The sequence below is a fragment of the Pinus tabuliformis genome, chromosome 2_2 (genome assembly GCF_031772625.1).
Source record: "Pinus tabuliformis cultivar Carrire ecotype Pingquan chromosome 2_2, CPIR1, whole genome shotgun sequence".
Lineage (NCBI taxonomy): Eukaryota > Viridiplantae > Streptophyta > Pinopsida > Pinales > Pinaceae > Pinus > Pinus tabuliformis.
In genome coordinates, this window is record NC_142300.1 from 207262419 (window position 1) to 207839134 (window position 576716).

The 576716-nt window shown below is 39.2% G+C and overlaps 1 protein-coding gene across 7 annotated transcripts; it reads right to left on the reverse strand.

The window, feature by feature from the left end:
* Positions 1–144244: 144244 nt before the first annotated feature.
* On the reverse strand, positions 144245–395988 carry LOC149192069 (las1-like family protein). Of its 7 annotated transcripts, XM_089404468.1 has the most exons (10): positions 395144–395986; positions 349031–349063; positions 348762–348909; positions 348579–348670; positions 328004–328075; positions 266194–266300; positions 265935–265990; positions 219699–219852; positions 145750–146070; positions 144245–145654 (listed from the first exon to the last, which is right to left on the reverse strand). In XM_089404468.1, the coding sequence occupies exons 3-10, from the start codon at positions 348906–348908 to the stop codon at positions 144381–144383; spliced, it is 2223 nt and encodes a 740-aa protein (XP_089260594.1). In that variant the 5' UTR covers position 348909; positions 349031–349063; positions 395144–395986; the 3' UTR covers positions 144245–144380. The 7 variants fall into 7 exon arrangements, with proteins under 7 accessions (XP_089260594.1, XP_089260596.1, XP_089260593.1 ...); XM_089404470.1 differs by lacking the exon at positions 349031–349063 and having other exon boundaries at positions 348762–348994; positions 395168–395986; XM_089404467.1 differs by having other exon boundaries at positions 348762–349063; positions 395168–395986.
* Positions 395989–576716: the final 180728 nt, after the last annotated feature.

The window sequence follows — 576716 nt, forward strand, 5'->3', positions numbered from 1 at the left end:
AACCAAGTATGTCGGCCAGAACGCGATAGCGAAGTGGCAACGACACATTTGGAGCAGTATGGAAAGGAAAACCTTTTAGGGGAAACTGACATTCCCCGATCAACCCAAGGCTCTCTTAACTGCTAATAGGACTTGACTCATCCATGTCGGAAGTGGCCATCTGAATCGAAGCACCAGGAGGGGTAGACGGGAGATCCACGTCTAAAAATTCCCAAACGTTGGGAGGAGTCCAATCAAAAGGGTCCTCACCCAGAGCTCAAGAATCAAGAGGTTGAACACTTGGGATAATAGGAAGAGTACCAGTAACAGATGATACCTTAGAAGAGACGGGAGAAAGGGGCTCTCTGTCACTTAGCAGGGACGACGGATTCGGTGAGTCCGCCAGGATGGCCTAGCTCAAAAGTAGGGAGAAAAGATATAATCAATAGGGTTGCAAAAAATATTCCAAGATGTGATCACAAGGTGGCCAAGATTAATATGTAAAATGTATCACTGACAAATAAGTTTTATGACACTAGAACGAAACATTTCCTTTTCATGTTTAAAGAGTCGAGAAAAAGGACTAAAGATGACTCTAGTCGCCTTCGAAGTTTAATGAGCCTAAAAGAACAAGTGCTCAGATGATCCTTTTACTTTTAAAGAGTTGAAAAGGAATGAAAGTGACTGCTTTGGAATTCTAGGCAAGAGGTTTACCAAACAAATTGTAAAACTACATATACACCTTGGTAATAAAATGAAAGGGAAATGACCAAGGACTTCCCGCACAGCAGTCAATCTTCCTGAATGTTGTGTTTGGTGTGTTATGACTCGTAAGGTGGTAGACTCAGCTTCCTATGGATAATAGGATGATAACCTAGTGGGGTCTCCCAATATACGCGATGGTATGGGGAGCACAAATCTGTACTAGCATCTATCGTATCACAAAACGAGGAATCACCCAACCTTAATGAGAACAATAGGAACTAGGTTTAACGATGTTGGAACACGTCTCTAGCCTAGACCTCTAGATATGTGAGTGTTAGGTTCCAATGCGTTTTTAAGTTCATTCAATAAATTTTAACAGTTAATCTTGAATTTAGTCTCGATTTTAAGGCCCTATCGAATGTATCTTTAACACTCCTAGAATGCAACTAGATGAGCAAAAATACCATTTTCATTGGATGAATAACTAGCTAAGGAAGAGTGAGAGGTTCAATGCATAACAGTTGAATGGAAAACAAGCAAACCAATCAAAGAAAAAGGAACACTTCTACCATCTACTCAAACTTGCAAGCAATCCAAGAAAGAATGAGAAACACACTTTTTTCTTTTCAATGTCTTAATCTCAAGAATCTACTAATGCAAAAATTGTCTTTCAAACCTTAATACAAGATGAATGCACTTTTTTTATTTTCTTGAATAAATGATAAGCAACTACATGCACAAATGAATCAAAGACTCAAAACTAAAGAAATAATCCTTTTTCACAAAATTGGAAAACTATCTCATTGACTGGGAAGCAAAGCGATTTATGCCAAGCGAAAGAAGGAGACTGAACAAACAAGACAAGGAAGTTCAGTGACCAAACACATACACCAATCAAGAGAATGACAAACAACAAAAAAGAAGAAGCCTCAAACTACGAGAGAGATTTTACCAAGCAGAGTCTAAAGATCTCAATGAAGGAGTGACCCAAGCAAACCAAGCAGTGGAGAAACCCTAGGGTATTTAGGTCACACGGTTCAAGAGAGAGGATTTGAAAAGACTTGAAAACCGAAATCAAAAATCTTAACAACTAACACTTTTGACACAACAAAGAGAAGTAAAACAAGCTCTGAGGACAAAACACACTGGCTGATCAACCAAACAAACCTCAAATTTTAAAACTCGCAGGAAACGTTGCAAGTAAAACACTAGAAAAATGCGCTGAAAACAAATCATCACACCTCCCTAACCAAGCACTCTGTGACATCATCGCAAAAGTACATCAGTTAGCTTTGCCGAGCCGATTTCAGGCCTCGGTGTGACTGTTAGACAATTTATCTGTGTCGTACAGCAAAAGGTGCAACCTAGAAGTCAACACGGACGTGACTACTTCACGACTGTTAGGAACTAAACAGCGATGACCCAAAATCAAAAGCAAAAAATGAAAGTTTGACTGGAGCAGGGCCAGATCTATCACTCAGAAGGTTGGGAAGGCTATAGAAGTAGTCTAACAACTTCCAGAATGAAGTATGCTACCCAAACAGTAAGGAATACAATAAATCAACAAATCCAATCAACACAAAAGACAAAAGACAAGTCCCCAGTATGGTCGACAACTTGTGGCGACAGGTAAGTTCCCTCTGTAGAAAAAGGCAACCCCTCTAGCCCTAGAGTGGGTCTAGTCACTGCGCAGACAATACCAAAGCAAATTTCCTTAGAAAGTTGCTGTTATGAAGACCTACCTTCAATCCGACATTCGATGAAGTCCTCGTCGTGTTGCTTCAGCTCTTTGTTCTTCTGGTCGTTCATACCTGAAAACAAGATGTAGAGAAACACCACAAATGCAAATAAAAAAACAACCAAACAATCTACTTGAAGAGTCAAATAACCTCAAGCTATAGACATATAATTTAACGCACAATATAGGAAACAAGCTATTGATTTGTATTAATATAAATCAAAGTAAAACTTACAACCGAGCCTTGACGTCGTAAGCCTCCTTGAAGGGTCCTATCGATATGTCTCGTAAGAATTTACTTGTGAACTGTCTCCCAAGGGAACATATGACTCTCTCTTCTGTCCAAAAGGGTTGATACTAGAAAGCTCTCAAGCCAACTCTACTCAAGCATCTCTCAAATCAAAATACAAATGAGGCTACTTCCACACTTCAATAACACTCTCTACCTCTACTCCTCTCTTGGAAACTTGAAACTATCAAATTACATCTAGCTATCATCTAGTTACATCCAAGCTAGTTGATGATATTCATGGAGGAGATATTTATAGGAGGGAGAGGTTGGTAACAAATTAATGTGTAACAGGGAGTATGATAGATACAACAATGCATCCATTGATAATACTACTATGGTCCCTAACCCCATTTCCCTACTCATTGGCCAAATGAGAGGTACTTCCCATGAGTCCTAAACTGCATGGCTAGGATGCCTCGATAGGAGAACCCCTCATCTTGTCCATAAGTCACCACAGGAGAAGGCTGAACCATTCACCCTATACATAGCACACCACTAGGGGAGGGTGAGTCGCCCTATGGTCGCTTGTTGCTCCAAGAAGCACCCCAAGCCCCCCAGAGCTCCCAGAGCTCAATGCATGCATCATGTAGGTCCCTCATAAGAGGGTCTCTAAGCAAATCCAAGTCATTCTGGAAAGTCACAAATTTGACCTTTCCTCGGGGCTTTTGACAGAATGTTTGCGACCTGCACATCAGTCTCAATGTGATGGATCCTTCTTGCTCATTGATGTACCATATCCCAGATAAAGTGGTACCTGATTTCTATATGCTGGAGAAATCATAGAATATGGGATTCCTCAATAATCGAATCCCCCTTTGGTTGACACAGAAGATCACAGTGGTATCCATCATGTGTACAAACATCTCATTGAAGATCTTCCACAACCAGGTAGCTTCACACGAGGTCATACTCGTAGCTATGTATTTGGTCTCAGTGGTGCTTATAGAAACTGACTTTTGCTTCTAGCTCATCCAGGATATCGAAGCAGAACCCAAATTGAACCAGCACTCAAAAGTGCTCTTATGATCCTCCACATTGCCTGCCCAGTCAACATCAGAATAATCATGCAGCTTCACATTTTGGTGGTGTATCTCGATCCATGAGAGATTGTGCCCTGAAGATATCTCAAAATATTATGGGCACTAATCCAGTGAGGCTCTACTAAATATGAGCCCAACATGCTAACTGCAAAGCATATATCTAGACGAAATTTCATTGAGAACATCAATGCGAATGAGTTTATGAAACTCAGAGGCATTTTGAAAATTTGGTCCAGCATTACTACCACATAACTTCTGAAAGTTAAGCTCCATCAAGGTAGTCACGAGCTTGCAGTTCACCATTCCAAATCCGGAATCCAACTCCCTCTTACTTTTGCAAATGAGAGGGTTTGCACCTGTTATAAATAGGTCATCCTCGGAAGGTGCTAGTATGAGAGGTCTATCATCCTCAATCTTCAAGCAATGGTTTGGATCGGCATCACTCCTAATGAGTCTCAGCTTCATCAGATAGCTATCAATCCTCTCATATTAAGCCCAGGGTGTTTTGCTTCAAGCCATAGAGGGCTTTCTTCCACCTACATACATGAGATTCTTGATCATGAATCTCAAACCCCTTGGGTTTTTCCAAACCTGTGGACCTACTACATGAGGGGAATGGTCCCCTTTGTAAGATTTTCCTTCAGTACATCTTGAGCATGTACCTTCATGCTCTTCTTGAATTTAGACATCCTTGTCACCATCTGACTCACATCGAGTAGGGCCCCATAATAAGTAGACCTCCGATGCTATAGATGAGATGTATCGACTGACATGGTTCCCAATGGACTTCCTACAACTTGATACAAATTTCCAACCCTGAACTCAATGATCAAAGCATATTCGAAAATTCTATTTTCAAACACATACCTTTCCATCGATGAATGCCACCTAAAACCTTTGATTTCCATTATCGAAATGGGCACTAGGTTCTTCTTGTGATCAGGTACATAAAACAGATTCTTGTAAATGAATTGAGTTACCTCAATCAATTGAGGGGTAAAATTCCCTACACCCTTTCTGGGATAGGTGGAATTGACTCCAAGTATAATCCCACAATTGTCTCCATCTCCACAAAATTAGAGAGAGCACCCTTCTATCCGATGAAGTGCCTTGAAGCAATACAATCAATAAGGTAGATTCTCAAAGAGTCTGGAGGAGAGGGCCAATATAAGATAATGCTGCTTTATCTTGTTAGAAATAACAGTTGATTCTTCATACCTGGAGTTCCTTTCTTTCTTTGAAGAGTCAGTCGTTTCCTTGATGACCTGCATTACCTATCATTCCTTTGATCATTGAAGATGTCCCAAGAATGATTGTTATCATCATCAATTGATGTGTGCCTACCATTCGGACACTCCTTCGCATAATGGTCGAACTTATTACAAACCAGGAATCTGCCTTTCCTTCCACCCTTAGATCCAGACTTCCCATTGAAGCGATTTGTAGGCCATCAGAAGCTTTCCCTGCACCATTCTAATAATGTTCTCTGCTTTGACATCACCCTTGGTGAATTAGAAGAGGGATGAGGAATCCATTGATCCTATTGTCCTTTCCCAACTGTCTTCAATGATTTCTCTTTCACTCTTTCTTGGGCTTTGTCTTCACCTCAGCTCAGATACCATGTTAAGTTTAGGTATGTTCTATGCTTAGAGCAATTTATTTCAATTTTCTTAGTTAGCTCCATATATTTTCTATATTAGCAATCACATCAGCATAATAGTAAATTTCATATAGAACATAAACATAAATCATAGAAGACAAGCCAAGACAAGAGGACACAAGATGTGGCGCCAGCCAGGGACAAACCCCAATGTGGGGAAACCCTTGATCAATTATTCTTATATGTTCTTCAATAGTTCAGCAGAGAGAGAGAGAAAGAGAGAGAGATAGTAAATTTACAACAAAATTCAACACTTTGACTTATCTAAATAAGAGCATAGATCATCTCTAGGAAGATGATACATGAGGTAGCTGAACTCAGTTGAAGACATGCTACTTCAACTCATTCTCCAAGGTGACTCCATCACCTTGCAGCACTTATCATTATGCTACTTCTCATCATCATGACGCACCTCACTGTGTTGCACCATGTTGCACCCATCATCACTATGTTGCATCTCATCATGATTCACTAGTCATGATTGTACCCATCACTGTGCTCAATGTATACTGCAAAGTATCATCATGTTGCACCATTGTCATTAAGATGTTCTTGATCACATGCTCCCATAATCGGGCTGCACTCGATCATTATGAAACACTATACTGTTGTCTCGAACGCCATGTTGCATCCAACTGTTGCATCTAGATATGTAGCTCCATCCATAGGCTGTATCTTAACATGTTGCATCAACTGATGTAGTATCCAACCATAATGTTGCATCAATATTGTCCACCATGTGACCTCGTTGTCCCATGTATCTTTGCTACACCATGTGACCTTGTTGTCCCATGTATCTTGTTGCATTATGTAACCTTGTTGTCCAAGGTATCTTGTTGCACTATGTAACCTTGCAACACCAAGCACCAGCAACACTGATCTAAATCTGGTCACAACATTTGACCCAACACACCACACAAACATTGTTGTTTTTGACTCCATTACTTCTATCATTTATGGGATTGGTTAGGGCACACAACAGTCCCTAACCGTCCTCAAATATGGCCCAAAATTACCCTTATGAAATTCGGCCTACCCTAGTGTGAACCCTTTTCCTCCATGCTAAAGATTAGGGTATAATATTACCCCAAAAAAATTCCATGATGTCCCTTGTTGTGGTGGTATGGCATGTAGCCTACCACACATACTTACTGTAGCTTATGGCCCACACGTAAAACCCAAACAACCCTCCTCTACCTCGGCCCTCTAGGAAGATACCTCAGTCCTCCTAACAGCAACTCGTAATTTACATATGACCCTGAAACAGCCTCCCAAAACCCATGCTATTTTGTCTTCCCTACTGCAGCTAGGGCAATATAGACCTACGTATTTTTGGCAGTGTGAATAGGTCTTCTTCACTGTGCTATGTCTCTCCTTTAGGCAGCATAGAGGGAAGGTTGGGCAACATATAGAATTAGGTGTCTCCTCCCTTGGACTACGGTTAGATCATCCACTTTGGGAATGCGGCTAGGGCATCCTTTTTAGCCTCCTTTCTTCCTACGTCTAGGGCTTCATCCTCGTAGATTTCTCTTCCACTAAAACCCAAAACAAGTGGAGAGAAAATAAAGAGTGAACTGTGTGTAGAAATGACTATCAAGTCACCTCCTTTTATACTAAAACATTGAGCACATGTGGGGGTTATTTGGTTATTCGCTGACCTTGACAAATTGTCCCATAACACAAATAAATTCATATTTCCATGAATACTTATCGGAATTGAATGATCTTTAGATCAATCCTACACCTCTCGATGAGAGGGATCCAAGAACAATATCATCTTCCATAAATAAGATGACCCACATGGAGTTTGGCCCTAGTTTCCAATTTTAACATAGTTTGAACAAGATGGTAGTTTCATTATAGGAGAAGAATAGTTGAAGTATTACATATTCAAGAAAGGAAGCACTGACAAGCAATCTCTATGTGAAAGTGGATCAAGACAATCTAACTATTATTGAGATATCTCAGTAGGATAAGGAATATTCATATTTCAAATCAAGTACATCTAGGAAATGTTGAAGAAATTCAAGATGGAAGATTTCAAGCCTATCCTTACCCCCATGGCAAGAGGTTACAAGAAGATTTGTCAAAGGATGTGGACCAAAGGTTGTATAGATCCATGATTGGTAGTATCTTATATGTGACAACCTCCCAGCCTAATGTGATGTAGGCAGTTGAACAAGTCACAAGATTCCAAGTAGCACCAAAAGAATCTCATATTATTGTCATCAAAAGAACTCTTCAGTATCTTAAGGGAACAACAGAATATGGTCTATGGTATCCTAAAGAAAATGATCTGGTCATCCAAGCTTATATAGATGCATATTGGGCAGGAAGTGTTGATGATCATAAGAGTACTAGTGGAGCAGCATTCTATCTAGGTGGTTTTCTTGTTTCATGGTTAAGTAAAAAGTAGTCTTCAATCTCGTTATTCACAGCAGAAGCAGAATATGTCGCAACAACAGTGTGTTGTACTCAAGTTATTTGCATGAAGCAAACTTTGCAAGATCTTCAAGTTTGATGAGCCTATTCTCATATTTTACGATAACACCAACGCCATTAGTATCTCCAAGAATCCTATGATGCATTCCAAAATGAAGCACATTCCAATTAAATATCATTTTGTTAGAGAGAAGGTCATAGAAAAGAATATCAAGCATGAATATGTTGACATAAAGGAACACATTGTTGAAATCTTTACCAAGCCATTACCTCGTGAAGAATTTGAGTATCCTTTCCAAAACCTTGGGATTCTCCCAAGTTCTCATTAGAATATTTATCTTATCTAACTAAGTAGAAAGGGGGAGTCGAGGTGTGTACAGGTCCGCAGGATGACAATTTGTAAGGGGGAGTTACCCTTTTCCATTGATGAAAAATGGGGAGAGAATGCAACAAGAAGAGGTGTCATGATCTCAGGGGAGTACTTGTGTTGCCATCAATGCCAAAGGGGGAGATTGTTGATTAGTGGTTGTCATTGATGTCAACCCAAGCAGCACCAGGGGCTACCCTTGCATGGGCATTTTGACCTAACAAATTACTCCATTCTGAGTCAAGGATCTTCCATATGGATTCTACTCATCGATATGTTTCCTTTGATATATGGCACGCCAATTAATTCTTCACGGTTTGAGAGATATTCATGTTTGAAGTTAGTAATCCCAGTTAGTGGGGTAAAACCCTATGGGGTTGTGGCATGGCACTCATAATTGGTTGTGTTCATTGAATAGTCAATAATTAATAATAATAATTTCTCCTAAAATCCCTTGAATGTTCACTTGTTGAGGACCATCTCAACTCAAGACATTCCTATAAATAATGACCCTCATATCCTCCTCTAGTAGGGATTTTGTGGCTTCAAACAGGTCATTGTGGCCTTTTCTCTATAACTTGTGTTCTACGAAGCTTCAGAAGCTAAAATTAAAATCCATTTGAGACAAAATCTTGATGAACCTCATTACCTAATTTCAGGTCTTGGTTCACTATAGTTTCGGAGATATGATGCGAGGAATATAGGGTTTTTGAAGGTTTCCAAATTCCATGTCAAACAGGTGACGTTTGGAAAATTGTCATAACTTTCTCTCTGAGCATTGGATTCAAATTTCATAAATAGTAACAGAAATAAGACGGACTGTAATTTGTTGAGTAGCATTTTTAGTGCCGAAGGTCGTGACAGTGACACGTGCCACTTCGTACAAGTTCGCTCTACTGAACCAGTCTATAATCTAGTCATTGTGGGAGATTGGGCATAACTCTTCCTTGAAGAATCCAATCTTTATCAGACCTATGGGGTTGGAAATAGGACTCAGAGAGCTACCACAAGATGAACTTTCAGACCCTGGAGATCCGAAACTACATAGATACAACAGATTCAATATCTAGCTCCTAGAAGGCAAGAAAAAGCATGCATTCAAGGATCACTGCAGTAAGGAGCATGCAACAAAAGTCAAGGGTAATTCTCCTACAAAGAGGCATGTATGATTAGTGTTTACATTTTAAATATGAGTATCATCTATGACATATGTTTTTTCAAGACAACGTAAGTACATATAGGGTCTCGGTTATATATCTATGTCTCTATATGTCATAGTTAGTTTTGATACTACATTTCAGATGTCCTATTCTTGATAATACACATTTGATGCAACATATTCTTGATGCTACACCAAGTCTACTAAATATATATGATATTGTAAGTTCATGTTACTTGTCTTGCCATAGTTGATAGAATGGTCTCTTTTGTTGTACTTAGAACTTGGTCCATCACAAGTCTAGGGTCTGTCATCGGTTGTTATTATATATATCTTTAGGTCAGTTTTGGATATAGTCTTGCATAGAGTCCATGCCTATATCAAGAGTGGGAGACTTTGTCTACTGCTGCAAAAAGTCAACAACAAAAGTGACAAGCACACTTCGAGTATGCGTTGTAATTTTAATTTGTATTTATTCATTATTATGCACTTACATGTGTTTTGCGGGGAGAGGTGATTTGAAGGGTGTTTTGTTTTGTTTTGGGATTGTTTTCGCTGGGAAAATTTTGCATGCAAGTAGAAGAAGATTCAAGTACAACTTCTAGAAAGAATTCAAGAGCAAAAGTATCAAATCAAAGGAAGCATTGCAGTGGGACATCCTTTGAAGACATGAAAACCATCCATATATTGTGAAGAAGTGTCAAGGCCAAGAGTCATCATTGTAAAGTTGTAAAAGAGTCATTTGTAAAAGTGTCATCATTGTAAAAGATTCATTTGTAAAAGTGTCATCATTTAAAGATTCATTATTGTAAAAGAGTCAATCTACCTAGAGTCGAAAAGGAATTATTGGGAGGTATAGGAGTGTTTGTTGGGATGATGTCATGGTTGGATTGTAGGTCATAGAGTGATTGGGTATTTGGTCAGGTACACGAAAACCATTATGCATCTTATTGTATCGTGGATTGTTGTCCCTGGTTTGGGAATCCACAGTCTTGTCTTATTTCAGTCACTATAGGGTGGGTCGGAGGTGCTAGGTAGGTGTATGAAGTCGCCTACAGGTTGGGCCTGTGAACACTGCAGGGTGGTAGGGTGGTGCTAGGGTGAGTTGTGTCTCACTAGGGTGTTGGGGCATCCATTCAGTTTATTAATGAAGAAACCAGGGTGTTGGGGCATCCTTCCAGTGGGAGCTAGAGAAGAATGATTTTCTAGAATTCTAGGAATTTGTTTCTTTCATTTCAATTGGGGCTGAAGATTAAAGAATTTATTAGAAAAGCATTCGGTGGTTTTTGACCCAGAGGGGGTTTTCCACCTAAAATTCTTGTGCCTACTGTGTTCTTTTATTTACTGTTATTACTTCATAAACATTAATAATAATCAAAGATTAATTAATGCTCTAAAAATATTTAAAAGTGTTAATTCCTAAGGAATACTTATTCACCCCCCCCCCGTAGTATTTCCAACATAAATAACATGTTGCGCTTTGTATGTTCATATTGTGTTATCATTTCCTCCATAAACATTAACCAGGTGACAAGTGGTTTATGAGAACAAATCAATCTATACCATACAAACTGATAAGGTTCTAAATATAAAGATGCAATACGTACCTTTTTTTAGGGTTGTACATCATGTAGATCAAAATATTGCTCCATCAGTAGTATCCAAGTTACCGGATCCTTGCCACCGAACTTCCTCATATCCATCTTTGGAATGTGGTTGTTCTTAAATCTCAAATTAGAGTCTATAGAATCATAATTGATATTCCTTTTGCCTTCATCGTTATTTTCATGGATTGCCTTGTCATCGCTAGGACACCTTTCTTCTAACAACTTTTCCAAACCTTCCTTCAACCCCTCTATCTTGACATTCATCATTAATTCCACGTCTTCTTTTAAACCATCATTCAAAACTCCCATGTCCCTTTTATACCATCTATATTAACATACATCATGGCTTCCAATTCATTTTTTGTTACTTTTTACAAGGGCGAATTTTGTTGCACTTGGTCTCATAAATTTGATATATCATGTTGCATTTTTTCCTCTTCTTCAGGTGTCATAGTAGAGATTTTGGGTTTCTTACTACGTGTTTCCATTTTCTTTCTTTAGGTCATCAATTAATGATAATTATGCTTCACTATGCCCTTTGAATTACTTCAAACTATTTTTTTAACCAAAACTTATGCAATTTTTAAAACTACACACCTTTTCTTTCCACTTTGTAGGAGTTCAATATTGAATCTATTGTATCTTTGTAATTTATGATCCCCAAGGTCTGAAATTTAATCCTGTGGTATCCCTCTAATTCCTTTTCCAACCCCACAAGTCTGATCAAGATTTTATTCTTCAATAAATATTTATTCCCAATCTCCCACGATGGCCAAATTATAGACTAGTTCATTAGATCGAACTTGTACGGAGTGACACGTGTCACTGTTTCGATCTTCAGCCCTAAAAATAATACCCCAAAAACTAAATTTCGTCCTATTTCTGTCACTTTTTACGAAATTTAAATCTGATGCTCAAAGAGAAAGTTATGACGAATTTCCCAAGGTCACCTATTTGAGATGGAATTCAGGAACTTGCAAAAACCGTAAATTCCTTGGATCATATCTCCTAAAATATAGTGATACAATAGTTTAACTTCGTAGAAGTGTTTCATTAAGATTTCTTCTCTAAGGTGGTTTGAATTTCGGCTTCTGAAGCTTCGTGGAAAAAAGTTATAATGAAAATTTCATGATGACCTGTTTGAAGCAGCGAAACCCAATAATACAAAGCTCTGATACCAAATGTTATGCAACCAACTCACAAAATAGAAGACGAGATAGATCAACGACTTCAAAATTAGCCTCTTCGAGGGGGAAACCTCCTTTACATTACACAAATTAACAATTCTTGGATGATTCAAATGAAAAAGCCTCATTTCTATATATAGGAGTCTGAGGGATCACAATATAATCAAAGTCGACATAACAATAATAATGTAGGGGCACAACAATAACAATAGTGGGCTTCTATGGGGCACAATGATAACAATATGAGTACTACATGGGCACAACAATAATAATAAGGGGGTTACACTGACAATAACAATGAGGGAATACACTAGTATTATAGGGACCTAACATTTAAGATGATCACCTTTGGGTGGACCTGTGCCTAATCCTTTGGGGATAAATGGAGTTAGGTAGAATTATGACTATGGACCTCTGAATTTTCTAGATCAAGGAGGCCTCACAGACAACTTTTCTTGGCACTAAGGCAGCAGCAAAAGCATCTTCAAAGACTTTATACTTCATTTTGCAAGATAGATGGCTTATCAAGATGAATTTCAGTAGTGAAACATCCCTAGGAACATTCATTCATTATACATGGCCCATACATGAAGCATTCAACATCCCATAGTATAGCGAAATAAGCCCTAATGTGGCGAAATTCCAACAACAATGTATGTAACAAATTTTGAAAAAAGGAATAGCACTAAAATGTACTTACATGTATAAGAATGTATCCAGTCATCCAAAAACTTGCCATCAAGAAGCTTCAAGACATATGAAAATTATCCAAACATCAAAATTCATTCCATGCTCCAAAAATTCGTCCTCCAAGAAGGATAGCGAAAATATCTAAAGAGATACAAGTTGCAAATCCAAGTAATGATCCTAAAATGAATCCTCATCATTTCTATTTATACACTTCTAATGAGTTTGACTTAGCTACTTGGGCCTACATTAGCCCCTAGAATAAAATATTGTGCAAAACAACTAAATTTTGGTGACAAGACCACCAAACTAGATCATAAACAAAATAATAAGCCTCTCAAGAGGTCGAATGATTAATAATACATGTCATTGGACCTTTTAAGAAGCCTAATGAAGTCCATAAATGCCACAATGATGAATAGGACTCCTAAAAGTAGTGGAAAATGGGGTGGCCCCTTGTTCTCCAAAGAATAAATATGTGGTTCTCCCAATGGGTGTGAGGGCACACAAGTAACCTCATGGGTCTCCAAGTAGATCGAAGATGCATGTAGACCATCTGTAAGGGCTCAGATGATGGTGGAAGTGATTCCACATCAGCATACAAGTCTTGGTTCATCTTCCAAGTGCATGGTACAATTGTCAGGCCAGCTGGGCATGGTGATTCAAGTGCATCTTCCTCGTCTAATAGGTGAATCTCGAGAAATTTCTAAACATCTCTTGGGATCCATAGAGTGTTTTCTACTACTGTGGAATCCCATGGCTCTCTATTCACACCCTACATGTTCCAATGTAACACTTTGGAGGGTTAGGACCTTGTATAGGGATACCAAACCCAAAATGGAGACCATCTGTAATCCTGCATAAGATTTCATGTGTCCCCTAGCCTTCCAGTAGAAGTCATCAAATTAAATTGAGTTAAATAACTTACAAATCATGGAAAATAGGTTGGCACTTCATAATTTCATTCCCTTCCATAGTGGGCTTTAGCATGTGCTAAGGTCTCCAAGCCCCAAATGGGGTTAGCCAAGTATCCTAATATGTGGTCTCTACCTTCAAAGCGGATAGTATATCCAAGATACACCCTTTAAAGGGTGGTGATATGTGATAAAGAGATGAATGGAGTAGGAAATGAAAGGGGGAGCCCTAGACCACATGTTGCGGTACAAGGGTAGCTAATAGAAAGTGAAGCCCACACTTGGGTATATAATATATAGAAGGCCACAAATGTGGTGCATGAGGTGCCCCGACCTTGATTTTTCCACCCTTATTTATATTCCTTTTTCCTTCTATGCTTTTTCTTTAATTAACTGCTTGGGTTCAGGGGATAAGAGCATGATGTGTATGGTATAGTAGTGGATACCCCCTTTAAGGTATGGCGGTTCATTTCCCACTAGGGGTTGGGACAATCATGGGTTCCTGAATGATAAAGGAGGCTCATCTAAGGCCTATAGGAACCAGGGTGATGTTCATGATGATGAGGTAGAGCTCATATATTGGCTTTTTCCCACGTGCTAAATGTGTTTTTCCTAACCATCTTTTGTATTTTGTGGTACATTTTCCTGTTGAATGTGGCCAATTATGCTTATACTTTTCTTTTCAGTTGCATCAACCTCTGAGACATCATTCCAAGCCTGACCCAAGATGTGGGAAAGGGGAGGTGGAAGGTTAACCCTAGGTAGACCCACTGGAGGAATGTGGACCCAGGTGGGAGAAATTATGAATGGGTTTATATTGAGGGGAAGGGGACTGATATACATGGATGATGGAGCAGGACCACGCAACCATAATCAGGGTTTTCCATGTAGTACCATCCCTAAATTCTTAAGGCTAGTAAAAGAGATCCCATGGGACTAGGGTCCAAGGTTCACACCCAAAAGATGTCTAGGGGACAAGAGCATAGACCTAGCCCACTTTTTCCACCAAATCCCCCCGCTAATCCATGCCCAAAAGTATCCATGATAAGAAAACTACAATACTCAATTACCAAAGGACAATGCATATCTTTAGGTTCGAGAGGCCCCACCTTCAAACATACAATCATCATAGATATGTGAGGGACCACATGGATGGCTCAGGTGGCAGAGAAATGGCACAACAAGATAGTTGGTGGCTGCAAGGGGCTGGTGGCTACTAGTTGAGGGCCATCTTGGAGTTAATTTTCTTCTAGGGACATCACCCACAAAATGGTGGGTAACAAGTTCGTAGCTTGTGGCTTCTCTCAAAAGGAAGGAGTGGACTATGACGAGATATTTGCACCGGTTTCTTGATATACCATTATCTGATCTATTATTTCTCTAGTTGTCACTCAAGGATGGAGCCTACATCAAATGGAAGTTAATATTTCTTTATTTCATGGCTCTCTTAACGAGGAAGTCTACTTGGAACAACCTCAGGGGTTCAAAATACAAGATCGAATAACACATGTATGCAGGTTGAAGAAATCCCTCTATGGCTCGAAGCAATCTCATAGGGCTTGGTATGAGAGGATTGATAGCTATCTTATTAAGTTGGAATTCATGAGGAGCTATGTCGATCCCAACCTATACTTCAAGGTTGAACAAGGAATGCCTCTCATTTTGGTCTTTTATGTTGATGATCTCTTTCTGATAGGTGTCAACCCTCTTATTTATCAATGAAAGAGGGAGTTGACTTTTGAGTTCGAGATGAAGGACCTAGGATTGATGTACGATTTCCTAGGCCTAGAGGTCTAGAAAAATTCAAGTGAGATTTTCCTTTCTCAAGGAAAATACATTGTGAAGCTGCTAGAAAGATGTGGGATGGTTGATTGCAAGTTTGTTTCTACTCCAATGGAAGTCAACTTCAAGAAGCTATGTGGAAGTGTTGTTGGGCCCGAACTGGAAAACCCTTCCACATATCGACAAATTATGAAGGCCTTGATGTTCTTGGTGAGCTATTGTCCAGACATATGCTTCACTATGAATACGTTGAGTCAATTTATGGTTGAGCCTCATCACATAGATTGGATTGTTGCTAAGAATCTCTTGAGATATCTCTCTGGCACAATAAACTATGGGCTAAGATAAACTGCAACGAATTTTAGGCTACATGGATATACTGAAGCTTATTGGGTTGGAAATGTGGTGAATCGAAAGAGAATGTTGGGATATTGCTTCTCATTGGGGTCTGCTTCAATTTCGTGGATGAGCAGGAAGCATAAATCGATTTCTTTAAGCATCGTTGAGGCTGAATACATTACATCTAGTATGGCATGTTGTGAAGCTATTTGATTGAGGAAATTCTTTAGTGAGAAATTTGAGCACGTGTTGGATACCATCATGATCTATTATGACAACCAAAGTGGGATTCACATTTCAAACAATCTCATGTTCCACGACCACTCTAAGCACATTAATATCAAATACCACTTTATCTGAGATATGATACAATGGGGGGAAATAAGGCTCCAACACATCAAGAATGATGAGCAGGTTGTTTCCATCCTCATGAATCCCTTGGGGAAGGTCAAATTCTTAGCCTTTTGAGACTTGAAGTTGTGGAAGGACCCTCCCATGAGGGTCCCTCTTAAGTTGGACATTGAGCTTTGGTAGCTCCTAGGAGCTTGGGGTAATTCTTGGAGCTATGAGAGACCATAGGGTGAGTGGTTCATCTTCCCCTATAGGCTTGTAGTGCACAGGGTGAGTGGTTCACCTTCCCCTATGATACCCCATGATGGTTTATGTGTGCAGAGTGAGTAGTTCACCTTCCCCTACAATTGCTAACACATGTCTGTAAGATGAGTGGTTCACCTTCCCCTATGATTGATGGTATATGCATAGGATGAGTGGTTCACCTTCTCTTATGGTATATGAGAAGTATGAGTGGTTCACCCTCTCCTATGTTATATGAGCAAGATGAGTGGTTCACCTTCTCCTATGGATTCCCTAGCATACATCATACCATGTAGTCTGGGACTCATGGGAAGTACCTTTGATCTGGCCAATGAGGTGGGAAAAGTGGATACGAACCATAACACTACAGATGGACACATCGTGTACTATCGTACTCCCTATGTCTAGATGCATGGTCATCAACAACTTGATCTAGGATCAAGTCTGATTTGGGTTCTAACCCTGGACTGACTTTTGTCATTGGAGAGTGGTAAGGTATTGTGACTCACTCTCTATCAATTCTTCTTCATTATATCAGTGTTCAAAAGAGAAGAGCAGAGATGAGATGCAAAGATGGTACATGATGGCATGATGATGGATGGATTGGCAAGTGGAATTATCCCTAGTTGAGAGGAATGTTAGTTTTCTTAGGGATATATTGTTCTTTGTTTTGATAATTGCATTTCTTCATTAACACATCAAATTCACCCCATAACATCATAACGTTATTCATATTTGCATTATTCGACAACATATGAAAATATGTAGAAAGAATAATATCATCATCATCAATGCAGAAGAATATAAAGGAACAATAGAAGAAAAGCATTCACACATAGAGACACCAGGATTGGTCGAAGACCAAGGAAAAACCCACTATGGGGAAAACCCTTTAAAAATATTCTTCTTATTAGATCATCATTGGATGATTCAATAAATGAGAGTACAATAATCCATATCTTCAACCATAAACCTATCCAACAATGATCAACTAAATAATATCAATAGAATGAACTCATCAATGATTATACTCAAAAACCCTGATTCAGAAGCCTGTAACGAACTGTCACTATATGCGGTCAATTATTGAACACTGCGGTCAATGAGTGAAATATTCGGAAAATTGAAAAACCAATATTTAGGTCCCGATCACATGGAGGAGTCATGCGTGTGATTAGAAAGGTCTAGTTTCTCCCTTGAGACTGTAAGCCAACGACTTTGGTCAAATTCAACCTTTGGAGAGCCTATGATTGTGATTTTGAAACCTAGATGTCAGTCACATAGACGACATGTTGTGTGTCTGATTAAAAGACTTCAGTCGCATGGATGAGTCGATCAGCAAGTGACTACAATCATTATCTCTCTATGTCATGCGCGCAACTGAGACCCAAAAGCCTAAAATAGATATGTGAGCTTTGGAACCTGCAATTTCATCTTTGAGCGAACCCATTCCTCCATGGATGTGCCTCAGACTTATATGAGCCAAAAACCAAGAAATATAATAGAATAATGTTTCATGATGATGTCCAAATGAGGTTGAGATCACTTCTATTTATAGCCTTCCAAGGGTGTCTGATTTTCTTTAGGGACGACCTTATCAAATATGCACATGTGAGATTTTCTTCATAAGTACACTTTCCCTTATATTATTTAGTGATCTTTAGGTCGATTTTGGTCCTCTAAAAAAGAGGAATTAAATATTGTCATTATCTCCATCAAATGATCTCTCCAAAGTCAAATTTGACCACAGTTGCATATTAAACACTCCCTCTCAACTACGGAGAATTCCACTTGCATCATGTCGTGTCAAATCATATTCAATCTCAAGTATCTCATCATCTCCTATCATCATTGTTCATCTTGATTCATCTCTTGCGTATTCCCACTTATCTCTTGATTGTCCCTACTCATATGCTGAACATTCTTGAACCTAAAAGAAGAAGAATTTGATATTGGAGGGAAGCTCAATCTACCACCCTTATCCATCGAGGAGCCACTACTACCACCAAGAATCTCTGCCAGCAGGGAGCCCAATGCTACCACTCGGAAAACATTCGCGGGGACCTAAATCTATGACCCACATCATCGTCAGAGAGCATATCATCAAGGAGCACATCTCAACCTGGAACAACATCAGGGAGCACATCTCAACCCAAAATCTCATGGGGGAGCTAAACATCTATGACACCATATCGATCAACAGGTGATATAGGGCAGCTACTACTCAAACCATCTTATTTCCTACCAATATTCCCAATAATGATCATCAATTTTCATGTGTTAGCACACTTACATCATAATAAGCTTGGGTTGTACAACCCCAAGTACACTCTCAACCCGTTGGCCAGATGGGGAGCGGTAATCCCAACAAGACTAGCTTGTGGGTATGATGCCAACTGCGATATACTCTACAAATACCAAGATAGGGGAGAAACATCTCCAACCCTATGGATAGAAGATAAGGTAGCAACATCTACGACCCTATTGTCAAGAGATACCTCAACCCCAGGAGCTCTTTATCTCAATTCCTCACCCTAGGAGATCAGACAGGGTGAAAGAGTTGGCTCAGTGTTCTCGATCAGTGATGCTCTCTATAGATTAGCAACATATCATCATGCTCATATCTAGTAATCATCATGTCTCAATAGAAATTGTCTCCTATTCATATAGGACATCAAATCAAATATCATATTAGAACAAAACATGCATACTATAAAAAGGATACCATAGTCATCCTCCCTCTCAAGGAGGTTCCAACCATAAGCCTAAGCATGTCTCCTATAGTAGCATTATCTCAATGAAGGTGTCTCAGTCTCAACTATACGTGAGTTTTTTTTCCAATCGGTTCCCATTCTCTGTCACCACATTGTATCCATGTCATAACTTGAACCTGCTCAAACGTCTCTCCAAAGAACTTCTTCAACCTACCTCATAGATAGCCATGCTAGCAACATCGTACTCAACCTCGATCATGATTAAAGCTACGAGCCTTTCATTCAAAACATCATTGCAGATCTCATATTAACGCAACACCCAAATGTGCTCATCAATAATGATCCAAAAATCATCAGTACATGCAGTCACATATCATAGGAAGAATGTCAAAGATAGGTCATCCCATGCAAATATCTCGAAGGGTGCTTGGCGGCAACTCAATGTGTATGAAGAGTCTCAATCATTCACTCAGGTCTTATGCACATCATATATATATACAGACAAGTGTTTAAATGGAACATTAATGCTTCAGTCAACTATTGGGTTCCAAGTCAAGTTCAACAATATCTCTTCACAACTTCTTGAAATTCAATCGGAGTGTCCAAGGATTTTCATTTCCAGTTTCCAAAAAATCTTCAATAGTTTTGCAATGTATATTTTATTTTCCCAATTTTAGAAATCAATGCATCATGTCATGATTCATTATTTCGAGCTTCAAAAGCCAACTCCCTTTTACTTTGATCATCATAGGCTCATTACCTGCCAAGAGTAGACCATCAATATATAAAATCAAAATAAAAGACATACCTTGGACCCCTTTTGAAGTAGAGGTTTGAATCAACACATCTTCATGGCTTCACTAGGTAACTGTCAATGCCGACATACCCAGTTCAAGGAGCTTACTTCATACAATCCTTTATGTATAACACTTTACCAAACCAATATGTTTAGCCTTACACAGATAAAACTTGTGCAATCAAATAAACTAAGTCAGCTTATCAAAGTTTAGATATTGGACCAAAATTAATATTAAACACATCAATATCTGTGTAATAGATTCTTTATACCATGTGACAGGTAGAGCTCACATCAAATTGTGACTTCATATATAAACAAATTTTCATTTACCAAACAATATAAAACCAAACTTCATCAAGTTATTCTCATGATCAAGAATAATTCAAGCAGGTTCCATCCATTTATTGTGAGATTACTTCACATTGAATCACACATGTTTATACTTCAATGAGGCCAATACAAAACCATTATCGAATACCAATATTAGTCACTAAAAGATACTACACCCATTTATCATTGTTATCAATGCAAATCATTAGTCGTCAAATCCAATCATTAGTCATCATGTCAAATTCAAATTTGCTATCACAGAGAGATTTATATAACATATCTCAACATCAACTCAAAGTTCTAAATTTTTATCAATATTCATGTCAAATGCTACTTATATATATCGATCAGCCAAAATCATAATGTCATATTGATATGCATAACATGGTCACCTGCAAACAAAAGTTTAGTCAACATATTCATATTATATTAAGTCAAACATTCAAACTTCCCTTCTCACAGAACTTTTTGTTGTCTGCTCCATGTTTGTATGACTGGCATCCTTTAGGTAAACATCTGATTTTATGCACAAAGCTTCATTCTTGTGTCCTATAGGCATAGTCACACCCATAGGCCTTTCTCTGAGCAGTTGAGAGGCTACAATGGCACCCTTAATCTTTCTTCTGTGCGACTAAGGCTTAAAGTAAGGAAAACTCTCTCTTTTCACGTCAAAACTTTGCTGCAGACCAAGAATATCATATATTTGTCTATTTATGCCCATAAATCATATTTTAGTAGTAAAGACTCTTTTATACATATAGTGAAAATGATAGTGGGAGTAAGAATATTATGGAGATAATCTCCCTCTAAATGGGAATCCACTTCAGTCATCTCCATTCATACCATCAACCTATCTATATTGTTATCATGCATCAGCAGATATATTAGATCATAAAGTCAGACTATGTCATATATTTATCATGATCATATCATGTTAGCATCAGCTAATTCACTATTACATCATGACATCAATATTTCATCAAGGGTTAGTGTCAAATAGCTAGTAAGAGTATATTTCAAGAATCATGATCACAACATTACTTCCTTGCCACATCACTCAATCCATCAAGTTAGGGCATTCAATTTTACCATATGCCATACCAATAGTATAAAGTTACCATCTACTAGAATAAAGTTGCTAACCTTCTTTATGGAATAAATATATCCAAAATGATAAGTGTTAGCAAAAAATCAAATATATCAAAGATCAATATTAAGTAGCTTCATAGAATCAAGACATTCATCATATTTAAGAAGTAAGATATTTTTTCAATACCAAGTGCACCATTTCATCATAAGAATCATGAATCCAAATCATTTCCATATGCATGAGACATTTGTGAAGGAGAAATTATCATCATACCTTAGGGATTACCTTGTCATTCAATATTACAGTTGAAACATAACATTGAAACAATATACCATGCATACCTTTCAGTATTCAAATACTTGTGCACCTTCTTATTTTACATAGGAAGCTTTTAGCACTTTGTAACTTTTTCATCAGGTGCCATTTTTTCCGATGTTATTTCCTCTCTTCCTACACTAGCCATGATCCTCAAGAGGTATCCACTTATCGAAACTCATCAGGAAAGTTAGAAGCATCCAAATACTCAAATATACATGTAGGAAGCATAAAAACAATAATTAGATCCATAAGTCAAAAGCAAAGATATAAAGAAGCATCATAAGTCGGAAAGTATTTATCTTCAATGAGAGGTGATTATCTCCCTCTTGAACCAACCTTAAAGAGCCATCACTATCCATATTCCACTTGATGCCTTCAATATATATTTATCAACTTCAACAGCAACCAAGCCTAATATAAACTATCCCATCTAGGGATTCATAAAATTTGTCACAAGTGTTTGAACATCTTCACATTGACCATGCTAGGGTTTCTATATTTCATATCTCATATCCTTTTTATAAACTAGGGTTTCTCTCAAACCCTAACCTCATCATATCCATCAAAACCTAATACACAGATTGCTTAGGGTTTCCTTCTAACCCTAGAATTATTTTAGGTCTCGCCCATCCTATCTTACTTCCATCAATAGTGTCATCATAGGGGGTGATCTCCATGACCTTTCTTCAGCATGGCTTTGAAACCATGTTAATTTTGATAGGGCTATATTTTTCTTTATTTTTATAATTGCATTTCTTCATTAACACATTAAATTCACCCCATAACATCATAACATTATTTAGATTTACAATATTCAGTAACATATGAAACTATGTAGAAAGAAAAATATCATCATCCATGCAACAAAACATAAAGGAACAATAGAATAAAATCATTCACACATAGAGACACCAAGATTAGTCAGAGACCAAGGCAAAACCCACTATGGGGAAACCCGTTTCAAGTTCTTATTCTTATTATATCTTCATTGAATGATTCAATAAATTAGAGTACAATAATCCATATCTTCAATCATAAACCTATCTAGCAATGATCAACTAAACAATATCCATAAAATGAATTCATCAATTCTTATACTCAAAAACCTTGATTCAGAAGCCTGTAATGAACTATCATTGTCTGTAGTCAACGATCAAACACTATGGTCAATTAGAGAAACCTTTGGACAACTGAAAACTAATATTTGGGTCTTGGTCACATGGAGGAGGAGTTATGTGTGCGACTAGAAAAGTCCAGTGGCTCCCTTGATCCTGTAAGCCAACAATTGTGGTCAAATTCAGCCTTTGGAGAGCCTCTGACTATGATTCTGAAACCCTAGATGTTAGTCGCATGCAGGACATGTTGTGCATGCGACAGAAAGGCTTCAGTCGCATGGATGAGTTGATTAGTGAGCGACTGCAGTCGGGATCTCTCTGTGTCATGCATGAGACTGAGACCCAAAACCCTAAAACAAATATGCGAGCTTCAAACCCTACAATATTTTCTTCGAGCGAACCACTTCCTTAGTAGATGTGCCTCAAACCTGTGCAATCCAAAAACCAAGAAAGATAATAGAAGAATTTCTCATGATGATTCCCAAATGAGTTTGAGGTCACTTATATTTATGGCCTTCCAAGGGTGTCCAATTTTCTTTAGGGTTGACCTTATCAAATATGCACATGTGAGGTTTTCTTCATAAGTACACTTTCCATTATGCGATTCGAGTGATCTTTAGGTAGATTTATGTCCTCTCGAAAAGAGGAATCCAATGCAATCATTATCTCCATCAAATGAGTTGTCCAAAGTGGAATTTGATTGCAGTTTCATATTTTAACAAGTGTTAAAATTGGAAACTAGGGCCAAATTCCACTTTGGACAACTCATTTGATGGAGATGATGATTACATTGAATTCCTCTTTTCGCGAGGACCAGAATCTACCTAAAGATCATCAAATTTGGATAAGGGAAAATAGTTTTTTGAGGTCAGGCCCACACGTGAAAATTTTTAAGGTCAACCACATCATCATGTAGGCTTATGAAGCCCAATCGACATGTCACTTCACCCTCAACGACTTGTATAAATAAAAGTAGCCTCCAACCTCATTTGGCACCTCACTCTCTCACACATTCTTCTCTCTCATCATTTGATTGGTTCGTACATCTTATTGGGCATCTCTTTTCCTCACACATGTCGTAGCAGAAGGACAAATTGCAGGATGAATTACAGGGCCAAAATTTCAAAGACTATTGTAATCTTGACCGGCATTGACCACAGGTGGTTTGACCTCCTTTGAATGTGTTTTTTGTGCTTGAATTTCATTTTTGGCGGGACGCATATATTAGCACAAGAAGCGAGGCATTTTGTTGACTTTGACCATAGACATATCACAGGGTTGACAAAAAAGTTGACCACAGAGTTTGAGCAGGTTTGATAGATGTTTTCAGGACTATTTTGGGCTGACTTTGACAACCTTATCAGACTGAGTTTGATAGGGTATGACCGAGGTGCTTTGAGGACATTTTTTTGTTGCTTTGACTAGTGTTAACTTTCTAGTTAGGGTTTTTGACCGTTGTAGAATTTTTTAGATTTGATGGGGATGCTTTAATCATCATTTGGCAAGTCAATTTTGAATTTTTTGTACTCTCTCTCTATGTTGAACATTTGATATAATAATAAGAAGAATTGATCAAAAGGTTTGGGGTTTTTCCTAGGCATCTTCCAAATCTAGTGTCCTCTTGTCTTTTGCTTTTATTGTTCATGTTCTATCTACGGTTACTGCCAATGTGATTTATGGCTATCATGATTATTATTGGAAATCTAAATTGGAAATTATCGTTGGGATTCTAAAGGACAATTGAAGTAATTTTGTTAAGCATAGAACATACCATTGTTAAGTAAAATTCACAATGCTCCAAGAAGAAACACTCCAAGGTCCTACAACAATAATCGTGGCTACAACAACAACAGGTCATATGATCGAAGAGATGGAAGAAGGAATTATAGAAGAACAACAAAATCTCTTGATGATAGTGAAGAAGGTTATCATCCACAAAAGAGGTCATGAAATTTCAGGCATGAAAGTAGTGTTGCTAATCAATCTGAATATATCCTTATTTATGCACTTTCTAGTTCCTCTCCTCTAGATGCTTGGGATAGTTGGTTGGTTGATAGTGGGGTATCTCACCATTTTTATGGATATAATGAAGTTCTCCCTAATTTGGTAGAGAGGGAGCCAAGTTTTAAGATTATTCTTGGAGATAACTCCACTCATCTCGTCAAAGGATTTGGGTCTGTCAAATTTCACTTGGACTTTGGGAAATTTGTTTTTCTTCATGATGTGATGTATGTGCTGAGATTGAAGAAGAATTTGGTCTCTATATCTACTTTGGAAGACAAAGGAATGAGGGTTACTTTCATCAAAAGAAAAGTACTTACTTGGCCTATTGGATCCTCTATGAGAGATTCTTTCACATTGGGATCTATATTTGAAGGACTCTATAGAGTCACTGAAAGACCTCTTCTAGTGATGGTCCATGATACAAATCATCAAAGTGAGTTGTGGCACCAAAGGTTGTCCCATCTTCACTATGAAGCACTTCTGAAATTGAAGAAGTTGGTTTCTAGGATTCCCGATATTCAATCCCATCATGATGGAGTGTGTCCTGTATGTGCTAGTGGAAAGAAGACAAGGGGACCATTCCCCTCTAGTAATAACAAGTCTAATGGCATCCTCTGTCTCATTCATTTTGACATATGTGGTATGATGCCTATAAATTTAGTTGGTGGCCATCTCTTCTACGTTACCTTCATTGATGATTTCTCATGGAAGACATGGATATATTACTTAAAGCATAAGGATGAGGCCTTCGAAATATTCAAAGACTTCAAGGCTTTGGTTGAGAATCAAAGAGGGAAGAAAAATAAGATCTTTAGGTCTGACAACAGTGGGAATACATTTCAAACAATTTCATAGATTTCTTCAAGAAGGAAGTGTTAATTTTAGGTATGTTCTATGCTAGAGCAATTTATTTAAATTTTCACAGTTAGCAATCACATCAGTATTAAGATAAACTGCAGATAGAACATAAATATAAATCACAAAAGACAAGCCAAGACAAGAGGACACAAGATGTGGCGCTAGCCAAGGACAAACCCCACAATGTGGGGAAACCCTTGATCAATTCTTCTTTTATGTTCTTCAAAGTTCAACAGAGAAAGAGAGAGAGAGAGATAGTACATTTACAACAGAAGTCAACACTTTGACTTATCTAGATCTAGCATAGATCATTTCGTATAACGATGAGATCAGTTGAAGACATTCTGCTTCAACTGATTCTCCAAGGTGACTCCTTCACCTATCATCGTGCTGCATCTGGTTCTCTTGTTGTACCACTGCATACTGCACCATGCTGCTCTAATCATGATTATCATCACGTTTCCCATGTCCATGATCTTATCCATCATCAAGCTGACCTTCATGTCCATGATCTCATTCAACTTCATGATGCCCATACATCATGCTACCCATGATTTACATCATGTTGCCCATACAACATGTTGTACTCCAAGTCACTGCTGCATGTCACCGAGATCCATATACCAGATCTCTAATCCTCTTTTCCATCGCTGCTGAGATCCTCCTCATTTCAGCACCATTGAAGCCATCATTACGGAGATCTTCACTGTTGCTTCATATCAACGTGATCCACTCACTGTGATCTCTATGCTTTCATTGATGCACTAAGACAGTCATTACATTATGTCAATGAGCTCTTCATTGAAGTCATCATTATGTGGACTGTTGCAATATACCTTTGTCATCACTGTATATTTGTTGAGACAGTGATTCTCATTACTACTTTATTATGTAACCCTTGTCACTGTTATGCTGCTGAGACTACATCATTCCTTTATCATTTGTACCAAACAATATGATAAATCCTGTAGAGCAGATCTGCTCCAATACTCACACGAAAGAATGTGAGATACCTCCTTCAGATCATAGGTATGTTGAGACTCTTCTTTACTGCGATGACGTTATTCATTGCTCCTGGCATCGAGGTTGTGACTGCACCGAAACCCTAGGTGCAGTCAAACCCTACTGCGGCTCCTCTCTATGTGACTGCGGCTTCTTATCTCCATTGCAACATATTCCATATCTGTGTATGACCTGTGTATATGTTATGTAGAGTTGCTGCGTATGACAGCGTATATGCATATATAGAACTGTTGTGTATGATAGCGTATATGTTACACGTACATCGTGTATATAGTTCTGCGTATTATATGTCACCATGACTGTGATTTAAATGTTTTGTATATGCATGACATCGTACAGAGGCATGCCAGCGTATAGAAGTTGTGTTATAGTCTTCATTATATGTATGACAGCATATGTGCCATTGCTTCGTATATGCAAGAGTCTCCATTGATGTTCGTGTATATGCATGAGTCTCCATTGTTGTGAGTGTATATGCTTGAGTCTCCATTGTTGTGCATATATAGTGTCTTCATGAATGTGTAGCATCTAGGGCATTAGCTAAGGCATCATCTGCAACTATTATACACTTAGCCCAATGTATCTTCATTAGTGTCTCTCCTTCACCAAAAACACAAGACATGGAGAGGAGGAGATCATGTGAAGAATGTGTGTTGCAAATGACATCAAATCCTCTTCAATTTATACCAAAAACGTATAGGCTGAATAGACATGACGTTTGGGCTTTTTGAGCCTACATAAGTTGTTGGTCGGCTTGATAATAATTCCATAATCAAAATCAATTCATATCTCCATAAATACTTATCGGAATCGGATGATCTTTAGATCAATCCTACACCTCTCGATGAGAGGGATCCGCAGCTGCCATAAATAAGCTGACCCACATGGAGTTTGGACCTAGTTGCCAATTTTAACACTCCCTCTCAACTAGGGAGAACTCCATCTGTTGATCCATATGTCCAACTGTACTATCTCTGCCATCAGTGCCCTACACTGCCTTGCTCATCTCTACTGGCTCCGGTCTACTCTGCTCAACTCTGTTGGCTCTGCTCTGCTCTGTTGGCTCTGTTGGCTCTACTGGCTTTGCTCAACTTAGCTCTCCTGAACCATGAAGAAGAAGAATTGATCGAGAATGTCTCATAATATTCTCCACTAACCCGAAGTCAGTCTCAAAGTGCGTACCATAGGTCCTAGACCAGTCTCAGTCGACCCAAAGTCAGCGTCATTGTGGGTACCACTCCTACTACTGGTCCCAGACCAGTATCATTAGTCTCAAAGAGTGTACCACTAGTCCCAGACCAGTCTCAACCAACCCGAAGTCAGCGTCATAGCATGTACCACTCTCATTGGTCCCAGACCAGTGTTCCACTGACCCTAAGTCAGTCTCAAAGTATGTACCATTGGTCCCAGACCAGTCTCAACCGATCCGAAGTTAGCGTCATAGTAGGTACAACTCCTAACACTGGTCCCAGACCAGTATCGTTGATCCCAGATCAATGAAGGTCATCCTAGCATAGGGAGTATGGTAGATATAGCGATGCATCCATCGGTACTACTATGGTCCTTATCCTCATTTCCCTGTTCATTGATCAGATGAGAGGTACTTCCATGAGTCCCAAACTACATGGGTAGGATGCCTTGATAGGAGAACTTAATCAATCCTGTCCTCACAGGAGAACTAATCATCCTGCTACACAATCACCATGGAGAACACATCATCCAGGCCTCACAGGAGAGCTAATCATCCTGCTACATAATCGTCATGGAGAACACATCATCTAGACCTCACAAGAGAACTAATCATCCTGCTACACAGGAGAGCAAATCATCATGTCCCACAAGAGAGCGAATCATCTTGTCCCACAAGAAAGCGAGTCATCTTATTTCATAGGAGAGAGAATCATCCTGTCCACAGGAGATCGAATCATCCTTTCCCACAAGAGAGCGAATCATCTTGTTCCAGTGCGCAGCACCACGGGAGGGTGAGTCACCCTGTGGTTGTATGTTGCTCCAGTAAGAACCGCAAGCCCCTAGAGCTCCCAAAGCTCAATGTATGCAACATGCAGGACCCTTGTAAAGGGTCTCTCTATGACTCCAAGTCATTCAGGAAAATCACAAATTTGATCTTTCCCCAAGGCTCTGACAAAGTGTACCAACCTGTACATCATCTTAATACGATGGAGCCTCCTTGCTCATCGACTTGCCATATCCCAAATAAGGCCGTATCTGATGTCTATCTGCTGGAGCAATCATCGAATACGAGATTCCTCAATAATAGAATCCCACCTCTGGTTGTCACAGAGAATCACAGTGGTATTCATCATGTGTACTCACTAAAGAGTTTCCACAACCAGGCAACTTCATACGAGGTCATACTCATAGTTATGTATCTGGTCGCAGTGGTACTTATAACAACTGACTTCTGCTTCCTGCTCATCCATGATATCGAAGCAGAATCTAAAGAGAACCGGCACTAAAAAGTGCTCTAGTGATCCTCCACACTGCCTACCCAGTCTATCTCAATCCATGAGAGATTATGTCCTGAAGACATCTCAGAAGATTCTTTGCACCAATCTAGTGAGGCTCAACCAAATATGAGCTCCCCGTGCTAACTGCAAAACATATGTCCAGATGGAAGTTCACCAAGAACTTTCCTAAATCTGGTCCGACATCACTACCGGATAACTTCTGAAAGTTAAGATCCTCGAGGTAGTCATAGGCTTGCATTTTATCTTTCCACATTTGGAATCCAACTCCCTCTATCTTCTATGAATGAGAGGGTCTACACCTGTTAGACATAGGTGCCAGTATGAGAGGTCTGTCATTAACAACCTTCGGATGGTTTGGATCGATTTCACTCCTAGTGAATCTTAGCTTCATCAAACAGCTGTTGATCCTCTCATACTATGCCCGGGTTGTTTTGCTTCAAGCCATAGAGGGCTTTCTACCACTTGCATACATGAGATTCTCGATCATGAATCTCAAACTCCTCAGGTTGTTCCAAACCTATGGACCTATGGCATGAGGGGAATGGTCCCCTTATAAGATTTTCCTTTAGTACATCTTAGACATATACCTTCATGCTCTTTTTGAATTCAGGCATCCCTATCACCATCTCACTCACAGACCTCTGGTGCTCTGTGTCAGTGGACATGGTCCCCTAGTGGACTTCCTGCCTTGATACAACCCTGAACTCAAAAACATCTTTGAAAAATCTATTTTCAAACACGTACCTTTCCATCGATGAGTGCCATCCTTAAACCTTTGACTTCCATTTCCGAGGTGGACACCAGGTTCTTTTTGTGATCAAGTACATAAAAGAGATTTTGGGGTTCCTTGCTTTCTTTGAAGAGTCAGTTGTGTCCTTGATGACCTATATCTCTACCATTCAGACACTCCTTCGCATAAGGGCCGAACTTATAACCAAGACATCTACCTTTCCTTCTACCCTTAGATTCGAACTTCCCAATGAAGTGATCTTTAGGTAGGCCATCAGAAATTCCATTGTGCCATTCTGATAATATTCTCTACTTCCACTTCACCCTTAGTGAAGGAGAAGATGGATAATTATCCCATTGATCCTTTTGTCCTATCTTGTTATGAAACCAACTCAAGAAAAGATAGAAAAGATAGATCAATGCCTTAGAATTCAGCCTCTTCGAGGGGGCAACCTCCTTTACATTACATAAATGAACAATTCTTGGATGATTCAAATGACAAAACCTCCTTTCTATATATAGGAGTCTAAGGAGTCACAATATAATCCAGCCGACCTAACAATAATAATATAAAGCCACAAAAATAACAATAGAGGGATTCTATGGGGCACAGTAATAACAATATGGGGGAAATAGGGGCACAACAATATTAATAAGGGGTATAACTACAATAGTAATGGGCTAATCACTAGTATTATAGGGACCCAACATGCCCCTCTCCTTAAAAAAAGTGTTGTCCTCAACGCTTGAGTAGTTCTGGATACTTTTGCATAAAATTCTCATCCTCCCATGTGGAATCTTCAGCGGATAAGTTCTTCCACTTGATAAGATACTCTGAAATTGATTGATTTCGTAGCTGTCGAGTTCTTGTTTCTGTGACTGCTTCCGGTTCCAATATAATTTTTCCTTCCTCGTCAAGTTCTGGCAATATTGTTTGAACTGGGAGCTTGTCACCTATAACCTTCTTTAAACATGAAACATGGAAAACTTGGTGCAATCGAGAAGCTGCAGGAAGCTCCAATTTGTATGCCATAGTACCAATCTTTTGCAACACCTTGTACGAACCATAATACTTTGGTGATAATTTATTATCCTTCTTAGCTTGCTTGAGGGACATTTGCTTATATGGTTGTAGCCGTAGGAATACCCAATCACCTACATCAAAACTTCTTTCACTGCGATGTTGATCTACCTGTTGTTTCATTCTATTCTGTGCCAACACGAGGTTATCCTTTAAGAGTTGGAGGACTTGTTGTTGATGTTCGATGTGATGTTCCACTGCCTGAACCTTAGAATTTTCTCTTAAATATGATGTGATGGATGGTGGTTGATACCCATAAAGTGCCATAAATGGGGTCATTTTTGTTGCTGTTTGGAAGGAAGTGTTATACCACCATTCAGCCAGAGGCAACCATTTGACCCATTGTGTCCATTTATCAGATACAAAGCAACGAAGATATCCTTCCAAACATTTGTTTACTATCTCAGTTTGCCCATAAGATTGAGGATGATAAGATGAGCTATGAGCTAACTGAGTACCAAGATAAGAAAATAATTTTGTCCAAAAATTTCCCGTGAAAATGGGATCTCTGTCACTTACAATAATCTTTGGGTTTCCATGTAGCTTTTGAATTGTTTTCATAAATGCAGTAGAAACTGTATTGGCTTTAAATGGATGTGATAATGCACAAAAGTGTGCATACTTGGTAAGACTGTCAACTACCACCATGATGACACTCTTTCCCTCAGACTTGGGTAAACCTGTGATAAAATCCATTGAAACCTCCTCCCAATGTTGGCTTGGAATGGATAAAGGTTGTAATAGGCCTGGTGTCTTAATTGTTTCAACTTTATTTTGTTAGCAAGCCAAACATTCCGCCACAAACTTTTGAATATCTGATTTAAGGCCATCCCAAAAAAATTCCTTCTTATCCATGTGGTAAGTTTTTAAAAATCCTGAGTGCCCTCCTAAGGGAGAAGTGTGCAATTCCATAAGAATCTTTTGTTTTAGCTGGGAATTCTTACAGAGGTATAAGCGATCTTTGTACCATAACGAATCATTTTGCCAACTAAATGTTCAGACGTACTAGAATCTTGTTGTAACTTTCGAATAAGTGCCCACACTTCTTCATCATTCTTCCATTCCTCCCTTGCTTCGTTTATCCAATCTGGTTGAATAATAGAAATGGCGCACAACAATGCTTCCACATCCTCATCCTTTCTTGAGAGTGCATCTGCCACCTCATTTTGCTTCCCTTTTTTGTAGATGATTTCAAAGTCATAACCCAACATCTTTGTGACCCACTTTTGTTGCTCTTTAGAGGATAATCTTTGTTCTAAAAAGTATTTAAGGCTATCATGATCCATTTTTACCTTGAAGTGTCTTCCCATTAGGTAGGGTTGCCATTTCTTAAGTGCATGGAGTATTGCCAACATTTTCTTCTCATAAATAGCTTTGCTTAAAAACTTTCCCTTGATTGGACGACTTTCAAAAGCAATGGGTCTTTCATCTTGCATTAGAATAGCACCAATTCCATTTCCTAAAGCATCACATTCCACAATAAAGGTTTTTGTGAAGTCCGGTGTAGCTAAGACCGGTGCTTGGCGCATTGCCTCTTTAAGATGTTCAAAGGCCTTTGTTGCTTCCGGAGTCCATGAAAATGCATCTTTCTTCAATAATGTTGTTAGAGGTGCTGCTATTCTCCCATAATTCTTAACAAACTTGCAATAATACCCTGTCAACCCGAGAAATCCTAGCAAATGCTTTATGGATGTGGGGATTTTCCATTCCTTAATGGCTTTAATTTTGCTAGGGTCTACCTTAACTCCTTCATGAGATACAATATGACCCAGATATTCCACCTCCTGGACTCCAAAGAAACATTTGGATCTTTTTGCATATAATTGTTTCTCCTCCAATAGTTGTAGCACCCTGTCAACATTTTCAACATGATCCTTCCAAGAATTGTTGTAGATTAGTATATCATCAAAACATACTAACACAAATTTTCTAAGGAAAGGTTTGAAAATTGAATTCATCAAACCTTGAAATGTTGAAGGTGCATTCGTAAGGCCAAAAGGCATGACCAAAAATTCATAATGACCTGCATGAGTTCTAAATGTTGTTTTCGGAATGTCTTCAGTCTTCATTCTAATTTGATGATATCCTGAACAAAGATCCAACTTGGTGAAGTAAATTGATCCATGCAATTCATCCAGTAATTCATCAATGACAGGAATGGGGAACTTATCTTTAATAGTGAGCTTGTTGAGCTCCCTATAATCGGACACATGCGCCATGATCCATCCTTCTTGTGCACCAATACTACTGGAGCAGAGAAAGAACTTTGACTCGGTTGAATTATACCAGCCTCTAGCATTTCTGCAACCATACGTTCAATTTCACTCTTTTGGACATAGGGATATCTGTACGGCCTGATGTTTGGAGGAACACTTCCTGGAATCAGATGAATAGCATGATCATGATCACGCATAGGTGGGAGACCTTTGGGAGTCTCAAATACCTTGGAATTATTGTCCAAGACTTTTTGGAGATTTGGAGAAATAGATGATTCCGATGTGGAGACATCTAGCGAACATAATTGTGCAATTACACCTCTTTGCTCCTTTTTTAGAAGCTTTGTCATACCATTAGAGCTTATTATCCTTCCTGGTTTCCCTGCAATACCCCTTAATTCAACTTCCTTTCCTTCCGTAGAAAATTTGATGAAAAGTTCTTGAAAATTAAAAGCTATTGTACCCAAGGGTTGTAGCCATTGGACTCCTAGTACAACATCAGCACCTCCCATTGGAATGGAAAGCATTGGGCTAGTCAATACATATTCTCCCATGGATAGCTTGATATTATGGCACTTTCCAGAGCAATTTATTGTTCCTCCATTTGCAATCATCACTTGACACTCTGGTGCTGGATATAGGAAGCAATTCAATTCTTTTGCTACCTTACAATGAATAAAATTGTGGGTGCTTCCTGAATCAATCAACACTATTACCTTTTTCTTCTTGATTTGACCTTCTATCTTGATGGTTTGAGGAGTGGTAATTCCCACAAATGCATTACAAGATATGGTCGGATTTATTTGTTCTTCATCTAGGCTTTGTTCCTGGAGTATATCCTCTTCTTTTGAACTTTCTTGCTCCTTTTCTTCTTCCTCTTCACAATCTATGTAGAATAATTTCTTCTCAGCACACTTATGACATTTAGTGTATTTGCTATCACAACTGTAACAAAGCCCTTTTGCTCTTTTTTCTTCCAATTGTTGTGGTGTCAACCTTATAGGTTGTGGAAGACTAGGGGCAACAACACTTCCATCTTTATAGTTGTGAGTGGTATGCTTCCTGGTTGCCATAATTTTGCTTTCCATTTTTCTTGCTAACCTGAATGCCTTCTCTAATGAATCAGGTTCCCAAAGGCGAACATCATGTTGGATATTATCCTTTAAAGACCCTATGAACACATCAATCCTATGCTCCTCTGGAATATCTTTTACCCTTATGTTCAATTTTTGGAATTCCTCAATGTGCTCCATTATTGAACCCTTTTGTTTGAGACTTATCAATTGGCTAAAAAAAGTGTTGCTTTTTGTATCCTCATAATGTGCTATCAATTCTTCCATAAAAATTGCCCAAGTGATAAATTGTTTACGAGACCAAAGCCATTGATACCATACAAACTGATTTGGTTCCAAATATAAAGTTTCCATACGTACCTTTTGTGTGTTTTGCACATTATTGAGATCGAAGAATTGCTCCATCTGTAATATCCATGTGGCGGGATCCTTGCCATCAAACTTCCTCATATCAATTTTTGGAATATGGTGGGTCTTCGATCCAACATTAGAGTCTATGGAATCATGATTAACATTTCTTTTGTTCACATCATGAGTTTCCTTTACAACCTTTTCACCATTAGTAAGCATTTCTTGTAGAAAATATGTCAAATCTGTCTTCAAATCTGCCATGTTTGTCTTCAAATCTGTCTTCAAATCGGCCATGTCTCTCTTCAAATCTGTCTTCGAATCATCCATCTTAGCTTCCATGCCCTTTATCTTAGATTCCACGCCATTTATCTTAGATTCCACGCCATTTATCTTAGCTTTTGTTAGCGTTTGTGAGCGTGACATTTGTTGCACTTGTTCTTGTAATTTTGATATATCATGTAGCATTTCTTCCTCTTCTTCATGAGTCATGCTAGAGCTTTCAAGTTCCTTACTAGGTGTTTGCATTTTCTTTCCTCGGGGCATTAGTTACCGATAATAATGCTTTACTATGCCCTTTGAATTCCTTCAAACCAAGCTTACACAAAAATTTAAAAAAAAACTACACACCTTTTTTCACTTTGTAGAAGCCTGATATTGAATCTGATGTGTCTCTGTAAATTCAGATCCTCCAGTTCTGAAATTGTGACTTGTAGTATCCTTCTGCGTCCTCTTTCCAATGCCACAATTCTGACCCAAATTGGATTCTCCAAGGAAGAGTTATGCGAAATCTCCCACAGTGACTTGATTATAGACTAGTTTAGTAGAGCGAACTTGTACGACGTGCCACGAGTCACTGTTTCGACCTTTGGATCTAAAAAATGCATACAAAAAACTAAAGTTCGTCCTCTTTCTGTACCTTCTTACGAAATTTCAATCCGATCACCAGAGAGAAAGTTATGACGATTTTCCCCAGGTCACCTGTTTGGAATGTAATTCAAGAGTCTGCAAAAAGACCAACTTCCTCAGATCATATCTCCGCAAATATAGCGCGAAAAGTTCTGAAATTCAGACCCGAGGTTCAGCGCAATTTCTTCTCAAATGGGTCTTTTTTGCAACTTCTGAAACGTCACAGAAAAAAATGTTATAGCGAAAATGCCACGATGACCTGTTTGGAGCAGCGAAACCCTAGAATCCAAAGCTCTGATGCCAAATGTTATGAAACCAGCTCAAGAAAAGATAGATCAACGCCTTAGAATTCAGCCTCTTCGAGGGGGAAACCTCCTTTACATTACATAAATGAAAAATTCTTGGATGATTCAAATGACAAAACCTCCTTTCTATATATAGGAGTCTAAGGAGTCACAATATAATCCAGCCGACCTAACAATAATAATATAAAGCCACAAAAATAACAATAGAGGGATTCTATGGGGCACAGTAATAATAATATGGGGGAAATAGGGGCACAACAATATTAATAAGGGGTATAACTACAATATTAATGGGGTAATCACTAGTATTATAGGGACCCAACATATCCCAACTGTCTTTGGTGATTGCTCTTTCACTCTCGCTTGGGCATTGTCTTCACCTCGGCTCTGATTCCATGTTAATTTTAGGTATGTTCTATGCTAGATCAATTTATTTAAATTTTCACAGTTAGCAATCACATCAGCATTAAGATAAACTGCAGATAGAACATAAATATAAATCGCAAAAGACAAGAGGACACAAGATGTGGTGCTAGCCAGGGACAAACCCCACAATGTGGGGAAACCCTTGATCAATTCTTCTTTTATGTTCTTCAAAGTTTAGCAGAGAAAGAGAGAGAGAGATAGTAAATTTACAACAGAAGTCAACACTTTGACTTATCTAGATCTAACATAGATCATTTCGTATAACGATGAGATCAGTTGAAGACATTCTGCTTCAACTAATTCTCCAAGGTGACTCCTTCACCTATCATCGTGCTGCATCTGGTTCTCTTGTTGTACCACTGCATACTGCACCATGCTGCTCTAATCATGATTATCATCACGCTGCCCATGTCCATGATCTTATCCATCATCATGTTGCCCTTCATGTCCATGATCTCATTCAACTTCATGCTGCCCTTACATCATGTTGTACTCCAAGTCGTTGTTGCATGTCACCAAGATCCATATACCAAATCTCTAATCCTCTTTTCCATCGCTGCTAAGATTCTCCTAATTTCAGCACGCCATTATTACAGAGATCTTCATTGTTGCTTCATATCAATGTGATCCACTCACTGTGATCTCTATGTTTTCATTGATGCACTAAGACAGTCATTACATTATGTCAATGAGCTCTTCATTGAAGTCATCATTATGTGGACTGTTGCAATATACCTTTGTCATCACTGTATATTTGTTGAGACAGTGATTCTCATTACTGCTTTATTATGTAACCCTTGTCACTGTTATGCTGCTGAGACTACATCATTCCTTTATCATTTGTACCAAACAATATGATAAATCCTGTAGAGCGGATCTACTCCAATACTCACACGAAAGAATGTGAGATACCTCCTTCAGATCATAGGTATGTTGAGACTCTTCTTTACTGCGATGACGTTATTCATTGCTCTTGGCATCGAGGTTGTGACTGCACTGAAACCCTAGGTGCAGTCAAACCCTACTGCGGCTCCTCTCTATGTGACTGCGGCTTCTTATCTCCATTGCAACGTATTCCATATCTATGTATGACCTGCGTATATGTTATGTAGAGTTGTTGTGTATGACAGCATATATGCGTATATAGAATTGTTGCGTATGACAGTGTATATGTTACGCGTACATCGTGTATAGAGTTCTGCATATTATATGTCACCATGACTACGATTTAAATGTTGTGTATATGCATGACAGTGTATAGAGGCATGCCAGCGTATAGAGGTTGTGCTATAGTCTTCATTATATGTATGACAATGTATGTGCCATTGCTTCGTATATGCAAGAGTCTCCATTGTTGTGCGTGTATATGCATGAGTCTCCATTATTGTGCGTATATAGTGTCTTCATGAACGTGTAGCATCTAGGGCATTAGCTAGGGCATCATCTGCAGCTATTATACACTTAGCCCAACGTATCTTCATTAGTGTCTCTCCTTCACCAAAAACCCAAGACGTGGAGAGGAGGAGATCACATGAAGAATGTGTGTTGCAAATGACATCAAATCCTCTTCAATTTATACCAAAAACATGTAGGTTGAATAGACATGACGTTTGGGCTTCTTGAGCCTACATAAGTTGCTGGTCGGCTTGATAATAATTCCATAATCAAAATAAATTCATATCTCCATAAATACTTATCAGAATCCAATGATATTTAGATCAATCCTACACCTCTTGACGAGAGTGATCCAATAAAAATATCAGCTTCCATAAATAAGCTAACCCACATGGACTTTGGCCCTAGTTTCCAATTTTAACAAGGAATCAAGAAGGAGACTAATGTGCCCTATAATCCCGAACAAAATGGAGTGGCTAAGAGAAATAACAGGTTTATTGTGGAAGCTTCCCGAGCCATGATTCATGATCAAAAGTTGTCGAAGTTTGGGGAGAAGAAAAAATAACATCAATATATGTTCAAACTAGGGTGCCTCATCAAGCATTGGACAACAAGACTCCCGAGGAGGTATTCAAAATTGTTAAGCCAAACATTGGTCACCTCCGTATATTTGGCTGCCCCATATATTTCCATGTGCCAAAAGACAAAAGAAACAAGTTGGAAGCCACTGGAAGAAAAGGTACGTTTGTTGGATATTGTGAATATTATAAAGCATTTAGAATATATATACATGGTCAAAGGAAGGTTGAAATTAGCAGAGATGTAACGTTAGATGAAGATGCCACCCTCGGAAAAGCAAGGGACCTTCCTCCGCCTCCTCCTCCTGAGAAGAATAGTGATGATATGGATATTCTAGAAGGTCTTTATGTGTTTGAATTGTAGAAAATATGCTGGTAGGTTAAACTACTTCTACTATCAATTTGCGGAAGCTTAAAGATCGAGCTAAACAATATAACTAGAAGAAGAAGAATCAATGGCACAATACACATGAAAATACTTTTGGGGAAAGCCTCAGCTAAAAACCCCACACTATTGTATTATCATACATGGTGGAAATACATAGGAATTATACAAAGCCTTAGCTCTCACAGCTAGCCAGCTCTTAGTACAATCCTCACAAATGCTCACAGGAAATCTTGGCTTCTCTCCAACCTTCCTCTCTACCCTCCAAGCTCTTATTTTCTTGCGTTGTTCCTTGTGGATGATTTTTCTATTGCCAAGTGGAAAACCAAATCCTTCAAGACTGCGCAATCCTCAAGGATGAATCCTTGAATGCATGCATGAGTTTTCTCCATGAGAAAATGCATGTAACTAATAGTACACTATCCTTGAACATTAATATCAACCGGGTCTTTCTCAGAATAGACATGCATGAGTTTCTGATGAGGGAATCTTCAGTTAACTAGAGTAGCACTAGTTGAGTGCATTAATGCAGCAACTGACTGTTAACTCACTATTAGTTCCTCAAACAGTTTGGAACTAATTTAACTGGACTTAACTCAGTAAACTGAGTTAACTAATTACAACTCAAATATAACTCAATCTTATCTCCTTAATTTAAGGGATAACTCTTGCATGACTTCAGAAAGACTTCTAACTTGAATTTCTCCAACTAATTAATTTAAAATAAATTAATTGATTAATTCCAAGTAGTTGTTAAGACTAAATTCGATTTTAATTCACAATTTAATTCAAGGACAAATTAAATTGGAATATTCTTGTTGCCATATTTCAACACTCCCTCTCAACAAGAAAGGGATTATCTGCCTCCCTGATCCTATCTCTATGGAACTCGAATTTACACTTTGACAATGCCTTTGTCAAAATGTCAACATCTTGCTCCTCTGTCGAAATATACCGCAACAATATGATCCTCCTTGCCTGTGAAAAGCCACGGGCAACAAATCTTGCCTTATGCTTCTCCACACTACCATTAGTAGCTTGATTTACCTTAAAAATCCAACAGGAACTCACAACTAACTTGTTCTCCGGTCTTGGAACCATGTCCCAAACACTGTTACAAACTATGGAGTCATACTCTTCCACCATAGCATCAACCCAAATCAGCTGCTACACTGCTTCCTCAAAGGAATATGGCTCGATCTCAACACATTCCCTAGCAAGGGCCATGTATCCAATGTACCTCTCAGGTGACCTCCTCTATCTGCGCTGAGAATATGGTGCTCCCACATTCTCTCTCACATCCTCCAACAATCTGTCAGCTTCTCTTGTTTGCTTCCGTCCATCTCTGAAAGACTCTACTTGAGTGGATGTCTCCACTCCTGGAACCTCTGCATGTGGTTGCTCTGCATCAGTCTGAGGCTCCTCCTCCTTAGGAACCAACAGTTCCTCCATAGCCTGTAGTTAGAGCTCCCTCTCAAGGGAAACTTGCATAGCCTTCTGCTTATCAAACTTGAGATCTATGTGAACCACTGTCCTCCGACTAGTAGGCAAGTACACCTGATAGTTGTGAGGTGTATCAGTGTACCCCACAAATATCCCCAACTCTGTTGTCGACTCAAGCTTCTTCCATGCATCCTTTGTCACATGGAAATATACCGATGAGCCAAAGATCCTGAAGTGACCCACATCTGGTCTCTTACCAGAGAAAGCTTCCTCTAGTGTCTTCATCCCAAGTATGTGATGCAGGCTTCTATTCTGCAAATAGACCGTTGTGTTGCATGCCTCAGCCCACAAGTGAAGTGGTAGGCCTTGGTCATGCAACATTGCTCGTGTTGCCCCTACAATAGTTTTGTTCTTCCTCTCGGCCACCCCATTCTGCTGTGGGTTATGAGGTTTGTCAACTCTCATTTAATTCCTTCTGCTGCACAGAAGTCCTTAAACTCTTGAGAGACATATTCTCCACCGTTGTCACTTCTCAAGGCCTTGATCTTCTTCCCTGACTCTTTCTCGACCAAAGCTTTGAACTCACAAAACTTTGTGAAAGTTTGGTCCTTCTTCTGCATGAAATAAATCCAACATTTACGAGAATAGTCATCAATGAAAATCACATAATACCTTTGCTTCGTTGTGGATGTCGTCGAGAATGGTCCACACAAATCAGTATGAACTCGCTCTAAGATAGCCTCTGCTCGATTGTCTCAATCATGAAAGGAAGACTTGGTGTACTTTCCCAAGGTACAACCTTTGCATGTGTCAACTTGTTCAAGTTCACCTTTGGGAAGTCCTGTAGATATTTGATGCATTATCTTCAAAGCCCCATGATGCAAATGGCCCAACCACCTATGCCACAACTCACCAATGTCTTGACTTTGCACCAATTCTACTTTCGTACTCAATGTTGCACAATCATCTACCTCTAGTTTATAAAGATTCCTCACCCGAATCCCTATCCTCTTGGTCTGACCCGTGTCTATTAGTCTTAGGAATGCCTTTCCTTTACTGAAGACAACATCATAGCCTTTGTCCTCCAACATCACGGCCGATACCAAGTTCTTCTTCAGTCCAGGCACATACATCACATTTTCAAGGTGAGAGGAGCTCCATGCTCCCTCTGAAAAGCAACCGTGCCCACTCCTGAAACACTATACCTTACATCATCACCCATCTCTATGGGCATCTTGAGGTCTTTCTCCTCCAAGGCACTAAATAAATTTTTATCACCAGTCATGTGGAATGAGGCTCCACTGTCAATATACCAGACACAACCCATCATCGATGACACCATGCATATGATGAGGGTTAAGTCCATTTCGAACTGAGAGGCTAATGCCTCACCTTCCGATCCTTCCAAGGATCCTTTCTTGGACTTCTTCGATGGGCAATTAGTAGCATAATGTCCCATCTTGTGACAATTAAAGCATCTTACTTTAGACACGTCACCCTTCTTCCCTCCATGAGAAGAATTTGATTTGAAATGGGAAGCCTTCCCCTTCCCTTTCCTTGCCTTACTTGCTAAGGCCATATTTTCTTCATCATCATTCTTGGATGAAGAACCATCTCGTGTGCTCCTCCTAATCTCCTCCTGCATAAGATCCGACCACAGTCGTTCCCAATCTGGCAGTTTCTCCCTTCCATTCACAAAGTCCTGGTAGCTATTCCAACTCTTTGGAAAGCCAAGGAAAGTGAGGCTCACCATATCATCATCGGCAGTAGTTATTCCCACACTACCAAGCTCATCTCTGCAGGTGGTGAGATTTTTCAAATATGTGGAAATAGTATCACCCTTCTCCATCTTGATTCTTCAAAGCTTATCCTTGAGTGCCAATTTCCTCTGGTCGCTATTGTTCTGGTAGAGGTCCTTCAATGTCTTCCACATTGAAAATGGAGTATCCTTCCCATGGAAACTAGAGACAATATGGTCTCGAACTCCCTCAAGGATGATTGTTAAATTTGAACAACTAGGTCCAAACTCCATGTTCTGATGCTCAGATTAAGAGGCTAATATTTTTGTTGGATTCCTCTTTCTGAGAGGTGTAAAATCCATATAAAAATAGTCTTAATCCGATGAGAAGAACTTATATTTTGAATTTATTATTCTTAATAAATTATATGTGCAAGGTCAGCCAGTTTTGTAATGTAGGCTCACATGCCCAACAGATGTGTCACACACCCTCATTGATGGATATATATACAGGAAAAGTTGGAGAGAATCTGATGACAACACAACTCACATCTTCCTCTCTCATCCTAAAAAGTACGAGCTACCTGGAGGACGAATTTCAGCCACACGTGGGAAGGACGAAGAGGATTTTTCTGCTGCTAAGGTTTCGCAGAAGTTTGACCAGCGTTGACTTTGGTCAACGCTTGGTCCAAACAAGCTGAAAACTTGTGGGAGGTTCGATTTTTGAAGGCCGTACTACCTGGCACAAAAATCGAGGTCAAAGGGTTGACCGTTTTGCTACTACGTTGACTTTTAGCTTGCTACCCCTGCGTTGACTTTTCAGGACAGCGTTGACTTTTGTAGAACTGACTTGGGTTGACTCATCTACTGGTTGGAGGGTTGTTGTGACACATGCTGGGCTGGCTGACCAAAGGAGACTTTGCTGGTTGAAGCATCCTGTTGACCGCCGAAACGAACACATACATTTTTCTTGTTTCTGATTTGTCTTCTGTAAGATCTGCTTATATGTTCTATCTGCATTTTGCTTATCTACTTGTATGATTGCTGTGAGAAAAGTGAAATTGCTCTTAGCATAGAACATCTACAAAACTTTACATGGTATCAGAGCTGAGGTGAAGACAAACTCTATCTATAGCAATCATCATCGAAGGAAATGGATTCCTCTAAGCTTGAATTCAGGGAGAATGACAAGCTGACTGGAAGTGATGACTTCCATGCCTGGAAGATGTTATTAGATCTCAAATTAGAAGATCATGATCTCCTAGATCATGTGACAGGGAAGATTGAAGAACCTCCATCAAATGCCTTTGCTGCTGTTAAACACAAGTATAAGAAGGGAGAAATCAGAGCAAAGCTGCTGATCAGGGAATCCATAAATAAGAGTCTGGTTGCCTACATATCTGAACTAGGCACATCCAAGGAGATGTATGACAAACTGATACTTATGTTCCGAGTAAACAATGTGAACCAAGTACTATTCCTCAAGAACAAGTTGAAGAATATGAAGAAGGGCCGAGACGAGTCTATTCAAACTTTCTTTATGAAGTTGACCGAAACCAGGAACAATCTGCTAGCTATTGGGGAGACAATAGCTGATCGTGAGATGGTTCTCACCGCACTTGGAGGACTTCCATATGAATGGCAAGTATTCACAACTACCATTCTCAACAATAATACCATCCCTAACTTTGATGAGCTTCTGTCTAGATGTATGCAAGAAGAAACAAGGATGAAGGAATTTGATAATGAAAGAAATGCTGCCTATGTTGCTCATTCCCGAAAGAAGAACTCTGGTGGTTCCAAGGACAAAGGAAGGACTAAGACTCAAAAGAAGAAGGGTAAATGTTTCACCTGCCATAGTACTGGACACTATGCTAGAGAATGCCCCTTCCAGAAGAATTCTCCCGATAGTGACGACAACAACAACAACCGAAGGAATGGGAATCGAAGAAATGACAAATCCAAAGGAAAGAGGAAGGCTCACTTTGAAGGAAACAATCCACCTTCTAAAAGGACCAGAAATACCAGGTATGAGGAGTCTAATGTTGTTAATAAAAGAAATGAGTATATTCTAATATCTGCTCTCTCAGCTGCATCTCCGCCCGACACTATGGATGTCTGGCTAATCGATAGTGGTGCCTCAAGACACATCACCGGATTCAAGGAAGCACTTTCTGACATGGTTGAAAGGGATACTAATCTAGAAATTATCCTTGGGGATAATGCCACTTATCCTGTGAAAGGGACCGGGACTGTGACCCTCCACTTGTCTCAAGGACAAGTCCTCCATCTACAAGATGTACTCTATGTACCCAAATTGAAGAAAAACCTTGTGTCTGTATCTGCCATGGAAGACAAAGGTTTCAATGTAACTTTCTCTGATGGAAAGGTACTCATGTGGAAGAAGAGCTTCAAGGAAGCTATCTCAATTGGTTTTAGAGTTGGTACACTCTACCAGGTTGGAGGGAGTCCGTTGGGAGCTATGACTTGTGATACTATCCGTCAAACCGAACTATGGCACCGAAGATTTGGACACCTTCATTACAAGGCTCTTCCCGAAGCAAGGAAGGTGGTGACAGGGATGCCTGATTTTGGAAATAATCATAAAGGTGTATGTAAGGGCTGTGCTGAAGGAAAACATACAAGGGGACCTTTCCCCTCAAGTGTCACAAAGACATCTGAGATATTGCAACTAGTCCATTCTGATCTTTCCGGTATGTTGCCTGTAACATCCCTAGGGGTATGTTCTTACTATATGACATTTACTGATGACTTCTCTCGCAAAACCTGGATATACTTCTTGAAGAAGAAGGATGAGGCTTTCATGTGGTTCCGTACCTTCAAAGCCTTGGTGGAAAATATGGCCGGAAAGAAGATCAAGATTTTGAGGACTGACAATGGCACTGAATATGAGTCAAATGAGTTCAAAGACTTTTGCAGAGAAGCTGGCATTAAGAGGGAAACTACCACTGCATATACTCCTGAGCAGAATGGTGTTGCTGAACGCAAGAATAGGACTATTGTGGAAGCTGCCCGTGCCATGCTATGTGACCAGGGTCTTCCAAAATATCTGTGGGGAGAAGCTGCAAATACTGCTGTGTACATTCAAAACCGATGCCCTCATTCCGCTTTAGACTCCAAAACTCCCGAAGAGGTTTTCACTGGTAAGAAACCTGATGTCTCACATTTTAGAATTTTTGGATGTCCTGTCTATTTTCATGTGCCGAAAGAAAAGAGAAGTAAGTTGGATGCTACTGGGAAGAAAGGAATGTTTGTGGGCTACAGTGAGACTTCTAAGGCATATAGAGTCTATGTACCTGGTCAAAGGGAAGTAGAGATAAGCCATGATGTCACTTTTGACGAAGATGCTTCCCTGAAGAAAGTAGTAGATCTTCCTAGATCTGAAGAAAACCATGAAGAAAGACCTGGAAATCTGGAAGAACCCCAGGATGAGACTATGCCTAATGTTGAAGGGCCAATGGACCCTATTGATCCTTCCCCTTCTCTAGGAAAGAGGCCATCATGGCTCAGGGACACCCTCGAAGATGCTGAGGGTCATGCTGCCCCAAGGGGAACATTCCGAGAAAGCAAGAAGCCGTGTAGATACCAAGGGTATCTAGCTGCCATGAGTACTATTATACAATCTGAACCTGGATCTTTTGAGGAAGCCATCAAGCATCAAGTCTGGAAGGATGCTATGCATGAAGAATATGAGGCTATTATGAAGAATGATGTCTGGGATGTGGTCCCGAGACCGAAGGACAAATCTGTTGTCACCGCTAAATGGCTCTACAAGATTAAACATGGATCTGATGGGAGTGCTGAAAAGTTTAAGGCAAGATTTGTTGCCCGTGGCTTCTCTCAAAAGGAAGGAATTGACTATGACGATATATTTGCACCTGTGGCTCGATATACCACCATCCGATCCATCATAGCCCTTGCTGCTACGCAAGGATGGAGTCTTCATCAGATGGATGTCAAGACCACTTTTCTGCATGGTGCAATAAAGGAAGAGGTGTATGTAGAACAACCTCTGGGATTTGAAGTTCAAGATCGAGACACTTATGTCTGCAGGTTGAAGAAAGCCCTCTATGGCTTAAAGCAAGCACCCAGAGCTTGGTATGAGAGGATGGATAGTTACTTGATGAAGCTGGGCTTCACTCGAAGCAATGCTGATCCAAACCTTTACTTTAAGGTTGAGGAAGGAAAGCCTCTCATTCTAGTGCTGTATGTGGACGACCTCTTCCTGACAGGTGATGACCCTCTCATTCATCAATGTAAGAGGGAGCTTGCTGCTGAGTTCGAGATGAAAGACCTAGGACTGATGCACTATTTCCTAGGCCTGGAGGTCTGGCAGAGACCTGGAGAGATTTTCCTTTCTCAAGGAAAGTATATTGTGAAGCTTCTGGAAAGATTTGGGATGGTGGACTGTAAGTCCGTGTCGACACCAATGGAACTCAACTTTAAGAAGTTGAGTGGCAGCGCTGCAGGGCCTATCTTGGCCAATCCTACTGAGTATCGTCAACTCATAGGAGCTTTGATGTTCTTAGTGAACACCCGTCCGGACATATGTTTTGCAGTGAATACTTTGAGTCAACAGATGGTTGAGCCTCATCATTTTCACTGGGTTGGTGCCAAGAATCTTTTGAGATATCTTCGGGGCACGATAAACCATGGGCTGAGATACACTGCCGGGAGTGTGATACTCCGGGGATATATTGATGCCGATTGGGCTGGCAGTGTGGTGGATCGTAAGAGCACATCTGGATGCTGTTTCAATCTTGGTTCTGCTTCGATCTCATGGATGAGCAGGAAGCAGAAGTCGGTGGCTTTGAGCACCGCGGAGGCCGAATACATTGCTGCTAGTATGGCCTGTTGTGAAGCAGTTTGGTTGAGGAAGCTCTTTAGTGAGCTGTTCCAACATGTGCTAGATACCACTGTAATACTCTGTGATAATCAGAGTGGGATTCGTATGACTGAGAATCCTGTGTTCCACGACCGATCCAAGCATATTGATATCAGGTACCACTTTATCCGGGATATGGTACAGCGAGGCGCCGTAAGGCTCGATCATATAGGAACTGATGAGCAGGTCGCGGATATTCTCACTAAGCCCCTGGGGAAGGTCAAGTTCCTAACCTTCCGTGAGAGTCTTGGTGTCGTGGAAAGACCCTATGATGTGGGTCCTGTTGGACGATGAGCTCTGGGAGCTCTGGGGGGCTTTGGGGATAGCTTCTCGGAGCTATAAGCACTCATAATGCTTCTGCCCCACCCTTGTGATTATTGAGCTGGTTCGCCACTCATTTAATCTGTGCCCCGTATGCATCCTACCCATTGAGTTCAGGGCTCATGGGAAGTACCTCTCATTTGGCCAATGAGGTGTGGAAATGCTAGAGACTATTAGCAAAGACTGATGGACGCATCAAAGATTGCCGTACTCTCTATCTAGGATGGCATGGTCCAACCACTTGATCTGGGATCAAGATTTGTGAGGTCTGGGACCTCTGGACTGATTATGTCAGTCAGGGAATGATGTCTTTGTGACTGACCCACTTCTGTTCTGAAATAAAGAAGCCAGCAAAGCAAGTTTCGGCGGGATGACTCACGATGTTAATTGCACTAATAGATGGAGTTCTCCCTAGTTGAGAGGGAGTGTTAAATTTGGACAACTAGGTCCAAACTCCATGTTCTGATGCTCAGATTAAGAGGCTAATATTTTTGTTGGATTCCTCTTTCTGAGAGGTGTAAAATCCATATAAAAATAGTCTTAATCCGATGAGCAGAACTTATATTTTGAATTTATTATTCTTAATAAATTATATGTGCAAGGTCAGCCAGTTTTGTAATGTAGGCTCACATGCCCAACAGATGTGTCACACACCCTCATTGATGGATATATATACAGGAAAAGTTGGAGAGAATCTGATGACAACACAACTCACATCTTCCTCTCTCATCCTAAAAAGTACGAGCTACCTGGAGGACGAATTTCAGCCACACGTGGGAAGGACGAAGAGGATTTTTCTGCTGCTAGGGTTTCTGCTGCTAAGGTTTCGCATAAGTTTGACCAGCGTTGACTTTGGTCAACGCTTGGTCCAAACAAGCTGAAAACTTGTGGGAGGTTCGATTTTTGAAGGCCGTACTACCTGGCACAAAAATCGAGGTCAAAGGGTTGACCGTTTTGCTACTACGTTGACTTTTAGCTTGCTACCCCTGCGTTGACTTTTCAGGACAGCGTTGACTTTTGTAGAACTGACTTGGGTTGACTCATCTACTGGTTGGAGGGTTGTTGTGACACATGCTGGGCTGGCTGACCAAAGGAGACTTTGCTGGTTGAAGCATCCTGTTGACCGCCGAAACGAACACATACATTTTTCTTGTTTCTGATTTGTCTTCTGTAAGATCTGCTTATATGTTCTATCTGCATTTTGCTTATCTACTTGTATGATTGCTGTGAGAAAAGTGAAATTGCTCTTAGCATAGAACATCTACAAAACTTTACAATGATCCATCTCACCTTCGCCACACACTTCTTCCACTCAGCCAAGTCTTGTGCATTAGTTGAAGCTGGCTTTGAGATTTCTTGATCAATGAATTCCTTCAAGCCATTGTCTTCTAATATAGCCTCCATTCTATCTTTCCATGCTATGTAATTTGAGCTACCTTCCAAGGCATACTCGAGTCTCAAGCCATAGAATGCCATTGGCCAACCTTGAAGTATGATATGAATTCAATTTGCACCTGCAACCCCGAACTTCAAACTTTGAATTCTCTTCTTAGTATACTATTCACAGCTCTGATACCATGTAGAAAATCTGCTGGTAGGTTAACCCGATAATGCAATATAAATCAAAGCAGAATACTATAACCTACTTCTACTGTCAATTTGCGGAAGCTTAAAGATCGAGTTGAACAATATAACTAGAAGAAGAAGAATCAATGGCACAATACACATGAAAATACTTTTGGGGAAAGCCTCAGCTAAAAACCCCACATTATTGTAATATCATACATGGTGGAAATACATAGGAATTATACAAAGCCTTAGCTCGCATAGCTAGCCAGCTCTCAGTACAATCCTCACAGGAAATATTGGCTTCTCTCCAACCTTCCTCTCTGCCCTCCAAGCTCCTCTTTCCTTGTGCTGCTCCTTGTGGATGATTTGCCTATTACCAAGTGGAAAACCAAATCCTTCAAAACTGCACAATCTTCAAGGATGAATCCTTGACTACATGCATGAGTTTTCTCCATGAGAAAACACATGCAACTAATAGTACATTGTTCTTGAACATTAATCTCAACTGGGTCTTTCTCAGAATAGGAGTAGCACTAGTTGAGTGCATTAATGCATCAACTAATTGTTAACTCACTATTAGTTCCTCAAATAGTTTGGTACTAATTTAACTGGACTTAACTCAGTAAACTGAGTTAACTAATTACAACTCAAATATAACTCAATCTTATCTCCTTAATTTAAGGGATAACTCTTGCATGACTTCAGAAAGACTTCTAACTTGAATTTCTCCAACTAATTAATTTAAAATTAATTAATTAATAATTTCCAAGTAGTTGTTAAGACTAAATTTTATTTTAATTCACAATTTAATTCAAGGACAAATTAAATTGGAATATTATTGTTGCCATATTTCAACATGAATTTGAGAAGGACATTGTTGATGATCTGTTGTGGGGAAAAATGCCTATGCAGGACGATCCTATCCACCTAAGGTGTGACAGTGCCTTAGCAACAAACAAAAACAGCTATTCTAGTATTCTTCCTTTATGAATTAAGAATGAAGAGAGATGGATGGACTAACCGGTGTCTTCCGTTTGTCCCTCGATCCGGTTTCTCTTCTCTTTGAGAGTTCCCAGCTACTTGCCTTCTCGCTTGCCCAGCTTCAACAGGTTCCTGCAAGATCACAAGAAGGGAACACTACACAAAGACATAGATTCATATTCATAACTAGTTCAGGATTAGAAATAAACTAAATACACTAATGCAATCATACATCAAAGACACATGAGCATATAGGAGAAACCAAGATAGCTTTATTGATGAATAACAAGGTTCAGGAGGAGATACAACCAAGAGAGTTCCAATCCAGCATCTCCTTCCCAGCCAATGAAATTCCTATCTTCACCTCCCTTCAAAGCATTAAGCACCCAATGATTCCAATCTCAAACCAACAGCAATTCTTTGCAATAACAAAATTCCAGCCTCCAGATCTCATGGAGAAGAGATCCATATATAGATGTTTGGAGTGAGGATGAGTCAGCTTGTGATCTGACTAGTGTCCTCTCTCTCTGTCAGTTCTTACTTCCACTTGGAGACTAAGAGCCTCTTACTCATCACTTAGTCGAACTCAGCAAGGCAAGTGTCATGGAGGAAGATTCTGGAAGCTTCCACAGTCTTGACACCTCTCACAAGAGACCCTGACATTTGTCACTTCCCGCTCAGCGCACCCTGGTAGTGCTTCTACCTGCGTTGCAATGCAACTAGCTAGTGTAGCCTCTGCATTTCAACACAGGCAGCTAGTGGAGCTTCTGAATTGATCCTGAATTGACTTGTTTTTTAGCAGTTTCTGGTGGAGAACTTCTGTGAATTGTTGTGGTTTGTTAGCCTTGTTCCTCTAGGGGTAGGAACAACATGTTTAGGGACTTTGGATCCCTTGGATTATGTACATTTCATGCTTATAGCTGTAAGGCACAAAAATGTCTATAACAGTTGCCCCCTAAAGTATGAGGCCGTTTATCGGGTGAAATGCTTTATTAGGAGGATCCGAAGTTCTTTCATTGCTGGGAGGAGACCTGTAATACAATACAATACAATACATTATTTTCATACTTTTTCCATGATCTAGCTGAGGCGGGCATTCCCATGCTCAACTTTATAAATTCATTTTCATGTACATATAACAGACAATCGTTTGATGATAGACTGATGATTCTGAAAGAGCCATCATCCTTTTGGTAGGATGATTATCTGTGCTGCAAAGTTGTACATTTCCATGTCTTTATTTTCTGAATATATATCGCAGCTCGGATGGATGAAACTAGATCCGAGGTCTTCAATCTCGTCCGATCTTCACTCTAAGTACAAGTCGATCCATGTGAGAATTGCTCTGAAATCAAACATGGAAAGACATCGCTTGATTACCAGTCAATGATGTAAACTGTTAACAAGCGCGAGAGGAATCACCGATAATGATGATGACCCTCAAGGTACTGCAGTACAATTCACGTGGTGTGAATAGAGGACTTGGCGTCGAACACCATGCAAAATCTTTCGGTCGAAGGTCATTGATGTATACCTGTCGCCGGAAGTGAGAAACTTGCCATTGAGGCATGCAAGCTTCAAAGTACTGAAGGGGGTGTTCCTAGATCAACTTCTTGGATAATGAGCTGATGTCGACAAGAAGCGATCCGTCAAAGGAGGGCCTTAATGAATCCCACGTCAATGACACGGAACGGAGCTAATGATTTTGATGGAGGTGAAAACGATCTGATGACATATGATTCAGGGTGGCGGTCATGAAAGAGTATAATGTATGGTAGTGGATGGGACACAGGTGACTTCTCTGAACGACTTCTCTTGAACATATGGCGACACTGATGCGATGGATTGGTAGCATTACCCCAAGTATGGATGGTATGGTGAGACCATGGTGATATGACCGGTGAATGAAACAACCCAACCCGATTGTGGTACGGAGGAAAAGTGTCATGTTCAAGAGCGACTTGCTACCATCAAAGTTTTCTTGAGTTTCTCCCAATTTTTCCCCAGTCATTGCTGACCAATACCTCTTTATTTTTGTCAAGCTTGAGGAGGATAACATATGCTTGTTCTATAACTTGCCCTTCGGGCAAGCCCATCGCTATGTTTTAACGAGCCTAGTGATAGGGAAACTCGTTCTCGTCTAAAGACAAGTTTGTTGCTATTTAATGCATTTAATGAGTCTAACGACAAGGATAACTCGGTCCTTTTCATTTTTAGAGAGTCTGAAAAGGTACATAAAGTCAACTCCGGAAGTCCTTTTTCGTTATCTAATCCCTTAAGTCCGAAAAAGTATAAAACAATACAGAAGGGATGAATTTTCGATAGTTTTAACGAGCCGAATAAAACAAGCACTCGATCTTTTTGTGCAATAATCCCTCAGGTCCAAAAAGATTAAAATCTAGAGGAGGGATAGCTCTTCCGGTCACTTTAACGAGCTGGAAGGCCAAAACTCGGCAATCTTTTCATATTTTACGAGTCAGATGAAAAGATCTTAAAGAAGACTCGTCTTTTGAGGAACGAGTGATAAAATGAGTTAGCAGCTGATTCCAGGTAAGGTTTGGAATTTCCAAATCACGGCAGTGTCACAAGGATGGCTAGTGAAATCACTCTTCGCAGCTGTTCCTCAAAATGGGTAAACAATCATATGGAGGTGAATGATCGGCCAATGGAAAAGTGGAGGTGGTGGGCAAACACGACCAAGGCTTTAATGGCTGATGATATTACATTCACGGTGGTTATTTACCGGAATAGTTCATTTTTTAACGAGCTGAAACGCGGGTGGAAACATTTCCTCGGTCTTATGTTTATTTTTTAACGAGCATGAACTATGCGCTAAAACTGCTCGGATCTTGCGTTTATTTTTTAACGAGCATGAACTGTGTGCTAAAACTGCTCGAATAATCCAGTCATATGATAAGAATGTCTCATTGAAGATGCTATTTTTTATGGAGCTTAGATCTTACAAAGCTTTGCTCCGGATCCTTTCGTTATGCAAGTTTGGAAACGACTAATCCTACGAGTTTAAAGGGTTAGACCTACAGGTTTAAAGGGAGGACCTAAAAATTTAAAAAAAAAAAATAGTTGCCCCTTGCTTGCACTCCAAAAGGTTTGCATGCCCCCAGGTATAAAATATGATTTCAAGGTTACCCCTCAATTTGCAGACAAAACATTCGTTCTATCGGGAGAGGCCTACCTCTTTCAGGCTACCCAAAGATGGTTATGTTATTCTTTCAACAAAACACTTCTTCGGCGGTGTCTACCGAGATAGATAAAGGTGAGGCGCCAAACACGTAGCTTTGACAAGAGAATCATATTCTAGAATAACCCCTCTTCCAACCACGGACGGGGTACAGACTAGTCATATTCTCCCGCGGAAACCTACCCTATACCCAAAGTTTTCCTGCCGAAGCAGACCAGGACGCATGCCCCCTGGGTTCCAGTCATATCCTTCCGAATCACTCGCGCTCATCGGGAGGACGGACCGTGGGTTGAGACATTTCTTGCGTGAAGAGACCATTTAGGGATGGTATATGACTATTTGCGATGCGTGATCCGGGAAATGAAAGTTGGTCCACGAGCTTGACCACTCTTCCTTCATGCCGAAAACACATTACTCTAAAGAGTGAGGAGACAATGGCTCCCATGCAATATATATAGTCTCGTCCAAGGAGTAGGTTGTAATCCAAGGGTCCTTGAACGACCATCACGTTCATTTGAATGGTCTTCCCTTTCAATGCTATTGGCACATTGGGAAGGATCCCTAAAGGTCGACTGGTTCCTTTATCGAAGCCTATCAGATTTCTCATTTTAGGCAAAAGTGCTGGCGAACCAAGCGCTTTCCAAGCAATAGAGGAAAGGATACTCACAGATGCCCCCTCATCAATGATGGTGCCAGCCATTACCATTCTGTATATTTGAACGATAATTCTGAATGGTATGCTTGCTGGCAACCGGGGTCTGCCTAGTTGGTTCCAGTCGAAAGATACAACTAGGTTGCTTGGTGGTGGGACCGAATAGACGGCCGGGTATGACTCTGACGAAGTTCCTTCCTGCGATAAAGGAATGGGCAAATTGCCCCCTTGTTCGTCGGAGTCTGTGTTGATGAAGAGAATTTGGACGGTGTCATCTTTATTCTCCTCTGTGATGGTATCATTCGAAGATAGAGCCTCTGAAGGCAAAACCGGGTCAACTGCCACCTCAACCTTTTGACTTTCGTCAGGTATGGATTCAGACGGTTCATCCTCAATGATAGGTGCTTCGACTGACCACCTGAGCGGGCCAGCCGGGTTCTCATCTGGTGAAGGACTTGGCAGGAGTTTTTGATATCCATGAGGAAGTTGCACTGGTAAAACCGGGCAATCTTCCAAAACTCTTTTAGCCTCGTCTAAGAAGGGACAACGGTGGATGGCATGGTCACCTTCACACAGTTTGCAGGGAAATCTAGCTCTCCCTCTCTGTCTTGTGGCTTCACTTTCACTAGTTGACGGTGTGCTGTCAACATGACTATCAGAGGTCGACACCACCGAATTGTGCAAGCGGGGAGACCAGTCCCTTAGTATCCGAGGGATGCAAGTACAATCTCTGTGAAAGTGGTCTCCCTTGCATATGACACATGGCGATTTAGGCCTGGTCAGTGCAATGTGTGGATTTTCATTAAACGCCATTCACTTGCCCCCAGTCGCTTTTGCCTCCTTCTTCTTCTTTTCCTTCTTCTTCTTCTCCTTCTTCTCCTTAGGAGCTTGGCTTTTGGCTTGGCCAGCTCCATCATGCGAAGAGGAAGGAGGAGAGGAAGAATTATAGGAAGTGGAAGGCTGGTGGGCAGCTCTGGACTGGTCTAACTGTTGATTCGATTGTTCAGGAGTAGTGGTGTTTTGAACAACATTAGTTGAGAAGAGCCAGACAGGCAAGCCTATTGTCAGTCCTGGAAGCGACAATGTGGCCATATGGGGTGCTCCAACATCTCCCCAAGAGGAGAAGGGACTAGGATTTCCACCAAGGGGAATTCCTTGGTTGGAGGGCCCCATTTTCTCAACTGAAAGATCAACGCGGGAATAAGGGTGATTTATTATTCCGTTAAAATAAATTTTAATGACGCTTTAGACACAACTTGCTTTTTCAATTTTAAAGAGTCGAGAAAAAGCTAAAGATGACTCTAGTCTCCTTCGATGTTTTAACGAGCCCGAAGTGACAAATGTTCGGATGGACTTTTTCCGTTATAGAGTCTGAAAAAGGCCAAAAGGAACTGCTCTGGAGATCTAGGTAGAGGGTGTGCCAAACCAATCACAAAATTGTAGAATACGTTTTACGGTACGGCAGTCAATCTTCCCGAATGTTGTGTTCGGTGCATTGCGATCAGTAGGGCGGTCGACACGGCTTCCTAAGGATAAAGGTTTTAAGCCTATAGGGGTCTCCCAATATATACTCGACGGTACGTGGGAGCACAATCCGTACTGGCGCTATCGTCCCTCAGGAGGAATCACCCACCATCAGCGAGATCGACAGTCACCAGGCTTTACGATGCCGGAACACGTCTCTAGCCTAGACCTCTATGTTGTGCGTTATGTTACAAAGCGTTATTAAGTTCATTCAGTTTATTTTATGTTGATCTTTCTTAGAAGTTTGCCTTTTGAGGTTCACCACGAGATGTATAGACAACTTCCTAAATGCAATCTAAAAGATGATAAGCAAATTTTATCTCTTTTTCAATCAATGAAAATCCTAGCTACAAAGGGAAAAGAAAGACACCATCTTTTCTCAGAGAGCAATCAGCACACTCTAAATGCACTTTCCCTAAATCAATCATGCAAACTATCAAGATGCAAATGCACAATGCAAGTGTTTGTTTTCCGCTTTCTTAATATTGATGCCTAAAAAGAAAGCTTTTTGCACAACTTTGAATTTGCTTTTAAATGACAAATACAAACAAGTTTACTTTTTCGAAATCAGAAAGGGTAGAAGAGATTACAACACTTAACGATTTTCGAAATGAATACTTGTTTTGACACTCAAAAGAGACAAACTCAAACCAAAAGCAAAAATGAATGTATAACCAATTGTAAATAGCCAATGAACTCTCTCCTAAGATCACAATCAACAGATCTGAATCAAGGGCTACAGGATGACTATTTCACTCTTGCAAAGGGAAACTGTAAATGATGCCACAAACACATAAAAACACTCACAGTCTTTTGTACAAAAGGAGGCGGAATTTAAGCAGAGAAAAGGGGCTATCAGACAGGTACCTATGCTGGTTACAGGCTGCAAAAATCAGAGATCAAAACAAGGCAAAACAGAGCAGAGAACCCCAGCTGCACAAGGCCTAACTGGATCAGCGCACCTGTATAACAGGGAAACTGAATTTCAACGCAGGTAGCCTTCACGGGAACTGCATTGAAATGCAAAGTCTCCTCACAGAGCCTGCGCTAAAGGAGAAACGAGAGTTCTCACTGGGTTCTGGGTCACGGTTTGCTATTTAATCTACAGTTTCAGGCCAAATCAAAGCAACAAGCAAGGTACAATCAAAGGGATGATTTGAAGGAGGGCTAAGATCTATCACAAAGGATCATCAAATCATTTGTGAGTCCATTGTTCAGATCATAGACAAATCCAGTGATTGGATCAAAGCAGCATCTGTCTACTTTGCATCTGAGAATAGCAGATGCAGTTCGATTGTTGTTGTTGAGTCTATGAAACAAACAATGATAGAAACACAAATAAAATGACTAAACAGATCTCCCCAGCGGAGTCGCCAATTTGTTGTGGGGAAAAATGCCTATGCAGGATGATCCTATCCACCTAAGGTGTGACAGTGCCTTAGCAACAAACAGAAACAGCTATTCTAGTATTCTTCCTTTATGAATTAAGAATGAAGAGAGATGGATGGACTAACCGGTGTCTTCCGTTTGTCCCTCGATCCGGTTTCTCTTCTCTTTGAGAGTTCCCAGCTACTTGCCTTCTAGCTCGCCCAGCTTCAACAGGTTCCTGCAAGATCACAAGAAGGGAACACTACACAAAGACATAGATTCATATTCATAACTAGTTCAGGATTAGAAATAAACTAAATACACTAATGCAATCATACATCAAAGACACATCAGCATATAGGAGAAACCAAGATAGCTTTATTGATGAATAACAAGGTTCAGGAGGAGATACAACCAAGAGAGTTCCAATCCAGCATCTCCTTCCCAGCAAATGAAATTCCTATCTTCACCTCCCTTCAAAGCATTAAGCACCCAATGATTCCAATCTCAAACCAACAGCAATTCTTTGCAATAACAAAATTCCAGCCTCCAGATCTCATGGAGAAGAGATCCATATATAGATGTTTGGAGTGAGGATGAGTCAGCTTGTGATCTGACTAGTGTCCTCTCTCTCTATCAGTTCTTACTTCCACTTGGAGACTAAGAGCCTCTTACTCATCACTTAGTCGAACTCAGCAAGGAAAGTGTCATGGAGGAAGATTCTGGAAGCTTCCACAGTCTTGACACCTCTCACAAGAGACCCTGACATTTGTCACTTCCCGCTCAGCGCACCCTGGTAGTGCTTCTACCTGCGTTGCAATGCAACTAGCCAGTGTAGCCTCTGCATTTCAAAGCAGGCAGCTAGTGGAGCTTCTGAATTGATCCTGAATTGACTTGTTTTTGAGCAGTTTCTGGTGGAGAACTTCTGTGAATTGCTGTGGTTTGTTAGCCTTGTTCCTCTAGGGGTAGGAACAACATGTTTAGGGACTTTGGATCCCTTGGATTATGGACATTTCATGCTTATAGCTGTAAGGCACAAAAATGTCTATAACATGATCCCATGGAGCCTATGGACCCCTTGGATCCTCCTCTAAGTGATTCTCGTACCAGGAAGAGGCCACTATGGCTTTGTGACATGCTTCAATATAATGAGAGACATGTTATTTCCCATGGAACATTTAGAGAGAGAAAGAATCCATGCAGGTACCAAGGATATGTTGTCTCTATGAGAAATATGATTCAAGTTGAGTCTACCACCTTTGAAGAATTCATTAAAGAAAAAGTCTAGAAGGATGTTATGGTCGATGAATAGGTATCTACTATCAAAAACGGCGTATGGGATGTTGTGCCCAGACCGAAGGGGAAATCCACAGTGACTTCAAAATGGCTCTACAAATTCAAGCATGGGGCTAATGGAAGCATCGAAAAATACAAGGCAAGGTTCATAGCCTCTGGGTTCTCCAAGAAAGAGAGAGAGGATTATGAAGGTATATTTGCTGCAGTTTCTCACTACACCACCATTCGATCCATTATTACACTTGAAGCTAGTCAAGGATGGACTCTTCACCAGAGGGATGTGAAGACTTCTTTCTTGCATTGTTTTCTTCAAGAATAAGTATATGTTGAACAACCTATAGGATTTGAATTTCACGATAAGAAAACCCATGTGTACTAACTGAAGAAAGCTATCTATGGATTGAAGAAAGCCCCCCATGCTTCGTATGCCCGCATTGACAATTGCTTAATGAAGTTGCAATTCAAAAGGAGCATTGTTGATCCAAACTTGTACTTCAAAGTGATCCATCGTATGCCTCTCATTTTGGTATTATATATTGATGAATTATTCTTGACAATTCCAGACCCTCTTATTCTTTAATGTAAGAGGGAGTTGGCTTCAAAATTCAAGATGAAAGATCTTGGTTTGATGCACTATTTCCTGGGACTTGAGGTTTGGTAAAGACCAAGTGATATTTTTCTTTCACAAGGAACATATGTCGTGAAACTGTTAGAGAGATTTTTTATGCTTGAATGCAATTCCTTGCCTTCACTTATGGAGATGAATTTCAAGAAGTTATGTGGAGAGGTTGTTAGACCGAACCTAGCAAACCCTTCTGAGTATAAACAATTGGTTGGTGCTTTGATGTTCCTCATGAACACTCTCTTGAACATATGCTTTGTAGTCAAAACTTTGAGCCAATTTATGATTGGTCCTCATCATGTACATTGGGTCACTACCAAGCATGTATTGAAATATCTACATGGGAGTATTAACTGTGAACTGAGATATGCCACTAGATATGTTAGACTACATGGTTATATAGATGAAGATTGGGTTTGTAGTGTTGTTGATAGGAAGAGTACTTTTAGATGTTGTTTTAGTCTAGGACCTACCATGATATCGCATATGAGTAGGAAACAAAAGTATGTAGTCCTTAACATAGCTGAGGTCGAGTATATTGTATCCGACCTGACAACTTGTGAAGAAGTTTGGTTGAGGAAGCTATTTGGAGAGCTATTTGAGTAGGTCCTGGACACGACAGTAATCTATTGAGGCAACAAGAGTGGGATTCGTCGGTCAGAGAATCCTGTGTTCCATGACAAGTCCAAGCATATTGAGATAAAATATCATTACATTCGAGACATGGTGTAGCGAGGGGTTGTGAGACTCCTTCACACTTTGTCTAATGAGCAGATAGTCGATATCCTCACCAAGGCTTTACCGAAAGGGAAATTCTTGATCTTTAGAGAGAAACTTGGACTAGTTGAGATGACCCTTTTGGATAAGGGTCCTAGCTAACCAAGAACACTGAGAGGTGATCTTCCCTCCTCGTTGAGCTCCCAGGGTGATGAATGGAGTTGATGGGCTCTAGGGGATGATAGACCTATGACCAATAGGGTGTAGAGACCTGAGATCTTCCCTAGCCAGAGTATGCCCCAGTTAGAATCATGCCCACTCTATGGGATAACTTCCCCATATGACCAATGGAATGAGGGACTTCGGATAGAGTATGATCCTTGCCCCTTACAGTAGGTGGATCTCACCCAAGTTGGTGGATGAACATGTTCTACCATCTGACTCTTTAAGGTTAAGATGGGTGATTAGAGACAATACAGTAGAGTGTGATCCTTACCTCCAATAAGTTGATCTCACCTATTGTCAACGACTTTAGGATAGAATGTGATCCCTATGCTTTGGGGTGGGTTTGATCTCGCCCATTGTCTTTAGTTCTAGGTGGTAGCTATGGTTCCCCGATGATGATGATTCATCGTGGTAGCAAAGTCTCCCTATTGGTGATGGAGTCAGGGTGGTAGCTCGAGCTCCCCTACAACAATTCTTCCTCTTTAGATTCAAGAGTGTTAAGAATGAGATGAGCAGAAACAAACAGATTTAAGCAAATATGGAATATGATATAATGACAAGATTACATGATGCAAATGGAATTTCTCCCTAGATGAGAGGGAGTGTTAATTTGGCAACTTAGTAACAATTTCCAATCTTTGCATTAAATTATGGGAAGGAAGTAAATCTTTCATCAGGATTTCCAACTTATGGAAATCATGAGACAAAGGACTGATGACATGATAAAGAAGATCAAGGGATTGAAGATCCATTCAATCAAGGAAGATGTTGAAAGTTACCTAAAGAAGAAATGAGGTATGTATGATTGTATTTGTATCTACATTTGATAGTGTAATGTCATGATATATGGTTGAAGATAAAATGGATCAAGCAAAATCAAAAGGGAAAGGATCTCCTCCTCTGAAAGGAGGCAGAAAGACATAAGTCTAACTAGATGAAATCAACATAATATGTCCTCATATGAAGATGAGGTAGTTGACTACAATTGAAGAACCCTAAGATGTCCTGGGAATGAAAGATGTGAGGACAAAAGAGATTGTGAAGTATGCAACCTTGATGAAGGAAATCAACATCCAGAAGATCAGGAATACTTGACCTGGAAATATCCCATAATGATGTGAAGACTCTGATGGAAGTCTGAAAAGATGAAGACCTTGACAACAGATATTGTTGGGAGATGTGTTGACATGTATGCAGGATGTTGATACCCAGAAAGAAGATGTGATTGGAAAAATCCATCACCAAAAGGTAGTATGTAATTGTTTTTTGGTGTTTGACCTTTTGGAAAAGTCTGGGTATGTGTGCAGGATCAAGGAAAGGAGAGTTGTGAAGGATGTCACAACTATGTACCTTGTGATCTAGAGCAATCATTGTTGAAGGAAAGTGAAGACATATGAGCTTATGAGGGAAGCCCTAGATGTAAAGCCAAGGAGGATACTCTCTGGGAAAGAGGGAATGACATGACGGAGGAAAGTGATGGATGGTTGAACCCTACATGTGAAGAAATTGATTACATTGAAGTCTTGGATCATCAGTCAACTAGAAGACCCTATAAAGCAATTATGATGGTCTCTGGGTAAGAGGGAGCTCTAGGAGGTTCCTATGAGTAAAGGAAATCGAGCAAGTTTCTAAGTGAAGAGAAACTTGGAACTCGTCTCTGATTAAGAGGAAGATTTAGACACAACATTCTTGTCTTCAGTTTGGAAGAAAGCATGGAGTATTGTGTAATCATCTAGCATCCGACACTCTTTAAGGATGTGGTAGGGCATCGAAGACAAGAGTGGGCAAGAGGACCGATATTCTTGAGGGCTGGGAACCCAAGACGAGAATAGTCCTAGTAGGGCATACTTGAAGAACACCTGGGTGAGTATGACCCTAAGAGAGACAATGACGAGTGCATCTGTAAGTCATTGGTCTCGCCAACATTATGCTCTAATCTATTTTTGAGAGATAGAGCGGTTAGTCAAGGCCTTGCTATATGGAAACAATGTTGGTTGAAATGATGCTATAACAGATGGATAACTAATCCAACTCTTTTCTTATGAGAACTCTTGTATTGAGAATGTCCATGTACCATGTATGTATGAATACCTCCCTAGTTAAGAGGGAGTGTTGAAAATAGTGTAACTAGGTTCGATCTTCATTATGTCAAGTTTCTACATTAATGTATTTTTGTATTAAAAGAATTATGTTTTCTCTAATTAAGAGCTCAAGACAAATCATGTAAAAATGAAGACAGTCATGTATTATTTATGTAAATTAAATGAATGTAAGTCCTTCCAAATCATCAAATGAACACCACCGAAATGTACCCACGGAACTCATGCCCACCGAAATCAAAGGATATGGTATTCGCTTGTAATGTTGGCCTAATGAAAGGGATCACGTCGGCTTGAAGTAGGGTATACAAGACTATAAATAGGCAACATTGATCTCACCTTGAAACACAAGTGACACACTATCCTTCTCGCAGCAAGGATGAAGAAAGACAAGATGAAGGAGGAGAGCCACAGTAGAGGAAGTTTGTTCCCTCACTCGAGATCATCTTCGAATATGTTCACACATGCGAAGGTCTGGTCTTGTGCTAGGGCATCATTGCAAAGGTGTATTGTTTGGGTTTACATGATAGATCTAGCCTCAATCTATGAGGTAGATCCAATCTCTTGAATATGGAAGTATTGGAAGGGCTAGAAGAGCCTCTATCACCCTCACATGTGCCTCCATAATCTGAATATGACTATAATAGCTTTTCTTGGATAGTACATATTTTGGCATATAATGAAGTGAATCAAGCTCAACTCAAGGAGTTTCTTCATGGGTGTTTAATTTGCATGGAAAGCAAAGGTGGAAGGAGCCTAAAGGAAGTTTATCTCAACATCTTTTGTTGATTTTCATCACTTTGGTACAGCGCTACAGTGCGAAGTTACAGAAGGAGATTCAGTGTTTGGATACATTTCGGAAGGTTTGTCATTTTGATGTTGAAGGCATTTCTGAGTCAATGTTTGGGTCATGTAACTTCTCAATAAAGATTCTATAAGAAAGAGTTCAAAGGGTTTTTCCTCTCAGATTTTGGAGAGGTTTTTTCTTAGCATGGTGCCAATATCTTGTGTACTTGTGCATGATTTATTTTCTTGTTTTGATAGCTGGTTGATGATAACACTACATGTTAATAATATCAATCAAATATGAAGAAAATAATATATCAAGCAGTTATCATAGTAAATATAAATAGAACAATTGCATTGCCCTTAATTTCTCAACAGACTGCAACTTTGACCAGCATTGACTTTGACTTTCTAGGTTGAATTTTGGTTGACCAATAATTAAGGCCGAGTTTGACTATTTTTGACTGATCTCTTAAAGGATTATTTTGATCGTTGACTATTGACTGGTTAGGGCACACATTATTGTTGTTGACTTGGATAGATTTGCACCAGAGTTGACTTTTGTTGACTCTCTCTCTCTCTTGTCTCTATTTTGGATAAAATTCTTATCATATTGACTTGATTAGATATTGGATAGTAATTTTGGATATTGGCTAGTCAAAGTTTGACTTTGAATCTTGGATGATGTACTTTCTCTATTGAACATTTGAAGACAATCTAATAAAAGAATATTTGTAAAGGGTTTTCCCCCTTGTGGGGTTTTTCCTTGGTCATTGACCAAATATTGTGTCTCTTGTCTCTTGGTTGTCTTTCATTTTGCATTTATATAATTTTTTTATCTACTATTACTATATTGTCATTGGTCAATTGAAGAGGTGAAATGTAATTTGGATGTTATTGGAAATTGTTGAAGTAATAGTTGTAGCATAAAATAATTCTTGATGAAAAATTAACAGGTAGGGGAGTTATCCAAGAGCATCCCGACATTTGGATTTTTTCTTTATTCGTATTCTAATGCCGAAAATGGTCCTCCTCTCACATATTTCCCTTTCTTACGCATGGTGATAATTGAATCCTTTCTCATAGCACATACATACACAAGTAGTCGAGGCGAAGCTTTGCAGATGAGATTATATGATTAAGAACATTTTTAAGGTTTAAGTAAATAAACTTATTGAGATCAATTTGAAACTGAAAACAACTTTCAAATTATAGCATACTTTCTTTTAACGTATTTGGAATAGATGTTGTTGTTTCTCTACTTTAAAGTTCACCATAATTGAAGTTCAACATTCTAATAGAAATGTTTGAGAATAGTTCTTTATTAGTTCTTGTTGGAAAAATTTATAGTAGGGGACAATACTATCATAATTCCATTTCACGATGTGGGAGGGATGGTACATGTAAGACAACTGTGAGAGCATGCAATGGCACCTGAAATTAATAACTTTTAAATTAGGGAGTGGAATTCTACCTAGTATGAATATTCAACTGGGGGCGCATCATGGGGTGATGGGATGCAATGCATATTGATGGTGTACTTTACATAATGACGAGCTGGGATAACTAAGCATCATAATATCAAGATATTATTGAAATTTTGTATAGCGCCTACATTGCAATGAATCTTGCATATATCTCTATCTATACCGTAGTTACCAAATTTGTCTTGTTCACCATGCATGTGTTAACAACTCTAAGAAGGAGAGTGCAAAGCAGTGGATAAAATTTCTTGTGTCATTGTCGTCATTGTAATTCCAAATTCTACAAATTATTGTAAAATGATTCTAGTGTGACTATGAAGCCATGTAACAACACTTAGGTAAGCCTATGATTCTTGTTAAAGGATTTCATTCTAGGGAATTTTTTAACCTCCCCAAATTATTTGTGTTTGTAAACATGAATAATTGATAGAGTTTTTCTCCCAAACATACCCCAAATCTAGGGTGGAACTCATTGATATCGTTTTAGGTGAGTCCTAGTGTTATCAAGTGGATGTATTTTTATCACACTAGATCATGTGTCTTGACTCGCATAATTTGGTTGAGTCTAAGAGGTTGTGTCTATAAATCCCCTTCTAAGGGTTGATTATTGTAATATCTTGATGTAAAGGTGTGTCTAGAAATATTTTTGGTGAATGGTTCCTCATAATTAGAACATCATTACCAAAATACTTTTTAGACTCACTTAGAGGGTGGAAAAATATTTGTAATCCCCTCTTGAGTCTATAATTTTATTTTCTGGCAAAAAAAAAGAAAAAGCCATAAATTGTCAAAAATAAAATGAAGGAAAAAATTAATTACTCTCCAAGTGGGAAAAAATTCAAAACATTATTGAGACTATTTTCAAAGGGAAAAATTCAAGTAAAAAAAAAAGCCTCATTTCCAAGGCAAGATGGACCAGTCAAAAAATTCATTGGATCAAGAAGGACTATTTTTCAGGAAAATTGAATTTTTTTGACCAAGCAATTGATTATTTTGCACAAGTAACGATAATTCTATTTTGGAAGATCCTCCAGTGATCCTTAAGTCAAAATTTGATCCCTCCAACCCAGTAAACAAGAAAAATCGAATTCTTTTGGAGATCAGTTCCAGCGAATCAAGGGTTTGAATTTTTTAGACAAGGATCAAGCCATGGATCGAGCTATTAATTGTTATTTTCCAGTTAGAAGGGTTTATCCCTCTCATTTTCTATACAAGAGAGCTTTTAAGCCCCTCATTACAACTTAACTTCATCTGATGATGTACTAAGTTAAGCTCTGCTGGAATGCTTGGGGGTTCAATTCAAAGTGTATCTCTTTCAATGATTTATGGTATGTGCTGACTAATTTTAATTCTCTAATTGTGTAATATTGAATGTTTTTATTTTAATAGCCAGTGGTTGGATCATCTATTAGCACAATTATCTTGCTTTAGTTGTTGGGTTCTAGAGAATCATTTGTACTCACTCAATTTAGTAGTTATCTTTAGATCTTGAGGGTTTGAAGTGTATATCTAGGCCCCTTTAGGTGATTCAGTCCTTGGGAAACCCCCAAGTACATAGACTTTGAGGAGATCTTCATCTTGTTTGGCTTCTCAGCTTGATTTGACAATTTGTGGTGCAGGGTTTTGGCCAGTATATTAAAATAAATTTATTCCATCACTTAATTTTAAAATGTACTTGGGCTATAAAAGATATATTTTCTAATTACATTGATATCTACAAGGAATTATATGTGACCATGGTAATGTTAAAACAATAGTTGCACTAGTAAATCATTGGTATGGAGAAGAAGAAGAAACAACTAGATGAAATTGTTGGTTGGTAGGAACAATATAAGCTTATCCCTACCAATGTGCATCCACTAAGATAGGACAAAGAAAGTTTGATCTTGTTAATTTTAGATAGAAATGGTATGTTTTATGCTTGCAAAAATTACTTCAATGTCCTTTTATTAGCCCAATGATAACTTCCACTTAATTTCCAATAGCAATCACAGAAAGCATTAATTCACATTGATAGTAATTGTAGATAGAACACAAGCAATAAATTGCAGAAGGAAAACTAATACAAGAGAACACAAGAATTTGGCTCAAGCCAAGGAAAAACCACAAGATGGGGAAGCCCTTAATCAATTCTTCTTATTATAAATATCAAATGTTACAACAGAGAGAGAGAGTAAAATAATACAAAGTCAAAGTCAAAATTTACTTGCCAATTTGATCATCTAATACCACTCTCCAAATGCCAAACAAACAACCCAATCAAATATGCAATTGTTGCACTTTGTCAATAGTAGTCAAACTTCCCTAACCAGTGGTTAATAGTGGTCAACGCAGCAGCAAAGCAGTCCCTCTTGAGCTCAGTCAAAATCATAGTAGCTTGGCCTTCTTTGGAGGTCAAATAGCAACAAAAAAAATCATCTTTGGAGTGGTCAAACCCAGTTAAACAAATGATCATCTCTGCGATCAATGCATGTCAACCTGCCCAAAAATCCTCGTAAATTGCACTAATAAATGCAGTCTGGTCAAACATAATTAATCCTCCAAAAATCACATTCAAAGGAGCCTCGGTCAATGATGGTCAAATCTAACTGAAACAAAAAGTCAATGTCCAATCAAACTGTCCTCTAAAAGCTCACACTTGTGAGATGAAATAGGTTGCTTATGATTTTTACAACACAATCATATGAGGAGAGAGAATAATGAAGTGTTGTGAATGTGCCAAATGAGGTTGAAGGTCTCTTCTATTTATATGTGATGGAGGAGGGTCAATTTGTCCAACTTCACCCCAAGTAGACCTTGACAAATTGCACGTGTGGGATTGACTTCAAAAACGCATTTCTCCTTGTCCAAATTTAGTGATATGTAGATCAATTTTGGTCCTCTCAAAAAGAGGAATTCAATCCAATAATCAAATTCTTCAAATGAGATGTCCAAAGTGTAATTTGGCCCGAGTTTCACATTTTAACATATCTCTTATGGTATCTCACATGTTGAGTTTAACCTCAAGGATGTACTTAAATATTTGGATGCTCGAGCAGAAGACAATGACAATTGTTTGAAAGAAGCCTGATAATTAGAGCTTTAATATCATTTGTAGATATTTTAAATGATTTGTGAATATTTCCTACTAACCCTTGTATTTTTTTTGCACTTTGTAAATAATTTTTTAGTTTCTTCTAGATTGTGGCATTGGCTCTATTTATATAACTTGTAGGTGCCACAACTCAAGGATCATAAGGAAATTTCAAGGGTTGAGGGATTGAGCCCTCACCAAGCCTAGAAAGCTAAGGTTTGGGCACATATTCAACCTTGGAGGAGTCTTCTAGCCAAAAGAAGGAATGTGTTTAGCTTCTAGGAGTAGATCTAGGCTTTAGATGCCATGATCTATAAGACCCATCTCTCACAATCACAATGCCTTACCTCTTGAAGGAGTCACTAGTAATAGGAAGGCTTATTCTCTACATGAATTGTGATTTTCACAAGTATTTTTAATTTTAAGGTGTGGTAAGTAATCTTTAGAGGCTAGAATCATTTTTTTGTGGCTTGGATCAAACTTGTTTGCTTGTTTAGGGAGGGTGGCAGTCATTTTGGAGCTCATTAGGCTAGGCTGCAAGCCTAATAGACATTTTTTAGCCTAGTTGCAGATCTAGAAGGCCTAGGAACCCTAGTTGCATCCCTTGGAGACTTAAGAATTTCACTGCAATTATTTTTTTTCATTAATATCTCGTGTTTACAGGCTTAACATCAATTTTGCAAGGGTTTTGAGGTGGTTTCTCAATGAATATTTTTCATTATCCACAAGGGTTTGGAATGTTTGGCTAATTATTGGTTTTGCAAGGATACCACTTACTTTGAAGTAGTTTTGTGAACTTAATATAGCCTTTCTTCCTAGCCATAAGGCCTAGGGTCACTATTTCACCTAGTCGCTATCTCTAAGGGATCTAAGAGGCCTAGCTTCTTGCATTTCAAGGCCTAATCCATAGTCTATGGCTTGTAAATTTTGTTTGCATGAACTTTGGAAGAATTTCATCACTTGTTTCGATCTCAAACTCAATTTTGGAGGGCTTACACTTACCATATCAGCCTCCCAAGCCTAGTCGCAGGCCTAAGGGGCCTCATTCTCCCTAGTCGTGAGGGTTTGAGGGCCTTATCTCTTGTTTTAAATATATTTTGTGTTTGCAAGTGTTTAAGGGCCTAATCATCGCGAAATCATTCCTCTTGGGTGCCTCAAACTTGTCTCAACTTGGCATACTTGGCATTGAATCAAGGTCATAATGCCTAAATGGTTTTCTCATCCCCTATCATCTTTCTTTCTTGACTATCATAAATGTTCCATATCTGAATATCAAAATAGCAATCGCACAATAATCTCATAATCATCTTAAGGGAATCCTAATCTAATCAATATAAGTCTAAGACACTTAAAGGACATCACATATTATCCTCCTAAGGCTAAATCATTGTTGTAGTCCTTAATCTCTCTTATTAGTTGATTGTCTTGAGGTCTGATATAAATCTTCAGAGGTCTAATATAAATTTTTCAGCAGTATAATCTATAATATATAATCCTAGAACTAATTCTTTTTTGAGCCTAATAAGATAAAGGGATATTCAATAATAACTAAGGGCTTAATCATTGTTGTTACAAGTGATTTTTGGGACTGTTTGCATAGTAACAATGGGCTGATCTGATTAGCATAAGTGCTTGTTGAATTCTGGTGCATCTTTTAATGGTCATTGAATGATAAGAATATTGGTCAAAGAATTGCATTACTCTCATTTTGACCTTGAGGATAAGCTACTACTTTGCATTTTAACTCTCATCCTTGCATCATTACATGAATCTCATTACATGTTAGTTAATTGCATTTGTTAGTTTCATTCTTGATATTTCATATAATTGTTGGCAATCCCATTGCTCTATTGGTACTCAATTCTATTGTGCTTAAAGAAACATTGCAAGTCTATATTGCTTCAAATTGTCTCATAAATAAGCATAAGAGAACATTAATAACCTCTAATAAACACTTTGGATTATTGAGTAATTGATGTTGCTAATCTTGTTTCATTGGGATAATCTCTAAAGATCTCTAAAGCGCTTCATTTATTTCTATTGCCATATCTTGGTCGCGAGTGGTCTAATATTGTCACATTAAATTATTTTACATTATTTGAATCTCATTGAAGCAGTTTATCATCATTTGCATCTTCATTCTAAGTTAGAAGTGTATATTTAAAAGTTAACTCTAAGCATAAGCTTGGTTGTAAGAGAGATAGGACCACCTTCTTCACCCAATTTGAGAATTCTATACCCTCATTCATAGTTAACATAGCTGACCTTGCAATTCTCTTGTGGGAAATCCCTTGTACGAAAAGAGGCATCTGAGTAGTTAGATCTCTAGGGGAGGTATCATTAATGAGGCCTTAGCGTCCTTCCCGTGGACTTCTCTTTACAACTTGCGTTCAAGACTAGCTTCAAAATAATTTAGAGGAAGGATTCACCTAGGTTAGGAATTTAACTAAAATTAACCAAGATATTTCTTCTCACATTAGATTAGGTCCTGCACTTCATTTAGGAGATTTGCATCTTGCGGCAACTATTCATTTGGTAAATTGATGTGTTAATCTATATTGTGCAAGTACTTTCTAATTTCAAGGAATTGGTCTACCGCTTATATCTTAAATAATCTAATCTAGTTGTGCTTAATAATCCTATTTGTCATGCAATTTTAATTCAAGTTGCTAGGACATTCAATTGTATCTCCTGAACTTGTTGGCTTTCAACGTGTTTCTCATCATTCCATCTATAGGGACTACCCCCCTTAGCTTGCACTTAGTAGATAGATTAAACGGAGAGGGAGGGGACCAGAGTGATAGCCCCTTCCCTTAGTGTTTTCGCTTTGGGTGAAAAATTGGAGCGACAACACGGCCGAATCGGGTTAAATAATTCAAAAATTCTCCTGTTCGATTTGGTTCGATTATTAATATGTGAAATTTAATTCGATTCGATATTCATCACACTTTGTTTTCTCATACGATTGGAGAGGCCCCCTTAAAAACCTATAAGGGATTTTTCGGTCCATCCATTTAAAGGAATTTTTTGCTACGTCCATTACAGATACGCAGGACCAACTACAGTGGAATTCATTGATTTATTTGAAATGGAAACAGAGCAGAATCTATTTATTTATTTGAAATGGTAATAAAATTGAAGAGGGTGATTTAACTGATAAGAGCAGAAATAAGAACAACTAGATTCCACAACACAATATGTATATAAGGTAGTGACAATCATTCAGAACACATTGCAATCCCTAGCCCTAACCACACTATAATTATCATTGTGCAAAAGTAAACTAGTTCATTCTATTGATGTGGACTCCATCTCTTTATATATGTGTGTGTTGTGTGTGTGTATTTATTTATTTATGTATTTTATTTTTTCCAACCTCCTTTCCTAAAATATTATTGGGTTTTTAGACTTTATTTTTTCTAATTTTATTGAGTTTTCATGTAGATGCTCAATTTCATCACTACTATAACAATATCTTTAGTACACTTAAAATAATTAATTATTTGTTAAAAATCAAAATATTTTATAAAAAACAGTTTCCCTCCTCATCAATGGTATGGGTTGTGGAGTAATATGTACATTTCATTTGAGGCTGGGGTTATTCATTTACCATAAAATATAACTTTGTATGTCTCTTTTTTTGTTTAGGTGAATTTATACAACATTAAATATATCAATAGAAATCTAATTAACACTAGCAAATGCCTTAACCTGCAAATAAAGAGAGAAAATTGTTTATCCATGGTAAATGAACTAAGAAAAAATTTATCTAATATTTTGAAAAAAATAACATATTTTAGTATTTATGAGTATACTCCCAATTTTTTTCATGTTAAATTTTAGGTTTTTTTTTTTTGTATCAAATGAAACCCAAATTCAAATTCGAACTTAGTAACTATGGTCCATACCACGAAGTGTGAGGACTCTCATGTATTTATCGTTAGTGGTGGAAAACCCAAATGATTTGAAAATTGTTGAATGATAGCACATTACATGTTAATGGCACATGCCGACATAATGGAAAATCAAGGATCAAGACATCAAAGGGGTTATAGAGGAACCCTACTTTGGGTAATCTGATAGCGACAAACACCAACACCCATGCACGTGGATGTCCAGTGTTAATGTGATGAATTCCAAGTGGTAATGGTTCACCTAACTCTAAGAATTTTGCAAATTGTACATGTGGACAATTGTCAGGTGATCGAAATTAGAGCATCAAGAAATTACCTATTCAAAATAGTTGAGGATCACCAACAATAGGAAAATTCCCAACCATACACATGGAGGGTTAGTTGGAAATTGGAGAATAGGTCTCATCGAAGGATAATTTATGTGCATGGGTTGAACACTCAAATAAAAGTTTATGCCAGCCATACACATGCATCAATGGTGGGGAATCCAAGAAAGAGGGAAGACAGAATCTAAGCTTGATCCCTAACACATCATTCTTGTCTTCACTTGGGAAGACGGAATGGAGGATTGGGTAAACATATGGCATCTAATGCTCTTTGAGGATGTGTTAGGGCATCCAAGATAAGAGTAGTCGTAGAGGAACGATATTCTTTGAGGATTGGGAATCCAAGGTAAGAATAGTCCTGGTGGAACACACCCTGAGAACCTAGGTCGAGTATGTTCTGAGGGAGACAATTATGAGGGTGTTTATACATCATTGGTCTCGCAAGAATTGAGCTCAGATATCGTGAAGAGATAAAGTTGTTAGTCAAGGCCTTGCTATGTGACAATGTTGGTTGATATGATGATAAACAGATGGGTTACCAATCCGACTCTTCTTATGAGAAATTCTTCAGATTGAGAATGACCAAGTACCATCATGAATATCTCTCTATTTAAGAGGGAGTGTGGAAAAGTGTAACCAGGTTCAGTCTTCATAATGACATGTGTAATTTTGATTTTATGTAATTGATGAAAAGAAGAAAAACATAAATTATTATTGTAATTCTTGTATCATGGGTTTCATGAGCAAGGAATTTTATTTTTAGTAATGGCTCCCATTGTGAGCCTTTAGGTTTTGTCATCTAGTCATAAAAGTCAAATTGAGTCAATGTCATGTATGAAGGACCCTTCTTGGGCATATTACATTTTTGTACGAGTCAATAAATAAGTATGAAAGCCCTCCAAGACAAGCACAAGACATCTCCTTCAAGTCAGCTTCAAGAATAATAATAATAATCTTCACAAAGAGACATGTTGGTTCACCCTCATCAAGTCAACTTATTATAGGCTCCAACCACTATAAATAGGGCAGCTTGGCATCATTTCAGGCAGAGATTTTCAATCAAGGTCTACAATTGAAAGAAGTGTGAAAAAGGTCATCAACAAATCCTTATAACTAGTGAGGAAGAAGAAAGGATAAGCAAGGTCATTTGGTAATGGTTTGGGGTTGTTTCTTGGGAAAACAACTTCACATGTGTGGCAGAAACTAGGGTTTTTGAAGTGGGTACATATGATGTAATAAAGGACATGAAAATGATCTCCAAATATGTCTTATTGTTGGCCGAGTTTATCTAGAGAAGCTTCCAAGTATAGTGAATGAAGGAATCACCTCCAAACTTGTCATTACTCCTCACACGTGTGGTATTATAGCAATACAAGGTGCATATCTGTGGAAAAGAGGTTGAAGTTTCAGGGTAGCCGAGAAGTGCAGAAGAAGGAGAAGTTTGACTTGCATTGACTTGTGCAAGGAAGAGAAGAAGCAAAGAGAAAGAACTTGTGTCTTGGTCTTGGAGTGGAAAATAGGTCAAGGGTATTAGTCTTGGTATTCCTCAATTGAAATCTCTATAAGAAGAAGAATTTGCTCAGGATTTTCTCTCAAGAATGAGAGGTTTTGGCCCTGACTGATAGCCTATATTCTGTGTCTCTTGCCTCTTTATGGTTTAAGCTTGGTATTTTTTTATGAAGAATAACATTATAATAACATAAGTAAAATAAGATCCTAATCAAGAAGTAAAAATCATTCACAAGCAATTATCTAACTAAGAGAAATCACCTAATCTTGATGCCCTAGATTTCTCAACAAGCAAGAGTGTTGGAAACCATCCACATGGATAATTATGGGAGAATCGACAAAAGGAGGTGTCAAAGAACTCTATGCACTTGGGAAGAGGTCTGATAAAGGAACTATTTTGGCCCTACAAGTGGACGAATAGTGGTGAATTGAAAGATCAAGACCCAGGATACTTGAGCTAATACTAAGGAAAAGGTCCATGGAATTGCCTCTAGGAAGACATATGGATGACTGGTGGAGTAGTGAATATGAAGGTAGAATGAATTTCAACCTATGGTGCTTATTCTTAAAACTACTTAGAGATTGGAAAAATAACAAAATATGGGACAAACTCATAGAGTGAACTCAATACCACATTACAAATGACACATTAGGATCTTGTTGGTTAATTTAAAAATCAAATCCAAAAATCAAAGTGGTATCCTAGAAAACATAAAATCACATAGTTTTCAATCAAAGAAGTCAATGTCCACAATCAACTTCAACTCACTAATCCTACAACCACAATGGAAGGGACATAAAAATACTGCAAATCATCCACAAACAATCATCCAGATCAAAAATGATAATCCAAACTGATAGACCAAGCTCGCACAAGCACAAAATGATGGGTGGAGCATCCACCCGAAATGCCAAACAAACTACATTCGCAAAGATAGTTATTTTCCAAACTTTCATCTTATAATATGAATAATTGCAAATCTTCATAAGATTATAAAAAATCCTATCGATAATGTTCAATCCTCATTAATGCAATTTGAATTCATGCTCAGAATGCTTTGATCAATTGGAATATTTGAATTTTTATAACCAACAAAACAAATATTAACACCATGATCACAAAACCTCCCTTAAATCTGATTAGATTTCCAAAATCTTAAATATTGAATGTCAATTGGACATTTCATCCACTGAGTTAAAGAATTAATGGCTAATAGATTTGCCTCTTCAATAATTTCTCAACACTTTTGAGTTCAAATAAGTTTTCAAATGCAATGATGGGGAAGTGAGTTTGTGCGAGTGATAACATAGAACCTTGAGAAATGTGTTAGGGAGGGTCACCAACTGGGTCTTTATTAGTGGCATTTGAAAATTTCAAAAGCACAACAAGAAATCCATAACAACACAAAAATAGCATCAAGGTGTCACTCATTGGTGAAGCAATATCACTTTTAGGTGTTGATGTGTATCAATGGCTAAACTTAAATTTCATCCATGCCTAAATTTTATTTTCCCATAATAACTTTCATGTCAATGCCTGAAATATTTCCCACATCAATGCATGCACTTCATTTCTTTTTTACGCCCGGAATAACTCTCACATTTGCATTCTAATCTAGAAATTTTGTATCGGTGCTCTAATATAACATTTGTATCAATGCATACCTTGGATTTATATCAAACATTAAAACTAACTTTGGCATAATGATAAAAGTGATTCAAAGTCACCAATAACAAACCAACTAGCTCAAAACAAGACTAAGTGACTTCGAAAATTTTGGCTCTCTCAAAGTCTAAAAATGCTTGTTAAACCATATGATATGCATGAAAGCATCAAAACTAAAATGCACTGCAAAAGCAAACAAAAGGTGGTACCCAAATTTTCAAATGTTAGGGTGTGTTGTGTATTCAATATGAAAAATGTCATTTAAATTGTTAAAGTTGTGTGTCTCAAGGGACACCATTACAATCATTAGAAGTCGAGGAGGAAATAATTTTCCAAAATAATGAAGAGGAGATCTCACCCAAATCTGAAAGGACGGTTTGGTTCAAGTAAGAAACCAATGCAAGGAGGGCATTAAAAGTGTTATCCCAACATAAATTGGTTAGAGGGATCTTTTCAAGAAGAAGATCAATCAAAATCCAAGTAGTGAAAAGAGCAAGAGAAAAAAGAAGTGTATCAAGACTCACAACAACAAGAGAAAGTTGGGACTAGGTGTATGAATGGAACATATATATGTTTTAATGAAGAAAACACTTATTGTTTTAATGAAGAAAACACTTACTATTTTAATGAAGAAAACACTTACTATTTTAATGAAGAAAACACTTACTGATCAATCCATGGAAAAGTGAGTCATATAATATTCACAACAATATTTGATGGAGAAATATTGGTTATGGATTCCAAGATACATGTTGAAATTCCATAATCTCATGAGAAACCAACTCAACTTTGAATTCACTTTATAGAATATTTGGAGGGTATACTAATAAGTTTTTCTTGTTAGAATTTCTAGACCATGGTAAACAATATCTGCACTATAATAATTACTAAAAAATCTATATGGCTGAAAATTGAAACCACACAAACCTACAACTCGAGTAGTGCTAGAATTTGTAAACACACAATCCATAAAATATATAACAAAAAACCAATAGATGGAGAGTCAAAACCTTTTATTGCTTTCTCATTAATTTTGAATTTGAAAAAAAAAAAATTAACACACTACTCACAATTGAACTAAATGAATTAGACCTATAACCATGCCTTCTCCCTCATAGACTAGAAGGCATAATTAATCTTGACACATGCACAACAATGCGTCAAATAGAGTTCTTAATTCCTAATTCTAGTGCATCTTCCTTGCATGGATGAGCTAAGTGCACCTCTACTAGAGATATTTGCACCATTGACTAGATTGCATATGTCTTACCTAAATGTTAAATTGTCTAACACAAGCAAACTACTAATGATAACATGCAAACAAATCATGATAGATTGGTGAAAATAGAACAATAGTTTCTCGTACGTAATCTAATATGTCATACCATTGGATCTAGAAGAGAGGAAGTGGACCCTCAATGTTCATAGGGATTCTAGCTTTTATACTATGCTTGATTCTTAATATTTAGAATATTTATCTATGAGTACACATAGAGGATTTTTATAGAGATAAATATTGTTGATGCCTACTCAGTTTCCTATTCTCATGGCTAGTTGAGATCGTGTCTCCAACCATGCCTATATTTATCGTTTTGCTATTTTTTAGGATCTTGTTGAACATTTATCTCTTAGTTTGCTAAGGTGGTTCTCTTCATGTAAAACTATATAGTCTTGTACTTTGTTTAATCAAAAATCAATTAATGATATTTCAATGTATGACCCTACTCATGAATGGATTGGTTCCATGTTAGTTGTATCAGAGCATAATGGCTCTACTTATCGATGGGTATATTTTCACCTTCCAATCCATATTGGGTTTCAATACCGTTTTGATATCCTTCTAATACAATATATATTTGTGTTAAGATTTTGTTAAAGTCTCGTGAAATGGGAATTTTGATTATTCCATGTGGTTGCAAGAAGCATTAAGAACATTTCTTGATAATATAAACATGCATGTTGTCTATCATGCATGGTTTTGCACATTTTATTAAGGAATGTGGTTACATAGATAGTAAAATAATACATAGCCCCTTATCTTAATTCTAACATAATTTCCATTGTTGTGACAAGTTTTTAGACACAAATACGTTAAACTTATTTGTTCTTTTATTTAGTTTGATTGGGGCATGCAAAGTATTATTGAACCAAACTATTGCAAAGAAGGAAACTTATTCTAGCTATCCAATTCATGAATAGCTAGAAGGCATGATCCATTAGCAATACAACCCTCACCAAATACCAGTTGCACTCTCCATTTACAATGCATCCCACACATCAATGACCAAATTTTTATTTTTGTATGCAGCCCTCATCCCCATGACAATATTGTGCTTGGGAGATTGGGTTGACATTTGAGGACACTGTCAACAATTGACCAAAATTATTTTTTGGTCTCTATGTTACAGAGAAATGTTGCACAAAATGGGAGTGTTTATATATAGATAGATAGATAGATAATCCAAAATACCAAATTAGTTGCAAAATATGTGAAAACATGCATATTTGTGCATAAGTCAAGATAGAAATGATATTCATAGTACACTAATGATTAATTATTCAAGCATTAATCATCTAGATTCTAGAAATTATAAACAAACATCAAATTTTTAAGCATATCACATAAAGTAGAAAGTAGAAAGAAACAATTTTTTAAACATATAATATCGTTGAAGCATTGAAATAGCTTATTTAGAAACTATCAACATGACCAGATATTAATATTTACAAAATAAGTCATCTACATATTGAAGTAGGAATGCTGAAAAGTCCAAATTCAAAACACTAAATTCTAATCTATCTTCTATATACTATGACAAATAAAGTAGTGAATCTATCTATTATTCTCTCCTTGCACCACCATGACCACTGGGTTGCTTCCTCTATGCTCCTATTTCTTCACTCCTCCAAGATCTCATTTTCTCTCCCCTCCAACCTCTCACAAATCTACCCTCAAAATTTGGTCATCTCCTTTGATTTCTTATCATCTCTTATCGAAGCTCAAGCAAATGAGATGAAATAATGAGGAAAAGAGAGGGTGAAGAGACCTTTGAACCTCATCCTCGCTCTCCCCTCATCCCTAGACCCACCCTAGGTCCCACCCAAACTCAAAGTTAAGGATAGATCAAAATAAAAATAAAAATAAATTCATGTCCATGAAACCATGCAAGAAGCATTATGGAACAACAAAAACACCATGTGCAAAACCACAGTCCCATGTGTGAGACCATGTATGGAACCATCACTATTTCACAATTGCATGAAGCATGTCAAATTCAAGGAACCATAATTTTGAACTTCCATACTCTGAGTTGTTGGGTGCTTCAGTAGTGATCCCATATGGAATGTGGTTTTGGTCTCCAAATCAAAGGGTCAGTGGGGTGGGGCTTTCCTACAACATTGATTTCGATCTCTTTAATGGCCGAATGGTGACCTACTCTTGTCACAATATTCATTTTGTGGGCCCTTTTCCATGTTTTCGTATGTCTTCTAGTGGAGTTAGTACACAGTTTGTGTTTGATGGAGGAGACTAGGGATCTATTTCCTTTATTACTTTTTTCATAATATACAAAATTCTCATTTTGCATATGGATTTGTTTTAGATCATTGGCACATTTGCCTTTTGCCAATTTATTGCATTTTAGAGATCACAGGCATTTTTTCCTTCTTTCTTTACTATCTCAATTTTATGCCTTGATTGAGGTGTTGCAAAGGTTTTTTTTGTAACTTTTAGAAAATTTTATAAGAAAATATTTGTTTAAGGATTATTTTCGATGTGGAATCAACAACAACAATGGCAAAGCCATTGACACTTCTCAAAATGGGTGCAAAACTCGCCAATATAACTACTTCATTAGTCAATAAGGTTTAACAATATTTCCATTATCAAGCCCTCTTCTCAATGCACAAAATGTGAGGTTCCAATTTATCATGGATACCACAATCAAAAAGTTCTTGACCATTGGATTATTGACATAGAAACTTGGTTCAATTATAATTTAATCCATATAGATGAGAAGGTTCCATTCACCAAGTTGAAGCTTTCAGAGATTGTATGTTCGAGAGAAAAGGGTATTCCATATAGGACAAACATCTTCAATAACCACTCACACAGTGATATCACAAATCATAACCCTAGAATTTTTATGTGGTTGAAACCCTCTAAGAGGGAAAGAATCCATGACCCCAACCAACGTGACCACTTGAGGCAATTTCATTAATGCAAAAGAAAACAATTTACAAAAGAGAGTTCTCACAATTGATCATCAGTCATGACCCTCCATTCTCTTTAAACAGAGATCATGGACCAATAAGGTGTCAAGCATGGATCAATAGTCATCATTCTTGGGGAGAATATGATTCATCAAATCACTCTATATGTAGAACATAATATGATTGTCGGGTTACAATGCAACTAATGCATGCTAAAGAAACACACTAAAAAACATACTTTACCTAATAAAGACATTAGACAAATTTGAACTGAACTAACTCCTAAGTTTCTAAATATCCTAACAAATCTATTGGTTGTACAATATGTAACAAATCAAAACCCAATCACCACTTGAATTGGGCTTGTGGAATCCCTTAGTCTCACCTTCTATCCTTTCAGATACAAAAAGGATATGAATGTCAATTGGATTCACCATCCATCAATTACACCGATTGTGAATTTTTCTTAACATCACTAATCCAATTGAAAAACTTGTCATCAAGTTCAAAAGAAAGCTATATGAACATCTGTATCAAGATTTGAAGTACATGGAAATCACTACACATGATGCCACATTCAATCAAGAATGCTTGATGGAGAGAGAAATCTTCAAATCAACACAAAATTCAACATCATTCACCATTCTCCAATGTTTCTATCTTTTCACCTTCAAATCCTACTCCTTTGTCTACTATAGTGTTTGATGATTTATTTTTCCAATATTCCTCTTCTTCTTTTGTTATGTTTCAATTATATTTTAAGAAACAAGGAAAAGATAAGTCTAAATGTTTCAAAAGGAAGAAGAAATTTTGATTATATTGTCTCTTGATGTAAAATAAAATTATTCTTCCGTTAAAGACTCTAATGAAGACATTACTTATGAAGGATTGATAGGACTAAATAAAATCACGTTACTACAACGCTCTAGTCCCCAAAAGGCTTAAGATAGTCTATTTATCACACATGCACATCCCCCCCGTAATTTCTCTACTTATTCTATATTTGAGAATGACTCACAAGAGAATTTCATTCCCAAATCCATCATCGATAATCTCTAGTTATCAATGAACTATTATCCTCATCCTTATGCACTTGGATGGAAGCATTATGGTTCTTGATCTTGAATCATGTAGACATGCACTATCTTATTTTCTTTTGATCATAATTTTGTAGGAAAATTTACTTGTGAGGTTACAATATGGATTATTTTAATATTTTATTTAATTGGCCTTATTGTTGGATAAATTTTTCATTGATGTCAATAAGATGGAAACCTAGTTGCATTGATTAAGCATGCCCTAGATGAAACCCTAGGTGTTGATAAGGAAACCCTAACCCTAAGTGTATCGATGAAACACTTGCATTGGTGCCTTGAGCATACCCTAGGCACATGACAAACCCTAGTTGTGTTGAAGAACCCTGGATGAAGAACATATGTGAAGGAGCCCTTATCTTGGAAGCCCTAGGTTGGAAGAAGCCCTAGCATGAAATATGCCCTAGAACATATGATGAAATGTTATGTATGCCTAGTATGATGATAAAATATTTTGAATATTCATGAAACCCTAGATATGCCCTAAATGAAGAATGTAAATAAAGCCTAATCCCTAGATGTTTATGCATGAGATGCTCTTCCATTGTTCAAGTCACATAATGAAACTCTAGTTGCATAGAAATCCTCAAACAAGGTTTCCATGGAAGAAATTCTTATGAAAAGAAAAAGTAATATCATTAATTATAGAGACAATTTCTTGGGAAGATAATTACCAGCTTATAGAGGGTTCGAAGACCTTTCTAATGAGTACTCATATGCCCTCCAACTCCTTGTCGATGAGAAGAATTTGATTTCTGAAGTAAAAAATACATCATTTGGCAAGCCTACTTGAGCCTACACAAATCAACCTACATAAACACCCCAACGGTTGTGTCCCTTCACAATAGAGGAAAATGATTATATATATAAACTCGAATTCTCCCATTCAAGCAAGCAATTTGAAAAAGTTGGAGGAAAAGCAGAGTTCACAAGAAGGAGATATAGCATCAATTTTTTCTGAGGTTTTTGGTGTTTTTGGTTTCTTTGGCTATTGTTCACAGTTTTTGGCATGTGCTTATCTTTGTCTTGCAGACCTATTTTCTTGGCTCCTTCCTACACTAAAAAACTCAAGAGCGTATCCATCTTCAGGTCAGATTTATTACAGAAATCACACAAAGGACTTGACTAGACTGTGGCACCATAATCTTGACCTCCTGCAACCCTGCAACTTCAAACGTGTAGAAAGGACCAAAATTTATGTGCAATATTTTCGGATTTGTGCTACTGTGGAGGAATTTTAGGACTGTGGAATTTTGATGTGAAACCATCCTAACTCTAACCCTTACAAAATTAATTCGATTGTGAAAAAAAAAAAAAAAAAAAAAAAAACCTTCTTCAACTCAATCGAAAAAAAAACCCTTCTTCAACTCAGCTCTGAGACAACTTTTCGAACCTATTGGTTTTGTGGAGGACTAATTTCAGAGGTTTCTTCATATATTTTGTTACTCTTTTCTCATATCTACATTACCTCCTCTATGACAGAATTATCTTCGGGCCCATGAACAAGCCTCAAACCTCATTTCTATAGAGACCTCAAATTGAATAGTGAACACCCTAATATACATATTTTGGCTTGGATTAATCCTTAACTCTGGAGCATCCTTGTTCAACTCGGAACTTGGACAGGATTGAAGAGTTTTGAATCTGAGGGCTTGTAAGCAGCACGAACATGTTGGAAATAGATTGAGGAAGGTTCGGTTCTATGGAATAAAACCTCGGACGTGTGTCTTGGTAACCTTAGAACACTCGGACCTGTGACTTGAAGGCCTGTGGACAACCTTGGCGCTGACCTATTCAACATCTTTTAGAGAAGACACTAAGTTATTCCTATGAGATTTGGAAGCACTCCATTTGCAGTCTTTTGAACAGTGAAGAAGTATCTTGAAGCTTGTGCCTTGAAGCATCCTTGAAGAGTTTAGAAGATCATCCTGGAAAAGGTTGTTGAGTAGTGCCATAACTTTGTTGAAGGACCATGAAGAGAACCTGGTAATGTAGCACTACCAAAGAAAATTTGAAGTAGATGAAAAGTCTTGGAGATATGTTCTAAGGATACTTTTGAAGTAGCCTATGTAGCATAGGTCCTTAAAGCATATTGGAGGGCTCTTCTAGTAGTATATTGAAGATAATTTGAAGACATTTTTGTTGACTTAATGAAGTATTTTGAAGAGAACCTATTGTGTAGACCATTAAGGACATCTTTGGAGTAGCATTGTTGAATCCTTGATGAAGGAGCCTTTGAGAATTGTTGGAGTTGACTTTGATGGACTAAGTCCCTAGAGCACTTTTGTGGAATCTGTTGAAGCATATATTGGAGATGCCATTTAGGAATTGTTGAAGAAAATATTAGAAGTCTTGAAATAGCACTACAATCATCTTGAAGAACTGAAGCAACTTTAGAGGGTTGCAGCCCTAGAGGATTAGAGTTCTCACACAAGGTTGGACCCTCATGGAAGACCAAGTTGGAGCCTGAGCCAACTGAGAGGATCAGAGTCCTCAAGAAGACCAAGTGGACCTTGGTGAAGTATAGGTTAGAGCCTGGCTGATTCGAATATTACAGTCTTCATCAAGGTTTGGAGCCCTAAATAAATCATAGGTGTGATTGTACTGATTAGAACTTGAATTATTGTAAAAGAGGATTGGAGTCCTCGTTATTCTGATTAATAAAATTATTTATTTTTTGTTAATTTTGTGTTATGTTTTTAAGTGATCTAAATTGACATAAAATAAAAATTGTAAAAGAAATATTGATTCACCCCCCTCTCAGTATTTCCAACACTTATTAGTGCCATGGGAAAACTCAATATGTTGCATTAAAAAATCGCCTACCTACTACATAAAGATAACACAAAGTATCGTATCCACCGCACACTTAAACTACCACATCAAATTGATCCTACAATTGAGAAGCATTCTTAAACCTTTAGTTCACAATATTATCCACAACATCATTATAATTTTGATTCACGGTCACAAGTTCATTCAACAATTTTAGAGGACTCTTGTACACCTCTTCCTTCAACCTTTATGTTTCTTTCTCATCAGTCTAAATTTCCTTGAGACGTCACCTCAAGAATAAAATATAAAAGCTTCTTAGCATCTCACCTATTACAAAGTTCTCTCCTCACTTGTAAGTAGAAATTTGGCAGCCTCTTTTCATTGATTCACAACCCAATTCAACATCATTCATCACCTTAGGTTGCCATTCATGTTCAAAATTATTTTGCATGACCTTTTGAATCAGTTGAGCACCCATGATGTAAACACATTATGAACCAACATTGGGCATAAAGATTCTACTCAATCATCTTGTATTTAGTATTTCGTACTCGTTACATCTAAAGTTTTTAATACAAAAACTTGCCAAACTTTTCAAGGATCTGCTACTTCTTCCTTGTCATAATGTAACATTAACATTCACATCATACTAGTCTAGCATCAACTATGACATCATTTCCCCTCTCCTGAAAACATTGTAGTCCAATGCTTATGTTATTAAGAGGAATGATAGATATTCTAGTTTTTGGCATATGATTAATTATTAATATTTAGAATATTTACATCGCATATGCACATAGGGGATTATTATTGTCAATGCCTTCTTGGTTTCCTATTATTATATCTAATTCGAATTTTGTCTCCAACAAGACTTATCTTTATCTTTAGTTGATAATTATTAGGATCTTGTTGAGCATTTATCTCCTAATATGTTGAAGTAGTTCTCTTTATATAAAGTTATATAAGGTGTGCTTTGTTTAATGAAATATATTAGATATCATGCTTCACTTTTCATTATCAAACTCAATTAATGAGTGGATTGATTCCATGTCCTCTAGGAAGTTCAAATTGTTGTAATTGAAGCACCCAAATATGTTAATAAATGCATGTGCACCTAGGATATAGAAGGCTATCCAAGGTACAATCTAGTATTCACTCTTATCAAGGTAAGTGTTCTCCACCAATCCAAGTCTCTCCCTGAACATCTCAAACTTCCCTTTTGCTATACTCTAGAGCAACTACACCCATATGAACCCCATCACTAAGAAAATGGTACATTGTGTCAATCTACTTGGAACAGTCATGGAACATTGGATTATCAAATAATTTGATATAACTATGATTGTCACAATAGACCACAAGAAGCTCCAACATCTTACACGCTAATTCTATAATCAACTTGCAAAATCAAATGAATTCACAACTAGCAATGTTGGCTACTATGTACTCTACTTATGTTGTACTCAATGCCATTAAACCTTGCTTCTCGCTAAACCAAGAAATCACTCCCAAACAAAAATTGAAACAACATCCTAGAGTACTCTTCATGTCACCTTCTCCTATGTAGTTGGAACTAATAAATCTTTGTATTGATAACTCACCATCTCCTACATATCTCATAACATAATGTCTTGTACCCTCCAAATATCAAAACACATGTTTATAGCTATCTAGTGAGTCTTCCATGACTCAATCATAAACTAGCTCAAGTTGTTCGTTGCAAATCATATATCAGGTATTTTGTTAACTAAATATATCAAGGATCCAATCAATTGTTTATACACTGAAAGGTCTCCTAAATTTGAATCCAAATCAACATGCAACTTTAAATTCAACATCATGGGAGTGAACATGAACTTGTAATACATCATCTAGAGCTTGTTCATGATATATTAGGGGAAATTCGAGGTATAAAATGTCCCTCTGAAGGAAAATAATAAAGCAAGAGTTTAAATAATAACATAAGAGTTAAAATAATAAAATGAGAGTTATAATTTTTGGAGGGAAAGAAAGAAAACTAATTTTTTCCTTGTATTTTCAACTTATCTCCTATAGGTTTACTAAAATCAAGTGTAGGCACCCATTGGATGTGGCCACATCTAGTGAGTACCAACACTTGATATTTTACTAAACATATAAGGAGATAAATTAAAAATACAAGGAAAACAAAAAATTAGTTTTATCTCTTTTCCTCCAACATTATATACCCTTATTGTTGACATCATCATCTTCTCTATTGATTATCGTAAAGTTGATGTTAATAGAACATTGTTTGTTTTGAAGCACATTTTACCTCCAAATTTCTCTAATATCAGTTGTGTATTTCCTTTCCCAAGGAAAACCTCACATGTACTTCGCCACACCTCTTGCCCTAAGAAATAGTGCATTGATGCAATACCCTTCATGTCAAATTCTCGTGCCAACTTACTCTTTCACCTCACAATGAGCTTCTCTAATTCCCTATAAGTATTAAGTTATCTACATATAGGGCCAAAATAAGAAACTAAAATCTAACAAATAAATAATAAAAATTGGATTCTATGGAAATTTTAGTGCAACCAAACCTAATAGGTAAGTTACAACAAAATCTATTACCCTAGTACAAAGCCTCACTAAGGGACCTCCCCACTATGAAACATATGGGAGTGTCACCACTATCACCTCAGTAACCACTCCCTGCATTTTTAGTAGTGGAAATAATCCAACACAAGGGAGGCTTCCTTGGTAGGTATTAATGATCAATTAACCCAAGTTACTTAAGCTAAGTGCACCCTAAGGATCCTAAAATGAAAATCCACCAAAAATAGGTATAATAATTTAGGGTTTGAGGTCCATGGAGTAAATTTACGATCTAGGTTTAAGTTAGACATCACTCAATCTATCGGCTATGGTTGACTTGAGAGGCTCAAATATGGTTCTCGGACACACCAAAACAAGAAATGCTCTAGGGTGGAGTAAGCAATTTTATAGCATTACAATAGTTTATAACTAGCAAATCTAGCACACAACAGTATGAATAACCATGCAAAATAAACGCTAAATAAAGGAGTAAAGTACGAACTAAGTTACAGTGAATTTTGATAGTTAATAAGGCATATGAAAGAAAATAAAACCTTAATTTCATCCCTAGAAAATCGCTGAAAAATGCATGTCAAAAACAAATTCTCTTATCCAATACACTTTTTCAATAATATCTAGCCCTAGGATCAATAAATCATTAAATGCATTCACTATTAGATTTTGTTGTAAATTAACTCTAATCTACCACAAAACAAAAATAAAAACGATATTTATTGAGTTAGGTGAATGCCGCAAGATTGGACTAGTGGCTTTTCTAACTAGGGCATATGGAGTCTAAGAATCAAACAAATATAGGGTTTCCTCGAAGTGATAACAAGATCCCAGAATATAGGGAAAATAAACTAACTTACCCTAGGGTTTTAAATAAAGGTTCTAAACACTTAATCCATGATACAAGGTGGATAGGTCATCAAGCCAACCCTCAAACATAGGCTCTATAATGAAATAGCATGAAAAATTACCTCAATTAGCCCACAAGTGTGGGCAAAATTCCCTCCAAAGCTGACCTCATCCTCATAAGTCATGTCTCTTCATTTAAAAGTGTGATGGATGACTCAAGGGGTTTATCTCACCCTATCATTCACATCTCCTCATCTAAAGTGGTGTCTTATCACCAAAAAGAACCCTCTCAAGCCTAATGCCATCATCCAAAATCCCATGTCATCATCAAATGTAGCATATGGGAAACATCATCAAGCTAGGGCATTGTCATCAAGGAAGAAGTTGCAATCTTCCCCCCCAATGGATTGCAAATCGTCATCATCATCAATCACCATCAAGAGAAGAACAATGTCCATCAAGAAGGTACAATGCTAGCTCGGGGACATCCTATCATCTCAAGGGTACACTTTCTCTTCAAATAATGGCCAAGCCGATAAATTCAACATCCAAGATACTAAGGATGGTGGAGGGTATCATCATCTATGCCAAGTCATCATCAAGGTAAAAGTTCCTCAAAGGTGCCCCAACAACCTCCAACAAGTTCTCTACATCGACATGGGGTGTTGTTGTGCATCATGTATGAAGTGTTGGAGAAGCATGAAATCATTCTTCAAGGGATCCTAGATGCACCTAGAAGAACCATCTAACACATACTCAAGGAATCAAGTCAGATCAACTTCATGGGTAAAATAAGAGCATTAAGGTGGACCATATTTCATGTCAAAGCCATCAAAGTACCTCAAACAAGTATCACATTCAAATGTCATGCTAGCTTATGATTGTATACAAGTTGCTAGATTTAGGTATGGGAGGGTGTGCAAGCATGCATCCTCCTAGGGATTAGTGCCCTTAATTAGACTGCATGTACCTTCCCTAACTAAACTTGCACTTAACTGAAAATTAGAAAATTGCTAGAATAAAATTGAAGTAACACATGTGAACTATCTAAAGCATGCAAATTGTTGAGGCTAACATGCAAGAAATGAGGATATCTTGATGAATAATAGTACTCATATAATCTAATGCACCATATTGTTTAATCTAAAAGAGAGGATTCACACCCTCACTATTTGCATCTGATGCATGTATAGTTTCCACAATCACCCTTAGGACTACAACACAAGTGTCTAGGCTATAAAAACCTATCAAAGTTATAGTCTAACAGTTTTGGGGATTGTCCTTCTTGGACCTAAAAACATGGAGACCTAGATTCGATCCCAATAAAGAAACAACATTTATTTAAGATGTTTTGGTGAAAATAGAGGAACTCCCTATGGAGTTGTCCATTAACGATGTGTTGAATTCCTTGGGCATAATATAAGAAAATTCATAGATATGGAGACATGTTATGATTTAAAAGTGGATAAGAAAGTGATTAAAATTTTGGTAAAAATCTATTTGAGGGTAGGCATGGTAAAGGAGATTAAAACTGTATGGGGGAAAAGGAATTTCATTCAATTATTGGATCACTAGAGGTTTCCTTTCAAATGTTGTAGCCATGATTATGTTGGGCATATATGGAAAGAGTGCCCTTCTTCAAGGCATAAATGGAATTAGAAGGAAAAGGAGAACAGTCAATGACGATTCGAAAATTATTGGAGGATGAAATCTGTTAGAAAATCAGAAAGGCAAAAAGATGTTCTTATTCTTGATAATTACTTGTGATGTTCTTGATTTTTCATTACGTTTCTTTATATATTATTTATTTTACTTCATCAAGCAATTACAAAAGAAATAGCACAGAAAACAATGGACACCAGATGTAGGCTCACAACCAAGGCAAAACCTTTCTAGGGGAAAACCCAGTGAGTAATTCTTCCTTCAATAGTTTTCTAGAGATATTCCAAGACTCTTGACCTTGACGCAAACTTTCCTCCACACCAAGTTAGCCTTCTTCCTTACTTGTAGATGATCCTTCTTGACCTAGCAGTGGCAGCACTTTCTTCCACCCAGCAACTTCGACCTTGCCTTAGAGACTTCAATCTTCACTCAAAACCTTTGATCTTGGCCCAATGCAGCTTCTTGAGGTGGCAGCATCATACAGCGACTGGCTATGGCATCAACATGACAACTCGCTATGGCATCATATCAAAATTGGCTACAGCATCAATAAGAGAACTTTGATATTCCAAACTAGGGCACGAGAGGGAGAGAGAGATAGTTGCACCAAAGGTTCGATTTTCTCTTTCTCCTTCTCCTAGACCAAGCTCGCACTTCCTTCTCCTCCTCCTTCTATTTCGCACTTCTTATGGCTTCAAGAGAGATCAAACTTGCTTGTGAGATAGATTGCTTCAAATGGAATTCGAATGGCTTCATTTATAGCCCTTTGGTGAGGTCGAACAACCTCCTTTGAGGCCAACTTGATCATCTTAAGGTAGACTTGGTGTGGAGACAACAAAATTCATATTTGACTCAATACTTAACCCTTTTACATGAATCAAAAGCCCAAGAAGGGTGTCTTTAAAGGTACAATGACTTTATTGACTCAGAATAAATGCTAGAAGTCCTCAATGGGGACTTTGACCTAAAACATGATGACCCAAGCATGAACCCCATGCTTTAATAAGTCATAATAATAAATATTATTATTATTTTATTTATTCTTTTGACAAGTACATTATAAGATGACTCGAATATATTTAATGAAGACCAAACCTAGTTACATTTTCCAACACTTCCTCTTAACTAGGGAGGTATTCATCATATACAAGTACAAGGACGATCTCAACTATATGAACCATGAAGAATTTTTAGCACCACAATTCCATGGACTAGATTCCTTACCAAAGAAATCCATCCATTGGTCTCTCAACAATTTAGGCACTGCAATGCCACGGACTAGATTCATGACCAGGGCAATCTATTCAGGTGGGACTAAGATGGACTCAAGATTTCATCCTATCTAGGTACCATCAGGATTACTTACTAACTGTCAACCCAGGGACCTAGGTGCATATCCATGGTCAGAGCTCTATGACCCACGCCATCCTCCCTACTTTAGGACCTAAACATCAATACAAAGTTTCGGTCGGGTGTCCTCCCAGGAAATGCTTCACTCACAAAAACACTCCTTGATCCAACAGATCAAGGACAACAAATCTCTCCCGATCAACCTGATCATTAACTAGCATGCTATCAAAACCTTCGAGAGATTCACCTAGGGTTAGTTGAAAACCCTATATTTTCAATCAAACTTCAATCCCAACTAAAACTTAGATTTCAACAATCTTACACAAATCTCAAATCATCATATTGTCATCATACATCAAACATTTTTACTTTTACTCGGGTTTAACTCCAAAACCATAGAATTTCACAAATATTATCATCCTAGAAAGACAAACTTTGACTAGGGCTTAGTTCCAAACCCTGGGATTCATGGCCACCGAAAAATTGGTCAACTCATACATCTAGGACTTCATCATCATGCATAGGCATTTCATATCATGTGTTAGTCAAACCCAACTTCACAAAGTTCAATAAGAGCTAGACAAACAACAAAATTAATTAGACAAGGGTTTGATCAGACAAACACACATGTTCCAAGGAAACCAATCTTAAGACATTACAAGGGTCTTTCTTACACATTCCACCAAACCCTAATGAGTTAGGGTTTCAATGTAGAAACATAGCAAACCCAACATTACCAATATTTCAGGATTTAAGACTTTATCATTCAACCCTAAGTTAGGTTTTCCTGATCATACCAAAATCATAAACATGACATCATCAATAAAAACTTCAAATAGCGTTTTCCCTAAGCAGTTTAGCGTTTCATACATTCACATTGGCATACCCTTAGGTTAGGGTTTTCCAGAGAACCTGTATAGGGTTCTATAAAATCAGTTAAGAATAGGAGTTGGGTAGATTTACCTGTAGAAATTTCTCTATAAATCAGCTAGCTCTGATACCATGTAGAAATTTTGCAGATTATCTACAAATCTCGCTCTGAGACCATATAGAAAATATAACTGTAGATTAACTCGATAATGCAATATGCCAAAGCAAAATACTATAACCTACTTCTACTATCAATTTGCGAAATCTTAAAGATTGAGCTGAACCAGAGCTGAACACATGTAACCAGAAGAAGAAGAATCAATGCACATGAAACAGAAAATACTCAAGGGAAAGCCTCAGTTAAAAACCCCATTATATGTATTATCATACAAGGTGGAAATACATCAAAATTATACAAAGCCTTAGCTCTCACAGCTAGCCATCTCTGAGTACAATCCTCTTGGATGCTCACAAGAAATCAAAGCTTCTCACAAGCCTTCTCCTCTGCCCTCCAAGCTCCTATTTCCTTGTGCAATTCCTCTGGGATGATCTCCTTCACCCAGTGGAACATTACTCTCACACACTGCTCTAACACACTGTCAGAACTGTGCAATCCTCAAGGAACCTTATTCCTTCTGCATGCATGAGTTTCCTTTATAAGAGAAAACATGCAATTGATAGTACATTGTCCTTGTCTTTAATCTCAACTGGGTCTTTCTCATAATAGATGTGCATGAGTTATTGTTGAGGGAATCTTCAGTTATCTGGAGTACACTAGTTGAGTGCATGCATGCATCAACTAACTGATAACTCACAATTAGTTCCTCAAACAGTTTGGAACTAATTTAACTGGACTTAACTCAGTAAACTGAGTTAACTAATTACAACTCAAATATAACCCAATCTTTTCTCCTTAATTAAGGGATAATCTCCTTAATTTAAGGAATAACTCTTGCATGACTTCAAAAAGACTTCAAACTTGAATTTCTCCAACTAATTAATCCATAATGAATTAATTAATTATTTCCAAGCAGCTGGTGAGACTAAATTCGATTTTAATTCACAATTTTAATTCAAGTACAAATTAAAATTGGAATTTTTGGATTCTATGTTTTATCATTTCTTGTTGCAATTTTCAACACTCCCTCTCAACAAGAAAGGAATTCAACTCGATCTCAATCGTGAACCTTTGGAATGTTATGCATGCAACACTTCTCTCTAGTGTTGTTGCTCCAGCAACTCTAGAAACAAGAAAAACATCCAACATGAATTAATATGATGCATCTATCATCAAAGTCTCTGACTGTTATTGTCTCTGTCAACTGAAAACGTTCCGCTTTTGCTGACTCAACGTTTCTGCACTGTTGTCAATCCTTCTTTGTGCTCTTCAGTATCTGACTGCTCTAGCCTCTGTCACTTTGATCTCTGACTGCATCAATCCCACTGATTCCTCACGTTACAATGTACTTTGGGCTCCCGTAGTAAGGTACGATCCATGAGATAAAACCTCTCAATGGACCCTACCCAATTTCAGCCTTCATGGGACTATCACTTCACATCGCCCCACCTCACACCTAGAGGTATGGCTGCATGTGATCCCTCTGCCCACTTGGATCGAATTCCCCCCTAATGGAGGTATCTGCATGAGTGGATCTCTTCACTCGGTCTCCTCTCTGCTTCTCCAATTGTGGCTCCTCCACAATTGTCTGAGACTTCTTCTGGGGTTGCATGTTGAGAGGTAATTTACTCTCCCTCTCAACCACCAAGTCTCTAACATTTGCCTTGCTCCTCAAGGCTTTGCATGCATCTTGAACCTCAAGAGCATACAGGTTCTTAACTCGTGAACCGATCTGTTTCACCTGTCTCGTGGTGATGTGTCTAAGGAAAACCTTTCCCTTACTAAAGACAACATCGTAGCCTTTGTCCTCCAACATCGCGACCGATACCAAGTTCTTCTTCAGTCCAGGCACATACTTCACATCTGTCAAGGTGATAGGAGCTCCATGCTCCCTCTGAAAAGCAACCGTGCCCACTCCTGAAACACTATACCTTTCATCGTCACCCATCTCTATGCGCATCTTGAGGTCTTTCTCCTCCAAGGCACTAAATAAACTTTTATCGCCGGTCATGTGGAATGAGGCTCCACTATCAAGATACCAAACACAATCCATCATATATGACACCATAAATGTGATGAGGGTAAAGTCCATTTCGAACTGAGAGGCTAATGCCTCACCTTCCGATCCTTTCGAGGATCCCTTCTTGGACTTTTTCGATGGGCAATTAGTCACATAATGTCCGATCTCCATTGAAGTATGATATGAATTCGATTTGCACCTGCAACCCAAACTTCAAACTTCGAATTCTCTTCGTATATTGTTCACAGTTCCGATAAACTAGGCTTTGATACCATGTAGAAATTTCTCTATAGATCAGCTAGCTCTGATACCATGTAGAGATTCTACAGAGTCTCTACAAATCTCACTCTAAGACCATATAGAAAATATGATTGTAGATTAACTCGATAATGCAATATACCAAAGCAAAATACTATAACCTACTTCTACTATCAACTTAGGGAAGCTTAAAGATCGAGCTGAATCAGAGCTGAACACATATAACTAGAAGAAGAAGAATCAATGCACATAAAACACAGAAAATACTCAGGGGAAAGCCTCAGCTAAAAACCGCACTCTCTGTATTATCATACAAGGTGGAAATACATCAGAATTATACAAAGCCTTAGCTCTCACAGCTAGCCAGCTCTCAGTACAATCCTCTTGGATTCTCACAGGCTCCTCTGCCCTCTCCAAGCTCCTATTTCCTTGCACATTTCCTCTGGGATGATCTCCTTCACCCAGTGGAACACTGACACACTGCTCTAACACACTATCGGAACTGTGCAATCCTCAAGGAACCTTATTCCTTCTGCATGCATGAGTTTCCTTTATAAGAGAAAACATGCAACTGATAGTACATTGTACTTGTCTTTAATCTCAACTAGGTCTTTCTTAGAATAGACATGCATGAGTTAATGATGAGGGAATCTTCAGTTATCTAGAGTACACTAGTTGTGTGCATGCATGCATCAACTGACTGATAACTCACAATTAGTTCCTCAAACAGTTTGGAACTAATTTAACTGGACTTAACTCAGTAAATTTAGTTAACTAATTACAACTCAAATATAACTCAATCTTATCTCCTGAATCAAGGGATAATCTCCTTAATTTAAGGGATAACTCTTGCATGATTTCAGAAACACTTCTAACTTGAATTTCTCCAACTAATTAATCCATAATGAATTGATTAATTATTTCCAAGTAGCTGGTGAGACTAAATTCGATTTTAATTCACAATTTTAATTCAATGACAAATTAAAATTGGAATTTCTGGATTCTATTTTTTATCATTTCTTGTTGCTATTTTCAACATTATCAAGTAATGAAACTCCCAAGATAAGAATCAATATGATTCAATGTGGCTCGTCACAACAATGTTAGTAATAAATTGTCATATGAATAAACATTTATTATAAAGAAATCAATGTTTTAAAGCATACCTTTATTGTTTGACAAACCTTGTCTTGGGAGGTCCTCTTCCATACTCCTTGAGAATATAGCAAATGTTTTCCTAATCAAAACAATAGAGGGAGAATGGTGATTGGTATTTAATATAATCAAAACTTAAATGAGTATATGAAACCAAAGACTGAAAGGAAATGAGATACTTATCTTTGGGAGTTGTTGGGGGCTCCCTCCAAAGCATGAGTGATACCTATAAACTTATAAAACAAAAGAAAATGTATTTTCCAAAAACATGTTAAAACCTATAAATTCTAAATATCAAAAAATACAAAATAGAATATCTAAGACTAAAAGTAAAGGACATAATAGTGTAAGTCCCTTATATCAGATTCTTTAGGTTTGAATTTCTTTGAGTCTCCTTCTTCAGCAATGTTAGCATAATCTCTATCTCTCTTCTTATTCCTTGGATTGTCAAGATTGTCACTCTGTAGTGACCCTTCTTATGACATTGATAACATTCTATCTTGGACATGTCTACTTTCTTCTTTGGTCCTTTCGATTTCTTTCCTTTGAGTTGAGAAGTGTAGGAATTAGATACTCCTTCAGGATTGGAAACTAGAGAAATCATCAATTCTTCTTGACTGCAGGCAGTCAATAGTTCTTCAAAAGTGGGAGTTTCCTTCCAACTATTAAGTCCTGCAGCAAATGCACCCCAAGTAGGTGGCAATCCTAATAGGGAAGTGATCACGAGTTCTTTGTCTGGAACAATTTCATCAATGGTTAAAAGATCATCTCCGATTCTTGTTATCTTCATGAAGAAGGAGGCCATTGTATCTTCTTTAGTCATTTTTGTGGTCCTTAGTTCATTCTTCAATCTTGTCACTTAACGAATATTCCTAATAGTGAATAACTTTGGCAAGGCTTCATACATTTCCTTAGCATGATTGATGTTGGTTATAAATGGGACAAGGTTGTCCTTTATTCCTTCTACCATTACAGTCATGGCCATTAATTCTAATTCTTTGAACTTTACTTTGTCAACATCACTAGAGTCATTTGTAGACTTCTTTACTTTTCCTTTGAAGAAGTCAAGTGCTTTCTTCTTTTCACGGATGAGGTCAATCCTCTTCTCCCAAGATCTATAATTTGAGTTTCCTTCAAGTTTTTTCTCTCCCCTGATTGTGTTAGATGTCCTCCTTGAATATAGTAGACTTCTTCCCTGAGATAATCATTTTGAATGGTTCCTTGTGCTTGAGACTGCCTTTTTCTTCTATCTTCACCAAAGCTCTGATACCATGTTAGAAAATGAGAAAGGCAGAAATATTTTCTTATTCTTGATAATAACTTGTGATGTTCTTGATTTGTCATTACGTTTCTTTATGTCTTCTTTCTTTTAGTTCATCAAACAATTACCAAAGCAATAGCACATAAAACAATGGACACCAAATGTAGGCTCACAGCCAGGGAAAAACCCCTCTCTAAGGGAAAACTCAGTCAGTAATTCTCCCTTCAATAATTTTCCAGAAATATTCCAAGACTCTTGACCTTGAAACAAACTTTCCTCCACACCAAGTCAACCTTCCTCCCTACTTGCAGATGATCCTTCTTGACCTAGCAGTGGCAGCAATAGTGGCAACACTTTCTTCAATCCAGCAACTTCGAACTTGCCTTAGAGACTTCAATCTTTACTGAAAGACTTCGATCTTCACTCAGAACCTTCAATCTCGACCCAATGCAGCTTCTTGAGGTGGTAGCATCATACGACAACTGGCTACAACATCAACATGGCAATTGGCTACGTCATCAACAAGAGAACTTCAATATTCCAAACTAGGGCACGAGAGAGGGAGATAGTTGCACCAAACGTTCAATTTTCCCTTTCTCCTCCCAGACCAAACTCGCACTTCCTTCTCCTCCTTCTTCTATTTCGCACTTCTTCCGACTTCAAGAGAGATCTAACTTGCTTCTAAGAGAGAGAGAGTGGTTCAAATGGAATTCGAATGGCTTCATTTATAGCCCTTTGGTGAGATTGAATAGCCTCCTTTAAGGTTGACTTGATCATCTCAAGTTCGACTTGGTGTGGAGACAACATAATTCATATTTGACTTAATACTTAACCTTTTTACATGAATCAAAAGACCAAGAAGGGTCTCTTTAAAAGTATAATAACTCTATTGACTCAGAATAAATCCTAGAAGTCCTCAATGGGGATTTTGACCTAAAACATAATGACCCAAGCATGAAACCCACCCATGCTTTAATAATTCATAATAATTATTATTATTATTCATTTATTTATTCTTTTGACAAGTACATTACAAGCTTACTCAAATATATTTAATGAAGACCGAACCTAGTTATATTTTCCAACAAAATCAAAGATAGAAGTGCAAAGATCTTGTATGCATAAAAATAAGTTAACAAAGATGAAGAGGCTTCCTACAAAGGAAAAGAATCAAAGGCAAGGAAAGAACCAATAATCTTCAATGTAAAAGTATCATGTAACTCACTAATGAAAGGAAAGAAACAAAATAAAAGAAAACTACTACCATCTATGTAGAATCCAATTCAAATATAAAAGGGCCAATGGAAGTCTAGAAAGTTCCTCTATTAGCAAAGGTAGTGGGGAGAATCAGAAAGGGAAATCCAATATTTTGGGTGGGATAAATAAAACCCCTAACAATGTCTCCTGATTAGAAAAAGAGTGTTGAATCTCAAACGATGTTATATTTGATAAAAGTGTTAATCAAGGTCCAAAATAAATTAGCTTAGAGGAGGAAATGAAGAACCAGGATCATTATAGGCTCGGATGTAGGAGAGAGAACATATAGAAAGAAGTCTTTGGGATAGAGATAGGTCAAACACTACATCTAGAACCTAAAGATGGAGTTAGGAGGAAATCATATGTAAAGAGTGAATAAAAAAGGAAAATCAAAGATTATGAAGGAAAATAAATGACTATTAAGGGGACCTTAGAGTAGAGATTGCTTCTATTAAAGAAGAGGTTAATATAGCTAAAAGAAAAAAGCATATATAGCCACAAATGAAAGAAAATGAAAAATACAAAAGATGGATGGGACTAATAACAAGCACGTGGGAAAAAAAACCTAGCTTTAGCTCTACACCCCTCATTAACCATCACCCAATTCCTAAGCATATCATGCTCTTTCTAAATCAAAGGAACTCATGAATGTCCCAATCCTAAAGAGAAATAAACCACTACATATTTAAGGGGTATTGAAGAATTATTAAGCAAGTTGGTCTCCCAAGCTATGCACGAAGAAAAAGAAATATCATCAAAGTAAAAGGAACGCCAAATGGGTGGTAAAAGTAAGCTAAGGAAAGAGGTATCTCAAGCCTCCACGATTTCTCCCTCTTATCATAATTACACTCAAGATGTTGGAGCTCTTTCAACTGGCACCAAGGTAGTGGCATTTTCCATTAAGTATTTCCCATTCCATGTACACATTTACCACATGCACCTATGGCTTGATGGGCCTACCTAGGAACTATCCTTCCCCTTAAAGTTGGAAGCACCTAATAGATATAATTATACAATCATCCCTAACATGATGTGGTAACTTGATTACAAATCATCAACTACAAAGGCATTTGAAGGAAAATCGTGTGTGAGTACTTTTGCCCCTAAGCATTGAATACGATCTATTGTGATACTTTAACGATTTTTTTACTATAATATACCAAGCCAATTTTCTTTACAAATTTCAAATTCTCCCTTCGACAACTTTTAACAAACAATTGTTATGCAATATTGTGATGTTTCTATTTAGCAATTTTGCTAAGTAATTACAATTTTGCACAAATTTCAATTTTGCTAAGATGGACTTAGGAAAAGTGGGTTAGGAGAACCCCACTTTGCAATTTTGGCAAAGGGAGGCTCCAATATAGGAAAAGTGAAGCAAATCAAAATTATAGTGGATGGTAGGGGCCACCACAAGAGGAATACGCACCCCTTGGAGCAACACGCACTTGTGGAGAGAGAGAGAGAGAGAGACAAGAGGGGGTCGATGTACAAGACCCACACCGAGAGAGAAGGAGCTCAATGATAAATAGGAGGATGCATCATTTTAGGGATTTTGATCATTTGACAATTGAACTCTCTTGTACACTTGAGTTGTTGAGCCAAGTCTACACCGTGCTATTTAGCACACGATATTTACAAGGGGAGATCTCACCTCCATCTTCGGTGGACTTCGAGTGCCACCGTAGGGGAGCTATTGTTACATTTTGGAGTTGTTGTGGGAGATTCTACAGGGGAATTCGAGCCATTCTTGGAGCAGTCTGGGCGCAAACGATCACATGCACTTTTGGGGAGAAATAGTTGCAGTGCAGACCCAATTTCGAGATTTGAGGCACACTTCCTTTTTATTTTGTTATTTTGCAATGGTTTGGAGAGCTGAATTGGTGGCCATTTATCAGGCTGAGTTTCTCTATTTATAGGCATGCGCAAAGGTGGACTAGCTTGGCCTACATAGTTCCTTGAGGAGAAAATTTGTTGTGGGAGGTTTGACTGGGAGCTTGAGGCTAAGATTTGCGAGGAGTCATAAGGGGAATTTTGGAGGGATTTCTCAACATTTTGGAGGCCTTTTTGGTAGTAGATTCATAGGGTGCAAATAGTCAGTTGGAGGAATTCACATTATTTGGGGCTTTTCTAGGAGGTTGGAACGAGTCCCAACCCTTTCTAGGTATTTGTAGGTTTTATGAGGACATGATACAATCAATTTTATAGAATTTTCTAAGCATCCTAGAGGGGTCAAACACCAGTTCCTTTCCAGCCAACAGCAGTAGAATTCCTAGGCCAACGCAGGGGTTGAATGAGAAGCACTTCCTAGCATTCGGGCACCACCGTTTTCTCACCTGGGACTTGTCTAGCTTGCTTTAGCAAGCCCAGGTGCACATACTCCATACATATATTGTACTCTCCTTGATTTGATGATAAAATGGCTCAGCTTGGCACAAATTTTGGAAATTTGTGGTTCTTTTGTTGCATGTTTGGATTTTGCTTGATTATCACTGTTAATTTCCTAGTAGGAATATTACAAACATTTTCATTAAACACCTAGTAACACACCTTCAACAAACATTTTAAGGAACGAAGATTTCATCAAACATTTCATAAGCAAATAAGATAATTGACAATAGGTGTCTGACACAAAAATAAGCTTTATTTGAGACTGATCTTCAAAGTTTACAAATAGAGCTTTAATGTGGAACCTAGGACTCGCTATAGTTGAGTTCTGGTCTAATTAAACCCTCAAAAAAAATTTGATTGCAATCTTGCAACCCTCCACTACTCTCAAGGAAACATGATCAAATGAAAGAGCCCCTCAATGTACAATTCTACCTCAAAATGTGTTGAGAAATCTAGGGCAAACAGAGTCAAAAGATTTCTCTACTTGATAATTGCTAGTGATATACTTTTTACTTCTTAGCTTATATTTTTCTCTTCGTTATGGCATTATTGTATTATTTTCATCAAGACAATTACCAAAATGCATAATAGAAGACAAGTGACATAGTATGTAGGCTAGTCATCCAGGGCCAAAACCTCTCACCTCTTGAGAGGAAAACTTGATCAAAATTCTTCTTATAGATCTTCAATTGATGAATACCAAGACCATGACAAAGACCCTTAACTCTAGTATCCTCCCAAGAACCTTGTCACTAACGCTGATGTTATGTCTCTTCCCTTTCTCAACTTTCTTATTAATCTTGAACTGTTATCCTCAACTTCCTCTAGAGAAACTCGGTTTGTATTATTACCACTGCTTCTTCTCATCTTCCTCTAGAAAATCTCGGTCTCTAGGTTTTCACTGGCTTCCTCTATAGAACCACAGTTTCTTTATCTTGATCTCTATCTCGGTTTCTTAGAGAATCTCAGTCTCTAGATCAGAAATCCTAGTCCCCTTAAGAGAGACCTATATAGCCCAAGATAAACCCCAGAAAAATACTTCATTCGTTGATCCCAGAGGAATCTTTTCTTCGCTATACCCAGAAGAGACCTTCCTTTGTTATAACCAGAAGAATCCTTTATTCGCTATCCCAGAAGAATCGTTTCTTAGCTATCCCCAGAAGAAATCTTCATTCACTATACCTTCTTCACACTTCTACTACTGGACTCCACTTTGCACTTCTTCTTGATCGAATGCTTGTCAAGTTGCTTGCCTCAAAGTGAGGCCGAGTGTGCTTACTTATACACCTCATCTCATGTCCTCATTCCTTTTATCAGAAAGTGATCCATCAGGTTTCCATCTGGCTTTGCTTCATGTCATGCTACTTTCTTCATGCCATATTTTCCGGAAGGATCTTGCATCCTTTTATATGGCCCTCCTAGAAGTCATCCACAGATCTTCCCTTTGGCAGTCCTACATAAGCCCATCCAGATATTAGTTCAAAAATAAGAAATGAACACTTAAACCAAAAATTACCATTTTGATGGTCTTTCATCATGGCATCTTCCTGTAGATATCAGCATATCGCATACATGTTGACACATCTCCCAAAGATATCCATTGTCAAGGGTCTATCTTGTTAAACACACATGGGAAACATAGAATAGGAAAGATAAATTAGTGAGTACATTTTTTATTAACAATAGATATATATTTATAGTACAAATATGTGACTCTTGGGTTTCAGATCCCAAGGTCTCTTGGACTCCTTTTGTCCATTCGACTTCCACACTAACCCACTTAGGATTAGGTGTCCAACATTCCCCCCCTTAATCCGAAGGGTTATGTATGAGTCCAAGAAGAGAGTTGTAATACAAAATATGCAAATATGCATGGCAGCACTAGGCTGAATGTGCTCTATGAAATGTTGGTAAAAAAGGGCGGTGGTTTAAGGATGACCACCAACACTGGAACGCTTAGTGTAGTTCCCGGAACTCTTCCAAAACTGGCAAGAAACTGAAGTTTTCTGCTAGAGGAAGTGATCCTATTGTTTTAAAGAGGGAAACCTTCAACCATAAAAGGGAGGTCTCACCTGTGATGGTTTAAGGATGACCAACAACTCTGGAATGCTTAATGCAATTCCTGGAACTCTTCCAAAACTGGCAAGAAGCTGGAGTCTTCTGCTAGAGGAAGTGTTCTTAATCTATGATGGTTTAAGAATGACCAACAACTCTGCGATTCCTGGAACTCTTCCAAAACTGGCAAGAAGCTGGAGTCTTCTACTAGAGGAAGTGTCCCAGATTTCCAACTGAAGGCATGTTCACGGGCATCTTTGTCTCTGGCTACAACTCTGAAACTGGTGTGGCAGGTTGTGGCTCAGGCTCGCTTGATGTGACTTTGAAGCTTGTAGATGACCATCATTTCCCCCCCTGTCAGATACAAGGTGAGAAGATGGAGAAAACTCAACTGCAAGACTGTTCAATATTCTGGAACAAGTTCTGACATGTGTTTGGAATATCTTCTTGGCTGTTGATGCCCACTGCCAAGAAGCGATCCATCCAAGATGAATCTTTGTTCTTGCAGGACGTTTGTTTCTGAAGCATCTGTGTGAAGAATGACTGGTTTTATGACAGTGCTTACATGGATGAAGATCAAAACAGTGATCTTTCAGATGGCCAACTCGGTCATAGTGTTGGCATTTCACGATCTGTTGTTGTTGTTGTTGTTGTTGCTGTGGAAGAGGGACAGAGTCTGGAACAGCTGAAGCTGAACTGTCATGAGGAGCAGGTGGACTGTCATGAATGAATCCAGCACTCTGAAACTGAATGGGCTTGGCATAGTCTGGAATATGAAAGGACAAGTCCTTGTCATATCCAAGACCAGTTTTGTGCTTGTTGTGGACAAGCTGTTCCCAAGGTCTGATGATGGGCTTGGAAAGTGCAGACTGAGTTTCTGCATCTGCATATACAGCTGCTGCTTTATTTGAATGAACTGTAACATTATTAACATGCTGCTGATGGGTGGTTGTCTCAATGTTCTGAACAAAAACAGGTTCAGAATGGTGTCTATTTTGATGTAGCTCTTCTTGCTGTAGCTGTGATTCAAGCTGCAAAAAATTGATCTTTTCCTGTGCATTTTGTAAACATGTCTGAATTTCTGAGAGAGATCCTTTGCTGATTTGGAATGTTTCATGATTAGAGGAATATATCAGAGTTTTTAAGAACTCTAATATTTCAGTAATTCGAGGCATATTCTTCATTATCAAAATTACACCCCTTTAAAACACTGATTACAACTATGACCCAATGAGTAAAAATGACGCCCACTCACAGTACAAAGACACAGAAAAATGTGCAGCAAATGAATCAAGGAACAGAAACTATAATGAGTTTTAAATACAGTTCCACAACTGGGGCAGCAGCAACTGCAACATTTGCAACTGAGAAGAGAAGCCAGCTGCCTCAAGCTGGATCTTCAGAGAGTCTTCTTGCCCAATTAAGAGATATACAAAAGAGGCTCCTTGAGTTTATTAGAAAGAGGGTATCACTTCTAGAAAAAGCACTGAATGCTGAATACCATAAGGAGTCAATAATTGCAGAGCAGAAGGAATTTGAGTCTATCAATGAAGAACCTGAGCAAGAGGCTAGAGATGTACATCAACCACTGGCAGAAATTGGTAGCACTGCTTTTTCTGCTCTATCAGCTCTAGGTTGATATTTATGCGTTTCTGCTGAAAGTTGACCCAAAGTTTTGATTCCAGATCCAGAAGAGGTGTCAACACATGCTTTTGATAATGATTTATCTGAATGCCCAGTGTATATTCGTCTGTCGCCAATATTGATGAATGGAAATGGAGGCTTAGCTGTCTAACACGACTAGACAAATCCCAGCGTGTTGAATATTCCAAATATAAAAAAACATCACTTGTAATGTAGAAACCAAACCGATATAGGGCACATATAATTCTCTGCTGGAATAATCTATGCTGTTTTATAAGTCCAGCATTCAAATACAGCGCACAATACACCACATGAATTCTTAAATAATGCCAAATTGCTGCAACTTTAAAGAATATAAACAGTCCCCATGACTGATCAAATAAAGATACAAGCAATGTTTTCTAAATGGCCAACAATGAATATTTACTGCATCAAAATTAGCTTAAGTAGGTTTGTATCAAACCTTGTCTCTGCCCATCAACCAATGCACCTTTGAGTGCTTTCGACCCTCTAAATTCTCAATGTACCAAGGGATGCACAGCAATCGGTTTTTACTTTTCGCCGACTGTCTGCCTTGCTACATATAGCGGTGTGTATAGTGATATTATCTGCAGTCCCTGCTTCTGGACAGTCGAGAAAACTTGCGGCTTTGGTGGAAGGGCAACAATGAAGAAATCCCCAAGCGTGATATTACAATTGCAGATGAAAGCAAGAAGACAGTGGTAGTGAGTCTCTGGAATGATCTTGCAAAGAAAGAAGGACAAGTGTTTCTTGACAATGTTGACGATGGACCTATAATAGCAGTAAGGGCAGCCAAAGTCAGTGATTACTCAGGAGTATCTTTATCTACTACAGGTAGAAGCACTCTAATGATAAACCCAGATCTCCCCGTTGCTCAAAAGCTTCGTTCCTGGTATGACACAGACGGAAAGGGCTCATCGATGGCGCCTGTTGCCTTCACACTTCTTAGCGGGACTCCAAGGGCTGGTTCCAGATCCTTGTATTCTTAGCGTGCATTTCTTTCCCAAATCATTGAGCCTTCTGTAGGTGAAGGAAAGCCAGCCTACTTCAATGTCAGAGTATATATCAGCTTTATTAAGCCTGATCAACCAATGTGGTACCGTGCTTGCAAGACTTGCAATCAACCAATTTGAAACTGCTTGGATCTCAAGCCCGTAGGGAGCAGCGACACTAGATTCACGTAAACATCTCTGATGCACGCTAGTCAACAAACTGGTCAGGCAAAATGATACCTTGTCCAACAAAAATAAAGAGGAGTTTCGTTCCCCTTGTTCACAACAGAACTCGTGAAAAAATCCAGGGATTTTCGTGCTCTATTTCATTCTCAGGAAAATCGATCTATCTTCTTGATGGTCTCCATACAAATTGTAGAACAATTCAACACTGAAATTAGAACCTGGAATGACAGGAGCGAAATGACAATCCTTGCTGGTATGAAACCCTAAATCTGAAGACAAGAATCGGCCTCAAACTGAAGGATCGAATTCCAGGAATCGCAGAGAATAGAAAGGCATTCCAAGGCAGCGCAAATAAATCCGGATTTTAATCAACGCAAGCTTCAATGCACTCATAAGACTCAACGCACAAAGAATTCAACCAAGGGATAAACCATCGTACGAATTCGATTGTCCCAAGTCGGCTTCACCAGTGTACATTCAACGTTCATTGCAAATAGAACTGTATGCATTACTAAACGTAGAGGAAATGAACCAACGACTTGCTCAACATTGCATTCAAACTGTATTCAATGCAGAGATAATGTTTGAATGGAGAATGAACCCTTTTGAGTTACATGATAGAAGAATGAATAGAGTATAGTAGTCTCGGCGGTTTTCGGAGTTGCAGAGTTGCGTGAGCGAGAACGGTGGAACAAAATCCGCTGAGGGGAGTGCGACAGCAATAAATGAGGACAATGGTAGCATATGGCAGAGGTGAGCAGCGACTGTGGAGGGTCAGGTCGGAATGTAACGAATAGCTCTGAGCAGGTAAGGGGCGTTACAAACGCTCAATGCACCAGGATTATAAATTGTCAGGACAACGCTTTTCAAAACGTTTATAAACAGTCACAACAGCCAAAGAGATTTAAATTGTCAGGACAGCGCTTCTTTTACAGAACGTTTATAAACAGTAAAGAGCGCAGGCATAATTTAAAGGACAGAGGGCGCAATTAACGCAGAAGAGAGAGAGCGCAGGTATGATTTCAAGGGTCAGACAGAGAGGCTAAAAATAGCCAGAGTCAGCAGATTTCTGGCAAACAATGAATTAATGGAGCTTTATAGGTAATGGGCAGAACTGGAAGGTCTGCACAAATGACATATACATAGAGACCACAAAACAAGTGGCTCAAATATGAGCAGGGCCAGAATTCGCCCGCTCTGATACCATGTTAAACACACATGGGAAACATAGAATAGGAAAGATAAATCAGTGAGTACATTTTTTATTAACAATAGATATACATTTATAGTACAAATATGTGACTCTTGGGTTTCAGATCCCAAGGTCTCTTGGACTCCTTTTGTCCATTCGACTTCCACACTAACCCACTTAGGATTAGGTGTCCAACATATCTTTTTCCGACTTTCATCAGGGTCTTTATGTCTTTCAGGGAGATATCCTAGTCAAATATTCTTGGTCTTGGATGTTGAATGCCTTCTACCATTGTTGCATATCTCATGATCTCTTCCCCCTTTTTCCTCACACTCTTCATTCCCAGGAGATTCCAATCAGAGTTCCTTAATTGTAGTTAGCTCCCTTATGCTTCATTTGAGAACATATTAATTTCATCTAGCGTGACCTATGCCTTTCTGCAACTCTCAGAGGAGGATATCCCCATTTTCTTTGATCATGTTTCCCAAGATGGAAATAGTGATTAATATTATCTGCAACCATATGACATGACTTTCATAATATCCTATGTAAACATACATACCTCATCTTTCTTTTGGGTCATTCAGATTTCCTGTAGCAGCTTCATTTGAACGAAAGAGCTTTATCTTTTTTGACTTGCTTCATTGTTATGTCGTCCTACCATCATCCCTTGAATCCCACGAGTTGGAATCCTTGATGAAAGATTTGCTTTTTTTCTAGATCGGTGAATCCTCTAATAAGGATTCCATCAAAGAAACTTGTGGATCTTTCATATCCTCACCCAACAAATATTTCCTTATTTATTATTGTATGATGATCCCAGTTGATGATGACCTCTACTTCTTTCTATAAGTATCACATGAGATTTCAATGAGGTTTCCAAGAGCTCTTATTCTTTGTAATCAATAGAATTTATTCTAGACACTCTTTCTACTTTCCATGTCAAGAGATCTCACTTCTAATACTTCTATCGCGATGTTATTTTCTTAATTTGATGCATCCTATCTTATTTACATTGTTTCCTATCTATCAATTACAAGTGAAAAGTACCTTCTAGTGAAGAAAATCATCTCATTGATAGTAAATATATTTCACTTCTTCCTTCTTAATCTTCTTTGTCTCAGGTTCTTTCACTTCCTCATTAATGTGGGCTTCTTCCCTATCCCTCTTATCCTTATTGCGTTTAGGGCAATCTCTTCTATAGTGTCCAAGTTCCTGACAACCATAGCATATTACCTTAGTCATGTTCTTCTTTTTCTTTTGAGGATCAAACTTCCCAAATTTCCCTTTTCCTCTTGTCATCGCAACATATGCTTGATTCTGCTCGTTTGGTCTGACATCAACTTTTGCCTTCAATCTGGTTTCTTCGTTCTTACAGAGTGACCATAGATATTGAAATGTAGTAGTCTCTTTCTTCCCATATAAACTTGAAGTGAAGTTTCCCCATTCTTCCAGTACTGCATTCAGTACCATTATGGCCATCTCTCTATCAGACATGACTTCTCCCATCTCTTGTAGTTGATCTCGAATTTCTGATATCCTCATGAAGTATGAGGCTATTCCATCTTCCTTGGACATTTTTAGTTTGTAGAGTTCTTGCCTTAATAAGATTACTTCTCCGGCAGTACTTACATAAAACAACTCTACCAATTTGTCATATATAGATTTTGCAGTCTCCAACTTTGATACATATGGGATTAGAGAGTCTTTTATAGATTCTATGAGAATCCTTTAGGCTCTCACTTGTCCCTTCATGAATCTAGCATGTGCTTGAGTATCTTCCTTTGGAAGTTAGGTTATCGACCCTTTGATGTGATCCATGACCTTGTTCTCAATAAGATTTAGGTCTACACTTTTCTTCCATGCAAGGTAATTTGCAGCCCCAGCCAATTTATTGCTTTCCTTGCAAAAAGACATTTTGATATTATCAGATATAGTCATAGACTTATTTGAGTGATTGTTGCTTGCTTCCTCCTTAATCATGATGTTGATAGAGGATTTTCTTCTTGAGGGATTGATGAGAGAGAGCTTGATTCATGATCCTTCTTGAATGTTTTAGTCTTCTTTCTTGAAGATGGTTTCGTGCTAAGGTTTTGAAGATCTTGACCTTGGTAGCCCTTGAATCTGCTACGATCCTTCTTCGAGGCTTGATGTCTTCTTAATTGAATGCCCCTTCTTGACTTCAGCACCTAAGCTTCGATACCATGTTGAGAAATATAGGGCAAAAGGAGTTAAAAGATTTCTCTGCTTGATAATTGCTTGTGATATACTCTTTACTTCTTAGCTTATATTCTTCTCTTCGTTTTGTTAATATTGTGTTCTTTTCATCAAGACAATTACCAATATGCACAATAGAAGACAAGTGACGCAGTATGTAGGCTAGTCAGCCAAGGCCAAAACCTCTCACCTCTTGAGAGGAAAACCCAATCAAAATTCTTCTTATAGATCTTCAATTGACGAATACTAAGACCATGACAAAGACCCTTGACTCTAGTATCCTCCCAAGAACCTTGTCACTAACCTTGATGTTCTGTCTCTTCCCTTTCTCGACTTTCTTCTCGATCTTGAACTTCTCTCCTTAGCTTCCTCTAGAGAAAATTTGTCTATATTCTTCACACTGCTTCTTCTTGGCTTCCTCTAGAAAATCTCAGTCTCTAGGTTTTCACTGGCTTCCTCTATAGAATCTCGGTTTCTTTATCTTGATCTCTATCTCGGTCGCTTAGAGAATCTCCGTCTCTAGATCAAAAATCCTAGTCTCCTTAAGAGAGACCTATATATCCCAAGATAAACCCCAAAAGAATCCTTCCTTCCTTGATCCCAGAAGAATCCTTCCTTCCTTGATCCCAAAAGAATCCTTTCTTCGCTATCCCCAAAAGAGACCTTCCTTCGTTATAACCCGAAGAATCCTTTCTTTGCTTTCCCAGAAGAATCCTTTCTTCGCTATCCCCAGAAGAAATCTTCCTATGCTATAACTTCTTCACACTTCTATTGTTGGACTCTACTTCGCACTTCTTCTTGATCGAATGCTTGTCGAGTTGCTTGCCTCTAAGTGAGGCCAAGTGTGGCTACTTATACACCCCATCTCATGTCCCTTAAGCCAACATGATCACAAGAAGGAAAGCCGACTTCTTCTAGCAAGTTCTTTCAGCGTTGTAGGCTGACTTGAAGAGGATAAGTGACAAGGTCTTGGAGGATACTTTACATAGACAAGTTTGACCTTTTAAAATGTGTAAAATGACTTCATTACATGGCAATGACTATCATTTTATTACTAGATGACAAATAATTCCCAAAGACTCTCAATGGGAGTCTTGACTCAAAAATAAAAATCTCTTTCTCATGAAACCCATGAAGCAAGCAATACAATAATTTTATTTTTCTTCTTTACTTCTCATTACATAAAATCATAATTACATGTCATTATGAAGACTAAACCTAGTTACACTTTTCAACAAAATGTTCACGTAAGAGATCAAGTCACGCTTCAAACAAATTCAGCCCAAAGATGCCAATGAATATGGCCTACTAATGAAGTGATTTTTGTCCTCCAATAAATGGTTGTTGAAGCTTCACTTTTATTACTTAGTCAATGGTCTAAGAATACAATATTAATTTCAGTCTTTGAATCTATGATTTATTTGGCCCTCTAAGGATGGACGCGACCTCTTCAAAAAATAATAACTTAATTTGCAATGAGGAGATGGATACGGCCTCCTGTAGTGGTGTATTCGTCCTCCTTTTTGGCATTGGTTTCTAAGTAAACTCAACTCACTTCAATTTTAGAATTCAACCCTCAGAAAATTATGTAGGTCTTTTGCTCTTCAATTTGGTCTTTAAGAAGTGCCTCCTTACAAAGAGAGAGAGATTTGATTCTCCAAACACAATAAACCTTTTGCAATGAACCACTATCTCTTGGAGAATTCGACCCTCTCCAAATCAGGGAACTTAACCAGTGTATAGAGAGAATAATTTTTCCTTAGAAATGCCCTCGACCCTCTACCAATAATGATAATTCTCATCTTCTGCAACAAGGAGATAATCTGACCCTCTTCTGATCTTGGAGAAACTATGAAATTCGGGCCCACACTCTTGATGATACAATTTGCAAAGGAATAGGCTCATCTTTTTTTTTAATCAACTTCAAATTTAGAAGAAACTCAACCCTCCTTATAAGACAAACTCAACCCCTCGAGAAAATATGAATTATGTCCTCCTACAGCAGACAAAATACATTGAAGAATGTATGCAAGTAACTTAATTAGATCTTCAAAAATAATATGAGATATTCCACCTACGGTGGTAATAGTGTCCACCGAAATTGGATGGCAACTAGTTAGGGTGGCAATGATATCCACTGAAGCTAGTATGAGGATCTTACTTGAAACCCTCAATGTAGGAACTCGCTTGAGCTCAAACCAAAACATAATGAGAAATCACCAAGAATAGAATGATCTTTAATAGCTTCCTCTTCCCCAATTTATAAGACTTCATTGAATCTTCTCCATCCTTTTAGAATTCTTCTTTTTCTTTTATTATTTTATTTTATTTTCTTTAAGTGACTTGTTACCCCCTTTTAATTAATTCAAGGAGGAAATTAGAATCTTGGGAATAAAGTTTCTACGAAAAACACAGCGATGCATGACCCAAACGAGCATGTTGTTCTTTTAGGAGAAGTGGCTCATTATACTCGAGCTTCAAATCCAGCGCAATTTTATCATGTCGGATAGCTTCAATTATTCTTCACCCATCCTCATCCTAAATCACTTTTTCTGAATTTTGCATTAACCCATCAATCATCGAGGCTTGGATTCTAGGCATGTGGTTATCACAATTCTTAGGCATGTCTTGTGAAACATTTTGATCATCTAATTTTTTTTATTGCAATTCATCAAGGGACTTTTCCTTTCTCTTAAAATCTAAGCAGTGGATCCTTTCCATTTGAGATGCTCCATAATTGCTTTTGGTATCGAATTTTCTGAAGTTCTAGACAATACTCCTTGGTTCAAGCCATTTTTCAGATATGCAACAATGTTTTGCATCATTTTAGACATGCAGGAATGTTTTGCATCAAGTGAGAAAAATTAATAATCATTGGTCCAGCCAACAATACCAATGGAAAGGCCAATGCCATGGAGCAACATGTTTATTATAAGTGACTGCGATGCATGACCCAAACGAGCATGTTGTTCTTTTAGGAGAAGTGGCTCATTATACTCGAGCTTCAAATCCAGCTCAATTTTATCATGTCGGATAGCTTCAATTATTCTTCTCCCATCCTCATCCTGAATCACTTTTTCTAAATTTTGTATTAACCCATCAACCATCGAGGCTTGGATGCTAGGCACGTGGTTATCACAATTCTTAGGCATGTCTTGTGAAACATTTTGATCATCTAATTTTTTTTATTGCAATTCATCAAGGGACTTTTCCTTTCTCTTAAAATCTAAGCAGTGGATCCTTTCCATTTGAGATGCTCCATAATTGCTTTTGGTATCGAATTTTCTAAGGTTCTAGAAAATACTCCTTGGTTCAAGCCATTTTTCAGACATGCGACAATGTTTTGCATCATTTTAGACATGCAGGAATGTTTTGCATCAAGTGAGAAAAATTAATAATCATTGGTCCAGCCAACAATACCAATGGAAAGGCCAATGCCATGGAGCAACATGTTTATTATAAGTGACACATTCATGTAAAGGTATTTGAGATACATCTGCTTCTAAAGCACTCAATCCCAAGAAAATGTGGACAGCAAAGGTGCAGAATCCTCAAGGAATACAAACAAGACAGTCCAATATAACACTGCCAATGACTCTGATACCCTGATCAATTCTCTCAACCCTTTGAGCCCTCTTAGTATAATCATGTACATGTGTTTTTTCTAAAATTGATGAATGGGGAAACGCATTCATCTCCCTCTGTTAAGACCTCTTGCAATTAATGCAATTTTTTGTTTAATTCCAGACCATAAAAGTTGTGCAATCAAAACATTCAACACAATTCTTTATCATTATAATTATTGCTCCATAAGCATGTGATTCCATGAGCGCTATAGAAGCTTGACTAGTTCCTCCATAAAGAGACACACTACAAACAAGTGGCATTGCAGTTTTCTTTGAAGAGCACTTCATTACAATGGCCAAAAGGTCAGCCATTGTTTATGAACCATCAATATGGACCCCTTTACCACTCCTTAACATAAGACAAAGCAAACTATTATTGTTCCTTTCTTTGTCCAGCCAATTTAAAAATGCGATCCTAATGTGACCATTCCTCCATATTGGATAGCACAGGTGCTTTTAGTAGGCAGTTCAAAGCATTAGCACTAGTCATGTGACCAATTGCTCCAACTATTTGTATAGGTTCATATATCCACCCTTTGGTAATAGTTGAACTCATACTTGAATGATCACTGATGCCACTTAGATTTGCTTGTGTTGTAGTAGTTGGGTACTTGAAACTATACAATTTCTAGGAATGTGCAAGCTTCTCAAGACCACTAAAATTATCAAATTTTAGTATTATGACAGGTAAAGCTAACAAGACGTTTTGAAATTCATATGTTGATTGAGCTACAACACCAAACTCAACCTTTCCTTTAAAGAATCTTGGGGCAACAATTAAGCTTGGAACAATAAGCACTACAAGGTCACAGAAATTGTTGAACAAAGCCAGGTGCCCGCTCTAGATTACGAGCTCTCTTGCATTTTTCATCAAGGTTGAGAAACAACCCATGTTGGAGTGTAACTCATGCTTCTCATCCCTATAGGAAGCAATGGACTTTGCATTATCACAAATTCTAACCAATGAATACCAAGAGTCTTCCTACATCTTCAAGTTCTATAGATTCAAATGTGTTATCTTCTTCCAAAAGATATGGATTTTCATGAAAGTTCCAACCATTGAATGCAACATGAAAATAAACCAATTTTGGTGCAATGAACTGTTGAAGAATCTAGGGCATTTGGGTTATAGTGAGATTCTTCTAACGATGATAACAATTTGTGGAGTGCTTTTTACTTTTCATATTAGCACAATCTTCTCTTATTATTATTAGTGTGTGTTCTTCTTACTTCATCAAACAATTACCAAAACAAAAGAGACAAGAACACAAGATGTTGGCTCTCTGCTAGGGAAAAACCTCTCTCTCCTAGAGAGGAAAACCCTTCTGCAAATTTCTCTTATTAAAGCTTCAATTGACAAATGCCAAACCCTATACCCTTGACCAGTAGATCCTTCAAGCACAAGATACAAACTGTCTTCCTTCTTGTCCTTCAATCAATGCCTTCTTCTACTTTGCACCTTGATCTCTTCCTTCGCACTTCTTCCAGTAATTGAGGACTCTTTTTCCGATAACTGCAGAAACCCTAGGTCTCCTTAGAGACCTCTTCTTTGGAGACCTTATTTTCCTTCTCTACCTCGCTTGGCAATCTTCCCTTTCCTTGACACTTAGGCTAGAGAATGAGACCTTCCTTGAGAGATATTTCCAATTTGAGAGGTTGATCCTCTTACCTCACTGTTGGTCTGAATTCTTTGCACGTGTGGCTGATCTAGGGCTTGAAATGACCCCTTTTACTTGCTTCCTTCCTTCGCTTTAGGTGTCCTCTTCTTCGCTAGAGATGGAGGCTTTATTAGATGTCTTTTCTTAGCCCAATCAAACTTGATTATGTTGTTGCACTTGTGGATCTGATGTGACTACAAAACTGCCCTCCTTTCTTTGCACGTGTGACAGAATTAGGCCCTAAAACAGCCCTCCCAAACTCAGTTTCTCTTGCTTCTTCGTTACTCTAGAATCACCTTTATGCCTCTTTTTCGCACCTCTTTTGCGTCCTCTCTTCTTCGTTGATTTCAGAGATGAGTGGTGATACATTTGTGAGGTCGAACTGCCCTATATATAGGGATTTGTCCCTCCTTTTAAGTCGACTTGATGAAGTGGTGAGGGCGACGTGACATTTGATCATGAAAATTCATTTCTTGAGCCAACTTGAAGAGGAGACTTGTCCTTGTGATTTGGAGGATTAATTTTGACACCTATCTTTGACATAATTACATAGATTACATAGTGTAACATGCCCAAATGGGTCTTGAACAATAACATTGACTCATTGACTTTCCTAGAAGCACTCAAATATGTGCTTGACCTACCAAATGAGCAAGAAACTCACTTTTTACAATTTACGAAAATAATATTTCTTTTTCTTTTACAAGTACAAAGATCAAAATTACATTTATGAAGACTGGACCTAGTTACACTTTCTTCAACATAAACCACAATACAATTGCAAGTGCAAAACTATGGAGAATTTTGCTTGTAGTCAATGATATGATGACAACAACATTTCCAACAAAGCTTGCCACATCTTCACAAATTCGTCAATCGGAGCTATCAAGTTTTCCTTCCAGCTTCAGAGTAAAATATGCCTTATTTGCAAAATAGTTAGAAAGGAGGAAATCTATTAACCATACACATCACTCAACACCAAGCAAATTTTGCATGTAATGATATAATGTGATCAAGGGAGTTGCTACAATTATGATGTCAATAAATTTCCATACTACAGATTGTAAACCAACTACATCTCCCTTAGATAAAGTTCTAGAAGAGTCTCTTTGCACATAAGACAAAGATGCATGCATACTAATAAAAGAACCGCGCATTGAGTCCATAAATTCTTCAATCAAAAGCCCTAAATTTGCTTATGACCATCCTCTGCACCAATAATTGGTGCCAATGGTTGTTCAAAAAGCTCAAAACCTTTGTGCCCTTGCCTTTCCTTAACAAAGAGTATGAGGCATCCAAGATCAAATGGAGGTGGCCATTTTAGATGTTGAGAATAAGGTAAAAGTTGAGTCTTACTCTTGGTATATTATTAAAAGTAGATTTCCATTGTAAATTAATCTAAATATAAGTATATTATTAATTACAACTTTCCATTGTAAATCAATCTGTTCACAATCTGTTTTGTTTGGTAGTTAAATATAGAAACATACTTCTGACAAAAAAAAGAAACATCTGCAATGATAACTATCAGGTTTAAGTTATTGTTCCGACCATATCACTGCATACAAATGATTGATAAAAACAAACTTACAACCCAGATAAGCACATAGAAATCAAGTTTGAGATTTGTTGACAAATGTTGCTTGTATATTGTTCAACAGAATGGTTTATATCTTTTCATTAGGAAAAAAGAATGCCTTGAAGTTAATCTAAGAACGAACACACTCAATAATACAACAAAATTATTCGCAAGAATAACCAAAACCATGGTTGTTAATATAAACTTATTGCAAGAGATTCCCGGTGAACAACATCAATGTAAAGCCCCTGACGACATAGGAAGCTTATAACTGAATCTGCTAGCCTAAACTGGTTCCCATAGGCTAAAGCGGAGAAATATTTAATAAATGGGATATTGCCTAAGGAAAACATTATAAAATATAAAAAGGAGAAAGGGTGATATTCCTAGGCAAGTGAAAAGTCACTTTAGCTTCATAAAGTAAAAATATCATAAAGTGACTTTATAAAAGTTGATTTAATAAAAGGAAAGTGAAAAGGTGACACTAAGCTCATAAAAGAAGGAAAATGAGGAGACTCTCCTTATTCGTGCATTTGGAGTTTTGGAGAGAAGAGCTCTTGGAGAGTTTTCTTGAGGAGAAGCTTAGGGTTTTAAATCCCTAGTCGACATATCAGACTTCAGTGTTGAAACTAGACACCCTAGTCGGATTTAAGAATGAAATCACACAGATTTCACCGTTGAGCTTCAATGGAGAACAAGATTTCTAAGAAATATTGAGGTACCCATGTACTATCAGTTGATTTTATGAACTTATTGTTGGAAAATCAAAGGAGATGTAGAGTAATGAGATTTTCCATAGCTTGATAATTACTTGTGAACATCGTTGGCTTCTTATTAATTATTTGTGTTTTCTTTCATCAAGCAATTATCAAAATGTAAATATAAAGATAACAAGATACAATAGACACAAGATCTAGGCTCCATGTCAGGGCAAAACCCCACAACTTGGGGAAAACCCAAACAATCCATTTCTTATAGAATCAGATCCAAAATGAGACTTCCAAAACCCAAAGACCTAGACCTTTTCCAATCACCAAGTTAGCCTCTTCCAAAATTATCTTCAATCAAGTTCAAGTAAAAGATAGTCAATCTACTACAAGCCAAGATTTCAGTCCTACAATCATAGGTCTGAATTTCGTTCTTCAATCTTTGGCCCTACAACTATAATTTTGCGACTTGTCTTCCATCTTTGACACTACAATTATTTCAAAAACCCTAACCTTTTCATTACATATGAGAAAATCAATTCAAGTCTCTTTCTTTTCCTCAAGTTTTGCTTCCCTTCTAGTCCTTCACTCTGTTTATTTTCTTGTGATATCCTAGATCGAACTTCCTTGACTTCTCTCACAAATGACAATGAAATTTGTCTTATATATAGTCATCCAGAAGAGTGGAACATGCCCTAATAGAGTCGTCTTATGGCAAAGACGACTTGGTTATCATAGGACACAATGACACAAAATTAAATACTTTTGTATGGTAGAATATACTAAAATGGGTCTTATACATAATGACATAGACCTTGACTTGCGACAGAAACCTAGAAGCACTCAATGGGTGCTTTGACCTATTGACAAATATCTTTGAGCATGAAACCCATGCTTAATACATAGTTTTCTTTTCTTCTTTTGACAAATACATAACAATGCCATGACTACAAAGACAATTATGAAGATAGAACCTAGTTACTTTTCCAACACCCCCTCTTAACTAGGGTCGTATTCATAATGACTCAATTAGTCTATCTCAAGTGGAAATATTCTCATATTATGGGATCCAAATTGATAAGCGTCAAGTCATCATCATAGTCAACATTGCTTCATTACCAAGACCTTGACAAGTACACTCTATCTCTCACAAGATTAGAGCACAATGCTGGGAGGTATTTCATGGGACACCATGCCATCTCACCAAGGTACATACTCCACCTGGGATACCCAGAATATATCTATCACTGGACCATTTCCCTCAAGGAAATGTCTGTCCATCTGACCATTCTTATCCAAGTCCATGTGACTTAGGATCTCCATCCTAATTCATCACACCTAATGACTCAAGAATGTTTGTCCAAGATGCTCAATCAATCCATCATTCTCCTTGTCCATGTCCTTGTACTTGACTTAGGATATCAATCCTAATCCGTCATGGTACCTGACACAAGGAGAACCAAGTTAAATCAAACCATCATTCTCCCTAACTATGATGCATGTACTAGACTTACAGCTATTAGTCCTGGCCTACTACATGACGCGGGTTGAACCAATGTCCAACAATATTCCCTCTTAACCTCAGAGGAGAAATCCTTGCTCACTCCCTCTCAACTAGGGAGAATAAATCAACAAGCCTCAGCTTGTGTTAGAAGTACTCATACTTCTCTTGCATCAACTACATGTAATTGTAACTTTCCTGTTACCAGTCCTCTTGTTACTTAAGATTGCTCATCTTGCAACTTCAACAACTCCCACTCTGCCTCTTAACAAATCATTATCTTGTACTTGGGGTCTTCACCTGCATTATCTTCAAATGTGATCTCCACTACCTCCTGCTTTGCACTACTTCCTGCATTGCCTCCTTCCTTGAAGATAGTTCATCACATAGCTTTTTCAACACACTGATTATCACAAGGTTAGCCAATCCACAACTTGGCTGACCTTTCCAATCAATCTTCATCACTCAACACAGCTTGATGGTCACAAATAATTATGCCCTCTAGCTGCTATCCTATTCCTCCAAGATTTCCAGCTCATAGGGTCTTCAACTATCTGCCCTAATATTTCTGTTATGCTGCTTCAAATCACAGAACTAGGGCTTGCAATTCTATCCTCACATAATCCAACAAATTGACTGATGTAGGGTACTTTAGATAGCCCACACAACAGGGACATGACTGCCCTTTGCTACTATACTTAGGGCTTCAAGATCTGTTGTCTAAAACATTATGAACAGACCTTCACATTTCACTTTATGACAACTCCTTCATATCAGTTCTAAAAACACATCACTGTCCATACTAGGTGACAATCTTTAGTTCTTTCTTAGGGTCACAGCTCTCTCCAATCATCTCAGAAATCATGACTGAATGTCACATCTCTTGTACAGGTTTTGAAGGCAGAAAATAGCTGACAATCTATATACTGAAGTAGCCCTAAACTAGGGCATATAAGGACACCTACTGGCACCCTCCTTGCTCCTGCAACTTCTTCTATTCCTCTTGTCCTCGGCCTCTTTGCCTTTTTCTTATGGCTAGGCTTTCCCCATAGTCCTTCTACATGCTTCATTCCTTCGTTGTCTTCAGAAGCTCTTTCCTCACAACTGTATACACTTTTGGCTAACCCAAAAGCACTGCAAAAGGAGTTTGGATCTGCTTCCACAGTGATAGAGATATTTCATCCTGCAACACAAAGATTTGGCCTTCACAATGTGCCACGGCTTTGCCCAGATTTCTCCCTCACGGCCTGGTGCAATTTCTTCTGTGGATTTTGGCCCAGGTTAGGGCTTGCTAATAGATCACGTCAGCCCCACTAGCGCTGGCCAAAATCACCTCAGAAAGCTTTGCTCTCTTCTCTTGTAGGTTCCTCCCTGTCCTTGGTCGTTGTGCAAACTCTGAGCTCTACTTAGGAGTTCTACTTAGGCTTACCTCAGACCTCCTAAACAGCTCCCTGACATGTGCTCTCCTTCTCTAAGATTGTGGCCTAGATTAGGTTGCTTCCTAGGCCTCTCGTCCCTTTCGAAAAGAGAAACAACCTTACTGCAAATCACAGTACTCCTCAAACCCTTCTCCTTCAAAATCTGCAGCCTGCTTCATTAAGGAAACTAAAACAGTCCCAGGAAAATGCAAAGGCACCTCTTCCTTGACTTTGTCTAAACTGCTTCAGATCTACACTATTTCAGAGAGAAACCTTGTAATGTTTCCACACATGGATGAATGACTTTTCTTGTAGCCTTACTAGGCCTATTCGTCTTCCATAAGGCTTATAAATTTTCTTTGATCAAAATGATCCCTTTTCCTCACTTAGTCGCTTCATTGTAAGAATAAATCCTCCATGAGCATGGCTAGATTTCAAAAATCTGGCTTACTCCTTGAGGACTTGCTCCGTTATGACTAAAGTTTTTGTAGAAAAGTTGCATTTGACATTGTCACTGCAGATGTGTTGATGCTTCATACAATCATTGTAATAAGTCTTTGTGCCACAGTGTAACGAATAACATATATAAATAATATAAATATAATGTAAATGAAAATAATCATAAATAATAATTAGTTAAGTAGTAATTAGGTTGAAGAGGCATGTCTGAATGAAACATGACTCTTTATGAAGAGACACTTGCTTGGTATATAAGCAAGCCTCTCGTTCTCTTTTGTAAATCATATTCATTCTTATTCTTATTCATTTTATTTAATATAATATTTATATCCTAAATGGATATCTTGACATTCCAAGTCTTTCTGGAGTATTAATTCTTAGAAGGAACTTTGTTCGCTTCATTTGGTATTAGAGCAATTCGGTCCTCTAGGTTGTTTGACCTGTGCACAAAGCTCGTTCTCCGATCCAAGTCTTTGACTATTGAAATTCGTCAACCTTGTTGCTGTAATAATTGAAGCATTTTGCTCAATATTTCGGAGTTTCTCATTTTCTCCGTTTTTCTAGGCCTTTGGCCATATAAAAAAATTTAACCAAAAAAGAAAAAAAATAAAATAAGTAAAAAAAAAATTTAAAAAAAAAAGAAAAAAAAAAAGTAAAAGAAAAAACAAAACGGATACAAAATCTCATACCACGTATATTTAAAACTTTTATGTGAGAAGCCCGTGGTTTAAAAAAACAACCCATGGTAATTACCCATGGTATTTTAAAAAGTTAAAGGAAAAAAAAGAAAAACAAAAAACAAAAGGAATACGTTTTACTTTTTACGTGGAGAACATTTTAACGGAGGTTTTTAAAACAACCCATGGTAATAGCCCATGGTATTTTAAAAGTTAAAGAAAAAACAAGGATACAAAATCTCTTACATGAAAGGTAAATATTACTTTTTACAGGAGGTTTTAGAAACAACCCATGGTAATTGCCCATGGTATTTTAAAAGTGAAAGATATTTTGATAAACATTGGAGAAAAAAGGTGTGATCTAAATAATTTTAATCGTTCAAATCTAAAGATTGTGACCGTACAAAGAGTCGCGTCTCATCCAAATTATTTGAGAAAAAAAATATTATTATAATTATAAAAAGGATACTATATATAAATTTTATATAATTATAATTTTATAATATATATAAATTAAAATTATATAATATATATAATTTATTTTTATATATAAAAAAATTTATTACTATATAAAAAAAATTATTAAAAGACTGAAAAGAAGAAGAAGAAGAAGAGAATATTTGAAATATATATATATATATATAAGAGAGAAGTGGAAATATATTTTATAAATTAAAAGATAATACAAAAAAAAAGAGAGAAAAAATGAGAGAGAGAATATATCACATAAAAATTTAGAAAAAAAAGGAAGATAAAAGAAGTGAAGAAAAAGAAAAAATATGGAATCCATGAGTAAGGATCAAAGACAATCAATCACAAGAGATATAGAACAATTAATTACAATATTTGAGCGACTTGAGAAGAGAAAGGGAATGGATTCCTTCTTCGATTCTCTACATCCATCATCACTCCCACAGAATGATGTTATCCAGTGTAGCGAGAAAGTGCAGCTAAAAGATCACGAGAATGACAAAATAGCCAAAATTCAACAAAGCAAGGAAGTGTTAGAAGGTGAACATAAAAATCTTGTGGATATACATTACAAAGAAATAATGGAAAATGACAAAGAAATTTCTCATCTCAAGGACCACGTCGAAAAATTACTGGCACAAGTGAAGAAACTAAAGTCTCAAAGAAAGAACTCAAGCAGCATTTATCAAAACAAGAAGAGGAAAATTTACGTTTAAAGAACCTTAATAAAAATTTATTAGAACAAATCAGAAATCTAAAAGATGAAAAACTTAAAATTCAAAACACTGAAAATAAGGTTGATGAATCAAAAACCAAAGAACTTTTACGTCTGAGAAACCATAATCAAAGTTTGCTCAATCAAACTAAGAAACTTAAGGAGGATAAGAAAGCATTAAAAGATAAGTTGGAACAAGTCACTCAAGTAGAAGTATCAGAATCTCCAGCCGCAACCGTTCAAGTTGAAAATAAGGGAACGAACACTGATCCTATGAATATGACAACTCAAGAAGACAAGTCAGTTGAAGAAACGACACACGTAGATGTTGCAGTTCAGACAATGGACATCCCAAGTGAATGTTCCATAACCAATTCAACAACATCTTTTCCAAAAGAAAATCTAAAAACTTTATATCGACATCTGAATCATGAGAATAGAAAAATCAACCAAGCTTTGTATTAGGACCATTCAAACCGTAGACAACAAATTAATGTTTCAAAGAATAATGACGTAACATCAATCCAGTGTTATGCTAACAAATCGTTACAAAATTCCAGTGATCAGAGTACTATACAGAAAATTAATCTAGGATGGTCTAATCCCTTTTCAGTGCAACAATTTTGTTTGTCACTAAGAAGATCATATTAACTTGTATCGACGAGGATGACTAGTCCGAGAAAGAAAGACATTCGAAGCCAAAACAAAGAAGCTTTGAGGACAAAGTTTTTTGCGGAAGAAGGCAATGTAATGAATAACATATATAAATAATATAAATATAATGTAAATGATAATAATCATAAATAATAATTAGTTAAGTAGTAATTAGGTTGAAGAGGCATGTCTGAATGAGACATGACTCTTCATGAAGAGACACTTGCTTGGTATATAAGAAAGCCTCTCGTTCTCATTTGTAAATCATATTCATTCTTATTCTTATTCATTTTATTTAATATAATATTTATATCCTAAATGGATATCTTGACATTCCAAGTCTTTCTAGAGTATTAATTCTTAGAAGGAACTTTGTTCGCTTCACACAGTGGATGTAATGTAGATACTAAATCACTTGTTTGTAGACCTTGTCCTAATATGAGTCTAGAATGGTCTAGACTGTTTTTGGATAGCATATATATCTCAGCCTTATAATGATCAGAGAATGACCTTTAGACTTCAAGATATAATGCTTAGTTTCATTCTCTAGGCCTCGACCTAGATTCACCTCCTAGACTTCAGTCCCTTTGTGATATATATATATATATATATATATATATATATATATATATATATATCCAGGATCTTCGTAGACCTCTTGGATTCCTCATACTTTTGGACCCTTCAGACTTTAGATCTTTTTGTGAAAAACATAGATCTCAGACCTCATATTCCTTTCAAACCCCTGTAATCACTAAAAAACCTTGGCTCTTTAAAAAAATTGGGTGACAGATTTTCTTTCTTGGACGTAACAGATCTACAAGTTTCTTGGATCGCAGACCTATGATTTTAAAGAGCAAAGGAAGAGTTGCTTGATTGATGCCACGAACTTAGCAATAGAGATTTTATATTAGCTCACAGTCAGACTTGTAGTAGAATCTTTTTCTTCTCTTTTTACAATGCCAATAACTTTGTGATCTTCTAGCCTCCTTTTGTCAACCTTAGCTCTGATATCATGTTGGAAAATCAAAGGAATGTAGAGTATTGAGATTTTCCTTAGCTTGATAATTACTTGTGAACATTGTTCGCTTATTAATTATTTTTGTGTTTTCTTTCATCAAGCAATTATCAAAATGTAAATATGAAGATCACAAGATAAAATAGAAACAACATATAGGCTCCATGCCAGGGCAAAACTCCACAACTTTGGGAAAACCCGAACAATCCACTTCTTATAGAATCGAATCCAAAATGATACTTCCAAGACCCAAAGACCTAGACCTTCTCCAATCACCAAGCCAGCCTCTTCCAAAATTGTCTTCAATCAAGTTCAAGTCAAAGATAGTCAATTTGCTACAAGCCAAAATTTCGGTCGTGCAATCATAGGTCTGAATTTCTTTCTTCAATCTTTGGCCCCACAATTACAAGTTTGCAACTCGTCTTCCATCTTTGACCCTGCAATTATTTCAGAAACCCTAACCTTTCATTATGTATGAGCAAATCAACTCAAGTCTGTAATATTCCTAATTAGCCATGGCTAATTGGAATATTCGATTTTACTCAATTTTGCCTTCTATAGCTATTTATAAATAAAAAGGTGAAGAGAGGGGGACATGCTCGCTTCATGAATAAAGACACTCCCTAGTAGCACAACATTGTAACTTAAAAGGTGAGCCAAGGGGGGCCAAAGAACCACGTAGAGGAGGGGCCCATGTAGACACTCGGAGTGACTGCGTAGATGGTGAAAAACACGTGGCAAGAGGAAAGCTACGTTGGAAGAGGTGAGCCTTGGGATTAAGAGAGGCCAATGCTATGAAGGATAGAGGAGCCTCCTCATTTTGGCAATCGATTATGTGCATTTGAGCTAGTCACTTCGACTTAGAGCACGCTGGTTGTTTAGCTAGTCTGCAACACTATTTAGTGCATTGAGTGTCTCCATTCAGAGATCTCCCCCTTAGCCCTAGGGGACTTCGAGTGTCTGTTCGGGCAAGGTATTTCCATTAGTATTTTTGCAGTAGTTTCATCAGCATTTTGGCAAGAGGATTGAGCATCTTGGATGACTGCGCAGTCTTGAGAGGGATGATGTAGTTCTTTCTGGCAGGAGTTCTAGATTGAGGTTTTGTAGGGGGATTTGTGCTAGGAGGTTGAGCAGGGGATCAGCCCTTGCATATTGGAGGATTTTGGCTGAGTTTCAGGCAAAGTTGTGGTGGGTTTATTTTAGTGGCAGTGTAGAGCCTTGAGGGATTGCGTGGGTCCTCGAGGGGGCGATTTCCGGGGGTCAGCCATTTCAAAAAAGCTTTTTGGGTTTTTCTGGGTTTCTTGAGTAGAATCTGATTCCAGAGTTTTAGCATTTTTGAGGAGGGCAACAGCCCCAAATCCTCATTTGATTTCTAGCAGCAGCAGTAGCACAACAGTGCTCCAGCAGCTTGGACGTAGTTCAGAGAGAGGCCATTCCTTTGCTATTCTAAGTGTATTTCTTCACTTGCCTTGTGCAAGTCGAGGTGCCATCTTTCTGATCACCTCCTGTACTCATTCTATTACTCAGTATAATAAAATGCTTAGCATTTCTCTCTGCATTTCTTGAGTATCTGCTTTCTCATGGTTATATTGTTATATGTTGCACCATTGTTGTTTTCATCACTTTGAGCTTCCCGGTTATTATATCATTTATACGTATTTGGTTGGAGTTTACTGGGATTTGGGGAATATCTCGGAAACGGGATATTACAGTGGTATCATAGCATAGATCTGGCTCAGCCTGTGGAGCTAGCAATCTATGACACTGGGGGAAAAGCCCTACATCTGTTATAGAGGTAGGAGATCAGAGACACTGGGCATAGGTTGGAGAACACCTACGGAGAGAGAGACTATGTTCCAGTAATGGACGCAGAACAGGAGGAAACTGTGGTAGATGCAGGACAGGAGGAGCCTGTGGTGAACGCAGAGCAGGAGGATCCGATGGCGGATGATGATGGGAAGAGATTTGCAGACATGCTCCTCAAATTAGTGCAGGATCTATCGAGGAAGATCGAGGTGATGGGGCAGAGATTCACGGCAGTGGAGGCTAGACAGCGTGAGAGCCCACGGGTTTTCCAGGTTGGAGAGGGATCGAGTGCATCTCACCATTTGCCAAAGCAGGGTGCCACTCAGCGTGATACTACTCAGCAGGTGGCCTCACATGCCCCTATATGCTCTACCATGCCCACTTTCCTAGGAGCAGACACGGGGGCCGGAGCACAGCAGGAGGTAGAGCCCAGTCACATGGGCGATTATTTTGCAGAGTACCAGGCCTATGGGCAGGAGTTCAGGGACACTCTCTCATTCAGAGACTTTGTTCAGCTCCAGCGAGATAGTAGACCCCGCGACCATCACAGAGGACACCGGCATTATCACGATGGAGGCACCCACCGCACAGCTAGTAGATTCCACTTGCCTACATTTGATGGTTTATTAAACAGTTCAGCAAGGTCTTGGGTCGAGAAGCTGGACATCTATTTCCAGCGTAACCAGATGCTAGACGCAGAGGCCATCAAGGTGGCGACATTACATTTGGATGGTGAGGCCCAGGATTGGTGGTTCCATGGGATGGTTACACTCGGACATTCCACAGTGACGACATATGCCGAGTTTACTAGGAGATTGATGGAGAGGTTTGACCGGAGGGATCTGGAACAGCGCTTCGTTGAGCTGACAAGGCTCAAGCAGATAGGGAGCCCGGAGACTTACATTGCAGACTTCTTGAGGATTTCAGCGATGGTGCCAAATCTATCCACGACACAGAGGATCTACATGTATGTTGAGGGGTTAGCAAAGCCACTTTGGGGTCTAGTCAGGTCCACTAGACCAGCCACACTCCAGGATGCTATTAGCAGGACTCGGGACTTACAGGATGCCTTACCCAGGACCCAGACACTTTACCCCCAAAGACAGGCTTTCAAGCCTAAGGGGAAGGATGTGAGGATTTCACCTCCAAAGGGGAATCCAGGACGAGCACAGATTGATGATGATGCTAGGAGGGAGTTGAAGAAGAAGCGGTTGTGCTTCACCTGTCAGGAGCCGTGGGCACCAAGACATAGATGTGCTGTTGGCAAAGCACATTTTATTGAGGTCTTCTCCGAGAGTAGCGAGGAAGAGGATGAGGAGGATGATGTGGAGGCGGGAGGTAGTCATGCCGTGCAGAATCGTTTGCCACCTCCACCACCACCAGTGGGTGGTGCAGCTTTTGCACCTACCGGAGGGGCCCTTGCAGCATTGCGAGGAGTTCCCAAGTATTTGACATTGCGCGTACGAGGGACAGTACGTGACCAGCAGGTATTAGTTTTGGTTGACAGTGGGGCAACCCACAACTTCATCAATGCACAGATGGTTGAGCGGAGAGGTATACAGACAGAGAGCTTCGATGGCTTTTCAGTCTTGGTCTCAGGAGATCAAACCATGGTGTGTGCTCGTTATGTTCCAGAGTTATCAGTGACGATGGGCACCAACACGCTGACTGACCACTTTTTCATGGTCAATATTCCGGACACCAACATGATATTGGGTGTTCAGTGGCTTATCACTCTAAGGAAGGTCACGACAGATTGGAAGACCCTAGAGATGGAGTGGGATGATGAGAAGACAGGGAAGCATGAGAAGATACAGAGACAGCACACATATCTGCCTCAGACTGTTTCGGCTCATTGGAGAGAGGCAGTCTTCCGGAAGGGAGACGTAGAGTGGGCAGTAGAGTTGCGTGCATCAGAGGCAGGGACTACAGGGCAGACAGTGCACCTAGAGATACAGACCATCCTTGACCGGTATGCCATAGTAATTGGGGAGATTCCGCCAGGACAGCCACCGGACCGGGGGTTTGAGCACACCATTGAGCTTGAGTAGGGCATACAGGCAGTGATTACTTCCCCCTATAGACATCCCAAGGCCTATCGGGATGAGATTGAGTGGGCCATTCAGGAGTTGCTGGCTCTTGGGCACATTCGGCCAAGCACAAGTCCTTTTGCTTCTTCTGTGGTGTTGGTGAAGAAGAAGGATGGCACATTGAGGATGTGCATTGACTACAGGGCCCTGAACAAGAAGACACTGAAGAACAGGTACCCCATACCCAGAATCGATGAGTTGATGGATGAGTTGAGAGGAGCACAGTTCTTCTCAAAGATTGATTTGAGATCTGGGTACCATCAGATTCGCGTGAGGGAACAGGACATTCCCAAAAGCGCCTTCAAGTGTCACTATGGGCACTTTGAGTTTTTGGTGATGCCCTTCGGGCTAACCAATGCCCCAGCTACATTCCAGTCTTGCATGAATCACATCTTTCGCAGTCACTTGAGGAAGTTTGTGTTGGTATTCTTTGATGATATACTCATTTACAGTAGGACTTGGGAGGAGCATCTCCAGCACATTGAGACAGTGTTGAGCATCTTGGAGGAGCAGCAGTTCTATGCCAAGCTCTCCAAGTGTGAGTTTGGATTAACGGAGATGTTGTACTTGGGACACATCATAGGGGTGGACGTAGTGAGAGTCCACGAGGAAAAGATTAGGGCCATTTGAGATTGGCCAAAGTTGAGGAATGTGACGGAACTTCGGGGGTTCATTGGTATTTGTACTTACTACCGGAAGTTCGTCAAGAGTTTCTCATAGCTGGCTATACCCCTGATAGATTTGATGAGGAAGGGGACATTCAGTTGGTCGGATACAGCACAGCGAGCTTTTGACAGGCTCAAGGAGGTGATGAGCAGCTGCCCAGTACTTGTATTGCCAGATTCTTCGCAAGCATTTGTGTTGGAGTGTGATGTGCTGGGAGAGGGGATCGGCGCAGTATTCATGCAGGGAGGTCACCCTATAGCCTTTGAGAGCCAGAAGCTCCTTCCGCACGAGAGGTTGTATTCTATATATGACAAGGAGATGTTGGCCATCATGCATGCATTGGCCAAGTTCCGGCAGTATTTAGTGGCTAACATGTTCAGGGCGAGGACTGATCACAACAGCCTCAGGTTCTTTTTGGAGCAGAAGCAGCTATAGGAGAGGCAGCAGAAGTGGATCAGTAAGATCCAAGCATATGACTTTGACATTGAGTATGTCAAGGGTAAGAACAATGTGGTAGCGGATGCCCTTTCATGTAGACCTGCCACGTTGTCTCTTATGAGCTTGGACGCAGACTGGAGGGCTCGACTCTTAGTAAAGTACTCCAAGGACAGATTTGCATGTGAGGTTCTGGATGGGCAGGTGGCAGATGACAGGTACAGGGTGGTCGATGAGATCATCTACTATAGGGACCGGATCTTCTTGACTGAGGGATCTCAACTCAAGAAGAAGATACTCCAGACATCACATGATTCACCATTGGCCGCCATCAGGGGTTTACCAAAACCTACAGGGCCATTAGAGAGAAGTTCTCATGGAAGGGCCTCAAGGAGGACATACTCCAGCATATCTGGGAGTGCGAAGTTTGCCAGAGAAACAAGGGGGAGATGAGCCATCCCGCAGGATTATTGCAGCCTCTTCCCATTCCAGAGGGGAAATGGGAGAGCATTTTGATGGACTTCATCACAGGGTTGCCCATGTTATAGGGCAAGGATTGTATCTTTGTCATCGTTGATCGACTGACAAAGTACGCACATTTTTTTGCCATATCCGCACACTACACAGCAGCACAAGTGGCCGAGCTGTTCTTCAGAGAGGTCTTCAGGCTACATGGTCTTCCTAAGACCATCATCAGTGACAAGGACAGCCGCTTCATGGGCGGGTTTTGGCAAGAGCTTTTCCAGTTGGTGGGGATGGAGTTGACACCAAGTACCAGTTATCACCCACAGACGGATGGGCAGACAGAGATAGTTAACAAGTGTCTGGAGGGCTACTTGCGTAACTATGTCAGTGGGCAGCAGCGAGCATGGCTGAAGTGGCTGCATCTGGGGGAGTACTGCTAGAACACTACTCATCACATGTCCATCGGTATGTCTCCATTTTATGCTTTGTATGGGTATCATCCTTTATCTTTTGCTGACGTGATGTTTGGTGCTAGCAAGGCTTTAAGAGCCAAGATTTGGATTCCAAGAGAGTCAAGATATTCTCCGAGGTCTCAAGGATAATATGGCTACAGCGCAGAACCAACAGAAGTTGTATGTTGACAAGGGTCAGGTGGAGAGACAGTTTGAGGTAGGGTACCTGGGCTACCTACGATTACAGCCATATCAACAGTCGTCACTGAAGCAGAAGGGGGCTGAGAAGCTCAAGCCCCGCTTTTATGGGCCATACAGGGTGATACGCAGGATTGGACAGGTTGCATATGAGTTGGAGTTGCCCCAAGGCAGCAAGATTCATAACATTTTTCATGTATCATGCCTGAAGAAGGCATTGGGGCAGTATGTGACAGTGACAGATGAGCTACCACCCACGGATGATGAGAGGCATTTGGTGTTGCAACCAGAGGCTATTATTGATACCAGGGAGAGGCAGCTGTGGAGCAAGACAATCCAGAAATTCTTGGTGAGGTGGAAGAATTTACCGGATGAAGATGCCACTTGGGAGAGTGAGAAGATCTTGCAGCATCCATCACTTCAGTTGCTTGAGGACAAGCAACATTTTTTCGGGGGAGACTGTAATATTCCTAATTAGCCATGGCTAATTGGAATATTCGATTTTGCTCAATTTTTCCTTCTATAGCTATTTATAAATAAAAAGGTGAGGAGAGGGGGACATGCTCACTTCATGAAGAAAGACACTCCCTAGTAGCACAATGTTGTAACTTAAAAGGTGAGCCAAGGGGGGCCAAAGAACCACATAGAGGAGGGGCCCACGTAGACACTCAGAGTGACTGCGCAGATGGTGAGAAACACGTGGCAAGAGGAAAGCTACGTTGGAGGAGGTGAGCCTTGGGATTGAGAGAGGCCAACGCTATAAAGGAGAGCGGAGCCTCCTCATTTTGGCATTCGATTATGTGCATTTGAGCTAGTCACTTCGACTTAGAGCACGCTGGCTATTTAGCTAGTCTGCAGCACTGTTTAATGCATTGAGTGTCTCCGTTCAGAGATCTCACCCTTAGCCCCGAGGGACTTTGAGTGTCTGCTCAGGCAAGGTATTTCCATCAGTATTTTTGCAGTAGTTTCATCAGCATTTTGGCAAGAGGATTGAGCATCTTGGTTGACTGCGCAGTCTTGAGAGGGATGACGCAGTTCTTTCTGGCAGGAGTTCTGGATTGAGGTTTTGCAGGGGGATTTGTGCTGGGAGGTTGAGCAGGCAATCAGCCCTTGCATATTGGAGGATTTTGGCTGAGTTTCAGGGAGAGTTGTGGTGGGTTTAGTTCAGTGGCAGCACAGAGCCTTAAGGAATTGCGTGGGTCCTCAAGGGGGTGATTTTCGGGGGTCGGCCATTTCAGAAAAGCTTTCTGGGTTTCTTGAGTAAAATCCAATTCCAGAGTTTCAGCATTTTCTGAGGAGGGGAACAGCCCCAAATCCTCATTTGATTTCCAGCAGCAGCAGCAACACCGCAGTTCTCCAGCAACTTGGACGCAGTTCAAAGAGAGGCCATTCCTTTGCTATTCTGAGCGTATTTCTTCACTTGCCTTGTGCAAGTCAAGGTGCCATCTTTCTGATCACCTCCTGTACTTATTCTATTATTCGGTATAATAAAATGGCTTAGCATTTCTTGAGTATCTGCTTATATCTCATGGTTATATTGTTATATGTTGCACCATTGTTATTTTCATCACTTTGAGCTTCCTGGTTATTATATCATTTATACGTATTTGGTTGGAGTTTATTGGGGTTTGGGGAATATCTCGAAAACGGGATATTACAAGGTCTCTTTCTTTTCCTCAAGTTTCGCTTCCCTTCTATTCCTTTGCTCTGTTTATTTTCTTGTGATATCCGAAATCAAACTTCCTTGGCTTCTCTCAAAAATGGGAATGAAATATGTCCTATAAATAGTCGTCCAGAAGAGTAGAACATGCCCCAACAAAGCCGACTTGGTGATTGGAGGAAACAATGACACAAAATTAAATTCTTTTCTATGGTACAATATACTCAAATGGATCTTATACATAACGACATAGACCTTGACTTATGACAAAAACCTAGAAGCACTCAATGGGTGCTTTGACCTATTGACAAATATCTTTGAGCATGAAACCTGTGCTTAATAAATATTTTTATTTTCTTCTTTTGACAAATACATAAGAATGACATGAGTACAAAGACAATATGAAAACCGAAGCTAGTTACTTTTCCATCACTACATCTTAACTAGGGAGGTATTCATAATGACTCAGCAGGGCTAACTCAAGTGGAAATATTCTCATAAGATGGGATCCAGATTGATAAGCATCAAGTCATCATAGTCAGCATTGCTTCATTACGAAGGCCTTGACAGCCTACAAGTACACTCTATCTCTCACAAGATTAGAGCACAATGTTGGAAGGTATTTCACGGGAAACCACACCACCTCACCAAGGTACGTACTACACCTAGGATACCCAGAGTATCTCTATCACTGGACCATTTCCCTCAAGGAAATGTCTGTCCATCGGACTATTCTTATCCGAGTCCATGTGACTTAGGATCTCCATCCTAATCCATCAAACCAAATGAGTCAAGAATGTCTGTCCAGGATGCTTATCAATCCATTATTCTGCTTATCCATGTCCATGTACTTGACTTAGGATATCAGTCCTCATCTGTCACAGTACCTGACATAAGGAGAACCAAGCTAAATCAAATCATCATTCTTCGTATCTGTGATGCATGTACTAGCCTTATGGTTGTTAGTCCTGACCTAGTACATGACACAGGGAGAACCAATGTCCAAACATACTTCCTCTTAATCTGAGATGAGAAATCCTTGCTCACTCCCTCTCAACTATGAAGAATTCATCAACAAGCCTCAACTTGTGCCAGAAGTACTCTGCCCTCTAGCTGCTATCCTGTTCCTCCAAATTTTCCATCTCATAGGGTCTTCAACTAGCTGCCCTCATATTTTCGCTATGCTGCTTCAGATCACAGAACTAGGGCTTGTATTTCTGTCCTCAGACAATCCAACAAACTCACTGATCTAGGGTACTTTAGATAACCCACACAACAGTGACAGGACTGCCCTCTGTTACTATCCTTAGGGCTTCCAGATCTGTCTGAAACACTATGAACAGACCTTCACATTTCACTTTACGACAGCTCCTTCATATCAGTCCTAAAACCACATCAATGTCCATACTAGGTGACAATATTCAGTTCTTTCTTATGGTCACACCTCTCTCCAATTATCTCAGATATCAGGACTGAATGTCACATCTCTTGTACAGATTTTTAAGGCAGAACATTGGTGACTGTCTATATACTGAAGTGGCCCTAAAGTAGGGCATATAAGGACACCTACTAGCAGCCTCCTTGCTCCTACAACTTTTTCTATTCCTCTTGTCCTCGGCTTTTGTGCCTTTTTCTTGTAGCTAGGCTTTTCCCAGTCCTACATGCTTCATCTCTTCACTGGCTTCAGAAGCTCTTTCCTCACCACTGTATACACTTCTTGCCAGCCCAAAAGTACTTCTACAGGAGTTTGGAGCAGCTTCCACAGTGATAGAGATATTTCGACCTGTAATACAGAGATTTAACCTTCACAATGTGCCACGGATCTGCCCATATTTCTCCCTCAGGGCATGGTGCAATTTCTTCTGTGCATTTCGGCCTAGGTTAGGGCTTGCTAATAGACCACGTCAGCCCTATGTTGGGAATCATGATTTCCGTTAGACCAAAACCCGCAGGTGTTAGTCAACGGTCACATCACCAAAGATAAGGATCCACGAGAGGCGGTTAGTCCATGTCACGAAACACACAGTGAGCATTGGTTTATCCAATGTCTAACAATCTCCCCCCCAATGCGAAGCGGGTGTGTATCGAACTCGTGGCCTACGCTCTGATACCACTTGTTGGGAATCACGATTGTTGTTAGACCAAAACCCACAGGTGTTAGTCAACGATCGCACCGCCAAAGATAAGGATCCACGAGAGGCGGTTAGTCCATGTCACAAAACACACAGGGAGTTGGTTTATCCAATGTCCAACACCCTACCAACGCTGGCCTGAATCACCTCAGAAAGCTTCGCTCTCTTCTTTTGCAGGCTCCTCCGTGTCTTTGGTCGTTGTGCAAACTCAGATCTGATTAGGGTTGCCTCAGACCTCCTAAACAGTTCGCTCACCTGTGTTCTTACCTCTTTTCAGACCTCCTAATCCTGCGCTGTCCTTCTCTCAGATTGTGGCCTAGATTAGGTTGCTTCCTAGGCCTCTTGTCCCTTTCCAAAAGAGAAACAACCTTACTGCAATATCACAGTACTCCTCAAACCCAATACACCTTCAAAATTTGCGGCCTGCTTCATTAAGGAAACTAAAAGAGTCCCAAGAAAATGCAAAGATACCTCTTCCTTGGCTTTGTCCAAGCTGCTTCAGATCTGTGCTATTTCAGAGAGAAACCTTGTAATGTTTCCACACTTGGATGTATGACTTTTCTTGTAGCCTTACTAGGCCTATTCATCTTCCATAAGGCTTATAATTTTTCTTTGATCAAACAATACATTTTCCTCGCTTAGCCACTTCATTGTAAGAATAAATCCTCCATAAGCATGGCTAGATTTCAAAAATCCAGCTTACTCCTTGAGAACTTTCTCCTTTATGACTAAGTTTTTGTAAAAAAGTTGCATTTGACATTGTCAATGCAGATGTGTTGATGCTTCATATGATCATTGTAATAAGTCTTTGTTCCATAGTAGATGTAATGTAAATACTGAATCACTTGTTTGCAGACCTTGACCTATTATGAGTCTGGAATGGTCTGAACTGTTTTTGGATAGCATATATATCTCAGCCTCATAATGATCAGAGAATGACCTTTAGAGTCCAAGATATAAAGCTTAGTTTCATTCTCTAGGTCTTGGCCTAGATTCACCTTCTAGACTTCAGTCACTTTCTAATACATATATATATATAGGTTTTCTCTCTTCTACGTAACAGATCTACAAGTTTCTTGGATAGCAGACCTATGATTTTAAAGAGCAAAGGAAGAGTTGCTTGATTGATGCCATGAACTTAGGAATAGAGATCTTATATTAGCTCACAGTCAGACTTGTATTGGAATCCATTTCTTCTCTTTTCATGATGCCAACTTTGTGATTTTCTAGCCTCCTTTTGTCAACCTTAGCTCTGATGCCATGTTGGAAATCAAACTAGATGTTGAGTACTGAAATTTTTCTTAGCTTTATAATTACTTGTAAACATTGTTCGCTTCTTATTAATTGTTTTTCTGTTCTCTTTCATAAAGTAATTATCAAAATGTAAATATGAAGATCACAAGATACAATAGACACATATAGGCTCCATGACAGGGCAAAACCCACAAACTTGGGGAAAACCCGAACATTCCACTTCTTATAGAACCAGATCCAAAATGAGACTTCCAAGACCCAAAGACCTAGACCTTCTCCAATCACCAAGTCAGCCTCTTCCAAAATTATCTTCAATCAAGTTCAAGTAAAAGATAGTCAATCTGCGACAAGCCAAGATTTCGGTCCTGCAATCATAGGTCTGAATTCTGTTCTTCAATCTTTGGCCCTGCAACTCGTCTTCCATCTATGACCCTGCAATTATTTCAGAAACCCTAACCTTTTCATTATGTATGAGCAAATCAATTCAGGTATCTTTCTTTTCCTCAAGTTTCGCTTCCCTTCTAGTCCTTCCATTTGTTTATTTTCTTGTGATATCCCAGATCGAACTTCCTTGACTTCTCTCACAAATGAGGACGAAATCTGTCCTATATATAGTCATCCAGAAGGGTGGAACATGCCCCAACAGAGCCGACTTGGTGACTGGAGGACACAATGACACAAAATTAAATTCTTTTGTATGGTACAATATACTAAAATGGGTCTTATACATAATGACATAGACCTTGACTCATGACAAAAACCTAGAAGCACTCAACAGGTGCTTTGACCTATTGACAAATATTTTTGAGCATGAAACCTATGCTTAATAAATATTTTTCTTTTCTTCTTTTGACAAATACATAAGGATGACATGAGTACAAAGACAAATATGAAGACTGAACCTAGTTCCTTTTCCAACACTTATTGGGTATTTGTCATGTCCCTTCCTAAATTAATTTGGAACAAGACTAATTATTGCATTTTGGAGCCCAATTTGGAGATAATGGGGCCCATTAGATTTTTATTAGGAGATTAGACTCAGGATAAGTTATTTTGTTGTGGTTAAATTACACATGGGGGCCACCCACACTAGGGAAATATGCACTCCCTAGTTTGGTTTGCATGGAGGTGGTTAAGTGAGGGCCGACGATGGAGGTAAAATTGGAGGGAAAAGTGTTCCACAAAATCTATATAAGGAAGGCAGCTCTCCTCATTTCATTCATTTTTGGCATATCGAATTTCTCTTTGGTTGCTCGAGCTCAGTGATGTGGGGGAGCGCCCCCCCCCCCTTCGAACCCGCTCCCGAAGCGCGCTCCGGGCGGGAGCGGCTCGGGAGCGGGTCGGGAGCGCGCTCCCCAAATCGCTCCCGGACGGGAGCGATTTTCGGGAGCGCGCTCCCGTAAAAAAATTTGCGCTCCCTGGTCTGTGAGGGAGCGCTTCAGGGAGCGATCGCTCCCGCGCTCCCGGAGCGCTTTTTAATGCCCGGGAGCGATCGGGGAGCGATCGCTCCCTGATCGCTCCCGGGCATTAAAAAACGCTCCGGGAGCGAATTTTAAAAATTCGGGAGCGATTCGGCGGAAAAAAATTCCGCGGACCCGAAAAAAACAAAAAATTTAACTTATTTTTTTGGATTTATAAGCCCAATGGGCCAAAACAAAATCATTTCAATGAGATTGAGCTTGAGTTTGAGAGCAAAGGAGCAAGGAGCAAGAGCTGAGGAGCAAGGAGCCAGAGCTGAGGAGCGAGGAGCAAGTGCCAAGGAGCGAGGAGCAAGCTTGCAGAGGTAAGTAACTTAATCATTTAGTTAGTTTAGCTGGTTAGGTGGTTAGTTTGGTTAGTTTAATTTACCTGTTTGAGTTTAAAGATCATTAATTTAAATTAAATTAATAAATTAAATGAATTAATCCCAATAAACTAAATTAATTTGCAGATTCAAGACTCAAACCCTACAAACATCAAACACGATGGACCTGGGGATTTTTATTGGCATTTTCCTCTTCCTGGTCCCTTTTCTGGTTATTATGGTGGTGGAGAGTAGGAAACGGAGGGGGCCTGAAACTGAAGAGGTGGATGAAGAAGCTGGAGGAAGTCAAATAGGTGAAAACCCCAGTGAGGAGGATGTGGAGGAGGGTGAACATGAGGGTCAAAAAACTAAACAAGACCAAACTCCATTGTGGAAATATGTTCAGAGGCCTGAAGCAGGGAGAGGGGGTGGAACCACTAAATTTCATTGCCCCCATTGCAATTCTGATTTCACAGGCTCATACACCCGTTTGAGAAGACACCTTTGCGGGAAAAGGGCATGGGATGGAGAGAAACAAATAGGAATCAGAACTTGCGACAAGGTGTCAACAGAAGATAGAGCCAAATACATAAAGGAAGAGGAGGACGCCCAATACAAAGCAAAAAGATCAAGGGGTTTCTTTGAAAGCTCACAAAGAACTCCTTCAGCATCCTCCCAAGGCAGTGGATATGGACATGGAGGCTCAGGGTCATCATCTTTACGCCGTAGAACCATATCAGATTTCCTTGATGAGGGGTGTAGGAATGATGTGGATTCAAAAATTTACAGGTTCCTCTATGCAAATGGGATACCATTCAATGTTCTACGCTCACCTTATTGGCACGAAATGGTTTCTGCCATAAATGATGCCCCTAAAGGATACAAGAGCCTTGGGTATGACAAGGCAAGAACAGTTGGCCTTGATCATGAAAAAGCAAAAATATCACATTCTTTGAATAAAATGACAAGTTCTTGGACTGACAATGGGGTGTCCATTGTATCTGATGGATGGACAAATGTAAAAGGCAAGCCATTGATAAGTGTTCTCACTGTGTCCCGAAGTGGTCCCATTTTTCTAGCTGCACATGATTACTCAGACAAGTTCAAGACCGCTATCAACATTGCAGAAGCATTGCTTGAAACAATTGAGCGTATTGGCCCATACAATGTCATCCAAGTCATCACTGATAATGCTCCTAATTGTAAGGCAGCGGGAGCAATTATTGAGGATAGATACCCGAACATATTTTGGTTTGGATGTTTGGTTCACACATTGAACCTTCTGTTGCATGATATTGTCAAAAACAAAAATGAACAATACCAATGGATTGGTGATTTGTACAAGAAAGGAAAAAAAATGATAAAATTTATTACAAATCATAGCAATACCCATGGCCTTTTCCGCAGTCACTCGAGATTGGAGTTGCTGAAGATTGCGAGGACTAGATTTGGTAGCTATTACCTCACCTTCAGGCGCCTTTTGAAGGTAAGAGAGGGTTTAGCTAGCATGGTATCAAGTCCAAATTGGCAGGTGTTAAAGGAAAGGGCTACAAATGTAGCTGACATTGCAGGTTTTGAAACGGTGGAGGAGGCCGCTCTTGATGGGCAGTTTTGGACAACTGTGAGACAGGTATTGGATTTCACCAAGCCAATTTATAACATGATTCGGTTTGCAGATACAGACAAACCAGTGATTGGTGAGGTGTATGAGCAAATGGATACCATGTTGGGGGAAATAAAAGACATTGTTAATAACAGAGATCCCGACTTGTACAATCTGATTCACGATTGTGTGTGTCAACGGTGGAAAAGGCTTAACCTTCCACTACATTGCTTGGCGTATATCCTTACGCCAAAATACTACTCAGATTCTTGGTTGGGCAAACCTGCAGCAGGGGGTGGTGTTAGGACCAAACCCCATTTAGATCGAGAGGTAACTAAAGGATATCTGGATGCATTAGAAAAGTTGGTGCCTGACAGGGAGGAATGTGCAGCTGTGCGCCTTGAAATAGGCAGATACTTCACTGGCAGTGGTTTGTATGGTAACTTCCATGCAATGGACGACAAAGATAAATTTGATTCTCTCACATGGTGGGAAACATATGGCGGCGACGGACTTTTGCGAAAATTGGCATTGAAAGTTCTTGCACAGGTTGTAAATTCTTCTTCTGCAGAGAGGTGTTGGAGCACCTACAGTTATATACATAATGTGAAAAGAAACAGGCTCAACGAAAACCGAGCAGAAAGCTTGGTTTATGTGCACTACAATTTGAGGTTGTTGAGCCATTACTGTGATCGGGCTAATGAAGATCCCACATATAAAATTTGGGACAATCACCCTGAGGACGACAATTTGGAAGATGGCATTGTACATATGGAAGAACTAGAAGATGAGCTTGTACGGGATGAAGCTGAAGCAGCTGCAGCAGCCATGCCACCTCCACCTCCACCATCCAGTTCTCGGGGCCCGAGTCTTGTTCCATTGCTGTCGCCACCTCCATCGACACCCTCGCGTGGAGGCTCTAGTTCTGGTCGTCGGTCTGGGCGGGAGACTCCTAGAAGACCGCCAAGACCTACTTATACTCCTGGAGACTCTCGTGGCAAGGGCCACTTGTAGATTTACAGTTTACTTGTCTTTTTTAGTTTCTATTAGACTTGTGACTTGTCACTTTAGTTTTCATAACTGTTCAGTGTTGAGTTTTGAGTCCTTGACTCTTGACTCTTGACTCTTTCATATCATTATGACATTATGATATTTTTTGTAAACATTATATCACTGGTGACTGTGACAATGAAAATTTGAAGTTTGAAGTTGGGCCTTGGCAATTATAACTCATTGGTAATGATTGTGAATTATGAATATGATGCTTTGTGAAAGACTAAAGTTGTTTCATTTCATCTCATTATTCATGTTTCATTTTATAAATTTTTAACATTTCATATCATGTTAACAGTTAGAAGTTAGGACTTAGAAATATCTTCGATATTACTTCTTGTAATGGTTAAACTTGGCTTACAAGTACAACTTGTTACTTTGGTGATCAATGATGATAAATGTTATTGAATTGAATGTTATTTTAATTTATTATTTTACTAAGGTTGATGACGATTATAATTTCTAGATGATTGATGTGATATGGTTCAATGATCAATTTATGTTTTTTTATGTTTTTTATGTCTATTTCATCATTCTACATGTTTTTGTTGACATATATGTATCAAAAATTAAAAAATATAAAAAATATATATATTTTTAAAAAATCGCTCCCCGATTCGCTCCCAAACCGGGAGCTTCTGAAAATGGTCGCTCCCGCTCCCGCTTCCGCTCCCGCTCCCGCTCCCAAGTAACACTGCTCGAGCTACTTAGCCGAGTCACTTGTTGTTTAGCAAGAGTTCTTCAAGTGAAGAGCTCACCCTTTCTTTGGGGAACTTCGAGTGCCACCCTAGGAAGGTTTTTCTTCGTTTCTTTAGGAGGAGGACCTCATTGTGATTTCCAGCGATTGCATTCATCTCTAGGTGGTGTGTATTACTAGAAGATGCAGTGGAGAGGACACTGATTTTTCTTGTGGTGTCTTACTGTGGAGTTTGGGTGAGATATTTTCCAGAGAGGAGGCATCAGAGGATTGTTGGCATTTGGGAGAGTTTTGGAGCTAGAGGAGTGTGCTACATTGCAGGGTGACTTTCGCACTACCTGGGCCAGTGCAAAGGCAAAATTGGGTGCTCACATGGAGGGTAGAGTATGAGTCTTTGAGGCTGAACTTCACCGTGGAGGTTAAGGGAAATATTTGGAGAGGTGATTGCTACATTTTCGGAGCTTGGAGGAGGATTTCGTTGGTGTTCCTTGCAGACCATATTCCTTGAGCAGTTTGGAGGATGTAGGGCCTGTTGGAGGCCGAATTTGGAAGGTCAAAATTTGGCCAAACCATTTATGGATTATTCTAGGTTTTTGACAAGGATCTCAAATATAAAGTTTCAGAATTTTTTGAGCACCGAAGGTGGGGTTTTCAGTCGTATATTTGCAGAAAATAGTCCAGCATCGCTGGGGATTGCACAGTGCCTTTGGGGGTCGATTTTGGGAGGTCAAAATTGGGCCAAACCATTTCTGGGTTTTTCTGGGTTTTGATCAAGGAGGTTGGGGCTGAATTTGTAGCATTTTCCAAGCAGCAAAAGTAGAGTTTCTTGCAGTTCCTTTCCAGCCAGCAGTGTAGTTTTTTTGGGCAACGCAGAGCATTAGAGGAGCAGGCATTTTCCAGTACTTAATATCATTGTCTCATCACCTGGATTTTGTCATGCTTGCCATTGAGGCAAGCCTAGGTGCATTCATCCATACTATTGTACTTGCTCCACTGATTAATAAAATGGTTGATTTGGTTCTACTTCTGGAGTTTTCATGAGCATGTGTTGTTTATTAAAATTTTCATTGTTGAGAATCGTTTTTGCTTTATATATCACTATTTGTTTAAATTAGGAACATTACAGTGGTATCATAACCTTGATCTTGGCCCAGTTGTGGGTAGCCAACAAGAGCATGGGAGATTTCGGTATGAGTGTCAAGTGACGGGTGAAACTGGAGACAAACCCATGGCTCAAGGGAAATCTAGTATGCAGAAATTCTGGGGTGGAATTAGTTGGGATGATGAGGGATTAGCCCAGTTGAGGAGGGTGACAGACCAGACCCATCCTCACCCTTACAATACAGACACTAGAGGTGAGAAGGTCATGGGGGTGCAGCCATCTACATCATGTGGGGAAAGTCGACAAAATCAAGGCACCAGAGCTCTTGAAAAGGAGGCAAAAAAGGGACAGTTAGAGGGTGGGAACAGGGGGCGCTTTTGTTGGTGGAGACCTAGCTTTAGATATCCAGAGCTTGAGGAGGAGGTTGAGCATGATACTAAGAGCCCATAGGATGGTGAGAAGCACATTGATATACCCGAGGTGGTGCAGGAGTCACCATTCTTAGAGACCTCTTTGATAGCCCCATTTGACACCATGGTGGAGAGGATAGAGCCATCCATTGAGGAGGTGCCACTCATGGATGAGATTTCGATAGTTGCTAAGGTGTCCAGAGTTGTGACCGAGTCTACAGGTGATAGATACCCATGACAGTTTCATCAGTTCCAGGATGGCTTTCTAGCATTGAGAGAGAAGGCCACGACAGTACGAGAGGCAATTCTACAGCAAAACGATGAGCTGGAGGGCATGAGAGTCGACTGTGCTGAGTCAGCAGCTAAATTCACTCGCAATGGGGAACGCTTAGATTCTCCAATGGTACAACTAGAGTGCACATTAGAGCATCAAAGCAACCCTCTTCAGACATACATAAATGGGGCTTGTAGCATCAGTAGTTTACCTTTGCACCTTGGAGAGGGAGAGGCAGAGCCACCTCGACATATTTTATGTGTTAACCAAGCTCATGAGATGAGGCGACATGAATGGCGCAGAGTGCAACATTCGCAGGATGGAGGGTTTGTCCTATGCATGGGAGTTCCTACATTCAATCCCTCTCTTGGGGTTGGATGGCGAGAGGTTCTGAGTTGGTACCCGGTGGAGTGGGCTATTGAGATAGTAGTGGACTTGGGAAAAGCTCAACAGGAGATTCCAGGCACTGGGGATACTAGAAGCCCAAACTGGCATTGGGATCCGGGAGGGACTACCTATCATTTTCCAGGTATGCCGATTGACTACGACTTGGATGGCACAGTTGACCTAGAAGTTGAGCGTGCACATTCGCTATGGGAATCTTCGTCAGCACCAGTGGTCAACCAGTTTATGGGCAGACTCCTTTGGTTGTCTTGGTATGACGTATATACACGAGATCACGGAGTGATCGGCATACTCTGGGATGAGTTTGTCGAAGGAGGTGGCATTGGTAGGCCACGAGACAGTGCCTTGTGTGGAGCTGGGGACTCTTCACTTTTGTGTGGGGCATGGAGGACGCAGAGGAGCAAAGCAGTGGTGGTATTACTACTGACACATAAGGAGATTCACTTCTCGGATCCCTCAAGGAGGATTTGGAAGGGAGGTCCCCTAATCGAAGAGCATGGTGATGCGATGGTGGAGGTGATGATACAGGTCGGGTGCGGGCCGACGCATATGGACATAGCTTTAGGCCATCACATCCAGGGATGGGTAGGAGCATCTAGCATGGAGCAGTGGTTTGCAGATGGACATGGAGACACATGGGGGTGTGTTGTAGTATGTTGGACTGCATTGTGGAGTGGGAGTGCCTCACATCGCATTGAGTACATGTAGGGAGTGATAGGTGTCATGACACATTTGGGACACAGGACGATACAGGACGGTATAGTTGTAGTCGGGAGTATCCAGTGGTGTGTCGGGATAGGTTGCGACATACAGTGGCATGTCGTGGAGTGCGGCAATACTGGGTGGTATTAAGTGGAAGATGATGCGCCGCAGCAGGCACTTCGAGTGTTGCCTCCCACGAGACTTATGGATAGAGGCATTACGTGTACCATTGGATGCAGGCCACCTAGGATCAATGAGGACACTATTGAGCATTTGGGGAAACTATGTTTAGTGGAGACAGGGCTTTGAGGGGTTTATCAACAGATTCGAGACAGAGAGGGGATCATCCATAGGATTACTCTTGAGCATTCTGGCAGACTCTTAATCATACTCTTTGGGACATACCCACCCATCATCCTTCAGTGTTGCTGACAATCACAAAGGGTTTGGCTATTGCCCTTTGACACTCTCCATTCAATTAGCAGGGCATGGGAGACTCACCCTAGGCAGTTGGATGAGACATCGTGTGTCATGGTCCAAGAGGAGACTCTCCAGTTAAGACACTTGGTAGGTGCACAAGTTGATGGTTACAAGCTTAGGGACGGCATGGTGATTGTCGAGGTAGCATATGTTCCACCCCTAGGCTCACACTTGGGGAGGTGACCGAGAGGGAGTTACATGGTGTTTTTTCAGCTGGACAACTCGAGGCGTTAAGTGAGCATGAGGTACAAAGGACAGTAGTCCTTGTTAGCAGGATGATGCCTAGGCTTCCGGCAGTACTTGGGCACATCATCAAGAGCTAGGATAGCAGATCTTGCTCTGTGATTTGGTAGCACAGAGCAGTTGGATATTCACGGCACGAGTTCTTAATGCTCGGTGCCTACCTATTGGATACCTACATGAGGCAGAGACGGGGCATAGAGGGGTCCCAACAGCTAGCAGCATATCGCACAGACAGGCAGAGAGGATTTGGGGCTCTGGACCTTCAGTATGGTTATGGGATCCAGGGATCCAGTGGATTTGTGGGATACTCCACTCCTCAGTGAGCATGGTCAGGATAACAAGCGGAGTGATTCATTCACAGGCAGACACATGAGGGATCACTGAAGCCCTCACCATAAGACGAGGCATATTGTTGCTCAGGATTGGGGTTAGCCATGGGGCGATAGGCATTGGCACTATTGAGGCACTTTGGCAGGTTAGGCCTAACCTCGATCATCGCATAGATTGTGGCCAAGAGTTATGCGAGAGGAGGTTATGGTACGAGCGTGCTAGAAAATTAGTGATGACCAAGGTGTCACAGGGTCAACAGGATGGGTTTCTTGCTATGCTGGGCAGGGGGGCCTAGCATCACAATACTTAACAATTCAGCTACCCATAGGGGTGAGTTGGTCTCTATAGGAGAGGGTCATCCAAGTTTTCCACTGGGTTTCTATGATTCACTAATGGCGTGGGAGACTTCATTAGCATGGCAGGATGGCTAGCAAGAGGATTTCAGGAGGAGCTCATGCATGAGAGGCTTCATTCACATGGGGATTGAGTTTTATCTTCAGGGGCCCACAATCAGAGTGTCTGGGGTGGACTATTCGTTAGGGCAGCTTCATAAGGATTTGGACGGAGTTTTACATCATCGGGATGCTCTACTAACACCTCTATCTAACAGGATAGTAAGTGGAGCAAGGGGTGCTCCACGTTGATCAGGTTGGCTTGGGATCCTAGTATCGAGGGACTCCTTCACTATACTATAGTGCAGCAATCAAGGACGATCCAATGGCATATTTGGGACCTTGGTGAAGTTTGCAGCGACAGTGGGGATCCACTGTGAGAGAGGGCGCTTGTTCAGGCACTGCTTAAGGACAAGCAATTTTTGGTGCATTGGAGGATCTTGCCGAATGAGGATGCTACTAGGGAAGGCGAGCACATACTTGAGCATCCAACACTGAAGTTGCTTAGGGACAAGCAACATTTGGGAGGGGAGGATTGTCATGTCCCTTCCTAAATTAATTTGGAACAAGACTAATTATTGCATTTTGGAGCCAATTTTGGAGATAATGGGGCCCATTCGATTTTTATTAGGAGATAAGACTTAGGATAAGTTATTTTGTTGTGGTTAAATTACACATGGGGGCCACCCACACTAGGGAAATACGCACTCCCTAGTTCAGTTTCCATGGACGTGATTAAGTGAGGGCCCACAATGGAGGTAAAATTGGAGGGAAAAGTGCTCCACAAAATCTATATAAGGAAGGTAGCTCTCCTCATTTCATTCATCTTTGGCATATCGAATTTCTCTTTGGTTACTCGAGTTGATTAGCTGATTCACTTGTTGTTTAGCAAGAGTTCTTCAAGCGAAGACCTCACCCTCTCTTCGGGGGACTTCGAGTTCCACCCTAGGAAGTTTTTTCTTCATTTCTTCATGAGGAGGATCTCATTGTGATTTCCAACGATTGCATTCATCTCTAGGTGGTGTGTATTACTAGAGGATGCAGTGAAGAGGAGGCTAATTTTGCTTGTGATGTCTTGCAGTGGAGTTTGGGTGAGAGATTTTCCGAAGAGGAGGCATTTGGGAGAGTTTTGGCGCCGGAGGAGTGTGCTACCTTGCAGGGTGACTTTCGCACTACCTGGGCCAGCACAAAGGCAACACTAGGTGCTCAAGTGGAGGGTAGAGTATCGGTCTTTGAGGCTAAACTTCACCATGGAGGTTAAGCGATATATTTGGAGAGGTGATTGCTACATTTTCGGAGCTTGGAAGAGGATTCCGTTGGTTTCCTTGCAGGTCGTATTCCTTGAGCAGTTTGGAGGGCGTAGGGCCCATTGGAGGCTGAATTTGGAAGGTCAAAATTCGGTCAAACCATTTCTAGGTTGTGTTGGGTTTTTGACAAGGATCCAGATATAAAGTTTCAGAATTTTCTAAGCACCGGAGGTGGGGTTTTCAACCGTATCTTTGCAGCAGACAATGCAGAATTGCTAGGGATTGCACAGTGTCTTTGGGAGCTGATTTTGGGAGTTCAAAATCGGGCCAAACCATTTCTGGGTTTTTGTGGGTTTTGGTCAAGGAGCTTGGGGCTGAATTTGTAGCATTTTCCGAGAAGTGGAAGTCGAGTTTCTTGCAGTTCTTTTCTAGCCAGCAGTGTAGTTTTTGGGCAGCGCAGGGCATTAGAAGAACAGACATTTTCCAGTACTTGATATCATTGTCTCACACCTGGATTTTGTCCAGGTGCATTCATCCATACTATTGTACTTTCTCCATTGATTAATAAAATGGCTCAGCTGGTTCTACTTCTAGAGTTTTTATGAGCATGTGTTGTTTGTTAAAAAAAATTGTGTTGAGAATCGTTTTTGCTTTATATATCACTGTTTGTTTAAGTTAGGAACATTACAGCATTTTCTATCTTACCCTTTCAGGTTGAAGAAGACCCATCAGATGCCTCAAGTTTCCCAGCCAGTTGGAGTTCGATTTGCTGAAGAAATGAGTGACAAAGAGGCCGGGACATATTTTTTCAGCGGACTGGTTTCAAAGACACAGTTCCTTAATTGTTCACTGGCAGATTCGACAAGGGAAGAAAACCCAACCCCCTGCAAGTGAATCTGGTCGAGTTCTGCTTGATTTCTGGATCGAATCCCCTTGTTAAGAAGAGGCTTATCATTATACTGTTCCCTAGATGAGTTCTGGAGTTAACTGAAGTCGAGCTACTCTGCATTGAAGCCATAATCTCTGCCAAAATCAGTGCTGAACGTGTATGTTGATGAAATGAATTTCTGAGCAGAAAATATAAGGTGAGTGTATTATTATTAGAGGACGTAATTTGCAGCTTGAAGCCACTGCCATTTCAATCTATTTGTGGGAGTCATTTCCAAGCCTGCACACAGCCTATTCTCTTACATGTGCATGTTGTATTGCACCTGGAGCTGCATTGACAATAGGATTGTGGCAGTACCATTTTCAGTGGCTCATATCAGCTGATTAATTGCAGGTCAGGTTGTTTATCTACATGTTTCCTGGGCCGTGTATTTCCTTAACAAGTGCTGGAGCATTACCCTAAGGAACTGATATTTGTGCTCATTTTAAACGACTGTCTCCACTTCCAGGTTCTATCTCTCAAGTCTGCTCATGGTATATTCTGTTTTATTTTAATTAAGAAATGTCCTCATAGCTGCCTTTGACTATTATCAGTTGCATTGAGCTCCAGAAGCTTCTTATTGAAAACATAAATTTATTTGGAGACTGTTAATGCATGGGAAAAATATTAAAGCAATGCACAATGAAACAAATTCACGAAAATATCACCTACAGCAGAAGCATTCAAACTGTTTGAAGAAAGTGGCCTCTTAAATTTTAATTGCAAACTCAGAAATTTATTGAGAAAATCAAGATTCTTCCTAAGTGGGAAGCTTACAATCAATGCATGCATACAATCAATTCATAGTAAGTGTACAAAACTTCAGAGATGAAAATTGTTTATGTTTACTGCTGGAAGCTCTCAAAAATGTGCACTGCAGCTTGAATGGCCTTAAATTCCTCAGAATCACAAGGTTTCATAACTCCATCAATGAGTAACTGTGCTTGAATTGTAGCACAAGGGTAGGATTTTACCAACTCACAGCCTTGTGGGAATCCATTGCCATTCATACATTCCTTTTGTGGTTCCTTTCTTAGCTTCTTTACATTTTTCTGTTCAGATGCAGCAGAATAACTTTCAGCACCATTGATAGAAATAACTTCTTTTACCTCAAATACACTCTTACCATCACCTTGGGAAACCTTAGAAGGGCGTGAACCTTGTTCAGAACGTTCATTAAGAATTATTTCTCCATTTTTATCCATCCTAGCATCATCACTTATAGTTGGAAATGAGCAATCAGTACCTTGGTAAGCCTGCTTGCATCGCTTGCATTGCCTTTCTTCCTCAGTTACAAGAACCTTGCCACTTCCTAACTTATCCTGAGATCTTCCAAGAACAGGCAAAACTCCTCCTATATGTGATGTGGACATGGATGGCAGCATACCAATTGCACAAGGTTTCCAATCCTTGGTAATAATCCAATCTCCTTCGATGGTGGAGAGGTCCTCATCCAACCGTCCATTCTCAGAAACTGCATTATCAATCCTTTTAGTGTGCATGCTCTTGAGAGAATCAAGTTGCTGCTTTGCTTGCTCAAGAGAAGCACTCTGACATGCAATTGTTTTTTGGGAGACTCTATTATCATGATCATATCTTAAAGAACTATCTTTATTGACATTCAATAATTTATCATCTTCTTCAGATGGTAAAATGTTGCAGATGTTAGTTGCACCAGTTGTCCTGTTATCAATCAAACCTTGCCCTATATTATTGAGTGCAGAATGTTGGTCCAAAGAGCCTTCTGCACAGATATTTCTTTCCTGATCAATTTTTCTCAGTTTAACTAGATATTCTACTGTCCGCATAATAGAGTTGTTTCCAAGTAATTTAGCTATGATCAGCACCAGCTCTGAAAGAGCAGAGCTGTAAGCTAGACTCTGCAGACAGTCCAAAAGAAGCTCCTGTAAGAGTGTCTTAGTAACAGGACCATACCAGAAAGAAGTATTTTCCTCAACTGATTTGCATGCTCCTGTTCCTGCTGCTTTTCTGAACATTTCCAGATCCCTGAGAAGCCATGTCACCCAAAAAATAAGGTCACAAGTGTGTGGATGTTTAATTCCTACTAAAGCTCCCGGTTCAGACGGTAACTTTAGATTCTTCAAGGATTCTAGCTTTCCTGTTAAGAAAGAAAAGATCATGTCAGGCTGCTTCCATTTCCCAAGGGTCAACCAATAAAATCCATAAAATGAACTATCAACAAGTTAAAAATACCTTGCTCAAATTCGCTGGCTTCTATAGCAATAATTCTTTCCACAATAGTTTTAATTATTAGAGGTACCATGTCTGGTTTCTTAAGGCATACCGCATCAACGACCGATTTCCAGTCCTCCCTGCTAAATTGGGAGAATTCCAAGTCACTTACAACAACAATGTCCTCTGGAAAAGTATTTGAGACCACTGCCTCAAACTTGTCTTTCAGATTACCTTCCTTCAATAGGCACACATCCAGCAGCACAGACACAACTTCCGAGGTGTATGCAGTACAGAACTGCGCAAGTCTCCTTAAATTTGATTTTATATGTTTCTTCAAACCTGCAGAAGGAAAATATTATTGCTATTTTCAAAAGGGACATGCTATTAATGTCAACCGTTTTTTAAAATTTTGCTCTGAAAAGCACTATAGCTATAAAAACAGAGTATTTCCCATCTTTACAAAGATACACAAAAGCATGGTTGTGAAAATGAAGTTGGCCCAAGAATACAACATGCATCTAAAGTTTAAGGAATGCAGATGGCATGTGTCCTATACATCTTTCCCACATTGGTATTATATCAGTTCTATTGTGGACAGATACCATAGCAACATATTAAAAATATTATACAGGTGGACAGAAAAAATATTAGAACTTTAAAAACAAACATTCTAGGAACATAGAATTATGACACATCTTAGTAAAAGTAGCAATTCGTAAACAATAGGTCTGATGATTGATCAAGAACATAGGTTTATGATAAAACTCATTAAAAGTAGCAATACTTAAATAACCAAACCAAAAGATCTTGTCTACGTCAATATCAAAGCCCGAAAGAAAAGTAGATATAGGGTACGAGAACTTACCAAACATAGGAGTCAAATCTGCCATTGCAATTATCCTGCATTACAAAAAATATACGACCTAATATTCACACATGCAGTTTACAGATAATATCTACCATGATCAGGACTCTCACCATCAAACCAGTGAGTGAATGTTCTTGATAAGCATGTGCCACACGGGCACAAGTTTGGATAAGGGGTGTCTAAACATATATTGCCATATGCTTAGAACAAAGCAGGAGTGGGAGCGCTGATCAGGAGTTAATAGCAGTGCTTCCCAATAAAACCCTAGGAGAGGAGTCCCACTATGTTTTGTATATGTATGTACGGTCCAGAGAGCACTGTTAACCCTCATATTGTACGAGGATTATCAAGCATGATCTTCATGAAACCTATGGATGGTCATCATGGATGATGCTTCTAAGTTTGCTTGAGATGGTGCATGGATGCTACACATTGTTTCATAGGTTTGTCTGGTGTGTTTCATAGGTTTGTCTGATGGATTACCTGGCACATATTTTCTTTCTACTCATGATTTTACTTTATGCTAGGATGGATGATGGTTACATGCTCCTAAGTGCCATGATATGGTGTTGATCGTTATCTTTATGCCTTGAATTAGCTTGCTTGATGATGGTGCTGATACTTTTCTCCATGGTATTATATTTTGCTTATTTGTATGGAGGCTTGTTCATGGCATTGATAGTAAATGAGGAGATGTAGCTCTTTTGGAGGAAACCCTTAGTATGTGAAATGTCTATTCTGTTCCTATGATGTTGCTTAATCAATTCGACAATTACTTTCGTAGAGAGCTCAACCCCTTGGCATGTAAAAACATCTAGGTAGCCTAAGATTCCTTGCTAAGAGTTTCACTCTAGGGAGTTTTGTACCCTCCGCCAATTATTCATGTGTCTGAACCCAAATAATTGGTAGAGTTTTTCTCCCACACACACGCCAAAGCTAGAGTGGGGCTCGATGGTAAGGTCTTACGTGAGTCCTAGTGTTATCAAGTCTATGTATTTTTATCATACTAGATCATATATCTTGTGTCGCAAAAATTGGTTATATCTAGAGGTCATGTGTCTATTGTAAAATTCCCCTTCTAATGGGACGTCTATGTATATCTTGATGTAAAAGGTGTTGTCTAGCAATTAAGATAGATCTGCTAAATAGACCTTGAATTTTATTGTCAATGTTCTAAACAAATTTGTAAATAATTTTTACTAATCCTTGCAATTATGTTTCTTTGTAATTATAGCTAGTTAGGGTTTTGTTTCTTTTATTTTGATTTTCCTTGTAAATCTAGGAGGACGGCTAGGTTCTTTGTCACTATGCAAGTGCTACTCTTCAAGATCAAAGGACAAGATTGAAGTTTTGAAGGCTTAAGCCCTCACCTAACCTGGCAGCTAGGGTTTGGGCACCATTTCACATTTGAGGAAGCAGTCTAAGAAGTTGGAGAGGGCCAAGAGATCTAGCCTCTTAAGGCCTAGATCCACCTTATCCAAGCCTCATTTGCTCAACACTTTATCAAACTTGGAGGCCACAAGCCCTACAAGGGCTAGTTCCTATTGCAAGTAAGTGTTTTCAAGGGTTTATCATTCAAAGTGTTTGCAAACAAATTTTTTGTGACTACTCTTATCATTTTCTCACTAGATTTGACCCTTGTTTGCACGCTCATCTCAAGCCTTTTGAAGGTCAAAAGTCTTATTGCAAGCCTATCTAGGGCAACTGCAAGGATTTTGAGGGAAGTTAGGTCCGGCCACGAGTTTAAAAGGCTAAAATAGCCTAGTCGCAGGCATAAGAACTTGCACAAACTCATTGCAATTGATCATAAAGACTAATCTTCTCGTTGCAAATCTAATGAAATTTTGTGCAAGGGTTTGATATTGATCTTTTTCATTGAGAAATAGCCATTGCAAAAATATTGATCCATTGAAAGATTATCAAGCTAACTATGGTTGTTTTGCAAGCCTATTTGTCATTTGGGAAGGGGTTTTAATCTTTATTTGGGTTTCGGGTTATCGTTGATCCATCAAGATTGCTCTCTAGCCCTAGTCACAAGGCCAGAAGCCTCTTTCTCCTTGGCCACAAGCCGTATCAAGGGTTGATCCTGTTATCTCAGTTTTGCTTCATAGGTTTAGATTCAGCGATGTAATTTTTTATTATTCAAAAAGAAAAAAAATTGAAGGCGCTGACAGTGGGATTATTGGCGCCAATAGTAAAATGTAAAATAAATTGCGTTGACAAATGGAGTAGCATCACCCTCTTGTAGATTTGTAAAATAAAATGCGCTGACAACTAAAGTATCAACGACAATTATTAAATGTGTAGAATAAACTCTGATAGCTAGAATATCAGTGCTCTTCTGAATTTTTAAATTTTTAAATGTCAATATCAAAAGCGTTGACACGGCACACGTCACCAGAGGAGTGGGTAACCGATCACGAGCGCTAGCTAATCAAATGATAACATGTCTTTTCAGAATTTCACACTAAGATATTTTCACTGCTGGAAGGCAATCATTGTCGTAAATGAGTTAGGTAATTCATCATTTTTCTGTATGACGGATTGATTGTCAGTGTTTATTTCAAGAATTTCTAAATGGTGTAATTATGTTACGATGAGTTAAAGGTTATGCAGTTAATCCTTTCCCCGAAGCAAATCAGTTGTTATCCCGAACCTGAGATCGAATCCCACACGCATCTCTGTTGCATGTGTTTTTTACGATGGAATTTATGGGAAAGAGCGGAAAATTACAGAGGGGAACCCAAAGGACCTGATCTTCTCGAGGCATATCCAGATGTTCAACAACGTTTTCAAGAGGCTGGATGCGAGGAATATTTCTTCCGATGTACAGGTTACCATGATGGGGTTGCCAGGGCTTTCGCTGAAGGATTTGTTGGCCAGGGGGTTACTGTTGGAGGGGGCTTTCATTTCCCCTTCACAGAGGAAGTGATTGTCAAGGCTACAGACCTCCCTGTGAACAGAGAATGTGTTGAAGAAAGTGTAACTAGGTTCGGTATTTACAAAATGTAATTTTGATCTTTGTACTTGTCACGAAAAAGAAATATTATTTTTGTAAATTATAAGAATGAGTTTCTTGCTCATTCCATAGGTCTAGGAAAGTCAAAGAGTCAAAGACATGTAAGGAGCTCTTCATGAGCCTATGTAAAATATATACAAGTCTAGAACAACCCTCCAAGACAAGCACAATCCTCCAAAGACAAGCACGAAGAAGACTGCCTGCAAAACGATGAAGAGATCAGTTAAGTCGGCCTCAAAATGTATATTGAAGAACAGTCATGTCGGCTCAATTAAGGTGACATATATATTCATGAATACAAGTCGACTTACATACAGGACAGACCACTATATATACCCAATAGGGTCTATGCAAAAGTGAGAAGAGATAACTCGGATTTTCTCTGTAATTCTTCGTGGGTATAGTTACAGGATCTCAGACTACTCAATGATAAAGACCTCGCAATCTCAGAAGGTATCTAATTCTTTGGATGGACAATCTCAATGACTTCATCGTAACTAAGTCTCGGTAAGCACAGCGAAGGATAGTATCTTGGCATATGATCTTGGTGAATACTTTGTCTCGGTGAAGGAAGAGAATACATTGTCTCGGCATTCCTGTGATCACGGTTTCAACGCAATTACAATCTCGACATTATTTCTGAGTCAACGCATAACCTTGATCACTGATATAGTCTCTCTCTCGGCATAATTACAGTCTTGGATTAATTATGGATCACAGCGTATTCGTTATGATGTGACTCAACTGTGATACTCTATCTCAGCGTAATAAACAGTCACAGCATACCTATAACAACGAAGATCTCAATACATGAAGGAAACATAGTCAGAGACTCGGCATATATATAACAAGGTTACACTCTGTATCAACAAGCGTTCTAGATGATGGTGATCATGATCTCAGTCATGATCCTCAGGTCATAATCTTAACAAAGATCTCGATAAAGAAGAAGTAATGGCCTTGGTGTTGCAGCAATAATGACAATCTCAGTGATGCAGTAAAGATGGCTTCAGTGTTGCAACAGTAATGATGATCTCACAGCAAGAAGAGGATTGGTGTCTTGGTCTTGGAGTGGCCTGGCAAGTCAAGGGTTGTGGTCTTGGTATTCGTCAATTGGAATCACTCTAAGAAGAATTTTGTGTGGGTTTTCCTCTCCAAGAGGGAGAGGTTTTGGCCCTAGTAGCATGCCAACATCTCGTGTTCTTGTCTCTTTATTTTTGGTAGCTATTTGATGAACTAAGAAGACACACTCTAATAATAACAAGTGAAGACTATGCTAAGAAGAAAAGTTAAAAACACCTCACAAATAGTTATCAAGCTAAGAAGAATCTCACTAACTATAACTGCCCTAGATTCTTCAACAGAATGGTAGTTTAAAAGCCATATTTTGGTTGGGATTGATGTACCATTTTTCTTTAAGGATGAATATAAAGAGAGGCCCTGGTGTTCAGAGATACAATGAGCTTGGCTAAAAAACGAGTGGCACTTGCTCCTGAGGATTGCACAGTCATATTTCACATGTGAGGGACACTTCAACATGGTTAATTTATACCATTTCCGCTTCCTCACTCACATTGTAGGTCAGGTCAAGATGAATGCCCCTTATTTTTTGTTAATGAGTCTTAAACAAATGTCTGCAAGGGTCAGAGCAAAACCAGATGTTTCCTCTCATTTCATTTATCATAAGGGCTTGATTAAATTGTTGATTGAAAATCATTTAAGGAAAATCAATAGAACATGGGAGCACTTTCTCTTTTGGGGGGGTTTTGTAGAGACTATTAAACCAAAGAGAGGCAGAAAGAAAGGAACTAAGAAAATTGTTAAACAACCCCAAAACCAAGAACAGGGGACTTCGTCCATTCAAACCAGAATCCAGAAAAGAGCAGAACCTATTCCCCCTTTAGTTCCTGAATTGGCAAGGGTTTATACAAGAAGAAGTGCAAGACTTAGAGAAAGGAAAAACTTTCCCTCTCCCCATGTATCTTCTCTTGCAAAGACTGAGGTCACTAAGTCAACAAAGGAAACCGAGGTTGAAACTACTGAACTTGAAGCAGAGGAGACAAAAACTGATAGAGAGCCTACCTTAGCTGAGATTTATAGAAGTCAACCACATACAAGGCCACTGAACAAACTCAAGCTGAATATCAAACTTAAAGAAAACCCTGAGCTGGCAAAGCAGGTCATTGACATAGATGATAACCCTCAAAGGGATTTGATCATAAACAAAAAAAAACCTACCAGTTCTAAGAAGCCTAAGAAGCGAAGTAAGAAACCTCCTAGAGTTGATTAGATTCTTCTTAGCATGATAACTATTTGTGAGTTGTTTTCAATTTTTCCTTCTTATATCAATCTTCACTTATTATCATTAGTGTGTGTCTTCTTTAGTTCATCAAATAGCTACCAAAACAAAGAGACAAGAACCCAAGATGTTGGCATCTTGCTAGGGCCAAAACCTCTTCCTCTTGGAGACGAAAACCCGCACAAAATTCTTCTTATAGAGATTCCAATTGACGAATACCAAGACCATGACCCTTGACCTGCTAGGCCACTCCAAGATCAAGACATCAATCCTTTTCTTAGTCACTGTTGAGATCATCATCATCATTGTTGTACCATGACTACTTCAGCTAGATCATTGTTGCACCATGACTACTCCTACGTTGAGATCTTTCTTACTACTGTATCAATGCTACACCTTCATTGAGACCTTGATGCACCAATGCTTTACCTTCACTGAGAACCTTATCTTATCAATGAGGTCTTCATTTAGAGATATATATATATATATAGTTGTTTTTAAATCTTCATCTTCGTTATTATCGTGATTGTTGTCATAATCATAACGATGACTGTGTCTAGGATATATATACTACACCAAAATCCTTCCTCTATCATGAATGTCGAGGTCATTATCTCATCATCTCATGTACTGTAACCTTCACCGAGATTGTAGCCTTGTTCTTCCTGTACCAAGGTCTACTGTAATTATGTCGAGGCCATATCACAGTGACCCTTTTGCTAGAACGAAACTGCAGTGAAGTAAGCGAGGAGATTACTGAGCTTATCACCGAAATTTTGTTCCTTCCTGTACTCATCCAAGATTGCAAACTTGTCCGAAATCTAAACTTTTGTGGGAATATATAGTTGTTGCGTCTCCCTAAATAAGTCGACATGTCATCTTGAATCGTTGTGTCATCTAAGCCGACGTGTCATTTAATATATTTGTGAGGCCGACATGACTGCCTTCTTTCAGCGTTTTGCTTGTAGACTTCTTTGAGCTTGTCTCGGAGGATTGTGCTTGTCTTGGAGGGCCTTTTAGACTAGTATATATACTTACACATATGCTCAAGAAGAGCTCTTTACATGTCTTTGACTCTTTAACTTTCCTAGACCTATGGAATGAGCAAGAAACTCATTCTTATAATTTACAAAAATAATATTTCTTTTTCTTGACAAGTACAAAGATCAAAATTACATTTGTAAATACCGAACCTAGTTACACTTTCTTCAACACTCCCTCTTAACTAGGGAGGTATTTATAATGGTACTTGGTCATTCTCAATCTGAAGAATTTCTCATAAGAAGAATCGGATTGGTAACCCATATGTTATAGCATCATAGTAACCAACATTGTTTATAGCAAGGCCTTGACTAACAGCTCTATCTCTCATAAGATCAGAGCACAATGTTGGCGAGACCAATGATTTATAGACACCTTTATCATTGTCTCTCAAGGTACATACCCACCTAAGTGTTCACTGAGTATGACCTTCTAGGACTATTCTTATCTTGGGTTCCCAGCTCTTAAAGAATATCGGTCCTCTTGCCTACTCTTATCTTGGATGCCCTACACATCCTCAAAGAGCATCGAATGCCAAATGATTAACCAATCCTCCATTCTTTCTTCTCACGTGAAGACAATGTTAATTTTAGGTATGTTCTATGCTGATAGCAAATTTACTTCAATTTTCCATATTAGCTCAATATCAATTCCAGATTAGAAATCACATTTAGCATGATAGTAAAATGCAAATAGAACATAAACATAGATCGCAAAAGACAAGCCAAGACAAGAGGACACAAGATGTGGCGCCAGCCAGGGACAAACCCCAATGTGGGGAAACCCTTGATCAATTCTTCTTATATGTTTTTCAATAGTTCAACAGAGAGAGAGATAGTATGTATACATCAAAAGTCAACATTTTGATTTGTCATAATAAGAGCAGAGATTTTCTCTAAGAAGATGACACATGAGGTAGCTAATTCGAACACAAGTGATTCCATCACCTTGTTGTACCTATCACTGTGTTGCACCATGCTGCACCATCATACCATGTCCATCATCACTGCGTTGCACCATGTTGCACCATCACTGAGTTGTACCTCATTATGTTGTACCCAGCGTGTTACTCTTCATCATCATGCTACACTATGCATCACTGTGCTACACCATGTTGCACCATCACTGAGTTGTACCTCATCATGTTGTACCCAGCATGCTTCTCTTCATCATCATGCTGCATTATGCATCACTGTGTTGCACCACTGTCACTGTGCACTATGCTGCACCTGTTCACTGTTGTACCCATCACTGTGCACTATGCTGCACCAATCACTGTTGTACCCATCACTGTGCACTATGTTGCACCAATGACTGTTGCACCCATCATTGTGCACTATGTTGCACCCATCATACACATGTTGCATCCTTCATGTTGCACTTCAATACATTCATGTTGTTGTACCCTATTACTATGTTGATAGCAGATTTAGGGTCTTCATAGATCAGCATCATAGGGTCTCTTAGACCTGCGTTTAGGACAGCTTAGGGTCTCTTCTAGACCAACGATATAGATGCCTTTCTCTTTTGCGTTAAAGCCTTCTTCACCATGACTGTGTTAGAGTCTAGGGCATCCTTATATGACAGCGTATGGCAGCGTCTTAGGGTTTGCATTTAGGGCATGAACTCTCTTCTAAGACAGTGTTGAGACTTCCTCCATTAACTGTGTTTATTAGGGCAGTGTTAGAAGCTAGGTCATCTTCTTTTAGGGCTGCGTAGATCCTTCTTTCCCATGGCAGCATTCAGATCTAGGGCATCTCTTCATTAGGGCAGCGTTGTCTCTTAGGATCTCTCCTCCCACCAAAACCCAAAGACAAGTGGAGAGGAAGAGATCACAAGAAGAGTGTGTGAGCAAATGACTAGCAAGCCACCTCTTTTTATACTAAAACGTTGAGCACATGTGGGGGCAATTTGGTTGCTGGCCGACCTTGATGAATTGTTCCATAACACAAATAAATTCGTATCTCCATGAATACATTTTGGAATTGGATGATCTTTAGATCAATCCTACACCTCTCGACGAGAGGAATCCAAGAAAAATATCAACTACCATGAATAAGTAGACCCACATGGAGTTTGGCCCTAGTTTCCAATTTTAACACTCCCTCTCAACTAGGGAGAACTCCATCTGCTAATCCATCTGCCAGACTGTACTATCTCCGCCATCAATGCCCTGCACTGCTCTGCTGAACTATGAAGAAGAAGTGATCGAGAATGTATCGTACCATCCTCTACTGACCCAAAGTTAGTCCCATATAAAAGAGAGTGTCTCATACCACTCTTATTGACCCGAAGTCAGTTCCAATGAAGAGAGTGTGTCATACCACTCTTACTGACCCGAAGTCAGTTCAAATGAAGAGAGGGTGTCATACCACTCTTAACGATCTGAAATCAGTTCCAAAAGAGAGTGAGTTATATCACTCTTACTGACCCGAAGTCAGTTCCAATTGATCCCATATCAATATCATCCTAGCATAGGGAGTACGGTAGTAACACGATGTGTCCATCGGTACTACTATGGTCCCTATCCTCATTTCCCTAATCATTGTCCAGATGAGAGGTACTTCCCATGAGTCCCAAACTGCATGGGTAGGATGTCTCAATAGGAAAAGGATGAACCACTCATCCTGCCTACATGTCACCAGGGATATCCCAGGGGAAGGCTGAACCACTCACCCTGTACACAACAAATCACTAGGGGAAGATTGAACCACTCACCCTATGGTTGCTCATCGCTCCAAGATGTACCCCCAAGCCCCCGAAGCTCCCAAAGCTCAATGTCCATATCATACAGGACCCTTCGGAGAGAGTCTCTCCATGACTCCTAGTCGTTCTCGAAAAGTCACAAATTTGACCTTTCCCAGGGGCTTCGACAGAATGTCGGCGACCTACACATCAGTCCCAATGCAATGGAGCCTTCTTGCTCCCTGATGTACCATATCCCAAATAAAGTGGTACCTGATGTCTATATGCTTGGAGCGATCATAGAACACGGGATTCCTCAACAATTGAATCTGCCTCTGGTTGTCACAGAAGATCACGATAGTATCCATCATGTGTCCAAATAGCTCACTGAAGAGCTTCCTCAACCAGGCAGCTTCACACAAGGTCATACTCGTAACAATGTATTCGGCCTCAGCAGTGCTCAAGACAACCGACTTTTGCTTCCTGCTCATCCACGATATCAAAGCAGAACCCAAAGAGAACCAGCACCCAGAAGTTTTCTTGCAATCCTCCACACTGCCTGCCTAATCAGTGTCAGAATAATCATGCAGCTTCACATTTCCAGCAGTGTATCTCAATCCATGAGAGATGGTGCCCGGAAGATATCTCAAATGATTCTTGGCACCAATCCAGTGAGGCTGAACCATATATGAGCTCAACATGCTAACTGCAAAACATATATCCGAACAGGAGTTCACCAAGAACATCAATGCTAGTATGAGTTTATGAAACTCAGAGGCATTTCACAAATCAGGTCCAGCATCACTACCGCATAACTTCTGAAAGTTAAACTCCATCGAGGTAGTCACGAGCTTGCAGTTCGCCATTCCAAATCCGGAATCCATCTCCCTCTTACTTTTGCAAATGAGAGGGTCTGCACTTGTCAGAAAGAGGTCTTCCTCATAAGGTGCCAGTATGAGAGGTCTATCATCCACAACCTCAAATCAAAGGTTTGGATCGGCTTCACTCCTTCATCAGATAGTTGAAAATCCTCTCATATCAAGCCCGGGGTGTTAGCTTCAAGCCATAGAGGGCTTTCTTCCACCTGCATACATGAGATTCTCGATCTTGAATCTCAAACCCCTCAGGTTATTCCAAATCTGTGGACTTGCTACATGAGGGGAATAGTCCCCTTGTAAGATTTTCCTTCGGTACATCTCGGACATGTACCTCCATGCTCTTCTTGAATTCAAACATCCCTTTCACCATCTAACTCACATCGGGTAGGGCCTTATAATGAATATGGGCAAACCTCCGGTGCCATTGAAGAGATGTGTAACATGACATGGTCCCCAATGGACTTCCTGCAACTTGACATAAATTGCCAACCCTACACTCATGAGTAAAAGCATCTTTGAAAATTCCATTTTCAAAAACGTACCTTTCCATCGATGAATACCACCTTGAAACCTTTGACTTCCATTGCCGAAATGGACACCAGGTTCTTGTTAAGATCACATAAAGAACTTCTTGTAAATGAATCGTGTTACCCTCATCCAATTGAGGGGTAACATTCCCTACACCCTTTCCGGGATAGGTGGCATTGACTCCAAGTGTAATCCCCACGATTGTTTCCATCTCTACCAAATTAGAGAGAGCTTCCTTCTATCCGATGAAGTGCCTTGAAGGACTACAATCAATAAGCCAGATTTCCAAAGAGTCTGTTGGAGAAGTAGCGAAGAGGGCCAATACCAAATAATTCTCCTGTAGCTTATCAGAAACAACATTTGATTCTTCATACCTAAAGTTCCTTGCTTTCTTTGAAGAGTCGGCCATTTCCTTGATGACCTACATTCCTTTTTCCTTTGTCGTGGAACCTATCATTCCTTCAATCATTGAAGATGCCCCTGGAATGATTGTTAGCATCATCAAGTGATGTGTCGCTTCTATTTGGACACTCCCTAGCATAATGGCCAAACTTATTGCAAGCAAGGCATCTGCCTTTCCTTCCACCCTTAGATCCAGACTTCCCAGTGAAGTGATCTTTAGGTTGGCCATCAAATGCTTCCGCTGCGCCACTCGGATAATATTCTCTTCTAGGACTTCACCCTTGGTGAATTTGAAGAGGGATGAGGAACCCATTGAAATTTGAGCCTTTTGTCCTTTCCAACTGTCTTCGATGATTGCTCTTTCACTCTTGCTTGGGCTTTGTCTTCGCCTCAGCTCTGATACCATGTTAATTTTAGGTATGTTCTATGCTAATAGAAAATTTACTTCATTTTTCCATATTAGCTCAATATCTATTCCAGATTAGCAATCATATTTAGCATGATAGTAAAATGCAGATAGAACATAAATATAAATCACAGAAGACAAGCCAAGACAAGAGGACACAAGATGTGGCGCTAACCAGGGACAAGCCCCAATGTGGGGAAACCCTTAATCAATTCTTCTTATATGTTCTTCAATAGTTTAGGAGAGAGAGAGATAGTATGCATACATCAAAAGTCAACATTTTGACTTGTCATAATAAGAGCAGAGATCTTCTCTAAGAAGATGACACATGAGGTAGCTGATCCGAACACAGGTGATTCCATCACCTTGTTGTACCTATCACTGTGTTGCACCATGCTGCACCATCATACCATGTCCATCATCACTGTGTTGCACCATGCTGCACCATCACTAAGTTGTACCTCATCATGTTGTACCCAACATGCTGCTCTTCATCATCATGCTGCACTATGCATCATTGTGTTGCACCACTGTCATTGTGCACTATGTTGCACCTATTCACTGTTGTACCCATCATTATGCACTATGTTGCACCAATGACTGTTGTACCCATCACTGTGCACTATGTTGCACCCATCATACACAAGTTGCATCCTTCATGCTACACTTCAATACATTCATGCTATTGTACCCTATTACTATGTTGTCCCATCATACAATATTGTTGCACCCTATCACTATGTTGTCAATGCTACAGGACCCATCTTAAGGGCTAGATAGACAACAGCTAGGGCAGCTCTGTAGATGTGGATTAGGGCCACCTTAGGACAGCGTATATGGAGCTCTCTTGACAGCATTTAGAACCTATCTTTTGTGGTCTCCTTTATACAGTCATTAGCACTCTTATTCTCTATGGCTAGGGCATGATATGACCCTCCTAAATCAACGTCTGCATTTTTAACCACTCCTTGTTGTGTTTCCATGACTGTATTTAGGGCAACGTTAGAGTTGTGTCCCCTTCATGACTAGGGCTTCTCCTTGCTGCGAATAGAGGTCTCTTTTAGGACAGCGTTGGGGCATATAAGGACAGCGTCTTAGTTTCTATGTTATGCCTTTCCTTACTATGATTCCAAGGCTACATTAAAGTCTTTAGAACAGCATTGAAGGTTCTCCATCATGATTGTGATTAAATCTTCTCACAAGCCTGCGGCTAGGGCACATTGACAGCAAATTTAGGGTCTTCATAGATCAGCATCATAGGGTCTCTTAGACCTGCGTTTAGGACAACTTAGGGCCTCTTCTAGACCAATGATATAGAAGCCTTTCTCTTCTGCGTTAAAGCCTTCTTCACCATGACTGTGTTAGAGTCTAGGGCATCCTTATATGACAACATATGCTAGCATCTTAGGGTCTACATTTAGGGCATGAACTCTCTTCTAAGATAGCATTGAGACTTCCTCCATTAACTGCATTTATTAGGGCAGTGTTAGAAGCTAGGTCATCTTCTTTTAGGGCTGCGTAGATCCTTCTTTCCCATGGAAGCATTCAGATCTAGGGCATCTCTTCATTAGGGCGGCATTGTCTCTTAGGATCTCTCCTCCCACCAAAACCCAAAGACAAGTGGAGAGGAACAAATCACAAGAAGAGTATGTGAGTAAATGACTAGCAAGCCACCTCTTTTTCTACTAAAACGTTGAGCACATGTGGGGGCAATTTGGTTGTTGGGCAACCTTGACGAATTGTCCCATAACACAAATAAATTCATATCTCCATGAATACATGTCAGAATCGGATGATATTTAGATCAATCCTACACCTCTCCACGAGAGGAATCCAATAAAAATATCAATTTCCATGAATAAGTAGACCCACATGGAGTTTGGCCCTAGTTGCCAATTTTAACAGACAAGAATGTTGTGTCTATCATGTGTCTATATTTCCATTCATGGCCTTCACCTAGACTTACAGTGGTTAGTCATGGTCTAGTACATGACACATGAAATAGAAAAAACACAACTGTCACTCCCTTTTAATCAAGGGTGATCTAATCCAAGCTCCCTCTTGATCAGGGACCTGTCAAAGCTCCCTTTTAGCTAGGGACACTTCTATACATCAGCAACTTCTTCTTCATAGGTCCTTCAGCTGCTTGATCAACTTTTCTCCTTGATGTCATGAAAATTAGTTGAGCTTCTTTCTTGTAGGGCAATAGCCATCGATCAATTTCCTTCTTAGTTCGTCATGTCATTCCTTTTTTCATGGAAAGTGGCCTTCTTCATATTTGGAACCTTCATCATATCACTACTTCTTTCTGATCATGCTTCTTCCATTCATCACATGAATGCTAGTTGTACTTGTAAGTAGCCTTGCATGAACGTATCCAGATATTATTCAAGAAATTAAAATATATCGTTAAATCAAATCGTACCTTACTAGGTGGCTCTTCATCATGACATCTTTCTGTAGGTATCAGCATCCTGCATTCATGTTGACACATCACCCACAGATGTCCATTGTCAAGGGTCTACATTTTTTCCATCATAGTCTTCATATCCTTCTGGGATATTTTCTGGTCAAGTCTTCTTGATCTTTTGGATGTTGATTGCCTTCATCACAGTTGCATATCTCACGATCTCTTCCTTCCTTAGGTGCCTTTTAATCAGTTTTTCTTAGTTGTGATCAGCCACCTCAGACTTCATATGAGGACATATTATGTTGATTTCATCTAGTGTGTCTTATGTCTTCTTGCATCCTTTCAGAGGAGGAGAACCTTTTTCTCTTGATCATGCTTCTCAAGATAGAAGTAATGATCAATGTTACCTACAACCATATGACATGTCATTATAATATTAAACACAAGCATACACACCTTATTTTTACCTTCAGGTCATCAAGGCTTCTTCCAGCAGCTTCCTTGATTGAAAAGATCTTCAATCCCTTGATCTGCTTCATGTCATCATATCATCATCACATGGATTTCATAAGTTAAAGTTCTTGTTGAAACACTTGCTTCCTCTCTAGATTAGTGAACCCTACGATGAGGATTCCATCAGAGAATCTTCTAGTGAAGATTCTATCAGAGAATCTTGAGCATCTCAAAGATCCCTATCCAGCAAATGTTTCCCTTTTGATGCATGATGAGTCTTCTTCAAATGTTTGAGTTCTATAAAATTGTTGCCTACAGCTTGCCTTCTTTCATAGAAACCTTAGGTTCTTGACAGAGTATCTTACTTATCCTTGTGAATCTAGTCGCCCTCGTGATGATGTCACGAGATCTTGTTTCTAATACTTACTAATGTTACACCACATCCTATAACATATTGCAGTCATATTCTATGCAGGATCTAGAAGCCTAGAAAGAGACTTATAGAGATAGGGCTAACTTAAAGAATTCTACTCCCTCTTATCATGGAATCCATTCAACTCCTTCCATCCTAACCAATAGCATGAATTTTCTTTTTCTCCTCTATTTGATAATGTCCTTTAAGGACCATCTTTTCTTCTACCAGCTTCTTTTAAGTTTTCAATCTTATCTATGTGAGAGGACTTTTAAAGTTTCTTCTCATGAATTCAAAGGAGACCTATTTCAATGACTTCACCTATCTATAAAGACTGAGACTATCTTCCTTATGCAAGGACCAGCGTATCGATTTGTAAAACGAAGTCATTTAAATCAAAGATAGATCATAACCATGAAAGATTCTTACTTGGCACATGAAGAGGATGTTAATTTTAGCTATGTTCTATGCTTAGAGCAATTTATTTCAGTTTTCATAGTTAGCTCAATAACTTTTCCAGATTAGTAATCACATCAGCATTAAAGTAAACTGCAGATAGAACATAAACATAAATCGCAGAAGAATAACCAAGACAAGAGGACACAAGATGTGGCGCTAGCCAGGGACAAACCCCAATGTGAGGAAACCCTTGATCATATCTTCTTATATGTTCTTCAACAATTCAGCAGAGAGAGAGAGAGATAGTACATTTACAACAAAAGTCAACACTTTCACTTATCTAGATAAGAGCATAAATCATCTCTAAGAAGATGATACATGAGATCAGTTGAAAACATGTTGCTTCAACTGATTCTCCAAGGTGACTCCTTCACCTATCATCGTGTTGCATCTCGTCATCATGCTGCACCTCACCGTGTTGCACCCATCATCACAATGTTGGACCTCATGACTATTGCACCTAATGTTGCACTGTTGTCCCATGTGCCATGGTTGAACCATGTTGTCCATGCTTGTTGTCCCATTGTTTGCTTGTTGTACCTTGCATGCTTGTTGTACCTTACTTGCTTGTTGTCCCTTGCATGCTTGTTGTACCTTGCTTGCTTGTTGTCCCTTGCATGCTTGTTGTACCATATGTTGCACCATGTCCCATTGTTGTACCATTGTACCATTGTTGTCCCATTGTTGTCACATTGCTATAACATTGTACCATTGTTGTCCCATTGTGCACTATATGCCATTGACCATTGTTGCATATGAACAACAGTGTTTAGACATGGTTGCTAGATTTCCATTGCTGCAACCATAGTGTTAAGGACAGCGTTAGTTCCTATCATTAGGCCAGCGTATATATCTTACTGCAGTGGATATTATGACAGTAGATTAAGGTCTCCTCATGACAGAGTATCTGTGGTATAGAAGACAGTAGCTAGGGCTCATTTGAGGCTTCCTTTAACAGCGTATGGAAGCCTCCTTGCTGCGTTGAGGAGCCCTCTTTAAGGATAGAGAAAGAGTCTCTATCTATGGTGACAAGACCTGTGGCTAAGGCATGAAGACCTGCGGCTAGGGCTTGATAGAACATGCGGCTAGGGCAGAATAGGACTACGTATTAGGGCAGCGAGTATAGGCCTTAGATCTCCCTGCTTGGACTGCAGCTAGGCATCCTTTAGACAACGTATGAGGGCAGGTTAGGGCAGCGAATGGGAACCTCCTTACTGCTGTTAGGGTATCCCTTTTGCTGCGTCTAAGGGTTGTCTCAAACCCTTCCAGAACAGTGTATAGATTAGGGCATGATAGGGTTGAATTAGATCAGCGTTTAGGGCTAGATTAGACCAACATTTATGGCAGCCTTTGGGTCTACGTTAGGGCACAGTTTAGTCTGTGTCTAGGGTTGCCTTCCATCTGCGTCTAGGGCTGCCTTCCATCTGCGTCTAGAGCTGCCTCTTTTCCTCTTCCACTCCTAGATTTCTCTTCCACTAAAACCCAAGACAAGTGGAGAGAGAAATCAAGATAGAAGTGTGTGTGAGAAATGACTCTCAAGTCATCTCCTTTTATACTAAAACGTTGAGCACGTGGGGTTTATTTGGTTGCTGGCCGACCTTGACGAATTGTCTTGTAACACAAATAAATTCATAACTCTGAATACTTATCGGAATCGGATAATCTTTAGATCAATCCTACACCTCTCAATGAGAGGGATCCAAGAAAAATATCAGTTGCCATAAATAAGATGACCCACATGGAGTTTGGCCCTAGTTGCCAATTTTAACACTCCCTCTCAACTAGGGAGAACTCCATCCGCTTATCCATCTGTCCGACTGTACTATCTTTGCCATCAGTGCCCTGCACTGCTCTGCTCTGCTGAACCATGAAGAAGAAGAATTGATTGAGAATGTTTCATACCATTCTCTACTGACCCAAAGTCAGTTTTATTGATCCCAGATAAATATCACAAGAGAGTGTCTCAAACCACTCATATTGATCCCAGATCAGTTTCATTGATCCTAGATCAATGGAGATCATCCTAGCATAGGGAGTACGGTAGATACAACAATGCGTCCATCGATAGTACTACTATGGTCCCTAACCCCATTTCCTTGCTCATTGATTAGATGAGAGGTACTTCCCATGAGTCCCAGACTGCATGGGTAGGATGCCTCGACAGGAGAACCAATCATCCTATCCCTAAGTCACCTCGGGGCATCACAGGGGAATGCTGAGCCATTCACCCTGTACACAGCGCACCATTACGGGAGGGTGAGTCGCCCTATGGTCGCGTGTTGCTCTAGTAGTACCCCAAGCCCCCCGAAGCTCCCAAATCTCAATGCATGCAACATGCAAGACCCTCATAATAGAGTCTCTCAACGACTCCAAGTCGTTCGGGAAAGTCACAAATTTGACCTTTCCCCGGGGCTTTGACAAAATGTCTGCTACCTGTACATCAATCTCAATGCGATGGAGCCTCCTCGCTCATCGACGTACCATATCCCAAATAAGTAAGTATCTGATGTCTATCTGCTGGAGCAATCATAGAATACAGGATTCCTCAACAATCGAATCCCCCTTTGGTTGACACAGAAGATCACGGTGGTATCCATCATGTGTACAAACAACTCACTGAAGAGCTTCCACAACCAAGCAGCTTCATACGAGATCATACTCGTAGCTATGTATTCAGTCTCGGCAGTGCTTATAGCAACCGACATCTGCATCCTGCTCATCCATGGTATCAAAGCAGAATCCAAAGAGAGCCAGCACTCAGAAGTGCTCTTGCAATCCTCCACACTACCCGCCTAGTCAACATTCGAATAATCATGCAGCTTCACATTTCCGGCAGTGAATCTCAATTCATGAGAGATTGTGCCCCAAATATATCTCAGAAGATTCTTGGCACCAATCTAGTGAGGTTGAACCATATATGAGCTCATCATGCTAACTACAAAACATATGTCCGGACGTAAGTTTACCAAGAACATCAATGCGAATGAGTTTATGACACTCAGAGGCATTTCCCAAATCTGGTCTGGTATCACTACCATATAACTTCTTGAAAGTTAAGATCCTCGAGGTAGTCACAGGCTTGCAGTTTACCGTTCCACATCCGGAATCCAACTCCCTCTTGGTTCTGCAAAAGAGAGGGTCTGCACTTGTCAAAAATAGGTCGTCCTCATAAGGCGCCAGTATGAGAGGTCTATCATCCACAACCTTCAAGCAAAGGTTTGGATCGGCTTCACTACTAGTGAATCTCAGCTTCATCAGACAGCTATCAATCCTCTCATACTATGCCCAGGGTGTTTTGCTTCAAAGCCATAAAGGGCTTTCTTCCACCTATATACATGAGATTCCCAATCATGAATCTCAAACTCCTCGAGTTGTTCCAAACCTGTGGAATTGCTACATAAGGGGAATGGTCCCCTTGTAAGATTTTCATTTGGTACATCTCAGACATGTACCTTCATGCTCTTCTTGAATTCAAGCATCCCTGTCACCATCTGACTCACATCGGGTAGGGCCCCATAAGCAGACCTTCGATGTTATAGATGAGATATGTCAATTGACATGATCCCTAATCGACCATCCTGCAACTTGATACAAATTTCCAACCCTGAACCCATCAGAAAAAGCATCTTTGAAAATTCTATTTTCAAACACGTACCTTTCCATCGATGAATGCCACCCTGAACAGTACCTTTCCATCGATGAATGCCACCCTGAAACCTTTGACTTCCATTGTTGAAATGGACACCAGGTTCTTCTTGCAATCAGGTACATAAAAGAGATTCTGTAAATGAATTCGAGAGAGCACCCTTCTATCCAATGAAGTGCCTTGAAGCACTATAATCAATAAGCCAGATTCCTAAGAATCTGAGGGAGAGGGCCAATACAAGATAAAGCTTCTTTATCTTATCAGAAACAACATTTGATCCTTCATACCCGGGGTTCCTTGCTTTCCTTGAAGGTCGTTTTTTTGATGACCTGCATTACCTGTCATTCCTCCGATCATTGAAGATGTTTGTGGAATGATTGTTATCTTCATTAAGAGATGTGTCCCTGCCATTCGGACACTCCTTCACATAATGGCCGAACTTCTTGTAAGCAAGGCATCTGCCTTTCCTTTCACCATGACATTCGGACTTCCCAGTGAAGTGATCTATAGGTAGGCCATCAAAAGCTTCTACTGTGCCATTCTGATAATGTTCTCTGCTTCGACTTTACCCTTGGTGAATTTGAAGAGAGATGAGGAATCCATTGATCCTTTTGTCCTTTCCCAACTATCTTCAATGATTGCTCTTCCACTCTTGCTTGGGCTTTGTCTTCCCCTCAGCGCTGATACCATGTTAATTTTAGGTATGTTCTATGCTTAGAGCAATTTATTTCAATTTTCACAATTAACTCAATATCTTTTCCAGATTAGTAATCACATCAGCATTAAAGTAAACTGCAGATAGAACATAAACATAAATCGCAGAAGACAAGCCAAAACAAGAGGACACAAGATGTGGCGCTAGCCAGAGACAAATCCCAATGTGGGGGAACCCTTGATCAATTCTTCTTATATGTTCTTCAATAGTTCAGCAAATAGAGAGAGAGATAGTACATTTACAACAGAAGTCAACACTTTGACTTATCTAGATAAGAGCATAGATCATCTCTAAGAAGATGATACATGAGATCAATTGAAGACATGTTGCTTCAACTGATTCTCCAAGGTGACTCCTTCACCTATCATAGTGTTGCATCTCATCATCATGTTGCACCTCACCGTGTTACACCCATCATCACAATGCTGGACCTCATGACTGTTGCACCTAACGCTGCACTGTTGCCCCATGTGCCATGGTTGAACCATGTTGTCCATGCTTGTTGTCCCATTGTTTGCTTGTTGTACCTTGCATGCTTGCTATACCTTACTTTCTTGTTGTCCCTTGCATGCTTGTTGTACCTTGTATGCTTGTTGTAGCTTGCTTACTTGTTATCCCTTGCATGCTTGTTGTACCTTGCATGCTTGTTGTACCTTGCTTGCTTGCTGTCCCTTACATGCTTGCTGTCCATTGCATGCTTGTTGGCCCTTACGTGCTTGTTGTACCATATGCTACACCATGTCCCATTGTTGTACCATTGTACCATTGATGTCCCATTGTTGTCACATTGTTGTACCATTGTACCATTGTTGTTCCATTGTGCACTATATGCCATTGACCGTTGCTGCATATGAACAACAGTCTTTAGACATCGCTGCTAGATTTCCATTGCTACAACAATAGCGTTAAGAACAGCATTAGTTCCTATCATTAGGCCAACGTATATATCTTACTGCAGTGGATATTATGACAGCGGATTAAGGTCTCCTCATGACAGCGTATCTGTGGTATAGAAGACAGCAGCTAGGGCTCATTTGAGGCTTCCTTTAACAGCGTATGGAAGCCTCCTTGCTACATTGAGGAGCCCTCTTTAAGGATAGAGAAAGAGTCTCTATCTATGGTGACAAGACCTACGGCTAAGGCATGAAGACCTGCAGCTAGGGTTTGATAGAACATGTGGCTAGGGCAGAATAGGACTGCGTATTAAGGCAGCGAGTATAGGCCTTAGATCCCCCTGCTTGGACAACGGCTAGGCATCCTTTAGACAGAGTATGAGGGCAGGTTAGGGCAGCGAATGGGAACCTCCTTACTGTTGTTAGGGTATCCCTATTGCTGCGTCTAAGGGTTGTCTCAAACCCTTCCAGAACAGCATATAGATTAGGGCATGATAGGGTTGCGTTAGGGCTGAATTAGATCAGCGTTTAGGGCTGGATTAGACCAGCATTTATGGTAGCCTTTAGGTCTACGTTAGGGCACCCTTTAGTCTGCATCTAGGGTTGCCTTCCATCCGCGTCTAGGGCTGCCTCTTTTCCTCTTCCACTCCTAGATTTCTCTTCCACTAAAACCCAAGACAAGTGGAGAGAGAAATCAAGATATAAGTGTGTGTGAGAAATGACTATCAAGTCATCTCCTTTTAGACTAAAACGTTGAGCACATGTGGGGTTTATTTGGTTGTTGGCTGACCTTGACGAATTGTCTTATAACACAAATAAATTCATAACTCTATGAATACTTATCGGAATCGGATGATCTTTGGATCAATCCTACACCTCTCAATGAGAGGGATCCAAGAAAATTATCAGATGCCATAAATAAGATGACTCACATGGAGTTTGGCCCTAGTTGCCAATTTCAACAGAGGACATGCTTACCTTGATGCTTCTTTGGATGAGATTCTTGCTAGAGCGTTATTGAAAACCTCTTACCAAGACTCCTTGCACTGTCCAGCACCAAACATGACAAAAACTACTCCAAAGTATATGTTATTATGGTGTTCGACATTGCTCCAGAGCATATGTTATTATGGTGTTCGAAACTGCTTCATCATCTTAACTTCTAAGGCACTTTGATTCCTTATCAAGTCTTTATGATTATTGATATATGGTACTATATTGCTGACACATAAATAGACTGTGGAGTATTAGTAGCAGTGTGTAGATACTGATCATCTCTTTATGGCACTGAGACTTAGCACTGCTTGCCCAGAATAGAGGAGCTAACACTTCTTTAGCCCAAGTAGATTTATCCTAGTTTTTCTTAGCAACATTATCTCCAAACTGTGACTTTACCAAGGTAGTATGCAACACTTAGCATACTATGATGTCACTAGGACTACATGCTGCAAAACCAAGATATATTATAAGTATGAGAAACTGAACTGTGTGAGATATTTGTATTGAAGATATTTTGTGATCTTGACACCACAAAGTGAGATTATAATGCCACCGATTTGAATTCTTCTTGTGGAGATCGGAGACTATTATTGTTCTTGCAGTAGTGGCATCCCTAAATCATGTAGTAGTACAAAGTGAGATTATAATGCCATAGATTTGAATTCTTCTTGAGGAGATCGGAGACGATTATTGTTCTTGCAGTAGTGGCATCCCTAAATCATGTAGTAGTATAGAACATCACTGTGAGCCCGAGACATAAAGCATCCCCGAGTATTGAGATCATGTAGCATTATTGTGTAGTATCACTTGTTATTACATCGAGCCATTCATCACTGGAAACACCGAGACTATGAAGTACACCTGAGAATTGCAGACCCGAGATTGCAAAGGATGATCGATCTGTGGTTTTGTAATATCATGGTTGCTTCAGCATTGTGATATGACATAGATTGAGTTTTGTAGTATGAACCCGCAACTGTGATTGCCATCAAGACTATGATATCTGACATTTTTCCTTGATATGAAGATGAGATGCAGCACTGTACATCTTTTCAAACTCATCTTTTGATTCGATTAGATGCAAACTTGATCCTTGAATGTCTCTTTTCTGCCCTTCCTTAGACTTTAGCACCTTAGTTCTGATACCATGTTGAAGAATCTAGGGCAGATAGAGTTGATTAGATTCTTCTTAGCATGATAACTATTTGTGAGGTGTTTTCAATTTTTCCGTCTTATATCAATATTCACTTATTATTATTAGTGTGTGCCTTCTTTAGTTCATCAAATAGCTACCAAAACAAAGAGACAAGAACACAAGATGTTGGCATCTTGCCAGGGCCAAAACCTCTCCCTCTTGGAGAGGAAAACCCGCACAAAATTCTTCTTATAGAGATTCCAATTGACGAATACCAAGACCGTGACCCTTGACCTACTAGGCCACTCCAAGACCAAGACACCAATCCTTTTCTTAGTCACTGCTGAGATCATCATCATCATTGTTGTACCATGACTACTTCTTCAGCTAGATCGCTGCTGCACCATGACTGCTCCTATGTTGAGATCTTTCTTACTATTGTATCAATGCTACACCTCCATTGAGACCTTGATGCACCAATGCTTTACCTTCACCAAGAACCTTATCTTATCAATGAGGTCCTCTCATATATATATATATATATATATATACAGCTATTGTTAAATCTTCATCTTCGTTATTATCATGATTGTTGTCATAATCATAATGATCACTATGTCTAGGATATATATATTGCACCGAGATCCTTCCTCTATCATGAATGCCAAGGTCATGATCTCATCATCTCCTATATATATATATACAGCTATTGTTAAATCTTCATCTTCGTTATTATCATGATTGTTGTCATAATCATAATGATCACTATGTCTAGGATATATATATATTGCACCGAGATCCTTCCTCTATCATGAATGCCAAGGTCATGATCTCATCATCTCCTGTACTGTAACCTTCACCAAGATTGTAGCCCTGTTCTTCCTGTACCAGGGTCTACTGTAATTATGCCGAGGCTATATCACAGTGACCCTTTTGCTAGACCGAAACTGCAGTGAAGCGAGGAGATTACCGAGCTTATCACCAAAATTTTGTTGCTTCATGTACTCATCCGAGATTGCAGACCTGTCCGAAATCTAAACTTTTGTGGTGACCCCAGCTGGGTATATATAGTTGTTGCGTCTCCCTAAATAAGCCGACATGTCATCTTGAACTGTTGTGTCATCTGAGCCGACGTGTCATTAAATATATTTTTGAGGCCGACATGACTGCCTTCTTTCAGCATTTTTCTTGCAGACTTCTTTGAGCTTGTCTTGGAGGATTGTGCTTGTCTTGGACGGCCTTTTAGACTAGTATATCGATTTACACATATGCTCAAGAAGAGCTCTTTACATGTCTTTGACTCTTTGACTTTCCTAGACCTATGGAATGAGCAAGAAACTCATTCTTATAATTTACAAAAATAATATTACTTTTTCTTGACAAGTACAAAGATCAAAATTACATTTGTAAATACCGAACCTAGTTACACTTTCTTCAACAATTGACATAGATGATATCCCTCAAAGGGATTTGATCATAAACAAGGAAAAACCTACCAGTTCTAAGAGGCCTAAGAAGCAAAGTAAGAAACCTGCTACAGAAATCAAGGAAGCTAAAAAAGGGAAACAAGGTAATGTTGATACCTTGTTAGAAGCAACTAGCAGGATCAGCTAGTCATCCTAAGAACATAATTTTGTTTTCCAACAGTTTTCAAGGGCATTTTGATTAGGTGCTGACAGTTGACCTGTCAGTGTGTTTTCATGCTTCAGTTTGGATAAGCACTGACAACGAGAGTGTCAGCACGATTTGGTTTCGATTTTTTATGAAGCACTGACAGCTAGCCCGTCAGCAATCCCAATCTATCTCCCGATTTTAAAGAGAAGCAAGTAAATCTATTTGCGCTGAAGGAAAGTTATTTTTGGAGGCAATGAAGAACAATTTGGAGCAAAGGTAGCCTTTTATGAAGGATCCAAACAACAGATTACCTTTTTGAAGGATCAAGGCCATATTTCAAGGATGATACAAAACTAAGCATGGTGATGAGGTAGAGATTCAGAAAATCTGGGAAAGATATCAGTCATCAATTGTGATCCTAAGTTTCAGCCATAACTACAGCAACAGTTTAATCTTTAGATACAAAATTTTATTTCTTTTTGTTTTATGAGAGAATGATGTAATGTATTTGGTTTGGATTAGATATTTTCTCTTTTATTTTTAGACTATGTAATTAAGTTTTTGCAAAAAACTTGGTTATAGTTTGTAAGTGATCTATAAGACTGATTTTACAAGAAGAAAGGGTTGGAATTTTTTGCAGAAACCTTGCATATTGTGTATACCTTTGATATAAATAAAATTGTTGTGAACAGTGTTACTTGTGCAAATTTTACAGAGATTCATGTGTTATAAGTTTCCAATCAGTGTTTCTAGTGTATTCTTTTTCTTCTAAGCCATAAATCTGATTCATACTCTTCTGTGAGCTCAGATTTACATTTCCCAAATTGCTTATATGTTTTCATCTTAAATGTCATTTACAGAAATCATATGAATGCTTTGTTTTTTATATTTATTCTCTATTGTCTCCTATCATAACTTGATGATGGTTTGTCTAAGAAATTTAAAGCTATCCTGCCTCTGTTAAACTTGTTCATATAGCTTGTAGCTAGCAGTTTTATGTCAAGAGACTCCATTGCCCAATGGTCCCTATCTATCTTCCTGCCAAACAAAGTTCCTGTATTACCAACTAAATCTGGCCAATGAACTAAATTGTCCGCTGCTTAGTAACAATGAGTATTAGAGTTCTAAGGAGAGATCCCTCTCCAGATTGAAGGGCTAGCTTTCAATTTAAAGGGGTTAGAGGTTACCTTATTTTTTTGCCTCTACCTTCGGAGTTTCTTCTAAGTGATAACAATTTGGTGTCGTTGTCGAGGAACAAGAGATACTTTCTCCCCAAACGATTTGATTGTTTAAAACAGATCTCTGAGAGAAAACAGGGTTTTGAATGACAGTTTTTGGCTATGTTACCCACCATTTTGTGGGTGATATCCCTAAGAGAAAAAATTCCCGAGATGGTCCTCAGACGATAGTAGGCAGCCCCTTGCAGCCACCAACTAGTTTGTTGTGCCACCTCTCCGCCACCTAAGCTAGCCATGTGGTCCCTCACCCATTTGTCATAATCGTAGGTTGGCCTCCCAAACCTAAAGGTATGCCTTGTCATTTGGTAATTGAGTATTGTAGTTTGCTTATCATGGATACTTTTGGGCATGGATTAATAAGGAGATTCGGCGGAAAGAGTGGGCTAGGTTTGTGCTTTGGTCCCCTACACCTCTTTTGAATGTCAAACCTTTGGGCTTTGGGGATGGTACTACATGGGAAACCCTGATTTTGGTTGTGTGGTCCTACTCCCTCACCCACATATATCACTCCCCCTCCATTCATTATAATCCCATTTCATCATTCTTCCCACCTATGGATAAGTCTATGGTGGAATTCATCTTGATAAGCCATTTCATCTCACGAAACGAAGTATAAATCTTTAAGGTGACTCTCTTTTGCGCTAATGGTAAGCGAAGTAGTCCTTGAAGCCTCCTTGACTTAGAAATGAAGTCCATTCTCATTATTCTTCTTGACTCCAATCTCTCGAAAGGATTAGGCATTGGTCTACCATAAGGTGATCACTTTGAGACCCATTTTTTTTCACCTTTCCTTCTTTATTCTAGGTCTAGCCACATTGGAGATCCTAGGGCATCATTTTCTTGACAAGCTACATATAGAAAAATTTTGATCTCTTGGGCATTTTTGCACTAGTGTGTCTCCTAGGTCTCCTCCAAATTTAAAGGAATTCTGACGGTGGGATTGTGAGATATCCCAAGCCCTAGCCTTGAGATCGATTTTTGCTCTAGGTTTCCCTAGGCTAGTACCTCATAGGGATCATTTTAGCACCTTTAAGTGAAGATCCTTTCTTTGATCCCCTTCTCTTCCTTGTTTAGGTCAAGATCATCATTGGTTGCTAAACTCCCTCCTCTTGACCTAACTTGGGTCCACTTGGTCCTGTGTGGTCCCATACCTTATCAAAGTCAACTCTCTAAAAACCACTTGGGAAACCAAGTTCCACAAGGATTTTACGGTTTAGGAAGCTCCTTTGCAAGTCACATTCCCTAAGCCAACCCCTCAAATCCTTATTCCCCTATCCTGGAGAACCTTGCACCTTGTTTAAGAAGCAAGCAAGTCCCACTCTTGAGTCTCTCCTACCAAAGGGTCATCGAGATCACTTCACATCTGTCTTAGTTGATCTATCCTTCATAAGTGATTCTCTATATATCGGGTCTCCTCCCATCAGTGAAAGTCCGTACAAATAGGAAGCTTTAGTTGTGGTGATAGTAGCCTTTAGCTTCATTGTTGCTCTTGACCTATCAAGTGCCCCTTTTGGATCCCTGCTAGTTTGGGCGGGTTACATTTTGGCACCATTGTCGAGGAAACGAAACATGTGTTTTGTTCCCCATACGACATATTGACGTAACATTATTGGCGACTCCATTGGAAGAACGAAGCCCTAGTTCTTCATTGAACATTAAGGTTGATGCTTGTAGGGGGAAGCAAGCATTTTTCTAGGCGTCTTTGAATTCACCCTGGCAACTCCTACATATTTTTCATGATATACATGAAAAAGCTACATTTCTTTCTTTGATAAATTTCCCACTTTGGACAATGCTAGCATCCTTGGGCACCCTAATCATGTCACAGGAAGGATGGTACATGGGGTGCCCGTGTTTGATGGTGATCCACTCTCCGCAATTGACCACGTAGAAAGATTTAATGCACATGCTTCAAGAGAGGAGGTTGTTCACTAAGATGTCCTTATGTTGTTGTTCATGGGATCTCTCGGTGGTCATAACTCATGGTTGCATGATCATGAACCTAAGAGCATCTCATCTATTGAGGAGTTTGTTGATGGCTTTCTCAGACATTTTCAAGTATGCCCCACATTGAGCATCCAAGAGGAAGCCTTCATCGAGCATCATCAAGACATTAACAATCTAAGTGATCAACAAGAAGAAGGTGAGTGCTCCTTGGGTCCACATGAGGAAAAGGATGATTTTGAGGACACATGTGTTGGGAAGAATGGGTCTATGGAAAGTGAAGTTGAGACTAACCTTACCTTTCTCAAGGATAGTACTCCCAATGATTCTCCTTTTGATAAACTTGAGGAAGGTGATCCCATTAGCCCCTTAGAAGATGACATTGGAGGTTATTTCCATATTGAAAGAGAGCAATGGGAAATTGTTGGTCCTCAATTTGACTATGCTCTCGTTTATGACACCAACAAGGAGGATGAGATTGAGAGTGGTCCTCCCTTTCTCCCGGGCATTATTTATGAGGGCATATCCCTCAATACCCTTAGGAAGGAGATTTATCATTTTCCCTTGCATGAAAAGGAGAAATTGGAGATGATTGATTCTCTTTTTTGGGAATGCCCTATCTTTGATACCAACTGTTGAAAAATGTAACTAAGTTTGGTCTTCATAATGATGTGTAATTTTGATTTTATGTAATTGATGAAAAAAAGAAAAATAAAATTATTATACTTGTCTCATGGGTTTCATGAACAAGGAATTTTATTTTTAGTTTGACACCCATTGTGAGTCCTTAGGATTGGTGATAAATTCAAATTGAGTCAATGTCATGTATGAAGGACCCTTCTTGGGCATATTATATTTGTATATGAGTCAATGAATATGTCAAGTAGCCCTCCAAGTCCAAGCACAAACATTAAACTCAAGTTAGGTTCAAAGTGGAATTAATTGTCTCCTCCAAAAGTCATGTTGGCTCACCTACATGTCAAGTCGGCTAATTACCTTGGGCAATAACTATAAATAGGAGTGCTCGGCATCATTTTAGAGGCAGAATTTTGGAAATCACAGTCTAAAGTGCAAGGGTCATCAAGGGAGCCGAGTTACTAGTGAGGAAGGAAGAAAGAGCAACGAGGAAGTTTGTGTTGATTTGGGACTGTTTTGTGGGCCATCTTACTTCCACACACACGAAATTGCAGACCTGTATATTGCAACAATGAAGGTCGAGGAAAGGTGAAATTCTATGGAAGCAATAAAGACAGAGAAAAGGAGAAGTCTATTGCAGCAGTGAAGCTCGAATTCTGTTGCAGTAGTGGTGCAGTCCTTTTAGGAAACTGAAGTGGATGAAGATTGAAAGTCTAAAGCAAGCCAAGGTTGAAGAAGAAGTCGAGAAGGAGGAAGGAGCAGAAGGCGGACTATCATTGACAAAGGAGCTTTGTGCCTTGGTCTTGGAGAGTCAAATAGGTCAAGGATCCTGGTCTTGGTATTCGTCAACTGCAATCTCTATAAGAAGAAGAATTTGTTCAGGTTTTCCCCTCAAAGAGTGAGAGGTTTTGGCCCTGGCGGATAGCCTATATTTTGTCTCTTGTCTCTTTATGGTTTATGCATTGGTAGCTGTTTGATGAAGAAGAACACTAATAACCTAAGTAAAAAAAGATCCTAATCTAAAGAAGTAAAAAGCACTCACAAGAAGTTACTAATAGAAGAGAAATCACATAATTACTATGCCCTAGATTTCTCAACATGGTAACAGAGCTAAGGTGACTAAGTCAAGGAAGGGCATCTTATACAAGGACACTCAAGGATCAAATCTCAAGGAAGGAATCAAAGCGAAGATCATCTTGAACCATCATAACCCTAGATCAAAGAAGTCTACAAAGAAGAATTGGGATCATCATCAAGAAGGAAAAAGGCCAAAGCCCAACATCTACTCAAGGAAGGAATCAAAGCGAAGACCATCTTGAACCATCATAACCCTAGATCAAAGAAGTCTACAAAGAAGAATTGGGATCATCATCAAGAAGGAAAAAGGCCAAAGCCCAACATCTACTCAAGTTGAAAGGATCTACAACTCAAGTTGAAATGTTTTGAAGTCTAGTCATCCAAAGGAAGCTAAAGGTGTTTTCATCAAGACTCTAAGGCAATCTCTCTCAAGCAAGATCCCTACCATTGAAGAAATCATCATCATTAAAAGATCCAATGGATCTCACTCTCTGTGGGATCAAGGATCATTATTGAAGAAAACTATCTTCATCAAAAGGAAGTTTTCTATCCTCTATATCATCATCAACATCAAGGAAGCAACAAGAAGGAGCATTCTATCAAGTAACCATATCTATGAAAAATGTCTTTTTGCAAGGAAAGCAACAAATTGGTTGGGACTTAAAACTATCTTGCATGGAAGAAAAGGACAAATTTGAATCTCATTGAAAATGAGGTTATGGAACATGTCAAAGGTTCTATCACTAAACAAAGAGAGGAAGATGCTCAAGCTCTTGCCAAGTATATGAAAGGGAAAGTTAGGGCTCAAAGGATTCTCATAGAATCCATCAAGGATCCCCTCATCCCACATGCATCTAAACTCAACTTCAAAAGAAATCCATGACAAACTGGTAGAGTTATATTATGTAAGCACTTCTAGAGAAGTCATCTCATTAAGGCAAGAACTCTACAAGCTAAAGATGTCAAGGGAAAATGGAATAGCCTCATACTTTATGAGGATATCTGAGATCCAGGATCAACTACAAGATTTGGGAGAAGTCATGTCTGATAGTGAAATGACTACAGTTGTATTAAATGCACTACCGGAGGAGTGGGGTAACTTTACTTCAAGTATTTATGGGAATAAAGAAGCTACTCCATTCTAGGATCTATGGTCACTATGCAAGATTGAAGAATCTAGACTAAAGGACAAATCTGATGTGGGAGCAAGTGAACAAAATCAAGCTTATGCTGCAATGACAAGAAGAAAGGAAATTTTGGAAAGTCTCGTTCTTGGAAAAAGAAAAGGGACATGTCTAAGATTCAATGTTATGGGTGTCAGGAATATGGGCACTATAAAATAGATTGTCCTAAGGTCAAGAAGGACAACAAAAGAGGAAGAGAAGAAGCCCATATCGCCAAAGAAGTAGAGGAAGCTGAAAAGAAGTCTAAGAAAGAGGAAGTAAGAGATCTCTATTACTGAGATAGTCTTCCTCACCTAAGTTCTTCTCAAATTCCTAAGTCTTCTATTGTAAGATATGGCTATCATGATTCACTAAATGGGATGCATCAAGGCATCATAGAAGCATTGAAAGCAAGAGCTTGGGACATCATCATAGAGAAGCATGAAAGAGGGTTTAGAAGTCAAAGATATAGCTCTTGGGAATCTCATTGGGAACATAAGTGGCAAGGTCATCTAGTGCAAGGTTCAACAAACATCTGTCAAAAGTTAACATCTGTTGATGGGGATACTTTAGATCCTCAAGATTCTTGGATGGAATCTTCATTAAAAGGTTCACCGATCATGAGGAAAAGCAAGTGTTTCATCAATAACTCCAATCTTGTGGAATTCATGGGATGATGGTATGATGATATAAAAGTGAAGCAAATCAAGGGATTGAAGCTCTTTCAATCAAGGAAGTTGTTGCAGGAAGTTTGGATAACCCAAAGGAAAAATGAGGTATGTATACATTTGTGGAAGTCATGTCATATGGTTGCAGGTATCATGAACCAATGCTCTATCTTAAGAGCATGATCAAAAGAAAGGATCTCCTCCCTCGAAGGAATGCAAGAATGCATGGGTCATACATTCACTAGATGAAATCAACATAATATGTCCTCATATGAATGAGGTGGTTGACTACAATTGCGAAACATTGATGGGAAGCTCCCGGGAATGAAATGTGTGAAGAAGGAAGGAAGAGATCATGGAATATGCAACCATGGTAAAGGCAATCAACATCCGAAAGACCAAGAAGATTTGACTAGGATATCTCCATGGAAGATATGAAGACTCTAATGGAGTCTGAAAAAGAAAGAGACCCTTGACAATATATATCTTTGGGAGATGTGTCGATATGTATGCAAGATGTTGATGCAAACTAAAAGATGTCATGATGAAATACCATCACAAAGGTAATGTTGATTTTAATGTTCATTCCTTTATTTTTGAGCAAATATCTGGATGGGTTTATGCAGGGCTACCGAGGAAGATCTATGGATATCTTCCACCACTGATGCACATGAAGTAGGATGAAAGATCCTTAAGGAACTATGGCATGAAGGAATGCCGGATATGGATTGATGGATCACTTTCCGATGATGAGATGACTGACTCATGGATGAAAGTGATGGGTGGCTTGTGCCCTACGAAGAAGTCCCAAAATATGAAGACTCCTTAATGACGAAAAGAAGTTCATGACATCATGAGGAGGAGTTCTTCAAGCAGTTGGTTGTCCCATCATCTCCACCTGAGGAGCTGTTGTAGGTCCCTAATTAAGAGGGAGCCTGGAAACAAGTTTCTTACTTGGAAGAAACTTAGAAGTTCCTAAGCCAAGAGGGAGCTTAAGTGCATTCCTTCCATAGGAATGAGTACATTCCTTTATTGGAATAGATATGTCCTCACTAATTAAGAGGGAGAGATAAACACATCATTCTTGTCTTCACTTGGGAAGACAGAATGGAGGATTACGTAAACATATGATATTTAATGCTCTTTGACGATGTATTAAGGCATCCAAGATAACAGTAGTCATTGAGGACCGATATTCTTTGAGGACTGGGAATCCAAAATAAGAATAGTCCTGGTGGAACACACCCTGAGAACCCGAGTGGGGTATGTTCCAAGAGAGACAATGATGAGGGTGTCTACACATCATTGGTCTCGCCAGCATTGTGCTCAAACCTCATGGAGAGATAAGAGTTGTTAGTCAAGGCCTTGCTATGTGACAATGCTAGTTGATATGATGTTATACAGATGGGTTACAATCTGACTCTTCTTATGAGAAATTCTTCAGATTGAGAATGACTAAGTACCATTATGAATACCTCCCTAGTTAAGAGGGACTGTTGAAAAATGTAACTAGGTTCTGTCTTCAAAATGACGTGTAATTGTGATTTTATGTAATTGGTGAAAAGAAGAAAAATAGAATTATTATGCTTGTCTCATGGGTTTCATGAGTAAGGAATTTTATTTTTAGTTTGACTCCCATTGTGAGTCCTTAGGATTGGTCTTAAAGTCAAATTGAGTCAATGTCATGTATGAAGGACCCTTCTTGGGCATATTATATTTGTATATGAGTCAATGAATATGTCAAGTAGCCCTCCAAGACCAAGCACAAGCATTAACCTCAAGTCAGCTTCAAAGTGGAATTAATTGTCTCCTCCAACAGTCACATCGGCTCACCTACATGTCAGGTCAGCTAATTACCTTGGGAAACAACTATAAATAGGAGTGCTCAACATCATTTCAAAGGAAGATTTTCGCAGATCATAGTCTGAAGTGCAAGGGTTGTCAAGGGAGCCGAGTTACAAGCGAGGAAGGAAGAAAGAGTAGCGAGGAAGTTTGTGTTGATTTAGGACTGTTTTGTGGGCCATCTTACCTCCGCACACACGAAATTTCAGCAATGAAGGCCGAGGAAAGGTGAAAGTCTATGGAAGCAGTAAGGTCGAGAAGAGGAGAAGTCTATCGTAGCAGTGAAGGCCGAAGTCTATTGCAGTAGTGGTGCAATCCTCCTAGGGAGTCGAAGTGGATGAAGTTTGAAAGTCTAAAGCAAGCCAAGGTTGAAGAAGAAGTCGAGAAGGACGGAGCAAAAGGTGGACTATCGTTGACAAAGGAGATTTGTGTCTTGGTCTTGGATAGGCAAATAGGTCAAGGGTCTTGGTCTTGGTATTCGTCAATTGGAATCTCTATAAGAAGAATAATTTGTTCGGGTTTTCCTCTCAAAGAGTGAGAGGTTTTGGCCCTCGCTGATAGCCTATATTTTGTGCCTATTGTCACTTTATGGTTTATGCATTGGTAGTTGTTTGATGAAGAGGAACACTAATAACCTAAGTAAAAGAAGATCCTAATCTAAAGAAGTAAAAAGCACTCACAAGCAATTACTAATAGAAGAGAAATCACATAATTGCTATGCCCTAGATTTCTCAACACCAATAATAATAGGATTGATAAGGCCCTTGCTCATACATACCTCCCTTATGATTCCGGGAGTATATTCAAATCACTTGATCCTCTAGAGTTGGATTTTCAGGAAAAGGGTCCCGTTGAAATTTCACCTTCCCCTTTGCCCTTTTCTATTGTTCATCATCTTGAGTCTTCATCAAGTGATTCCCTCAGCCCTTGTCATATGATTTCAAGTGACCATGAGCCCTTTCTCCCTTCCAAGTATAGTGTCGAGGAAGAGCCCCTCATTGATTATACTTTACCTCCTTGGACACACCCTTAGGGTTTTGATCACTCCATGAACTCCCCTCTCCAATGTAACCATCACCTTGAGCAACCTATTTATTGCACCCCTTCCTTCCCTTGGCCTTTGTTCCCCTCTCATCAAGACCTTATGGCATCTACAAAGCATGATATTATAAATAATGATTGTAATAGGGAATTGTTGGGAGTGATGTTTCATTCCACCATTGCGCACTTAGAGGGAAAGTCCTACACTTCTAGATTGGTTTATTCTCCTTCTCCTAGGGCTTTCTTTTACCTCGAATGGAGATCATATTTTCCCACCTCCCACCCGCTTCATCCTCCATACAAATGTATCCGCATTCGCTTCAGGATTTGCTACATGAGTAGTCATATTGGAAAGCATATGTATATTGATATGATGATATGTTGGTTGCATTGGCTTTATGATTAAACTTAGCATTAGCATTATTATATGCATGTTAGGGTATGATGCATTGCATGCTGATTTTTGCATTAGAACTAATGACATATGATATTTCTCATGGTAGACTAGCTGCATTTAGATTCAAAATTTGCATTTGAAAAAATTATTTTTATGGATCGATTTTATGGGTCTAATCCAAGCATGTGCGATCATGAGACGTCACGAAAGTATGTTGCCCTGTGTTTTTCATCTATTATATGTGCAGGTAATAGGTCTACAGTAACCAAGAGATTGTTGGAGTTCTCGTGACCTCCCGTTCGAGTAGCATCATCCATGTTTTCGAGAGATCACGTCCCAATTGGATCCAGAGGTTACCCACCATTTTGTGGGTGATATCCCTAGGAGAAAAAATTCCTCAGATGGTCCTCAGCCGGTAGCCAACAGCCCCTTGCAGCCACCAACTAGCTCGTTGTGCCACCTCTCTGCAACCTGACCCAGCGATGTGGTCCCACGGCCATCTATCATGATCGTAGGTGGACCTCCCGAACCTAAAGGTACGCCTTGTCATTTGGTAATTGAGTACTGTAGTTTGCTTATCATGGATACTTCTGGGCATGGTTTAATGGGGGGATTCGGTGGAAAGAGTGGACTAGGTCTGTGCTCTGGTCCCCTGGATCTCTTTTGGATGTTAACCTTGGATCTCTTTTATTAACCTTTGGGCTTTAGGGATGGTACTACATGGGAAACCGTGATTTTGGTTGCGTGGTCCCACTCCCTCACCCACATGTATCACCCCCCTCCATTCATTATAACCCCATTTTATCATTCTTCCCACCTGGGTCCACATTCCTTCACTGGGTCCACATATGATTAGACTCCCCTTCCCCTTACCAACACCTTGGGTCAAGCATGGAATGATGCCCCGAAAGTTGATGCAGCTAAAAAGAAAAGTAATAGCATATTTGGCCACATTCAACAGGAAATTGTACCACAAAATGCAAAAGATGGCTAGGACAAACACATTTAGCACGTGGGAAAAAACCAATACATAAGCTCTACCCCATTATCATGGCCATCACCCTAGTTCCTATCCACCTTAGATGAGCCTCCTTTATCATTCAGGAACCCATGATTGTCCCAACTCCTGGTAGGCAATGAACAACCCTACCTTTAAGGGGGTATCCACTGCTATACCTTACACATCATGCTCTTATCCCTTGAGCCCCAAGCAGTTAAATAAAGAAAAATCATAAAAGACAAATGGCATATAAAGAAGGGTGGAAAATCAAGGTCTGGGCACCTCATGCACCATGATTGCTCCCTCCTATACATTATATACCCAAGTGTGGGCTTCCCTTTTATTAGCTACCCTTGTACCCCAGCATGTGGCGCAGGGATGCCCCTTTCACTCCTTATTCCATTCATTTCTTTATCACATGCCACCGCCCTTTAAAGGGTGTACATTGGACATACTATCCCCTTTAAAAGTAGAAACCACCTAATAGAATACTTGGTTAACCCCATTTGGAGGTTGGAGACATTAGCACATGCCAAAGCCCACTATAGAAGGGCATGCCATTATGAAGTGCTCACCTGTTGTCCATGGTTTGTAAGCTCTTTAACTATATTTCCTTTAATGACTTGTTGTATTGAAAGGCTAGGGGACGCATTGGATCTTATGCAAGATTGCAAATGATCTCCATTTTGGGTTTGGTCTCCCTATACGGGGTCCCAACCCTTCAAAGGGCTACATTGGCACATGTAGGGCGTGTGTTGAGAGCCATTGGCCTCCACAGCAGTAGACAACACTCTATGGATCCCCAGATATGTTTAGAGATAGCTCGAGATTCACCTATTGGACGAGGAAGATGCAACTGGTTCACCATGCCCATCCGGCCCCACAGTTGCAACAAGCACTTGGTAGATGACCCAAGACTTGTATGCTGATGTGACATCACTTACACCATCATTTGAGCCCTTGCAGATGGTCTACAGTTATCTTCGACCTACTTGGAGACCCATGAGGTTACTTGTGTGCTCTCACACCCATTGAGAGCACCATAGGTTTATTATTTGGAGAACAAGGGGCCAACCCCTTGTCCACTACTTTTGGGAGTCTTATTCATCATTATGGCACTTATGGACTTCATCAGGCTTCTTAGAAGGCCCAACGACATGTATTGTTGATCATTCGACCTCTTGAGAGGCTTTTTCTTTTGTTTATGAGCTAGTTTGGTGGGTTTGCCACCAAAAGTTAGTTATTTTGCACATTATTTTTATTTTAGGGGATAATGTAGGCCCAAGTAGCTAAATCGAACTCATTAGAAGTGTATAAATAGAAGTGATGAGGATTCATTTTAGGATCATCACTTGGTTTGGACTTGTATCTCTTTAGAGATTTTCGCTATTCCTTCCTGGTGGAAGAAATTTGGAGCATGGAATGAATTTTGACGTTTGGATTATCTACTCTTGTCTTGGAGCTTCTTGATTGGCAATTTGTTGATGGTTCGATATATTCTCATACATGTAAGTACAAATTTAATGTTATTCTTTTTTTTACTTTGTCACATGCATTGATAATGGGAATTTCTCTATACTAGGGCTAATTGTTGCATGCATTATTGCAAAATTGAGGAATTATTGTTTCTAAAGAGCATCTCTCTATGTACGGGCCATGTATGTTGAATAATTTTCCTAGGGATAATTCTATGGTTGAATTCATCTTGATAAGCCATCTCATTTTGCAAAACAAAGTATAAAGCTTTAAGGTCACTCTCTTTTGCCCTAATGCTAAGCGAAGTAGTCCTTGAAGCCTCCTTGACCTAGAAATGAAGTCCATTCTCATTATTCTTCTTGACTCCAATCTCCCCAAAGGATTAGGCACTAGTCTACCATAAGGTGATACCTTTGAGAACCATTTTTTTTCACCTTTCCTTCTTTATTCTAGGTCTAGCCACATTGGGGATCCTAGGGCATCATTTTCCTGACAAACTACCCATAGAAAAACTTCGATCTCTTGGGCATTTATGCGTTGGTGTGTCTCCTAGGTCTCCTCCAAATTTAAAGGAATTCCAACGGTGGGATTATGAGATATCCCAAGCCCTAGACTTGAGGCCGATTTTTGCTCTAGTTTTCCCTGCGCTGGTACCTCATATGGATCATTTTAGGACCTTTAAGTGAAGATCCTTTCTTTGATCCCCTTCTCTTCCTGTTTAGGTCAAGATCATCATTGGTTGCTAAACTCCCTCCTCTTGACCTAACCTGCATCCACTTGGTCCCCTGTGGTCCCATATCTTATCAAAGTCAACTCTTCAAAAACCACTTGGGAAACCAAGTTCCACAAGGATTTTAGGGTTTAGAAGCTCCTTTGCAGGTCGTATTCCCTAAGCCAACCCATCAAATCCCGATTCTCCTATCCTGGAGAACCTTGCACCTTGCTTAAGAAGCAAACAAGTCCCACTCTTGAGTCTTTCCTAGAGGGTCATCGAGATCACTTCACATCTATCTTAGTTGATCTATCCTTCATAAGTGATTCTTTATATATCGGGTCTCCTCCCATCAGTGAAAGTTCGTAAAGAGTAGGAAGCTTTAGCTATGGTGATAGTGGAATTTAGCTTCATTGTTTCTCTTTACCTAGCAAGTTCCCCTCTAGGATCCTTGCTAGTTTGAGTAGTAACAGGCTACAAGATTTTCCTCTAGCGACTCCATTATTGAAGTTTAAGGCGATCCCACTAGGGAAGTTCTAGCTCATAGGGGACTCTAGACATGGAGGAACCCAAATGCCAATCCACCAGAGATCTTATCAAGCCCAAAAAAATTGTTCATAAAGAAGAAGATCTCCAAAAGAACCAGGTACCATTCACTTAGGAAGGTCATCTTCCTTACCTAAAAGAGTTGAGTCTATAGATGATATACAGGTTTATACTAAGTTTGAGCAAATTTTGTTTAGGTCCAAGTCAGAAACTAATCTCTCAGATACTGTATTTGATGAGACAAAATTTAAGACCTTTATTCCTAGTTTTTCCCATCAAGGATTAAATTTATTACCACAAGACCAAGAGATTTGGTTTCAGTTTGAAAAATTGGAAAATTTAGTTCATGAGCTTCAGATAGTTGCATCTAAGTCTCCTACTTTTCCATTTTCCATTCCACCATTTTTCACCTCAACTAGACCTCTGGTCTGTGTTGAACCTCATATCCCTGCTTCTTCAATTGTCCCAACAACAGCTTCACTTCTGCTGTCATGTGCATTCCAAATTCCTAGTATTGTTGGTTCTTCAACCTCATCTCACATAACCATCACTTTTAGATACGCCCCTTTCAATCTCCAAGCTCCACTATATGATCTTCCTCTGAATTACAGTCAACGTTTACTTAAGTTTGATGGGATAGGACCCCTTACAGCTCAAGAATTTTCTGCTAGGTTTAACAGGGTTTATAATTCTATTCCAACTAAGATTAAGCCACCTCTGAGACTCGCTCTAAGAGAAAGGAACCCGTTTACACTGGAAGCCATGCAAAATAATGCCATATGAGTGGAAACCAATTTGTTGGCCAAAAAAGCAAAATTGAGGGTTGAAAGGAAAGTAGCATTTAAAGATGAGCCTTCTTCTTCATCAGATACCAAATTTGATGTTATGTTGAAGACAATGGAGAAATTAGTGTATAAGATAACTCCTCCTAGGGCTGAACCTTAGCCTCAAGTCCGAAATCCAAATTTTAGGAGACCTCAAGGCCCTCAAAACCGTCAAGGAAAGTAAAAAGGCCCTGAAGACTAGCAGGCTATAAGACCTTTTCTTGAAAATTTTGTTGATGAAGATTCCCTGAAGAAGCAGATCAACAGATCAACTGCTTTTATGATGAAGAATCTTAGGTGTTTGTGACTAAAGAAGAACATGATAAATTTGTTGAGTCTTCAAAAGAAAAAGACAGTACTCAAATGACGTTTGATTCAAAAATATATCAACAAGGTTACAATAATGTGGTGGTTGATTTTGAGAGATAGTATAATCTCAGAGGCCGAAATGTTCCAAAATCCACCATCAAAACCTGCAACAGGAGAACAACAACTTGAGCCAAAAGAGACATTCTTACAAGAGTTGATGAACCAAAAAGGATGCTCCAAAAAGGGTTGATGAAGGTAAGAAGGATGTGAAAGAAGTAGAGAAAGCACAAGCATCATTCAACTTGGAAAGTGAAATAGGTAAATTAAAAATTCTTATTCCTTTTTCTAAACTATTGAAGAATGAGCAGTATAGGAAACGAATCTTTACAATGGTAAAGGGTTCAGACACTGATCAAATAAATATTAATTCACAAGATTCTCTCAATATAAATGATGATGCTCCTGAGTTTGTATTTGGTCCCCATGTAACCAGTGTGAATGATGATGTCCCTCCTTTTTATGTTAGTCTAAATATCCATGACATGATCCTTCATAATGCCATGTTGGACTCTAGAGCATCACACAACTTGATGCCTAAGTCAGTCATGGACAATTTGGGACTTGAGATTTCTAGGCCTTACAAGGATTTGTTTTCCTTTGATTCAAGAAAGGTCAAGTGCTTGGGTTTAATTAAAGATCTTGTGGTGAATTTAACTCAAGTTCCTGCAAAAAGTATCGTTATGGATGTGGTAGTAGCGGATATCCCACCCAGGTTTGGCATGCTGCTTTCAAGGTCTTGGGCAGCCAGGTTGGGACGCACCTTACAGATGGATATGTTTTATGCATCAATTCCAGTATTTGGAGAACTAGGAGGCTTTCTACGGAAGTCCATATGAAGTATGTGGTGAGTAGTAAGACTGAGTCGGAAAATCATCCCCTTAACGCAATTGACACCGAGCTTGGTTCTCATATTTTCTATAATGATTTTTGCGTTGAAGAAGAGAAACAACAGCAAAATAAAAATGAAGTTCAAGAGGAGAAAGTACAGCTAGTTGAAGACCACGGGATATGGAACATGCACTTTGATGGTTCCACTTTCAAAGACGATTCAAGGGTAAGCATCTAGATTATTCCTCCAGACCTTACTAGTCAACTACACTCTTTTAAGTTGTACTTTGAATGCACCAATAACATTGCAGAGTATGAGGCTCTGATCATTGGGTTAAATCTGCTAAGGGAGCAGAAAGAAAGGAGGTTTTTTATCTTCAGAGATTTAGAGTTAATTCTGAAGCAAGTCTTGGGCGTATATCAAACCAAACATCTAAGGATTAGGGCTTATTGAAATGAGGTATGGGATACGTTTGACAATTTCTTTCTAGAACATAAAATCTCTACTGTTTCTAAAGAACAAAATCCAATAGCAGACTCCTTAGCTACTGCTGCTAGTGCTTTTAAAATTCCCATTCATCCAAATAGAAAATATGAAATTAATGTAAAGCACAAACCCTCTATCCCAAACAACATCAAACATTGGCAAATTTTTGAAGATGATCAACAAATCCATAGATTCTTAGAGATGGTTGATGAATTTACAAATACCCCAGTTGATCAGAATGGGGATGAAGAATCAGACTTCGATGCAGAATCAGATGTTTTGATGAATGTTATAGCTGGACAAGAAATTATTCAGCTAAGCAACAATTTTATTCCAAGGGGTTTGGTTCCTTTAGAAAGATTGTTTGATAACAATGATGTAGTTGTAAAACCTAGGATTCGGCAAAGTGATAAGGAGTTGGAAGATTATAATTTAGGAACAGAGGTTGATCCTAAGTTTGTTAAGGTGTCTAATTCTTTAAAGGCAGAACAGAAGCAACAGTATGCAGAATTGTTGAAGGAATTTTCAGATGTGTTTGCCTGGAGGTATGAAGATTTAAAGGTTTATGAGAAGAACATTATTCAACACACTATTCCACTCAAGGAGAACGAGAAACCTTTCAAACAGAAACTTAGAAGGATCAATCCGAAGTTGTTGCCAGTAATAAAAAAGGAGGTAAAAAGATTACTTGCTGCTAAGATCATTTTGCCATTAAGATTTTCTAATTGGATTGCCAATCTGCTTTCGGTTAGGAAAAAGAGTGGAGAAATCAGACTTTGTATGGATTTCAGAAATTTGAATAAGGTTTCTCTGAAAGAGAACTATTTGTTACCCAAGATGGAATATACATTGTAGAAAGTAGTTGTAATGTCCCTTCCTAAACTATTTTTTAACATGATTAATTTCTATATTTTGGGGTCAATTTTGGAGGTGATGGGGCCAATTTGATTTTATTAGGAGGTTAGAAGCTATTTTGATTTGGTTAAGTTATACGTGGGGGCCACCCAAGCTAGGAGAATACGCATTCCCTAGTTCGATTTGCATGGAGGGGAAATCGATGGTTAAGTGAGGGACCCACAATGGAGGGAAAATGGAGGGAAAAGTTCTCCAAAAAATCTATATAAGGCAACTCTCCTCATTTCATCATCTTTGGCATATCGAATTTCTCTTTGGTTGCTCAAGCTGCTTAGCCAAGTCACTTCTTGTGTAGCAAGAGTTCTTCAAGTGAAGAACTCACCCTTTCTTTGGGGGACTTCGAGTGCCACCCTGTTATGCAACTAGCTCACAAAATAGAAGAAAAGATAGATCAACGCCTTCAAAATCAGCCTCTTCGAGGGGGAAACCTCCTTTACATTACACAAATGAACAATTCTTGGATGATACAAATGACAAAACCTCCTTTCTATATATAGGAGTCTAAGGGGTCACAACATAATCAAAGCCGACATAACAATAATAATATAAGAGCACAACAATAACAATAGTGGGCTTCTATGGGGCACAATAATAACAATATGGGGACAATAGGGGCACAACAATAAGGGCTACAATGACAATAGTGATGGGAGAATCACTAGTATTAAAGGGACCTAACATGCCACTCTCCTTCAAAAAAGTGTTGTCCTCAACGCTTGAGTAGTTTTGGATGCTTCTATATAAAATTCTCACCCTCCCATGTGGAATCTTCAGCAAGTAAGTTCTTCCACTTGATGAGATACTCCGAAACTGATCGATTTTGTAGCTGTCAAGTTCTTGTTTCTGTGACTACTTCAGGTTCCAATATGATTTTTCCTTCCTCGTCAAGTTCTGGCAATATTGTTCAAACTGAGAGTTTGTCACCTATAAACTTCATTAAGTATGCAACATGGAAAACTGGATGCACTCGGGAAGCTGCAGGAAGCTCCAATTTGTATGTCATAGTACCAATCTTTTGCAACACCTTGTATGGACTATAATACTTTGGTGATAATTTATTATCCTTCTTATTTTGCTTGAGGGACATTTGTTTATATGGTTGTAGCCGTAGGAATAACTAGTCACCTACATCAAAACTTCTTTCGCTGCGATGTTGATCTCCCTGTTGTTTCATTCTATCCTGCGCCAAAGTGAGGTTATCCTTTAAGAGTTGGAGAACTTGTTGTTGATGCTCGATGTGATATTCTACTGCTTGAACCTTGGAATTTTCTCTTAAATATGATGTGATGGACGGTGGATGATATCCATAAAGTGCCATAAATGGGGTCATTTTTGCTGCAATATGGAAGGAAGTGGTATACCACCATTCAACCAAAGGCAACCATTTGACCCATTGTGTCTGTTTATCAGATACAAAGCAACGAAGATATCCTTCCAAACATTTGTTTACTATTTCAGTTTGCCCATCAAATTGAGGAAGATAAGATAAGCTATGAGCTAACTGAGTACCAACGCAAGAAAATAATTCTGTCCAAAAATGTCGCTTACAATAATCTTTGGGTTTCCATGTAGCTTTTGAATTGTTTCTATAAATGCAGTAGAAACTGTATTGCCTTTAAATGGATGCCATAGTGCACAAAAGTGTGCATACTTGGTAAGTCTATCAACTACCACCATGATGACACTCTTTCCTTCGAACTTGGGTAAGCCTCTGATAAAATCCATTGAAACCTCCTCCCAACATTAGCTTGGAATGGATAAAGGTTGTAATAGACCTGGGGTCTTAATTGTTTCAACTTTATTTTGTTGGCAAACTAAACATTCCGCCACAAACTTTTGAATATCCAATTTAAGGCCATCCAAAAAAAAAATCCTTCTTAACCTTGTGGTAAGTTTTTAAAAACCCTGAGTGCCCTCCTAAGAGAGAGGTGTGCAATTCCATAAGAATCTTTTATTTGAGTTGGGAATTATTACATAGGTATAAGCGATCTTTGTACCATAATGAATCATTTTTCCAACTAAATGTATCAGATGTACTAGGATCTTGTTGTATCTTTTGAATGAGTGCCCACAGTTCTTCATCATTCTTCCATTCATCCCTTGCTTCATTTATCTAATTTGGTTGGATAATAGAAATCACGCAAAGCAATGCTTCCACATCCTCATTCTTTCTTGAGAGTGCATATGCCGCAACATTTTGCTTCCCTTTTTTGTAGATGATTTCAGAGTCATAACCCAACATCTTTGTGACCCATTTTTGTTGCTCTTCTGAGATAATCTTTGTTCTAAAAAGTATTTAAGACTATCATGATCCATTTTTACCTTGAAGTGTCTTCCCATTACGTAGGGTCGCCATTTCTTAAGTGCATGTAGTATTGCCAGCATTTCTTTCTCATAAATAGCTTTGTGTAATTACTTTCCTTTGATTGGACGACTTTCGAAAGCAATGGGTCTTTCTTCTTGCACTAAAACAGCACCAATTCCATTTCCTGAGGCATCACATTCCACAATAAAGGTTTTTGTAAAGGCTGGCATAGCTAATACCAGTGCTTGGCACATTGCCTCTTTAAGATGTTCAAAGGCCTTCATTGCTTCTGGAGTCCACGAAAATGCATCTTTCTTCAATAATGTTGTTAGAGGTGCTGTTATTTGCCCATAATTCTTAACAAACTTGGATAATACCCTGTCAACCCGAGAAATCCTCGCAGATGCTTTATGGACGTGGGGATTTTCCATTCCATAATGGCTTTAATTTTGCTAGGGTCTACCTTCACACCTTCATGAGATACAACATGATCCAGATATTCCACCTCTTGTACTCCAAAGAAACATTTGGAGCTTTTTGCATATAATTGTTTCTCCTCCAATAGTTTGAGCACCCTATCAACATGTTGAACATGATCCTTCCAAGACTTGCTATAGATTAGTATATCATCAAAAAATACTAACACAAATTTTCTAAGGAAGGGTTTGAAAATGGAATTCATCAAACCTTGAAATGTAGAAGGTGCATTGGTAAGGCCAAAAGGCATGACCAAAAATTCATAATGACCCTCATGAGTTCTAAATGTTGTTTTTGGAATGTCTTCAATCTTCATTCTGATTTGATAATATTCTGAACGAAGATCCAACTTGGTGAAGTAAATTGATCCATGCAATTCATCCAATAATTCGTCAATGACAGGAATGGGAAATTTATCTTTAATAATGAGCTTGTTGAGCTCCCTATAATCTGGACACATCCGCCATGACCCATCCTTCTTGTGCACCAACACTACTAGAGCAGAGAAAGAACTTTAGGTTAAATTATACCAACCTCTAGGATTTCTACAACCATATGTTCAATTTCACTCTTTTGGGCATAGGGATATTTGTAAGGCCTGATGTTTGGAGGAACACTTCCTGGAATCAAATGAATAGCATGATCATGATCACGAATAAGTAGGAGGCCTTTGGGAGTCTCAAATACCTTGGAATGATTGTCCAAGACTTTTTGGAGATTTGGAGAAACGGATAATTTCGATGTGGGAACCTCTAGCAAACATAATTGTGCAATTATGCCTCATTGTTCTTTCTTTAGAAGCTTTGTCATTCCGTTAGAGTTGATTATCTTTCCTAGTTTCCCTGTGATACCCTTTAATTCAACTTTCTTACCTTTCGAAAAAAATTTCATAAAAAGTTCTTGAAAATTAAAAGCTATTGTACCCAAGGATTATAGCCATTGGACTCCTAGTACAACATTAGCACCATCCATTGGAATGGAAAGCATTGGGCTATTCAATACATATTCTCCCATGGATAGCTTGATATTATGGCACTTTCCAGATAAATGTATGGTTCCTCCACTTGCAACCATCACTTGACACTCTAGTGTTGGGTATATAGGAAGCAATTCAATTCCTTAGCTATCTTACAATAAATAAAATTATAGGTACTTCCCGAATCAATCAACACAATTACCTTTTTCTTCTTGATATGTCCTATCTTGATAGTTTGAGGAGTGGTAATTCCTGCCAATGTATTACAAGATATCGTCGGATTCAATTCTTCTTTCTCTAGGGTTTGTTCTTCATGTATATCCTCTTATTTTGATGTTTCCTGTTCCTTTTCTTCCTCCTCTTCACAATCTATGTAAAATAATTTCTTCTCAGCATACTTATGACCTTTAGTTTATTTGTTAACACAACCGTAACAAAGCCCTTTTGCTCTTTTTTCTTCCAATTGCTGTGGTGTCAACATTGTAGGTTGTGGAAGGTTAGGGGCAACAACACTTCCATCTTTATAGTTGTGAGTACTAGGCTTCCTTGTGGCCATAGTTTTGCTTTCCATTTTTCTTGCCAACCTGAATGTCTTCTCCAATGAATCAGGTTCCCAAAGTCAAACCTCATGTTGGATGTTATCCTTTAAAGTCCCTATGAACACATCAATCCTATGCTCCTCTGGAATATCTTTTACCCTTATATTCAATTTTTGGAAGTCCTCAATGTGCTCTATCATTGAACCCTTTTGTTTGAGATTTATCAATTAGCTAAAAAAAATGTTGCTTTTTGTATCCTCATAATGTGCTATCATTTCTTCCGTAAAAATTGCCCAAGTGACAATCTGTTTATGAGAGCAAAGCCATCGATACCATACAAACTGATTTGGTTCCAAATATAAAGTTGCAACGCGTACCTTTTATGAGTTCTGCACATTATGGAGATCGAAATATTGCCCATCTGTAGTATCCATGTTACAGGATCTTTGCCATCAACTTCCTCATATCGATCTTTGGAACATGGTGGGTCTTCAATCCACCACTAGAGTCTATGAAATCATGATTAACATTTCTTTTGTTCTCCTCATGAATTTCCTTTACTACCCTTTCGCCATTAGTAAGCATTTCTTGTAGCAAATGTTTCAAATCTTCCATGTTGCCTTTAAGTTTTTCTTCTATACCATCCATCTTAGCTTCCATGCCTGTCTTCAAATCTTCCATGTTGCCTTTAAGTTTTTCTTCTATACCATCCATCTTATAGCTTCCACGTCTTTCTTTAAATCACCCATCTTAGCTTCCACGCTTTTCTTTAGACTATCCATCTTAGCTTCTGTTACTTTTTGTGAGAGTGAATGGGGGAATCACTAGTATTATAGGGACCTAACACACCCTAGGAAGGTTTTTTCTTCATTTCTTCAAGAGGAGGATCTCATTGTGATTTCCAGCGATTGCATTCATCTCTAGGTGGTGCGTATTACTAGAAGACGCAGTGAAGAGGAGGTCGATTTTTCTTGTGGTGTCTTGCAGTGGAGTTTGGGTGAGAGATTTTCCAGAGAGGAGGCATCAAACGATTGTTGGCATTTGGGAGAGTTTTGGAGCTGGAGGAGTGTGCTACCTTGCAGAGTGACTTTCGCACTACTTGGGCCAGTTCAGAGGCAACATTGGGTGCTCATGTGGAGGGTAGAGTATCAGTGTTTAAGGTTGAACTTCACCGTGGAGGTTAAGGGAAATATTTGGAGAAGTGATTTCTACATTTTCGGAGCTTGGAGGATTCTATTGGTGTTCCTTGCAGGCCATGTTCCTTGAGCAGTTTGGAAGGTGTAGGGCCTGTTGGAGACCGAATTTGGAAGGTCAAAATTCGGCCAAACCATTTCTGGGTTTTTGACAAGGATCCCAGATATAAAGTTTCAGAATTTTCTAAGCACCAGAGGTGGAGTTTTTAGCCATATATTTGCAGAAAACAATGCAAAATGGTTGGGGATTGTACAGTGCCTTTGGGGGTCAATTTTGGGAGGTCAAAATCGGGCCAAACCATTTTTGGGTTTTTGTGGGTTTTGGCCAAGGAGTTTGTGGATGAAATTTCATCACTTTTTGAGCACTGGAGGCGGGGTATATTGCAATCCCTTTCCAGCTACTAGTGTAGTTTTCTAGGCAGCACAGAGCCTTAAAGGAGCTTACATTTTCCAGTACTTGATATCATTGTCTCATCACCTGGATTCTATCATGCTTGCCATTGAGGCAAGCCCAGGTGCATTCATCCATACTATTGTACTGCTCCATTGATTAATAAAATGGCTCAGGTGGTTCTACTTCTGGGGTTTTTATGAGCATGTGTTGTTTGTTTAAAATTTATGTGTCGTAAATCGTTTTTGCTTTGCATATCACTATTTATTTAAGTTTGGAACATTACAGTAGTTGGGGCTGAGAGGATTTCCATGCTTGACGGTTTTTTCAGATATAACCAGATATTGGTGAATCCAAGAGATCAAGACAAGACAACATTTACTACGCCTTGGGGCACCTTCATGTACTCCAAAATGCCTTTTGGGTTGATGAATGTCGAAGCAACATTTCAAAGGGCGATGGACATAGCATTCGCAGATGAGAAAGATAAATTTGTAGTGGTTTATCTGGATGACATAACAGTTTTTTCGCCATCAGATTCAGATCACCTGAAGCATCTCAAACATTTTTTTCTAAAGTGCAGAAAATTCGGCATATCTCTCAATCCAAAGAAGTCACACTTTGCTATGTAGGAGGGTAGATTATTGGGTCACATAGTTTCCAAAGAGGGAATCAAAATTGATCCAGATAGAGTCGCAACAATCAAAAAGTTAGAACTTCCCAGAAGTAAAAAGGAAATACAATCTTTCCTAGGTAAAGTTAATTTTCTGAGGAGGTTTGTTCTGAATTTTGCAAAAATTGTAAAGGCAATTACCAACATGTTGAAAAAGGGCAACGAGATTAAGTGGACAGCTTCAACTCAAGAAGCATTTGATGGAATTAAACATGCATTAACACAAACTCTTGTTTTAAAAACCCGGATTTCTCAAAGGAATTTCTGTTTTTTTCATTTGCATCCATCTCTGGAGTATTATTGCAGAGAAACAGTGATAACCAAGAGCGACCTATTTCTTCTTCAGCAGATCAATAAGGGATGTAGAGTTGAAGTACAATATCATGGAAGGCAGGCATTGCACTGTTAAGACATTTAAGGAATTTAGAGTATATATTCTGCATTCTCATGTTAAAGCCTTTGTCCCTAACAGCGTAGTTAAAGATATCTTAAGTCAACCTGGTAGTGATGGAAGAAGAGCTAAGTGGATTGCTAAGATGTTAGTTTTTGTAGCATCGGATGTGTTCTAGCCACGAAATTTGGTAGAGGGGCTAGAATACATGAGCTTTCCAAAACCTAGAAATCGTTTCAAGAAATTCCACCTAGAAATGTCTCAATTAGATTATTAGCCGATTTTTAAATATTTCCTAAGTCTAAACTTAGGTAATATGGTTAGTTAATTAGTATTAATTGAGATAAGGTGAAAATCATCTAGAAACTCACACGGATCGATAGGGAATTAATTTGGGCCCTTGATTAAGTTCTAAGCTTGGTCATTGGTGCTTCAACAGAAGATTATAAGAAGAAGTCGATCGGTAGATGGAGAACATACCAGAGCAAATACTTAGTTGCCTAGGTAGTTCGATTTTCTCAATGGCAGAGACTTAGCAGAGAAGATAGAGCCAGAGGGTGAGTAGCAGGTGGCAGAGGAGTTCAGTTGCATTTCAGGAGGAAGTGTTCAAGTTCTGGGAGAAGTAGTAAGAGGAAGGCCGAAATTCCCAAAGGAACTGTGAAAGCACTGCGCAAGCGTTGAAGCAGAAGGATCTGCGTGAGGCTAGGAAGGCAATTTCGGGGGGCAGAAGATAGTTGTGGGGTCAGAGAAAATTTTCACAATAATTTTGCCAGTATTTTTTTCCTCGGATTAGATTTGCTAGCAGAGCTCTAAAATATTGTACCCAGAATTGTTGCTGAAGAATAATAATAAAACCCTCACTATTGCACCGATTTCCCAAGTTGGGTTTTTCTGGGGACAATTGTCCAAAAATAACTGTGTTAAAATTCTCTCAATTTTCAGTGTTTTATTTTCCACAGTATTATTATGGCGAAAATTGCAGTTGTGATTTTATTCATTGATTATCACAGCAAATAAATTGCATAATTAAATTTACAGTTAGAAGAGTAATTTCCAATTGTTGCAATAGATGAAATTTTCACATGGTATCAGAGTTGGTTTAGCAAATTGGTAGCTCAGATCAAGAAGCAGGAATTTCGTTGTTCAGAGGAAGCAGCAGTAGAAAATTCGTAGAGGCTACGTAGTTTATGTTGGAGGAAATGTAACTAGGTTCAGTCTTCATATATGTAATTTTGATATTTGTACTTATTCAAGAAAAGAGAAATTATTTTGATATTATTTGTCAATGAGTTTCTTGCTCATTGAAAATAGGTCAAGCACATTTTGAAGTGCTTCTAGAGAGTCAAAGTCAAAATGTAATTATGATAAGACCCTTTGAGGGCATGCTACATCATGTATGACATCATACAAGGTCATGGGAACACCTCCAAGACAAGTCAAGTCCTCTACTAGCATTAACGAAGTCTCCAAGCAACAAATAATGAATAAAAATGAATTAAAGGGAAATCTGTCAAGTCGGCCTAAATGACAGTCATGTCGGCTTGAATAGGAGGGACAGACCTCTATTTATAGAGGTTGTCCACTCCTCAAAAGGACAATGAATTCACTCTGAAATTTGTGAAGGAGTAAGGTAAGAAGAAGACAAGGGAAGAAGCCTCCAAATCAGTGCGAAGAAGAAGGAAGAGACACCGAAGGTTTAAGGACTATTGTAGGGCTAAAGGACAGTCACACGTGCGAAGAAGGAAAGGGTCTACCTACTGCTGTAACAACCCTCTACCACAGATATACAAACTGCATTGTTTGGGTATAGATCATAGGCTTAAAGAACCTCCTACTCAAGCGAGAAAGAAAGGGAAGAAAGCGAAGTGAATAGGGCTAATCTGAAGCATATAACATCCACACGTGTGAGAAAATAAGGACAACATGCGGTCATCACAACAACATTGTCACAGTCATATATATCTCTTTTTTGAAGGCTCAAACTAGGCCTACAAAGCCTCTCTCTCAAGCGTGGAAGAAGGAATACAAGAAAGGAAAGTCTAACATAGTTTTGGAGGAGAAAACACTCTCATGTGTGAAGGATTAGGGCTTCACTGCTGCTGCCCTAAGTCTGCAACAATTGCTGGAAGAAGTGCTGGAGGGAAGAAGACAAAAGTGTTGCAAGAAGAATCTATCTCGAAAAGACTTGACTTGTGTTTGGAAGATCTCATTGTCAGGGGTCTAGGGTTTGGTAATGATCAATAAGAAGCTTCAATAAGAGAAGACTTACCAAAGGTTTTCCTCTCAAGAGTGGAGAGGGTTTGTCCCTGGCAGAGAGCCAAATTTTGTGTTCTTGTTCTTTTGTTTTGGTAGCAGTTTGATGGAGCACACACATAGGCACTAATAAGAAGAAGAAGTATAAGCTAGTAAGAAAAGTAAATAGACTTCACAAATTGTTATCAAGTCACAGAGAATCATCACAACACTACTTTGACCTAGATTCTCCAACATGGTTTCAGAGCGTAGGTGACACATCAAGGAAAGGGAAACTCAAGAACACTCAACAAAGTTGAAGCATCAAGATTAAAAGTTTCAACCTATTCAAGGACAAAAAGGGTCTACAACACATCATTCATCAAGGAGGGCTACAAAGCTAGAAGAAGAGCCTTATATAAAGGCACCTACAAAGAAGAGAAGATCTACATCAAGATCTAGGGAAGAAAAGCCGTCAAGCTTTCAAGGAGGAAGCAAATCCATCACATCTCAAAATCTATCAAGTAAGTACATGTACCCTTCTTAATAAACATCAATGTCTTTTTGCAAGGAAAGCAATAAGTTGGTAGGCACCAATAACTTTCTTGCATGGAAGTAGAGGACTAGTCTACTTCTGAAGGAGAATGAACTCCTAGAATATGTCAAAGGGGACATCACTATCCTTGCTAAGGAATAGACTCAAGCCTTAGCCAAGTACAATAGGGATGAGACAAGAGCTCAAAGGATTCTGATAAAATCAATCAAAGACTCTCTCATTCCCTATGTCCAAGTTTGAGACATCAAAAGAAATTTATGATAAACTAGTAGAGCTATTCGCGGTATCCACAATTGGAGAAGTAATATCTCTAAGGAATGAATTATACAAGATGAAAATAACAAAGGAAGGAATAGCTCCCTACTTCATGAAAATCTCTAAGATGAGAGATCAACTTCAAGAGCTTAGGGAAGTCATGTCTGACAGAGAAATGACAACTGTTGTACTCAATGCTCTACCTAAGGAGTGGTAAAACTTCACATCTAGCATATATGCCAAGAAGGAACCAACCACTCTCAGTGAAATGTGGTCTCTATGCAGAACAGAGGAAACCAGACTTAAGGCAAAAGAAGATGTGGGATCAAAGGAGCAAGCATTTGCTACCATGGCCAAAAGAAAGGGTAAATTTGGCAAGTTTGGCCCACGAAGAACAAACAACAAAGACATGTCCAAGATCCAATGTTTTGGATGCCAAGAATATGGACACTACAAAAGGGATTGTCCAAAGCTTAAGAAGGACAACAACAACAAAAGGAAGAGGAAAGAAGCTCGCATAACTCAAGGCATGAAAGAAGGAAAGAAGCAAAAGAAGGAAGATCCTCCCAATCTCTACTATGACTAGGTAAAACTCTCTACTTCTAGACTTCTTTCAAAATTTGAGTAAAATAGGAGCATGTAGGAATAAATTAAATTGCATGGCTAGAATCACCCTCTAGAATCTAGCAGCATGATGTACATAGAGTTCTAAATGCTCATGTATATGTAGCATTTATGAGAAGAGCAAAAACACACAAGTAGAAATATCTTCTAGAATATAGGAGCATGGAAAATATAGCTCAAGATATTCATGTAGAAGGAGCATACCTAGTATAGGACCTCATACATGATGAAAGAAAACTTGATCATGATAAGAATCTTAGAAGACCTAAATCATCAAAGGAAGGAAACATTTGCAAGGCGAGGATCTTTAAGATCCTATGATGGAATCTTCAAAAGAAGGTTCATGAACCAAGGCAGATGTCTCATTGGGAATCCCATTCATGGGATTCAAGAAAAGGGATGATATGCAGGTAGGCTAAAATGAAGCAAGAAGGGCCACACCAAAGGATGATGAAGGAGGATCAAGATGAGGTATGTATGCATCAAAGTTTAAGTCATGTTTTCAGTTGTATATTATTAGGTCATTGGTATAGTTCTATAACATGATCAAGCATGAAAGAATCTCTTTCACCACGAACATGCTCGAAAGCATGTACCACAATGCACTGAAGGCCAACAAAAGAACATGCTCGCATAAGGAGCATATGATTGCTAACTAAGAAGCAAGAAGAAATGATGACAAGTCCAAAAAGCAAGCAATGAAGGAATGCTTCGACAAGAAGCATTAGATGGTTGACCTATCTATCTAAGAAGAAGCAAATGAAGAAAGAGATCAAGCATGTGAAGAACACCATGATCACCAAGAATCACTATCTGACAAAATGCCTTGAAAGATATCTCCCGAAAGAAGGCAAGACAACTCTGATAAAGGAAGAAAGGACCCTTGACACCTATGAAGGCCTTGGAAATATAAAAGGTGCAAATAATTGATTCTACTCTATGAAGATGTCGTGATGAAGAAGCCATCCAACAAAAGGAAAAGCAATGTTGAAGCAATATCAGGATGAAGTCATGATGGGCTACTAGGTCAAAGCATATAACCTAGCAAGTACGATGGAGCATCCATGAGGAGAGCATTCTGAAGCATGGACAAGATGACAAAGGAGTAGCCAAGATGACAAGAAGAACCTGATAGTCACTTTCCACAAAGCAATGACATGACAAACCAAGAAGGAAAGTGATCGATGGATGGTTCCCTACCGAGAAGAAGTGCTATCGAAGACTTCATGACATCAAGAAAAGAAGGAGATCAAGCAGCTGAAGAACCCACGAAGAAGAAGCTGTTGATGAAGGAAAGAGTCCCCAGTTAAGAGGGAGCTCTGACAAGTCCCTGATCAAGAGGGAGTTTTAGATCACCTCTGATTACCAAGGAGTGACAATTGTGTTTTCCATTTCATGGGTCATGCAATAGACTAGGACTAACAGCCATAATTCTAGATGAAGGCCATGAATGGAAATGTAGACACAAGATAGACACAACATTCTTGTCTTCTCTTGGGAAGAAAGAATGGGAAGATTAGGTAATCATCTGGCATCCAATACTCTTTGAGGATGTGTAGGGCATCCAAGACAAGAGTAGGCACAAGGACCGATATTCTTTAAGGGTTGGGAACCCAAGATAAGAATAGTCCTAGAAGGTCATACTCAAGAAGACCTGGGTGGGTATCTACCTTGAGATACAATGATGAAGGTGTCTATAAATCATTGGTCTCGGCGGCATTGTAGCTCATGGTCTCGTAAAGAGATGGAGCTGTTAGTCAAGGCCTTGCACTATGACAATGCTGATGAATATGATGCTATAAAAGATGGATTGCTAATCCGGTTTCTCTTATGTGAATTCTTCAAGATTGAAAATTGCCAAACACCTTGTAATGTTGTATGAATACCTCCCTAGTTAAGAGGGAGTGTTGGAGGAAATGTAACTAGGTTCGGTCTTCATATATGTAATTTTGATATTTGTACTTATTCAAGAAAAGAGAAATTATTTTGATATTATTTGTCAATGAGTTTCTTGCTCATTGAAAATAGATCAAGCACATTTTGAAGTGCTTCTAGAGAGTCAAAGTCAAAATGTAATTATGATAAGACCCTTTGAGGGCATGCTACATCATGTATGACATCATATAAGGTCATGGGAACACCTCTGAGACAAGTCAAGTTGTTAATTTTAAGTATGTTCTATGCTCAGAGCAATTTACTTCAATTATTCACATTAACTCAATATCAATTCCAGATTAGAAATCACATTTAACATGATAGTAAAATGCAAATAGAACATAAATATAAATCGCAGAAGACAAGCCAAGACAAGAGGACACAAGATGTGGCACTAGCCAGGGACAAACCCCAATGTGGGGAAACCCTTGATCAATTCTTCTTATATGTTCTTCAATAGTTCAGCAGAGAGAGATAGTACATACACATCAAAAGTCAGTATCAGACTTATCAAAATAAGAGCAGAGATCTTCTCTAAGAAGATAGCATATGAGGTCGCTGAGTTGAAGGCATATTGCTTCCACTGATCCAAGGTGACACCATCACAATGTTGCACCTCACTATGCCAAACCCAGTCATCACGCTGGACCTCATTACCATGTTGCACACATCATACTGTTGCACCTTATCATCATGCTGCACCTCCTTGTGCTGCATCATCAAGTTGTACCTTACTGTGCCCATCATGTTGCATCTCATTGTAGCATTCATTAAGCTATACCTTACTTTGCCCATCATGCTGCATCTTATTGCACCATTCATTATCACAATGTTGCACTTTGATACACTTGTGTTGCACACATCATGCTACCCTACTCTTCATCAATATGTCCATCATCATGCAGCAACATTCAACATCATGTTGCACCTTATCATGCACTACATTAATTCACTGTTAGGGTCTCTATTTGTTGCATTGAATGGAATTCTAACAGCAGATAGGGCAGCCTTAATCATGGACTGGTTGGAGCATCAAGACAGTCCTATCTAACAGCTCTCCTAAACAAAAACACAGTTGTCATTTATGTTTGTTGCTGACCTGGTTAGGGCACTTACGCAGCCCTAAACATACTCCACAGTTAACCAACCAACCAAAGAGAATACCCATCATTCCATGCACAAGTTGCTCCACAAACCACCTAGGTTTGTCCTTCTTCAATGCGGTTGCCTACTACACTTGCCTGGCCCTGTCTAGGGCATCATTCTGCCTACAAGAACACTTCAGAAACCCTCAACAAGGCTCCCTTTCCTTCGCTACTGCTACAGGAATATGTGACCTTGTTTTGGAGGGCCTAATACTCATCTCAGCCTCCAAAACAAGCCTCCCTTCCTACCTATAATTACCCAAGGAAACTCGACCTATTTACCTGTGAGGTTTCTTTTATTTCTACCCAGAATTTCCCACCATGACCTCGGCCTCCTGCCCGTAGTAACTTGGCTCCCAAACAATCTAGAAGGAGGCATAAAGTATGCCTTCCTTCACCTTTGTTGGGCTCCTCTCTTCTGTGGCCAAAACCTGTGGCTAGGGCACATTGTGATAGCTGACTGAGGGCCTCATAGATCAGCATTGTAGGTCTCTTCTAGATCTGTGTTTAGGGCAGCTCAGGGTCTCTTCTAGACCAGCGTTATAGAGGCCTTCTCCACTGCGTTAAGACCTTTCTTCACCATGACAGCATTAAGGGTTAGGGTATCTCCTTCAGCGTAGAGCTTCTTTACATTAGGGCAGTGTAGATTCTTGGTGATGTCTCCTTCCACCAAAAACCCAGACGAGTCGAGAGGAGAGATCAAAAGAGTGTGTGTCTAAATGACTTTCAAGGCACCTTTATTTATACGAAAACGTTCAGCATAAGGGGGGGCAATTTGGTTGCTGGCCGACCTTGACGAACTGTCCCATAACACAAATAAATTCATATCTCCATGAATACTTATCGGAATCGGATGATCTTTAGATCAATCCTACACCTCTCAATGAGAGGAATCCAAGAAAAATATTAGCTACCATAAATAAGATGACCCACATGGAGTTTGGCCCTAGTTGTCAATTTTAACACCCTCTCAACTAGGGAGAACTCCATCCACTGATCCATCTGCCAGACTGTGCTATCTCTGCCGCCAGTGCCCTCCACTGCTCTGCTGAACCACGAAGAAGAAGAATTGATTGAGAATGTCTCATACCATTCTCTACTGACCTGAAGTCAGTCCCATACAAAGAGAGTGTCTCATACCACTCTCACTGATCCAAAATCAGTTCCAAATAAAGAGAGTGTATCATACCACTCTTACTGATCTGAAATCAGTTCCAAATAAAGAGAGTCTATCATACCACTCTTACTGATCTAAAATCAGTTCCAAATAAAGAGAGTGTATCATACCACTCTTACTGATCTGAAATCAGTTCCAAAAGAGAGTGAGTTATATCACTCTTACTGACCCGAAGTCAGTTCCAAAAGAGAGTGTCTCAAACCACTCACACTGACCCAAAGTTAGATTCATTGATCCCAGATCAATATCATCCTAGCATAGGGAGTACGGTAGTAACACGATGCGTCCATCAATACTACTTTGGTCCCTATCCTCATTTCCCTACTCATTGGCCAGATGAGAGGTACTTCCCATGAGTCCCAGACTACATGGGTAGGATGTCCCAATAGGAGAAGGATGAACCACTCATCCTGCATACATGTCGCAACGAGTATCCCAGGGGAAGGCTGAACCACTCACTCTATAAACAACAAATCACTAGGGGAAGGCTGAACCACTCACCCTATGACTGTGTCTCAGCAGGAGAAGGATGAACCACTCATCCTGTCTACAAAACAAACCACTAGGGGAAGGCTTGAACCACTCACCCTATGGTTTCCGATCGCTCCAAGATGTACCCCCAAGCCCCTAGATCTCCCAGAGCTCAATGTCCATATCATACAGAACCCTTAGGAGAGAGTCTCTCCACGACTCCTAGTCGTTCTCGTAAAGTAACAAATTTGAACTTTCCCAGGGGCTTCGACAGAATGTTGGCAACCTGCACATCAGTCCCAATGCAATGGAGCCTTCTTGCTCATCGATGTACCATATCCCAGATAAAGTGGTACATGATGTCTATATGCTTGGAGCGACCATAGAACACAAGATCCCTCAACAATCGAATCCCCCTCTGGTTGTCACAGGAGATCACGGTGGTATCCATCATGTGTCCAAACAACTCACTGAAGAGCTTCCTCGACCAAGCAGCTTTAGACGAGGTCATATTCGTAGCTATGTATTCGGTCTCAGCGATGCTCAAAGCAGCTGACTTCTGCTTCTTGTTCATCCAGGATATCAAAGCAAAACCAAAAGAGAACCAACACCCAGAAGTTCTCTTGCGATCCTCCACACTACCTGCCCAGTCAGCATTTGCATACTCATGTGTTGATTTGGGGTAGCATCAGATGTGCTCTAGCCACGAAATTTGGTGGATAGGTTGGGGAACATGAGATCTCCAATACCCAGAAAGGGATTGGGGAGATTCTAAACAAATCAGGAGATATTAAAATAATTAATATTTTTAATGGAGTCCCTAAGTCTAAACTTAGAGAAAATAAAATATTAATGTGTATTAATATGAATTTGTGTTAGAATGGTCCAAAAGACATGGATCAAGCCAAATCTAATCTTAGCCACCGATTAGGGACTTAATCTCGACCGTTGAGATGTCAACAGAAAAAGTATAAGAGGAGGCTTGAGGGGCACTTGGAGACCACACTGAGGGAGACCAGTGAGTTCAATTTCTGGGCGGGGTTTGCTGAGAAATTGAACCAGTAGTCTGGAGAGCAGTCAGGAGGCAACAAGTACGGAACAGAAAGATGGGAGATCAGCGCAGAAGAGGCAGGCGCAGAACCAGAGGAAGCCATGCAGAGGTAGCAGAGACTGCGCAGAGCCAGAAGGGCCTACGTCATCCACGCAAAGGCTGCAAGAGTGACACAGAAGCCCAAAGAGGCTGCGCAGAGCCTCAGTAGGTTGACACAGGGGGTTTTAGGCTACCGCAGAGGGTTTCAGGCTGACGCAGAGGGTTTCAGGCTGTAGTAGAGGTCAGTAGGTCCTACGCTGGGTTTAGGAAAGTGCTAGGAATTTGTTTATCTATGGGTAAGCTAGTTTGGCACCCTGTTGTACAAGAAAATTGCTGAATAATAAAATCCTCCCTTGCTACACCAGTTTTCCCACATTGGGTTTTTCCGGGGACATTAGTCCAAAATAACTGTATCAATGTGTGCATATTTTTGTTTCTGTATTACAATGTGATATCTGCAGCAGTATTTATTTTAATGTTTGTTGAAGTAATTTCATGAATAACTTATGATGAAATAAGTAAGAAAAGTAAATCAGTTGCTGCAGTGATAGAATTTTCACATGGTATTAGAGCAAGTAATCAGAGACAGAAAAAGAAAATCAATTATGGGTCGAAACCACAATGCAGATGCATCCACCTCAGGGGACTCACACAGATTTTCAGAAGATTGCACAAGAGAGAGAGATTTCAATTTCTCTATGTTGGCTTCCAGGTTGGAAGAAGAAGTGGCATGCATGACTAGTGCTGCATCATCAGAAGTATGGTATATAGACAGTGGAGCCTCGTGGCATATGACGAGAATCAGGGAGTTTTTCTCAGAATATCGAGAAGAGAAGATGAACTTTCAGATCACCATGGGGAACAAGGCAAAGTGTACTCAAGAAGGAAAGGGTACCATAGTTTTTCAGACAGAATCGAGAGAGCGGTTCCCTGCCAGAAATGCGCTGCATGTGCCAGGATTGGGAATGAACTTACTTTTTGTGTCACAACTACAAGGCAAGGGCTATGACGTCTACTTCATCAAGGAAAAGGCATACGTCAAACACCCAAGCTGGAAAAAGAAAGTGAAAATCGGGATCAAAAGTAATCAGTTGTACAGATTACAACTAGAATCTCCAATGGCACTAATAGACAGTCATGGGGACAAAGACTTGAACGAACTATGGCACAGAAGGATGGGTCACTTGCACCATGGAGCTCTGAGAATTCTCAGGAGCATTGTAACAGGAGTTTCTGTTCTAAGTACGGAATGAGATGATGTATGCAGAGGATGCACTCTAGGAAAGTATGCCAAGGCAGCATTTCCTATGAGCAACCACAAGGCCAAGTGTGTACTAGGATTAATACACTCAGATATCTGCGGACCTATGTCCATTAAAGCTCTCAGCGGTGCCGAGTATTTCCTTACCTTCATTGATGACCACTCGAGGAAAACTTGGATCTATTTTTGAAAACCAAGGATGAGGTCTTCTGTCAATTCAAGGAGTTCAAGGCTCTAGTGGAGAATCTAACAGGTAAGAAAATCAAAGTCTTGTGCTCAGATGATGGTGGAGAATATGTCAATAAGGACTTCACTGATTATTGCGCTAAGGAGGGCGTCAGAAGAGAGTGGACAGCTCCCTATAATCCGGAGCAGAATGGGGTGGTAGAAAGGAAAAACAAGACTATTGTAGAAGTAGCTAGGGCCATGCTGTATGATCAGGATATGCCAAAATTCTTGTGGGCAGAAGCATGCAACACAGCTGTCTACGTTCAGTTTAGGACTCCTCATCAGGCATTGGGCAAGATTACTCCAGAGAAAGTCTTCACTGGGAAGACACCTAAAGTCAATTATTTCAGGATATTTAAGAGTTTGGCATATTGTCGCATACCCGAAGAAAAGAGGAAGAAGCTGGATCAGACTGCAGAAAAGGGGTATCTGGCAGGATATAGCAAGAACGCTAAGGCATACAGGATCTATCTTCCAGGGAGCAGAAGGTAGTAGTACAAAGAGATGTAAAGTTCATGGAGGACGGAGCTTTCAGAAGATCTCGCGAAATGCCTTCCAAGGAGTAGCCGAAAGTGGATCTGTTGGTCATGCCTCTTCAACCAACGGAGGTGAAGAATCCTTCTTTAGATCAGGAAGATTCTCAGGATGAGGAAGAGGAGCAAATAGAAGCACCTATTGGCAGAGGAAGAACCAGTAGAGAACTTCGTCAGATTCTGCGTGATGCAGAGAACTTCATCGGAGAGCCAAGGAACAGTAAAAGGGAGCGAAAACAGCCAGACAGGTATCAAGCGTTAGTAGTTCAGGATGGAGAGCCTGCCAGCTTCAAAGAGGCAGCGCAGCAGCAGGTCTGGCTAGATGCGATGGTGGAGTATAACTCCATAATGGTAAACGATGTCTGGGAGATGGTGTCAAGGCCTCAAGCCAGATCTGTGGTAGGTTCAAGATGGATCTACAAGATCAAATATGCTGCGGACAGTAGTATTGAAAAATACAAGGCCAGGTTTGTGGGTAAGGTGTATGCTCAAAAGGAAGGGATTGACTATGAGGAAACCTTCGCCCTGGTAGCCAGGTATACATCTATTAGGACCGTGATATCTCTTGCAGCCCAGATGGGATGGGAGATCCATCAGATGGATGTCAAGACGACATTTCTGGACGGGGTAATAAAAGAAGTATACATTGAACAACCAAAGGGCTTTGAAACTCATGAGAAGAAGTCTCATGTATGCAAACTGAAGAAAGCCTTGTATGGGCTGAAACAGGCACTAAGAGCACCGTATGGTCGAATAGATGGCTACTTGCAGAAGATGGGGTTTGTCAAGAGTGACGTGGATCCGAATCTCTACTATCTGGTCATAGAGAGCGAGCCACTGATCTTAGTATTATATGTGGATGATCTCTTCCTGACAAGATCATCCAGACTCATTGAAGACTGCAAGAAGAATCTAGCCACAGAGTTCGATATGAAGGATCTAGGATGAATGCACTATTTTCTAGGGTTGGAATTTTGGCAGCAGAAAGGAGAAATCTTCCTTGGGCAAGGAAGTTATGCTACAGAAATTCTGAAAAGGTTCAGGATGGGAGACTGTAGACCTATGGCTACGCCAATGATCACCAACTTGAAGAAGATTGATGCAACAGAAGACAAGGATGTCGATCCCACCCTATACCGACAACTCATAGGGTCCCTGACATATCTAGTCAATACTAGGCCAGATATTTGCTACGTTGTCAACACCCTCAGTCAGTTCATGGTGGAACCAAAGAGGGCTCACTGGGTAGCAGCCAAGCACATTCTCAAGTATTTACAGGGAACAGTTGATTATGGGCTCTTGTACAACAAGGGGAAGGATATCAGGTTGAGTGGATCGGAAAAGTACCTTTGGGTACTGTTTCAACATTGGATCAGGAATAACCTCCTGGTGCAGTAGGAAACAGAAGTCTGTGGCTCTGAGCTCGTCTGAGGCAGAATATATGGTAGCAAGCACAGCTTCGTGTGAGGCCATATGACTTAGAAAACTGTTGGTAAACCTATTCAGAAGAAATATGGAGGCGACCAAGATCATGTGTGATAATCAGAGTTGCATCAAACTCTCTGAGAACCCAGTATTTCATGATAGGTCAAAGCATATTGATATCCGGTGTCACTTTGTTAGAGATTGTGTCCAACATTGAGCTGTACAGTTGAGCTACACTCCTATAGGGGAACAAGTGGTAGATATCCTCACCAAGGCCCTTGGAAAGTCAAAATTTGACTACTTCATGGAAAAGATGGGGATGGTAAAGAACCCCTTTCAGAAGTAGTGTGTTACGAGCACGAATGAAGAGGGAGCAGAGGAAGGTGCAGTGCGGATGCAGTGTTGGGAGAAAGGACCAACAGTAGCAGATGCAGAGGAAGGTGCAGTGCGGATGCAGTGCTGGGAGAAAGGACCAGCAGCAACACGAATGCAGAGGGAGCTGCAATACAGGATGCAGCAGTGCGGAGGATGTTGGGACAGGAAGGCCTAGCATCAGCACAGGTACTGATGTCAGATGATCAGAGTAATACTCAATGAGGAGTATTGCTAGAGCATAGTCCTCGCTAAGAGGGAGTGTTGATTTGGGGTAGCATCGGATGTGCTCTAGCCACAAAATTTGGTGGAGAGGTTGGGGCACATGAGATCTCTAATACCCAGAAAGGAATTGGGCAGATTCTAAACAGATCAGGAGATATTAAAATAATTAATATTTTTAATGGAGTCCCTAAGTCTAAACTTAGGGAAAATAAAATATTAATGTGTATTAATATGAATCTGTGTTAGAATGGTCCAAAAGACATGGATCAAACCAGATCTAATCTTAGTCGTTGATTAGGGACTTAATCTCAGCGGTTGAGATGTCAACAGAAAAGGTATAAGAGGAGGCTTGAAGGGCACTTGGAAAACACACTGAGGGAGACTAGTCAGTTCAATTTCTGGAGCGGGGTTTGCTGAGAAATTGAACCAGTGGTCTAGAGAGCAGTCAGGAGGTAGCAAGTATGGAAAAAAGAGACGAGAGATCAGCGCAGAAGAGGCAGACGCAGAACCAGAGGAAGCCACGCAGAGGTAGTAGAGACTACGCAGAGCTAGAAGAGTCTGCGTCATCCACGCAGAGGCTGCAAGAGTGACGCAGAAGCCCAGCGAGGCTACGCAGAGCCTCATTAGGCTAACGCAGGGGGTTTCAGGCTAACGCAAAGGGTTTCAGGCTATAGCAGAGGTCAGTACGGCCTACGTTGGGTTTAGGAAAGTGCTGGAAGTTTGTCTATCTGTGGGTAAGCCAGTTTGGCACCCTGTTGTACAAGAAAATCGCTAAATAATAAAATCCTCCCTTGCTGCACCGGTTTTCCCACATTGGGTTTTTCCGGGGACATTAGTCCAAAATAACTGTGTCAATGTGTGCATATTTTTGTTTCTGTATTACGATGTGATATCTGCAGTAGTATTTATTTTAATGTTTGTTGAAGTAATTTCATGAATAACTCATGATGAAATAAGTAGGAAAAGTAAATCAGTTGCTGCAGTGATAGAATTTTCACATCATGTAGCTTCACATTTCCGGTAGTGTATTTCACTCCATGAGAGATTATGCCCCGAAGATATCTCAAAAGATTCTTGGCACCAATCTAGTGAGGCTCATCCATATATGAGTTCAACATGCTAACTGCAAAACATATATCCGGACGGGAATTCACCGAGAACATCAATGCTAGAATGAGTTTATGAAACTCAAAGGCATTTCCCAAATCAAGTCCAGCATCACTACCACATAACTTTTGAAAGTTAAGCTCCATCGAGGTTGTCACGGGCTTGTAGTTTACCATTCCAAATCTGGAATCCAACTCCCTCTTACTTTTGCAAATTAGAGGGTCTGCCCCTGTCAAGAAGAGGTCGTCCTCATAAGGTGCCAGTATGAGAGGTCTATCATCCACAACCTTCAAGCAATGGTTGGGATCGGCTTCACTCCTAGTGAATCTCAACTCCATCAAACAGCTATCAATCCTCTCATATCAAGCCCAGGGTGTTAGCTCTAAATCATAGAGAGCCTTCTTCAACCTGCATACATGAGATTCCTGATCATGAATCTCAAACCCCTCGGGTTGTTCCAAACCTGTGGACTTGCTACATGAGGGGAATGGTCCCCTTGTAAGATTTTTCTTTAGGTACATTTCGGACACGTACCTTCACGCTCTTCTTGAATTCAGGCATCCCTGTCACCATCTGATTCACATCGGGTAGGGCCCCATAATAAGCAAACCTTTGGTGCTATAGAACAGATGTGTCAACTGACATGGTCCCCAATGGACTTCCTGCAACTTGATACAAATTGCCAACCCTGAACTCAAAAGCATCTAAGAAAATTCCATTTTCAAACACGTACCTTTCCATCGATGAATGACACCTTGAAACCTTTGACTTCCATTGCTAAAATGGACAGCAGGTTCTTCTTGAGATTAGGTACATAAATAACTTCTTGTAAATGAATCGTGTTGTCCTCATTCAATTGAGGGGTAACATTCCCTACACCCTTTCCAGGATAGGTGGCATTGACTCCAAGTATAATCCCCGCGATTGTTTCCATCTCTACCAAATTAGAGAGAGCTTCCTTCAATCCAATGAAGTGCCTTGAAGCACTACAATCAATAAGCCAGATTCCCAAAGAGTCTGAAGGAGAAGTAGTGGAGAGGGCCAATATAAGATAATTCTCGTTTAGCTTATCAGAAACAACATTTGATTTTTCATACCTGGAGTTCCTTGCTTTCTTTGAACAGTCGGCCATTTCCTTGATGACTTGCTTTACCTATCATTCCTTCGATCATTGAAGATGTCCCTAGAATGATTGTTATCATCATCAAGTGATGTGTCCCTACCATCCAGACACTCCTTTGCATAATGGCTGAACTTATTGCAAGCAAGGCATTAGGGTAGGCCATCAGATGCTTCCGCTGCGCCACTCGGATAATATTCTCTGCTCCAATTTCACCCTTGGTGAATTTGAGAAGGGATGAAGAACCCATTGAACCATTTTGTCTTTTCCAACTATCTTTGGTGATTGCTCTTTCACTCTTGCTTGGGCTTTGTCTTCACCTCAGCTCTGATACCATGTTAATTTTAAGTATGTTCTATGCTCAAAGCAATTTACTTCAATTTTTCACATTAACTCAATATCAATCCCAGATTAGGAATCACATTTAACATGATAGTAAAATGCAGATTGAAAATAAACATAAATCACGAAAGACAAGCCAAGACAAGAGGACACAAGATGTGGCGCTAGCCAGGGACAAACCCCAATGTGGGGAAACCCTTGATCAATTATTCTTATATGTTCTTCAATAGTTCCGTAGAGAGAGAGATAGTACATATACATCAGAAGTCAGTATCTGGCTTATAAAAATAAGAGCAGAGATCTTCTCTAAGAAGATAGCATATAAGGTAGTTGATCTGAGCTGAGTTGAAGGCATACTGCTTCCACTGATCCAAGGTGACTCCATCACAACGCTGCACCTCACTGTGCTACACCCAATCATCATGCTGGACCTCATTAGCATGCTGCACACATCATACTGTTGCACCTTATCATCATGTTGCACCTCCCTGTGCTGCATCATCAAGTTGTACCTTATTGTGCCCATCATGTTGCATCTCATTGTAGAATTCATTAAGTTGTACCTTACTGTGTCCATCATGTTGCATCTTATTGCAGCATTCATTATCACATTGATGCACTTTGATACACTTGTGCTGCACACATCATGCTACCCTACTCTTCATCAATATGCCCATCATCATGCAGCAACATTCAACATCATGTTGCACCTTATCATGCACTACATTAGTTCACTGTTAGCGTCTCTATTTGCTGCATTGAATGGCATTCTAACAGCAGATAGGGCAACCTTCATCATGGACTGATTGGAGCATCAAGACAGTCCTATCTAACAGCCCTCCTAAACAAAAACACAGTTGTCATTTATGTTTGCTGCTAACCTGGTTAGGGCACTTATGCAGCCCTAAACATACTCCACAGTTAACCAACCAACCATCATTCCATGCACAAGTTGCTCCATGAACCACCTAGGTTTGTCCTTCTTCAATGCAGCTGCCTACTACACTTGCCTGGCTCTGTCTAGGGCATCATTTTGCCTACAATAACACTTCAGAAACCCTCAACAAGGCTCCCTTTCCTTCGTTGCTGCTACAGGAATATGCGGCCTTCTTTTGGAGGGCCTAATACTCATATCAGCCTCCAAAACAAGCCTCCCTTCCTACCTGTAATTACACAAGGAAACTCGAACTTGTTTACCTGTGAGGTTTCTTTTATTTTTGCCCAGAATTTCCCACCATGACCTCGGCCTCCTGCCTGTAGTAACTCGGCTCCCAAGCAGTCTAGAAGGAGGCATAAACCATGCCTTCCTTCACCTTTGCTGGGCTCCTCTCTTCTGCAGCCAAACCCTGCAGCTAGGGCACATTGTGATAGCTGACTTAGGGCCTCATAGATCAGCATTGTAGGTCTCTTCTAGACTTGCATTTCGGGCAGCTCAGGGTCTCTTCTAGACCAGCGTAATAGAGGCCTTCTCCACTACATTATGACCTTTCTTCACCATTACAGCATTAAGGGTTAGGGTATCTCCTATAGCGTAGAGCTTCTTTACATTAGGGCAGCATAGATTCTTGGTGATGTCTCCTCCCACCAAAAACCCAAACGAGTGGAGAGGAGAGATCACAAGAGTGTGTGTCTAAATGACTTTCAAGGCACCTTTATTTATACTAGAACGTTGAGCATAAGTGGGGGCAATTTGGTTGTTGGTTGACCTTGACGAATTGTCCCATAACATATATAAATTCATCTCTCCATGAATACTTATCAGAATCGGATGATCTTTAGATCAATCCTACACCTCTCAATGAGAGGAATCCAAGAAAAATATCAGCTGCCATAAATAAGATGACCCACATGGAGTTTGGCCCTAGTTGCCAATTTTAACACAAGTCCTCTACTAGCATTAACGAAGTCTCCCAGCAGCAAATAATGAATAAAAATGAATTAAAGTGCAATTTGTCAAGTCAGCCTAAATGACAGGCAGGTCGTCTTTTTATAGAAGTTGTCCACACCTCAGAAGGACAACGAATTCACTCTGAAATCTGCAAAGGAGTAAGGTAAGAAGAAGTCAAGGGAAGAAGCCTCCAAATCAGTGTGAAGAAGAAGGAAGAGACACTGAAGGTTTAATGATTGTTGTAGGGCTAAAGGATAGTCACACGTGCGAAGAAGGAAAGGGTCTACCCGCTGCTGTAAACAACCCTCTACCATAGATATACAAACTACATTGTTTGGGTATAGATCATAGGCTTAAAGAACCTCCTACTCAAGCGAGAAAGAAAGGGAAGAAAGCGAAGTGAATAGGGCTAATCTGAAGCATATAACAGCCACACGTGTGAGAAAAGGACAACCTGCGGTCATCACAGCAACACTGTCACAGTCATATATATCTCTTTGTTGAAGGCTCAAACTAGGCCTACAAAGCCTCTCTCTCAAGCGTGGAAGAAGGGAATACAAGCAAGGAAAGTCTAACATAGTTTTGGAGGAGAAAACACTCTCACGTGTGAAGGATTAGGGCTTCACTGCTGCTGCCCTAAGTCTGCAATAGTTGCTGGAAGAAGTGCTGGAGGGAAGAAGACAAAAGTGTTGCAAGAAGAATCTATCTTGAAAAGACTTGACTTGTGCTTGGAGGATCTCATTGTCAGGGGTCTAGGGTTTGGCATTGATCAATAAGAAGCTTCAATAAGAGAAGACTTACCAAGGGTTTTCCTCTCAAGAGTGGAGAGGGTTTGTCTATGGCTGAGAGCCAAATTTTGTGTTCTTGTTATTTTGTTTTGGTAGCAGTTTGAGGAGGCACACACATATGCACTGATAAGAAGAAGAAGTATAAGCTAATAAAAAAGTAAAAAGACTTCACAAATTGTTATCAACTCACAAAGAATCATCACAACACTACTTTGCCCTAGATTATCCAACAGTTTACTTAGCCAAGCAGTACGAATTGCTTGGGAAATTCTATTTTTCAGTTGCAGGTGGCAGAAAAAGATCGATTTCCTGAGATTAGTGATTACAACAGGCAGAGAGAGCAGCAACAGAGTTATTTTCAAGAGCAGATTTACTAATCTATGGCACAGAGGTTTTTGCAGCAATAGCAAAATCAATGTCGGGGAGAAGAGGAATAACACACAGTATGGCCATGGATCGATTTGATATTTAGGGAGTGTCAAAATTGTCTTCCAGATTGGAGGATGAATTTGCTTGCTTATCAAGCTCAGCTTCACAGGGTGTTTGGTATATAGACAGTGGAGAGTCATCTCATATGACAAGGATTGGAGAATATTTCTCTAGCTACAATTGGAGAATATTTCACTAGCTACAAGGAGCAGATGAACTTCCAAATTACGATGGGAAACAGAACAAAGTGTACTCCATTAGGGAAAGGTACCATCGATTTTCAGAGGGAGTAAGGAGCAAGCACCAGCGCTACAGATGTACTACATGTGCCAGGGTTGTGTATGAACCTGATTTTAGTTCCCAGTTACAGGATAAAGGATATGATATCTACTTCGTAGGGAAGAAAGTGTTTGTCAAACACACTAGCTCGAAGAAGATAAGACAGATTGGAGTCCGAAGCAACAGATTGTACAAGTTGCAGCTCGACTCTCCAATGGCACTAATAGGCAGTGACCACAGCGGTGGGAAGGAACTGAATGAGTTATGGCATAGGAGAATGGGACATCTACACCATGAAGCACTCAAGATGCTCAAGGAGACAGTAGCAGGGGTTCCAGAACTTGGCACGGAACACGATGATGTGTAGACGATGTGTACTTGGGAAATATGCTAAGGCAGCATTCCCAAGAAGTGACAGCAGAGCAGATGGCGTGTTAGGACTTATACACTCAGATATTTGTGGCCTGATGTCCACTAGAGCTCTCAGTGGTGCCGAATACTTCGTCACCTTTATTGATGACCATTCCAGGAAAACCTGGATCTACTTCTTGAAGACCAAAGATGAGGTCTTCGATCGTTTCAGAGAGTTTAAGGCTCTCGTGGAGAATGCGACAGGGAAGAAGATCAAGGTGCTTTGCTCAGATAATGGTGGAGAATATATTGATAAAGACTTCACAGATTTTTGCGCGAAGGAAGGCATCAGAAGAGAATGGACAACTCCATATAATCCACAGCAAAATGGGGTAGCGGAGTGGAAAAACAGAACCATAGTTGGGGCTGCAAAAGTGATGTTGTATGACCAAAATTTGCCCAGGTTTTTATTGGTAGAAGCATGTAACATGACAGTGTATATTCAGAACAAGACCCCTCATAGAGCATTGGGGATGAAAATGCCAAAAGCTAGTCACATTAGAATCTTTGGTAGCGATGCTTATTGCAACATGCCAGATCAAAAGCGTACCAAATTGGATCAGACTGCAAAGAGGGGTTTCTCATTGGGTATAGTGAAACCTTGAAGGCATACAAGATATACATTCCTAGCAGTAGGAAGATTGTGGTGAGACGAGACGTGAATTTTATGGAGGACCAAGCTTTTACAAGATCTCGTGAGATTCTTGTAGGTGATTAGAATCAGTCAGTAGAAGCTCCTTTGGTCCAGCAACAGAGGCAGCCAATGGGACCGGTAGTAGGAAAATCACAGGGATGGAGTACAGTGACTAGTATCAGTATTTCCTCAAGTGCAGGAGATCCGAGGATTCACAGCAGATGGAGCAACAGAGGCAAGATGAGGAGGAGTTGGTTGAGCCTCCCACCACTAGTGGTCGAACCAGCAGAGAGGTTCGTCAGACATTGAGAGATGCAGAGGAGTTTATTGGAACTCCTAGGACGAACAAAAGACAGTGCAGACAACCTAACAAGTACCAAGAATTGATGACCCAGGTTGCAGAACCTTCCAGCTTCCAGGAGGTCGCACAGCATCAGGTATGGGTAGATGCCATGGTAGAAGAATATAGTTCTATCATGACAAATAATGTTTGGGAGGTGGTACCAAGGCCTCAAGATAGCTGATCCAAGTCACTGGACGTCGCTTGCTGGAGTTACTGCTTATTAGGGTTGCTTGGACAGTGTATATATATACCAGGTTCCATATTATTTTAATGTCTTGTATTTAGTCAATTAAATGTTAAATCTACTAGCGCTGAAATTAATGTGTAATTTCTGAGTTTACAATTTCAACGAAGAATAAAGATTTTATTTGTTGCTACTATGGTTATTCTTGAGGTTTATGCTTGCTGAGTTAGAGTGAAAATTACGCCTCTATTTTGAAGAATTTCTATGGGCACACATTTTTATCACCACATGTTATTTCAAACCTAGAACAAACAAATGACACCTACAACAGTATGCTCACAATATGTTTGACAAAATTTCTCACTAGAAAAATTCATTGAAACTCAGAAAATTCAGTGGTTATTTTGGGGTATTTCCGTTTGGGAATTTTACAAACACCAATCACTTGAGTCTATGTTCGAACCCTCAGGCCATACAAAAACCTATCCATCCATATTTGTAACTGTGTATCCCCTATCCTCCAATGTTGAGATAGAGAGCAAGTTCTTATTAAATCCCAGTACAAACAAAACATCTCTCACGTGAAGTGAATCTCTGAACTCAAGTTGAAACAATGTTGATTCAACTCCTTCACTGCATACCTGGTTTTATCCCCAGGTTCCACCCGCAATGTTGAATCTCTCTCCGTCAAATTAGTGACAACATCTCGTAAACCAGTCATGTGCCTAGAAGCACCACTGTCCACTAGCAAAACATCACTGCCATCTATAATAGTGCCTATAAGAGACTATTAGCTAGTCTGCAGCACTGTTTAGTGCGTTGAGTGTCTCCGTTCGGAGATCTCACCCTTAGCCCCAGGGGACTTCGAGTGCCTGCACGGGCAAGGTATTTTCGTTGGCATTTCAGCAGCAGTATCTTCAACATTTCAGCAGTGGTTTTATCAATGTTCTGGAGGACTGCGCAGCACTGGGAGAGGGACACAGTTCTTTTTGGGAGCAGTCTGGATTGAGGGTTTGTGGAGGATTTGAGACGAGGGATTGAGCAAGAGATCAGCTCTTGCATATTAGAGGAGTTTGGCAGAGTTCTGGGCTGAGTTTCGGAGGGTTCTATTCAGTGGCAGCACAGAGCAGTGAGGAACTACGCAGAACCCCAAGGGGGTGATTTTCGGGGATCGGCCATTCCAGGAAAGCTTTCTGGGTTTTTCTAGGTTTCTTGAGTAGAGTCTGATTCCAGAGTTTCAGCTTTTTCTGAGGAGGGGAGCAGTCTCAAATCCTCGTTTGATTTCTAGCAGCAATAGCGCAGCAGTTTTCTCAGCAGCTTGGACGCAGATCAGAGAGGGGCCATTCCTTTACTATTCTAAGTGTATTTTTTCACTTGCCTTGTGCAAGTAGAGGTGCCATCTTCCTGATCACCTCCTGTACTCATTTTATTACTCAGTATAATAAAATGGCTTAGCATTCTCTCTGCATTTCTTGTGTATCTGTTTATGGTTTATTTGATATATATAGTATCATTGTTACTTGTATCTCTGTGAGCATTCTCGGCTATTATACCACTTGTGTGTTTCTATTATACTCTTAGACAGAGTCTGGAAAGGGCCAGGTAGCCTCCGGATCTCGTCCTCTTTTTAGAGGCGACATATCTGGTAAATGCCCTCCCAGTCCATCTCTGGTTGGAGTTTTCTTGTGTTTGGGGTATATTCCTGATATGGGATATTACAGTGGTATCAGAGCATAGATCTGGCTCAGCCTGCAGAGCTAGCAATCTATGACACCAGGGGAAAACCCTACATTTGTTACAGAGGTAGTTGGTACAGAGACACTAGACGCAGGTTGGAGAATACCTACGAGGAGGGAGACCATGTTCCTGTGGTGGACGCAGAACAGGTGGAGCCTGTGGTAGACGCAGAACAGAGAACCAGTAGTGGACGCAGAACAGATGGCCAACGAGGACGGGAAGGGATTTGCAGATATGCTCCTTGTTGACCACTACGTCTCAGCGTCCCATAGCAGTACACCCCTTTTTTTTTCGCAAAAGGGATAGTGCTTAATCGACATGTTCGTGCCATTCGACAGTCATCATCGACCTGATCATGTTATGTTGTAAACCCAATCTGCATGTGTGAATTGTAAATAATCTTAGCAGAGTTGAGTCATGCATGTAAATTGCCTAGGTGGACCTAATTTTCTAGTGATAATCTGCGTTCCGGAAAGGTTTTTTGTCTCACCGATCCATGATCGGCAGAGTTTTCCCTCAGCCTAACCCCAAAGCCGGAATGAATTTTGTCATTAGAATCTTAGGGAATCCTAGTGTGTTGATCTGCTAGATTATATTTGGTCGCAGAACTGGGTAGTCCATGAGGGTCTATGTCAAATGGGTTTTCCCCCCTTGAGATGTAAAATTGTAAAAGTCATGATGTAAAATGTCTTGAGGGTTAGAAAATGTTTTAATCCCCTCATAAGTCCTAAGTCCTAGGTCCTAGGTAATTTTTCCAAAGGCTAAGTTCTAGGATCCATTTAAAAATTAAAAAAAAAAAAAAAAAAAAAAAAAAAAAAAAAACAACAACAATAAAAAATAAAAGATATAAATAATAAAATTAAAAATAAATAAAAATTTTAAAAATAATAATAAAATAATTATAAGTCAAATTTTTGAGTAAATAAATGCAGAATTTTAAATTTTTAATATATTAAAATGCATTTAATCCAGCAGACCAAGCAATTTGTAATAAAATAACCTAACCAAATAGTTAGGATTATTCCCAAATCACTTTTACATAAACTCGATCTAGAACACTAGGATTCGCCTAACATCGCAGTGACAAAATCTATTCTGGCTTTGGGGTAAGACTGAAGGAAAACTCTGTCAACCATCCGAAAATGGATCGGTGAGACAAAAAACCTCCCAAAATGTAGATCATCACCAGAAAAGTAGGTTTACCTAGGCCATTACATACATGACACGGATCTGCTGAGATTATTTACATCATATACATGCAGAATGGGTTTACATTATAACGTCTTGGAAATCAGGTTGATGATGATATTTGAACGGCACGTACACATCAAACAGGCGGTATCCCTAAAACGAAAAAAGGGGTGTACTGCTATGGGTCGTTGACACGTAGTGGTCAACAGTCATCTTAGTCAAATCCGTATTGTGGTTAACCCTTCAACCTGGCCGATGGTCAAACAAATTCACATGTGATCTCCAAAACAACTTGGCCAACTTCAATCAAACTCAGCCTCCTCACATGTGCAGTTGTTCAAGAGAGATAAGTTGATGATCATCAGTGACAAAATCAATTGCTCTTGCTTGGTGGAAAAAATGAGATGTCACATCATCTATTTATACTCATCCAATGGGGCAAAATAATCCAAGGGACACACCCTTTCATTAGCTAAGACGACTTGGAGACCCTTTTAGCCACACAGGAATACCTCCCAATGCTACAAAAAATCAACAATTTTAACATAATTAGCTCAAGCATATTATATTAACAAAATTTCAATCAAGCATGAGTATAGTAAAGTATCCATTGTACTGAATTATGATCAAAAGGAAATTTCTTCTATAAACTGTGTTTAACATACAAAGTATACATGAAAATTCAATGGACATTTAGTTTTGTTCCATTTTCTTGTATATTGATACGAGTATAGAACTCTGAATTACCACACACAAGGACAATACTCTAGATGAGAGTCATATTTTCAAAGAACTTTATTATATTATTCATAGAAATAAAAGGCTCCTAGGCACAATCTAGTCCTTATTAGTTACGTTTTGGATTAGATATAACCTTCCTCTTACCAAAAAAACATAATGGAAGTATATACTCACATTACTTTTGATTATTGATCAAAATTTCACATAGAACAATTGCCTAGTCAGACTAGGGAAAAAACTTTTTGTAAAGCGAAACAAGATAAATTGGACTCACTGTATATTTCGGATTCAAAAGCAGCTGCTCGCATTGACCTCTTTCTTTTTATATGCAGTGCTAGCATATAAAGCCTACACTCGATTTCAGGTCGAATATTAGGGAAAACGTTTTTCTGAGGCTCCCAATAATGGGACTTCAACCAATCAAGAGCCTGAAAAACAGGAAAAAGATAAATCCCATTACAATTTTTACACTGAAAATAGATCATGTGTTTATGTATACTCTTTAGTACTAATTCTTTGAAATACAAGATTTCAAGAGCAGCAAGCATATTATTCCCGATAGTGGTATCTGACTCGCAAGTAATAAAAATATGTATCTGAAAAATCGTAGTCACATTATTTACTGCACATAAATGAAGTAAACTTCCACTTGAAATGCCAAAACACTATATAAAAATTCAATTCTGCAAATTTCTATAATCAAGTGACATATGACAAAATCAAAATAATACTAAAAGCAATTTATTACTATCCTTAACATGAACTACAACCATGTTGACATTAAATGAGTATGAGAACTATGAATTGGAACAATCTCATTTAAGCACAGAGACTACAAAGAATTATGAAATCTAAAGAACTAACAACTAAGTATCCTTTCACGTCACTAGCTAAACCTTTCCAAGAAGACAAGACCAAAAAACTCACTCCACCATCCCTTATGGTAAATATGTGTTCTCAGTGACATGTTTGTCCTTTGTGTCATGTTTTTCCTCCTGTAACTAACCTACCACTTATGTGCTTGACTGGCTGAGATTCATGCATGCAAGCAGAGTGTCGAAAGAATTTTTAAGTCCCGAGTTACCTCATGTACATAGAATACTATTATTTTTCTCATATTGCACCACTCAACAGATATTTTTTGGAAGCCCTGTCTTCCACAATAGAAGTTTACCAGATTCTTATCTTGCTCCCACTTTAGCTCACAACATTAAAAATATAAGACCAGTTCTCTCTCAGTTTACAGAATTTTCTGAGCAATTCCTTCACATCCAATTGACATATTTCCACTACCCGTATTTAGGTTCGGTGCCCCTAAAGAATTTACAAATTATAAGTCAAGTTGTTGTCTGGAAGGTCTTTACTGATAAGAGGCTAAAACCGCTCTTAGATCCACATGTACAAGAGGTTTTCTGTCTAATTTAAGCTCTTTCGCCAACAAGTGATAGTTGTAAAGGGAATATATAACTGCACGTATTGTTATGCAAAAAGCATATGCCTGCTTTTTTTCTAATTTGAGAAATACTTCATATATTTAAATCCAGGGAAAAGGGGTTTTGTCAATAAAGGACACCATAATTGTTACTCTGGTGCCTATTCCAGATTTTGTTGTTTTTCTCGTTGCTTTAAAGAAGACGACGCAAATAACATTGAATATGCCTGTTTTTTCAATTCTACAATCCTCAGATCTATTACTCATCTGTATCATCATAATCCACCTGTGGTAAAATCCTGAGATAAATCAATGGACAACACTCATATGAATTTGTTGAAGACCCACTTATCCCAAAGTTTATAAACAAACTAGATAAATGACTTGAACAGTGTTGAAACACAAGCAAAGCATCCCCACAGCATAGCACATTCCTGGTACATCTTACTGCTACACGAATTCAAACTTCGATAACAGGCAAATCAATGGCATATAACCAACATGATGGCAATTTTCCAACATCGGATGAAACAACAACAATCAAGTCGAATAGAGGAAAATCCTTCAAATATAAGAACAAAACATGGAAACGGGTACGTTGTGGAGACCTGACCTCCCATATTTTATAAATGCAGAAATCTTATATTTTCCAAAATACAAAAAATGTAAATATCTTAAAAAACAGATTTTTTTTAAAATAGAAACATTGTCCTGGAATCACTCTTCTCTTGTAGCCACCAGACTTTCTTCCTTAATGTTGTTTCAACTGCCACGGAGGAAAATCCTCAGGTACCCAATCAATTGGTCCCTCACACATCCACAAGAGAGACTAAAGAGTTGATGAAAATGGACCTAATAAATCAAGGAAAGTCCTAAACAAAACTTCTTACTAATCACCAAATTTTCTCACTCCCAAAGGGGATACTCTATGTTCAACACATGCATTTGTCCTTCCAAATATACTACCCCTCGTAAATGTGATTAATATATCTTAAATTACATTCAGAGGTGCTCTAAAGGAATACATTCAATAGTATTGTCTCTAACAAACGAGCATTGGTGTTACCCTATTCTTAATAAGCAAACCATGCAACATATGGATAACAAAAATGTGCATTTCCTGAATTCCAAATCAATATATTAGGAGCACTAAAAAGTACCAGCTACTCGATGCTTCCTCATCCTGAGGACAATGGATTTTTAATGACTCTACAGTTTCTCCATGTTTCAGCACTCAAATTATGAGCTGAACCTTTTTGAAGAACACATACAATTGGGCCATGTTACAGCCTCAAATAAGAGGGAAAACTTCTTTAGACCCCCTACAATCTTGTATGACGTTCAAAGCCTTGGAGAATATTTTGAACATAAGAAAAAAACGTCCATATATGCTTCACAAGGGGACCTGATCATACAAACTAGACTATTATAATCCAAAACCAAATAGAGACAAAAACGGAAGATACCTCACAAGAAGACAAATTCATATACCAACTTCCAAGTAGGAAGGCTATAAACGGGTTTGCAGGTGAACTGATTTTCCATCCTTCTAAGAAACCAAAGGATACTTTGAGGCTCATTTTCAAAACTAACACAGTTTGAAGAGAGACAACATGAAAGCAAGGATACTTGTGCATGTGAGAAAGTCACTGCAAGTGTACATCACACTGCTCAACATTACAAGAACCATTTGAAGAAGAGAAATTGATGCATTTTATGATTTATCCATTCAAACTGGACTATTGCTGCTGTGCTCCCCTGTTTCGGCAAATGTTCAGAACGGATTTTTGTTGGTTGCATTCATTGTTAAGCAGGGTATCTGTGTGAAAGAAAGTGCTAATTTTTTAAGTCATGGTGCAGATCTGCACTCAAAGAATAATCTACAGATCCTAAAACAGGAATCTAAGTTTGCACCTATCAAAACCTGATGTTTTGCATCTAGAGTATGTAATGGAATATTCAGGAGTGCAAACACAGAATACTATGAGAAATATTAGGGACACACCCTAATATTTCTCATAGTATTATGCTGGGCTTGGGGGGTTATTTACCTCTCAGTAGCGTGCTCCAGACACTGATCTCATCGCGGCCCTCGTCTTTTCTAGTGGTCAAGATTAGATTGTGATTTATTTGCTTGGTTGTTTGATTTTTGTTTGTTATGTTGTAAAGCTAGAAAGGGTGTTGTGTCGTAATGTATGTGGGAGGGTGTGAAGAGGTGGGATTCTTTGATTGGGTGCCTTGTTTTCTTTCTTTTTGGTTAGGCAACATCTCCTCGGCGTGTTGTTGAGCCTCTCTCTTTTCTTGGGATTTTTGTTTCTTTGGTGTTGTTTTCTTCCCTTCTTCCTTTTGCCCCTAGCTTTATGGAGAAAAGGTGGGATTGTTGTGGATTGGTGTTCGGGAAGGACGAAAAGTAGTGTGAGTTCCCGGGGTGGCCACCCTAGTCCTTCTCGATCGTCGTCCCCTGCAGTTCCCCCCTTTTTGCGAAGGCACGAGTTTGGGAAGCTTGTTCTCTGTTTGAGCCTCCCCTTGTGAGCTAGTAGCCACATTTGATATCTCTTTCTTTCATGTTGTTTTCTTCCCTTCTTCCTTTTGGCCCCTAGCTTTACAAAGAAAAGGTGGGATTGTTGTGGATTGGTGTTCAGGAAGGACGAAAAGCAGTGCGAGTTCCCGGGGTGGCCACCATAGTCCTTCTCGATCATCGTCCCCTGCAGTCACCCCGTTTTTACGAAGGCACGAGGTCGGGGAAGCGTGTTCTTTGTTTGAGCCTACCCTTGTGAGCTAGTAGCCACGTTTGATATCTCTTTCTTTCATGTTGTTTTCTTCCATTCTTCCTTTTGGCCCCTAGCTTTATGGAGAAAATGTGGGATTGTTGTGGATTGGTGTTCAGGAAGGACGAAACGCAATGCGAGCTCCCGGGGTGGCCACCCTAGTCCTTCTCAATCGTCATCCCCTGCAGGTCCCCCCTTTTTGTGAAGGCACGAGGTTGGGGAAGCGAGTTCTCTATTTGAGCCTCCCCTTGTGATCCCATAGACACGTTTGATATCTCTTTGTTTCATGTTGTTTTCTTCACTTCTTCATTTTGGCCCCTAGATTTACGGAGAAATGGTGTGATTGTTGTGGATTGGTGTTCGGGAAAGACGAAAAGCAGTGCGAGCTCTCGGGGTGGCCACCCTAGTCCTTCATGATAAAAGGCACACAATTTTATCTCTTACAGACAACATAGCTTATGTGCCCTCCTCTCCTTTTATAGACTAAGGAGAGTGACATTAGTTAGAATAGGTGATTACTAACCTTAACTAGAGTGCTTTATTTAAGACAGACACAATTTTATCTCATACAGACAGCATAGCTAATGTGCCCTCCTCTCCTTTTATAGACTAAGGAGAGTGGCATTAGTTACAATAGGTAATTACTAACTGTAACTAGAGTGCTTTATTTAATCCACCGGCTGCCAAGTCTATCAAGCAAAGCACCCATCTGTCCACCATCAGCTGTCATACTCTGTCTCACACTGCTACCACCTACCACCACCTTGTGCCTCTTCCATGTTGTTCTCCCTGCACTGTCACTATCACATACCACCACCCTATGCTTGTCCCACATTGTTCTCCACATGTGCCACCACACCATGTCCCTATGCCACATCCCTCGGCCGTCACTTGTCACAAGGTGTTGTCGTCGTCCTATCATCCATTGTCACCGCCACCGAGTCCCCACAACAAATATTAAGCACCATGCAGTAAGCCAATAATTGGCTCATTGACTTTATATATTTCCATTGGAAATCACTTTATTTTCATCCAATGGACAAGATGTAAAGGCAATAAACCAATCATTGGCTTATTGCATGGTGCTTAATATTCGTTGTCCCATGTTGTCCCACAATCTTATCCACTGCACCATCTTATCCGTAATCTGTCCATACAGTCGCAGGGTCTCCCCACAATCATATGGTCATGCCCATATGGAAAAAGTACAGTTGCTTACTCTTTGTGGTGACATAGTAATCTCATTACAGGAGAATGACCATAATATAGTTATTGTAGACATTAGTTTCTCTAATCCTAAGATAAGGCAAACAAATGTTATGGCATCAGGTGAGCCTAGGCTGCTTGGAAGCGGAAGAGAAAGCGGGGAGCGACAATTTGTCAATTTTTAGGGCTAGATTGTTCTCTGTTGTAGATAATTGCAATTTTAAACTTTTTCTTCATTTACACGTTACATCCACCCCATAACATCATATCATCAAAAGCAATTATTTAGAGAGAACAATAACATCAACAATGCAGTGGAACAATAAAGAACTATAAAAGAAAAGCATACACAATAGAGACACCAGGATTTAGTTCAGACCAGGGCAAAACCCCACAAGGGGTTAAACCCAACCAAATTCTTCTTCTATTAGATATTCATCAAATGTTCAACTGAGATACAAGGTACAATAAGAATGAGATACATCAATCACATCAAGCCTCCTAGGGCCATCCAAAGTCAGTTCACAACTACGTTTGTGAACATAACGATATGATCTCTAGAAAGTTGATGCCATATCATAGTCACAAAAGTAACACCCATGTCATAAGGAACGTCATCATTGTCACGAACCAGTACTGTAAAATATCACAGTGAAGTGTTGTCAGATCAAAGTTACTGTCACTATCACTGTCAATCATCAACAAGGTCACTAATACTAACACTGTTAACAAGGTCGTTGCCATAGACAAGGTTATTGTTATACATATACGTCAAGAGCATATGCATCAAGGTTGTTGTCATATATATAGGATTTGAATAGATCATTGTCGTGAATCAAAATTTTACTGCCATAAATTTTGTTCCATATGTTTACTACCATATTAGGGTTACATAGAGCGAGTCACTATAGACAATCTGGGCACCGTGTAGACAAACCATACCATGGAGCAAGTCATATATAGATCATTGTATAGATGAGAAATATCATTATAATGTGAACCATCTCAAAGAAATATGTGTCACAAAGGTATATAATTACACCATTGTAACCACAGACATATCAAGCCGCCAAAAGTGCAACCGAGATATATATATAAAACCAACCACAGGCCATAGTGTATATAAATTTGATGCCACTGTAGTGTGAGCAATGCCACTTATACGAGCTATTGTGTATGCATGTCATCTCAGAAGAAAATACAAGCCACAATATATAGTGATGCCTCACAGAAGTATATTACAAGTCACATCAGAAAATGAGAGCAGAAAATGTGAGCCATAAGACAAGTAATGCAAACCACAGAGGATGCAGTGCAAGCGACTATAGCATGTATGCGAGCCAACAGAAGAGCGCGAGCCACTTTGATGAATATTCGAACCACAGAGATATACGTAAGTCATTATAATATGTAAGAGCGAGCCATATAACGATGTATGCAAGTTAGTTATGTATGCGGACCATATAACGAGCCATAGTCATTTATGAGAGCCACAGTTAGATTACAAGAGTGAGCTACAGGGTAGTGCATTATCATGCGAGCTCCTCAAGTGTTATGCCATACGAACCACAGAAGAAGTCTTGCCATATGAACCAAGGAAGATAGTGTGAATAGCTTACCAAATGGAGGAACGGGTGTGCAAATATATAGAGTATTTGTCATGCGAAAGGTGCCTCTTTGAGGCAAGCTGACTTGACCTTCATTATGAGGCCAACTTAGAATTTTAGGGGGAAAAGTTAAAACACATGAATTTGAATTGCTCATAATGATAGTTAAATATATTTCCAAATGCTTGTTTGCCAAGTTATGATGTCACATCAAATAATAAGAGGAGTGCCCCAAACACCTTAATAACAATATTTTCCTTTGACCAATTTGGATTCTTCCTTTGACCAACATAAATTCACTTTGGGGCACGATGGGCTTCACTTGGGGCCTTTGGGTTCCTGTGGGGAAATTTATCCCATAGCTACCCCAAATTTCAAAACAATTTTCAGAAGCTTCCAAGCAATGTTTTAGAACTTGGACTCAGACTCAGAATGGGTCGCAGGTCTAACTCAAAATCGACTCGGACGAGTTGATTCCAATGACTCGGTCTTTGTAAAAAGTACATTAAATATTTTATTTTTAGCAAAAAAACATATTTTTAAGATTTTAATTCACGTTTCCAAACTCAAAGCATTAGTGTAATAGAGAAAAGACAACATATGATCCAAGTACACTCATGAATATATCCATTATATCAAAATGGCACCAAGTGCATTGTCTAATACATGTAATATATGGAGATCATAACAAAAACACATAACCAAGGAGGCCCTAAATTTCCTCTACAACAAAACAATACAACTGTAGGACTATAAGTCACTAATACAAAATACGATATCATTGATCAAACAGGGAAACCCATGGCTCCTCCTCCTCTTCATCAAGATCTCCAACTGCAACTGTAGAAGTAGTAGCACTAGCACTAGTTGCACGCTGAGACAAATGAGCTATGTGCTTGCATCACAGTTGAGTACAAGAAGTGCCTACAGCACGAGGACTTGAGTCTAGTACTAGTGGATCTGCATATAACTGATCAATCCCTAATGCATCCAATTCCATATCAACATCAACATCAATATCCTCATTAGGGTCAAACTCTGTTGGTTGAGTCTCCACTACCCAATCTGAGGTTGGATTAATATCTTCCTACATAATGGGATTTATATCAAGTATTTTTCTCAACAATTGGTTGCATCTTAGCAGGAGGTTATTTTGGACGAAGACTAGATCATTTAACCATTTTTGTTCTAAACAGTTTCTCTTCTTCATGTGAATTATCTCAAAGACAGACCAATTGCGCTCACGCCCAAAAACAGTGCAAGTTTGACTCAAAATTCGGATTGCAAACTTCTGCAAATGAGGACACTGGCCAGCAAATGCCACCACCAGTGTGATGCAAAAAACATAGTTGTGTAATGAGTTAGTTCAATAAATTTTATCCAATTTTCAAATTATAAAGAATTTAACAAAATAAGAATTTGAAAATTGAAATTATTTACTTGGCTCATTTGCTTCCCTTGCAATCCATGCTAGGTTTTTGCCGAAGGTACCTGTGGCTCTACTGAAACAAATGACTTGTCGATGTATCTCCAGCTACTCACTCTCATCGGGGACCATGTGCTCAAGGCACTCATACAATCCATCTTTCACTTCCCCAGTTGAATATTCTCCCAGTTGACCTTTATAATGATATCATGGGTTCAAGAAATACCTAGCTGCATGTATAGGATGATGGAGTTGATTGTTCCATCTTTGATCAATGATCTCCCAAATAGGCCAATACTTAGCAACTCTATCCTTCTGTGTTGCCTTTATTTTCTCCTTTGCCTGATCCATAGCCTCATAAATGAAACCCATAGCTAATCTTTCCCCATCCGCCAAACCGCAACACCTTAACTAGTGGCTCAACAATTTTCACAATCTCTACTTCCTTTTTCCAAATATGTCATCATTAACTTTCTTTCTTACGTCTTTGTCATCATGTTTGCAGACCCATTGACATCCATTCCATTCATCACTAGAAAACATCTTCTGAAAGTTTTTATGTTGGGAAAGCAAAGATTGCAACGTCAAAAAATGAGTTACAAATCTAGTGATGGTAGGCTGAACGAGATCCTTGCCCACTGTGTTTTTCCTCATCAGGTTCAAAACCGGTGAGTGATTGTAGAGATACTTTGTTATGATTTTGGCATGCTCTACAATGTTCTTGATCCAATCTATTTTACCAATATCCTCAAGCATGAGGTCTAGGAAATGTGCAGCACATGGGGTCCAAAAGATGGTTTTGTGTTTTTCCTCTAACATTACCAACAAGAACATAGTTAGAAGCATTATTTGTGATGATCTGAACAACATTAGCCACCCCCACCTGTTCAACAACCTCATCTGAAACCTGAAACAACAAGTGTGCATCTTTCACCTTATCAGATGCATCAACTGATTTTAGAAACAAGGTTCCCTATGGGTAAAAGATAAGAAAATTTATGATGGTATGGTTCCTTTGATTAGTCCATCCATCTGACATGATGGTACATCCTATTTTCACCAATGAGCTTTTGAAATCTTTCAAATATTCATCAATGGACATAACCTTTTTATGCAAAAGAGATCCCCTTAATTCATGCATACGAGAGCCTTTGAAGCCCTTACCAATAGCAATGATGGCATCAAACATAGGTTCATAATATAGTGAATGGGCAACATTGGAGGGGATATCAGCATCATACCACCATCTGGTTATGTATCCACAAGCAGTTTCTCTGCATTCCTTCTTCCAATGGTCATCTAAAGTAGGTTGAATTTGACTTCGATAAGCTTGAGGACCATGTGCGTTATCAAAGGGAGAGGAGGGTGAGGAATAACTTTTGATACCACCCTTCCTTTTACCATTACCCTTATCTTGAATAGACTCCAAAGGGGGAGGAACAAAGCGAAAAGGGTTGGATGCACTAGTACAAGGAATAGATGAAGAGCCCTCATAATCAAAATTGGCGTTGGTTGCCATCATTTGTTTTAGACTCATTATTTTTTGCTTAGCTTTGTCTTCCTCAAACTTCTCAAATTTCTCTAGCAACTCCTTTCTAATTTCCTCAATCTGCTCTAATGGTGCTGCACATGGGGCAATTTAACCTCTAATACCGTCCAAGTGTTGTTTCAGCCTGTGAATATCCCCTCCCTTAATTTTTTTTATGACAAAATTTGCAATACATTTTATTGTCGATCATCTCAGCATATGCCCAAGCAGGGTCTTTCACTCTAGGAGCCATTTTCCGATTACTGGAATTGGAAATGAAAGGGTAAACGTCTAAAAATGAAGAGAAAAGAAAACAACTCCTCTTTTTCTAGAAAATTTAATCATTTCAATTTCCAGATCTGATTAAAAAAAAACAGGGGCAGATTTGATAAGTAAAAAAAACATACCTGTAGCCTCCTCAATGTTGCTCCAAAGATCACCCAAGAACCTCCTCAATGTTGCTCCAAAAAACAACTCCAACTGCACACAAACTCCTCACAAATGCTCACACAAATGCAATGGGATAGTTGTGAGGAGATATGATGGGGTTGGATTACCTTTAAAGGCGTGGGAGAGGGGTAGAGGGGCTATTGTTTTAGAGAAACATTAAAGACACAAAACAAACAAACAAACAAAAAAATTGGGGTCTGCAAGGCCATTTTTTTGCCACGGTCGGACTGGTCTGGTTCAAGTCAGACTTGGTCGGTCGAACCGGTTTAGTACTGGACCAGTTCCCGATCCGAGTTAAGGGTCGAGTCAGACCGGAAGGGGGTTCCGACCGGTTGAACCAACCAAATTTGAGTTGGACTGGTCAATTTTAAAATCATTGCTTCCAGGTTGGGAATGAATCAGGAGTGAATTTTATATAATATATATATTTTATATATGTGCATATATGTCAACAAAAGCATGTAGAATGATGAATTAGTTACAAAAGGCATAAAAACATGGATTAAACCATATAACATCAATATCTATTAATTATAATCTTCATCAACCACAGGTCCACAAATTACAAGTTCTCATTTAGATATGATGTAAGGGTGCACATAAACAAAATAGCATCGAGTGCAATTCATCTCTAAACCGAAAATACATCAATATGTTGAGAAATGTAACTAGTTTTGGTCTTCATAATTGTTGTATTCATTTCAATATGTATCCTGTGTAACAAACAAGAGAAGAAAAGAAAAAGTTATTATTACTAAAGCATGGGTTTCATGCTCCTTATTGGTGGTCTTCTAGGTAAAAGCATGTTCTTCGTGCTTCTAAGGTTTGTTACATCTTATAATTTATTGTCATGAGTCAAAGGAGTCAACATCATGTTTATAAGACCCTTTTGGGAAAAATGTAATTGTAAAAAAAAAAAAAAATTCATTTAGAAAGTTTTGGAAACTCCAAAAGTACAAGTCAGCCCTAACAGTTACAAGCCATCCTAAAGGAGGGAATTTGACTCCTTGAGAAGGCTATATAAAGAAGCAGTTCGACCTCATTTAGAACTCACTCACTCAACAAGTTCGATCTATTAACAAGGAATTCGATCTGTAGTTAGATGAAGCATAAAAAGGAGAGTGAAGGTCTAAGAGAAGGAAGAAGGATGAAAAAACTTGTTTTAGGGCTTTATCTCTCTCTCACGTATGAAATTCTAGGGTTTTGGGTGCTGCAGAAGGAGGCCGAAGTTGTAGGTCTGAGTTGTAGGAGGACGAAGTGCAGTATCTTGTAGTTGGAAGGAAGGATACACTACCATGACCTCGTTGACCTTGGAAGGAGTTGTCTTGCTCTAGGAAGGTCTCAGGATGAAGGTGTACTAGGGTTTCTATAGAAGCTGCAAGGCCGAATTGCAGGATCAAAGTTGCAGAACAAGTTGTTGTATTGAAGTTCGGAAGTCGAAGTTGCAGTTTGAAGTTGGTTGGTGCAAAATCAAGGACAAACTTGTTGGAGGGCTAACTTGGTACTTGGAGAAGGACTTGGTCTAGGGTTTGGGTTTTTGTGTCTCAATTGAAGCATATTCTAAAAGAAGAGAAGAGTTTTCCTGGTTTTTCCCTGGTTGAGAGCCTAATTTTTGTGTTCTCGGTTGTTGTTGTTTCATTCTTGATATTTGTTTGATGAAAAGATCTAACTAAAGAACACAAGAAGAATAACTAAGTTCACAAGCAAGTATTAAGGAAAAAGAAAATTGTAATTAATAACTGTCATTGGATATTTTCCAACATGGTATCAGAGCTAAGGTGAGCAATGTTGAAGGAAATGTAACTAGGTTTGGTCTTCATAAATGTACTTTTGATATTTGTATTTATTCAAGAAAAGAAATATTATTTTTATAATATATGTCAATGAGTTTCTTGCTCATTGAAGTAGGTCTAGCACATGTCAAAGTGCTATAGGTGAGTCAAAGAGTCAAAAGAATTATGTTGAAGACCTTAAGGGTATGTTACATTATGTATATTTATGTATAAAAGTCAAAGAAGACACCTCCAAGCAAAGTCAAGTCTCCTCCTAGCAAAGACACCATCAAAAGAAGAAATGGCACCATTAAAAGCACCTATCGCAGCAAAGAAAGTCAAGTCGGCCTCAAAGCAGCAAGTCAGCCTACAAGTCGGCCTAAAGGAGGGACAATCCTCTATATATAGAGGTTGTCCACTCCTCTAAAGATAGCAAAGATCATCTCTGAAATCAGCGAGCAAGTGTAGTCAAATAAAAGGTGGAAAAGTCGAGTTTAAGGGAGCCTCTAGAGCAGAGAAGGAGGAAATATAACTGAAGTATAAAGCACTGTTTTAGGGTGAATTGTAGCCACATGTGCGAGGAATAGAAGGGTTGACTGCGGTCACTACAGCAACAACATTAAAGTTGCTCATCCATCATCGTTTGGGCTTCAAACTAGGCCTACTAGGCCTCCTATACAAGCGAAGAAGGAAGGACCTCAAGCAAAGGAAAAAGGAACCATAGAACATCAACAAGAACTCTCACACATGCGAGTATTAGGGCTGCAGTGTTGTCACACTAAGCCTACCACCATACATCAAGAAGAAACTCAGATGATCAAGAGAAGGAATGAGTATCCTTAGGAGATCTTAACTGTGGAAGGAAGAACGAAGTACCGAAAGAAGCACGAAGTGTCAGGGAACGAACTGCCGGAAGAAGGTGAACAAAGTGTCAGGAAAACATAGTGCAGAGAAAAGGAAGAACTTGACTTGTCCTTGGAGGATCTTCTAGTCAAGGGTCTAGGGTTTGGCAATGATCAAGAAATAAACTTCAATAAGAGAAATATTACTGAAGGGTTTTCCTCTCAAGAGAAGAGAGGTTTCGGCCCTGACAGAGGGCCAACATCTTGTGTTCTTGTTTTATGTCTTGATAGCAGTTTGATGAAGCACACACACATGCATTAATAAGAAGAAGATTAAGCTAACAAGAATTGGAAAAAGACTTCACAAATAGTTATCTAGTCTCGAAGAATCACTCTACACCTAATTGCCCTAGATTCTTCAACAAACAAGAAGGCAGTTGGAAGGATTATCTTGTGGACACAAGGAAGGCTTGCAAACGAGAAAAGGAAGACTACAGGAATGTTGTCTCTTGAGAAAGAGGATCTAGCTGAAGACTCATTGGGAGACCTATTTGAAGATAGCATCAAAGGATCTTGGTATCACTCATCACTCTTGGAAGTTGTTGTTGGAGGAACCCTAGGGAACATCTTTCAACGAAGTCTCATCAAAGATCTTGAAGGCATCAAGAAGGTTGGAGACACCATCATGAAGAATCTTAGCTATCAAGTAAGTACCATATTATTACATCATTTTTGAATCTACTGGTCATATGGGTTCTTTCTGCAAGGACAACAATAAGCTTGTTTGAGCATCAAATTATCTAGCATGGAAAAAAAGGATTGACCTAATACTCATAGAACAAGAAGTAATGGAGTATGTTACTAGGGAAATTATTGAACCTAGCAAAGATAAGACACAAGAACTAGCAAAGTATAAGAAAGGGGAAGTAAGGGCTCCGAGGATCATAGGTGAATCCATTAAAGATTCTCTTGTTCCATTTGTTGCAAACTTCAAAACTTCCAAGGCCATATATGATAAGCCAATGAACCTGTACTTTGTAAGTACATCAAGACAAAAGATGTCTTTCAATGAAGAAATCAAAGGATGGGGATATGGCATCCTTTCTCATGAAAGCCTCTCAGCTCCCATTTGATTCAACTCCCATTTGATGAGATGCCGGCTCAATTCATTCTGGAAGAATGAAGGATCAAGGTAAAAGATGGAATTAGATGAGCAGTATCAAGCCTTTCTAGCCCAAGTCAAGAAGTTAAAGAAGGGAAAGTTTGGAAAGTCCAAGAAGAAAGACATGTCCAAAGTTCAATACTTTAAGTGCAATAAGCACAGACATCATAAAAGGGATTGTCCTAGATTACAGAACAACAAGAGAAAGGAAAGAAGCAAGGCTCATGTTGTTGAGGAAATGAGAGAACCTGAGAAGAAGCCAAAGAAAGAAAAAGTAAAGGATCTTTACTACTGAAAAAGGTGCCCCATCTGTCAAGTTCTTTACAAAGGTTGTTATTTCCTTTAGAATAGAATGAATTATTGTTGTATAACATCATAGAGAGAAGCATGTGTAGAGTCTACTTGGTCAAGTTTCTTTGTAAAAATCATCTAGTCTTTAAAAGAAAATAGATAGACCATTTTGCATATTGCTCATCCAGGAACTATCTAACATTATGCTAGTTGTCATCTTGTTTAAAGTGGATCATCAAGATCCTGGAAGAACCATCATTGTGAAAGGTTCTTGGGAAAAGCACTATGACAAGGTTAGCACACATTTCATGTAATGTGGAATGAATACTAGTAAAGGGATGAAGAAATGCAATGGGTCAGGATGCAGACTCAGTATGAGACATCTAGCTATATGATGGAATAAAAGGCACAACGATGCTCATTGGAAATGACTCTTGGTTAGAGATTCATGTGTATAGAATCTTGTAAGGTGGAAGAATTTGACTTACTTAAGGATGTATAAAAGATTAAGACTTTCTGTAGAATATGTAAAATAATGATTAACATCCAGTATAGTCTCCGGAATAAAAGTTGTAACTTGGTAATCAAATTCGATCCTTGGGCACTCTGATGCATTAAGGAATTTTCAAGTGGAGATGGTCGATGAGGATGTTGATGGTACGAGAAGGTCATAATGATGAGGTAAGTTTGATTTTAATTGTTGGTTATCTGGTTAACATATTATTTTGCTACCTGGAAAAAGGATGTTGCGGGAATACATGACGACAGTTGAGGCAAGTTTAATTGTATGAATAGAAGAGTATTGAGGGAAGCTCAATATCTGGTACTTGGAAACTATGAAGTCAAGGTGTGTTCATCTTGGAAGGTAGCAATGCAAGAAGATAACCTGAAGGTCAAAGGAGACCACTTTCATAAGGAAGCTATGATCAGCTTGAAGTTTGGAAAGGCTCAATGCAATGCCTTCATATCAAAGATAAAAGTGATGAGCAAAAGAGATGACCTAGATCTTGTCATTAGAACGAAGAGTGGAGATGGCTCCATGATACCTCGGAAGAAAGCAAACTCGATACAAGAGATGCGAAGGAAAGAGGGAGCCAGGTAGCTATGAAGAACTAGTAGTTGATACTTTGATGAAGACAAGCTATGAGGCTTGTGGTGTTGACTTCCCAAATAAAAGGGAAAGTCTAGAATCTCCTCTAGATTTGAGAGGCAAGAAAGAGACTCCTTGTAAAGGGGCAAGGATCTATTCTCTAGTCAAAAGGAGAATAAGGATGTCCTCTCGATTTGAGAGGGAATGATGTTGGACATCACATGTGCATTCTCTTCTTCAGGTGATGAAGAGGGAATGGCGGAGGATTGGATAAGCATATGTTGTTTCCTTGAGGATATAACATCCAAGAAAGGAAAGGTACCGACACTCTTTGAGAATGGGACAGGCATTCAAGAGAAGAGTGATCGAATAGGACCGATATTCTTTGAGGACTCCACTATGGAGATCCAAGATAAGAATAGTCCTAAAAGGACATACCTTGTGGACATCCGGATGGGGTATGTGCGTTGAGAATTCAATAGGCCAGTGATTATGTTAATTCTCTTTAACTTGATAAATGTTTGTGTTATCTATTATCTTTTTCCTTATTATTACAGTGTGAGATACATCAAACAGCTACCAAAACAATAAGACCAGTGACACAATATATAGGCTACAAGCTAGGGCCAAAACCCCTCCTCTTGAGGGGAAAACCCTTAAATCTCCTCTTTTTATAGATCCTTCAATTGACGAATACCATGACCTAGTGACTCAGACAAATACCCTCCAAGATCAAGATCAACTCGGCCTCCTCCTGCAAGAACCTCGACCTCCCACTATAGATCTGAAATTCTAACTCCCGGCAACTGTTGTTGCTCCTCTTAGAGACTTTGATCCTCTTTGTATAGCCTCCTCTTTCCTTCGGTTGCCTCTCCTTGAGTCTTAGGGCTAGTAAGACACCCTAAGACACCTTCGCTTGACTTCCTTTCTCTCTTTCCTCCAAGATATAAGCAAAGGTAGCCCCAGCACAGAAACCCTAGCTTTGACTTTTATGTGGGAAAGAGAGAACTCGCCCAAGCACTTCGACTTCCTTCGACTTCATCTTCGTCCTTCTTTTTTGACCCCTCTCAGTCCTCTTCTTTGCATAGAATGAGATTAGTGACTGTTTCTAATGGAGGATGAGTTCCACTCTATATATAGGCTTCTTCAAAGGTAGACGTGGCTCTTCATGTAGGCCGACTTGACAGCTTCTAGGCCGACTTGATCTTGGAGGGCATTTCGACACTTTAAAGACAAAAACAATTTTTTCTTTACAAGATACAATGTGCCCATGGGGTCTTCAATATATGACAATGACTCTTAAACCTAGGACAAACCCTAGAAGCACTCAATGGGTGCTTGACCTATAAAATAAAATATCTTGAGCATGAAACCCATGCTCCAATAATAATTTCTTTTCATTTTATAAATTACAAGAATACATTTCATACTTATGAAGACCGAACCTAGTTACACATTTTTCAACACTCCCTTTTAACTAGGTAGGTATTCATAAGAGGTACATGGTCATTCTCAATCTGAAGAGATCTCATAAAAAGAGTCATATTGGTAACCCATATGTCTAGCATCATATTTAACCAGCATTGTCACATAGCAAGGCCTTGACTAACAGCTCTATCTCTCCACAAGATCAGAGCACAATGCTGGCAAGACAAATGACTTATACACACCATAATCATTGTCTCTTAAGGTACATACTCCACCTGGGTGTTCACCGAGTATGACGTTCTTTGGACTATTCTTATCTTAGGTAGCTAATCCTCAAAGAATATCGGTCCACGACTATTGTCTTGAATGCCCTACCTCATTCTCAAAGAGTATCAAATGCCAGATGGTTACCCAATCCTCCATTCTTTCTTCCCAAGTGAAGACAAGAATGTAGTGTCTATCTCTCCCTCTCAATTAGGGAGGATACATCAACCAAACCAAGCTTGTCTCTCAAGTACACAAGCTTCTTGTTCGAAAGTGATTTTGTCAATATGTCAGCTACCTACTCATCAGTGGAGATATACTATAGCTGCAGCACACCATTTTGTACTAGCTCTCGAATATAGTGATACTTGTTGTTTATATGCTTTGTCTTTCCATGAAACACTGGATCTTCAGACAAACGTATACAACTGGTGTTATCACAAAGTATCATTGTAGGGTTCATCAGTCCTTCAAACAGGTCGGATAGCAGCTTCCTCAACCATATTGCTTCTCTGCTTACTTCATAGGCTACAACATATTCAGCCTCAGCACTACTCAAAGCAATTGTGTCTTGTGTTCTGCTCATCCATGAGACCATGGAGGATCCCAAATTGAAACATCCTCCCGTAGTGATCCTTCCATCTTGCTCACTTCCTCCTCAGTCGGAATCTGTATATCCAATAAGTTGGACATCATTTCTTCCATCATACTTCAAACAGTAGTGGATGGTTCCTCGTAGATATCTCAGAATATGTTTCACTGCTACCTAATGATCATGCTTCGACTCCACTTGGAATTGACTAAGAACATTTACTGCAAGGCATATGTCTGGACGAGTATTCACCAAGTACATCAATGAGAAAATAAGTTGCCTATACTTGGAAGGATCCACAGGGCTAGATTCGGAACTCCTTAGTCTCTTCAAGTTAGTGATCATCGGAGTGGTCATAGGTTTGCAATCCATCATGCCAAACCTCTTCAGCATCTTGATTACGTACTTTCCTTGACCCAAATAGATTTCATCAGGTCCTTGCCAAACTTCTAGTCCCAAATAGTAATGCATCAACCCCAGATCCTTCATGTCAAATTTTTAGATGTTTACCTCTTACATTCTTCAATTTGACCTTCTACACCTGTCAAGAGAAGCTCACCTACACAAAGAAGAATGATTATTGGTTCTCCATTTACAACCTTAATATAGAGGTTCGAATCAGCAGAACTTTTTGCGAAGCCTATTCTTTGTAGGTATGCATACATTCTAGCATACCATGCCCTTGAAGCTTGCTTTAGGCCATATAATGCTTTCTTCAATCTGCAAACATATACCTTCCTATCTTTAACTTCAAATCCCAAGGGTTGCTCTATATAGACTTCTTCATCTATTGTGCCATTCAAAAACGCAGTCTTGACATCCATTTGGTGGATGTTCCATCCCATCGATGCTGCCAAAGAGACTAATAATCAAATCGTTGTATATCTTGTTGTTGGAGCAAATGTTTCTTCATAGTCGATGCCTTCAAGTTGAGAGAAACCCCTAGCCACAAATCTTGCTTTATACTTATCTATACTTCCATCTGTTGCATGTTTGATCTTATAGATCCATTTGGAAGTAACCACAGATTTGTCTTCGGGCCTAGGTATGATCTCCCAGACTCCATTCTTCATTATAGATTGATATTCTTCATTCATGGCATCTTTCCATTCTTGATTATTTACAGCCTCTTCAAAAGTGGATGGTTCTGCTTCTATTAGTTTTGTCATGTATGCAGCATACCCAGAATATCTTTTGGGTTTCTTGCTTTCTCTAAATGATCCTTTCACTGCCTCATGACCTTCTGCATCAAGTAGAGTAGATTTTAAACAATTAGGTATTTTTCTTGTTTTAGCGATGACCATAGGTTGAACATGCTCACTAGGACCTTCTTCTTCATGGTGTGATTCTTCTCCTCCCTTGTCCACTTCCTCCTCAAATACCAGAAGTTCTTCATCATCAAAGTCTATGGAAAGTTCCCTTGATTTCTTGAAAGTTATGATTTCATCAAATATGACATCATGACTGACTTCTATGTGATGTCGATCTTTCATGTAGATCATATAGGCTTTCGATGAGTTGTTGTATCCAACAAATGTTCCCTTTATGCCTAAAGGCAGGGTTAGGGGGAGCGCCCCCCCCCCCACGTCCCCGCTCTGAATTCGCACTTCGGTCGGGAGCTATTCGGTAGCTAGTCGGGAGAGCGCTCCTTACAAAAAAAAAAAACGCTCACTGGTTTTTCAGGAGCATTTAGGGGAGTGGTCGGGAGCATTCGCTCCTTGACCGCTCCCATACACTCCCGAGCGATTTTTAAGAGGGGGGAGCGATCGCTCCCGACTACTCCCCCTCTTAAAAAGCGCTCTCATCCGGCGTCGAAAGAAAAAGACAGTGCGGCCGAGAGAGAGGGGCAACGGCCGGCGGCGAAAGAGAGGGAAAGGGGAGCGGGGAAAGGATAAAAAGACCCTCTCCCCTCCCATTATTCACTTCATCCATTGGAGAGCAAGAGGAGCAAGAGAGAGTTTGGAGCTTGGAGGGAGGAGCTTGGTGAGTGGAAGAGGGAGGAGCTTGAAGGAGCTTGAGAAGCTTGCAAGAGGAGATTGGAGCTTGGGATTGAAGGCCAAACAGGTAGGATATACACTCTAATCTAGCATTTTTTTATGTTCATTGCTAAATAAATAATTTCTCTATTTCCCATTCCCATTCCTCCATTTTTTTGCAGACTCAAAACTTCAAAGTTCAAACATCATGGTTATATGGCTTGGCATTTTCTTCTTCTTGGTTCCTTTTTTGGTTATTATGGTGTTGGAGAGTAGAAGAAGGAGGGTTGATCATGATGAAGAAAAGGATGAAGAAGTGGGTTATAGTGGAGTTGATGAAAACCCCGAAGAGGAGTACCTTGGTGAGGAGGAAGAGAGTGAACATGATTCAACCCAAAAACCTAAACAAGACCAAACCCCATTGTGGAAATATGTTTCTAGGCTTGAAGGAGGGAAAGGGGGTGGAACCACTAAATTTGAATGCCCCCATTGCAACAAAACTTACACAAGGTCATACACTCGTGCCAGAAGACACCTTTGTGGGAAAAGGCCATGGGATGAAGATAAACCAATAGGAATCAAAACTTGTGCAAGTGTGTCAGCAACAGATAGAGCCAAATACATAAGGGAAGAGTAGGAAGCCCAATACAAATCTAAAAAATCAAAGGGTTTCTTTGAACATAGCTCACAATCACATCGACATGCACAAAGAACTCCTTTAACATCCTCCCACGGCAGTGGATATGGAGGCACAAGAACAAACATCTCTTTAAGGCGTAGAACCATATCAAATTTCCTTGACGAAGGGTGTAGGAATGATGTGGAATCAAAAATTTAACGGTTTTTCTATGCATGTGGGATACCATTCAATGTTCTTTGCCCACCTTATTGGCATGAAATGGTTTCTCCCATATGGTTACAAGAGCCCTGGGTATGACAAGGCTAGAACCGTTAGACTTGATCATGAAAAAGCAAAAATATCACATTCTTTGAGTAGAATGACATTCTTGGACTGAGAATGGGGTGTCCACTGTATCTAATGGATGGATAAATGTAAAAGGCAAGCCATTGATAAGTGTTCTTATTGTGTTTGTTAGTGGTGCCATCCTTCTTTCAACATATGATTACTCAGAGAAGTTCAAGACTGACATCAACATTGCAGAACCATTACTTGAAACAATTGAACGTATTGGGCCATACAATGTCATCCAAGTCATCACTGATAATGTTGCTAATTGTAAGGCAGCAGGAGCAATTATTGAAGATAGATACCCCAACATATTTTGGTTTGGGTGTTTGGTTCACACAATGAACCTTTTGATGCGTGATATCATTACAAACAAAACCAACAATACAAATGGATTGCTGATTTGTACAAGAGAGACAAACAAATGATAAAATTTATTACAAATCACAGCAATACCCATGGGCTTTTCCACTGTGACTCAAGATTGGAGTTGTTGAAGATTGCGAAGACTAGATTTGCTAGTTATTACCTCACCTTCAAGCGCCTTTTGAGGGTAAGAGAGTCCTTGGCTAACATTGTATCAATTCGACACTCACAGGTATTAAAGGAAAGGGCTACAAATGCAGCTGACAAGCAAGGTTTTGGACAGGTGGAGGAGACCGCTCTTGATGCTCTGTTTTGGGCACATGTAAGGCAAGTATTGGAATTCACCAAGCCCATTTATAACATGATTCGTTTTGCAGATACAAATAAACCAGTGAATGGGGAGGTGTATGAGCAGATGGATACCATGTTGGGGCAAATAAAAGATATTGTCCAGAAAGATGATCCCAACTTGTATACATCGATTCACAATTGTGTGTATACACGATGGAATAAACTTAATGTTCCACTACACGCCTTGACGTATATCCTTATGCCAAAATACTACTCTCCATCTTGGTTGGGCCAACCTGCACCTGGGGGTGGAGTTAGGGTCAAACCCCATACAAATCAAGAGGTATCTATAGGATATATGCAAGCATTAGACAAGTTGGTACCTGACAAGGAGGAGTGTGCTACTCTGCGTCTTGAATTAGGCAGATACTTCAGTTGCACTGGTTTGTTTGGTTCTTTGAGTTTGCATGCAAAGGAAGATAGAGATAGATTTGATGCTCTCACATGGTGGGAAGCATATGGTGGCATGGCACTTTTGCCAAAATTGGCAAAAAGGTTCTCTCACAGATTGTAAATACTTTTAGAAGAGGAGGAATGACCTGTTATAGAGTTTTGTGAACCCAACATTTCAAACTACCAAGTGAGTCCATCATCAGGGGATGCGTCAATAGATATTCTCAGATATTAATGATTTATCCATGAGCTCTATTTAGGGTATATATATATATATATATAGGTTTTTAAAGAAAAGTTGTATGAAATTTGGTCGACCTATTCGTTTTTCATTTATTTAAATATTTAATATTGTTATTTTTTTATTTTTTTTAATTAATTTATTAATTTGTTTCATTAATTAGTTTATTAATCAGTTAAAGGAATAAATTAATTTTATTATTTATTGAATTAGTTATTATGTTTACTAATTTTATACAAAATTAATTATTTAAATAATTTGTTTAACTTGTTTAAATAATTAATTTATTTATTTGATTGATGTTTATTCATTTATTAATTTATTAATTTGATTAATTAATTAATTAATAAGTTAAAGGGATAAATTAATTAATTAATTGTATTATTTATTGATTTAATTATTATGTTTATTAATTTTATGTAAAATTATTTTTTTAATTAATTTGTTTAATTGATTCATTAATTTGTTTGATTAATTGATTAAAAGAATAGATTAATTAATTAATTTTATTGTTTATTATTTATTAATATGTCTATTGATTTAATTTTATGTATTTTATTTGATTAATTTATTTTATTTGATTAATTTATTTATTTATTTATTTAATTATTAATTGATAAATTAATTAATTAATCAATAATGAGTTAATTATTGATTTTTTAAGATTTCAATTAAAGGTTTCCACGTGTTGCTTAGTTTTAATCCATCGTCCCAGTTCAAGTTGTTCTTCCTTTTTTCTATTTCAATGGCTTCTTTGATTTTCCTTTTAAGATAGTGGTCTTCTCTTCTAACCAATTTGACTTCTTCCATGCAGATGTAATGAGAGGATGAATGAACATGTTCAGCTAAGGCTGATTTTGAGGTCCTTTCTCTTCTTAAGTCAGCAGTGTGTTCTTTAATTCTAATATTAAGAGACCTACCTGTTTCACCTATGTATTCCTTACCGCATGAGCAAGGAATCACATAAACACCTTTTTGAAGGTTAGGGTTTATGGGATCCTTGACTGAGTTGAATAATTGTCTGATGGTGTTAGCAAGGGTGAAGGCTACATTAATGTTATGTTTATTAAGAATTTTAGTAATTTTATCTGTGGTGCCTTTTATGTATGGAAGGGAGACCTTAGGAGTTGATAAATTTTGATCTTTAATATCTTTGTTATTCTTGTTTAGGGATAGGTGCATGGCTTTCTTGATGGTATTTCTATTATAGCCATTTAGTTCAAACACTTTGTGAAGATGGTTGAGTTCATCATTTAAATGGTCAGGATCAGATATTCTGGCCGCCCTAGTGGTTAAGGTCCTAATGATGCCAATCTTCTGTTTAAGGTGTTGATAGGAATTTGCATGTAGATATCGTTCTATATGGGTTTTCTTTCTGTAGACTTGGAAACCAAGAGAGCCATCTCTTTTAGTTAGAAGGATATCAAGAAGAGAAGTTGGTTGTTATTTTCAATTTTAATAGTGAATTTTATATGGTCAGAGAGGCTATTTAAGTGATTGAGGAATATGTCAAGTTTTTCTTTCCCATGACTCCACTTGGCAAATATGTCGTCTACAAACCTTTTCCAGTCTCCAGGGGTGTATGGAAATGACCTAAGAGCCTTTTGTTCGAAGTGCTCCATAAAGATGTTGGCAACTATGGGGGATAGAGGAGAGCCCATAGCCACACCATGAGTTTGTTCATAAATTTTACCTTTGAAACTGAAGTAAGAGGATCTTAAGCATAGCTCCAAAAGATCCACAGTTTCTTTATCAGTGATGTTTCTCATGATCTCGATAGCTTCACCAATAGGAATCATGGTATAAATGGATACAATATCAAAGCTGACCATCAGATCTTCATCTTTCATTTCTATGTTATTAATCCATCGAACAAAAGAACACGAGTCTTTAATATAAGAAGAGGTATTACCAGACAGAGGTCTAAGTTTTTTGGCCAGGTGTTTTGCCAGAAGGTAAGTAGGGGAACCTAGGGTATTAACTATAGGTCTGAGAGGTATGTTAGATTTATGGACTTTAGGAGCCCCATAAATTCTAGGAATAATGGAACTATTAGGGATGATTTTCTTTTTTGTGATATCATCAAGCGATGATTCTTTGATTTTCTTAATTACTTCGCGCATGATTTTCTCACGGGGATCTTTATTAATGATTTTAGAACATCCATTGTTATTTAGATGTTCTTCCATTTTATTGTCATAATCGATTCTGTTCATAATTACAGTTGCGTTGAGCCTTTAGGATGACTATGTTTTTATTTTTTCTTAGGTTGTTTAAAGCTCTTTTTTCCTCTACGGAAATGTTAGATGCAGGAGGTTTAGAGGTTCTTAGAATTTTTGCAATATCTTGTCTGATTTCTTCACTTGTTGCTATATCTAGGTTTTTAATAGCTACTTCAATATTACTAATGACTTCCTCCACAGGTATTTTATTAGGGGTTATGGCAAAATTTAGACCTTTTTTCAGGATGGATTCAATTGCATAATCTAGGTGGATGTCTAATAAGTTAATGACCTGGGCTTTATCTGATGTCCTGCTTGGATTGTGCTGAGTGGTTTGAGTTTTTAAGCTAGTAGATGGGATGTTTGTTGACAAGCTCTTGGTTTTATCCAAGTTTTTGTTCAAATCTGCGCTATTTTCATTCAATTAAACGTTGTTTACATCCAATGTTTTATACATTTCAATTACCTTAACATCCATTGTTGCGCTATTTATAACACTGTTTGTTAACACATCAAGTGGAGGATTCTGTGTTCACTGTGTTCTAGAGTGACTCAGTGAGCTGACCTGCGTGTTGCTGTGCTTGATGGAGAGACCGTTTCTGTCCACGCTGTCATGTGCCATTGCCACGTTGTTTGCTCTAATTTCATCATCATTCATATTGCTGATCTTTACACACCCAATACCTGCGCAGTTTATCTTTGGTGAAGGAACTGTTATATCAAGAAAACCGGATGAAACAAGATTGGGGTCAGCGTTGTTGGATTGCGTTCTGGTGGAGTTTATATTCACTTTGTTTATATCTTGTGTCATCATTTTTACTCCCATAGCATCTCCCTGCATGTTGCTGATACACACGCTGTTCATATCTTTATTTGTAATTGCCCTACTTATTTTTGTTATATCGTTGTTATCAGGAGATGTGGGGTTTGGGAGGATATCATTAAGCCGATTCTTCTGCGTTTGGTAAGTTTGCGTACTGGAGGAAACATTAAGATTAAGGTTCTGAATGCTGTTAGATATCTGTAAACTGGAAAGCTTCTTTAATTTCTGGTTATTGTCCTTAGTTAACCATTTATAAGATTTTATAAATGTAATCGCATCCAAGGATTGCCATAGATCCTGTCTAAGATATGAGGAAAGGTATAGATGAGAAGACAAAAGTTTCTGAGAAGTTTTTACCAATTTTGACCTAACCCATTTAATTTCATTTCTAACTAGGGTTTCACTTAATTTTTTGAAAATCGACAGATTTCTACCCAAGCGAAGAGGATGTTTGCAGATAGCAAATTTAGGAATTAGATTGTTGTCTCTATAATTTTTAAGAAAATTTAGTTTGGAAATGAGTTTAGCTCTGGATAATCTTAATTTCTCGAATTCTGATGCGCTGTCCATCATGTCCCTTCCATGGTAGGACTTGATGTTGTTAAATAATGAATCCATACAGGTGAGGATAGTTTTAGAAGAGGAGGAATGACCTATTATAGAGTTTTGTGAACCCAACGTTTCAGACTACTAAGTGAGTCCATCATCAGGGGATGCGTCAATAGATATTCTCAGATATTAATGATTTATCCATGAGCTCTATTTAGGGTATATAGGTTTTTAAAGAAAAGTTATATGAAATTTGGTCGACCTATTAGTTTTTCATTTATTTAAATATTTATTATTATTATTTATTTTTTTATTTTTTTAATTAATTTGTTAATTTGTTAATTTATTAATTAATTTATTAATTTGTTTAATTAATTAGTTTATTAATCAGTTAAAGGGATAAATTAATTTTATTATTTATTGAATTAATTATTATGTTTACTAATTTTATACAAAATTAATTATTTAAATAATTTGTTGAATTTGTTTAAATAATTAATTAATTTATTTGATTAATGTTTATTCATTTATTAATTTATTAATTTGATTAATTAATTAATTAATAAGTTAAAGGGATAAATTAATTAATTGTATTATTTATTGATTTAATTATTATGTTTATTAATTTTATGTAAAATTAATTTTTTTAATTAATTTGTTTAATTGATTCATTGATTTGTTTGATTAATTAACTAATTTGTTTGATTAATTGATTAAAAGAATAGATTAATTAATTAATTTTATTGTTTATTATTTATTAATATGTCTATTGATTTAATTTTATGTATTTTATTTGATTAATTTATTTTATTTGATTAATTTATTTATTTAATTAATTAATTGTTAATTGATAAATTAATTAATTAATTAATCAATAATGAGCTAATTATTGATTTTTTAAGATTTCAATTAAAGGTTTCCAGGTGTTGCTTAGTTTTAATCCATCGTCCCGGTTCAAGTTGTTCTTCCTTTTTTCTATTTCAATGGCTTCTTTGATTTTCCTTTTAAGATAGTGGTCTTCTCTTCTAACTAGTTTGACTTCTTCCATGCAGATGTAATGAGAGGATGAATGAACATGTTCAGCTAAGGTTGACTTTGAGGTCCTTTCTCTTCTTAAGTCAGCAGTGTGTTCTTTAACTCTAATATTAAGAGACTTACCTGTTTCACCTATGTATTCCTTACCACATGAGCAAGGAATCACATAAACACCTTTTTGAAGGTTAGGGTTTATGGGATCCTTGACTGAGTTGAATAATTGTCTGATGGTGTTAGCAAGGGTGAAGGCTACATTAATGTTATGTTTATTAAGAATTTTAGTAATTTTATCCGTGGTGCCTTTTATGTATGGAAGGGAGACCTTAGGTGTTGATCAATTTTGATCTTTAATATCTTTGTTATTCTTGTTTAGGGATAGGTGCATGGCTTTCTTGATGGTATTTCTATTATAGCCATTTAGTTAACACTTTGTGAAGATCGTTGAGTTCATCATTTAAATGGTCAAGATCAGATATTCTGGCTGCCCTAGTGGTTAAGGTCCTAATGATGCCAATCTTCTGTTTAGGGTGGTGATGGGAATTTGCATGTAGATATCGTTCTGTATGGGTTTTCTTTTTGTAGACTTGGAAACCAAGAGACCCATCTCTTTTAGTTAGAAGGATATCAAGAAAGGGAAGCTGGTTGTTATTTTCAATTTCAATAGTGAATTTTATATGGTCAAAGAGGCTATTTAAGTGATTGAGGAATAGGTCAAGTTTTTCTTTCCCATGACTCCACTTGGCAAATATGTCGTCTACAAACCTTTTCCATTCTTCAGGGGTGTATGGAAATGACCTAAGAGCCTTTTGTTCGAAGTGCTCCATAAAGATGTTGGCAACTATGGGGGATAGAGGAGAGCCCATAGCCACACCATGAGTTTGTTCATAAATTTTACCTTTGAAACTGAAGTAAGAGGATCTTAAGCATAGCTCCAAAAGATCCACAGTTTCTTTATCAGTGATGTTTCTCATGATCTCAATAGCTTCACCAATAGGAATCATGGTATAAAGGGATACAATATCAAAGCTGACCATCAGATCTTCATCTTTCATTTCTATGTTATTAATCCATCGAACAAAAGAACAGGAGTCTTTAATATAAGAAAGGGTATTACCAGACAGAGGTCTAAGTTTTTTGGCCAGGTGTTTTGCCAGAAGGTAAGTAGGGGAACCTATGGTATTAACTATAGGTCTGAGAGGTATGTTAGGTTTATGGACTTTATGATCCCCATAAATTCTAGGAATAATGGAACTATTCGGGATGATTTTCTTTTTTGTGATATCATCAAGCGATGATTCTTTGATTTCCTTAATTACTTCACACATGATTTTCTCACTGGGATCTTTATTAATGATTTTGTAACATCTCCTGTTATTTAGATGTTCTTCCATTTTATTGTCATAATCGATTCTGTTCATAATTACAGTTGTGTTTCCCTTATCAGCCTTTAGGATGACTATGTTTTTATTTTTTCTGAGGTTGTTTAAAGCTCTTTTTTCCTCCACGAAAATGTTAGATGCAGGACGTTTAGAGGTTCTTAAAAGATTATAAATACTTCTTCTGCAGAGAGTTGTTGGAGCACCTACAACTTCATACATAATGTGAGAAGAAACAGACTCATTGAAAACCGGGCAAAAAGCTTGGTTTATGTGCACTACAACTTGAGGTTGTTGATTCATTATTGTGATCGGGCTTATGTGGATCCAACATATAAAATTTGGGACAACCACCCAGAGGACTATAATTTGGAGGATGGCACTATACATCTTGAAGAATTGGAAGCAGAACTTATCAGAGATGAAGATGAAGCAACAACCATGCCAACCCCACCATCCAGTAGTCATGCCAGTGCTCAAGTTCCAGGTATTGTTCCTTTGTTGTCATCGCCTCCATGTACATCCTCACGTGGAGGGCATGTGCCTTATGGTTCTGATCGTGCGACTGTGCAGGAGGAGACTCCTAGAAGACCACCACGACCTGCTCAGAAATTAGACATTTCTCATGGCGGCAAGAGGAAGTTATAGATAATAGATTTACTTGTCTTTTCTAGTTTCTAGTAGTTTTAATAACTGTTGACTCTTTCATATTTATTATGATATTTTTTGTAAACAATATATGACAATTTAAGTTTGAAGTTTGAAGTTGGAAATTATAACTCATTGGTAATGAATTATGAATATGATGCTTCGTGAAAGTTGAAAGTTGTTTCATTTTATGTTAGCTATTCTTTGTTGTAATTGTTACACTTAGCTTACAGTACAACTTTGGTGATCAATTATGATAAATGTTATATATTGAATTTTCAAAGCTTGAAACTTTAAGATTGATGAATCATGAGACTCAATATATTGTATGTTACTAACTTGTGGATGTGGTTGATGAAGATTATAACTTCTAGATGATTGTTGTTATATGGTTCAATCTATGTTTTTTATGCTTTTTATATCTAATTCATCATTCTACATGCTTTTGTTGACATATATGCATCAAAATATATATATATATATATATATATATATATATATATTATATAAAAAATCGCTCCCATACAGGTAGCTTCTGAAAATGTCATTCCCGCTCCTGCTCCCAAGTAACCTTGCCTGAAGGATACAGCTTCTTTCTATTGTCCTTTGGTATGTGGATATATACAGGACACCTAAAGATCCGAAGATGATCTACAGATGGCTTCTTTCTAATGAACACTTCTTCCAGAATTTTGTTGTCTACAGATTTGTGGGGACTTCAGTTTTGAATGTAGACAGTTGTCTTCGTGGCTTCACCCCACAAGAACTTAGGTAGATCCTAATTGTGTAACATTGCTTTTACACTTTCTTCAATGGATCTATTCTTCCGTTCTGCGACTCCATTTTTCTCGAGATTATATGGGACTATCATCTCCCTCTTAATCCCAGATTCCTTACATAATGCTATAATTTCTTTGGATGTATACTCTCCTCCATTATCAAATCCTAATATCTTGATTCTTCTTTCTGTAAGGTTCTCCACTTCAGCTTTGAATTCTTCAAATTTTGTAAATACTTCGTCCTTGGTTTTCATTAAGTTAACCCAGGTTTTTCTTGAACGATCATCGATGAATGTAACATAATATAGATGACCTACAAGAGATTTAGGAGTCATAGGGCCACATACATCGGAGTGAATGAGAACAAGATTTCTTTTGACCGTGAAGCACTACTTCTAAATGGTAGTATTCTTACTCAATGCACATCCCTTACAAACTCCTTCATGATCTTCCTTTAGATCAAGGATTCCATCTACTATGGAACTTAGAGTTGGAAGGATTTTGAAATGTAGATGACCAAATCTTCTATGCCAAAGTTCACATGGGCTAATTTCAATGTGAACTAGGGCTTGGGCCACAGGAGATATTAGTCTGTAGAGTCTTCCTTCTCGAATGCCAATGACTTTGGCTTGATCTATACTTGAGTCTTTACTCCATACAACGACCTTACCATCAATGAAAGCTACTCTATCACCCTTATCTTCTAGACTTGAAATGGAAAGTAAGTTCTTGTGCAAACCTGGAACAAATAGAATGTTGTTGAGGTGAATGTTGCTTCCATCTTCCAACTTTATGGAGGTTGATCCAATACCTTTCATGAGATAGCTCTTGTTATCTCCAAGTTCCACTGAATAAGTGGATTTTCCTTTTGATAAGGTCTTCAATCAATTGGAATGGCCAGTCATGTGCCTTGATGCACCACTATCAATTACCCAAATGTTTTCATCTTAGAATGTGCCAAAGAGATCCGAGAAGAGACCTTCATCCTTATCCTTAATTGATACCTCTTTGAAGAAGATAAGAAACTCCATGCTTCCTTGATACCTTTTTTTTAGATGGCTTGTGATCTTCTTGATGAACTTCTTCACTGTAGAGGAGATCTTCATGATGCCCTTTGATAACCTTAGCTCTGATACCATGTTGAGAATTCAATAGGGCAGTGATAATGTTAATTCTCTTTCACTTGATCACTATTTGTGTTATCGGTTATCTTTTCCCGTATCATTACAGTGTGAGATACATCAAATAGCTACCAAAACAATAAGAACAGTGACACAGTATATAGGCTACAAGCCAGGGCCAAAACCCCTCCTCCTGAGGGGAAAACCCTTAAATCTCATCTCTTCTTATAGATCCTTCAATTGACGAATACCATGACCTAGTGAGTCAGACAAATACCCTCCAAGATCAAGATCAACTCAGCCTCCTCCTGCAAGAACTTCGACCTCCCCCTGTAGATCTGAAATTCTAACTCTGGGCAACTATTGTTGCTCCTCTTAGAGACTTTGATCTACTTCGTATAGCCTCCTCATTCCTTCGCTTGCCTCTCCTTGAGTCTTTAGGCTAGTGAGACAACCGGAGACACCTTCACTTGACTTCCTTTCTCTCTTTCTTCCAAGATCGAACCAAAGGTAGCCCTAGTGCAGAAACTCTAGCTTCGACTTTTACGTGGGAAAGAGAGAACTATCCCAAGCACTTCGACTTCCTTCGACTTCAACTCCGTCCTTCTTTTTCGACCTCTCTTAGTCCTCTTCTTCACATAGAATGAGATGAGTGAGTGTGTCTAATGGAGGACAAGTTCCACTCTATATATAGGCTTCTTCAAAGGTAGACGTGGTTCTTCATGTAGGCCGACCTGACAACTTCTAGGTCGACTTGATCTTGGATGGCATTTCGACACTTTAAAGACAAAAATATTTTTTTCTTTACAAGATATTGTGCCCATGGGGTCTTTAATATATGACAATGACTCTTAAACCTAGGACAAACCCTAGAAGCACCAATGGGTGCTTGACCTATAAAATAAAAGATCTTGAGCATGAAACCCATGCTGCAATAATAAATTCTTTTCATTTTATAAATTAGAAGAATACATTTCGCACTTATCAAGACCGAACCTAGTTACACATTTTTCAACAATGTGCCTTGTAGAGGTAGTGCGGTATCACACATAACGCCTCCCAGCATAATGCTCTTGAATGAAGTAGAGCTTCTCTAGTTAAGCCTCAGAGATAGTGTTGGTCATGATGATGATTGTTACAGTATGGCTTATCAATCTGACTCTTCTTATGAGAACTCTTAAATTTAAGAATGATCTTGAACTAGTTTTACAATTATGAATACTTACCTAGTTAAAAGGGAGTGTTAAGAAATGTAACTAGTTTCGGTCTTCATAATTGTAGTACTCATTTCAATATGTATCCTATGTAACAAACAAGAGAAGAAAAGAAAACTTATTATTATTAAAGCATGGGTTTCATGCTCCTTATTGATGGTCTTCTAGTTAAAAGCATGTTCTGTGCGCTTCTAGGGTTTGTCAAGTCTTAGGATTTATTGTCATGAGTAAAAGGAGTCAACATCATGTTTATAAGACCCTTCCGGGGAAAATGTAATTGTAAAAAGAATTATTTTTTAGTTGAGAAAGTCCAGGAAACTCCAAAAGTACAAGTTGGCCCTAGCAATTATAAGTCGATCTAAAGGAGGGAATTCGACCCCTTGAGGAGGCTATATAAAGAAGCAGTTCGACCTCATTTAGCACTTACAACTCAACAAGTTCAATCTATCAAGAAGGAATTCGATCTGTAGCTAGCAGAAGCAAAAAAAGGATAGCGAAGGTCTAAGAGAAGGAAGAAGGAAGAAAATTCTTGTTTTTGGGATCTTAAAATTGGCAACTAGGGCCAAACTCCATGTGGGTCATCTTATTTATGGCAGCTGATATTTTTCTTGGATTCCTCTCTTCGAGAGGTGTAGGATTGATCTAAATACCATTCAATTCCGACATGTATTTATGGAGATATTAATTTATTTGTATTATTTGACAATTTGTCAAGGTCAGCCAGCAAGCAAATTACCCCACCTCAACCTCAACGTGGTATTATAAATAAAAGAGTCTTCAAGTCATTTGCAACACACACGCTTCTCTTATGATTGTTGGAAATACTGAGAGGGGGGGTGAATCAGTATTCCTTAGCAATTAGCACTTTTAAATCTTTTCAGAGCATTAGTTAATCTTCAATTATTATTAATGTTTATGCAGTAATAACAGTAAATAAAAGAACACAGTAGACACAAGAATTTTAGGTGGAAAACCCCCTCCGAGTCAAAAACCACCAAACGCTTTTCTAATAAATTCTTTAATCTTCAACCCCAACTGAAATGAAAGCAACAACTTCCTAGAATTCTAGAAAAGCATTCTTCTCCAGCTCTCAGTGGAAGGACGCCCCAACGTCCTAGTTTCTTCAGTGGTCAACTGAATGGATGCCCCAACATCCTAGACCAACCTATCACCCTAAAGTGTTCATAGGCTCCAACCTGTAGGTGACTTCATGCACCATCCTAGCACCTCCCTGCCACCCTATAATGACTGAAATGAGACAAGAGTGTGGATTTCTGTACCAGGGACAACGATCCATGATATAATATGATTTACTATGATTTTGACCAAACACCCAATCACACTATGACCTGCAACCCAACAATGACATCATCCTAACAGAGACTCCTATACCTCCCAATAATGCCCTTTCGACTCTATACAGATTGGCTCTTTTACAATAATGACTATTCCAATGATGACACTTTTACAAATGACTCCTTTACAACTTTACAATGATGACTCTTGGCCTTGACACTTCTTCACAATATACGAATAGATGTCATTTCTTCAAAGGATGTCCCGCTGTAATGCTTCCTTTGATTTGACTCTTCTGCTCTTGAATTCTTGTCTTCTTCTACCTGCATGCAAAATTTGCCCCACGAAACCAATCCCAAAACAAAACAAAATACCCTTCGACTTACCTCTCCCTACAAAACGCATGTAAGTGCATAATAATGAATAAATACAAATTAAAATTACAATGCATACCTGAAGTGTGCTTGTCACTTTTGTTGTTGACTTGTTGCAGCAATAGACAAAGACTCCCACTCTTGATATAGGCCTGGACTCTATGCGAGACTATATCCAAAACTGACCTAAAGATATATACAATAGAAACTGATGACAGGCCCTAGACTTGTGATGAACCAAGTTCTAAGTACAACAACAGAGACCATTCTATCAACTATCACAAGAAAAGTAACATGAAATTACAACATCATATAGATTTAGCAGACTTGGTGTAGCATCAAATCTGTAGTATCAAGAATAGGACATCCAAAATGTGGTATCAAAACTAACTCTGACATATAGAGATATAACTGAGACCCTATATATACTTACGTTGTCCTGAAAAAACATATGTCAGAGATGATACTCAAAATTCAAATGTAAACACTAATCATACATACCTTGTTGTAGGAGACTTACCCTTGACTATTGATGTGTGGTCCTTACTGCAGTGATCCTTGAATGCATGCTTCTTCTTGCATTCAAGGAGCTCGATATTGAACCTGTTGTATCTATGTAATTTCATATCTCTAGGGTTTGAAATTTCGTCCTGTGGTAGCCCTCTGAGTCCTCTTTCCAACCCCACAAGTCTGATCAAGATTGGATTCTTCAAGAAAGAGTTATGCCCAATCTCCCACGATGCCCTGATTATAGATTGGTTCAGTAGAGCGAACTTGTACGAAGTGCCACGTGTCATTGTTGCGACCTTCGGCCCTGAAAATGCTACTCAACAAACTACAGCCTGTCCTCTTTCTGTGACTATTTACGAAATTTAAATCTAATGTTCAAAGAGAAAGTTATGACGATTTTCCCAACGTCACCTGTTTGACATGGAATTCGGGATCCTGCAAAAACCCTAACTTCCTCAAATCATATCTCTGAAAATATAGCGAACCCAAATTTGAAATTCAGTCACGAGGTTCATCAAGATTTCGGCTCAAATGGGTTTTAATTTCAATTTCTGAAGCTTCGCAGAAAAAAGTTATAGCGAAAATGCCACAATGACCTGTTTGAAGCCACAAAATCCCTACTAGAGGAGGATATGAGGGTTATTATTTATATGAATGTCTTGAGTTGAGAGGGTCCTCAACAAGTGAATGTTGGAGGGATTTTAGGAGAAAAAAAACATTATTAATTATTGACTATTCAATGACCACAACCAATTATGAGTGCCACACCACAACCCCATAGAGTTTTAGCCCACTAACTGGGGTTACTAACTTCAAACGCAAATAACTCTCAAACCGTGAAGAACTGGGAGGCGTACCATATATCAACAGAAACATCTCGACAAGTAGAATCCATCAAGAAGATCTTTGATGCAAAATAATATGAGTTGTCAAGTCAAAATTCCCTTGCAAGATCGGGGTAGCCCCTGGTGCTTCTTGGGTTGACATCAATGACAACCACTGATCAACAATGATCTCTCTCCACTCATTTGGGTTTGGTGGCTAAAGAGGTCAAGAGAAAGAAGCCCTAGACACAGTGAAGGAAGGGTTCTAGACGCAGCAAGACAAGGTGCCCTAGACGCAATTGAAGGGAGAGACACCTAGCCGCAGTTGAAGGAGATTTGGCCACAGTCAAGGAGGCCTCATACGCAGGCCTAATCCACAATAAAGAAAGGCTCCTACCTGTGCAAGGGTAAGGCCAGATCCGCAGCTATTGAGGAGCCCTAATACGCAGTGCTAAAGTGCCCTAGCTACAGGTCAAGAAGAGCCCTTAATGCACTGCTAAAGGAGACCCTCAAATGCAGCTAAAGGAGACCCTAATCCGCTGTCTAGAGAACCCAAAATCCGCAATCAATAAAGAAGACCTAACCGAGATCTAAAGGAGCCTTAATATGCTGTCAATGAAGGGCCCTAATACGCTGCCTGAAGAAGCTCCTATACGCAGCCTAAATAAGCCCTTATACGCAGTCATAATGGAGCCCTAATTCACAGCTAAGTAAAGACCCTAAGACGCAGCACAGGTAGCCCTAGAACGCAGCAAGAAAGTGTCTTAACACAACATTAAGATACATGGATAGACATCGTGTTTGCTGTAGGTGCTATGTGATAAAGGAAGCTGGTATGGGCATGCCTTAAGGACTGTTTGCTAAGTTGATAAGCCACAGTTATACATTGAAGGAATGTGTTGAAGTCTGCTCCATAGATCAGCATATGTACACAGTTAGATGCTTGAAAGTGCTGTTGCGTTGATGATGTTTTGAGGACATTTACTTCAGTGTTGCTATGTGCTAGGCCACAGGCCATAGCACCATAGCAAGGATTTCTTAGGGTTGCTCTCTTAGGACTGTTTGAAGATTATGAAGGAAGTTTAGGACAACTTCAGGTGCCCTTATCAGATCAGCCATTCATCACAGTCAAGGGAGTTTAGGGCTGCATATTGTGCCCTAACCAGAATTGTTGGAGCAGCTAGCAATTGGAGGAATGTTGCATCAGGATATGCTACAGCACTCTTAATGATTGAAGACTGTCATAATGATGTACTTTCTACTGTTGTCATAAAATCTCAGATTTGTATATTTGTACTATCTCTCTCTTTGTTGAACTATTGAAGAATATAAGAAGAATTGATCAAGGGTTTCCCCACATTGGGGTTTTTCCCTAGATGGTGCCACATCTTGTGTCCTCTTATCTTGGCTTGTCTTCTACTATTTATGTTTATGTTCTATCTGCACTTTACTATCATGTTGATGTGATTGCTAATCTGAATATTGACATTGGGCGAATATGAAAAATTGAAGTAAATTGCTCTAAGCATAGAACATACCTAAATTTAACATAGGTTCTATCCTCTCACACATGCAAAATTCTAGGATTTCTGGTGCTGCAGAAGAAGGCCAAAGTTGTATGTCCGAGTTGTAGGACGATGAAGTGCAATATCATGTAACTAGAAGGAAGGATACCCTACCTCGACCTCGTTGACCTTGGGAGTTGTCTTGCTCTAGGAAGGTCTCAAGAGGAAGGTGTATTAAGGTTTCTATAGACGTTGTAAGGACGAATTGCATGATCGAAGTTGCAGAACAAGTTGCAGTATTGAAGCTGGCAGGTCGAAGTTGCTAATTGAAGTTGGTTTGTGCAGAATCAAGGAAGGACTTGTTGGAGGGTTGACTTGGTACTTGGAGAAGGACTTGGTCCAGGTTTCGGGTCTTTATGTCTCAATTGAAGCAGATTCTATAAGAAGAGAAGAGTTTTCCAAGTTTTCCCCTTCGAAGGTTTTTGCCCTCGCTGAGAGCCTAATTTATGTGTCCTATGTTGTTGTTGTTTCACTCTTGATACTAGTTTGATGAAAAGATCTAACTAAAGAACACAAGAAGAATAACTAAGTTCACAAGCGAGTATTAAGGAAAAGGAAAATTGTAATTAATAGTTGCCATTGCACATTTTCCAACACAATAAATAGGCTCTAGATGGCCTCTAGCATTCAAAAAAATCATGCTACAACAAATACCTACATATCATCAAAATCATTGCCTATCTTGGGGTCTTTGTCATTAATATCACCCTCTAAGCATTAACATAAGATAAAAAAAACGTAGCATGTCAAGTCAAGATTTTGTTCGAATGATGGGTACATTTTTAGTAGGGTCGTGATAGAGGAGTTCAACAACCAATGTCACTAACATCAAGGTACATAGAGGGCTCGGTGCTCTTGATTAAATGCGAGTTCCATAACCTAGTGGATGACAAAATCCAATGGAAACATTGTAATCCCCCCAATCCTGAAATCCTAAAAAACTGATAAATCTGCTAGATTTTGAGTGAGATCTAAAATTCTACCTTCTCCATATGAAATTCAATGAGATTGGAGCCACTCTCAAATATCTTGGGTCATTTCATGGTAATGTTAAAAATTTAAGTAAAAGGATGAAAATGAAAGATAAAGGAGAATGTCATGTTTACATTAAGAATTTAACATTCCCATGAATCACATATCAATACTATGGCCATAGGCTTGAATATTAGGTTGCCCCACTCAAAAATTCTTGTTTCTTTGAAAAATATTTGCATTTGGAACATCTTTGCAAAAAAAAATTGCAAAGAAAAGGTAGGGAGCCATTTTTATATTTTTTTGCAAAAGCATGTTCCTGAAGATCGCTCCCAAACAGGACCGGTTCAAAAGTGTACTCCCAGGATCACTCACTGAGTGCTTCATTCCAAAGAACTCTTCAGAAGTGGGAGTGGCAGGGGGGCTCCCCCGCAACACTGGGATGAGCCATAGTTGTGCTCAAGCATCAACAAATTGTAGTCCCCTGGTTTTCATCCATGAGCATACCAAATATCATCTCTTCATGGTATGTTTATGTTCAAGATTTCTGAGAGAGCCTTAATGCAATTCCATGTTTATAGCAAGAATTTTTTATTATGGTTTGCGACGACATGAGGATATATGGCGTTGATTAGAAAGATATATGTGTATAAAGGCCTATGATATCCCTCATTACCATTGCTTCAAGGACAAAGCAATTTTAAGGGGATGGCAATGTTATGAACCTAATAAAATAATATAATAAACATTAATAAGTTAATTAGTTAATGAAAAGATGTGTCTTATTAGAAAGACATGCCCATTAATAAAAATACACCCCCCCCCCCCCAACACCCCCACCTAGGTATTTATAACGAGGACCCTCATTGTAATATTAATCATTCCTATTCATTCTATCAATTATTATATATCAATACATTTATACAATTACAATATATTATCTACATACATACAAACAGGAATTGTTTGTTACAAAGACCAATGCCTTATAATGTGTTATGAACCTATTGACGGGCCGGATTGTACCACCAATAGCAAGGCGATCTCCCAGTTTAGAATCCCAACTAGACCCTACACCATTTGGTTTGGGAGTCCCATCCAGTTTGTAGGCGTTGCAGCCATCATGTTGTTTAAAGTTCACTTTGGAAAAAACAAACAACAACCATTAGAGAACAAATAAAACTTTCAACAAATGCAAGTAAACACCTTATGGAAATTAATGTTAATTTTTAGGGCTAGATTTCCCTGTTGTAGATACTTGCATTTATGAACTTTAGATCAATTTCACATTACATTTTTCCATATAACATTCGCCCCATATCATATCATAACATTGTTAGCAATTATGTAGAGAGAACAATAACATCAACAATGAAGCAAAACAATAAAGAATAGTAGAATAAAAGCATGCACAATAGAGACACCAGGAGTTAGGTCAAAGACTAGGGAAAAACCCCACAAGGGGGAAAACCCAACCAGATTCTTCTTGTATTAGATATTCATCAATTGTTCAGTTGAGATACAAAGCACATCCATAATGAAACACATTGATCACATCAGGCCACTTAGGGCCAACCCAAGTCAGTTCACAACTTTGTTTGTGAACTAAACAACCTGATCTCTAGAGAGTTGTTGTCATATCATCATCACAGGAAACATCATCCAAGACATTGCAATAAGTGTCATCAACATCATCACTTCGCTATCATTGTAATGTCCATACAAAGTCACTATCATGAAAATATCTAACACATATCAAAAGCACTACTGTGATGATCAAGGTCATGTATAGAAGGTATTGTCACTGTCATGTCTAAGACACTGCCTTGTCAAAGTTACTCTCATGATGGAACTGTCATACTATCAACAGGGCTACTAATTATTGTTATATCAAGGTCACTATAATGTCAAGGTTTCGTCACTGCCATACTACATGTTTATTGTCAAATTTCAAGAAAATGTCATATACATTCTCATGCCTCACAGTCATATAGAAGACTAAACAAAGATCACTGAAATGATAGTCATTCATCTGTAACTAGATCATATGTTGTAAGTTACTATTACACATCTTAGGACATATCAAACCTCATAGAGTCATTGATAGCATATCTAAGTCAAAGACAACAAGCCACAGTGAGGAAGAAATTCATAGAAGTATACAAGAGTCATAAGAGAACCACTGTAATAATAAATGTGTGCCACGTAGGGTATCATGTGCTAGTTGAACCATAGATCGATTCACTGAATGACAAATTTGTACCATTCAAAATCCAAGTCATCATAGGGATGTGATCTCCACAGGAGTTCTGGTCACCACCAGGATATGAGTCTTTCCACAACAGAATATAGTATGTGTGCCAATGTGAATGCAAGCCCCACAATATAAGCCTACCACAAATTATTGTTATGTTACTGCAAAGAATAACGCACAGTGGAGAATGGTGCCAAACGACGATCCCACTGTGATGCCAAACAATGATCCACTATAATGAATGAAGCCACACGATGATCCCACTATAATGAACGACGCCAAACAATGATCCACTACAATGAACATAGCCACACGATGATCCCACTGTAATGAACGATGCCAAACAATGATCCACTCCACAGATATATATATTCACGATTACTTAGATAAGAACGATCAAGAAAAACTAGTGAGCCACAGTAATTTGCTTGTGCCAAAATAGAAGCGAGCAACTCAAAGAATTGTCGGTTTCTTTTATTCGAACCTTAGAGATATAAGGGATCCGAGCTCGAGAAGAGATCCATAGAGATCTACATTATGCCACAGGAGATCAACAAAAAAAACTTTTACCAAAAAGATGAACTCAGTTGGGTATATATGGTAATTTTCATATGTGAAAGGTCATGTCTCTTGGATGAGCCGACTTGACCTATTTGAAATTTCAAATTATATTTTCCCTACTTGAATTGTAGCTGACCCATAATATTGGAGAGAGATACATTAAAATTGAATTTGCTAATGATATAATTTTCTTTGACCATTAATAATAATTCCTTGAATCAATTGAATTCTCATTTGGGGTATAATGGTTTTACCTTTTAGGGCAGAAGGGTTTCCAAAGGGAAATTCATCCCAAAGCTACCCTGATTTTAACAATTAAACACGTGGAATGTTATGCATATAACAACAACTCAGTAACATGACATGAATCTCTCAAGAGAAGTAATGTTAGCAAAACTTCAAATAAAAAACATGTAGATGGCAAAGATTAGTTCATTGATCATAAACAAGTTCATAATCAACAACATCATGAAAGCATATGAAACTGTACAATTCTACACATGATATATGTTCAAATCAATAAAATAGTTCATTGACATAAACATAAAGTGAGCACAACATATACCATCTGATCATTGCATAAGTTATCTCACAATGATTGATGACACATGAAAGAAATGTACACTCAGGCTCAAAGAGCTTTAGACATTAAGCTGAAATATCCATAGCAGCGTCACTACTTAATTTCACAAAAAGCTTTATCAACTCTCAAACAATATGCACCAATTTAGTCCAAAGCTAAAAGGTCCCTTATATCTAGCCATGAGGGTATATTTATAGAAGATGAAGCGACCTTTCGCCTTCCATGACCTTTCATCTACCCTCAATGACTTTTCATATTCCACATGATTGTTTTTACTCTAGGGCCTAATGTGCTTTCAACAAAATACAAATTACATGAATATTAAGAAAATAAAACATTTTCAATTAGCTAATCTAGTAATGGAGACATTTGGAACATTGATTTGTAACTCTCAAACCAAATATGTCTACCATAGCTTGTATTATGAGTTCTCCTGCAAGAGCCAGGACCTTATGTTGCAACTTGTACCTGATTTGATAGAGTCATAAGCTTTGTATAGCCTTATAGGCTCAACCACATACTAAGAAATCACCTCCTTTGTAACCTCCAAATCATCTCTTGCAGCAGCTTGATTGATGGGCTCTAAATATGCTTGAAATTTTTTATTTAACTTCCTTTTTTGTTCTTGTGTCACCCATTGCACCAATGGAAGGAATCTTGTTCAACTCGACAAGAGATTCCAACCTACCATGCAAGTGCCCGTATGAGGTTATTACCTTGTCCATATCCTTGGCCCATTTGTCATGTGACTGCACCTTGACCCGGACAGCAACCTTGTCATTTTTTGTTGTTATCCATCTTTTCCTTGGAAGTTTCTCGAGTGCATTGGGATACTGATTAGACCATTCATGTATATGTTCAACTATTGTGGTTGCTACTTTGATCCTCATTCCCCTTTCCTTAAAGTCTTTGTGCATGTTTGGGAACGGAGCCATGACTTGATGTAAGATCATCGTCTGGCTATAAACCAAGTCCATTGCCTCTTCTAGTATCTGCACTTCATCCAAAATAGTGTTGAGAAATCAAATGGCCTACTTCCGGCTAGTCCGGAAAGCCCTAAAAATGTGCACTTCTTTCTTTGCCTGAAGCACGCACAGTTGAAGGAAGAATGTTGCTCTCAAGTCCAAATCCCCTCTGGAAATCCCTTTAAAAGCTCCTCTGCAAATTCCTCCAGCCATGCCTCCAAATCCTAGCAAGTATCTCTCCTCAAATCCCACAGCACTACACCATGTGCAAGCCCAGCCAGTGACCCTCTGCACACTGCCAAAAAGCACCATAAAACTCCCTCCAAACCCCCTTCACTTCAGACTGGAAAAACACCCAAAAACTCAAGCAAATACCAAGGAAATCACCCTCTGAAAAGCCCAGCAACCAATATGCCCTGTAGCTATTTCTCCCAAGGATGCATGCTCCTTCTTCTGTGCCCAGTCTACTCCAAATGATGGCCGAATACACTTGTAAATATCCCCGAAACAACACTGAAATGTAGCAAGAGGCTCCCCTAGGGTGGCACTCGAAGTCCACCAAAGGAGGTGAGATTCCCGCCCGGAAATCTCTTGTGTTGAACAGCACGATGTTGACTTGGCTCAACAACTCAAGCAAACAAGGGTTCAATTCTGAATTTGGAAAAAATCCCAAAATGAGGCCCTCCACCTCTATTTATCCTTGCTGCCCCTCCTCTCTCCATGTGGGCTCCACAAATCGAACTCCCTTCTCTCTTCCTTCCCACAAGTGTGAATTCTCCTAAGGGGTGTGAATTACCCTTTGGAGTGATCCCCACATTCTACTTACTTTTTTAATTTGCCTCCCTTTTCTTATGTTTGGAGACTTGTTTACCAAAATGTCAAGTGGGGTCCTCCTAACCCATTTTTCCTAAGTCAAACATGTCAAAATATCAAAATTGTGCAAAAATGTATTTCTTAGCAAAACTTGCTAAGTGGGAACATCACAACTTCATGAGGGATTGGCAATTAATCCACGACCCAGAGGAGGATAGTATGACACCTTGAGACATGGGAGGGCTGGCACCACCTTGAGAGCCCTCAACGTTGGAGCAGAGAGCCATTTTGACTACCTGCAAACCCATATGACCACTTTGGTACCCCAAAATGAAAATTGGGGTCCACAGAGGGAAATTGACAGAGACCTAGGGACCAACCCCTAGGAGGTGATTTTGAAGGGCCTCTACTCACATCATGGCACCCTGAGCCCTCAATGCTTGCCTTAAGCAAGCCCACACAATGATGACGTCAGCTTTATCTCTCCTACGGCTCTAGGCTACTTTGAATTTTATTTATTGGCTACTAAATCAGCTTGTGATCTAGCTTGTTTCTAGCACATTATTTTGTTGTTTTAGGGGTTAGTAGGCTAAAATTAGAGTTTGAATTCCTCATATAAGTATAGGAACCATTCATTGTAACATTCACCATCACAATCTTGGGATTTTCGACCTCTCTAGTTGAATCGACCTTCTTTCTTACCGAGAATTTGGAATCTATGAATGCATTTTGACATTTAAAGTTCATTTGCATATCTTTGGAGCTATTGTTCAGATCAAGGATGGAAGCTTTGCATGTTATCTTGTAAGTGAACCTAATTGTTGAATATCTATTTTCCTTTATGTCTAATGTATGGAATAGTCTTGATTCTAGGTTATGTTGATTGTGCCCTAATTTCTTGAAGATATATTGAATGTTATCTAGGTGATCTATTTCATGCATTACTCCTACATAACATGTGAATGAATGTCCTATTGGTGAACTTTTGTTAGCTCTCCCATGAAGAATCCATTACCCTTTGCTAGATAATTGCTTGAATATTTCATTGTCGGGCATCAAAATTTTGGCCTCCTTAGAAACTTATTGGTTGTCCTTATCAAATCATAAACTCCATCCTCCCAAGGGCCAATGCACTAGTCTACTTGGTTGGTGATCAAACTCTTTCTTACTCCATAAATTCTTCTCTCTCTTATTTTGGCCTCTTCAAGGATAAGCTCGTGAACAAGGGCATAGTGTGAATCCCTAGGCAACAAACGTTTTGGTTATTGGAGGGCATTTGCAACAAAATCTCTCCTTTTGGTGAGCATCCACTTCAATCTCATCCATAAATTTATTTTCCCTAGTTTGTAGCCCTAGGGTAAAACCCTAGTTTGTGTTGCTTCAACTTAGAGGCTTGTTTGAGGGTTTCATGCACCTTTGTTTCATTGAAAATCACTATTGGAAACCCTTTCCTTGCATCTTGGCCCTAGGTCTCTCCAACACTCAACCAATCAATCAAACCCTGAGTCATAGATTGCCCTTCCTAGGTCTCTATATAGAAAGTAAACTGCCTCCAATTGAAGCTCTAAGTCATTGTTGTGTCTTTGTTGTAGATTACCTACTTGGGTCACCTTGTACACTAACATTTGAAATCTATCTTACGTGATCTTCTTGCATATTGGGACTCCTCCCATCGGTGGAATCCCATAAGGAGCAGGGGGTTTTGGCTAAGGTGATAGTGGGTCATCACCCCATTGTTGTCACTTGGTTTAGTTTTAGCCTTGTAGGGTACCCTTCTCCAAGGCCTACTAGATTTTCTGACAACAAACCAAATCCCTAATCTCCAAAGTGATTGAGGTCTAGGATTAAATCATAGCCCTCTTTGATCAATGGTAGAGATTATTAAGTCACTTAAATAATTAATTATTTATCCTTAAATAAACATTAGCCCAAAGTCAACACCAATTATTAAAATAATCAATGTACTTTTTCCTAAGTTAAAACCTAGGAAGGAGATTATATTAGTTGCTCCTCTCGAACAACCACCAAAAGAGAACATCACTTCCACATGCTATGACACCAACCCTATGTGGAACCAATGCTACAAAATTCAACAAGAACAAAAATGGGAGTGAGAATGCCAAGATTGCCATTTCCCAAAAACATCTAAGAGTGGAGCATCCCATATATATGTATATAATGGAATACGCATCCTATATATATATATATATATATATATAATGGAATACACATCCTATGATAAACATATATATATATACATACATACATACATATATATATATATATATATATATTATGAATAAACTAGCGAGAACATTTAAATGGCAACCAATGATCCACCATCACTTATATTGGAATTCCCATTGTTAGTATCTTCGTTCATACATTGCTTCTTGTCTAGCATTTGCCTCTACCTCAATACTCTAGGGACATCAGTCAACACAATCCAATTTTGATGGAACTGCCTAATCCAAGCCTTAAAATATGGTAGAAAATCCTGAAAATGATTAATCAATGATTTTAGTTTGAGCGATGGGTACATTTTTGCGAAGGCTGTGACAAAGGAGTTCAATTGTTAAACAATCAACATCACAATCATGGGTGTACATAAAGGGTTTGGTCCTCTTGATTAAATGTCAATCACATGCCCCCATATGTGATAGAACCCAATAAAAGTGTTGCAATCCCATCAATCCTAAAACCATGAAAATTGCAAAGTCTGATGAATTTTGAATGGGATATGAATTTGTACTTTCACCATATGAAATCCAGTGACGTGAACCACTCTCAAACATCCTAAAACTATTAATGGTAATATTAGAATTTAAGTAAAAGTGAGGACAGATAAACTTAAGAATTTAACATTACCATTAATTGCCAGTATTTTTGTCAAACCTACTCAAAACCAAAATCGTGGTTCAATGTGTCCAAGGAGTGCCTGGGGAGCGTCAAGGAAGCACTCTGAGAGTGGCCAGGGAGCACCCTCCCTGCTCCAGGAGCATTCCAAGGAGTGCCACACTCCCCACAATGAAAAGGAGCATCCCAAGGTGCCCAGGAGTGCACTCTCTGGGGCACTCCCTGGATGTTTCTGCTCAAAGCACAGCTCTGAGGGGGAAGAAGCCCCTGACGGAGCACTCCTGGTAACAATGGACAAAGGACAATCATGAAGATGAGATCATCAGCAGACTCTGAAATAGTCTCGAGTCCTTGACCCTTCATTTGTGGATTATCTATCACAATGTTTCACTTGTGTTGATCACTTAAACTCTGTTTTTTCATTTCATATGTTATGTATCAGTTTATTTTCAATGAAGAATGAATGCTACTGTTAAGTTTTGAATGGTTTATAACTAAATATTTAGATTTGTCTATATATTTTTTTTCAGCTATGTATTTTTGTTATACCATAATGTATACATATACATGTCTGGTAACTACGCTATGCATTTTTGTTATACATGTCCGGTAACTACGCTATCTATTTTTTGTTTCAGCTATGTATTTTTGTTATACCGTAATGTATACATATACATAGTGTTGAAAAGATTCAAGACGTCATTGAATTTAATAGCCTGATTTTATCAGGTTTCTTGCTTTATAAAGTCGCCTGTAAAGAAACATCAGTTTAAATGACTCAGAAAAATTATACAATCAACTTGTATATGCAAGGTTTAGAAGGTTGGATACAGTATCATTGCACGCAGAGAGTTATTATTAGTACAAACAAGATCTTAGTAAGGGATAGGCAGCATATAGTCCAATAACGTGAACCGTAAACCACTTAAAATTTTCCACATGCCAAGAACAAAAGCACTTAATTTGAGAAAAACCAAGCACATCTGAAAAGGCAAAGTCACAGAATCAAAAAACTCACCTGCTTACTTGCAAGTCGAAGTAATGGAAGTGTAGGAAGTTGATTATGTGAAGCCTCTACAAAAGGGAAAGGCAAAGGCAAGAGACGCTAGTAAGTATTGCCAGGGTAAAACAGACATATGGTTCTAAACATGAACAGATCTTCAGATATACAGGCTGAATAGACATATGGTTATAACACAAACAGATCTTCAGATATACACAATAAGAAAAAGGCAGCACAAAAATTATTAAGGGTTGGAGAATAAATTTGTCTTTACCATGACGAATATCAACCAGCAAACGTGGAATACCAATTGAATTGGCAGAGTCATTGATCGATTGCCCTCTCTTTTTATGTGATTGATCTACCACACCATTTAGCAGCCTGCATCTCCAGAATCAGATAAACAACATGAGTATAATTCACCAAATGTATTGCACAGTTACCTATGCTACTAATAAAACTAGTCATAAACAATATATCCATGCATGCAAGCAATATATAAGGTAAAAGAGAGAAGAAATAAAACAGATGGATAGGGCTTTCATCTAAAATTTGGCAAGAAAAAAGAACCATGGCTTTAAGCAGTAATGTTTAGGAAAGAAAGAAATAAAATATCTTATGTCCACAGATCAAAAAGCAGTCAATACAGGAGGGTGAAATACATCATCTATAATATCCAAAGACACTGTTTATGTCCTCCCCAATATCAATACAATAGAAATTCGGTAGATTGAACACTAAATACACAATATGGTGATGTTGCTCACAATTAACAAATAAAAGAGTCTACAAGTGTGTTACAATAGCCATTAGTGATGAGCATGATATGTAACAGATGGATGAAAAAGACAACTGACGATAACTTTAGTAACCCAACAGGCCACTAAGAAGTTTTTCATGGAATGGGAGACACTATTCTCAATTCTGAATGTCAACACATGAAAATTGTGAAATTTCCTTAAATGCACCAACTAGATATTATTCTCCTAACTGATTAACAGTTTATTTGTTTCTGGCAAATAACAAATAATTCACTGATGCATTTTTCACAAATAAAATATGTTGTGGAAGTAAAATCAAGAACTGAGAAATAGATGCACACACATAAAAAATTTGACATGATTATTTTGGACTGAAAAGTCCTGGGAAAAACCCCGAAGGGAAAACCAGTGCAGCAGATAAGAGTTTATTTTTATTATCATGAAGCAAATTGGAGAACTACAACTACTGGCCTTCTTGGCTCAGCTCCAACAATTTTATCTCACTAGAAAATACTAGGACAGTCCTTCTCCCTCTCAGCAGATCAAACTAGCCTCTCCTTGGCCACTCACTCTCTCCATGGCACTCACCACCGGGCAGAAATGTACATTGCAGCCACTGGGCCTTTTGCACAACCCCAAAAACACCTCCTACCAGGTCGTCCTGCCTGTCTCTGCCTCTGGAAACAATTCATTAGGCCTCCCGAGGCCTGATCCAGACACTAGCTACTAAATCGATCCCTCTCCCAGCAATTTGCACTAGAGAAATTGGCCTCCCTTCCCTAAAGCTGGAAACTGGAAAACCACTAGAGAATTTCTCTGGAAAGCCACTAGAGAATTCCTCTAGAAAATCTCCCTGTTACAACCCCTACTACTCTCTAGCTCAAATTATTCCCTTGTTAAATACTATGCACTAGGTAATTTGCACTGTCGTGCTCCCTTTCTCTTGCAATTGTGTCTATCTCCATCCCATCGACTTGCTCTTACAATCTCTCGTTGGAGCATCAACAGCCAAGATCTAATCATTATCGATGGCTAAGATCAATTTGACTCCATCAATACATTTTTATGGAAGTCTCTAGAGCAAAAGTAGATTTTCTCAATTAATACTCATTAATTAATCAATTTTCCTAAGTTAGACTTAGGAACTTTTAATTATTGATCAATTAATTTAATTTCTAGGTGTTTTCACCCGACACCTTTTCTGGGTTTTGGAGATCCCGTGTTCCTTAGCCTCTCTGACACACCTTAGAGACTAGAACACCTGTTTGATGCTACCACAATATCCAAAAACAAACAAAAAAGAGGTCCTTATGTAGTAGGTGGACCACAACCATAAGTGCCATGTTGCCTCTATTAATGTATACTAATATTACATGCAAAGAGTTACACTTAGCATTTGTTGCCTCACTCTATCCAGTCCCTTGATTACAGGAATGAAGTCGACTTAGGATGGGTGAATTTACACTCTTAAAATCTGATTTGTCAATCCATTTTTCGGCCAGGATAGTGTTCTTAAATGAAGATATCAACTCTCTACAAATCAGTGCCAAAGCATGCACGATGCTTCCCTTGCCTATGTAAGGAGGGAAATCCACATGTTCATGTGTTAGCCTGCAGATGTATTATTATTTGGTGCATTCTCTTACTCAATAAAATTTTCCAGAAAAATAATACATTTAACATATAGTACACTAAGATGAGTACTTAAAATATGAAGCCAAAATATTTGAAGTAGTCATAAGTTCTTGATTGTTGAAGAAGAGATTCTCCCCAATTTTTGTTAGAGATGTAGAAATTGTTGCCGAAATGTGCATTGAGAAAGCCACTTTGCTTGTGAAAGAAAAATGCCTTTTTGGAAGACCAAGAAAGTGATAATCCACTTTTTATTGAGATTTTATACAAGCATTACAAATCTTATCCATCTTGCAGCACACAAGCACATTGCCTACACAACAAACAATAGCCTACCAATCTACGTATCCATCCTAGGGTTTGTATCCTCAAACTCTAGGTCTTCAACTCTTGCATCAACACAAGAACCAAGACCTCCATAAAACATGAAGAGGGCAATGAACAGACATTTTCCAAGCAAAGTATCACACCAATCTCAAAACTCAGCATGCTAGACATTTTATGATCTTCCCCTAACCTCCATGCATCACACAGGGACAAAGCTGAAATATCAGCCAATGGTTAGCTCTACAAGACAAGCCATCAATTCATCTAGCATTATGTTCTTCTCTAGGGTTTACCTACAAAGCTAAAATCCTTGAATTTCACAAGAACAAACCTTAGCATCTCACAAAAGCAACCTCTCTAAGAAAATCCAAGACATCTTTCTCTTCTTCATGTCTTCACCTAAGGTTTACATCACAAACCCTAGAAGGCTCACGCCACCTGTTTAGGGCATGTGGGGATAGCATGACAAGCTCTAATGCAAGCATTGGCATCTAGGCATGATGCACTAGCCCTCCCAAGTCATCTAAGTGATCTCCATCATCATCTAGGCTCGGGAACAAGGCAACGTCCATCAAATGGAGTCAAGGCCAGCTTGGGGGCATGTTGGGTCCATCTAGGCACATCATCAAATAAGCCCATGCCTTGACTTCTTGCTCAGTGTTTTAGCATCTAGAGGGTAGGAAGGAGGTACAAACATGTGGAGGCTCAAAGCCTAATTTTCATCTCAAGAGGGCAACGTTGGGGCTGCAAGGTCATCTCTACTCTCAAGATTGGGAAAAATGTCCTATGAATGCTGTTGGATAGATGTCAAGTCATCCTTCAGAGGATCTACATAAACCACCTAAAACATACCCTCAAGATCAAGTGAGATCAACATCATTACGGACAAAAACTATTGAAGTATCATAGTGAACCATATTCAATGTAAGGGGCACAAAAATATTTCACACAAACCTTTCCTCCCAATGACTTTCTAGCTCAGGATTTGTAAGCAAGTTACCACACTTGTGCTAGGGATAATCATACCTTTAGCCCTATTAGGTGCTTCCATCCCCCAAGGGGAAGGACGTTTGACATGTGGACCCATCAATTAATAGGTCCATGTGATAATGGTGGTGGAGTGGGAAAGACTTCAAGGAAGATGACCATAACCATGGTACTAACTAAAGGAGGTCCAACATCTCTAAGTGTTATAATGAGATGATGGAGAAATCGTAAGGCATGAGTTACCCCTTTTCTTGGCCTTGCTTTTTCCACCCCTCTAGTCCGCCTTTTACTTTAATGATTTTTCTTTCTTTCTTGCATAGCTTAGGAGGCCCATCTTGCTTTATGATGTTTCAATATCCTTCTAAGATGTAGCAGTTTCTCGCTCAATGGGGTTGGGTTATTCAAGAGTTACTTTATGATAGAGCATGATATGTTGAGTGTAATGTTCCAAAGTAGGAATGCAAGTGATATTAAGCAAATGAACTGGGCAACAGAATATAAAAATGAAACACACATTAAACATTCATGGAAATGGTGCAAGTAAGGAACTATTGAGCCATATTATTAAAAATATGCAGGCTAGATACAATATATATTAGAATGGTGCACCTGGGCTTGTCCCAATGAACAAGCAAGACCAACCCCAGGTGGGAACATGGCCGAGCTGAAGGTTGCCCAGCTGCTACACCACTCTGCACCGCACTGCCCTAGTAAACTGTTACTATTGAACTTCGACTAGTTGGAAAGTGCTCAAAAACCGCCCAGGAAATTGTGTGCTTTTAAACTCGGAGTCCTTGGACAAAACCCAAAAAAACCAGAAGGGAATTTAGCTAGTTTTGACTTCAGATTTTCGACCCCCTTGGAGCCTCTCCCCAGCTATGGCTGCCAATTTCGACTTGCAGGAAACTGCCTACAAATCCCTCTGCAAACTCCTCCAAAATGTTGGATTTACCTATGCTATCCAACTCCTAGCTCCCCGGATGGCTCTTGGCCAAGATCAGTTGCTCCCCAAGTCCCCACGAATTGCTGCTGGATGGCCTCTGCGCTGTCCCTCTGCTCAGAAATACGACTGACTGATGTGTTGGTCCAACTAGCTGCAAACTCTAGCGAAAATGCCTACACTATGTTTCCTCCTTAGTTCCCAAATCTCCCAACAAGCAATGAATCCCCTTGCTGGCCTCCAACTCCTCCTATGTGTTTTCTAGCTGCCCAAGAATACGCAGTTCCCTCTCTGCGCTGATGACTAAAGTGTGTTGTTGTCCCTGACTCCCTGAAACTCCTACAGAACATCCTCCCTAGGGTGGGCATGGATGGTCCCCCGAAGTAGAGGTTGAATCTCTCGCATGAGAGATCCGTGGCTAAACAGTTGGCAGACTTGCTAAACAACAATGCGTACAAGTGAGTGTTTGTTTTCAAATGTAGAAGATAATCCAAAATGAGAGTTGATCCCTCCTTATATTCCCTTGGGCCTCCTTAGCCTCATGTGGGCCCCTCCATCTAACCATTTGATTTCCCTCCAAGCATATCGAATGGCCAAGTTCGAATACCCCATGTGGGTCGCCCCCACATTCCACTAGCTACTAAAAAAAGTCGAATTTGCCCCAAAGTTCCCTAGTCTAAGTGTGGGGTCCTTCTCCTAAGTCAAAATTGTGCCAAAAATGTGTAGTTGCACCCTGTGACTAATGTTTGTGAGAAGGGACATGACAGTCCTCCCCTCCCAAATGTTGCTTGCCCTCAAGCAACCTCAACGCTGGGTGCTCCAATATGTGCTCACCCTCCCAGGTGGCATCCTCATCCGGCAAGTTCTTCCAGCGTACCAAGAACTCCCTGATGGTCCTGCTCCTCAGTCTCCTTTCCCTGCTCTCCAAAATGGCCTCTAGTTCCAACACCAAGTGGCCCTCATCATCCAGCGGGGATAGATCAGCTGCTGCCGTCACCTGTTGTCCCAACACCTTCTTCAAGCATGAGACATGAAACACATTGTGGATCCTACTCCCTCGAGACAGCGCTAACTCATAAGCCAACTCCCCAACTCACCTAGTCACTTGGTAGGGCCCATAGAAGCGTTGTTGTAGCTTCTCGACCCCTTTTGTTTTAGCATATACTGCCTGTAAGGCTGCAGCCAGAGGTATACCAAGTCCCCTTCCTCAACGTGTCTCTCTGTCCTATGCCAGTCTGCATAAAGTTTTTGCTGATTTTGGGTTGTCACCAAATTATCCTTGAGAGCCTTGAGGATATCTTGGCTCTATTAGACGCAGTCTTTGGCCTTTGGGGCCTCGTTGTCTCTAGAAACAATATCAGCAAAAGTCAGTGCATCATATCCATAAAGGGCATAGAAAGGAGTCATACCGATGGACATGTGGTGTGTGGTGTTGTAGAAGTACTCACCCAGAAGCAACCATCGAATCCACATCCTCTGCTAACTTGTCACATAGTTCCTCAAGTACCCCTCCAACCATTGATTAACTCTCTCTGTCTAGCCATCTATCTGAGGGTGATAACTGGTGCTAGGAGTGAGTTTCGTCCCAACCAACTTGAAGAGCTCTTGCCAAAAGCCACCCATGAATATGTTGTCTCTATAGCTCACTATGTTCTTGGGGAGCCCATGCAGCCTGAAAACCGCCCGGAAGAATAGCTCGTCAACCTGTCTAGCTATGTACCTAGTGGGGATGGCGAAGAAGTGGGCAAATTTGGTCAACCTGTCGACCACTACGTATATGCAATCCTTCCCCTGTACTGTGGGGAGCCCGATGATGAAATCCATCGAAATACTTTCCCATTTCCCCTCTAGGATGGGAAGTGGTTGTAGTAGTCCTACAGGGTGGATCAGCACCCCCTTGTTCCGCTGATAGGCCTCACACTCCCGTACGTGCTGCAGCACATCCTCCTTGAGGCCCTTCCATGTGAATCTCTCCCAAACAGACATATAAGTCTTCTGGAACCCCTAGTGTCCAGACAGTGGTGAATCATAAGCTGCCTGGAGTATCCTCCGCCTCAACTACGAGTTGGGCACTAAGTAAATCAGCCCCTTGTAGTAGATGACCTCATCTATCACACGGTAACGCTCGTCTGCATGTGTCCCCTCCAATACCTCGCATGCCCTCCTGTCCTTGGAGTACTCCACCAACAACTGAGCCTTCCAATCCTGGCAAATGCTCATGAGAGATAACCCAACTGGTCTCCAAGATAGATCATCGACCACCACATTGTGCTTCCCCCGCACATACTCTATGTCGAAATCGTAGGCCTACACCTTGCTGACCCATCTTTGTTGCTTGTCATTGAGGCCCTGCTACCCCATGAAATGTCGAAGACTGTTGTAATCAGTCTTCACTCGGAACTGGTTGCCCACCATGTACTGGCGGAATTTGACCAATGCATGCATAATGACCAGCATCTCCTTGTCATATATGGAATATGAAAGCTCATGCGGTAGGAGCTTTCGACTCTTGAAAGATATGGGATGCCCCTCCTGTGACAATATTGCTCCAACTCCTACCCCGGATGTATCACACTCCACCGTGAATGGCTAGGAAAAATCTGGAAGTGCCAAAACAGGGCAACTACTCATCACCTCCTTGAGGTGATCAAAAGCGACATGTCCTCCATCAATCCATGCGAAGGTCCCCTTCTTGGTCAAGAAGGTCAAAGGTGCTACTAGCTATGAAAATCATTTGACAAACTTCCTGGTGTAGCTGCAAATGCCCAAGAAGCCCCTCAGCGTAGTCACGTCTCGAGGTACTGGCCAATCCCAGATGGTCGGAATCTTCTCGTGAACTGTCACCCCATCTGCTCCAATGATATGCCCTAGGTAGAGCATCTTTGTCAACCCAAACTCGCACTTGGAGAGCTTGGCATAAAACTGTTGCTCCTCCAGAATGCGCAATACCTCCTCTAAGTGTTGGAGGTGCTCCTCCCATGTCCGGTTGTAGATCAAAATGTCATCGAAAAACACTAGCACTAACCTCCTCAACTATCCCAGGAAGACATGGTTCATGCATGACTAGAATGTGGCTGGAGCGTTGGTCAGCCCAAATGGCATGACCAGAAATTCATAGTGCCCATAGTGGCACCGAAAAGTTGTCTTAGGGATGTCCTGATCCCTCACCCTGATCTGGTGGTACCCTGAACGCAAATCAATCTTAGAGAAGTACTTGGCTCCTCTAAGCTCATCCATAAGCTCGTCAACGCGGGGAATAGGGTACCGGTTCTTTAGAGTCTTCCGTTTGAGGGCCCGATAGTCAATACACATCTGAAGGATTCCATCCTTCTTCTTCACCAGCACTACTGAAGAAGTGAAAGGACTGGAACTTGGCTCGATATGGCCCAATACAAGCAGCTCCTGGATGGCCTTCTCTATCTCATCTTTATAGGGTTTGGGATGCCTGTAAGGAGTAGTGATCACTGCCTGTACACTCGGCTCCAGCTCAATGGTGTGCTCAAATCCTCTATCTGGTGGCTAACCTAGTGGAATGTCCCCAAACACTAATGCATACCTGTCCAGCAACGCCTGTATGTCTGTTGGTGGTGGTCGCACCTGTACCCCAGCCTCTGAGATCCTCAGCTCAACTGTCCATGCAATGTCCCCATGTCGTAGATCTGCCTCCATCCTGTGGGCTGAAACTGTCTGAGGCGGGTAAGACTGCATGCCTCTCAAGACTACCAGTTTTCCATCTAGCCCAATGAACTCCATCTCTGGTTCCCTCCAATCTGTCGTGACTCGCCCAACGGAATACAGCCACTGGACACCCATCACCACGTTGGTGTCTGGCACATCGACCACAAAGAAGTGGTTCGTCATTGAGTAGTTCCCCATAACTATTGTCAAGGAGGGCACATATCTGGTGCACTAGATGGTACGGTCACCTGGCACTAGGACTGAAAAACCCTCAAACTCTATTGTGGTGAGGCCCCTCCTCTAGACCAGCTGGGCATCTATGAAATTGTAGGTAGCCCCACTGTCCACCAGCACTGACACCCTTTGTCCCTGTACAGTGCCTCTAATCCTCAGCATCAAAAACATAGGAATCCCGCATAAAGAAGCAATAACTCCTCCTACTGGGGCAAGCGATGCCCCTCCCTGTGGAGGTGGTGGTGGTGGCCCTTTGCCTGCCAAACTCTCTCCATCTGTCCCACCACAATCCTGCTCCACCTCATCCTCTTGGTCACTGTCAGAAAAGACCTCAATGTAGTGTGATATACTTGCAGTGCACCTATGGCCAGGTGCCCAGGGCTCTCTGCATGTGAAGCACAGCTTCCTCCTTTGGAGGTCCTCCCGTGTCTCCTCATCTAACTGCACCCTCCCCTGTGTGGTCCTCGACAGTGTGGGTCTAGTCTCATGCCGCTTCTATGGGAAAGGGGTCCGTGTAGGAAATGGTGCTCTCGTCTTGGGGATGGCCCCCTGTAGATCTCTAGCACACAAGACTGCTTCCTGCAACGTAGAGGGTCTGCGTGACTTCACCAGTCCACGCAGGGGCTCAAGCAAGCCCTCAATGAAGGTATATACCCTCCTTGCCTCGGATAGATCCGGGACCATCACTGACACACGCAGAAAATCTGAAAAGTACTGCTCTGGGTTGCCTGTTTGGCACAGTTGTGTCAGCTCTCTGAAATAAGCCTCCGGATCCCTCTGATCAAATCGCTCCACCACCCTCCAGGTGAAGTCCTCATAAGAAACTATATGGGCATGCCCTAAGGTGGTCAAGCCATGAAAACACCAATCATGGGCTTCCCCTCCAGGTGCGGCGTGGCCATCTTAGTGGCTTCTTGCTCTATCATCTGGTTGAGTTGAAAGTATGTGTCCATCTTTTCAACCCAAGCCCTCGCCGTGCACTTGGCAGTGCCTTAAAAGTAGGGAAATACATCCTCCCTATGGTTCTCTGCAGCTCATAGTTCTGGGTCCCTTGTCCTCCGTACCCCTTGTTCTTCTCACTCTGCTTGAGCTTGCAGTAATCTCTAAAGGAGAGGGCTTCTTTGAAGTCTTCATCCATAGACTGCCACTCTCTGAAGTAATCCCCCATCTGAGGAGGGTCTTCCTCCCTTGCAAGCTCGATTTGTGCCACTAGCACGAAAGAAGGTAGTGTAGCCCAAGTCGGCACACTGACTGAAGGGCGTTGCGCTGCTGGTGAGGGGTGATCAAATGGCTGAGAGGCCCCGGAAGTTTCCCCACATAGAAACCCTCTGGGCGTGGTCCTTTCTCTGTTTTGTGACTTGATCTCCTCCAGCATGTTTTTTTGCCCCTTGGCCAAGTCACTCAAGGCCCTCAGGAGGCTGTCGAAAGCCATCTCCTCCCAGCTGTTGGGCTTTGTCATTTCCTCCTCTCTGGCCATTGCTTTCCACCTATCCTCCATGTCTGGAGTAATTTCTAACTCCCTTTCTGTACTCCTGTACCTCTACCTACGGTAGGTGATGTTCTGTTGGTCCTCTTCTCTCATAGGACACAATCTCCACAGCTGAGCCAATAACTAGGCTCTTATACCATTGTAATGTTCCAAAGTAGGAATGCAAGTGATATTAAGCAAATGAACTATGCAACAAAATATAAAAATGAAACACACATTAAACATTCATTGAAATGTTGCAAGTAAGGAACTGCTGAGCCATATTATTAAAAATTTGCAAGCTATATACAATATATATTAGAATGGTGCACCTGGGCTTGTCCCAATGAACAAGCAAGACCAACCCCAGGTGGGAAAATAGCTGAGTTGAAGGCTGCCCAACTGCTGCACCACTTTGCACTGCGCTACCCCAATAAACTATTGCACTACTGAACTTCGACTAGCTGGAAAATGCCCAAAAACCGCCCAGAAAATTGTGTGCTTTTAACCTCGGACTCCTTGGACAAAACCCAGAAAAACCCAGAAGGGAATTTAGCTGGTTTTGACTTCAGATTTTCAACCCCCTTAGAGCCTCTCCCTAGCTATGGTTGCCAATTTCAACTTGCAGGAAACTGCCTGCAAATCCCTCTGCAAACTCATCCAAAATGTTGGATTTACCTATGCTATCCAACTCCTAGCTCCTCGGATGGCTCTTGACCAAGATCAATTGCTCCCCAAGTCCCCACGAATTGCCACTGGATGGCCTCTGCGCTGTCCCTCTCCTCGGAAATACGACTGACTGATGTGTTGGTCCAGCGAGCTGCAAACTCCAGTGAAAATGCCTACACTATGTTGCCTCCTCAATTCCCGGATCTCCCAACAAGCAATGAATACCGTTGCTGGCCTCCAACTCCTCCTGCGTGTTTTCTCGTTGCCCAGGAATACGCAGTTCCCTCTCTGTGCTGATAACTGAAGTGTGTTGTTGTCCTTGACTCCTTGAAACTCCTGTAGAACAACCTCCCTAGGGCAGGCACGGATGGTCCCCCAAAGTAGAGGTTGAATCTCTCGCGTGAGAGATTCGTGGCTAAACAGTCGGTAGACTTGCTAAACAACAAAGCGTACAAGTGAGTGTTTGTTTGCAAATGTAGAAGATAGTCCAAAATGAGAGATGATCCCTCCTTATATTCCCTTGGGCCTCCTTAGCCTCATGTGGGCCCCTCCATCCACCCATTCGATTTCCCTCCAACCATATCGAATGGCGAAGTTCGAATTCCCCATGTGGGTGGCCCCCACATTCCACTAGCTGCTAAATAAAGTCGAATTTGCCCCAAAGTTCCCTAGTCTAAGTGTGAGGTTCTTCTCCTAAGTCAAAATTGTGCCAAAAATATGTAGCTGCACCATGTGACTAATGTTTGTGAGAAGGGACATGACATTGACGAATTGGATGGTGGCTAACGAGGGGAGTAGAGCTCATGCCATGCTTTTTCCCACGCTCTTACTAAGTCCCAACCATCTTTTGCATTTTTTTTTTCTTCATGGTTTCATATGATTTCATCTTTCTTTTGGCTGCATCAACCTCTTAGGGAAAATTTTCAAGCCCTGACTCAAAGATAAGGATATAGGATGCCAATCCCAATGACAAATGACAATCAACCCAAATAATGGATGTGGATAATAATGGAATCATGGAATGAGGTAAGTATGAATTCCCTTGGGCATGCTACTTCAATCAGTGCCTCCTATTTAGTGCCCTCCTGAAAGAAGGATCTCAAGAGAGGCCACACTAGACTAGATGCAAAGGATAACCTCCCAAGTGAAGTATAGGAATAAGGATATAACCAGAAGCAGTCAATCATCTAGCTTGACCTATAATTCATATTAGTATGCCCCAAACCATTAAATGAAAGCACATGATTACAAAAATGGTTAGTTTACCTTTTGATAAATGTTCCACCTTGCTTCAAGAAGCATGGCATATGGGTGAGAGCATTGATTGGAGCATAGATAATGTTGCGAAATTTCTAAGTCTAACCCATTAGAAATCCCTACTGCATCCTCTAGTTTAAATTCTCCTACTTGTTTATCACATTAACAAGTTATTTATAAATATCAATACTGAAAATAAACACAGATGCAGCCTTAACTCATATACAAATCATCAACTAAAATAATGGAACAAACACACAAGGGACACTGTTATTTTCGGACAATCGTCCCCGGAAAAAACCCAACTTGGGAAAACCGATGCAACAGTTCTGAGGGTTATATTATTACGCAGAATCTTGAGTACAACTAGGGTGTCAAACTAGCTCACCCAACAAAGATTTTTACATGGCAGTAATACCTCTTCTCATTGACAGATATTCAACAAGCCTGCCCCACGAAAATCTTTCCAACGCTTCTCCTAGGCTCTGCGTCAGCCCTGCTAGTCTCAGTATCACTCCTAAACCCTCTACGTCAACTCTCTAGCCTTCTATGTCACCCACGCAGGCCCCTCAGTGTTTGCGCATTAACTAGCTGCCTCTGCATGGCTCCTGCTACCTCTGCGTAACCCCTCTGCCACTGCATTGATCCTCAGGCACTATCTCTGCCTCTTTGCTGTGTACTCACTGCCCCTCGCTGCAACTCACATCACTTGTTCGATTTCTCTCAGCAAATCCTGCTCCAAAAAATCGCACTGACTGATCAATCTTGGTGTATCTCCAACTGACCCTCAAGCCTCCTCTTATACTTTTTCTGTTGAATCTTCAACGGCCGAAATTAAGTCCCTAATCAAAGGCTAAGATTAGATTTGGCTTGATCCATGTCATTTAGAACATTCTCACCCAGTTTTATATTCATACCCATTAATATTTTAATTTTCCTAAGTTTAGACTTAGGAACTCCATTAAAAATATTAATTATTTTAATATCTCTCTAACCGGGTGGAAATTCCCCAAACCATTTCTTAGTCTTGGAGACCTCACGTGCTTTAGCCTCTCCACCAATTTTCATGGCTAGAGCACATCCGATGCTACCACAAATCAACACTCCCTCTTAGCAAGGAATGTGCTCTAGTAATGCTCCACCACTGAACATCACACTGATCCTTCTACACCGGTATCTGTGTTGATGCTTGGCCTGCTGCCCAACATCCACTGCACTGTTGTTTCTTGTACTGCTGCCCATAGCTCTGTCACTGCCACTTCTACATCTATACTGTAGCTCCTCTCCACATGCTACCCATGCTGCCCATAGCACTGCCACTGCTAACTGTTGCACTGCAACTCAGGTACTGAGAAGTAAGTAACTAATCTACCCAAATACTAACATCCTTGGCAGTGCGGAAGCCTCCTGATACTGAAGCTACCTCTATTGCTATCCTGTGCTCCCTCTGTGCTGTTGCAAACACCTCTGTGCCTCTCCCACTGCTGCAACCTCCTGTGTGCCTCTTTGCACTGCTGCAACCTCCTCTGTGCCTCTCGCACTGCTGCAACTTCCACTGCGCTGCTACAAACCCCAGCACTCTAGCATTGCCTTGTCGCTTCATTGCATCTTGCTTCTACCGACATTCGTCATCCTGCTACTATCATTCGGGGCTCCCATAGCCGGATATGATCCAAGAGTTTGGGTACCTCAAGGATCCTGCCCCTCATCTTCTATAGTCCTCCTGACTACAGCTCGATGTCTCCCACCTCTTTTCTAGAGGTGCATGAGCACTCATGGCAGAGTCGTCATCAGTCTCGACTTCTTTCTCCGCCTTAGCCGGAGCTGCCTTGGAGTTAGAAGCCTCTCCCTTATTCTTCTTCCTGGGACACTAGGTTGCAAAATGACCCAGCTCCCCAAAATGGAAGCACTTCACCTTGGAGATGTCCTTCTTATTCCTCTTCCCCTATCGCCCCGCAAATGCCAGAGCCGCATCCTCCTCCTCCTCTTTCTTGATTCGACCCCCTTTGCTGCTACTCACCATCTTGGTCAGCTGTCTGATCTCTTCTTGGTGAAGAGCTACCCACATCGCTTCCCATCTTGGAAGAGTAGTTCTGCCCAAAATGCCTTGGACAAATGTCTCCCACTCCTTGGAGACTGCATTCAAGGCGAACCTCACCATGAACTCCTGATCCGGCGTGGCCCCTATGGAAGTAAGTTGGTCCCAAATCTCCTGCAATCTAAGGAGGTGTAGATCTATCTGCTCCCCCTTTTGCATCTGATACGACTGCAGCTGATTCTCCAACAGCGTCTTCCTCTGCACAGAAGTGCCCTGATACAATGTCGTCAAAATATCCCACATCTCCTTTGCCGTGTTCTTCTCGACAATATGCGGTACTACAAGATCGTTGACCCCATCAAGGATTATGCACTTTGCCTTCGCCATTGCATCCTCATACCTCTCATTATTAGCTAGATCGACTGGGATAGCCACGGTTCTCAAGGTGAAGCCCTTGATGCGATCTCTATCCAAGACTACCAAGATCCTTGCATTCCAGATGGCAAAGTTGGAAGCCATGTCCAACCTGTCCTGATCCCTCAGCCCGTTGACGTCCATCTCCGCTCTTCTTCTGGACTCCTCTTAGTCTCGACTTCCCTCCTAGAAGTTTTCTCCTAGACTCCCTCTGAGTCTTGATTTCCTTGCTGGAAATCTTCCCGCCAATTGTCGAACAGCTCCTCTCCAATCCTCTTTGCAACTGCAACTCAGATCTGGATTTCTTGGCTAGAAATTCGTCAAGGCAGCAACTCCCTCTACCTTGGTTCTGTCCCGTTAGGTACTGTTCTACTCCGACAAAAACAGCACCCCACCAGCTTCCCAATCCACAATCTGCCCAAAGTTTCCTATGCCCCAGCAACTGAAGAAACTAAGCCTTCTAGCACTGCGCAATCCCTACAAAGGTTGAATCACTCCACTGGCCAACTGCGTCAAGCCTACCTGGCTGAGTAGGATGACGTGGCTCTTCGTGAGCCTCTTCTACCTCTGTGATGGCCCTCTATCTAGCTCAAAATGATGACGTAGGCCCTCTGCTTCACTCTTTCTTTGTTGCCTTCTGCTTGGGAGTAGCTCTGTCTCTCAGGACAGCTACTACTGCTGCAAATACTTTCGATTACGCTGATACCTTCAGTCCTCCTATGATCTATAACGCTCTGATACCATGTTGAAATTTCTAAGTCTAACCCGTTAGAAATCCCTACTGCATCCTCTGGTTTAAATTCTCCTACTTGTTTATTACATTAACAAGTTATTTATAAATATAAATACTGAAAATAAACACAGATGCAGCCTTAACTCATATACAGATCATCAACTGAAATACTAGAACAAACACACAAGGGACACCATTATTTTTGGACAATTGTCCCCGGAAAAACCCAACTTGGGAAAATCAGTGCAGCAGTTCTAAGGGTTATATTATTATGCAGAATCTTGAGTACAACTAGGGTGTCGAACTGGCTCACCCAACAGATATTTTTACACGGCAGTAATACCTCTTCTCGGAGACAGATATTCAGCAAGTCTGCCCCACAAAAATCCTTCCAGCGCTTCTCCTAGGCTCTGTGTCAGCCCTGCTAGTCTCAGCGTCACTCCTGAACCCTCTGTGTCAGCCTTCTGCCGCTTTGCATCAGCTCTCTGGCCTTCTGCGTCACCCACACAGGCCCCTTAGCCTCTGCGCATTCACTAGCTGCCTCTATGTGGCTCCTGCTGCCTCTGCGTAGCCCCTCTGCCACTGCGCTGATCCTCAGGCATTATCTCTGCCTCTCTGCAATGTACTCACTGCCCCTCACTGCAACTCAGATCACTTGTTCGATTTCTCTCAGCAAACCCCGCTCCAGAAAATCGAACTGACTGATCAATCTTGGTGTATCTCCAACTGACCCTCAAGCCTCATCTTATACTTTTCTTGTTCAGTCTTCAACGGCCAAGGTTGAGTCCCTAATCAACGGCTAAGATTAGATTTGGCTTGATCCATGTCACTTAGAACATTCTCACCCAGTTTTATAGGAGACCTAACACTCTTCTAGCAAGGTGGAAACAATTTTCCATTAAGCCCAAAAGCTAATAGCAACAATAATGTACCAAGTTCATGTGTCATCCCGATTCCCAACAACTTTGTATGTACATCCAAAAAAAGGTTGAAAGATATATGTCACACCATTCATTTTGAGTGCTACAACAACTTTTGCCTCTATTGTATCACCTAATGCTGCAAGTAGGTCATGCACATGTTCAATGTGCATCATATTGTTTGTAACACCCTCATTACCATTCATCTTTGGCACAGACCATTGATTGAGAAAGTATAGTAATCTTGACTAATTAGAGGTCTCATACAAATAATGCAACATAATTCAAATCGGTTTGGTGTTGTCTGCACTTTGAATCTAGGGAATAACATGACCAACCCGCAAATACCTCCTTCCCAAAATACAACCAAATGTGCAACCACAAATGAGGGTCTAAACTTCACAAGTTGGGTGAGAGAGGTGGCCCTGTCTTCTTACAACCAAGCTTATGCTTGGAGGTATATTTTAAATGTGCACTTCTAATACTAGGATGAAATGCAAGATGTGAGTGAACACTTCTATGAGATTATTAAATGGATTAATTGCTTTAACAAGATTTACTTGAGATCCCAACACTCGTAGAGATATCCAATATAAGACCAATTAGAAGAAGCACTTAAAGAACAATTGAATGAATATCTCAAATGAAGCAAAATAATGTATTCCAGTGGAACACAAATTATATGATGCACAATTAGCCAGAGACTATTAGAATTTGTTATTGCGCTACTTAATTTCACTTGTAATCACAAGAACCAATTAGAGCACTTGATGAAACAATGAAACAAGGCTAGCAATTCAAATGAAATGAGATTAGCAATTCCAAAAGCTTATCAATATGTCAATAAGATCTTTTCAATGATTACGCCCAATAGCAAGTTACCACATAGATCACAGACCAACGAAGCACATTAGAAGCCAATAGAAACAAGCTCAAAATGAGATTGCTAACAGTGATTAGAAATGAATGCTAGATGCACAATCCAATGAGACAATAACAATGCAAAATGCAAGATAAAAGCGAAAGCAAGACTTGTATGACCAATTTGCTTATTATTTCAGAATTGCATCAGACTTAAGCAAATCAGACCAGCAAGATATTATGATGCAAACAGTCCCAAGATTAGCAAGATAAGATTATAAAACAAGTTAATTAAGCCTTTAGATGATGTGTGTTACTTCTTTGAATTATTAGGCTTATTTAGATGTGTTTCTTAGAGCAATTGTGAATGAAAATACTGCTGTAGCAATTAAATCAGACCTTACACCTTCAGATTACACCTCTGCAATTTCAAATCAGACCTTTAAAACTATATGACAGCCACCATAAAACAACAAGATTAATAGATCAAACCCTTATAATTTATTCTTGATGCCTTATACGAGTTATTAGCTTAATGTGTAGGTTCTTTAGGCTTGTATTATGATGATTATGCCATTGTCATGTTAATACACCAGATTTGATATAAATTACGCAGTCAACCAAAAGGAGAGATGAAGGCAACAGGAGCAAACCCCAAGGCCTAATGGCCTATGGCAAGTTTGGAGATGAGAAATAGATCACTCCTCAATACCTGAACTCAGAAAATGTTACCTTAAGACCCCCTGATCAGACCTTTATGACTGCTGCAACCACAAATTGTTAGCCCCAATATACATGCAAATAGTAGATCAGCGCTATGGAGAACTAGTTAGCAACGCTAGGGCTTGAAATTTGAAGGCTTCACCACAAACAAGTGATGTTGAACCCTTGAAACTTGATGATCAGCCTTTCAAAGACCTGCAACACACATGAAACAGATAGAAAACCAAAGCAAATGATGAATTTTCCCTCTTGTGACTGAAGTTAGGGCTGATTGATGGACAAATGGGCCCTCAAAACCTTTATGATGCTTCATCAAATCAATGATAGGTCTGCAAAACAAATTGTTAGCTTGAAATACAATGGATTAAAGGCAAAAATGATATGTAAATCACTTCAAAACCTTGCCAAACTTACCATAATCCTGCAAACACAAAATATTAGTGCCAAATCAAATGCAAAAGGGCAAAAAATTAGCCAAAATGGACTACAATTAGGGGATAAAGGCCTGCGGCTAGGATGAAAGGCCAAAATGTGATGCGGCCTAGGGCTAGAAGCCCTCTAAGGCCTGAAGCCGAGGGTTACAAGCCCTCCTAGGGCTACGACTCACAAGAAAAAGGCCACTAAGGCCTATGACGAGGAAAAACCCTCCTTAGGGTTGTGGCTGCCAAGATAAGCCCTCAAAATGGCTGCCACTACGGAAAGGAGGCCCTAAAAGGGTTGCGACTAAGAAGGAATGGCCTTTAAGGCCTGCGACCAACCTCTAGGAGGCTTCAAAACCCCTGCAACAAGCCAAATAGCCCAAAAAATCATTGAAATGCCCCCTCTACAAACCTTCCAAGGGCTACAGCCTTCCTTGACTGGCTAGCCGCTAAACGGCTTCTCTGGAGGCCTAGGGACCCCTGAAACCCTAGCTGTCTAGGTTAGGTAAGGTTAGGACTCTTCAAAAAATCGATCTTGTTACCACTCAAACTAGCAGGGATCCTAAAAGGGAATCTTTGAAGGGCTACTACCAGGCTAAGGGCAACAAGTGGAGCAATAGCCCACAGTCAACATGGCTAAGGCTCCCTGCTCTTTACGGACTTTCACCGATGGGAGGAGACCCGTTATGATGATGATTACTAAATGGATAGACCAATGATAGGGTGAGGGGTGATCCTAGAAGCCTATTCACAAGAGAGACTCAAATATGTGGCTTGCTTGCTTTAGAGGCAAGGTTTAAAGCTCTCAAGAAATGGCTTAAGGGGAATTTCAAGGGTATGTATCTTATAATGGAGGTTCCTAGGCCTTGAAATTCTTGTGAAAGCTTAGATTCCCAATGATCCTTGAAAAATTACCCTTAATGATGTATGGGACCACACAGAGCCAAGTGGACCCGGGGGTTAGGTCAGGGGGGTAGGGTTTGGAACCCAATGATATGCTTGACCTATTCCGAAGGGGGAAAGGGACCAAAGAAAGAATTTTTAATGCAAGACAATGTGAGGGTCCAAATGAGGCTTCTAGCCTAAGGAAACCAAGGGCAAGATTCAATCTCGAGGCTACGGCTTGATATATCTCAAAATCCCACCATTGGAATTTCTTCAAATTGGAGGGCACCTAGGAGACACACCAGCGCAGTAGGGGCCAAGAGATTGAACTTCTTTTATGGGTGGTTTGCAAGATAAAGGATGCCCTAGGAGACCTAATGGGCTAGGCCTGGAAAAGGAGAGGGAATTGGATGAGAAAGGTTTAAGATGATCACCTTTGGGTGGACCAATGCCTAATCCTTTGGGGAGAAATGGAGTCAGGTAGATTATAACTATGGACCTTTGAATTTTCTAGTTCAAGGAGGCCTCAAAGACAACTTCGCTTCGCACTAGGGCAGCAGCAAAAGTAGCTTCAAAGACTTTATACTTTGTTTTGCAAGAAATGGCTTATCAAGATGAATTTCAATAATGAAACATCCCTAGGAACATTCATTATACATGGCCCATACATGAATCATTCACTATCCAGAAACAAAATTTCCACAACATTGCTTAAGAGATGCAGCAAATAAGTTGTAATGTTCCAAACTAGGAAAAACAATGCTATGAAAAGCAGACAATAAAAATAACACCATAAAATTAAATTAGACCATCAGACCACAAAATTGGAAACCAAATTGCGATGTTTACTCATTTTATTAAATGAGAAGAGGTGTACAACAAGGTGTCGAAATGTGTGCACCTGGGCTTGCTCTAAGCAAGCTAGCAAAAGCCCAAAATGAACAATGGAACACCCTCCTCAAATCTGCTGGTAATCTGGCCCAAGAGCTATGATGTTACTGCCCAGAAAGGTGTTGCTGCCTGAAATGATCTGTTGTTAGAGCCTTCCCTGTTGCTCAGAAAATCTTGGGTCATTAATCCTAGCCTCTACGCAAGAAACCCAGAATAATACACGAAGGAAAATGTTGACCTCGGAATTTTGGCCCAAATTCCCCTCAGCGCCTCTAGTTGTTGGCTGAGTTGTGACCCCTGTTTGACCCCTCAAATCTACCCAAAAAATTCTATAAAATTAGGAGTGTGATCCTTGCCCAAAACCCAGAAAAACCCAGAAAGAGTTTCCCTTGGTTCCAACCTTCAAAAATTGACCCTTCACAACTTGACCCTCCTCTAATTTCGAATTCTGTTGTAGTGACTAATCCTGTCAATCTCTACTCCCCCAACTCCAACAATCCCCCTCAAATGGCCCTCCAAATGATCTCCCAACACCCCATCTCCAAACTCCCTCGGAGGGTGCTGCCCCAAAGAGTCTCACTCCAATGACTACGCAGTCCTGCGTGTGATGAAATGAGAGTTGTGCGTAGGATGGCCCTCTTATTTGTAGTTGCCCTCTATACTCCTGAAAATTATGAAAGGATGCTCCTGTCTCCCCAACTTCCAGGAGTGCCTCATGCTGTGACTGCACAATTCCCGCGCTGCTGTAACTCCCCCTACTGCTAGTAATCGACTTACAGTTGTTGTAACTCATCTTCTTGTTGTTGCTATGAACTGAGATGAAGAAGAACTCCCTCCTAGGGCTGGCACTTAAAGTCCACCAAAGCAAGGGTTAAGATCTCCGCTCGGAGGCACTCGTGTGCTAAACAACACAATAACCTGGCTAAGTAGCTCGAGAAACTAAGATTGAGTTCAATATGTCAAAATATAAGATGCTGAAATGAGGAGAGTTGCCTTCCTTATATAGATTTCGTGGAACATTTTTCGCTCCATTTTCCCTCCATTGTGGGTCCCTCACTTAACCATCGATTTCCCCTCCATGCAAATCGAACTAGGTAATGTGTATTCTCCTAGAGTGGGTGGCCCCCATGTACAAATTAACCACATCGAAATAACTTCTACTAAGTCTAGCCTTCTAATAAAATCGAATGGGCCCCATCACCTCCAAAATCGGCCCCAAAATGTAGAAATTAATCTTGTTCCAAAATAATTTAGGAAGGGACATTACAATCCTCCCCTCCCAAATGTTGCTTGTCCCCAAGCAACTTCAGTGCTGGATGCTCAAGTATGTGCTTGCCCTCCCAAGTAGCATCCTCATCCGGCAAGCTCCTCCAATGCACCAAAAATTGCTTGTCCTCAAGCAATGCCTAAGCAAGCATCCTCTCTAACCACTGCTCCCCACTGTCACTGCAAAATGTGCCAGGGTCCCAAATGTGCCACTGGGTCATGTCTGGCCTCTGCACTGTCCTAATATGAAATAATCCTTCAATACCAGGATCTCAGGCCATCCTGTCCAACATGAAGCTCCCCTCGCTCCACTCATTATCCTGCCCAGTGCAAGTACCAGAAGTCCCTTGCTCCATCAGTGACTCACTAAAGCCCAATGGAAGATTTGTATGATCTCCCCCTGTAGTAGCTAGCGCATCCCTAAAGGTTATTGAGTTGTAAAGAGTTGCGATGCCCTAGTTCCCTGCTAATCCCAGAGTGGTGGCACCATGCTGACGTTGCGCTACTCTGACTATGACATACTCCCATCGTGCACAGACAGTATCCTTGCCTCCTAAGGCCTAGTGGCAAAAAATCTATGAGAATCAGTATTCCTTTTCAATTGTTATTATTACCAATTTAGATTCTTTACAATTTTAATCAAAGAAATTATTTTATTAAATATAGAAAAAGATTGAATACAATATCTGATGAGTTTTGCCAAGCACCAACTTGGACTTTGATGAGGCTCCAACCTCTAGGGCTCCGACCCTATCTTACCAAGGCACCAACCTTGAATTTAGGAGCACCAACTCCAAGGACACCAATCCTTCCAATTCTGAGGCACCAACCCCAAGGGCTCCGACCCTATAGATTTACTCTGTCAAGAAATGTTTGATTGTATTATACTGCTTCCAAGAACTTCTTTACCAAATCCTGTCCTTGTAGTCTTTGCAACAGGTCGTTGTCTACGCTATGGCTTCACTTCGGGTCTGAACTTTCCAAGATGAATCAGGTCAAAAGATTGTCCTCCCGCTCTGTCTTCTGCTTCCTTTTTTTTTGCTCGGCTTTCGGTTTCTGCTGCACCTTCGTCTTCTACTAGACCTTCAGCTTCTTGATCTTCGGCTTCCTCTATTTTTTCAAGTTCACGAGTTGTGAACCTTTTAATTCTTCTTTGTGCCCAATGCCCAATCGATGCCTTTAGTGAAACATTTTAACTTGTACTTATATGAGTTTCACCAATGACTTGAGAGACACTTTTATTGGAGGGAGGTCGACTTGTTTATTTACGGAGAGAACAGAAAGACTATAACCATATTATCATAGAAGTCTAGCGGTCCCCACATGCCACATCACTGCTAATCGCAATCGCAACTTTTAGAGATCTCTTGCTACACAATATATATCGGAGAGGCCCTTTTTAATATTCATCCAAGACCCACATGGAGGTCCCACATCCACATCATCAAACGCAATCGCAATCGCAACTTTTGGAGGTCCCGCAATCACAACCTTTAATGTTACCGATGTAACATAGCCGATACTCATATTGTCGATGAGGTGGATGCGATATAACATTAAACAGTTGTCAATAGATCCGTCAGATCCACAGCTTCTATCGCAATTAGCGGTTCGGGGGTTTATCGCAATCGGCGGTCTGGGGTGACAACCCTTTATGATTTGTGTAACTTCCGATACCCGGATGCGATACTACATAAAGGTATATTTTAATGGAGTTGTTGGGTCTGCATATTATATCGCAATCGGCGTTTTAACGTTTCATCCCTTTAAGACTTGTGATATGAAAGTTTATACAGTGGATGTTATATTGTATTATGGTGTATTGTAGTGGAACCACCGGGTCCGCAGTACAAATTGCAATCGGGGGTTTTGTGTGGTGGCACGTAATATAGCCCATCAATATTATATATGTCGCTATGTTAACTCCTCCGGTTTGTTTCATGCGCTGTGAACTTTTTAAGAGGTTTCCATGGTTTATTCCTTCCTCCAACAGATCTGCTTTGTCTTGGCTCGTCACTCCTGTGGTTTCTCTTCACTCCTATGACTTCCGATACACTGCTCCGATAGCTCTTCTTCCGATAGCTCTTCTTTGATGGCTTTCGATGAACTCTTCCTGCTCTTGTTGCTTCACGGATCTGCTCTGCTTGGCTTCACATCATTATTTACTATCCAGAATATTGTCATATTGACATCAATGACAATCTAGATCAACAATCTCCCCCTTTGTCATTGGTGGCAATATTCTTCTTCTCTCCCCCTTTGACATCAATGGCAAAGGAGTGCACAAGGACTCCCCCTGTCGAACTGCTCCCCCTATCAAACTGCTCCCCCTGTCATGTGGCATCTTAAGAATCGGTTTAGTGTGATGCTAAAGCAATAACCCCCATCTTTTGACGGAGATGTTCAAATGCTTCTCGAGGAAGAGGTTTGGTGAAAATATCTGCAATTTGTTCCTTGGTATTGATATATTCCAACTTGATGTTTTGTTCAACCACCTGTTCACGGAGAAAATGATACTTGATTGGTATATGTTTGGTTTTTGAGTGCATCACTGGATTTTTACTGAGACTGATAGCACTTGTGTTATCACAATGGATGGTGATTGCCTGTTTAGTTTCTATGTTCACATCCTCCAAAGCTTCCTTCATCCATAGTATTTGTGTACAACAATCAGTTGTGGCTATATTCCCATAAAAAATGCATTTCCACTGGTGCTTTTATGATCATCCACGCTTCCAACCCAATCAACATCATTATAGGTTGTCACTGTAGTATTTGTGCTTTTGGGATACCAAAGACCAAAGTCAAGGGTTCCTTTCAAGTATCTGAGAATTCTTTTCACAACCAACATGTGGGATTGCTTAGGAGCTAATTGAAATCTTCCCACCATTCCCATTGCTTACATAATGTCGGGCCTTGTAGCATTTAAGTATAAGAGAGCTCCAATTATTGACCTGTAAAGAGTTGCATCTACCAAGGGGAATCATCATCTTTGCTTAGTTTGCATTTTGTGGTCATTGGTGTGCTCATAGGTGCACATTCTTCCATTCCATATCTTTTAAGCATATCTTTGAGATATTTTGTTTGAGAAATAAACATGCCTGATGTGATTTGCGATACTTGTAGTCCAAGGAGGTAGGATAGCTCACCAATCATTGACATTTCAAATTCTTTTGACATATTTTGAGCAAACCCATGGCTCATTTCATCATTATTGCTAGCAAAAATCAGATCATCAACATATACAAGGGTGATTAGTAATTTATCCTCATCCATCTTCATGTAGAGATTACTTCCTGCCACCCCCTTTTTGAAGTTTTGTTGTTGTAGATAGTGATCCAATCTTGCGTACCACGCTCTAGGAGCTTGTTTCAAACTGTATAATGCCTTTTTCAACTTACATACAAAGTCTTTTCCTTCTACTAGATCAAAACCTTCTGGTTGCTCCATGTAGACTTCTTCCTTGAGTTCCCCATTCAGAAATGTTGATTTTACATCCATTTGATAGACTTTGAATCCTTTTGAGCATGCAAATGCCAAGAACATCCTTATAGCTTCCATACGAGCTACTGGTGCAAAGGTTTCTTCAAAATCGATTCCTTCAATTTGTGAATAACCTTTACAAACAAGTCTTGCCTTATTTCTGATGATTTGTCCATCTTCATTCATTTTGTTTTTGAACACCCACTTAGTTCCAATTATATTTTTATCCTTTGGACGAGGTACCAGCTCCCATGTCTCATTTTTCTCGATTTGAGACATTTCTTCTTCCATGGCTTCCACCCAATGAGGATCCTTGCTTGAGTAAAAGTTTCTGGTTCTATCATAGATAGGAGAGCAACATCATTTCTCTTTGGTGTACTTGTCATCCTTCTTCGGGTTTGTATTCCTTCATCTACATTGCCAATAATCTACTCTTCCGGGTGATTCTTTTGGAGGAATTTCACTTTTAAAGGAGTTTGAGATGATTCTTTTTGTTTTTCTTGATCTTTTTCTTCTTTTTCAAGTTCTTCTTCACTTTCTTCAATAAAGGGGTCAGCTTCATGATCTTCAATTTTCTTTTTTGGAAGCTCTTCATCAATACTCTCCACTATTTTCCGTAGTTGATTATTGTAGCATTTGTAAGCTTTGCTTCTAGTAGAATACCCAAGAAATATTCCTTCGTCAACCCAAGAATCAAATTTTCCTGGTGAGTCATCATTGATCTTTATGAAGCATTTGCTTCCAAAAATCCTGAAGTATTTTACTGAAGCAGGTCTTCCTTTCCATAATTCATAAGGAGTCTTCTCATTATTTGGTCTTAGTTGAGTTCGATTCAAGGTATAAATTGTTGTCCCGACTGCTTCCTTCCAAAATTTTGGTTGCAAGTCAGCTGCTAGTAACATAGTTCTGGCCATTTCTTGAACAGTTCGGTTTCTCCTTTCAACTACCCCATTTTTCTTAGGTGTTCTAGCAACGGAGAGCTCTCTTTCGATTCCATGTTCTTTACAGAATTCATCAAATTCTTTTGATGTGAATTCTCCTCCTCTATCCATTCTAAGACATTTAATTTTGGAATCCTTTTCATTTTCTACAAGAGCTTTCAAATTCTTAAAACATTCAAATGCTTCAGAGTTATACTTTATGAAATATACCCACATCATTCTAGTATAGTCATCAACAAATAAAGCAAAATACCTTTCTCCTTGGAGTGTTGGAGTTCTGGTTGGCCCACATAAATCTGCATGAATGATCTCTAGAGGTTTTGATGTGGAGAACTCCTTAGTCTTGTGGCTGGTTCTAGTTTGCTTGCCATGTTGACATGGGCCACATACAGCTTGATCTGGTTTGGACATCTTTGGAATGTCCCTTACTTGAAATTGATTTTGTTGATATTGATCAAGTTATCAAAACTTGTATGCCCCAGTCGTTTATGCCACAACCAACTTCCCCTGTTTGACTTAGATAACATTTATCTTCTTGAATTTTGTTCAGAATGTAGATGTTATCTGATGTTCTAACTCCTTTTGCCACAAGTTCTCCTGAGGAAGAGTTCCTTATTTCACAATTTTTAGTGTTGAAGACAACATTATGTCCTTGATCACAGATTTGGCTAACACTCAAGAGATTGTGTTTGAGCCCATCTACCAACAAAGCATTTTGAGCCTTTCCTTTTCCATTAATAAGGGTAACAGTTCCTTTTCCAACAATTTTGGCAGACCCACTCCCAAAGGATACATTTCCTTCCTTTATGTTTAATGAGATAAACTTCCTTTTGTCCCCTGTCATATGTCTGGAGCACACACTATCCACAAACCAAAGGTTTTCCTCACTGTGAGCACATAAAGCTAGACCGCATTTATCCATATTGGGACATTCATCTTTTGCTTCTCTACTTTTCAGGGGGCAATTTTGTTCGCTATGTCCATTATCATTACATAATGAGCAAATTGGATCAAATTTGACCAAAGAATCAAACAGGTTGAAAGTCTTGATTTATCCTTGCCCTTTGAGACTACATGGTTTGTTTGTCTAATTCTTCAATCTTGGTGCTTCATTCTTACGAGCCATGCAATGTTTAGCTTGATGACCAAAAATTTTACTATAATAACACTGTCCAAGAAAGATAGTTTGATACCTGTTATAATAGCCATGAATTGAATAAACCTTCTTCCTTGGAGTTGCTCTTTCTTCATTCTTTGGATTTGAGTCGGGCCTTTTATGAGATGATTTTTCTTCTTTTGGATTGCTACAAAGTACGTCGGCATAGCTTCTTGTATTATCCTTGGCACTTGATGAAAAACAGATCCCGAACTTGTCACTTTGAGATTTCTAAGTGTTGAGAATGTGATCAAGTGTTTGAGAACTTTGCTAGATTGTTTTGATTTGTTCCATTTCCTTTGTGAGAGATACACCTTCTTCCTTGGAGTTGCTCTTTCTTCATTCTTTGGATTTGAGTCGGGCCTTTTATGAGATGATTTTTCTTCTTTTGGATTGCTACAAAGTACGTCGGCATAGCTTCTTGTATTATCCTTGGCACTTGATGAAAAACAGATCCCGAACTTGTCACTTTGAGATTTCTAAGTGTTGAGAATGTGATCAAGTGTTTGAGAACTTTGCTAGATTGTTTTGATTTGTTCCATTTCCTTTGTGAGAGATACTATTTCAACTTCATGTCTTTCACATATAATGTTCTCCCTTCTTTTAGCTTCCTCTTTCTCTGTTTTAAGAGAGATAACCTTCTTTTGTAACTCCTCATTTTCTTCAATGGTACTTATAAATAATTCATTTGTATCTTCTTCGTTTTCCTGTCTTGGTTCATCATCTTCAGTGAATTCCATAAATAGTACTTCCTTGCTTCTAGCATAGTCATTCTCTTCATCTGGTTCATCATTACTTTCTTTGTGATGGAAGATATCTTTGGATGGTTTCTTCTTGATGACCACATATTCATCCTCATCAGATTCATCTTGTTTAGAGAGGAAATTCTTCTTAGTAAATCCTTTCATTTTGTATATCCTTCCTTCCTCATTATCACCGTCATGCTTATGAGGACATTTTGCACCGTAATGACCTATTCTTCCACAGTTGAAACAAATAAGAGGATGCTTACCTTTTAGCTTGAATCCTTTCTTTAGTCTTCATACAAATTGCGCCAATTCAGATTCAACATCAGAGTCATCATTGTCGGTATTCCATCCTTTTCCCTTTCTTGATTTTGAGGCCTTGAATGCTACATCTTTGGAACTTGGGATTCCTTTTCTCATCCCATAGGCAGTGAGGATTCCATGAAGTTCATCCATTTTGAGAGTGTCTAGTTCGTTCATTTCTTCTATAGCACTTATTTTGGAGTCAAATCTATCTAGGAGAGATCTTAAGACCTTTTGAACAACAGTGCCCTCTTCAATCTTTTCTCAAAATCCTTAAAGAGAGTTGACTACTTTAGCTACTCAAAGGAAGTATGATGCAATATCTTCTTCGTCATCCATTTTCAGACATTCGAACTACCTCCTATGATTTTGAAGCTTTGCCTTCTTAACCTTGGAGTCCCCATCATATAAGCTAACCAGTTTATCCCATACTTCTTTGGCCGAGTCACAATTCAAGGCTTTCGTAGACCTAGAATTAGTAACTCCACTGGTAATGGAATTTAGAGCTTTGGCATTGGCAATGTACGCTTTCCTTTCCTTTTGATCAGTAGGAAGAGTGGGAGGGGCATTGTACCCATTTAGAATAGCGTTCCAAACTTCAGGTCCAAGGGACATTAAGTAGCAAGACATTCTCTTTTCCCAAAAACCAAAATTAGTACCATTGAACAAGGGAAGCCTTTCTATTGTCATTTCTTTATTCTTCATTGTAACTAAAAATCCTTCTTCCAGCTGTTAGGCTGATTCTGAAGAAGCTGGCTCTAATACCAATTGTTGGAAATACTGAGAGGGGGGTGAATCAGTGTTTCTTTTAAGTTGTTATTATTACCAGTTTAGATTCTTTACAATTTTAATCAAAGAAATGATTTTATTAAATATAGAAAAAGATTGAATACAATATCTGATGAATTTTTGTTAACTTTAGGTATGTTCTATGCTAGAGCAATTTATTTAAATTTTCACAGTTAGCAATCACATCAGCATTAAGATAAACTGCAGATAGAACATAAATATAAAACGCAGAAGACAAGCCAAGACAAGAGGACACAAGATATGGCGCGAGCCAGGGACAAACCCCACAATGTGTGGGGAAACCCTTTGATCAAATCTTCTTTTATCTTCAAAGTTCAATAGAGAAAGAGAGAGAGAAAGTACATTTACAACAGAAGTCAACACTTTGATTTATCTAGATCTAGCATAGATCATTTCGTATAACGATGAGATCAGTTGAAGACATTCTGCTTCAACTGATTCTCAAGGTGACTCCTTCACCTATCATCGTGCTGCATCTCGTCCATTTGTTGCACCTTACCATGTAGCACCATCATGCTGCTCATGATCTCATACATCACACTGCCCATACATCATGTTGTCCATGATCTGCATCATGCTGCCCATGATCTACATCATACTACCCATACATCATGTTGTCCATGATCTGCATCATGCTGCCCATGATCTACATCATACTGCCTATACATCATGCTGTCCATGATCTGCATCATGCTGCCCATGATCTACATCATACTGCCCATACATCATGTTGTCCATGATCTGCATCATGCTGCCCATGCTCATGATCTCATTTATCATGATGCTGCCCGTTGCATCATTCATCACAGTTGCACCATTGTTGTACCTTTACTGAGATCATTCTAGCTATACCTTTTGAAGTTGTTACAGCAGCATCTTTCCAATGATGAGATCTATTTATATCTTCACTGTGCTCTTTGTTAGATAACTTCATTTAGGGCTTCATTATTATAATGACAGTTTCATCATGTTACATAAACACTATATATAAACTGTAGTGATAATTGAGAGATCACTGTTGTGACAATGATTGAGAAGCTCATCCTTAAATTGATGCTGCGATATTATTGTTGAGCTAGCAGAAGCACATATATATATTGATATCCTTTTTCATCCATCATAGCCTGCATAATTTCCAACGTGTATGGTTTCTCTGCCCTGCGTATAAAAGATTGAGAGCATTACGTTGACTGTGTAGACTGTGGCTACATTTGACTGCGTGTATATATATATAGACTGAGTGACACCGTGTGTATATTGACTGAGTATATGTAGCTATTGTTGCGATGAAGGACTCTTCATTAACTGCGTTGAATCCGGATGTCCTCACGTTGACGCGTGTAATGATTCTGGATGGCATCACGTTGACTGTCTTGTCTTCATGCTGTGCGTATAAGTTCCTACCCTTACTGCGGCTAGGTGGAGGATAGATCTTTATGACCTGCGTATTAATCTTGTGCCCTGCGAAACCCTAGACTGCGTGTAACCATGAACAACTTCATGTCCAGCGTATATATCTTATGCCCTGCGTAACCCTAGACGCGTGTATTCATTTCTATGAGTTGCTGCCCAGCGTATTTATGCCCAGCGTATTGACCAGCGTAACATATGACTGCGTGGTTTATTCCCATATGCGTATTATACCTTTATGTATTGTGTTCTCCTCATGATCAGCATATAATGGCTACGGCTATATGACAACAAAGCAGATTTAACACGAGACAGTGTTGCGTGTAAGGAACAGTGTATTCCCAGATCTGCGTATCAATGTACAACATCAGCGTATTCCCTAATCTGCGTATTAATGGTCTCCATTAACAGCATATAAGGTCTCTGCGTGCATCCTCATAAGCCTGCAGCTGCGGCTAGGGCATTACAGCAGTTAGGGCATCATAGTGGCAACTTCATGTCTAGCGTATCTTTCTCTTGGTGTCTCACTCCTCCAAAAACCCAAGACGTGGAGAGGAGGAGATCACTCAAGAATTGTGTCTCCAAAAGATATCAAATCCTCATCTATTTATACCAAAAATGTATAGGTTGAATATACATGACGTTTGGGCTTCTAGAGCCTACACAAGTGCTAGTCGGCTTGATAATAATTACATAATCAAAATAAATTCATATCTCCATAAATACTTATCGGAATCAGATGATCTTAGGATCAATCCTACACCTCTCGACGAGAGGGATCTAATAAAAATATCAGCTGCCATAAATAAGCTGACCCACATGGAGTTTGGCCCTAGTTGCCAATTTTAACAGTTTTGCCAAGCACCAACTTGGACTTTGATGAGGCTCCAACCTCTAGGGCTCTGACCCTATCTTACCAAGGCACCAACTCCAAGGACACCAATCCTTCCAATTCTAAGGCACCAACCCCATGGGCTCTGACCCTATAGATTTACTCTGTCAAGAAATGTTTGATTGTATTATACTGCTTCCAAGAACTTCTTTACCAAATCATGTCCTTGTAGTCTTTGCAACCAGTTGTTGTTTGCGTTATGGCTTCACTTCAGGTCTGAACTTTCCAAGATGAGTCAGGTCAAAAGATTGTCCTCCCGCTCTGTCTTCCGCTTCCTTTTTTTTGCTCAGCTTTCGGTTTCTGCTGCACCTTCGTCTTCTACTAGACCTTCAGCTTCTCGACCTTCGGCTTCTCGATCTTCGTCTTCCTCTATTTTTTTCAAGTTCACGAGTTGTGAACTTTTTAATTCTTCTTTGTGCTCGATGCCCAATCGATGCCTTTAGTGAAACGTTTTAACTTGTACTTATACGAGTTTCACCAATGACTTGAGAGACAAGTTTATTGGAGGGAGGCCGACTTGTTTATTTACGGAGAGACCAGAGAGGCTATAACCATATTATAATATAAGTCTGGCAATCCCCACATGCCACGTCATTGCTAATCGCAATCGCAACCTTCAGAGGTCTCTTGCTACACAATATATATCAGAGAGGCCCTTTTTAATATTCATCCAAGGCCCAGATGAAAGTCCCACATCCACATCATCAAACGCAATTGCAATTGCAACTTTTGGAGGTCCCGCAATTGCAACCTTTAACGTTACCGATGTAACATAGCCGATACTCATATTGCCGATGAGGCGGACGCGATATAACATTAAACAGTGGTCAATAGATCTATCAGATCCACAAATTTTATCGCAATCGACGATTCGGGGGTTTATCGCAATCGGCGGTCCAAGGTGACAACCCTTTATGACTTGTGTAACTTCCAAAACCCAGACACGATACTACATAAAGGTATATTTTAATGGAGCTATCAGGTTTGCATATTATATCGCAATCAACATTTTAACATTTTATCCCTTTAAGCCTTGTGATATGAAAGTTTATAAGGTGGATGCGATATTGTATTATGGTGTATTGTAGTGGAACCATCGGGTCCGCAATACAAATCGCAATCGAGGGTTTTGTGTGGTGGCATGTAATAGAGCCCGCCGATATTATATATGCCGATATGTTAACTCCTCCGGTTTGTTTTATGCGCTGTGAACTTTTTAAGAGGTTTCCACGGTTTATTCCTTCCTCCGATAGATCTGCTTTGTCTTGGCTCGTCGCTCCTATGGTTTCTCTTCACTCATATGACTTCCGATACACTGCTCCGATAGCTCTTCTTCCGATAGCTCTTCTTTGATGGCTTTCGATGAACTCTTCCTGCTCCTGTTGCTTCACGGATCTGCTCTGCTTGGCTTCACATCATTATTTACTATCTAGAATATTCCCATGTTGACATCAATGACAATCTAGATCACAAAGTCAAGCTCATCCTACCCGGGCATCTCCATGATGCCAATATCTACCCCTCCACTGCCAATCTCAACCCTGAGCCATAACAGGACAAGTCTGCCTCGCCATGTAGTGGAGGTTTCAGTGATCCCCCATGTGTCAAATCCAAAGTGAATTGGATCATACTCTGCCATGACCCTGATCGTCACAAAGTGGAGTGATCTGCCCACCAACCAGAGCCACAGATTCCCCAAACATACGGGGAGCTCATAACTCCCACTCCTCACAGGGTGTCCTTGCATAACGTCGTTACCAGCTAGAACCCATATGGCCCTCATCTTCGATCCCTGTACGTATTGCCTGGGTGGACCCGAAGTATAAGGAGTAGGTATCATGCCTGTGAACCTACCCTGCTCCTGCCAGACCACGCAGTGAAATCCACTATCCCAACTCCTGATGATACACCTCGACACTGATCGGAGTCTGGGTACCTCCCGTAGACGAAATCTACCATCCACCGTCCCGCAAGTGTGAGCTCAGGGGTGGAATATATGCTACCTCGACTATCAACCACGCCATCCCTAAGCCTGTATATGACAGCTCGTGCACCTACCAAGGGTCTCAACTAAAGAGTCTCCTTCCGGCTCATGGCACGCGGTGTCTCATCCAGCTGTCTAGGGTGAGCCTCCCATACCCTGTTGCCTGAATGGAGAGTGCAAGGGGAAACAACCAAACACTCTGTGACTGTAAGCAACATTGGAGAATGATGGGCAGGTATGTCCCAAACGATATGACCAAAATTCTGTCAGAATGCCCAAGAATGATCCTACAAACGACACTCTCTCTGCCTCGGATCTGCGGATAACTCCCTCGAAGCCATGTCTCCACTAAGCATGGTGTCCTCAAATGCTCAACAATGTCCCCATTGATCCTAGGTGAGCTACATCCAACAGTACACCTAATGCCCCTGTACATATGCCTCCTTGGAGATAACGCTCCAAGAACCCGCTACGTCTTACCATGCGTCACTACACACCACCAAGCAACACCGCATTCCTCGACATGCCACTGTATGCCCCAACTTGTCCCTGTACACCACTGGATACCCGCAGCTATGGCTATGCCATCCTGTATCGTCCTGTGTCCTGCCTGTGTCACTGCACCGGTCACTTCCCGCATGTACTCAATGTGATGTGAGGCACTCCCCCATGCGTCTCCATGCCCATCTTTACAATAATGCTCCACGCTAGATGCTCCTACCCATCCCCGAATGAGATGGCCTAAATTTGTGTCCCTATGCGTCGGCCCACACCCGACCAATATCATCACCTCCATCGTCGCATCATCATACCCTCTGGTGAATGGATCTTCACTCCAAATCCTCCCTAAGGGATCCGAGAAGTGAATCTCCCTATGTGTCAACAATGATGCTACCCCTGCATTGCTCCTCTACGTCCTTTGTGCCCCACACAAAAGTGAAGAATCCCCAACTCCATACAAGGCGCCATCTGGTGACCTACCAATGCCACCTCCTCCGACAAGCTCCTACCAGGGTGTGTTGATCACCCTGTGATCCTGTGTACAAATGTTGTACCAAGTCAACCCAAGAAACATGCCCATTAACTGGTTGGCCATTGGCGCTGACCAAAACTCTCCTAGCGGAGGTGCACGCTCGACTTCTAGGTCAACTATACCCTCTAGGTGGTAGTCAACCGGTATACCTGGGAAATGATAGGTGGTCCCTCCCAAATCCCAATGCCAGTCGGGGCTTCCAGCATCCCCAATGCCTAGAAACTCCTGTTGAGCTCCACTTGGGTCCACTACCATCTCCATAGCCCACTCCACCGGGTACCAACTCAGAATCTCTCACCACCCAACCCCAAAAAAGGGATCGAATGCACGAACTCCTACACATAGAACAACCCCTGCATGTGGGCGTTGCATCCTATGCAACTCAGATCGCCTCATCTTGCTATCCTGGTCAATACATAAAATTTGACTAGGTAGCTTTGTCTCTCTTTGTCCAATGGGCCAAGGTAACCTAACAGTGTTGTCAGCCCTGTCTATGTATGCCCAAAGAGGTTTGCTCTCACGCTCCAACGTGCACTCTAGCTGCACCAATATGGAATCCAACTGCTCCCCGGTGTGAGTCAATTTGGCCTTGGACTCGGCACAAACCACTCTCATGCCCTTCAGCTCCTCGTTTTGCTGCAGAATAGCCTCACGCACTAATGCAGCCTTCCTTTTTAATGCTAGAATGTCGGCTTGAAACTGGTGGAACTGTCGTGGGCATCTATCGCCTGTAAGCTCGGTCACAACTCCAGATACCTCAGCAATTGTTGGCATCTCGTCCGTGGGTGGCTCCTCCTCAACAGATGGCTCTATGTGTGTAGGCTCTATCTTCTCCACCAAGGAGTCAACTGAGGCTATCAAAGAGGTCTCTAATAAAGGTGACTCTTGTGCCACACCGGGTATATCAATGTGCTCCTCACCATCCAGTGGGCTTTCAGCATCATGCTCAACCTCCTCCTCAGGCTCCTGATATCTAAAGCCAAGTCTCCACCAGCAAAAGCGACCCCTAGTCTCACCCTCTAACTGTCTCTACTCGAAGACACTCGTGTGCTAAACAACACAGTAACCCGGCTAAGCAGCTCGAGCAACTAAAACTGAGTTCAATATGTCAAAATATAAGATGCTGAAAGGAGGAGAGTTGCCTTCCTTATATAGATTTCGTGGAGCACATTTTCCTCCATTTTCCCTCCATCATGGGTCCCTCATTTAACCATTGATTTCCCCTCCATGCAAATCGAACTATAAGAATATATCCAACCATCCAAAAACTTGCCATCAAGAAGCTCCAAGACATATGAAAATTATCCAAACATCAAAATTCATTCCATGATCCAAAAATTCATCCTCCAAGAAGGATAGCAAAAATTTCTAAAGAGATATAAGTTCCAAATCGAAGTGATGATGTTAAAATGAATTCACATCACTTGATTTATACACTTCTAATGAGTTCGATTTAGCTAATTGGGCCTACATTAGCCCCTAGAATAAAATAATGTGAAAAACTACTAACTTTTAGTGACAAGCCCACCAAACTAGCTCATAAACAAAAAATAAGCCTCTCAAGAGGTGGAATGATCAATAGTACATGTCATTGGGCCTTCTAAGAGGCCTGATGAAGTCCATGAGTACCATAATGAGAAATAGGACTCCCAAAAGTAGTGGACACGAGGTTGGCCCCTTGTTCTCCAAATAATAAACTTGTGGTGCTCCCAATGGGTGTGGGGGTACACAAGTGTCCTCATGGGTCTCCAAATAGATCGAAGATGCCAATAGACCATCTGCAATGGCTCGAATGATGGTATGAGTGATGCCACATCATCATACAAGTCCTAAGTCATCTGCCAAGTGCATGATACAACTGTGGGGCCGGTTGAGCATGGTGAACTAGGTGCATCTTCCTCATCCAATAGATGAAACTCAAGTAATCTCTGAACATCTCTGGGGATCCATGGAATGTTGTCTACTGTTGTGGAGACCCATGGCTCTCTCTACACACCCTACATGTGTCAATGTAACCCTCTAGAGAGTTAGGACCCCACATAGGGAGACCAAACCCAAAATGGAGACCATCTGCAAACCTGCATAAGATCCAATGCGTCCCCTTACCTTCCAGTACAACAAGTCATTTAATGAAATCGAGTTAAAGAGCTTACAAACCGTGGATAACAGGTGGGAACTTCATAATGGCATGCCCTTCCATATTGGGCTTTGGCATGTACTAATGTCTCCCACCTCCAAGTGGGGTAAACCAAGTACCCTTTTAGGTGATTTCTACTTTTAGAGCGGATGATATGTCCAAGGTACATCCTTCAAATGGTGGTTGCATGTGATAAAGTGATGGAACGAGTAGGAGATGGAGGGAGCAATCATGGGTTACATGCAAAAGTACAGGGGTAGCTAATAAAGGGAAAGCCCGCACTTCGCTATATAATGTATAGGAGGGAGCAATCGTGGTACATGAGTTACCCCGACCTTGATTTTTCCACCCTTCTTCATATGCCTTTTTCCTTTTATGATTTTTCTTTGGTTAATTGCTCGAGGCTCAAGGGATAAGAGCATGACGTCTAAGGTATAGCAGTGGATACCCCCTTTAAGGTAGGGCGGTTTATTGCCCAGCAAGGGTTGGGACAATCATGGGTTCCTGAATGATAAAGGAGGCTCATCTAGGGCCTATAGGAACCAGGGTGATGGCCATGATAATGGGGTAGAGCTCATGTATTGGCTTTTGCCCACATGCTAAATGTGTTTGTCCCAACCATCTTTTGCATTTTGTGGTACATTTTCCTGTTGGATGTGGCCAATTATGCTTTCACTTTTCTTTTTAGCTGCATCAACCTCTGGGGTATCATTCCAAGCCCGAACCAAGGTGTGGGCAAAGGGAGAGGGAAGGCTAACCCTATGTCGACCCAGTGGAGGAATGTGGACCCAGGGGGGAGAAATGATGAATGGGTTATAATGAATGGATGGGGAGTAATGTATGTGGATGACGGAGCAGAACCACACAACCAAAATCGGGGTTTCCCATTTAGTATCACCCTAAAACCCAAAGGTCAGTAAAAGAGATCCCACAGGACTAAGATCCAAGGGTAACATCCAAAAGAGGTCTAGGGGACAGAAGCACAGACCTAGCCCACTCTTTCCGCCGAATCCCCCCATTAATCCATGCCCAAAAGTGTCCATGATAAGCAAACTACAATACTAAATTACCAAATGACAAGGCATACCTTTAGGTTCGGGAGGCCCACCTTCAAACATACGATCATGACAGATGGGTGAGGGACCACATGGCTAGCTCAGGTGGCGGAGAAATGGCACAACGAGCTAGTTGGTGGCTGCAAGGGGTTGTTGGCTGTCAGCTAAGGAACATCTTGGTGCAAAAATTTCTCCTAGGGATATCACCCACAAAATGGCGAGTAACAGATCTCTCTTCAATTCCTTGAGTTAGCACCTGCACAAATGAGAAATAGAGAGCCCAAATACCCAATATATACAAAAAAATCAAATAAAACCAGAAAACCCCAATGCTATACAAAATAGAAATAATGGGTTAGTCATAAAATACAAGGGTTTTGCTATCTTGCATCAAATCCTACATCAAATCCTTGTATAAAATAAAACCAGAAAACCCCAATTCTTGTAGTAAAATACAAGGGTTTTGCTACCCTGCATCAAATCCTTGTAGCATAAGTAAATAAATGAGAGAATTTAATTAATTTTAAATTTTGGCAAAACCCTCCTGCATCAAATATACATTAGATCAAGACTTGAAGCCAAACGAAGTGTTATCTCCTCACAGTCTGTGAACTTGGGGTTTCTAAGGGTTAGAGCAACTTGCAGCTCAATGCACTTTGACAAACTGATTACTAGATCAAGAGGAGGTCGATTCACACAAAAGATCTAGAAACCTAGAGATACCTGCCAGACTTCACTAGACCAAGAGTGCTTACTCTAGCCCAACACCTAAAGCAAGATACTTATGCTAATAGATGTTCCTACTACTGGCAATCGAAATAATAATCATGCAATATAATAGCTTAAAGCATATAAAAATAAATCATCCAGCACATACCACGGATCAACGAATGAAAGACACCACAAATTGAACCCCAAAGTTTTATGCTTGTATTGCAAAAAATCCAGCAGAGCCCTGCTCAATACATCAAAGGATTTTCAACCCAGTTGAAGTTACAATGAGGAGCTCAAAGGCTTCCTTATATAGAAAAATGAGAGGGAAAAACCCCTCCAAGTGGAAATAACGTCTAGTTGGGTTGATCCTCGTCAAAATAATCTCATCCATCGATCTTCCTTTTGAAATAACTCAATCTCCTCCGTTGATTTAATTTTATTCTTTTATTTTTGCCAGAAATTAAAATTTAAAAGACTCGAGGGGATTAATTATTTTTCCACCCTCTAAGTGTATCTAAAATAAATAAATAAATTAGCCATGGTGTTTAATTATGAGTTACCATGCACTAAATTATTCCTAAACACACTTTTACGTCAAAACATTACATTCTCAACCCTAAGAAGGGGAAACACACATTTGACATAGACCCTCAAGACTCTACCCAATTCTGCAACAAGACACATGATCTAGAATGAAAAATGCATAGACTCGTTAAACAGTAGGACTCACCTAAGACCTCGTCAACAAATTTCACCCTAGCTTTGGGGTATCTCTGAGAGAAAAATTGTTATGAATATAATTTATATAAAAAATACAATAAATACATGTAAATATAAATAATAAATAATCATAGTAATGATTATTAAATAGTCATTAGTTAAATAGAAAGGCATATCTAAAAGACATGTCTAGTCATGAAGGGGCACCTGTCTAGGTATATAAGCAGGCCGTCATTGTAACATTCATCATCCTTGTACATTCATCTTATTAATAAAATATTATTTACAATACCTTTGTGTAGTTACATTTAAGCTACAGCCAATTACTTGTGTTTACAAACAAAGATAATTTGGGGAAGTTAAAAAACTCCCTAAGATGAAACCCTTTGAGAAGAATCATAGATTTATCTAGGTGTTGTTACATGGCTTAATAGTCATACTAGAATTGTGTTTTATTTTTTGAGAGGAAACCTCTGGATTGCACGCGCGAACAAGCTACCTGACCTAACGGGCTCCCTTCTGCCTCGCAGTCGCTACTCAGCAGCCCCCTACTGCTGGGTTCCCAGCGTCCATGGATCCCCCAGAGGAGGGTGATCCTCTACCAGACAATCATCAAGGAAATGAAGAAACCGCAGAAGCATTTGCCTCCCTTATCGCAGTGACAGGAGCTCCAAGGACCAGGCCAACAATAAACAAGTTTGTTAAGAAGCTCGAGGATATTCCAGAAATATCTCTTCCTCCTGCTCTTCCTCGCAGAGCAGCCTTGTCACTCGTTGAACGCGGTTTAGTTGGTCAATTCACAGGGCTATGGTCGTCACCCAAATCTGTTCAAAGATGGGTTGAAAGAAACTGGAGCTCAACTATCAATGGGAAAATAGCAATAAGATTTTGCGGAAGGGGATACTATACCTTTCATTTCAAAACTAAGGAAGACAGAGATCTGATCTTCAGAAATGGCCCATATTTCATGGATTCTAGAGGACTATATCTAAACAGATGGACCCCAGACTTCGATCCCAAAATGGATGTGCCAAGTGCAGTACCAGTCTGGGTCAGATTACCCCATCTCCCTTTACACTGTTGGGGAGATGAATCAGTAAAGGCCATTGGAAATGCAGTAGGAAAGTATATAGACAGATGCAAACCAAAGGACAACATGCACGCCTGTGCCAGAATATGTGTGGAAGTGGATCTAGGAAAAGGACTTCTAGAAGCGATAAAGATCAAGGTCGACAAATGGATGCACATACAGCGGCTGGATTACGAGCAAATCCCATTCAAATGCAAGATATGTCACGAATACGGTCATTTTGCAAATAGATGTCCTAAAAAAAAGAAAGTGAAAATGTTGAGGAACAAGAAAATAAATGGGAGCAAGTTAAAAGGAAAAAACCCACCAACAAGCAGCCCACCTCTTCTTCTTCGCAGCCACAGGAACCAAATGAAACCTCCACACCATCTCCCTCCACCGTCATCCCCCCACCCCTCACAAACTCGAATCCCTTTAGGCTTTTGGAAGATTCCACAGATCCTCCTTCACCCAGATCCCCAACGCATTCTCCCAATCCCCTCACTCTCTCTCCCACCCCTTCAATCCCTCGCTCCCCTCTCCCCCCTCCTTTAGTGGACCGTATCTTAACTAGAAACCAATCCAAAGAGAACTCCCAAACCAATGAACACCAAAAAAAAGTGGGCAGAAAATCTAACAAGGAAATAAGGGATGAGGCAGCGGCCAAAGAGATGGCTTTAGGTACTCAGCAACCAATGGACTCCTTTCTTGGGAAAAATACAGGAAACAATGAGAAAAATCAGCAAAGAGGGAAGGGCATCGCTCACCACCATACCAGTAAATAATGATAGTGGTCTCTTGGAACTGTCGTGGTCTGGGCACACCCTTCAAAGTAAATGCAACAAGAGACATACTAACAAAAGAAGTGTCAAACATTTTCATGATCCAGGAGACCAAAACAAGCAGTCAAGAATCTAGAAAAATGATACAAAAGTTAAAAAATTATGAAGGAATAGTGCTAGAGGCAACAGGAGCATCAGGAGGAATATGTACATTATGGGAAAAAAGAAATGGGAAATGACAAGTCAAAAAATCAGCAAGCATTGGATCAAAACAGATTTAAAAGAACTTAGTACAAAGGAAATGTACAGCATCATAAATATATATGCTCCAAACCATTACAAAGAAAAAGAACAATGTTGGAATTCGATAAAAGAAGTTTTAACAGAAAGACAAAATGGAAAAATAATTTTGGGAGGGGATCTAAACTTGGTAAAAAACATAGAAGAAAAGTTTGGAGAGACTTATCATGCAGATCCGTCAAAAAAAGCTCTGGAGGAAAAGATGGAGCAACACAATCTAATCGATATCCCACCAAGTAACAGGAAATACACCTGGAGCAACAAAAGAGTGGGCAAGAGCAATATAAAGGAAAAGTTGGACAAAATTTTAATCCAAGAAAATATAGCAGCTGATTTCACCTCTGTGAAATCCAAAATTATTCATACAACAGCTTCGGACCACAAGCCAGTAGCAATCAGTATGGGAAAACTGGATAACCAAGGTCCTCTTCCGTTCAGATATAATTCGAGTTGGGACAGCAATGAAGAATTTAGAAATCAAATTAAAGAGGGATGGGCACAAAGCATTACAGGGTCCCCTCATTATGTATGGGAAACAAAATTGAAAAATCTAAGGATGAATCTAAAAAAATGGGCAAGAGAGAATGATATTAAAAAAAAAAGAAAGGAAAATAGAGCTACAAAAAAAATGGACAACATACAAAAAGAAAAGGAAAATAAAGAGGACAAACAGGATTATTTGCAAGAAAAGGAATTATTTTGGGAAATATACAAGTAGAATAGAAAGGAAGAAGAAGAGCTTAGATTGAAATCTAGATGTTTATAGCTGAAAGCAGGGGATAAAAACACTGTCTTCTTTCATAATTCAATGAAAACCAGATGTGCCAAAAATCAAATAGACCAAATGTTGATGGACAAAAAATTAAGGGAGTAGAGGAATTAAAAAAAGCAGCACATAACCATTTCAAAGAGTTATTAACAGCAAATGAATAGCGAGGATTTTTTACAACACATCCAAAAAAAAATAAGTGATGAACAAAACTCAGAAATTAACAAAGAAATTTTTGAAGAAGAAGTGCTAGAAGCAATATGGAGTCTTCATCCTAACAAGGCTCCGGGGCCAAATGGGTTCACAATCGCCTTCTATAGACAGCATTGGAATATCATCAAAAAAGACTTCATGAGAATGACAAAAAATGTTTTCAAAAAGAAAAAAATGGGAGGAAACACAAAATATTCATATCTGGCCCTTATCCCTAAAGAATCCAACCCAACAACCTTCAACAGATTCAGACCAATATCTCTTTGTAATTCCTCTTATAAAATTCTTACAAAAATTCTTGCAAATAGAATCAAGAAAGTTCTTCCTGAACTAATCTCAGAAAATCAGGGTGGCTTTGTCCCCAATCGGCAAATAATAGACAATGTGATTATTGTCCAGGAAGCCATCCATAGCAGCATTCAAAGGAAGGAGAAAGGAATTATTGTAAAGTTAGATATGGCAAATGCCTTTGATAGAGTCAGCCACAAATATTTAGCAGCAGTCCTTAAAAAGTTTGGATTTTCTCAAGAAATAATCGAAACCATACAGGCTTGCATCTCAACCCCTTGGATAGCTCCACTAATAAACGGAAGACCCAGCAAATTCTTTCAGAGCTCAAGAGGTTTGAGACAAGGATGTCCTCTATCCCCTTTTCTATATATTATCATGGCTGAAACTTTAAGTGCAGCATTGGAAAATCAAAGGAAAGAAAAAAAATCACAGGAATTCAAATAGCAAAAGGTGTCAAAAATATAAATCATTCTCTATTTGTTGATAACACTCTTTTACTGAAAGGGGCATCAAGCATAATAGCTATAAGATTTTAAAAATCCTGGATGAATTTCTTCAGGTCTCCGGAGGGCTGCTAAACAGCTCAAAATGTAGAATATATGGTTGGAATACTCCCCCAAGAATAATGCAGAACATCTCACAAATTCTTGAAATCACAACACAAGCAAGATGGACGCATTTTACATACCTTGGACTCCCAATAGCCAAGGAGAATGTAAAAGTGGAAGTCTGGAGTAAACAAGTGGAAAAAATGAAGGACAAAATCCAAAAATGGGGTATGATGTGGTTCAATATGGCAGGCAGGGTGATTATGATCAAGGCACTACTGTCAGCCCTCCCAATATATCAGTATGCGATCATCTTAGCTCCAGAAAGCGCACACAAGAAAATGGAACTAATCATAAGAAGCTTTCTATGGCAGGGAGGAAAGCAAGAGAATAAAAATTCAATCTGGTAAAATGGGATCAAGTCACACTTCCATACGAATAGGGAGGTCTCTCAATTCGCTTGCCAGGCCTAATGAACGCTGCTCTAGGGATGAAAATAATATGGAGAATGATAGCCGGAAGGGAAAGTTGGTGGAAAAAAACCCTCACCATGAAATATCTAAATCACTCCAGAACAAAGCTTCTAACAGACTTCATCTCTGTTAGGCCTTGCACGCAAGTTTGGAAACTTGTAAAGAAGATAATTCCCCTAATCAGGAATCACATTTCTAAAAACCCGAGGAATGGGAAATCTGTGGCAATTTGGGAGGATCGAATATTGGGAAAAGAGCCCCTAAATCTTCAACGGGACCTACAAGGCTTACAAATTTGGATGGTCGAAAGAAGGTTTAACACCCTACATTCAATCTCAGCATGGGAACAGCAGAATTGGCATGAATGGCAAAACCCAATAATTCCAAAAAACTTAAAAGGACAATGGGAGAGATTAAAGTACCACCTCAAAGGGGCAGCGCCCATAAACATCGAGGAAGAGGATGAATATGTGTGGGATCCAAATGGTGGAGCATACACGGTCAAAACAGGGTATAAAGTCCTTCAAGAACAGCAAAATCAGCAGGAATGGAGCCTATGGAAAGTGATTTGGAAAACTGAATGCCTTCCTAAAATCAAAGCATTTTTATGGACTCTCCTCAAAGGGAAAATTCTAACTTCGGATAACTTTAAAAAAAAAAAAGGAATCCAAGGTCCATCTAGATGTGTCATGTGTATGACAGAGGAAGAGTCAATTCAACATCTTTTCTTGGATTGCAGGTTAGCTAGAGAATGTTGGAAGCAAATTACAAGCCCGCTAGAAATTAATCTAAACTTCACAAACATCCTCTCAGATTTTCATAAAACATGGGAGAAGAACTATCCTTACTCAAAAAAAAAATAAGGTTACAATAATCAGGATTTGGAAATGCCTCCCAGCAGTATTGTGTTGGCAGATCTGGCTAACTAGAAACAAAAGTATCTTTAAAGATCAAAAGCCAAGAATAGGTAAAATTCTTTCAAAAACATGGAGTTTAGTTTCAAAATTTATAAACTCTAAAGGAATGTCAACTGTGGACCACAACATCCTTTAGCAAGAGGAGAGAGATTGGTTTGGTAAAGCAATTTTGGAAAACAATGGGAAAGCAGGACCAAAGAGAGCCCCTACAGCAAAGAATTGGAAACTAAGGATGAGCGAAAAAGAACTAGAAGAGTGGAGGAAAAGTCAAAATAGTTTCAGTCTTTTTTTCAATGGGGCTTCGAAAAACAATCCAGGAAAAGCAGGAGCAGGTGGAGTGATCAGAGATCCGGATGGGAAAAAGATTGCTTCATATGAATGGGGCCTAGGAGAAACCACAAATAACAAAGCAGAAGCTTACAGTCTTTTATTAGGCACAAGGATATTAAAAACACAAGCAATCAAAGATCCTATCATAATTGGCGATTCTGCAATCGTTATTGAAGCAATGGTTAATGGCAAAAATCCTAGTAACACTGCTATCAATAGAATATATTAGAGGATTCGCCTGAACTTAAAAGGATTGGGGAGGATCAGCTTCAAACATGTCTTGAGAGTTCATAATAAAGAGGTTGATATCCTTGCCAATAAGGCCACAGAAAGAGCAGTAGGAAGTGTAAAGGAAAACAATGAAACTTATTGTCTCTCCATCCCATAATCCACAACACCCATCATGATGAAAGAGGAAAGAAAAATGGGAAAAGGCATGAAAAAAATGGGAAAAAGCATGATAAAAATCAATCAAACAGGGAGAGTACACCAGCATATCATAAAGAAGATTTATTATCAGAGACACTCAAATGCTATCTACAGGAATCTAAGCAAAAAATCCAAACAAAATCCAAAAATATCCAAAGCTCGCAAGCCAAGGATCACAAATATCCTCTCCGCCTGAGTCGAGATGTTATATGTCATATCAAGGTCAAGTTACATGAAATTAATGGTTTCAAAAATCGTAGTCGAATGATCACCCTCAGCAACAGTACATACATATCAGCGAGCATCAACAGGCCCAGTAATTTCAAGGCAAGCTTAAATATCGACGCAGTGAATGATAAAAAGGCAGATGTATTCAGTTTCTTGTGTCAAGCCAATAGTGAAGCAATCCCACAATCAGATTCTCTCACTAATACGGGTATCCTGTCATTCTGCTGTGGATTCAAAGACAGCCCCTCAACTATTCCCAGAATCCGTCATACCAAGAATGCATCAGTATCTTATTACCAGCTCCCTGCTCTTAATAGTTCTCTGTGTATCCTTTCTTTGATGCAACAGAGTATTTGCTATTGTCTTAGTATTATCAGGATATACTCCCTACATCATTCTCTTCTTCTGATCCCTTCATCTCTTTCACCACAGCACCCTCATCAATCCATCATTTGCTTCACAACAGCGCCCTTTCTTTCAGTCACTCATCAATCGCCTCATCTGCTTCACCTCAGTGCCCTCTCTACCAGTCATTCAGTTCCCGAAAAAGTTTTGGTGGATATTTCTCCAAGCAAGCAGTACAGCATTTTATCAAATCAAGCCCAGTGTATATCTGGGTCATCAGGGGCGCAGTTGGGTATTTGTGAAGCAACAAGCTACAACGATTGAATTTTCACATCAAGAATAGAGGAGTAGAGCAAAAGAACTTCAGTAGGAGCGCTCTCAAAAGGAATAAAAAAGCTACAAAAAACACAACCACTCAGAGGATCACAATGGCCTGCAACCCAATAGAAAGAGTTGAAAAGAATGAAAGTTGCCCAACATGCAGGGCAAACAGGTTCATGATTGGGAGGTTCAATCAAGCACTCAAGGATCTCAGGGCGGAAATGAAAACTGAGAATGTGTACAAACAGAGAGACATAGATAAGCAGAAAGCTGAAATAACAGAGCTAAAAGACAAATGCAAGCATCTTGAGGAAGCGGTTAAATATATCAAGTCAATCAACCAGAGCCAGCAAGGGGAAACCTCCACTAAAGAAAGCAAGAAGCGTCGTCCACAACAAGAGGAATCAGTCAACCAGTTTTGGTGAAATAGTTTAAATTCAAATGTACTGCAAGTTTATTTTACTTCTAGGACAGTTTGTTAGGCAATATGCCAAGTCAGTCAATGAAATCCATAGAAACTTGGTTTCAAGTATAGATTTAGGGACTGCGCTCCCATTTTCAGCTCTATACTTGAATCAATTTCCTTCCGAATGTAACAAGAGTTTACTCCTCCCTTTTTTTGCAATATAACCAATACCCGACAGTGTTAAAAAAAATAGTCATATTAGAATCATTTACAAATATAAAAGCAAAAGTTGGGTTTACAATGATGAAACTGAACGCTGAATGATGACAATGATTTGAAAATTTTTGATCCACTGCTTTGTACCCTGCTTCTTGCACTGTTGACACAAGTGTGGTCAACATACCTCATCAAAGATGAATCATAAACCACTCAAATTCTAAAACAAGAGTGGGTTCTACCTTAAAATCAGTGCAAATGCACTGAACTGCAAATTAGATAATGGGAAATAAAAAAGCTAATAAAAGATGGAACAATGTAATGTTCATAAATAGGAAATTAAGTGATAAACAATGCAAGCAAACAATCCAACAATCAGAAATGTGAAAATAACATAAGACACCCATGAAAACACTGGAAATAGAGAACTGTTGAGCCATTTTATTAAGTCATCAAGGGCAAATACAACAATGAATGGAATGGTGCACCTGGGCTTGTCGCTAAGGACAAGCGTGACAAAACCCAGGTGAGCAAATGTTGACATGAAGGTTGCCCAACTGTTGTACTAAAACTGATTTGAGTTGCATAGAAATTGCATTGTCTGCTGGAACAAAAAGGTTGGAATCACTGCTTCCCGTGCTCAGAAAATTATAGAACTTCAACTCCCGGATCCTCAGCAAAAACCCACCAAAACCCAGGAATGGTTTGGCCTACTTCAGACTTCTAAAATTCAACCCCCAAGGAGCCCGTCCTCTGCTGAAACTGGCAAACACAGCCTGCCTGAATGAAGCTAGGAAAACTCTCCAAAACTACCCCAAATCATTGGGATGAGACCTCCTATGAATTTCCTTCCTTCCCAACTGTAATTCCGGTGTTGTGAAAACATGACCCATACACACTGAACAATATTATCTCTGAGTAGAGAAGCAAAAATGATATGGGATTTTCTCATGTAATGTCAACTCAATAACAGTTCCAACAAGCCAATACATGTCATATCACTAAGCAGTAAGCATCCTTATTTTTTAGGCTACGAAATAGAACTTGCCAAACCATGGGATAATTTTACAAATTGTAACTCAATAAATTCTCATATTGATTTTGATTCATATCAAATGAAAAGTGCATACCAAAACTACCATTCAAGGGTTATCCACCAAGATGGGTACAAGAAGAATATGACATCCTAAATTTTAGAAAATGTCCTAAAATATAAGAAATAGCCATTATTTCTCTTGAAATCATAAGGAAAACTCATGTAAACATCAACGAACTATCTCTCCTAAAACTATACAATGTTGAAGCTTATGGTAGCTTTGAAAGGTCTTCTAAATAGGCTTGGTGTCTTAGCATGTAGAAAATGATTTATTGCCTCCTTAGGTGCTTACCTGATGGAGTAAGTGATTTGTATCTTCTTTCCTAAGCCTAACTTAGGAAAAGTACAACAATTAAATTCAATTAATTATTGTGGACTATTAAGTCAATTTCTAAGCATAAATAATTAAATTATTTAAGTGACTTATAAATGATCTCAACCGTTGATCTCCTAGATCTTCTAGAAGGGAGATTAGGGTTAGGGATTTGGGCTTGATGAAGATTATTAAATGAGCCTAAGGGAGAAGTGAAGACACAACAAGTGGAGAAAGCAATTTTCTCTAGAGCGAGAGGCTCAGTTAGACTGTAACCAATGTTGCACAATTCGTACTCGGCAAATACTCAACTAGCATCAGTGTTGCGAACATTGCGATTAAATTGCGATTTTTTCGCTCAAACGATTTAATCACCGAATTTTTTGACGATTTTTTTATTTTCAAAAAATCACGATTCGACCCGTAAAAATCATGGGGGCGCGGAACATCAAGTTAGAAAACGATTTTTGGGTTTCTTTCCTTGTTTTTTCAGACAGAGAGCAAGAGTGAGAGCTAAGGTGGAGGAGAACTCATCTACAAGGGCAAGAGAGGAGAAAAGTGAAGGAATTTAGCATCCCAAGCCAAAAAAATTCAAGTTTGGACAAAGTTTCTTCAACAAAGCGTGGTTTTCAAGTATTGGCATCAAATTTGGCCATTTGTTTTTGTTTTTTTCTTGTTTTTCCTTGTGTTTCTATCGCCCATTTATTTTCCATGATTTTTTATTGGATTTGATTGTGTTTTTTTTCATTTTTGTTGCAAATAGTGGGGAGTGTTTATTTTGGTCAAAAATGCAAAAACTTGATTGTTAGATTTATTTGTTTAATTTCTTTTTGTGCCCTAGTTTTTTTTTCCATCATTTTTGTTTGGGTTTGAATGTGTATTTTTTGCTATTATTGTTGCATTGAGTTGAGGGTTTTTTGTCAAAATTTCAATATATTGTATGTAAATTTTATTTTTATTTTTTTATCTTTCAATTCTTCTTGTGCCCTAGGTTCAACTTCAAACTTCATCTTCCATTAAAACTCAAGAGTTCAACAAAGTTACAAACATGCCAAGGAAATTGGACCCTCTATGGGAATTTGGTGAACCTAATGGAGGGTTTGACAAATCAAACTTGACTTGCAAGTTATGTAGGCATCATATGACGGGGGGGGTATACAGATTGAAGTATCACCTTGCACAAATTCTTGGACATGAGGTAGGGCCTTGCACAAATACAAATCCAGAAATCATCCGAAGAGCCCTCAAATCATTGGAAGAAATAGAGCAAACCAAATTGTCCAAGTCAGCTCTGAAGAGTCAACTAGCAGGGAGTAGAGTGTTAGGATTGGGAGGTGAACATGAGAGTGGTACTGGTTCTACTTCACCATCAACATCTACAGCCAACCCTGTAGCTACCTCATCATTTTTTATTCCTAGAACCACACCTGGTTCACAACCATCTATCTCTTCAGTTATTAAAAAAAAGGAGAAAGAAAAAGCTAACAAGTTGTTGGGCAAGTTTCTTCTTTGAAATGATATTCCTTTCAGCGTTGCAAGGAACAATCCATTTTTCCAGCCTGCGATTGATGCTATTGCTGTTGTTGGCTCAGGGTACAAAGTCCCTTCTTATGATGACTTTAGAGGGTGCATTCTTCAAAATGAAAAGGTGGACTGCACTAAGATATTGTAGGAGTTTAGGGCATCATGGGCACACACAAGATGCATTGTGATGTCAAATGGTTGGACCGATCAAAAGGGTAGAAGCCTTATTAACTTCTTGGTTAATTGTCCCAAGGGGACAATATTTATGAAATATGTTAATGCATCTGCACATATCAAATATGCACGGTTATTATGTGATTTGTTGGATGTGTTCATTCAGGAAGTGGGTCCAAAACATGTTGTCCAAGTCATAACGGACAATGTTTCAAATTATGTTGTAGCTAGCAAGATGCTTATGGAGAGGCATCCTACCTTATTGTAGACACCTTGTGCCGCCAACTATATTGATTTGATATTGGAGGACATAGGAAAAATTCCTTTTGTCAAGGATATTGTTGAGTCAACAAAAAGCATTACAAAATTTATATATAACCATGCAGTTGTGCTTCATTTGATGAGAACATTCACCAACAACAAGGATTTGGTGCGCCCTATCATGACACGGTTTACCACCAGTTTCATATCTCTTCAATCCCTCTTGAATTCTATGTGGGATGTGAAAAAAGTATTTCTTTCAAAGGAGTGGTGTGCTTTGGCATTTAGCCGCAAACCAGAGGGAGAGGCGATATACAAGTTAGTTTCATACCAAGAAAGCTTCTAGGCGGGAGTGCAAGAGTTGTGTAGCATTACTGAACCTTTGGTAAAGGTTCTTTGATTAATTAATGGCGACATTAGATTAATTGATGGCGACAAGCCCACAATGGGCTACTTGTATGAGGCCATGGATAAGGCCAAAGAATCCATTCAGACCTAGTATGATTGAGAAACAACAACTCCTATGGAAAGTTATTGATGAGCGATGGAACACACCCCATCGTCCCATTCATGCTGCAGGATCTACTTGAACCCCGCACTTGCTTACTCCTGTGGTTTCGTATTTGATGCTGAGGTCATGGATGGATTCTTCACTTGTGTTCAGATGATGGTGTCATCTCTAGCAGAACGTGCAAAAATCTCCAAAGATATGGAAATATACAGGATGGCAAGTGGCACATTTAGCTTTGACATGGTTGTTGTGGATAGGAAGAATAAAATGCCAAGTAAGCTTTAGTTTGCTTCAAATTTCATTGTCTCTTCAAGTTCATACTTTGCTTCAACTTTCAAATTTCATCTTTTTCTTATGTTTATCTTATTTGTTGTAGATGCATGGTGGAGAAGCTATGGTGGCAGAGTACCCAATCTCTGAAAGCTTGCCATTCGAGTGCTCAGCCAAACATGTAGCTCCTCAAGATGCGAGCGCAACTGGATTGTATTTGAGAAAATACACACCAAGAAGTGCAACAGGTTAAAATATTCCAAATTTCCAATTAATTTTTTGAATTCATTAAATAATATTTTTTTATAATTATTATTTTATTATTTATAATTTATTAATTTATGACCCTTGTACAGGTTGGAGTCCCAACGACTTAATGACATGGTCTACGTCTACTACAATCTTTGATTGTTGGTGAGGCAACTTGAGAGGACACCTGATATGGAGGCCATCTCATTGGATGGGATTGACACCACTGTTGCATGGAGGGTTGAAGCCGAGAGGCCTATCATGTTGTCGGCCCCTGATTGATTAGAGCGGGAGGTAGTGGAGGGTGTAGAGGAGGAGGAGGAGGAGGAGGTGACACCACCTACCCCTGTCACCAGTAGAGGACATTTGTCTACCTCCTATAGCTCCTAGTTCTTCAGCTTCTAGAGCACAGCAGAGTCCACTGCCAGCTCCACCGCCATCTACATCTAGAGGGAAAGTTGTTGCATTTTCTCGCAAGAGGGGCAAAGGAAATCAGTAGTATTAGTTATTTGGTTCATTTCATTGTATATGACATTATGACTCATGATATGAGATACATTATTATATTTTTTGTTGATATTTTGAGGCTGAGTTGGGACTCAGGACTTAGTATTCAGGACATGATTCACTGTTATGTGTGATGTAGCACTAGAAATAATATTACAAATCTTATATATTAGTTATTTTATCATATTTATGTGTCAATGCATTTATTTTATGTTGTGGATGCTTTAGATATTAAAAAAATTGAAAAAAAATTAATATTTTTGTATTCGTCAATTTTTACCGATTTTTTCCCGATTTTCCCAATTTTTCTGATTTGGGACCTGTTGACTACTAGGACGACACCTAATGATTATATGAAAGACTCCATGCCCAGGGATGCTCCAAAAGACACTTGTACCATCAGATATCATCAGTTAACAGAATTTTTTTACTCTACTTCTATCTTCTCATCATCTTTCTTGTACCAAGATTCCACACCTTGCGGGGAATTGTAATAAGTGAGACTACTAATGATGAGTTTTGAGTCTGTAACAGGTCTAGGATGTTGGGACTCGATCAGCAAACCAACACACCTTGGAGTGTTTTTTTATCTGGTTAATTATCTCTTCTTTTTCAGAGGCGGATAATTTTATGGGTTTTTTCACTCACTTTTTACCCCAAAGCCGAAGTAACAGTTTGAAGGTTGAGCCCCTAACACATCTTAGTGTCTAGAGTCGAGGTATATTACCATACTAGATCACACAAAAAAATTCGTGGAATTTGGTTAGGTTTAGGTATTCATTTGTTTATTTTTTAGACTTCACGCAGGTGAAAAATTGCAAATAAAATTGTATTTAAATTGTAATAAGTGTATTCTAGAGAAGTTGTATGGGGTATGAGTAATCAAAATTACACCTCACCCTCAACTTTCTACAATGACACACCTTTGAGGGGTTAATAATGTGTTTCGGGCCCTCAAAACCCACATTTCCTAAGTTTAGTGGAAATTGTGGCATTTAATTAGGCTAAAATTAAATAAAATAGAGAGAAATAAATTATTCCATGTGACAGAATGACGTGGAAATGACTTGTAAATTATCCTAAGTCAAAGAGTTGAGTCAACAGACATGTGGAAGATGACTGAGCACACTGCATCATAAATATACCATTATTTCATAAAATCGAATTTCCCAGAGATAACACAGCAGTTTCACATGTGGAAAATCGAATTTATTAAAGGAGCTCATGCACCGAAGGAATATTCCATTGTATATTTGGATTGAAGATTAGGTGGGGCCTCATCTCACAGTTATCTTAGGTTCTTCTATTCTTAGCACTCCACTCTTAAGGATTACGAGTTTCACTTGGCCAGACTACGAGTTGCACATGGAGGAATCACGCAATTCTTGGGGACCTACGCAGAGTTATTTGGGGATCATCTACATATGTGGCATCACTTAGCTTGAGTTTGCATTTGTTGATTAGAGTTATCACGGTACTTGGATTCGCTCATGGATGAGTTTACTATGCCATATATGGAATTCAATTTCCCTTGATGTGCAAATATGGAATTTGATTTCACTCTGATATCTCTATCTTCTTCACATCGAACTTGACTTATCTTTCCTTGAGATTTGCTCCAAGTTCAATTCTCACATGCATTCTTCCTTGGGATTTGCTCCCAACTCTCTATAATGAGGCTATACGTTCTCATATTGTATCATGTAATAAGCTATTGGGCTTGAGTAAACTCTGTCATTTTGTACTTGCATACTTTCTTAATACAATCAAGACTTTGGGGCTATCTGGTTGGTGTTCTCTTGGCGTTATGAGGTGATGTCCTTTCATGCTACTGCTATTGTGTTTAATTTCTTTCGCATATTGAATCAATATTAGTTTATACTTGTCGTCTTACTTGGATTGATGTGTGCAAGCTATCTTGCACATATCATTGATTTAGAGTAGTATTCTACGGATAAGCTTGCCAATTCATTTTAGGTGGAATACTTGGTTTATCTTATTCATTATATTGCTCTAATCTTGTGCAAACTAATACGTGTTCAAATGTGTAGGAAAGATCTTTCGTATTGTATGCAGGGATCCATTTGGAAGTGGGAGAAATCTCAATTAGATCAATTCACTCTTAGAGTCACAGTGATCCAAGACTTTCTCATTTTTTCGCTTCAAGTTTTCCATCCAACAAAAAGCAAAAGGGAGTTTTCTTACTCTATAGCTACTTGATCATCCATTTAAAATTCAAAATACCTTTTTCATTCTAGTTCTTTCAAAGTTATATCTCTTATTCAAGAGTCATTTCTAAAGCTAGGCAAGTATGGGGGTTCACTCCCATTACTTGACTTAGTACTTTGTAAATTAAATTCTAAGTTTATTTTTCATTTCTTTTTCTTAATTTCACACTGACAATTGGTATTTTTTTGTGTTTTGCAGCCCATAGGCTTGAGCATTGGGCAACAAGGAGCTTGAGGAGAAGCTTTGGAAAACTACTCACTCGTGTGTATGCAAAACCCCCTCATGCTATCCAAAGACTGATTTCTAGGGAGGCCACAAGCACTTGGAAGAGAGTTGCAAACTCATCTAGGCCATGGACCTTTTGAGCCTTGTGAATCTCTTTTGGAGAGTTTTTTCCATCTTCAAATTTGTTGTTGTTATATTTTTGGGGAGAGAGTCTAGCTTTGTTAGAGTCTCATCTTTGTAAAGATCTCTCTCGTATTGTGGGTTGCCCTCTTAGAGGCAATTTTACCAGCTTTAAGTGCTAATAAAAGATTAAGAAAAAATTGTTGGAGGGATCTTAGGATTTTTCCCATGGCATCCCCCTTCCTCATTTAGAGGAGGGATTCTTGTGGGTGGCCTAATCTTGCTTCTAGGTTTTCTTAGCTTTCTAGTTTTTAATTTCATATTGTGCATGCTCAAAATCAACACATTTCACTCCCCATGCAAATTTTTACTAATCTTGTATTTAAATTTCCACATGCATATGCTTCCAAATTGTAAACTTGAGAAAATCTCATCTTATGTGTAAACACTTCATATTTTGGCGAGTCTTAATTGTTTCATAATTTCTTCAAGTATATGCTTCACTACTTGGTCAATTTATGCTATATGTCATGAAAACTATTAGAGCACTATCATTTGTTTGAAACAATCGTATTTTAATAAATCTATTCCATTTTACTTGCTTATTTTCCATTCAATGGTGCAAACATATATGAGTTTATTTACATTCTAGCCTCTCAAGTTTGCAAACTATTTCTCTTTGAAGCATTTGTATAAACCATTAGTTTAATTTGGGGAATTAACACAATTTGCACTTCATCTAGGCATTTTAGTATAAGAAGGCCCCAAGTCTCACTAAAACTTACTTCCAACTTAAATTGGTTGAATAGACTTTTAGGGACCCTCTACCTCTATTGACTCCTCATTGTGAGATCCAAATATTTTGGCGAGGATGAGGTTTGAGGACTAGAGTTCAATTGTAACTTTGTCTTAGCACTAATCAAATAAAATGAACCAAGAACAACGATCCATCACATTTTCTTTGGTTTAAAGTCTCACATGCAAATCTTATTTCAAGAAGCACTTTAGATGCAAGTATTGTAATCTCTTTTTGTTAAAATTGGACAACTAGGTCCAAACTCCATGTTCTGATGCTCAGATTAAGAGGCTAATATTTTTGTTGGATTCCTCTTTCTGAGAGGTGTAAAATCCATATAAAAATAGTCTTAATCCGATGAGCAGAACTTATATTTTGAATTTATTATTCTTAATAAATTATGTGTGCAAGGTCAGCCAGTTTTGTAATGTAGGCTCACATGCCCAACAGATGTGTCACACACCCTCATTGATGGATATATATACAGGAAAAGTTGGAGAGAATTTGAACACAACTCAACTCACATCTTCCTCTCTCATCCTAAAAGTACGAGCTACCAGGAGGGCTGTTGTGACACATGCTGGGCTGGCTGACGAAAGGAGACTTTGCTGGTTGAAGCATCCTGTTGACCGCCGAAACGAACACATTCATTTTTCTTGTTTCTGATTTGTCTTCTGTAAGATCTGCTTATATGTTCTATCTGCATTTTGCTTATCCACTTGTATGATTGCTGTGAGAAAAGTGAAATTGCTCTTAGCATAGAACATCTACAAAACTTTACGTGGTATCAGAGCTGAGGTGAAGACAAACTCTATCTATAGCAATCATCATCGAAGGAAATGGTTGGAGCGGGAGAGAGACACCATGAAAATGTACGTTGGCCTATGATGCCCTAGTTCTAACATTCAAGATACACAGTTAAAATACGCAGCTTGGGTAGATGGAAGACGCAGTAAGAGGGAACCATGGAAGCTGCAGTGATACGTTGCCCTAATCTGCTCCTGAAGAACCGCACGTAATGTTGTTCATGATTCACGGTGGATACGTTGGGCACTCATAGATATAAATATATACGCTAACGCTGAATACGCTAGACCATTTGGAACGCTGGAACAGCAGACGGTTAGGATTATGGTGAACGCAATATAAATATCTACTTCACGCTAGACCGTCACATATATATGAAAGCGCAGCACATACTTGAAGCCGCAGCCAATGCATGTAAACACTGTCTATATATGAAACCGCAGCACATACCTGAAAGCCGCAGTCAATGCACGTAAACACAGTTTATATATATACACGCAGAGGTCCTGTACACATCGCGGAGGTTATATACATACACAGAGGTCCTGTACGCATCGCGGAGGTCATATATATACATGCAGAGGTCCTGTACACATCGCAGAGGTTATATATATACACAAAGGTCCTGTACACATCGTGACAGGGTAAATGTTTCACCTCCCATCGGGAAAAGACAAGGTCTCTAAGCTCGCAGATCCAAGAGAATAATAGCGCAGTTCTAATGCACCCTGTTCATGCACATTGCTGGGAGAATGCGTAAGGATTATGCTTGGAGTCAGTGAAATTAACGGCGGTTTGGAGAGCTGATTCGGTGAACAGAAGTGTGTGGTCGATAGCTAGCTCTCTCACGCTCAAAAAGCACGGGGTTGTGTTGGTTGAGATTGAGAGACCGAATATATTATTGCGTTGGTTTATGAGGGTTTGGTACGCTCAGGAAATAACGCAGAAAGTTATATATATTCGGCAAGCTGTCTCGGTCAAGAAAGACTGTAGATGAATGCGATTATACAGCTGGTCTGAGGAGTGCGCATAGTCGGCAGAGATCTCACGAGTTGTGGGATGAACGGTGGCTGACTATGCAGGATTATGGTCTCGGTTGATACGTGGAGCGACCTCAGAATCGGGATAGTAGTTCTGTCACGAAATAGCGTAGACACGTAAGGATAATTGAGGTGATCCGCGTGGATACGACCTCTCGGTGGAAGCGCAGAGGTTATACACAGTCGGCTGGGGGTTTTTCCAGACTGTTATGCGGCAGTAGGATCACAGGACAGCGGTCGACATACCATTGCGCAGGTTTATGAAAGCGTGGAACGCTTGAATAAACGGCGCGAAAAATACACAGCAGATTGTTGAAGGTCTGGCACGTGGACAGAAGTCTGCTATACAACACAGAGTTATCAACGGACTGTCACGTGGACGGGGTTTACAAAACAGTGCAGGTATACAGAAGATTGCCACGTGGGTGAAGGTATACGGGATAGCTCAAGCAATCTTGTATAGTTACCGGGGTCGGTTTTGTATACAGCGTATGACTGCGCAGATTGTATGAGCGCTGGTGCGTTCAGAGATCGTGCAGAGATTCATATATATGTGGAAGTATAGGCGAAGGCCTGTTGTAATAATACGAAGTGTGGCCGTGACTCAAAAGAAGAAGGGTAAATGTTTCCCCTCAAGTGTCACAAAGACATCTGAGATATTGCAACTGGTCCATTCTGATCTTTCCGGTATGTTGCCTGTAACATCCCTGGGGGGATGTTCTTACTATATGACATTTACTGATGACTTCTCTCGCAAAACCTGGATATACTTCTTGAAGAAGAAGGATGAGGCTTTCATGTGGTTCCGTACCTTCAAAGCCTTGGTGGAAAATATGACCGGAAAGAAGATCAAGATTTTGAGGACTGACAATGGCACTGAATATGAGTCAAATGAGTTCAAAGACTTTTGCAGAGAAGCTGGCATTAAGAGGGAGACTACCACTGCATATACTCCTGAGCAGAATGGTGTTGCTGAACGCAAGAATAAGACTATTGTGGAAGCTGGCCGTGCCATGCTATGTGACCAGGGTCTTCCAAAGTTTCTGTGGGGAGAAGCTGCAAATACTGCTGTGTACATTCAAAACCGATGCCCTCATTCCGCTTTGGACTCCAAAACTCCCGAAGAGGTTTTCTCTGGTAAGAAACCTGATGTCTCACATTTTAGAATTTTTGGATGTCCTGTCTATTTTCATGTGCCGAAAGAAAAGAGAAGTAAGTTGGATGCTACTGGGAAGAAAGGAATGTTTGTGGGCTACAGTGAGACTTCTAAGGCATATAGAGTCTATGTACCTGGTCAAAGGGAAGTAGAGATAAGCCATGATGTCACTTTTGACGAAGATGCTTCCCTGAAGAAAGTAGTAGATCTTCCTAGATCTGAAGAAAACCATGAAGAAAGACCTGGAAATCTGGAAGAACCCCAGGATGAGACTATGCCTGATGTTGAAGGGCCAATGGACCCTATTGATCCTTCCCCCTCTCTAGGAAAGAGGCCATCATGGCTCAGGGACACCCTCGAAGATGCTGAGGGTCATGCTGCCCCAAGGGGAACATTCCGAGAAAGCAAGAAGCCGTGTAGATACCAAGGGTATCTAGCTGCCATGAGTACTATTATACAATCTGAACCTGGATCTTTTGAAGAAGCCATCAAGCATCAAGTCTGGAAGGATGCTATGCATGAAGAATATGAGGCTATTATGAAGAATGATGTCTGGAATGTGGTCCCGAGACCGAAGGACAAATCTGTTGTCACCGCTAAATGGCTCTTCAAGATTAAACATGGATCTGATGGGAGTGCTGAAAAGTTTAAGGCAAGATTTGTTGCCCGTGGCTTCTCTCAAAAGGAAGGAATTGACTATGACGATATATTTGCACCTGTGGCTCGATATACCACCATCCGATCCATCATAGCCCTTGCTGCGACGCAAGGATGGAGTCTTCATCAGATGGATGTCAAGACCGCTTTTCTGCATGGTGCAATAAAGGAAGAGGTGTATGTAGAACAACCTCTGGGATTTGAAGTTCAAGATCGAGACACTTATGTCTGCAGGTTGAAGAAAGCCCTCTATGGGTTAAAGCAAGCACCCAGAGCTTGGTATGAGAGGATGGATAGTTACTTGATGAAGCTGGGCTTCACTCGAAGCAATGCTGATCCAAACCTTTACTTTAAGGTTGAGGAAGGAAAGCCTCTCATTCTAGTGCTGTATGTGGACGACCTCTTCCTGACAGGTGATGACCCTCTCATTCATCAATGTAAGAGGGAGCTTGCTGCTAAGTTCGAGATGAAAGACCTAGGACTGATGCACTATTTCCTAGGCCTGGAGGTCTGGCAGAGACCTGGAGAGATTTTCCTCTCTCAAGGAAAGTATATTGTGAAGCTTCTGGAAAGATTTGGGATGGTGGACTGTAAGTCCGTGTCGACACCAATGGAACTCAACTTTAAGAAGTTGAGTGGCAGCGCTGCAGGGCCTATCTTGGCCAATCCTACTGAGTATCGTCAACTCATAGGAGCTTTGATGTTCTTAGTGAACACCCGTCCGGACATATGTTTCGCAGTGAATACTTTGAGTCAACAGATGGTTGAGCCTCATCATTTTCACTGGGTTGGTGCCAAGAATCTTTTGAGATATCTTCGGGGCACGATAAACCATGGGCTAAGATACACTGCCGGGAGTGTGATACTCCGGGGATATACTGATGCCGATTGGGCTGGCAGTGTGGTGGATCGTAAGAGCACATCTGGATGCTGTTTCAATCTTGGTTCTGCTTCGATCTCATGGATGAGCAGGAAGCAGAAGTCGGTGGCTTTGAGCACCGCGGAGGCCGAATACATTGCTGCTAGTATGGCCTGTTGTGAAGCAGTTTGGTTGAGGAAGCTCTTTAGTGAGCTGTTCCAACATGTGCTAGATACCACTGTAATACTCTGTGATAATCAGAGTGGGATTCGTATGACTGAGAATCCTGTGTTCCACGACCGATCCAAGCATATTGATATCAGGTACCACTTTATCCGGGATATGGTACAGCGAGGCGCCGTAAGGCTCGATCATATAGGAACTGATGAGCAGGTCGCGGATATTCTCACTAAGCCCCTGGGGAAGGTCAAGTTCCTAACCTTCCGTGAGAGTCTTGGTGTCGTGGAAAGACCCTATGATATGGGTCTTGTTGGACGATGAGCTCTGGGAGCTCTGGGGGGGTTTGGGGATAGCTTCTCGGAGCTATAAGCACTCATAATGCTTCTGCCCCACCCTTGTGATTATTGAGCTGGTTCGCCACTCATTTAATCTGTGCCCCGTATGCATCCTACCCATTGAGTTCAGGGCTCATGGGAAGTACCTCTCATTTGGCCAATGAGGTGTGGAAAAGCTAGAGACTATTAGCAAAGACTGATGGACGCATCAGAGATTGCCTTACTCTCTATCTAGGATGGCATGGTCCAACCACTTGATCTGGGATCAAGATTTGTGAGGTCTGGGACCTCTGGACTGATTATGTCAGTCGGGGAATGATGTCTTTGTGACTGACCCACTTCTGTTCTGAAATAAAGAAGCCAGCAAAGCAAGTTTCGGCGGGATGACTCACGATGTTAATTGCACTAATAGATGGAGTTCTCCCTAGTTGAGAGGGAGTGTTAAAATTGGACAACTAGGTCCAAACTCCATGTTCTGATGCTCAAATTAAGAGGCTAATATTTTTGTTGGATTCCTCTTTCTGAGAGGTGTAAAATCCATATAAAAATAGTCTTAATCCGATGAGCAGAACTTATATTTTGAATTTATTATTCTTAATAAATTATGTGTGCAAGGTCAGTCAGTTTTGTAATGTAGGCTCACATGCCCAACAGATGTGTCACACACCCTCATTGATGGATATATATACAGGAAAAGTTGGAGAGAATTTGAACACAACTCAACTCACATCTTCCTCTCTCATCCTAAAAGTACGAGCTACCAGGAGGGCTGTTGTGACACATGCTGGGCTGGCTGACGAAAGGAGACTTTGCTGGTTGAAGCATCCTGTTGACCGCCGAAACGAACACATTCATTTTTCTTGTTTCTGATTTGTCTTCTGTAAGATCTGCTTATATGTTCTATCTGCATTTTGCTTATCCACTTGTATGATTGCTGTGAGAAAAGTGAAATTGCTCTTAGCATAGAACATCTACAAAACTTTACACTTTTAATTTTGCAACAATTTTAATTTTCTTGTACTTTGAAATTGACTCATCTTTTGGTTTAACTGTATATTGTTATGAATGGTTGATTTCACTTTCAAGTAGTATTATTTTGTGTTGCAAACTTAATTGCATGTTGTCATCTTGGTCTAACATTTGAGTTCTTTTTTGTATCCTTTTGAGCAAAATAGTTTCCATGCTTTGATTTGTAGACTTATTCATCTTGAAAGCATTTATAATATCTTGTGCTAACAATTTATTGTTTCACTTTTCAGGGTTATTTTGGCTTTCAATTGAAAGCATTTCACTTCATTTTAAGCAAAATACAATTTCATTTCTTAAAGAGCAAATACTTGGAAGGCACTGGTTCTTTATGTACTTCATGTTTATCTTATGATGGTTATTGCTCATAGCAGTTTTTGCTTATAAATCTTAAAGAGATAATCTATTTAACTCTAACAATTCTCCTAGAAACTCGCATTCTTTTTAACTTAACTTTTCATTAGGGACCACCCCCCTTAGCTAACCTAAGAGATAGCTCAAACGGAGAGAGTCGGATTAGTTTGATAGCCCCTTCTCTAAGTTCCCTGCCACCAACCACACCTTGTGGGGTTGAAGGTTTTTCTCACTGACTTGTAGGTAGGTGTAGGCAGCAGGGTCAACAAGACCCTCGCCAATTTAATCGTGATCGCGATGTTCGCAACACTGACCGCATATCACTCACCAACTTGGGAAGACTCGGAAAATAGCAAAGACTAAAAAATATCTCATTTTTTCTTTATAAAATATAAATTAATGGCATTTCCAACTCATACAAGTTATAAAACTATGGTTCACACAAGAATTCATAACATCATCTCATAAAATATGATAACATAACATAACACAATTGAGATTTGTATTCAATTTTTTTAAAGTAAACTGAAAAAGGATTTCATAAACAAAATCACATATGGTAGCAACTTGCAAGTTCTCCATGAATCATAACACAATTAGAAAACCAAAAATAGACAATGTCTCCATGTGCAATGTCATGTCTCATGCATCAATCTTGTCGGGCAAGCCTCCCTTGCGGGAATAATATTCAACCATAAAATAATAGGGGAGAAGCCATTGAGGTGACAGTGGTGGCTGATCTCATTGTTTCCCTAGACCTAGACTGCCTAGTGAGGCTTTGCACTACGCTACTAGATTTTGTGGTAACAATTACCAAATAGGTTTGTCCATAGCAATGCCACCTAATGGATCCAAAAGAGGGAATGGAAAATGGAAACTATCCTTTTAAAACTAAACAAAGGAACGCATGGAAAGGCCATTTGAACTAACGAGTGGACCATAATTGGGCAACTTTGTCATTGCATACCTTGGAAACCAACTCATCTTTGATGAGATTTGATAGGAACATCCAATATCTTGATTTTGTGCTATTGGGGCTAAGGAAGAAAAACATTTATGTCAAAAAAGGATATCTTATATGAATGCAATCACCTATGCAATATATATTATCAACAAAGATGAATTACACATTAATCCAAAGAAGTGTATATTAATCACCTAGAATAAGCATTTGAAAATAAAGGTAACACAAAATTTATGATGTCAAAACTCCAAACCTCCTGAAAGTCTTCTAAAGGATCACCATGTGAATTACACTTAATAGACCTCACCTCACAATTGCCATAGAGTAAGCCATGCGAAGAACTTCTTCTGAAAGGACATGATCTTCTAAAACTTCATCACTATATCAGCAAAAAATAACAAAAAGATGAGTGTATTTTCATTGATAACAAATAAACAATCTAAATTATAAGCAGAAATTGTAAGACTCAAACAAATATATAAAGAATGGACTCTGTTAATGAATTTGATATTTTGCATGAAATAGTCATCAAATGGTGTCCAATTCAAGAGGAAACTAATTTCTTCCATATTTTCTTTCATAAGAGGAGTCCATAACTTTTTAATCGTGAAGATATCTATGGGCAAATGACCTTAAAAACAAAGAGTAGAACATGAGGACTTTGTTTTTAATATTATTTATAGAGGGGTCCTGCTTCAACTTTCTGAAGAGGATTGAAGTCACCAACATTGCTTTACATGAAGAGAAAATTACATGGAGACTATGGAAACTAAGTATGAAAGCACAAAAGAGGAAATCAGCAACAAATCTATGATTTTTCCTATTCTAGTGACTAAGAAATAAAGATATGAGCCTTAGAACCTTGGGAGCTACCCATCATATTAGATAAACGTTTAGTACATTGACATCATTATGACACTTGTAATGGCATTATGATTTCCTGATATGAACAGCATCATAAATTCATCTAAAAGAGGTCTAATATATCTTGTTGCATGCATTTTGATTAGTTCTCACTAAGAGAATAGATTATTTGAATACTTAAGGCAATTATTAGCTACCTTTTAAAAAAAAATTACTTAGTACCACCTTAGCATTCGACAAAGAAACCAAATAATTGTGACAAGCTAGACAAGAAAAGGAAGAAAGAAAGCAGGGAGAGAGAAATTTGTTAAACTATCTTAATGCCCATGGATGAAACAAAGTGATCAATGCACATGGTAAAATTTGATAGAGAACCCGTTATGGAATATATATCCTATGTCCTATCAATATTAATAAAGTAAACAGTATTTTAATTTGTAAGGAATAAAAGCATTAAGTTTCATAAATGCTGCCTTGTAACTAACTCATTAAAATTACATCATAAGATGAGATGAGATAATTCTATTAATGTCCAACAAAGGACCATAAAATGTATATCTGTAATAGGACTAGCAATTTATTAAATCATCCAACAAATGACCATATATAGTATATCTGTAGTAGGGCTAGCAATTTATTAAAATATCTTAATGCCTATGGATGAAACAAAGTGATCAATGCACATGGTAAAATTTGGTAAAGAACCCATTGTGCTATATATATTCTATGTCCTATCAATATTAGTATACCAAAAAGTACTAAATTTGTAAGGAATAAAAGCATTAAGTTTCATAAATACTGCATTGGAACTAATTAAAATTTAATTATAAGATGAGATAAGATACTTTTATTGATGTCCAACAAATGACCTTAGTGTTTGACAAGGATGCCGAATAATTGTGACAAGCTAGACAAAGAAAAGAAGAAAGAAATCAGAGAGTGCAATTTACTAAACTATATTAATGCCCATGGATTAAGGAAAGTGATCCATGCACGTGGTAAAATTTGGTAGACAACCCTTTATGGAATATATATCGTATGTCCTATGATCTATGAATATTAATAGAGTAAAAAGTATTTAATTCGTAATGAATAAAAGCATGAAGTTTCAAAAATACAACATTGTAAATAACTCATTAAAATTACGTCATCAGATGAGACAAGATAATTTTATTAATGTGTGACAAATGACCATAACTAGTAAATATGTACTTTGGTTGCATGCATTGGGTGCCTACAAGGGTGCATGCCCATGCATTGAGTGCAAACTCAAGGACAAGCCAATATGCACTAATTTGTCGAGAGATGGACTCTTCTTCCCTAGAGGAGACTTGGGATGCATCATTTATTACAAGGACAGCCTCAATTTTTGTAAGTGAATGTTAACCCCCGCAAGTAAGATTTATTTGTCAAAGGGACCTAATGCCCCCTATTACAACAAAATCTAGCACCTCAGTAAGATGTAAAGTCCTAACCATCAAGGACCTAGTTTTGTGCACTCCAAAAGGTTACTAGCAGCACTTCCTCACACTTTAGCTTGGTTCTCCAACTCAAAGGGTGCTTCCTTAAAGATAGAATTGCTAAGGATATAGAGTTGAAGTTAAAGGTGATTCTGTAAAGAGTTAGCCCAAACAAAACAAATGGTAGTGGTATAACGGAAAGTGAATGGTTTTGTTACCCACCAAAATGGGTAACCCAATGGGAGAAAACTTTTCTCCCATTGTTCACATTCAACTAGCCAACCATGTAGCCCCTAACAGCCACCGCTAGTTGATGATGCGCCATTTTATCTCCACCACCAGCATCAGTCATATACTTTCTCACCCATCCCTCAAGAACACATGGAAGAAGGTGGGCTTTCGATCAAAAGGTATGTTATTCATTTTGCAATTGGGTGCTTATGCTTATTTGAATTTGGGGCTTTTGATATGGATTCAGCAGACTCAGAGGACTATGCAACTTGCAGTAGAGGGGCCAACCACTGAGAAACTGGTCCAGGGGGTACAGCAAGCAGCAAAACAAAGTACCGCGGAGCTTTAGACATTGACCAAAGGCATTCAGCGATTTCTGCCAGAAAGTGGAACAACTAGTCGAGTGACTCGAGGGCGAGTCACAATCTTTGTGTTGGAGGCATGTTGGGATGGGGTCCCCAAGGGTAGAATTGAGTTAACTTAGTCATTTTTGTAAAGAATTTTGTAAAAGATGTAAAGTCTCCGCGAAATGTGGACGCGGAGCGCACAGATAGATAGGAGTCAAAGGGGTCTTAGCCCCTTGTTTTTGGTCGATTTTGAAGACTCACCCATGAGTTGGGGACCATGGTATTGTATTAGGAAAGCTATAAATAGTTGAGTCTTAGCGAGTCTTAGAGATAACTTTGGATAGAGATTTGGGTACGTTGAAGAGTTTTTGTTGTCTTGAGCAAGAGCTAAGGCAGGAAGGCTCTACTTCATGCACTTAGGTAGAGAACGGGAGGCTCCTGCAGTTGAATGCGCAGGAGGACTGGGTAGAGTCCACAACTGAGTGCGCAGGGTAAGAAGAGTCTGTAATCGATGAATTGAAGATCAATAAAGACAGTTTTTTGAAGAATTACTGAGTATTTCCATTGCATATGTTTATGTTATATGTTGTCGATTAATGATATGTTTTCTGAAATATTGAATGAATGCTACGCGAATTCACTGAATCTGTCTTAATAATGTATGAAATGAATGCTTAGCCACTTCCGCAAAGTTACAAGCTATTTCTCTTATGTTTTCTGACGAATTAAGTAGATCTATGCGAACTCCGATCTAGGGTTGCTTTTTGATGTGCGAAAGTAGGTGAATCAACTGTTTAAGGTCCGCAAAGGACTGATCGTGGACCTTCGCAAAGGTTTGGAGCAGCTTTAACTTATATACAGTAACGAGCCCTAGAAGTCTATCGATCTGCGCAAAGGTAGATCTAAGGCATTGGAAGACATCACACTAGTCTCTGGATGCAGAAACTTGGTTCTTGCATCCCCCAATACTGCTTCAGGTGAGACTGCAGCCTGCGCTACGTGGGTTGTTGCTGAAAGGGCCAGCAGTGTAGGGTTTTGTTGGTTGGCGCAACTAACTCTGAACTAGGGTCAGGACCCCTAAGCCAACAAGTAGCAAGTTTGAAGAATAAGCTGAGGAACACGAACATGACTAAAGAAAATACTGTGGCAACCTTCTTTGTGAAGATAGCTAGACTCAGGGATGATGTTTTGGCCATCAATGAAATTGTTTTGATAAAGAATTGGCGGTCATTGTGATGTTAGGATTGCCATCCTCTTTGGGTGCATTTGCTTCAGGTCTCAACAATTGGAAGGCAGCTCCCACCTTTGAAGAATTATGGACTGCATGTAGTCAAGAAGAATTAAGGATCTCAATGGTTTCCAATCTTGAAGAAGTATCAAATGCTTATGTTTCTCATCATAAAGGAAAGAAATCGAAGGGACCGAGGAAGAAAGTGGACATCTCTAAGATAGAGTGTTATCAATGTCATAAGAAGGGTCTCTACAAAAGTGACTGTCCCGAGAATCCAAAGAACAAGAAGAGAAGAAGAGGTCAAGCCAACTTTGTTGAAGAAGGAGACTCAAAGAAAATCAAGCCTAAAGAACCCAACATTAGGGACTTACACTACTAAGTCCTTTGCTTATAGCTTTACATATCTTGTTTTATATGTTTTAGAATTCGTAGGGTTTTAACATACTTTGGAAAAGACATTTTTGTCTTGCTTTAAGTTTGTAGGTTTCCCTCAAGCTTTGAAGGGAGCTCCCAACAACTCTCAAAGATAAGTATCTCGTGTCTTTTCAATTTTGGGTTCATGTACTCATTTAGTTTTGATTATATTAAATACTAATCACCTTTCTCCCTCTGTTGTCTTGATCAAGAAAACATCTGAAAGGAGGATCTCTCAAGACAAGGTTAGTCAAGAAACAAAGGTATGCTTTCAATACATTGATTGAAAGGATTATTCATTTGATGATCTCTTACTAATTTTGTTATGGCTAGTTGTATTGAATCCTAGTGATTCTTGTTTGGGTGATTCATCCCTTGATAAATCTACCCACCCCACTCATCTTCTTGATTGATGTAGAACCCTAGACAGGTTCTGGAAAACCCTAACCGAAGGGTATGCTATGTGAATGTCTGAAATCCTAAGCTGCTTAGGGTGATTGTGAAATGTTAGTTGAAGTTTTTATTGATGATGTCATGTTTGGGATTTTGGTATGATCAAGAAATCCTAACTTGTTAGGGTTGAGTGATAAGGTCAAAAATCCTGAAACCTTTGAAGTTTTGGTAATATAGGGTTTGCTATGTTCCTACATTGGAACCCTAGCACATTAGGGTTTGGTGGAATGTGTGTTCTACATTCGAACCCAAGCTCATTAGGGTTTGGTGGAATGTGTGAGCAAGACGCTTAGATTGTCTTAAAATGTTTCCTTCGATATGTGTATGTTTGCCTGATCAAACCTTAAGTGTAATCAAGATGATTGTGTGTCTAACTCTTATTGATTTTTGTGATGTTGGGTTTGAGTAACTCATGATATGAAATGTATTTGCATGATGATGAAATATAGGCTTATATGGATATGTCCTTTTGATTGAAATCCTAGGTTGGTCTGGCACAGATGTATTAATATTGTTGGACATATGATATGCTTTTGTATGGTTATGAATTCCTAGATATGTGTTGACCTAGTCATTGATGGTCATTAGTTTTAGGATTTAATGGAAGTCCTTGTCTGAGATTCTAGGATGATGATATCTGAAAATCTAAGGTGTTATGGCTAAACCCTAGTGAAGTTAAAATTGTCTAGAATGTGTGATATAACATTCTGAGATCTATGCAATGATTGTTGAGATTGAGGGAATAGAATTCTAAGGTTATGGAATTAAACCTTAGTCAAAGTAAAATCTCTGGACTATGTTGATTCGAGATTTGTATAAGATTGCTAAAATAAAATTCTAGGGTTTTGGAGTTAAACCTTAAATCGAAGTAGAAAATCTCTGATATATGATGACTATATGATATTTTGAGTTTTGTGACGAGATTGTTGAAATTTGAATTTTTGGTTGAGTCTGATGGTTGCTCGGAAATCTAGGGTTTGCAGCAAACCCTAGTAGTAGTTGGTCATGTTAGTGACTGATTGATGGTTGATTGAAAATCTAGGGGTTTGGAACTAACCCTAGTGGAAGTTGGTCAATTTAATGACTAAGTTGTGATTGACTTTGATTGATTTGTTTGAAATCTAGGATTTGTATGAATCCCTAGTGAGAAGTCTAACATATGTATTTTGAAAGGTTGTTAGATATTGTGTAAATCTATATTTGTGTGAATTGTTTCTAGGATTTGCTATATGTTGTAGTAAGGTATGTCATACCTTTGGAAGACACAATGAAGCCCTAGACGGAATGGATGTTATTATGATGTAGTCTAGGGTGTATAACAAAAGTCCGTAGCAAGATGTTGAAGAGTATATGTCTCTTGTTTATAATTAAGTCTGGGTATCTGATATATGAAATACTTCCATGATTCTAATATGGCTAACATCATGCTTCTATAGATTTGGTTGTGCTTGCTATTGAAGTTGTGCAAGTACACAATCTTCAACTTGGTGAAGATGTTCATTGATGTGATAAGCATGATGGGGATGATGATAACTTTGATGAAATGGTTGGAATCCACGAAAGACTCTGAGATGTCGAAAAAGAAGAATTTGATCTCCCGAAGGAAGCATGAATAGAAGAGATCTCCCTAAGATTAAGAGGGAGTCTGTATAAAGAGGTGCTTCATGGTTGAGAGAGATGGTATAGCTTAGTATTAATTGCAAAATGAATTTAGGAAGGAAAAACATATACGTTTGAGGAATCCTTTGTCAAAAGATTCAATTGATAGTCCTACTATGGAAAGTTGATAAGCAACATCTATTGTATGTAAGACCCAGGAGGTTTGCATTTGATTATGTACATGTGAAAGTATATTATTGATTGGGGTTGTCTTTGTACAGGTGAATCTCTCGAAGGAAAGCATGTTGGTTACTAATCAATTTGATTGGGAGAGATTGGTTAGTCTTGATCTATTGGATCAAGGGGTGTTGAGGCTTTGTAAGTGAAGCATTGCCTAGGAAGACATCTGGTTAACACTTTGAGTTGATGTCTGAAGTTGGAAAGGCGTTGTTGATCAAAGAGCTTTGTTTTGGATACACACCTAGATTAAAGGTGTTGTTGATCAAAGATCTTTGTTTTGGATACACACCTGGATTTTTGGGTTGATAGTTAACAAGTAAGCCTGATGGTACCGATAGGGGCTGAAAGCTTGAGTCCATCTTAGTCCACCTGGATAGATTGCCTTGGTCAGGAATCTAGTCCATGGCATTACGGTGCCTAAACTGTTGAGTGACTGTTTGGATAGATTCCCTGGTCAAGAATCTAGTCCATGGCATTACGATGCCTAAAGTTCTTCATGGTTCATATAGTTTAAGCTCTTCCATTGTATATGTACATTATGAATACCTCCCTATTTAAGAGGGAGTCTTGGAAAAAGTAACTATGTTCGGTCTTCAATAATGTACTTGAGTCATCATGTAATGTACTTGCCAAAAGAATAGAAAAAAGAATTTTTATTATTATTATTGTGACTTATTAAAGCATGGGTTTCGTGCTTGGGTCACAATGTTTTAGGTCAAAGTCCCCATTGAGGCCTTCTAGGATTTATTTTGAGTCTACAGAATTATTGTACATTTAAAGAGACCCTTCTTGGGCTTTTGCATCATGTAAAAAGTTTTAGTATTGAGTCAAATATGAATTATGGAACCTCCACACCATGTCAGCCTAAGGGAAGATCAAGTCGACCTAAGACCCTATTCGACCCCATACGAAGCCTATAAAAGGAAGGACATCGAATTCATTTGGAGCATCACTTCTCATCAAGTTCGAATTCTCTCTATTGGGCAAAAGTGCGAAAATCTTGTTGCTGGGCAGAAGTGCAAAGTGGGTAGCTGGGCAAGTTTGTTGTTGGGAGGCCAAAGTGAATGCGAGTTTGAGTGAGTTTAAGGAGTCAAGGAAAATCGAAATTTTGGTGGTGGTCTCTCTCTGTTTCGTGCTCTAGATTGGGAGAACCAAGTCTTCCAAGTTGGACTGTTGCCGAAAGTTTTTAGTTGTTGCAAGTTGTTGCATAGTCGAAGTTGTTGGGAAGAGTTCAATCTTCTGGAGGCTGACTTGGTGTGGAGGAAAGGTCTGGTCTTGGTCTAGGGTGAAGAGTCTCAAAGAATACTATTGCAAGGAAGAATAACTTTCATTGGGTTTTCCCCTTGAGGGGGGTTTTGCCCTAGCATGTGCCTACATCTTGTGTTCATTGTTTTATGTGTTGCTGCTTTTGGTAATTGCTTGATGAACTAAAGAAAGAAGATATAAAGAATCGTAATAATAAGAAACATCACAAGTAATATCAAGATCAAAAAAATTTGCCTTTCTGATTTTCCAACAATTGGATAATAGATCTGAATAACACCGTGGGTAAATGCTCTAGTGCTTTCTCTTGCATTAACATCATTATTAGTTTATGGTTATTGTGGATTTTTAGCATATCATTGATCTTTCTTTAAGAGATACATTTTGTGATTATTTACTTGAGCAATTGTATCTTTGGCATCTTTAAATCTTTTGTATCCAATTCGCATTTGGAAAATTGGCACTTTGTTTTGTGTAAGATTACCTCTTCATTATTAAGTACTCTTGCCATAAAGGTTAATTAATACTAAGTAATTAAACCTTAAATGATATTAACTCAAGACTACTCACTCATCTTATAATTCCACCTTGCATTCGCATCCTAAGATAGTTTTTCATATTAATAATCGACCTCCAAGCACAAGCTTGGTTGAAAGAAAGATAGGAACACCTTTGTGTCTTCTCTTGAGAAGTCTAGTCCTTTTAGTGTCTAAAACAGTGACCTTGTAGTCGTCAGAGCCACAACCTTTGCAGCGTCGGAGGCACCTGGTACGTTAGATTTCAAGGAGAGGGATCGTTAATTACACCCTCGTGCGCTTCACCTTGACTTCTCTTGCCATTCGCTATAAAGTTTAGGTCCAATACAAACAAATATCAAAGAACATACTTAAAATAGGCATTTAAATAAAATCAACCAAGATTCTTGCATTTCACTTAAGCCATAGGCATTGCATTTTCATATAGGATAGTTAATCATCAAAGCAGCAGTTGTCCATCCTGTACTTCGTCCTAAATTTACTTAGCAAGATAATTGACTCCACAAGGCACTAGTATCAATCGTCTAAATCTAATCGAATCCCTAAAGTCTTGCTATATCTAAATAAGTACTTGGCCACTCAACTGTGTCTCCCAGATTGGTTGGTTCCCAACTAGTCCTTCTTCCATCCATTTCCGTAGGGTCTACCCCCCTTAGTTTGTTGTTGGGAGACAGTTTAAACGAAGAGTTTGGGGATCAGGGTGGCAGCCCCCGATCTGAGCTGTTGTCGCGATGCCTAGACATTTTGTGCGACAACAAAGTCTATACTATATAACTTTCTTTATCCCATAAGTACTACTTATGCTTCTAATGAGGTTACCAAGAGCTACATCCTTCTATAGGTGACAACCATAGACTTCTATTTCAACTATCTTTCATGCTTCTTTATGATGATGTCACGAGCTCTTGCTTTCAATCGTATGCTTCTATGATGCCATCTCCTAACATGATGCATCCTATCATGCTTCTAATGATTCCTACCATGATAGTTATACTTTACAACAGAAAACTTGAAACAGAAACTTGAAAAGAACTAGGTGAGGAAGACTATCTCAATCATAGTAGAGATCTTTTACTTCCTCCTTGGATTTCTTCTTTTCAGCTTCTTCCACTTCTTCAGTGATATGGGCTTCTTCCCTTCCTCTTTTGTTGTTGTCCTTCTTAAGATTTGCACAATCTCTCTTGTATTGCCCATATCCATGACGACCATAGCATTGAACCTTTCACATGTTTGTCTTGTTTTTCTGAGGATAAAGCTTCCCAAACTTCCCTTTTCTTCTAGCCATGGCAACAAATGCTTGAGCCTGCTCGCTTGATCCTACATCGATTTTTGCCTTCAGCCTGATTTCTTCGATTTTGTACAATGACCACAGTTCATTGAATGGAGTAGCTTCCTTCTTCCCATAGATGCTTGATGTGAAGTTGTCCCATTCCTCTAGTAGTGCATTGAGCACTATGGTAGTCATTTCCTTGTCAGACATCTTTTCTCCCAACTCTTGGAGTTGGTCTCTTATTTCTGACAGCCTCATAAAGTATGACGCTATTTCTTCTTCTTTTGATATCTTCATCTTGTAGAGCTTGAGCTTCTTTCAACGGTTGGACAGTTAAACCCTTAACACGACCAATGACTTCATTTTCTATGAGGAACAAATCTATCCTCTTCTTCCACGCTTGAAAGTTTGACGACCCAACCAATTTGTTGCTCTCCTTGCAATATGAAGTCATTTTGACATATTCAAAAATAGATATAAAAATACTTACTTGTCAAGTGAAGATACTCCTAGATGATGAAATATTCAACTTGATGCCTTCTTGATTTTGATGATGATGTAGATAATAGAAGATGTCTTTCTTCAAAAGTGATCCTTGGCTCAAAGGGAGATCACATTGATTCCTTGATGATGATGACAACGCTTTTTCCTGCTTTTCTTCCTTCAAGACAACACTAGTTAAACTTGTTTCATAACCTCAAATTTCGGCCCTTCTTCAAAATTTTGGCTTGATAAAGCAGTTCTGAAATTTCGGCATTTTCTGCAATAACCATAGTTCACACGTGTTTCTAGAAGATGGAAAAATTTGCCTCCTTTCTACTTTGCTTGACTTGACTTCTTTTTCTTGTTATTTCGGCTTGCAAAGGAGACCTTTCTTGGCACAGAACTTGATCCTTGATGGTGGCTGCAATTTGATACTTGTTGTTGCAGAAGGATGTCTTAATACTTCGCACGTGTGGAGAATATAGCCCAGAAAACAGACCCAAAAGTTCTTCGCTCTTCCTTCCTCGTGATAATGATTGTAGAATGTGTGAGTTTCCCAAGAACGCTTCAAGTGTGGAACCCTTCTTTGGATGAGCTAGGGTTTTGAGGTCTTCTTTGATGCTCTTAATTATTCCCTTTCAATATGATGAGAGGGTTAGTCCTTCTTGATGATTGATGCTCTTGATGTTTCCAAGATGATCTCTTTATACTTCGGCCCTAGAGTATCCTTCTTCGTGTTGCCCTTCCTTGATGTAGTCACCTTAGCTTTGATACCATGTTGAGAAATCTAGGGAGCAACAAGTGTAGGTGATTTTCTCTTATTTTGATAATTGCATGTGATGTATTTTTACTTGATTAACTACTTCTTTCCTTTATTATTATTAGTGTTCTCTATTAAACAGCTACCAAATCATAAATAACAATGAGACAATAGGACACAAGATATAGGTGATCATCCAGGGCCAAAACCTCTCCAACTAAGAGAAAACCCCACCAAAATCCTTCTCCCCTTATAGAACTTCAATTGACAAATTCGAAGACCTATGACCCTTGACCAGGACCCTCCAAGAACAAGTCATCCTTCCTTCTTGATGAGCATTCCTTACACAACTTCCAGCGACTTCAGCAAATTCGACCCCAATAAGAATTGTTGCAACTTCGACTTAGAAGCTTCAGCAAATTCGACCTAGCAGCTTCAGAACTTCGACCTTGATGCAGCGTCAACAGTTTCGACCTAGCAGCGTCACAACTTCGATCTTGCAGCTTCACAATTTTGATCTTGCAGCTTCACAGCTTAGATCTTGCAGCTTCATAGCTTCGACCTTGCAACTTCATAGCTTCGATGCAGCTTCAGAATTTCATCTAGCCCAAAAACTATAGAAACCCTAATGAAAGAGAGAGAGAGGCCCAAAAACTTCGATCTTGATCTTCTTCTTCTTCTTCGTCCATTTCCAGCTTCTATCTTGTGGAGATCGAACTTGCTTGAGTGATTATGCAAATGAGGTCGAATTCCTTCTTATTTATAGGCTTGTGAGAGGTACGAATTGCTATCTTAAGGCCGACTTGTCCCTTCACGTAGGTCGACTTGATCTTTGTGCTATGACGAGGTCCTGGAGGGTCTTTTCACTGTATTTTGACTCCAAAAAAATTTCTTTACAATATGTAACTTGCCCAAATGGGTCTTCAATATATGACAATGACTCAATTGACTTTATGACAAACCTAGAAGCACTAAATGGGTGCTTGACCTAAAAATAAATTTCCCTTGACCATGAAACCCAGGCCTCAAGAACACAAATAATAAATTTGTTTTTCTCTTTACATTAAATACATAAAATCATGATTACATATGCCATTATGAAAACCGAACCTAGTTACATATTTCAACAAAATGTGCCTCTAAGAGCAAAGTTGACCTAATGGGTAGGAGGGTCGACTTGATAAACTGGAGGGACAAATGACACTTTTAAAAATTCAAATTTTGTTTATTTTACAACAGTCACAAAGAACATGCCCTTTTACATTTTCTTTTGACAAAAACAAAGAATGAAGAACATGCTAGAAAATAATAATATTTTTTCTTCTTTTGTTTTATATAAAATTCATATTGATACAAGTACAATGACAATTATGAAGATTGAACATAGCTACAATTTCAACAGAATGTTGTGTGCATTACTCATCATAACATGTAATGAATGTTCCTAGTGGTGAACTTCTTGTAGCTCTCCTATGAAACTCCATTATTCTATTGAATGGGTAAATGTTGGAAATTTGATTGCTAGGGCATCAAATTTCAACCTCCTTAGGAACAAAATTGGCTTATCTTAAGCATCTTGGACCCCATATGCCCATAGGACAAGGCACTAGTCCAATCACTTGGTGATCACCCTCAAAATGTATCCACTCTTCTCTCTCAAAATCGATCCTTTTAAGGCTAGACTAGTCAACTATATTTTTCGTGGTTGGAGAGCCTGAACATCAAGAGCATCCTAGCTATAAGATCTCTCATTTTGGTGGGCATCCACTTCAATTTCATCCATAAAATCTCTTGCCCTAGGTGTTTGCCCTAAGAGGAAAACCCTAGTTTTCTTCTCTCAACTTGAGGACTTCTTTGAAGGTTTCATGAGCCTTGACCTTGTTGAAATCAATCATAAGGAACCTTTTCTCCTTGCCTTGAATCTTGGGAACTCCAACACTTGCCTAACCTATCAAACCCTAGGTCTTGCGCATATCTTTCTAGGCCTTCTTGTAGAAAGTGGATTGTTTCCTAGTGAAGCCTTAAGCCATATATTGAGTCTTTCTTAAGGAGATCCTACTTGATCACCTTATTCTCCACCCTTAGAATACCTTTCATAGGTGATCTTATCCTACCAAGACTCCTCCCATTGGCGAAAGTCCATAAATAGCAAGGGGTCTTGGTTGTGGTGATAATGGGTCACTACCCCATTGTTAGCACTTGGTTTAGCTTTCGCCCTGTAGGGTTCCCTCTCCAAGGCCTGCTAAATTTCATGGTAATAAGTTATTCTGGTATCTACCTTTGTACTTGTTCTATATTTTTGTTAGTATAAAATTCCTATGTCACAAAAAGAAAATTTATAATTATAGCTACACAACTTTGACTCTCATGAACAATGGACCAAGTTTTACACTCATGCTTAAGAACAAACACTTTATTCTTTTATTGTGATAGCCTAATGTACATTTCATGAATTTGTTTGTTACCCTAGCAAAATTTAGGCCCGTTACCCACCAAAATTGGATGACCCCTAGGAGAAGCTTTTCTCCTATTCATCTCTTCCAGTTGGTAGCCAGCAGCCCCTGACAACCTTATAGTTGATGTGGCGTGCCATTCATATTTCCACCACCTACATTAGTCATATGTTTCCTTACTCATTTGTCATGAGCACATGTTGGAAGGTGGGCTTTGATCAAAAGGTACTTTATTCATTTTGCAATAGGGTGCTTATGCTTGTTTGTATTTGGGCATTTTGGCATGGATTATGAGGTAACTTGGAAGAAAGAAGGGTCTTGGCAGTAGCGTTGTTCCCTCACCTTAAATGGATGTTAATGCATATTTTTTTAAAGGGTTTCTAGTGAGATCATTTCACACATTAACCCTAGAATACCTATCATAAGTAATCTCTTTTCCTACTGAGACTCCTCCTACTGGTGAAAATCCGTAAAGAGCAGGGGGTTTTAGCTGTGGTGACAGTGGGCCACTACCCCATTGTTGCTTCTTGGTCTAGTTTATACCTTGTAGGGTTTCCCTCTCCTAGGAATGCTAGATTTTGTGGTAACAAGACCAATGCATGGTATTCGTACATGTGCTAAAGACCAAAACTTTATCTTCCTTTTTCTCCAGTGTTGAATCATTAATAGAGATAAAACGCTGGAAAGGGGTGCAACAAAGACAGCTCAAAATATTTTGCTCCCTTGCAGAAGAAAGCATGCATTGGGACATCATGCTAAAAGTTGACTTCTTGTAGAAAGTAGATGCTATATTGAGCCACAGCAACTACCTTTAGGATTCATACATTTACGAAACCAAAAATAATGTTAAAATTGGCAACTATGGCCAAACTCCACATGGGCCATCTTATTTATGACAGCTGATATTTTTCTTGGATTCCTCTCTCCGAGAGGTGTGTGATTGATCTAAAGACCATCCGATTCTGACATGTACAAATGAAGTTATGAATTTATTTTGATTATGGTCAAATTGTCAAGGTCGACCAGCACACTCATGTAGGCTCAGAAGCCTAACAGTCACGTCTATTCATCCTCAACATTGCATATAAATAGAAGGTGACTTAGCCTCATTTGGACACACTCATCTTCACACTTCTCTCTCTCTCTCTCTTCATTCATTGGGTACAGATTTTTGGGCCTCTCTCTCTCTCCACGACCAAAATTTCAAGAGAGCGAAATTTCAAGAGGCCGAAATTTCAAGAGGCTGAAATTTCAGGAGACCGAATTTCTGGACAGTTTGATCATGCGTTGACCTCCTTTGACTGCGTTTTTGGGTGAGGTATTTTTGTTTGGGCAGGCCGCATTTTTGGGCACAAAAATCAAGCCAAACGTTGACTTTGACTAGCATTGACTGCAGCTAGGGCTGACCGTAGGTTGGTTGTTTGACCAAATTTGACTGGGTTGTTTTGAGGGTTGATTCATCTTTCTGTTTGGAGGCCGAAGTTTATTGAAGTTGACCAATTTGTTGAGGGTCAAATCTGCCCTGTTGACCAGCATTGACTTTTCTAGTTAGGGCTCTTTTGTTGCTGTTATAAATTATCATATTTGTAAATTGTACTATCTCTCTCTCTGCTAAACTATTGAAGACTATAAGAAGAATTGATCAAGGGTTTCCCCACATTGGGGTTTGTCCCTGGCTAGTGCCACATCGTGTCCTCTTGTCTTGGCTTGTCTTCTACTGTTTATGTTTATGTTCTATCTGCATTTTATTATCATGTTGATGTGATTGCTAAACTAGATACTGATACTGGTCTAATTAAGAAATTGAAGTAAAATTGCTCTAAAGCATAGAACATACCATTGTTTCCTAAAATTAACATGGTATCAGAGTTGAGGTGAAGACAAAGCCCAAGCAAGAGTGAAAGAGCAATCACCAAAGACAGTTGGACAAGGACAAAAGGCTCAATGGGTTCCTCATCCTACTTCCCGACTGCAAATAAGCTCCATGATAAATCTTACTATCATGAATGGAAGATGTCTCTTGATTTGACCTTGGAATAAAAAGAAGTGATGGATTATGTGCAGGGTAATATCCCTGAGCCTCCTTCAAATGCATTGGTTGCTGCAAAGCCCAAGTACAATAAGGCTAAAGTCAAAGCAAAGAAGATTATCAAGGATTCCATTGGCAAGCATCTGGTGGCCTACATCTCTGAATTGAATACCTCCAAGGAGATCTACGATAGGTTGGTCGGCATGTTCAAGGTTAGTAATGCTAATCAAATTCTATTTCTCAAAAATAAGTTGAAGGATATTAAGAAGGTCAAGGACGAGGATATTCAATCCTATTTCTTGAGGATTACTAAGATCAAGAATGATCTACTCTCGATTGGAGAAGTCATTCCTGACAGGGAACTTACTCTCACCACCCTTGGAGGACTCCTGCCTGAGTGGTGTGTATTTATCTTATGTCGGCCCTCTCCACTACCTCTCCTCCGGACACTTTGGGAAATTAGCTGATTGATAGTGGTGCCTCAAGGCACTTCACCGAATACAAGGAAGCCCTCTCTAATCTAATAGAAAAGGAGACAAACTTGGAGATCAACCTTGGAGACGATGCCACCTATCCCGTGAAGGGAGTAGGGAATGTTACCCTTCAATTGAATCAAGGTAACACTATTCATTTGCAAGAGGTACTATATATACCTGATCTCAAGAAGAACCTAGTGTCCATTTGAACAATGGAGGACAAAGGATTCAAGGTGGCATTCATCGATGGGAAGGTACGTGTTTGGAAAAGAAATTTTAAAGATGTTTTTACTCTTGGGTTCAAGGTTGACACTCTGTATCAAGTTGGAGGAAGTCCATTGGGAGCCATGTCTTGCGACACATCTCTACAATTTGAACTATGGCACCAGAGGTTTGCCCATCTTCATTATAAGGCCCTACCCGATGTGAGAAAGATGGTGACAGGTATGCCCGAGTTCAAAGTAGACCATGAAGGTGTATGTCCAGGATGTGCCGAAGGGAAACCTACAAAGGGGACCATTCCCCTCAAGTAATAGCAAGACCACAGATATATTGCAATTGATTAATTCCGACATATCTAGTATGATGCCCGTAAACTCTTTGGGAGGATACTTACATTAAATCACATTTACGGATGATTATTCTCGCAAGACCTGGATCTACTTCTTAAAGAAGAAGGATGAGGTGTTCACTTGGTTCTGACACTTCAAAGCCTTGATCGAAAACCAATCCAAGAAGAACATCAAGATATTGAGGATTGATAATGGGACCAAGTACGAATCCAATCAATTCCAAGATTATTGCAGAGAAGCTGGCATTAAGAGGGAGACTACAATGCCCTACACTCCTTAGCACAATGGTGTGGTTGAAAGGAAGAATCGTTGTATTGTAGAATCAGTTCGTGTCATGCTTCATGGTCAAGCCCTTCCGAAGTTCCTATGGGTTGAAGCTACAAATACCGTCGTGTATGTTCAAAATCGATGCCTTCATCAAGCATTGGACTCCAAGACTCCCGAAGAAATGTTCACTAGTAAGAAACCCGATGTCTCTCATTTTAGAATTTTTGGAAGTCCTGTATATTTTCATGTGCCGAAAGAGAAAAGAAGCAAATTGGGTGCATCTGGGAAGAAATGAATCTTTGTGGGCTATAGTGAAAATTCCAAGGGATATAGAATTTATGTGGATGGTCAAAAGAAAGTTGAGATAAGTCATGATGTCACCTTCAACGAAGATATGGCCCTCAGAAAGATCAACAACCTTCCTATCCTAAGGAAGGACAAAGAAGCTGACACCAGAAATCAGGGTGCAAAAGAAGACGAAACAATCCTATGGATCTTATTGATCCTCCTCCTCATGAGCCCTCCTCCTCCAAAAGGAGACCCTCATGGCTTAGGGAGACTCTCGAAGATGCCGAGAGACACAATGCACCAAGGGGGACTTTTCGTGAAGGCAAGAAGTTGAACAAGTATCAAGGATACTTGACCGTCATGAGCACTATCATTCAAAAAGAGCCTTCATCATTCGAAGAAGTCGTGCAGCAACAAGTATGGAAGGATGCTATGAATGAAGAGTACAAGTCAATTATGAAGAATGATGTCTGGGATGTGGTCCCTAGACCCCAGGACAAATCAATTGTCACCTCCAAGTGGCTCTTCAAAATCAAACATGGAGCTGATGGTAGTGCAGAAAAGTTCAAGGCTCACTTTGTTGCTCGAGGCTTCTCTCAAAAGGAAGGTGTAGATTACGATAAGATATTTGCACCTATTGCCTGATACACCACCAAACGCTTGATCATAGCCATATGGATGTCAAGACCGCTTTCTTGCATGGTTCAATCAAAGAGGAAGTCTATGTGGAACAACCTGAGGGGTTTGAGGTTCATGACCGAGAATCTCATGTATGCAGGTTGACAAAAGCTCTCTATGGATTGAAGCAAGCACCCTGGGCTTGGTATGAGAGGATCGATAGCTATCTGATGAAGTTGGGATTCACTAGAAGTGAAGCCGACCCGAACCTTTACTTTAAGGTTGAAAATGATAAAACCTCTCATTCTGGTACTTTATGTGGACGACCTCTTTCTAACAGGTGCAAACCCTCTCATTCACAAATGTAAGAGGGAGTTGGCTTCTGAATTTGAGATGAAGGACCTAGGACCAATGCACTATTTCCTAGGGCTAGAGGTCTGGCAAAAGCCACGTGAAATTTTCCTCTCTCAAGGAAAATATGTCGTGAAAATATTAGAAAGATTTGGGATGGTGGACTGCAAGCCTGTGGCTACCCCGATGGAACTTAACTTTAACAAGTTATGTGGTAGTGTTGTTGGACCTGAATGGGGAAATGCTTCTGAGTATCGTCAACTCATAGAAGCACTAATGTTCTTAGTGAACTCCCATCCGGACATATATTTTGTGGTTAACACATTGAGCCAATATATGGTTGAACCTCATCATATACATTGGATTGGTGCCAAGAATGTTTTGAGATATCTTCGGGGCACAATCACTCATGGACTGAGATACACTGCCGAAGATGTGAGGCTGCATGGTTATTTTGATGTTGATTGGGCTGGCAGTGTGGTGGATCGCAAGAGCACTTCTGGATGTTGTTTTTCTTTGGGTTCTGCTTCGATATCCTGGATGAGCAGGAAGCAGAAATCAGTTGCCTTGAGCACCGCCGAGGCCGAATACATAGCTGCTAGTATGGCCTCCTGTGAAGCTGTCTGGTTGAGGAAGCTCTTCAGTGAGTTGTTTGGACATGTGTTGGATACCACCGTGATCCTCTGTGACAACCAGAGTGGGATCCAATTATTAGAAAATCTCGTGTTTCATGATCGCTCCAAGCATATAGACATCAAGTACCACTTTATCTGGGATATGGTACAACGAGGAGCAATAAGGCTCCATCACACTAGGACTGATCAACAGGTCGTCGATATTTTGACAAAGCCCCTAGGGAAGGTCAAGTTCTTGGCTTTCCGAGAACGACTTGGAGTCATGGAGAGACCCTCTCATGAGGGTCCTATATGAGATGGACATTGAGCTCTGGGAGCTCCAAGGGGCTTGGGGTACTTCTTGGGGCGATGAGCAACCATAGGGTGAGTGGTTCAGCCTTCCCCTGCGATACCCCTTGGCGACATGTAGGCAAGATGAGTGGTTCATCCTTCTCCCGCTGAGACATCCTACCCATGCAGTCTGGGACACATAGGAAGTACTTCTCATCTGGCCAATGAGTAGGGAAATGAGGATAGGGACCATAGTACTACCGATGAACGCATAGTATACTATCGTACTCCCTATGCTAGGATGACTGATATTGATCTGGGACCAATTGTAACCAACTTCGGGTCAGTAAGACTGGTATGAGACACTCTCTTTTGATTGGAACTGACTTTGAGTCAATAAGAGTGGTATGACACACTCTCCTTTGATTGGGACTGACTTCGGGTCAGTAGAGAATGGTATGATACATTCTCAATCACTTCTTCTTCTTCATAGTTCAGCAGAGCAAAGCAAAGCAATGCAGAGCAGTGCATTGATGGCAGATGGATTAGTAGATGGAGTTCTCCCTAGATGAGAGGGAGTGTTAAAATTGGCAGCTAGGGTCAAACTCCACATGGGTCATCTTATTTATGACAGCTGATATTTTTCTTGGATTCCTCTCTCCGAGAGGTGTAGGATTGATCTAAAGATCATCCGATTCTGACATGTACAAATGAAGTTATGAATTTATTTTGATTATGGTTAAATTGTCAAGGTCGGCCAGCAAACTCATGTAGGCTCAGAAGCCCAACAGTCACGTCTATTCATCCTCAAGGTTGCATATAAATAAAAGGTGACTTAGCCTCATTTGGACACACTCATATTCACACTTCTCTCTCTCTCCCCTCATTGATTGGGTACAGATTTTTGGGCCTCTCTCTCTCCACGTCTGAAATTTTAGAGGAGCGAAATTTCAGGAGGCCAAAATTTCAGGAGAACGAAATTTCAGTAGGCCGAAATTCAGGAGACCAAATTTCTGGACAGTTTGACCAAGCGTTGACCTCCTTTGACTGCGTTTTTGGGTGAGGTATTTCTGTTTGGACAAGCCGCATTTCTGGGCACAAAATCAAGGTCATTCATTGACTTTGACCAGCATTGGCTGCAGCTAGGGCTGACCGCAGGTTGGCTGTTTGACCAGATTTGACTGGGTTGTTTTTGGGCTGTTTTGAGGGCTGATTCATCTTGCTGTTTGGAGGCCGAAGTTGACTGAAGTTAACCAATTTGTTGAGGGTCAAATCTGCCCTGTTGACCAGCATTGACCTTTCTTGTTAGCGCTCTTTCGCTGCTGTTATAAATTATCAGATTTGTAAATTGTACTATCTCTCTCTCTGCTGAACTATTGAAGGCTATATGAAGAATTGATCAAGGGTTTCCCCACATTGGGGTTTGTTCCTGGCTGGTACCACATCTTGTGTCCTCTTGTCTTGGGTTGTCTTCTACTGTTTATGTTTATGTTCTATCTGCATTTTACTATCATGTCAATGTGATTGCTAAACTGGATATTGATACTGGGCTAATTAAGAAATTGAAGTAAAATTGCTCTAAAGCATAGAACATACCATTGTTTCCTAAAATTAACAAATAATCAATGTAAAAAGTAAGCATTCCTTCCTAGCATGAAAAGTTATGACTTGTGGTTATTTCCCATAGTAAAGAAGACGCAATCTTGCTGGCCTGTGAACAGTTGCAAATAATTCAGAAAACAAGCTCCAGCTTGGCTGAAAGAAACACATACGTGAAGAATGGATCCCTCTGATGAATATCCTTGATTGTTGCCGTGATCTCCACAGACACAGGGAGGCAACCCCTGCCCTGCCATGCTATAATCTGCACAGCAGTAAAATACTAGTCATTATATTATTCAAAGTGAGGTATGTTTGAAAATTAAATCCTGCAAAAAAAGCAACTAAGGTCTTACTCTGTTTAGAGCCATGGAAACTGACTCTGATGAAGTTGAGAATAGTGCTTCATGCACAAAATTCCATTCATCCCAACTCATCCAAGGAACCAACCGGTATCTCAATGAGCTAAAGTGGTCTTGACATCCTTTATGCCCCATTGGCATTCTTTAACACAAATACAAAGAGATAAATAACGACTTGAGAACAGCAGTCTTTTGTATGATTATCTTACGTGAAACAGTATCAGGACCTATATAGTAAAGAGATTTAGTTAAGATACAATAACTGATCTGCTAATCTGACTCCAAGAAGGAAGATCCTGCAAGATGAGATTTGCACAAAATATCAACGTTTCAAAAGAATCAACAATTACCAACATGTCTGCTCATGATGCATGCTAAAACATTCAAAATTCCATTAATTCAATAACGTATATAAAGTTTCTCATGAACTTCAGTAGTGGCAATAACAGTTATCTGATTTAATCCTGAACAGGTAACGATTAAATGAATAACAAGTGGAACATGTGAGAATACACCATCATCCCTGATTATAAAAAATATAAGAAAATATCAAAAAACTAGCCATTTTATTATCAATGAATCATGTCTACTCACAAACAAACACAATCGGTCTTACATCCAATTTCAAACTCAAATAGGTTAATCCATAGAACCATACATCATACAACGATCCATCCATAATGTATACATCACAATCTCAAAGGTCAAAAAATGAGATTTTAGGGGCCCTCTTATATAAAAAGAACAAAAAAGAAAAAAGAAAAAAGATTACTGACTATATTTCAATCGATCTCTCTATGTGACTCATGGGGATGTGCTTAGCATGATGTGTGTTTACCCCATTCTACAGCTCAAATTAATTAACCTTCGCTGCAAATTGAGAAGTTAGTGATATTAAAGGACCATGCCGCAAGTTCAATTGCAAGAGATTGGTTAGTATACTGGCTTTGAACATGTAACTTTTGTAAATATGTCGACTTCTGGTAGCAGCATAGACTAAGAAGCACAAACTTAATAACATGCATTCAGAATAGCAAACATATGAAAAGGCATTATTCCATAAGTAATGACACACTGCAATCAGTATGAATATCATGTCACAAATTTTATGAAAAGTGGAAATTTGTAATGAACCAATCTGGTTCATACACTAAATATCCAAAATTAATATGACAATGAAGAAGAAAATCATATAGGATAAATATAATGTATTGAATAATTATAATATAGTATGATTACAATACCATGTGACATTGGGTAGAAGTATACATTGAATGGTCACATACTTCAATAGACATGCTTGTTAAACATATGCCCTTTGGTTATTTATTATTATGTGTATTTATGTATGTTACATTGCCCCTCACTTCACAGATGGTTTGTCCTCAAAGCATGATATGGAAAAAGGCTACATCTTTGTTCTTGCTTACAATGCTTTTACATGATGCTCTGTTCCTGATGTTGTCAGGGTTGACGAAACAAATCAAAATGAATTTTGAAGTGCTGAAGAAACAAATCAAAATGAATTTTGAAGTGCTGAAGAAACAAATCAAAATGAACTTCGAAGTGCTGAAGAAAATTGTTGCATTGTATATGGATCAATTCATACCAAGTCAATCTCCATAGGAACTTTCTGTTGGTAAGTTGTTTGGACAGAACTTCTCCCTCTTGTATTTCCAAGTAAGGTGTTAATTTCATTACCACTCTAAGTTGGAATTATGGTTTTTCTGAAAGAATGAAGAATGTAGTTTATATTCATATTGATTTTGTAGTGCTGAAGAGAATTGTTGCAATGTATATGGATCAATTCATAACAAGTCAATCTCCTTAGGAACTTTCTGTTGGTAAGTTGGTTGGACAGAACTTCTCCCTCTTGCATTTCCAAGTAAGGTGTTAATTTCATTCCCACTCTAATTTGGAATTATGGTTTTTCTGAAAGAATGAATAATGTAGTTTATATTCATATTGATTTTGTCATTGGTCAGTTCATTAAGCAATACAATGACTCTTGTGACTTGGATAGCAATAAGGCATCATTTTCTTGTGTCTTGATTTCAATGCTAGCACATTCATCGTTTGTTACTTCTGACAATTTATTGGTTGATAACATTCCAACATAAGCATCCTTCTAATTTTGTGATGTCAATTGGATTTGTATTGGTTCCATTCTCCATGGTTTGTCTCCTAAGCTCACCAATCTTTTTCTTGATCTCAATTTCTAAACACCCTTCATCTGATAAAACTTTGTTGGTAGCAACATCCATTTTTCCTACTTTGATTGACTCTATGAGAGTTTCTTTATCCATGGTTTGGATTTTACCACTTGATTCACCTAGACTGATTAGTGTTTCTTTGCCAATACATTGTTTTTGTTACAGCATCCTTTTAACTTCTTAATTTGTACAATTAGTCTTTGACTATGATTTCTTAGATAGCCTCGAGGGTTAGCTCAGTCGGTCGAGTCCCCATCATTAAAGCACCTCTGCTATTGAGAGGTCACCGGTTCAATTCTCTTGACAAGGTCAAGCTCTGTGGTTGAGCCGGCAAGAAGTGATCCCTTCAAGTAGATCTGCCTGGTATAAACATTCCGTGGACGTAGCGGTCACCGGTCACCAGGGACCATGAACCACATAGAAAAAGAGACTATGATTTCTTAGACAGAAATTTCCTCCTCTTTTTCTAATAAGCTCTTGCCAAATTTCATCTTGAAACCTTAATTCTCTTGTTGTAATTTTTTTTGTTACAACTTCTCTTCCTCTAACATTTTTTTTTACTTTTTAAACAAAAACTGGAAAAGTTTGTATTATAACAGGATAGATCCATCTTAACTATGGATCTACCAAACACCAAGAGGGATCGAAACTTCTTTGAGTGCAAAACTTGAAGAAAGGTTTGCACCTCGAAAGATTCAATTCCTCTCATCACTTGGTAGATCCTTGATGGATCTATGCTAGTTTTAAGTAATATTATTTATATTATATAAATTTCACATCTCCATATATAAAAGTACTATCATTTCTAATTTATTGGGACCTTGATTTAATCTCTATGGAATATTTTTGGTAGAAGTAAGGATAGAGGCTATAGATATATCTCAAAAGTAATTATAACATTTTTGCTTTTAGAGTTAATTTTAAAAATGTTATACAATTAAATTAAAATAAAATATTTACAAAATATTTTGATTATGAAATGAGTTATCTTTTTTGGCCATGTGGTATTGATAAGCCATGGTAATGTAACAAAGTCTATTTACAAGTTAATAGTATCCATTGTAAAATGTGACTGAATATGCATGGTTAAGAATCTTGTTATATTGGAGAGAAAAATTCTAATTTATCATATGATAAGACTCCCCACACGGCTGAACCTTAACCCTGGAAAAAAAACCAGGCGCAGGCTCTGACCTAGCTCTGCTCCCCTGATTCTACTGCCTCCTGCAACTCCTCTACCTCGCAGCTTCCGCTGCTAGGCCTCCCCAGTCTGGATCTTGGCATCCCCGCGTGCCTGGGCTCTGCCTCTCCCTCCCGGCAGCTCTGCTGCAGGCCCTCCCCGACTTTCACCCCTCATGGAAGGGAGCGATTCACCCCATCAGCGAGGCTCTGAGGAACAAGTAGCGGCCTTTGCTTCTTTAATGTCAGAGAATGGTGCACCAAAAACCAAGCCAACAGCAACTAAATTTGTCAAAAAACTGGAAGATATTCCGGAAATCTCTTTACCTCCAGGTCTACCCAAGAAAGCTGCCATTTCACTATCTGAAAGAGGAATGGTATGCCAATTCACTAGACTTTGGCCCTCCCCCAGAGCGGTTCAGAAGTCGGTGGAGCGCAACTGGAGCGCCAATATCCAAGGGAAAATAGCAATACGATTTTGTGGCAGGGGATATTACACGTTCCTCTTCGAAACCAAAGAAGATCGAAACCTAATATTCCGAAGCGGTCCATATTTTATGGATTCAAGAGGACTATACTTGAATAGATGGTCTCCAGATTTCGATCTAGAGATGGACATCCCAAATGTTGTGCTGGTTTGGGTCAGATTGCCTCATCTCCCGCTACATTGCTGGGGAGACGAATCGATCAAAGCAATCGGAAATGCAGTCGGCAAATACATTGACAGGTGCGAACCAAAGGACAATATGCATGCTTGTGCCAGGATCTGTGTAGAAGTGGATTTGGGGAAAAGCTTTCCGGAGGCTATAAAGATCAAGGTGGACTGGTGCACTCACATCCAACAGCTGGACTATGAGCAAATCCCATTCAAATGCACGGTATGTCATGAATACGGTCATTTTGCAAATAAATGTAACAAACTAAAAGAAACTGAAACTGTTGAGAATCTACAAGCAAATGAAGGCACCTGGAAACAAGTTAAGAGAAAGAAAACCAACAATAAAAAATCTGGTCCAAACCCCAAACAGCCCCTTGAAAACGTTGCTGCAATTCCCACTCCTCCCCTTAAAACGGTCCAGCCAATACCCTCGACATCTAACCCCTTTGAAACCTTGGAAGAAGAAGAACCAGCATCCCCTCGTTCTCCTACTCAAGACAAAACTTTAGCTGTCATCCATTCTCCCATACAGAACTTCCCATCCCCTCCACCCACCATAGACCGGATCCTCACAAGAAACAAAGTCAAAGAATCCAACAACACTTCAGAGCAGCCAAAAAAAGCAGGGAGGAAATCGAATAAAGAGATTAGAGATGAGGCAACAGCAAAAGAAATGGCTACAGGTACCCAACAACCAATGGATTTTTTCATGGCTAAACAAAAAGGAAGCGAGGAAAAGCAGAAGGAGAAGATCAGGGCTCACCCAAAATCAAATAAATAATGATTTTGGTCTCTTGGAACAGCGAAGGTTTGGGCTCCTCACTAAAAATCAATGCAGCCCGAGATTTAATAAAGCAAGAACAACCAGATATTTTCATGATCCAAGAGACCAAAGTGACCAATCAAGAATTCCAAAAATTAATGATGAAACAAAAAAGTTTTGAAGGAACAGCAACAGACTCCATTGGAGCTTCAGGAGGTATTGGCACGATATGGAACAAAGGGAAGTGGGATCTCACTAGTCAAAAACTCAGCAAGTGGTGAGTCAAAACAGATCTCAGAAACAAAACCACAAAAGAAGAGTACACCTTGTTAAACATTTACGCTCCAAATCACTACAGGGACAAAGCACTATGTTGGGAATCAGTTAAAAAAGAATTGCAAGAATGCCATAGAAACAAGCTAGTTTTAGGAGGTGATCTAAATTTAATTCGGAATATTGAAGAAAAGATGGGAGGGAAGTATCTCAATGACCTTTCTAGGGCAGCTCTGGAAGAAATTATAGAAGCTCACAAACTCCTGGACATTCCTCCATGTAACGGGAAATTTACTTGGAGCAATAAAAGAGTCAGAACTCAAAACATCAAAGAGAGATTGGACAGGATCTTAATTCAAGAGAGCATAGCTACAGGATTCTCATCCATCAAGAGCAAAATGTACATGCTACAGCCTCCGACCACAAGCCTGTGGTTTTGATTTTAGACAGATTGGAGAATTATGGGCTGATCCCTTTTAAATATAATAAAAATTGGGACAGCAAGGATGAGTTTAGCAAGATCATAAAGGACAGCTGGGAATTCAATGTAGCAGGTTCCCCTCACTTCGTTTGGGAATCCAAGTTAGAAAATTTAAGAGCAAAAATAAAAATTTGGGTAAGAGAGAACGCTCTAAAAGAGAAAAACAAAAAAGTCGAGCTACATAAGAATCTGGAAAAATGGAGTCAAGAAAATGAAGAACAGCAAGCAACGGAGCAAGGACATGTTCACGAGAAAGAAATATTTATGGAACTTTATAGGCAAAATAGACAAGAGGAGGAGGAATTGAGACAAAAATCCAGGTGTCTCGGGCTAAAAGCGAGAGATAAAAATACTTCCTTTTTCCACAATAATCTCAAGCTAAGAAGAGCGGGCAGCCAAATTGACAAGATTCAGGTTGAAGGGAAGGAAATAAAGGAGAGGGAAGAAATCAAAGAAGCAGTTCATAGATACTTCAAAACCCTCCTAACCGCAGAAGAACAACCACCGGACAGCGCTGAATTCCTTCAGCAAGTTAACAGAAGAATTAGCGATCAGTAAAACAGTGAGCTAGAGAAGGAGGTGACAGAGGAGGAAATAAGAGAAGCAACGTGGAGCATGCATTCAGATAAAGCCCCCGGGCTAGATGGTTTCACCATTGCCTTCTACGAGACCCATTGGGACATAATAAAAAAAGACTTTGTAAGAATGGTTAAAAATGTTTTTAAAAAAAACAAGATGGGAGAAAACACCAAAACCTCTCAAATGGGGCTCATCCCCAAGGAGTCAAACCCTCTCTCTTTTGACCGATTCAGACCCATCTCTTTATGTAATGCATCTTATAAAATCATTACAAAAATTCTGGCAAATAGACTGAAAAAGATCCTGCCCAGTCTCATCTTTAAAAATCAAGGTGGCTTTGTTCCTAAACGACAAATAACGGACAACGTGATTCTTGTACAGGAAGCCATACACAACAGTATTCAAAGAAATGAAAAATGCATGGTCATCAAGCTGGATATGGCCAATGCCTTTGACAGAGTCAGTCATCAGTACTTAGTGGCAGTTCTCCAAAAGTTCGGAATCTCTATTAAGTTCATCAACACTATAATGGAATGCATCTCAAATCCATGGACAGCTCCATTGATTAACGGAAGGCCCAGCTGTTACTTTCACAGCACCAGAGGATTGAGGCAAGGTTGCCCACTCTCCCCTTTCCTCTATATCATTAAGGCGGAAACACTAAGTATTCAGCTTGAAAGTCAAAGGAATAAAACGGAAATAACTGGCATCAGCATAGCTCGAGGGATTAAAGAAATCAATCACTCTCTCTTTGCGGATGATACCCTCCTAATGGGAGGAGCCTCAAGTATCATTGCCAGGAGGTTTAAGAAAATATTAGATGCCTTTCTTGCTGTCTCAGGAGGGCTGCTCAATAACAAAAAGTGTAGAATTTATACCTGGAATGTTTCATTAAATGTAATGCAAAGGATTTCCCAAATAATGGACATTCCGGTCCAGCGGAAATGGGGACACTTTACTTACCTTGGGTTGCCTCTAGCAAAAGAAGGGGTCAAGTCTGAGGTGTGGAATAAACAGATAGAAATGATCCAGGTGGATGTTGGTGGCCACCCACTTATCCCATTTGCACCCCCACAACTGTCTCTTTCATTTTTTCTGTTTCCTTAATTATAGCACAGTTTACTATTTTTAGCAGTTTTTTGGGTCCTAAACTTCCGGAGCCGTTTTGAGGCCCTAAACGACGTTTTTTGGGAAATCCACCGCAGCGATTTTTCTAACTAAAAGTCGTCTTTTCCGTCGTAGTCCTCGGAGAGATCTTTCCAACGGGCTATCATGCACGTCAAACGGAGATAGTACGACCAATTCGCAACCCCGGAAAGTTGATGTACCAACTTACCCAAAAACGGGGCCCACAATTTGGCGTTTCATCTTCTAGGGTTAGGGTTTGGAATATGAAGGGTTTTCCATTGTTTCTCAACAATAAATAGGCCCTCGAGCCTCATTGTAACACAGTTTTTGGAGAACAGTTCAGAGGCATGTAGCCAACACATCTCTTCTCAGAGATAAGCTACCATCGCCCTAGCTGGGTTATTTCCATTTCTATTTGTAAGCATATTTCAATATTTTACAGTAATGAAATGAAGTATTATTTCCGCTGCATATTTGTCTTTATGGTTATCTCTGTATTTTATTGCGTTCCTGTTAAATCCGGATCAGTGGTATCAGAGCGGTCTGCTTTTTCTCTGTTTTTCTTTGCATGTCCCCAACGAGGTCGGGATATAAGGAGTTAGGTCTGGAACTGGTCGAACCTTTGCAAGACCAGCCTCGCAAATCTCGACGATCTCCCATGGCAGATGAGAAGAAAAACGAGGGGGCAGGGGATCCTATCAAAATATTGCTCGAAGAAGCCCTCGAGCGACAAAGGAACGCGATGATGGACAACTTTGCCCAAATCCTTCAGCGGCTACCTAGAGGCGACGCATCGGCTTCCAACAGCTACTCTGGAAATGCCACACCATTTAAGGTACAAGTTAATTTTGAAATCCCCATCTTCGAGGGTCAAATAGACGCAGATGTCGTAGATAAATGGTTAAATCTTCTCGATGGGTATTTTTCTGTTCATGAATTTTCAAGTCGGGAAAATATTGTTTTCGCTCTTCTCAAAGCAGCCCCCCACGTCAAGGACTGGTGGGAAACCTACTGCGAACAGAAGGACGAAAGTACAGGCTCACTGTTTTCAGCCGCACCCACTTGAAATGACTTCCGGGATGCCATCAAGGAGCAGTACTACCCTGTCAAAAGCTATGAGGACAAATACATCAAATAGACCACACTGCGGCAGGGACGAGACCAAGATGTGCCAGAGTTCACAAACATTTTTCATACCCTTCACACACAATTGGGTATCAGAGATTCTGAGCTGCATCTGGTACTCAAATACCGCGGCTGCCTACACAGATACATCCAGGAAGAGATGGAGTTCTTGAACATCTCCTCGCTCAGCACAGCATACCGATACGCTGTCAAAATCGAGCAAAAGTTCAAACAGAAGAAGCGAGACTTTGGATTTGCAAATCCAAAGCCCAAAGGACAAAGCCAAGGCGGGGTGACCCAAGACAACCCGTCGAAGCCGCAAGAAAAGAACAACACCACGAAGCCGAAGAAGGACACAGGAAAGTGGTGTGAGTTCCACAAGAGTCCCACTCATAACACAAGTGAGTGTCGGACCAAGCAGTCGCTGGTGGCCGAGTTGAAGGCTTCCGAATCAGATGCATGTTCCGACTCTGAGTCAGAACCCGACAAGGGGAATGACAAAGGGAAGCAGATCATTGATGCGGATCCCAGCGCCACTGTTGCTACTGCCAAGATCTAGAAAAATTAGCCCGAAGATCCAGAGGAGGGGGAACGTCTTTTCCACTCACAGATGTGGGTGAAGGGTTCGCCGCTGCAATTCATTGTCGACAATGGCAGCCAAAAGAACCTCATTTCAGCAGAGGTCGTGAAGCGGTTGGGCCTACCAACTACACCACACCCACAGTCGTACAGTATCGGTTGGCTTCACGAAGGACGAGATCTCAAAGTTCGCCAGCAGTGTCGCCTTCCCTACAGCATCAAGCCCTTCACAGACGAGGTATTGTGTGATGTTACACCTCTGGATGTTTGTGATGTACTATTAGGCCAGCCATACTTGTGGAGGCAACATGTTGTGTATGAGTCAAGGCCTCGCGCTGTCATCATTTCTTTGGATAATTAATTATACAGGATACCGGAGGTAGCCCCACCTACCGCCAACTCTTTGATCACTGCTAAGAAAGGCAGCAAGCTCATCTCACAGACTAGGGAATTTATTTTCTATCTGGTTCGTTCCCAAAGTAAGGGGAAGATCGTTGCTACATCCATGACCCCCGCGAAGGGTTCCTCCACACAGCAGCAGCAACAGAGGGATACAGTCGTGACAGAACACAAGAACAACTTCTCCTTACCCGAAGGGGTACCACACAAGTTTCAGGTGGGCGACAAAGTTTGGTTACATTTGCAGAGGGAGCGCCTTACCAGAACCCATCAGAAACTCAGACCACTTCGACATGGTCCTTACACCAGTAACAAGGCTATGGGAAACAATGCTTTGAAGCACAGCATTCCTCCATTCCTTCGCTTGCACCGAGTGTTCAATGTGGACCGTCGCCAACCATGCTCCCCACCATTTCTAGACACATCAGAGATTGCAGAACAGTTCACCAGAGACCCAGCTCAGCAGAAGCTTCCTCATCTCAGGGAGGAACTCAACGCAATGAGGACCATTGCTTCCTAAGGGGGGAGGAATGATCCAGGTGGATGTTGGTGGCCACCCACCTATCCCATTTGGACCCCCACAACTGTCTCTTTCAGTTTTTCTGTTTCCTTAATTATAGCACAGTTTACTATTTTTAGCAGTTTTTCGAGTCCTAAACTTCCGGAGCCGTTTTGAGGCCCTAAACGACGTTTTTTGGGAAATCCACCGCAGCGATTTTGTGACTAAAAATCGTCTTTTCCGTCGTAGTCCTCGGAAAGATCTTTCCAACGGGCTATCATGCACGTCAAACGGAGATAGTACGACCAATTCGCGACCCCGGGAAGTTGATGTACCAACTTACCCAAAAACGGGGCCCACAATTTGGCGTTTCATCTTCTAGGGTTAGGTTTTGGAATGTGAAGGGTTTTCCATTGTTTCTCAACAATAAATAGGCCCTCGAGCCTCATTGTAACACAGTTTTTGGAGAACAGTTCAGAGGCATGTAGCCGACACATCTCTTCTCAGAGATAAGCTACCATCGCCCTAGCTAGGTTATTTCCATTTCTATTTGTAAGCATATTTCAATATTTTACAGTAATGAAATGAAGTATTATTTCCGCTGCATATTTGTCTTTATGGTTATCTTTGTATTTTATTGTGTTCCTGTTAAATCCGGATCAAGAAAAAATGAGAGGGAAACTTCAAAGCTGGGGGCTGATGTGGCTAAACCTAGCGGGCAGAACTATTCTCATAAAAGCTCTTCTCTCAGAGCTACCTATTTATCAGTACGCTATAATTTTGGCTCCTGCCAGCATCCATAAACAAATGGAGCTAATCATGAGAGGATTCCTCTGGCAAGAAGGGAAACAAGACACAAAAAAATTCAGCCTTGTTCGTTGGGACCAAGTGACTCTCCCTTTTGAAAAAAGAGGTATCTCCATTAGGATTCCGAGCCTGACAAATAAAGCTCTAGGCTTCAAGCGTGTTTGGCGAATGTTAGTTGAGAAAGGCAGTTGGTGGGTTGAAGCGCTGTTAAAAAAATATCTCAATGGTCAGCACTCAAAGATCCTCACTAAACTGATCTCAGAGTGACCATGCACTCAAGCGTGGAAACTCATTAAAAAAGTCATCCCTCGAATCAAAGACCATATATCAAAGAGCCCAGGGAATGGGAAAGACATTGCCATATGGACAGACAGAATTATGGGATCTGCTCCATTGAATCAAAGCCAGCGATACAGAGCCTTGAAAGTATGGATGGATAACAAAAACATAACCTCTCTCTATGATATCTCAGATTGGGAGAAAAACAGCTGGACTGCCTGGAAAGATCTGCCTCTTCCAAATAGATTGAAAAAACAATGGGATGATATGAAGATCACTCTGGTTGGAGCTACCCCTATAAACAAAAAGATCCAAGATAGCTATGTTTGGGAACCTAGTGGAGGAAAGTTTACAGTGAAGTCTGGATATCAGTTCCTCCAACCCAACAATAATCTCGAGAACTGGAACCTCGGGTCTGCAGTATGGAAGAATGAGTGCCTTCCAAAAATAAAATTCTTTGCATGGACCCTCTTAAAAGGTAAGATCCTCACTGCGGAAAACCTTAGGAAAAAATGTATACAAGGGCCATCCATGTGCGTTTTATGCCAGAAGGAGGAGGAAAGCAATCAACGTCTCTTTTTGGATTGTGCCATTGCAAGGCACTGTTGGAAGCAAATAATAAGTCCCCTGGAGATGACCAGTGATATTTTCGATCAGCTCACAACTCTAAATAAGAACTGGGAGAAAAACTATCCATATACAAAACAAAACAAATCTGCCATTATTCGTGTTTGGAAATGTCTCCCTTATGTTCTCTGCTGGCAAATTTAGCTTGCAAGAAATAGCTGCATATTCAAAAGTCAAAAGCCTAACCCAGAACTCATTCTCGCCAAAACGTGGGGGCTAGTGGCAGAGATGATTAGTGCCAATGCTGTGTTCAGTGTTGATCAAAATAACTGGCAGAATGAAGAAAATGAGTGGTATAACAAACTTCCTTTGGTGTGTTCCGTGAGGAAGCAACCGCCAGCAAAGACAGGGGGAAGAAACAGAGGCTGGAAACTCAATGGAAATGAAATGGAAATCGAAAAGTGGATCCAAAACCAAAAGAAACACACTGTTAGATTTGATGGCGCTTCCAAAAATAATCCAGGTAGAGCAGGGGCTGGGGGAGTTATCTATGATCAGAAAGGAGAAGTTATCTCCTCCTATGAATGGGGACTTGGTAACATGACAAATAATAAAGCGGAGGCATACAGTTTGTTCCTAGGCACATGCATCCTCAATAAACTCCAAGCCAAAGACCCAGTTGTAATCGGTGACTCAGCAATAATCATTGCTGCAATGGAAATGGGGGGAGAATTCAAAAACCAGGCTTTAAACAGAATCAAACAAAGAATTTTAGATAATACCAAACATCTGAGAAATATCAAATATAAGCACGTTCTGAGAGCTTATAATCAAGAGGCCGATTCCCTTGCCAATAAGGCAGTAAATCGGAGGGCCGAACAAGTAAAAGAAATTCAAAATATATATGAAAAATCTATTCCCTAAATCCCCCTCCCCTTTGGACGGGATCAATACCCATTGTACAGACAGTGAAATCAACCAAGTGGCTTCAACATTCCACAGGCAAAAGAAACAGGTGATCGTCCAGTCCAGGCCTGACAATAGAATCTCAGATCATCTTCATAGAGCAGAGTGGAGAATCCTCAGCAGGAAGACTGATACGCATAGGCTCTCAGATTTGAAAAAAAATATGTCCAAGGGATTCGCATAAGTTAGGCTCCAGTCAAGAATTATAGTACTTTCCAGTCCCTTTCACAATCCCTCATCAGATGACAGTCACAAAGACCGGAACTAGAACAGAGCGGAAGATCGTTTTTGTTCAGGGTAGTATTCAAAGGATCGGCCTCAATAAAAATTATTGTCCTCAAGACAAGCCAGAAGTGGGCATCAGTCTTTTCATTCGCAGGGATATCAGATTTATAATAGATCGCACTGTTACAGCAATCAAGAAGGATCACAAGGATTTTCTCATCAGTTTCTATAAGAAGCAGCCCGAGTCAAGCTTGCTTCATATGAAGAAGCTTCCCATCAACGTGTGCTTTACAGGTTGCAATGATTATTTCAGGAGGTGTCCAAGGTGTAGCTACTCCTCTTCTCTCCGAAGTTTTGGTAGAGGTATCGCTGTTTCAGTTCCTTATCTTTGTAATTTTTACTCTAACTCCTAGCTTGTTTCTGTGGTTCACCATTTGAACAGGGCGTGCTATCCTATCTCAGAGAAAATTCTTTGTTCATCGCAGCTTTCTCCCTTTCATAGCCCCCAGATCTTCTTCCATCCTCTCTGCTTCTTCCATCCTCCTTCGCCTATTCTGATTCTCCACCATTGTCATTCCCTTCCTCTCATCAGCCCTCTCTCCTCCAGGCACATTCAGCATTCGGCCTTAAGCGAAGATCTGATTCACAAGCATCTTTCAATCTGCAATAGACTTCTGTCCAAAGGGATAACTTCGGGCAATAACTCCAGAATTGTAGCTTTCAGCCCATACACTCTCAGAAAACGTCTGACACAAATTTGTATCGACGTCAAGAGGAGCTTCCACTTTGCTTCCAAAATGTCCAGCAATCCTTTGGACCAGATCGAGACCAACAGTGACTGTGCACTCTGCAAGGCTCGTTGCTTCATGATAGGTCGTTACATCAAATATTTCAATGAGCTCATGGCTGAAGTGGAGTCAGAAAATAAGTCCAAAAAAGAATAAATTTGAGAAGCAAAAGGCATAAATTGAAGGGCTTAAAGAAAAATGCCAACATCTTAAAGAAGCAATAAGATATATAAAGTCAATGAACCAATGTGAGCAAGGCGAAGCCTCGACCAAGCTCAGCAACAAGAAAGACAAGCTTCCAGATGATACGGTTAATCAGTTTTGGTGATTCCTTTGCTATTTTTCTATGCAATGTAACTTCTGTTTACTGTTAGGGCAGTTCTTTCAACAATATAGTCGATATGTTTTTCAAATTTTCAGAAGCTTGAACAGTGATTTAGATGACGGGACTGCGTTCCCATTTTGCTCCAATATCACTGATCTCCTCTTTCCATATGTACCGGGACCTAGTCCCTCTCTTGTTATTTTATAATATATCAGTAACCAATTTTGTTAAAAAAAAAAATCTTGTTATATTGTGAGTATTAAGTTTTTATGTGCTATTAATCAAATTTAAATATGGTTACAAAATCATTATTTTAATTTATATGGTAAATTGGATCCTAATTTATAGCTACTATTCATATGTTATATATTTTAATGTGATATGTATATTATGGTTTTCTTTTATTAAAAAAAATGTTCGTAATTTTTATTGATAAAAACAAAATTACGATATAACAAATTGAATTTTATTATTTTTTACTTTTAAGCTTCTATTATTAATTGAGCCAATATTTAATTGCTTACACTAAAATATTGTAAGTATTAAGTTTTTATGTGCTATTAATTAAATTTAAATATGGTTACAGAATCATTATTTTATTTTATATGGTAAAATGAATCCTAATTTATAGCTACTATTCATATGCTATATATTTTAATGTGATATGTATATTATGGTTTTCTTTTATTAAAAAAATGTTCATAATTTTTATTGATAAAAACAAAATTACAATATAACAAATTGAATTTTATTATTTTTATTATGTTAAGTTATGGTATGTTCTATGCTTATAACAGTTTACTTCTTTTTCTTATTATATTCCACAGATTAGCAATCACATGTACATAAAGTAAAGTGCAGATAGAACATTAAAAGATCGACAGAAAACAAGCCAAGACAAGAGACACAAGATGTGGCGGCTAGCCAGGGACAAACCCCACAATGTGTGGGGAAACCCTTTGATCAAATCTTCTTTTATCTTCAATAATTCCGCAAAGAGAAATAGTACAATAAATCTGATTCATATCAGTAGTAGCAAACCCTAGATCAGCAGCATCAACATTAGCGGCTTCATTATCAAACTAGGGCAGACGATATCTCACAAACCGACCATCGGATTGACTTCATTCCACCACCAAAAGTTGCAGCTTCCAAAGGAGGTTCAGATGAACCTACAGCGCAGTTCAGATGAGGAGATCTTCTAGGCCACACAGGTCAATCTTTACTTCTGCAGTTGCAGCTTCAGTTTCAGCAGTTTCCGGCTTCAAACTAGGGCAGTCGATATCTTGCAAACCGTTCGTCGGATTGACTTCATTCCACCACCAAAAGTTGCGGCTTTCAGAGGAGGTTCAGATGAACCTACAACGCAGTTCCAAAGAGGAGATCTTCTAGGCCACGCAAGTCAATCTTTACTTCTGCAGTTGCAGCTTCAGGTTCAACAGTTTCCGGCTTCAAACTAGGGCAGTCGATATCTTGCAAACCGTTCGTCGGATTGACTTCATTCCACCACCAAAAGTTGTGGCTTTCAGAGGAGGTTCAGATGAACCTACAGCGCAGTTTCAAAGAGAAGATCTTCTAGGCCACGCAAGTCAATCTTTACTTCTGCAATTGCAGCTTCAGGTTCAACAGCTTCCGGCTTCACATGTGTGAGAGAGAGACCCATTTCTGCGCAGTAGAGAAGAGACCCATTTCTTCGCAGTAGAGAGAGAGAGATGTGATGAGATGAGTGAGTGTAAATGAGGAAAAGTCCTCTTATATTTATACACAACATTGGTGTTTGAATAGATGTGATTGTTGGGCTTCTCAGCCTACATGAGTTGTAGGTCGGCTTGATAATAATTCCATAATCAAAATAAATTCATATCTCCATGAATACTTATTGGAATCGGATGATCTTTATATCAATCCTACACCTCTCGACGAAAGGAATCTAATAAAAATATTATCAGCCATGAATAAGATGACCCACGTGAAGTTTTGCCCTGGTTGCCAATTTTAACACTTCCTCTCAACCAAGGAGAACTTCATCTGCAATCTGTCTATCGGTCGTTACTATTCATCCATCAAATGCACTGCCCTGTACATCCTGACCCTTGCCCTGCTCTGCTCTATTCTGCCTGTTCTGCTTTGTCTTGTTCTGCCCTGTACTGATCGGTACTATTTTGCTTTGTTCTGCTCTGCTCTTGCATTGTTCTGTTCTGCTCTGCTTTTGTCTGAATTATGAAGAAGAAGAAATGATCGAGGATGTATCATACTAACTCAAAGTCAGTCTCAGAGTATGTACCACTGGTCCCAGACCAATCTCAACCAACCCGAAGTCAGCGTCATAGTGAGTACAACTCCACTGGTCCTAGACCAGTATCATCCTCCACTGACTCAAAGTCAGTCTCAGAGCGCGTACCACTGGTCCTAGACCAGTCTCAGCCGACCCGAAGTCAGCTTCATAGTAAGTACCACTCCTACCACTGGTCCCAAACCAGTATCACAGTGACAGAGAGTGTACCACTGGTCCCAGACTAGTCTCAACCAACCCAAAGTCAGCGTCATAGTATGTACCACTCTCACTGGTCCAAGACCAGTATTGCACTGACACGAAGTTAGTCTCGGAGTATGTACCACTGGTCCCAGACTAGTCTCAACCGACCCGAAGTCAGCGTCATAGTATGGTACAACTCCTACCACTGGTCCTAGACCAGTATCGCAGTCTCAGAGAGTGTACCACTGGTCCCAGACCAATCTCAACCGACCCGAAGTCAGCGTCATAGTATGTACCACTCTCACTGGTCCCAGACCAGTACTGCACTGACACGAAGTCAGTCTTGGAGTATGTACCACTGGTCCCAGACCAATCACAACCGACCCGAAGTCAGTGTCATAGTATGGTACAACTCCTACCACTGGTCCCAGACCAATATCATTGATCCCAGATCAATGGAGGTCATCCTAGCGTAGGGAGTACGGTAGATACAACGATGCGTCCATTGGTACTACTATGGTCCCTAACTTCATTTCCATGCTCATTGATCAGATGAGAGGTACTTCCCATGAGTCCCAGACTGCATGGGTAGGATGCCTCAACAGGAGAACTAATCAATCCTGTCCTCACAGGAGAACACATCAATCCTGCTACAAGCGCCATGGAGAACACATCAATCCAGGCCGCCATGGAGAACACATCAATCCATGCCTCACAGGAGAACACATCAATCTTACTACAATCGCCATGGAGAACACATCAATCCAGGCCTCACAGGAGAACTAATCATCTTGCTACACATGAGAGCGAATCATCATGTTCCAAGAGAGCGAATCATCTTGTCCACAAGAGAGCGAATCATATTGTTCCAATGCACACCACCAGGGGAGGGTGAATCACCCTGTGGTCGTATGTTGCTCCAGTAATAACCGCAAGCCCTCAGAGCTCCCAGAGCTCCATGTATGCAACATGCAGGACCCTTGTACAAGGGTTTCTTGACGACTCCAAGTTGTTTGGGAAAATCACAGATTAGATCTTTCCTCGGGGCTTGACAAGGTGTATCGACCTGTACATCATCTTAATGCGATGGAGCATCCTTGCTCATCGACTTACCATATCCCAGATGATGTCTATCTACTGGAGCAATCGACGAATACGAGATTCCCCAATAATCGAATCCCACCTCTGGTTGTTACAGAGAATCACAGTGGTATCCAATGTTAATCCAAACAGCTCACTGAAGAGCTTACGCAACCAGACTGCCTCACACGAGGTCATGCTAGCAGCAATATATTCTGCTTTGGCGGTGCTCAAATCCACCGCTTTTGCTTCCTGCTCATCCAGGATATCGAAGCAGATCCCAAGGTGAAACAGCACCCAGAAGTGCTCTTATGGTCCACCACACTGCATGCCCAATCACCATCAGTATATCCAAGTAGTCTCACATCTTCAGCAGTGTATCTTAACCCATTGTGCCACGAAGATATCTTAGAAGATTCTTGGCATCAATCCAGTGAGGCTCAACCAAATATGAGCTCACAATGCTAACTGCAAAACATATGTTCGGATGGAGGTTCACCAAGAACATCAATGCGAATGAGCTTATGAAACTCAGAGGCATTTCCCAAATCTGGTCCGACATCACTACCATATAACTTCTAAAAGTTAAGATCCTCGGGGTAGTCATAGGCTTGCAGTCCATCATACTGAGTCTTTCCAATATCATTACCACATATTTTCCTCGAGATAAGAAAATTTCCCCCGGCTTTTGCCACACTTCAAGTCCTTGGTCCTTCATTTCAAATTCAGAAGCCAACTCCCTCTTACATTTGTGAATGAGAGGGTTTGCACCTGTTAGAAAGAGGTCATCCACATACAGCACCAGTATGAGAGGCTTGTCATCTTCAACTTTAAAGTAAAGGTTAGGATCGGCTTCTGGGTCTTCTAGGGTTAGATCGATAGACATCTTCCAGCACTCCTGGGTCTTCTAGGGTTAGATCGATAGACATCTTCCAGCACTCCTGGGTCTTCTAGGGTTAGATCGATAGACATCTTCCATGCGTGATAGTCATTTTCTCACGGAGCTTGTCTTCGACAGGAAAGAGTGTTGAGGACCCCATAGTTCTTTTAGGATAACCTTGCCAATCTTCTCTTCGGTGATTGCTCTTGCTCTTGCTCGGGCCTTGTCTTCACCTCAGCTCTGATACCATGTTAAGTTATGGTATGTTCTACGCTTATAACAGTTTACTTCTTTTTCTTATTATATTCCACAGATTAGCAATCACATGTACATAAAGTAAAGTGCAGATAGAACATTAAACGATCGACAGAAAGCAAGCCAAGACAAGAGACACAAGATGTGGCGGCTAGCTAGGGACAAACCCCACAATGTGTGGGGAAACCCTTTGATTAAATCTTCTTTTATCTTCAATAATTCAGCAGAGAGAAATAGTACAATAAACCTGATTCATATCAGCAGTAGCAAACCCTAGATCAACAGCATCAGCATTAGCGGCTTCATTATCAAACTAGGGCAGACGATATCTCACAAACCGACCGTCGGATTGACTTCATTCCACCACCAAAAGTTGCAGCTTCCAGAGGAGGTTCAGATGAACCTACAGAGCAGTTCAGATGAGGAGATCTTCTAGGCCACGCAGGTCAATCTTTACTTCTGCAATTGCAGCTTCAGTTTCAGCAGTTTCCGGCTTCAAACTAGGGCAGTCGATATCTTGCAAACCATTCGTCGGATTGACTTCATTCCATCACCAAAAGTTGCGGCTTTCAGAGGAGGTTCAGATGAACCTACAACGCAGTTCCAAAGATGAGATCTTCTAGGCCACGTAAGTCAATCTTTACTTCTGCAGTTACAGCTTCAGGTTCAACAGTTTCCGGCTTCAAACTAGGGTAGTCGATATCTTGCAAACCGTTCGTCGGATTGACTTCATTCCACCACCAAAAGTTGCGGCTTTCAGAGGAGGTTTAGATGAACCTACAACGCAGTTCCAAAGAGGAGATCTTCTAGGGCACGCAAGTCAATCTTTACTTCTACAGTTGCAGCTTCAGGTTCAACAGCTTCCAGCTTCACATGTGTGAGAGAGAGACCCATTTTTGCACAGTAAAGAAGAGACTCATTTCTGTGCAGTAGAGAGAGAGAGATGTGATGAGATGAGTGAGTGAAAATGAGGAAAAGTTCTCTTATATTTATACACAACGTTGGTGTTTGAATAGATGCGATTGTTGGGCTTCTGAGCCTACATGAGTTGTAGGTCGGCTTGATAATAATTCCATAATCAAAATAAATTCATATCTCCATGAATACTTATCGGAATCGGATGATCTTTATATCAATCCTACACCTCTCGATTAGAGGAATCTAATAAAAATATTATCAGCCATGGATAAGATGACCCACATGAAGTTTTGCCTTGGTTGCCAATTTTAACATATTATTTTTAAGCTTCTATTATTAATTGAGCCAATATTTAATTGCTTACACTAATTTACAGACACTATAACATCTCCCCCATATTGGGCTCTATATTACTTTTAACTTTCTATTTTTTTTAATGGAGCCTGTAAATATTTACAAATAAACATTTACATCAATACAACATCACCGCCATACTGAGTTCTAGAGCACCTCTCGGTACAATAACAGCTGTAACCGAAGTTAAATAGCGAAAATACAAACACTAATGGCCTTAGTTTTCCAAAATAGCCAACTCCCTGTTTGTCGGAAACAGAGTATGGATATGTCCACAAAAACTACATCCCAATATTTCTTACATGTATATATTCATAAATAGACTCCTACAATTCTAACAACTTTGCATAACATGAAATTTAACAGAAGACATGGTGACTATTTGCCTCTTCAGCCCCAGGTTGGTTGGATGAAACTCCTGATTTCCAGTGTCTATATCTTCAAGCATCTGGTGCATTGTATACCCCTCCTTGATTTCCCAATGAACAGAGTTTGAGTAAATCCTGTAGTTAGAGGCTGCTAACTAAGAACTATTGCCTAAATTGAGAACCAAATTCTGAGTGTGTTGGACTCTGCTTCCAGAGTGTCAATCTATTGTTTTTGTTGTGCTAATGTATTCATGATTGTGGATTTCTGAGAAGTTCAATAGTGTTCATTCCCAAGTATTTTTGTTGTCGCTTATAAAATAGAGGTCCAATTGCATTGGATGGTTTTCTCATGTCGATGGAGGGCTCTCTAAATGTCTTAAACTTCCCTGTAATCTATGAGATATATACACATAACAGTACAGGGCTGCCAATTCTTAACAAAAATTCCCAAACTTTAACATAAGCTCATAATCCTAAAGCATTAGAAAGGTCCCACTACCTAAAGCATTAGAAAGGTCCCACTATGCACCCAACTAAGAGGAGCACAAAGCCCCTTAACAGACAAATGGGCCCGGAGAAATCTAAAACATGCAAACCGAGAGCACCACATCCCCCAGTAGAGATGTCTAGAACATCGTCAGGAAAAATACCCCAGAAATTAACCCCCAACAAAACAATAACACAAGAAATGAAAGCAGCTCCAGAGACTGAACTCATGGGCTTTTATAACCAAAATAATTCCAAGAACCAAAACAGTGGAATGTTGAAAATGCAAACCCACATTCCAAAAGCCAGAAGTTTCCAAAGTCCAGCACAATCTGTGCCCAAATTCTTTTAACATAAATTTCATGCAATAATCCACAAACTGAGAGAAATTCTTACCAGTCAATTGCAAAGGAGAAAACCCTTATGCCAATCATTGATACTCAATTAAAGCTCAAATTCCACTATCCTACCACCTTGGCGATATACCTCAACCCAGAATTCAAAGAGTAAGCAAAACAGAAGTCTAGGCATGCGAAAAATTAGATCACAGTTCCTTTCATATCTTCAAAGTTCAAACCTTGAATGCAATCCATTCCACTGATGTCGGCGCATGTGGGGCTTTAATGTGGCTATACGCACCTCCATTTGATTGATAAGATGCAATAAGGTATTGATTGATAATGCACACCTCTCTTTTCCTAAGCATCCCAATTTTTAATGAGGTTGTCTCATTTGCTAATGCATCTGCTTTACAATTATGTTCACAAAGGCCCTGATAAAACAAGATTTTGTGAAAATTGTTAACTTCTTTTGGGAACAGGGGGAGATTTTGACCTCAATAGTTTAAGAACCATGCTAGAGTCATCAATGATGATCAAACTCTTGATTCCAATTTCGAGTGTTATTCGTAGACCCTGAAGATATGCATAGGCTTCAGCTTGATCAAAACAGAAGTCTATGCATGTGAAAAATTGGATCACAGTTCCTTTCATATCTTCAAACCTTGAATGCAATCCATTCCACTTGATGTCGGCAATGTGAGGTTTTAATGTGGCTATACGCACCTCCATTTGATTGATAGATGCATTAAGGTATTGGTTGATAATGCATACCCCTCTTTTCCTAAGCATCCCAATTTTTAATGAGGATGTCTCATTAGCTAATGCATCTGCTTTACAATTATGTTCACAAAGGACCTGATAAAACAAGATTTTGTGAAAATTGTTAGCTTCCTTTTGGGAAAAGGGGGAGATTTTGACCTCGATAGTTTAATAACCATGCTAGTCACCAATGATGATCAAAGTCTTGATTCCAACTTCGAGTGTTACTAGTAGACCCTGAAGATATGCATAGGCTTCAGCTTTGATAATTCGTGAATTCACCTAGATGCCAAGGAAAAGTCATTTCCAATTTTCCTCTAGGATCTAGAATGATCCCACCCACACCTGCCACCCCTATATTTCCTTTAGAAGCTCCATTAAAGAAGAGAACGGATGTCCTTTGCGTGGATTGCCATTTCTAGAATTCTTGTTCTTTCATTGGAAGTTACCATGAGTGCCCTGAATTTGGCCTAAAAGTATCTGAATTAGAGTTTTGCTCTATGAGCAGAAATTGTTGAAGCCATTATTTTTCATCTAAATCAAACCTCCGAGTCTGTAGCTTTTGCATCTTTTTGGAATTGAAAAACTCTACTATCAACCCTTTGGCCTTAGCTGCAACTGTCATAAGACTTTCAAATTTCCAATTGAAAATTTCCTTATTACAGGCCAAATAGGCTTTCCAGCAAAGGAATTCAGGAAGGACAATCCGCGATCTTCCCAAAACAGGTTTGCATTTAAGGTTCCCTCTACACCTATTAATCCTAATTGAAAAGTTGAAAACATATCTTTCTAGTTATCAGGCATGTGAATTCGATGATTGACTCAACCAAAGGCAACTTGCCATACTGGTTTTAAGAAGGAGCATTCGAAGAATAAATGGTGGATCATCTCCTCCTCTGCTCAACATAAGAAACATATGGAAGGGCCTTGAATTCCCCTTTTATGTAAGTTATCCACAATAAGGAGTTTTCCACGAACCATGATCCAACAATATATGCTATCTTTGCAAATCCATCTGAATGTCATACCTGAGTCCAAATAGCTAAAGCACAAAGGTAAAAGGAGGGATTGAAGTTGGTGAAGGTATCCCTCTTTTAAACTAAATTTTGAGGCCCTCGATCCTTTGTTTTCAGGGGTGGACATGTCCCATGGAGCACAACCTTTTAATGCAGCTAAAAAAGAAAAAATAAGTGAGGAAATGAGAAGGATGCATTCCTAGATACCAACCTAAGCAGCTTCCAATTATGTCCGACCAAATAGAAATATCCCATAATGTGGATAGGTGTTGACTATCCATCCATATTTTCAAGGGGAGAAGATCGAGATTTTCCTCCAAAGGTTGGTTTCCTATAATACCATCCTTCCAAAAGTGAATTCATTTGCTATTACATGGGATCCAAGTGAGCTCGGATTGAACAATGGGGACTACAGCCTTAAGTAACTTCCGAATATGCAATCCTTTGTGATTCTCTAGAGGTTTGTCTATGCATCTTTTCCAAATTCCATTGAAATATTTCTTAAAAAGAAATTTCTCCTCCACTCCATTTCACCAGTAATCATCCACCGAGTTAGGCTCCAAGAGCTAAGTTCATAAGAATAGGACCCATTATCCCCAAGCAGGCTTAGTTCTTGGGAACTCTTACTATTCTCCAGATTCACAAGTGAAACTTTTGTGTGTCTACTTTTATCCCTTGCCATAGGAATTTTCCAATTTCTTGTGAGATTTGTGGCAATATCCTCACTGGTGATAAGATTACCAAGCTCTAGAAAATTGGGAGTGCAGTGACGATTATTACCCACCAAAATGGGTAACCCTATAGGAGAAAAAAATTTCTCCCATCCTTCACATCCACCCAACCACCACTAGCTGACGACATGCCATTATATCTCCGCCAACTGCATCAGTCATATGCTTCTCACCCATCCAACAATGACACATGGCCAAAGGTGGGCTATTGATCAAAAGGTACTTTATTCATTTTGCAATCAGGTGCTTATGCTTGTTTGTATTTGGCCATTTTATATGGATTATGGGATGACTTGGAAGAACTAGGAGGGGTTTTGAACGTGATCATGTTCCCTCACCTTAGATGGGGGGTTAATATTCTATCCTAATCAAGTGGGACCTCCCTTAATGGCCCAATAGGTATAGGAGGGGCACTACTTGGGAAAACATGATTGAAATAGAGTAGTTCCATCTATCCCTATTCCATACTCACCACTTTCCATCTTACATTATAAGCCCATATTCCACCTCCATTCTTTGGGTTCAACTAACCATTGGTTTTGTGGGATTTGGCACCCATACATCCTCATACCTAGGTAGGGCCCAAAACTTTGCTTTGGGAAGTTGATGCGGCTAAAAGAAAAGGAATAGAGCATATCATGGCCACAAAGTAAAATAAAAGAATATCAAAATGCAAGAGATGGTTTGGACATACACATTAGCATGTGGGCAAAAGCCTCGCATGAGCTCTACCTCACTCATTATGGCCATCACCCATTTCTTGAGCACGTGTTGTTCCATTACATCATAAAAAGGAACCCTTGCATGTCCCAGCCCCGATGAGCAATGAAATAACTCATCCTTAAGGGGTAATACAACTACTATACATCATTTAAAGAAAACTTTAACCCTTTGAGCTACAAGCAATAATACAAAGAAACATCAAGTAGAAGTAAAAGCTGCACAATAGGGGTAGAAAAACAAAGGCCACGTTGGTAACTCATGCATCCACAATTGCTCCCTCCTCACATCTATACACTCAGGATGTCTATCCCCATCATGTTGGTCCCTTCAACCATGGCACTTGGCCATGAAGTCTTCTCTCCTCCATACCAAAATTATTATTCACTAACACCTATTAATTGAGGGGGGACTGCGGAAATGTTACTTCCCTTAAAGGGTTGGAAACACCTAATAGGGTTGCCCTATAACAACTCCTACCTAGGGAGCAAACACCATTGTGAGTTCAAGGCCTATATTTGGAAGGGAAGCCTTATTTGAAGTATTAAATAGCCCTTTACATTCAAGCTTGGTTCAGTTACATGCAAAAATGATTATTGTCATTGGTTATCGATTGCTTCCACTAGACTTTGTGTTGTGATTGCTAGATGTTTTAGCAACCCATGACCTAGGCACCTTACCCACAGGTACCCAAGCCCCATAAAAGGATATTGGCACCCATATGCGAAGTGTTGAGAACCTTGGGTCTTCTAGCAACAATAGCGCGTCATACCTACCCCTAGGCACCTTTTGCACCCACAACGTTCAACCACTTTGCACTACATTTGATGAATATTCAGGATGTATACACCTGGACCCAACATGCCCACGGGCTAGCCTTAGCACCTTATGAGGGATGGCAATTGATTCAAGGCCTAGATGAGGATGGTCTCACCTTCAAAGACTTGGGAGGGCTAGTAGCACCTAGAAATCCCTCAATGTTGGAGCAGAGATGGACACTTTTTCACAGTTGGAGACCCAGGAGACCCCTTTGTAGTGCCCCATGTGGATTTTGTGGACCACGAAGAGCCATTGATAGAGATTTGAGGGCCAAACCTCAAAGGATGATTTTTAGGTGCTTCTACATCACACTTGGCACTCTAGAGCACCAACGCTTTGAATTTTGGGCATCTTCATGGATGACGTCAACCTAGAAGGCCTCACGGCTCACACGTGTGGGCTTTCTTTTGCTTTTATGTTGAGAGCTAGTGGGTTGGCTTGTAACCCAATACATCATTGTGATTTTACTTGTCATTTAGGGGATTTTAGGCAAAATTAGAATTCACCCTCCTCATATAAATAGAGGAGAGGACTATTTCATTTTGATCACCATCTCTTGGAATATTTGGCCCTCCTTAGAGAGATTTCGGCCTCTTTTTCTTGGTGAAGCTATGATCTATTGGATTGTTATTGTTCATTGGAGCGATTTGCTTGACCTTGGATGTAGTAATCTAGGGAAATTTTATCCCTAGGTTTTCTTAAGCAACTAGGGATTTCCACAAAATTCTTTTTCAGAAAATGAAACAACTATATCAATATAACCTTCAATAAACGGTTTTTCTCTTTCAATAACACAACAAAACATACAATGCAAGGCTATAGTTTAATCATTCAACAATTCAATAGTATTAATAGAGTCTGAATTCAACTTTCCAGACAAATCCAACCAATTCTAGTACAATTCCAAACAATTCGAATCTAATTCGGAAATCAACAAAGCTTGATAATTGACCATTGTATCATATCAACTGATCCAAGCTACATTATGTTGTTTTGTGTGATTCTAACCAGAGAAGCTTCCTGGCTAGCTTTAGGACGAACCCATGTCTTGCTACAGGAACTGTCTGCAATGTGACCTTAACTTAGAAATGGAATGTGAGTGCCTCAAGGAAATAGCGAGGTGTCTAAAAGGATAATCAAACTCTGGTTTGGCCTTAAATTGCTCCAAACTCCTCCAAAAATTTGTCACCGTGTCTCCTGTGTTTACTTCAGGGACTTCAAGCATGTTCCAAACCTCTGTCTATCCTCAGTGAGACTTGGACTAGCCTGAAAGGACTTTGTTCATACTCAGACAATTACAAATAATCACCAATGAATTTGTCCCACAATTTCAACCTTAGAACTATTTAGTAGATGACGTTAAATACCAGGAGTATTATGGCCTACTTCTAGTTTATTCTCTATCACAAAATGACTTCGCAAGGATTTGGGCCTTAGAACTTCGATTTATTCTAGGAATTAGCCTCATAAGGTTTCGTCCAACTTCAAGGTGACATTTTTCCTTGCCACAAAATACTTAGTTGCTCCTTGGATAGAGAATTCTTTGTTGCTAGAACAAAGTAGAAAATAGAAAATAGAACCAACTACGGTGGAATCTTTCACCTTGGAAGCTACAGCTCAAGAAAACAGATGATTTAATCCATCCAATGATGATGATTGATTTGATCTCAACTCTTCCTTATTTATAGATTTTTCCATGGGCTCCAAAATGCGAGGGGTTGTGGGTGCCCCAACATACGAAAAATTCGGTTTTTACCCCTTTATCAAGACTATAGCCTACAAGGTCCGATAGGCTATTTCGTCCTCCATTAGCCCATCAATTTGGAGAGGGCATTACATTGGAGAAGTTGTCTTGGATCAATAAAGGATTGTTCATGCATATTGTCTTGTAAGTGAGCTTGTTTATTGAAAATTTTCTGATTTTATGTCTAATGTATGAAATAAATTGATGACCTAGGGTTTATCTACTATGCCCTAATTTATTGAAAATCAATTGCATAGAATCTAGATCTCATTATGTTGAAATTTGATGATTAAAAATTTTCCTGCAATCCTAACCCGGTTTTAATTTCACCTTATCACTCCCATTCAATTAAATTTCCTTTCCCATAAACATACATTCAACATATGGAATTCTGGAAATGAAATTTTCAGATTAAAACACATGGGACTGTCAACACATGCTGAAAATAAATATGGACATAAACAGCCTAGCAACACATAAAAATACACACAGATTTTTGGTCAACTTAGACCCAGGCAAAACCCCTTCAATCTTCTCCGGGGAAAACCTGTTAGAGAGCTCTTCAAAATTATTTATCTTTAAAGTTCAAGAAAAATACATTTGCAAACAAAACAAAACAGCAAAATACAACTTATCTCTTCAGCCCAAAACTCCTTGAAAACTGTGCCCACTTTGCCTCGATTTTCGTGCCCTATACAGATTTCATACTCACTGTACATATTTCTGTGTTGTTGTATGGAGTGTACGAGTTTTTCGAAAAAAATCTCAAAAACTTCTGTCAAACGGCATGCAATTCACAGCATTAAATGTTGTTCCTACTGTACATTCTATTGTCTTCTATGCCTTGATTTTCGTGCCCAGCTTTGCCTAGAAATCACTCCTTTAGCTTGGTACAACAAATTTCTCCTTCAGAACTTTTCTCCAACTCTCAACCTCCTTTCTTCAATCTGCTCATGAAAAATGAATGCAATCTCTCTTTTCCTTTCCCCCTTTTGTTTCCATAAATGACTTTTGGGCAACCCTAAGATCTAATGGCTCAGATTCATTTAGATCAAGGGATGAGAATAAATGTGCTTTTAATTCTCACTTTCTATTTTTTAACTCACCCATTAAATAAAGTACCCACATTGTACTTTATGTCTAAAGTCACTTTTCACTTTATAATTTAACATTGACTTTACCACTTACAAAGTCACTTTCACTTTATAAAGTCACACTTAGGAAAAGAATTATTTTGGACATTTTTCCCTAGGTAGAGACTAACCCATGGGAAACCACTTGTCCAAGGTACATTAAAAATCAACACATTACTGTGTGCATTACTCATGTATGATATGTGAATGGAAATCCCCTTGGTGTATCTTGATTATAGCTCTCCCAAGCGACCTTGATACCTCACAAAGGCAATAGTTAGGATTCGAGCCATAGCATCAAACATCCTTGCTCCTTTGTAAGTTATAGCTTATCTCAAACATCCTTAGATTCCATCCACCCAAGGACTAGGCACTGGCCTTGTCTAGTTGTTGATCAAACCATATTTTATCCATAAATTTGAATTATCTCTCTCTTTCTCTAATTCGACCCTCTTAAGGCCAAGTGGCCCAACTAGGGCTTAGTGCGAATTGGCTAGGAAGAGGAATTTTTGGTCTTGGAAGGTCTCAACATCTAGGGTTGAGTGGTTGCCTCAAAATCATTCCACTTTGGTGGCCATTCCTTCCATTTTCATCGATAATTTCTCTTGCCATTGTGGTTGGCCCTAGGGTAAAACCCTAGTTTAGTGATAGCTTCAACTTAAGTACTTGTTGAAGGTTTCATGTGCCTTTACCTTGCTAATACTCATTATTGGAAACCTTTTCTTGGCATCTTGACCTTAGGTCATCCCAACTCACAACATATCAATCAAACCCTAGGTCTTGTGTTGCCTCAATTTGACCTCTACTTGGGATGCAAATTTCCCTTTCTCATAATTTGAACATTGTTCTTAAGCCAAGCCATCCCTAAGTGGCCTATTTTGTCACCTTGAAACTCCAAACCTAGAATATCTATTAGCTGACCTACCTACCAGGACTCCTCCCATTAGTGAAAATCCATAAAGAGCAAGGGGTAGTAACTATGGTGACAATGGGCTACTACCTTATTGTTGTCACTTGGCCTAGTGTTTGCCTTGTAAGGTATCCCTCTATAAGGCCTCCTAGATTTTGTGGCAACAAGGACCAATTTGACTATAGTTACACAACATGCTAGGTTAACCATTGAGATCCACATTGATAGAACACTTATTTGATTTTGCTAATGATAATATGCCATGCTTGGGTTGTTGGGTTGCTCAATGAAATTGGCATTCCAAAGTACTTGAATGAAATCCAAGTTTCTTGATAAGGAAACATCAAAATTCTAGAAATGGCATTGAAAGAGACAAGGGGCTTGATTTCCAACCAAAAATCTGATTTTTATGGTTCTTGAACTTGCCACCTAAAGCAATTGTGAATAGATCCAAAATGGATTTGAATCTCTCAACTATAATAGTAGAAGCAACCCCCAACAAAAAGTGTCATCTATGAACTAACAATGATTCAAGCTTTTGAGTCCCCTAACCATTTTGATTCCTAGAAGATTTCCTGACAACATTTCTACTTCCAAATTTTTTCTCAAGGAGTCAATCATGATGATATACCAAAGAGGAGAGAGTCGATAGCCTTGTCGTAGCCCTTGACCTCCCCTGAAGAAGGTGGTGAGACTCCCATTGACCAAGGGAGTGATCCATGGACCACTTATGCAAGAAGAGACCCATCTAATAAAAGAAGAACAAAAACGAAGTTGAAATAAGACATCCAATAAAAATGGATGTCATACCCTATCAAAGGTAATGGCCATGTCGATTTTTATAATCACGTCCTTGTTTTTGTTTTGTTGTTATGTTGTCCATGATCTGATGATTTTGTATAGATCATCCTTGATTGTCAAAAAATATCTTGGGTAAAACTTTTTTTAACCTATTTGCTATTATCTTTGTCAAGATCTTATAGGAAGAGTTACAAAGCGATATTAAATGGAATCTAAAAAAAGAAGGGTTAGCTTCTTAAGGAATGAGAGCTAGAAATGAGGAATTTGTATTACTGCCAAGTCTAAAGGATTTTTGGACATGTTGTAACATCTATTTTAGATAAGTCTTTATTAAGTTCCAACAAGCTTTGAAGAAATGGATAGAAAATCCATCTCGGCCTGCGTTTTGTCAAGAAATAGACCATAAATACCATTAATAATTGCTAGTTCTTCAAATGTCTTCATTAGATCAGGTATTTTCTTCTTGGGAGATGACTTAGGGGATTTATTCTAACATCAAGACAGTGATAGTTGGATAGGCCCCATTTATAATTTATTCCAAGTATAAATGCTCAAAATGCTTCTTGGACAATTCCTTTATTTCCTCCAAGGAATTAACTCACAATCCATTTTCCAATTCTATCTCCTTTATATTATTTCTAATCATTCTAGCCTTTTCTTGCCTTTGGAAGTGTTGCCCCTTCATATGGTATGAGGAGATTATGATCATATATGGCAACTTATACCAAAGCCATCCGTTTAGCGATGTGGTATTCCAATTCATGTCTAATATGAGCAATGTTCCTCAATCATTTAGAACTCATATTCATAACATCCTTCAGTGTTTTCACTACATGATGACCTCATGGTGGACTTGCCCAATCAACCCCAGTCAACTCATTTATAGTATATCAGCTCACCTCATCATATATACTTCAAATGATTTATGCACATGCAGATAGTGCACTATGCTTTCACACACATGGTCATGGTACTTCAGCCAGTTGCTTCACTTCAATTTCTTTACTATGTTTCACGCATGGTTTTCTTGCTTAGACATGGCAATATGGTTTCTTATATTGTTGTGATTGTGGTAAACATTAGGTGTGATTTAATAACACATTATGACAATTGAGAATTTTAGTATTTGCGTCATCATACCATGGAGGGCACAATTGCTCTTTAGGTAAGTGTTGTCATCTCTTGAATGAAGTTGTACTACTGTTGATCTAGGTGAGTGCATGTCCATATCCCAAGCAATACTTAACACTTTCCATCGTCCCAATTATTTTGTTATCTTAATCATGGTTGTTTGTCATATTTTACACATCAAAGTATATTTGTATTAGTCTCATGAGGAAAACCTCATCTTAAGATCTCTAAAAGCTTGAGGAAAAAAAACAAAGTTAAAAGCGAAATAATTTTGCTTTGCCACCAACTTATGAGGCCAATGCCCCAAGTACCATGCTTAACAATGTACATCTAAAGAAAAGACACTGAAAAAATAGAAAGAAAAAGAAAGAAAAATAAAGTAAAATGCAATAAAGGGTAGTAAGAAATAGTGTTGGGAAAATGATTAGCTTAATACTAAGTGCTTTCTCATCTTTAAAGGCACTCATGTGGATGAACATCTTTAAAGGCCTTATGTCTAGCTATGTAAGTCAACTCATGAAGTTTTTTGCTTATGTCATACCATATATTATTGCACATACTCCTAACTTAGCGTTCTAGAAAATGCCTCTTGGTCTTAGGAGTTGTCACTCGTAATAAAGGTTAAGATTGCCCCACATGGTAAAACTTGGACAAATTCTAAAATTAAACTAATTTTATAATGTTGTTATAAGAGATCACTTGGTGTGAATTACTTAATGATTTGTATATTGAGACCAAACTCACCACTATGAGTCGGTGCATTGCATTGGGATCCATGTAATTGCACAAAGAGTTGCATCTATGCCTTGCAATCTGTGTGCTATGCCTCGAGATTTATTTACTTGCATTGGAATATGTGATATTGCCAGTGTTGCGAACATCGCGATTAAATCACGATCAATTTTTTCGCCATGCCAAGTTTTTCGACGATTTTTTTATTTTCAAAAAATCGCGAAAAAATCGCGCATGCAGTGGAAACAACGACTTTCAATGCAATTTCGAGGTTTTTTTTTTGTCAATTTTTCAGACAAAGGGCAAGAGTGAGAGCTAAGGAGGAAAAGTCATCTACAAGGGCAAGAGAGGAGAAAAGTAAAGGAATTTAACATCCCAAGCAAGAAAAATTCAAGTTTGGACCAAGTTTCTTCAGCAAAGCGTGGTTTTTAGGTATGGGCATCAAATTTGGCCATTTTTTTTGTTTTTTTTCCTTGGGTTTCTATCACCCATTTATTTTCAATGATTTTTTATTGGATTTGATTGTGTTTTTTTTTTTCATTTTTGTTGCATATAGTGGAGAGGGTTTATTTTGGTCAAAAATGCAAAAACTTGATTGTTAGATTTATAAGTTTAATTTCTTCTTGTGCCCTAGTTTTTTTCCATCATTTTTGCTTGGGTTTGAATGTGTATTTTTTCCATTATTGTTGCATTGAGTTGAGGCTTTTTTTTGGTCAAAAATTCAATGTGTTGTATGTAAATTTTATTTTTATTTTTTAACTTGCAATTCTCTGTGTGCCCTAGGTTCAACTTCAAACTTCAAACTTCATCTTACATTAAAACTCAAGAGTGCAACAAAATTACAAACATGCCAAGGAAATTTGACCCTCTGTGGGAATTTGGTGTACCTGATCGAGGGTTTGACAGATCAAACTTGACTTGCAAGTTATGTGGGCATCATATGATAGGAGGGGTATATAGATTGAAGTATCACCTTGCACAAATCCCTAGACATGAGGTAGGGCCTTGCACAAATACAAATCCAGAAATCATCCAAAGAGCCCTCAGATCATTAGAAGAAATAGAGCAAACCAAATTGTCCAAGGCAGCTCTGAAGAGACAACTAGCAGGGACTACGAGTAGAGTGTCAGGATTGGGAGGTGAACATGAGATTAGTACTAGTTCTACTTCACCATCAGTATCTACAACCAACCCTGTAGTTGCCTCATCATATTTTGTTCCTAGAACCACACCTGGTTCACAACCATCTATCTCTTCAATTATTAAAAAAATGAGAAATAAGAAGTTGACAAGTTGTTGGGCAAGTTTCTTCTTTGGAGTGATATTCCTTTCAGCGTTGCAAGGAACAATCCATTTTTCCAGCCCACGGCTGATGCTATTGCAGTTGTTGGCCTAGGGTACAAAGTCCCTTCTTATGATGACTTTAGAGGGCGCATTCTTCAAAATGAAAAGGTTGACTGCACCAAGAGATTGGAGGAGTTTAGGGCATCATGGGCACACACAGGATGCACTGTGATGTCAGATGGTTGGACTGATCAAAAGGGTAGAAGCCTTATAAACTTCTTGGTTAATTGTCCCAAGGGGACAATGTTTATGAAATCTATTGATGCATCTGCACATATCAAAGATGCACAGTTATTATGTGATTTGTTGGATGTGTTCATTCTGGAGGTGGGTCCAGAACATGTTGTCCAAGTCATAACGGACAATGCTGCAAATTATGTTGTTGCTAGCAAGATGCTTATGGAAAGGCATCCTATCTTATTTTGGACACCTTGTTTTGCACACTGCATTGATTTGATGTTGGAAGACATAGGAAAAATTCATTTTGTCAAGAATATTGTTGACTCATCAAAAAACATTACAAAATTTATATATAATCATGCATTTGTGCTTCATTTGATGAGAACATTCACCAACAACAAGGAGTTGGTGCACCTTGTCATTACACGGTTTGCCACCAGTTTTATATCTTTTCAATCCCTCTTGAACTCTATGTAGGATGTGAAGAGAATGTTTCTTTCAAATGAGTGGCGTGCTTTGGCATTTAGCCGCAAACCAAAGGGAGAGGCCATATGCAGATTAGTTTCATACTAGGAAAGCTTTTGGGCGGGAGTGCAGGAAGTGTGCAACATTACTGAACCTTTGGTAAAGGTTCTTCAATTAATTGATGGAGACAAACCCGCAATTGGCTACTTGTATGAGGTCATTGATAGGGCCAAAGAATCCATTCGGACCTACTATGATGATAAGGGGGATGAGGGGTTTCAGAAACAACTCCTCCATTCATAAACAACTCTTCCTATGGAAAGTGATTGATGAGCGATGGAACAATACACTCCATCGTCCCATTCATGCTGCAGGGATCTACCTGAACCCCGCATTTGCTTACTCCTATGGTTTCTTATTTGATGTTGAGGTCATGGATGGATTCTTCACTTGTGTTCAGAAGATGGTGCCATCTCCAACAGAACGTGCAGAAATCTCCAAAGAAATGGATATATACAGAATGGCAGGTGGCACATTTAGCTTTGACATGGTTGTGATTGATAGGAAGACTAAAATGCCAGATATGTTTTAGTTTGTTTCAAATTTCATTGCCTCTTCAAGTTCATAACTTCATACTTTGTTTCAACTTTCAAATTTCATATTTTTTCTTATGTTTATCTTATTTGTTGTAGATGCATGGTGGAGAAGCTATGGTGGCAGAGTACCCAATCTGCGAAGGCTTGCCATTTGAGTGCTCAGCCAAACATGTAGCTCCTCAAGATGCGAGCGCAACTGAAGTGTATTTGAAAAAATACACACCAAGAAGCACAATAGGTTAAAACTTAAAATATTCCAAATTTCCAATTAATTTTTTGAATTCATTAAATAATATTTTTTTATAATTATTATTTTATTATTTATAATTTATTAATTTATGACCCTTGTACAGGTTGGAGTCCCAGCGACTTAATGACATGGTCTACGTCTACTACAATCTTCGATTGTGGGTGAGGCAACTTGAGAGGACACCTGATTTGGAGGCCATCTCATTGGATGGGATTGACACCACTGCTGCATGGAGGGTTGAGGCCAAGAGGCCTTTCATGGAGTCGGTCACTGATTGGTTAGAGCACGAGGTAGTGGAGGGGGTAGAGGAGAAGGAGAAGGAGCAGGAGCAGGAGCAACAGGAGGAGGAGGTAACACCACCTACCCAAGCTACCCCTGTCACCAATAGAGGATGTGGTCTACCTCCTATAGCTCCTAGTTCTTTAGCTTCTAGAGCAAAGCAGAGTCCACTACCAACTCCACCACCATCTACATCTAGAGGGAAAGCTATTGCATTTTCTCGCAAGAGGGGCAGAGGAAATCAGTAGTATTAGTTATTTGGTTCATTTCATTGTATATGACATTATGACTCATGATATGAGATACATTATTATTTTTTTTGTTGATATTTTGAGGCTGAGTTGGGACTCGGGACGTACTATTCAGGACATGATTCACTGTTATGTGTGATGTAGCACTAGAAATGATATTACACATCTTATATATTAGTTCTTTTATCATATTTATGTGTCAATGCATTTATTTATGTTGTAGATGCTTTAGATATTAAAAAAATTGAAAAAAAATAAATATTTTTGTATTTGCCGATTTTTACCGATTTTTTCCCGATTTTTCCGATTTTTCCCCCTCACTGATTTAATCCTGATAGCGATGTTCGCAACATTTTATATTACCATGGGATTCATGTAACAACATATGGACTTGTATATTTTTGTTGGAATCCATGACATTTTCTTAGTATATGTGACATTACATTGGTATCTATGTATCTTCATTAGGGTGTGTGTACATTCATTGGGATATGTGTAAATGCATTGGGATTTGAAGTAGTGCATTAAATAACGACATGGACTCCACATGGACCCCCCTTTTTGACCACATGTGTGAGGTGGAGGAAGTTTCTTAGAGGTGGTAACACTTGCTTGGACCATTTGTTGATGTGGTTATGAGTTCGTTAGAGCACGTTTGGAGTGTGGCTTAGCTTTTGGAGCAAAAATCATCTGACAAAGTGCTTAGAGTTCCTCCAAATCAATGCCATTAAATGCAAGATAGACATGGTATTTCCGAAACGTGATCATATTAGAAATTCAAGAAAAAATCTAACAATTGTGGTGTTCTTATTGCCACATTTTGACAACATGTCATTCCACTTCTCTAACTTGATTACACACGTGTAAGTCGTTAGATCACTTTTGGAGGGCTCACTTGTCTTTGGACCATCCACACTTGCTTGAGGTGGTTTTGACCATGGTTTTGGAGGGCGCCTACTTGTTTGAAAAGTTTGTTATACATGTGGCACCTAGTCCACTCTATCTTATTGTTATTTGACTTTATCATCTCCACTTGGTTAGAGAATTTTTTATTTTAAGCATGGAACGTTGGAGACATATTATTATTTTATTTAGGAGGTTCATTAGCTCTCCTCCTATATAAAGAGCTCCCTTCTCATTGTATGTTTGTTGAAAAATATTGAAAAGAACTCTTTTCTCGTCTTTGCACAAGTTTGTTTCACATTTTAGCATATTGTCTTGAGGAAATTGTCCAAGGTGCCATTGAAGATGTTAGTATTTTGCATGTTTGTAGAGGGCAAAGGTAATACAAGGCCCTAGAGGAGCATATAGAGGTAAAGTTTAATCTTATCCTATCGTTTTTAATCATTTGCATTCTAGATCTATTACATTAAGCATTGAACATCTAGGATTTCATGCTTGTGTCTTTGGACTAAAGGTAGAGATTACCTTGTGTTTCCTCAGAATTGGATTCATCCTATGACCCTTCCCCCCATAAAGCTTGAAATATCCAAGTGTCTCACTTGGGAGATTACAATGCACATCAAATGATTTCCTATAAAATCCGATATTGACCTATCCTCAAACAATACCTATGTGTGACTCCATAACCCAAGTGGAGTAAGACACTATTATTTCCCTCATCCCAACTACCAAAAACTTTTAAAATTTCATTTATTTTAATTTTTTGTTTGTTTTTAACGAATATGGAGATTACTTGCATAAATCTTTACTAGATTTGCTAAAAGTCATCTAGATCATTTGAAATTTTTATTAGTTGGACCTACTGATTTTTGTAGCTCAGGCGGGTACTTCTAGCCTCGTGTCTTGACTTGAAGGACCTTGTTTTGCCTCATGCAGAGTTTGCATGTTGATTGCATGTGATATGCAAGGCATGCATGTGAGTTGCATGTGACATGTGGAGTTTGCAAGTGAGTTACATGCACGCGGATGAGTTGCATATGACATGCATAAGACATGCATGTAATGCAAGCTAAATTTATCACTGGCACTTTAGTTAAAGTAAAGAAAGCTAAATATAAGAAAGTTAACTAAAGTTAAGTAACTTATCTTCAGTTAATTTGACGAGCTAATTTTGGCCATCGATCTTAGCTATAAAAAATTATAAATTGAGCCTAAGGGTTAAGGCAAAGACACAACAACGGCGCTAGCTTTAGGAGGATGAGGAGTGTGATACCCAGTGTGTCGGGTCCAAGGAAATTGCAAGGAGCAGTGAGGGAGACAGATCTAAATCGACTGAGGAAGATTGAAGGATAGATCTAGGGCTTGATTAGTTTAATAACTCCAGGTTCATTGTTGTATATGTAATTCCTCAATTGGGCCATTATCCCAGGGTGAGAGCCCAAGTAGGTTCTAAGTTTTATTAATGATGAACTGATTTGTTGGGCAAATATTTGTCTTGTTGTGATTCAGATCGAGTAATGTTTCTTACACTAAATATTTTTGTTAGGAATCTAGTTGTGTATTTCTTCAGTAATTAATTGTTGGGAATAAAGTATCGCGTGCTAGGTTCAAGTAAATTCTAACATGGTATCAAAGCCAAAACTCTGAATAGATCTTGGAATCTCAAGTGTCAAGTTCATATCGGATTGTCAAAGCCAGGTTCGGTCGCAATCGTACGAACATTTAAAAAAAAAAATCAAGACCTGAAGTAAATCAGACAATGGAGAGAGAAAAAAATTCACAAGTGTGCAAAAGTTGCCAGCTAACGGCATCGCCACCGACAGGTGGCCACAGAGCAGTATAGAGGATCATGTCACTAGCAAAGTGCCACGCTAGGCATGATAAAGCAATTGCAAGAAGGTGGAGAGTAGTTGGGCAGAGAATATGACACGACAGGCATGGGCCAGCAGTTGCTGGCAAAGCCAGTAGCAACCAGCAACAAGTACGAAAGATAGTACCAACAACCAACAAGATTGGTGGAGGTTAGCCCTTAGCGGGAGAGGGAGACCGTACCAATAGGGGGATTGGCAGTAGAATCTGTGGGTGTCTCAAAGGACCGAGACAAACCTATAACAATGCTAGAATGACTTAGCACCATAGTTTTAAAAACCGGCCAGCTTGAACCGGAAACCGGTCAAATCGACCGCTTCATTGGGCGACCGGGTCAAACTAGCCAAAAAACCTAGTTTAAGGGTCCACTTCACCCAAATTTCAAAAAAATCGGACCAAACCAACCGGTTTATGGTCAAACCTGCTGGTTCCATCATAAACTAGCCGGTTTATGACGGAACCAACCAATTTATGGTCAAACCTGCCAGTTCCATCATAAACCGGTCGGTTTATGACCAGGGCAGATATAGACCCCACAGAATGCAGTTTTGTGAGTTTTGAACCTGTTTTGAGGGAAATTTGGGGTTGTTTTCCTCCAAAAATAGTCCCTCCAAGAAAAGCATGCCTACCCTCTCATTTGCCTGACACATCTCAACCCTAGCAATGTTGGCAATTAATAGTAATGTTAAATTATTAAAGTAAAAGTGACATTTCCTTTATTTTTCATTTTCATCCTTTTACTTAAATTTTTAGCATTACCATGAAATAACTCAGGATGTTTCAGAGTGGTTTCAACCTCATTGGATATCTAGAATTTTAGATTTCACTCAAAATTCAGCAGACTTAATTGTTTTCAAGATTTCATGGTTTGGGGGTTTGCAATGTTTCCATTTGATTCTATCATGCGTGAGGGTATGAGATTGACATTTGATCAAGAGCATGAAGCCCTTTAAGAACCTTGATGTTGGTGGCATTGATTGTTGAACTTTGTTGATGTTGGTGGCATTGATTGTTGAACTTTGTTGAAGTAGGTGGTATTGATTGTTGAACTCATCTACCATTGCCTTAACAAGAATGTGTACCCTTCACTCAAAGGAAAACAACTAGTTAGGCATGCTAATCTTTTTCTACCACATTATAAGGTTGAGGAGAACCCTTCACTCAAACCAAAATCATTGATTAGGCATGTTAAACCTTTTCAATTTCTATCATGTTATTAGGTTGAGCAATCCAAGTTTGAAGACTTTGAGCTAGATGATGTTTATGTATCTCTTGTTGATGATCCCATTTCTAGTAGTGTTGAATCAATGACGTGTTTCATGAGTGACCATGTTGATCAGTGATTTGTAGTTTTGATGTCTACTTTTGCTGCTGCTGCTGCTACTACTACTACTAAAGTTGTAGAGGAGTTTTAGGAGTCCTCAAACTTTGCTTAATTCATTATGGATCACAGAAGCCTAAATACAAAAAAAATGTCCTCAAACTCTGAGCCATATTATTTATGTGGCTCATGTTGATGATCTCTTGTCTAGTAGTGGTGATGAGTTTAATCATGATGAGGAGTGATCGTGTTGTTTATCACTGATATATAGAATTGTAGTAGGCCAATGGCCCCATAGCTTAGAGCATTGTTTTCGGACTCTAAAGGCCATTTAGAGCCTCATTGATTATGTATTTTGTTGTTGATATGTATGCACTCAGTGCCATTTACATATTTTCACCTTTACATGGTTATATAGATGAGCAAACCTTGCATATTTTGTCTCTATTGTTTGGAATCATGGTTTTAAATCTTAAAAATAGTTTTTTTATTAATAAACTAATTATTTCATATTTAGATCAGTTCATTGAGATCTGACCAATCCCAGTTTGATCGGTTCCGGTTTGAAACCCATATTATTAGGTGGACCGGTCCAGTCACCATTTTCGGTTTTTAAAACTATGCTTAGCACAAGATCGATGTTAGTGACAGAGATCGAGAAGGAGGCTCTGAAGACTGAGTTGGTACCAAGGACTCAACTTTCTAATCTGGAAGATGGGTAGGAGGCCTCTTCCAAATCTGTCAAGACCAGTTGGTATGAGCTAACATTGATGGATGCTCAGGAGTAGGATCCTAGGAGCATGGTTGGAAGGAGTAGGTCTTTAGATCAGACTCTGAAACAAGTAGCAATGAAATCTTCCAATTCAAAGAGAGTAGTTATAGCAGCGGATGATGTGGAGGGATTGGAGACAGATCTAGGTGGAGGAGGTTCTTCTAGAAGTACCCCCCTCGCTAAGAGGGAGTGTTGATTTGTGTAGCTCGGCCAGGCACTTCTAGCTTTATATCTTAACTAGAAGGACTTTGTTTTGCCTCAAGCAAAGCTTGCATGTTGATTGCATGCGACATGCAAGGCATGCATGTGAGTTGCATGTGATATGTGGAGTGTGCAAGTGAGTTGCATGTGAGATGCATGAGACATGCATGTAATGCAGGCTAAATTTATGACTAGTACTTGAGTTAAAGTAAAGAAAACTAAAAATAATAAAGCTAACTAAAGTTAAGTAACTTATCTTTAGTTAACTTGATGAACTAATTTTGGTCGTCGATCTTTGCTTAGAAAAATTATAATTTGAGCCTAAGGGTTGAGGCAAAAACACAACAGCACTAGCTTCAAAAGGAGGAGGAGTGTGATACTCCAATGTGTCAGGTCTGAGGAAGATGCTACGAGTAGTGAGGGAGACAGATCCAGATTAGCAAAGGAAGATCAAAGGATAGATCTAGGGCTTCATCAATTGGATAACTCTGTTTATTGTTGTATATGTATTTCTTGGGTTGGGCCATTATCCCAGGATGGCAGCTCAAGTAGGTTCTGAGTTTCTGATTTGTTGGGCAAAACTCTGTGTGTCTCGTGATTCAGATCAAGTATTTTTGCTTCTGCTGAAAATTTTGGTTAGAAACCTAGTTGTGTATTTGTTCATTAATTGACTGCTAGGAATTAAATATCAAGTGCTAATTTCGGGTAAATTATAACAAGATCAACTTGGTTCTGGGGCAATTTTATTTGAGTTTCATGGTTAGGTCTTGCTAGAATTCTCATCTACCAACCCCTTTTGGCTTGCTAGTTTAAATTGTTGAATTTTCTACAAGAATGAATAGTAGAATCCAATTTTCTGAACTGATAATTACTTCCCAATGATCCTTATCAGATTATCTTTTAAGCCACTGATACCAATGAGCAATTACATGTTGAAAATTTGAATAGCAACAGTCAGTATTCTTCATTAAAACCATGAAGGAAATTTATTTTTGGCAACCCTACAAGTCGACCTCACAAACACTTCAAATCGACCCCACTTAGGGCTAATTAGTCCATGTCATACTCATATAAATTGGGCAATCGATGGCATTCATTCAACATATCTATCAAGCAAGTTCGACCTACAATCCTCAGCGAGATTCCACACGTGCAGAGATCAGAAGTTGATTAAAAGTTGACTTTTCACTCTCCTATTGACTAGTTTTAACTAGGACTCTATCGAGGTCAGATTTGGATTTATTGGAATAATTTTGACGTACTTCTGATGAACAAAATCTCTCTCACAAGGAAAGAATTTTGGTTGGCTTTTCCCCTTCTGGGTTTTGCCATAGCTATGAGCCTAATTCTTAGTGTCTCTTGTCTATTGTTCATTGTTTACTGTGATCTCTATTTACTGCTCTTATTGAAGAACTGAATGGTTGAAGTTTTTCATGTATAGCTACTTGATGATTGAAGCGTAAAGAAAGAATTGATTGCATCATTAGAAGTAGTTATCAATTGTGAAAAGCTATTCTAGTCCTAGCTTCACTAGAATTTCAGCATTATACATAGAAAATCACAGTAGTAATATAAAGAAAAACAATAGGAATATAATGAGACAGCCATGCAAAATAGAGACAACAAATTTTCTCTAGGAAACCTAAACTTGGGAGAAAAACTAACAACTTTTCTTCTAGGAGAATTGTTCTTCAGCAAGGTTCACAATTACATAAATTTCCTAGAAATTTGTTCCAAAATCCCAGACCCAAAATATCAGTCAAACCTGGTCATACATCACCCGATAACAAAAGAAGTGAACATTGATCAACTGTCAAAATTTGGCCTGTGATCAATCTGCGGTCAAGCCCTACAGTCAAAGTCTATGGTCAGAAATCCGTTTGGTCAGCCTCAATCAACAGTCACATTTCAGTCAAGCTAGAATTTGTTCAAACTCAGTCAAACTTCAGATCCTTCGCTTCCTTTTTGTTCACACATGCAGAAATCTCGTGTAGATGATGTGATGTTGGATGGTCGAAATGATGATGACTTCTTGTGTATTTATACTTGTCAAGTGGGTTTGACCAAGGGTCACACCCATTCATGGTGGGGCCAACCTGTCAACTTGGAGCCTACATGAACTCCAAAAGTAAATTTTTTATTTTATTTTTCATAATTTTTCTTGGCCGATTTGAAAGGCCTCTTAGCATGCATGAATACCTCTCGATGCTACATGAAAATCAACACTCTCTCTTCGCAAGGCAAGTATTCGGCAATAGATTGCCCCTTAGCTGAAATTGTAGTATCCCTAATGGAAAATTTAACAGTATATACCAGAAATGAACTTGAACAACAACATAATAGCAAATAAACATGCGGCCAACAAATTGATACACAGATATATGCCAATAAAAATCATTGAGTCATTTTATTAATCCACTGGAAAGAGTACATCAGCATGAGGAATAGTGGAACCGAAGCTTGCCAAGCAAGTGGAGCAAACCCAAAAAAAAATCTCTGACCCACATGATGAATGACCCTGGCAATGATGTAGACAACCCGACAAGAAGACTGCTGCAAAACAGCTCTCCTTAAAACTCCAACGAAGCACTGTGAGACTTCCGAGTGAAATCTTCTCAAGAGCATTGGGTTTCCATCCAATACCCACTAGCACACCCAAGGGTTTCCGTTCTGGGACTTAGAAGTTGGGAATTGGGTTCTCCAAACCTTATCAATAGAAAATAGCAATAATCCAAGATGTCCTCTAATGGCCTCCTCCTCCTCTTTTATAAATCTGATGGACCCCTCTAGAACCTCCTATTTTATTATTATTTTAATCATGGAGCACTTTTCCCTCTTTTTATTTCAATTAAAATATTTTTTTAATGTGGGAAAATGGTAAATTGGCCACCATACTCTCTCTGACCACTAAAAGCCACTTCTCAACATCCCATCCTGTAGATCTTCTCGTTCTGGTTCCAACGAGCTATTACACTGAGGTGTTCCATCAATTAATCCTCCCGAAATGCCACCTGAAACATAATTAGTTAAGTTAGGCCCCATAAGAATGCAATTTTTTGAAAGTTGTCAGAATGCAATGGAATGAAAGGTAAACTATGGGGGTGATGGAATATGCCAAGCGAATGCCATCAGATCCCAAAAAAACTCCTCAAAACTCCCTTGGAACCCCTGATGACATAAACCAACTCCCATGATTTGGCCTTCCCGTGCCCTTGAAATCCACCCTCGTTGTACTATTGAGGAAAATAAAAATGGGGATATGACAAATCCTCCCACCCCAAGATTGCTTGCCCTCAAGCAATCAGCACATGTCCACTGTAAAGGCATATGCAAATTGATACCAAGATCCCATATGAACCACTAGTCCACGTCATGCCTCCAAGCAATCCAAACATGACTGGATCCCTCAATACCTGGATCCCATGCCCATCTCTGCCTCAACCTGCTACCAGTAGACCCACCTAGATCCCAATGCCACCATGGCCAATCATTGCCCAAGTCCCATGGCTCGGACTGTGCTTTGTCTCCGGCTATAGTTGTTGCTCCATCAAGTGAATACCAACTCATCACCTCTCTCCAATCCAACCTCTGGCATAGGTCAAGGTCAACCCCACTCTGCTAATGTTGGGCTAGTGCTACTGAAATACTGATGAACTGTCGGTCCACATCCCACTACCCACTAAAACATGTAGTAACCCTCTCATCTAAGGGCTCCTGTTGTACTGTGCCCCAGACTAAGGATGATACTCCATCAAAAGGATACCAACTCATGATCTCTCGCCAATCCATCCTGTGGGAAGGATCGGATGCATAGGCACTTGTATATGTGATAAGTCCCCTATGTTGCATCGTGCCCCACTCACGCAACCCTTTCTAGTCAGTCAACAATATCCATAGAGAAAACCCTGCCTCTCTCCCTGTAAGGGTATACGTGGCCACACTGTGTTACGAGCCATATCTATGTACTCCTGGAGAGGGCTACTCCTTGAAAGTACTGTAACTCTGCCAGTTCACTATGCATATACCCGCACCTCATCAATGGGTCGGCCCAAAGATGGATGCATCACCATCTCCAACAGCTCCTCCCTCCTCTGATCGGAAACTCCATGTTTCTGTTGTCTACTAGCCTCCTACAAAACTACCTTCTCAACCTCCAACACCTCCGAAGGACAAGTGTCTGCAAATACTGCCACCCTGCTAGTTGTTTGTACATTTGTCTGCTCTTCATCAATCGCTGACCCCAGGGGTGGCTACGCATCCTCCTCCATCACGGGCTCAATATGAACCTCCAACAGGGCTCTCCCCAAAAGGATCATCATGCATATTGTGCACATAATCCTCCTCAGCTGACTCATGCTCCACCATGTGTTGCTCACGCTGAATCATCACTAATGACTCATCATCCTGAATGTTTCCCATAGGGCCCACTAACTGCCCATCACACACACCAGAATATAAATCAGGCATGTTGTCAACAACTCCTAATGACTCATACTCCTCGGAGATATCCTCATAAGAACCCATGGAGTCAACTATAGAGGAAGAATCCTCATCTGGGAAGTCAAAAGGAGCCTCCTCCTGATCTACCTCTACCATCTCCTCCGTGTCACTCATGCATGAGTAGTCAGGTCCCCAAGGTTCCTTGCAGATGAAGCAAAGACCCTTCCTCCTTAACTCATGTTTGCTACATGGTCCACCGATCCTGAGCAACTCTTCCCTGGTCAACTGTCTTCTAAACACCCTCACATTTTTCTCAACCACCCCTCTGGCTAGCTCATAGGCGACTAGTGAAACAACTTGTTTCCTCCTCCAAATGGCCAACAAGTTTGACCGCAACCGCTTGCCAGTGACACCACCATCAACTAGCAACGAAGACATTATATCTTGCATGTTGGCCTTCACCTCCTTAGGATGATGCTCTCTAATGCTGGTAAAGAAGGATTGGCACATTTGAAAAATCAGATCATCATGTCTTAGATCAAGCATGACTATAGAAACCTTGATTTTGGCCATGATGTCTAGGATCCCGAATCTCTTACCAAACAAAAGTAGAGCTCTGGGTGTCATGCAGTCTCTGATAGCATCCCACAATCAAGTGAAAGACCTTGTCCATGATGTCATCATTGTAGGGTATTAGAGGCACCACTATCCTCAGAATTTCACTAAGACATTAGGCTACGGTAAGCTGATCCTCTCACATGGATGCTCTAAGAATCTAGTTTGTATTAAAGCTAGCATAGATGGCTTAAGAGTCCAATTCAAACTGCAATCAGATTGACCCACTTTGGAAAGATAGGATTCCAATTTTTCTAATGTGAGAAGGACATCTTCTGATCTTACAGTCTTAAGGTCTGACCCAAGTGCATAAAGCCAATTTCCCACTTCTTTTTCCTTCTGTAAGTCCCTCTACTGCTTCTGCATTAGCATATTATGAACTTCTCTGGAGAAAGGTCTGTTATTCTTCCTCTCTTTTGGCTGAGTTGAAGAGGTACAGCGGCTAGAAAGTTTAAGTTGTTGATCAAGCTTCTGGAGGATGCCCTTGAGGGTTTCCAAGGACCTTGTCTATCTTAGAATCATGACCCTGTTTTGCTAGCATATTGCTGTGTAATATTACCACCAGAAATTGTCACGGTGTTTTTCTGAGTTTTACCCCACAATTTCACACCTGTGTTTAATGAATTTAATGTATTTTTCTTCCAGCGAAGTACAGGTGGTACTAAGACTATAGGTTTGTTGTATGTCAAGATAGGAGATTATATACTGTGCTCAGAAAATAAAAATAAACTTCAACCCAATAATATTTGCAAAGAGCTACTTCAAGAATGAAATGATAACATATTCTGGGCATCAACAATATACTGGGACATATTCTGCCGTCTTCAAGAAATTCACAGCATAAGGATAAGGATAGAACTTGGTAAAGTGTGAGAGTATATTCAAGTTTCCTTTCCAGCAGAGCATTGGCACACCTCTCATATTACTCCTGAGAAATAGACAGTCAATTGCAATCCACATACACAGCTCAGTCACAGAAGGAAACTCGCACTAGGGTAGTGGATAGGCTGTAGACATAACAGGATTTATTCAGCAGAAACAAAAAAAAACACACGTGGTACTCAGGTACAGACTTGGTCTGTCACAGCCATATGGACTCATCCTGTAAAATCCAACCCTTATGAATTCCTTTGTTCTACTATAAATTTCTGAGTTTTATGGGTCCAGTCATTGTGGGATTTTGTTCAACATATCACACATTCACTGTTGTAGGTGAATTATATTTATTGGAGCTAATCTTAAATATACTGTCACACATGTATGAGAAATCCAGCCCTTAACCCACAACTGATATTTCATTCGGAATTCAGAAATACGACAAGGTACTGATAAAACTTCATAATATTGATTCGCTGGACATGACAAACTGATAAGAAATACATAACAGAGGGATACAAGGGAACCTGCAATAAGAGTGGCAATGTTACTTCAAGACTTTTTGACCAGCTCCAAGGGAACTTCTAGCAGTGCAATCTCCAAGTGGCTGAAACTAGCGATAATGTGTGTTATCTCCACTGATACGGCCTCCAAATGGACACTGGAAGCATGCACAACCAGCAAGGAAATATGTGGAGGTTTAGACTGATATGCAGGGTCTCTTTATGTTCATTTCTTGATGCTAACTCGACCCACAGACATGAATAACTTTACCACTGGCCACGATCAAACATTAAATAGTACACGGCCCAGGCAAACAATGGTATCGGCCTTTTGCAAAGAGGGAGTGCGCAGCTTCAGGACTGATATCAAGTATCTCCACAACACGCCTGCTTCGAAGCCCAGAGCTTCGACCAGCTCCCACGCCCCACAATAATGATCATACTCAGCAGTAATGAAGGGGAACTCGTCCAGACTTTATAGAGGAAACTCGGCCCAACTCTAACTCTGAAAACTCAGCCCCGTGGATGCAAACTCCAGGTTTCAGGACTCGTCCCTTTCAACTGTTCTGCAGATATTTCTTTCAGCATAATCGAACTCCTTTGGCTGAGAATCAAACGGCTGAAATTCGGCCTTGGAAATGATTCGGCTTTTGAAAATTTGCGTAGCCCTGCAATTGATGAATTGCGCTGTCTAATGCCCACAATCTACCGGGAGTTTCGGCTTCAATTGATGTTCACCGTCTTTGCAAATATCTCCCTGTGAATAATTAATTGGAAATATCTTTGCCAAGCAAAGATCATAAACTCTCGGAGGCCCTTCAAAAAAAATGATTCGGCCACTTTATAAACTTGGGCTCAAATATTATTTGGTCACTAAAAATTTAATACGGCTTCTTCATAAAATGTCCCCTTCAAGTATTTTCAAGGCCTTCATAAAATTAAAAGTGTCCACTCCTTTTAAGTTTATAGCATTTTATCATTTAATAAAACAAATCCTCTCTTTGCTATAAAAATTCCAAATTGGTCACTTTCCAAATTCTTCCACGGTTTGAAATTAAACTTTTATAGAATGGCCAAACACTAATGGGAGAATTCAAGATTTTAAAGAATTAGTGCGAATAATTTTAAAACCCTCAAGATTTTAAGGAATTAGTGCGAATAATTTTAAAACCCTCCAAACATAATAGTTGCAACTGAAAACCCACAATTTGGGCAAAGATTAATGCTCTCATACCACTGTGTATCTTAAATGGAAATATTAACAGTAGATTTCAGAAATCTCGAACAATAACATAATAGTAAATAAACATGCATCCAACAAATTGATACACAGAGAGATGCTAACGAAAATTATTGAGTCATTTTATTAATCACTGGAAAGAGTACATCAGCATGAGCTTGCCAAGCAAGCGAGGGTCTAGCACACCCGAGGGTGGGTTTCCGTGGTGGGATTTAGAAGTTGGGAATTGGGTTCTCCAAACCTCATCAACAGAAAATAGCAATAATCCAAGATGTCCTCTAATGGCCTCCGCGACTTAGAAGTTGGGAATTGGGTTCTCCAAACCTCATCAACAGAAAATAGCAATAATTGAAGATGTCCTTTAATGGCCGCCTCTCTAGAACCTCCTATTTTATTATTATTTTAATCATGAAGCATTTTTTCCTCTTTTTATTTCAATTAAAATATTTTTTACCGTGGGAAAATGGTAAATTGGCCACCATACTCTCTCTTACCACCGAAAGCCACTTCTCAACATCCCATCTTATAGATTTTCTCGTTCCGGTTCCAACGAGCTATTTCATTGAGGTGTTCCATCAATTAATCCTCCTAGAATGCCACCTCGAACATAATTAATGAAGTTAGGCCCCATAATAATACAATTTTTTTTAAAATTGTCATAATGCAATGTAACGAAAGGTAAATTGTGCGGGTGATGGAATATGCCAAGCGAATGCCATCGGATCCCAAAAAAACTCCTCAAAACTCCCTCGGAACCCTTGATGACAAAATAGAAGTCCTCATAGAATCCTTGATAATATGGCACTACAAGAAGCATTCACAGGGAAGAAGCCATGAGTAGACCATCTCTGAATCTTTGGGTGTCCAAAAGACAAGCGAAAGAAAGTGGATTCTACAAGCATAAAAGGGATCTTCATTGGATATAGCCTTTCATCAAAGGCTTATAGAATCTACATCAAGGAAGGAAGAAAAATTAAAGTTAGCGGGGATGTTATATTTGATGAAAATCATGCCTACAAAAGATCCAAGGATATACCAATCGAATCCGATGAAGAACATGTACCGCTATTTGAAGAAGAGCATCATGACAAGACTACTACAAACCTAGAAGAAGAAGAAGAAGAAGGACCAAATGTGTTAGGTCCCTATAATACTAGTGATTCCCCCATTACTATTGTATTTGTATCCCTTATTAATGTTGTTGTGCCCCTATTTTCCCCATATTGTCATTACTGTCCCTCATAGAATCCCTCTATTGTTATTTTTGTGCCTTTATATTATTATTGTTAGGTCGGCTTGGTTATATTGTGACCCCTTAAACTCTTATATATAGAAAGGAGGTTTTGTCATTTGAATCATTCAAGAATTGTTCATTTATGTAATGTAAAGGAGGTTTCCCCCTCGAATAGGCTAAATTCTAAGGCGTTTATCTCTCTTTTCTATCTTTTTGTGAGCTGGTTTCATAACATTTGGTATCAAAGCTTTGGATTCTAGGGTTTCACTGCTCCAGACAGGTCATCGTGGCATTTGCACTATAACTTTTTTCCTGTGATGTTTTAGACGCTAAAAAAAAAACCCATTTGGGCCGAAATTGTTATGAACCTCGGGTCCAAATTTTAGATATTTTTATGCTATATTTGCGGAGATATGATCTGAGGAAGTTGGCCATTTTGCAGACTCCCGAATTTCATTCCAAACAGGTGACCTGGGGAAAATCGTCATAACTTTTGTTTTGAGCATCAGATTGAAATTTCATCAGAAGTTACAGAAAGAGGACGGACTGTAGTTTTCTATGTATATTTTTCAGATCCAAAGGTCAAAACAGTGACACGTGGCACTTTATACAAGTTCGCTCTTCTGAAAAGGTCTATAATCAGGTCATCTTGGGAGATTGTGCATAACTCTTTCTTGGAGAATCTAAATTTGATCAGACTGGTGGCATTGGAAAGAGGACATAAAGGGCTACTGCAGGTCGCAATTTCAGAACTGGATGATCCGAAATTACAGAGATACATCAAATTCAATATCGAGCTCCTACAAAGTGAAAAAAGGTGTGTAGTTTTTTTAAATTTTTGCATAAGTTTGGTTTGAAAAAATAGTTTGAAGGAATTCAAAGGGCATAGTAAAGCATTATTATCGGTAATTGATGCCCTGAGGAAATAAAATGCAAACACCTAGTAAGCAACCTGAAAGCTCTAGCATAACTCATGAAGAAGAGGATGAAATGCAACATGATATATCAAAATTACGCAACCAAGTGCAACAAATGTCACTCGCACAAAAAGTAATAGAATCTAAGATGGATGGTTTAAAGAAAGATGTAGAAGCTAAGATGTATGGCGTGGAAGCTAAGATGGATGGTTTAAAGAAAAGCGTAGAAGCTAAGATGAATAATGTGGAAGCTAAGATGGATGGCATGGACCATAAGATGGAAGAATTGAAGATAAATTTGAATAAGTTGCTACAAGAAATGGTCACTAATGGTGAAAGGGTAGTAAAGGAAACTCATGATGAGAACAAAAGAAATGTTAATCATGATTTCATAGACTCTAATGTTGGATTGAAGACCCACCATATTCCAAAAATCAATATGAGGAAGTTTAATGGCAAGGATCCCGTAACATGGATACTACAGATGGAGCAATTTTTTGATCTCCATAATGTGCAAAACACACAAAATGTACGTATTGCAACTTTATATTTGGAACCAAATCAGTTTATATGGTATCAATGGCTTTGCTTTCGTAAACAAATTGTCACTTGGGCAATTTTTACGGAAGAAATGACAACACATTATGAGGGTACAAAAAGCAACACCTTTTTTAGCCAATTGATAAGTCTAAAACAAAAGGGTTTAATGATGGAGCACATTGAGGACTTCCAAAAATTGAACATAAAGGTAAAAGATATTACAAAGGAGCATAGGATTGATGTGTTCATAGGGACTTTAAAGGATAATATCCAACATGGGGTTCGCCTTTGGGAACCTGATTCATTGGAGAAGACATTCAGGTTAGCAAGAAAAATGGAAAGCAAAATTATGGCAACCAGGAAGCCTACCATTCACAACTGTAAAGATGGAAGTGTTGTTGCCTCTAGCCTTCCACAACCTATAAGGTTGACACCACAACAATTGGAAGAAAAAAGAGCAAAAGTGCTTTGTTACAGTTGTGATAGCAAATACACTAAAGGTCGTAAGTGTGCTGAGAAGAAATTATTCTACATAGATGGTGAAGAGGAGGAAGAAAAGGAACAAGAAAGGTCAAAAGAAGAGGATATACTCTATGAACAAACCCTAGATAAAGAATAAATGAATCTGACCATATCTTGGAATGCATTGGCTGGAATTACCACTCAAACCATCAATATAGAAGGACATATCAAGAAGAAAAAGTTAATAGTGTTGATTGATTCAGGAAGTACCCATAATTTTATTCATTGTAAGATAGCAAAAGAATTGAATTGCTTCCTATATCCAGCACCAGAGTGTCAAGTGATGGTTGCAAGTGGAGGAACCATAAATTGCTCTAGAAAGTGCCATAATATCAAGCTGTCCATGGGAGACTATGTATTGAATAGCCCAATGCTTTCCATTCCAATGGGAGGTGCTGATGTTGTACTAGGAGTCCAATGGCTACAATCCTTGGGTACAATAGCTTTTAACTTTCAAGAACTTTTCATGAAATTTTATGCGGAAGGAAAGGAAGTTGAATTAAGGGGTATTGTAGGGAAACCAGGAAAGATAATCAACTCTAACTATTGACAAAGCTTCTAAAAAAGGAACAACGAGGTGTAATTGCACAATTATGTTCGCTAGATGTTTCCACATCAAAATCATCTATTTTTCCAGATCTCCAAAAAGTCCTGACCAATAATTCCAAGGTATTTGAGACTCCCAAAGGTCTCCCACCTATTTGTGATCATGATCATGCTATTCATTTGACTCCAGAAAGTGTTCCTCCAAACATTAGGTCGTACAGATATCCCTATGCCCAAAAGAGTGAAATTGAACATATGGTTGCATAAATGCTAGAGGCTGGTATAATTCAACCTAGTCAAAGTTCTTTCTCTGCTCCAGTAGTATTGGTGCACAAGAAGGATCAATCATGGCACATGTGTCCGGATTCTAGGGAGCTCAACAAGCTCACTATTAAAGATAAGTTTCCCATTCCCGTCATTGATGAATTATTGGATGAATTGCATGGATCAATTTACTTCACCAAGTTGGATCTTCGTTCAGGATATCATCAAATCAGAATGAAGACTGAAGACATTCCGAAAACAGCATTTAGAACTCATGAGGGTCACTATGAATTTTCAGTCATGCCTTTTGGCCTTACCAATGCACCTTCTACATTTCAAGGTTTGATGAATTCCATTTTCAAACCCTTCCTTAGAAAATTTGTGTTAGTATTTTTTGATGATATAATCTACATCAAGTCTTGGAAGGATCATGTTGAACATGTTGACAGGGTGCTACAACTATTGGAGGAGAAATAATTATATGCAAAAAGATCCAAATGTTTCTTTGGAGTACAAGAGGTGGAATATCTGAGTCATATTGTATCTCATGAAGGAGTTAAGGTAGATCCTAACAAAATTAAAGCCATTAAGGAATGGAAAATCCCCACATCCATAAAGCATCTGCGAGGATTTCTTGGGCTGACAGGGTATTATCGCAAGTTTGTTAAAAATTATGGGAATAGCAGCACCTCTAACAACATTATTGAAGAAAGATGCATTTTCATGGACTCCAGAAGCAACAAAGGCCTTTGAACATCTTAAAGAGGCAATGTGCCAAGCACCGGTCTTAGCTACACCGGACTTCACAAAAACCTTTATTGTGGAATGTGATACTTCAGGAAATGGAATTTGCGCCGTTTTAATGCAAGGTGAAAGACCCATTGCTTTTGAAAGTCGTCCAATCAAGGGAAAGTATTTACACAAAGCTATTTATGAGAAGGAAATGTTGGCAATACTACATGCACTTAAGAAATGGTGACCCTACCTAATGGGAAGACACTTCAAGGTAAAAACGGATCATGATAGCCTTAAATACTTTTTAGAACAAAGATTATCCTCTGAAGAGCAACAAAAATGGGTCACAAAGATGTTGGGTTATGACTTTGTAATCATCTACAAAAAAGGGAAGCAAAATGTTGTGGCAGATGCACTTTCAAGAAAGGATGAGGATGTGGAAGCATTATTGTGCGCCATTTCTATTATCCAACCAGATTGGATAAACGAAGCAAGGGAGTAATGGAAGAATGACGAAGAAGCGTGGGCACTTATTCGAAAGTTACAACGAGATTCCAAAACATCTCATACATTTAGTTGGAAAAATGATTTGTTATGGTACAAAGATCGCTTATACTTCTGTAAGAATTCCCAACTCAAACAAAAGATTCTTCTGGAATTGCACACTTCTCCCTTAGGAGGGCACTCAGGATTTTTAAAAACTTACCACAGGGTTAAGAAGGAATTTTTTTGGGATCACCTTAAATCGGATATTCAAAAGTTTGTGGCGGAATGTTTGGTTTGCCAACAAAATAAAGTTGAAACAATTAATACACCAGGTCTATTACAACCTTTATCCATTCCAAGCCAACGTTAGGAGGAGGTTTCAATGTATTTTATCACAGGCTTACCCAAGTCTGAGGGAAAGAGTGTCATCATGGTGGTAGTTGACAGACTTACCAAGTATGCACACTTTTGTGCATTATCACTTCCATTTAAATCCAATACAGTTTCTACTGCATTTATGGAAACAATTCAAAAACTACATGGAAACCCAAAGACTATTGTAAGTGACAGAGATCCCATTTTTATTGGAAATTTTTGGACATAAATGTTTTCTTGTCTTGGTACCCAGTTAGCTCATAGCTCATCTTATCTTCCTTAATCTGATGGGCAAACTGAGATAGTCAACAAATGTTTGGAAGGATATCTTCGTTGCTTTGTATCTGATAAACAGACGCAATGGGTCAAATGATTGCCTCTGGCTGAATGGTGGTATAACACTTCCTTCCATACTGCAACAAAAATGACCCCATTTATGGCACTTTATGGATATCAGCCACCATCCATCACATCTTATTTAAGAGAAAATTCTAAGGTTCAAGCAGTGGAACATCACATCGAGCATCAACAACAAGTTCTCCAACTCTTAAAGGATAACCTTGTGTTGGCGCAGAATAGAATGAAACAACAGGTAGATCAACATCGCAGCGAAAGAAGTTTTGATGTAGGTGACTGGGTATTCCTATGGCTACAACCATATAAACAAATGTCCCTCAAGAAAGCTAAGAAGGATAATAAATTATCACCAAAGTATTATGGTCCATACAAGGTGCTGCAAAAGATTGGTACTATGGCATACAAATTGGAGCTTTATGCAGCTTCTCGAGTGCACCCAGTTTTCCATGTTTCATGTTTAAAGAGGGTTATAGGCGAAAAGCTCCCAGTTCAAACAATATTGCCAGAACTTAACGAGGAAGGAAAAATTATATTGGAACCGGAAGTAGTCATAGAAACAAGAACTCGACAGCTACAAAATCGATCCATTTCAGAGTATCTCATCAAGTGGAAGAACTTATCCACTGAAGATTCCACATGGGAGGATAAGAATTTTATACAGAAGCATCCGTAACTACTTAAGTGTTGAAGACAACACTTTTTTGAAGGAGAGGGGCATGTTAGGTCCCTATAATACTAGTGATTCCCCCATTACTATCGTAGTTGTATCCCTTATTAATATTGTTGTGCCCCTATTGTCCCCATATTGTTATTACTGTGCCCCATAGAATCCCTCTATTGTTATTTTTGTGCCTTTATATTATTATTGTTAGGTCGACTTGGTTATATTGTGACCCCTTAGACTCCTATATATAGAAAGGAGGTTTTTTCAATTGAATCATTCAAGAATTGTTCATTTATGTAATGTAAAGGAGGTTGCCCCCTCGAAGAGGCTGAATTCTAAGGCGTTTATCTCTCTTTTCTATCTTTTTGTGAGCTGGTTTCAATAACAAAATGAGCCTATTCAATCTGTAATCATTCCCGAAACAAAGAAGAGGCCAACCTAGTTAAAAGTTACACTTGAAGATGTCGAAGTACATGGAACAACTAAAGGATCTTTCAGAGAAAGCAAAAGACCGAAGAGATATTCAAGATATGCTACATACATGACAAAATTAATAGAGGCAGAACCTACTACCTTTTAAGAAGTCGCTCATTAAGAAGAATGGAAGAAGGCAATGCAGGAAGAATATCAATCCATCATGAAGAATGGGGTTTGGGAAATCATTCCTATACCAAGTGACAAATCAGTTGTCACTTCCAACTGGATTTACAAAATCAAACATGTTGTTGATGGAAGCATAGACAAATACAAAGCTAGATTGGTCGCAAGGGGTTTCTCACAAAAGGAAGGGATGGACTGTGAATAAACCTTTGCTCCTACTCCTAGGTATACTACTATAAGATCTATGGTTTTGTTAATTGCTACGATGGGATGGAATATCCATCAAATGGATGTGAAAACAACATTTCTAAATGGAACCATTGATGAAGAAGTATACATTGAACAATCGGATGGATTTGAAATAAATAACAGAGATACACATGTTTGCAGACTCAAGAAAGCCCTATATGGCTTGAAACAAGCTCCTAGGGCATGGTATGCAAGAATGGATGCATATCTCTTGAGAATTGGGTTCATCAAAAGTTTTGTCAATGCAAAGCTCTACGTCAAGGTGGTGAAGAATGAACCAATCATTATACTACTATATTTGGATGATTTGTTTATTACAGGTGTGGAGCGCAAAATACTAGAATGTAAGAAAATGCTAGCAGTTGAATTCGTAATGAAAAATCTGGCACTCAGGCACTATTACTTGGGCTTGGAAGTCTGACAGAAACCTGGAGAGATATATCTTGGTCAAGGTAAATACATAATCAAGATGTTACAAAAATTCAATATGATGGATTCCAAGCCTGTGACTACTCTAATGATCACTAATCTCAAGAAGTTGAGAAGCTCTGACTATAGTCTCGTCAATCCTACTAGCTATCGTAAGTTGGTGGGTTATCTGATGTACTTGGTAAATACAAGACTTGATATATGTTTTGTTGAAAATGTTCTTAGCGAATTTCAGTTGGAGCCTCATCATGACCATTGGATAGTTGCCAAACATATTTTGAGATACTTACATGGCACAATACATCACTGCCTAAAGTATGATGGAAAGGAAGTCAAGTTAACAAGTTTTACCGATTATGATTGGGGTGGTAGTGAGATTGATGGAAGGAGAACTACCGGTGTGTGTTTTAGTTTGGGATCTGCTATGATTTCATGGATGATTCAAAAACAAGATCATGTTGTATTAAGTAGTGCTGAATCAGAATATGTTGCTGCATGTGAAGTAGGAAAGCAAGTTGTTTGGTTAAGAAAACTCTTGTCATATTTGTTTGGAAGGCCTCTGGATCCTACAGTGATAAATTGTGATAATCAAAGCAACATCAAGATGTTTGAAGACCACGTATTCCATGCAAGGATGAAGCATATCAACAATAAGTACCACTACATTAGGAGTTTGGTACAAGATGGGGTCATGAAGCTACAATATATTATGACAAATGAACAGGTAGTTGATGTGGCGATGAAATCTCTTCCAAATACAAAGTTTGAATATTTTAGAAGCATGATTGGGTTAGTTGATGTTATAGATTTAGTTTATGGGGAGATGTGAAGCATCTTATGGCAAAATGCTTGGAAGGGCATATGGTTGGCCTATGTGTTGATGTCTAGATCTCGAAGTAGGGAGGGTGGCGTTGGTCATGGAGCTTCGAACTTGGATACGCACCTAGATCCCTAGGTTGGTGGTAGAGTTTAAAAGCCTGATGGTACCTAGAGAGGCTAAATCTTGAGTCCACTTTAGTCCCAACTGATTAGAGTACCTTGGTCAAGTATATAATTTGTAGCACTGAGGTGCTAAAACTCTTCATAGTTCATTCCATTATGAGATCTTCCATGTACTCTTATATGTATGTAATTATGAATACCTACCTAGTTAAGAGGGAGTGTTGAAAAATGTAACTAGTGTCATTCTTCATAATTGTACGTGTCAAAATAAAATTTATTATTAAAGAAAATGACTTATTAAAAAATGGGTTTCATGAATGGGTCAATGTTTTCTAGGTCAAAGCCTCCATTGAAAGCCTCTAGGTTTTATCTTGAGTCATTATCATTTTTATTATACCCTTCTTGGGCTTTTGTATCATGTAAAAATATATTTTTTTGAGTCAAAAGGGTCATTTGTCACCTCCACACCAAATCGGCCCTGCCTCCATGAAGTCGGCCTACATTAGAGCAATTCGACCCAACAGAAAGGCATATATAGAGAGGCAGTTCGACCTATTTGGAGCACTCACTCAACAAGTTCAATCTTCACATAAAAGAAGAAAAAAAGAGAGTGAAGTAGCTGGAGAAGGATGAAATTTGTTGGGAAGACCTAATTCGAGTGTTTAGGCTATATATCTCTCACATGTGTGAAGTTTCTGGGCAGTTGCTGAGGCCGAAATTCTATCTATTGCAGGTCTGAAATTTTGTTGTTGGGGGATGAAGTTCTGCTACTGGGAGGCCGAAATTCTGGACTGAAGTTGTTGTTAGTGAGTTGACACTTTGAGACTTTGATAGGGATAATTTATTGAAGGGAAGGGTTGACTTGCTGGTTGGAGGAGGTCTTTATCTATGTCTAAGAGGTATTGGAGTGTCTCATCTTGATTTGAATCTACTAGTGGAAGAGTTGGACTGGGTTTTCCCCTTGAAGGGGCTTTGCCCTGGCTAAACACCTACATCTTGTGTCTCTTGTTCTTGTGGTCTTCATATACTTATAATTTGGTAATTTCTTGATGAAAGAAAAACTAATAAAGAAGTAAAAGAAGCAAACATAATTCACAAGTAATTGTCAAGAAAGATGAATCAAACCCTAATTCCTATAAGCATTGATTTCTCAACAAAAATGTCGGCAATCTGCTCATCTATGGATATGTATTGGACCTCCACTACTCCTCACTGCACCATGTCTCCAATGAAGTGATATTTGATCTCAATACGCTTCAATCTGTCATGAAAAACTGGATTCTATAAAAGTTTGACACATCTTTGATTATCACAAAATATCGCAGTAAGCTCAAGCTCCTGATTAAATAGACCTACAAGTAGTTTCAAAGCCATATTACTCCATGACTTGTAGCACGGGTTGCAATGTATTTTGTCTTTGTTTTATTGAGTGCAACTGAAATTTACTTCCTACGAAACCAAGCTATCATAGAAAATCCCAAGCTAAAGCAACATCCTGATGTTCTCTTCCTGTCTTTTGCACTCCCCGCCCAATCTAGATTCGTATAACCTTGTAGCTTCACTTTGCCACCTGAAACATATCTTAAGCCATGTCTAACTGTACCACGCAAATACCTCAACACATGTTTTGTTGCAACCCAATGTATCTGCCTTGGCTCAACCATATACTAGCTTAAGGTGTTCACTCCAAAAACAAATATCAAGCCTAGTGTTAACCAGGAACATCAAGGATCCGATCTACTGTTTGTACATAGTGGGATCTACCAAATTTGAATCTAAAGTGGAGTCACTAATCTTCTTCAGATTGGTCACCATAGGTGTAGCCATGGACTTCTAACCTATCATTCTGAATCTCTTCAAGATCTGAATAATGTACTTCCCTTGTCCAAGGAAGATCTCACCAAGTTGTTGCCACACCTCTAATCCCAAGAAATAGTGCATCAAATCAAGGTCCTTCATCTCAAATTTTGAGGCCAACTCCTCCTTGCACCTAGTGATGAATCTCTCTGCCCCAATAATAAATGTATCATCAACATAAGTACCAATATCAATGGATCACCTTTAACAACCATGAAATAAAGATCAGGATCTGCATCACTTTTGGTGAAGCCCAAACTCATTAGATATCTATTAATCCTGGAATACCATGTCCTAGGTGCTTGCTTGAGCCCGTGCAAAGCCTTCTTCAACCTGCAAACATTGAACCCCTTCCCATGCACCTCGAAGCCTTGAGGTTTCTCTATGTATACTTCTTCCTCAATTGCACCATCGAGGAATGCAGCCTTTATGTCTATCTAATGTATTTTCCAACCCATAATAAAAGCAAGAGAAGCAAAAGTTCTAATATGTTGATATTTGGGGCAGCTTAAGGATGAATTTCCCTAAAAGAAATCCAATTACCCTTAGCAAAATCCCATCTATGCCAAAGAGAAACCATCTTGCCTCGAGAGAGAATTCAAAATTGGATAAAGGAAATTATTATTAATTGGTTTGGCACTAGTAACTAATGGGTCATAATTTAATGTTGGGCAAGCAATCCTCAAGACGACCCATCATGGATTCAAGTCAGGTATTTATGTGGCAAATTATAATTTACTCACGGCACAAGTTCAGGTCAGCCTGACTTAATGAAGGGTCACGTTGGCACTTAAAGAGCCCCCTTGTCTCCTCCAACAATTGATATAAATTAAGTCTTCGAGCTCAATATCACATCACAAGTACATCACATCACACTCTCTTCTGATATGAAGTGTGTATAGTCTCTAAAAGTCATAGGTGAAATGATTTGTGGTTCTTTTTTGAAGGACAAGGGGCTGAGTTTGTGGAAAAAACTTCATTGGTTATAAGAGATTGTTTGTGCCCTAGTTAGGGCTAAAACCAAGCTAAATATCAACCGTGGTTAAGTCTCTAAACTTTGTGGTTCTTCACTCAAGTTTTGTGTTGAGGAAGGAAGGGTCAAAACCCCTTTTAAGGTGTCCTCAAGACCTCTGTGACAGGGTCGAGCTTGAGAAAATTAATGGCTGACGATAAAGGCATTTTTAAGGATAGGTTCTTGCCATTATTTCTCTATGACAAGGTCGTAGGTATTTTTGTTCAGTGCACAAGGCCAAGTCTTTGTTTTGGGAGGGTTGTTAAGCCTAATAAGTAGTCGGAGATGGGCCAAATTCTTCTCCACGGATAATGCAGTGTTTTGAGGAAGATAGAGCCCTAATCTACAGCTAATGTGGGTGTCATAGTAAGCCCTAATCAGAGGGCTAAAAATCTCAGTCTTTAAAATGCAGAGGGCTGAGTATAGGAGGGCAGAAGAAGATGTGTTCAAGAGGTATGTATAATTGTTCTTCCATGTAAGGTTTGCTAAAGTGAAGTAGTAGGGTGTTTCTATTTTTGGACGATGCTTGGGGCAACCTAAGAATAGTGTGTATGGGCTGTGAATGGCTAGCTTGATGAGCCCTAGAACTGTGACATATGGCAGCAATACCTGTGTATGGCAGTGACATATGGCAGAGTCTTTATGACATTGATGTTTGGTATCTTTAGTGACATATGGTAGAGTCTATATGACCTTGATGTTTGGTATCTTCAGTGATGTATAGCAAAGTCTATTTGACCTTGATGTTTGGTATCTTCAATGATGTATGGCATAATCCTTATGATGGTATCTTCAGTGATGTATGCCAGATCCTTTATGTCAGTGATATATGGCAATGTTAATATGCCTGAGATGTATGGCTATGTCCTTGTATGGAAAATCCATTATGACAATATGGCAGTGTCCTTATGACAGTATGACTGAGATACTTATGATGAAAGTGAGATGACCATGTATTCTACTTGAGATATATGATAGTGTGACATCGATACAGAGGTAGACCAACTAGAGGTCTTGTGGAGGGCTCGCAAAAGCCTCTTTGATATATTTGTCTATTGTCATCTCATGAGGATCTTGCATGATCCAGGGTTAGCCCTAGAATGCCCAATGTGATTGATGCTAAAAGACTTGTGTCTCATTATTATTGTACTTTGCATCTTAGATCAACATTTGATGAATATCTGATGAAGAAGAAGAATTGATTTTTGGGTTTTCGCCCTTGTGGGGTTTTGCCCTGATCTCTTATCTAAATCTTGGTGTCTCTATTGTGTATGTTTTTCTTCTAATGTTCATTATTGTTACGTTGCATTATCAATGCTAATGTTCTCTCTATATAATTGCTTATGTTGATATGGGGTGAATGTAATGTGTAAATTGTTGAAATTTTTAAAAAATGCAATTATATATAGCAAAGAACAATCTAGCCTTAAAATTGACATGGTATCAGAGTTGGGTTGAAGAAAAGTCATTGAGATGACACCTGTGAAGACACCTATGATTGATTTCTTGATCAAGCAGAGTGAAAGAAATGAAGATGTTAGAGACCTAAAAGAATGTTAGGGTAGGAAGGAAACCCTAGGGAGCCTTTGTTCTTACAAATTATGGTTAGGGTTTGCGATAAATGCTAGGAATGGTCTTGGATATTGAAAAGGCCCATGTCTTATAGCATTGGATCCCTAGTGTGATTCAATCAGTGATAAGCTATTGAGATTCAAAATAACCCTAGGTGGTCTATCTCTCTATAAGAGAGAATGTGATGCAGATCCAATCGTCATCTTGAACACTGATAATTAGGTTGTTGATGAAGGAGATTAGGGATACAAGTGGTGGTCAAGAGGAAGCATTTCTTCTTTTGCAGATGACATCGACATATGGTTGATGGAAAGTGGTGCCTCATGGCTAAGAAGGAGGCAATATCAAGAGGGAGTTGATATCTTCTTACAATACTCATTAAAGATACATACTTTTAATATTTATGTTATCTCTTTGTGACATTGTTCTTGCTAAATTGATTTTCTTAGACTACTGTTTATTCGTCCTGCATGAGTAATTGGCTAACCTAAATGCTTCTTTCCTTGACTTCTTTAATGAGGTTGTGATCAAGGGAAGTAGACCCTTCTTAAGGATCATCAAGATGCAGAGTAATGCTAGAAGACTTAGCTCCAAGAGGAAGTTGGTGTAGGAAAATGAAGGAGCCACTCTCATATCTAGAGAAGAAACACAATCTTGCCTCATCATTAGGTACACATTCATTATGCTTATTTACTTTTCTATTATTTCTCTTGCTCTTGTTCTAGGGTCTATAGATACATGAGATCATGAAACACTCGGTTCTTAGATAGCTTAATGTAACTATGATTATCACAACGTATCACAATAGACTCCATCCTTTGTCTGAAAAGTCCCACAAGCAATGTCCTCATCCAAGTAGCCTCGCATGTTGCCAAACTTGCAGCCATGTACTCGACCTCTACTGAATTGAGTGCAATTGATCTCTACTTCATGTTATACTAGGAAAAAGCTGCTGACCCAATGTTGAAGACACCACCTAAAGCACTCTTCCGATTTGTGGATCTCCCTACCCAATCTACATCTGTGAAGCCCTCAAGCCTCACTCTATCAGAACCTGTGGGTACCACAATCCATAATCCGTTGTACCTTTGAGATACCTCAAAACATGTTTCACAACAACCCAACTCTGGTTGGTTCCATCATGAACTTACTCAGTTGGTTGACTACAAAACAAATATCAGGTCATGTGTTGACAAAATACATCAATGACCTGATGAGTTGCCTGTATATTGTAGCATCCACTTGCTCTGCTCTACTAGCATCCACCTTCCTCCAGTTTGTGACTAGAGGTGTGGCCATGGGCTTGTAATCTTGCATGTGAAATCTTTGGAGAATCTCTATAGTGTACTTCCCCTATCCCACAAAGATCTCATCATCACCTTGCCAAACCTCCAATCCAAGGAAATAGTGCATAAGCCCCATACAGTGTTGCACGAAGCAGGGACAAAGTGGGGATGTTTTTATATTTTTTTTCCATTTATATTAAAAATAATATCCAAAATACCAAATTAGTTGTAGAAGATACGAAAACATGCATATTTGTACATAAATCAAGATGGATATGGCATCCATTGTACATTAATGATTAATTATTCGAGCATCAACCATCTAGATGCATCAGCCATGTAGAATCTAGATTCTTCTCCTCTTGTCTAGCCTTTACCTCTACCTCGAATATATAGGGATATTAGTCAACATTACCTAATTTTAATCAAACTACCTAATCCAAGCCTTAAAATATGGTATAAAAAGCTTAACATGCTTGATTAATGATTTTGACTTGATTGAAAGGTAATATTTTGCTAAGGGCAAGATAAAGGAGTTCAGCAATTAACACCACCAACACTAACATACATATAGAGCTTGGTGCTCTTGATTAAATCTCAATCACATACCTTCATACATTATATAATCTAATGAAATGCCACAATCCCATTTATCCTGAATTCCTAAAAACTATTAAGTTTATTGAATTTTGAATAAGATATGAAATTTTATTTTCTCCATATGAAGTACGATGAGGCTGGAACCACTCTCAAACATCTTGAGTCGTGATCCAGGTGGATATTGGTGGCCACCTGCCAAGTCCACTTGGACCCCCACCATTGTTTCTTTCAACTTTTCAGTTTCCTTAATTGTAGCATAATTTACTATTTTTAGCAGTTTTTTAGGTCTTGAACTTCCGGAGCCGTTTTGAGGCTCTAAATGACGTTTTTTTGGGAAAACGAGGAGCAACATGGGTCCATGGACCGATGTTGCTCTTCCCAAAGTTGTAGCTCTTGGATAGATCTTTCTAATGAGATAATGTGTGCATCAAATGGAGATCGTATGCCAAAGTTACAACCTCGGGAAGTTGATGTACCAATTTACCCAAACGGGGCCCACAGTTTGGCGTTTCATCTTCTAGGGTTAGGTTTTTGGATGTTTAGGGTTTTCCATTGTTTCTCAACAATAAATGGGCCTTCGAGCCTCATTGTAACACAGTTCAGAGGCATTTAGCCACCACATCTCTTCTCATAGATAAGCTACCATCGCCCTTGCTGGTTTATTTCCATTGTTGTTTGTAAGAATATTCAGTATTTTACATTAATGAAATGAAGTATTATTTCCGTTGCATCTCTGTGTTTATGGTTATCTCTGTAATTTGTTGCATTCCTATTTAAATCCGGATCAAGTCATTTCATGGTAATGTAAAAAATTTAAGTAAAAGGATGGAAATGAAAGATAAAGGAGAATGTCACTTTTATTTTAAGAGTTTAACATTACCATGAGGGAGCATCTAGGAAGCATCCAAGGAGCATCAAGGGAGCACCTTGGGAGTGTCTAGGAAGCCCCAACCAACTTAAGTCAAAGAAGAAAAAAAAAAATTAGAACCCTGCAGAATCGCCTGTCTCCCTTCGGATCCGCTCACGATCCGCACAGATTCGTGCCCGAACCTCCACAAATTTGCGACTAATTCTTTTTCTGGATTGGACGCACGCGGTTCTGGATTCCCAAGAATTGCCTCAAAATGACAAAACCACGGATCTAATTTTCGGATCCGCGGTTTTTCCAGAGGATTGCCAAAGGATCTGTACGGGACATGGTTTCGACCTTGGATCCTTGGGGGGGAAGATCATGCAACACTGACCCCATATCCTTCATCTCAAATTCCATTGCAAGGTCCTCCTTGCAATCCTAAATCAAGTTGTCTGCTCCAAACAATATAAGGTTGTCAACATAGAGCACTAGAATGAGCGGAAGCCCTCCAACCATGATGTAGTACAGGCTAGATCCGCGTCACTCTTAGTGAAGCCTAATCCTCAAAGGTAGCTATCAATACGAGTGTACCATGCTTTCGAAGCTTGCTTGAGCTCATAAAGATTTCTCTTCAACCTACACATGTGTGTCTCTGCTGAACTACTCAAACCCATCTGGTTGCTTCATATAAATCTCCTCCTCAACCACTCTGTTGAGGAATGTTGTCTCCACATCCATCTGGTGGATATTCCACCCCATATATGCTGCAAGTGCTAGAATTGTCCTAATGGATTGTTAATTTTGTTAGGGCTTATTGTTCTTTGCTTTAGATAATTGCATTTTATCATTTAGATATAGAATTCACCTCATAACTTCATAACATTATTCAACAACATATGCAATTATGTAGAAAGAACAATACATCATCAATGCAGTGGAACATAAAGGAACAAAAGAAGAAAATCATTCACACATAGAGACTCCAGGATTGGTCGGATACCAGGGCAAAACTCATTATGGGGAAAACTGTTAATTTTAGATAACAATGATATGTTCTATGCTTAGGGCAATTTACTTCAATTTTTCTTATAAGCCCAATATCAATTTCCAGATTAGCAATCACATTAACATGATAGTAAATGTAGATAGAGCATAAATAATAAGTAGAAGACAAGCCAAGACAAGAGGACACAATATTTGGCAGATGCCAGGGAAAAACCCCAATGTGGGGAAAACCCTTTGATCAAATCTTCTTATTATTCTTCAAAAGTTCCACAGAGAGAGTACAACATACAAAATTTGCTTTCCCAAACACTATAAAACAGTCCAGTCAAACTACAGTTAACAGGATGCCCTAACTAGAAAGTCAACACTGGTCAAACCAGTAGAATGTCTCCTCCAAATCAGCTTGGTCAAAGCCAGTCAACTCAGCCTCCAAAGATAGTCCAAATCAACCCAAAACAATCCTGAAAAATCTGGTCAAAATTGGTCAACACACAGTGAAATTTCTGCGGTCAAAGGGTTACAGTCAACACTGGTCAACCTGCTCATAAAATCTTGATTTCTGTGCCAAAATATGCGGCCTGCCCAAACATAGAATTTCCCACAAAAAAACACAGTCAAATAATGCCCAGTCAACGCTGGTCAAATCTGGCTGCAACTCAGTGAACGCAGAGAACAAAAATATCGAGTTAACTCTTCACACGTGTGGAGAAGAACAGGCAACCTGAAATTTGTACAACCCAATCAGATAAAGAGAGAGAAAATTTTGTGATGATGAGTGACCAAATGAGGAAAATTACTCCTCTATATGTACACAACGTTGAGGGTGAAGAGACACGTTGGTTGGGCTTTATGAGCCTACATTTGACTTCTGGCCGACCTTGATAATTTGTCCATAGAAGAAATAAATTCGTACTTCCATTTATACTTGTCAAAATGAGATGATCTTTAGATCAATCCTACACCTCTCAGAAAGAGGAATCTAATAAAAATATCATCTCCCTCATATGAGTTGTCCAAGGTGGAGTTTGGCCCTAGTTGCCAATTTTAACACTCCCTCTCAACTAGGGAGAAATCCACCTGCCCACCTACCAATCCATCTGTCAATTTGTACCATCTTTGTCATCCTTGCTCGACTATGTTGAACCATGAAGAAATAATGAAGAAGAAATGATCGAGAGTGTATCATACCACTCTCCACTAACCCGAAGTCAGTCTCCATTGATCCTAAACCAATAACAAACATCCTAGCATAAAGAGTACGATAGTACACGTTGCGTCCATCAGTAGTACTATGGTCCCTATCCTAATTACCCTACTCATTGTCTAGATGAGAGGTACTTCCCATGAGTCCTAGACTGCATGGGTAGGATGTATAGGCAGGAGAAGATGAACCACTCATCTTGCTCATATGCCATAGGAAAAGGTGAACCACTCATCCTATGCATATATCAACCACCATGGGGTACCACAGGGGAAAGGTGAACCTCTCACCCTGTACACAACGCACCACTAGGGGAAGGTGAACCACTCACCCTATTGTCTCTCATAGCTCCAAGAAGTACCCCAAGCCCCCGGAGCTCCTGGAGCTCAACATCCAACTCAAACGAGACCCTCATAAGAGGGTCTCTCCACGACTCCAAGTCGTTCATGGAAGGTTAAGAATTTGACCTTCCTTGGGGGCTTCGTAAGAATATCTGCGAGTTGTTCATCAGTCCCAAAGTGATGGAGCCTTATTGCTCCCCGTTGTACCATATCCCAGATAAAGTGGTACCTGATATCAATATGATTGGAGCGATCATGAAACACGAGATTCTCAGAAAGAAGAATCCCACTTTGGTTGTTGCAATAGATCACGATGGTATCTAGCACATGCCCAAATAGCTCACTAAAGAGCTTCCTCAACCAAACAAATTCACAAGAGGCCATACTAGCAGCAATATATTCGGCCTCGACGGTGCTCAAGGCAACCGATTTCTGCTTCCTGTTCATTCAGGATATTGAAGCAGAACCTAGAGAGAAGCAACATCCCAATGTGCTCTTACGATCCACCACACTGCCAGTACAGTTAGCATCAGAATAAGCATGGAGCCTCAAATTCCTGGCAATGTATCTCAGTCCATAAGTGATTATGCCCCGGAGATATCTCAAGAGATTCTTGGCAGCGATCCAATGTATGTGATGGGGCTCAAACATAAATTTACTCAATGTATTCACTACAAAGCATATGTCTGGTCGGCAATTCACCAAGAACATCAGGGCCCCCATGAGTGGACGATACTTAGAAGGATTTCCCAAATCAGGCCCAACAACACTTTCGTGTAACTTCTTGAAGTTAAGTTCCATCGGAGTAGTCACGGATTTACAATCCACCATCCCAAATCTTTCAAGTAGCTTCACAATGTATTTTCCTTGGGAAAGAAAAATCTCACCTGGCTTTTGCCAAACCTCCAAGTCTAGGAAGTAGTGCATAAATCCTAGGTCCTTCATCTCGAATTCGGACACTAAATCCCTCTTACATTGATGAATGAGAGGGTTTGCACCTGTAATAAAGAGATCATCCACATAAGGTACCAAGATGAGAGGTCTATCATTTTCAACTTTAAAGTAAAGGTTCAGATCAACTTCACTTCTTGCAAATCCCAACTTTATTAGATAGATGTCGATCCTCTCATACCAAGCCCGAGGAACTTGCTTCAACCCATAGAGGGCTTTCTTCAACTTGCATACATGTGTCTTTCAATCTAGAACTTTGAACCCCTCAGGTTGTTCTACATAGACTTCCTCCTTAAGAGAACCATGCAAGAAGGCGCTCTTGACATCCATTTGATATAAATTCCATCCTTATGAGGCAACAAGGGCAATGATTGAACAAATGGTGGAATATCGGACAACTGGTGCAAATATCTCATCATAATCCACACCTTTCTTTTGAGAGAAGCCTCGATCAACAAACCTGGCCTTGAACTTTTCAACACTTCCATGAGCTCCATGCTTGATCTTGTAAAGCCATTTAAAGGTGACAACAAATTTATCCTTGGGTCTAGGGACCACATCCCATAAATCATTCTTCATAATTGACTCATACTCTTCGTTCATAGCATCCTTCCAAACTTGGTGCTTCACAGCTTCTTCGAATGTGCAAGTCTCAATTTGTACAATGGTGATCATGGCAGCTAAGTACCCTTGGTACATATTCGGCTTCTTACTTTCACGAAATGTCCCCCTTGGTGAAATATGTCTCTCGGCATCTTCGAGAGTGTCCCTAAGCCATGAGGGTGTCCTTTTCGAGGAGGAGGGCTCATGGGGAGGTGGATCAATGGGATCCATTGGTTCTTCAACATCAGGCATTGGCTCATCCTGCAGTTCTCCTTGCTTTCCTGTATCTGCTTCTTTGTCCTTCCTTGGAATAGGAAGGTTCCTAGTCTTCCCAAGTTCAGCATCTTCATCGAAGGTGACATCGTGACTTATCTCCCCTTCTCTTTGAACAAGCACATATATTCTACACGCCTTTGAAGTTTCACTGTAGCCCATAAATGTTCCTTTCTTCCCAGATGCATCTAATTTTCTTCTCTTTTCTTTCGGCACATGAAAATACACGGGGCTACCAAAAATTCTAAAGTGAGAAACATCAAGTTTCTTATCGGTGAAAACTTCTTTGGGAGTTTTGGAGCCAATGCTTGATGTGGGCATCTATTTTGAACATACACTGCAGTGTTGGCAGCTTCTCCCCATAGGAACTTTCGAAGGCCTTGATCATGAAGCATGGTACATGTAGCTTCTATAATAGAATGATTCTTCCTTTCAACAACACCATTTTTCTCAAGAGTATATGTGGTAGTAGTCTCCCTCTCAATGAAAACTTCTCTACAATAGTCATTGAACTCATATTATTCATATTTAGTTCCATTATCGGTCCTCAATATTTTGATCTTCTTCCTTGTTTGATTTTCGACCAAGCCTTTGAAAGAGCGGAACCATGTGAACACTTTGTCCTTCTTCTTCAAGAAATAAATCTAAGTTTTGCAAGAGAAGTCATCCACAAAGATAGCATAATATAAATATCCTCCCAAATATGTCACGAGAAACATACCAGATAGATTAGAATGAACCAATTGCAAAATATTGGTGGTCTTCCTATCACTTGAGGGGAATGGTCCCCTTGTATGTTTTCCTTCGACACATCCCTGACAAACACCTTCATGTTCTACTTTAAATTTGGGCATACCTGTCACCATCTTCCTTGCATTGGGAAGGGATTTATAATGAATATGAGCAAACCTTCTGTTAGTGTTAGTCTTGTTAGTTTGTCACCTGGATCAAATATGCTTTTATAATGCTTGTTAGGACTATCAAAATCAAATTTTTTATGTCATTAGGGTTACACAGTAAAATTTGGTCACTGTTTGGTCAGTCTAGAAATTAGGTCAATCTTTTGAAAATCACTCATGCTGGTCACCTATCACATTTCTATGAAGGTGTCATAATAAAAGCAAGTCAGTCATAATCATCATCATTTCATTCAGTTTCAGGTCATCCATTAGGTCATTAGGGTTTCCAAGGTCCATCATTTTCATGAATAAATCCAGCAGTGAAAAGAGCATGACAAGAAGCTCTTTTGTATTGATTTCTGAGTTATCACACATCCATCATGTTTTCATGTTTGAAAAGTTCCAGAAGAAGAAGTTCCAGTACTCAAGAAAGTGAAAAGACAACTCAGGTTTCAACATTAAAGGTGACTCTATTTTCAAAAGTGAAAAAATCAGTTTTTCAAAGGTTTGTGGGTCCCATTTCTTTTTAAAAAGAGAAATAATTTTGCTTATATAAACTCAAAAGCCCCAAGCTTGTTTCATTTACCTCTTATTCACTCTCGAGTATCGATCTCTCCACTCCAAAAGAGAGGAAAAGTCGATTTTTTAGGCAAAATTGGAAAAAATCTCAAGGCACTGCACACAGAGACAAGGCGTTGCGCACAGAGACACTGCGCTACGCACAACCTAACTGCGTTGCGCATGGGGCAGAGTGTCCAGAAAATGCCGAAATTTCTCCCAAATTTGATTTTTAAGCATGCAAACTTGATTTCATTGCTTCCTAAGCCAAGCAACAAGTAAGTACACCATTACTTGTTCTTCTTTGTTTTTCAAAATCATCTCATGCCAATGATTTTTCAAATTAGGGTTTTTAGTGAAATTTCTCATGGAGAATGATAGGTTGATGATGGCCATTCTTATTTCTTGGTTTCTAAACATGTAAAATGTTGCCCTACACCTATATACATGTTTAATAAACTATTTTAACCACTCAATCAACCTCAAAACAGAATTTTACCTCTCCAAAAGTGAAACCCTAGTTCATTCCTAGGGGTTTTTGGGCACTTTCACAACAAACTTTGTTTTTCCTTCTCACAAGCAGATCATTCCTCCATTGCTTTTCCACTCATTTTCATCAACTCTCCATAGTCCATTTTCACCTCTTTCAAACCTCCTTTACCATTTTGTCAAACTCCACCTTCACATCACTTCATTTTCCACTCATACCTCACAGTTATTCTCATTTTCCTGCTGCTAGGGTTTTTGTCATCATGGAGGCAGAATCTTCACCAGAGAGGAAGAGACATCACAAGGGAGGGAAAATCCTCAGATATGAGCCATCAAATTGCAGTGAAATCAACTCATATCCCTTTATCAAACAATGCTTTGAAGATGCACATTGCTTGGATTTCTGCAATAGGGTGAGTGAGGTGGGTTTTCATGAGCAGTTGACAGATTGGGTGGCAACTCAGTTGAAGGGTGAAAGTGCTGTTATTTCTGGTGTTGAATTCATTTTTTCAGTGGCCTCCATTTCACTTGCTACAAGGCTACCAAACAATGGTGAATATTGGTTCAAGGGAATGAACCTAGATCTTGAATATTATAAACCTTTCTTAAAAACACCATACAGGGAAAAACATGCTCACACTATGCCTTTCAGATACTTATTGGAGAAATATGCCCCTTTGATGAAGATTATCATGAAGTTCTTTACATGTGAAGGAAGATTCTCTAGGTTGTATGCTTATCATTTTCGCCTCCTAATGCACTTCACCTCTCAGAAGCCACTCAACATGTGTAACTACCTATTCAGGAGCATTTCCAAAATGTCAGAGAAGATACAAATGAAGAACAAGGAGCACTACCCAAGCCTGTTTCATCATAGTCTGATCAAGACTATAGTCCTTCACCAGCTTGCAGAGAAAGGTATGACTTGGGAAACCTTTTTGGAAACAGCCCTGAAATGGCATGAAGCCAATGTAGCAGCTCAAACCTCTAGCATACCAAAACAGAAAATGGAAGTGGGGTCCTCTAGCAAATCAGTTGAGAAAACTCAAGCACCTAAGCTTGAGGTGACCAGGATGTACAAGAGAGGACAGAGGCTTGTGTTTGCTTCTCATGGTGAGAAAGGGGCCAAGCCTTCTACATCAACAAAGCAGGGATCAACAACGCGGGATAAAGACACAGTTGAGCATGAGTTTGAGCTAGTTGATTTAGAGGTAGAGGATCAAACTTCAAGCATGCAGTAGACAATCAGAGATAAAGACTATCAAATCAAGGAGCTTACAGTCAACATGGCGAGAGCTAGATACATCATTTCATTCCTTGAACAGGAAAATAGTCGGCTCAAAGCAAAGCAATTGATCATGGAAAAAGAGCAAACCAAGTTATTACAACAGGTTGGCAAGGGAAAATAAATCATAGATCCAAGTGATATTAAAGGATCAAAAGGGAAAGGTAAGAGGAAAAGGCCAAGAACAAAGGGCCTAAAGAAAGCATTACAAGAAGAGGAAGAATACATTCTGTTGAATGAAGACATAGACCTAGAGGACATAATTTCTCTTGAGGTCAATCAAGACAAGGAGTATTGGCTCAAGAGGTTGAATGAACACTTGGAGAAGCTCCTTGAGAAGGCAAACAAAGATAATAAGTTGCTTAGGCATATGGTGCACCACTACCAGGCTCAAAACATGATCGCCAATGTCAAGGTAAAGCAACTTGAAAACAAGCTCAAAGAAGCCAAAAAGGACCAAAAGGATGAGGAAAACTTGGAGATGCTTGCTAAAGCATCTATGAAGGTTTAACATACATAATTTTACAACTTCTAGCCAATTTTGAGCACTTTTGGTTTTTTTATGAATTTTGGAGCTAATTTCAGACAATCAGCAGCGCCAGAAGTGCAACGCTTTTTCCTCAGGTATCTATTTTAGGAAAAAATTATATTTTTGGAAAGATCTTGCCATCCTCTAAAAACCCATTTGCTTATATTTTATAGAGGTGGCTCAGGTTTGGAGAAAAGTGCAAAAAAGTGGCGAAAACTAGCATTTTGGACCCTTTTTTGATAGGTGCTGTGCACCTAGAGTGACCTTGGGAGAATGGATTTTTGAAGGCCTTCCCTTGGGTAAAATTCAAAAATTCAAACTGTTCTGGAAACTAGACTTGAAGGGCGAGTTGACCATTCTCTCAAACCTGTATTTGGACCTCAGGAAGGCACCTGAAAGTGAGCTCAAAGTCGGCGCTACACTTCTACATTTTTCTATGTTTTAAATTTTAAAATTCACTATGTAAAATTTCTAGTTTCCAGTTTGACTTAGTCAAAGTCGAACCTCTTTATGTAATGGCACTAGTTTTGAGGCTAGGTGATGTAGGCATGAGTAAATGTACATCATAGGTTGTTTGTTTATGTTTATTAGGCCTCATAAAGGAATCAAACTCCTAAACAAACTCTCCAAGAAGTGTTTGAGTTTCACCTTCTCACTCTCACCTGTTGGTTGAGAGAATCTTGGAGTCAGTTCCTCCACCAAGGAATTCGACTCTTGAAGGTGGGAAAGTGGTCTAAGAGAGTCTATATGTATCATTTCTCTTTTAGAGAGAAGGGTTGAACTTTTTGTGGAGGAGGCTTGCATGTAATCATCTTTTCAGCTAATACAGAGACAATTGCAACTATTTTCAAGGAACTCTAGCCCAGTGAGTTCATGGTGTTTGTTCTTCATTCTATTTGTTTTCTAAAGGTTAAAACATCTTTATCTACATGATATCTCTTCTTTCTATGGATGACTTACAATGAAATATGCAGAATTCTTGTTTCTCGAGCTATGTTTATCTAGTTTTCATAGTTATGTTTATGTCTTCCTAAGCTAATGAAATCATGTTTACTTATGCTCATTAGTTTCTTCTACATTTTCTCTTCTATACTACACTGAAAATATTCTAAATACACCATGGCTTCTGATATCTAGCTCCTTCTCATATTTTCTCCTGCACTCTACAACCTAGACCTATTTGTGGCTCCAAACCCTAGTTCAGCAAACCCTAAAACCCAAATTTTCACAAACAAACAAACAAAGATATATATATCTAGCCTAAAACTCATTTGCTTTAAAGTCATATCACTGATAAGAAAGTTAGAGAGATCCCTCTCATGCTCAGTAGGGCTAGCTACTGAGCTGAAGTGGTTTGAGGTTACCCTTCTCGATTTCTTTTTTAGCTTAGGAAATTGTAAGGACTAACACCTTCGATTCCATAATTCAGATTGAAGAGATGTATCGTAAGACATAGCTCCCAATGGAATTCCTCCAACTTGATATACACTATCAACCCTAAATCCAAGAGTAAATGCTTCTGTGAAAATTATTTTCTAAACACGTACCTTTCCATCAATGAATGCCACCTTGAATCTTTTGTCCTCCATCACCGAGATAGATACCAGGTTCTTCTTTAGATCGGATACATAGAGTACCTCTTGTAGATGAATGGTCTTACCTTGATTCAATTGAAGAGTAAAATTCCCAACTCCTTTCATAGGATAGGTGGCATTGTCTCCCAAAATGATTTCCAAATTTGTATCATTTTCTATCAGATTTGATAGAGCTTCCTTATACCCAGTGAAGTGCCTTGAGAACCCACTATCAATCAATCAATTTCCCAAGATATTCAAAGAAGAGGCAGTAGAGATGGAAGATATAAGATAAAATTATGTTTTCTTGTTATCTACAACATTAGATTCATCGTACCTGGACTTTCTTGATATTTTGGGAGGTCAACCATTTCCATGTTGAGTAGCGGGAGCATTCCTTTTTCCTTTGTTGTTGAACTTGCAATCTTTTTTATTGTTGTTGCCCCTGAAATTGTTGTGGTTGTTGTTGTCATCATCCTGAGGTGTATCCCTTCTATTATGACACTCCCTAGCATAGTGGCCAAACCTGTTACAAATGAAGCATCTACCCTTTCTTCCATATTTGAATCTCGGTCTTCCTTGACATTGCTTCTTTGAACCTGCATTGTTCTTCTTTTTAGCATGAGCGGAGAATGCAGTAGGATCATTCCTGTTTGAAGGCATGTATTTCTCTATCATCCTTGTTTCTTCTTGAGTACATCTAGTCAACAATGCATCAAAACCTGGAATCTAGTCATTGTTGAGGATAGTAGTGTTGAACACATCCCATTCACGAGGGAGACCTCCAAGGGAAATAAGAGTGAGCTCCCTGTCAGCAATAACTTCTCTAATTGAAAGAAGATCATCTTTTATTTCAGTAATCCTCATGAAGTAGTATTGAATATCTTCTCCTCTTCCCTTCTTTTTGTCCTTCAACTTGTTCTTGAGAAAGAGGACTTGGTTTGCATTTCTAGATTTAAACATGCTAACCAACTTGTCATACATCTCCTTAGATGTGCCCAAATCAGAGATGTAAGCATGTAGGTTTTAACCCCGTACAGAAATTACCTGCATGCGAATTCTAAAACACAGAAAATAAACAATGCGAGAGCATAACACATAAAACACATATACACAGAGATTTCCCCTGGATCCCAAAACCGGGACTACCAGCTTGATTTTTCATTATGTTCCTTTCAATGTTACAATACATATTTATACATGCCGAAGCATCCAATACCATGGACCAAAAACCATCGCGTCTAAAAAAACATGTGCGAAAATCATGCACAAAACCATAGGTGGGTCCGCCCAACCTAACATAGGGTCCAAAACCAAAATTTTCCGGGGTGCTACCCCAGACCCCATAAAGTGGGGTTAAGAGTGCCCCTCAAACCCCCTGTGACCTCCCCCCCTCTAACTCCCGGTTAACTACGTGGGCTAGTCGTGGAAAGAATATAGCACAACCCGACATTCTCCCACTTGTCGTTTTCTTTCCACATGGGGCCACAAGAGAGCTTAGTCATTTATCCAGCCCTGCAACGCCCATTGTTTCTCTACAGCAAGAGAACTTCTCAGAGCTCACAGATTTTGTCAATGCATCTGCAGTATTCTTCAAAGTGTCCACCTTTACTAGCAACACCTTTTTGTCTTCTATCATACCCCTCACAAAGTGATACTGAACATCAATGTGCTTTGTCTTTGAATGATATGCAGGGTTCATTGCTAAGAAAATTGCACTTTGGCTGTCACAGTCTATCCTTATAGCTCCCTGTACTAACCCCATACTTGAACACAATCTCTGCAACCAAACTACTTCCTTGCTTGCATGAGTGGCCGCCATGTATTCTGCCTCTGTAGTTGATAGTGCCACTACAGATTGTTTCTTACTCATCCAACTGACTGCACCTCCAAATAGGTTAAACACATACCCACTTGTAGATCTTCTTTGATCCAAATCTCCAGCCCAGTCTGCATCAACAAAGCCATGAATATCCAACACTCTTTCCAATCCTGGTCTTCCTTGGTAGCACAAACCATAATCACTAGTGCCATGCAAATACCTGAAAACCCGCTTCACTGCTGTCCAATGCTCCTTTCTTGGTTTTGACATAAACCTGCTCAATACTCCCACTACATGTGCAATGTCTAGTTTAGTACAGACCATTGCATACATCAGGCTACCGACTGCACTTGCATATGGAACACAGGACATGTCCTCTTCCTCTTCTTGTGTCTTGGGACATTGTTCAGCAGATAACCTTACACCTACAGGAATAGGAACCTTCACCGATTTACTATCCTGCATATTAAACCACTGCAGTATTGTCTCGACATACTTCCTCTGGTTTAACCAGAGCTTCCTCTTTGCCCTATCTCTTTTAATTTCCATGCCCAAAATATAGTTTGCAGCACCAAGATATTTCATGTCGAATTTGGAGGACAATTGGGTCTTCAAATCCTGGATAATTTCTTTGTCATTTCCAACCAACAACATATCATCCACATACAAGACCAGATAAATAACACGGTCACCAATTAATTTGAAATACACACAGTGATCTGCTTTGCTTTTAGTGAAGCCAAGTCCCCGTATCAAATTTCTGATACCACATCCTTGGTGACTGTTTTAACCCATACAAAGACTTCTTTAACTTGCATACCAGTTCTTTCTTACCCTTCACCACAAAGCCTTCAGGTTGCTTCATGTAGATCTCCTCTTCCAGATCCCCATGAAGAAATGTTGTCTTCACATCTATCTGTTCTACCTCAAAATCAAAAGCAACATCGATAGATAAAAGTAACCTAATAGAAGTTACCTTGGCAACAAGAGAAAAAATATCACCAAATCAATTCCCGACACCTGGGAATAACCTTTTGCTACCAACCGAGCTTTGTATTTCTCCACCTTTCCTTCTGCATTTGTCTTCTTCTTGAACACCCATTTGCTGGGTTTCCTTCTAGCTGGCAATTCCACCAGATCCAAAGCCTCATTTTTGTGTAAAGATGCCATTTCATCAACCATGGCCTCTTTCCAGAGTTTTCCATCCTATGAATCTACTGCTTCCTTCATAGTTCTGGGATCATCATCAGTAACAAACAAAGCAAAATTTGAACAGAAAGCATATGGACTATACCTTTCAGGTTGCCTTCTTTCTCGAACTGATCTTCTCACAACCGGAGTTTGTGGCTCTTCATTTTTTGATTCCTCCTCTGCTGTAGAGTCTGATTCTTCCTCCTTTAGCTCAAACTGTATCTTCTCAGGTTCCTTTGGTTGGACTTCATGTTTAATAACATCTTTCACCTCTCTGAACACCATATCTCGATTGTACACAACCTTCCTTGTTGCAAGGTTCCAAAGCTTATAACCCTTTAAGCCATCCTTATATCCAATAAAGATGCACTTTTCAGATTTGCTATCCAACTTGGTTCATTTCTCCTTTGGAACATGTACATATGCATCACATCCAAATACCCTTAGATGTGAAATAGAGGGTTTCTTACCAGTCCATACCTCTTGTGGAGTCTTATCCTCCAACGCTGATGAAGGTGACCTGTTGACCAGGTAACATGCAGTATCCACCGCCTCTGCCCAGAATTCTTGTCCTAACCCGGCACCACTGAGCATGCTTCTTGCCCTTTCCATCAACGTCTTGTTCATTCTTTCTGCAACTCCATTTTGCTGAGGTGTATATGGAGTAGTCTTCTATCGTGATATACCACACTTCTTACAGAATTCTTCAAATTCCTTGCTGCAAAACTCTCCACCATTATCTGTCCTCAACACCTTTATCTTCTTCTCTGTCTGGTTTTCCACCAGAGCCTTAAATTCTTTAAACCTGTCAAAGACTTCAGATTTCTTCTTAAGGAAATATATCCATGTATTCCTTGAGAAGTCATCTATAAATGATACATAGTACACAGACTTACCTAGTGATGGAACCTTCACAGGTCCAAACACATCACTATGCACAAGCTCTAATATCTGTTTCGCCCTCTTACCACCAGAGGGGAAACTCACCCAATTCTGCTTCCCATATACACAATTTTCACAGAAATCAAAATCCAGAGAGCTATTACTCATACCTTCTACCATACCTTTACCATGAAGTATTTGAAGGCCCTTTTCTCCAATATGTCCAAGCCTTTGATGCCACAACATGGTCTTCTCTCCAGAGACCAGTAGATTTTCTGCTCCACTTTCAGCAACCACAAACTATTGCACCCATCAATAACAGTGCTACCTTGCAGCTTGTACAGAGTTCCAATCCAAACTCCCCGCATCAATACTAGTGCTCCCCAAACCATTTTGCAGGTATCCTTCTCGAACACAGTTTTTACACTTGCATCATCCAGCTTGCTTACAGAAATCAGATTTCTGGCTAATGCAGGAATATGTAGAACACCTGGAAGTGTTCTAATCCTTCCACCTTGTAGCTTCAACTTTACTTTTCCATGACCAATGATTCTAGCCTTCCTGTCACCCCCCAAGAAGACATCACCACCATCATATTTCTCATACTCGCAGAACCACTCTCTATGGGGAGTGAAATGAAAGGATGCACCTGAGTCAATCAACCATGCCTTATGATCTACATGTGTACTTGAAGAAGCCAAGTACACATCCCCACCTTCATCTGAGGTGGTTTTCGCCTTTGCAAAAGGAGCATCATCAGATCCCTCTCCTTTGTCAGGAGCTTTAAATTTATAGTCCCTTTTAAAGTGGCCTTCCTTTCCGCATTTCCAACACACCACCTTTATAGGTTTTCCTGGAGATTTAGATCTCCCTCTAGATTTAGATCTCCCATTCGATGACTTATTTTTGTTTCTGTTCTGGGACCGTCCTCGTACAGACAAGGCATCACCATTCTGGCTCTCCATATTTTTCCGTCTCATCTCCTCTGTCAGCAAGGCTGAGACTATTTCATCAAACTGTAAGGCAGTTGCATTGCTACCTATTGCAATAACCAGACTATCCCACGAATCTGGTAGAGAACACAACAAACTGATGCACCTATCTTCATCTGAAATTTTAATATCAACATATGCTGACTAACTTACCACAATATTAAATGCATTCAGATGCTTTGTCACCAAGTCTCCATCTTTCATCCTTAGGTTATAAAGTGTTTTCCGTAGGAACAGTTTATTCACCAGAGGCTTAGATTGGTACAAAGTCCCTAACTTGTCCCATAAAGCCTTCGCCATAGCTTCCCCTGATACATTCAGCAATACTGAATCTGAGACACATAATCGTATTATACTCTTTGCCTTCCGATCCAACTTCTTCCATTCTTCATCGGTCACTCCTGTTGGTTTAGTACCCGGATCTACCGCGATCGAGAAATTTAATGGTCAAAATTGGTCCTCTCGATAAGCGGAATATAGTCCCATGATTGGAATTTGTCATTGAGCTACCAAAAGTTAACATAGATGAATACTAAGTTACTGGGCCAAAGGTCTCATCATAGTCTATGCCTTCAATCTGTAAGAATCCCTTGGGCACAAACCTGGCTTTATACTTCTCCACACTCAAGTCTGCTCCATGCTTCACCTTATACACCTAGCGTAAGCCTACTACTGATTTTCCCTCAAGTCATTACACAATCTTCCAAACATCATTCCTCATGATGGAGGAATATTCCTCCACCATGGTATCCTGCCAAACATACTGAGAAGTTGTCGCCTTGTAAGAAGAAGGCTCAATATCCAACAACTCTGTCATCAATGCCATATAACCTATGTACCTCTATGGTTGCTTTCTCTACTTGAACATGGTGCTAAAAGCTTCAACATGCCCCTAGGCCTCATAAATCAACCTATCAACCCTCTTGGCTCTCTCCCTCCCTATACCAAGAGTCTCTAACTGAGTAGTTGCCTGCTCTAGTCCTGACCTCTTCTCCTCATCCTCTTGCTTTGCATCCTGTTGTGGATCCAGTTGTGCGGGCCTCTTGCCACTTGGTTGAGACTCAATTTGTGATCTTGGTTGAGGCTCTCCTTGGGAGTGAGTAGCTCCTCCATCTCAAGTACTCCAACCTACTCTCGCTCTAAGGAATCCCTTAGAGCTTTGGACTCCTCAAACCTCACATCTTGCCTGAGAACTGTCTTCTTGAGTCCCGGTAGATACACCATGTATGCCTGAGTTGTCTCACTATATCCCACAAAAATACCCTTTATTGTTGTGGGCTCTAGTGTTGTCCTACTATCTTTGGACACATGGTAATAAACTTTTGTGCCAAAGATACAGGCTTCTTGCTTGTGAAAACCTCCTCTGGTGTAACTCATCCAAGAACCCTATGTGGACTCCCGTTCTGCAGAAATATTGCAGTGTTTCATGCATCTGCCCATAAGAACATAGGCATTCCTTGATAATGAAACATAGCCTTTACATCTCCAACAATATTGCAGTTCTTAGCCACCCCATTATGCTAAGGGTTATGGGGTGCTATCAGCTCTATCCTAATGCCCTCCTCTACACATAACTCCTTGAAGGCACTGGAGATGTATTATCCACCATTGTCACTCTTCACTACCTTGGTCTTCTTCCCAGTTTGGTTTTCTACCAAGGCCTTAAACTCCATGAACTTGGTTAAGACCTCATCTTTATTTTCCGATAATAATCATCAATGAAATTAACATAATACATGTGTCTCATAAGCGATGGATAAAAGAAGGGCCCGCATACATCTAAATGCACCAGCTCCAAAATTCTTTGGCTATGTTGTCTCAGCCTTGAAAAGAAGTCTTGGCATACTTGCCAAATGTGCACCCCTTGCACACATCATGTTGATCAAAACAACATGTTGCTAATCCTATGGCTATCTATTGAAGGATCTTCACTACCCCATGAAGCAAGTGTCTCATGAGCCTATGCCAAAGTTCTCCAACATCTCTACTCTATTCACCACCTGCCTTGTTGCGCAAGGTTTCTCAATTCTCTACTTGCAGCTTGTACAAGTTCCTTAGCCTCACACCTATTTGCTTCACTGATCCAAAAGTTATGTGTTTGAGGTACGCCCTACCTTTGTTGAAGATGACTTCATATCCTTTGTCTTCAAGGGTTTCTACTGAAACAAGGTTCTTATTCAGTCCTGGAACATAGAGAACATCTTTGAGATGGAGAGAGATTTCAAACTCTCTCTCAAAGCTGACAGTACTAACTCCTTTGGTCGCCTACTCCATTAACTCCTAGCTCAATATGAAACTCCAAGTCATTCTCTTCCAACTGGCTAAAATGCTCCCTATTCCCATTCATATGGAAGGAGGCTCTGGAATCAATCAATATACCACGTGTTGCTCCCTACTGAGCATGTCATGCAAGCTATCAATGAGAAATATTTCTCGAACTGAGAAGCAAGCCCATCTACCTCAGCTAATGTAACCACAAGATTCTTAGTGGACCACTTATTCTGATTTGGAAACTTAGTGGCATATTGCCCAAACTCATGGCAATGGAAGCATTTGATCTTACTTAGATCCCCCTTCTTCTTCTCGCCCTTTTGACTACACTCGACCTTCCCTTTACCTTTCTTGCCCTTGGCCTTGCCTGCAAGAGAAAATTTTTCCTCGTCCTCAATCTTTATTGATCTAACATCTCAGGTTCCTCTCTAGATCTCCTCCCGAATGCAGTCAATCCACAACCTTTCCCAATTGGGAAAATTCTCTCTCCCACTAACAACATCCTGGAAGCCATACCAACACTTATGAAGTCCTAGTAAGGCAAAACTCACAAGGTCATGGTCAAATACAATCACACCCACACCACCTAGCTCATCTCGAACCTGAGTGAACTTCGTAATATGTGTGATGATCGGCTCTCCTTCTCTCATCTAGATACTCCTTAGCCGCACCTTAAGAGAAATCTTCCCGGTGTCACTGGAACTTTGATATAGATCTAAAATAGTTTTGAACATCTCAAAAGTTGTTTTCTTCTCATGGATATGAGGAACTATATGATCTTTGACCCCTTCTAGAATAATCCTCCTAGACTTGATATCATTCTTGTTAGCATGGGCCAACTATTAGGCATCTTGTGGTGGTTGTATAACGTTCTTAACAAACTCTCCCATCCATTATCCTCCAATACTATCATGATCCTCCCTTTCCAAGAGGTGAACTTAGAGGCTCCCTCAAAACAATGGTCTGATCTCAATCCTTGGAAATCCATCCCGCTTACCCAGAGAGCACTCCTTCACAATCTAGCGCTAGCCTTCATGACTAATCTGTGTTGGTCACACAATGATCTCATTGTTGGTCTTTATTCTAATCTTGATACGATGTAGTATTTCCTTGAACTTTTGGAACTGCTTGATGAACTAACAGAACCTGGGTTCGATTCACCAAGACTTAGAATTTATCTACTATAAATTTGCAGCGGAAAAGAACAAAATAAAAAACACAATCGCATGATAACAATAACAAAATATTTTCTAGGGAACCCAAATAGGAAAACCATTTGCTATCTGTAGAATTTTATTGATGGGAAATAGAGTAATTGATCTCTTTACAAAGTAATCATTTCGACAGAAAACAAAGTTGTTTTCTCTGCTAATACTTAGCTCAAAACCTCCCTGCAAGAACTTGACCCAGATCCCTATTTCCTTGCGTTGTCTGGCTCTTATTTCCTAGTGTTGGAAAACCCCTATTATTTAGGAATTAACTCCTAAATCTTAGCACACTTCTGCAAGGAACATTGTCTATATCAAGTTGCATATAGGATTCTCTTTACACGCTCTTCCTAGCAACCAGCTTTCACACAAAATTCATGCTCAATAATAATGTACAATGATGTGCCTTCATCCTCCTTTTAAACTTTTTGATCATGCTAAATCTAGCAAGTGTAAATTTGGAATAAGAGTTAAGTTGACTTGTTAACTGTGTCAAACTGGCTCTTCAAGTCATCCTACCTCAAATAAAAATTGAAGCTTTATAACTTGCATTTGGAGATTGACTCAACTGCCTCTCCAACTCTGTGCATGAGTTAAATTGTCACCATGAACTTGTCTTATCTACTCGAACTCATGCATGCTAAAGGAAGGATTGTTTGTGGTCTTTCTTGACTAAGGCACAAGTCAAGAATACCTTTCTCACTACTATTTTCAACAATGTGCCAAAACATTCTAGTAATGTACATCAACCAATGCAATACAACAACATGAATATTGAAATGGGAATAACTAAAAAATGGATCATGAATGTATTATCTGACATATTATTAACAATCTCATTATTTTATGATATAAGGGTAGAAAGAAATTGAAGTAACTTTGTTGGATTATGGTCATTTTTTGTTTCTATCTATAATATATGATGCAAGACCAACTTAAAGTATGTTTGAATTTTTGGATTTGAAGTGTTTTATACACTTCCTTTAGGTAGGGGATACTTGTGGAACCCTTATGGGGGGTCAAGGATCATCGTAAAGACACACACTTCTAAGAGGGAATGCACCAGGGACATCCCAGGGCTATCACCTATGTTTCATAGATGGTAGAAGATGTCCTTAAACCATTCCCCACTTCCCAATATGTAGGGAAAGCGAGAGACATGTCCTCAACTCCTAGGTGGATAAACAAATAGGGTTAGTGGCTTTTGTCCTTGTTCAACAAATCAATGAAAGTTCTAATATTATAACAACATGAATTTCAATAGCAAGGTCATACAAAATTGTTTAAACTTGTACATATAAGTTGGGCATTTCAAAAGAAAGAACAATTGTCCGCAACAGGGCCTCATAGCTATTAAATTCAACTACATTGCACTGAAGAATTCATAATTCAAAATTTCACTTTGGTTTCATCATTAATACAACAAATTGGGATTTGTTGTAGTCTACAAGATGTTATCACATTTTCTATGAAGAAATTTGCAAAAAAATTGTAGTAATTTATTCCCTCCAAACACTAAGATGTATTTCCATTCATATCCTATGTCTTCCTTATATGAAAAATTTAAGTGGAGTACTCCATTCATTTCCAAGTACTTTATGGCTTGTTTGAGGTGAACCCCTCTTTAAGCACTAACTTGTCATAGGTTTTCAATGCAACCTGAGTTCAAGAGCCTAGTGTGCTTAATAAGAGCACTTTATCTCGTTAGTCCAAATTCATTGAATCCCAATATATGAATTGGGCTCCCTTCATTCTTAGCCTCCCCTTTCAATGTCTTCCTTCTTCTTCAAAAATAAAGAATTGAAAGTTAAATTTCTTTCTCTCCACTCTCATGTGATGCTGGCATGGAATTTGATTATAGGGCGCACTACAAAATGCCAAGCGCTAGCATGAGAATCTATTAACACTGTAATGTTCTCAGGAAATTAAATAGCCTATCAATCCCTGTAGGCTATAGTCCTAAATAAAGAGAAAAACCCCCAAAATATCCTATGTTAGGCAAGTTTTGGGATAGCTCGGCAAAGATACCCAAAATTGGGGTTTGAAGTAAAATTTACTCAATCAACTAAGAAGAAGACACTCCTTTAGGAAATCTATAAATATAATAGGATTGAATTCATTTTGGGCAACATGGTGAATCAATTCATTTGTTTCTTCTGCATTATCACTAAGGGTTTTAAGACCCTTTTCTCCCTAGTTGACACCTTTCTATTTTTTCTTTATTCTAGCACAAGAATACTAACTGGAAGGCACCAATCTCTGTTTGTTTTAATGTTTGTTCTGGCATAGGTTTTGTGAAGGCATCTCTGGTCAAGATTCCCTTCAAAGATAGTATCTAAGCTAGTTATTACTAAAGCAATCAGGTTTGTTGAAGACAAAGAACAAGTGAAGGTTGCGGTACAACCCTAGCCTGAGGGTTTCTGAATTATTTGGAAAAATCCAAGTCCTAATTTCTGAAGTCAAGCCTATCCTGGATGGTCAGCGAGGAAAGGGATCAAGGTGTAGTGGCATTACAATTATTTTCCAGGTAGAATGAGGATATTTTAGACATAACCTAATTGGAACACCATCAATATCTGTAGTTGAGATTAGCACCTGAGCGGATTATTACCTGAGGTAGCTGAGAACCATAGAATTCTAGGGCAGACGTCTACCCTTCCTATGAAGTGATAACCTTTGGTGTAAGGTGAAGATTTCTCCTTTACTCTTGTAGCTTGAGTCCTGTCATAGATTCGAAATTTATATGGAACATAATTCAAACGAGTGGCAACCCATTTGGAGAGAATCACATACAACACTAACTATTGGTTAATTAAATCTATGGGATGCAATTAAATGCTAGATAATTCATGGACCTTCCCATGTATGGTATGAACTCCTAAGACGAAGGAAAATACATTGTGAGCAGTTGGTGGAATCATGTGCCAAAGTACAATCCTTGTAGAAGATCTGAAATCCTGCACCAAAGTCGACATTATTGTAGTAAGGGTTTTTTGTGTGTTTATGATTAGGGTTGATCGAGAGTCTAAGTTATGAGAAGTCCAATAGGAATAGTGGTGAGTTAGAATTAAGGCATTGGATCATTGACTCAATACAGTCAATTAATTTATGAATATTGGCTTGGAAAAATTGACTTACTGAACATTACATCACTTTGTATGAATCTGCTACATTGTTCTGTAATTCTTAATTATGCTACATTGTCCTGTTTGATAACTTGAGAAAGTGTGGTTGTTTGTCATTAAAGACTAAGGTAGTTATTGGTTATGATCAGAAACCCTAATACCCTAATAAATATTAGGGAAAATTTGACCTAGCTCACTACAATGGTATCAGAGCAGAAATCCTACCAGCCTGGATGGTATTTAAAAATGGAACCATTGAAAGCAAATTGTTGCCAAAGGTATACAAAGTCTTGTAGGAAGCTAGAAGACCGACAAGCAGTCTTTGAGGAAGATGGAAGAGCAACAAGTAGAGAACATTAATCAATTTCAATATTGGAACATAAGGGCTCTTGAAGAATTATAAAAATTTAACAAAAAGGCCACAACTCAAGCAAAGAAAAAATCATGGTCATGGCTATACAAGAAGAATATAAGTGATCGCAAGGATCTAGTAAAAGAAAAAGGGAAGCGTGGTGATCATTGACAAACATTTGCTTCAAACAATGAATATGGAGAAGTTAAAGGACATGGTTAGCTACCCTCTAGTCTACCTATTGGAGTTGGTGGACAACTTCCATATGCACTATATATGCATCCAGGGAATCAAGTTGCGTCCGGTGTGTTAGTTTTGTAGCATCGGATAGGTGTTATAGTTTCGACTTTGGTCAGAGAGGCTAAGAAACACTAGATCTCCATAACCAGAAAAGGTTTTAGGAGAAAAACACCTAGAGATTGTTGGAAAAAGTAACTATATTTGGTCTTCAATAATGTACTTGAGTCATTATGTAATGTACTTGTCAAAAGAATAAATAAAAGAATTTTTAATATTGTAACAATGACTTACTAAAGCATGGGTTTCATGCTTAGGTCATCATTATATTAGTCAAAGTCCCCATTGTGGACTCCTAGGATTTATATTGAGTTTATAGAGTCATTGTACATTCAAAAATACCCTTATTGGGATTTCAGATCATGTAAAAAGGTTTCGTATCAAGTCAAATATGAATTATGTGTCCTCCACATCATGTCAGCCTAAGGAAGATCAAGTTGGCCCAAGTACCCCCATTCGACCCACAATAAGCCTATATATTGGAGGAGGTCGAAGTCATTTAGAACATTCACTCTCAAGAAAGTTCGATATCTAAAGAAGAGCTGGAGAAGTACGAAGTTTGTTGTCAGGAGGACAAAAGAAGTATGAGTTTGGGGGAGTCTCTAGAGAAGAAGAAAATAAAACTTTTGGTGCCTCTCTCTCTTTGTTTCTTGATCTGGATTAGGAGATTGAAGTCTCCTAAGATTTCCCTGTTGTCGTAAGTTTCATGTTGCTGGAAGTTGCTAGAAGGGGTCAAAGATCTTGGAGACTGACATGGTGTGGAGGGAAATTCTGGTCTTGGTCTAGGGTGAAGAGTCTCAAATAATACTATTGAAAAGAAGAATTATCTTGACTGGGTTTTCCCCTCTAAGGGGGTTTTTCCTTGGAATGTGCCTATATCTTGTGTCTCTTGTTTTGTGATCTTCATGTATGCATAATTACTTGATGAAAGATAAGATAATAAAGAAGTAAAAGAAGCCAACACACTCACAAGTAATTATCAAGAAAGGAGAATCAAGCCCTAATATAATATCCTTTGATTTTCCAACATGGTATCAGAGGTAAGGTCTAGAGAAGTTGAAGATCACTTTGTTGGCGTGGATTCTCCCTCTATGGTGAACTACATAAGTTTGGGTTTCAACTCCGCTGGAAGATAGATCAAGAAGATCATCTACTACCTATTCAACAAAATCAAGAGTCATGGATTCTTGGCTGCCCTTACAGGATCTCTTACTTATGACAATGTGTGGACAATTGATAGTGGAGCATCGAGACACATGACAAGTGAAAGTAGGCAACTACACACACTATCAAAGGAGTCATCCTCTCATGCAGTGGAATTGGTGATAACAAAAGCTATGTTGTTAGAGGCCTAGGATCTACATCATTAAAGCTGGACAATGGATCAAAGCTGCAGCTCAACAACATTCTCTATGTTCTAGGTTTGAAAAAGAATTTACTTTCTATTTCTTGTTTAGAAGATAAAGGGTTAAGAATTGCTTTTGTTGATGGAAAAGTATTGGTTTGGGGAAGGAACTCTAGTATTAACAAAGTTATGGTTATTGGAGTTTGTGAACGAAGTATTTACCGGGTTATCACTCCATCTCCTCAAAAACTGGTTCATATGGAAATAAGTCCCATTGAACTATGGCATCGAAGGTATGGCCATCTTAATTATAAGGCCATCCATACTATTAGTCAATTGGTTCACGGTATTCTTCGAATGAAGTTAGACCATGAAGCCGTGTTCAAGGGATGTTCTTTGGGGAAGCATATTAGAAAGCTATTTCATCATAGTGAATCTAGATATAAAGAAATATTAGATCTCATCCATTCCGATGTATGTGGGCCCATGTCTGATAAGACACTTGGAGGTCATATCTACTATGTAACATTCATTGATTACCATTCAAGGAAGACATGGGTCTACCTACTCAAAACTAAAGATGAAGTATTTGATAAGTTCAAGGAGTTTAGGGTTGCGGTGGAAATCTTAACCGAAAAGAAGATAAAGACTCTAAGGTTTGTCAATGGTGGGGAATACACCTCTAAATAGTTAATTTCATATTGTAATGATGCAGGTATTAAGAGGGAGCTCATTGTTCCCTACTATCCCGAACAAAATGGATTGGCCAAAAGAAATAATAGGTCAATTGAAGAAGGCATTAGAACTATGCTCCTTGATCAAGATCTATCAAAGTTCTTATGGGGTGAAGCAATGATGATTTCCATGTACGTTCAAAATAGAAATCCGCATAAGAGTCTTGAGAATACTACACTTGAAGAAGTATTCACAGGAAAGAGGCCGAGTGTGGATCATTTCCACATATTTGGAAGTCCAACATATGTCCATGTTCTGAAATACAAGAAAAAGAAGTTGGACTCGACAAGCATCAAGGGAATATTCGTTGGTGATATCCTTTCCTCAAAAGCATATAGAATATACATAAAGGGGGGAAGATACATTGAAATAAGCAGGGATGTCATATTTGATGAGAATCAAGCTTATAAGAAATGAAAGGATATTCCTATTGATTTTGATGATGAAAAAGTTCCCTTATTTGAAGAAGATGAAGTTCATGATAACTCTACTGCAAATGATGAAGAAGAAGGACCAAGTGAGCCTATTCAATTGATGGTTGTCCCAAACACAAGGAAAAGGCCAAATTGGTTGAGAGCTACCTTAGAAGATGTTGAAGGACATGGAGCTGCAAAAGGTATTCTGGTTATGCTACGTATATGATAAAGTTGATTGAAGTTGAACCATCTAAATTCAAGGAAGCTGAGCATGAAGAGGTTTGGAAGAATATCAATCCATCATGAAGAATGGGGTTTGGGAAATCATTCCTAGACCTAGTGACAAATAGGTTGTCACATTGAAGTGGATCTATAAGATCAAACATGTTGTTGATGGAAGTATAGACAAGTACAAAACAATGTTAATTGCAAGGGGTTTATCTCAAAAGGAAGGCATTGAATATGAAGAAACATTTGCACCTACTGCAAGGTACACTACCATTAGATCATTGGTTTCGTTGGTTGCTACAATGGGGTGGAATATCCATCGAATGGATGTTAAGAACACATTTCTGAATGGGACCATTGATGAGGAAGTGTACATCGAACAACCTGAAGGATTTGAAGTGAATAGTAGGGACTCTCATGTTTGCAGACTCAAGAAGTCTCTATATGGATTGAAGAAAGCACCAAGGGCATGGTAAGCAAGAATGGATGCATATATTCTCAAGATTGGGTTTGTGAAGAGTACTGTTGATCTGAATCTATATATCAAGGTGAATAATGAGCCAATCATTATTCTACTATATGTGGATGATCTATTCATCACCGATGTAGAATGAAGAATTCAAGAATGCCAGAAGATGTTGGTAGCTGAATTTGAGATGAAGGATCTAGGACTAATGCATTACTACCTAGGTCTAGAAGTATGGCAGAGTCCTGCGAAGATATATATGGGGCAAGGAAAGTACATCATCAAGTTATTGCAAAAATTTGGGATGATGGAATCCAAGCCGATGGTTACTCCTATGATCACCAACCTCAAGAAGTTGAGAAGCTCCAACTCGACTCTGGTGGATCCTACCTCATATCGTCAGTTGGTGGGTTCCCAAATGTATCTGGTAAATGCTAGGCCAGATATGTGTTTTGCAGTAAACATTCTTAGTCAGTTTCAGTTGGAGCCTCATCATGATCACTGGATAGTTTCCAAACATATATTGAGGTATCTTCATGGCACTATACATCACTACCTAAAGTATGAGAGTAAGGAAATCAAGCTAATTGGCTTCACAGACTCTGATTGGGGTGGCAGTGAGGCTGATGGAAGGAGAACTACCAGAGGATGCTTTAGTATGGGAGCTGCTATGGTCTCATGGATGAGTAGGAAGCAAAATATCGTTGCATTGAGTAGTGTCGAGGCAGAATATATGGCTACATGTGAAGTAGGAAGAGAGGTTGTTTGGTTAAGGAAGCTTCTGACAGACTTGTTCAAAAAGTCTTTGGGTCCTATTGTGATTAACTAGGATAATCAAAGTTGAATCAAGATGTCTGGAGATCCCGTGTTTCATTCGAGGATAAAACATATCAATAATAAGTTCCACTTTATTAGGAACTTGGTGCAGGATGGGATCTTAAAGTTAGAATATGTTCCGATAAACAAACATGTAGCAGACATTTTAGCAAAGGCTCTTCCTAATAAGAATTTCGAATATCTAAGGAACCTGTTGGGTTTGGTAGATATTGGTGGTTGTATTGATGACAAAGAAATGGAAGAGATTTGTTGAGGCTTTGCAAGTGAAGCATTGTCTAGGGAGACATAGGCCTGGTCAGGAATATAATCCATGACATTGCAGTGCCTAAATTGTTGAGTGACTAGTTGGATAGATTGCCTTGGTCAGGAATCAAGTCCATGGCATTGCGGTGCCTAAATTCCTAAGTGAATGGTTGGGTAGATTGCCCTGGTCAAGAATCTAGTCCATGGCATTGCGGTGTCCCAAGGTTCTTCATGTTTTCATATAGTTTGAGATCTGTTTGGTCAATTTAGTGTGTCCTAAATTGCTATTTAAAATGTCAATCCGGGAGTCGTAAACTGATGAAGTGAAGTGCACTGTATGTGCAAGATAACCGTTTTCTTAATCTTTTGTCGTTTTTGAGTTTTTTTAGTTTGTTTTTGGGTTTATCTTCTGTGGATTCCCTAGTATGAGATGGTGAAATTGAAAGTTAAGTATGGATGGTAATGGTGATTTCTACAATGATTTTCCAAACTTAAAAGTTCTCAAAAAGAAGGTTTCAAATTGACTGTAATGAAATCAATTCTCAAAAGGAAGTAAATGTACCAGAATAGTGAACTAGTGACAATGGCCCAGTATCCTTACTGCTGTATGAAAAAGAAAATAAAAACTGAACTTAAAGCAACTCAAAGACTGAAAGCAAGGCAAACTAAATCACACTACTTCAACCCACATTCTGACCCTTCACCTTTCGACTCGCTCTGGCTATAGGAAGTAATCATAAACAAGCTGAGTAATATGATATCTAAATTGCAGGAAATTAAATTGCATAAAAGGAAACTAAGATTGAGCTACTCATTCATATTTCAACTCTTGAAAATGACATAAGTAATTCAATCTCTAACTTGCAGGAAAGCAAACTAAATCATACTACAACAAGTAATATTCTGATCCCTTACTAATTGAGTCGCTTGGCTATAGAAAGGAAATCATAAACAGATGAGTAATATGATGTCTAAGTGGCAGAAAAGTAAATAAGCAAAACAAAACTGAAAGAAATGACAATGCTGGAATTAAACTCAGTAAATGAAAATTAGCAGAAAGGACAAGATGATCTCATGTCAGTAGTTATCAGAAATATGTAAATTTGCCCGGGCTGCCTACAAAAACCTGTAAAAGAAGCACTGATCAGCTAACAGTTATGGAAAAAAACATAAAGGAAATATGGACAACAATGAACATCAGAACATCGCAATATATATACAAGCAATTATTATAAAAGCAGTAAATGAAAGCAAGTAAGAAACTATACAGAGCTTTGGTGTACAGGGGCCCTCTGCAACCTCAGCCAGTCAATTACTTAGTCACAAATCGAATTCAGGAATGCTGTCTTCTCATATATTAAAGTACAATAATAAGACAAAGTAAAGCACAATACAGTGGGCTGATAACAACAGTCAAAATTACATCTGAAAAGCTAACTATCCAGCATATACCAACGCGTTATTTATAAGTGAAAATGCTGCAACTAATTCCTAGATTTTATGCTGCCAAGAGACACGTAAATCTCCACGGCCTGAGATCTAGCGTTATGGTCATCATGACAGTTGAATCCATGGAGTGGTGGCTGCTCGATTCAGTTCATGGGCTGATCTACAGGTGTGCCAATACCTCTGGAAACTGAGGATCGTGCCACGCAAACCTTCACGTGGGCAAAACAGAGCCGTGCCACCGCAAAACTCCTTGTTTGGCCCTTCCTTTGACCGTCGTTGACCATGACCGTTTATGAGTGATTTGGCTGAACTGAGGGGACACACTCCATGTACACGTCACTTGCAGCTTGCCCATGTGGCCAGTTTCTCCATTGGACACCTGTAACATAGCCTTTAACAAAATGGCTGCGGAAACTTGAGCTGGTTGCGGAAAGTGACAAGTTTCCGCAACTGTTTGAACAAAAATCTAAATCAAACAACAGTCATAAACATAGTTAGGAAACCATTTCATAAGCTCTTTTTAGACTAATATGCAATGATTTGACAGCTTGGTGGATGAAGTAAATGGAAAAAGAAGGCTGAAAGGGTATATAGGGAAGTGCAGGTTTGGGACTCAACATACCCCCACTGTGAAGGTGTTGCATGTCCTCATGCAACCAAAATTTAGTCATTCCCCTCTAATCCATATGTTCTGATGCTTCTGCTAGGACATCTAGCCCTCTTTTTTTCTTCTTTGGTGCTACCACCATCCTTGGTTTCCTTATTAGACATTTGAATTTGAGATTGATTAATGCTCTGCTCAACTTTTTGCACTCTTTCTTCAGTTTCTTGTTTTTCTTTTGCCATAGTCCCAAATGAAGCATAGTGTTATCATGAATAATTTTATCTACTTTGCTCTACTCCTTGAGTGCTTCATTTTCTTGCTTGATATGCCCGTTTAGGACTTCTAATTCAAATACCTCCTGCTTTAAGGACTGAACTTGTGCATCTAGTGGCAGAGTGGTACTTGGACCTGCAGCTGATTTTTCTAATGATTCCAAGTAGTCATATACCTCCTGTTGATTGGGATCTACTTCAGGTGTCTTTCTTGGACTGAGTTCAAAATCTTGTGGAGGAGGAGGACTGCTCTCTAGCTCTGGCCGAGAAGGGCTTCCATCATGTGGAGGACTAGTTTCAATGCTTGGCTAAGGACAAGGTGGACTACAGCCAGCTAGAGGTTTCTCAGGTGTCTCTCCACCCAAGTCGATGAAGTGGGGCCGTTTTATTTGTGTTTTACTCCCCTTTCCTCTTAGCCTGGTGCTTCTCCTTAAGTATGGTGGACTAATACTCTTTTCTTGTATACTCTGTTTCCCTTTTCCCTTTTTCTTTGCTATAGCAGCCTGAAGATGTACTAATCTTTCTGACAGTGGTTGATAATCCTCCTCTATGGATGGCTCAGGTGATTGGTAGAATTCTTGGATGGTCCTTTTGCCTTTCTCTTTTCTCTGTTTCTTGTCTTTAGGTCTGTTTTCTTCTTCTTTTTGACCAACTTCTTGAATTTCAGTAGTAGGGGAGTCTTGGACTATGGTACTCTTTTCCCTTCTCCTACTTTTTCTTGGTGTCTTTGGTGTACTACTTTCAGAGGCCTCAGATGGCTCTTGGAAGTAGTTTCTTATCAAGAATTGTTCCCAGGCATCTTTGTTTTTCTTCAGTTGGTCCTCAATGAGAATTTTTACAAGTCCATGATGATATAGATGAGGTTCTATATTGCCTATGTGTTTTTGGACTGTAATACTCATCTTCTTCAAACTCAACAGTAAGAAATAAGAAAATTAAGAGTCTAATTCTCTAAGAAATTCATCAACAGTCTAGCATGGTACATGTACATTGAACCAAAGCGTCCTTCACAAGTGACAAATTTTTGAATAACTAACAGCAGACTGGCCCATTCTTCCTTCAATGCATGGACAGGAATTCCTTTAGTAAACACAGTGGTGTCCATACCTGGGTTTCTTAGCATAATTCTCCATGCCTGTTCATCCACGCTTTTGTTTTTGAACCATCGCTCACCTTCTTGGGGTAAGCCTGTGGCAGCTGCTATTGTTTTTTCGGTCACCATGAGCTTCAAATCTCCAATCTCCACCATTTGACCATTGAAAGACCGTGCAAAAGCCTTGGTTACCTCTTTGTTATAGCCTTTAAACTTTTGGATGAAGCGTAACCATTTGGCTTTCTTCAGCAAATCTTTTGCTTGAGGGTAACCTTCTAGATATTTTGGTCCTTCTGGCTCTGCTCTTAGTAGTTTTCCCATTCCTTCCTCTGTTTTGAATTTCACCTGAGGATGCAATTACGTGTGAGGATTTAGCAGAGGGAAGGTAGCTCGGTTGCAGGGTTTATGGTAAAATGCAGTGGCTACAATCGGTAGCAGGTAATGGGAATGCTTCAGATTACAGGCGGAACAGAGGATAAGCAGCGGCAAATAAGTTCACAAATTGAAATGTGTGTATATGAAGAGGATGATCTTTAATGAAATGGTAAGTGAACGGAGTGGAGTCGAGATTTTTTTTTTTTTGAATTAACGGCTGCGTACAAGATATCACACGTTTTGATGGATGGCTGCGGGAAATGCGGTGGAGAGGAGCCGTAAAGGAATTGGTCACATCTCATGAGTGCAAGTGGCAAATGAAAGTGCAGTCAACTTGAGTTTAAACCTGAAAATCAATCATGAGACCGTTAAGAAATGAATGCATGGTGTGTGGAGTAATATCGTGGAATAGGAGTGGGTAGTGGAGCTATCATATCGAATCATTGCACATAGTAGAACTTTTTATGGTTTTATAACTATGCATAATCATGACTTTAATTGTTATTTGATAAAAAAATTTGCTCATACCTTTGGAAACTTTGTCATTTCTTTGCTCATAGCTTTTAACCAACTGTTCTTTCTTGATGTCTTGGAGATGCTCCATGTCTTCATGGAATTTGCTCAATTACACCTGCATTTTCATGATTATTACACTAACATTTTGACTGTGAATTTGAAAAACGGAGTGGTGGTAGCTGCGGAAATCGTTTCTAGCTGCGGAAACTATTTCTGGCTGCGGAAATTGCTTCCAGCTGCGGAAACTAGGACAACACCCACTTAGCTGAACAAAGATGGTTAGAAAAGAACTAACTGAGTGAAAAATAGTCCTGAAAGGAACTTTTATTGATGAAATGAGTGGAAATGGAGTGAAAGTGAAGCGGAGTGAAGTGAAGCGAAAATGTGAATGAGATGGAGATGGAGTGAAATGGAAAATGAGGTGGAGTGAAGATGGAAAAAGAAGAAGAGGAGAGATTTTTTTTTTGGAAAATATAGAGTGTCAGGTGTCTCTGATTTTCACTCTATATTTTCTGTATAAGACCGCCAATCTATGATTGGTTTTCAAGCTTATACAAATATTTTTTTAATATATATATATATATTTTAACTTAAAGAAACAAAGGCTAGGCTGGTGGGGAAGAAGGATTCTTCTCCACCAGCCTTATTGCAGAATTCTCTTGGAACATCTTGACAAATTCTTCTTTTGAGAGTGGCTTATGATAAATTTTCATTCGGTGGCCGTTCACAATAAGAGGAGTCTGAAATTCATCAATGGTCTTGATTCTTACCGCTCCATTGTTAAAGACTTTGTCAATTTCATATGGCCCAAGCCAATGGGTCTGAAATTTACCTTTGAAGTCTTTAAACTTGGAATCAAACAGTAGCGCCCAATCTCCCTCTTGAAACTTTTTCTCCTTGATGTATCTGTCATGCCACTTAGCTCTTTGATGTTGAACTAGATCAGTCCTTAAAATTGCTTTTTGTCTGATCTCGTCTAGCTCATTTAGCTGCTCCATTCTGTGCTTTTAGGCTTCTGATAGATTCATCCCCAACTAGACTGCCATCTTGAAAGTCTTGACTTGAAACTTAATGGGGAGCAAGACTTCTTTCCCATAAACAAGTTCATAGGGAGAATGTCCTGTTGTATTCCTCCATGTAGTTCTGTAGGCCCATAAGGCTTCAGGAAGCCTTTCTGCCCAATCTCTTCTGTGTAGATGGACAGTTTTGGTGATGATGCTCTCAAGAACTTTGCTTGTAGACTCCACTTGGCCATTTGCTTGCGGATGGTAAGGAGTAGATTTTCTGTGCTTGATTTTGTATTCTTCCATCAGCTTCTCCATCAAGTTAGATGTAAATTGACTTCCTTGATCTGTCACAATTTCTCTTGGGACACCAAAACGAGTAAAAATATCCTCAAAAAGAAATTGAACAACTGAATTTTCAGTGGTAGAAGGCAATGTTTTGGCTTCTACCCATTTAGTGACATAATCAGTGCATACCAATATATACTTCTTCTGTTTAGATGGTGGATTAATGGGTCCAATGAAATCTAAAGCCCATTTTTCAAAGGGTTCGATGAGTACCTGTGGTTGTAATGGCATTTCATTTGAAAGAGTCGGTCTCCCAACTCTTTGGCAATTGTCACACCTTCTGACATATTGTTTTGCATCTTTGAAAAGGGAAGGCCAATAATATCCTAAAGAAAGGATTTTATAGGCCGTCCTTTTGTCAGCAAAGTGTCCACCGCATGGTTCATTATGACATGCCTTAAGGATGTCAGGCATTTCATCTTCCCGAACACATCTTCTGATCACACAATCTAGCCCTGTTTTAAACAATTCATTAGAAATCCATGAATAATTCGAACTCTCCTGAATAATTCTTCTTTTTTCACTAGGAAATAAATGTGGAGGTAGCTTTCCTATAACCAAATAGTTAGCAATATCTGCATACCAAGGAGTCTTAGTAGTTACTGCAAATAAATACTCATCTGGAAACTTATCCTCTACAGGAGAATCTTCATTAGTATTTTGGATTCTAGACAAGAAATCAGCTACTGTATTTTGTTTCCCTGGTCTATCCAACACAGTAATATTGAATTCTTGTAAAAATAAGAGCCATCTTGTAACTCTGCCATTAGTAACAGGTTTGTTCATTAGATATCTAATTGCAGAATGATCAGTATGGACAAAAATTTCATAGCATGTTATATAATGTCTAAACTTATTGATTGCATGAACAACAACTAAGAACTCTTTTTCAGTCACAGTATAGTTTAACTCGGTGGGAGTCAAATTTTTACTGGTGCAGTAAATGGCATAAGGAACTAAATCCTTTTGACCCAACACAGCTCCTAGAGCTGTATCTGAAGCATCTGTGGAAATATGGAAAGGAAGTTTCCAATTTGGCCCTCTCAAAATGGGTGCTTCAGATATTCTTGTTTTCAAAGTTTCAAATGCAGATTGATAATCAGGATCCCATTTGAATTCACAGTCTTTTGTAAGTAATTTGAAGAGTGGAGATGCTATTTTGGTGAAGTTTTCAATAAATCTTCTATAGTATCCAGTAAATCCAAGAAAACTTCTAACATATTTTTGATAATTTGGAATAGGCAACTTGGAAATGACTTCAACTTTTGATCTATCAACTTTAATCTCATCCCCTGAAATATGATGTCCTAAAACAATCCCTTCAGTAAACATCATAAAGCATTTTTCATGACTCAATGATAGGTTTGTTTCTTTACACCTTATAAGGACTTTTTCCAAATTCTCTATTGCCTCTTCAAACGAATTACCATAAACTGTAAAATCATCCATATAAACCTCTACACAATCATGGATTAGATCAGAAAAGATTCCTAGTACTGCCCTTTGAAATGTTGCGGGTGCATTACATAATCCAAAAGGAAGTACTCGGTAAGCAAAAGTTCCCCATGGACAGGTAAATGTGGTCTTATCCTGATCTTCAGGTGCTACCTGAATCTGATTATAGCCACTAAAACCATCCAAAAATGAAAAATACTTTTTGCCTACTAAAGTATCTAATACCTGATCGATAAAGGGTAAAGGAAAGTGATACTTCAAAGTTGCTTTGTTCAATTCCCTGTAATCAATGCATACCCTCCATTTACCATTCTTTTTAGGTACTATAACCAAAGGAGAAACCCATCGGCTATCTGAAATTGGATAAATGAAGTTTACATTGAGTAGTTTTTGAAGCTCTTCTTTCACTATCTCCCTAAGGTTTGGATTCATCCTTCTCTGAGGTTGTCTGATTGGTCTACTGTTTTCCTCGATGTAGATGTGATGAATTCAAGTCTTAGGGTCAATACCTTTCATATCAGTATACTCCCATGCAAATGCAGTAGAATGTTTTTGCAAGATTTTGGTTAGCTCTCCCTGTTGTGATCTTTCCAAGTTTTTGTTGATATTCAATGTTTTACCTGGAAAGATCTCAATGGCGGAACTACCAAACTCTTCCATAGAGAAAAGAGACATTTGTCTAGATGATAGATACTCAATGTAAGAATCTAACTGAAATTGTGTGTGGTCATATTCTGAAGATGTTTCAAAGTTTTCTAATGTGTTCAGAATTTGACTATCTTCATTGACTTCAGAAATGGTAAAGACAGGTTGTACAGTATGCTCATCATCAACCCACTCATTATCTCCTATTTCTGTAATTGCTTTTGCTGGAGGATACAGATTGAATTTCTTTTTCGAATTACCATCAGAAATATACATATCCCCAGACCTACAACTGATAAAAGCATCAGCTGTGGCTAGCCAAGGTCTTCCTAAGATGAGAGGGTGTCCTCCTAAATTACTCTTGGGAGTTAAAATCATGAAATCTACTAGATGTTCCCAAGAGTCTAAGGAGACCGAAATGTCTTCTAATACACCATCTGGTTTGATAATTGATCGATCTGCAAGTTGCAGTAAAGTACGTGTAAAAAGAAGATTAGGAAGTTTCAGCTGTTCCATAGTCTGTCTACTCATAATGTTGATAGCAGCCCCTAAATCAATCAAAGTATTTGGAATTTCTACCCCATTGATATGTGTTTTGACAATTAGACTACCGGGATCTACATACTTCTGCATAGTAATTTTTCCCATCATGATATCTGCAATTTTTCCTACCAGGTGGATTCTTCTTGTATCTCTTGGTTTCCTTCTTGGTCTTTTAAGACTCAACTCCTTTATTGTTTTTGCTAGAATAGGAATCTCTCTAATGGCTTGTAACAAGGGAATCTTGATACAGACATTCTTCAATTCATCTAGAAAATCATAGTCAGGCAACAAGATTTGTTTTTCCACCCCTTTGTCAATTTGTAATCTTTCAGGAAAAGGAGGTGTCGATGAAGATGCAGGTTGCTCAACTATAGGAGTTGTGGGGGTTAACTCTTTTTCTTTTTCTTTTTGAGTGCTTGGGTTTTGAAGAGATGCTTCAGAACCTTTATTGGCTTCAAGAGAATCTTCCTCAGAAATGCTTTGCTTTTGGGCATCTATAGAAGGTTTATCTAAAACTCTACCAAATCTGAGTTGTACATCATTGAGAGGAACAATCATATAGGTAGGAAATTGTTGACCTTCTACCATGTAAGCATTTTGAGGGTTTTTATTGTTGGGGTTTGGCAATGGCTGGGAAGGAAGTTGATTTGGCTTCTGTTGGAATGGAAGCAAGAGTTGAGAATTTGGATTCTGTTGAGAAGGTTGTTGTTGTTGTGGAAATGGCAATGATAGTTGTGGATTTTTATTTGGAAGTTGTGGAGCTTGTTGGTTTTGAAAAGATGGAGGATACTGATAAAATTGAGCAAATCTCCCATAAGGATTTTGCATACCTTGTACCCATGATTGAAAAGGATTTTGAGGTTGGGACCAAGGTTGTTGCCAAGGATTCCAATTTGGTGGGGTTTGAAAGTTCATAGAGTTGTTAAACCCTTGGTTTTGTTGCCCCTGCCAAGGTCTCCTTGCAACAAAACAGAGAGACTCAATTGTATTTGGATCTTCTTGAAAGACAGCTTTGAGCCCAGGAATTGAAGGACAATCCTTGGTCTCATGATTCTCTGAACAAATCACACATGTTTCTACAACTTTTGCATCCAAGGGACATTCCCTTAGAGCATGTTTCTTTCTACATTTTGGGCAAAAGATGGCCAAAGCTTCAGCTTCTGCTTTCTGCTTATTGTGTATCTTAAGGGTGTCTAGTTGCTCACTAAGACTCCCTAAGATATCAGTTTTGAATTCATCAAGCATATTGCCAATCTCAGCCCTACTTACTGATCCAGTTGCAGATTTGTTTGCTCTGATGAGAGAAGGATCTCTAGGCCCTTTTCCAGTTTTAGATTTTCCCCTTGAGAGATGGACACATAGCTCTGCTATATCATGAAGTGGAAGTTGAGATATATCTCCTTTTCCCATCATGTTCAAAATATCTATCCATTCATCTCTAATGGCTTTTAATAGAAGGGCTTTCAAGGTTTCCTCATCTAAGTTACTCATTTTTGCTCTTTTCAGGTTGTATTGGAATATTTCAAGTAAATCCTCCAAGTTTTCATCCTCTCTTTGCACCATTTTGAATACTTCTTCCTTGTGATTGGTGGGCATACAATAGTCCAGGTATCTATTCAAAAATGTTTGTTTCATATCATTCCAAGTCCTAATGGATTGGGTGAGTAATCCCATGAACCATTTCAAAGCAGCTCCTTTCAATGTTGAAGGAAACAGTTTGAGTTTTTGAGAGTCTTCCAGATAATCATAAGTTCGACACACGACCTCAAACTCAAATAGAAATGTTTCAGGATTCTCATTTCTTAACCCATGAAAGTTTGGGAGGACAGATGGTGAAATATTTTTCATTGTTGCTCGAGAATCCTCATCGACTATAGGAAATCCGAATGAGTTATCTCCATCCCTATTTCCCCCATTGTTACCTCTACCTCCTCCATTGTTTCCTCCTCCCCCTCCTCTACCTCTACCTCTACCAAATCCGTTAACTACCTCCTCTGTCATGATAGCTTCCTCAGAGATTTTAGAGTCCTCTGGTTCCTCTACTAATGGCGAATGAGGAGGAATTTCTCCCTCTTCTTCCTCAGGTGATTCTACTTCTTCAATTACAATGTGTCTCCCTGTAGAAGGAAAGAAAGGATCTTTTCCTAATTCAGATTCGATGGATGGTGTGGGAGAGTCTCCTAATTCAACTACTGCCTCTTGAATTCCAGGAATCCTAAGGTTAGGAGTATGAGTTGGAGATGATGGAGGTGTCTCTTTTCTATTCCTTGAAGTAGATGGAGTTGTGAAAATCAAACTCTTGGCTCTAGCTAAAAACCTTCCCCTAGAATCTCTTGCTCTATGCATGTCATTTTTTATTTTTCTTCAAGTCGGGCTAATAATTCTCTTTCTGATCTTCCAGGTCACTCTAGGTGCAAGAAGAGAGTATACTCAAGAAACTATTAAACCAATAACTTTCTCTTTTATGATCCTCCAGGTCACCCTAAGTGCAAGAGGAGAGCATACTCTGAGAGGTTATCAATTTTCCTTTCTTGAATTTTTTTTTTTTTTTTTTTTTAAGAAATTGGCTACCTAGTTTCACTTCCCCGGCAACGGCGCCAAAATGTTTGGTCAATTTAGTGTGTCCTAAATTGCTATTTAAAATGTCAATCCGGGAGTCGTAAACTGATGAAGTGAAGTGCACTGTATGTGCAAGATAACTGTTTTCTTAATCTTTTGTCATTTTTGAGTTTTTTTAGTTTGTTTTTGGGTTTATCTTCTGTGGATTCCCTTGTATGAGATGACGAAATTGAAAGTTAAGTATGGCTGGTAATGGTGATTTCTACAATGATTTTCCAAACTTAAAAGTTCTCAAAAAGAAGGTTTCAAACTGACTGTAATGAAATCAATTCTCAAAAGGAAGTTAATGTACCAAAACAGTGAACTAATGACAATGGCCCAGTATCCTTACTGCTGTATGAAAAAGAAAATAAAAACTGAACTTAAAGCAACTCAAACACTGAAAGCAAGGCAAACTAAATCACACTACCTCAACCCACATTCTGACCCTTCACCTTTCGACTCGTTCCGACTATAGGAAGTAATCATAAACAAGCTAAGTAATATGATATCTAAATTGCAGGAAATTAAATTGCATAAAAGGAAACTAAGATTTAGCTACTCATTCATATTTCAACTCTTGAATATGACATGAGTAATTCAATCTCTAACTTGCAGGAAAGCAAACTAAATCATACTACAACAAGTAATATTCTGATCCCTTACTAATTGAGTCGCTTGGCTATAGAAAGGAAATCATAAACAGATGAGTAATATGATGTCTAAGTGGCAGAAAAGTAAATAAGCAAAACAAAACTGAAAGAAATGACAATGCTAGAATTAAACTCAGTAAATGAAAATCAGCAGAAAGGACAAGATGATCTCATGTCAGTAGTTATTAGAAATATGTATATTTGCCCGGGCTGCCTACAAAAACCTATAAAAGAAGCACTGATCAGCTAACAGTTATGGAAAAAAACATAAAGGAAATATGGACAGCAATGAACATCAGAACAACGCAATATATATACAAGCAATGATTATAAAAGCAGTAAATGAAAGCAAGTAAGAAACCATATAGAGCTTTGGTGTATAGGGGCCCTCTGCAACCTCAGCCAGTCAATTATTTAGTCACAAATCGAATTCAGGAATGTTGTCTTCTCATATATTAAAGTACAGTAATAAGACAAAGTAAAGCACAGTATAGTGGGCTGATAACAACAGTCAAAATTACATTTGAAAAGCTAAATATCCAGCGTATACCAACGCGTTATTTATAAGTGAAAATGCTGCAACTAATTCCTAGATTTTATGCTGCCAAGAGACACGTAAATCTCCATGACCCGAGATCTAGCGTTATGGTCATCATGACAGTTGAATCCAAGGAGTGGTGGCTGCTCGATTCAGTTCACGGGCTGATCTATAGGTGTGCCAATACCTCCGGAAACTGAGGATCGTGCCACGCAAACCTTCATGTGGGCAAAACAGAGCAGTGCCACTGCAAAACTACTTGTTTGGCCCTTCCTTTGACCGTCGTTGACCATGACCGTTTATGAGTGATTTGGCTGAAGTGAGGGGACACACTCCATGTACACGTCACTTGCAGCTTGCCCATGTGGCCGGTTTCTCCATTGGACACCTGTAACATAGCCTTTAACAAAATGGCTGCGGAAAGTGACAAGTTTCCGCAGCTGTTTGAACAAAAATCTAAATCAAACAACAGTCATAAACATAGTTAGGAAACCATTTCATAAGCTCTTTTTAGAATAATATGCAATGATTTGACAGCTTGGTGGATGAAGTAAATGGAAAAAGAAGGCTGAAAGGGTATATAGGGAAGTGAAGGTTTGGGACTCAACAAGATCTTCCATTGTATTTGTACATTATGAATACCTCCCTAGTTAAGAGGGAGTGTTGGAAAAAGTAACTATGTTCGGTCTTCAATAATGTACTTGAGTGATTATGTAATGTACTTATCGAAAGAATAAAGATTTATTTATTTATTATTGTAACAATGACATATTAAAGCATGGGTTTCATGCTTGGGTCATCATTATATTAGTCAAAGTCCCCATTGTGGACTCCTAGGATTAATATTGAGTTTATAAAGTCATTGTACATTCGAAGAGACCCTTTTTGAGCTTTCAGATCATGTAAAAAGGTTTTGTATCAAGTCAAATATAAATTATGTGTCCTCCACATCATGTCGTTCTAAGGAAGATCATGTCGGCCTAAAGACCCCCATTCAACCCACAAGAAAGCTATATATTGGAGGAGGTTGAAGTCATTTGGAACACTCACTCTCAAGCAAGTTCGATAACTCAAGAAGAGGTGGAGAACTGTGAAGTCTGTTGTTGGGAGGACGAAAGAAGTGTGAGTTTGGGGGCGTCCCTAGAGAAGAGGAAAATCAAACTTTTGGTGCCTCTCTCTCTATGTTTCATGGCATGGATTGGGATATCGAAGTCTCCTAAGATTTTGATGTTGTTGTAAGCTGCATGCTGCTGGAAGCTGCTGCCTAGTCGAAGTTGTTGGAAGGGGTCGAAGATCTTGAGGCTGACATGGTGTGGAGGGAAATTCTGGTCTTGGCCTAGGGTGAAGAGTCTCAAAGAATACTTTTGAAAGGAAGAATTATCTTGACTGGTTTTTCCCCTCGATGGGGGTTTTGCCCTGGCATGTGCTTATATCTCATGTCTCTTGTTTTGTGATCTTCATGTATGTATAATTGCTTAATGAAAGATAAGATAATAAAGAAGTAAAATAAGCCAACACACTCACAAGTAGTTATCAAGAAAGGAGAATCAAACCCTAATATAATATCCTTTGATTTTCCGACAAAGACAACTCAATAAATTTAATTAATTAATAATTAAATATTTCCCAAGTCTAACACACGAAAAGTGATTAATTAACAATAATTAATTGAGAAAGGTGGGATTTCTCTAGAAAATCACATGGATCCACTCATGGATGATATTAGCCATTGATGGAGATCTAATGATGGTTGTTGGTCCTCCAATGAGAGATTATAAGAGTAGGTTGATGGGGTTGAGGAGAGACACATTAGGAGAGAGAGGTTCCTTGGCAAATTGAGCTACTCAGTTGCAGTGATTCAACAGGGAAAGAAGTTCAAGTTAAATGGGACACAGAGGCTGAGCGGGAGTAACATAAGTGATTCTAGAGGAAGTTTCCAGTTCCGGAGATGCAACAACAAGAGGCAAAGTTATTCCACTGAGAGGTTGCGCAAGGATTGCGCAGGCAACTTCAGTGAGTAGTTCAATTTGGCTGAGGAGGAGGTAGATTCAGGTTCCAGAGGCCGGGATAATTTTCTAGAGGGTCGAAGAATCTCTTCCAACAACAGTAGCAGGCAAGACAACTTGATTAGAGGCAATTCTAGGCCACACGTGTGAGGGTCAGTGCGAACACTGTGTAGAGGGCATGCGCAAGGGTTTGGATGACCAATTTTTCTAAGGCAAGTTGTATTGGGAATTCTCGTGGAGAAGGGAGAAATTCGCTTAATAATTTTTGTTAGATTACCTTATTGAAGATTACCAAGTTTTGACATCCAGATTGTACTCAAATTTTCACTGTTGCATAACAATAATAAAATGCTCATCTGTTGCACTGATTTTCTCACATTGGGTTTTTCCAAGGACATTTATCCAAAAATAACGGTGTCAGTTTTATTGTGTGTGCTCTATATTTCTGAGTTCCAACATTTTATTTTCCACAACATTTTTATTTGTGAAGAATTGAGTGTGATTTATTCATTCTTTGTCATAGCAATTAAATTGCATAATTAATCAGTTAGAAGAATAAATTTACATTTGTTGCAATTTAAGGAGATTTTACATGGAATCAGAGCCAAGTTTGAAGATAGATTAGAAGAAAAGGACAAATTTTGTAGCTTCAGAGGGAGTCTTTGAGAAAAAATTGTAGATCTGCATAGAGGGCCAACCAGCGAATGTGAATTGTCGAGAAGAGTTCAATTTTCAGTTGCAGGTGGCAGAAAAAGTTTGAACATCCCAGAAGTAGTTCCAACAAGCAGTGGTAATTGCCGGGAAGTAGTTTTGGTGAACAGATCAACAAATTTGTTGTGCAGATCTGAGCGCAATTGTTTTTATAGAAGTTTTACAGTAGCAAAATTAACATCGTGTGGAAGAGAAATAACACACACTGAGGGGATTTTCTTAGAGGGTTTCCAGATTCAGTTTTCTAGAGGAAATTTGTGATTTCCAATTACAGGTGGCAGTAGCAACTAGCAGGATTCCAAGAAGGAGTATGAATAGCAAAGTAGGCAGCCAAGCAGGAAAGGGAGGAGATTCCTATTTATTTCCCAGTTGTGATTTTTTGCATAAAATGTCCTCAACAAGACTTCGAGATTAGGATAGGCTAGATGGTGCCTCAAATTATTGTATGTGGAAAGCCAAAATGTCTTTCCTGCTAGATGAGCATGGTCTGAAGTCGTACGCATAGAGAGTTGTACACGTACCAACAGACCTGCAACAACTAGAGAACTACAATAAGGAGATGGCCAAGACAAAGTGGTTGATCCTTGATGGCGTTCGGGATCATATAGTCTCACACTTAGCGACCAAGAATAATTAATAGGAAAAGTGATTAATTAATAGTAATTAAATGAGAAAGGTGAGATTTCTCAAAAATATCACATGGATTGACTCAAGGATGATATTAGTCATTGATGGAGATCTAATAATGGTCGTTGGTTCACTAACGAGAGATTATAAGAGTAGGTCGATGGGGTTGAGGAGAAACACATCAAGAGAGAAAGGTTCCTCAGTAGAACGAGCTACCCAGTTGCAATGATTCAATAGAGAGAGAAGTTCGAGCCAAAAGGGATGCAAAGGTTGAGAGGGAGAAAAAAATGTGATTCAGGAGCAAGTTTCTAGTTCTTGAGAGGCAGCAACAAGAGGCAAAGTTATTCCACTAAGGGTTTGCGGAGGGACTACACAGGTAGCTTCAGTGAGTAGTTCGATTTGGCTGAGGAGGAGGTCGATTTAGGTTCCAGAGGCCAGGATAATTTTCCAGAGGATCAGAGAGTCACTTCCGGAAACAGTAGCAAGCAAGATGGATTGATCAGAGGTAGTGTTGGGCCACACGTTTGAGTGCCTACGCAAAAACTGCACAGAGGGCCTATGTAAGAGTTTGGACAACTAGTTTTTTTGAGGTAGGTTGTACTGGGATTGCTCGTGGAGAAGGGAAATTTTCCCTCAATATTTTTTGTTAGATTATCTTGTTGAGGATTGCCAAGTTTCAGCATCCAGATTGTACTCAAATTTTCATTTTTTCATAACAATAATAAAACCCTCATCAGTTGCACCGGTTTTCCCACATTGGGTTTTTCCAAAGACATTTGTCCAAAAATAACAGTGGCAATTTTATCGTGTGTGTGCTCTATATATCTGAGTTCCAACATTTTATTTTCTGCAACATTTTTATTTGTGAAGAATTGCAATGTGATTTATTTGTTCTTTGTTGTAGCAAATAAACTTCATAATTAATCAATTAGAAGAATAAATTTCCAGTTGCTACAATTTAAGGAAATTTTGCAGCTTTAGAGGGAGTCTTTGACAAAAATTTCTAGATCTACGCAGAGGTCGAGCTAGGCAATGTAAATTGTTGGGAAGAGTTTGATTTTCAGTTGCAGGTGGTAGAAACGGTTTGAACAACACACAAGCAGTTCCAAAAGGCAGTGGTAATTGTTGGGAAGCAGTTTTGGTGAGCAGATCAACAAATTCATTGGCGAGATCTGGGCGCAATTATTTTTACAATAGTTTTGCAATATCAAAATTAGTGTCGTATGGAAGAGAAATAGCACACACTGATGGATTTTTCTCAGAGGGTTTCAAAATTCAGTTTTCTAGAGGAAATCTGTGATTTCCAGTTGCAGGTGGTAGTAGTAACTAGTAGGACTGCGCATTCCAGGAAGGAGTGCGAATAACAAAGTAGGCAACCAAGCAAGAAAGGGAGGAGATTCTTGTTTATTTCCCAGTTGTGAGTTTTGTAGAAAATGGCTTCAACAGGACTTTGAGATCAGGATAGGCTAGATGGAGCCTTGAATTATTGTATCTGGAAAGCCAAAATGTCTTTCTTGCTAGATGAGAATGATTTGAAGTCATACGTAGAGAGAGTTGTAGCTGTACCAAAAGACATGCAACAACTAGAGAACTACAATAAGGAGATGACCAAGGCAAAGTGGTTGATCCTTGATGGCGTTTGGGATCATATAGTCTCACACTTAGCAGCCAAGAATACGTTCTAAAAAACGTGGCATGCAGTTGCTACACTTTTCCAGAATCCTTCCAAGAACGGGAAGATGTTCTTCAAGGAGAAGTTGAGGACCACCAGGATGTACAAGGGTGAAGGAGTCACTCCTTATCTCACCAGCATTCAAAATGTCTGGGAAGATCTTGCCACGTTTGGAGAAGCACCTCAAGAGAGTGAGCTAGTGTGTACAACTCTCAATGGTTTCACCCTAAAGTGGACTACCTTCATCCAAGATATCACTGAACAAGATAATCTACCAGGTTGGGATCATTTGTGGGTAGACTTTACACAGGAGGAGATGAGGCTTGCTTCAGTTTTGAGCAATATCAGTGGTGATAGTAGCAAGGGACCGAAGGGTGTGAAGGAGGAGGAAAACATAGCCCTTGCATCAAAGGGGAAGGTAAAGAAAGGTCCCAGTCAGGGACAAAGCTCACTTAGAGGAGAGAAGAAAAAGAAGGACCTCGTTGAAGATCAAATGCCTCAGGTGTGGTGAGTTTTCTCACTACAGTACCCAATGTACGAAGAGGAAGAAGGAGAAGAAGGAGAAGCAAGAGCAGGCAACAGCTTCGGTGGAGATCGACAATTTGTCTTCCAGGTTGGAGGATGAATTCACACTATATGCAGCTATACCTCAAGGAGAGATGTGGGGAGACATCGAACTCTAGGGTTGCAGAGAGTTGGGAAGGATCCAAGGAAGATTACATCAAACAAATGTTTCTTCTTGTATCATTACCTTGGCTACGAGGGCCCGCAATATTCAGTAGTAGATGGATCAATGTTTAGGATGGCACAGTTAGATCTTAAGGGACAATTGCAGTACTAGTTGCAGTCAAATGTTGAGGGGCACTGAGCAGTTGCAGTGTAGAGGCTAGTAGCAGTCAAAGACTCAAGAGATAGATGCAAAGCCAGAAGGGACATTGTTGATTCATATTTGTTCTCAATTGTAGTAGTTGCAACAACAACAACAACATGAGATCAGTTGCAGCGCAAAGCAGTGTTGGCAGCGGTACAAGGTGTAAAGTGCAATGTCACTAGCAGTGCAGATGCAAGGTGGTTCAATTACTGAGTGGCAGATGAATCACAGTTGCACAGTGACTTGGTGGGCAATGGAAAATTATCACAGTTGTCACACATTAGCAACGTGTATGGAGGATGTTATGAGACAGAGTGAGAGAAAACCTTCCTCACTAAGAGGAGTGTTAGTTTTGTAGCATCAAACATGTGTTATAGTCTCGACTTTGGTAAGAGAGGCTAAGAAACACTAGATCTCCATAACCCAGAAAAGGTTTCAGGAGAAAACAATTAGAGACAACTCAATTTAGTTAATTAATTATTTCCCAACTCTAACTTAGGAAAAGTGATTATTTAACAGTAATTAATTGAGAAAGGTGAGATTTCTATAGAAACTCATATGGACTGACTCAGGGATGATCTTAGCCGTTGATGGAGATCTAATCATGTCCATTGGTTCACCAACGATAGTTATAAGAGCAGGTCGATGGGGTTTAGGAGAAACACATCAGGAGAGCGAGGTTCCTAGTGATTCAGTAGGGAGAGAAGTTTGAGTCAGAAGGGACACAAAGGTTGAGAGGGAGAAACATAAGTGATTCTGAAGGAAGTTTCCAGTTTCAGAGAGGAAACAACAAGAGGTCGAGTTATTCCACTGATAGGCTGCACAGGTAGCTTCAGTGAGCAGTTCGATTTTGCCGAGAAGGAGGTCGATTCAGGTTCCAAAGGCTGGGATAAATTTCCAGAAGGATGGAGAGTCACTTCCAACAATAGTAGCAGGCAATATGGCTTGATCAAAGGTATTTTTGGGCCACATGTGTGAGGGTCTGTGCAAGCACTGTGTAGAGGACCTACGCAAGGGTTTGGAAAACCATTTTTTCTGAGGCAAGTTGTGTTAGGATTGCTCGTGGAGAAGGGAAAAATTCCCTCAATAATTTTTGTTAGACTATCTTGTTGAGGATTTCCAAGTTTGGGCATCCAGATTGTACTCAGATTTTCATTGTTGCATAACAATAATAAAATCCACATCTGTTGCACCAGTTTTCCCACATTGGGTTTTTCTGGGGACATTTGTCCAAAAATAATGGTGTCAATTTTAGTGTATGTGTGCTCTATATTTCTCAATTCCATCATTTTATTTTCCACAACGTTTTTAATTTATGAATAATTGCAGTGTGATTTATTCATTGTTTGTTGTAGTAAATAAACTTCATAATTAATCAGTTAGAAGAATAAATTTCTAGTATGCCACTGCTAATTAGTCAGAGCCCTCATGGTGGCACAATTTTTTCAAATACAGATATCAGCCAATGCATATGCAAAACACTTGCAATATCTCTTCCTTCAGGCTTGAGAACACTAAATTTTTATGAAATTAGATGAAGAAAAACTGGAAGAGAAAAAATGCCCAGTGTATCCCTGCATTGGCTCTAAAGTTCAAGTTTGTGAGCTGATAACTGAAGCTGGAAATAGAGAAATAAATAATGGTGTATCAAGAAATATAGAATATCTTTTTGAGATCTCTATTAATGAATCATAGTCCTAAACGGATGCTCAGTTAGTTATTAACTCGCAGAAATCTATGCACACTCATAATAAGCATAGTATGGTGCATTGTGCTGATAATATCCAAGAAAAAGGAACCATTTCTACATTTGAAACTGAAGAAACAAATCTAGAGAACATATAGAAGGAGTGTTTCTCTAAATCTGTACTTAGGGATGATGAGATAGGAAAATCACACCCAAAAGATGAACATTTTGACACATTGAATGGCTTGCCACAAGAATGTCAGCTTGGGTACTCACCAAAGGAATTTGTAGAGTCTGGTAGAATGCCATATGAAAAAATTCATCAGGAGCAAACAAAATTGAGTGAACTTCATACCAACATTGTTCAGAGTCTTTCAGAACTAGAGATGTTTACTAAAGGAGAGTGCACTTATATGCCCTAAAGAAAAAACGTGATTGATGAGAGGGTGGAAGACCTGGTAAATGCACCATTGGTCATTGAAGATGCACTTGTTGTTTTGTTTTACCACAATGATAATACACTTCAAAGGCATGCTGTTGAAAAATATGAGTGGAGACTATACTTGCCTTGTCTTGTCAAGAGAAGCATTAGAATGCAAGGGCACTGCTCTAGCCTTATTGCAAAAAAAGGCACGAGAAGCAATAGCCTACCAACTATTCTATCTGATAATGCAGAGGATAAGAATAGTGGAGGAAAAAAGCGGGGAGTCATGGTAATCTTGAAATCTCTTCATTTTCTTCCAACAACAATGAGTGCATCATTGAGGGAGATAACTCATGCATCATCCTATACTAACGGTGGTGTTGTCTTAAGCAGACTTGTTACTCCCTTGGGCTTTGGGAACATGCTTTGTTGCGCTCTAGCTGGAGAGTACCATCCAATGACTTTATTGCAAGATAGTGGTGATGAAGATCAAGCCCAGGAAAGAGTTAACGAAGTGGAAAAAACATTGAAGGGGGGAAATTGGGATCAAGCCTTCAATTTGCAGGCATTGGTATGACAAGTTGCCTTATACAGAGGGATGAAAGTCGTGCACCCATGCAACATTGTTTTCACTGGTTCTCTATAAATCCATGATATGACAAAGAACCTTTACTCTGCCATTTAGAGCCACCTTTGTCCATCAAATTTGCAGTTCCCTGCTTTAGTACAACGAAGAAAAATAGAATTCTAGATATTAGCACCTCCATTAATTGGTTGATAAATGACCTTAAGAGTCAAAATATTTGTGGAATCTACCTGCCAAATACTTGGTGCTTTGCAGGGAAGGAAGACCAAGGAGAGAAGCTTAACAACTTTGTCATTCAACTCTTTGCCCTAGGTGATGTATATATTAATGATGCATTTGGCTCATGGCAGCCTCATGGTTCCACATACCATATTACAAAATACCCTCTGTCATATGCAGGACTACGCATGCAGGGCGAACTTTAGCATGTACATTCTGTCTTGAATCCCAACAATCCATTTGTTGTAATTGTTGTTGGTGCAAATTTTGAAACTAAGATTGATCAATTAAAGCACATATACAAGAAAGTTGATAATTTGGTTTTGGGTGGTCTCATTCACAATACTTATCAATGGGCTAAATATGGAGTTAAAATCACTGGTGTTAAGGAATCAGATATTGAACTTGCAAAAGAGTTGGTAGAACAGGATAAGGTGCACAAAAAAATTCTTGAGTTGCAAGTTTTGGTTGAAACTAATACTTTGGATGGCAGATTGCAAAGGAAATTTGGAGCAATTGATGTCAAGGACCTTTCTCCTGGCCAAACATACAAGACTTACAAGTATGTTGTTGATATTGAGGGAGATGAGGTTAAACATGAAATGAACTCAGCTAAGACAATGGTTGTTAATGTTGTAATGGCATTCATGCCACATTTCTGGCATGGTACCAGCAAAATGGATGAGATCATTAATAAAAATTGTCTTCTTCAAGAATTATTTGGAGGCGGTGATACCCTTCAGAATTTTAAAAGCCTTCATCCAGCCTTGTATGAAACTGCATTGAACAATATCAAATACTATGCAATGTCAAGAAGGGGGAGCTGTAATATTCCTGAGAAATTAATTGCCTAAGGGATGAAATATCCTATCAATCCCCATGGGCTATAGTCCTCAATAAAGGGGAAAAACTCCAAAATATCCTATGTTGGGCAAGTTTTGGGGCAGCTGGCAAAGAAACCCAAAATTGGGGTTTGGAATAAAATTTAATCAATCAATATAGAAGAAGAGACCCCTATAGGAAATCTATAAATGTAGAAATTCCACAAAATTTCTACTAATATGAACAATTTGAAAGACACTTTCTTTTCATATAAACACAAAATTTCTCTACCAAATTTGCAGTGGAATAGAACATAAATAAATGCACAAATCACACAAGAGAACACAACAAATTTTCTAGGGAACCCAACTTGGAAAACCCACACTTGCTTGAGAATATTATTGAAGAAGAATGAGAAATATATCTCTTACAAATACACTTTCTACAATAGAGAATACAATGACCTCTCAGCCTTAGTCTAGGCTTGAAAACAACTTGCATATGTTGACCCTACTTCCCTAAATCTATGCGCACTAGAGGCCTGAATTCCTCGCGCAAATCAGGCTCCTATTAAATAGTGAAATTCCCTATTTCTATGCACACTTCTAAGGGATCTTCCTCCTTCAACAATTCACACAAGAAAACTCCTTGGCTCGTTCCTCTCACAAGCTCACACAAATTATAATCAAAATGTGCCTTCGTTCCTTCTTTTATAGCAATTTGAATTACTAAGTTTAGTGAGTTTTCTAATTAAGGAATGATTTTGTGATTGATTAAGTTAACTAAGTGAAAACTCACATGCAACTCATCTTGTTACAAATCTAAGGCTTGAAACTCAACCACTTGTCCTTTTCCTCAATCAAATCACACTAGAAGACAAGTAACTCATCCTTCCATTTGAGCACATTAGTTGATTGCATAATATCTCATCCTAATTTTTAGGAACTAATCCTAAATTATAGGAACTCATCCTAATTTATAGGGAATCTCTTGATTGATAGGAAATCGATCATTCCAAAGAAGAAACTTGAATTTGACTCCTTGAATTAAGGCACAAATCAAGGAATCAATTTCTCGCTACTATTTTCAACAATCCCTCTTAGCGAGGAAGGGATTTTGTACAACTACCAACTTATCTCTATGATGAACAAAATTGCTTCTTGCCAATGCCTTAGTAAATATGTCTATTGTTTAATCCCCTATTGGAATGTAAGGTAGCTTCACTATCCCTTTCTACACACAATATTTGAGATGATTGTACCTGATCTCGATATGGTTTGAGTGATCATGAAACACTGGATTCTCAGAGAGCTTAATGCAACTATAATAATCACAAAGTATCATGTTAGGCTCCATCCTCTATGTGAAAAGTCCCACAAGGAACATTCTCATCCAAATAGCCTCACATGCTGCCAAACTAGCAACCATGTACTTGGCCTTTGTTGAATTGAGTGCAATTGATTTTTGCTTCTTGCTATACCAGGAAACAACTGCTAACCCAATGTCAAAGATGCCACCTGAAGTACTCTCCCTGTTTGTGGAGCTCCCTAACCAATTTGCTTTTGTGAAGCCCTCAAGCCTCACTCCATCAACCTATTTGTTCCGCAATCCATATCCGTTGTGCCTCTGAGATATCTCAACATATGCTTCCTAGCAACCCAATGCACTCTGGTCAATTCCACCATGAACTGACCCAGCTAGTTGACTACAAAACAAATATAAGGTCATGTGTTAACCAAATACATCAACAACCCAATGAGCTTCATGTATACTATAGCATCCAATCACTTTGCTCTACTAGCATCCACCTTCCTCTAGTTTATGACTAGAGGCGTGGCCATGGGCCTGCAGTCCTGCATATGAAATCTCTGGAGAATCTCTATAGTGTACTTCCCATGTCCCATAAAGATCTCACCATCACCCTACCAAACCTCCAAGCCAAGAAAATTGTGTATAAACCTCATATCCTTCATTTCAATCTCCCTTACAAGGTCCTCCTTTCAATCCTAGATCAAGCTCTCATCTCCAGTCAGTATAAGGTCATTGACATAGAGAACTAGAATGAGTAGACACCCTCCAACCATAATGTAGTATAGGTTGGCATCCGCCTCACTCTTAGTGAAGCCCAATCCTCAAAATTAGTTGTCAATCTGAGTGTACCATGCTCTCAGCCCTACTTGAGCCCATAAAGATCTTTGTTCAGCTTGCACACATGTGCGTCTCTACTAAACTACTCAAACCCCTATGGTTGCTCCATATAGAGCTCTTCCTCAACCACTCCATTGAGTAAGGTTGTCTTCACATCCATCTAGTGGATCTTCGATCCCATCTGTGCTGTAAGTGCAAGAATAGTGTTGATGGATGAATACCATGCGACTGGGGAAAAAGTATCCTCATAGTATATGCCCTTAATCTGTGAGAATCCCTTGGCCACAAACCTAGCCTTATAGTTCCCCACACTCCCATCTTCTCCATGCTTCACCTTGTACACCCATCTTGATCCAACTACTGATTTCCTCTCAGGTCATCCTAGACATCATTCTTCATGATAGAGGAATACTTCACCATGGCATCCTGCCAAACCTGCCAAGACATTGTCTACTTATAATAAGAGGTCTCAATATCCACCAACTCTTTCAATAGTACCATATAACTTATGTACCTTTGTGGTTGTTTACTATGCCTAAACATGGTTCTAGGAGTCTTGACCTGCTCCTAAGCCTCCTGAAGAAACCTCTCATCCCACTTGGCATTTTTCCTCCCCGTGGTGGGTGGCTCTGGTTGATCTATTTGCTCTTGGCCTGGTTTCTCCTCCCCATCCTGCTACAAATCCTATTGCGCTACCCTCTTTCCACTAGACTGTGGTTATGGCTGACTCTGATGTGCTAGTTGTGACTCTTATTTGGGAGCGAGTAGCTCCTCCTTAGGTGTTGCAATCTTCTCACACTCTAAGGAAACTATCAGAGCCTGATCCTCCTGGAATCTCACATCTTGCCTGAAAACTATCTTCTTGAATCCTGGAAGATACACCTTGTATTCCTAAGTTTCCCCACTATATCCCACAAAAATTCCCTTTTCTGCTCTAGGATCGAGCTTCTTCCTACTATCCTTGGACACATGACAGTAGACCTTTGTGCCAAAGATTAGAAAGTGTGAAACATTAGGCTTGTTACCTATGAAAGCCTCCTCTACTATAACTCGTCCAAGCACCCTGTATGGACTCTTGTTATGCGAAAATACTGCAGTGTTTCACACTTTTTCTCACAAGAACATAGGCAACCCTTAATCATGCAACATAGCATTAACCACTCCAACAATACTCCTGTTCTTCCTCTCAGCCACCCCATTTTTTTGAGGGTTATGAATTGCTATCAACTCTCTCCTAATACCTTCCTTTGCACAAAAATGCTTGAAGGCATTGGAGATATATTCTCCACCATTGTCACTTCCCACTACCTTGATTTTCTTTTGAATTTTCTTCTCTACCATGTCTTTAAACTCCATGACCTTGTCTAAGACCTCATCTTTATTTTTCATAAAATAAACCCAAGTCTTTCGAGAAAAATCATCAATGAAAGTAACATAATACCTATGTCTCATCAGTGATGGAGAAGAAAAGGGCCCGCACACATCTGAATTCACCATCTCCAAAATCCCTTCGGCTCTTTTGTCCTAACCATGGAAAAAATATTTGGAATACTTGCCAAGCATGCATGCACACTCCACTCTTGTCAAGGTTGCTTGTCGGTAATCCCGTGGCAATCTGCTAGAGAATCTTCAATGCCCCATTATGCAAGTGTCCCATGCACCTGTGCCAAAGTTCACCAAAATCTACACATCTAGCTTTTCTCCTCAAGTTTGCATCTATCTCTACTTGAAACTTGTAGAGATTCTTCACCCTCACACCTATTTGCTTCACTGTCTTTGAAGCTAGATGCTTGAGGTAAGCCTTACCTCTGCTGAAGATGACATTATATCCTTTATTGTCAAGGATAACCACTGAAACCAGGTTCTTCTTCAGCCCTGGAACATAGAGAACATCTTTGGGATGAAGAGTATTATCTGAATCCCTCTCAAAGCTGACAGTGCCAACTCCCTTGGTAGCATACTTTCCATTATCTCCAAGCTCAATATTCACCTGCAAATCCTTCTCATCCAACTGGCTGAAATAATCCCTATTCCAAGTCATATGGAAAGAGGCTCCTGAATCAATATACCACGTGTTTCTCCCTACTGAGCTTGCCATGCAAGCTATCAATGAGAAATCCTTCTCAAACTGAGAGGAAAACCCATCTACCTCAGTTGATGCAGCTACATGCTCCTTATTCGACCCCTTATTATTCTGATTAGGACACTTATAAGCATATCGTCCAAAAACATGGCAATGGAAGAATTTGATCTTAGATCCTTCTTCTTCTTGTCACCCTTTTAATTGGTCTAGCCCTTCCCTTCGCCTTTCTTGAGTTTGGCTTTACCTACAAGAGCAAGATTCCCCTCCTCCTTCTCAACCTTGGAACCCTTGCCACAGTTACTAGAAGCCTCAACTAGGCCAAGCCTTAGCTCCTCCTGAGTGAAGTCACCCAACAAGCATTCCCAATCTGGAAACTTATCCCATCTAGTAATCCCTTGAACAAAAGTAGCCCACTCCTTGGTAAACCCTTTTATAGCAACTCATACTAGCTCTCCATCCACCAACTTCTCTCCCATAGTTGCTAGCTCATCATGAACTCCCTGAATTCTCGTGAGATAGGAGGTTACATTCTCACCCTTTTTCATCTTGATTGTTCTCAGCTTCTCCTTGGGAATCATCTTTCGATTCTCGAAAGGGTCTTGATAGAGCTTGACTAATGCATCCCACATTTCCTTAGTTGTATCTTTACCTGCAACATGAGGGACTACATGATCCCAAAGTCCATCTAGGATCATCCTCTTGGTATTGGCCATCTTCCTTTGGAAAAGTCTCAACTCATATGGATCCGAAGGTTTTGTAACACCTTTCTCTACATAATCCTTCACGCCAAAGTCGTCTAACAAGAACATTATCTGGACTTTCCACACACCAAAATTGGTTGCACCATCAAGTCTATATTGCTCTCTCAATCCTGCGTGTGTCATCTTTCAAACTTGAGAGCTATGTGCTAGTCGATTCCTATTCACAGCTTTGATACCATGTAAAAATTCCACAAAATTATGATATGATAATATGAACAATCTAAAAGACACTTTATATTCATATAAACATAGAATTTCTCTACCAAATTTGCGGTGGAATAACATAAATAAATGCACAAATCACACAAGAGAACACAACAATTTTTCTTGGGAAAGCAACTGGGAAAAACCTCGCTTGCTTGAGAATATTATTGAAGAAGAATGAGCAATAGATATCTTACAAATGCACTTTCTACAATAGAGAATACAATGTCCTCTCATTGTATATGTTGTCTAGGCTTGAAAATAGAGAATACAATGACCTCTCATTGTTAGTCTAGGCTTGAAAACAACTTGCATATGTTAACCCTTCTTCCCTAAATATATGTGCACTAGAGAACTGAATTCCTAGTGCAAATCAGGCTCCTATTAAATAATGAAATTCCCTATTTCTATGCACACTTCTAAGGGATATTCCTCCAACAATTTGCTAAAGAAAACTCCTTGGCTCGTTCCTCTCACAAGCTCACACAAATTATAATACAAAGTGTGTATTTGTTCCTTCTTTTATAGCATTTTGAATGGCTAAGTTTAGTGAGTCTTCTAATTAAGGTATGATTTTGTGATTGATTGAGTTAATTAAGTGAAAACTCACATGCAACACATCTTGTTACAATCTAAGACTTGAAACTCAACCACGCGTCGCTTTCCTCAATCAACTCCCACTAGAAGACAAGCAACTCGTCCTTCCACTTGAGCACATTAGTTAACTACATCATAGCTAGTCCTATTTTTTATGGATTGATCCTAAATTATAGGAATTCGTCCTTATTTATAAGGAATCTCCTAATTTTTAGGAACTCAAGCATGCCAAAGAAGAAACTCGAATTTGACTCCTTGAGCACAAATCAAGGAATCAATTTCTTGCTATTATTTTCAACAATAAATACAATAGGATTGAATTCATTTTGGCCAACATGTTGAATCAATTCATTTGTTTCTTGAGCATTAGCTTTGAGGGTTTTAAGACCCCTTTCTCCCTTGTCAATTTCGGTGGTGAAATATTCCACCCTAGTTGACACCTTTCTATTTTTTCTCTGTTCTAGCATAGGAATACCAACTGGAAGGCATCAGTCTCTGTTTGTTTTAATGTTTGTTCTGGCACAGGTTGTGTGAAGGCAACTCTATTCAAGATTCCCTTCAAAGATAGTATCTACGCGAGTTATGCATGAAGCAATTGGGTTTTTTGAAGATAAAGAAGAAGCGAAGGTTGTGGTACAACCCTAGCTTGAGGTTTTCTGAATTATTTGGACAAAACCAAGTCCTAATTTCTAAAGTCAACTCTATCCTGGATGGTCAGTGAGGAAGGGAACAAACCACAGTGGCATTACAATTGTTTTCTAGGCAAAGCGAGGATATTTTAGACACAACCTAATCGGAACACCATCAATATCTGTAGCCAAGATTAGCACCTCAGCAATATTATTACCTAAGGTAGCTGAGAACAAAAGAATTCTAGGGCAGATGTCTACCCTTCCTGTGAAGCGAGAACCTTTGGTGTAAGGCACAAATTGCTCCTTTACTCTTGTAGCTCGAGTCCTGTGGCAGATTTGGAATTGACGTGGAACATAATTCAGACCTGCATCAACTCATTTGGATAGAATCACATGCAACGTTGACTATTGGTTAATTACATCTCTGGGACGTAATTAAACATTGGATACGTCGTGGACCTTCCCGTAGATGGTCCGAGCTCCTAAGACGAAGGAAATTGCATTGTGAGCAGTTCGTGGAATGATGAATCTTGTGCTGAAGCACAGTCCCTATGGTAGATTCGAAATCCTGCACCATAATCGACATTATTGTAGTAAGGGTTTTTTGTATGCCTGCGATTAGAGTTGATCGAGAGTCTAGTTATGAGAAATTTAGTAATAATAGTGGTGAGTTGGAATTAAGGCATTGTATCGTTGACTTAATACAATTGGTTAATTTATGGATATTGGCTTAGAAAAATTGATTTACAGATTGTATGGAGACATTGTATCACTTTGTATGAATTTGTTACACTGTTTTGTGATTATTGATTATGCTGCATTGTCCTGTTTGATTACTTGAGAAACTGTGGTTTTTTGTCATCAAAGATTAAGGTGATTATTTATTTTGATAAAAAACCCTAATACCCTAAGAAATACAAGGGAAAAATTGACCTAGCTCACTACAGGTCCATTACAAAATGGAAGGGTTCAATTCTATAGTTTTGGAAAGATTTCTAGTATGTTTTGGTACTTGTAAGATGCATATTCCTAAAAATTTTCGAGATTGGTTTTAAGGAAGTCAATTTTTTTCTATATCAAATCAAATTCAAACTCAAAATTAGTAACTATGCACAAACTCAAAATTGGTAACTATGCATGGCCTTCATTGTGACTACTAAGCGTAAGGTCACACAAAACTAAACTTATACATATAACAAGAGCATTTCAAGAGAAGGAACAATTGTCGATAGCATTGACTCTGCGTGCACATTCACATGTTCACAATTCTATTAATCAAATAACACTTTCTTGTTGAACCAAATGAATGCATTGTTTATGAGGAAACATTTGTGTCTATGGCAAAGATGAAAAATTTAAGGTTGGTTTTAACCATTGTAGCATATCTGAAGTGGACCATTTATATCATATAAATATCAAAACTTAGAAGTGCCTCTCTAGATGGAGAACTAGAATATGAAGTGTACATGTATGATGAAATACCCCAAGGCTTCGTGCAACAGGGGAAAAATCACCTTCTGTATAGGTTGAAAAAGGCATTGTAGGGACTCCAGCAGTGAACTAAGGTTTGATACAATAAGATTGATGAGCACTTCATGCAAACAGATTCAAGAGAAGCCCATCAAATCCATAAATATTCAAAATATTGGAATGGTAAGTGTTGTATGTAGATGATCTGCTCATTACAGGGAACAACACAAAGATGATATAGATGAGTTGCACATATCCTTTGAAATGGCAAACGTAGGGATGCTTCATTTTTTTTTTTTTTTCTATGCGTGGAAGTATGATAGATGGATGGCAACGCCTTTATGTCCCAGAACAAGTATACACAGGTAATATGAAAAATATTCAAAGCTCCTATTGGAACAGGAATGAAGTAGTGAAGATTCGAGGCTAGCGGAGCAAATTGGCAGTTAGTGGAGAATTTGATTCACCTCACTACTACCAGGCCAAATTTGGGTTGTGTAGTTGGTTTTGTGTCGTGGTTCATGGCAAGTCCGAAATGTGAGTTTTCATAAAATGTGAATGGGTGTCCAACGCTTACATCTAACACGTTACAATAACTAAATTTGATCGTCTTGACAAATTTAAAAATCGTCTACTTTGTGACCAAATTAAACAATCTAAATTCAGACAAATTATCTCTAGTTTCGCTCCCAATTTGCCTCCTTTGGACTGCAAATTCTGAGCAGTTATATGTTGCTCCACCATCCAAAACTTTGTCATCCTTTTCTCGTGGCCACGAGGGAATATTTTTATGCACGTCTACTAATGCAGGTATTGATGTTGCACCTCAATGCTTTTACTCGTCGTAAGCTAATGTTCTGCAAACTTCTGTCACATCTGCACATTTGGGCACATTTTTCTCTAAAATTTGAGGGCACATTTAGGGCAAAATTTCAATAACATTTGTTCTATTTTTCTGTCTAGCACACAACTCTATGCATCTATAGTGGGTACAGAGCAAAACGGTTTTGTTTGTGAAACCTTCTTCTACCCACATCTATTGGAGCAAAAGAGGTCTGGCAAATTTCTTACGTTTCTTCTCTTTTCTACCATGTATTTTTCTCTTCTCTCTCTGTAATAATCTGCGCTGACCTACATCAAGATTTACAAAAAGTGAGGATACAAACTGTTCTCTGCACAAAAAGAAAATCATGATTATGATGGGCACAACTGAAACTTCGGTTCGTTCTAGAGTCTGCGCTCTCTTTTACTGGAGCGTTGTTCCATGCGTCTTTATGCATCCACTCGCAAGTCACGCTTCACATGTATTCACAGGTCTCCTTCCCGTCTACTAGTGAGGTTCCTGCATCCTTGCCGCTCCTTCTTGATTGCAGATTTTCTTCTTTCTTACAGTCTACAGGTTGTAGGTTCATGCAAACTTGCAAATTCTGGGCTTTCCAGTTCGACGGCTTCGACATGTAATATTGTTTCAACAAATACAAAAGAAAGAATGAAAATTATTTTAATGTCTACTAGGCTAAAAACAATTTATGGGACAAATTGCTTATTTACTTGATGTATTCAGCCCTTTTCTTGTAAAGCCTCGCAATAAATGCTCCCAATTTCTTGACAAACCCCTTGTTAAATAGATTATCCCAAGAGCTAGCTGCCATAATATCTACATAACTTTCCATGTTGTCTTTGAAGGCCTTGCATTCTAAAAGTAAATGCTTTTATGTTTCCACTTTTCTGGAACAAAAAATACATACTCTTTCCTCCCACACTTCTTTTGGCCTTTCCCAGTGCTCTATTTCACAACGGAGTTGACGAGAATTAGTCCTTAATTGAGCAATAATAATTTTGGCTCTCCAAGAAATATTGGCCTCAAAGTACGCTTTTTTTTTAGGATTATGAGTTGGATTCAACACTTCAATATAGTACTTTTTTTTCTCCCTAGCTCCTTATACCAAGTACGCTTGTGGAACTTATCCACAACAAAGGCTTTTATCTCTTTACTATTTATGGGACACACGTTCAAGTAAATACCCCATTTACTAAACCATTTTCTATTTTGCTTCATCCAAGTCTCTTTTCAATTGCATAATATGTCATTAAAGACAACCTTAGGCCATCGGCGCTCTTCCATAGGCTCAAATTTTTTTAAATACCGTATGACTCACACCATAACAATTTCTTCAATAGGAGCAACCCCTGTTTCACTTAACAAGATAGCATAAAGAAGTGCGCCTTTAATTTTGAATTGTTTGTTATCAAACGCTTCTGAATTTTCTCAATTTGTTTCCACTGCATGTCAGATGTACTGCTAGCCCACAGTTCACAACCATAGAGAATCACTGGAATCACTAGAAGCCCAAAAAGAGTTTAAGTGGTTTTCCAGTCCCATAACTCTGCCTCTCTACATCTATTTTGAAAAGCATAAAGTTATTTTCTTTCTACATCTATCCCAACTTAGATTTTTGTTGAAGTCAATTCCGAGGTATTTGTAATCCGTAACTTCTTCCAGAATGTTGCCTTCAAAGTAGAAGTTATGTTGGTTATGTTTTATTTTTTTAGAGAAAACCATTACTTTCGTTTTGTTAATATTGACTTGCATCCCCACCCTTCTACAAAAATGCTCAAGGGATAGTAAGTGCTCTTGCAACCCAAGAGAAAATTTAGCAATCATAATAAGTTCATCTGCATACAAAATAAGCCTTATAACAAACTTGTCCAAATAGATACCATCACCCCCTTGCGAATTTAACCACTCCTCAAGTTTGTCAATATATAAACCAAAAAGGGTAGGAGATAATGGACAACCTTTCTTGACCCCGATATCGCTTCTAAAACTTTCAAAAATGCCTGCTGAAGTTCTAATTTTGACTTTCACCTCTTCATACAACCTATGCACAACTTCTCTAAAATGTTTAGGAAGCTTATCTCTAGGAAGCAGCAAAAGACTTCTTCCTTTTTCTCCCAAAATTTTTCAATGATTTACCTTCAAGTTATACAATTATCAACTGTGGAATGTTTAGGTCTAAAATCTGCTTGCCCTTTAGCACACTTATCTCCTTCTTCTACCCACCTACTGATTTTATTTTCTAGCATGCTTCCAAATAACTTTGCAAATGAAGGGTTTATCATTATGGTCCTATAATTGGAGGGATTATTGACATCACCACTCTTGAAAAGAGGTATTTCCAGACTAGTTGTCCAATCTGTGGGGAACCCCTGTTGTATGATGTTGTTGAAAAAAATTGTAATGTGAGGTGAAAGAATCTTTGAGCCCCACTTTAGATACTATACTTGGAGTTCATCTAAGTCTTTTGATTTTCCAACACCCAACTTCTTGATACCCATCTCTACCTCTTCCATCGTGAAGAGTTCGATATTAGTGTTGACCAAGGGGGGAGGGTCAACCTTGGGATCTTTCTCATAGAGTTGTCTTGCATATTAAAACCATTTAGAAGATGCAATACTATTTTTAGTTTGCATCTTTCTCAGTTGGAGCTCTTTCCAAAATAATTTTGGATTATTTTTCCCAAGGAATATTAGTTCTTCCCTCCTTGAAGCCATGAAATCAACCTTTTTCTTTCTTAATATCTTCTTGTAAGATTTGAGCTTTATGTTATCCTTGTTTGACTCTTTCCACATTCTCCTTGCCTTTTTGCATTCCTCGTCAAACCAAGCACTAACCATAAAACAATTTGTTTCAGATTTCTTAATTTTTGATGTTTTGCACTCCGCAAGTGCGTTTTGAATTAAATGTGTTAATTCGTGACTATGAAGGCCGTGAATTTGGATTTTCTCCTTCTCGAAGAGCCTCTCTAGTGTCATTTTGAAGGTATTACAATTTTCTTGAGTCAAAAGAATTCTTCCCTTTGGGATATTTTGTTGAACACACTGAGTTTTTGACTCTAATTGCTTTTTCCTAGTCCAAGAGAAACTTAAATAAAGTGGCTTGTGATCTAATTTTAAGTACCAAAGTTGATCTCCAATCAAAATTTCCTCCATTTTCTCACACAAACCATGTGAGAAAATTACATAATATACTGCACTTTCTCCATTGTAAGTATTGCAAGTGAAATTATCGGAATTTTCCCATCTAATCAAGCCATTATAAATGACTAAATCGAAGGCTCTACATAGAGTAAGCAATTGTTCACCAAAAAAATTGCAACCCTTGTCCTCTGAAATTCTTTCCCGCTGATGATTACACTCTTTTGTAAGCCAAATAGGGTCGCAGTCTTCTTTACAACAAAGAATGCTATCTTGCTCACTTGCAATCCTAACATTGAAATCACCTATTATAAGGACTTTACCTAGCTGAGAATATGTTGCAATATCTACTTTTAAGGCTGTAAATGGATCTTTGTGGTCAAGCCCTCTACTTTTGTAGATTTTTGAAACTTGTTGCACAAAATAGCATGTTGCAATTCTGATGTGATTTTCATTTTATGATATTTTAAACAAAATGAATTGTTTATTTGAATCTTCTTTTTCTAACTAAATAAGACAACCTTCTTCTTCCCTCACTAATACCATGATACCCCCGTGTCCTTTTCCATTCCCTGCTACTTTGTTCCACACTGGCATCTTCCAGTATCCTTCAAACATAGGTGTCTTGCACCCTTCATGCTCATATGTTTCTATGAGGCAAATTATGTCTCTATCTTCTACAATAGGCCCTAACTCAGGTCCTCGTCTCCATGGGTAACCTCTGTAGTTCCAACAAACTAATCTTAAGGAAACTTGGGTATGGCTTGATTGCTATTTATTTTGACATGCAAGACTCACAATTGAGTCTATGTCCCTGCTTTCCCATACTGACCTTGCTTCCTGATTTCCTGTTGAAGAGTTTGTTGCCTCTTCTTTATTACCATCTTGTTGCTTTGTTTTGGAAGGAGGCCCAAATCACGCTATCACAACTTTACCTTTAGAAATCCATACTATCTTGCCTTCATCTCTTGCTTCCCTAACTTTTAACATTTTCTCCCTCCTTTCCTTCTGTTGTCATATAGTTAAATGTTCTTCTGGAAAAGAGCGAGACCCCCTCAAGAGATGCTTCTTGCTTCGAATGATATATTTATCATGCAAGCTAGGTATGATGACTTTTATGGTACTGGCCTTCTCACTGTTAAACTTACCCACCCTCCATGCTCGGCATATTTGTCCTTTCCATAGTAACTTGTCTTTCAAGAAGTCCCTTGCAAGGTCAAGAGTGCATTCATTTTTCCCATAGTCTTTCACCCCTTTAATAATTATGTTTGCCGCTCTATTTTGTCTTTCCTTGCTTTCTGTATCTTGCATGTTGTCAACCCGAATGTTTGTTTCTCCTTCCTTATTATCATAATTGCTAATAACTTGAGCCCAAGTTTTGGAAATTTTTGATAAATTTTTTGGGTATTGTGATTGTCTAAAAACGGGATATTCAAAATTGTGATGTTTAATTTTTATTTTCCAAAGTGGTGTTTATTTCCACGTAATAATCCTGACCCCACCAGGCCCCACCACGACGTTTGCCCAAACTGTATCTTAAATGGACTTAAGGAGAATTGAACCCAAGCCTCATGATAGAGGGCCAAAGATTTGTTTCAACCAACTAACCTACCCATCATGGCTTCTAATAATGGCAATAACCTACATTTAACATTACGAAAGAAATAGTTTAAGAACTGGAATTTACCAAAGCGATTGTGATTTATTTCAACCAACTAAACTACCCATCATGGATTCTAATAATAGCAATAACCTACATTTAACATTACGAAAGAAATAGTTTAAGAACTAGCATTTACCAAAGCGATTGTTTTAAAATGTAAAAAAAATTGCAATTAATTATTAAAGTGACTAGAGAATGTGAGTTGAGTCACATATGGATCTATTTAATTATTAAATGATTTGATTGAAGTGTTGGAATAGAAAGATAGAATTTGGAATCTAAAAGAGTTAATTTGGGTTATAATTTGAAAATGCACTTATAAATAAGAATTAAAAATCATCAAATTTAATATAAGAAAATACAAGTAGGAGTATGTGATCTTTAGGATATCTTATGGAGGTTGTCATTGTGTTCTATGGGTCAAAAGTATTCTAACAATGATTTGTTTTAGAAGCTATATGTAAAAATTATGCCCTTTGACAAGGTAAGGATCCATTTATTCCTTGTAGAGCCAAGTGGTTGCAATGTTAATGCACCTTGATTGATCCATGAGGAGTTAGCGACGTATTGGAATCCACGAGAGACTTCTCAAAGCATCATGAAAATTCCAAGAAGGTTTTGAAACCTTAAATGTAGCCCTAACCCTAAGTGTTAAAAACCTAGCACATGGAGGGAAGTGGGTTCATTGATCTTGGTCACTTTTGTTGTGTCATAATATGTGTAGTGAGTGTGGAGATGCTAGCAAAGCAAAGTGAGAGTAGTAAGCAATAGAGAACCATCGTTGATTGTAATGTTTGTGGCTTCATAATGAGCTTGGACCATTTTGTAATCTATATTGTAATCTCCATTTTATAGAAGGAAGGTGTGGTCCTTTATTTCTCATTAGGTTTTCCCACATCATGTTTATTTGGGTAATTATTGTGTGTCTTTACCACTGTAGTTCTTTTTAAATTGTAGCAAGAAAAGGCTTCATTTGACTTGTGTCTTAGTCAAACAGAGAAATTTGAATTTCCACATCAGCAGGATGACTTCAGTTGCAGTTAACATGATTCACATGGCCAAATCACTCAGTTAAATTAGTCAATTTGAGTTTGTAGCCTAGAAGTGGAGTTGTGCATGAGTTGATTGCTAAAATCTAGCAATCTAGTGGAGTTATTGTTAGTTAACCTCAATTATATGAGCTCTAGTCTAGAATAGAGTCTGTAGGAGTTCTGTTGAGTAGTAATAACTATTGTTAACTCACTAATCTCTTAGTTAATTGATCAATTTACTAATAATAGCCCTAGTCAAGCATGGAATTCAAATTGCCTAGTTGAGGTGGAGGAAAAGCCTCATTGCAATTGTCAATTGTATACTAGTTCAGTGTACAAGTTTTGCATTGGAGCAGGTGATCAATTCCTTCAGGATTTGCACAAGGAAATAGGGAATTCTACTATGTTTTAGGGGTTAATTTCCTCAAGGATTGCGCAAGGAAATAGGAGGAAGGTTGAGGACTATTTTGGCTAAGTGTTGGTCAGAGCAGGAAATACGTATTGCAGTGCAAGTGCAGCTTCAAGGATTGAAGTTGTCATTGTAATAGATCCATATTCTCATATGATTTAATGCAAAATAAAAGGAGGGGTTTTTCCCAGTTGGGTTCCGTAGTAAAAATACTGTGTTGATTGTGATTGAATGGTTGCATGTGTTTCTATTGTATGTTTTCCTTTCTGTAGATTGAGTAGAAGACATTTGTGTCTATTGTTTTTAGTTTGAATTCATTAGAAATTGCAACTTTTGAGCTATTTCTACATGGTATCAGAGCTATTGAAGACTACATAGGAACCAGGTTCCAGATATTCTCTCAGAGAAATTTCGATTTGCAGAGTTTTTGGTGTAAAACTGCTTCAATGCAGGAACAATGTATTTCAATGGATTGAGGTTTGAGTATGCATGGGAGGGCACCTCAAATTTCTGTGCTTGGAAAGATCGGATGGAAGTTGTCCTAGATGACAATGGAGTATTAGAGTACACAAAAATTGATATTCCAAAACCAATAGCATTTGATGCACAAGCGCTTGCTCAGTGGAACAAAGACACAACAAAATCTAGGAGGATTATTCTGGAGGGTGTCAAAGATCAGGTGGTTTCGAATTTGCATGACAAGGAGATTAATTTTGCAATGTGGAAAAATATCACAGATCTATTCTAAAGCAACATGATCCCAAAAAATTGGCATAGAGAGACAAGCTCCGCAACATTCGAATGGGTAAAAATGAAAATATTGTTCCATACCTATCCAGATTCACTCAGGTTCGAGATGAACTTGGAGGAGTAGGAGAAAATGTGTCATCATATGAACCTGTGAGATTAGCACTTGGCCTTCTGAAGTCTTGGCACAACTGTTAGGATTTAGTTAATGGAAGAGACAAGCTACCAAATTGGGTGAGACTTTGGTATGATTTGGTATAGGAGGATATCAGAAGAAACACTAGAGATGGTGTTACACCCAAATCTAGGTGGAAGAAAACTTTGCTCTAGCAAGCAAAGAAAAGAAGGCTAAGGGCAAGAAGGCCCAAGGCAAGGTGGAATCATGTTATAACCATGGAAATAAGAAAGATCTCAGTAAAATAAAATGTTTTCACTACCATGAATATGGACACTATGCAAAAAAGTGTCCGCACAAGAAATCTAATGAGAACTCTGTAGGAGTAGCAGGAGGTGATGCTCTCACATCACAATTCGAGTTGGATTTCACCCTCATTGCATGCATGACAAGTATTGTACGAGGTAGTGTATGGTACTTAGATTTCGGTGCTTCATTTCATATGACAGGAAATAAGGAGTTCTTCAGTAGACTGGAGGAGAAGGACCTACAAATACACACAGAACTTGGAGATGATGGAAGGTATAGTACCAAAGGGATTGGCATTGCCACCTTTAAGAGGGAGTCAAGCTCCCATCTTCACCTGAAGAATGTAATGTATGTTCCTGGTCAGAAGAAAATTCTAGTTCCTATAGTTGTACTTGAAGACCGTGGATATGATGTGGTGTTCGATAAGGGGAAAGCTTAACTGAAGCATGTTGTTGTTAGACAAGTAAAAAAAATTGGTGTTCAGGTTAAAAATCTCTACAAGCTAGAGGTGGATGTCTGCTTTGCATTGAGAAACAAGGTTGAACATGTTAAGGGATGAGATGTTGGAGAGCTCTGACATAGGTGCATGGACACCTACACCATGGAGCTTTAAAAATAATGCAGCGGATCACCATTGGACTTCCAAAATGCACCCTTCATCAACATGATGTTTGCAAGGAATGCACTCTTGGAAAATATGTTAAATCCTCCTTCCAAGGCCGAGATAGTAGCGCTAGAGCCATCTTGGAGTGAGTTAACTCATATGTGTGTGGACCATTTTCTACAGTCTTGTTTGGTAAAGCATAGGTATTATGTGATTTTTGTAGATGATTTTTCCTGCAAATGTTGGATATATTTCATGAAGAAGAAAGATGAGGTTTATTCAAAGTTTGTTGAATTCAAAGACTTAGTTGAAAATGAGACTGGACAAAAAATTAAATCCCTGAGAAGTGATAATGGAGGAGAGTATGTGTCTAGTGCCTTCAAATATTATCTTCCAAGGAGAGTATTAGAAAGGATTTTAGTGCACCTGACAACCCACAACAAAATGGGGTGGCAGAGAGGAAAAATAGAAGCATTGTAGGGGTTGCAAGAGCAATGTTGCATGATCAAGGACTGCCACTATACCTGTGGGAAGAAGCATGTAATATAGTTATTTATTTGCAGAATAGGAGCCCTCACAAAATTCTTGGAATGATAACAATTGAAGAGGATTTCTCTGGGAGGAATCCAAATGCATCCCACTTTCACATTTTTGGATCCATGGTCTATTGTCATGTCTCCAAGGATAGAAAAAAAAAGTTGGAGCCTGCTGCAAAGAAGGGGATATTTTTAGGATACAGAGAGACACCTCATATTTACTAGGTGTACATGACTTCACTCTGGATGTCTGTAATGAGGAGAGATGTCAAAATTCCTGAGGAGAAGGCCATGAGAAGCTCTCTAGAACAAGAGCTGAGCATTCCACCAGAGGAGGAGCTTCTAGTTCCAGAGGAAGATCCCTAGTCAGATCCACAAGATGTTGTGGAACAATTACATGTGGAGGAGTAGAGAGTAGATCGAGTGGAGGCACTCACTCACACAGAGCCTTCCAAAGAAGGGAGGACGAGAACCAGGGAGGCGTATAGATTGGTGCAGGATGCTTAGGAGCCATGTTGGAGCTCCTAGCTCCTTGCAAAGATAGAGGAAATCATGAGACATATATACCAAATATATGGAACCCAAGACATAATTGATTGATTTTGAGCCTTCTTCATTTAATGACGACAGTTTCCCAGTGTAGCAACCCCGGGTTAAGTTTCCATGTAAATAAAAATAAGACCAAGGTCATGGGACACATATTCCAAGATGAATGGTGGGGAAAACATCACAGTGGGGGTCACTTTCAGTTTATTAATGGCTAAGGAAATTGGCAAAGGAAAAGAGGCATTAATTGGCATTTATTTATGAGAAATAAAGGAAAATAGGAGAAAAGGAAGGTGAAGAGACACATATTTTCATAAGAGCGAAATGATAGGAAAATGAAGAAAATAGAGACATCAATGATAAAAAGGCACCTGAGAAACAATTTATAGATTTTTCCCATATTTGGAGCTGATGTAGCAAAGGAAAGAGATAAGCACTTGGACAAGCAAGAAAAGGAAGGAAAAGGACAACAAAGGAAAGCGAAGGAAAGCAAGGAGAAGGGTCGATCAATAGCTTCAACAGGAAGATTTTGCAGGTAACAGGTTGCAATTGTGATTTCCTAGATGAGGTGTGAATGCATGGCACATGCATTTGTTAATTTGGTTAATTTGTTGTCATTAGCATGGGTTTTGCCTAGTTTCGTAGTGCTTTCAGCCTTGCCTTGCCATTTCTTGGATAGCCATGGTGTGATGGGATTCATTTCTTGTTTGAGCTTTGGATTGTCGGAAGGTTTTGGAACTGGGTGAGGTGGTATTAGGATTATTCCCAATGGTTGAGGGTGGAGATGGTTTTCTCTGGGAATCTCTCGACAAGTCGGTGGAGACAGGCAAATTCCTCAAGGTAATGGTGAAGAAATTCTGAGGCATCCAAGCTTGTTTTTCCTTTGTGATCTCTTGAATGAATTTTATGAGATCACAGTAACTTGAGGGTGGAGATGGTTTAATCTTCGGGAAGCCCTAGTTGTTTATGTATTGAGATCCCACATTCATGCTTGGAATATGACACAGGGGTGATTGGTTGAAAGAAAGATTTGGTTCATCCAAATCTATGGTCGGGTGGTATGTGGAAGTCCTTGACTTGGTTGGCTTTTGCACAAGTTAATAAGAGTTATTTTCCTATTGTAATATATGAGCACTTGTACTTGTTATTATGATGATTTGATGGTTGTTCTTTCATGGTTAATAATTTGGTTATATGTTGGTTATAAGCATGGATTTGTAATGTGCTCTAGCTATGACTTGTTCAGGATTTGATAAGTATATGAATGGTTGATGAATGCATGGACTAACAAGTGTTATTGCAACTAATATGAGAGGGCATTAGACCTTCTTGATTATTATTAGATGGACCACAAAACCTTAAGATCATATATGCATTCATGACCTATAACTCTTATGTTAGCCATGTGTTTGACGAAATGTTTGTTATGGATGACGCATGTCTTGAGTAAATTCTTGTTCAAGTTTTGTATGAATTGCTTCATCATTATGTCATTTATCATAATGAGAAGTTATAGGCAATTTTGGGTAGTGGTTTGGAGGCTAGCCAAGAAAAGTGGCTCAAATCTTGGGACCACACCCTCTAAACTAGAGGATTTGGGCTGCAACGACATGGAGGTAGTGTTATGCATGCAGTTGGAGGGTCATAACCACACTCTTGCAGGCTTGTGCATGTGGTTGGGGTGTTAGGTTAGAGAAAAATAGCTCCAAATCAGGGTTTGGTCACCTAGGGGGGTTCTTTGAATCTTTGGCCCCGAAGTGTCCTATAAGCCTTGAGGGATGTCTATGAGTTATCTTTTGTCTGGCCCACTTCCGTAACTAAAGCATGGAGGTAGGGTCATGTCATAGTATCAATCTGCTTCATATTTACCGAAGGGCTTGTAAATGCGGGTAAATGTGGTGATGGAGGTGTTACAAACAACAGGTGCGGGTAGATGCCATGGTGGAGGAGTATGAAACCATCACGAAGAATGATGCTTAGGAGGTTGTGCCTAGACCCTAGGGAAAATCTGTTATTGGCTGTAGGTGGGTGTATAAGGTGAAACATGTAGCTGATGGCACTGTTGAGAATTACAAGGCCAAATTTGTGGCCAAAGGCTTCTCATAAGTAGAGGGAGTTTATTATGAGGAGACATTTTCCCTTGTGGCAAGATATTATTCTATCAAGACCATACTAGCATTGGCAACACAGTTTGGGTGGAAGATCCACCAAATGGATGTTAAGTCTACCTTCTTCAATGAAGTGGTTGAGGAAGATATTTACATTTAGAAACTTGAGGGATTTGAGACATTTGATAGGGAGACACATGTGTGTAGACTCAGGAGAGCCCTTTATGGTCTCAAGAAGGCACCTCGTGCCTGGTACACTCGCATAGATTCTTATCTCAGTGGATTGGGCTTCACTAAGAGTGAAGCATATGCCAATCTCTACTACATTTTGGTAGATGGCAGTTTGCTCATCTTAGTCCTATATAAAGATGACTTGATATTGATAGGAGATGAGAGATTGATCCAATATTGCAAGGAGGACATTGCAAGAGAGTTTTAGATGAAGGATATGGGATTGATGCACTATTTCCTTGGTTTAGAGGTGTGGCAGGGAGATGGAGAGCTATTTGTTGGTTAGGGGAAGTACACCTCTAAAATCCTTTAGAGATTCCATATGCAGGATTGCAAGCCCATGGACACTCCTCTAGCTACTAATTGGAGGAAAGAGGATGCTTCTACAGGAGAGGCAGTAGATGGCACTATCTACAGATAGTTGGTGGGGTCCTTGATGTACTTAGTGAACATAAGGCCTGATATTTGTTTTACAGTTAATCAACTTAGTTAGTTTATGGTGGAGCCTACCAAGCTTCACTGGAAAGTAGCAAAACATGTTCTCAGATACCTTAGAGGCACAACATATTTTGGTTTATGGTATAGGAGGACTGATGGAGTGAAGCTCCAAGGATTCACAGATGCAAATTGGGCAAGGGGTCCATGAGACAGGAAGAGCACATTAGGAGTTATTTTCAGTGTTAGGTCAACAACAATTTCTTGGTATAGTAGGAAACAGAGATATGTAGCACTTAGCTCAGTAGACGTTGAGTATATGGCTGCTAGTCAAGTAGCATGCGAGGCTATTTGGATGAGGAAGATCCTAGTTGGTCTCTTTGGTATGGGGATGGATCTTATAATGATGCACTATGATAATTAGAGTTGTATCAAACTCTATGAAAATCTAGTGTTTCATGATAGGTCCAAGCATATAGACATCAGGTACCATCATATGAGAGATTATGTGTAGAGGAGGATCATCATGTTGTAGTACATTCCCACAGAGGAGCAGGATGTAGACATTTTGACAAAGTATTTGTCAAGAGGCAAGTTCGAGTTCCACACGAGTAGGATTGAGGTGGTAAAGAACCCTTTTCCTGCTATGTGGGAGTGTTAAATTGTAGCAAGAAAAGGCTTCATTTGACTTGTGCCTTAGTCAAATGGAGAAATTTGAATTTCCACATAAACAAGATGACTTGAGTTGCATTTAGTAGGAGTGACATGGCCAAATCACTCAATTAAATCAGTCAAATTGAGTTTGTAGGCTAGAAGTAGAGTTGTGCATGAGTTGATTGCTAAAATTTAGTAATTTAGTGGAGCTATTATTAGTTAAACTCAATTATATGAGCTCTACTCTATAATAGAGTCAATAGGAGTTCAGTTGAGTAGTAGTAACTATTGTTAACTCAACCATCTCTCAGTTAATTGATAAATTTACTAATAATAGCCCTAGTCATGCATGGAATTTGAACTGCTTAGTTTAGGTGGAGGAAAAGTTACATTGTAATTCTGAATTGCATACTAGTTGAGTGTACATGTTTTGCATTGGAGAAGGTGATCAATTCCTTCAAGATTTACGCAAGGAAATAGGGAATTATCATATTTTTTAGAGGCTAATTTCCTCAAGGATTGCATAAGGAAATAGGAGGAAGGTTGAGGCCTATTTTGGTTAAGTGTTGGTCAGAGCAGGTTAGAGAGCAGGAGATCAATATTACAGTGTAGGTGTAGCTTCAAGGATTGAATTTGTTATTGTAATAGATCCATATTCTTATCTGATTGAAAGCAAAACAGAGGAGGGTTTTTTCCCAATTTGGTTCCGTAGTAAAAATACTGTGTTGATTGTGATTGAATGGTTGCATGTGTTTCTATTGTATTGTTTCATTTTCGCAGATTGAGTAGAAGTTTGTGTCTATTATTTTCAGTCTGAATTCATTAGCAACTGCAAATTTCGAGCTATCTCTACGATTCTTTTCTCGTGTCATAGTAGTTAAATAATCTAAATGGTTTATTTTATTTATGTTGAAGCATTAAAAATAAAAAAGCTGGTCACAGAGTTGAACATATGTTCATTGTAGTGGCTATAATTTTTAGCTCCAGTTTGGTGCACTTTCCATTAGAGAATCCATGATAATTTACACATTCCATTCATATGAAACCAAGTTTTTTGGGGAATTTTCATAGTTTGAGCATAATAAATGCTTACCCAACTCAAAAATTCTAAATATGAGGGAGAACTACAACTCATGGATGTAGAAAATCTTCCTGTAGGTTAACCCGATAATGCAATATATATCAAAGTAGAATACTATAACCTGCTTCTACTATCAATTTGCTAAAGCTTAAAGATTGAGCTGAACAATATAACCAGAAGAAGAAGAATCAATGCACAATACACATGAAAATACTTTGGGGAAAGCCTCAGCTAAAAACCCCACTATCTGTATTATCGTACAAGGTGGAATACATAGGAATTATACAAAGCCTTAGCTCTCATAGCTATCCAGCTCTCAGTACAACCCTCACAGATGCTCACAGGAAATCCTGGCTTCTCTCAAGCCTTCCTCTCTACCCTCCAAGCTCCTATTTCCTTGCGTTGTTCCTCTGGGATGATCTCCTTCAACCAAGTGGAAAAACTTGATTTACTAGGTGGATGATCTCCTGATCTCACACACTGTTAGAACTGCGCAATCCTCAAGGAATGATTCCTTCTGCATGCATGAGTTTTCTTTATAGGAAAACACATGCAACTGATAGTAAACTGTCCTTGACTTTAATCTCAACTGGATCTTTCTAAGAATAGACATGCATGAGTTTCTGATGAGGGAATCTTCAGTTAACTGGAGTACACTAGTTGAGTGCATGCATGCATCAACTAACTGTTAACTCTCTATTAATTCCTCAAACAGTTCGGAACTAATTTAACTGGACTTAACTCAGTAAACTGAGTTAACTAATTACAACTCAAATCTAACTCAATATTATCTCCTTAATTTAAGGGATAACTCTTGCATGACTTTAGAAAGACTTCTAACTTGAATTTCTCCAACTAATTAAGTCAAAATAACTTAATTAATTATTTCCAAGTAGCTGCTAAGACTAAATTCGATTTTAATTCACAATTTTAATTCAAGGACAAATTAAAATTGGAATATTCTTGTTGCCACATTTCAACACTCCCTCTCAATAAGAAAGGGATTATCTACCACCCTGATCCTGCCTCTATGGCACTTGAATTTACACTTTGACAATGCCTTTGTCAAAATGTTAGCGTCTTTCTCCTCTATCGAAATATACTGTAGCAACATGATCCTCCCATCATTAGCAACTTGCTTTACCTTGTAAAGGCAACGGGAACTCACAACTAACTTGTTCTCCAGTCTCGGAACCATGTCCCAAACACTGTTACGAACTATGGAGTCATACTCCTCCACCATAACATCAACACAAATCGACTGTTGCACTGCTTCCTCAAAGGAAGATGGCTCGGTCTCAACACATTCCCTAGCAAGGGCCATGTATCTAGTGTGCCTCTCAGGTGACCTCCTCTGTCTGCGCTGAGAAGATGGTGCTCCCACATTGTCTCTCGCTTCCTTCAACAATTTGTCAGCTTCTCTTGTGTGCTTTCGTCCATCTCTGGAAGACTCTGCTTGAGTGGATGTATCCACTCCTGAAACCTCTACATGCGGCTGCTCCGCATCAGTCTGAGGCTCCTCCTCCTTAGGAACCAACAGTTCCTCCACAGCCTGTAATTGGATCTCCCTCTCAAGGGAAACTCGCATGGCCTTCTGCTCATCAAACTTGAGATCTTTGCGAACCACTATTCTCCGACAAGTAGGCAAGTACACCCGATGGTTGTGAGGTGTATTAGTGTACCCCACAAATATCCCCAACTCTACTATCGGCTCAAGCTTCTTTCGTGCATCCTTTGTGCCACGGAAAAATGCTGATGAGCCAAAGATACTGAAGTGACCCACATCTGGTCTCTTACTGGAGAAAGCTTCCTCTGGTGTCTTCATCCCAAGTATGCGATGCAGGCTTCTATTATGCAAATAGACCGCTGTGTTGCATGCCTCAGCCCACAAGTGAAGTGGTAGGCCTTGGTCATGCAACATCACCCAAGCTGCCCCTACAATAGTTCTGTTCTTCCTCTTGGCCACCCCATTCTGCTGTGGGTTATGAGGTGTCGTCAACTCTCGTTTAATTCCTTCCGCTGCATAGAAGTCCTTAAACTCTTGAGAGACATATTCTCCACCGTTGTCGCTTCTCAAGGCCTTGATCGTCTTCCCTGACTCTTTCTCGACCAAAGCTTTGAACTCACAAAACTTTGTGAAGGTTTGGTCCTTCTTCTACATGAAATAAATCCAACATTTACAAGAATAATCATCGACGAAAATCACATAATACCTTTGCTTCATGGTGGATACTGTCAATAATGGTCCACACACATCAGTAGGAACTCGCTCTAAGATAAACTTTGCTCAACTGTCGCGATCATGAAAGGAAGACTTGGTGTACTTTCCCAAGGTACAAGCTTTGCATGTGTCAACTTGCTCAAGTTTACCTTTGGGAAGTCCTGTAGATATTTGCTGCATTATCTTCAAAGCCACATGATGCAAATGGCCCAACCGCCTGTGCCACAACTTGCCAACGTCTTGGCTTTGCACCAATTTTGCTTTTGTACTCAATGCTGCACAATCATCTACCTCTAGTTTATAGAGATTCTTCACCCGAATCCCTATCCCCTTGGTCTGACTCGTGGCTTTGTGTCTTAGGAACACCTTTCCTTTACTGAAGACAACATCGTAGCCTTTGTCCTCCAACATTGCGACCAATACTAAGTTCTTCTTCAGTCCAAGCACATACATCACATCTATCAAGGTGATAGGAGCTCCATGCTCCCTCTGAAAAGAAACCGTGCCCACTCCTAAAACACTATACCTTTCATCGTCACCCATCTCTATGTGCATAGTGAGGTCTTTCTCCTCCAAGGCATTGGATAAACTTTTATCATTGGTCATGTGGAATGAGGCTCCACTGTCAATATACCAAACACAACCCATCATCGATGACACCATGCATGCGATGAGGGTAAAGTCCATTTCGAATTGAGAGGCTAATGCCTCACCTTTTGATCCTTCCGAGGATCCCTTCTTGGACTTCTTCGATGGGAAATTAGTCACATAATGTCCCATCTCGTGACAATTAAAGCATCTCACTTTAGACTTGTGACCCTTCTTCCCTCCATGAGAAGAATTCGATTTGGAATGGGAAGCCTTCCCCTTCCCTTTCCTTGCCTTACTTGCTAAGGCCAGACTTTCTTCATCATCATCCTTGGATGAAGAACCATCTCGTGTGCTCCTCTTGATCTCCTCCTGCATAAGATTCGACCATAGTTGTTCCCAATTTGACAGTTTCTCCCTTCCATTCACAAAGTCCTGGTAGCTATTCCAGCTCTTTGGAAGGCCAAGGAGAGTGAGGCTCACCATATCATCATCGACAGTAGTTATTCCCACATTGCTAAGCTCATCTCTGCATGTGGTGAGCTTGTTCAGATATGTGGAAATAGTATCGCCCTTCTCCATCTTAATTCTTCGAAGCTTATCCTTGAGTGCCAATTTCCTCTGGTCGCTACTGTTCTGGTAGAGGTCCTTCAATGTCTTCCACATTCAAAATGGAGTATCCTTCCCATGGAGGCTCGAGACAATATGGTCTCGAACTCCCTCAAGGATGATCCATCTCGCCTTCGCTACACACTTCTTCTAATCAGCCAACTCCTGTGCATTAGTTGAAGTTGACTTTTGGATTTCTTGATCAATGAATTCCTTCAAGCCATTGTCTTCTAATACAACCTCCATTCTATTTTTCCATGCTATGTAATTCGAGCTACCTTCCAAGGCATACTTGAGTCTCAAGCCATAGAACACCATTGGCCAACCTTGAAGTATGATATGAATTCGATTTCCACTTGCAACCCCGAATTTCAAACTTCGAATTCTCTTCTCAGTATACTGTTCACAGCTCCGATAATCTTGGCTCCAATACCATGTAGAAAAATTTCTACAAATCCAGCTCTCATACCATGTAGAAAATCTACCTGTAGGTTAACCCGATAATGCAATATATATCAAAGCAGAATACTATAACCTACTTCTACTATCAATTTGCGGAAGCTTAAAGATCGAGCTGAACAATATAACCAAAAGAAGAAGAATCAATGCACAATACACATGAAAATAATTTGGGCAAATCCTCAACTAAAAACCCCATTATCTGTATTATCATACAAGGTGGAAATACATAGGAATTATACAAAGCATTAGCTCTCACAGCTATCCAGCTCTCAGTACAATCCTCATAGACACTCACAGGCAATTCTGGCTTCTCTCAAGCCTTTCTCTCTACCCTCCAAGCTCCTATTTCCTTGCGGTGTTCCTCTGGGATGATCTCCTTCAACCAAGTGGAAAAACTCGATTTTCCAAGTGGATGATCTCCTGATCTCACACACTGTCAGAACTGCGCAATCCTCAAGGAATGATTCCTTCTGCATGCATGAGTCTCTTTATAGGAAAAAACATGCAACTGATAGTACATTGTCGTTGAATTTAATCTCAACTGGGTCTTTCTAAGAATAGACATGCATGCGTTTCTGATGAAGGAATCTTCTGTTAACTGGAGTACACTAGTTGAGTGCATGCATGCATCAATTGACTGTTAACTCTCTATTAATTCCTCAAACAGTTTGCAACTAATTTAACTGGACTTAACTCAGTAAACTAAGTTAACTAATTACAACTCAAATATAACTCAATCTTATCTCCTTAATTTAAGGCTTATCTCCTTAATTTAAGGGATAACTCTTGCATGAATTCAAAAAGACTTCTAACTTGAATTTCTCCAACTTTTTAAGTCAAAATAACTTAATTAATTATTTCCAAGTAGCTGTTAAGACTAAATTCGATTTTAATTCACAATTTTAATTCAAGGACAAATTAAAATTGAAATATTCTTGTTGCCACATTTCAACAATGGATCCTCATATCAACACAAAAAAGTTAAGAAGTATCCACCATCCTCTTCAACGGAAAATGAGTTGAAGGAAGGACACATTCATGAAGGGGAGTTAAGATCTTTGATGTTGGAATCTCAAGTGGCCAACATTTCCAAAAGTGTAGCCTTACTTGTCACCACTCCCAAGAAAATATCAATGGATTTTGGGTGTGACCTAATTCAAGTTAAGGGAAGAGAAGTAAAATCCAAGGCTCCAAAAAGGCAACTCTAATAACCAATATTCTCAACGCTTGTTTAAAATGTAAGCAAAAGTTGAGATAAAACCCAATAAACGTAACATAGATGCAATTAAATTGAATCATTCGTTGCAACAATTAAAAAATTAGGTGTGCATAATTTACAAAAGGATTGGAAAATAATTTTTCCAAACTCAAGCTAAATGATATTCAAATTCATTATGATGGGGGGTGGGGGTGTTGCAATAACTACATGGAAGGTATTGAAAGAACCCCTCCAGTCCTAGTTTTAGCCAATCAAATATGAAGAGGAATAGAGGATTCATTGGCACAACTACTGATAAAGGCATAGACAAAGTGCACAAGGGCACACTATGAAGTTCCGGAAGTGAGGCGTTTAGATGGGGATAAATCCCAAGAACCCTAATGTGGTAAACAAGTATTTAGGTGGTCTTCATAGTGATATGATAAGGAAAGTTATGATGTTCAAGCCCAAGACAATTGATAAGGCATGTGCGTAGGGCTAGTACATTGAATATTATAAGAAAAAGGGGTGAATAAATTAGATCAACATAGAACTTCCAATAAGGGAAAGAAGAATGGGGAGGGAGGGAAAAATAAGAATACTATCACCACTTGACATGCATGCAAGGACCCTAATAGCCATTATGGTCATTACAACATTGATTATCACACTAAAAATAAATAATGGAAGCTACGTTTGGAGCTAAATCCCAAGAATCCTAGTTAGGAGTAGTATAAGAAGAAGAATCCCCTAATGGAAGCAATAAAGGAGATAGAAAGAAACTCAAATGTGGATGATAGGATTATCTGCACAACAATGTAGAAGGAGGTGAATCTAAGTAGCCTCCACCATAATGAGGAGAAGGAAATCACAAAGATGTTTTGAGCCAAGATTTATATTAAAAAAAAAACAAGATATATGCTTGATTTCATTTTGGTTCACAATCCACCTCATTACAAAGGACATGGTAAATAATTTTGGTTAAGAGGTAAATGCTCACTTTTATCCATGCTCTTTGGATGGGTGAATAAGGAGGTGTTGTTAAAAAGTCACTAAGAAATCTAGGCTTGGATTTGTTAACAATGCAAATTTTGTTGATTGAATAGAAAGTCAATGTAATTCGTTTGTGTTTATAATGTAGGATTTGGTAGTCCCTACATTTATAAAGGTTGCCATCTTCATGACAAGATAAAATCAACATCATTTGATAAATGATGGTGTTTATTATTAGAGCACGTAAGAGGGAGTAAATATCTATCTAGTCAGTGCCCACCAAGCTAACAATTCATCAACGTGAGTAAGAGGTATGGAGTTTTCATCTTAAGATAAAATAAACAAGACACTAAATCAATAGATGTGAAGACATATTTGGAATGACATTCAAAAGAATAAATGTGTCGAATTTTACAACCATGCAAAAAAAAGTTCCTAGAGCCAAAAAGTATGCCACCTAAGAGGGAAGTAGAGAACAAGATATAATTATTGTCCAATTCCTCTTTATCAAACATAACACTATATAAAATAGTGCATATTGGAGTAAGACAAGGTGAAGAGGTATTTATAGGGGCTATTGGAACAAGGAGCGACAAGACCAAGTACCTCACCATGTGGTTCTCCTATTATTTGGAGAATGTGCATTAACTACAAACCACTAAACAAGATCACTTTTGAAAATCACTACCCCTTGTCTGGGATCAATGACTTGTTATATCAACCATAAAATGTAGGATACTTTACTAAGCTAGATTTGAAATCAATATATGATCAATTTTACATCAAGGAATAAGACACTTAATAGTTTTCCTTCAATATGAAGCAAGGTCTATATAATGGTTAATAATGCCTTTTGGTTTGGGACCAAGGGCTTAATACGTGTACAATAGTCCAAAGTGGTGAAAGTGGACATTATTAGTGCACTTATTATTTTGTTATTATGTATAGAGAAATGGTTGAATGAGATAGGTACTTTGTAATGTGTGCATCCCACCTTGAGTTCCCATGTATGTAATTGTCATAGTAACATCATTAATATAACTAAAATTTCTTGTTTTCTTGAATTACGTGTTTATTATTGTGCATATGTATCCATATATAAAACCATACACCAAAGTTGTTTATTGTAAAACAACAAGGAATCCCAAGGTACATACAGTGTGCATTACACTATGAACTTGAATATGTGGTGTGAGATAACTTCAAATTGGTTGGAATGCATATTCATATTGGACAAATTGCATCCACAATATATAAATTTATCATGAAATCAAGAGTAATCTTTTGGATTAGTGAGGAGAAACCGACATTTACATTGTCATCGATTAAGGTATAATACGAAGCAGTAGCTAGGATAAGACATAAAGTTACTTAGTTCAAGGGGATTCTAGCTATTATAACACTCTAACAAACTCAAGGCTCACCCTATCACTACTGATAAGAGATTTCATCTTTTAACTCACAAAATATATAATGTTCCATGTAAGAAGAAAGCACGTAATGATATATCATCACTTCATTGAAGAGCTTGGATAAGACAAACATGTTAAAGTTGCAATTGCAAAATTGAAAACAAGCTTGCGACGGTCTTCATGAAAGCATTGGGTAGGGAGAAATTAAAAAAATTTAAATAAATGTTCTAGGTAAAAGAAATAAAATGATCATCCAGAGAGGCATTAAAGATGCAATGCCCATTTTTAGTTGAACATCCTAAATTTCTACCATTACAAGTTGGATCAACTTTATAAATGCACGATAAACATAAAGGGGCAAATCCATTTATGGGCTAACCTAATTTTGGCTAGATGACAATACTCTTTTTCAATTATCCATTTTTTATACAATTTTTTTGCCACTTACATGTATAATTTGAATTGTATAAGTTGTTAAAAACTATCTTCTTGATTGTGTTCTCTAAAATAAAATCCAAGAATTATTGAGTGTGCTTCTCATAAAATCTAAAATTAACGAAGAAATCTCCTTATGCAACCCTTAAAATCTCATGGAAAACTCCATAGTAAACATCTTTCAAGTCACTAAAATTTCACGGGTACAAAATTATTACCATGTGAAGTAATTACATGTAGGGTCATAAAGGTACATCAAAGGGATAATGATATGTTTTTAGGCAAGTTCAAAATGACTTTCAAAGATCTTTAATCTTGTTAAACCATAATATGGGTTGAACGATACCATTCTCACCATTAAATGTATGAGGGTCACAACAAAAAATGAATTGTGAAGAGATGGTAAGTGATTTTGATTATTAAACCAATACATTTCACATATTAACAGGGCAAGCTGCAAAGCAACAAGTCCCTTCTTGTGGCAACTATTGCAAGGTAGGGAAAAAATTGAAATTGATACAATCATTGAGATTCAATGGAATTTAGCTAATATAAATTATGACATCCAAGGATATAGATACTTCAATGGCATACAAGGATTTAGGAAGTGCTAATAATAGGCATTTATAGATACCTATAATGTTATGAAACCAACTCAAAAAAAGATAGAAAAGATAGATCAACGCCTTAGAAATAAGCCTCTTCAAGGGGGCAACCTCCTTTACATTACACAAATGAACAATTCTTCGATGATTCAAATGAAAAAACCTCCTTTATATATATAGGAGTCTAAGGGGTCACAATATAACCAAGCTGACCTAACAATAATAATATAAAGGCACAAAAATAACAATAGAGGGATTCTATGGGGCACAATAATAACAATATGGGGACAATAGGAACATAACAATAATAATAAGGGATACAACGACAATAGTAATGGGGGAATCACTAGTATTATAGGGACCTAACGTGCCCCTCTCCTTCAAAAAAGTGTTGTCCTCAACGCTTGAGTAGTTGTAGATGCTTCTGTATAAAATTCTCATCCTCCCATGTGGAATCTTCAGCGGATAAGTTCTTCCACTTGATGAGATACTCCGAAATTGATCGATTTTGTAGCTGTCGAGTTCTTGTTTCTATGACTGCTTCTGGTTCCAATATAATTTTTCCTTCCTCATCAAGTTCTGGCAATATTGTTTGAACTGGGAGCTTGTCGCCTATAACCTTCTTTAAACATGAAACATGAAAAACTGGGTACACTCGAGAAGCTGTAGGAAGCTCCAATTTGTATGCCATAGTACCAATCTTTTGCAACACCTTGTACGGACCATAATACTTTGGTGATAATTTATTATCATTCTTAGCTTGCTTGAGGGACATTTGTTTATATGGTTGTAGCTGTAGGAATACCCAGTCACCTACATCAAAACTTCTTTCGCTGCGATGTTGATCTGCCTATTGTTTCATTCTATTCTGCGCCAATGTGAGGTTATCCTTTAAGAGCCGGAGAACTTGTTGTTGATGCTCGATGTGATGTTCCACTGTTTGAACCTTAGAATTTTCTCTTAAATATGATGTGATGGATGGTGGATGATATCCATAAAGCGCCATAAATGGGGTCGTTTTTGCTGCGGTATGGAAGGAAGTGTTATACCACCATTCAGCCAGAGGCAACCATTTGACCCATTGTGTCTGTTTATCAGATACAAAGCAACGAAGATATCTTTCCAAAAATTTGTTTACTATCTCAATTTTCCCATCAGACTGAGGATGATAAAATGAGCTATGAGCTAACTGAGTACCGAGACAAGAAAATAATTCTATCCAAAACTTTCCAGCGAAAATAGGATCTCTGTCGCTTACAATAATCTTTGGGTTTCCAGGTAGCTTTTGAATTGTTTCCACAAATGCAGTAGAAGCTGTACTAGCTTTAAATGGATGTGATAATGCACAAAATTGTGCATACTTGGTAAGTCTGTCAACTACCACCATAATGACACTCTTTCCTTCGGACTTGGGTAAACCTGTGATAAAATCCATTGAAACCTCCTCCCAACATTGGCTTGGAATGGATAAAGGTTGTAATAGACCTGACGTCTTAATTGTTTCAACTTTGTTTTCTTGGCAAACCAAAAATTCTGCCACAAACTTTTGAATATCCGATTTAAGGCCATCCCAAAAAAATTCCTTCTTAACCCTGTGGTAAGTTTTTAAAAATCCTGAGTGCCCTCCTAAGGGAGAAATGTGCAATTCCATAAGAATCTTTTGTTTGAGTTGGGAATTCTTACATAGGTATAAGCGATCTTTGTACCATAACGAATCATTTTTCCACCTAAATGTATCAGATGTACTGGAATCTTGTTGTAACTTTCGAATGAGTTCCCACACTTCTTCGTCATTCTTCCATTCCTCCCTTGCTTCATTTATCTAATCTGGTTGGATAATAGAAATAACGCACAACGATGCTTCCACATCCTCATCCTTTCTTGAGAGTGCATCTGCCACAACATTTTGCTTCCCTTTTTTGTAGATGATTTCAAAGTCATAACCCAACATCTTTGTGACCCATTTTTGTTGCTCTTCAGAGGATAATCTTTGTTCTTAAAAGTATTTAAGATTATCATGATCCTTTTTCACCTTGAAGTGCCTTCCCATTAGGTAGGGTCGCTATTTCTTAAGTGCATGCAATATTTCTAACATTTCCTTCTCATAATAGCTTTTTGTAAATACTTTCCCTTGATTGGACGAATTTCGAAAGCAATGGGTCTTTCATCTTGCATTAAAACAACACCAATTCCATTTCCTGAAGCATCACATTCCACAATAAATGTTTTTGTGAAGTCCGGTGTAGCTAAGACCGATGCTTGGCACATTGCCTCTTTAAGATGTTCAAAGGCCTTTATTGCTTCTGGAGTCCATGAAAATGCATCTTTCTTCAATAATGTTGTTAGAGGTGCTGCTATTCTCCCATAATTCTTAATAAACTTGCGATAATACCCTGTCAACCCGAGAAATCCTCGCAGATGCTTTATGGATGTGGGCATTTTCCATTCCTTAATGGCTTTAATTTTGCTAGGGTCTACCTTAACATCTTCACGAGATACAATATGACCTAGATATTCCACCTCTTGTACTCCAAAGAAACATTTGGAGCTTTTTGCATATAATTGTTTCTCCTCCAATAGTTTGAGCACCCTGTCAACATGTTCAACATGATCCTTCCAGGACTTGCTGTAGATTAGTATATCATCAAAAAATACTAACACAAATTTTCTAAGGAAGGGTTTGAAAATGGAATTCATCAAACCTTGAAATGTAGAAGGTGCATTGGTAAGGCCAAAAGGCATGACCAAAAATTCATAATGACCCTCATGAGTTCTAAATGTTGTTTTCGGAATGTCTTCAGTCTTCATTCTGATTTGATGATATCCTAAATGAAGGTCCAACTTGGTGAAGTAAATTGATCCATGCAATTCATCCAATAATTCATCAATGGCAGGAATGGGAAATTTATCTTTAATTGTGAGCTTGTTGAGCTCCCTATAATCCGGACACATGCTCCATGATCCATCCTTCTTGTGCACCAATACTACTGGAGCAGAGAAAGAACTTTGACTAGGTTGAATTATACCAACCTCTGGCATTTCTACAACCATACATTCAATTTCACTCTTTTGGGCATAGGGATATCAGTACGACTTTATGTTTGGAGGAACACTTCCTGGAATAAAATGAATAGCATGATCATGATCACAAATAGGTGGGAGAACTTTGGGAGTCTCAAATATCTTGGAATGATTGTCCAAGACTTTTTGGAGATCTAGAGAAATAGATGATTTCGATGTGGGAACCTCTAGCGAACATAATTGTGCAATTACACCTCATTGTTCCTTCTTTAGAAGCTTTGTCATACCGTTAGAACTGATTATCTTTCCCGGTTTCCCAGCAATACCCCTTAATTCAACTCCTTTCCTTCCGCATAAAATTTCATGAAAGTTCTTGAAAATTAAAAGCTATTGTACCCAAGGATTGTAGCCATTGGACTCCTAGTACAACATCAGCACCACCCATTGTAATGGAAAGCATTGGGCTATTCAATACATATTCTCCCATGGATAGCTTGATATTATGGCACTTTCCAGAGCAATTTATGGATCCTCCACTTGCAACCATCACTTGACACTTTGGTGCTGGATATAGGAAACAATTCAATTCCTTTGCTATCTTACAATGAATAAATTATGGGTACTTCCCGAATCAATCAAAACTATTACCTTTTTCTTCTTGATATGTCCTTCTATCTTGATAGTTTGAGGAGTGGTAATTCCATCCAATGCATTACAAGATATGGTCGGATTCATTTCTTATTTATCTAGGGTTTGTTCCTGTAGTATATCCTCTTCTTTTGACATTTCTTGTTCCTTTTCTTCCTCCTCTTCACAATCTATGTAGAATAATTTTTTCTCAGCACACTTATGGCCTTTAGCGTCTTTGCTATCACAATTGTAACAAAGCCCTTTTGCTCTTTTTTCTTCCAATTGTTGTGGTGTAAACCTTGTAGGTTTTGGAAGGCTATGGACAACAACACTTCCATCTTTATAGTTGTGAGTGGTAGGCTTCTTGGTTGCCATAATTTTGCTTTCCATTTTTCTTGCTAACCTGAATGCCTTCTCCAATGAATCAGGTTCCCAAAGGCGAACCTCATGTTGGATATTATCCTTTAAAGCCCCTATGAACACATCAATCCTATGCTCCTCTGGAATATCTTTTACCCTTATGTTCAATTTTTGGAAGTCCTCAATATGCTCCATCATTGAACCCCTTTGTTTGAGATTTATCAATTGGCTAAAAAAGGTGTTGCTTTTTGTATCCTCATAATGTGCTATCATTTCTTTCGTAAAAATTGCCCAAGTGACAATTTGTTTACGAGAGCAAAGCCATTGATACCATACAAACTGATTTGGTTCCAAATATAAAGTTGCAATACGTACCTTTTGTGTGTTTTGCACATTATGGAGATCGAAAAATTGCTCCATCTATAGTAGCCATGTTCCGGGATCCTTGCCATCAAACTTCCTCATATTGATTTTTGGAACATCGTGGGTCTTCAATCCAACATTAGAGTCTATGAAATCATGATTAACATTTATTTTGTTCTCATCATGAGTTTCCTTTACTACCCTTTCACCATTAATGACCATTTCTTGTAGCAACTTATTCAAATTTATCTTCAATTCTTCCATCTTATTGTCCATGCCATTCATCTTAGCATCCATGCCATTCATCTTAGCTTCCATCTTAGCATCCATGCCATTCATCTTAGCTTCCATCTTAGCATCCATGCCATTCATATTAGCTTCCACGCCATTCATCTTAACTTGCATGCCATTCATATTAGCTTCCATGCCATTCATCTTGGCTTCATTTACCTTTAGTGAGAGTGAAATTTGTTGTACTTGGTCTTGTAATTTTGATATATCATGTTGCATTTCTTCCTCTTCTTCACGAGTCATGCTAGAGCTTTCAGGTTGCTTACTAGGTGTTTCCATTTTCTTTCTTCGGGGCATTAATTAATGCTAATAATTCTTCACTATTCCCTTTGAATTCCTTCAAACTAATTTTTCAAACCAATCTTATGCAAAATTAAAAAAACTACATACCTTTTTTTTCACTTTGTAAGAGCTCGATATTGAATTTATTGTATATCTATAACTGCGGATCTTGAATATCTGAAATCTTGTCCTACGGTAGCCCTTTGCATCCTCTTTATAACCCCGCAATTCTTATCAAGATTGGATTCTCTAAGGAAGAGTTATGCCAAATCTCCCACGGTGACCGGATTATAGACTAGTTCAGTAGAGTGAACTTGTATGACATGCCACGTGTCACAGTTTCAACCTTAGTACCTGAAAGTGATACATATAAAACCACAGTCTGTCCTCTTTCTAAAATTTCTCACGAAATTTCAATCTGATGCTCAAACCAAAAGTTATGATGATTTTCCCCAGGTCACATGTTTGGAATGTAATTCGGGAGTCTGCAAAAACCCTAACTTCCTCAGATCATATCTCCGCAAATATAGCGAGACAAGCTCTGAAATTTGGATAGAAAATTTAGAACGATTTCAGATCAAATGGGTTTTTTTTGTAGCTTCTGAAATGTTGCAGAAATAAAGTTATAGTGAAAATTCTATGATGACCTATTTGGAGCAGCGAAACCTTAGAATCCAAAGCTCGATACCAAATGTTATGAAACTAGCTCACAAAAAGATAGAAAAGATAGATCAACACCTTAGAAATAAGCCTCTTCAAGGGGGCAACCTCCTTTACATTACACAAATGAACAATTCTTCGATGATTCAAATGACAAAACCTCCTTTCTATATATAGGAGTCTAAGGGGTCACAATATAACCAAGCCGACCTAACAATACTAATATAAAGGCACAAAAATAACAATAGAGAGATTCTATGGGGCACAATAATAACAATATGGGGACAATATCGGCACACCACTAATAATAAGGGATACAATGACAATAGTAATGGGGGAATCACTAGTATTATAGGGACCTAACACATAATAATAATCATTTGACACTAATTAAAATAGCATTATTAAAGCTTATTAATACTAGAAGGTTATAATTGTTGTATTGGAATTTTACTAACTTTTTTACATTTCAATTGCTTAGACTTGGTAAAATAATAGATTTGACTTCCAACTCACAGTTTCACAAGGACAAGTTTTTTAGACCATTTCTTTTTGTTTATGGAGAACATAGGTTTAGACCATATTGGAGAGCTAAGGTTGTTTATATTGAGTTCGAATATAAATAAATAGTTTGCAGAATAACGAAATTGAGATGCAGAAGTGCATATGTGTGTGTGTGTGTGCAAAGTTGAGAGAGTGAAATGCAGGAACTGTGTGTATCTATCTATCAATGGAAGATCTGACATGACACAAGATTGAATTCAATATTCAAAGGAAGACTATGGATGCCCCTTAATGCAATTTTTTACAAAAGGTTAAAGTAGGTTTAGAAATATACACTTTAATTGCTATATTAAAATCACTTCAGTTATTATCATATTAATGAATGAATATGTATTCAAAATCAGTTAAAAAATCAGAACAGTTAAACTGCTCTATTGAGTATTCGTAATGTATTACAATTCCATTTATATTTATTGAGAAAAACATCAATGATAAGATGAAGAAACTTCTATGTAGTGAAGAATGGGTCAATATTAATAGGAATTGGAGCAAGGAAGTCTATATACATTTAAATAATTATATCGAGTATGAATTTTCGAGGAACATGATGAGCCCCGAATTGGGTAACTTATTGGGCTCATTTTGCTTAATTGTCCTTGTTCAATCCTCCATTTTTCATAAATTATGCATGTTTTTCTAGTATGTTTATGTTATTTGAACGAATAAGGGTGGTCACTCTACCAAGGAGGCTAATACGTGGTCATTTCAGGTTTTTTGGACAAATTTTGGAGCAAAACCAAGCAATTATGGCCCAGGTGACAGCCAAGCTTGAGGTGAGGATTCGTAGGGAGGTTTTCTGTGGCATTAAATGGCCCTTCCTCGAAATATCCACCCTCAACTCCGAGCTCAACAGGCCACCAAAACGAGTTCTAAAGGCAGCCAAGCAGCTTTGGGAAGAGTGACTGTTTACTAGCAGTTGGAACAGCCGAGTCCCTTGAATTTAGGAGGGTTGCTAGCCCCCTCGTATTGTATAAATAGGAAGGCCTCAGCCTTCGTAGTTTACTTTTGGAACTATTGGTATTTGCACTATAGTGCTGTCCTTTTTCAGCTCGTTTTTCTTAGCTACTGCTGTACAACTTTCTTGTGATGATTATTTTTGAGTAATGAGAAGCAGCTTTACTTGGCATCAGATCTGAGTTCTTTATAGGAGCCTGCAGCTCTTGGGGTTGGGCCCAACCCGAGTGCTAAGGCCTCCTTTATGTATTGTTATTTGTCCTTTATGTATTTGCAAAATCATTTCTGTTAAGTAGATTACATCTTGCTGATTAACTAGGTCACTGTTAATGGTTAGAAAGACTTTTGATGCTCAGATTTAGTTGATAGGTTGTTAACAGGGAAAAGCTTCAAAAAAGGGCCATCAAACATCTCTGGTTTCACCTCTCCCTCAGTGGGATCAGGAGCTGGGATTAGGGTGACCTTGCTGCCCACAAAAACACTGATTTTGCTTTGCCATGCAATCACTAGTGTTTGATTTTCATTTGTAGAAGTTGGTTACAAGTTCAGACTTTTGCTTGCTTAGTTGCATGAGTTAGTATACATGGTTTCATTGCAGTTCAAACTTCTGTTCATTCTCTTTACTGACAGCTAGATCAGATTAGGTCAACGTGACTAGGTCTTTGATTTTACAAGTCTTCGTCGGTTCAGTTGGAAAAACGACTTGCAGAGCACCTGTACCACTTCTCTACCTGCCCATACTCCATCAAACCCATCTGCTCCATCCCTCAGCTCAGCTTCTAGCCTTACGTTTGCCATTTTCTCACATAACCCTAGTTTTTGTGCATCATTGCTTCAGTCCTCCTTGAACAAATCCAACCATCTACATCTGTCCTCAACTCCATCCACCAAGTCCTGGACCACCTCCAGCCCTTATCCGACTTCCATACCCACTCCTTCATCTTTCTTCATCCATCCATCCTCCAAAATACCATTTCTGAACATCCTGTAGAAAAATTACAGACATCCTGTAGAAAATCACAGACATCCTGTAGAACCCCTGCAGACTTCCTGTAGAAGCTCACGAATGAGGTTTCTCGATAGCCAAATTCTGTGAAACTCTCTGGAAGGGTGTTAGGGACCCCTTAGGCCCTCTCTGAACCTTCCCGACCTCATCCAAGCATTTCCTCTTGCCAATCCACCTCTGCACAGTCAAAATAGTCAAATCACATGCATGATAATTCTGGCAACTTATTCAAAAATACAAAAAAGATATATATATATATATATATATATATATATATATTTTATTTATTTTTATTTTATTTTTTATTTATTTATTTTTATTTATTTATTTATTTATATTTTATTTTATTTTATTTTCTTAATTTTTAATTAATTAATTAATTTATTTTTTTTTTTATTTTTTTTTTCAGATGTTACTGTAGAAGTAGCTTAGATACATGTATTTACCTTCCTAGAAGTCAATGGCATTTCTTTCAATAGCTTGCATCCTCTTTCTTGCATTGGTAGGGATAGCTGGTAAAATTAGGGTTTGCTAGGGTTTACGTTTCCTTTCAGCTTTCCAGTTTCTTTCTGCAAGTAGATCATCCTTCTTTAAGTTAGCTTTCGCCACCAAGTCCTGGACCACCTCCAGCCCTTATCCGACCTCCATACCCACTCCTTCATCTTTCTTCATCCATCCATCCTCCAAAATACCATTTTTGAACATCCTGTAGAAAAATTATAGACATCCTGTAGAAAATCACAGACATCCTGTAGAACCCCAGCAGAATTCATGTAGAAGCTCACGAATGAGGTTTCTCGATAGCCAAACTCTGTGAAACTCTTTGGAAGGGTGTTAGGGACCCCTTAGGCCCTCTCTGAACCTTCCCGACCTCATCCAAGCATTTACTCTCGCCAATCCACCTCTGCACAGTCAAAACAGTCAAATCACATGCATGATAATTCTGGCAACTTATTCAAAATACAAAAAAGATGTTGGTTTTTTTTTTTTAGATGTTACTATAGAAGTAGCTTAGATACATGTATTTACCTTCCTAGAAGTCAATGGCATTTCTTTTAGTAGCTTGCATCCTCTTTCTTGCATCGGTAGGGATAGCTGGTAAAATTAGGGTTTGCTAGGGTTTACGTTTCCTTTCAGCTTTCCAGTTTCTTTCTGCAAGTAGATCAACCTTCTTTAGGTTAACTTTCGTCCATCAGTTAAAAAGCTTCTTCTCAGAGCTCATAGAAGTTGGCTTAAGCTCCTAGCGGACTTGTGCCAGCTGACCAAGTGACAGCTGCGGCAAGAGCTAGTACTTGTGCATACAGCACCATCGCTTCCAAGTTTTACGAACTACCGGGTTAATAAAAGTAAAGAAGGGAGTCCCAGGAGTTGCAGCATTATTGCTGCAATACTAGAGCTCACCAGAACAACATTGATGAATATGAATTAAAAACTAAAATTGAATTTTTAAAAGGTTATGAAAGCATTTCTTAGATGCCATAACATAGCACAAGTTTAAATCTCAATACAATAGTCATGGGAGACATTGTGATTTTCCTTTAAATTTGGGTTTTAGCTAAGGTTTATGATGGAAAATATGTATTAATTGGTGTTCAAAGATGCAACTAGATGCTTGAATTTCAAAACTAAACAACCCAAAGTTTTAGAAAACTAGACAACTTCAGGGAACAAGGACGTTTCTTGGACCGTGTAATTTACATGGTCAAACAATCAAAACTCAAATAACCCCTTGTTTTAGCGGCTGCAACATCCTCCAAAATTGAGGTCTATGCTTAAATTTCAGAGCCTACTGTGGATCCTGTGATCGATCATTCCTTAGTCACTTATTGGTAAGATGATGATCTCAATCTCCCCTCTTTGATCTTAAGAGTCGTTCACACTTTTATCTTTATATAGTATGTGTCATCTTTGGGCATGAGGATTATCGCTTGTTATGCAAAGGGAAGTTTGTTTTGCTTCAAGGGGAAATATTTGTGAGAATAGGTTGTTCTCATCACATAGACATGTTTCACACTCATTTCACACACTCTTACACAAGTGTCACCTTCATCCTCTCAAAGTCTATCATCAGAGCTGTACTTGTGTAAGCTGCCACAAAGGTTGTTGCATTAAGTGAAGTATGTGTTATATATTTTGGATGGTCTATGTTTGTTATGTGGAATTTTGCATCTACGGATAAACACAATTTCCCTAGGTGGGTAGCTACACCTAGAACAACAGATTTAAAGCGCTTAACCTTTTTCTATAGAAGATAAATAAGACAAGGGACCTACTTGTTATCTTTCTCTTTCCCTTTGTCTCCTTTGTTTGGCTCCCGTCACTCCTTCTCGAACTTAATCCGCTCGACAAGTACTTGCAATCATAAATAGAGGACAAAAACCAATCAAAGCAAGAGATCTATCTACTATAAGCAAATGGAATCGAAAGCATTTACACATATAATCATCATACATAAAGACAAGAATATGGGAAAAGGTGTAAACAAATTTATTAAGTAGAAGGAAGAATTACAACCATGAAGTCTGATCCATTGTCACTCCTCCAGCTTGGGTTCCAACCAACATCACATCAAAATCACAACACTTTGGTAGCATAACAATACTAGCTTACAATCTCAAACCTCACACTAACATTATCTCCTTACAAATTCTCAAAGTCCAGCCCCTGATCACTTAGATGAGTGCTCAATTTATAGGAAAATGGAGGAGGTTTGGTCATAAATGAGGGTATTGAATGGCCTTCCAAACTTAGAGTTAGTTTCCATGGAGGAAGGGATGAGAGGATAGGAGGTTACTTAACTTTTTCCCTATCCAATTTCGAGCTCATAGGAGATGATAAGTGTGGGAATCTTCTAAAAGGCTCTAGAAGATAAGAATATTCCCAGAACCCTATGAGGATTTCGCTCAATCTCACTCAGTGCAAGTCAAAGTGGGCCTAAGTGCTATGAAATGCACCCTGACATGGGCCTACCTACATTGAAGTGCACTTACCCCTGACCAAGGCTGCACTGGTCCCTCAAGGAGGCATTTCTGGAGGGATTCAAGCCAAGAAACTCTCAGGGAAGGAGGCATTCAAAATGATGACTTGCCTAGGGCATGTAGCAACTGAATTAGGGTTTTATGAGCCCTAAAAGAACTGATCTGAATGATGGGAGTGATGTGCCCAAATAGACTTGTAATAGTTTCCCCCTAAAGCATGAAGTCGAAAATGTTAATGTCGAGTGATATGCTTTACGATGTAATGATGAGGTTCCAAAGCAGATGGTGACCTGCATCGATTACAATACATAATATCATGATATTTTGATTTTTTCACGAATTGTTGAGGGAAGGCATACCCATGCTCAACATATAAACTTTCATTACAAGTACATATATAGTCGTCTACAGATATAGACCCATGATGGGATGACCATCAGTGTAAAGCCATTGTACGGATGATTTGGAACTTTCTTAAAATCACAGCGTGGATGGATGAAACTAGATCTAGGGTCTTCTATCTCGTTCAATTGTTCACTCAAGTACGAGTCTAACCATGTGAATATGTGATCTGAAGTCGAACATGGGAAGACACCATCTGATTACTAGCCAATGATGTAAGCTGTTAATAGACGTGAGAGAAATCATCGATAATGATAATGATCCTTAGGGTACCGCAGTACATTCTGCATGGTGTGAATAGATGTTTGGATGTCGAACACCATACAAAGTCTTTAGGTCGAAGGCCAGTGATGTCAACCTGTCACCAGAAGCGAGAAACCTGCCATTGATGTATGCAAGCCTCAAGGTACTGAAAGGGTGTTTCTAAGTCAACTTCATGGATAATGCACTGACGTCGACAAGAAGCGACTTATCGTAGGAGGGCCTTGATGTATCCGACATCAACAACACGAAACAAGTGTAATGATTTTTGGAGACGGAATGTGATTGACGACACAAAGTTCATGAATGGCGATCAAGAAAATGAAGGTTTATGAGTATTGCAAAGGATGAATTTTAATTGAGTGACTTCTCTTGAACATGTCGGCGACACTGAATGAATTGGCAACAATGACACAAAATCAAAGTAATGAATGGTATGATAAACCATAGGTATGATAACGATAAAGCAGATAACCCAACCCAAGTAGTCACAGAGATGAAGTGAAAGTGTTATGTTCAAGAGCGACTTGCTGCCATAAAGTGGTTACCCCTTTTCCCATTTTCCCCAGTCATTGTCGACCAATACCTCTTTATTTTTATCAAGCTTGAGGAGGATAACATTTGCTTGTTGTATAATTCCACCCTTCGGGTGAATCCATCGTTATGTGATGTTTTGACAAGTCTAGCGAAGGTGAAACTCGGTATTGTCATGATGGACAAGTTTGTCGCTATTTGATGTTTTAACGAGTTTAACGATAATGATAACTCGGTCCTTTTCATGTTTAGAGAGTTTGAAAAGGGACAAAAAGAAAACTCCACAAGTTCTTTTTCATAAGTTTGTCTCTCAAGTCCAAAAAAGCGTAAAATAATACGAGAGAGAAATTATTGACCATGTTCGATCAACGTATTCCTTTTTTGTAAATAATCTATCTTAGTATGGAAAGGGTTAAACTTAGATTGAGTAGATGTCGTTTCCAATCTGTTAACGAGCTGAAAAGGACAAGTGCTTGACAATCTTTTCATATTTCGAGAGTTTGAAAAGAGCTTAAAGAGGACTCCAATTAGAGGAACGAGTGGTGTCTAGGATAAAAAATGGTTCCGGTGATGTTGGAACTTCTCAAAACATGTTGATTTATGTGAAGAGGCTGACTAATAAGACCATTCATTGCAACTATTCCTCAAAAAGGGTAAACAACCAAGTGAAAGCATATGATCGGCCAAAGAGATGGTGGTGATGGAATGAAACAACCAAGGCTAATCTAATGGAAGAGGTTGATAGGATGGCATTTATGAGGGTCAAATTGGAAATGGGTTCATTTTAACACAAGCTTGAACCATAGGGAACTATGCTTGGATTCAGTTTCAGTTTCATGTTTACACAAGCTTAAAACAAAAAACTATGCTTGGATTGGTTTAAATGCCCCCAGCATGATGACTTAATTCTAGGTGCATGCCCCCCAAGCTTCATTACATTCACCTAAGTAGACTACTCTTGGCTATTAGGTGGATGGAATGAAGCTTCATTTACGAGATCAAGTGAATGACTTGACTGGGATTTTATGAGATCTAATCAAAGAATCGAATTGGAACTTTGCTCTAGGGGACCTTGTTTCATTTTTTAATGAGGTTGACACAATAAAAGAACTATCCTCATATTCCTTGTTTCATTTTTTAATGAATTTGACACAAGACAAAGAACTATGCTCATTTTTCTTGTTTCATTTTTTAACAAGGTTGACACAAGACAAGGAACTCTCCTCATACCCTTTGTTTCATTTTTTAACGAGGTTGACACAAGACAAGGAACTGTCCTCATATTCCTTATTTCATTTTTTAACGAGCTTAACAGAAGAGAAGGAACTATGTTCATACCCTTCGTTTCATTTTTTAACGAGGTTGACATAAGACTAGGAACTATCCTCATATTCCTTGTTCACGACCCATAAGAGGTCATGACTTCCAAGAGGTTCTCATTAGATGGGAGAACAATGCTATGCAAGGGATCCGTAACAAGAAATCCGAGATCTAGTTCCAATGCCCCCAATACATAATGTACAACATCACAGAATTGATCGTCAATTGATGTAGGCATGGAACGGGTTGCCACATAATTGACCCGTGGCGGGGAAGATACCATTGGGAAAAAAGGACCATTTAGGGAAGATGGTTGACTGGAAGCCATTGGGACAGGGAAATGAAAGCTGGTTAACGATGACAATTCTGCCTTTATTCGGGAAACACATCACTCGAAAGAGTGTTGAAACAATAGCTCCCATGTCATAAACATAGTCGCACCCAAGAAGTAAATTGTAATATAAAAGGCCTGGGACTACCATCACATTGAGATAAACAATTTTCCCTCCCAAGGTGATAAGAAACTGAGGAAGGATCCCTAATGGTTGACTAGTTCCTCTGTTAAAAGTTAACAGATTCTGGGTAACAGACATAAGTGGCGGTGAACTGAGCACTTTCCAAGCAGTGGAGGAAAGGATACTCATAGATGCACCTTCATCTATAACAGTGCCAGGTACAATCATATTACAAACATGTACTATGATTTGGAAAGGCACATAAGAAGGAAGACGACATCCTGCCAATCGATTCCAATCAAAGGAAGTGACCAGACTACTTGGAGAGGGTATCGTTGAAATGGGAGTATTACCCCCTTGAGTTATGAGAACAGGAGGATTTTCCTCCTGTCTTTATGGAATAGGAGGGTTGCCCCCAAGCTCATTGGAATATGAAGAAACAAAAAGAACCTGAGTGGTATCATACTCACTCTCTATGGGAAAGGTATGATTAAATGAAGGTGAAATTGGGTCAACTGTTTCCTCGACCTGTGATGGGTCAGGTATAGAATCATGGGATTCACATTCAGAGAGAGTGGGTTTGACCGATGGTTGATTTGGTCAGTCACTTTATCAACTAGTGAAGGATTAAGGGAGAGTCTCCTGTAACTAGATGGAAGTCGCTGCGGAGAAGCAGGACGATTATTCAACACTTTTTTGGCTTCATATAGATAGGGACAAAGGTGAATGGGGTGATTCCCTTCACATAACCTACAGGGAAACTTAAATTTACCCTTCTTTCCATGAACTTTACTACCACTAGTTGAAGGTGTGTCACCAGCATGATCTCCAGAAGTTGATGACACATGATGATGTGAATGAGAAGACCATTCTTCTAAAATCTGAGGAATACCAAAGCAATTTTGAAGAAGATGGTCTCCTGTACAAAGTTTTCAAGGATATTGAAGTTTTTGAGGCTTATCAGACCGTTTCTCATCAGAAGTTACATTCGAAGCAATGGTTGCTTGGTTGCCCCCCTGCTGAATTTGCTTCTTCTTCTTCTTCCATTTCTTCTTCTTCTTAGCCACCTGGTTACTAGTACCAATAATTTCACCAGGCGAACAGGAAGAAGGGGAGGAAGAAACAACCGACGAAGAAGGCAAAGGGTCAACTTTAGGATCAACTGGAGGTTGATTTTGTCCAGTTGTAGGAATATTTTGTTGTGGGGCCAAGGAGGTCGAGAACAACCATACTGGAAAGCGGATGTTAAGTCTTGGAAGGGACAATGTAGCCATATAAGGAGCACCAATATTTCCGAAAGGAGGAAAACGACTAGGATTCCCATCAAAAGGAATTGCTTGATCAGTAGACTCTGAAGTTGTTGCCATTTGTTTCAACCTAATATCAACTAAGGAGTGATGCGGAGGATCTTATTCGCGGTCAATTAATTTATTTTATTAAAAATAACATAACAAAACAAAATAGGGATAATCTAGGCAAAAGGATTACCAAGTAACTGTGAACTGCAATATACTGCCTTAGTAAACCAAGGACTTAACATATGTGTAGACAATCTCCCTGAATGTTGTGTTCAGTGTATCACAGTGTACAAGGTGGCCGACTTGGTTACCTATGGATGGATAGCACCTAATGTAGTCCTCCCATATATACCCAAAAGTACGTGGAGGCCCAATCCGTGTTAGCGCTGTCTAATGCGAAACCGCACAATGAGAGCATTCCTTTATACTTTACATACTGTAACACCACTCTTTATACCCGAAGGTACGTGGATGAGCTATGATATAATCACATACGTGGAATGAGGTATCACAATTGGAATGTATCGCATAAAAGTTAGCGACAACTGCTATGTTTTACGACGTCGGAACATGTCTCTAGCCTAGAACCTCTAAATGTTTTGCGTTAGGTGACAATGCTCTATTAGGTTAATTGAGGTTAATTTTAAGTTGATCTTGATTAAGAATTTGCCTTTCAAGGTTCACCATATGACCTCTTTGAAATTTCTAGAATGCAACTAATATGATAAGCATTCTTTTCATTCAATTTGAACAATGAAAACCTTAGCTAGTAGGGATAGAGAAATCAGATTCTTTTAATCAAAGAACAAAGAGCACATCTAATGCAATTTCCCTAAACTATTCCTATGAGCACACACAAACTTTTTCAATGCACAATGCAAGTTTTTCTTTTCAATTCCCTTAATGTTGAGATGAACAAAAGGAAACTAATGCACATACAATCAATCAATCTTTTTGCAAGAACGAAGACTTTACGACAATTCCTTTTCGAAAGAAATGAAGACTTTTACGACACTTTCTTTTGAACAAAGATTAATCGACTATAATCTAAATTTGACAATGAATTGATAGTGATAAAGAAATCATTTAAGAAACACTAAACAATCAAGGCCAAAGTAGGGCTAGCAAAGGAAACACAAATTGATTTCAGAGACACAAGCATCATTGATCTTTTAGCAAGCAAAAACAAAAGGAAATTTGGGAAAAATCAAGTCAAAGGAGGGATTTTTGACCTAAGGAGGATCAACGCAGCCTTGAATGGGAGATAGTGCGCTTCAGAGCACTGTCCTCAAGCCAAGGGTGCTCTGCAGCGCTCTGTCTCTTGACCAAACTTGCACTGGTGCCAGAGAGGCCATCCTAGGGGCTTTCAAGCACAATTTTTACCAAAAAACACTTCAAAAAGGCTGAAAAAAGATCAATGGAAGCAAGTAAAGTCTACTAGGGTGTACTAGGATGAAGGTAAACTACCCGGAACGATGATCGTTCTCCAGTGGAGTTGCCAATTTGTTATGTGGAATTTTTCATCCACGGATAAACACAATTTCCCTAGGTGGGTAGCTACACCTAGAACAACAGATTTAAAGTGCTTAACCTTTTTCTATAGAAGATAAATAAGACAAAGGACCTACTTGTTATCTTTCACTTTCCTTTTGTCTCCTTTGTTTGGGCTCCCGTCACTCCTTCTCGAACTTAATCCACTTGACAAGTACCTGCAATCATAAATAGAGGACAAAAACCAATCAAAGCAAGAGATCTATGTACTATAAGAAAATGGAATTGGAAGCATTTACATATATAATCATCATACATAGACACAAGAATATGGGAAAAGGTGTAAAAATATTTATTAAGTAGAAAGAATAATTACAACCATGAAGTCCAATCCATTGTCACTCCTCCAGCTTGGGTTCCAACCAACATCACATCAAAAGCACAACACTCTGGCAGCATAACAATACTTGCTTACAATCTCAAACCTCACACCAACAGTATCTCCTTACAAATTCTCAAAGTCTAGCCCCTGATCACTTAGATGAGTGCTCAATTTATAGGAAAATGGAGGAGGTTTGGTCATAAATGAGGGTATTGAATGGCCTTCCAAACTTAGAGTTAGTTTCCATGGAGGAAGGGATGAGAGGATAGGAGGTTAATTAACTCATTCCCTACCTAATTTCGAGCTCATAGGAGATGATAAGTGTGGGAATCTTCTATAAGTCTCCAGAAGATAAGAATATTCCCAGAACCCTATGAGGATTTTGCTCAATCTTGCCCAACGCAGGTCAAAGTCAGCCTAAGTGCTCTGAAATGCACCCTGACATGGGCCTACCTACACTAAAGCACACTTACCCCTGACCAAGGCTGCGCTGGTCCCTCAAGGAGGCATTTCTGGAGGGATTCAGGCCAAGAAACTCTCAGGGAAGGAGGAATTCAAAGTGATGAATTGTCTAGGGCATGTAGCAACTGAATTAGGGTTTGATGAACCTTAAAAGTATTGATATGAATGATGGGAGTGGTGTGCCCAAATAGACCTGTAACAATGTTGTATCACTAAGTGTTCAAGTGTGTGATCATAGTCAAGTTCTATCGCTATTCACATCAGTTCCACTGATCCCACACTAAGCCAAATTCTGGAGTTTCCCTAGCAACTTGGCCTCATCCAACTTTCCTTAACTGCGTACTTCACATCTGCAACCCTCAAAATTTTCCCTTGCCTATTGGAAATGCGTAATGCACAAAAATCCCAGCCTCCCTTGGCATCCAAAACTACACAATGGTTTCCTCCAATGTCCTTCCCTCATCTGGAACCCACTGTCTCCAGAAACTGAGTAATATTGTACTTCAGGCATCTCAGTTGCCCAATTTTCTTTGCATCCTAAAACTGTGCAGATGTGTCCCACAACTTCCCAATCTTCCTTGCACCCTGAAACTGTGCATATGTGTCTTCCCAGGATCTCATCCCGCGACAGTGACTTGCATCCTAAAATTGCACAGTTTATCCCTCAACCGCTTAGTCTACCTTGTGTCTAGTCAATTTAACATCTTAAATTGCTCTACGTAAATTATCAATCCGGGTATCGTAAACTGATGAAGTGTGGTGCACCATATGTGCTTAGTTAACCTTTTTCTTACTTCATTGTTTTATAGATTTTATTTTGTTTTGGGGTTTTGTTTTTGTTGGTTTCGTAAAGTGTCTAATGCAAATGGAAATCCTATTCTAAGGTCTTAAGAATACTTTTAAATGACAAGTATGGATAGAGATTTCAAGACAAGGCCTAAGGCCTATGTCCCTAATGGTAACTTCCAAAACTTTAGCACTTCAAAAGATCTCAAAACATGTTATTGATGGAATTAATACTTGAACAAAAGTGTAAATATGCAGCTACTTCAATCAAAATGGAATGCAACAACCAATCAATGAGCTAGTGACTATGAAACCCAGTATCCTTGCTGCTGTATGAAAAAGAAAGTAAAAACTGAACTTAAAGCAACTCAAAGACTGAAAGCAAAGCAACTAAATCACACTACTTCAACCCCTGTTCTGATCCTTTACCCTTCAACTCAATCTGCCTATGGGGAGTAATCATAAACAAGCTGAGTAATATGATATCTAAATTGCAGGAAATTAAATTGCATAAAAGGAAACTAAGATTTAACTAATCACACTACTTCAACCCCTGTTCAACTCAATCTGCCTATGGGGAGTAATCATAAACAAGCTGAGTAATATGATATCTAAATTGCAGGAAATTAAATTACATAAAAGGAAACTAAGATTTAACTAATCACACTACTTCAACCCCTGTTCTGATCCTTTACCCTTCAACTCAATCTGCCTATGGGGAGTAATCATAAACAAGCTGAGTAATATGATATCTAAATTTGCATGAAAGTAAATGAGCAAAACAAAGCTGAAAGAAATAAGAATGCTGGAAATAGAACTTAGGAAATAAATCAGCAGAAGGACAAGATGATTCCGTCATGTCATTAGTCATTAAAAAGCTATGTGCATTACTAATCTACAATCAACCGGTTGAACACACTTGCATGAATTAAAATTGCATGAATGAAAAATCTAATCTATCAAACTTGAAAGCAATCAAATGACATAATGAAATCAAAGCAAAATTTACAAAATGAAATCTACTCTACCTTACATTCTAATATTCTCCATGACATCTACTTCACATCTCCTTCCATGTTGAGAACATCAAAGCTTTATTCAAATTCTTCAAAATTACAAAGTACAACAAGGTTGTCCAAAGCTTTCAAAAGCCATCAAGGAAGAACTACAAACTCCAAGCTAAGAACTCACAAGCTAAAAGACTAACAAGCTAACAAATGAAGGAGAGAGATCTCCTATTTATACAAAAAGATGAGAAGCCATCTCATTAATGAGAGTCCATGAATCTCTCCCTCTACCTCTAGAGTCTTAATCAAAATAGGAACTGATAAGACACGTCTTCTTAGAGTTACAATACAATTAGGAGATGTGACACATATCCTCATGATTCCATGATTCTTTCCACTCAAATTCGAATTTGGCCTTGGGGTGCCACATAAGGGTCTTCTAGAAGCCTCCTTTCAACCTACACATGTCAACAATCTCAACCCATTTGTTAGGTATAAGCATATGCACATTATTTTCTAATTTTTAACCACAAATTCACTTAAAAGGCTTAGAATTAATAAAGATTGGAAAAACATAAATGTGGCCCAATGATAATGAAAGTGGGATGAATGTGGTGACATAGTAGTGAAATGGAGGTGAAATGGAGGTGATATAATGGACATAATAGTGAAAGTGTAATGGAAATGAATGACATTTTCAAGACTCAACATACCCCCCAATTGAAGCTATTGCATGTCCTCATGCAATATGTATTACATTAACTCTTTTGATCCTTGAGCTTTGGCTTAACTTTGCATGATATCATTTGATAACTTCATATTTCTGCAAAGTGTTTCACTTGAATTGCAACATGGTTGGTTCTTGTGTTACAACCATTTTTTGTTGTTGCCTTCTATTTTGATCTTTGAACTTTGCATAATGATATTTTGATTATTGTTGCAAAGTATATCTTTATTGGATTTCATGATGGTTGGTTCTTGTGTGACAACCATGATTTTGTTTGTATCCAATTTATATCCTTTAAGCACTTTTTCAAAAGCGATTGTATGCTCATAATAGCAATGTAATAATAAATATATGTTGGAAGTATGTGGGCTCCTGAATATGATATGGACATGGCAAGATATGAATATGAATGTAATCCCCCCCAATTGATGGTATTGACAATTTTATGAAATGAGGAAGAGAAATGTTTTTCCAACAATTATCATTCTAGCTTTTTATGGAATTTTATGGTCAAAAGTTAGAAAATGACGTACCTTCACTTAACCTTTGGAATGGATGAGTTGTATGTGTGGTGGCTGAAAAATTCTGATCATATTCTTCTTCAAGTGGCTGAACAAGAGGAGTCATGGATAGAGAGATAAGATGACTTTTTATTGCTTCTACTAAAACTTGCTGAATCTGCTCCAAAATGCTAAAAATAATAGTCTTCATGTCTTCAAAACTCATTGGCACAATTCCTACTATGTGAAAAGATGTTCTGATGTCGAACATAGTAGGAAATTGTTGGCTTAGTGGCCATTAATGGATGCCACTAATCAACACGAGAACTCTCACCATTGATGACAATGAGAGTCAAGATGCCCAAACACATCTTGCTAGGTATGAATGAATTTGCTGATGTCGAGTCACCTAGAAGATCTAACGAACAAGGGACATTAATGTATTCCCATTGTTTGTCAGCACGAGGACTTGCCATTAAGGCATGCAAGCGTCAAGGTGTTTTTACAAAGAACTTAGACTCAAAGGACTATGGACTCAATAATTTGCATTGAAGCAAGGCTTATTTGCAGAATGAAAATTACAGGAAATGGAAGATGAAAATGGAAGATGGCAATGGAGAGTAGAAATGACAATGGGAAATAAGCATATGAATGAGCCTCTTGCTTTTATTTGTGGGTTATGAATGGACAAAAAGAGATGGAAAGTGTATGTGAATGTAAATGGAAAATATGGAGTGGAATGAGGTGAATAGTTTATTATGAAGTATAGATGTGATGGAGACAATAGCATCTGAAAGTATTTCAAGTGTTTGGATCTGATTTTGCATCAACATATTTCCTCTTTGTTGTTGATCATCCTCTTATGAAACAAATTGGTCTCTTAGAGAGACACCATTCTCTTGTAGTCATTTGTCCTTCCTCCTGGAACCTGCTAAAAAAACTAATACTTCTTCTGCAATGGAATGTAAGATTATCAAAGGAGAGAGATGGCCAATCTCTCTAGTTATGATATTTACACACAAAACTAAGAATTTGTATTAGTGAAACAAGTTCTCAAAGGAAAAATCAAAAGAATTTATACTTGATTTGGAATTAGTGCCTCAAGTTGATGTTGCTTCTTTTCAGCAATTTATTTCATTATTTGCCATTTCAAACTCAAATAATGGATTTCCCATTCTGTAGATCTTGTTGATATCTTTCCAATGGTACTTAAATCATCAAAATCTGATTTTGTATGAAATAGTTAGGCTGATTTGAACAATAAGGTTTTTCTGCCTGCGGAATTGGAGAACAGCTGCGGAATTGGACTTTAGCTGCGGAATGTGCACAGTTTCTGTAGCTAAAAATCTTGAATAAAAAGTTAGCCATTCATCTTTCATCCAAAATTAATCAATACCTTCAGAAAAGTGAGCAAATAAGTTATTCATTTCATTGATTCAAAAATATTTATTTTTTCTTGACATGCAGCGACTTAGTGTGGCGACTCAGTGATAACACTCAACTTGACTTCCTTTTGACCGGGGTCTTTTTCATCTAATTGGATCAAATGAATAGGACATCATCCATGTACTGACATTCCCCCAGCTACCCATGTGGCTTGTTTTACTTGATGACACCTGCAACCTAGAGTTTAACAAAACAGCTGCGGAAAATTGAACCAACTGCGGAAAGTTGAATCATTAGTTTTCTGATTTAAATTATTTTCTTCATTGCCTGCATGTAGGAACTCTGTGAATGGTAATGGCATATGGAGCAAAACAGTTTTAGCGATGAAAATGGAATACCAGGGTACCTACTCTTATGCTGCTCAATTTTTTTTTTTAATATACCCGAAGTGTCATTTTCCTACTGCCTTCTGAATCATAAACCTTGAAGATGAATTTAATCTTTTGTTTACTTAGCAATTAGGCATGGGAACAATTTTAGAGCGCTTCAACTATCAAAAAGATGCTTATGCAAGAGTGCAAATATGCAAGAGCTAGTATGCAAAAATGATAGATTATTTCCAAAGTCAAACGAAAACCAATGATTTTAAGAATACCATTATAATGCGCCAGACTTTGATATGATTCAGATCAGCCCACCATTAGTATGCAAACAGTCCCAAAATCTCACTTGAGAAACAAACAAGATAACACTTATTGAGCCTTTGAGTGTATGAGGATTTATTTTCAGGACCAAGCTTCGAAAATTACACTGTTGTAGCAGTTATATCAGACTTCTGAGCAACAAAACTTCAACTATAGTTTGATAAACAGCCTATAACCATAACCATCCGGCCCTTCCATAAACTTGGGCCCTTCCGGTTCTACCCTCAACAACAGACTCATTCTTTCCTTCTTGTTCTAACAATTCGTCTGCGTGAATGATGGATGAAGAAAATTCATTATGTGTTAGCGGGGAATTGACATGGTTTTATGGAGAAAAATCCAGTGATGGTAAATGGAGAAACAGAGAACAAGTGGCAGGAATGGAGCGGAGTAGTGAAGTTCGATTGAAATTGCCAGATCAGTTTGCACTGGTTCACATAATGGAGAGTCGTCTTCAATTAGGATTGTTGTCAACAGGTGGCAATAAAAAGGCAGGAGACGTGGTGGCAAAGAGTGGAAGATGTGGTAGAGTAGGTGCCAGCATACAGTTGATTCCCAATTACAATTCCCTTCCTCAGGCACGCCGAATTGAATCACACATCAAACTATCAGTTAATTAACTCAAATTCTGTTTTTCTTCACGCGGCGACAAAAAAGAGGCTCCAAAGAACCGAGGATTTCTCCCAGACCGCCACAAATTTCTTCAAATGGTTTCTGGGTTATCTAATTAACCTAGCTGGTGAAAAAACCCATGTTTTAGTTTTTTCAGATTCGTCTCCATTTTGGAAAATCGCACGTTTGAAATTTGACGTTTTTCAGTGTTTTGCGTTTTTCCTGAGTTAACATTTTTTACTGTTCTGCATTATTACAAATTGTTGCATTCGGCCTTCTGGTTTGATTTGCTGCGTAATTGCCTTAGTTGTGCTTGTCACTAATGGTGGTCCACCTTCACGGAGCGGGAGTGAACAGTCCACAAGTTGATTATGCTGACAGTAAAAAAAATGAATGCACAGAACAGTACACACATCTTGTTGCGTATTGATAAATGGCATGGCATGGGCAGGAAGGACAAACATGATTGATTGGCTTAATTGATAGGATTACAGGGCCAGCGGAAGCAGACACGATAGTCTCCCATCTAACAAGCTACCCCTCCCTCGAAGAGTTTTTTTTTTTTTTTCTCTCTCAGATGGATTACTTTGGATGTTGATGTACCTCGCCTGCAGATTTGATTATGGATTAGAAAGGGTGCTTTGAGGTGCACGCTGAAGAGAGACAGGGCATGGAACTTAGCTTTAGAGGAAGTGACACACCTGGAGTGTTATCTCCAAAAATGCATGATTCGGTCTTCAAACAAGGAGCTCAACACCTGAAATAAATTTCAGCCTCTAAAAAGAAATGTCGAGGCCCCTTGATGGAGTTAACATGGATTCTACAAATTTGCATTCACCTCCTCATTGTTACCTAATCATTTAACATTCGATCCCTTGGTTTTTTTTTCATATATACAGTGCATTTTTTTTATGTTGCAGGTTTGTTTCAGGCCAAAGCTTGATCAGGGAGGCAGATTTTTTTTTTTTTTTTTTGAAGCCACAGTGGAAGCTAGGATTGAAGATAGGCATAGATTGTTTTTTTTTTTTTTGGTCTTCTCTGAAATTGTAAAATTTTATAAAAATGATTAACGATTTTCAATTTCAGGCAGCAAAGACTTCAAGAAAAACATGCTAAAAACAGGACTTTGACTGAGGTCTTAGGCGGGTTTTTTCATCGATTTGAGCTGGGTGACTAGGATAGGATCCATGTCGGGACAATTCTGGAGATGCCCATGTGGTCGGTTTTTTCATTGGACATTTGTAACCTGCTAAACCTTGAAACAGCTGCGGAATTCTCAACTAGCTGCGGAATCAGGGCACTTTCCGCAGCTAAGTTGCAAAACCTTATTAAAACAGGATACAGTGTTTTGAGGACCACTACAAACCATAACCAGTCAATTTTGGACAATTTGAACCTATCAAAGCAGTTGAGTTTCAATTTTTTTTTTTTTTTTTAATAAATTGAAATGATGAAGTTTATTTTGTCTCCTCTTTATTTATTTATTTTTTTCTTTTTTTATAACAATTCTTTTTCTGATCCTCCAGATCACACAAAGTGCAGGAGGAAAGCATACTCAAGAATTATTAATTTTTTTTTACATAACAATCCTTTTTCTGATCCTCCAGATCACACAAAGTGCAGGAGGAGAGCATACTCAAGAAATTTTTTTTTTTTTTTTTTTTTTTTTTTTTAAGATGTAAGAAATAAGGTCTCCTAATTACACTTCCCCGGCAACGACGCCAAAATGTCTAGTCAATTTAACGTCTTAAATTGCTCTACATAAATTATCAATCCGGGTATCGTAAACTGATAAAGTGTGGTGCACCATATGTGCTTAGTTAACCTTTTTCTTACTTCGTTGTTTTATAGATTTTATTTTGTTTTGGGGTTTTGTTTTTGTTGGTTTCCTAAAGTGTCTAATGCAAATGGAAATCCTATTCTAAGGTCTTAAGAATACTTTTAAAGGAAAAGTATGGATAGAGATTTCAAGACAATGCCTAAGGCCTATGTCCCTAACGGTAACTTCCAAAACTTTAGCACTTCAAAAGATCTCAAAACATGTTATTGATGGAATTAATACTTGAACAGAAGTGTAAATATGCAGCTACTTCAATCAAAATGGAATGCAACAACCAATCAATGAGCTAGTGACTATGAAACCCAATATCCTTGTTGCTGTATGAAAAAGAAAGTAAAAACTGAACTTAAAGCAACTCAAAGACTGAAAGCAAAGCAACTAAATCACACTACTTCAACCCCTGTTCTGATCCTTTACCCTTCAACTCAATCTGCCTATGGGGAGTAATCATAAACAAGCAGAGTAATATGATATCTAAATTGCAGGAAATTAAATTGCATAAAAGGAAACTAAGATTTAACCAATCACACTACTTCAACCCCTGTTCAACTCAATCTGCCTATGGGGAGTAATCATAAACAAGCTGAGTAATATGATATCTAAATTGTAGGAAATTAAATTACATAAAAGGAAACTAAGATTTAACTAATCACACTACTTCAACCCCTGTTCTGATCCTTTACCCTTCAACTCAATCTGCCTATGGGGAGTAATCATAAACAAGCTGAGTAATATGATATCTAAATTTGCATGAAAGTAAATGAGCAAAACAAAGCTGAAAGAAATAACAATGCTGGAATTAGAACTCAGAAAATAAATCAGCAGAAGGACAAGATGATTCCGTCATGTCATTAGTCATTAAAAAGCTATGTGCATTACTAATCTACAATCAACCGGTTGAACACACTTGCATGAATTAAAATTGCATGAATGAAAAATCTAATCTATCAAACTTGAAAGCAATCAAATGACATAATGAAATCAAAGCAAAATTTACAAAATGAAATCTACTCTACCTTACATTCTAATATGCTCCATGACATCTACTTCACATCTCCTTCCATGTTGAGAACATCAAAGCTTTATTCAAATTTTTCAAAATTACAAAGTACAACAAGGTTGTCCAAAGCTTTCAAAAGCCATCAAGGAAGAACTACAAACTCCAAGCTAAGAACTCACAAGCTAAAAGACTAACAAGCTAACAAATGAAGGGGAGAGATCTCCTATTTATACAAAAAGATGAGAAGCCATCTCATTAATGAGAGTCCATGAATCTCTCCCTCTACCTCTAGAGTCCTAATCAAAATAGGAACTGATAAGACACATGTCTTCTTAGAGTTACAATACAATTAGGAGATGTGACACATATCCTCATGATCCCATGATTCTTTCCACTCAAATTCGAATTTGGCCTTAGGGTGCCACATAAGGGTCTTCTAGAAGCCTCCTTTCAACCTACACATGTCAACAATCTCAACCCATTTGTTAGGTATAAGCATATGCACATTATTTTCTAATTTTTAACCACAAATTCACTTAAAAGGCTTAGAATTAGTAAAGATTGGAAAAACATAAATGTGGCCCAATGATAATGAAAGTGGGATGAATGTGGTGACATAGTAGTGAAATGGAGGTGAAATGGAGGTGATATAATGGACATAATAGTGAAAGTGTAATGGAAATGAATGACATTTTCAAGACTCAACACCTTGCATCCTGAAATTGCATAGATGTGTCCTCCCAAGGCCTCATCCTACAACAATCACTGCCTTCTGAAACTGCACAATTGTGTCTCTTAGAGGCCACAAAGAAGGATGACATGCTATATGAATCTCATGGAGCCGAGGAGAATGATAAGCAGACTAAGGAACCCAAGGTATGATAGAAGATCGGGACTGCATGAAGACTCGATTTGTTGTAAAACCCTTTGGAGGGTATGTATGGAAGACAAAACACATATTTTGAAATAAAAATCTTAGTGTAGTTTGAAGGACTACTTGTCATTGTCATATCATTCTGTCTTCAATGAAATGCATGGTTGTAAGCACTAAAATCCATGTGTTTCCTCTATGTGTCTTGCTTCCTTTCACTTGTTGGATAAATTGTCATATTTTGACATGTTTGATTGTTATGCCATGTTTGCGAACCATTTTGGTGACCATGAAGGTTGGTCTTTGTGTATAAAAGTCATCCTAGCTATGTAAACACCTATCGCACTCATACACAAAGTTGTAAGCATTGTCGCATAAGTGTCATCACGATCGTCCAAAGGTCTATCCCAAGTGTCGCACTTGTCACTTTTCACTCTAGACAATCTCACAGAGGGCAATGATTTGTCTTGTTTCCCCAGTGGTCTATGTTTTCATGTTGTCAAAGTATGCTAAGTATGTGATCACAATGTCAAGTCCTCACAAGTTCACTTGCCTCCCACACTTAGCCATTTTTTTGAAAATCCTTTTGACCAGAAAACCCCATCTCACCAGACCTTGACTGAGCTGCACTACCCAGTTTGAGCCCTCAGTGGTGCTTCTCTGCTACCTAGAACTGTACAGTTCTTGAGGCTATCCCCCAGGACAGTTGCATTGTGCAATCCCGGAGATGAGCAGTCTGCCTCCCTTCCCATAATTACGCAGAAACTACCTCAAAGCCCAACCTGAACTGTGCACTTTGTAGGATCAGTCATCAAGCCTCCTCCCTGCCTGCTGGAACTCCGCAATTCGTAGATACCTGAGCCTTCTTTTCCTCCTAGAAATGTGTAGAGATGTCCTTCTAATGACTTCCATCAGGCAGGACTCATTGCTCCCAGAAACTGTGCAAAACTATCCTATCTAGTCCCTCTGCTGCCCTCTGTTGTCTTCCCTCAGAAAATTGCATAGAGGTGCCCCAAGGTCCCACCTTGCATCTGCCACTAGTGACCTCAACTATTCAATCCTGCCTCCCAATGGCCACTGCATAGTTTTCCATGACACTAAAGACTATGCCCCAGAGTTCCTCAGTGAAGCCTGAGATGGGCTCTGTGCAGTCTCAGTGACCAGTCTCCCTCCCTGTCATGTAGAATTGCACGGTGCACAATTACTAGGCTCTCTCCCCCATATCATCTATCCCAAGCTCGGTCCATGGAAAATAATGCATCATCTTAGACTAGGAGGTTTTGGATTTAATGTCATCTCGTCATGAGTGAATTGCAGGAATAGGTACACTGATAGATCATGGCGAGATGGTGAACGGGATGAAGAAGGAGCGAATATTCTAGAAGACTTACTTGCAGTTGGATGGATGAAAGAAGGTCAAGCGAAAGGAACACATGCATGTAACCATCTTACAAGACAAATACCATTAAAGACCCCACGACATCAAGCCATGCAGAGGTGAAGACAAAGCACATCCAAGAATACATCCAACGCTCAACGTCAACAACATCTTGACATTTCCACCACAGCCAGTGAGTCCATGTCAACAATGTCATGTCAAGTTGTGTCATGATTTGTCAAGGCCACATCACTACCATGGGACATATCTATTATAACCGAATGCAATGTAAAGTGAAAGTCCAATGGACACAAAATGAAGATGAAGAGTCATGTCAGTTGAAAATTCATAGGAAGTTGAACGGTCATGAGGGTAGTGCAAGAGTCACAAGGGTCAATCATCACCCTTGGCTATATATACACCCTTCATTATATGAGCAAGGTACTTTTCACCTTGGCTCCTCCCACAAAGCATAGAGAGTTTTTAGTCAGTTCTTTGAGGAGCAAGGAGTGGCTCCAATGTACCACTACTGGGGCTAGTGATGTATGATGTACATATGTGTCTCAGAACTTTTGCTTAAAACAGAAACCTGTTCAAGCTAGCATGTTTTCATGCATGTTTTGTAGTTGTTTGTAAGACTATTCTTTCATAATTTGTAATTCATGTTCGTTTCACATGTACTAATATAGTTGAACTATTTTAGTTGTTTTAGTACTTACCTTGTTGGGAATGTGATTTATTGGTTATCAATGATGTCTCATCCTTATGGACTACTCCACAGGATATTAGATAGACCTTCCTCACTTCCTTGTTATAACGACCGCCACATCCGTTGTGGACTACTTTGTTGGATGGTGGATGGGTCTTCCCTTGTACTTTGGTTTTAACGACTGTCGCGTTTGCTATGGACTATTCTGTTGGATGCTGGACAGACCATCCCTGGTTTGTGTGTGTCTCTTCCTGAGTGGTACTATTACCTCTCACTTAGAGGCTCACTTTTCTCCCCCCTTTGTAGTAAGAGAACCTTGTGTATAATTTCTCACCATAGATCAACAGATTATGCAATATACTAAAGCAAAATACAAGATCTACTTCTACAACAAACTTTGCAGAAGCTTAATCGAATATGAGCAAGATCAAATAGAACACATATAACAGAGAATGAGAAATCAATCACACATGAACATAGAAGAATACTCTGGGGAAAGCCTCAGCTAAAAACCCCGATCTCTGTATTATCATACAAGTGGAAATATGTCTAGATTACACAAAGCTTTAGCTCACAAGCTATCCAGCTCTCAGTACAATCCCTCTACTGCTCATAGACAGTCAAAGGCTTCTCACAAACCTTCTCCTCTTCCCTCCAAGCCTCCTATTTCCTTGCACAGTTTCTCTAGGGGTCCAATGCTGCCACTTGTGTGAATTCACCTCTCACACAACTCACCAAACTCAGAAGTAACTGTGCAATCCTGAAGGAGATGATTCCTTCTACATGGATGAGTTTCCTATATAGGAAAAATCCTCCAACTAATAGTACACTGTCCCTTCTTTTGATCTCAACTGGGTCTTTGACTGAACTGACATGCATGAATTATTTATGAGAGAATATTTAGTTATATAAAGTGCAGTAGTTACATGCATGCATGCATTAACTAACTGAACTCACAATCAGTTCCACAAACTGTTGGAACTAATCTAACTGGACTTAACTCAGGTAACTGAGCTAACTAATTACAACTCAAAGTACAACTCATCTTGATCTCCTTAATCAAGGGATAACTTCCTCAGTCAAAGGGGAAACTGTTGCATGTCTTCACATAGACTTCATGTTTGATTTTCTACAACTAATTAACTCAAGATGAATTAATTAATTATTTTACAAACAACTGCTAAGATCAAATTCAAATTTTAATTCTCAGTTTTAGTTTAGGGACTAATTAAAATTGGAATGTATCCCGAAATGCTATTTATAGCAATGCTATTTTTAGCATTTCTATTTTATCATTCCTTGTTGCTATCTCCAACACTGGTACCTGAAATGCTATTTATAGCATTTCTATTTTTAACATTTCTTGTTGCTAATTTCAACACCTTGAAACAATTACATTATGCACTCACCAGGCACACTTATCTTTCTATTTGAAGATACCAATGTAACACTCTCATGTGTTGACAACTTGAGCCAAGGTAGATCTTTGAGTATTTGGAAACCAGGCCTTTATACCGTATGGGACTCCTACACCAAATGGTGTGAGGTCTAGTTGGGACTTCATATTGGGGAGATCCCTTTGGTTGACAGATTTCCAGCACTGTCAACACCCCTGTACATCAATTCACACATGACACACATATCATCAACATACTTAAAATACAGGAACTAGAGACTTTGTAGGTGCTTCATGCAAATATTATACATATCTAAAGCCACTTTCCACATGTTCCATATTTGACATCTATACAATGTCTCACATGTAAGCATTTGAAAGTAGTGCTACAAGATTACCATTTTTAAGGACATTGAAAAAAGCGGGAATAGAACCCAATGCCCCTATTTTTTCCTTGTTTTTATCCACCATTGAAAGGTTGAACAACGTAGCCATAGTGTTGCCCTAGGCTTCCATGGTACCATCGTATCATTGTCTAAGATCCATAGTGTCTGGTTGTTTCCTTGAAACGTAGGCGTGAAGGCGTGTCATTGTAAACCCACCCAAGTATTGTAAAATGTAACTAGGTTTGGTCTTCATAATGACACGTAATTGTGACTTTTGTAAATTATGTAATAAAGAAAATAAAATTATTATTGTAAACCTTGCTTCATGGGTTTCATGAGCAAGTTATTTTATTTTAGATGGCTCCCATTGAGAGCCTTAGGATTTATTATTAGAGTCATAGAATTAATTTCATGTATGAAGAACTCTTCTTGAGCATGTATATGAGTCAACAAAGGTGTTTATAATCCCTCCAACGACAAGCACTAGTTCCACTCCTTATGTCAGACTTGAAATGAATAAGGATCTCATGTCAACTCACTATATAGAGACACATCCCTTCATACACTCATGTTGGCTTAATTATGATGGGCAACCACTATATATAGGCACCAAAGTACTTCACATTTCCTTAGTTGAGGAATTCAGATCATCCTATGAATTTGGATGGGTAATAACAAGAAGACAATTCAGATTCCTAGAACAGAAACTAATTCGGATGGAAGGAGCAGCTAGAAAAGATGATAATGGAACAACGAAAAGGTTTAAGGGTTAGCTGTAAGTACAATGATTCAGATATCTCTCTATGATGTTCGAATGAAGCTACAGTCATCTCTGAATGTGATGGGTAGATGCAGAATGAGGTTCAGATACATCTCAGTGTTATTCAGATGGATAGTGGTAAGATCTTTGTGGAACCTATAGATCAGACCTATCTCTTTGCAGTCTCGACATGTTTGTGATGAGAAGGATCTCGAATCCCACAATGACACACTCTATCTTGGCATACATTCTAGATGCAGTCATAATATCGACATAGATGTAATCATGGTCTTCGAATAGATACAATCATGATCTTTATGGAGACATAGTTACAAGATCACGATCTTCATGAAAATCTTTGTGCAACTCTCATATTTATATATATACATATCTCAGTATAGAGATATCATAATTATGATGAAGATCTCAGTGAAGGTGCAGGAATGATGCAGCAATGTTGATCTCTGCAGTGCAGTAGTGATGGCCTCGGTGTTGCAGTAGTGATGATGATCTCAACAATGACGAAGAAGAGGATTGGTGTCTTGGTCTTGGAGTGGCTTATAGTTCAAGGGTCTTGGTCTTGGTATTCGTTAATTGGAATCTTTATAAGAAGAATTTGTGCAGGTTTCCCTCTCAAAGAGTGAGAGTTTTTGGCCCTGGAAGAGAGCCAACATTTTGTGTTCTTGTCTCTTTTGTTCTGGTAACTATTTGATGAAGTAAAATAACATACATTAATAACAAGAGAAGATTGTGCTAATAAGAAAAAGTAAAACGTACCTCACAAGTAGTTATCATCATTCGAAGAATATCACCCTAACCTAAATACCCTAGATTCTTCAACATGGTATCATAGATAAGGTGTTGAAGTCAAAGGAAGGGCAACAAAGAGACATGCAAGGATCAAGTTTCAAGAAGGGCATCGAAGAAAGTTGAAGCTTATCAAAGAAAAGGATCAAGATCTACATTGAAATATCAAACCCTAGATCAAAGAAGAGTCTACAACAGAAAGAGCTTTTGTTTCTGTAGTCATCATCAAAATTCCACCAAGACCCTCATCAAGTTGTCTACAAAGCAAGGTAGCTTGAAGGACCTTAAAAATGAAGATCACATCATCTTGGAAAACGTCTAAACCCTATTAGCAGTTCTCATTTACACTACAAAATAAGGTGAAGCATATTGAAGGCGAGAAGACATTGTCATCATCTTCAAGGCTATGAAACAAGCAAGGGTCATCTCCTTGCCCTAGAAGAAGATCTTCCAAGGAAGCAACAAATCATCCTCATAAAAAGGAGTAACCTTTTCTATTAGAGAAATGCTTTTTCATTTGAAAGAAGATCATCCAAGAGGAAGCTCTAATACATATTCTTCAACCATCATCAAAGTGATCAAGTATAATAGTTCATCTTCACTTGTCAAGTAAGCATATGTCATTCTATAATCAAGTTTGGTTAAATGAATTCCTGTTTGCAAGGATATCTATAAATTGGTTGGGTCATCGAAATTCCTTTCATAAGAAAGTAGGATAGATATAGTCCGCGAAAGAGAAGTCATTGATATCTATGGAAAAGTCTCTGAAGTTCAAGCATTGTTTGAATGCATGGAAAAGTATCAAGGGACTCATAGGATTGTTATGAAATCAATCAAAGATCCTCTCATACCTATGTAGCAGAGGAGACATCAAAGAGACATATGAAATGCTAGAAGATATATTCTCTGAAAATGCAGTAAAGAAGGTCATATCACTTAGACCCGATCTACACAAAATTGAAGGTATCAAATAATGAAGGGATATCTTTATAAGATCTCAATTGGGAGATTTGGGAGAGACGATAAGAAGATAACCATCATTTTTCTTAAATGCACTAAATTTACCTCATTCGACAACTTGTGGTCTCTATTCTAGATAGGAAAAGACAAGTTGTGGGAAAAAGTTTTGAAGGTTAAAAGACTCAAACATTTCCAGAAAGGAAAGGGAAGTTTGGTCCTCAAACAAGACAGAACAATATAACTAAGATTCAATGTTATGGAAAGAAAGCTCATATCACTGAAAATATGGAGGAAGCTGAAGAAATGGGCCAAAGAAAGAGGGAGTAACAAATATCTACTATGATTGAGATATCCATCACAAAAGGGTCTTATCATAAGCTCCTAAATATTTTGTTATAGATATGACCATGATAAATAATAAAATGCATCGTGGCATCATGGAAGCATTAGAAACAAGAGTTAGTAACATCACCATGGGAATCATGAAGGACAGAAGGAACAAAATCCATGACAGTCAAACATGAAGGATATAGCTCTTGGGAACCTCATTGGACATTGAAGGAAAGGATGAAGTCATCCAGGATAAGGCTCATCATACATCAAGTCAACAATGAAACATTTGCCAGATGGGGATATGAAAGATCCTCAAGATCCTCTCATAGAATCCTCATCAGAGGGTTCACTAATCTAGAGAGGAAGTAAGTGTTTCATCAGGAACTCAAACTTGTGGAATTCATGGATGATGGTATGATGACATAAGAGATGAAGAAGATCAAGGGATTGAAGACACTTTAATCAAGGAAGCTGCTGAAAGAGGCCTAGATGACGTAAAGATAAATGAGGTATGTATGCTTGTGTTTAATATTATAATGTCATATGGTTGCAGGTAACATGGATCACTACTTCTATCTTCAGAAGCATGGTTGAAGAAAGGATATCTCCTCCTCTAAGAAGATGAATAAAGGCATGAGTCACACCAGATGAAATCAACATAATATGTCCTCATATGAAGTATGAGGTGGTTGACTACAATTAAGGAACTCTGATTGGAATCTCCTAGGAATGGAATGCATAAGGAGAGAAGAGATTGTGAGATATGCAACCATGATGAAGGCGATCAACATCTAAAAGACCAAGAACATTTGACTAGGAAATATCCCGGAAAGATATGAAAACTCTGATGAATGTCTAAAAAAGATGGAGACCCTTGACAATGAATATCTTTGGGAGATGTGTCAACATGTATGCAGGATGCTGATACCTACAGGAATATGTCATGATGAAGAAGCCATCTCGTAAGGTACTATTTGATTTAATGTTATGTTTTGATTTCTTTAATAATATCTGGATGAGTTCATGCAGGGCTACAAGAACAAGAGTTGTAAGTGCAAGTACAACTAGCATTCATGTGGTGAATGGAAATTCCTAAAAGACGCATGATGAGAAAGAAGTAGCCATATGAAGAAGGTTCCAGATATGTACCAAGAAGGCCACTTTCCACGAAGAAAGGAATGACATGATGAACCGAGGAGGAAAGTGATCGATGTCTAATGCTCTACAGGGAAGCAACTCGATTTAATTTCATGACATCAAGGAAAGAAATTGATCAAGAGGCTGAAGGACCCATGAAGAAGAAGCTGCTAATGAAAAGGAGAGTCCCTAGTTAAGAGGGAGCTATGACAAGTCCCTAATTAAGAGGGAGCTTGGGCAAGTTCCTGGCTAGAAGGAGCTTAGGTACATTCCTTTACAGGAATGGGCATATCTTCCCTAGTTGAAAGGGAGAGATAGACACAACATTCTTGTCTTCACTTGGGAAGAAAGAATGAAGGAGTGGGTAATCATCTAGCATCTGATGCTCTTTGAGGATGTGTAGGTAATCCAAGATAAGAGTAGGAAAGAGGAACAATATTCTTTGAGGGTTGGGAACCAAAGATAAGAATAGTACTAGAATGTCATACTCAATGAACAAACGGGTGGGTATATACCTTGAGAGACAATGATGAAGGTGTCTATAGTCATTGGTCTCGCCAACATTGTTCTCTAATCTAATGAAAGATAGACCGGCCAATCAAGGCCTTACTGTGGAAACAATGTTGGTTACTATGATACTATACATGTGGGTTATGGATCCGATTCTTCTTATGAGAAATTATTTAGATTGCGAATGACCAAGTACCATTATGAATACCTCCCTAGTTAAGAGGGAGTGTTGTAAAATGTAACTAGGTTCGGTCTTCATAATGACATGTAATTGTGACTTTTGTAAATGATGTAATGAAGAAAATACAATTATTATTGTAAACCTTGCTTCATGGGTTTCATGAGCAAGTGATTTTATTTTAGATGGCTCCCATTGAGAGCCTTAGGATTTATTATTAGAGTCATAAAATTAATGTCATGTATGAATAGCTTTTCTTGAGCATGTATATGAGTCAAAAAAGGTGTCTAGAAGCCCTCCAATGACAAGCATTAGTTCCACTCCTCATGTCGGCTCACTATACAGAGACACGTCTCTTCATACACTCAAGTCAGATTAATTATGATGGGAAACCACTGTATATAGGCACCAAGGTAATTTACATTTCCTTTGTTCAGGAATTTAGATTATCCTCAGAATTCGGATGGGTAATAACAAGAATACAGTTCAGATCCCTAGAACATAAACTAATTCAGATGCAAGGAGCAGTGAGAAAAAATGATAATGGAACAACGAAAAGGTCTAAGGGCTAGCTGCAAGTACAGTGATTTGGATATATTTATCTGATATTCGAATGAATCTACAGTCATCTCTGAATGCGATGGGCAGAGGTAGAATGAGGTTCAGATATATCTAAGTGTTATTCGGATGGGAAATGGTAAGATATCTATGGAAACTACAAAACATACCTATCCCTTTGTAGTCTCAACATGTTTGTGATGAGGAGGATCTCGATGATCCCACAGTGGCAAACTCTCTCTCAACAAACATTCTAGATGCAGTCATAATCTCGGCATATATGTAATCATGGTCTCGGTATAGATACAATCATGATCTTGATGGAGACATAGTTATAAGATCATGATATTGATGAAAATCTCGGTGCAACTCTCATATATATATATATATATATATATATATATATATATATACATATCTCAGTATAGATATCTCATTGTTATGATGAAGATCTCGGTAAAGGTGAAAACAATGATGCAACAATAATGATCTCGGTGGTGCAGTAGTGATGGCCTCAGTGTTGCAGGAGTGACAATGATCTCAGCAATGAAGAAGAAGAGGATTGGTGTATTGGTCTTGGAGTGGCTTATAAGTAAAGGGTCTTCGTCTTGGTATTCATCAATTGGAATCTATATAAGAAGAATTTGTGCGTGTTTTCCTCTCAAAGAGTGAGAGGTTTTGGCCCTCGCAGAGAGCCAATATTTTGTGTTCTTGTCTCTTTTGTTTTGGTAACTATTTGATGAAGTAAAAGAATATAGACTAATAACAAGAGAAGATTGTGCTAATAAGAAAAAGTAAAAAGTACCTCACAAGTAGTTATCATCACCTGAAGAATCCTACCCTAACCTAAATGCCCTAGATTCTTCAACACCAAGATCTATAGTATTGTCGAATAATGTTTATTACAAGCCATAACTATCTCAAGATTTAGTAGTTTTCCTTATAAAAATAAAACCATTATCGAGCCAATGAACTGCATGCAAGTAGGGCTCCACTGCCTACTTCATTCAAGATCGATCACAAAGAGGAAGAAGTGTTTCCAAAGATGAAAAAGGAAACATAAAGAATAGATAAAGCATCCATGATCTAGATCTTTGAGCGCCACAAAACCATATCCAATCCAAGCTAATCATCCCACTTCAGTAATTTCCAAGCTAATTAACTAGCTTCAATAATTCTCTAACAATTTGAATTGTATCAGTTGAATTTCTCTATAGTTTGTAAATTTTCTTCTCAGGCATAGGATATATAGGTTGCTTGCAAATAATTTTACTTACAAGTGAGGCTCTCACAAAACTGGTTAAACATAATTCTAGTTAGATGGGATCTATACCTTGTTAAAGACATAACCCATTACATCGAGCGTGGATGTTTTCCCAGAGGATTGGAATTCGGTCCATCGGTACCATTGTACTAGTGTTTTCCTAAAGGAGGGGAGGGGAGGCCATTGGAACAAGGTCATGATTTGATGAATCATTTTACCACGAAGTTGTTGCAACTTGAAAGGGAGCGATGGGGCAAGAGAGCAAGAAGGATGGTTGGTTGCTTAGGTTCATCCTTCCATAAGGTTGTTTACAAGGCACAATAAATATTTCTTATGATTTTGTTCAATTTAGTTTAGTGAAGCATTGAAAAATGAAAATAATTGTAGATAACTTATTAAATTATGAGAAATGGTTTCATGGAGACGACCCTAGTACAAATAATTGTTTAACTTAGGCATATAGACATGGAACTAGTTAGTTATATGTACAACAAAATTAGGTGTACTTATGCTTGTTGTCGTTGTTAACTAAGAAGATGGGGACTAGGACTTATGCTAGTGCATGGAGCTGAATCTTTTTCCATGCAAAATGAATATTTTCCCATGTAAAGTTTCATGGGGAATAATGAATCCTCATACCCATAGTTATCCATAGCATAAAAATAAATTAACCAAGAATAAGAATATCTTAGGTTTCCTCCAAGTTGGAATAAGAATATACTAAGCATTCCTTAAATGGGAATAATTATCTCTTAAACCAGGTATCTTTCATGCTTAAATATTTGCACTTGATTAAATATTGAGTGCTTCCCTTCAGAGGGGAAATCGGGATAAGAACACTTAGGGGTGCATTAGTCAGAAAAAGGACATTCACGGGTGCATGGTTGGAATAAGCACTTCGCAAGTGAGAATAAATATCATGGAAATAAGTTTGAGGGTGAGTAGTCATCATGTGGGAATAAGAACATTTAGTTGAAGAGATGTTTTAGGAATAAAGACATAAAATCAAAGGTTCCTGATAGAGGAGGAAGAATGTTTGTTGGTTGTGAGGCAATGCCTTTGCCAAATCAAAATCAAGCTCTTCAAAAATTAATATTTGTTGAAATAAATTGTCATGATGTTAAATGGTTCATGGACACCCTAGATTAATAGCCCTTATCAATCCATTTCATGTGACATGTTGCAAGTTTTGAGAGTCTTCTTGTTTGGAGAGATATTATAGTTTAAAGATTGATGCCCCAAATGGATGGGTGTATCTCCATTTCATGCTCCAAGTGTCAATGGTATTAGAATTACAATGTTTCCCTTTAAAGAAGCTCTAATTTGAGATCAAATTTGCCCCAAGTTCAAGTGTCCAAGCCAACCTTGAAAGGAGCTATTATGAAAGACAAAATTATTCTTTTAAAGAAGTTTAAGCCTCCTCTTACAAGTAGACTTCCATGACAGTCAAGACAATTCTTTTTAAGGTTAAAATAGTTAATCAATTCCCAATCATTCTCATGTCGTCTCTTGTAATGGTGTTTTATTTTAAAAGGATTTTTTTATTTTTTTAATTATTATTATTATTTTTATGTCTTTCGGTTTAGGTCGGCTCCAAAATAGGGCTTCCTTCCAAACCATATAAATATACCTTAGCCATGGACATTTTGAGCAATATTTCAGTGTGAGTCAATAAGGTATATGGAGCAGACGAAGACCTAAGGAAGAAGAATAGGTTGTGATATAAAGAGTATTGATCAAGTTTAACAGAACATATATCTTTCTGATCTAAAGTAGAGATGAAATCTTTGTGGATGCAAATTTTCTAAGTGCTAGTCATACTTTTATGAGGATGACTTTGTGGAAGAAAATCTCATTGTTTTGAGGCACATTTGTATCTTGCTTTCCCTGGAAACTCTGTGTCCAGTGGCAGGATCTTAGGCCTATTTAGAGGTAAATATGAAGTCTTTCTTAGGTCCTATCTAAATTTCTTTTGAGGCAGATTCGAAGTATTTCTAAGGTCTTATCCGAAGTTCTTCTAAGGTAGATTCAAATTCTTTCTGAGGAAAATCCATAATCCTCCTGAGGAAAGTCCAAAATCACTTATGAGGCAATCTAAATCTAAGGTAGTCTGATGCAATACGAGTATGAGGCAATCCAAGCCTAAGGAAAAGCTAATTCTGTGGAAGAATCTGAGGTAGGCCTAGGCCTATCCTGATAAAGTTTGTTTAGCCTATGTTGAGGTATCATGAGGACAAAATTAGGGTAGTGTTTGTTTCCGGGAAAACCAGTGTCCATTCAGAACTGCTAGTCCCACTAAGACGGGTAGCTATCTTAGAAACAAACAATTCAAAGTAACTTGTGTTTTCCTTTATGAGAGATAGATGAGAGAGACGCAGAGAGTATCAACCTTAGTCTTTCGCTTGGCTCCTTGCTTGTTTCCTCTCTCCTTTGATAGAGCTTCGCCACTCGCTTCTCACTTGTCTTGCTTCAAAGAACACCTGTAGAGTCAAAGCAGTAAAATACCATCAAAGCATAGAGATCTATAACCATAAACAATGTAGAATCAAATGTACATTAACCATACAAATGCATACACAAATACAAGATTCAGAAATATACAAGTATATGGAAGAAAACTCAAATAGCTTTATTGATAGAAGTAGTAGAAGAGAGGATTACAACCCAGCTGTCTGATCCAGCATCATCCTTCCAGCATGAAAGCCCTCTTCACCTCATAAAAAAGCAAGATCACCCAACGATACAATGTCTCAAAGAGAAACCAACAAAACTTCCTTACAAATTACAAAATTCCAGCCTTTGGATCTCTAGGATGAGGGATCCATATATAGATATCGCAGGGGAGTGAGTCAGCTTCTGGGATTTTGATTAGTGTCATTTCACTAATAGTTCTTGGTTCCACTTAGAGATTTCATGATCTCTTTCTCATCCTTGGGCCAATTCAGAGAGGCAAGTGTCATATGAGCAGTTTCTAGAAGATTCTCTGAGTTTCCACCTAGCAAACTGCCTTTGCCATTTGTCTGCTCTCACTCATCGCACCCTACAGAAGGGATTTTCAGTATGCATCACACCCTTTGTGTGTAGTAGGTGAGATGCATCGCACCCTCAACATGGAGCAGTCTGTATGGTCCAGTTTTGACCAGTTCTGAGCAGTTTTTCAGGGAGAACTTCTGGGAAATGATGTAATCAGTTGACCTTGATCCTTTAGGGTATGAAACAACACTTTTAGGGTTTTGAGAGCCTTTGGTTTATCGACATATGTGATTGGGGTTGTAGTGCCCAAATATGTCTATAACAGTTGCCCCCTAAAGCATGAGGTCGTAAATCTTTTGATGTCGGGTGAAATGCTTTATCATGAGGATCTGAGGTTTTTCGAACTGGAAGATGACCTGTAATAAGATACAATACAATACATTATCGTCAAAATATTTTCATGATCTATTTGAGGCGGGCATTTCCATGCTCAGCTTTATAAATTCATTTTCATGTACATAGGACAAACAACCGTCTGTGTGGCAGACTGATGATTCTGGTAGAGCCATCATCCTTTAGCTTGGATGATTATCTATGCATCCATGGAGTACATTTGATGTTTTTATTTTCCCGAATGTATCGCAGCCCGGATGGATGAAACTAGATTTTGGGTCTTCAAACTCGTTCAATCTTCGCCCGATGTACAAGTCGATCCATGTGAAAAGATGTTTTGGTGTCGAACATGGAAAGACATCGCCTGATTACCAGCCAATGATGTAAGCTATTAACAGGCGCGAGAGGAATCACAGATAATGATAATGACCCTCAAGGTACTGCGATACAATTCACGTGGTGTGAATATATGAGTTGATGTTGAACACCACGTAAAATCTTTCAGTCGATGGCCATTGATGTAAACCTATCGCCGGAAGTGAGAAACTTGCCATTGAGGCATGCAAGCTTCAAAGTACTGAAAGGGTTGTTCCTAAGTCGACTTCTTGGATAATGATCTGATGTCGATAAGAAGTGACCCATCGTAGGAGGGCCTTAATGAATCCCACATCTACGACATGGAACGGAGCAAGTGATTTTGTGGAGGTGAAAATGATCTGATGATACAAGGTTCAGGGTGGCGGTCATGAAAAATGGAGCGCGAAGGTATTGCAGCAAATGAGGTGTTAGCTGGGTTGGTGAATTCTCTGAGCGACTTCTCTTGAACATATCGGCGACACTGGAATGGATTGGTAGCATTAACCCCAAAATGGATGGTATGGAGGACCAATGGTGATATGACTGGTGAACGGAATAACCCAACCCGACTCAATCATGGTGATGGAGTGAAAGTGTCATGTTCAAGAGAGACCTGCTACCAATGAAGTTCTTCAAGTTTTCTTCCCTTTTTCCCTAGTCATTGCTGACCAGTACCTCTTTATTTTTGTCAAGATTGAGGAGGATAACATATGCTTGTTCTATAATTTTCCCTTAGGGCAAACCTGTCGCTATGTTTTAGCGAGCTTAGCGACAGTGAAACTCGCTCTTGTCCATATGGACAAGTTTTTCGCTATTGTTTTAACAAGTTTAACGATAAAGATAACTCGGTCCTTTTTAGTTTTAGAGAGTCTGAAAAGAGATGGGAAGGAAACCTTAGTAGTCCTTTTTCGTAGTATAATCCCTTAAGTCCGAAAAAGTATAAAATAATATGAAAGGGATGAATTTTCCGATCACTTTAGCAAGCCAAAAAAGACAAGCGCTCGATATTTTTGTGTAATGATCCCTCATGTCCAAAAATATTAAAATATAGAAGAGGGATGGCACTTCCAATCACTTTAATGAGCTGGAGAGGCCAATTGCTCGGCAATATTTTCATATTTTACGAGTCTAAAAAGAGCTTAAAGGAGACTCATTTTTGAGGAATGAGTGATGTTTTTGGATAGCAACTGGTTCCAGGTAAGTTTGGAACTTTTCAATCACGACAGTGTAAAGAAGGTGGCTAATAGAATCACTTGTCGCAACTATTCCTCAAAAGGGTAAACAATCAAGGGGAGGTGTATGATAGGCTAAAATGGTGGAGGTGATGGTGAGAACACGACCAAGGTTCAAAAGATGATAGCAATGAGATCACAAAGGTTATTTACCAAAGGTGGGTTCATTTTTTAATGAGCTTGAACTCTGGTGGAACATATGCTCATTGCTAGGTTTATTTTTTAATGAGCTTGAACTTCGCGGAAACGTGCTCATACCAGTCGTATATTAAGGATGTATCTCATTAGTAGGTTCATTTTTTAGGGAGCTTGCCCCATGTGAAACTTTGCTCCGACCCTTTTGTATGCGAGCTAGGAACGACCAACTACTATCCTAAGGGTTAATGAACTACTAAGGTTAGGTAGGATAGTTTCTCGCCGGGAAACATTTCCTTTACTTTACTGTCGCTACCGGTCCTAGCAAAGGTGAATGGTGGATTAGACCAATCACCTAACTTAAGCAGCTGAAGTTAGTAAAAAACTACGGGGTTAGAGTTACGCTGGTTGCTTTTCACTTGCGTAGAAAAGGTTTGCATGCCCCCAGGTATAAAGAAAAATAGAGTTTCCAGGTTACCATATGGAAGTTCTTGCATTAAAGCAAGGTTGTTCCGCCCACGTTGCAGACGAAACACTTCCTTGGCTCTGTCCATCGAAATAGACAAAGGTGAAAGGTGTGGATCCACTGCTAATCACATAACCTTCGACGAGGAAATATTTTTCCAGACTGATCCGATTTTCCTAAACGGACGGGTGTGTCAGATTGGTCATATATCCTATAAGGAAACATATCTTATATCTGGGGCTTTCCTGTCGAAGCAGACCAGGGCGCATGCCCCCTGGGTTTAGTCACATTCACCGAATCACTCACGATCATCAGGTGGACAGACTGGAGGTTGATGATACATTCCTCGTGTAGAAAGACCATTTAGGGATGGCATTTGACTAGTAGCCGTGTTTGAACCGGGGAATGAAAGCTAGTCAACGAGCTAGACCATTCTGCCTTCATATGGGAAACACATCACCCAAAAGAGTGGGGAAACAATAGTTCCCATGCTGTAAATGTAGTCACGCCAAAGGAGTAGATTGTAATATAGAGGCCCTTGGACTACCATCACGTTTAGATGAATGGTTTTCCTTCTCAAAGTTATAGGCAAATATGGAAGGATCCCTAACAGTCGACTGGTTCCTTTAATGAAGCCTGACAGATTTCGAATCTCAGGTAGAAGCGATGGTGAACCAAGCGCTTTCCAAGCAGTTGAGGAAAGGATACTCACAAAAGCCCCTTCATCTATGATAGTACTAGCCATGATTGTTCTATAAGCTTATACTATGATTCAGAATGGTACAAAGATGGTAGGCGGGGTCTCGCTAGTAGATTCCAATAAAAGGAAATGACTAGATTGCAAGGAGGAGGGACTGAATAAACAATTGGATGAATCTCTTGAACTGAGGAACTTCCCTCCTATGGTAGAGGAACAGGTAGATTGCCCCCATGTTCATCGGATTCTGTGTTAACAAAAATAATTTGAACGGTGTCATTCTCATTCTCTTTGGAGACTGTATCATCTGAAGATGGACTTTCTGAAGACAAAACTGGGTCGACTGCGGTCTCGACCTGTTGACTTTGGTCCGGTGTGGACTCAGACATTTTATCTTCAATGATAGGCATTTCGACCGACAATAGAGGTGTGTCAGTTAGATTTTCAACTAGCGATGGACTTGGCAAGAGTTTCTTGTATCCAGGAGGAAGTCGTTGCGGTGAAGTAGGACGGTTATCCAAGACTCTTTTAGCTTCGTCCAGGAAAGGGCAACGGTGGAGGGCATGATCGCCTTCACACAACCTACAAGGAAACTTAGATCTTCCTTTTTGCCTATTGACTTCATTTTCACTAGTTGACGGTGTACTCTCAACATGATCGACAGAGGTTGAAGACACCGGATTGTGCAAGCGGGGAGACCAGTCTCTCAAGATCCGTGAGATGCAGGGACAATCTTGATGATAGTGGTCTCCTTTGCAAATGACACACAGAGATTTGGGTTTGGATGGTGCAGTGTGTGGATTTTCGCCAGACGATGCATGGTTGCCCCCTTTCACCATTGGCTTCTTCTTCTTCTTCTCCTTCCATTTCTTCTTCTTCTTAGTTACTTGGTTTTTAGTGTTACTAGTTTCACCAAGCGAAGAAGAAGAACGAGAGGGAGAAACAAATGAAGTGGAAGGTGGGGGAACAACTTCAGTATCATCTGGTTGTTGATTTGATTGTTGAGGAATTACGTTGTTTTGAATGACAGAGGTCGAGAATAGATATACTGGCGGGCCAATTATGAGTGCTGGAAGGGACAAGGTAGCCATGTGTGGAGCACCAATATCTTCCCAAGAGGAGAAAGGACTAGGATTCCCCCCAAGGGGAAATCCTTGATTGATGGACTCCATTTTCTCAACCTAAGACCAACGAGGGAACAGTGATGTTATTCTGAATAAAATAAATTTTATGATGCTTTGACAGAACTTACTTTTTCAATTTTTAAGAGTCGAGAAAAAGCTAAAGATGATTCTAGTTTCCTTCGATTTTTAATGAGCCTGAAGTGACAAGTGCTCAGATGGACCTTTTCTTTTAAGGAGTTTGGAAAGGAACGAAAGTGACTACTCTGGAAATCTAGAATGAGGGATTACTAAACCAATCGCAAAACTGCAATATACACCTCGGCGGTAAATTATAGAGAAATTACCGTGGACTTTACGTATGATAGTCAATCTTCCCGAATGCTGTGTTCAGTGCATTGCGATCGATAGGGTGGCAGACACGGCTTCCTAAGGATAAAGGATATCAGCCTATTGTGGTCTCCCAATATATACTCGACGGTACGTGGGAGCACAAGTCCATACTGGCACTTGTCGTATCAAAGAGGAGGAATCACCCAACCTACGATGAAAACGATAGTTACCAGGCTTTACGACGCCGGAATACGTCTCTAGCCTAGACTTCTAGATGTTGTGCGTTAGGTTCCAAAGCGTTTTTATGTTCATTGAGGTTTATTTTATAGTTGATCTTTCTTAAGAAGTTTGCCTTTCAAGGTTCACCGTGTGATGTAGATGTACAACTCCTAAATATGAAATCTAAAATGATAAACAGTCGTTTAGTTTCTTTTAGCAAAGAAAATCCTAGCTACTAAGGAAAGAAAAATATGATTCTATCAACATAGAGCAGAGAGCACACACTAAATGCACTTTTTCTAAATCAATTTCCGCATGCATCCTAAATGCAAATGCACATGCATGTATTTTTTTTCAGTTCCCTTAATGTGAGAATGACAAAAGAAAACTAAATACAAATCTGAACTACTTTTCTTTGAAGCGACACTTTAACAATTTCTTTTCAAAAAACGAAAGGAAGGCTAAGACGACACTTTCTCTTTCGAATGGAAAACTGTTTTCGACACTTCAAAGAATTGATAATTCAAATCAAATATAATGGCAAAAGTGTAATCGACTATCTAAAAGAGGAAGACTTTACGACACTCTTTTTCTTGACTGAAAATGACAGTTGCGACACTTTCGAATCAAAAGACGACAGTTCGATTAAGCTACTGTTTGCAAAGGAGGACTGTAAATGATGAAAAATACATAAAAAAACATTCACAATTCCTTATCAATGGAGGCTGAATAATGTGAAGGAAGAAGGTTTCAATAGTGATATACTGATCATAGACAACAAAACTACTAAATAGAGCTAAAAACAATGAAGAAAAAACCAAAATCTGGAGGCAGAAACAGTCTCATTCAATCATCGCACCTGTCCTTAAGGAAAATAGGGATGCATCTCACCTGCAGCACACGGGAGGTGCGATGCATCCAGACTGCCAATGAGAGACAGTGCGATGGTCCAGGGATAAGACTGAGCTTGGTTTTCACCCACAGTTTGCAGCTAAGTTCAGGGATTTAGGCCGAGCTTATGATAGACAGTAAACACAAAGTATAGGGGCTGATCTAATGAGGTTATTGAGCTACCACCAGGGCACTTAGGATGTTTGCAAGTCAGATGTTCAGTTCATAAACCAACCCGGAGATTGACTGAAGCAGCGTTGATCTACTTTGCAGTTGCATAGAAAAAGCACTTCGAAGGCTAGCTTGCTTAACTTTAGGCTCCGTCTGTAGTTTATAAAGCAAACAACAGTAACAAACAAACAAACTATTCACTCCCCAGTGGAGTTGCCATTTTGTTTCCAGGAAAACTAGTGTCCATTCAGAATTGCTAGTCCCACTAAGACGGGTAGCTATCTTAGAAACAAACAATTCAAAGTAACTTGTGTTTTCCTTTACGAGATATAGATGAAAGAGAAGCAGAGAGTACCAACCTCAGTCTTTTGCTTGGCTCCTTGCTTGTTTCCTCTCTCCTTTGATAGAGCTTCGCCACTCGCTTCTCACTTGTCCTGCTTTAAAGAACACCTGTAGAGTCAAAGCAGCAAAATACCATCAAAGCATAGAGATATATAACCATAAACAATGTAGAATCAGATGTACATTAACCATACAAATGCATACACAAATACAAGATTCAGAAATATACAAGTATATGGAGGAAAACTCAAATAGCTTTATTGATAGAAGTAGTAGAAGAGAGGATTACAGCCTAGTTGTCTGATCCAACATCATCCTCCCAACATGAAAGCCCTCTTCACCTCATAAAAAAGAAAGATCACCCAACAATACAATGTCTCAAAGAGAAACCAACAACACTTCCTTACAAATTACAAAATTCCAGCCTTTGGATCTCTAGGATGAGGGATCCATATATAGATATCTGCAGGGGAGTGAGTCAGCTTCTGGGATTTTGATTAGTGTCATTTCACTGATAGTTCTTGGTTCCACTTGGAGATTTCATGATCTCTTACTCATCCCTGGGCAAATTCAGAGAGGAAAGTGTCATATGAGTAGTTTCTAGAAGATTCTTTGAGTTTCCACCGAGAAAACTACCTCTGCCATTTGTTTGCTCTCGCTCATCGCACCCTACAAAAGGGATTTTCAATATGCATCACACCGTTTGTGTGTAGTAGGTGAGATGCATCGCACCCTCAGCATGGAGCAGTCTGTATGGTCCAGTTTTGACCAGTTCTGAGCAGTTTTTCAGGGAGAACTTCTAGGAAATGATGTAATCAGTTGACCTTGATCCTTTAGGGTATGAAACAACACTTTTAGGGTTTTGAGATCCCTTGGTTTATCGACTTATGTGATTGGGGTTGCAGTGCCCAAATATGTTTATAACAGTGTTAAGGATTGTTTGAGAAACTATTGGGAGGTATGAGTTTAATTATGTATCTTGGACTATGTTAGTGCCAATATCTACCTCAGGCTGAAGGAAGCCAAGTCTAGGGTAACATCAAACCACGCTTAACCTGGTAGCTAGCCCTACCAGGTCGGGAGAGGGCTCTCTCCTTGTTAATCTCAATTAGAATATTGGAAATTAGGGCTTGAGATGACTAAATTTAATGTAGATTTTAGGCTAGGTATAGTAGCTCAAGGTTTTTGGTTTGATTTTTAGGTTTTGGTTGCTGGATCAATTGGAGAAGGCAGCTTGGGTCCAGGAAATCAACTTAGGGATACAATCATGCTCTATGGGGCGAGGTAGACAAGGGTTTATGTACTAAAAATGGATTAATATGGTAGATTAAGATAGCTGAGGAGTTGAGGAGGGCATAAAGAAACTATGAATCCTCTTCAAACAGTTGAAAACATTGAAAACCAAATGCATTCCCAAGACAAAGCACAACAGTGTATTTTGTCCATTCACCTTGATTCATTTAGTTTTAGAAGAGAAAGATGGATTTGGATACATATAAAACATAAGAAAAACTCATTACAAAGAAGAAACAATACATAAACTCACTGTCACAAGAATCCCACAAAAATAGCTGTGAAACCTGGTTTTATTCCTTGCCAAACTGCTGATACAAATGTTCAATGAGTGCTACCACTTTCACCAAAGTCCAACCTTTACAAATGACTGAAAAACACATGATATAGACATCCAAACCAAATTTTCTATCCATCAGGGGTCTAATCCAAGGGATAAGGGACTGTTTCAACCATATCTAAACTGGGAACAAGAAAATAGGCAGTGGAACAACTTGCCTTTAAAACCAAGGAAACTGATACATTTAGTTTTAAACCACTTTTCATTGATGTATCTACCCCCTCATGTCATTTTACAAAAAATTTACATCATATTACATCATTTACCATGCAAAATTTACCAAGAAAAGAAGAAGAATTCAACTGCTGAAGAAACTAGGCGAATTTTGACTTTTAGGCAAAATTGACAAAAATTTGCCTGATGCGCAGCGCCCTGAGCCTGATGCACAACGCCGCTTCAAGGCTACTTTTGAAGGCCTTCCACTAATCCAAATCAGGTCCAAGATAGCTTGTTGGAAAGCTCTACCTGTCTAGTTTCTGGGACACTTTGAATTTTATGATTTGGAAGTCATTTACCCCCTCAAAAGTGGATTCTCCCAAGACTGGTTCTTGTGTGTCCAAAAAGTGGCAGAGAGGGCACTTTTTGAGTGTTTATTGCCCTTTTGGTGGCCAAGATCTCCTCAAAAATTGATGAAACTTTCCGGGTTTGCTTATTTTTTGATGCTGAATCCAAATCTATAAGCCATTTAGCAAGAGGATGCACCAATTCAATGCGCAGTGCTAGTGACGCTGCGCATCATCCGGAATTTCCTGTTTTTCTATATTCAAAACATGGAAAATGACAAAATTGTTTCAAAATATGCCGAATTTTGGCTCAAAGCTGCCTCATGGGTTACTTAGTTGGGCTAAAGTCACATCAGCCAAAATGTTGAGCTTTTCATCCTTATTTTTTCCTTTTAAGGCCCTCCTTAGTCTTGCCTTAAGGTGCTTGATCCTCTTGTTGCAAACTTGATTCCGGGTCAAATAATGATGTGCCATATGCCTTAGCATCTTGTTGTCTCTATTTGCTTTCTTCAGAAGGCCCTCAAGGTGGATATTTACCCTTTCAAGCCTTATCTCTTGATCATTCGCCACCTCTTTTTTAACTGGAGTCAAGGGAACCAGATGCACTTTACTACTTTGTCTCTGAATTTTTAGCATTCATGACTGATATCTGAAACATGTGGTGGCTAGAGGGTGGGCAAGAAGTTCACTCATGCTGATAGGTTCTTCCTTGATGATTCTGCCACCTTTATGAGGTTTCCTTGGCTACAAATTCCTCTCTTTAGAGCTATCACTTAGGGTGTCTTCTTCATATTCAAACTCACTGTCTCGCTCCATTTTTGTCTTTTAATGAATGATGGACAGTTACGTGAGGAAAATATGAGTATGAAGAGATTTTTTAAATGGAACAATAGTAATGAGATGAGGTAGGGGAATGAAGGGAAGGGTTTGGGGAGCTAGGGTTTGATAAAGGGGATTAGTTTCTAATAGGGAAAGGGGGAAATGGAATATGAGTGAAGTGAGATAGTATTAATGGGTAGGTTTAGGGCAAGTGAAAATAGGAATATTGAGACAATGAAGAAGATTTTGCAGTGGCGACAAATAAGATAAGAAAACACACTAGGGTTTTGACTCTTATGAGATAAAAATATAATTGAAGCATAAAAACCCTACCTAGGCTCCAAAGTGAGTGTACTTACTTTTTAAGAAGGCAAATAAAGCATTTGGGAGGATTTGAGATGAATTTGTTTGGTTTTGAAGCCTCACTAGCCAATTTGCAGCGCACTAAGCCCAATGTGCAGCGCCTCTCTGATGCACAGTGCCATTGTAAATTTACACTGGAGAAAACTACCTGATGCGCAGCGCCAACCTCCTGATGCGCAGCGCCACTGTTCCTATGCACAACACCAACTTCAAGGCAAGTTTTTACTACCTTCCCGATATCAAAATTGGGTGTGTGATAGCGCGTTGGAAAGCTTGTTAAGTCTACTTTCTAGAACATCTTGAATTTTTCAATTTTGAGTTCATTTTCCCTGTCAAAAGTTAAATCTGCCAACACTGGTCAAAATGTGTAGAATGAGGTTGCCTAAATGAAGAGTGTCGTTGCAGTCAACTTTTGAAGGTCTTCCTCAACTCCAAATTGACCTAATGATAGCTCATTGAAAAGCTATTTGTGTCTAGTTACCATTTTTTTTATCAATAAAGTCATTTGGCCAACCAAGATAGGAGAAATCTTGATTTTCCCAAGGTCACTCTAGAGGTGCATCAATCCTCCTGAGGCCAATGATGTTTTCGAAATTTCTCCAAAACCATGAAACATGTGTAAAAAATGAAAGATGTTTTTATTCTTGGGTCAATGATGGACAAAAACCTCTCTCACTTTTGTCAAATTCATCTTTTATTATTCAGAAACATAGTTTTAAGAAAACCTATCCCGATGTGTGGAACAGGGGATTTGTGGAAATGAAGGGAAACGAAGGGAATAAAGGGCTTCTAAATTCTTGAGAAAATTTTGGGAAGTAGGGAGGGATGTTAGAAAGCAGGGGAAAGTGGAATGTAAAATATTGAGTGAGGGGAAGGGGTCCAAAAGGTCAAAACACAGGCCTAGCTTAGAAAATTGTCAAATTGTAGCAATAAACTAGGGTTTGTGGGAAAATGATGAATTTGAGGGATATCAGTGATGGGAAGTGTTTAAGAAGGTACATTAAGGATAGGGGAAGGTGTATGAGCATCAAGTTACAAGTGTTGTTGATCATTTGACCATCCAAGATAAATTACCTTCAAAACCCTAGGAGAGGGAAATGAACCTTACCTAAGCACAACTGAAGCACGAACAAGGTGTAAAATGACCCATTAGAACCTGATTTGACGATGATCAACCTATAAATGATGGTACACTTAGTTGAATGGTGACATGGACCGACACTTGGAAAACTTTGGAAAGAGTGAAAACAAAACCTAGACCTAATACCTAGTGACCAAATTTACTTGAAGACTCACTGAAACGACAAAATTTGACTTTGACACCCTAAGACCACTTTGTAAGAGCATGCTTGATCACTGGTGGAAGGCTTCAAAGCTTGACACTAAAATTGGCTCCATTGGGGATGGTAGCTCCTTGGAGGTGGCAAGAACACCGTAGACCTAGTAGCCTTATCCATTGAGCATGGAGTCAAAAATTCGAGCTAAGATTACACGACTGAATATTGATGACTCAAAGACACAAACTGTCTTGAAACTGACTCAATACTAAAACACAACTGACAAACTGTAACATATGCTCAAAATGGAGCTTATTCAATAAAACCTACTCTAACTGTTCCATTCATCACATGATCAAGTGAAATGAAACAACCAATGCAACCAAGTAAGTATTCTGGCTTCTGTTTGAATTCTTCGCAAGTGCTTGCTTATGAACAACAAGAGAGAACTATTGAAAGGCAACTCCCATGAAAACTTGTAAACAAATCCAAATTTTCCCAAATTGAATAATATGGATTCTTTATCTGCCTCCAAAAATACTGCATAAGGATCCTGAAATTCATATGCACTGGGACTTAGCTCATCCAAGGGATTACTTTGCTTCTCTTCATACCATGAATGCAAACTTTCATTTGAGCTTTGTGACGAGACTCTTGCTGAAAGTGACAAAGAAACTGGTTGCCAAATCAAGTTTGTATCAAGACTTGTTTCAATCTCACAGTGAGCTAGTGGAGAAGGACTTTGACTACAGACATCATCCAACACATCAACTATTGGATCGTGTAAAACTTGAAAATACTGTTGCAACCCATTTTCGATTGGTTCCAATGAGATGGCATGATTTTCTATAGGATGCTCATCCTTTTTTGAAGATATACTATGTAAATTTCCCTTAAAAAACTGAAATGATTCAAAACAGAATGGTACAGAATCATCTTGCATCATTTGATCATATGTTCCAGCTTCCAATTCTTCATCTACAACTTGAAAATCAATGGCATTTGGGGGCTGCAAATCTGGATATGAAAAGTCTTGAGCAAGGATTTCATTGCCCTCAAGATGGTATAGATCAAAACTTATCAACGATTGATTTCTGATTACATGATAGTTGTCTCTGATGAACTGAAATGAAGAAAAACAAAAAGGCAAACATCCTTCACTTACTTCAACATTTGGTGCACTTTCCTCCTCACTTCCATAGCTGATATGTAACGGCTGATCACTGTATTTGAGTTGTTGAAAATGAACTTCCTCCTTCCACAAACCAGTTACTGATTTGTCTGCAAAACTAGATTCTGTTTGGAGAACAAAATCATCATCATACTGATCAAACTGAGGCAAATCATCAATAAAAAACACATCATCAAGCATACTATCAACAGATCTCTCTTCTCTAAGATGATCTATAAAACAATCATTATCAAGTCTATGACAACTGGGATAAGAAAGAAAATGTTTTGGATCAGCCACTTGTTCTTCTTGAATCAGCGATCCATGGTCTTGAACATTATACTCATTCGTTGTGGTGACCTTTTGCATCATCTCTTCCACTGCACTTACCAAAATTTCAAGCTTTACCTCTAAAGATGTCGATTTCTCCGGATCTATGTTCTTCATCTCTTCTTCCTTCAACTTTGCCCTTCTGATCAACAAATTAGCCTCTATATCTATTGCACTATTTTGCATCTCTTCAATTGTTGCAAGGTTCCTTTCTCTTAGCTGAAACTCCATTTTCGGATCAAAGGCATCCGGGTAAAGAGAGCGGATCCAGGAGGAGGTCTTATATTAACCGACATCTAAAAATAGACTTGGTTAAACCTGGTAGAAAATTGTTGTACTGTCTCCCCTGGATGTCTTTTCAGTTGGTTATATTCTTCTATAATCAAGAAAGGGTTTTGTCTGACCACCCACTTGTCGAGGAAAACTTTGACGAACTGCTGGAAATCTGAGATGCTCGCATCAGGCAGGGTTTTGAACCAACTCTTGACTTTGCCTTGCAAAGAAAGAGCAAAAAGCCTAATACTGACATCCTTTTCATCAACTTCAAAAAGGTCAAGAAAAGACTCAAAATTTAGTACATGTCTCTCAGCAGTGATGTTGTCACATTCACCATCAAATCTTGGTAGATATAGGTCATGATTTTTAGGGAAAGCATGGGATATAGGAGGTAAAATAAGAGGCTTGTATTGATCTGGAATTTTACAAGGTATAGGAGAATATACAGGTGGTGTAGAATCAGTCTTGGTCTCTTGAGGCTCATCAATTTGAAGAAAGTCATCATATGATTCAGAAGAAAGGTCTTGATCAATATCAAAGGCATGCGAACATTTTGTACTCACATTCAAAGGGAAAGAATCAAATGCAGGTCTGGGATCTTTTCTCAAATACAATATACTTTGTAATGCCTTCTTGAAATTCTCGGGAAAAGAGAAGAAATAATTTATAACAAAGAACATAATGTCTTGGATGAAATTCCAACTTGAATACTTGATCTTTCCATATTGTTCTTTCATGTTTTTGCTTGTCAGGTTCATCCTCCAGTGGAGTCCTTAGATCTGATCTCGAAACTGATTTGGAGTCACCAGGTGAATGGTTTCAACGTTCCTATGTCTGATCATTGTCCATCATCAACGATCAGATCTGAACTTGATTACATTTTGTTGAGGAACACAAAACTACATCCCCAGTATGGTCGCCACTATGTTAGTGCCTAAATCTACCTCAGGCTGAAGGAAGACAGGTCTAGGGTAGCATCAAACCACGCTTAACCTGGTAGCTAGCCCTACCAGGTCAGGATAGGGCTCTCTCCTTGTCAATCTCAATTAGAATATGGGCAATTAGGGCTTGAGATGACTGAATTTAATGTAGATTTTAGGCTAGGTATAGTAGCTTAGGGTTTCTGGTTTGATTTTTAGGTTTTGGTTGTTGGATCAATTGGAGAAGGCAGCTTGGTTTCGGGAAATCAACTTAGGGATACAATCATGCTCTATGGGGTGAGGTAGACAAGGGTTTATGTAATAGAAATGGATTAAGATGGTAGATTAAGATAGCTGAGGAGTTGAGGAGGGCATAAAGAAACTATGAATCCTCTTCAAACAGTTGAAAACATTGAAAACCAAATGCATTCCCAAGACAAAGCACAACAATGTATTTTGTCCATTCACCTTGATTCATTTAGTTTTAGAAGAGAAATATGGATTTGGATACATATAAAACATAAGAAAAACTCATTACAAAGAAGAAAAAATACATAAACTCACTATCACAAGAATCCCAAAAAAATAGCTGTGAAACCTGGTTTTATTCCTTGCCAAACTGCTGATACAAATGTTCAATGAGTGCTACCACTTTCACCAAAGTCCAACCTTTATAAATGACTGAAAAACACATGATATAGACATCCAAACCACCTTTTCTATCCATCAGGGGTCGAATCCAAGAGATAAGGGACTATTTCAACCATATCTAAACTGGGAACAAGAAAATAGGCAGTGGAACAACTTGCCTCTAAAACCAAGGAAACTGATACATTCAGTTTTGAACCACTTTTCATTGATGTATCTACCCCCTCATGTCATTTTACATCAAATTTACATCATATTACATCATTTACCATGCAAAAGTTACCAAGAAAAGAAGAAGAAGTCAACTGCTGAAGAAACTAGGCAAATTTCGACTTTTAGGAAAAATCGACAAAAATTTGCCTCATGCGCAGTGCCTTCAGCCTGATGCACAGTGCCTCTTCATGGCTGCTTTTGGAGGCCTTCCACTCATCCAAATCATGCCCAAGATAGCTTGCTGGAAAGCTCTACTTATCTAGTTTCTGGTACACTTTGAATTTTCTGATTTGGAGGTCATTTGCCTCCTCAAAAGTGGATTCTCCCAAGACTGGTTCTTATGTGTGCAAAAAGTGGTAGAGAGGGCACTTTTTGAGTGTTTATTGCCCTTTTGGTGGCCAAGATCTCCTCAAAAATTGATGAAACTTTCTGGGTTTGCTTATTTTTTGATGCTGAATCCAAATCTATAAGCCATTTGGAAAGAGGATGCACCAATTCAATACGCAGCGTTGGTTATGCTATGCATCAGCCGGAATTTCCTGTATTTCTATTTTCAAAAATTGGAAAATGACAAAATTGTTTCAAAATTTTCCTAATTTTGGCTCAAAGCTGCATCATGGTGGTAGAGGGAATTACTCCCCTAGGGCTTTTTGGGTGAAACCCTAGCAGACTGAAAGTTGTCTATTCAAATAAACATGCATTCATACAACCATTATGCTATTATAAGCAAATTCTATGATAAGGGTACGTACCTTTGGTCCTACGTTTGAGAAGGCCTTTAGGGTCCAAACCCTTCTTGGAGTTCCCTTCTTCTCTTTTGTCCTGCAAAACAAACAATTCAAAGAACACAGCAGTACATGGACACAAACTTATAAATAAACCATCTTCATGTTATAAAGAAAGGTAGTTAGTTATGAAATCTAAACAACCATTTACACATGAATTCAAAACATGAATATCATTAACATAAAGAAGATTCATTTCGGGAACCAAGACATGTGTTTCTTTTATTATAGACAAATAAAGTACATAAAAAGGAATATGTTTACCTGAGTCACCTTCAGCAGGCTCCAAGCAAAGCTTCCTTCCGGATCCGTTCCAGCCTCAAGCCTCTAACAAAACTCCTTCCATGACTCTCTCCATGATGTCATAAATGGTGGATGAATATCAACACACAAGGAAACAAAGGTTTCCTGTACAAAATGGGGGAAGTGCAGAAGGCACAAGGGACTTCAGACCTGGTCAAGGGAAAAATCTCAGCATAATAACCTTTCTCTCTATTCTCTCCTCCTTTAGGCCTTCCCTTTGAGGTCTTTTTATACCATCTCCAAAGTAGTTTTTTAGTTAGGAGTTGGTTGGGAACAGTTGGGCCATGGGCACTAACAGGTGATCAGCAGGTAAAACCCGCGATCTCCGCCCGAAAAGAAGGAATTTTATATTTTTTTAAGTGTTTTAATACATATACGCGGGTTGGATATACACAGACCCGCGTATACACGCGTTTAACTCAGGGCAATGTCGCGTATAAGGGATAAAACACTATTTTTTAAATTTTAGGACCAAGTCTGGAAGGAGGGGTTGCCCTAGGCCATGAGTACAACATCACAAACCATAAGAGTGAGATTTGGAGCTATAACAGATACCCCCTAATATATGAGGTCAGAAGGGGTACATGATGGCCGAAATATATTATGCGAGTACATGGAAAGGAAGTTTGTCAAAAACCGAGGAGGACTTCACCAGAATTCAGCCTGCCAAGCCACCAAAGGAGATCAGAAAGAAACACTGTCTAAGGCGGGCATACCCATGATCAGAAAAAGTAAAGCATGTTCGCATATCAAGTACAAGCGGATCCACTAAGTATACAAGTATAAATGACTGAAAGATACATAATGGATCATCTGATCATAATGAATAAGTACATGTCTGAATATCACATATAAGACTGTCAATGATGCTGAAAGATGCAACGGATAACTGATATCAAAAACTGATCCCAAAAGGTAACAACTGAACATGATGGAATAGGATGGTACTACACTGCAAACTCAGGTGCCAGCATATAGAATGTCGCCATGACTGACTGCAACATATAAAGTGGAGTGGTATCAACTAGCAGCAACAAGAGCAACTGTCAAGTGGACCAATGAATGCTAATACAACCTGAGGTCTTCACCGACCGCCGTGGTACATTTCTACACCATGGGAATAAATGATCTGAAGTCGACCATGTGAGAAATCGTTTGATTACCGGTCATTGATGTATACCGTTAACAAACGCGAGACTACTCACCGATAATGATAATGAGCGTCAAGGTACCCAGTACAATCTAACAAGTGCGAATAGATGAGCTGGAGTCGAACACCTGTAAGAATCTATCGATCAGGAGACAATGATGGTTTCCCACTGTCGATAGCGAAGGATCTGCCACTAATGACTGCAAACCCCAAGGTACTGCCAAATGGACTCTAGATCTTTGCCCCAGAGCAATGAGTTGGAGTCGATAGGGAAAGATCCGCTAGAAGGAAGGCATTAAGGCATCCTTCATCAATCTAGCGCGAGTGTAACCCGTAGGCCAATAATGTGGAAGGAATCAGACGAAAAAGATGTAGTAACCCAACCGAAGTACGTTTCCGGCGTACACAAGATGTGGCTAGTGCACGGCAGAAACCCTCTAAACCAACCAATAATGAAAGCTGACACAGAGGCGAGGTATCCACCAATAGGGTCAAATGGAAACCAAGGTACTGCACGAATCCTAATGTGTGATAATGCAAGCTGATGTCGAACACAAGGGAAACCACTCAGTCAAAGACCCATGATACTGATCGATGCTGAGCACAAGGTAACCTATCAATAATGAAAATAGGGCCAGGGTGCAGCTCTAGGCCTATCCTCAGAGCAAGGCGTCGTCGTCGATAAGGACAAGACCCACCAGTAAGAAGTCAATGGGGACCTTCTCAAACCGGCACGAGTAAAGGACCAATATAACTCATGTGATGATAGACATGTCACTGACAACCAGGGATGGCCGACTGAAAAATGAGTCAAGAGACACCGCAGAGAGGCCGACCGTTGTTGGGAAAAGTATCTATTCAGAACGCCCCTATCCCACTCTAAGGTGTGACAGTGCCTTAGCAACAAACAAGGAAAACTATTTTCGTATTCTTCTTTATGAAATGTAAACGAAGAGGAAGGATTAACTAACCTGTGTCTTGCGCTAGTTTGTTGATCCAATCGCTCTCCTCTTTGTTGGCTTCCAGCTACCCGCTCTCTCGCTTGCCCAGCTTCACCAAGTTCCTGCAAGATCACAGAAGAGGAAAAACTACACAAAGATATAGATTTACATTCATAACTAGCTTAGGATCAGATTTAAGCTAAACATGCAAATATAACAAAGCATCATTGATATACAAACATGTAGGAGAAACTCAAATAATTTTATTGATATAACAAGAAGATCTAGGAGGAGATACAACCAAGTGAGTCCCGATCCAGCATCTACCTCCCAGCAAAGGAATCCCTTCCTCACCTCCAACAAAGCATAAATCACCCAATGCACTAATCTCAATCTCAAACCAACAACAATTCTCTGCAAAGTACAAAATTCCAGCCCCTGGATCTCTTGGATGAGGGATCCATATATAGATGTAAGTAGAGAGGATGAATCAGCTTATATTTTGACTTGTGGCTTCTCTCTGTCAGTTCTTGCTTCCACTTGGAGACTGAGAGCCTCTTACTCATCACTGGTCGAATTCAGTGAGGCAAGTGTCATTGGAGAAGATTCTGGAAGCTTCCATTGTCTCTCCACCTCGTTGAATGACTCTGCCACTTGTCATTTCCCGCTCAGCACACCTGGGTAGTGCATTCAAGTGCGTTGCAACGCACCTAGACAGTGTATTTGGGTGCTTTGCAACACAGCCAGCTAGTGGAGCACCTGAATTGATCCTGATTTGACTAGTTCTGAGTAGTTTCTGGTGGAGAAATTCTGGGAGAAGCTGTCATTGGTTAACCTTGTTCCTTTAGGGGCAGGAACAACACTTTTAGGGACTTTGGATCCCTTGGATTATGGACATTTAATGCTTAGAGCTGTAAGGCACAAAAATGTCTATAACAGTTGCCCCCTAAAGTATGAGGCCGTTTATCGGGTGAAATGCTTTATTAGGAGGATCCGAAGTTCATTCAATGCTGGGAGGAGACCTGTAATAAGATACAATACAATACATTATTTTCCATACTGTTTTCATGATCTAGCTGAGGCGGGCATTCCTATGCTCAGCTTTATAAATTCATTTTTATGTACACAGGACAGACAATCGTCTGATGGTAGACTGATGATTTTGATGAAGTCATCATCCTTTTGGTAGGATGATCATCTGTGCTGCAATGCTGTACATGTCAATGTTTTTATTTTTCCTGAATATATATCGCAGCCCGGATGGATGAAACTAGATCCGGGGTCTTCAATCTCATCCGATCTTTACTCGAAGTACAAGTCGATCCATGTGAAAAATGTTTTGAAGTCGAACATGGAAAGACATCGCTTGATTACCAGTCAATGATGTAAACTGTTAACAAGCGCGAGAGGAATCACCGATAAGGATGATGACCCTCAAGGTACTGCAGTACAATTCACGTAGTGTGAATAAAGGACTTGGCGTTGAACACCACGCAAAGTCTTTCGGTCGAAGGTCATTGATGTATACCTGTCGCCGGAAGTGAGAAACTTGCCATTGAGGCATGCAAGATTCAAAGTACTGAATGGGGTGTTCCTAGATCAACTTCTTGGATAATGAGCTGATGTCGACAAGAAGCGATCCGTCAAAGGAGGGCCTTAATGAATCCCACATCAATGACATGGAACGGAGCAAATGATTTTGATGGAGGTGAAAACGATCTGATGATATGTGATTCAGGGTGGCGGTCATGAAAGAATGAAGTATAATGTATGGTAGTGGATGGGACACGGGTGACTTCTCTTGAACATGTCGGCGACACTTATGTGATGGATCGGTAGCATTTACCCCAAATGTGGATGGTATGGCGAGACCATGGTGATGTGACCGGTGAATGAAACAACCCAACCCGACTCAGGAACGGAGTGGAAGTGTCATGTTCAAGAGCGACTTGTTACCAATAAAGATTCTTTGAGTTTCTTCCCAATTTTTCCCCAGTCATTGCTGACTAGTACCTCTTTATTTTTGTCAAGCTTGAGGAGGATAACATATGCTTGTTCTATAATTTGCCCTTCGGGCAAACCCATCGCTATGTTTTAACGAGCCTAGCGATAGTGAAACTCGTTCTCGTCTACAGACAAGTTTGTCGCTATTAATCTTTTTAACGAGTCTAACGACAAACATAACTCGATCCTTTTCATTTTTAGAGAGTCTGAAAAGGTACGTAAAGTTAACTCCGGAGTTCCTTTTTCGTCACCTAATCCCTTAAGTCCGAAAAAGTATAAAACAATACAGAAGGGATGAATTTTCGATAGTTTTAATGAGCCGAACAACACAAGCGCTCGATCTTTTTGTGCAATAATCCCTCAGGTCCAAAAATATTAAAATCTAGAGGAGGGATAGCACTTCCGGTCGCTTTAACGAGCTGGAAGGCCAAAACTCGGCAATCTTTTCATATTTTACGAGTCAAATGAAAAGAGCTTAAAGAAGACTCGTCTTTTGAGGAATGAGTGATAAAATGGATAGCAGCTGATTCCAGGTAAGGGTTGGAATTTTCCAAGCACGGCAGTGTCACAAGGATGGCTAGTGAAATCACTCTTCGCAGCTGTTCCTCAAAATGGGTAAACAATCAAATGGAGGTGAATGATCGGCCAATGGAAAAGTGGAGGTGACGGTGCAAACACGACTAAGGCTTTAATGGCTAATAATGTTACATTCACGGTGGTTATTTACCGGAGGATAGTTCATTTTTTAACGAGCTTAAACGCGGATTGAAACACTTGCTCGGTCTTATGTTTATTTTTTAACGAGCATGAACTATGTGCTAAAACTGCTCTATTATCTAGTCATATGATAAGAAAGTCTCATATAAAACGGCAACATTTAGATTTTTGCCCCACATCCTTTCTTTATGCAAGTTAGGAAACGACTAATCCTACGAGTTTAAAGGGTTAGCCTACGGGTTTAAAGGGAGGACCTAAAAATTTAAAAAATAAATAGCCGCCCCTTGCTTGCACTCCAAAAGGTTTGCATGCCCCCAGGTATAAGACAGAGTTTCGAGGTCTCCCTCTATTCGAGCTGACAAAACATTCGTTCTATCAGGAAGGGTCACCCTTTATTCGAGCTGACAAAACATTCGTTTTATCAGGAAGGGTACTACCTCTTACAGGTTACCCAAAGATTGTTCTATTTACGGTGTAAACAAAACACTTCTTTGGCGATGTCTACCGAGATAAACAAAGGTGAGCAACGACGCCCGCCACTCACATAACTTTGAAAAAAGAATCCTATTCTAGAATAACCCCTCTTCCAATCACGGACGGGGTACAGACTAGTCATATTCTCCCGCGGAAACCTATCCTATACCCGAAGTTTTCCTGCCGAAGCAGACCAGGATGCATGCCCCTTGGGTTCCAGTCATATCCCTCCGAATTACTCGCGCTCATCGGGAGGACGGACCGTGGGTTGAGACATTTCTTGCGTGAAGAGACCATTTAGGGATGGTATATGACTATTTGCGATGCGTGATCCGGGAAATGAAAGCTGGTCCACGAGCTTGACCACTCTTCCTTCGTGCGGAAAACACATTACTCTAAAGAGTGAGGAGACGATGGCTCCCATGCAATAAATATAGTCTTGTCCAAGGAGTAGGTTATAATCCAAGGGTCCTTGAATGACCATTACGTTCATTTGAACTGTCTTCCCTTTCAATGTTATGGGCACATTGGGGAGGATCCCTAAAGGTCGACTGGTTCCTTTATCAAAGCCTGTCAGATTTCTCATCTCAGGCAAAAGCGGTGGCGAACCAAGCGCTTTCCAAGAAGTAGAGGAAAGGATACTCACTGAAGCCCCCTCATCTATGATGGTACCAGCCATGACCATTCTATATATTTGGACGATAATTCTGAATGGTATGCTCGCTGGTAAATGGGGTCTGCCTAGTTGATTCCAGTCGAAGGAGACAACTAGGTTGCTTGGAGGTGGGACCGAGTAGACGGCCGGGTACGGCTCTGACGAACTTCCTTCCTGCGGTAAAGGAATGGGTAGGTTGCCCCCGTGTTCGTCGGAGTCTGTGTTGACGAAGAGAATTTGGACGGTGTCATCCTTGTTCTCTCCAGTGACTGTGTCATTCGAAGATAAAACCTCTGAAGGCAAGACCGGGTCAACTGTCGCCTCGACCTTTTGACTTTCATCGGGTATGGATTTAGCTGGTTCATCTTCAATGACAGGCGCTTCAGCTGACCACTTGAGCGGGCCAGCTGGATTCTCAACTAACGAAGGACTCGGCAAGAGTTTTTTATATCCAGGAGGAAGTCGTAACGGTGAAACCGGACGATCATCCAAAACTCTTTTAGCTTCATCTAAGAAGGGACAATGGTGGATGGCGTGATCACCTTCGCACAGTCTACAGGGAGATCTAGCTCTCCCTTTTTGTCCTGGGACTTCACTTTCGCTAGTTGACGGTGTACTTTCAACATGGCCATCAGTGGTTGACAACGCCAGATTGTGCAAACGGGGAGACCAGTCCCTTAGTATCCGAGGGATGCAAGGGCAATCTCTGTGAAAGTAGTCTCCCTTGCAATTGACACATGGCGATTTAGGCCTGGTCAGTGCAGTGTGTGGATTTTCGTTAGATGACACTCGTTTGCCCCCATTCGCTTTTGGCTCCTTTTTCTTTTTCTCTTTCTTCTTCTTTTCCTTCTTCTCCTTAGGAACTTGACTTTTGGCTTTGCCAGCCCCATCAAGCGAAGAGGAAGGAGGAGAGGAAGAATTAGAGGAAGTAGAAGGTTGGTGGGTAACTCTGGACCGGTCTAACTGCTGATTCGATTGTTCAGGAATAGTGGTGTTCTGAACGACATTGGTTGAGAAGAGCTAGACTGGCAAGCCAATTGTCAGTCCTGGAAGCGACAATGTGGCCATATGGGGTGCACCAACATCTCCCCAAGAGGACAAGGGACTAGGATTTCCACCAAGGGGAATTCCTTGGTTGGTAGACTCCATTTTCTCAACCTAAGATCAACGTAGGAAAAGGGTATGAATATTCCGTTTAAAATAAATTTTACGACGCTTGGACACAACTTGTTTTTTCAATTTTAAAGAGTCGAGAAAAAACAAAAGATGACTCTAGTCTCCTTCGATTTTTAATGAGCCTGAAGTGACAAGTGCTCAGATGGACCTTTTCCCTTAAGGAGTCTGAAAAGGAATGAAAGGGACTGCTCTGGAGATCTAGGTAGAGGGTGTGCCAAACCAATCACAAAACTGCAGAATACGTTTTACGGTACGGCAGTCAATCTTCCCGAATGCTGTGTTCGGTGCATTGCGATCAGTAGGGCGGCCGACACGGCTTCCTATGGATAAAAGGTTTTAAGCCTATAGGGGTCTCCCAATATATACTCGACGGTACGTGGGAGCACAATCCGTACTGGCACTTTTCGTCTCACAGTGGAGGAATCACCCAACCATCAGTGAGGACAACAGTTACCAGGCTTTACGACGCCGGAACACGTCTCTAGCCTAGACCTCTATGTTGTGCGTTAAGTTCCAAAGCGTTGTTAGATTCATTCAATTTATTTTAAGTTGATCTTTCTTAGAAGTTTGCCTTTTTGGATCACCACGAGATGTAGATGTAATTCCTAAATGCAATCTAAAGATGATAAGCAAGCATTTATCTCTTTTCAACAATGAAAATCCTAGCTACAAGGGGAAAAGAAAGACACAATATTTTCTCAAAGAGCAAAGAGCACACTGTAAATGCACTTTTCCTAAATCAAACCATACAAACTATCAATATGCAAATGCACAAATGCATGTATTTGTTTTCACTTTCTTAATATTGATGCCTAAGAAGAAAGCTGATGTACAAATTTGAATTTGCTTTCAAGTGAAAAACAAAAACAAGCTTCTTTTTCGAAATCAAAAAGGTAGAGAAGATTGCGACACTTTATGACTTTGAAATAAACACTCGTTTTGACACTAGAAAGAGACAAATTCAAACCAAAGCAAAAGTAAAAAGTATAATCAACTGTCAACAGCAAAGGAACTTTCTCCTAAGATCAAAATCGACACTTACGACAGATCCAAATCTAAGGACGACAGTATGACTATTCTACTTTTCAATGGAAAACTATAAATGATGTAACAAATACACAAAGAACACCTACAATCTTTTTGTACAAAGGAGGCGGAATTAAGGCAGAGAAAAGGGGTTTTCAGAAAGGTACACACACTGATAACAGGCTGCAAAAATCAGAGATCAAACTGGACAAAAAGAAACAAAGAACCTCAGCTGCACAAGGCAAGGGCTGATCAGCGCACCTGTTGTACAGAGAAACTGAATTGAAGCGCAGGTAGCCCTCTCGGGACCTGCGTTGAAATGCAGAACCTCTTCACAGAGCCTGCGCTGGGGCAAACACGAGACTTCTATCCGGGTTCTGGGTCACGGTTTGCAGTTTAATCTATGGATTTTGGCCGATAAAAGCAATCAGTAAGGTACAATCAGAGGGATGATTTAAAGGAGGACTAAGAGCTATCACAAAGGGCTATTAGAGCATTTGTGGATCTGCTGTTCAAATCATAAACAAATCCAGTGAGTCGATTTGAAGTAGCAGCTACTTTGCATTTGATAATGGCAAATGCAGTTAGATTGCTACTTCTGTGTTTATGAAGCAAACAACAAAAGAAACACAAATAAACTAACTAGACACGCTCCCCAGCGAAGTCACCATTTTGTTGTTGGGAAAAGTATCTATTCAAATGCCCCTATCCCACTCTAAGGTGTGACAGTGCCTTAGCAACAAACAAGGAAAACTATTTTCGTATTCTTCTTTATGAAATGTAAACGAAGAGGAAGGATTAACTAACCTGTGTCTTGCGCTAGTTTGTTGATCCAATCGCTCTCCTCTTTGTTGGCTTCCAGCTACCCGCTCTCTCGCTTGCCCAGCTTCACCAAGTTCCTGCAAGATCATAGAAGAGGAAAACTACACAAAGATATAGATTTACATTCATAACTAGCTTAGGATCAGATTTAAGCTAAACATGCAAATATAACAAAGCATCATTGATATACAAACATGTAGGAGAAACTCAAATAATTTTATTGATATAACAAGAAGATCTAGGAGGAGATACAACCAAGTGAGTCTCGATCCAGCATCTACCTCCCAGCAAAGGAATCCCTTCCTCACCTCCAACAAAGCATAAATCACCCAATGCACTAATCTCAATCTCAAACCAACAACAATTCTCTGCAAAGTACAAAATTCCAGCCCCTGGATCTCTGGGATGAGGGATCCATATATAGATGTAAGTAGAGAGGATGAGTCAGCTTATGTTTTGACTTGTGGCTTCTCTCTGTCAGTTCTTGCTTCCACTTGGAGACTGAGAGCCTCTTACTCATCACTGGTCGAATTCAGTGAGGCAAGTGTCATTGGAGAAGATTCTGGAAGCTTCCATTGTCTCTCCACCTCGTTGAATGACTCTGCCACTTGTCATTTCCCGCTCAGTGCACCTGGGTAGTGCATTCAAGTGCGTTGCAACGCACCTAGCCAGTGTATTTGGGTGCTTTGCAACGCAGCCAGCTAGTGGAGCACCTGAATTGATCCTGATTTGACTAGTTCTGAGTAGTTTCTGGTGGAGAACTTCTGGGAGAAGCTGTCATTGGTTGACCTTGTTCCTTTAGGGGCAGGAACAACACTTTTAGGGACTTTGGATCCCTTGGATTATGGACATTTCATGCTTAGAGCTGTAAGGCACAAAAATGTCTATAACACCGACTCAGGCTAACTTCCCTTGAACAAAAGCACGACTCAATGTGACTATGTGGCAGCATATGATGACTCTGTATAAGTTCGCCATGCAGGAGGCACGAACGAACCCTCCATATGATTGGAAGAGATAACCAATCAGGGGAGAACTGACTCAATAACAAGGTTATGGCGTACCTAAGTCAAACTAAATCCCACCCATGCGGAGGAGACTTTGTTTTGAGTGCTTTGTTCAAGGGCGACACGACTGACTCTTGCTGCCAACAATAAATGGAAATAATGTCTCGTTCCCGCTCTTTTTGGAATATGTAATTTTTTTGTCTTTTTCTGTTAATCCGGAAAAAGAATAAAAGAATGCTATGGTACAGTGGAAAGAACGAGTGTCGGTGAAACAGATGATCTAGTTCCCGGGAAAGGAACGTTCCTATGCTCAATGCAGGGAGGTGAAAACTGGTCAGTGACACTCAAAGGTATGTTCCTTCCATGGGTCAAGGTGTGTCAAGCTGCAGAAGTCAAAGGTATGCAAGGTTGATTTTGCAGACGTCATGGTCAAAAGTTGGCTTAAACACGAGTCCAAGTGAAGCCGACTCCATGCCAAAAGGTGCAAGTGGTCAACATGCAATGCAGTAGTACAACTCAACACAAAGGAGCCTCTAGGGTAAAAGGCCAGAACAAAGCAGAGAAGCTAAGAGGAATGAGTCTTCAACGCATAAGTCATGGTGGGACTACAGAGGACTCCCGAGCCTAGGGATGAAAAATCAGCATGAGTGCCAAGAGACAAAAAGGTACTAACTAGGGCACCCATGATAAGGTAGGCTCTACCACACAAGTCATGATACTTCTTAGCAATGAGAAGGTTCCGCATCATAACTTGGTGGGGTCGATACTAGGGCCAAATGGGAAAGGAAACTGATAAGTGCACAATGCAGGTGAAAAAACCTAACCTATATGCCAGTTTCGAGAACCAATACATGTCAGAACGGACCAACCACAAACTTCCAAAGGAGAAAACTTCCAAGTTCTGTAAACATAAATAGGAACACTAGACGAGAAGTTAATGCATCCCACATATAAACTTCATATAAAATCTTTGTGTTATTGAATACAAAACTTGAAAATGCGTACCTCATATATACAATATGGTACAGGGAACCACGCAACCTTGTGGCTTATGCATAATAGTTCTGCTGAACAAACCCCTTGCAGGGCTCAGGCCAAGGACTCCTTTGGTAGTCAAAACTCATGGCTTCAAAGAGTTCCTCCTGTGAAGGCAAAGCAAGATCTGAGAAATCATGAGAACTACAAGGATTAAAAGAGGGAATTAAAGGGTCCCATGTTCCTATAGGAAGAATCTCTCGGTCAACTGCCGGGACTAAGTCCCAAGAAGGAGAATAATAGGTCAAAGGATCCTTCTTAGAAGCGATTGAACATTGAGGATTCAATGCCACATAATTAACCCGTGGCGGGGTAGAGTCTACTTGAACACTTGGAACAAACCAAGGGGCATTCTGCAGTAAAGTCGAATTAGGGTGGTGATTATCAGATACAAGCTCATCAATAGTGGCAATATTCCCGTTATGTGGAAAGCACATTACTCGAAAGAGTGAAGACACCACAACATTCGTAGCATAGACATAATCACGCCCAAGTAGCATATTAAAGTCTAAAGGGCTATTAACCACCATCATATCGATTAAGACAGTCTTCCCACCTAAAGTGATAGGCAATTGAGCAAGAACACCCATAGATTCACCAGGTCTTCTATCATAGGCTAACAACTGACTCTGAGCTGTCAACAACTTTGGAGAACCCAAAGCTTTCCAAGTCAAAGAGGATATAATACTTGCAGAGGACCCTTCACCCACCATACATCGATAGACATTTGTGGAATTAACTCTGACCTTTATTTGGAAAGGTACAGCGGAAGGAAGACGAGGCTCAACAAGACTATCCCAATCAAAGGAAACACTCTTAGCACTTGAAGGGGGAACATTCGAAGTAACCGGAATGCCCCCTATACTAGAAGACTCTGTACTAGAGATCAAACAGACTCTTTTGTTAGGCATTTCACCCCCCAAAAGAGGAGTGTAATCAGCTAGCGATTGCACTGGCTCTACCACATTTTCAACCGATGGTTGATGGGATTGATGAGAAACCATATCAGGTTTAGGAGTAGAAGTACTTTCAGACTCGGACCATACCCTTTAAACCTCTGGAATACCAAGGCATAAATGAATAAGATGGTCTCCCTTGCATATATTACAAGGGAACTTATGTTTAAAACTTCTACGTCTAGGTTTCTTACCAACCTCCATTCCGCCAACATGACTAGCAGTGGTTTGCGGAGAGTCCTGAACATGACTTGCATAGGTTAGTGACTCTTTGCTAGTATGATTCGCAGTGACTAGACTTGTGCCCCCAGCATGACTAGCAGTAGCTGAAGGCTCATCTCCAACATGACTTGTAGAGGTCGGAGATGAAGTGCTAGTGTGACTCGCAGTGACTAGACTTGTGCCCCCAGCATGACTTGCAGTGGCTAAAGACTCATCTTCAACATGACTCGTAGAGGTTGATGATGAAGTGCTAGTGTGACTCGCAGTGACTAGACTTGTGCCCCCAGCATGACTAGCAGTGGCTGAAGGCTCATCTCCAACATGACTCGCAGAGGTTGAAGATGAAAGGATAGAATTATTCTTCTTCTTTGACTTCCTCTTTCTCCTCTTTTTAGATTTCTTGTTACAAGAAGGAGGAGAAGAAGGAACCCCAGATTTCTCTTTGAGAGAAGATGAACAATGAGCACCCATGTGATGCCCTTGAAATAAAGCATTCAACTGAGAGGCTTCAAGAGCATTTGGAATATTCGGAGTGGACCACAGCCAAATGGGTAGTCCAACATTCAACCCAGGAATATTCAAAGTGGCCATTAAGGGAGTACCAACGTTTCCAAAGAAAGGAAAAGCACAAGGATCCCCTTTTGGGAGGGCACCTTGGTTGGTTTCCATAGGAATATTGGCCATATCTAACTGTTCCAAAGACCCTTCCTCTACGGGAATATAGAAATAACTTTTCAAGGAATATGGATAAGCAATCAAAACCTTTGCCCTTGAGGAGGCAACTCCACAACTTCTGAAAGAACGACCAAAAGCCTTTCAAGATCGGTAGAGTGGTAAGCCGGTCACTCAGAACCCAAAGTCCAAACGTGACTAGACAAAAATACCTAAAGCCAACTACATACAAGGAACAAAGAGCACACACTATAAAGTCCCTAAAGATATCAACCAGTCAAACAACTTCCAAGTATTTCCGCTCTGGGTGATGAGGACTGGACACCAAAATACAAGAAAGTGGAGTTAGGGGCCTTCCGAAGATAGTCTGGGATAATGACGGCCCAGTCCTATCAGCGAAGGTAACAGAGGAAGTTACGTTGACCTCCTAACAACTGCCTGCGCCGGTGCAAGCCCCCAAGCTTCGCAAGGGTGCCCTCCAGTAGTACTGTCGAGAGTGATGCAATGTCAACCTCAGGTGCCACGGGATTCCCCTCCGTAGCCACCTTTGTAGTTCCCTAGGAGTAGTAACTATGGATACCAACTCGTCGCAGAAGCCAGGTGGAACAGTCGTGAGGTAAGTTCGGACAAGTAGGAGAGGGGGTATCTCTCTTCCCTGTCTTCACAGACCCTCGTGCTTAACTCCTAGATCCGGAGCTTTCCTGGTCTTCCTAACGCTATTGGATTTTCTCTCGTTATTCAGACTCCTATGTTTGACGTTTATATGGCCTTGGAGAGTTAACTCTCCACTCGCCTAATCCAAGGCCCTAAAATCCTAATCTTGTTGGTGTAACTGACTAAAACAAAAAGTTCTAGTGAATTTTAGTTAGCGCTTGATTTTATTAGGCTGTTCTTTAAGTCACAAGGTAACGGAAGTGAAAGTAGTGGTGTTTTTGACGCAAAAGAAATTAATAAAAACTTAACTACATGCACATGCACTTTTTTGTTTTTCGATGAAGAGCAATTTCTATAGGGTTCAGAGGTACTTCTAATAAAACAAAATTTTCTTTTCTTTTCGTTAATGTGCATTTCACACTCACAAAAGCTAACAAAGCTATGTATGCCTAAAAGGGGATGAAAATCTATCCTAATGCAACAACTATATGTGGATGCAAGATTCAAAACTACTCTAAAAACAAAAATGAAAGTTGCTTGCTTATCAAACTTTATCTTGCCACTTAAGATGCCTAGATGGAATATGAGATGTTTCCATTCATTTCGTCTAAACACTAAAAACAAGTTCTAAGACAAACATAAAGCACTTTCACTTCTCTAAAAGGAAACCAAATGAAAAGCAAGTTCAAGAAAGCAAAACTAAGATTTTCTTCAAAGCAACAAACAAAAAAGTCTTTTCAAAAAATGCTCTCAACAACACTGAAACTTGTGATTGAAGAATAGGAAATCAAACACTTTTGCGAATCAACACCACTTAATGGATGAAAACCCAACAAAAATAAATGTGTTTGAAATTTCTCTTAACAATCAAAAGCAGCAATGAAAGCCTTGGCAATGAAAACCAAAAAGATCAAAAAGACAAATTCCAAGAAAGTGTCAAACAACAACTTTCATGAAACAAAGAAGTAGATGGTCACAAAAAGCGATTTTGTCAAGCAAACAAAAAGTCACCAAAAGCAAGATTAACACAAAGATTGAATTCAATCTTCCTACCCTGATGAAACAGAGCAGCCAAGATTCCTAGCAAGAAATCTTGCGTGCTTTAGCCAAAAACGATGACGCTTGCAATCAACAAAAAACAAAACCAACACTCCTTATAATCAGAGAGAATTCAGAACGAGATGCTCGCTGTAAAACAAATAACTGATACTGGAAAATGACTCTTTCAGACTGACTCAAACCACCAGACAAACCTTCAGAGGCCAAAAATATTTACAAATCTTGAAAATTGGAATATATACGCGTTTGTACTGTAGTACAGATTGCGTGTATACGTGACTGTGTTTGAGGAAACCTGCGTATACGTGGGTTCACTCAAAGAAACAAGCGTATATACGCCTCTGTATCTAAGAAAAACAACGTGTATGAAAAGCTTCAAGAAAAATAAAAAAGACAAACTGAAGAAACTGGCAAAGCTTAAAGTTCAAGAACAGACCAGACAGTAACAGCAAGCAGACAAGGCAGCTGAGCCCTGATTGGCTTGAAAAACACCCAAACTAGGAACAACAAGAGTGTTGTCCCCAGTGGAGTCGCCAATTCTGGTAGAGGGAATTACTCCCCTAGGGCTTTTTGGGTGAAACCCTAGCAGACTGAAAGTTGTCTATTCAAAGAAACATGCATTCATACAGCCATTATGCTATTATAAGCAAATTCTATGATAAGGGTACGTACCTTTGGTGCTACGTTTGAGAAGGCCTTTAGGGTCCAAACCCTTCTTGGAGTTCCCTTCTTCTCTTTTGTCCTGCAAAACAAACAATTCAAAGAACACAACAGTACATGGACAAAAACTTATAAAGAAACCATCTTCATGTTATAAAGAAAGGTAGTTAGTTATGAAATCTAAACAACCATTTACACATGAATTCAAAACATGAATATCATTAACATAAAGAAGATTCATTTCGGGAACCAAGACATGTGTTTCTTTTATTATAGACAAATAAAGTACATAAAAAGGAATATGTTCACCTGAGTCACCTTCAGCAGGCTCCAAGCAAAGCTTCCTTCCGGATCCGTTCCAGCCTCAAGCCTCTAACAAAACTCCTTCCATGACTCTCTCCATGATGTCATAAATGGTGTATGAATATCAACACACAAGGAAACAAAGGTTTCCTGTACAAAATGGGGGAAGTGCAGAAGGCACAAGGGACTTCAGACCTGGTCAAGGGAAAAATCTCAGCATAATAACCTTTCTCTCTATTCTCTCCTCCTTTAGGCCTTCCCTTTGAGGTCTTTTTATACCATCTCCAAAGTAGTTTTTTAGTTAGGAGTTGGTTGGGAACAGTTGGGCCACGGGCACTAACAGGTGATTAGCAGGTAAAACCCACGATCTCCGCCCGAAAAGAAGGAATTTTATATTTTTTTAAGTGTTTTAATACATATATGCGGGTTGGATATACACAGACCCGCGTATACACGCGTTTAACTCAGGGCAATGTCGCGTATAAGGGATAAAACACTGTTTTTTAAATTTTAGGACTAGGTCTGGAAGGAGGGGTTGCCCTAGGCCATGAGTACAACATCACAAACCATAAGAGTGAGATTTGGAGCTATAACACATGGGTTACTTAGTTGGGCTAAAGTCACATCAGCCAAAATGTTGAGCTTTTCATCCTTCTTTTTGCCTTTTAAGGCCCTCCTTAGTCTTGCCTTAAGGTGCTTGATCCTCTTGTTGCAAACTCGATTTCGGGTCAAATAATGATGTGCCATATGCCTTAGCATCTTGTTTTCTCTATTTTCTTTCTTCAGAAGGTCCTCAAGGTGGATATTTACCCTTTCAAGCCATATCTCTCGATCATTCACCACCTCTTGTTCAACTAGAGTCAAGGGAACCGGATGTGCTTTACTGCTTTGTCTCTGAATTTTTAGCATTTAGGACTGATATCTAAAACATGTGGTGGCTAGAGGGCAGGCAAGAAGTTCACTCATGCTGATAGGTTCTTCCTTGATGATTCTTCCACCTTTATGAAGTTTCCTTGGCCACAAATTCCTCTCTTTAGAGCTATCACTTAGGGTGTCTTCTTCATATTCAAACTCATTGTCTCGCTCCATTTTTGTCTTTTAATGAATGATGGACAATTACGTGAGGAAAATATGAGTATGAATAGATTTTATAAATGGAACAATAGTAATGATATGAGGTAGGGGAATGAAGGGAAGGATTTGGGGAGCTAGGGTCTGATAAGGGGATTAGTTTCTAATAGGGAAAAGGGGAAAGGGAATATGAGTGAAGTGAGATAGTATTAAAGGGTAGGTTTAGGGAAAGTGAAAATAGGAATATTGAGACAAGGAAGAACATTTTGCAGTGGCAACAAATAAGATAAGAAAACACACTAGGGTTTTGAGTCTTAGGAGATAAAAATATAATTGAAGCATAAGAACCCTACCTAGGCTCCAAAGTGAGTGTACTTACTTGTTAAGAAGGCAAATGAAGCATTTGGGAGGATTTGAGATGAATTTGTTTGGTTTTGAAGCCTCACTATCCAATTTGAAGTGCACTAAGCCCAATGCGCAGCGCCAGTGTAAATTTACTCTGGAGAAAACTGCTTGATGCGCAACGCTCCTCTGATGCGCAACGCCACTATTCCTATGCACAATGCAAACTTCAAGGTGAGTTTTGACTGCCTTCTTGATGTCGAAATTGGAAATGTGATAGCTCGTGGGAAAGATTGTTCAGTCGAATTTCTATAACATCTTGAATTTTTCAATTTGGAGTTCATTTGCCCTGTCAAAAGTCAAATCTCCCAAGACTGGTCAAAATGTGTAGAATGAGGCTGCCTGAATGCAGAGTGCTGTTGTAGTCAACTTTTGAAGGTCTTCCTAAACTCCAAATTGAGCTCATGATAGATCATTGGAAAGATCTTTGTGTCTAGTTTCCATTTTACTCATCAAGAAAGTCATTTGGCCAACCAGGCTAGGAGAAATCTTGATTTTCCCAAGGTCACTCTACAGGTGCATCAATCCTCCTGAGGCCAATGATGGTTTCGACATTTCTCCCAAACCATGAAATATGTGTAAAAAATGAAATATTTTTTTCTTCTTGGGTAAATGATGGACAAAAATCTCTCTCACTTTTGTCAAATTCATTTTTTCTTGCTCAGAAACATAGTTTTAAGAAAACCTATCCCGATGTGTGGAACAAGGGATTTGTGGAAATGAAAGGAAACGAAGGGGATAAGGGGCTTCTAAATTCTTGAGAAAATTTTTGGAAGTAGGGAGGGATGTTAGGAAGTAGGGGAAAGTGGAATTTCAAATATTGAGTGAGGGGAAGGGGTCCAAAAGGTCGAAACACAGGCCTAGCCTAGAAAATTGTTAAATTGTAGCAATAAACTAGGGTTTGTGGGAAAATGATGAATTTGAGGGTATCAGTGATGGTAAGCATTTAGGAAGGTATATTAAGTATAGGGGAAGGTGTATGAGCATCAGGTTACAAGTTTTGTTGATCATTTGACCATCCAAGAGAAATTACCTTCAAAACCCTAGGAGAGGGAAATGAACCTTACCTAAGCACAACTGAAGCACGAACAAGGTGTAAAATGACCCATTGGAACCTGATTTGATGATGGCCACTCTCGAAATGATGGTACACTTAGCTGAATGGTGACATGAACCGACACTTGGAAAACTTTGGAAGGAGTGAAAACAAAACCTAGACCTAATACCTAGTGACCAAATTTTACTTGAAGACTCACTGAAACGACAAAATTTGACTTTGACACCCTAAGACCACTTTGTAAGAGCATGTTTGATCACTGGTGGAAGGCTTTAAAGACTGACACTAACGGACTATATATTATTAAGATTGAAAATCAAAAGTCAAATTTTGTGGGGCATACCTGAAGTTATCTTAGCACAGGTAGCAGTGATTTAGCATTGTTGTGATTGGGCCAGTATCCCTAGTATAGGAGCCCAAAATTATTGTTTTACCTATTATTATTAAGGGTTCCAGGGTGGTTCTAGGCAAGGAATTTGTTGCTTCCTTCAAGAGGTTATCACCTCCTTCCAGTGGGAGTTGGTAAACCAAGGGTTGTAGCCCTTCTAGTGGCAGATGGTAAAGCCAGAAGTTGTAGCTTCCTTTTAAGAAATAATTAAATTGTTAACACAAATCTTGTGTACTTTTAATATGATATGATTGGTTAATGCTTTGTGATATTAAATTGTAATAAAAAGTGAAAGACTGATTCAACCACCCTCTCAATATTTCCAACAATTGGTATCTCAGTGGGTTACCTTCATAACAATCTAATCACCGGAAGGAAGATCATGAACAAATATGGATGAAATGAAAGGCCTATCTTCAAACACAATTAAGGTTTTTGATGGAAATGAATATGCATTATGGAGCAGTAGCATGGAAACCTACTTGAAGGGTTTAGGAATGGATGTTTGGCTCTCCATTGTTAATGTCTACAAGAATCCAGAAAATCCTCCAACTGATCCCAATGGGAAGAAATTGTTTAGTTGTAATTCAAAAGCTCGTCATGCCATCATAAGTGGATTTTAAAGAACCATAAGGACCAAGGTGATGACTTGCACCACAACTAAAGAATTTTGGGATAAAATTAAGTGTCTTTACGAAGGTGATGATAAATTAAAGCAGGTTAGACTTCAATGACATAAAGCACAATTTGAAAATACGAAAATGGATGAAACAAAAATTATTGCAACTTATTTACTCAGAGTAGACAAAGTTGTCAGTGCCATCAGTGGATTAGGTGAAGAAGTCAGAGAGTCCTAGATCATACAAAAGGTGCTAAGATCGCTTCCTTTAAGATATAATGCCAAGGTATCTCCCATAGAGGAAACCAAGGACTTGGAAAATTTGACAATGGATCAATTACATAGCATCCTTACGATGTACAAAATGAGAACAGATACAAAAGTTAGACAATCAAATAGAGAAGCAACTTTCAAATCCACAAAGAAGACAAGAATCAAAGAACTCAAGGCAGAAGGAACATCAAATGATGAATCAGATGAAGAAAAAGAAAATTTCGTTAGGAAGCTCAAGGAGGTAACTAGAAAAAAAAGAAGGTAATAAACCTTTAAATGTACTAGTTATGGAATAATAAGTCATTATGCTAAGAAATGTCCTCTTGGGGAAAAGAAAATCTCCCACAAGAAAAATATTTATTCTAAGGAAGATATTAGTTCTTTATATGACAACGATACAAAAGAAGGGGATGCAAGAAAAGTTCACTTCATAACCTAAGAAACCCAAAATAATGATCATGATGAAGAGGTCATTGATTTAGATGAAGAAACAAAAGAACAAACATGAAAATAGATTATTTTTGGGGACTCAAAAATGATTCAAAAACCATATAGGAAGATGAAGATATTAAAGAAAAATTGAAGAATAATGAAAAGGAAAATTCCAAGCTCATAAGAAAAATTAGAGAGTTGAATAACCTATTTGAAAAAAGTGATGAAGAAAATATCTCTTTAAAGGTCCACCTTGAAGAAGGAAAATATTTGAGGAAGTAATAAAGATATAGATGAAGAAGAAAGAAGAAGATTGTAAGAAGTTCGAAGAGGAAGTTGTGTCATTAAGGGTTGAAGTTGATAAGCTCAATAATAACTTGAACAACTCACTAGTGTTGGATAACATTCTCAGCTGTCAAATGCCATCGGGAAATAAAACATGTCTTGGTTGTACAAGTTCACCTTCAAGCAAAGAGGACATAAGCTCCAAGCCTCTGAAGGAATAAACTAAAAGGGAGTTTGATGAGCGCCAGTGTTGCAGCAAGGATGCTGCAACTCCTGGGCTACCAAATTTACTTATCAACCCAGGGTTCATACAAACTTGGAGGTGACAATGCTGTATGCACAAGTAAAAGTGATGGTTCTGCCTGTTGTCACTGTTTAGCTGGTGAGAGACCACTGGGGTTCCAAGCCAAACTTCTATGGAGTCAGAAGAAGCTTGATTCTTTGATGGAATAAAGGAAAATCTACTCTAAGAGAGAGTTACTCTACTGCAATAATGGAGAAGGTCGACATGTAAAGCTAAATCACACCATTCCCTAATTAACCATTTAAGAAGTTATGCTAGGCAAAAATGCTAAATCAACATGAAACAAATGCTTCTATCTAAGTTGTGGAAGTCAGAAGAATCAAATAACACTAATGTGCAAGTAAAGAGACTGAACTAAATCTATTTTTGGTTTTTTTTGTCTTTTTATGCAAAATCAAGTATGCAAACTAATTGCTTTTGTGGATGTGGCAGGTGAATTAAGGATGTTTAAGGATGGTTGGAAGGGTTATGAAATGGTTGGATGGTGTGGAGGACCCTTGGGAGGCTTTTGGTGACTTCCTAGAGGTTTTCCATCAATTCAACCTTAAAACAGGCCATTTCAGGAAAACCTACAGGATGTACTAGAAACCTACAAGATGATCTTGTAGGAATTACAGTGAACCTACAAGATACAACCGAGAGCAAAATGTGAGGTGTTGGAGGTGATGGGAGGCCTAGGAAAGGTGTGTGATGGGTGGAATGGAGTGGGAGAAGGTCTAGGATCACTCAGAAGTCAATATCCAAGATAGTAGATGGCTGGATTCGCTCAATGTGCTTGGAAGGATTTCTATGAAAAATGATGAAAAATTAGTGAAGGTGATGGTGAAAACAAGGGATGGCTAAGGTGGATGGAGTGGAAGGTGGCTGCTGGATATGAAGTCTTAGTCTCCTCCTGAAGCACCTTCTCTGCATAAAACATGTGTGTCTTCCAAAAAGCTATGCAAACAAGATACATTTTCATAAACTAGAAAAGCATAATTAATGGATTAACTGCCTATACTATGCATGAAGAAAGTTGCTGAAAGGAATGAAAGCATGGATGAGATCTACTACAACAATAAAGATGAAAAATATGACAATGGAAATCTACCTTGAAAAACTAACCAAATACTAATTTAAAGACAACAAACTCCAAAGCTCATAAAAGAACTAGAAATCTGTGTTTTTGGGGCTGCTTAAGGGTCCCTTCCTCAAGTCATGATCCCAGAGGGAGGAAGTGAGGCCGAGACACCTGCTGACAACCTTGTGGTGATCCTTTTTATCCTTTCTAACCTGCTACTTGAAGTAAGGCACAAATGGAAGCAAACTAAATAACAACCAATCTAATCTACACTACTTGTAATGGAAATACATCTAAAAGCAACTTAACAATGAAGCTATGGAACTACACTAAACAAACATGTACAAAAAAAGAGGATCCTTGGATGCTAGGGTTGGGACCTAACCCAAGATCTTCAGCGCTCTGATTTAACTCAATGCTGGCTCAAAACAAAACTCATTCTTATTACCAAAACAACAAATTACATCAGTAGTACTTTCACAAGTATTGCAGCTCGAAAATAGCTTAGAGTTTTACAATAAAAATCCGAATCCTACTGAGGTCCTTAGCCTCTCTACTTATACAACTGAAGTCCCTAATGACTTCCTTAAAATTAGGGAGGCTCGGCTCCCAAACTCAAGATAAATTGGTGCCTTGTCTCTCACTTGCTCGGCTGCCTTCTAATCCTCATGATTTGGCTGTTTGCACTCCGGGATGATGTGACGAATGGAGGAATATTCAAATGGAGGGGTAGTAAATGAGGAGGAGTCACCTCCTACAATCTCTCTCCCTTGTCCCATTTGAGTTTTGACCTTAGTCTTTGCCAAAATTCTTTGATTTTCTCCTTTAATCCTGCATTCAATGCATATTAGTCCACTAAGCATAATATCCAACTCTAACTCACCTCATAAAAATAATATAATAAAAAACATGTAATAAGTTATGAGAAAAGTTGGTTTGACTAAGCTAACAGGTGAATTAAGGCCCATATAGTTACCCAATGATGAGGCTCATCATAGTTTACAAATGTTATTGCTTCAAGAAGTTCTACTAATATTTCCAACAACATCCATCACGAAGAGATCAACAACGGATTGAACCACCTCCAAAGAAAAGCAAATTCAAAATATCATCCTACTCTCCCAGGTATGAAAACAATTTTCTTGGTTATTATTACTCTTGTGGAAATTTTGGGCATAAAGCAATTCATTGTAAAATCAATACAAGATTAAATTATGCAAGAAGCAAGAGTGATTATGGATTTGCAAGAAATGACCATAGATTAGGAAATTTTCATGGATCTACCAATAAAAACTACAATCCATTTGAACCACTAATGAATCAGAACATTGTATGTTATAAATGCAATAATCTTGGTCACAAGGCATAAGATTGCAAGTTTATGAAAGAAAATTCCCTAATCGCGAAAACAAGGAAGCTAGCTATGATATGGGAAAAGAAAAAGAAGGAAGATCTCAATGTATTATTGATCGCTGACGACAAAGAAGATGAATGGCACATAGACAGTGGGTGCTGAACACTTATTGTAAGAGATCAAAACAAATTTGTTAGCCTAAAAATAAAAAACCGGCAGTGTTGTGTTTGGAGATAACTCCTTCGTCAAGATACTCATAAAAGGTGTAGTAAATCTTGGAAGTGAAGATGTAAAAGCAACAAATGTTTTGTTGCTTGAATACTTGAAGAAAAATATTCTTATTGTAGGAAAAATGTGTGATCAAGGATATAATCTCGTTTAATTCCCGGAAACGTGAAATCAAAGAAGAAGACTAAGGAAGATTGGTTGCAATGGCTACAAGAAGACCAAACAAAGTAAAATACAATTTCATCCAAGGAAAAGATCTTCAAAAATAACAAAGAAGGAAAGGACAAGAAGACAAAAGTAGTGTTGAGTACCATGTGTTTAGGGGGAGCTACCCAAAATAAACAAGTCACATTTTCCATTGATGTTGAAGGGGGAGAAAGGAAGTGCAACATGGAGACAAAGGAAGAGAAGCATGGGGACAGACGAAGCATGAGACAAAAGGAGCATGAATGTTGAAATCAATAAAAAAGGGGGAGATTGTTGGAAGAAATTGTCGTTGATGTCAAATAGGTCATGGCCACCCTAGATTGATAACCCTCATCAAGCCATTTCATGTGACATGATGCAAACTTTGAGGGTCTTCTTATTTGGAGAGATGTTATAGTTTGAATATTGATTCCCCAAATGGATGGGTGTATCTCTAGCTCATGCCCCAAGAGCCTATAGTCTTAAGTTGCAATGTTTCCCTCTGAAGAAGGTCTAATTTGTAATCAAATTCGCCCCAAGTTCAAGTGTCCAAGTCAGTCTTGAAAAGAGCTATTGTGAAAGACAAAATTAATCTTTTAAAGAAGTCTAAGCCTCCTCTTACAAGTTGGCTTCCATCACAATTAAGATGATTTTTGTAAGGTTAAAATAATTAATTAATTCCCAATCCTTCTAATGTTGGCTCCTGTAATGGTGGTTTGTTTTTAAAGGCATTTATTATGTCTTTTGGTTAAGGTCGACTCCAAAATAGGGCCTCCTTCCAAACCATATAAATATACCCTAGCCGTGGACATTTTGTGCAAGATTTTGGTGCATCTGGGGCAATAAGGTATTGGAGCAGATCGAGACCGAAGGAAGAAGAATAAGTTATGATATGAAGAGTAATGATCAAGGTTACTAAGAACAAATATCTTCCAGATCTAAAGTAGAGATCAAAATCTCTATGGAGGTAAATTTTTTGAGTGTTGGTCATGCTTTTATGAGGACGAATTTGTGGAAGAAAATCTTGTTGGTTTGAGGCACATCTGTATCTTAATTTTTCTTGGAAGGTTGAGTTCAATAACAAGATTGTGGGCCTATTTTGAGGCCCTATTTGAAGTTCTTATGGGTATGTCCAAATTCTTTCTGAGGCCCTTTCCAAAGTTCTTTTGAGGCAGATATGAAGTCTTCTTGAGGCAGATACGAAGTCCTTCCGAGGCAGGTCCAAAGTCACTTCTAAGGCAGTTTGATACAATTTGAGTTTGTATCAGAGCTAAGTCTGTGGTAGAAGTCGAGCCAGACTTAGGCCTATCTGATCAATTTACTTTTAGCTTGTGTTGAGGTATTATGAGGACCAAATTAGTGTTGTGTTAAGGATTGTTTGAGCAATTATTGGGAGGTATGAGTTAAATTCTGTATCTTGGACTGTTTATTATTAATATTTAAAATTAGAAGTCAATGTTTGTGGGGCAGACTCGGAGTTATCTTAGCATAGGTAGCGATGATTGAGCATTGTTGTAATTGGATCATTATCCTTGGTACGAGAGCCAAATTTTTTTGTTTTATCTATTATTATTAAGGATGGCAGGGTGGTGATAGGCAAGGAAGTTGTAGCTCCCTTCAAGGTGTTGTCATCTCCTTCCAATGGGAGCTGGTAAAATAGGGGTTGTAGCCCTTCTAGTTGTAGTTGGTAAAGCCAAAAGTTGTAGCTTCCTTTCAAGATATAATAAATTTGTGATTCTGGATTCAGATATTCCACAGTTTTCATTTTCATGTTGTCTACATTTCAATTCTAGAACAAGACTCATCCTCAGGACTGATTTACAAATAAGGGAAGCGATGACTATAAATATGGTTTGGAGTGAAGTCAAGTTTGGGGAGCCAACCAGCTCAGGAAAGAAAATAATTTTATTATTTACAATACATTATTTGATTTTATTTTTAATTTCTATATTAGTTTAATAATGATTTATGGACTTTTAATTGTTGTTAATAAATTCTAATGTGAATTATATTATAAAATTATGATGTTAATAATTTTATTACTACCTTTATGTTTATAACTTATTGTAGTAAATTACATTTATAATTTTATTATTATTTTAATTAAACCTAATTTTTTTGTTTTTGTTTAATGCATAAAGGAGTTGATATATTACTTTATTATTGCTAGATTATAGATTTTATTTAGCTTATGCTATTAGTTTGTTGCTAATAATGTGTTATTAAAAGAGCTAATAAGATGCTATTTTATTTATTGTTAACAAATTATTTATTTTAATTTAAATCTCCCCATGGTACTCTTTTCTATTATTAAAGATTTATGATATTATGTCTTTAATTAATGTTAATATAATCTAATATGAGTTTATTATATTTGATAATATAATTCATGTTATTATTAATTACATTGTCACCTTTATGTTTTCAACATATAGTAATGAGTTTTTTTAATTCTTTTATCATTATATTTTATTAATTTTTTTTTTTTTTTTAATAACGCTTAGATTTCTTAATAATGCTTAATGTTATTTTTAGGGTTAAGAGAGGGGTGGAGTTGGTAACCAAGGATAGGGTCCAAAGAAGGGATGGTTTCCAAAGGTCAAACATGGTGCATGAGAGGTTGATAGGGAAATATTAAGAGGAGGGGGGGAAGTGATATAGGAGATAATTGTGATGGGTAGGGCCGGAGGGTGGGCATGATGAAGAATGGTAAGGGAGATGAGCAGGGGTGAGCATTTTATTCAATATGGGGGAGAAGGGAGATCCAATTTATGCTAACTTCCAAGCCTCCATCTCTATTGAGGTTGTGCGGGTGCTTGATGATTTCAAGTGCCTCCGGAACTTTACGTTTGAAATGATGTTTTTCAATGGCAATGACCTTTGCGTCATCAAGGCAGATATGGTGGTTTGTCTTGCCTACATGCTCAGCTAAAGTTGAAGAACAAGTTCTTTCCTTACGTATATCTGCACCATGCTCTTTGAGCCTAATCTTGACAGACCTACCTATTTCCCCAATATAGTGTTCCCCATAGGAGCAATTGATCATATAAACACCTTTCTGATGGAGGTGGTCCTTGACATATTTCATTCTTTGTTTAATAGTTGTTAAGGGTTTGAATGAAGTTTTGATATCTTTTCTCTTGAGAACTTTAGGTAGCTTGTCTGTGACCCCACGAATGTATGGAAGGTAAGCATTAGTAGATGCTTGGTTTTCAAATTTATCTTTCTTGTTTCCGAATTTGGCTTTCTGAATGGCTTTAATGATGTTGTTATTCTTGTATCCTAGGCTGGTAAATACTTTTTCTAAGTAATTAATCTCTTCTTCAGTGTGGATCTCATCTGATATTCTATAGGCTCTAGTAAATAGGGTTTGAAGAACACCCATTTTTTGAGCTCGGTGGTGGTGTGAATATGCATGAAGGTAATTATCAGTATGTGCCTTCTTTCTAAATACTTTGTCCTAGGGAACCATCCTTGTTTCTAATGAGGAGGATGTCAAGGAATGGTATGCAATTATTCTCCTCAACTTCCATTGTAAACTTAATGTCATAGGACATGCTATTGAGATGGTTTAAAAAGTTTTTAAGTTCATCATCCCCATGCGTCCACAAACCTAATCCAAAACATAGGTTTTAAAGGATAGGTGTCAATAGCTTTCTTTTCAAAATTTTCCATGAAGAGATTGGCTACAATAGGTGAAAGAGGTGATCCCATAGCCACTCCTGATGTTTGCTCAAATATTTCCCCTTGGAATGTGAAGAAAGTGGAATGGAGACAGATTTCATCCAGCTTCGCAGTTTGGGGGTCCGCCACTTATTTTACTACTTGTATTGCTTCATCTAAGGGAATCTTGGTGAAGAGTTGGACCACATCAAAACTAAAATTTTTATACCCCGAATCTAGTTTGGCTTGTTTAATGAACTCAACATATTGGTTAGAGTCTTTGATGTAAGAGCTAGTTTTACCAACTAGAGGGGCTAGGGTGTTGGCGACATACTTTGCTAGTTCGTATGTGGGCGCTCCAATAGTATTGACTATAGGTCTAAGGGGGACATCAGTTTTATGAATTTTAGGGGCCCCATAAATATGAGGTGTAATTTCGCTGTCGGGGGTAAGGCGCCTTTTTAGTTTCTCATCCAGTTTAGTCTCTTTAATGGCCTTCTTGACTAGCCTTGTAATTTTTGAGATGGGGTTTTTTTCAAGTTTTTTGTAGCTACCACTGTTATATAGGTGGTCCTTCATTTTGTTTATGTATTCATCACGATTCATCACCACAGTGGTGCCTCCTTTGTCGGCCTTTAGAATGACAATGTCATTATTCTCCCTCAGGCTTTTTAGGGCTTTCAGCTGCTCATGGTTTAGATTGCTTTTTGGAGGTTTGGCTCTCCTTAGGATGACAACACACTCTTGTCTAACAAGCTCTTTGTCTTCATCATTGAGAGTTTTGATTCCATCTTCAAGGCTGCAAATGATTTCTTCATTAGGGATCCGTTTGGGGGCCACGACAAAATTGAGTCCTTTGTCAAGGACTTCAGCTTCTTCCTTATTCAATTCGTAAGAGGAGATATTAATAACTTTTTTAATAGAATTAATGTGAGAATTGTTTTTTATTTTGTTATCTGATCTATTGGTTGTATTGTCTATAATGTCTCCTAGGTTGTTGTCTATAGTATTAAATCTCATTATATAATCATCTAGCTTATTATCTATTTTATTATATCCTTTTTTATTTAATACATTAATGTTCTCATCTATAATATTGTTTATTACCTTGTTATCTAATATAATGTTTATATTGCCTAAACTATTACTAGCGTTAATGCCTTTTACGTTAATATCATTCTCATGTTTATTGATATCACTGTTTGTAATTGCGTGTCCACTGTCTTCTCTTTGATTAAGCGTGCTATTGTTAAATTGCAGAAAGTTACCTATGCTGACCTTATTATCTAATATAATGTTTAAATTGCCTAAACTATTACTAGCGTTAATGTCTTCTATGCTAGTATCATTCTCATGTTTATTGATATCGTTGCTTAGAAATGCATGTGCATTGTCAGCTATGTCATTAAGCGAGTTATTGTTAAATTGCAGAAAGTTACCTACGCTGTGGCATGGGCTGGACTCGGCTTCCGGGCTTCGTAGTTGCTCCATTGCTGATTCCCTTCTCCCTTGCTTAGAAATCTAGATCCGGAAACAAGAAAGATAAATATGAAAACCAATCATTTGCTAATGCTTACCTTCCATACATTTGTTGGGTCATAGACAAGCTAGCTAAAGTTCTCATGAGAAAAGATATCAAAACTTCATTCAAACCCTTAACGACTATTAAACAAAGAATGAAATCTGTTAAGGACAACCCAGAGCACCTCCAATAGAAAGGTGTGTATATGATCAATTTATCTTATGGGGAACACTATATTGGGGAAACAGGTAGGTCTGTCAAGATTAGACTCAAAGATCATGGTGTAGATATCCGTAATGAAAGAACTCGTTCTTCAGCTTTTGCTGAGCATGTAGGCAAGACAAACCACCATATCTACCTTGAAGACAAAAAGTTCATTGCCATTGAAAAACATAATTTCAAACGTAAAGTGCGGGAGGCACTTAAAATCATCAAACACCCGCACAACCTCAATAGAGATGGAGGCTTGGAAGTTAGCAGAAATTGGATTTCCCTTCTCCCCCACATTGAATAAAATGCTCACCCCTCCTCATCTCCCTTACCATTCTTCATCATGCCTGCCCTCTGGCCCTACCCATCACAATTATCTCCTATATCACTTCCCCCACTCCTCTTAATATTTCCCTATCAACCTCTCATGCACCCCGTTTGACCTTTTGAACCCATCCCTTATTTGTACCCTATCCTTGGATACCAACTCCACCCCTCTCTTAACCCTAAAAATAACATTAATCATTATTAAGAAATCTAAGCGTTAGTAGAATAACACACAAAAAACATTAAAATAAAAATAAAAAATGAACCAAAATAAAAATAAGAATAAGAATAAAATATAAATGATAAAAGAATTAAAAAAACTCATTACTATATGTTGAAAACATAAAGGTAACAATGTAATTAATAATAACATTAGATTATATTAACATTAATTAAAGACATAATATCGTAAATCTTTAATAATAGAAAAGAGTATCATAGGGAGATTTAAATTAAAATAAATAATTTATTAACAATAAATAGAATAACATCTTATTAGCTCTTTTAATAATCCATTATTAGCAACAAACTAATAACATAAGCTAAATAAAATCTACAATCTAGCAATAATAGAGTAATATATCAACTCCTTTATACATAAAAAAAAG

What these genes read in the sequence shown, in the direction of transcription:
- LOC149192069 (XM_089404470.1), bottom strand. Translation starts at nt 348,908, where the DNA reads ATGCCAATGGGGCATAAAGGATGTCAAGACCACTTTAGCTCATTGAGA. An exon ending in CAGAGGGATCCATTCTTCAC is followed by an intron (nt 328,076 to 348,578) that starts GTATGTGTTTCT and finishes TTGCTGATATAG; the next exon opens with TGATGAAGTTTTAGAAGATC. An exon ending in GCTGGTTGATATTCGTCATG is followed by an intron (nt 265,991 to 266,193) that starts GTAAAGACAAAT and finishes TCCCTTTTGTAG; the next exon opens with AGGCTTCACATAATCAACTT.